The sequence below is a fragment of the Oreochromis aureus genome, linkage group 5, assembly GCF_013358895.1.
Source record: "Oreochromis aureus strain Israel breed Guangdong linkage group 5, ZZ_aureus, whole genome shotgun sequence".
Lineage (NCBI taxonomy): Eukaryota > Metazoa > Chordata > Actinopteri > Cichliformes > Cichlidae > Oreochromis > Oreochromis aureus.
Window position 1 is genome coordinate 2,068,041 of NC_052946.1, and position 500,043 is coordinate 2,568,083.

A 500,043-nucleotide genomic window follows, 5' to 3' on the forward strand; every position below is an offset into this window, starting at 1 on the left:
TTTTCTACTCGTTATTTCCATGTTTGCATTTGAATAACAGTAAAAAACTCGTTAATGTTGTACATTAACGAGTTTTTACTATTATTTACGTTAACTCCCACAAAATGTGGGAGCCCGAAGTGTGTCTACTTCTTACAATCCGGCAGCAAATAAATTGCACTGCGAACAAAGTATATCAACAAAGAAAACATTTTCGTTTCATAATTTCTTCGTTATATTCCCTTACAAAGCTAGCTTTAACGCTTCGAGGTTTCCTTTGTTCTTGCCGTCGCCTCGGCGCTTGACCCAGACTTTCGCTCTGTATTGCTTAGTACTACAAAAAATTCTAAATCTGTGATATATGATTGATAAACGTAATGGTAACTGTATAAATGTGTTCAAGGACTTTGTTACTTTTAATGATTGGAGAGCACCCGCTTCAATTCACACTCAATTCAAACTTTACGTTGCACGCTCACGTAACTTTACGTTGCACGCTCACGTAACTTCACGTTGCACGCTCACCTACCAATTGCGTTTGCACCTTTCGTCCACACGTAAACAGCGTTTTTGGTCACTGAAAATGGAGATTTCTAAAAACGCCTGCCAGGGTGGATATTTTCGAAAACTCCATTTTGCATTTATGTGTGGACGAGAAAAGCGGAGAAAGCATGGCGTCAAAGGTCTGCGCCAATTTTGACGTCACACTGTGCGCCACGTTTTTGTCTCGGTGCCATGAATTCCTACAATGGCAGACTTAGACAAAATACTGTTAATTTTAGTATATTCAGTGTTTAAATGCTTACATATACACACACAGTAACTGTCCCTTCACACATAGGACTAAGTGAACACTGTGATATGTCTGACCTTCAGTCCGAAGCTGAAACTCAGACCAGTCATAAAAGAAAGCACAAGTAAAACTTTTTTTATTCTCAAACATATCTTTGATTGTTAAGAATTTATAATCTTGTCTTTTGTACATATCTGTGATGCTTGAATACTGCAATATAACCACATAATATAGTCCAAAAAGTGTAAGTTTGTAAACTTTTTAAAAATGCAAAGCCGTGTACACTTGTGCACTTCAAAAATTCCTTGTATACTGCACCTTCTTGCACATCTCCGTTTCCTGTGTGTGTTGTTATAAATCAAACTGTAACTTTAGGAAAAAATATGCCAAAAGAACATTTGTAATTACTTATGAACTTTTTCTACTTATTTCTTTAGACCAAATCCCTGTACACATATAGTGACTCAGAGGATGAGCAGCCCACAAAAAAAACGGTTTCCCCAGGCACCTCGAGTGAAAATACCAGGTAATAAAATAATGTCTAGTGTCTGTGTACATATCTGTGTGTGACACATGGAAACTTTTTGGACAAGTTGTCTGTATTTTGGTTGCTCTTGGTGGCGCTGTCACTTGGTGTTCGCTCGCTTTGTGGTAGAGTATCACTTCCTGTTCCTGCTCAAACACAGTGGTGTTTCTGAGTAGCTTTTCTGCTTAGCAATTTAATTTAAATCTTTTGATACATCCCGTTTTCATAGTATAATCTTAACGTGCTTCATCTGAATCACCCTTTCTGTGTACTCACTACCTAATTTATAGCCAAAGTATTCACTCACTGTCTCTTTACTGTTTCGCTAGCTTAGCTTAGCTCGTAGCCGACTCGTTAGCACCATGGCTACTTCACCTGTCCCTCCTGCACTTTCCTGCTCATTGTGTCAGATGTTTAGTTACTCCTCGGCCTCCTTTAGCAGTAATGATACCTGTAACAAATGTAGCATATTTGCAGCTCTGGAGGCCAGGATTACTGAATTGGAGACTCGGCCGCACCCTTCATTCACCCGTAGCTAGCCAGGCCCCTGTAGCTGGTGCAGCCGAAGATAGCGTGGGCCCCGCTAGCTGTTCCCGGCAGACCCCAAGCAGCTGGGGAAAGAGGGCGGCTGGGTGACGGTGAGGAGGAAGCATAGTCTTAAACTGAAGCCCCAGGTACACCACCAACCTGTTCATGTGTCTAACCGTTTTTCCCCACTCGGCGACACACCGCCGGGGTCAAACTCTGGTAATTGGTGATTCTGTTCTCAGACATGTGAAGCTAGAGACACCGGCAACCATAGTCAATTGTCTTCCAGGGGCCAGAGCAGGCGACATTGAAGGAAATTTAAAACTGCTGGCTAAGGGTAAACGTAAATACAGTAAGATCATAATTCACGTCGGCAGTAATGACACCCGGTTACGCCAATCGGAGGTTACTAAAATCAATATTGAATCGGTGTGTAACTTTGCCAAAACAATGTGGGACTCTGTAGTTTTCTCTGGTCCCCTCCCAATCAGACCAGGAGTGACATGTTTAGCCGCATGTTCTCCTTAAATTGCTGGCTGTCTGAGTGGTGTCCCAGAAACGATGTGGGCTTCATAGATAATTGGCAAACCTTCTGGAGGAAACCTGGTCTTGTTAGGAGAGAGGCATCCATCCCACTTTGGATGGAGCAGCTCTCATTTCTAGAAATATGGACCAATTTATTAAACCCCCAAAATATGACTATCCAGAGTTGGGACCAGGAAGCAGAGTCGCAGTCTTACACGCCTCTCTGCAGCTTCTCTCCTCCTGCTACCCCCAAAACCCATCTCCATTGAGACTGTGTCAGCTCCCAAAAGACAAAAACAAACTAAAAACCAGCAATAAACAACTTAAACATAAAAATCACAAAGAAAGAACAATACAGTATCCACATCTGAACCAAAGAGTAAAACAGTGAAATGTGGATTATTAAATATTAGGTCTCTCTCCTCCAAGTCTCTGTTAGTACATGACTTAATAATTGATCAACAAATCGATTTACTCTGCCTTACAGAAACCTGGTTGCAGCAGGATGAGTATGTTAGTTTAAATGAATCAACACCCCGAGTCATTCTAACTACCAGAAATCCCAAGCACAGGCCGAGGGGGCGGTGTGGCAGCAATTTTCCACACCAGTCTATTAATTAACGAAAGACCCAGACAGACTTTTAATTCATTTGAAAGCCCGATGCTTAGCCTCGTCCACCCCAGCTGTAAAACTCAGAAACCAGTCTTACTTGTTATCATCTATCGTCCACCTGGGCCTTACACAGAGTTTCTGTCTGATTTCTCAGACTTTTTATCTGATTTAGTGCTCAGCTCAGATAAAATAATTATTGTGGGTGATTTTAACATCCATGTAGATGCTAAAAATGACAGCCTCAACATGGCATTTAATCTGTTATTAGACTCAATTGGCTTCTCTCAAAATGTAAAAGAACCCACCCACCACTTTAATCACACTCTAGATCTTGTTTTAACATATGGCATAGAAACTGAACATTTAACAGTGTTTCCTGAAAACCCTCTGCTGTCTGATCATTTCCTGATAACATTTACATTTACAATAATTGATTACACAGCAGCGGAGAGTAGACTTTATCAAAGTAGATGTCTTTCTGAAAGTGCTGTAACTAAGTTTAAGAATATAATCCACCCACTGTTATCATCTTCAATGCCCTGTACCAACATAGAGCAGAGCAGCTATCTGAACGCTACTCCAACAGAGGTCGATTATCTTGTTAATAATTTTACCTCCTCACTACGCATGCGACTCTGGATACTGTAGCTCCTGTGAAAACTAAGGCCTCAAATCCGAAGTACCTGACTCCGTGGTATAATTCTCAAACACGTAGCCTAAAGCAGATAACTCGTAAGCTGGAGAGGAAATGGCGTGTCACAAATTTAGAGGATCATCATTTAGCCTGGAGAAATAGTTTGCTACTTTATAAGAAAGCCCTCCATAAAGCCAGAACATCTTACTATTCGTCACTGATTGAAGAAAATAAGAACAACCCCAGGTTTCTCTTCAGCACTGTAGCCAGGCTGACAAAAGTCAGAGCTCTACTGAGCCAACAATCCCTTTAACGTTAACTAGTAATGACTTCATGAACTTCTTCACAAATAAAATTTTTATCATTAGAGAAAAAATTACCAATAATCATCCCACAGATGTAATATTATCTACAGCTACTTTTAGTACCATCGATGTTAAGTTAAACTCTTTTTCTCCAATTGATCTTTCTGAGTTAACTTCAATAATTAATTCCTCCAAACCATCAACGTGTCTTTTAGACCCCATTCCTACAAAACTGCTCAAAGAAGTCCTGCCATTAATTAATTCTTCGATCTTAAATATGATCAACCTATCTCTAATAATCGGCTATGTACCACAGGCCTTCAAGGTGGCTGTAGTTAAACCTTTACTTAAAAAGCCATCTCTAGGCCCAGCTGTCTTAGCTAATTATAGGCCAATCTCCAACCTTCCTTTCATATCAAAAATCCTTGAAAGAGTAGTTGTCAAACAGCTAACAGATCATCTGCAGAGGAATGGCTTATTTGAAGAGTTTCAGTCAGGTTTCAGAGCTCAGCACAGCACAGAAACAGCTTTAGTGAAGGTTACAAATGATCTTCTTATGGCCTCTGACAGTGGACTCATCTCTGTGCTTGTCCTGCTAGACCTCAGTGCTGCGTTCGATACTGTTGACCATAATATCCTATTAGAGCGATTAGAACATGCTGTAGGTATTACAGGTACTGCACTGCAGTGGTTTGTATCATATCTATCTAATAGACTCCAATTTGTTCAAGTAAATGGAGAGTCCTCTTCACACACTAAGGTCAATTATGGTGTTCCACAGGGTTCAGTGCTAGGACCAATTCTATTTACATTGTACATGCTTCCCTTAGGCAGCATCATTAGAAGGCATAGCATAAATTTTCACTGCTATGCAGATGACACGCAGCTCTATCTATCCATGAAGCCAGGTAACACACACCAATTAGTTAAACTGCAGGAATGTCTTAAAGACATAAAGACCTGGATGGCCGCTAACTTTCTGCTTCTTAATTCAGATAAAACCGAGGTTATTGTACTCGGCCCTGAAAATCTTAGAAATATGGTATCTAAGCAGATTCTTACTCTGGATGGCATTACCTTGGCCTCCAGTAATGCTGTGAGGAACCTTGAGTCATTTTTGACCAGGACATGTCCTTCAATGCACATATTAAACAAATATGTAAGACTGCTTTCTTCCATTTGCTTAACATCTCTAAAATTAGAAATATCCTGTCTCAGAGTGATGCTGAAAAACTAGTTCATGCATTTATTACTTCCAGGCTGGACTACTGTAATTCTTTATTATCAGGATGTCCTAAAACTCACTGAAAAGCCTTCAGCTGATCCAAAATGCTGCAGCAAGGGTACTGACAGGGACTAGAAAAGAGAGCATATTTCTCCTGTTTTGGCTTCCTTCATTGGCTTCCTGTTAAATCCAGAATTGAATTCAAAATCCTGCTCCTCACATACAAGGTCTTAAATAATCAGGCCCCATCTTATCTTAATGACCTTGTAGTACCATATCACCCTATTAGAGCACTTCGCTCTTGCACTGCAGGCTTACTTGTTGTTCCTAGAGTATTTAAAAGTAGAATGGGAGGCAGAGCCTTCAGTTTTCAGGCCCCTCTTCTGTGGAACCAGCTTCCAGTTTGGATTCGGGAGACAGACACTATATCTACTTTCAAGATTAGGCTTAAAACTTTCCTTTTGCTAAAGCATATAGTTAGGGCTGGACCAGGTGACCCTGAATCCTCCCTTAGTTATGCTGCAATAGACGTAGGCTGCCGGGGATTCCCATGATGCATTGAGTTTTCCTTCCAGTCACCTTTCTCACTCACTATGTGTTAATAGACCTCTCTGCATTGAATCATATCTGTTATTAATCTCTGTCTCTCTTCCACAGCATGTCTTTATCCTGTTTTTCTTCTTTCACCCCAACCGGTCGCAGCAGATGGCCGCCCCTCCCTGAGCCTGGTTCTGCCGGAGGTTTGTTCCTGTTAAAAGGGAGTTTTTCCTTCCCACTGTCGCCAAAGTGCTTGCTCATAGGGGGTCATATGATTGTTGGGTTTTCTCTGTATTTATTATTGTGCTATCTACTGTACAATATAAAGCGCCTTGAGGCGACTTTTGTTGTGATTTGGCGCTATATAAATAAAATTGAATTGAATTGAATTGAATTATTCTTAAATACTTAAAAAAATTTATCTTTTTCTAAACAGCCCTCACCACTCCGCAGTCTGCCCCCCAGCCCACTGACAGCAGGCATCATAATGCCCCTCCCAGCTTCCGGCACCTTTTGCCACTCCAGCAGAACACTCCAAACGACACAGCTTTGCAATCTCCCCAGCATGCAGAGTCTGATGTTGAGGCCTTCCCTATAGATGGTATGCTTTTAAAGTTGTTTTAAAGCTGAATCACAATGTCATTGTGCACTTATCTTCAAAACACCAGTTTATACTCCTGAATGTCATCTTGTTGTGATTTGTTTTTCTGTAGATTCCAGAGACTCTGTGAAGCCACTATTACAAGGCAAGTTCGAACATCTTGGAATTTCAGATTTTACATGGTATAAATGGTAAATGGCCTATATTTGTACAGCGCTTTAACTAGTCCCTAAGGACCCCAAAGCGCTTTACACATTCAATCATCCACCCATTCACACACACATTCACGCACTGGTGATGGCAAGCTACATATACAAATATCATATATATGTGACAGGCAAAAACTAGCAAACACTTTTAGCAGTTAAAACAACTAATACTTGAATGCAGAATGTTATAGAATGTTGCAGCTGATGGCAACATCAATGAACTCACAGACTCTGTCATTATATATATTTGAAAGTGCATTAAAGATTATCTTGAAATTAATGATGATGGGGAGGTGTCTCCCCCGATACTATGGGATGCGTTAAAGGCTGTCATGAGGGGGAAGATCATAGTGTTTGCCTCCTTCCAAAAAAAAGCAAGAGAGAAAAAATTGGAAGAATTACAAGAGATTCAAAAACAATTAAAAAGTTAGCACAAACATACGCCTTCAGCGGGCACTATGCAGAAATTAACAACGATCAGAAATGAAATAAATACGCTGAGTACACAAATGATAAAGAGAAAATTGTTATATTTGAAACAGAAATATTATGAAGGGGGATCGCAATCAATGAAAATCTTAGCGTGGAAACTTAAGAAGAAGATAGCGGAGAATACTGTAACTAAAATTAAACACCCAGAGACGGGAAATATAACGATTCATCCTAGTAAGATACAGGAGGCCTTTGAATCATTTTATAAAACATTATACGCAAGAGTCCCAGGGGGGACTGAGTATGAAATGGACGATTTCCTGAATTCTTTATGCCTACCAAGCCCTAATGAAGAACAAAATAAAATGATGATAGCGGAGGTGACGGAAGCTGAACTTACGAAGGCCATCAATAGGTTGAAACCAAATAAGTCACCGGGCTCCGATGGTTACACCGCGGAGTGGTATCGGGAATTTAAACAGGACTTGATCCCTACATTACTCACTACTTTTAACTGGGTGTTAAAAACAGCGCAAATCGCGTCGAGTTGGAAGGAGGCTATTGTTAAGGTTCAAATGTTGAGAGAGGAATCCATAAATAACCACAGATCCAGGCGTGTACAATTAGACGACATTTTAATGAACACATGTGTGAGTCCAACGCTGTGCAGATTTCAGCGTCGAACTGAACTTACAATAATTAGACAAAGGTTTTATATGAGTAAGACAACAAAGCCCCCTCTTTTGCAAAAACAGACACAATACAGCTTACGTCAACCTAAACCACAAAATGTTCCTGCTAACTTTTAACATATTTTAAAATACATCATGTCTCATCTCCACCCCAGTGTCGCACCATGAGCGCCTCCTTATCTCCCCGAACATCAGGTGCACTTCCTGTAAGCATCTGACAATACGCCGGCACAATTTGCACTTGCAGCAAAAATACATCTTCACTTCTGCCCTACCAAAATAGATCTACTATGGTGTGTATGTGTGTGTGCGTGCACATGCGGGGGCGCGTGCCTGCTGTGTACTACGTACGTGTCGTGACCTCTCACTATTTGTGTCTGTATGTGTATGTCACGTCTGTCTGTGCGTGCAGAGTTTGCATCTGCTCTCTGCACCTTAGTTGACCTCAACTTAGGCAACCAGGCTAAGACCATCCTGTGTGTAATGATCTTAACTTCTATGTAAAATGTATAAACAACTGTTTCAATCTAATCCAACTACTTAAAGCTTAAATCAAAGATAAATGCATAATAAACACCCTACTCTTTGGCTTGCACTCACTCTGCTTTCGGTTTCACTTCTGCAAAAGCATGTAACTTCAAAAACATATAACTTCCTGTCTTCTTTTAGCACAGAGTTACTCTTTCACCCTGCAGTCTGCATAAACATTAAAATTATAAATTCAAAAGCACTTCGGGTTATAGATTCAACTCAACAGTTTAAAGTGGTTTTTTCTGGACCTGTAATAAAGACTAATATAATACCAATATATTTGAACATCTGAATGCATCTAAATACAACATCACTATTAACATAAAATGGTAATGATGATTATAAAAATAGCAGCAAATAATAGCAGTAAAATATTTCTATTCTCAATACTATCATCTCGGCTATCCCAAAAGAAGGGAAAGACAAAATGGAGTGTGGCTCATATAGACCCATTTCTGTTCTTAACATGGATTACAGACTGTTTACTTCTATAATGGCCAGGAGAATGGAAGAATTTTTACCCGACCTGATTTGTAATGACCAAACAGGGTTCATAAAGACGACGACAGACCCAGGACAATATCGCATAGAACTCTTCATGTAATACATCAGATACAGACATCTAAGAGTACAGCCATGCTTATGAGTATTGATGCAGAAAAAGCCTTCGACTCCGTAAATTGGGACTTTCTATATAAAGTCTTGGATAAATTTGGCTTACATAAGGGAATTGTTAATACGGTGAGGGCACTATATACTAATCCCACCGCAAGAATTAAAGTTAATGGTTCTCTCTCAAATAGCTTTGTTCCGCAAAGAGGAAATAAACAAGGCTGTGCTTGGTCCCCGCTTCTGTTCGCTTTGTATTTAGAACCTTTGGCACAATCAATTAGACAAAATAAAGATATTAAGGGGATTACCATTGCGGGACAGGGACACAAGCTTGCTTGCTACGCAGATGACATATTGATATACCTAGATCAGCCCACTAACTCTCTGCCTTCGTTGATGAATTTATGCCAAAAATTTGGGAAACTCTCTGGCTATAAAATTAATATGTCTAAAACTCAAATTCTCAGTTATAACTATAGCCCTCCGGCTCATTTGGTTGTTCGATATCCAATGAGATGGCAAGCAAAATCATTGAAATATTTAGGAGTTGTTATTCCTAAGGATTTAACTAAACTATTTGAGGAGAACTTTGGTTCCCTACAAAGGAGAATAGTGGGTGATATTAGACGATGGAACATGATCCCTTTTCTCTCTCTACATTCACGAATTGAATCTATTAAAATGAATATTTTGCCAAGATTATTACATTTATTCCAAACATTACCAATACCTATTGATTCAAGACGATTGAACGAATGGGATAAAATAATATCCCGGTTTATATGGGGGGGGGAGCGGCCGAGGGTTTGTTTTAAAACTTTACAACTACATAAGAAGGCGGGAGGATGGGGGTTGCCGTCACTAAAAAATTATTTTTGGGCTGCTCAGTTGAAGACAGTGGTCAATTGGTGTGATACAAGCTACCAAGCACAATGGAAGACCATTGAGGAGAGCATGTTTTCCTCTCCAATACAAGCTGTCTTGATGGATTCAAACATTCGTGAATGTATTGACAAGATTTGCAACCCCTGGGTGTCATGTACACTTACTGTATGGAGAAAAGTTGTGAAAGAATTTAAATTGGAACGGGATTTGGCTCTATTCAAACGGTATGCATATGACTCTGACTTTGCCCTGAATAAATTGGACTCACGTTTTAAAAGTTGGTCTGCTAAAGGGTTATCTACATTCGATAGTCTGATTAAGGATGGGAACTTAATTAGTTTTGACACACTGAAACAGAAATACAATCTAGAAAAACAGGATTTTTATCGATATTTGCAAATAAGACATTATATAAAGACAACAATCGGTGTGATGTCAAACACTAATGTGGAATTGGTAACTCTGTTTAGACAGGCATACAGTGGGAATGTCAATACAAGACTCATTTCTTTTCTATATAATTTTCTTATAAAAAGCTTCCCCACTCAACTGACTATGTGAAGATGTTATGGGAAAAGGAGGAGGGTGTGTATTTCAAGGGATGAATGGACTCAGATGTGGGAATGGCAATGGAGGAGTACTTCCTCCAGCAGCTGGAGGGAATTTGGATGGAAGTCTTTGATAAGGTTCTTTATTACTCCGTGTCAAAAGGCTCATTATGATGGGAATCCTTCTGTGTGCTGGAGAAACTGTGGACACCAACAAGCACATCACACCCATATTATGTGGGACTGTTCTTTGCTACGGACCTACTGGAAAGACATTCATGGTACATTACAAGGCATTTTTGACTGTACATTCCCTCTGGACATGAAGACAATCTTTTTTGGTTGTATACCGCAGAATTGGTCTAAAAATGATACATGTCTGTTAAGAGCGTTACTTGTTGCCAGTAAGAAAGGTATAACTAAGAAATGGTCCTCGCAAGATATACCGACTCTGTCACTATGGTGGGAAATTACGCTAGAGATTTATAGGATGGAGGAGGTAACAGCTTATGTCAATGACAGGGTGTGTTGGTTCCGCTCGTGTTGGGATAAGTGGGTCCTTTATGCCAATACCCATAAGCCGAATCTTCTTTTCAAAGCTGGAAATTACCAACCTAGCAAACTAGTCACTCCCGACAGTTTTTTGTTTTTTTGTTTTTTTCCTTTCTTTTTTCGTTTTGTCTTGTTTTTCCCTTGTAAATGGTGTTGATTAATGCCTGTAATCACCTATGTGAAGTAATAGTTTAGAAATAAAGAATTATTTAAAAAAAAAAAAAAAAGGAAAGTGCATGGATGATACCATCACTAAAACCACCATCCGCATATATCCAAATCAGAAACCCTGGGTAAATAAAGACGTTCGGGCCAAGCTAAAAGTGCGGGCCTCTGCCTTCAACTCCGGGGATGCTGATGCATATAAAGCAGCCAGGTATGACCTCCGAAAGTCCATGAAAAAGGCCAGAAAGGACTACAGGGGAGTCCAAAATGGAGTCCAGCTACCACAGCTTTGACACCAGGTGACTGTGGAATGGGCTACGCTGCATCACTGACTACAAGAAGGTCAACACAGTCAGTGTTCAGCCCACTGCATCTCTCGCAGACGAGTTTAACAACTTCTATGCTCGTTTTGATGCAGACAACAGAGAGCAGATCCTCTACCCTCAGGAGGACAGTGAGGCTGCAACTTTAACTCTGAAAACAGAAGCTGTGAGATGGACCTTTAAAAAGGTCAATCCTCACAAAGCTCCAGGACCGGACGGCATCCCAGGCCGGCTACTCAGAGTGTGTGCAGACGAGCTGGCAGAGGTGTTCACCAACATCTTCAACCTCTCCCTGAGGCAGTCAGTGGTCCCCACGCCCCTCAAAGCATCCACCATCATTCCCGTTCCCAAAAAATCAGTGGTCTCCTGTCTGAATGACTACCGTCCTGTTGCACTGACATCCGTCATCATGAAGTGCCTGGAGTGGCTGGTCAAAGGTCACATCTGCTCCTCCCTCCCTGACACACTGGACCCTCTTCAGTTCGCCTATTGGACAAACAGAGCCACAGAGGATGCCATCGCCCTGGCAACGCACACCACCCTCACTCACCTGGAAAAAGGGAATACATATGCAAGGAAGCTCTTCATCGACTACAGCTCGGCATTTAACACCATCATCCCCTCAAAACTTGCCATGAAGGTCGTCGACCTTGGGCTGGGAACACCAATCTGCAGATGGATTCTAAACTTCCTCACAAACAGGCCCCAGGTGAGAGTTGGTAAGCACACCTCCTCATCACTCATCCTAAACACAGGTACGACACAGGGTTGTGTGCTTAGCCCCCTCCTATATTCCCTGTTCACACACGACTGTGTTGCTAAACACGAGTCCAACACCATCATCAAGTTTGCGGATGACACAACCATCATAGGCCTCATCAAAGACAACGACGAGACGGCCTATAGAGAGGAGGTGATGGCGCTGTATGAGTGGTGTCTGGAAAATAACCTGACTCTCAACATCAGCAAAACCAGAGAAATGATAGTGGACTACCGGAAACGACCAGTCAGGGAACACCAGCCCATCCACATCAACGGTGTCAAGGTCGAAAGGGTCAGCAGCTTCAAATTCCTTGGAGTAAACATCACAGAGGACTTCTCCTGGACCCTTCACACAGACACTGCTATCAGGAAAGCTCGCCAGCAGCTTTACTTCCTGAGGAGGCTGAGGAAATTTGGCATGAACGCCAACATCACCTCAAATTTCTACAGGTGTGCAATCGAGAGCTTGCTGACGAGCTGCATTACAGTTTGGTACAGAAGCTGCTCTGCCAGCAGCCGTAAATCACTACAGAGGGTGGTGAAGACAGCAGAGTACATCACTATCATGAGGCTTCCTGCCATTCAGGACATTTATCTCCAGCGATGCCTCCGTAAAGCACACAGCATCATCAAGGACCACAGCCACCAGCACATCAGCTCTTCTCCTTGTTACCATCTGGCAGACGTTACAGGAGTCTGTCTGCTCGGACTACAAGACTTAAAAACAGTTTTTACCACCAAGCCATACGACACCTCAACCACAACACTTAAACACAGACAACACAGTCCACAGGATGCACTCAGAAGCTACCCTGCAGCTTCACAAGTACTCTGTTTAATCTGCACTGGTCACTCCACTTTATTGTTATTGATATTTATATTTAAAAAGTGCAATACTGTAATTTTCTGCTGCTCATTCCTGTGCAATATCCCATCTGCCCCCCCCCCCCCGTCATATTTCTTCTCAAGACTTTCTTATTTAATCACTAGTGTACATATATTTATAGATACATATATATTTAGTCATCTTTTCTCTTTTTATCATGTCTCTGTAATATTTTGCTCTTTACTATTTTTCTATTTATTTTTTTATTATTTTATTTTATTTTATTATATTTTCTTCTACTGTACCATGCTGCTGAGTGACTGCTGCTCGTCAAACACATTTCATTGCAATGTTGACCCTGTGCTAACTTGCATATCACAAATAAAACTGAAACTGAACTGAAACTGAAGGTTCCGCACCATCCGAGTAAAAACGGATAGGCTCAAGAGGAGCTTCTATCCTCAGACCGTCCGTATGTTTAATTAGCCCCCCCCCATCCCCATTGTTACCATATTCTTGTATCATGCCTGATCCTTCTGGCTTCACTATGGCACAAGACACTTTAACACGCCACTCACACAATGTACATTCTCAGATTACAAACTGTACACTTTCAGATTGTTTTATTTTATTTTACTTATATAATGAATATAAGTATTCATTATATACTGAGTTATATTCAGTGAGTGAATATAACTCACTCACTTACTGCACATAATGTCCTCTTTTTACATATTCACTCACTGCATCTTGTTTTCTTGTTTTTTTGCACGGTCAAGGAGCATATCAATATCAAATTGATAAACAATCATGAATCTTGAATCTTGAACACAGGCTGGCCAGTGGATGGAATCCTTAATGACATCTGTAGCTTGGGGGGAAAGCTCTGGGGTCATTCCATCTGTACCTGAGATCTGGTGAAATATCATTGTGGTAGGGCAGCTCCCTTTTCCTCATCCTCTTCTTATGGTTGAGATTCAGAATAACAGTACTCTCTTTTATCATTGATGGTGGCATTGGCTATATTCACAGCTATATTGACTTTCTGTGGGTGTTGTCTAATCCCATGTTTGAGGACTCTAATTAACAGATTGATAAAAGTGGCACTAAAAGAAGAACATGCAGGCATCCTATCAGATGCCTTTGCTGTTTGGCATCAGTGGTGAATCAGGAGAGGAACAGGGATCAGGGGAGGAGGATTTAAAACTGAGTAGAGACATAAGTTGGAGCCCTATAGGTGTTGAGAGGTAGTAAAGGCTAAATGTACATTGCTCATTTGAGTGCTTAGGCTTTTCTTATTAAAAGAAACACTGAATCATTTTTAGAAGGTAAAATGCCTGTGTTCATTAAGTTACATAAGACCCAGTAACTATACTGAAGGAGGCCAACCGCTGATTTAGCACTGACTTGAGCACAGGTTCCACTCCAGGTAACGGAGAAAAGCTGGGTATCACACTGGATGGGAAGCTGTGAGATAGCAGGCTGAAGAAAACACGTTCTTTTGATTCACACATAGAATACATGTGAAAGGAGGGACTGTTAGGAATAAAATGATTAAGTAAAGGTGTTTTTTTTTACTTTTACATGAACTTTGCAATTGTACTCATTAAGAGTTGGCATTCCATGTTAAAGGGTCAAAAGCATCAATTCAGCGATAAGATTGAATTGAATATTGAGATTGACATGTTGAGCTGCAGAAAGATTTGCAAACATACTTACAAATCATAACTAGTTAAAGTCAGATTGATATTTTTCTGGGCCACAGGAGCCTGAACAGAATGTCCCAGACTTGGATAATAAGTAGAAACAAAAGGCTAAGATTTGCTAAATATTAATACAGCAAGGTTAGGGAGGTGTTTTTCTTTTGCTGTCACTTTCCAGGAAAGGAGCAGATATGAGACGAGATGAAGTGCAGGAGAAGATCCAGTCAGGGACGGGAGGACCGCCACGCCATTTCCCAGGAGATGATGGTCATAACAACACTTGTTTTTGTTGTGGTATCACACTGTATTGCCTGCTTACAGGGTCATCCTTTTTATGAAGCAGACTGTTGGTTCACATTGAGATCCAGTGCTATAACTTGTAATTTCAGCTGCTGAAATGTTCTCCTGTACTTCCTTAAGGAAAGAAAATGAACTCTAACACATGTACTAATGAACATTTGAGTGCACTTTTCATTTGGAATACCACAATTATCGTGTCTTTAACACATTTTAATGCTTTGTATCTTGTTCTATTTAATCTCAAAAAGCCCCTAAAAACAGTCACCGTCGGACTTTCTCGTTTTTTTTTTTTTTTTGTTTTTTTTTTTACCACTATTCATTTTAAAACTCAGTTTTTAAAACCTTACAATGTAACTACAGCCCAGCCCGTGCAGCAGTAATTTAATGACTAACCTCGTATTGTGGATGGATTATCTCAGTTGTTCTCCTGACTGAAATTTGGTCCATTTACAGCATCCTGCCATGCGACTGCATTTGTCCCTAACCATCGGGAACCCTCACGTTAACTTTTATCGAGTGGAAAAAAAGGTTTTTAACAGTGGGAGAATGACAGCATTCTTACAATAACCAGGGACCTGACCAGAAACCAGTGAAATATTGATAATTGTAAGCACATAGGGACCGATAGACTGAAAGACATTTTTAAACAAGGATCCAGGTAAAATATCAAGAGAGCAGGTGGACGCTTTCATTGAATTAACTAATTTGACCAGCACAGGTAAGGACACAGGTAAAAGTCTTTCTAAAATAACAGACCTAGGTGGGGTTGAAGCAGACAAGAGAGACACAGAAGGAGAGATATTGTTCCTGACATTACTAACTTTTTCAACAAAGAAAGAAAGAAAATTTTCACAATCTTCATTCGAGGTAATTGAAATAGCAGGTGGAGCAGGAGCAACAATATCACTAATGGTGTCAAAAAGTACCCTGGGGTTACCTCTGCTCTTTGATACTAGGTCTGAGAAATATGCAGCCCTCGCATCACGAACTGAAATGTTAAATGCAACTAAAAGGTCCTTTAAGTGAAGGAGATGAACATTCCATAATCGCTCAACTTTGCGACAGGAATGCTTTAAACGGCAAATGCTGTCAGTTATCCAGGGGGACGACTTAGAAACAGGAGCTAATCTGGTTTTCACAGGACAAATATTGTCTAAAATAGAGAGACATCTATCCACAGAAATAGAAAAGAAGAATAGATTTTTAAAACAATCCTACTATGAAGTGGGACCAAGGGCAAACAAATTATTGGCAAAACAACTGAAAAAACAGCAAACAGATCGGACAATTCACAAGATAAGGGACATAGAAACGAATCAAACAATTTATGTCCATAGAGAGATTGGAACGCAGTTTATGAACTACTATAGAAACTTAAACAGTCAACCTCTAACCGCCAACATTGACCACATAAAAGCTTTCCTTAAGAAACATTTATTTACCCTCAATTAGGGAAAAAACATAATGACCATCTGACCTCTCCTATCACAGAAACAGAGATAGATAAAGCAATAAATAAATTAAAATCAAATCTCCCGGCAGTGATGGTTTACCTTCCGAATGGTATAAAACCTTTAAAGAACAGCTTATACCACTACTCGAAAAATCATTCAATTATACACTCGAACATGGTGAAATGCCCCCTTCATGGAAAGAAGAGGTCATAACAGCTAAAAGGTGGCGCTGGAGTGACGGCAGCCTTTCCAAGTAGCTCTGCAACACCGCACCTTTTCTTAACTTTTAACTTTTTTTAGATTAGGCTTTCAAACTTTATTTCACCTTCCTCTAGTTACTCTACTTCTACCTCTTAGATATAGCGATACGAGATGGATAATGCACTTTTTAAAACTTCTGGAACCAGCTCCTTCATCTACTCGAGAGCGGAGCTGCTGGCACTAACAACAAAGGCACAGACCGGCATGCGACACAACATCCCGGCTGAGATAAAGAGGAGCTACAGAGGATGCAAGGCTGGAGCGAGGAAAGCGGATCACCGGAGGCGATTCAAACCATCAATCCCAACAGTGATAATGGGCAACGTGAACTCGCTACAGAATAAAATGGATGAACTGTGTGCTCTGAACAACCACCGACTATACCGTGAGTGCAGTTTGTTTATCTTCATGGAGATGTGGCTAACCGAGCTAACGCCACAGGCTAACGTAGACCTATGCGGTTTCACATCCGTGAGAGCCGATAGGGACACGCAGGCCAGCGGAAAAAGCAGAGGTGGGGGACTCATTGTCTACATTAACAACAGATACTGCAAGCCTGGACATGTCTCCGTTAAAGTATCGGTATGCCGTCCGGACCTGGAGCTGCTAGCCGTTAGCTTGCGGCCATATTATCTACCTCGGAAGTTCAGTCATGTGATCTGTGTGTGTGTTTACATCCCTCCGAGGGCCGACGCAACAGCTGCCTGTGAGAAAATACACACAGTTATAGCAAGACTGCAGACACAACACCCTAAGGCTTTCATTATTATATCTGGAGACTTTAATCATGTCACACTGGATTCTACTCTGGCTGCTTTTCACCAGTTTGTGAATTGTCCCACAAGGAGCAACAGGACAATTGACCTACTGTATGCCAACGTGAGAGATGCATACAAAGCCACCCCCTACCCCCACTAGGGAAGTCAGACCACAACCTGGTTTACCTACAGCCACAATACACACCCCTCTTCCAAAGGCAGCCTCTCACAACACGCTCCATCGGAGATGGACCCCAGAAAAGGAGGATGCTCTGAGAGACTGCTATGACACCACAGACTGGGATGTGCTTCTGAGCCCACATGGTGAGGACATAGAGGGGGCGACACACTGTCTGACGGACTACCTCAACTTTTGTGTGGACACGGTCGCCCCTGCTAAGACAGTACGGTGTTATCCTAATAACAAACCGTGGGTAACACAGAAAGTCAAAGCTGTCCTCAACATGAAGAAGAAGGCCTTCAGGAGCAAAGTGAAGGAGGAGATGAAAGCAGCACAGCAGGAGGTGAAATGCTACCTGAGGGAAGCAAAGGACACCTACAGGAGGAAGGTGGAGCAGAAGTTGGAGAGGAACAATATGTGGGAGGTCTGGAATGGTGTGAAAACCATCACAGGCCACAACACCAAGAACAGCACAGTGGGGGGGGGGACTGTGGAGAAGGCAAATGAACTCAACAACTTCTTCAACAGGTTTGACCAGCCCACAACCCCCCCACCCTCACCTTTACTACAGAGCCCTCTCCCCACTCTCCTACCTCCCTCTCTTCTCCCCCTTCCTGACACTATGACACCCCCCTCCTCCAACCCCTCTCTCAACAGCAGGACATCTCCCCCCCCCCCCTCCTTCCAATCATCTCCCAGTGTCACAGTGGATCAGGTCAGGAGACAACTGAGGAAGCTTCGCCCCAGAAAGGCAGCAGGCCCAGACAAGGTGTGTCCTAGGATGCTAAAGGCGTGTGCTGCTGAACTTGGGGAGCTGCTACAACGAGTCTTCAATCTCAGTCTGCGACTGGGGAGAGTGCCCGCCCTATGGAAGACATCCTGCATCGTCCCGGTCCCCAAAAAGAACCGGCCCAATGAGCTGAATGACTTCCGACCGGTGGCACTGATGTCACATCTTACGAAGACTCTAGAGCGGCTCCTCCTCAATCTCCTCCGACCACAGGTACAACATGCCCAGGACCCACTACAGTTCGCATACAAGGCGGATGTCGGAGTGGAGGATGCCATCCTGTACCTCCTACATAGAGCCCACTCACACCTGGACAAGGGAAAAGGCACGGCCAGGATCCTGTTTCTTGACTTTTCCAGTGCCTTTAATACCATCCGGCCCTGTCTGCTCCAGGAAAAACTGAACAGGATGCAGGTGGACCCCTGCCTGGTTGCTTGGATCTCCGACTACCTCACTGACAGACCACAGTACGTCAGGCTGAAGGACATCATGTCTGACACTGTGGTCAGCAGCAAAGGAGCACCACAGGGAACTGTGCTGTCCCCTCTTCTCTTCACCCTGTACACCTCTGACTTCTGCTATAACTCTGAATTATGCCATATTCAGAAGTTTGCAGATGACACGGCCATCATGGGGTGTATCTGGGATGATCAGGAAGAGGAGTACAGAACTCTGGTGAGGAACTTCGTCACATGGAGTCACACCTGCAACTCAACACCTCAAAGACCAAGGAACTGGTTGTGGACTTCGGAGGTCCAGAGCAGGTCCACTGCCGGTTCAGATAGAGGGGGAGGAGGTGGAGGTGGTCAACAAGTACAAGTACCTCGGGCTGTGGGTGGACAACAAACTGGACTGGTCATGCAACACAGAGCACCTGCATAAAAAAGCCCAAAGCCGACTGTACTTCCTCAGGAGGCTGAGGTCTTTTAACATCTGCAGGAAGCTCCTGAGGATGTTTTACCAGTCAGTGGTTGCTGGAGTACTTTTCTATGCTGTGGTGTGCTGGGGGAGCAGCACAGCAAAGAAGGACTCGGAAGGCTGGAAAAACTGATCAGGAAGGCTGGCTCTGTGGTCGGCATGAAGCTAGACACTCTGGTGAAAGTGGCAGAGAAAAGGACACTAAAAAAATTGCTGGACATTATGGACAATGCTGGGCATCCTCTGCACACGGCCATAAACAACCAGAGGAGTCTGTTCAGTGACAGTTTGCTTCTCCCAAAGACAAAATGGTAAATGGTAAATGGCCTGTATTTATATAGCGCTTTACTAGTCCCTAAGGACCCCAAAGCGCTTTACATATCCGGTCATTCACCCATTCACAAGCTACATCATAGCCACAGCCACCCTGGGGCGCACTGACAGAGGCGAGGCTGCCGGACACTGGCACCACCACCAGTAGGCAACGGGTGAAGTGTTTTGCCCAAAGACAGAACGACCGAGACTGTCCAAGCTGGGGCTCGAACCGGCAACCTTCCGATTACAAGGCGAACTCCCAACTCTTGAGCCACGATCACCCCACAAGAACCAACAGACTTAAAAACTCCTTTGTCCCACACGCCATCAGACTGTTTAACTCCTCTCTGGAGGGGAAACAGGAGGACAAAGGAGGGGGGAACAACTAAGCTGTAGTGCCTCTTCACTTCACTGTGCAATACTTTTTGTTAATAGTCAACGGTGCAATAGACTTCAATACTTGAGATGTGCAATTCCCTTGTATTCTTATTCCTATTTATTCTATTTATCCCTTTCGTATATTTTATTTATATATGTCTCTGTATTTATATATGTGTATATATAATATTCTGCTCACGTTCTGTAACTTCTGTCGGTGCTGTGCTATTGGAAACCGAATTTCCCAGAGGAACCCACCCGAGGGATTAATAAAGTTTTATTTTATCTTATCTTATCTTATCTTATCTTATCTTATCTTATCTTATCTTATCTTATCTTAACAGTGATCCCCAAGAAAAAAAAACAGCAAGATTTGTTCAGATTATAGACCTATATCAGTACTTAATGTTTATTATAAGTTATATACCTCAATTATTTCTAAAAGATATGAATATTTTATTAGTGATATTATCAATGAAGACCAGACAGGCTTTATAAAGGGACGTCAAACCCAAGATAATATAAGGAGAACTTTATATATTATCAATCATATCCCCAAAAAAGGAAAATGTGCAGTTTTTATAAGCCTAGACGCAGAAAAGGCTTTCGATAGCGTAAATTTGAATTTTCTATATCAGGTACTTGAGATTTTGGACTTAATGATAAAGCTATCAGATGTATTAAAACACGTTATCAAAACCCGACTGCAAGGAGAAGAATAAATGGTAGTTTAACTGAGAGCATAAAATCAGAGCGGTCTACCAGACAGGGGTGCTGCCTTTCTCCTACCTTGTTTGCAATCTTCATAGAACCTCTTGCACAAGCAATTAGGCAAAATAGAAATCTTAAAGGAATAGAGGTGGGGGAAGAGGAACATATCATTGGACTTTTTGCTGATGATGTGATCTGTTTTTTAGAGGATCCCGACACATCCATTCCCATACTAATTAAGCAACTCGAGATATTTGGCTTTTATTCAGGATACAAGCTTAACTTGAACAAATCTCAGATTTTAACATTTAACTATCTCCCATCCAAAACCATACAACAAAAATATAATTTGAATTGGAGAGCAACAAAAATGAAATATCTTGGGGTTACCTTATCACTAAACATTGATGATTTATATAAACATAATTATGTTAAATCAGATAAGGAAATTAAGAGTGATTTGGATAGGTGGGCTACCCTTCCATTAGACATTGGTTCTTGAATAGAGACCATAAAAGTAAGTGTCCTACCCCGACTTCTCTACCTCTTTCAGTCACTACCCATTGACATACCTGAAAAACAATTCAGATTGTGGGACAAAGTCATATTCAAGTTTATAAGGAATGGTCACAGACCGAGAATCAATTTCAAACACTACAGATAAGAAAGGATAAGGGGGGTTTGGCACTCCCAAACCTTGATATATTGGTATATAATTTGTTGGTGTGACAATGATTATGAAGCCAAATGGAAGAATTTAGAAAAATCAGTACAAGAAAGAGAAATTCAAAGCCTTATAGGAGACAGAAAAGAAGCAATAAGAGTAATTAAACAGTTGAATTTAGTCACCCACTTTACGCTAAAAATTTGGTTTAATCTGGTACGAAAATACAAACTGGAAAAAGAGCTTGGACTAATTCAATGGATAGCTTATGATGGTTCTATGGACCAAAGATTTAAACAGTGGATTCCTACTGGATTAACCCTTGTGCGCCCGCCGGTTCTTGGGAGATATAGGCTCGGTGAGGAGACAGCTGGGTGGTGATGCGGTGTTACGCTGGGGGGGGGGGCTGGGTTTGACCCCGAGGAGCGCTTGTGTTATTGCGATGGCGGCGGCGAAGCAGCGGTGCGGGAAGCGGCGCAGTTGGGACAGTACGTGACGGCGCAGTTGGTGCACACGTACACTCGGCACTCGTGGCACAGGATCTTGGTCTTGACGTCTCTGCTCCTGGGACACACGCGGCACCTTTGCCTCTTGACCGGAGAGGAGTCACGTGGCCCCGCGAGAGGTGGCGTAGCAGTGGTGGTGGTACGAGTAGTAGTAGCAGCAGCAGCAGCAGCAGCAGCAGCATCAGTAGTAGTACCTCAGGCCGCGACTCAGCCTCGTCCTCGCACTAACGCCCTGGTTATGAGCATGGGGAGCGTGAGCGCTTTGCCCAGTCACTCGAAGAAGAACCTTCGTTTGTTGAGCTTGCCCGCCATCCAGTCGGGGCGAATTTCCCTCAAGAGCACGAACGCGTTGTAGGCCGCAATGTCAACCATGTTGTGGAAAAGGGCCACTGGCCACCTGCAGGCAGGGCTCTAGACTAACTTTTTGACATGGGCGCACCGGTGCGCCTAACTTTAAAAATTTAGGCGTACCGGCACAAAAGTTAGGCGCACTCAAATTTTTCAACCGCATCGCTTAACACCGCAGTTTTACATGTGCACTTTCTTTAGGGGGGGAAGTCCATACAGACAATATTCATTTCTACATTATTAACTAACAAACTTGTGCTTAAATTGCTTTGTCAATGTTGTAGAAAATGTTAAACTTAATCATCATCTTGGCTCCTCTGACGACCTGTTTGCTGCTGCCTGCTGCTGAAAGGCAGTGGGGAGAGGGGACACTTGGGCAGTGCATTTATTGCAGCATATAATGTGTTTTCTGGATACACTGCTGTTTTTTCAGCATTCAAAGATTGATGGCACCGTGTCAGAGCTGGCTGTGAATTTCAGACGGATCAGTCCTTAACACAAAAGTTATCAATAGTTCTTTTCATCTTTTCTTATTACCCACAGCTACATCCCCTTCTGTCAGGCCTAGGCTGCTCACTAGGGCTGGGTGTCATCACTGATTTCTATAATCCATTCGATTCCGGTTCTCAAAGTCCTGATTCGATTCAATTTAGCCTCAGACAGTCAGAAATGTTATAATTCTGATCATTTATCAGCACTGATACATGTGAGACTTCATCAGAATTGTGAACATCACAGCAGATGCCTTTGTGTCAAAGTAACTGAGAATAAAACACAGAAAAACATGAAGGAGATTTTTCTGGTCTGGCGTTTTATAGCAGATAACCTTAAAAATATTCTGCAATATTCTGTAATTTTGCATAATTTTAAGAAGTTTAAATTTCTTCAGTATTGAACAGCAGAAATTAGGCTTTCTTGTCCGAGTTCATTTAAGTGAAAAAAAGAAAAAGAAAAGAAAAAGACAGCAGCCGACAGCGCTGTAAACAACGGTAGACTGGTCGGTAATAAGCGAATGAATAATGCAGAAAACAGAGATTTGAGATGGGAAACTGTTCTTGAAGTACAGAGAGAGAGAGAGAGAGAAAGAGAGAGAGAGAGAGAGAGAGAGAGAGAGCTGTGCATGAAGTGTGATTTTTATCGTGGTGGAAGCAAAACAGCAAAAGTCAGAGGGAATTCATGACGACATTGATCAAATGTGAAGCTAGTTTGCTGCTTCTTTTGCTGCTGGCTCGGTGAATTTTGGTTGGAGAGACAAAACCTGCAGCTCAGAATCAGCGCAAAAAAGACAGAAACACAGCGCGGACCCGACGCATCAGAATCGCTAAGCTCCGACAGCGTGTCCGTGTTCAGGCCATCGGGTGAGAAAGCCGAGAAAGACAAAGCTGATCCTGATGCGTCGGGTCGCTCTGTGTTTGCGTCTTTGTGTAGAATCCGTTAATGAATTGATATTGCTTTATTCAAGCTACTCACCTCTCTCTCCCACCTGCACTTTCAACTGGACCACGGCCAATCAGAGAGGTCCCGCCCCTGACTATCTCTGATTGGTTTAGTCCACGATAGGGGCATAATGTGTGTCTGTTGTTGACCACACGGAGAGTTGCAGAGATTTTTTTTTTTTTTTGTTACCCGAAAATATTTTTTTTTAGTCGCACCACTGAAAAATTTGGTCGCATTTGCGACCAAATTGGTCGCACTCTAGAGCCCTGCCTGCAAGTCTTTCTCCTGCAGCTGTACGTGCTCACGACCTTGTCCAGGTTGTCAACGCCTCCCTTGGTGCGATTGTAATGCAGCACCAAGGGACGTTTTCCACCGCCGCTGCTGCTGCTGTTGCTGCTAGGCTTAGGCTTAGGCTGAGGCTCGGGGCCAGAGTGGTGGTAGTAGCGAGGAGCGGTGGTGAGGAGCAGCATGTTCTTGTTCTTCTTTGCCACGTAGGAGAGGATGATCGTGTCGGGCCCTCTTCCTCCTCCTCCTCCTCCTCCTACTGAGCCGCAAAGTACTACGGATTCGATGGAGCCGATGGCTCTGCCCTTGACGCAGCGCAGCTCTCTGGGGATCTCGGGTCTGTTTGCTCATAGAGTGCCCAGCACGGTGTGGCCTCTTTTGCGAAAGAGCCTGTCGGTGAGCTCGCGCGAGGTGACAAAGTTGTCGCAGGTGACGTTGTGTCCCGGCGCCAGTCCCTCGGTGAGGTCCACGACCACTCGAGTGGCCAGGTGCTTTTTGGGAGGGCCGCGCTTGTCGGGCTTGCCGGTGTAGACTTGCATCTTCCACGCGTAGCTGGAACGCGCGTTCCACGCCACCCATATCTTGATCCCGTACCTGGCCGGTTTGCCGGGCATGTACTGTCTGAACGGACACCTCCCTGATGGTGAGATAGAGAAAGAGAGAGGCAATAGAGGGAGATAGAGAGGTGTGGGAAAGTGGGGAGAGATTGGGGCAGAAACGGACAAAGAGACGTGAGTTTGACAGAGAGCACACGTGCAAGCATGGAAGATAAAGTCATGCGAAAGCACAAACGCAGAACCCAACAACAATACCAGAAAGCTAGCGTTGTCGTCATTCCCACTCCTCTTCCTCCTCTCATCCCCCAGTCACACACGCACACAACACACACACAACACGCACCACGTACGTACCTCTGAACGGCACCTTCTTCTTCTTCTTCATAGTCTTTGTCTTCATAGTCTTCGTCTTCTTCTTCATCATCATCGTCGTAATCATCAGCTACATCTGCGCCGCGAGTTTCACCGACAGCGCCGTGCCTGCGATCGCGCCCAAGATCATCAACGCCACCTGCAGCACGGCCGGCCTCCTCTTGCCAAAGCTCTGAAGCCACCCGCCCGCGGTCGACGTCTTCTTCGTCTTCTGTGTCTTCGTCCTCTTCTTCTCTGCCTTTCGGCTCTCCTCGCGAGCCATCAGCCTGGCATAGTTGCAGCTGAATCTCTTTCTCTTGAGCCTGCTCGCGTAGGCTGCGCACATGGCCCGGGAACTCACGGTCCACGTTGTTTTCGCCCTCCTGCTCCTCCGAGCAGCGATCCTCCTCTGCGAGCGTTCGGGCTGTCGAGTCGTTATCCTCCTCAGCCTCTTCCTCTTCCTCCTCCTCAGAGTTCTCGTGCTGCTGCTGCTGCTCTTGGTCTTCCTCGACCCCTAGACCGCCATAGTGAAACGTGGCCGGTCGCAGCAATGGAGCGACCGGAGCCCACCCCGCGTACGCCAAACGCAATGGCGACGGTGACGGTGATGGCGAGCAGGAGGAGGAGGAGGAGGACGATGACACCGCCGGCGAAAGCGATCCACCCGTGCCGACCTTAGTGCTCTTTGGGTCCCACGGTCTAGTGCGTGACATTGTCTTTGTCTTCTTCTCTCTCGGTGGCACCTTGTTGTTGTTGTTGTTGTTGTACGGTGCGCGCTGGGACACCGCCTCTGTAACCAAACCCTGACACGCTTAGTACCCGCCATCCACACTCTTATCATTTCGGCATGCGACACGCTGCGCTTTCTCGACCCCCTCCGCCCATCTCTCTCTCTCGCTCTCTTCTTTGTCTCCCATGCCCTCGGGGGGATCTCGAGACCCCCGCATATTCCCTCCTCCCATCCCCTCCCCGAGGGGGGGATCTCGCGACCCCAACCGCCTTCCTCCCTCCGCGGGGGGACCTGCATCCCCCGACTCCGCCGCTCCCCCTGGCGGGAGCATCAGGGTTAAAAACAGGCTATTGATACCAGGTGGACGATGAAGCGGATCTTCATTTCCAATTCTAACCAGCTGTAGTTCAAAGGACGAAAAGTGTCCGACCATTACTGAATGTGTCATGGAGTGTGGATGGAGCGGACTCGAACGCAGATCTCCACTTGCAAAGAGACAGGGAATTTATTTACAGTGCAAAATAATAACAATTCAGTGTGAAATCCTTTGGCCGTGGCTCCCCGTGGTGAATTCTCCCGGCTCCGAAAGTGCAGTTTGGCGATGTGAAGGCAGGCGACACTCCGTGCATTAATTCCCCACTCGTGATTCAGCTCCTGTGTTTTCCTCTCCACTTCCTGGTGCAAAAGACAAAAAAAGGAGTGAGAAGCTATCTGAAAGGGCATTAGAAACAACACACGATCTAAACTGTACTAACGAGTAGTGATGGGATTTCCGGCTCTTTTTAGAGAACCGGCTCTTTCGGCTCGACTCACTAAAAAGAGCCAGCTCTTTCGGCTCCCAACCGGCTCCTCAGGTTGTTTTGTTGCTTTAATTAATTTATTATTAACAACAATAAATAATTTTGCACAAAAGGAATTACTAATGTAAAAAAAGCCCGTGGTTTTATTTATATATGTTTATATATAATATATATGGTGGCCCCTAGAGACAAAGCACGTACAAACTCCAAAGCACGTACAAACTCCAAAACACGTTTCTAGCGTTAACTGAACTTCCAAAACAGAGCTACCTAGATCACTGAAATTACACAATTGAAAGCGTATGTGTATTGTTTGTGTATTTATACACAAGCACTCATATATATTCAAATAATTCAAAAAAATGTTCATTGACCTTTTACTACCACACACCAAATCCGGTTATTGGTACTTCCTGGCTTGTGTAGCCACTAGGTAACAAAAACTCAACACTGCGCCAGCAGAGTGAAGCTGACCCCCCACCCACTTGAAACGTAAAGGCAAATAGGCGGAGCGGTCAGTGCTACGTTTGTGCAGATTTGTGCAGCTACGGTTTCCGAGTTATTAAACATTATTTTATAGGTCATTCAAAGGTCACCATCCCCCCAGACTGCTCCAAAACGGGCCAAAATGGCCTATTTTTTTAGTGCTACGTTTGTGCTGATTTGTGCAGGTAAAATTAGCGTTTGTGCTGCTACAGTATCTGAGATATTAAAAGTTATATTTTTTGCTGATGACATCACCATCCCCCCAGACTGCTCCAAAACAAACCAAAGTGGTCTACTTTTTTAGTGCTACGTTTGTGCAGATTTGTGCAGTTAAAATGAACGTTTATGCTGCTACGGTTTCCGAGATATTAAACTTTATTTTATAGGTCATTCAAAGGTCACCATCCCCCCAGACTGCTCCAAAACAAACCAAAGTGGTCTACTTTTTTAGTGCTACGTTTGTGCTGATTTGTGCAGGTAAAATTAGCGTTTGTGCTGCTATGATATGAGATATTCTGTTATGGTGTTACTGCTGAAAAATGTCTTTTTCAAATGACCTTTCACTTTGTGTGTTCACTTGTTCAATAAAGTTCTGTCAAAAAAAACCCCTCTTGTTGTATTTAATCAGCTAAATTTGTAATGAGTGTATTTTTTTAACTTCAATTTCTTTACTTCAATTACTTTTTGTTCATAAAACTACGATGCAAATGCTTGAGTATTTTTTTTTTGGAGTGGATTAAAAAAACTTTATTGAAAACTACATTTGAACATTTTACACTCCCATGAACACTTTTTGAGAAACAAACAAGCTAGCAGTCTTTTGCATCAAATACACATTTTCTGGCAGAAAAAACTATTATTTGGCATTACTGTGTCTGAAGGATTCTTAGAACAGCGTGTTACATCTGGTTTCTGAACAAGGTAAGCTTACATTTAAAATACTGAGGTTTTAGTTACTGAGTTAATACATGATATAGCTAACTGTCTGGATCAAAGGGATTTTTTTTTTCAATGTTAAACATTTTCAAAACTGTCCAAGAAAAAAGTTTCTAAAGCACTTTAAAAACATGTAGCACACTGGATTAAAGTGCTGTACAGTACATGTTAATGGGTTAAACACTCAGACTCAATTTAATAAACTGAAAAATTCAATAGCTCCATCTTAAAAACAATAATTCAACAAAATATCAAAGTGTAGATTGGTGGTGAACTTGGGGGAGGGGTTGCTCCTGGCTGTATAGATAGGTCAGAAATCACGTTTTTCTCCATCATAATCATTGTGTTTTTTTTATTTAGATGCCTCGAAAGCCATCTGTAGACAAGGTTTTGTGGAATTAAAGAAATTGTTTTACTGCTACAATATATCTCATAGCATTAGCATTTAACACACTGACACCATATTAACCTTTATTACAGGTGCAGTCATAATCATTTTTATATTGTTATATCTCTATACACACATTGCAGTTCTGTGCTCATAAAAGAGTTGAAGCTCCCCCAGGTAATTAAAGGTTAAAAGCTTCGTTCGGCGTTAGGTTCGGACGATCCATTGGATAAGAGACTGGGAGCTGAAGAAAGATCGCACACATGCTTACAAAACACATATATATCACATATAATCTAGAAACAGATCTGAGCAGAGGCCTGAATGCATTCAGCAAACCTGTAGCACTAGAGTCTGCTTAACAACAGGTGACAAGAAGGAGAGGACCAGCCCATGGGAACCAGAGGCCTGAGACCATCGCCTTATTTGGAAGAAGATGCCAGAAAGAGGAACTCTTGTGTCTGCATTTATCTCTTAAAATTGATCATTGTCTGTAAAAGAGGCAAATAATGTTCTTAAGATGCAAATTATGTGCTTGTAAACGCATGAGGGGGCGTCATAATACCCTGATATTATAAAAGCAATCTGAAAATGTATTTTGGGTGAAGATCCTTGCTGATGTTGTGCAGTAACTATCTTCCCGCGCGTGTGTTTAATAAAATTATTGTTTTGACCCAACCCTTCTGGACTATTCTGGTTTTGTATCGTCCCTCAATTTCGAACCCTTAACATTTGGTGCATTGGCCGCTGGTTGAGGTGAGGAGATTTGTTGGAGGTTTGGACGTCCGAGGGGGGTCACACGGACAGACCCGGTGATCGAACTGAGTGGACAAAGGGCAGCCCATCTAAAAGGTAGGCACTACCTGTTGACTTATTCCAAAGTGTGCCGAATTGGATGTTGAAATTAAAGTCTACTCATTAGATTACTGGTAAATGTTTGTGTTGTGATGGTTTGAAAATTTGCAAAGTCGGATATGATATGTTGACAATAATAGTGTTGTGATAAAGGTAATGAATACATGAGAAAAAGGTTTAACATAAGAGAAGATAATAGGTAATTGGTCATCTATTGTGATACTGCGGTGTAAACTGAATATAAAGTTGGGCGTGGACAACAATAAAATTGCTTGTGTGATATTATGAGTTGTCCTGAAAGTAATTAAATTTCTGTAGAACGGAACTTTGGAAGTTCTAAGAAGCGCATTTCTCGGAGGTGACGCTCCAAATTTCCTGGGGACGCTCAGAATTTTCCGTTGGTAGGGATAGTCCGATTTGGCATTCGTGGAGAACTTGGGAACCTCCAAAAATAGCTACTGATTAGATCAGTTTACCGTTTAGAACGGTATTTGCGCTTTTTTGGGCAGTAAAGCTTGGAGCTTGGGCGTTAGACGCTTTTAAATTGTGTTAGGGACTTTAGGGATTCGACCAGCTACAGTTTGGAACTGATACTGTGTAATTGATAATAAAAAACTTGGAGTTTGTCCCTTGGAGGGTTAATTTAAATTTGTCAAAATTCTTTAGGTTGTGCAATGTCTGGCCTGATAATTGTTGTTATTGTAATTATAAGACGTCTTTGTAATATAATATAAGAGTTTGTAGATCCAGGAAGTCTGTCATACACAGAGACCTGAAAATATCATGTTATTTTAAGACTGTGTGTGTCTGTCTGTATGCAAATGAGCCAGCTGTGACTTTCTTAGATTACCATTGTCCGTTAAACGCCTACTGCGGATACTAAAGGCCTTTATTCACAATTCTGGCTCTGTGTTTTATAATGCTATAAATGATGTTTATGTTTGCAATTGCTGTATGACTTTTGGCTGGGTTTGCTATGAAATATATGAATGCCGTAGGATTATGAATACTGTAATATATTGAGAAATATTCATAATAAGTAATACCTTGTTTTTTCACTTACATGTGTTTTTTGGCTGTCGGTTTTGGGGGTGAAACTGTGATATTTGTCGTAATTTCAGTTAAATATTTGAAATAACTTTGCTAAGATTTATGTAATTACCCAGATTTTAGAAATAAGTTTTTATATTTATGTGAATATAGTTGATACCATATCTACCCTGAGTTTGCTGCGGGCGATATTGTGTGATTTAGTAAGGAGTGCATGTTGGTCGGTCAGTGGACCTCTATTTCTTTGACTTTGTTATTGTCACTGTCCAGTACATAGAATTATGCTCATTTTTGGTTCCTGCAGGATAGAAATTGTGCCATTAGGAGAAGATCAGCTTACAGTGACTTGTGTCATGCGAGGGGAAACGGTGGAAGAACCTTATGAGTTCTCCATTGCAGAAGATATTAGAGAATCGGAGTTTGACGAGTGGTTGGGCAGGACCTTGGCATTGTTTGTCATGATAGCTGACCTGTGCGAGAGAGCAGGTACCACTGATTGGGTACCACCAGAGGAGAGCCCGGCGGAAGACACGTGATGAGGGTTTTATATGTTATTTTGACGTGCCCTGGATGTAATCAGTGTTGTGTTTACACACCTCGGGGTTTTGTATGTGATTTTGCCTTGTTCTGTATGTGATGTTTGTTGTGCTTAGACATCTCTGACCAAGAACTGAGCTGCACGTTGAAACGGTTGAGTGCATTTACACACACTTTGGGGTGCGATTCTGTGCTTTTCTTATCACTATAGCTACGACTTTCACAGGGGGAGGCCTGGTTTCTCTCTCGAAGTTAAAGACAATGTGGATTTGTGTTTATTTGGTTCCTGTGACAATAAGTGCATTTGAGATACTTGATTTTGAGTTTGTAATTGTGGATATTGACTGTTATGTTGTGGTATTTTATTAAATTAGCTTAGTAGAAGAGCTGCTTGGTCCTTGGGGAGCTCGGGCCTGGTTCCTCTTTCTCACTGGTGCGTGATGGGCAGCTGGCCTGCTTTCGGAGAAAACACAGTGAAGCCTTTCAAGAGTTAAATGGGTTGGAGATAACATAAAACATATATATATAGGCACTACAACTTAATTAAGGGTTTTTTGGGTGTATTTTCAGTGACAAACTACAGTTCCTTGCACATTAAGTTCGGGGTGTTGTCAAGGGGTTGGTTGTGACGACTGATGAAATAAAAACTGAATTGTGAGTCCTGAGTTCACTGTTGTGTGTGTGTCACCAAGCAGGAGAAAAAGAGGAAGTGACTGTTAGAGCGGTGAGACGGGCTCTGAGACTGAACAGGGAAGCGTCTGGGGGTAACTCGGTGGGAGGAGCCGACAGCAGCCATTTTGAAGAGGTAAGTGCTGTCTTGCAGGGAGAGACACAAAATGGCGGACAGCTCGGCCAGCGGACAGAGGCGTTACAAAACACTGAAGGATCAGGTGGAACAGCTGAAAAAGGCCATACGGATGGCCTGTCCTGGTACATCTAAAGCAGCAGAAAAGGAGTGTCAAGCCATGGAAGCTGAGGTAAGCAAACTCTTTCAATCCCAACAGAAAGGGCCGGATGATAGGGTGTCCCTGGACCTTGTGCTCAAAACTGAAGGGGAGAGATGTGAAAAGAAATTGAAAGATTTACAGGAGGAATCTGGAGGCCGCTCAGTCAACCGGAAAACAAAAAAGGAAATGAAGGCCCTGAAGTCAATTCATGGCAATTGCTGTAAGTGGATGATGATGTGCAATGCAGTGCCATCTTGGATGAAGGAACAAGTGGAAAAGACGGAACCTGTAAAGGAGGAGGATCAGAAGATAAAGGGAATGGAGGACATGGTGAGTATAATGAAAACTTTGCGCCAGTTACAGGACGACAACAAAAAGCTGGAGGATCAGATGACAAAACTCACCTCTAAGGAGGAGGAAGCAAACAGACAACACACACCAAAAATATACCCGTGGATCCCGCAACTGCCCAGTGCCCCGCCTCAGGCTCTTCGAGTTGAAGCCCCACCACCTTACGTGATGCCTATGATGACTTTTGAAGGAGGACAAGTGCGTGGCCCAGATGGACAAACTGGCATTGTGCTTGGAGGAATCGCAGACGTCAGATACACAGGCACAACCACAGCAACCCACGCTGAGGAGATGACAGCAGTGGGACTACAGACCACGGAGGATGGAGGGACACAGGCGGCTTCAGCCACAAGTGAAGGCTTGACCTCGCCTGGCCATGCCTCAAACCTGGAGGACTTATCAGGACAAGCTGTGAGGCCTGGGGAGTCAGTCAGTCACAGCGAGGCTCCACTCACACCCCTGACTGAAGACATGACCTCACCAGATGGGGTAATCAGAAGACCAGAGTTTGTTGAGTTGCCAACCCCGAGGAGAAAGGCACAGCTGCAGCCAGGCAAGCCAACTACAGTGAAGGAAGACCATTGGGAAGGACAAGTGCATGGGCACATGCACGAGGACCGAGACGCTCTACTGGCGGTCGTTGAGACACTGACCCTTGTGAAACAGAAAGCCCTGAAGGAACTTGCGGAGGAAGAAATCAAAAACCGCGGGACTTCATCAGAAGAAGAGACTGGAGAAGAGGAAGCCATTGCAGCAGAAGCGGCCTCTGACCCAGGCACAAGCATCAAACTGCGCAACAGAAGAGTGAGCAGAGAACCAAGCACAAAACGGAAATCCAGTGGCAGAGGACAACGCCAATCCGTGTTTGATGTCCCAAGGGGCTCGGAAAAGACCAGGAAGAGCAAGGAAGTGAATTTCAGGGATGAAGCCACAACAACAAGTTTGAGTTTGCCACTGATAATGGGCCCCAAACACGAACCAATCTATCGCGCATACAAGGTAAGAGACCTGGACGCATTGGTCAAACAACTGCCACCCATCACAGAGGGAGGAGCAAGATGGCTGAGGAAACTGAGCATGCTGACAGAAGGAGAGGAAATTGCGATTGGAGACTTCCGCGCGATCGCTGGGAGGACTATGTTTGGGTGTGGGTTATCAGACGTGGAAGAAATCGCCGGAACGACCCATCACGCCAATGACGTGCCATATCGTGAAGTGCAAAGTGACCTAGCGGACACAGTTCGTGAGAAGTACCCAACCCCCAACACGGGAGCCATTCCTAAAATAATTTGGGATCCACAACACACACCTAGTGAGTTTTTAGCGAGCGCAAAGGAGCAGTGGCTGTCAGAAACGGGAATACACCCCGGCAGGGAAGGAGAAAGCAGGGCGTGGTTTCGTGCTGCGGTGCTGGCAGGGCTGCCCAAGCAAGTGAGAACTGATTTAGAAAAGAATCCAGACTTTGCTGTCGCAGATTCCACCCAATGGGAGAGGCACGTGACGCACAGACTGACGCTGGAGCAGGATGAGGTGAACAAACAGAAGAAGGAGTTGGAGGAAGCGCAGGCGTGGCTGCTGAAGTTACAGCTGGCGGAAGCAAAAAATAAGGCCGGAGAGAAAAAGAAAGACATCAAGGAAGCCACAAAGAAAATAATGGTGGTAAAGCCCCAGCCTGATCCCGTGCCTGAATGGCGAGATCTGGATCCCAACGTCTACCCTGATGACCGCTGGCCCGTCAATGCACCAAGGCAGCGACAACCCGCGGGGAATTGGGGAGCTGTTAGACCGTTCAGAGGGCGTGGTGGATCCGCCGGGAGAGGACAAAGGGCTCGTGGTACGGGGAATCCCAGCAACACGTCATGGAATGCCTGTCTGAGATGCGGAGCAGAAGGACATTGGGTGCGAGACTGCCCGGAACCGCCCCTAAACTATCGAGGGCGAGGCTACCAAACCCAGGCACACGGAGCTCCCAGAGGAAGAGGTGCATACAGAGGAGCGCACCAAGCCCCAAACCCAGGTGCAGCGCCAGTCGCTCAGTATCCAGTGGCTGACTGGAACTGGGAGGAGGAGCAATACTGATGGGGCCCTGAGAAACCCGACAGCGTGGGGATGGCAGATCCCATGCTGTCAATGACCGTGGAAGGAACACAATTGACCTTCCTGGTGGACACTGGAGCAACTTACTCAACACTGAGAGCCACACCAAACAGTGCAACACTCTCCAACCACACTGTGAGTGTGGTGGGTTTTTCCGGGGTCCCGATGACTCTGCCACTAACTGATCCAGCACTCACAAAGCTGGGAAAACAAACTTTGAAGCACCGATATGTGGTGTCCCCACAAGTGCCTGTAAATCTCATGGGCAGGGATCTGCTCGTGAAACTGGGAGCCACTATCATGTGTTCTGCAGATGGGCTTACTGTCAGTCTTCCAGGAGGAAAGGAGTTCCCGTGCCTGGGGACACTTTCAAAGAACCAATATCTGGTCCAAGACTCTGAACAAGCTACAGCCGACATATACTGGGGAAGGCTAGTAGAAGACGGCATTCTCAGACAATATCAGCTGTGGAAACCCTGGATAATGAGCCTGGCCGTCTACACCCCGCCGCGCGATCCATACCACGTCACTCTTTTTTATGACAGGGACGACGACGACACGTACTGAGAAAGCTTTCAATCTGACCTTGAAGGTCAAATTTGGAACGTGCGTAGCCACAATATCTATGTTGGCCCGGAAGGAGTAGCAGCGGCTTTGAAATTGACGGACGAACAACTGCCTTGGTACGAGATGGGATCAGATTCAGCTCCTCATGTCACATTGGCGGTCCACATAGGTCATCAGGCTAGAGAAATGGGACCGATGGTCAAGCGGGCGCTGGATAACGCTTGGTGGCAAAGCACTCAGATTCCAAATGTATGGTATGCGCCAAAGTGCAAAACGTACCGAATCACCTGTCTGTCTAATGATGCAGTGGTTCTGGAACACCAGGAAATCTCAAGAACACATGGCAGGGAAAGAACTGACCACCCTGACGCAGTCGCCGCGCTTTCACAACTGCCTGACACTCTGTGGTCGACGGGGCCCACTGACGTCGGCCTCGCTACCTGTTCACCTGTCTTGTTTCAGCTGAAGTTGGAGGCGCCAATTAATAGACCACAGTACAGACACAAACCGGAAGCTGAGGAAGGAATTGCAGAAACCATTGAAGGGCTACTGAAAGTAGGTGTGCTTGAGCCTTCACAGTCATTTTGGAACACACCTATTTTGCCAGTGGAGAAGCACGGGACAGGAAAATACAGGATGGCACATGACCTGAGGGCCATTAATGCCATACTGCGCACCGACACTGTGCCTGTGCCAAACCCATACACGGCTTTAACCGCCATCTCATGGGACCAAAAGTGGTTTACATGCATTGATCTTGCTAATGCTTTCTTTTGTCTCCCCTTACATGAGTCACTAAGGGACATTTTTTCATTCACATACAGAGGCCAGAAATACAGATACACACGCCTGCCACAAGGCTTTGCACTGTCCCCAGGCATTTTCAATCAGGTGCTGAAAGATGCACTGTCACTGTGCCATCTGCCTGAAGGTTGTACACTAATACAATATTTTGATGATCTTCTAATTGCAGCCAAGTCAGCATCAGCCTGCACAGCAGCCTCGCTCGTGGTACTGAACCGATTGGCAGAATGTGGATTCAAAGTAAGTAAAGAAAAACTGCAGTTGGTCCGACCAGAAGTAACGTTTCTGGGCCGTGTAATCGCACACAGGTCAGTGGGCTTGATGAACACACACAGAGACCAGATTTTGACACACCCTAAACCAAGAACTGTCAAGGAGCTCCTTTCTTTTCTTGGTTTGACAGGTTACAGCAGACAGTTCATTCCTAACTATGCAGGCAAAACGGCCCCTTTAAGGGACCTGATAAAAAAGGTGGGTGTTCGAAACCTTAAGGCTGAATTGCCTTGGACTCCAGCCACAGAAACAGCGTTCATTTCACTGAAACAAGATCTGTCAAGAGCCACAGACCTTGCCACACCCAACTATGACGAACCATTTTACCTTGATGTTTCTGAAACAAGTGGGATTGTAAATGGGGTGGTGTTTCAGAAAAAAGGAGGCGGTAGAGATGTGCTTATGTATGTTAGCATAAGACTAAATCCAACAGAGGCCAGGCATCCCACATGCACACAACACGCAGCTGGGGTAGCAAAAATCATCCAGAAAACAGCACATGTAGTGAGAGAACATCCACTTAAAGTGCTCACCACACACAGTGTAGTAGCATACGTGAACTCACAAGCCTTCACCATGACACCACTGACACAACAGAGGTTGAGCAAAGTTCTAGACGCTCCAAACTTGACATTCACACATGAAGGAATCAACATGGCAGACCTAATGGGGTCAGGGGACCCACAAGACTGTGCCAAAAAAGCTGAAGCTGAAGAGAAAGTCAGAGAAGACCTGAAAGCGGAGCCCATCCCCGGAGCTGAGGACTGGTTCACAGACGGCTGCTGTCACCGTGATGAAGAAGGACTGAAAGCAGGCTACGCTGTGGTTTGCAGAAGAGGACAACACTATGAGGTAAGAGAAGCTGGAAGAATTGAGGGTCAACAGTCAGCACAGAGAGCTGAAGTAATAGCTCTGACTCGAGCCCTCAGACTGGCCAAGGATATGAAGGTGAACATTTACACTGATTCAGCTTATGCGTTTGGGGCAGCTCACGTGGAACTCGCTCAATGGAAGAGAGCAGGTTTCAGAACAGCAACTAATGCCCCAATATGCCATAAGAAGGAAATGGAGGAACTGGAAGAAGCTCTGAATGACCCAGACGAGGTAAGTATCATAAAATGCAAAGGACATTCTCAGGAAAACACAATGGTGGCCAAAGGGAACCAGAAAGCAGATGAAGCGCAAAAAGAAGCTGCAGGCTACAAAGGACGAAGGCAAATGGTGGAGGTAACTGCTGAGGAGGAACCAAGCACCGATGTGTTGGAGGAAGCCAGACAGGCTCAGGAAGGAGCCGCCCAAGAGGAAAAGGAGGTGTGGCAGAACCGAGGAGCCCGGAAAGAAGGAGGTCTGTGGCGAGGACCTCACGGGCGACCAGTTCTAACAGCTAAGCTGGCTGAAAAGAAGGTAAGTGAGGCGCACGGGCTTGGCCATGTAGGAGTGACACAGATGGAGAGAAACTTGTGTCACTGGTGGCACCCTGAGCTGAGAAACATGATAAAGGAGAAAGCCAGAACCTGTCTAATTTGCGGGGCACACAATCCAAAGCCAGCGGTGAAGCCAGAAACAGGTAAGTTCCTCATGCCAGAGAGGCCCGGAGAAGAAATCGTGATTGACTTCACCGACATGATCGATCCAGGACCGGGAGGAGTCAGGTATTTGCTGGTGTGTGTGGATGCTCTGACCGGATGGCCAGAGGCGTGGGCGACTAAAAGAGAGGACGCGAGAAGCGTTATTAAATGTCTGATCAACCACTACATACCAAGGCATGGGTTTCCCAAGAGAATTAGGTCAGATAATGGAACCCATTTCAGGAATCAAGATCTGGCAGAGGTGGAGAAAATGTTGGGAGTCCAGCATAAGTTTGGGACAGTGTATCATCCGCAGTCCCAGGGGAAAGTAGAAAGAATGAACCTAAATTTGAAGAACAAGTTAGCTAAGATCTCCGCGCAGACAGGGTTAAATTGGGTTGCAGCCCTGCCAATTGCTTTGATGACCATAAGATGCTCTGTTAACCAATCAACAGGTTTCATGCCCTACGAGCTGCTGACAGGACGGCAGTTTCCGGCGCCCTGGACAGTGGTCCCGGTGGAGCAGCCCAGAAAAAGTAACAGGTCTCATGCTGAATATTTTAATGAGTTGAAAGCTCTTGTGTCCAGTTTCACAACACAGGTTACCTCTGGAAGACCCACAGCGGAAAAAGAGGTCCCAGACGCAAAAGCAGCGTGGCTGAAAGTCATCAAGCGGAAGTGGAAAGAACCCCGCTGGACCGGTCCGTACGAGGTGACTGCCCGGACGGCCACAGCGGTCCGACTGAAAGGGAAAGGCGACACCTGGTTCCACTGGACGCAGTGCGCTGCAGCAGACGAGAGCTTGGTGCAAGACAACCCAGCTATACCAGACACAGGTGGTAACGAGAATCAGAGGCAGAATAAATCCTCTCACCTGTGCAACGGGCCGACCAGTAGTCCACCTGGAAGGCCGAAGCAAGAAGAACAGCCAAGGAGGAGATCGCCACGTCAACACAAAGGAGTGGTAACAAATTAAGGAGAAGAAAAGGAACAAAAGTTTATGCTAAAATACAAATCTCACACAACACAATGCACCCACACAAATCAGATACACGTAATGGGACACGTGAAGAGAAGAAATTGGTAAAAATGCTTCTCACAACCACATGCTTGCTATATCAGATAGTATTAGTTATGGCCGTGTGTTTTCTTGTGTATTTTTTGCAGACCGCCCCAGGTAACCTGTCTGAGCACGGAGGCCAGTCCAGCCCAACACCCACTGAGAAACTGAGCACTGAGATGTGGCCGTTGAAAAGACCCAAGCGTGAGGTGTCAGGTAAAAGGGATGGTTGTCTCAGCGCATATAATGGCACAGAACTGGACTACGTTAAAGGGTCCACAAGCTCATACACGTTTGATCTGTGTGAAGTGATTAATTGTAAAGGAGCAAACAGCAGCTGGAGGGGATATGATGTGTGGGTTTGCAGTCACCCTGATATTTGCACCCGGGGAGGGAGCCCTCACTCCAGCCGGGGAATCCGCCCTGTACTGGCGTCATACACAGCAGGACAGTGGTGTGCCCCTGGCTGGGGGAACGTGGTAAGTTGGACAGGAGTAGGGTGGCAGCCACATGTGCCTGAGGGATTGAAGGGAATAGCAATTCAGAGGGATTTTTCTGCTGCCCAAAACCCTATCACACTTTCTCTGGGCCCCTGGGACACTCTGCCAAGGTGAGATAGCCCAGGAAACGTGTTCTACCTGGTAATTGGGGTAAACGTGTCAGGTACAGATCCAATAGAGGTAATTAGAATAAACTTAGTGAATCCCATGACTAACAATGTAACAAATTCTGTCACGAACATTACAGGAAAAGGATGGGATGGGTCGCCAACCGCCACACCAGAGGAACATGAACCAAAAGGCAGATGAGTGCTGACGGTCGATTATACTAGGTTGAAGCCTCAGGATTTAATCGAGCGCGCCACCGGTTTCAGTGACAGTAACCTCTGGCTGGACTGGGTGGCCCAAAATGCTAAAGAACAACAGGTATCTAACTGTGTTGCTTGTGCTTCAGCTAGGCCACGGTTGTTTACAGAACCCGCTCCACTGTACCCAGAGGACAAGTGGGGGTACGACTGCATGCTGCGACTTACTAGAGAAGCGGTGAGTACTGGCAACTGTTCAATCTTGGCCAGCCTCTTCCCGCCAATTGACAAGCAGACACAGGTAGGACCATTCACAAGTAAAAAAGATAACTATACGTGCTTTAAGTTCTCTACAGATAACACGAGATACAAGCTGGGAGAGATTGACCCTAGCTGGTGCTCTGTGACACTCACAGGGAGGACCACTAATATTAGAAACGACTCGAGCACGGTAATTGGCACATGGGCAAGAAGTGGGTTATATTATTATTGTGGGCAGAAAACTATTTTGGTTCGTGTTCCTATGGGAAGTGTCGGGACGTGCGCTATGGTGAGATTGGGAGCTCCACTGATGCTAATTGGAAACAAAGTAAAAGTCATACCACAAAGAAATACACGCACATTGGCAGCTAAACGTAAGAGACACGTATTGAGAAAGAGAGGGACTCAGGGGACACATGCATACGACCCTAGAATGGATTCACCCACCTGGATTGACTCCATAGGAGTGCCCAGGGGGGTTCCAAATGAATATAAATTAGTGGATCAGATAGCTGCTGGCTTTGAAAACTTACCAATAATTTCTGCTCTTTTCCCAGTGACCCCAAACAAGAATGTGGACAGAATAAACTATGTTCATTATAATGTGCTGAGACTCTCAAACCTAACCAGAGACGCCATGGAGGGATTAGTGGAGCAATTGGGCCCGACCTCATTGATGGGGGTCCAAAATCGGATGGCCCTGGACATGTTGTTGGCGGAAAGGGGAGGGGTCTGTGCCATGTTCGGCGATCAGTGCTGTACCTTCATCCCCAACAACACTGCCCAAGACGGCTCAGTTACCCGAGCTCTGGAGGGCCTTAAAACTCTGTCCAGAACCATGCACGAAGATTCAGGGATTGAAAATCCCCTAGAGGGCTGGATGACATCCGTGTTCGGGCAGTGCAGGGGGTATGTGATTTCTGCAATGCTTTCTATTGCTGCTTTTCTAGGGATTTTGGTCACCTGTGGGTGCTGCCTCATTCCTTGTGTCAGAGGATTGTTGGAAAAGGTAATCATGAGGGCAGTGGATCCCGGGGAAGTGACCCCGGTGTCCATGATGCCATTGATAGACATGGAAGCAGCTGAGGAGGCCGAGGAGTGACACAGCACACGGTATGGTGACCTCTTGTGGTCAAGAGGTCAAAAGGAGGAATTGTGGAATTAAAGAAATTGTTTTACTGCTACAATATATCTCATAGCATTAGCAGCGCATTAATAATATCACATATAGCTTTAAGACGGCAGGGAGACATTTAACACACTGACACCATATTAACCTTTATTACAGGTGCAGTCATAATCATTTTTATATTGTTATATCTCTATACACACATTGCAGTTCTGTGCTCATAAAAGAGTTGAAGCTCCCCCAGGTAATTAAAGGTTAAAAGCTTCGTTCGGCGTTAGGTTCGGACGATCCATTGGATAAGAGGCTGGGAGCTGAAGAAAGATCGCACACATGCTTACAAAACACATATATATCACATATAATCTAGAAACAGATCTGAGCAGAGGCCTGAATGCATTCAGCAAACCTGTAGCACTAGAGTCTACTTAACAACAGGTGACAAGAAGGAGAGGACCAGCCCATGGGGACCCAGAGGCCTGAGACCATCGCCTTATTTGGAAGAAGATGCCAGAAAGAGGAACTCTTGTGTCTGCATTTATCTCTTAAAATTGATCATTGTCTGTAAAAGAGGCAAATAATGTTCTTAAGATGCAAATTATGTGCTTGTAAACGCATGAGGGGGCGTCATAATACCCTGATATTATAAAAGCAATCTGAAAATGTATTTTGGGTGAAGATCCTTGCTGATGTTGTGCAGTAACTATCTTCCCGCGCGTGTGTTTAATAAAATTATTGTTTTGACCCAACCCTTCTGGACTATTCTGGTTTTGTATCTTCCCTCAATTTCGAACCCTTAACAGTTTCCATTTTTGCAATTCTTTGCAATTCAAAAGAGGCCATAGTCCAAAATGGCAAAATAGCCACTCCAGCTGCATCAGTCTGGAAAGAGCTGAGTCAGCAGCTAGAAGACAAGATGTCAGCAAAGGCCCTGTACACTTTTGTGAAGCTAAATAGACACAACATCTGGTCAGCTTTGGAAATCAGTGATCAGGAAAGTAATAGTGAAGGAGAGTTAAATTCACATTGCATTTCTCCTGGACAAGAAAACTGTCAAGCTTTTGAACTAGAAGTCCCTTTTGAGGACTGGGTTAAATTTATTCCTGAAAAGGTTGAATACAATGACAAGTTTTCTCCTACCCAAAAAAGGGAATACACAATTTTGAAACCTGGCACTTGGACTCATATCATCAACGATCTTATATGGAAGAAGATCAAAAATACATGTACACTTGTGTTCCGAAGAGCAAAGGTCCATCCAACTGTCAACAATAATTATCTGGACATCAGTAAGGAGTGTCATGGCCAGTTAGAAATGACATGTGACAGACAGCCAGCAATCAATAGTCCAATGGTGCTCCAGTGTTTCATGAGAAATACAGATCTCTCCCTGCACACTGGCCACTCCAAGCGGTTCATTACTGGAAACCTGCGTGAACAGATCTCTAAAGAGCTGTGTGAGGGCAGAATGGAACCGGCTGTATGGAGGTCAGCGAAGGCAGCAGATCTGATGGATGTTGGAGATCCTGAGCCAAGCCACCTTCCAAATTTGGCCACTCTGCGAAAAGCCAAACAAGAGAGAAAAGACTTGGAATTAGGAGATAAGGACCCCATTGCATCTCTGCAATTGTTAAAATATAGTGTTCCTCACAGTGGTAGCATCCGAGATATTGGACTGGACAGGTTTTTCTATCACTACTGGAGTCAAACACAAATGCATGTTTATAAGACATTGTCAAAAAAATCTCCCCCAACTGTGTGTTTTGATGCAACCGGTTCAGTTGTGAAAAAACTGCTGAGACCAAATGGCAAATCTGGCCATATCTTCCTTTATCAAGGTATTCTGAAAGAAAACAATTGCCCCAGTGTCCCAGTGGTGCAAATGCTGTCAGAGAAACACGATGTTAATGCCATTGCAAACTGGTTGACAGAATGGATTCGTGCAGGTGCACCTGTGCCAAAGGAAGCTATGAGTGACTTTTCTCTGGCAATTCTGGGAGCTCTGGTCAAGGCTTTCACTCCTCATCCTGATCTGAAGTCCTACCTTAATGAATGCTTTCATGTCCTTCTTGGAACCCAGTCTGCCAAACTCCCCCCATGTTTTATCAGGGTTGATGTTGTGCACTGCATCAAGATGATATGCCAGTGGGACTGCCTGAAGAAGAAAACACACCGTGTTAAAGATTTCTTTGTCAGGTCATTAGCAAAACTTCTTCAGTCACAATGTTTGGACCATGCAAAACAGCTCCTACGTGCTATCACTGTTGTGGCCCTCAGTGAGGCAGAAGGTGATGACAGTTCTGGAGCCCCTCTTCCCTCAGAAAGGTGCAAGAAATACCTGAAAGCCCAAATTGCTCAAGACTCCATCATCATTCCAGATGAACAGATGGAGGAAAGTGAGAGAGTGGATTCAGTGGATGAGATCCAGACAGACCTACGACAGTGGGTAACAGAAATATGTGAGGAGAGCAGGTCACTTGCTGCAGCAAACGGGGATAGAGATAATATTCACTTTCTCCCTGAGATTATTCCTCATATAATAAGACTGGCAAGTTACTTGCCACTCTGGACAGGAATAATGGTCCCTCTCTTCCAAAGCACCAGCATCACAGCAAGTTCAGCCACTGTTGAAGCTGAGTTCAAAAACATAAAACACGGACTTTTCAAACATGAAAACTTGCCTGTTCGAGTCGATCACTTCATTGCTCGTCATCTTTCCTTCATCGAGGGAAATATGCAGATTTGTTCTGCAAAAGAAAAGGTCAAAGATGAGGCAACAGTGGGATCACTGAAAGTCACAGATGCCAATTCTGGATCTATGACGACTCATAGTGCGGAAGACAAAATAAAAATGGATGCTCACCCGTTTGTGAGATTTGATGCTGCCACAAACATTCTTCCGGCTGATGGGGATGCAGTTGAGAACTGGAGGGGCCTAGCTGTTCCACCCAAAAAAAGGAAGAGAACTTCCTACCTCTCTTTGTCACGATCCTGTGTCTTATGACCCAGTGTTTTGAGTTTTAGTTCATTTTGATGTTTATAGTATGTTTAAGCTCATTAGGTTTCCTATGTTCATTTGCTTATTAGTTCCCACTTGTGTTTTCAACCCCTGTGAAGTCTCCCTTGCCCTTCATGTGTTTCATGCCTGTGAGTCTTATGTTGTCAAGTTCATGTTGTCATGTCTGTGTCGTCTCTTTGTTTCCTGTTTTATTTTGAAGGGGTCCTGTGTTCCTATGTTCAATGTTTTTAGTTTTACTCTCCTCTTGTGACGTCGTTATGTTCATGTGTGTCAGCTGTTCCCCCATGTGTTTCCATTTTCCTTCATTATCCTCCTGTGTATTTAGTCCATGTGTCTTCAGTCATTCCTTGGGCGTTTATCAATATGCGTACTTGTGCGTACTTGCGTTCTCGTGTACTCGTGATACGTCATCAGTCGGAGACCAAGTACTGTTCCAATTCGAAGTACGCATCAAGCCGAGAACGCGAAAAAGTCCCGGATGTGTTCTCGATCCGCCCGTTTTATCGAGCATGCATCGGTGTGGACTTGGTACAGCTAAATATCCCAGAATGCATTTCGTCCAAAACTCAACAGCGGACTCCCGGCACATCGTTTTTCAACCCCCCCGCTCGCGGACTTCTCACTACTCAGGTTAAAGAAACCCCAGCAGCTGTCTATAGTATTGAGTGTCCACTAAAATAGAAATAAAAGCGTTCTAACATCTCACCTGCTTGTTTTTATTAAGGTATGTACATTTATGTACATGTACACTATTTTTATTAATAGAGGTTTCACTACCGAGGTTACAAATGATATATAAGTCACTTAGATCACTTCTAAATGTTAATGTTTGGTTTATTTCAGTGTTTTATTTGTTCCTGAGTAAACTGGTTTGGCTGTGATTACAGTTAAGCTTCATAACATGTTACTCACAGTTAAATTAGGAGGGGACGGCAGTAAAACTCCGGACCTGTGACATCATCACGTACGCAGGTGTGCCAATTGTACATATCGCGAGTCCGTGCTCGCGTTCTCGGCGGGTACGTACTCACCGAGAACGCGAGTACGTACTCGCGTACTTGGGCATTGATAAACGGCCCTTGTCAGGTCGTCTGTTGTCCACGCCATGTTTGCCATGCCATGCCTCGCCTCCAAGTTTCTTGTCTAGGTTTTTCTTATTGTTTGTTTAGATTTCCCAGTTTAGGTTTGTGTTAATTTTGCTTCAGTTTGCCTTGCCTTTTGTTTGTACCTTTTACCAGCCTCATTAAACGGCTCTCTTTTTGTTATCATTCACGTTTTGCTCCCTGTTCCTTGGAGTCTGCATTTGGGTCCTTTTTTCAATTCATACAGTCTGCTCCCGCCAGACTGTGACACTCTTCATGTACCGAATGGCTCCATGCAGATGAAACTTTTGGGGCCAAAAGAGTGAAAGTGGGATTATTAAAAAGTGGAAACCTCCATCAGCCTATTAGATTAGGGGAATCGACAATCTCTGTGCTCAATACCTGTGCTTTTGATGCATTTTTTCAGTGCTTATGTTGTGCCTTCTGTGACAGCTCAACATTTCAAAATGCTGTTCTGAAAGACAGTGAAAACCCAGTCCTGCAGCTGGTGAAAGCCATTGCCACAGATGGTGTGACCCAACAAACCTACAGAAGGAGAGCAGAGCTGCTTAGTGTAATGTTTGAAGCTGTCTCATTGAGGTCTGGTGCAATCCAAATCGATGCTCAGTGCAATGTCTCCACTGTAATTGCTAAGACAATGAGGAACATCTCAAGTGTTTTCCTGTTTTCCTTCTTTCATCCTGTTTTCCTTCTTCACCCCAACCGGTTGCAGCAGATGGCCGCCCCTCCCTGAGCCTGGTTCTGCCGGAGGTTTGTTCCTGTTAAAAGGGAGTTTTTCCTTCCCACTGTCGCCAAAGTGCTTGCTCATAGGGGGTCATATGATATGATTGTTGGGGTTTTCTCTGTATTTATTATTGTGCGATCTATTGTACAATATAAAGCGCCTTGAGGCGACTTTTGTTGTGATTTGGCGCTATATAAATAAAATTGAATTGAATTGAATTGAAGTGTTTATTTTACCAAACACTGCTCTTCACAGCACTGCTACCTCAGCAAAGGGATGACAAGGGAAGTGCCATTTGTTTCTCCTGCCATCTCTGTCCTCAAAGAGTCTGGTATGGCTCATCTTGGCACGGCTGTGGAAGCAGGACTTGGCCTACCTGAGTCTACCTGCCTCAGGCCACTCTCCAATCCATCTCTGTGTCCATCAGAATTCAAAACAGAAGACAGCACCACAGGAAATGAGCTCTGTGCAGGGACAGTTACTCACAGCTACAACATTGGAGATATCGTGTGGATTGATACTGACCTTGCAAACCAAACAGAATTTCCCCTGAACGAATTTCCCTCCAACCTGGTTCTCCAAGGAAAATCGTTCACTTTGAGGGCATTAATTGCTTTCCATGGAAAGATGACCACTGGTGGTTTGGGCCATTACACTGCATACTGCAGGAGAGCTCCGTGTGTGTGGGAGTGCTATGATGACCTGGGAAATGGAGTGACAGGAGCATCTGAAAAGAAAAAAATACAACCCCATGCTGCGTTATACACGGTATAATGAGTGCTGCCTGCATTTTTCTGTTTTATTTGGTTCATTACAGTTACATGTGTTTGAATGTCTAGTGTGTGTTATCAGTAAGTTCAGTTTTGCACATAAAGTTAAAGTTCTAAATTAAAAATCATTTAACACTGTTTTCTTTGTCAGTCTGATGCATATTTGCTTTTACACACCCATTCACCTTCACCTGTAGCCTTGAAAGTAACCGTTCCATTTTTCTGTCAATAATTTTTCTGTATTTGTTGTGTCTTGACCTGGTGGCTTAAGTCAGGGGTCAGCATCCTTTTCAGTTCAAAGGGCCCCTTTTCCCCTGCTGCTACAAAATCTGTCTACAGCCTAAAAAAGAAAGCTTATAAATATCTAGAAAATGAGTTGTTGTATCGTGTAAGCTATGGAAATGTAAATAAAAATGTTAATTTTTAGATTTGATAAGAAAATGAATCATCAAAGCTTTATAACGGAAAAAAGTATTTGTTAAAATGAAGCCAGCTACGTGAGTCCTTTCCATGATAATTGAAAATTAGGAAAGATGGGCAACTAACTTGAAAATTACAGTAAACAGATTTGAAGCTAAGAAACATTAAACCACTTTTAAAACCCTTGTACATTCAGTGAATAGTCAATGCAGATATTTCATTAAACCAAAGCCCTTTCTTGTTGTCTTTATAATAAAACATAACTTACTTGGTCTTATAAGAGCCACAGTGGAGGGGCCGGAGAGCCACATGTGGCTTTAGAGCCGCAGGTTGAACATTCCTGGCCTAGGTGCTGTGGAATATTCAGTTTTCTACACGTAGGTAACAACCTATCAAAGCAAACACTTCATTTTTTCTGAGAGAGCTACATTAATAATAATGAACATATATAATTCAAAACAAAATCATAGAGGCCAACTGGGTATGTAAAAATAATAATAATTTAGGTATATGTGAATCACTTCAAATGAAACTCAGTTTTGCCACAGAAAAAATAAAAACTTTAGCCTACCTTGTGTACGTTTCTGCACTGGTAACAAAAGACATATCGACCTTTCCGCTGAATAAATTGTGTTACTAAAGTGTAAACTAATTAAAGTTAATATGCAGCAAGCCTAGAAAAAGTGGACAGTCTTCTATAAAAGTGCAAAATTCCACAGCTGCTGAAACTCACTGCCACAGACACTGGTGTTATACAGCGTAGGCCGTAATAATTAAAATCATTATATCTCAGAAACCGTAGCAGCACAAACGCTCATTTTAACTGCACAAATCTGCACAAACGTAGCACTAACCGCTCCGCCTATTTGCCTTTACGTTTCAAGTGGGTGGGGGGTCAGCTTCACTCTGCTCACTGAGCCTAGCATCCTGGAGCACTGCTGTTGTGTTTTGTACGTGCTTCTGAGTTTGTACATGCTTCAGAGTTTTTATGTGTTTTGGAGTTTGTACATGCTTTGGAGTTTGTACGTGCTATGGAGTTTTTACGTGTTTTGGAATTTTTACGTGTTTTGGAGTTTTTACATGCTCCGGGGCTTGTACGTGCTTCGGAGTTTGTACGTGCTTTGTCTCTAGCGGCCACCGTAAATATACTTTTATTTATTCACTCCACATAAAATATAATAAATAAATCATATAATACAAAAACCAACTATTTACATTTCAACTTTTAACTATTTAAATTTTCAGCTTTTTCCTTTTAAACAAATTTAAAGTGAAACAACACAAAACACTGCAAACCACAACACAATTAAATATAAATTAAAATATGAAAACAAAAAGAAGATGCACATTCTCTGTCATATGGGCCTGCATGAATAAACTTTCTGAATCCTTTATCATCCGCAACTGAAAATAGTTGTGGATGATTACTATACTTTTCTTATGTGACATTGTTGTCCCTGGCTCTCTTTCTCTCTCTCTCCCTCCTGCTCCCTTCCCGTACTACTGCGAGTGTAATTACTGGCCCTCCCCCCTCTTCCCTCTTCTCGTGTCGTTCACTTCAAAGAGTCAGCTCTAACAGCCGTTTCGTTCGCGACCGACACATCACTACTAACGAGCTTAGTCTAATGATCCAGCGCTGACTGAAGCCTGGTCACAGCGTTAAATACATCGGCGTCAGACGCCGGACAATTCACGGCAGCTGGTGTGTTGATTAATCGCCGGTGTGGAGAAAACTCAGAACGGAGCTACTTCCGGTCAGCGCTCCCGCCTCCGGGGAAGTGCGGCTCCATCAAAATAAAAACACAGAAATGAGCAGGTCGCCAGGCAGGGCCAGTCAGACCATGACAGAATGACAGTGAAACTGGCTTCCAAACACCGCAGCGAGACCTCCTCTGCTACCGGACGCCCGAGGCTGGCTGATGAAGGAATACCCAGTCAGGCAAAGTTCGATGAGGGATGTATAGTCACCATCACGCTGCCAGGTTTCAGTTAGAAATAAAAAATCCAGTTTTTTGGAAAGACTAAAATCGTTCAACAAGAATGTTTTATTTGTCATTGTCGGGCATTAAGGAGCACAACATTCAGCAACGCAGAAGTCAGATTATTACGAGAAGGGGCCCGATTTAGTGGACGTAGAAACTGAGGGTTTGATCCGCGACGCCTGTAAATTCCACTCACCGCGGGGATGAAGCGCCAAACACCCAGAGAGTCTGGATGAACACTAGGTAGCACCGCCTCGTATATCCAGATACAGCTAATTCCCACTTCCAGAGCAGTCTGAGCTTCACCTGGACACCTGCTCTTTTTCCTCTCTTCCTACGTGATTTGCGTGGACTCAGAAAGGCACCACAGATGACGCCTGACGAAGATCCACGCACCGGTGTTGGCAGCGGAGGATGGAAAATACCGTCACAGGAGAATGAGGTATCTTGACCCAACATAGTAGATCGGATGGATAACAATGCCAGGCGATCATAGACTAAGGCAGCCAACACATCAGTGACAAGAAGCGGTAAAAAAAGGGCAGAGAAAAACAGCACAGAAAAATTAGGACCAGCAGCGGCAAAGCCAGCCACAGGCGCCATCTTACTGGAAGGGTCTATCAGGTATATCAGGGTCTGCTTTGGACTGGTTGGCATCTTATCTGTGTGAACGATCTGTTTCCATGGCTAATTCTAAATACAGGTCCTCTTCTACTTCTCTTGAATATGGTGTGCCACAGGGCTCTGTGTTGGGGCCTTTATTGTTTTTGCTGTATATACTCCCTCTTCAGCACTTATTGAGCACTTTTAAAGATATTTCTTATCACTGCTATGCAGATGATATTCAGTTGTATATCTCCTTTAAGCCCCAAGATGTTTCCAAACTACTGATTTTGCATAGGTGCTTAGATTTCATTAGGGGATGGATGGCTGATAACGTTCGTCAGCTAAATGAGGAGAAAACTGAAGTCCTTGTTTGTGCTCCCAAAAAATTGGTACCTATGGTTATAGAAAACTAAGGCCCTCTCACTACATTTGCCAAACCTTCTATCAGGAACATTGGTGTAACTTTTGACTCAGCTCTGACTTTGGACACTAATGCTAATTTATTGGTTCGCTCCTGTTCTTTGTTCATTTGTTTAAGTAAAGCCTCTGTGGATCATTTGCAAGTTGTTCAGAATGCTGCCTCAAAGCTTCTGACCAAGTCTTCTAAATACTCCCACGTTACACCCCTGCTGATCCAGTTGCACTTGCTCCACATAAAATTCAGAATCCACTTCAAGATTTTGACTTTGACATTCAGGGCTCTGCATGGACACGCACCAACCTGTGTCAGAGATCTTTTACATCAGTACATCCCCAGCAGGTCCCTGAGGTCATGTGATCAGGGTTTGCTGGTTGTCCAACATTCGAGGCTGAAAACGAAAGGCAATAGAGCGTTTGTAACTGTGGCTCCCAGACTCTGGAACAGAGCCTGAGATCTGTGGACTCAGTGGTTTCATTCAAAAACAGCTAAAAACCCATCTTTTTAAACTTGTTTTTGGTTGATTTCTGTTTTTATGTTTTAGCTTTCTGTCTTGAAAGGTGCTATACAAATAAAATTTTACTTACTTACTTAAAAAAGTTTGCGTTTATCCTCCAGCTTCACTGTTTATGTTATGCTAACATAGCTCTGTCACTAGCGATCACGTAGCACATCGTTATATACCAGCTAGCCAAACTTCAGTAACCCTACAAACATCACTGCTGTTTACTTTCCTGTCTTCAATTATGTCGGAAGTGATAGTAGAGCTGTACGTCTTAATTTGTTTCAGAAATCTCTCAGTCAGGACATGCTATATTATATTTAGATGGAAACTAGCGAGCTAGCTTCCTGCTAACTTCTAACTCCTTTAAATTTAAGAAATTCTGTTTTCATGGATGCCTGGATGTTAAACTTAATTGTTACAACTGGTAGAGCAGCCACACTGATCATTTTATTACAGATAAAAGAATTTAGACAGTTTTTCAACTCTCAGTGATCCCGCAGTGATCGTTTGACTTGTGGACCTGCAGCGGCGTTTGGGCCCAAACACGGCTAATGACATCACACTTAAAGACCGGATACGTTTGTTGACATAATATTTGTGTCTTGCTGCCCATGATCATTTGATTATTTGTGTTACACTCTTTGATAGTATAAAACTGGTCAATGAATGATCAGTTTTACCTCGTGTCCTGATGATGACTGCTAAAGAGCTAGCAGACTAGCTAGTAACAGCTAGTAACAGATTGAACTATCATGCTAACAATTCACTACCATGCTAACAGTTAGATTAGCAGGCATAGTAGAGGACAGATCGGAGAAATCAAGTCCAGTGTCTCATTACATTAAGTGTACACAACCTCTTAATACTACATTATGTGGTAGTGGCAAGTAAAGTGGCAAAAGGAGTGTGAAATGGCCACACACTTTTTTTCAGTGGTCCTAGTTACAAGTGTGAAAACTCAAGCTCCTTTTCCGGAGGGCATTTCTGGAAAGGTCTGAGGTATGAACCACTCCATCATCACGCCTTTTACTTCATAAAGTGAGTGTTGTCAAACTGTATAACACTGCATATCCAAAGGAATACACGTGTCCTCTACAGTGAAGGTCCTACTTGAACTTTCCTTCCCACTTTTTCTATCCGGTTGTTCAGTGATGACGCGACGAATCCTACTTCCGGGCCTAAAGTAGTCTGCATTTAATATGGCTTTTGTGTTGTTAACATGTTTAATACTTTGTATTTTCTTCTATTTAATCTCAAAAAGCTCCTAAAAACAGTCAGTGATCACCGTTGACCTCCCTCGGCTTTTATTACCGCTAATCATTTATTTAAGCTCAGTTTTTAAAACCTTACGATGTAACTACAGCACAGCCCATGCAGCAGTATATGAATAACTAACCTCGTATTGTGGATGGATTATCTCAGTTGTTCTCCTGGCTGAAGTTTGGTCCGTTTACAGCATCCTGCCATGCGATTACATTTGTTCCTGACCACCGAGAGCACTCACGTTAACTTTTATCGAGTGGAAAAAAAGTTAGCTTGTTTATATTATGCTAACATAGCTGTGTCGCTAGCGGTCACGTAGCACATCATTATATACCAGCTAGCCAAACTTCAGTAACCCTACAAACGTCACTGCTGTTTAGTTTTCGGTCTTCATTTATGTTGGAAGTGATAGCAGAGCTGTACGTTTGAATTTGTTTCTAAACCCCTGCAGTCAGGACATGCTATATTGTATTTAGATGGAAGCTAGCGAGCTAACTTCCTGCTAATTTCTAACTCCGTTAAATGTCATAAATTCCGTTTTCATGGATGCCTGGATGTTAAACTCAATTGTTACACCTGGTAGAGAAGAACACTGATCATTTTATTAAAGATGAAAGACTTTAGACAGTTTTTCAACTCTCAGTAATGCCACAGTGATCGTTTGATATATGGACCTGCAGCAGAGTTTAGGCTCAGACACGGCTAGTGACGTACAACAACCCTAACAACCGGATAGTAACAGAAAAACACCATCAATATTAAAGGGTTGTTCCCATTAATGAATTTCCAGGAAACAAAGTTTAAAAAGAAATCGTCTTTTTTCTGGTGACCATGCTTTAAAAAAAAAAAAAAAAAAAAAGCTGACAACCCAGAAACATTGGGTTTTTTTGGTACTTGATGTTTAGTATTGTTGTTGAGCTTCTGTTTTTTATATCTTTTGAAGCATCTCTTCATCTGAAATACTGCAGTACACAGCAGTGATGTAAAAGCAAAGCCATACTAGGAAGGGTCAGCAAGAGAACAGAACACAGGTTTCTGCATGGGAAGGAGTCTTTGTTTAAACAAAAGTACATGTGTTCCTCTTATTGTTTCATCATTCAACATGTCATCTGTTTTGCACAGTGTGAAAAAACAGTTCCACATATTCATTCAGAAAGCAAAATCACAAGAGTTTATTTCTAAGAGGTACAGGATATCATCAAAAAACATCCTCATGTTAAAGAAAAGTATAAGTGTGTGTGTGAGAGAGACAGCGACACAGAGGGGCGGGGGGCACTGTAGCCAGAGCAGGAAAACTGAGCCTGCTCTTTGCTTATAGGCCACAAAACCACTATAAAGCTAGTTCTAGAAGGCCTCAGTCAGAGGATAAAACTAAAAGAACTTCTGTCTGCAAGCACAGATCTTGAACAGGGATCCAGGATGCAGCCAAATATGCCAAATGTCAAGGAGTATGCCTAAATCAGATAAAGTTAGAGCCCTACATTATTACTTGGTCTTAATGAATCATGCATGACAATATTCAAGTTTTTTTGCTTATAAATTTACCAGGTTAAACTGAATTTTGTTTTGTTCATGGAATATTACCTCTGCTCTGTTTTTTTGTTATTTTGTTTGTACATTTTTAATAACAGTCTTAATGGCTCTTTACCTTATGAGATTAAGAGTCTTGAGGCGATTGTTGTCATGATATAGAGCTATATAAATTGAATTGAACCGAATTGAACCACTTTCAGTATATGAGTGTAGTTATATTGTAGTTATATTGGGACTTAGCATGTACAGCTCCCAACATGAGGACAGGACATCAATGCTACTATTACAGCGTGAACTTTTGGATTTTTTACTCTTTAAGCCCTGAAAAGAAGAAGTGGACATTCACCCTTTTCTATGACTCCTTGTATTTCAGTGTAATATAAGATCAGCTTTTCTGTGTATTTCTTATGGATTTATGTATTGTCAGTTTAGGGTCATAGTATATTTACTGCATCTTTCTTACATTTGATGATGGAGACACCTGATGGCACTCTAAGATCTTTTAAAGACTTTTAATATTGTTCATTGTCTGTATAGTTTTATTATTTTTGACACATCGTGTTTAATAGAGGAGCAGGTGCCAGTATCTGCATCCATCTTCACTGTTACACACTACATGGGATATTATTTTTGTGTTTGTGTGTGTGTGGTTTGTGGTGCCTTTGTTTAGGCATTTTTTTCCCATTTTTGTGTTTCTAGACAATATGTAAGATTTAAAATCTTTTCATTTATCAGTTGTTTGTCCTAGATATGATCTCATTCTTGATTGGATGTTGTGGGTCATGTGACTGTTCACAGGCAATTTAAGATGGTACTGCTTAGCATTTCACTGTCTGATGAAGAGCAGGTGCGCTTTGAACATCATCTAAATACAATGAATACGAAATTCAGAGTTCTGCAGTTTGTGAACATTTAATTCATTTTCGTTCCGGTGTTTCAGCTCTGCATCCACTGAGATGAGATGATGAGATGTGTGCGGATTCTTTTTTGTTCTCTGTTATATTGAATATTGTAATTTTGTAGTGAAAGCCAGACAGGTTAGAAAGCCTGAATCAATATGTCAACAAGAAAAGAGAAGAAAGTCAAAGTTGGAGGTTAAGTTTACAATTCATTTTTACACTGGTGTTTGTTTATTTTTAAACTTGACTAAATTTGCTAAAAACAGAGTGTTTACTTTGAACACATTTAAGCTGCTGCTAAAAGAAAATGAACATGAGTGATAAGGCCCTGCATTGTCCGTCTTCTGGCACAGCTACAATCTTTTATTGTACACACACACACACACACACACACACACACACACACAAACATCTTTAGTTGTACAAATCATCCATGGTTAACAACACTTATGGTCAGGTTATCTATTCATTAATCTGCGTACATGAGTGCTTGATAGGTGCACACACAGATGTACAAAATGTATGTCTTTAGCTCATTTTAAGAAAATACTGAATAAATAAATGTAATATGTTATGTGATCTGGTGGTGTGAGGTTTAAGAAGAACTTCTTTTCTTGATTTTCTTTTGAATTTGTTATACCAGATTTTGAAAAACAAAAAATCTCAAACAAATAAACAAAATCTTAGTCAAATATCAGGACATTGAACTTTTAGTGTCGCTAAATCTGACAAGCTAAAATTAGAACTCACATCAGTTTTGTTTTGCCCTCTGTTCTGATTTTTTTTTTTTTTTTGAAACAGCTTAAAATTGGTGGCCTTTATGGACAACACAGCTCTCATTAGCCATAACTGTTCCAATGTATGATTGTTGTTATGGAGAATAAAGATAAGAACACGAGGTCAAAACCTCATTGTATTTAGGAAATGTTAGAATGTGAAATGTGTCTTAGTAAAGGTGCCGCTTTCAGGTTTCCAAAAAACAAATGTAGATATGGTGACTATGAGGATGTTTAGTTTTAAATATGTAGTATAGTATTAAATATGTTAAGCACCTAAAAGGTAAAAGGTACGTAAAGCAGCAGTTCTTTTTTTCATAAAGAAAGTAACATATAGATAAAGAAGAGCATTGAGTATTAAAGCCTGTGTAGACTTTACATACTGTTGAAAAGCCTGTTTTGGATTAGTGAACCTATTGCATAGATCTGTTATTGAGCCCACTGCAGAGAGAACCAACACGTTCTCATCCCAAAACGTAACGTACCGACGCTATGTGACAAGTCGTCAATTTGTTGCACTTTCTGAAACATGAGAACCGTTTGGAATGAATCTAGACATGTACATTTATTTTACTTTCTCATCATGAATCTAATCTAATACGATTAAGGTTAGGGTTAAGATTAGGTTTGGAGCTGGAATACACGGCTGGAACATGTGTTACCGCCGGGAGCGTCATTTCATTGAATTCCATCAACAATCCGTTGCGCATCATAGAGATGCAGAAGGTGACGTTTTGTGTTACTATGAGACGCGTCGGGACGTGACAAATCATCGGTATGTTACGCATTGGGAATGAGAACAGGCAGAATGAACTGCAGATCATTCTGCTTCAAACTACTTCAGGTGTACATGTGCGCTACCTGTTCTACAGGTGTTTGTGTTCTTAACTGATGCTTGACTGTCAGGATGAAGACAAAAATCCTTTCAGAGGAATATCACGTGGTTGTGGTCAGTATTTGTGTGTGTGTGTGTGTGTGTGTGTGTGTGTGTAAGAGAGAGAGAGAGTTCAGATGACGTAGCAGCATACAAAAATGTAGGGGATTGAAGGAGTCCACTTCCAGTTGGCTGAATCAGCTGTGAGTAGCAGAATAGTAATCTATAGGACAGGATGGAAATCAGTCTGATTCAGGAGGCCACAAAGGACATGTACAAAAATCACAAAGTAATTATCATAGGGATATATTTATATATGTATACATACAGTACTCCCATATATTAAAAAAATCATATTATGAATTATACAAAGAATTAACCATAAAAGTTCACAGTAGCAGTGGTTACACCACATAGGTATCCTAATTTGGATGTGAATAATGGTGTAACAACAAAACAATGGAAACAATAAATAAATCAGTTTAAATAAATACTTATTTGTAGGTATCCTTCCATGAGCTTTGTTTCATTAATCTTGTGATTAATGAATAGTAACATGATGTGTGAGCACGGTGAAGGAGGTCACGCTGAGCAGAAGTCAGACATCTTGTTATAGAGACAGAAAACTTGTGATGTCCTTCACAGAAGCATTTGGCTTAACATGTCCAAGCCCTGAAATGTCACCAAAAAAAGTCCCAGTTTGAATGAGGAAATTCCAAGTGAGTCGGCTTTAGTATATGTAGGCAGTAACACTGACACTGAATATTGCAAAAAAGAAAAGACAAAAAGTGTTTCTCGCTGCCCACTGACACTGTCGTGAAACTTAAAAACAGGTGTAAACCCTTCAGTAGGAGAACAATAAGACATAAATTGGTGAAAAAAAATAAATATCAAAACTTTATATCCGTGTAAAAAAGTAATCAGGTTTTTGATTTTAACCAAGAGTCTGACGAAAAAGGCATTGGAAAGTCCTGTCCATGATAGGTCCTTGACGTTTTTCAAAGATAGGTGCTTCTTTTATGGGCTCAGGAACAACACAGGTTTTTTGGATCCACGGGACATGTTCAGCAGAGCTCCTTGTTCTGAACAGCCTGTTTCAGACCAACAGCTCATACTCTCTGACCTGTCTCCCATAGTTAGTATTGTCTTATTAACATCTCTGGCCAGAAGACCAAAATGATTCACCTTGACACTGATGGGCCTAAGGATAGTCCTGTATAGGAACTGGTACTGGTCCTGGGAAGGAAACAGACAGACAGAGACAGACAAAAAAAAAGGGAAGAAGACAATATTAATAATAATATGACATTATTTTGCTGCACTAGACCAGGTCATGTCACTAAAGCCTGGTATAGAGGCAGCTGGCATGTGTTCTGAAAGATAACAAGTAATGCAACATATGAATAAAAACTAAGTTGAAAACAGAATGATACTTGTGATATATGTATATTCCTTAAACTAGATAAGAAATACATACACTGGCCAATACATTGCTGAATTTTTAGGTTTTGTTACTTGAACCCCTTTTTAGGGGTTGTACTGAGTACTGACTCGGATCGACTCACTGCAGTTTGCCATGTTTTCAGGGTTTTCTACCAGGTGATGAAATAATGCCAGTTCAGCTGGGATTCCAAAACTAGCTAAGCAAGTGCTAAAATGTAATGTCATTAGTCTGCATGCCACTGATTTGCTGGTCAGTCATCCTGTTCTAAAAACAAATTAACTGTGATGTATCACATCTTTTGAAAGCTGAGATCAATTTCTCTAGCCACACCCAGGCCTGATTACAACCACAGCTGTTCTCAATCAAGAAATCATTTAAATAGGACCTGGCTGACAAAGTAGAGTAGACCAAAAGATCCTCAAAAGCATCATGCAACATCAACCAAGGACATTAAGAATCAAATGACAAACAAAGTAAGTGTGAGATCTCTCAGTCTGGAAAGGTCTAAAGCAATTTCTAAAGCTGCGGGACTCCAGAAAACCACAGTGAGAGCTACTATCCACAAATGGCAAAAAAAAAAAATTAAACAGTTGTGTATTTTCCCACAATTGGTCGGCCAACCGAAATTAACCCAAGACCTAGCGATGACTCATCCAAGAGGTCACAAAATACCCCAGAACAACATCCAAAGCACTCCAGGCCTCACTTGCCTCAGTTAAGGTCAGTGTTCATGACTCCACCATAAGCAAGCAAGCAATTTATTTATATAGCACTTTCAGAACAACTCAGAGTTGAACACAACTGTTGACATGCCAGAAATGATACACTGAATAAGTTAAAAAAAATAAAATAAAAAAAAATAAAATAAAATAAAGATAAAAATTAAAAAAAATTAAGATGATAATTAAAATGACATAATAAAATAATAAAATGAGCACAAATAGCAAAAAATAAAATAGTATAAAATGACAATTAGACTTAAATTTAAAACAATAAAATGAGCACAATAGATTAAAACTATTGTTTTAAAAGGGTCAGACTGTGTCATATGCCAAGGAGTAAAAATGGGTTTTAAGATGTGTTTTAAAATTGGACAATGAAGGGGCCTCTCTAATGTGCTGGGGCACATTAATCCAACAGATTAGGAGCAACAATAGAAAAGGCCCTGTCCCCTCTGAGCTTCCTCTTGGACCTGGGTACCTCCAGGAGCAGCTGGTCAGCTGACCTGAGAGACCTGGGGAGTGAGTAAGGATGAAGAAGCTCAGAGAGGTAAGTTGGGGCAAGACCGTTTAAACATTTAAAAACAAACATTAGAATTTTAAAATGAACTCTAAGATATACAGGCAGCCAATGGAGTGAAGTGAGGATGGGAGTTATGTGCTCTCTTTTACGAGTTCTGGTTAAAAGTCTTGCAGCAGCATTTTGGACCAGCTGCAGACGAGAGAGAAGACGCTGACTAACTCCAAAATACAATTCATTACAGTAATCCAAACGAGATGAAATAAAAGCATGGATTAGTGTTTCAAAATGCAGCCTGCATAAAATAGGTCTTACCTTTGCCAAGCGCCTTAAATGATAAAAACTGGACCTGTCAGTAGCCCTAATTTGAGTGTCCAATTTAAAATCACCGTCCATCTTAAAACCCAGGTTTGTAAAAACAGGTTTGAACCACTGTGCCACGGGTCCCAAGGCAATAGCGGAGGGTTCACAAGGTCTGATAGGACCAAACACAATCACCTCAGTTTTGCTCGAATTACATCTTAAAAAGTTTAGGGACATCCAAGATTTAATGTCTTCTAGTCATTCTAGAAGTGGTTTAATAACGAAGGCATCTTTTTGCTTCAGAGGCAGATAAAACTGACAGTGGACGGATATTCCATGCCTTCTGAGGATGGTCCCCAGGGGCTGTAAATACAATGAAAGAAGCAGAGGCCCTAAAATTGAGCCCTGCGGGAACCCAAACTGAAAAGCGGCAGAGAAGGACTCATACCCTAAAAAGTTAACACTAAAAGTTTTGTCAGAAAGATAAGACCTAAACCATTTCAAAGCAGTACCACGAATGCCTGCAAGATGGTGCAAGCAAGACAGTAAAATGTTGTGGTCTAAGAAAGAGACTGGGAAAAAAATAGCCCGCATGGTCGAGTTCCAAGACAAAAACCACTGCTGAGCAAAAAGTCTCATCTGGTTTTGCCAGAAAACATCTGGATGATTCCCAAGATTTTGGGAAAATACTCTGTGGCCTGACAAGACAGAAGTTAAACTTTTTGGAAGGCATGAAAGTAATATAGCACTTCAGAAAAGAATCATCATATCATATATCATATATCAAGTAAAATATGGTGGTGGTTCTGCCTCAGGACCTGGAAGACTTGCTTTGGTAAATGGAAGAATTTTATAGAAGAGATTTGTTTGGGCCAAGAAAAACAAGGAATGGACAATAGACCAGTAGAAATATCTGCTTTAGTGAGTCTAAATTTGAGATCTTTGGTTCCACCCGCCTTGTCGTTGTGCGATGCAGAAAAGGTAAAAAGTAAAGGATGGTTTCTACCTGCATAATTCCCACCTTTAAGCATGGAGGAAGAGGTGTGATGGTGTGGGGGTATTTTACTGGTGACACTGGTGGGGATTTATTCAAATGCACACTTAGAAATGGGATCAAATTTCCCCCGTTGTATCTTTAAAAGAACTGAGCCACAGATCACTATACTCAAATGACTGGTTGTGAAAATCTCAGAAAATTATATGGAGGTGCCCTAACAGAGATCTGAGGGAAATACCATTAAACAGTGCATGAGGATATGTTGGAAATCTGACTCACAGTAGCTCGAAATGAAAATGTACCTTTATGAAAAGTATGTAGCAGATAAACAGCATGCAAATTACATGCTCTGATTTTTTGGACAAATTTTGGATTACACTTTTTAGACACACAATGTCTGTAAAGACTTCTGGCCTCATGAGGTTGATCATCTTGGGTACTTGATAGACCTTGATGGCCCCATTGCACTTGAGCAGCTGAGACAGGGTTGTGAGGGCACACAGCTTACCAGCTGACACAGTTCACACACACCGTAAAAAATCAAACTTGCAATTGCTGAGCTTACAGTCATTTCTTTCACAATTCAACAATAAAAGTTGAGTTGCCCCATAAACTCAAATACATTAAGGGTTTCAACTAATCCTTTAACGTTTTGGAGCAAAAGTTGGTCTCAGATAAAATTTATTGCTGGCAAAATGAATGAATTCAAGTTTTACATGAGTTGAAGCTGCTGGCGCCTTTCTGTGCCTGAGCACGCATGCGCATCTCATATTTTTGAATACTACGGGGTCTACTTTGCACTTTTGCAAGGACTGAAAGCCACCTGGCCGTCTGCCTTAATGCGAACACGAGGCTTTTTACAAAGGTCGTTCATCTCAACTTTCTTAAGGCAAGTAATGTTTCTTCTATTATATCATGCAATATATGTTTGAACAGTCTCAATTTGTCTTTTAGAAATATCACAACTGAAGTTCTTAATATTTTTCCGAAACTTAGCAAGGCATTACTTTCTAGGCTAAGAAGCCTTGTGGCTTCTGGGTATGTGTTTACTACATCACTTAAAATTCCCCCTAGACTGTTTTACTCAATCGTGCTGCTTGAATGCTTTCGTGAGTAACTTGAATGTTTTCCATCATAAAATAGCGCTTTAAAGTTTTGGTATAAAAATCGCCATGTCACAAAACATTGAAAATCCGACAAACATCCCTACCAAACAGGTGCGCTCATGTCTGACAAGCCTCCACGACACCCCCTATATGCATTTCATGAAGTGCAGGCTGTGGCCGCCATACCACCGAACGAAAAAAAACCCACAAAATAGGCTGGCTCGCTCATGGCTGATGACCAACGGCGGCAACCACCCGCCGCTTTTTAAAAAAAAATAAATTTCGAGGGCGCCCGCTGCCATATTGTTTAATTTGTTCAAATCACATTTAGCCAATAAAATATGTGGTTTACTTTCTGTGTGAACAGGGTGGTGGAGTCCTCACGGCCAGCGAGCTCCACCAAACACACAAACAGGAGGGAGAGGAAGATCAGAGAAGCAGCTACAGAGCACGAGCAGCAGAGCAGTAAATATGGGGGTATTTTAAATACGAAGGCAGACTAGAGTCTGCAAGAGTCATATCAAACAGACTTTAAATAACTTAAAAAACAGATGCATTAGAACTATGCATCCAGTAATGAAGCTGGAACAAGTCAAATCAAATCAAATCACTTTTATTGTCACGTCACATGTGCAGGTACACTTGTACAGTACATGCGAGTGAAATACTTGTGTGCGAGGTTCACAAGCAACAGAGTTGTGCAAAAATACAATAACGTAAAACAAGCAAAATATAAGAATGGCTAAATCTGAGTGTTATAAATATATGTACAATATAAGAGTGTATGCATTACTGGATGTGTATACTAAATATGTTTTTGTTTTTTTGTTTTTTTACGTGTGTGTGTGTGTATACATATTTTACAAATTAAATAGATGAAACAATAAAATAAAATATATAAAATATACAGAGGTTGGTAGTTGAGACGTGCAAAACAAGTGGCATTTATATACAGTGTGGAGTGCATAATGTTGTTGAATGTGGGTGAGGTGTCTATGAAGTGTTCAGCAGTCTGATGGCCTGATGGAAAAAGCTGTCTCTCAGTCTGCTGGTTCGGGACCGGATGCTGCAGAACCTCCTTCCTGATGGAAGTAGTCTGAAGAGTTTATGACTGGGGTGACTGGAGTCCTTGATGCTGCCCAGCCTGACTACTTGGCGTCTGTCAGTCAGGAAGTTAAGGATCCAGCTGCAGAGGGAGCTGCTCAGTCCTAGATCCTGCAGTTTCCTGTCCAGCTTCGAGGGAACGATGGTGTTGAATGCTGAGCTGTAATCTACAAACAGCATTCTCCAGGTGTGACAGGGCAGTATGTAGTGTCAGGGCTATGGCATCATCAGTGGACCTGTTGTGGCGGTATGCGAATTGTAGAGGGTCCAGTGAGTTGGGTAGCGTAGAGCAAACGAAGTCCCTGACCAGCTTCTCAAAGCATTTGCTCACGATGGGGGTCAGGGCTACAGGTCGCCAGTCATTCAATGAGGAGATGGTGGAGGATTTGGGTACAGGGACGATGGTGGCCATTTTGAAGCAGGCTGGGACTACAGACAGAGAGAGGGAAAGGTTGAAGATTTGTGTAAACACTCCAGCCAGCTGAGCCGCGCATGACTTGAGGACGCAGCCGGGAATCCCGTCCGGACCAGTAGCTTTGCGCGCGTTCACCTTCCTGAAGCACTTCCGCACATCCTCCTCAGACACAGTGTGCGCACTGACGTCATCCGGGGTGCGCACACTGTCCGGTCTCATGATGTTCGCTGTGTCGAATCTAGCGTAGAATACGTTTAGATCCTCACACAGAGAGGCCGTGGTCTGCGGTGTGCTGGTTTTCCCTCTAAAGTCTGCGATCGGGTTTAGTCCCTGCCACATACTCCGAGGGTTGTCAAACTGTTGCTCCACCCTGTCCCTGTACTCACGTTTGGCTGCTTTGATCGTCTTCCGGAGTTGGTAATGTGCGTGTTTGTAGTCCGATGTGTTCGCGGAGGCAAAAGCGGTGCTCCGTGCCGCCAGTGCCGTGCGAACATCTCTGTTAATCCAGGGTTTTTGATTTGGGAAGGATTTAACTGTTCTGGATGGGACGACATCTTCCACGCATTTCCTGATAAATCCGCAGACTGAGTCCGTGTACTCATCAATGTCATTACCAGCCACGTGAAACATTTCCCAGTCCGCGTGATCAAAACAGTCCCGCAGCGTAGACTCCGATTGGTCCGACCACCGGTACACCGCCCTCAGGGTTGGGGCTTCCTGTTTCAGCTTCTGCCTGTAGGCGGGCAGGAGCAGGATGGAGCGGTGATCTGATTGGCCGAATGGAGCGCGGGGGAGGGCTTTGTACGCATCTCGGAAAGGGGTGTAGCAGTGATCAAGTAGCCGGTCTCCACGAGTGTTGAAATGGATGTGTTGATGGAGTTTTGGTGAAACTTTCTTCAGGTTTCCTTTGTTAAAGTCCCCGGTCGTGATAAACGCCGCCTCTGGATGTGCGGTTTCCTCACTGCTGATCGCGCTGTACAGTTCCCTGAGTGCTCGGTCAGTGTCGGCTTGTGGGGGAATGTAAACAGCCGTAATAATCACTGCTGTAAATTCCCTCGGTAGCCAGAATGGCCGGCACTTAATCATCAGGTACTCCAGGTCCGGTGAGCAGAAGGATTTGACCGGGTGCATGTTCGCATAATCACACCAGCTGTTGTTGATCATGAAACACACACCACCGCCTCTGCTTTTCCCAGTAAGATCCTGTGACCTGTCCGTGCGGTGCACAGAGAACCCTGGTAGTTGTATTGCGGAGTCCAGTACCTTGTCCGATAGCCAGGTTTCTGTGAGGCAGATCACGCAGCAGTCCCGCATCTCTCGCTGGAATGAGATCCGTGCCCGAAGCTCGCACAGTTTGTTCTCCAGAGACTGCACATTAGCCAGTAATAAACTGGGTAGCGGTGGTCTGTTAGTGCGCCGTCTCAGGCGAACCAGAATGCCAGATCTTCTCCCTCTGTGTCGGCGTTTGCGGCCTCCAGGGCCAGAGAACAAAGGCGTCTCAGGTGAGATGAATGGGGGGTCTGCAAACGGAGGGTCCGTGTTGCAAAACTTGAACTCCGGAAAGTGATGAGAAAGTCCGTCTTTTATGTCCAGTAAAGTTTGTCGGTCGTACACAAGGAGACATGTGCTACTCGTGAAAAAACAAAGGAAAAGTAAAATTAAACACAAAAAACAGCTGTTGCTTGGGGGAGCTCGCGACGAGGCTGCCATACTCGGCGCCATCTTGATAGAACAAAATAGATGAACAAGTGATCAGTGAAAAGATACATTTTAAAAGCGAAAAGCAAGTAAAAAATATATGCACTAGATTTCCAGTCGTTTTCTGTTGTGGACAACAAATGCTTCAGGAGTTTTATCCCACTCATACTCTCAATCCAATGTTTGTCATTCTAAGTTGTAAAACCACTCACACAAAATTGTCCCAGGCAGACATAATACATCCCAGTTCACTGTTAGTGCATTCCATGTAGAATACAATTTGTTAATAATAAATAAATTAAACATTTGATGTAATGTATGTTTTGTAAATTATTTGTTTTATACTGTTTTACATGGCATTTTACAAGGCAAAATCAGCTCACTTTAGTGAGCCAAAACAATTAGGACAGGAGAAAAAAAAATCTTAAGCAATGTCAGAAAGCTGGTGTTTTATTTTAAAACTAATTGCTATTTTTATTTATTAGTTTAGAGAATTAAAAGCCAACTCCAGACCACTGCTTGCTTGTCCTGATTTGTGAGGGACTGATGGAGAGTTGGGAAGGAGAGGAATCAGAACGGGAACGCCTCCCCCCGCCCCCAAACACACAATCAGGTAATGTAACTTTGTAATTTGAGATTAATTCAGGTTTCTTTTGACTAGTTGACACTGTCCTCTCCTCTCTTCTCATTAAAGTTTTTGTATGCAGTGCCAGTTCTGCTCTTTTGTCTGTTCAAGCCAAGAAGTACTCTTAAGGCATCACCAGCTATGACATAGAAGAGGATTTCATTTGCCCTGTGTTTACAGTGACTGCGTCTGTTCGTTTAGGACACGAGGGGCACTGAAGTCTCACCTCAGCAGATCACACAACAGGGCTAAGAAAAGGCAGGAGATCTCAACATTTTTTTTGTGATTTTTGTGAATTTAAGGAAAACTGCTCACAGCATACATTTATTTCACATCTTTTAAGGCACTTAAAAAACCATGAGACTGTATCCTGTCCTTTCCAAAAATGTGACTATGCTACCAACAATTTATCAACCTTTATGTCACACACAAGCAGAAAGCACAAAAACTGAAAAGATATAAAAAAAACTGTATTAGACTGATTTCTCATGCAAATACATGTCCTAGTGAAAGTAACTCCCCTGACCAATCCTTAAATACCTCTCAGGAGCCAGAGACATTACCAAGTGGTTCAGGTTAGTGATGGTAAATTTGATTCTTTTTACTGAATCGAGTTTTAATGAGTCACTCACCAAAGTGAATCGGGTTTCTTGAGTCATTTGAGTCACTGAGTCAGTTGACCAGAGAGTGCAAAAATGTATATTTTCATTCAAACTTAATTTGTTTCTCTTTTAATGTAAATCCTACTACTAAGATGAATGATTGTGAAAGAAAACAACTATTTTTTTAGAGCAAAAAAGAGCAAAAAAAATTCTAAAGGGAACATGTATTTATTTTTATTTTATTTTATTGGTATTTTCCTTAAATGTGTCAAATATATCTCATCTAAATGTCCACTGAGCTGTGAGCCAGGGGGCGGTAAAGCGCCTTAACATTGGTTGCCAACCAAGAAGAAGAAGCTGTGAGCCAGGAGGGAGGGGGTGAGCGAGTCAGTGATTCGTTCAACTCGTTTGAGCTGTGATCCAGGAGGGAGGGGGTTAGTGAGTTCTGAGTGATTCGTTTATGCTATGATTCAGCACAGCAAGGGAGGGGGTGAGTAACTCAAATGTGCTGTTAGCATGCTAGCTGAGCGATGCTACTGTGAACTGAGGAGCTATTGTCTTGATGTGAGCTTCTACTCAGGGTTTTTTCTTCCAGTTCAGAGCAGAAATGTTTTTGTTAAGATACTGGATGTTGTTTTTTTCCCCACAATTTTAATTATAAGCTAGATATATTTCTACTAATGGAATTAGCTTGCTAACAGCAACAGGGATGAGTCAGTGAGTCAGTTGCGCTTGTGAATCATGATTCACGAGTCAGTAAAGTGAATCTCGAGTATTGAACGATTCGTTCACAAATCGAACATCACTAGTTCAGGTGTAGCATCAAGTGATAAAGAGGACAATGACTTTGTAGATTACCAATGTCTTGAACATAAAATAGCTAGACTTTTTCTATGCATGCAAACATTGTTACATGTTTCTAAAAGTGCTTTGCAGGGAATTACTGAGGAAATTAGTGACATTTTAAAATTTTCCCAGGTTCATTCATTTCAAAGGATCAAAGAGGTGCTTGCTGAACAGAACAATGAGGCAGATGATGATGTAATTAAAAATATAAATGATGCACTTTTCAAAACCAACCCATTAATTATCTCAACAGCACCAAAAGGTGCATTATCTACTGATTACAAGAGAAATATTTATTTCAAGAATAATTTTCAGAGCCTACAGAGTACACCTACAAAGCGAGAACTAGAAATACATTTGTTTAAGTCTCAGTAAACCAGGTCTTGGAGAACGTATTGAAAGAGAAAAGTTTCTTTGAAAAGTTAGCATCTGATAAAGAAATTAGTGAAGGTCATTACAGATCATTTAGAGATGGGCAGTATTTCAAAGACAACAAGCTTTTAGGATTGCAAGATACTTGCACAAGTTTTGTCGATTTTGTAGTATTGATAAACATCAGATTGCAACTCTTGATCCTACAGAATTTTCTATTAAGAACTGTGGAACAGCATAACATTTTTCTAGAAGAGCTTGAGGATGGTGAAAGACAAACTGTGTGTGGTGTCAAAGGTTCCTGTGCCTCAAGTGCGTTGTCCTATTTTCATCCAGTCACTGGATTTCCTCCAGATATATTACATGATTTCTTTGAAGGTGTTGTCCCTGTGGAATTGTGTTTGTGTCTTCAAGATTTAATCAGAAAGGGTTTTATTAAATTTGAAGGACTAAACAAACATATAAAATCATTTCCATATAAATTCTCTGATAAGCTCAACAAGCCACAACAAATTACAAAAGCCAGTTTTGGAACAGGAAGAGTGAGTGGCAATGGACATGAAAACTGGACACTTTTGCGTTTGCTGCGTTTTATCATTGGGACCCGTATACCAGAACATGAGCCATCATGGGAAATATTGATGGACCTTAAGGAGCTTGTTGAGATTGTTGTCTCGACAACTCTATCAGAAGAAATATTGTCGTGCTTGGACACCAAAATATTGGATCATCGACAACTACTCATAGAGACTTTTCCTGATTTTAATTTGAAGCCAAACCACCACTATATTGAACATTATAGTCATCTTGTGTGTTGTTTTGGTCCCTTAGTTGATTTGTGGACTATTCGATTTGAATCTAAGCACAACTTTTTCAAGAAAACTGTGCATGATGATCAGTGCTTTAAGAATATACTACTAACACTTTCTTCAAAGCATCAACAAATGATGGCATACTTCTTAGATGGTCACAGTCTTTTTAAACCAAATCTGTTGACACACACAGTTGACATCTGTTTCTTGAATGAAAATCTTCAGAAGTGCTTGAAACCGTAATATCCACAGTTAAAAACTGTGTTATTTGCTAAATGTGTTTATCTGTATGGGCCCCAGTATGTTGAAGGCATGATCATTTCATCAGGACAACTGAGTGGACTGCCTGAATTCTACAAGATATTGAACATTTTGGTAGACTCTGGGAAAGTGTCATTTGTTGCTACAAAGCTCTCCTCTTGGTTTATGGAACGTTACAGATCATATCGGCTTGACAGCAGCTACAAAGATCTGGAAATACTTGACCCAGAAGATTTGAAGGATTACCACCCTTTAGCTGAATAGTGCGTAGCTGGACAAATGAAGGTGACACCTGTTATGTGCCTCCTTCATTGAAAGTAATGGTATGTATTATTCTTAAATAGTTTTCAGTTGATTACTTTGAATTTGACAGTTATTTAGAATTGTGCCCTTTTTTGGTTTGTCTTCACAGGCCCTGTTACTGCGAGTCCACATCAGTCCAAAACTTATCAGAAAAATCCAACTGTCCACTGTTCCAGAATCTGTGAAGCAGCTTCAAGATGAACTACAAGCAAAGCTTGGACTTGAAGGTGACTTTGCAATACAATATGAAGACCCAGATTTTGGGAACGCACTTTGCAACCTGATGGATATTAATGAGCTACCTGCTGGACGGGCAGTGTTGCACCTCATTTGGGAGGAAAATGCATCAGCCTCGCCAGCACAGACTCCATCTGGTCATAGCTCCATCTCATCCCTTGATACAGCCAGTATGATTTCAGAATCTTCTTTTAGCCCATCCTCATACACCCAGACCTACATGCGTAGCACTTCACAGTGGCCAAATCCATTTCCTATCCCAACCTTTTCCTATGGTGTAGAGTTAAAACTTCGCAAGGGCAATGAGGTATATGAGAAAGCAGGGGCAAATTTAAGTGTAACAAGAGACATCAAGATGGAAAATCTAGACAAGCTGGCACAAGAAATGTTTGCAATCAAAGCCTACCCTGACAAGAATGAAATAACATCTGTTGCCCAGCAGCTAGTTTCCAAACATCCCTGCCTCAAAGAGCCCAGCAATGGCACAGGGTATGATGGTTGGGCAACAATCATTAAGTTCAAGATTGGCAACTACCGTTCCAAGCTAAATCAAGCTGGGTGTAGTGAAGTTGCAGTCAATCGAAAAAGAAGAGGGGAAGAAGATGACAGTGGATCAAATAGATTTTCCTTAAAGAAACCAAAGCGAGGTAAAGTCAACTTTGTTCCTGATACCCCAGAAAACTACAATGATGAGTCTCTTGAAAATGAAAGATGCATTTTGGAAGATGGAATGAAGAAGAGGGATAAGAACATGGCACTCATCACCCAAAAGATGGACATCACATTCTCTCTCAGGAGGAAAGAAGTTGTGGAGATGCAGCCCTTGGTCAAGGAAATGCAGCTCAGATGGCCAGCTCTCTTCTTGAAAGAACAGGTAAGATAATCTCTTAAATATTTAAAGGAAAACTTCTGTTTTTTACAATGTGGTCTTATTTCTAGAATGGAAAACGTTCATTTACTCACCCAGACAAGTTTCAAGGCATTTGGAGTCGTTAGAAAGAAATTTTAATCCCAATGTTACGAGTCAGTTACGAGTTATGAGTAAATGAACGTGAGCTCCATTTCTTGTGCCCTTGAGAAGCATCTGTTTGTATCACTCCAATATCTTGTAGAAAAGGTTGAAGGCTGCCGTTCAGCTAACAATGCTAATGGTAAAATATAAAAAAATAGTTGGCTCTAAAAGTATGAAGCTAATTTTGGTATTACCAACAACTCTATTGAAGTGAAATCTATTTACTTATCAACTTACTGTGTATGACTTGTCTTCACTAGGCATCTAGAATCTTTTGGTGCTGACCCTTAGCAGGCAACAGCCATGAAACTCACAGAACAGGATTGAGAAAGTCACTTGCGTGTTTTGAAAGTGGGCTGCAGTAACCAAATTTGACCACAGGATGTTATTCTTACTTCATTCTTACATAACTATAAAATTAATGAAATTTTCGCAATGAATTTAAAATACAATTTATTGATTTATTTCTTTTCTACAATGCATCCTGTAACAATTGAAACCATTATTTTGTCTTATCAACATTTGATTAGTTATTCTATAGACTTAATGTAAAATCCGCTGATCAGATTTTTCTTGTTTCTTTTTTTAAAAAATGCGTCAATTAGAATTTGCACCACCACTACCACTAAAAGAAAAAAAAAATCCAATTGAGACCTGACCAATAGATCAACCAAGACTAACTAAATGTTTTGAAATTAGGCTGTTTTAACCAAATTTGAAAACAATGTCATTCTTATATAATTTACCTTCAAAAGTTTTCTTCTATATTTTTTGTTGCTTCGTAGATTTGTGCGGAATTCTCACGCATTACCACCAAGGATCTCATGGGTACCTTCATGACTGCCCTCGACACTTACTCACTTCTGCTGATTAATCTGTATCGAATTAGAAAAGCTGCTTTCCGCAATGACATGGATTCCCTGTTGCAGAAGTTTGATGAACAGGTAATATATAAAAATAAGTTCCCAATGTAACGAAAGATATTTTATTAAATATTTACTAAATTGATTTAAAAATTGTTAGTTTTCAAAAAGTGTGTCCTCCTGAATGGGATTATAAGCTAACAAGCAGCGTTGTGTGTTCGGCAGATGGCAGGTCATGACGGACAGTTCAACTCTCATCCCACTCATGCCACTTTTTGTTATAAATGTAGTAATAAGTGTGCTACATTGGTTGTGCATCAAAATTACTTTAAAAAAACTGACAAAACCATGAGCAATTATCTGGAATAACTAATTTTAACATCTTATGTCTTTAGGCTGTATTTTTAGCCTTATTTGATTTCCTTGTTTTAGGTCTCAAACATAGTCCAGCATCGACGAACCATCAGTTTGGAAGGGTTACCGATATTTGTTCTTAACATGTCTGGTGAGTATGCAAATCTACTCAGTCTTCAGTTTTGGTTTACAGAGACTTATATGTACTGTTGTTAGTTTTGCATAGGATACAGATCCAGTTGAGAGGGAAACCCGAGGTGTTACGGTGGGCATCCTCAATGTTCTGGAGGACTACGTGGGACCCAACTCGCAGTCCATAGTGGTCAATACTGCCATTGTTTTTGGAAGAGGACATTATTCTTGATGATCTGCCAGACCTTCCCACTGCCTTTGCCTACCTGTTTGGCCTACTTTATGGGCTCAACAGTTTCCCAAAGAACTCAAGTACACATTTGAAGCTGTGCAACACATTTTTATGGAGTTGACATCTACCTGTTCCCAGAGGGTAAGAAAGTTCAAAACCAAGCTCTTAACCAAAGTCTAACCTATTTGACAACATGTTCAACTCAAATGCAACTTGTGTAAAACAGAATGCAACAATTTGTTTTGATTTACAGTTTTTGGGTTTCGTGGTAAGTTGCTCTCAAAAAAGTTAGTTTCTGGCTTTAAGAAAACAGTAAGGTGCAGAAAATTCTGAAGCAATCTCTTCTGTTCTAATTTTACTTAATGTAGCTTGCATAGCTGATTGCAGATTTCATGTATAACAAGTTTTTATAAAATATTGAAAGGGTTTATTCTAACTTGAACTGTTTTAAACAATTTTTGTACTCTGGTTTTAGGTACATTTGTACTAGTTTTAGAACAAATGTGGCGCGATACTGAACTTCAGAGGAAATTAGAGTGTTGATACCATTACTATTAAAACACAACCAGTGGTGGAAAAATTTGTTTGAAAGTTGTTTGCTGTATGGAAACCAACAGAAGAGTTCACATCCTGCCATCTGATGTTTTGAATCTGTGACTATCAATCAAGATAGGTTTGATATTCTGTCTGACAATACTAAACCTTTAAAATTGGATGAGTAACATTTGTTACAAAAATTTGACTGTTTTTTTGTTTTTGGAAAAGGACTTTATTTGTGGCTGAATGTTGTCAGTATGTTAAAAATGGCTGATCTCAAAAGTCAACATTGTCAGTGGTGCAGTTGTGTTTACACAATGTTAATTTTCAAATAACTTTATTTTGTTCAAACATTCATTAATACTACAGGGAGGACCTCATGAAAACTATAAAAGATACTTTTTCTAAACTTTAGGAAATTGATTGACAACACTAAAAAAATATGTTGTGTAAACTTTAGGAAATACATTGGTAAAACAATAAAATATGAGTTAAGAAAAAGCAGTTATTAATTTTGTAAACACAAAAACATTAGTTGAAGAAACTTTTCTCCTAAACTTGAAATTATAAGTTATCCATCAGAACCTAAAAAACATAAATGCAGTGGGTTGCCTTGAGTTTTTAAGTTTTCACAACAATTTTTTTTTTTACAGTGCACACACATACAGTCAGTCCTTGTTTAGTACAACTTTGTACAACATTATCAAAAAGGCCAAAAAGGCCACATCAGATCAATTGCTCTGGGCTCCTTTGATCAGCTCCATCACCTAGTGGGGGTGGGGGGTCATAGTTTGGTCCCACCTTCACTGTTGTGATTGGTGTGGGGGTAGGGACAGGCTTAGGGGCGTCGGGGGTTCCCAGGAGCATCTTCCTTGGGGGCTCAACCCGGGGTAGCGGTCATGGCCAATTAGGGGCTCTGTTGGCTCTTAGGTGACGGTTTCCTCGTAGCTGCGTGCAGCGGGGCTAGGGGAGGGTCTGTCCTGATGGACATGAGTTACTGACCTGGTAGCCTGGCTTCCCCTGGGTGGGTCCGGGACGGGCGTGAGGTTCTGGGGGCGCTCCGTCTCTGGGCTGGGGCTCTGGCCAGGCCTCGGGGGCTTGGGTCCTGGTTGGTGTGTTGCCGGGGTTGTGGGCGGGTGGGTGTATGGGGGCCCAGCCCTGGCGCAGGGTGCCGCCGGTGCATCGAGCCACCTGGGGGCTCTTCAACTGGTGGGGGAGGCTTTTACATCTTGCAGGAGGTCTCCTTTCTTCAGGAACTCTCTCTGCAGGAGGGGGAGATACAGGAGAGGTGGAGGAAGATCTCAGCCTGGGCGTCTATTGTCTTGTGTAGTCTGGAAGATGAGTGGATGATGGGGTGGGTGCAGTTTTCTCTGTGGTGGGGACAGGTGGGCTGTCCCGGGCTCTGTGGGGCCGGGCGGCGCTGCTGCACTGGGCCCCGGTCCGGATGGGCCTGGGCCCCTTTCCTGGCGGGTTGCAGAGTATGGGGGTGCCTACTGGGGTCAGCGGGGAGCTGGCCCCAGGAGGGGTCACTGCCCCTCCTTCCTTCCCTCCCCATCTCCAGCTGCCTCCCTCTTCCCGCTCCACCACAATCCCACACATGCAGGGCCTTGGGGTAGGGGTGTGTCACCAGGGTGCAGAGGAGGCATCCCCCCTCTGTCCCCTTCTGGCTGCCTCTGCCTCAATTTTATCCCACAACTTAGACATTCACATTACTCACACTCTCATTACACATACATATAGGATCTTGGGGTGGGCACGCTACACGGATTCCAAATTACCATCAGGGTGTACACCTCACCCCTGGCGGCCGTTGCCCACCTCTCAATTTTAAATACACATAGACATTGAGGGCTATCAGGAGGGGCTATGCGCTTACCTGCTGCTCTCTGGCAGGTAGCTCCATGCCCTCCTGGGTTTTAAATGCACCTTAGAACACACATACATCAACACTACATATGAGTGGGTGGAGGGAGGTTTGGAGTCTTCTCACACCCCCGTTCTCTGCGGCCTGCTGGAGCGGGGGGGCTAGGAGGAGGAGTTGGCCGTCCGACTGGGGTCTGGAGTGCGGGGCCTCCCTGCTGCTGCGGAGTCGGGGCGGTCTGCTTCTCCCCACCGCAGGGAAAAGGGTAACACCACCTGGGTCTGGGTGCAGTTTCCCCCTGGAGGGGGAAACTGCACCCAGACCCGGTTCTTAGAGTACGCTTGGGGAGTGTGATTGCGTGTACAGCGTCTCTTTATGTCTGTCTCCACGTTGGTTGAGTATGGAGTAATTGCATATGAGAGCATGAGGGTGGGAATGGATGTTTGTATCTGTGTGTGCCTGTATGTCGGTGTCTATATGTCAGGTTGGGTATCAGACGCCACCTCTCTGGGGACATCTCAGGCCCTCCAAGGTTTGGAGGCCTATCTCCCCCCACCACTTCCCCTGCCGGTGGCGGACGCCCTCAGACATCGGTGCGTTGGTGGTTCTTTGTGTCCGGGGATGGGCGCCCAGGTACACACCGGCTCACTCCTTGGCAGCTGCTTATCGGGGCCTGGAGCCTGGGGCTCGCTCGGGCCACTTCGGAGGTGGGGTGCCCTCGGCCTCTCGGCCTGGGGCTCGGTCACTCAGGCACAGCTGGCTGCCGGCAGAGCTCACGGGCACGTCACTGCAACCCCCCCTGGCTTCTGCTCCACGGCTGCTGAGTGACCCCTCATCTGGGACTCTCCTCAGCTCTTTCTGGGATAGTGGCGCAGCTGCCCCTCTGTTGGTCTTCCTTGGTCTCTTGTGTTCTGGGCGCCTCTGGATGTCTGGAGTTTTGATCTCCTCCATACCTGCTTCATGCCCTGGAGGACGGGGCTGTGGCCCCCCACACCCTCTAGCAGATCATTACATGAAGGAACCTTTTAAAAAACAATTGCGTCCATGTTCACAGGTGTACACACGGGTGGTCACACGCACAAACTACACCCTTTTTGGCTCCTACCTCAAAGCACACTGTGCGCTGTCGATCTTACGTGCTGCACAATAATGTTTAATATTTAGTATTTACTGTCATATTCCCATATATCATTGTGATGTTGTTTATTCTATTACTCTCGTTTTCTTCTGAATATTATGTCACTTATTTATGTGCAAATGTTTAAGAACATTAAAACATTACTGTTGGCCACATGTCGGCAAAGTTATGTGACATTAGCGATGTTTGTACTTTCAGCGGTAACTTGGTTTTAAAGCCTCTACTTCTAAATACATATATAGTTGACCTTAATCTTACAGCAGGTGGATGAAGGAAAAGGGAGGCAAGAGGAGAGACCCGAAGCGGCCGCCGGTCCGAGTGTCAGGTGAACTGAACTTCAGGTAAGAAGTTATGACCTGCAGTCTATCTAAGTCAGATATAAACCAAGTTTAGGTGGAGTTTATTTTCGGTATGCTGACATTTTCGTACTGCGTGCTAGCTAGCATGACGGAGTTTCTATACAGCTGGGTGGGTGCTATGTTACTGATGTTGAACTTTATTCTGTTCATACGGTTAATTATTAGAGTTGCCAACCGTCCCCTAAAAAACAGAATCGTCTGGTATTCAGAGAAAATATTACGCGTTTCGTACTGAGGTGAAAAGGAACACAGTTTGTCCTGGACTTCAGCTACAATGAAAAAGACACAAAGCTGAAGCTGCACAGCTGCCTCTTCTTCTCTCATTCTCTCCCGTTTCTACTTCAATCACGACACTGATCAATGATCAGCTGATCGGCTTTTCTCTCTTGTTTATTTATCGCCCACTTTGCGCCAGAAAGAGGAAACCAGCAGCACGTTTAAGCTTGATCAGCTGTTGTTAGAATTTATTTAATATTAATTGCTAGTATCAGCTGATGTTTGCTGGAGCCACAGCTGTAAAGCTGCTGGTCATGATATCGGTTTGTATATCTGGTGAGAGGGAAACATGAAGATGAAACCAGGAGATGTCCTTACTGAATCATCAGAGCTGAACAGTTGATGGAGAAACAGGTTTACCTTTTAGGTGACATGAATGAGTTGAAGGGAAGTTATGAACTGTTTCTGAGAGACAAATAACACCAGGATCCTTTTCACGTAGCTGACAGCTGGTAACTGTGCAGGGGCGGATCTAGCAAAGTGTTGCCAGGGGCCAGGTAGGGCATTAACAGGGAAAAGGGGGACAAGGAAATACTTTTCTTTATTATTCTCATTTAAAATGTCTCGCTTTTAAAAAAAAAATAATTATCTGAGTCTTACAACAAACAATTGATAGATTGATACATATATACCATCAGAACAGTGTACATCACTGTCACAACAGTGTTTATTTTCATTCAAAGGCTTTATGATCTTTCCTATAATGGTGGGCGGTCTCTAGTCAAAATGCCGGGGACGATTTTTTTTTGTCCCAGTCCAGCTCTGTATGCAGCTCATCTGCAGTCTGGTGTTACCTACATCTTCCTATTCAGAAGGCAGAATTTCCAAGTTCTGAGTACAATCAAAAGCACCACGACTGCAGTTTTTGTGTTGGATGTAAAAAGCAGGCTAGAATCATGGCGGCGGTCAACGACGGTCCAGGCGTGGGATTTCTCTCGTGGAAATGTGCACATTATTTTTTCCTTTCTATTGGTAGGTGGCACAGTGCACTTGTGGCAAGTAAGCAAGATAGAAGACTAGCAATCTGGCTGGGTATCCAGTTACGGAAGCAACACATTAACAAGAGAATTCTGAGTAAAACCAAAGTTACTTTCCCTAGTAACTAGTTACTTTGAAAGTAACGAGTAACTTGAAGTAACTGAGTTACTTTTTTAGAGAAGTAACTAGTAATGTAACTAAGTTACTAATTTAAAGTAACTTACCCAACACTGCTTATTACCCACCAGTCTACCGTTGTTTACAGCGCTGTCGGCCGCTGTCTTTTTCTTTTCTTTTTCTTTTTTTCACTTAAATGACCTCGGACAAGAAAGCCTAATTTCTGCTGTTCAATACTGAAGAAATTTAAACTTCTTAAAATTATGCAAAATTGCAGAATATTGCAGAATATTTTTAAGGTTATCTGCTATAAAACGCCAGACCAGGAAAATCTCCTTCATGTTTTTCTGTGTTTTATTCTCAGTTACTTTGACACAAAGGCATCTGCTGTGATGTTCACAATTCTGATGAAGTCTCACATGTATCAGTACTGATAAATGATCAGAATTATAATATTTCTGACTGTCTGAGGCTAAATTGAATCGAATCAGGACTTTGAGAACCGGAATCGAATGGATGATAGAAATCAGTGATGATACCCAGCCCTAGTGAGCAGCCTAGGCCCGACAGAAGTGGATGTAGCTGTGGGTAATAAGAAAAGATGAAAAGAACGATTGATAACTTTTTTGTTAAGGCCTGATCCGTCTGAAATTCATAGCCAGCTCTGACAACAGTGCCATCAATCTTTGAACGCTGAAAAACCAGCAGTGTATCCAGAAAAAAATTATATGCTGCAATAAATGCACTGCCCAAGTGTCCCCTCTCCCCACTGCCTTTCAGCAGCAGGCAGCAGCAAACAGGTTGTCAGAGGAGCCAAGATGATGATTAAGTTTAACATTTACTACAATATTGCCAAAGCACTTTAAGCACAAGATTGTTAGTTAATAATTTAGAAATGAATATTGTCTGTATGGACTTCCCCCCAAAGAAAGTGCACATGTAAAACTGCGGTGTTAAGCGATGCGGTTGAAAAATTTGAGTGCGCCTAACTTTTGTGCCGGTGCGCCTAACTTTTTAAAGTTAGGCGCACCGTTGCGCCCATGGCAAAAAGTTAGTCTAGAGCCCTGTCTGGCCTTTGTTTTTCAAAGCAGTCATAGCAGTGCTATCTGCGGGATCTATCCTCCTTCCTTCTGCTGACAAAATCCTACCAAGTTACCCTGCTTCTGCTCTAAACAGGTCGCACTTCCTTGGTTTTAGTTTGATTCCAAGAGTTGATTCCATATTCCAACTCTTTGCAGCACCGTCGCAAAATCCTACAGACTACCAGAGAGGAGTACGATGAGGTGAATTTTTCCACCAACCCTTGAGCTATGAGGTCCTGCAGGTAGTTTTTCACCTCCTGATAGAAGGGCTTTGGTACAGAAGAGATAAGTCGGTGTAACTGGCTCGTTATCTTTCATGGAAGTGTTCATTTGCACGTTCTCAGCACATCATATGTCATTGTCAGACCAAAAGAACGACTGTGATTCTTCTCTTAACATCTGACTATAGGTGGATCCTAGTGTTCATTGGTAGGTGTGCCTGGCCATGTTGGACTGATACAGCTTACAGTTTTCAATATATTAGCAGGATATATTGACCCAACAGACTGCAAAGTTCCAATAACAGTTCTATTTGGCAGTATGATGTCATGGGTGGTGGGAATTTTTGGTGTCATACCAGCCTTTACTGATAAAAGGGTATAGTAGAACTTCCTTCAGGCCACTTGAAGATCAGAGTCCTATCTTGTTTGAAAGGTGCTTGGACAAAATGCTCACAGCTCCCACACTTGAAGCAGTGCTGACAATATTCCTAACATGCCTTCACGCATGGAAAAAACATCTAGAGTGGTGGCATGGTGCTCGAAAATACTGCTGTGGTGCAAATATTTGTTGAAACCATGCTGGTCCCCTCACATGCTAATGATAAAACGGCATGCAGTTTTCTTCAGCCTTAGTGGGGAAAAGCTGCTGAGTTGCAGGTGTTGTCTTTTGAATGGTTTCTCTGATTTGGGAAGTCTTTCGGGAGTACCAAGTCAGTACACATTTCTTTTATTGCTCTATCTTTGGTTGTGTTTCTCTTTTCCACTGGAGAATCACTAGACTACACAGTATTTACCATCGGTACTCGTGATGGAGCTTCATGTTTCTTTTCGTCCTGTCTCTCCTTTTCATTCGGAACTGCAATATTCACCTTCTCTGGCAACAGCTCATCTGAAGTATTTGTGTACAGTAGGTAAAGTTGCAGATCACTTTTAACATTATTATTCTGAAGGCCAGTCAGGACAGTATGCATGAAAAGACTCTGGACTAGTGCTGGATCATATCAGCACTGAGAAGCAAACAGGATTTTCTGTCTCAAGCCTGTTGTCCTGATCAAGAAATTTTAGGGTTTCTCTTTACTACTCTAACCCTAAGAGAAGAGTTGTTTGTATAACTCTGTGGCACCTCTCTCCTAGTAGTGAAACCTGAAAAGTATTCCTAAGAGGAATGTGAGCTTCTCTTTTCCTTCGAGATAACTCCTTAACTGCAGGTCGGGTACTGAGCCCATTCTCAATTTGCCTGGCAAGACTGGAAAACATGAACCTGTCTTTTTGCTCAGGCTCTATTTGTCACGGCTGCCGAGGCGAGCCGTGTGGTGTTGGAGGAAAAGGAGGACCCAAAATGCAGGCAGTGACTGATGATTCGAGTGACGTTTATTTACAAATGGTGGAGTGGCAAAAAACAGGCAGTGAGGGAAGAGAGTTAACAGAACAACCTAAACTGGGAAAACTAAATAACAAACCAGAGATCATACGAACGGGGTGAGAGGCAGAGAGACGCAGATGAGGAGCAGGACACTGTGGAACACAGACGAACTGGCAACAGGCAGGAGAACACACAGAGTCCAAAAAGGCCCAGATGGCCAAGTTCAGGGGGCCGACCCGGAGGCCGACAGCGCAGGAGGCCAAAACAGTTCAGTTCCGGAGGCCGACCATGCGAAAAGCAGCGGTAGCGGGGCAGGTCCGAAGGCGAGCCATGCAGTAGGCAGTGGCAGTGACAGTTCTGGGGGCCGACCGTGTGGACGGCAACGGCGGCGGCGAGAAAGCAGTTCAGGGGGCCGACCATGCGGACGGCAACGGCGGCGGCAATACAAGTCCGGAGGCCGGCCACGCGGAAGGCAGTGGCGGCGTTCAGGGGGTTGTCCACAGCGGAGAAGAGGCCCAACAAGCGGCCTGGCAGATGACCGACGATGCGGTGGCGGCAGTTGGGGACCTGAAGGCGGTGGGACCCCCGCAGCATCAGGCGAGGCGGAGGTTGGACCAGACGAGGCAGAGGCTGAAGCCGAGGCTGGACCAGGCGTAGCGGATGAGGAGGCTGCTGCAGACGAAGCGGATGAGGCTGAAGAGGAGGCCGCTGCAGGCAACGCTGGAGCTGATGCGGGAGCTGGACCAGACGAGGATGAAGACATGGAGGCTGGACCAGACGCGGATGAAGCAGCTGAAGCGGAGGCTGGACCAGACGCGGATGAGGCAGCTGAAGCGTAGGCTGGACCAGACGCGGATGAGGCAGCTGAAGCGTAGGCTGGACCAGATGCGGATGAGGCAGCTGAAGCGGAGGCTGGACCAGACGCGGATAAGGCAGCTGAAGCCGGAGCTGGACCAGGCGAGGATGAGGCAGCTGAAGCCGGAGCTGGACCAGGCGACGGCGAAGATGAAGCCGGAGCTGGACCAGGCGACGGCGAGGATGAAGCCGGAGCTGGACCAGGCGACGGCGAGGATGAAGCCGGAGCTGGACCAGGCGACAGCGAGGGTGAAGCTGAAGCAGAAGCTGGGCCAAACAAAGCTGATGAAGCTGAAGAGGAGGCCCCTGCAGGCGACGCCGAAGGCGATGATGAGGCTGGACCAGGCGAAGCTGAAGCGGGGGCTGGACCAGGCGACGCTGAAGGCGAAGACACGGAGGCTGCAGCTGGCGAGGATGAAGAGGCTGCAGCTGGCGAGGATGATGAGGATGAAGAGGCTGCAGCTGGCGAGGATGATGAGGCTGCAGCTGGCGACGGCGTGGAAGTCGGAGACGGAGGCGCTGCAGGCGGCGGTGAGGAAGCCGGAGACGGAGGCGCTGCAGGCGACGCTGATGAGGCTGCTGCTGCAGGCGTGGATGCGGCTGCTGCTGCAGGCATGGATGAGGCTGCAGCTGGCGGCTGGACGGGCTCCTCGGGCTCTCCAGCTGACGAGGCAGGAGGCTGGCTAGGTTCTCCTGAACCTCCAGCTGACGAGTCTTGGGGCTGGACGGACTCCTCGGGCCCTCCAGCTGACGAGGCAGGAGGCTGGCTAGGTTCTCCTGAACCTCCAGCTGACGAGTCTTGGGGCTAGACGGACTCCTCGGGCCCCCCAGCTGACGAGGCAGGAAGCTGGACGGGCTCCTCGGGCCCCCCAGCGAAAACAGTCTCAGAACCAGTGGGCACCGGAGCCCCTGGCACACACAGGACAGAACCAGCAGGTGCGGAGACCTCTGGCAGAGACAGAACAGAACCAGCAGGTGCGGGGACCTCTGGCAGGGACAGAACAGAACCAGCAGGTGCGGGGGCCTCTGGCAGGGACAGCACAGGACCAGCAGGCACACGGGCCTCTGGCAGGGACAGAACAGGACCAGCAGGCACACGGGCCTCTGGCAGGGACAGAACAGGACCAGCAGGCACACGGGCCTCTGGCAAGGACAGAACAGGACCAGCAGGCACACGGGCCTCTGGCAGAGACAGATCAGGACCAGCAGGCACACGGGCCTCTGGCAGGGACAGAACAGGACCAGCAGGCACACGGGCCTCTGGCAAGGACAGAACAGGACCAGCAGGCACACGGGCCTCTGGCAGAGACAGATCAGGACCAGCAGGCATGGTGGCCTCTGGCAAGGACAGAACAGGACCAGCAGGCACACGGGCCTCTGGCAGAGACAGATCAGGACCAGCAGGCATGGTGGCCTCTGGCAAACACAAAGCAGACTGCAGCTGCACAGAGCATTGACTCAGCTCAGGCAGCGACAGCCGGGTGCAGTCCTCAGCTGGCTTCTTAACCTCCAGGGGTCCAGAGTCAGCTGGGGGCTGAAACCCAGCCTCTGGGGAGGCCCTGGAGAGCATCTCAGTCTCAGAACTGGCCAGCTCTTGAGGAATGTTTTCATTACTATTAGGTTTGTCTCTCTGCTTGGAATGGATGGGCGAAGAACAGTTTCTTTCGGGTTGAAATGACTTGCATAGTTGTACAGGTGGGGAAACTGATACAGGATGCAGGGCTAGTGGCTGCTGAACAGGAGGCTGAACTGAGGGTGACTGAAATAATGGTTGGGATGCTAACCGAGCCTCGGGCCGGGCGGCTAACCGAGCTTCGGGCCGGGCGGCTAACCGGGCTTGAGGCAATGAGCAGTCATTGTCCTTTGTCCCCTAGGTCCGACTGTGGCGAGGAGCGTCGGCAGCGTGAGCGCCGTTTCCCTCTTGAAGGCTGGGTTGACGGGCCGGGCAGAACATCCTCCGTCGGACCGGGCAGTGAAGCATGAGTTGGAGGGTGGGTGGTAGCAGCCGGGGGGTGAAGACGGAGCTCGTTCTGAATGAAACGCTGTGCGAGCGGGTGAAGTGAGCTGAGCAGCCAGGGGAGACCAGAAACCAAGTGCTGTAGCCGATTAGCTATGGCTTGGTGAAATTCCCTCCCCTCGTGCTCCAGCCAAACGTTAATTAATTTCTCCACAGAGTAAACAATATCCTCCCGGAGCTCCTTGGATGGGTTGAATGCCGCTGGGTCCATTGTGGCCGGTTCGTACTGTCACGGCTGCCGAGGCGAGCCGTGTGGTGTTGGAGGAAAAGGAGGACCCAAAATGCAGGCAGTGACTGATGATTCGAGTGACGTTTATTTACAAATGGTGGAGTGGCAAAAAACAGGCAGTGAGGGAAGAGATATAACAGAACAACCTAAACTGGGAAAACTAAATAACAAACCAGAGATCATACGAACGGGGTGAGAGGCAGAGAGATGCAGATGAGGAGCAGGACACTGTGGAACACAGACGAACCGGCAACAGGCAGGAGAACACACAGGGCTTAAATACACACAGCAGTGATCAGGGGATGAGAGACAGGAGGGCAACACACCTGGGAGAAATCAAGGCTGACGGGACAGGGGAAACGTAAACTGAACACACTCACATGAGACAGAGACCTTCAGAATAAAACAGGAAACTCACAGACACAGAACTGGAAAAGACACTGAACTAAACAGACTGATTCACAAACAGACAGTGTGACACCATAGACAGACAGACGCAGACTCATAAACAGGCATAATGACATCAAGGACAGACGGGAGGAACATGGGAGGACCAGGACAGGCACAGAACAGAAACCTAATGAAATGGCGAATAATAATGAAATACCTAATCAGTATAACAAAAGCTTAAAGAAACATAAAACACTGAGACGGCAGACTCAGGACCATGACACTATTATTTGGCCTCATATTTTAAAATCTCTCTGCTACATAGTTCAGTGGTGTTGGAACAGTACATTTATCTGGGGATTCATGCCATTCCTCATCATGTCATGGATTTCGTCCTCTTTTTGGTGTAGAAGCAGTCTTAATTTCTCTACCCCCCTCTCTGTACTTTCCTGTTCCTGTTTTTTTTTTTTTTTTTTACAGCTCAGGCATGGTCAAACCAAACATCCTAGTGGTGCCTTCAAATGTTGTGCCGTTAAACAGGGAAAATAGTGACGGGCGATGAATGAGACACAGACAGCAGTTCTCGCCTTCACCCGTCTGTATTGAGTATCAGCTACAAAAGATACAACCAAATCCACATTTTCTCTGCATGGATACATCAGTCTCAGGACCACAGTTTCCAAGCAATTCAAGTAATTCTTCTTTGCTGTTACAACATGGTGTGTAACATTAAATAAATAGATCTTCTTAACTCATATTTTACCTGACAGATTCAATGACTTTCCACAGTGATAAAATAATACTTTGAGTACATATATCTATTGGGATGGCTGTCATGGTTAACTAATTACAAATCGAGGCAGAATAACCATCATACAATTAGACAGGATGATACCAAACGCTAGCTTACACAGCAACAGAGTTAGCCTACATTTTACTCCTTGTCACATCTGTCATCTGTCTAACCTCTACATTGTTATGCGTAACATTGTTTCTCCACGTCCACTGTGGTACTAAGGTGGGCTGACGGTTAGAACACGTGGACAGAAAGGTGTGCAGTAAAAGTATGCGGTGCATGCCTCTGTTTAAGCATAGTCTTAAACAGAAGCCCCAGGTACACCACCAAACTGTTCATGTGTCTAACCGTTTTTCCCCACTCGGCGACACACCCGCCAGGGGTCAAACTCTGGTAATTGGTGATTCTGTTCTCAGACACATGTCTAGAGACACCGGCAACCATAGTCAATTGTCTTCTAGGGGCCAGAGCAGGCGACATTGAAGGAAATTTAAAACTGCTGGCTAAGGGTAAACGTAAATACAGTAAAATCATAATTCACGTCGGCAGTAATGACACCCGGTTACACCAATCGGAGGTCACTAAAATCAATATTGAATCGGTGTGTAACTTTGCCAAAACAATGTCGGACTCTGTAGTTTTTTCTGGTCCCCTCTCCAATCAGACCAGGAGTGACATGTTTAGCCGCATGTTCTCCTTAAATTGCTGGCTGTCTGAGTGGTGTCCCAGAAACGATGTGGGCTTCATAGATAATTGGCAAACCTTCTGGAGGAAACCTGGTCTTGTTAGGAGAGACGGCATCCATCCCACTTTGGATGGAGCAGCTCTCATTTCTAGAAATATGGACCAATTTATTAAACCCCCCAAAATATGACTATCCAGAGTTGGGACCAGGAAGCAGAGTTGCAGTCTTACACGCCTCTCTGCAGCTTCTCTCCTCCTGCTACCCCCCAAAACCCATCTCCATAGAGACTGTGTCAGCTCCCAAAAGACAAAAACAAACTAAAACCAGCAACAAACAACTTAAACATAAAAATCACAAAGAAAGAACAATACAGTATCCACATCTGAACCAAAGAGTAAAACAGTGAAATGTGGATTATTAAATATTAGGTCTCTCTCCTCCAAGTCTCTGTTAGTACATGACTTAATAATTGATCAACAAATCGATTTACTCTGCCTTACAGAAACCTGGTTGCAGCCGGATGATTATGTTAGTTTAAATGAATCAACACCCCGAGTCATTCTAACTCACGAGAAATCTCGAAGCACAGGCCGAGGGGCGGTGTGGCAGCAATTTTTCACACCAGTCTATTAATTAACGAAAGACCAAGACAGACTTTTAATTCATTTGAAAGCCCGATGCTTAGCCTCGTCCACCCCAGCTGTAAAACTCAGAAACCAGTCTTACTTGTTATCATCTATCGTCCACCTGGGCCTTACACAGAGTTTCTGTCTGATTTCTCAGACTTTTTATCTGATTTAGTGCTCAGCTCAGATAAAATAATTATTGTGGGTGATTTTAACATCCATGTAGATGCTAAAAATGACAGCCTCAACATGGCATTTAATCTGTTATTAGACTCAATTGGCTTCTCTCAAAATGTAAAAGAACCCACCCACCACTTTAATCACACTCTAGATCTTGTTTTAACATATGGCATAGAAACTGAACATTTAACAGTGTTTCCTGAAAACCCTCTGCTGTCTGATCATTTCCTGATAACATTTACATTTACAATAATTGATTACACAGCAGTGGAGAGTAGACTTTATCAAAGTAGATGTCTTTCTGAAAGTGCTGTAACTAAGTTTAAGAATATAATCCACCCACTGTTATCATCTTCAATGCCCTGTACCAACACAGAGCAGAGCAGCTACCTGAACGCTACTCCAACAGAGGTCGATTATCTTGTTAATAATTTTACCTCCTCACTACGTACGACTCTGGATACTGTAGCTCCTGTGAAAACTAAGGCCTCAAATCCAAAGTCCCTGACTCCATGGTATAATTCTCAAACACGTAGCCTAAAGCAGATAACTCGTAAGCTGGAGAGAAAATGGCGTGTCACAAATTTAGAGGATCATCATTTAGCCTGGAGAAATAGTTTGCTGCTTTATAAGAAAGCCCTCCGCAAAGCCAGAACATCTTACTATTCGTCACTGATTGAAGAAAATAAGAACAACCCCAGGTTTCTCTTCAGCACTGTAGCCAGGCTGACAAACAGTCAGAGCTCTGTTGAGCCAACAATCCCTTTAACGTTAACTAGTAATGACTTCATGAACTTCTTCACAAATAAAATTTTTATCATTAGAGAAAAAATTACCAATAATCATCTCACAGATGTAATATTATCTACAGCTACTTTTAGTACCATCGATGTTAAGTTAGACTCTTTTTCTCCAATTGATCTTTCTGAGTTAACTTCAATAATTAATTCCTCCAAACCATCAACGTGTCTTTTAGACCCCATTCCTACAAAACTGCTCAAAGAAGTCCTGCCATTAATTAATGCTTCAATCTTAAATATGATCAACCTATCTCTAATAATCGGCTATGTACCACAGGCCTTCAAGGTGGCTGTAGTTAAACCTTTACTTAAAAGCCATCTCTAGACCCAGCTGTCTTAGCTAATTATAGGCCAATCTCCAACCTTCCTTTCATATCAAACATCCTTGAAAGAGTAGTTGTCAAACAGCTAACAGATCATCTGCAGAGGAATGGCTTATTTGAAGAGTTTCAGTCAGGTTTCAGAGCTCATCACAGCACAGAAACAGCTTTAGTGAAGGTTACAAATGATCTTCTTATGGCTTCTGACAGTGGACTCATCTCTGTGCTTGTCCTGCTAGACCTCAGTGCTGCGTTTGATACTGTTGACCATAATATCCTATTAGAGCGATTAGAACATGCTGTAGGTATTACAGGTACTGCACTGCAGTGGTTTGTATCATATCTATCTAATAGACTCCAATTTGTACATGTAAATGGAGAGTCCTCTTCACCCACTAAGGTTAATTATGGAGTTCCACAGGGTTCAGTGCTTGGACCAATTCTATTTACATTATACATGCTTCCCTTAGGCAGCATCATTAGAAGACATAGCATAAATTTTCACTGCTATGCAGATGACACGCAGCTCTATCTATCCATGAAGCCAGGTAACACACACCAATTAGTTAAACTGCAGGAATGTCTTAAAGACATAAAGACCTGGATGGCCGCTAACTTTCTGCTTCTTAATTCAGATAAAACTGAGGTTATTGTACTCGGCCCTGAAAATCTTAGAAATATGGTATCTAACCAGATTCTTACTCTGGATGGCATTACCTTGGCCTCCAGTAACACTGTGAGGAACCTTGAGTCATTTTTGACCAGGACATGTCCTTCAATGCACATATTAAACAAATATGTAAGACTGCTTTCTTCCATTTGCGCAACATCTCTAAAATTAGAAATATCCTGTCTCAGAGTGACGCTGAAAAACTAGTTCATGCATTTATTACTTCCAGGCTGGACTACTGTAATTCTTTATTATCAGGATGTCCTAAAAACTCCCTGAAAAGCCTTCAGTTAATCCAAAATGCTGCAGCAAGAGTCCTGACAGGGACTAGAAAGAGAGAGCAGATTTCTCCTGTTTTGGCTTCCCTTCATTGGCTTCCTGTTAAATCCAGAATTGAATTCAAAATCCTGCTCCTCACATACAAGGTCTTAAATAATCAGGCCCCATCTTATCTTAATGACCTTGTAGTACCATATCACCCTATTAGAGCACTTCGCTCTCACACTGCAGGCCTACTTGTTGTTCCTAGAGTATTTAAAAGTAGAATGGGAGGCAGAGCCTTCAGTTTTCAGGCCCCTCTTCTGTGGAACCAGCTTCCAGTTTGGATTCAGGAGACAGACACTATCTCTACTTTCAAGATTAGGCTTAAAACTTTCCTTTTTGCTAAAGCATATAGTTAGGGCTGGACCAGGTGACCCTGAATCCTCCCTTAGTTATGCTGCAATAGACGTAGGCTGCCGGGGATTCCCATGATGCATTGAGTTTTTCCTTTCCAGTCACCTTTCTCACTCACTATGTGTTAATAGACCTCTCTGCATCGAATCATATCTGTTATTAATCTCTGTCTCTCTTCCACAGCATGTCTTTATCCTGTCTTCCTTCTCTCACCCCAACTGGTCGCAGCAGATGGCCCCGCCCCTCCCTGAGTCTGGTTCTGCCGGAGGTTTCTTCCTGTTAAAAGGGAGTTTTTCCTTCCCACTGTCGCCAAAGTGCTTGCTCATAAGGGGTCATATGATTGTTGGGTTTTTCTCTGTATTTATTATTGTGCGATCTATTGTACAATACTAAAGAGCCTTGAGGCGACTTTTGTTGTGATTTGGCGCTATATAAATAAAATTGAATTGAATTGAATTGAATATTTCATTATTACAATAGTATTACATATTCATTCATGTAACTCAGTATTTTCTCAGCATGTTCTTTTTTTGTAAAAATGCACCTAATTTTGACTCTTGCATAATGTTAAATGTTTGACTTTTTAGAAGGACATTTAAATGACAAAGTCTGTTTCGCTTTTTCGTTTCAGCCATTTGTCCCCTCTTTCTTTAAAATGTTTTTTTTTTACTTTTCATCTTCCTCCGTTGACTCTTTTAAAACCTTCGTCTCACTTTAATCTTTTGTTCCTGAACAAAATAATTGAAGAAAATTGTCCACACACAGTTAACTGACCAGTTGACCAGTACATCCATCTATTTTATAAGTAGACTGCTACAGTTGGCTACCAACACTTTCTGGGATCTTTATCATTTAATGACCACAGTGTAGAAATAGTCTTGGCAAAGGTTTTTAGTAATGTAACCACAAATTGTGACAATGAGTATCTGTTTTGCTTCCTGTTTTGGATGTAAGCATTGCATTTGACACAGTGACTTGAGAGGCAGCTAACTATTGTAGTTTAAAAAAAAAATTAATTTTTAACTTGAACTTCTTGCAACTAGCACTATAATAGGACACAGTTAGGCACACAGTTTCCCAGACCTCAACTTATTTAAGCTCTACTGACAAATGTTCACACTGGAGTGAGGACAAAGATAACTGAATTTTTAATAACGTACTATAGTTAAACCATGACAAAACACAACTACTAATTGTTGGGGTTAAAGCTAAAGGTCAGAAATTGTTTCTGGAGAGTTTCACACTTCAGCGTTATCAGTGATGCTGACCTCACTTTCCAGAACCATATCTACGCTATATCAAACAGTTTTTATCTAAAGAAAAGTGGAAATGTTTACATCTTTACCAAAAAAAATCTCCCCATGTTGTCATTTGGCCGTACTACTGTCCTGATTTTTACTTAAAAACGAAATATAATGACATTATACCTATGCTCAGATGATTACTGCTTTAGCCTTCAAAAATAAGTATGAAGCAGGTCATGCTTTGCAATTTGATTAACAAGGCGGTAATCCATGAGAATGTAGTCTCCCTAAGATCCTTCCTTTGCTTGTGACACATTTCAAAAGATCAAAATGAAGATGGTCAAAATACTCAACTTCAGCCCTCACAGCAGGAGCTCACTAACAAATGGGTATCACAGAGGCCACACACACACACACACATATATAAAGAGGGATAGAGATCGAGTCTGTTTAAGGCGTAGTCACTTGTAAAAATTTTTAAACCTAGCTAGCTCTGACCTCCATCTTTGACATTTGTCGTCCAGTATATCCACTATCCTTCTTCTGCACAAGTCTAAAATAATAGTCAAATAAATACTTAAAATTGTTTTTATAACCAGCTGGCCTATGAAGGAGCTGGACCTTAGAGCCATCCCCACAAACAGTACACAGAAGCCCACAATGCATAAAATAGCAGCAGGCAACACAAGTTGTAACATGTTTCATAACAAGTAATCTCATGATTAATGTAAAGGGAGAGATTAATAGAACAAAATCTGCTCTTCTGCAAATAGGCGAAATAGCTAATATTCTTATAACCAGTGGTTTGTACATGACCACCTTGTTGACTTACCAGTGTGGTAGGAGAAAGGCCTGTGCTTTTCATCCCTCATTATGCAGTGCCTAAGTGTCACTGACTGGTCCTTGTGGGTGGGGACTGTTGCCATTTGATTGGCTGATTCTGTGGTAGGAATTGGGTAAGAGTGAAGTGGATTGTAAGTATTTGCTTTTAGTTGGTCTTTTCTAACAGGCGGTGGTTTAGTAGGCTCTTTTTCAGTCTGTTCCTTCTCCTGTGCAGCAGAGTAAGGCATCTTACCAAAAAAATGCTTTGCTGCTATGTTGCTATCCTTCCTCCTTGCCTTTCTTAAACCTCCCGATCTTTTCCTCTCCTTGTCTTTTTTCTCTTCTTCCTTCTCATCATCCGCATCCTTGCCTTCCGTCTCTCGGTCCTCTCCTTGACCTTTGCAGTTTTCTCTGTCTTCACTCCCAGCTTCATTATTGTCCTTAACTGCTGCACTGACGACAGCAGGCATGTCTTTGGTAGCCTGGTGGTGGGAGGTGGGATTGTGGTTGGGTGCTCTGCTTGGCCAAATGTAGCTGGGGAAAGAGGAAATGACACCACCACTGAAGCCCAGGCCAGCCAGTAAAGTGCTGGTCACCACAGATGCCACAGTTGCTTGACTACCACTGGAGGATGGACCAATGCCTGTTGCCATAGAGACAAACGAGAAGGGGATACCAGATGAAGTCCAAGTTGATGAGCCAGAGGAAATGGGAGCCATATCAGCCGAGGAGGCTGAAGACACTGTTGGCTGACAAAGGAAAAAAATGTAGTTAATACAAAGATACATCATCAGTCATCCCATGAACTCACTGAGCTTTGACATTATAATGAAAAAATTACAATTAATGTGAATTTTGAGATTTCAGTCACCTTGTTTGTTCCATTTAGTTGTTTCATCAAGTTTGATTTAAGTTTAGCAGATGAAGGACATGAAAATTCACTATGATAGGGTGACCATATTTTGACTTCCAAAAAAGAGGACACTTGGCCCAGTCATGAATCATGCTCTACATTTTTATTCTGGAACCTTCTAAAGTAGCTTGGCATGATTCAAATAAATTCTTTTTATTCATATTATTCATTTTATCTTATACAGAGTAGAAACTGCAAATTCTCAAATACATCCATATACATCTGAGTTGTATCACAATAATGAGAGTGTACAGCATGAGCATCATGTGTAACAAAGATTACAACAGGACATCTCTGCGTAGAAAAAATGAAGCTTACGATCTGCTTGTAAAACAGACCCCCTTTAAGTGGTTACATAATCAGAACCATCAAGAGTAAAGGGTCACATTGAGTGTTAACACATTTTAATATTATGTTTTAATATTTAAGGGTCATTTGAAATAGACAAAAACTTAAAGTTCTAATGTCAGTTGTATTTTTTTCAAAAGTCTTTGAGGCCTGAAGGCGTCACATATTAAAATGACATTAGATCAGTCACATGGAAAACAGAACATTAACATTGTTAACCTTTCAATCACTTTCATCAAGAATTCTTTGATCCATGTAAAATGTGAAATTTATCTGAACTGTGGTCAATAATTTACCAGTGACTATTTACAGACATCAATTAATTCTAGGTAAATTCAGACCCTCTTAAATGATTGTATGGAATGAAGCAAGAAAGAGAGAATGTAGTTAGAGTTTGATTGTTTCTGAAAGCTTTGGTTGCATAAATAAACTAAAATAAAATAAAATCCCTTCATCCCATTGCATATGAACTTAATTTTCTCTGACTCTAATGTTATTGATGCACTGATGTTCATATGAGAGATGCTCACACAGAATGAAAAGACAATAGAGTTCATCACATCCATTATCCTTACCATTCCAGTTTTTACAATCCTCGTCCCCTCAAAGATCCTGGTAGTGTTCGCTGAAACAAGACAAAGAAAAAATACTACCTACAGTGATACGCAGGACTGAGGAACACTTAAACAGATGTTTGCAACCAGCCATGAGTCCACTGTAAGCTCATTAACCACTTCATGAAACAATGTCAAGTCACTGAATACTTAATAAGGAAGCCAATTGACTGGATGTAATTAAATTCATCCATTCACTTCCACTTATTCTTTTCAGGGTGGCGGGGCTGTCATAGGGCGAGAGGCGGGGTACACCCTGGACAGGTCACCAGTCTGTCGCAGGGCTAACACGCAGAGACAGACAACCATTTGCTCTCACATTTACACCTATGGGCAATTTGGATTAATCAATTAACCTATCCCCACAAACTGCATGTCTTTGGACTGTGGGAGGAAGCCGGAGTACCTGGAGGGAACCCACGCAAACATGACGAATACATGCAAACTCCACACAGAAAGACCCCGGTCTGATGGTGGAATTGAACTCAGGACCTTCTTGCTGTGCGGCAACAGTGCTAACCCCCATGCGACCGTGCTGTAATTAAATTGAATTATTTTATTGAACATCATTTCAGTTGTCTGACCTCTGCAGCTACTGGAACATCAATAGCTTACATTAATAACCTTAATATGAAAGACTAGAATATTATGGAATACGTAATAATACATTTTGAAATACATTATAAATGGCTTATACACCAACAATATGGAGGGCTGATGCAAATACTGATAGTAAGGAAGACATTGGAGAAGAGTGTCAGGAATTCGTAAGCACTTGAAGTGTGTGTGTGTGTGGGTGCGTGTGTTTGTGTGTGTGTGTGTGTGTGTGTGTGTGTGTGTGTGTGTGTGAGCATGCACTACCTCTAAAAAGCATACTCTGGCTGAAGTCACTGCGCATGTCATTCGTGCAGACAGCCTGGACTCGAAAGAGGTAGAGTACATCGGGGGAGACAGGAGAAATGATGGCCTCCTGCAACAAATTGCAGCAAGAAAATCAGTAAGGTTGGCACGCTGAGTTGTGTCAATCAGAAATCTTTATGACTGCCTCCAAGTAAATGATAGCAGGTAGCATATATTAGCAGAGTGGGAACATGCCAAACTAAACATTTGTAACCTGAAATGTCTTTTTCTATGATATTTAGTTAATTCCATCAATGTGACTTCAAGTGGTCTCTTTTCGTATAAGAAAGTTTTTAAAAAAATATTATTTACCTGCTTTTCTAAAATTACCGTTCTAAAATATGAATAATACATAGCATAATTATGACTGAATGCTGCTCGTTGGAATGTAGCCTGAATACGTTTCATAAATGTCGGGGGAGTGGACAGAAAAACTTCTGCCAGTTCAAACAGGATCTGAACCATTTAAGGGCAGTTCCTTTGAAACCCACACAGCTCTCCAGCCTAGACTCTAGAATACCTCCATTCACTGTATGAAATGCAGTACTCAGGTCTAAAAGGGCTTAAATGGCAGAGGTCACCTGAGTGAGCAATTAGTAGAAGATCATTAAAAACTTAAAAAAAAAAAACATTAAAAGCACAGTTTCAGTGTTATGTAGCACTCTGGCATCTGTCATTGCCATTTTTTCCCAGAAAAGCCTGGAGGTGAAGGAAGACAATTCTACTCCAGGACCTTGACAAAGTGTTCAAAAACAGCAGAAATTTGGGGGATCAGAAGGATCATAAGCTGGAGGAGTGATATGAGACCTGATAGCAGCAACCTTGTTGACTACCAAAGCTTACTGACCGTAAAAAGCTTTTCACAAGTAGCTTGAGACTCTGGAAAGTGTGTGATGGGTGAGGCGTTAATAACAGAATTAATTGTATTAAATAAGACAAGGTGTCTGTGACAGTTATTAGAGATGATGTCTGGTAAATACTTAGTTTTATGATAAAGAAACATAACAAAGGAGAACTGAAGTTGATCTTTTTTCCATTTTCTTTCAGCTTTTCTGCAGATCCTTCTGGGAGCCCCAGTGACATCCAGGGATCTGTTTTAGGTCTAACACAGTTTTTAAAGAAGCACCAGTATAGGGAGCATTAGCACAAGTGGCGCTGAACAAAGTGAGCAGATGATCAGCACTCAGCTTAAGGGACTAATTGTCCAAAGGGCACCAATATTATGATAAATAGCAGAAAAATTGCAGTTGCAGAAGTGACGATGTGGAGATCGCGTAAAGGTAAAAGAGGTTTAACCTGCAGCAATTTCAATTATAGGCATGTCATCAAAAAAGTTCAATTGCAAATCTGAATATCACATAATTGCAGACCACAAGAAAGATCAAAATCAAAAGTATGTCCACACTCATGGGTGGGACCCCTGACAGAGTCAGCAAGTGTTTCACAAGAGATTTAGTGCACTCCCCAACAATAAGAAGGCTGTCCTGTTGGTAAGATCCCAGATTAAAGGTCTGAGTTAGAAGGGACGAGTTCAGAGAAGAAGATTAACTCACCAGAATTAAGCCAAGTTTTAGTCAAGAATAAAAACCCAAGTCCCACAAGGCGAAGAAATCCTGAAGGATGAAGGTCATGTTAACTTTTAATCTGGTGTTAACATCTAGTAGGATCATGGACTAGCTTCTCCAGAGTCCACATAACTCATTATTGAAATAGCTTGGAATCATCTTGACAGAAAACCAAACAAAGACATCCACAGAAGAGCCTTAGACAATCTTTGAATATGCACTGTGTGGGGAATAGAAATATTTTATTGCTATTATTTGCTGCTATTTTATAATCATCATTACCATTTCATGTGATGTTGCATTCAGATGCATTCAGATGTTCAAATATATTGGTATTATATTAGTCTTTATTACAGGTCCAAAGAAGAACCATTTTAAAGGGTTGAGTTGAATCTATAATTTAAAAGTTATTAATGCTTTTATGATCTCTGTGTAGAGGGCAGAGACAGGAAAATACTCTCTGTGCCAAAATGAGACAGGAAACAAAACGCGTCTGCAGAGCATGTTTTGCAGAAGTGAAACCGAAAGCAGAGTGAGTGCAAGCCAAAGAGTAGGGTGTTTAGTCAGTCATATTTAGCAGATTAAATATATAGTTCCAGTAAGGTTATTATAGGGAGGATGAGCCTCTGTTCTGGTGAAAGGTCAGAAGGGTAACGGGCTGATGTGAGAGCATTTAAGGGGCGAGACATATACATACAGACACCAATAGTGAGAGGTCATGACACGTACGCAGTACACAACATGCACGCGCCCTTGCACGTGTACGCACTCACACACACACCATAACAGATCTATTTTGGTAGGGCAGAAATGCAGAAGTGTGCCGAAGTACTTAGAGGAAGTGCACCCGACAAGCGACAGCGAAGAGGGGAAGCACCGACCCGAAGACAATGTTTTTTAGAGCAATGTTAAAGGTCATGGAACATTTTGTGGTTTGGATTGACGTAAGCTGTACTATTGTCTATTTTTGTAAAAGAGGGGGGCTTTGTTATTGTACCCATATAAAACCTTGTCTCATGATTGTAAGTTCAGTTCAACACTGATTGGGTTGTTGAACTCACACATGTGTTCATTAAAATGCCGTCTAAATTGCACACGCCTGGATCTGTGGTTTTTATGGATTCTTCTCTCAATATTGAACCCTTAACAACTGCTGACAGAGGTAGGACAGAGAGAGACTGAAGTGCCTCAGGCTTTCCCCCCTCACCACATCTGAGACAGAGGGCTTAACATCCAGCCTTATGTGTTAAAGATGATCAGAGTGCTAAAACACAGCTTTTCCCTATTTGCTATTAGTAAACCATCTTTATTCTTAACCAAAGATATAATCCAAGTATAAGTCTGATTAATATGTTAAAGTACAAATGTAGTTTGAGTAGTGAAAATGACTAATGTCTGAATTTTGTGTGTGTAGACATCGTCCAGCTTTGAGCTTTACAGATCAGTGTCTGCAGGAATGTGGAAAACATAACAACTATGTCGCCAGTCCATCATTATGCATGATTTGGCGTGGCAATAATTATTGCATTGGTGAACACAGAACCTTAATTCATATGTGATTATGTTTAATTCAGATCAGAATATAATCAGGTGTATAAGTGTGTTTCAGTTTAATACAATACAATACAATTTTATTTATATATCACATTTAAAAACCAGAGGTATGCCAAAGTGCAGAACAGGAGCGACACACAGGGGCCCCTTTGAATTTGTCTAAATTAGTGCTGTCAGCGTTAAACTCGTTAAAATGACGTTAACGTCATAACCGAGTTAACGCAGATCGCCCCGTGCGAGGGCTGCACGCCGTCAACGCGTTAGCGCTGTTAGGTTGTTAACGTTTTAGGGTCATCCAGCCCCACGCACGTACCTTGCATCATCCCATTAGAAACCTTCAGCATAAGCTGGGTTCAAGCTTGGCTCCAACAAGGCACCAGTGGAGGATGATCAAGCACAAGTATAATTTTTAAATTACTAAAGCTAATATTCTGAAATTAACATACAGACAATTGTGAATAATATAGCTCCCATTTAAATGTTTCTAAATCCTCAAACTATCTGATTATGTCCTGATTTACATGAAACTACAACAGACTCTAAGACACTATTCTTTTGGCTGTCTTATTCCCTCTTCTACAGTATCCGTGGTGTGTTAGTATTCACACAGGGTGGATGTAGAACAGCAACAACATTAGGTTCAATAGGGATTCTTCATTAACTATGACAAGAGGGATATCTGGGGCTGGGCGAGGGGGGCTGCCCCTGTTATAAGTTGAAGAAAAGAAGAGTACGAGATAATCAAAGCAATGACAGACAGAAGAAGAGAGTGTGTGAAGAGGGTGGTATGTAGGGATATATTTAGAAGAAGAGCAGGAAGGATGAGAGGGAGTAAAATGGATTTTAGAGGCAGAGATATTCTCGTGAGTTAATGATGGGAGGATAAAACATCTCCCACCTTTCCCCTGCATCTCTTACCATAGTAAATTTTCATTTTAAAAGTCAATGATGCCACAGCCAGGGGGCACTCTGATCCCTTCTTTGCTCTCTTCTGGTTTTCCCACAGAGCGACTCACCCAAGGTCATGCTTTCTGCACAAGCTGGCAGTGCTATATCCCCTCCAGCTTAACATTAGTATTCTGCTGGCTGACTGGCAGCCCAAATGTAAGGGAATGAAACCTCCTACCTATTCCACAGTCTTCTCTCCTATCTCATTTTGAAAAGACCATTTGTAATTGAACTGATGTAGGATGTGGCTTGTTTTTTTTTTTTTTTTTGGGGGATTTCGATTAAATCTCTCTCTCTCTCTCTCTCTCTCTCTCTTCCTCCCTCTCTCTCTTTCTCGGTACACGTGTGTTTTGGGATGGAAGGAGTGTATTTTGATTCAAAAACTTTTGTGGACACAAATTAATAAAAACTTCAGTACTCAAAATAAGTGACAACAGCTGCATGTATGAGGACTAGGGATGGGTATTGATAAGATTTTCACGATTCCGATTCCATTTTCGATTCTGTTTAACGATTCGATTCTTTATCGATTCTCTTATCGATTCTTTTTAAAAAGGAGAACACTAAGGTCGAATAGCTTAGAACTTTGTTTTATATCTTCTCTTTGAACAAGATAGAAATTTAGGAGTAACATGGCCTTACAAACCCAACAGTGAGATCTTAAGAGATCCACAGCCTACGGCTCTTCAATGGGGTGTCACAGGGTCCCCAGGAAAAAAAAATTGTAAATGTAAAATAATAAAATAAATATTCTTCTGTAGCAATAACAAAGTATTACATAAATTATTCTGTAGCAATTACACAAGAATATCCAGTAATGTCCCTGCCTACAATTAAAAACATTCACTCACCGAAAATCGGGGCAAATGGGTGCAAACCTTTGACCACAAACTTAGTCACTGCTCGGTGACATTCGTCTATCCTGGCCTGAAAGGAGCAACACGTTCTCACTCCCAAAGCGTAACATTTTACGCTAGGTGACAAATCATCAACATATTATGTTTTCGGGCACCCAACGCGTTCCTACGTGACGACATCGGAAAACTGAGGACATATGAGAACCGTTTGGACTCAATCTACACATCTTTGCTCTTTTCCTTAAAATCGCTTGGGAAAACACTATTTCACGTCATTAAAGTGCTGGTTAAGGTTAGGAATAAGGTTATGGTTAGGCTCAGGGATAAGGTTATGGTTAGGTTTAGGGATAAGGTTAGGTTTAGGCTTAGGGATACGATTATGGTTAAGGTTAGGAATAAGGTTAGGCTTAGGGCTAAGGTTATGGCTAGGCTTAGGCATAAGGTTAGGTTAGGTTTAGGGCTGCAATACAGGGCTGGAACCCCGCGCGTACCATTAGAATGCGGAAGGTCACCTTTCGCGTTCCTCAGGAACGCCGCGGGACGTGACAAAACATCGGGTTGTTACGCCTCGGGAGTGAGAACGGGCTCAAAGGAGACACTACCGGTAGACTGCAGCGAGAACTGCCAGCATCTGAACCAGCCAGACTCTGTCTGTCTCTCTCATCATGGTCACCTAAATGAAGCGAACAGTAATTGTAGGTTTTGTAATAAGGCAGGTCGCTCTAACATAATATTCACTGTTAGCTGATTATTTACCTGCCGCATTAACGGGAGAGGACGTGCAAACGTTACCGCTGCTGCTGGGTTGAGATTCACAAGTCCAGAGCGGAATTAAAAACACGACATTCATTTAAGGTCATCGTGTGTTTTGTGAGCAAATGCTTTTGCATATTCATAGTGTTTTCTCCTTTAAATGAAATATCTACTTTGCAAGTATTGCAAGTTGCCCCGTTGTCATCCGTTCTCGTAAAGTATAGCCAAACTTTTGAGCGTTTGAGACGCGTTTCCTGCCAGGTAAATGACGCTCCGCAACGTGGTGACATCATTCGGGGCGACTGGAATCGATAAGGGAATCGTTTGCAAAAATGGCAAACAATTCCAAGGAACTGAAACAGCGGGAACCGGTTCTCAACAAGAACCGGGTTTCGATACCCATCCCTAATGAGGACAGTTGTGGCATGCATAAATTAATAAATAAATGAATACAATTAGAAAATTATATTTTAAATGATACAATCAAGGTTGTCAAAACAAGCTGTTAGATGCTCTAGTAATTAAATTTTTGATATCAGAAAATTCTTTTTTTTTTTTTTTCTTATTGCCTATCCCGTTTGGTTCTTTTGCCATCAGAATTATTGTCTAAAGGCAAAGAAAGATGCCCAATGGATTTACTTTACCAAATGGACCATCCCAGCCTTGCCGTATTGGTCTATTTGATTCACCTTTGCTTTTATAGTTTATTTTATTTTATTTTCACTTGCTACACACGGGACAGACTTGACTGGGGGAAAGAAAAGGGAGAAAGAAAGAGGGAAAGAAAAACAGCAGGGAAGAGGAACGGTGATAAAGGGCAAAAAACCCCAAAAACCAACAGACAAAAAATACATACAGGGAGTGCAGAATTATTAGGCAAGTTGTATTTTTGAGGAATAATTTTATTATTGAACAACAACCATGTTCTCAATGAACCCAAAAAAACTCTTAATATCAAAGCTGAATGTTTTTGGAAGTAGTTTTTAGTTTGTTTTAGTTTTAGCTATTTTAGGGGATATCTGTGTGTGCAAGTGACTATTACTGTGCATAATTATTAGGCAACTTAACAAAAACAAATATATACCCATTTCAATTATTTATTTTTACCAGTGAAACCAATATAACATCTCCACATTCACAAATATACATTTCTGACATTCAAAAACAAAACAAAAACAAATCAGCGACCAATATAGCCACCTTTCTTTGCAAGGACACTCAAAAGCCTGCCATCCATGGATTCTGTCAGTGTTTTGATCTGTTCACCATCAACATTGCGTGCAGCAGCAACCACAGCCTCCCAGACACTGTTCAGAGAGGTGTACTGTTTTCCCTCCTTGTAAATCTCACATTTGATGATGGACCACAGGTTCTCAATGGGGTTCAGATCAGGTGAACAAGGAGGCCATGTCATTAGTTTTTCTTCTTTATACCCTTTCTTGCCAGCCACGCTGTGGAGTACTTGGACGCATGTGATGGAGCATTGTCCTGCATGAAAATCATGTTTTCTTGAAGGATGCAGACTTCTTCCTGTACCACTGCTTGAAGAAGGTGTCTTCCAGAAACTGGCAGTAGGACTGGGAGTTGAGCTTGACTCCATCCTCAACCCGAAAAGGCCCCACAAGCTCATCTTTGATGATACCAGCCCAAACCAGTACTCCACCTCCACCTTGCTGGCGCGTCTGAGTCGGACTGGAGCTCTCTGCCCTTACCAATCCAGCCACGGGCCCATCCATCTGGCCCATCAAGACTCACTCTCATTTCATCAGTCCATAAAACCTTAGAAAAATCAGTCTTGAGATATTTCTTGGCCCAGTCTTGACGTTTCAGCTTGTGTGTCTTGTTCAGTGGTGGTCGTCTTTCAGCCTTTCTTACCTTGGCCATGTCTCTGAGTATTGCACACCTTGTGCTTTTGGGCACTCCAGTGATGTTGCAGCTCTGAAATATGGCCAAACTGGTGGCAAGTGGCATCTTGGCAGCTGCACGCTTGACTTTTCTCAGTTCATGGGCAGTTATTTTGCGCCTTGGGTTTTTCCACACGCTTCTTGCGACCCTGTTGACTATTTTGAATGAAACGCTTGATTGTTCGATGATCACGCTTCAGAAGCTTTGCAATTTTAAGACTGCTGCATCCCTCTGCAAGATATCTCACTATTTTTGACTTTTCTGAGCCTGTCAAGTCCTTTTGACCCATTTTGCCAAAGGAAAGGAAGTTGCCTAATAATTATGCACACCTGATATAGGGTGTTGATGTCATTAGACCACACCCCTTCTCATTACAGAGATGCACATCACCTAATATGCTTAATTGGTAGTAGGCTTTTGAGCCTATACAGCTTGGAGTAAGACAACATGCATGAAGAGGATGATGTGGACAAAATACTCATTTGCCTAATAATTCTGCACTCCCTGTATATCAATCACCTGGATCACCTGTTGAGAAAGAAAAAAGAGAAAACAAGCAAAAAAAGAGAGCAATATAATAAACAACATCATCGCGATAATCTATGTGAATATAACAGTAAATACTAAATATTGAATATTATTGTGTCGCACATGAGATCGACAGCGCACAGTGTGAGCCAAAAAGGGTGTAGTTTGTGTGTGTGAGCACCCGTGTGTACACCTGTGAGCATGAGCGCGCTTGTATTCAAAAGGTTCCTTCATGTAGCGATCTGCTAGAGGATGTGGGGAGCCATAGCCCCGTCCTCCAGGGCATGAAGCAGGTATGGAGGAGATCCAGGCTCCAGACATCTAGGGACCCTCAGAGCACAAGAGACCAAGGAAGACCAACGGAGGGGCAGCTGCGTCACTATCCCAGAAAGAGCTGAGGAGAGCCCCAGCTGAGGGGTCACTCAGCAGCCACGGAGCAGAGGCCAGGGGGGGTTGCAGTGACGTGCCCGTGAGCTCTGCCGGCAGCCAGCTGTGCCAGAGTGACCGAGCCCCAGACCGAGGGCACCCCAGCCCCGAAGGGGCCCGAGCGAGCCCCAGGCTCCAGGCCCTGACAAGCAGCCACCAGGAGTGAGCCGGTGCGTACCTGGACGCCCATCCCCGGACACAAAGAACCACCGATTCACCGATGTCTGAGGGCCCATCCGGACCAGGGCCCAGTTCAACAGCGCCGCCCGGCCCCACAGAGCCTGGGACAGCCCACCTGACCCCACCACAGAGAAAACTGCTCCCACCCCGTCATCCACTCATCTTCCAGACTACACAAGACAATAGACACCCAGGCTGAGTTTTTCCTCCACCTCCCCTATATCTCCCCCACCTGCAGAGTGAGTTCCTGGAGAGAGGAGACCTCCTGCAAGATGTAACAGCCTCCCCCACCAGTTGAAGAGCCCTCCAGGTGGCTCGATGCACTGGCGGGTGGGTGTATGGCTGAGCCCCCATACACCCACCTTGTTATGGCCCTGGCCATAATCCGTTTTGGTGGCTGTGTTTTCTTTGTCTGTGTCTTTAAATCTTTGCAGGCCCTGATTGGATGAGCTGACGGCTGCTGATTGGTCCGCGGATCATGTGGCCGCATTCAAAATCCATCACCAGCAGTTGTCCCGGGGCAGCCACTGACAGCAGCAGCAGACCTGATCCTGGCCTCCAAAACCCATGGCATTTGTGCCTGTGACTTTTGCGACTTTCTCAGTTCTGTATATAGTGTGTACATTAGTTTTCATTGTAAATAGCACATTGTAAATAGCACTGGAACAGAAGGGGTGAGCTGCCTTATTGTTTTTCCTTGCATTGTTTTCTCCTGTTTATCACAGTTAGGGAATTAGGTGTAGCGCTTGTCTTTTGATTGGTTTTTGATTTCGCATAGGGTTTTAGATAGCACCTCCTCCTGACTTAGCTTGTTTTGATGGTTATTTTGACCTTTGTTCACCCCGGAGCTTCTTTTTTCCAGTGTAGCAAAATAAACCACCATTCACTAAGAAATTGGTTTTCCCTCTGTGTATGGTTTCGGGGACCAGGGCGGGGCCATCTTTTCAAACTTATGTTGCGTTCCTGTACCCCTAGACTGGGGCGTAACACACCTGCCCACAACCCCGGCGACACACCAACCAGGACCCAAGGCCCAGCCAGGGCCCCAGCCCGGAGACGGACCACCCAAGAACCCCACGCCCGCCCCGGACCCACCCAGGGGCATCCAGGCTACCAGGTCAGTAACCCACGTCCGTCAGCACAGACCCTCCCCTAGCCCCGCTGCATGCAGCCACGAGGAAACCATCACCTAAGAGCCAACAGAGCCCTTAACAGGCCATGACCGCAACCCCGGGTTGAGCCCTCCAAGGAAGACGCTCCTGGGGAATCCCCCGACGCTCCAAGCCCGTCCCTACCCCCACACCAATCACAACATTGAAGGTGGGACCAAACTATGACCCCCCACCCCCACTAGGTGATGGAGCTGATTAAAGGAGCCCAGAGCAATTGATCTGAGGCTGTATCAAGATTAATGTAATCTATTAGATCATTTCTATATTGGTTAGAACTGAGATTATTTTTATTTTTCCAGTTCATGAGGACTGTTTTCTTGGCTATGCATAGGGCAGTGAAAACCATGTGGGCTATATTCTTTTCTGTAGTGACATAATCTAAGCTGCCCAACAAACACACTAAAGGGGAAGTTGGAATGTTGCATTTCAGACACTTTGATAAGTCTTCACATATCTCGCGCCAAAACTTCTGAACTGGTGGACAGAAGATAGAGCAACTCTTCCTCAACCTCCTCCGACCACAGGTACAACATGCCCAGGACCCACTACAGTTCGCCTACAAGGCTGATGTCGGAGTGGAGGATGCCATCCTGTACCTCCTACACAGAGCCCACTCACACCTGGACAAGGGAAAAGACATGGTCAGGATCCTGTTTCTTGACTTTTCCAGTGCCTTTAATACCATCCGGCCCTGTATGCTCCAGGAAAAACTGAACAGGATGCAGGTGGACCCCTGCCTGGTCACTTGGATCTCCGACTACCTCACTGACAGACCACAGTACGTCAGGCTGAAGGACATCACATCTGACACTGGTCAGCAGCACAGGAGCACCACAGGGAACTGTGCTGTCCCCTCTTCTCTTCACCCTGTACACCTCTGACTTCTGCTATAACTCTGAATTATGCCATATTCAGAAGTTTGCAGATGACACGGCCATCATGGGGTGTATCTGGGATGACCAGGAAGAGGAGTACAGAAGTCTGGTGAGGAACCTTGTCACATGGAGTCACACAAACCACCTGCAACTCAACACCTCAAAGACCAAGGAACTGGTTGTGGACTTCGGGAGGTCCAGACCAGGTCTACTGCCAGTTCAGATAGAGGAAGAGGAGGTGTTCAACACATACAAGTACCTCGGGCTGTAGGTGGACAACAAACTGGACTGGACATGCAACACGCAGCACCTGTATAAAAAAGGCCAAAGCCGACTGTACTTCCTCAGGAGGCTGAGGTCTTTCAACATCTGCAGGAAGCTCCTGAGGATGTTTTACCAGTCGGTGGTTGCAGGAGTACTTTTCTATGCTGTGGTGTGCTGGGGGAGCAGCACAACAAAGAAGGACTCATCCAGGCTGGAAAAACTGATCAGGAAGGCTGGCTCTGTGGTCGGCATGAAGCTGGACACTCTGGTGACAGTGGCAGAGAAAAGGACACTAAAGGAACTGCTGGACATTATGGACAATGCTGGGCATCCTCTGCACACGGCCATAAACAACCAGAGGAGCCTATTCAGCAACAGGTTGCTACTCCCAAAGTCAAAAACCAATAGGCTTAAAAACTCCTTTGTCCCACATGCCATCAGACTGTTTAACTCCTCACTGGAGGGGAAACAGGGGGACAAGGGAGGGCGGGAACAACTGAGCTGTAGGTGCTTTTTTACACTGTGCAATATTTGCAATATTTGGTTTTTGTTTTGTTTTTTTGTTTTTTTCCTTATATTCGACTGTGCAATATACTCGCTCAAATGAGCAATCCTTTTTATCCATATTGTATATTCTGTATCTATATATGTGTATATATGGTGTTGTGGAATAAGGAATATTTTACTGCTACTTATACTTATTATTGGCATTATCATTGTATCAATTAACATTGCATTAAACCACATAACAAGCATTTGTAATAATACATATAATCAAGAAGCAGGCTTGAGTGAAGGCCTGAATGTATTCAGCTTCTTGTTGCATTTGAGTTTGCCTAGCAACAGGTGACACAAGGAGGACAAGTCCATGGGGACCTCAAAGGCCTGAGATCATCACCATATTTGAAAGAGGATGCCAGAAAGGGGAACTTCTGTCTCTGCATTTATCTCTTAGAATAGATCATTGTCTGTACAAGGGGCAAAGAATGTTCTTAAGATGCAAATTATGTGCTTGTAAACGCAAGAGGGGGCGTTATAATACCCTGACAATATAAAAACAATCTGAAGTGTATTTTTGGTTGGGGATTTACAACTGATGGTTTCCAGTGTACGTCTCCCCACGCTGCGTGTATTCATTAAAAATCAATTGTTTGATCGACCTCTTTTGGACCATCATTGTTTTTACTCGCCCTCAATTTCGGACCCGTAACATTTGGTGCATTGGTGGCGGGGTTGAGGGGAGAGAGTTGGAGGTTGAGACCGAGAGGGTCCGAGGCGCTCGAACGAGCAGACACGAGTCAGTGGTCGAAGTGAGTGGACATAAGCCGGCTTATTCAAAGGTAAGGCACTACCTGTTGAATTATTTCCAAAATGTGCCAATTGGATATTCCAAATTAAAAGTTTACTCACTGAAATTACTGGTAAATGTCTGTTTTGATTTTGGTGAAAATCTCATGAGAATTGAAATTGAAGTAATGATAATGAAACGTTAAGTGACAGTACTAAGTAAATAAAAGCAGTTGGACTGCTAAGTGAATTTAGAATAATAGGCAATTGGTCGTTTTGTGGATTACACTCCCAATTGGTTATAAGGTTGGACCTGCGTCGGTCATACACTTGTTCTGAGGTGTTGATTGTTGTTTCAAAGTATTACAAATTTCTGTAGAACGGCAGTTGGACTGCTAAGAAGCGCATAGCCCGGACGTTGCGATCCCTCCTCGATGTGGACGCACATTGTTGACCTATCGCCGAATAGGATTAGCTCGGTTTGGCTTGACCGTGGGGTACAGGGCATCCTGAGATAAGCTAGTGATTGGATCACTTTACCGTTTGGAACGGTGGTTTGCGCTTTTTTGGGTAGTAAAGCTTGGAGCTTGGGCGTTGGACGCTTTTAAATTGAGTTAGGGATTTTAGAGATTAGACCAGAGACAGGTTGGACCTGATACTGGGTAATTGACAATAAAAAACTTGGAGTTTGTCCCTTGGAGGGTTAATTTAAATTTGTCAAAATTCTGTAGGTTGTGCAATCTCAGGCCTGATAATTGTTGTTATTGTAATTATAAAGACGTCTGTGTAAAGTTGTGTGTGAGAGGAGTCTGTGAGTCAGGCTGGTATTATTTTTAGACTGTGTGTGTGTGTGTGAAAATGCAAATGAGGCAGCTGCGAGGTCCCTAGAGTTTTAGGAAGTTCATAGAGAGTGTTACACATTGCTGAACGCCTGTATTTAAGATGCTGGTTTTGTTTATTACAATACTGTAAGTAAAGTTTTTATTTCTTGCCATGACTGTATGACTTTTTGCTGGGTTTTGAGATAGGATACTTAAACTGTTGATACTTATGACCGTTATTTGGGGTCTGAAAACTAAAATTGACTTTGAAATAATTTCATTAATAAATATGTCTGTAAGTGATGTCTCTTTTGGTGTCTCCAAGTTATTTGGACACATTTGGTGTTTCTCAGGTATTGACGTAGACTTTGAGTGATAGATATAGGTGTAAGTTGTTTGATGTTTGTTGGGCTAAGGAGGGGTTTAGCACATTGTAAGTGGTTTTCTTCCAGTTCCACAATATATAAGGAGTTAGATTTGACAGACTTATTTACACTTTGGGTTTATGTTAATATCGGTTGCAACGGGCACAGAGGAAACACAGCACAACATCTTAAGGGTTTAAAATAATAATAAATAAATGAATGAAGTTTCTTAAGGGTTCTTGTGTGTTTTTAGGGATAGTTTTTGTGGGTTTTAGGGGAGTGTGTGTTGGTGGTGTTTGTGTGTGTCAAACGGAGATAACATGAAAACAGAGGAATTAGAGACTAGAATGTCCTAGAAGCCAATAAAATGCAAATTAAGAAGCTATGAACTGCTTAAACCACAGTTGGTTTCACAAGTACTGCTGCAAACATTGTTGAATGCGTGTGTTTAAGACGCCATTTATGTTTATTAGAGGGTTATAAATAAAGTTTCTACATAGAGTTGCTGTAGTGGATGTATAGTAATTGACTGAGTTTTGAGTTATATATATATATATATATATATACGGAGTGCATTGTATATACTTAAGACTAACATATTACTTTCAGCAGTAACCTCTTTTCAGAAATAAAGGCTGTGGTGTTTTATTTTTCCAGTTATGTGTGTGTGGTGAGAAGCTGTGAGAATGATGAGAGGTTTCAGTTTTTCTTTTTTCTTTTCTGTTTGACTTGCTCTTTCTGATTATGGAAGGCATGTCCAAAATACTCATATGAAAGCGTATTTTGAGGTATTTTAACTGTGTGAATGCTGTCAGTATTTGATTTGAGTGACTCTGCGTGATTTGTATGAGTGAGAGAAAAGGCAGGGTGTGTGAGACGATTCATGGCGTCTGAAAGAGGTTAGAACGTTTAAAAAGTGTGTATGAAATAAAGGAGTGTGAAATATATTTCTTTTGTGATGTAAAAGAGGATGTTTTAAAGTTTGAAAGTGCTTTTAATTCAAGAAATCCATGAGTGATGTTATGAGAGGTTGAGTTTATTTTTTCTGATTGAAAACACATAAGCATATACACTTGGTACACCCACTCAAGAAATTATTGTGTGACTGATGCGACAAAACTCACCTAAAGAATGGTGATGTGTGTGAAGAAGTGTTAATTGTTCTCAGGGGTGAAAGAGCTCTATTTAAAAGTGCGTGAGTGAAATGAAGGTGTATTGTTTTTAAATCAAGATTTAGGAGAATTACTGATTGTTTGTAGACTGTGAAATTTAAGGGGAGATAGAGTCTGCCTGTTGCCTGCAGGAAGTCTCTGGAGAGTCTGCAGCAACAGGAAGTGTGTGTGTGTGTGTGGGACAGGAAACGCATGCCCATAAAAGGTAACTGAGTGTGTAAAGAGAGAACATAGAGAGACAGATGAGTTAAACTCGAGGCAGATGAAGCAAATGCAGGTTTTAAGATAAAAATGAATATGATACTAATTATATGCTTTAGTGTGCCAATACAGGTGGACTTCTCTCAACATTGGAACCTTGAGTGCAGCGGCATAACAATAGATTAACAGAATTGGGAGAAAATAAGCCAGTCTTTGGCTCGAAATTGTGCGGCTTGATCTCTCACTTTGTCCCTGAAACTGAGAAGAAACTCAAAGGACAGTCAAGGACAGTCAATTTCCTGATGAAGACCGACAGAACATCGTGGACTTGAAGAATTAACTGAAGCTAAAAGCAGTGCAAGCGAAAGCAGTAACACTGACAACGACTGATGAGTCCAGCAGTATGAAAGAGGCAACATGCATGCTGGTGAAGAACAGTGTGATGTGTCTGCTTGAAGGCACTGACTCTCATATTCGCCATGCTTGGAGCAATCTTGGAAGAGAAGACTGAAAGGATGAATGGAGAAGAAAACAGAACAAATGAAAATAAGACTGAAGGCACTGAATGTGATATTTTGCCATGCTGGGACTTAACCTAAAAGAAAGACTGTAAAGAAACAGACTGTGTTTCTTGGAACTTTGAAGCCCGAACAGGACACTGTGAATGAAAAAGGACCAGGGAGAGATGAACCTGGACGAGTTAGACTGCGAGAATATAGGATATGATTGGACTAAAATTGAAGCCGGAACTCATGATTGTTTAGGGATGTCCACCACAGCACAACAAAGAGGTAAACAATACAAAAGGTAAAAATAATGAAAGAAAATAACTGACAACTATATTAATGAATAGAAAACACACATACACAAGTTGTTACATGTGAGATCATTTTTGAAATGAATCAGAAGTGAGATAGTTTGAATCTAAAGCTCAGTGAAAAAATGCATGAAGTAAAACTGATTATAATTTAAGATGCAAGGAAGAAACAGCTTACACGTAGTGTACATTAACATGAATACATAAAAATGCAAGGAAGAACACGCTTACATGCATGGCATAATTGGTATTTCTGACCAGAGATAGAGAAGTGGGTCGTTTAAGCAATGATGATAATAATGAAAATGTCTTAGTTTTGTTATTTTCAGGAGTAAAGCAGAACCGGATCAACTTTCCACGGCCGCAGTCGGAAGGAAAATTGTAGGTTAACATCAATGGATAAGTTAAGGCAAGTTTCTGGTTGAATTGTTCACAGAATCATGTGTCCATGAACCTGAAAAGCAAGCCCTAACACCTGGCTGAAGACCAGGAGGGCGGTTATTTAAGGTGGGAAATCAAAAATTTGGGTTAGTAATTCGGGAAAGAGAAAACTGACTGTTTAACTGGAGAATTGAGAAGGTGCCTGACAGACTGTGAAGCCATATATGCAAAAATAACACACACAAACAGAAAATGCATTAACCTTACAGAGACAAGCTCATGAAGATTAATGAACAGATATTGAATAAACCTGGCTAAGAACACAAGCATATGCAATGAAGATCAGCTTGCTACTTGTATGAGTGATAGAATGGTGTGAATGTTTAATAAAATAGACTTACAGCTTGAAGTTGAAGTTGACTCAGAGGAGTTATATGACAGGGGAGTGAGTTATGGAAATTAACAAAAGAAAAGTTATTAAAGCAGTTTTAAAAGAGTGACTTAGGAGTGCTCTCATGCTGAGTGATCAAAACCAGTGATTACTATAGAAAGAAAATGAAAATAATTCAATAATGCGATAAGGTTTAAACATGTATTTCTCTTGTCAAGTTGGCTGTTGAGCTGTGAGTCACTATGCAAATTAGCTGGAGTGAGTGAGTGACAAAGACACTTCCTGTGTCTGTGTCTCGGAGGCTTTCAGTTCAAGAGAGCGGTGGCTGTTGTGTTGAGGATTATTTGGCGAAATATATAATGGTAAAGTATCAGGATATTTGATTACGGTGGTCAGGTCTGTTTAGAGGTGCAGATTTAGACAGGAAATTTATAATTTAGGGAGGATACGTTGTTGAAATCGGTTTATATTTTATGCTGAATGAAAACATGGCGGAGTGAGGAAGGGAGACAGTGTGCAAACGGTCTTTGATCTTTTGACAAGGTTTTCAGTGCGTTGAATGGGTGAAATTTAAGATTGTTTAAGATTTTCTGGGGCTGTTGTTTTTCATTTTAATAGAGGGAGTTTTGATAAACATGGACATGTCTAAAAGGGCCCATAGTTTTTGTAACAGTGCACTTAAAAGAACCTGTCAGGTGATTTTGTTTTGTACTTTGATGAGCTAATAATCAGCTCTCTTTTTTCTCATTTTTGCTCTAAGCAGGCCTGGAAGAAAGTGAACTAACAGCGCTGACAAATTTCCGGATAAACAAATATGAGGTGACTTTTCCAGATTTCAATGGGTGGAGGAAAGGCTACCTGTGGGGACCTGATCAGATTGAAAGTCCCTGTCTAAAAGATTGCCGCGAGCCAATCCAGACAAAACCATAAAGAACTATTTTCTAAAAAAGAAAACAAAATAAAACAAATGAATGAGCTCATGTTGCTGAGAGTGAAGACTCTGATTATTCTTGAGGAGTCCACACTATCAGCAAGACCTGATGTTAATGCATGTGAGTGAGTGTGTGACTGGACCAAAGTGGGGATGAATAAAATGTTGACAAACAGGAGGAGTGGAAGACTTAATTCTGGGGATGCTGATGTTTGCTTGGAGGGAATTTTTGTTTTATTTACTGGGGTTGGATTATGTTATTACATTATAAAATGCTAAATGTTAAAAGGGAAACATTTTTGATATAACTCATGTGACCATTAACTGAAGAAACACATGATTGATGACTGTTCTGTTTTAAGTTTAGTTTTTGTTATAACACAGATTGGATCATAAAGGGAGAGTTGAGAGAGTTGAGTATGAAATGTAAAGTACAGGTGTTGTTTCCAGGAAATTCCAAGGATCCAGGCTTTTGGATGGAGCAAGGAGTTTGAGAAGATTTGACATGATGATTAAATTGATTTTATTCCTTAAACACAGGCTTACAGGGCTGGAGCAGATCTACCGGAGAGGAGGATTGCTGAGGTGTTTGGAGAGATGATATGACTAACCGCTTTCCTTTAATTTCTTAAGCCCGGTGATGCATTTTGAGTTTTTGAGTTTTTATTTATTTGGACACATTTGGTGTGTCCAAATAAAAAGGGGGTATTTAAGGGGTAATTTGAAATGAGTTCTAGGATCATTTTATGACTTTTGGGGTTGTTGATAATTTAGAGATGGTAAAACTGAGGCAGAAATTGTCATTTTTAAATAGAGTTATTTTTAAAGTAAAATGAAACTCCCTTGCTTTATTTAAAATAGGCGAGGCCAAAGGCCTGTAGCTTTTAACTGTATAGCTCTTAACTTGCAGGGATGGCGTGGAGTGTAATGAATGAATGCAAAACATGCTTACAGATACAAACATGACATAGATTTAGTTTATAGGGCAAAGGTGGAACACATGGTGCTTTTTTCTGCTTAGCAACTAGTGAGGCAGACGGTGTTAAAGATAAGTATGCAATAAGTGAACAGGAAACATGTGAGGCTGAGACGGGTGAAACAAAATGTTGTAGATAATGGAAACTTGTCTAACTGGCATTAACAGTAATTTTTGCATGTTAGGTATATGCCTGAAGCAAAAAGAGGTGTAAATCCTGATAGAAATTTTGAAGCGTGCTTTCTAGCGCAGATTTAGGCTGACATGGGGATGGTGTATATTTTACCCGGGGTGTGTTTAATAAAACTAAAAGCGTTGCTCACACACATAAAGAGCACTGAGATTAAGTAAAGTTAATAAAAAGGATAAAGCCCAGAACATGATATTGTGAACCAAGTTTGAATAATTAAAGGAACATTGGATGAACACAGTAGATTAGTGAGGTGTAGCAGAGAGAGGCTTTGTGTTTTCTATCTTTTACAGGAGAAGATTTCAGGACCACAGCGACCATGGGGGGGCGAGAATCCTGGAAGCCCCAGACCGAACGGAACCAACCAGAGAAAGGAGAAAAACAGAGCACAAAGACACCTAGTTGTTTATATTACAAAGAAGATCAAAAGCTTGTTAGACATAGGTTATAATGGAAGCATAAAAGGGTTGAGAGGAACTTTACATAACATAGAAATCCTGCAACAATTCGTAAATTGCCCAAACACAGTGTTCAGACCGGATATGCGCTACCCGTTAAAGGGGGCGAAGAAATCAGGCCTAAGTTTGAAAAATGAAATGGGTTAACTCGATAGAGGATGTTTCCAAAGGTTGAGAAAATAATGTAGGACCTTTTACCAGGAGAAAGCTAATTGTATCTTTTACACTTTACAGTGTGCACTGAGGGAAGTCAGGAATAGTTTAAACTAGGATTGAAAAAAATTAAACTAGGTGAAAAGGGGTGTAGCAAGTAGATTTAGGGCAGCTCACAGCCTGGCGTGACGCGCAAGGTGCCGTCACACGGCTTAAGTTATTTGTTTGATTTATTTTTTTATGACAAAATAATAAGGAAACATTGAAAACATACAACCCGTTGAGGAGACAGATAGGGTTGGGGAATTGAAAGGTTTTGTTTGTTTAGCATAATGCACTACAAAGTATACAAAGTTTATATAACATGATGCAAACACACGAATCAGAGACACGTAATGAGAAAACTGATTAGAGTGTTCCTTACAACTACATGTTTATTGTATGCAATGATATTAACTATGGCTGTGTTGTTTATTGTCTATATTTTGCAGGGCACTCCAGACCACTTGTCTGAACACGGAGGCCAGTCCAGCCCAGCACTTCCTGAGACTGTAGTTGCTAAAACGGGATCGGTAAAAAAGACAAAAGCGCGAGGTGTCAGGTAAAGGTGATGAGTGTCTCAGCATGAATAAGGGCATAGAGTTGAATTATGGTAAAGGGTCTACCAGCTCATTCACATTTGATTTGTGTGACGTTATTAAGTGTACAGGAGCTAGTAGTAGCTGGAGAGCGTATGATGTACGGGTCTGCAATCACCCCATGATATGCTTAGGGTAAATTTAGTTGATGCAAAGTCTAGGCCGCTCGCAGAAAGCTTAATCACCACTCTGACTGATCAGATGGTAACTTCGGGAACAGTAGCTCAAAAGGAACAGGAACCAAAAGGGAGAGTACTTCTGACAACAGATTACTTTAGACTGAAGCTTAAAGAGTTGATAAAGCGCGCCACGGGTTTCAAGGACAGTAACCTCTGGCTTGATTGGGTGGCTCAAAATGCTAGAGAACAACATGTATCTGACTGTGTTGCCTGTGCTTCAGCTAGGTCACGGTTGTTTACAGAGCCTGCACCATTGCATTAGAGGATGAGTGGGGCTATGATTGGATGTTACAGTTAACTAGAAGTGCAGTGACTACTGGCAACTGTACTTTGTTGTCCAGACTTTTCCTCCCATTTCAAAAGCAGACAGTGGGATCATTTATGCTAAAATAAGATAATTACATGTTTCAAGTTTTCTACAGATAATGAAAAGTACAAGGTGGGAGAGATCGACCCAACTAGGTGTGCTGTCACACTCACGGGACGAACCACCAACAATGTAAGCGACCCTACCACGGTAATTGGAACATGGGCAAGAAGTGGGCTCTATTATTACTGTGGGGAAAATACTCGTGTTCCTATAGGAAGCGTAGGGACATGTGCGATGGTGCGATTGGGAGCTCCGATCATGCTTATTGGAAACCAGGTAAAGGCTATTCCACAACATAACACGTGAACTTTAGCTGCCATACGTAAGAGATACATTTTGGCCAAAAGAGGGACCCAGGGTACCCATGCATATGATCCTCGTTTGAACTCGCCGACCTGGATAGACTCCACAGGAGTGCCCAGGGGAGTTCCTAATGAGTACAAGCTGGTAAGTCAGGTAGCTGTAGGATTGGAGAGTATATTTCTTTGCGTAACGCCTAATAAAAATGTTGGCCGCATTATGTTCATTACAACCTGCTGAGACTCTCTAACCAAACCAGGGACGCCATGATGGGGTTCGCAGAATAATTGGGTCCGAGTTCACTGACGGGAGAGCAAAATCGAATTGTCTAAAACCATGCATGAGCACTCAGGTATCGAAAATCTGCTGGCGTCCTGGATGACATCTGTGTTTGGACAATGGAAAGGTGTGGCTATGTCAGTGATGTTTCTTTGACTGTATTTTTGGGAATACTGGTCATCGCTAGTTGTTGTATCATTCCTTGTGTCAGAGGATTGTTGGTAAAGATAATGGCAAGGGTTGCGAACCCTGGCTGGGTTGAGGGCATCTATTAGATGAACTTAGAACCCATAGAGCGGGGCAGGGAGTGATACAACATAAGGTGTGGTGACATTCCTTGTCGGAATGTCAGAAGAGGGAATGTGGGGATTCAGAAATTCTTTTATTCCTATTATATAATCTGCATTATTATGATTGCAGTAAGAACATGTTTTACAGCATTGTTTACCAGTAATATTGTTTACAGGGTTCATATTGCATTGAATATGTTTGTCATCACATTCATTCTATTCACAGGTTTAGTTCATTTTATACACATTGCATATCTGTGCTTGTTTAGAGTTGATGTTCTATCCAAGAGGGTTTTAAGCTTCACTGGTGAGAGTGTCCAGGTGATACATGTTGAGGGAAGATGAGAACATAGCAGGTTAATTGCATGCATGCTTACAATACACATAAATCTAGTAGCAGGCCTGAGCGAAGGCCCAAGTGTCTTCTACTTCTTATTTGAGACCTGCGCCAATTCAGTGATTGGTGACGAGGGTCCATTCCACTAGATTTCCACTAGAGAGGGACCCAGGAAAGGAGCAGAGACCACTTAAGCATGAAGTGTTTTCAAGTGGGAGCTGGCATTTTATTACTGGACCACCTAGATGACATGAGGTTATCGTCTGATTTGCTGAGTCAGGGGACGGCTAGAGAGGGTCAGAGCGAAGGCAGTGGACCTGGGAATGGTGGTTTCGGGGCCCATGATGCCATTAATGGATCCAGAGGTGACAGAGTGGGTTGAAGAGTGACTCAACGGAGTGTGGTGACCCTGTTTGTGAACAGGGTCAAAAGAGGGAGTGTGGAATAAGGAATATTTTACTGCTACTTATACTTATTATTGGCATTATCATTGTATTAATTAACATTGCATTAAACCACATAACAAGCATTTGTAATAATACATATAATCAAGAAGCAGGCTTGAGTGAAGGCCTGAATGTATTCAGCTTCTTGTTGCATTTGAGTTTGCCTAGCAACAGGTGACACAAGGAGGACAAGTCCATGGGGACCTCAAAGGCCTGAGATCATCACCATATTTGAAAGAGGATGCCAGAAAGGGAACTTCTGTCTCTGCATTTATCTCTTAGAATAGATCATTGTCTGTACAAGGGGCAAAGAATGTTCTTAAGATGCAAATTATGTGCTTGTAAACGCAAGAGGGGGCGTTATAATACCCTGACAATATAAAAACAATCTGAAGTGTATTTTTGGTTGGGGATTTACAACTGATGGTTTCCAGTGTACGTCTCCCCACGCTGCGTGTATTCATTAAAAATCAATTGTTTGATCGACCTCTTTTGGACCATCATTGTTTTACTCTCGTCCTCAATTTCGGACCCGTAACAGTGTATTTATGCTTATATCCTTACTCTCATTCCCCTTATTGTATCTGTAACATGTAACATGTTTGCATGGTTGCTCGTTAATCGATGCTAATGATGTGTTAATTCTCTTCTATTTGTCAGGACATTAATTATTTGTTCCTGACTAAGTACTGCAGAATTAGGTTGAAGACTTATTTGTGGAACACGTACTTGTTGTTGCATTTGGAGTGGCTCTTTCTGAATGCTCTTTAGGGCCATTACTACTCATGGTTGATTCAACATGTTCATGCCAAGGACCAGGCAGCCACTTTACCATACCAGTTTTACTAGTATACCAGTTTTATGGCACAAAGTGCTTTACATATACAAATAGCAAAAAAAAAGTAGCTGTATCTGTAAATCTTTGGTGACTGCCAGGCTTCAGTTTAAACACTGGGAGAATCCTCTTCAGAAGGGCATTTCAAAGAATCGATGATGGCAGTCACATAGTCATGATCTCCACTTCCAGCAGTAGTAGATTTTGGCTTTTTTTTCAGTTTGCATGGTTGCACACCAACATCTTGCTGACCAGTGAGTCGTAGTACTCAGTACTTCTATATAAGTATTTTCTTGTATAGCCATGTCAAGTCCAAGACTGTATCATGAATGTCATACTAATATATAGTTTAGTAGACTGCACTAGTATGTGAGTTTGGTTAGTTTTTATTATGTGTGAATCTGTGTGTGTGAGGGACATAATATTTCCTTGGTTATATTAGTGCACACAAACTCTGGACCCTACTTGGCACAATTATCCCACGATGCCGTAGCGATAAGATCTATTTTCAGTAGCTCTTTTATTTATGTTTTTAAGGATATGATGTCACTTTGCTGTGCAGACATCATCATAAATAAACAATTTAGTTTTCATAAACAATGTTTCCGTTGAAGCATATCTATAGTCATTATATAAGCCCTAAAGATTAATAGTCTTTTTAGTACAACAATATTAAATAGAGGTGTATATTTATTATTGCTACATTACAGTGTCACACATTTTACATTATTTTCAATCACTTTCATTTGTTCTCAGTTCATACAAATGCAATTGAACTGTGACTGTAGATACAGAAAACAAAAGAAAGAGGTTCTGAGAATATGAGAGACTTGCTTTTGTCCTGGTTTTCTACATGAGACAACATGGGTCTGCAGCACAGGTTAGCAAGACTATCATTGTCACTGAGCTAAAACAGATGGAATCGTGTATGAAACACACTGTGCAATTATCAGCAGAGGAAAGATGCATTTTTGCACAAAACCTGGTTAATTAAGTTAAGCTGACTTCAATCTATGAGACTGTACATATACAAAACCTTTTGTGTTGTTAGACTGGTGTGAATAGCATTTTATATCAAACTTACGTACCCGATTTAGATTTTTTAAGTAATTAAAGGTGTGTGCTATATAATCTTTCTATCCTCAAAAAAGAAGCCATATTTAGTAAATCTGAGTGCTTTTCTATAAAAAAAAAAAAAGCTTGTAGCTGTGTAACTGAAACACAATATGGCAGCACGCACAGACGCAGTGGCTCACTGCTCCTCACGTTCGGTGTTTTGTTTTTTACTTTTCCTACGTGCATATGTGTGGATGTATGTGTTTTTTATTATTATTATTATACATCGAGTAGAGTCCACTTACAGTCGTCAGGACCTTCTGAGTTTGGGATTACGCTGTGCAAAGAGCATTACGTCGGACTAACACCACTTTCACTGCATTCCGGAGGACATAATAAGAGCTCCAGGGTCTCCGTGGTTGGTTCTTCCCAGCGGCAAGCCAAAGAGGAAACGTAAACAAAGGAGGCAAAAGCGTGGCAGCTGGGCGGGCCCACTAGCACGGCTAAAGAAACAGCCATTTAAGCCACCGCTTCTGAGTATCTCCAACGTCAGGTCCATAACCAACAAAATCGACGAACTGAGATTACAGATTGCAGTCAACAAGTGTGTACGGGACAGCAGCATAATACTACTCACAGAGACTTGGCTGCAGCCATCAATTCCGGACTCGGCTATTGAGCTAGCAGGCCGCACGGTCCACCATCATGACAGGAACAGCCACTCCGGTAAGAACAAAGGAGGGGGTTTATGCATCTACACCAATGACAGCTGGTGCAAAAACACAAAGACTGTAAACAGCCATTGTTCCCCGGATTTGGAATATTTGACTGTGAAGTGCAGACCCGTCTACATACCTCACGAGTTCACTGTTGTCATGGTAACGGCTGTGTATGTCCCACCTGATGCTAATGCTAACTCGGCCATGGAGGAGCTGCACAAGACAATAAGCAATCAGCTTGTTGTCTTGTGCACGTGTTGACTGCAACTCCCATCCGAACGCAGTGCACATTATAGCTGGGGACTTCAACCACGCTGATTTAAGGTCAGTATTCCCCAGATTTGAACAGCATATTAAACATATGCAACGAGGGGAAAACCACACTGGATAAAGCCGACAGCAACATCCAAAAAGGCTACAGAGCAACCCCTCTACCACATCTAGGTTTGTCAGACCACATGTCCATGCTGCTGATCCCTGTATACACTCCCGTTAGGAGAAGAGCCCCCGCAGTCACAAAAACTGTGAAAAGCTGACCAGAAGGTGCATCACATCAGCTGCAGGACTGTTTTGAAAACACGGACTGGAACGTGTTCGAACATCAGGACCTTGAAGAGCACACAACGTCAGTGCTCTCATATATCAACTTCTGTGCCAACAGTGTCACTGTGGACAAACGTCTCCGGGTGTATTCCAACCAGAACCCCTGGATGACTAAAGAGGTCCAGGTCCTGCTGAAGCAACGTGACGCCGCTTTTTGATCTGGTGATGGTATGCAGTACAGTGCAGCCAGATCTGAGTTGAAAAGAAGCATCAGAGAGGCCAAGGCAGCGTACAAGAGAAGGATCGAAGACCACTTCAGCAACAACAACTCACGACAGGTATGGCAGGGAGTTCAGCACTTAACCAACTACAAACCTTGCAATACCACGTTGACTTAGAGCAACGCTGCGCTTGCGGAGGAGCTGAACCACTTCTTTGCACGCTTTGAGGTGAAGGGACCAGAGGCAGCAGCAGCAAAAACATCGGACAGCAGCAGCAGCCCAGCCCAATAGTGCAGGAATATGAGGTGAGGCGCACACTGAGGGCAGTGAACCCCAGGAAGGCCGCCGGACCAGATGGGGTAACCGCAAAGGTCCTAAAAGAGTGTGCAGACCAGCTGGCTGGGGTCTTCACTAAGATCTTCAACACTTCACTGTCCCAGTCCTGCATCCCGCCGTGCCTAAAGTCAGCCACAATTGTCCCACTGCCAAAGCGTACTAACATTAGCAGCCTCAACGACTACCGACCAGCTGCTCTAACACCTGTTATAATGAAGTGCTTAGAGAAACTGGTCCAATGTCACATCATGTCCTGCCTGCCACCCACACTCGACCCGCTCCAGTTCGCATACAGACCGAACAGATCAACTGAAGATGCCATTGCTACAACGCTCCATACCACCATCTCTCACCTGGAAGTGCAGGGCCGTTACGCCAGGCTGCTCTTTGTTGACTTTAGCTCTGCTTTCAATACGATACTCCCGGACAGACTAATAGTTAAACTGCTGGAATTCAGACTTCCTTCTACCACCTGCCGCTGGATCAGAGACTTCCTCTCAGACCGTGTACAGAGAGTTAGAGTGGGGCCTCATCTTTCCTCAGCCCTCAGCCTTAACACCGGCTCTCCACAAGGCTGTGTACTGAGTCCCCTACTGTACACTCTGTACACACATGACTGTGTTAGTTCTCACCCAGGCAACGCAGTCATCAAGTTTGCAGATGATACCACCGTGGTGGGGCTCATCTCAGGGGGAGATGAGACGGCGTACAGAGCTGAAGTTCAGAGGCTGTCAGATTGGTGTGTAGATAACAACCTGGACCTCAAAACCACCAAGACAAAAGAACTGGTAGTCGACTTCAGGAGGAGGAAGTCTGAGCTGCAGCCTGTCAGCATCAACGGGGAGTGCGTGGAAAGGGTCTCCAGTTTCAAGTTTCTGGGTGTGCACATAGACACAGACCTCCAATGGAGCTCTAACATCTCTGCGGTCTTAAAGAAGGCCCAACAGCGTCTCCACTTTCTGAGAATCCTCAGAAAAATGGACCTGAAGAAGGAGCTGCTGACCGTCTTCTACCACTGCTCCATTGAAAGTGTGCTGACATATTGCATCGGTGTTTGGTTCTCCAGCTGCACCACAGCACACAGAAAGGCACTCCAGAGGGTCATCAATATAGCCCAAAACATCATTGGACATCCTTTTCCCTCCCTGAAGGACCTGTACAGCACTCGCTGTCTCAAGAGGGCACGCAGCATCCTACGGGACTGTACACACCCAGGACACCGGGTGTTTTAGCTGCTGCCGTCTGGCAAGAGGTTCAGGCTGCTGAGGTCCCGAACAAACAGACTCAAGGACAGCTTTTACAACAGGGCAACAGCCCTAATCAATGCAAATAGCTGACCTGATTGGCTGCCTCCCTGGACACTTTTTGGGGGGAGGTAACAACGGTAAAAACAATAACAATAATAATATTTATATTTATAACAAGGTGCAATAATATTTAATGTGCAATAATAACAGTGTGCAATACACACACACTTATTCTTTATTTTTATTTATTACTAAGTTAAGTTACTGTGTTGTGTTGTTTGTGTTGCGTTGTGACGTGTCGTATCGTGTCGTGTTGTGTTGTATGTAGTACCGACGTAGGACAGTTTTCCAATTTCATTGTACTATTGTACTATGTATGACTGTGCAATGACAATAAAGAGTTATCTTATCTTATCTATCTTATCTTGTTGGCTGTAGACATCAATAAGCAAAGACATCCTTAAATAAACCTAGAGCAAAATCATTAAGTCACTGAACACTTTGTGAGCTCACTGTTATTTTCTTCTATCCCTCATTTTTATATAAAAATAACAAATTGTGTGCCATCAATCTTTTTTTGCACTTCATTCATCTTGTATCTCATATCTTAAGCTTATATTCAGTAACTGCTGAATCAACTGCATGAAACATACTTGGACTACTTTTAATATTCATTTATAAAACTTAGCATCCACCAATAATGTGGCTCTAACCCTGCAGTCCCTCAAAGACTCACCAGTTTGTGTTTGGCATCCGTTAGGTGGGTCTCCTCGTAGCTATCATCATGGGCCGTCCAGCTGTAAGATACCAGGAAATGCTGGATGGGTGAGTGGTAGGTGACCTCCGGATGAGCCCAACGCACCACCAAAGCACTGCCATTGACATGCTGCACCTTCATGTTTATGGGAGCACTACTGCAGACTGGGAGGAGGATGGAAGCAGGGTCAATGAAAGTCAGAAGTGAAGTTGTGGATATGTGCAGAAAGAGGAAGAGGGAGGGAGTGAAAGTGCAAAATATGGTAGCCGGAAAAACAAAGGAAATGAGGAAGAGTAGGTAGGAATAAACAAAGCAATGCAATGAGAAAAAAACAACCATATTTATGAAAGGATGATGAATAATATGTTAGCACAAAGAACAGGAGTAAAAGGAAAGAAGAAAAGAATAGAGATGAAAACAATTAGAAAGTGAAAAGAAAAAATAAATATAAGAAAAATTAAAAGCAAAATGGAAGGAAATGGAGAAATTATACAAATAAACATAAGAATAGAGATGAAGAAAGGGATGAGAAAAAATAGAAATGTGTGAAGAATGAAGAGAAGAGGAAATGTAAAATTGAGATAAGCCAAAGGAAAGGGTTATAAAAAGGAGAGTGGAGGAAGAAGTGAAGAGTAGAAGAATGGGCATGAGAAAGAAAAAGGATAGGGAAGACATGGAAATATGTAATGTAAAGGGAGAATGAAGGAGGCAGATAAGAATCAAAGAGAGAAAGAGACAGAGAGATCATTTAATGACTGAATACATCGGCTTGTCTTTCAGATACACTCGAGGAGAGAGAGGGAGGAAGAGCAACATAAATAAATGACAGGATTAAAGTGAAATGCTTTACAGGTATCGTAGCTGTAGCTTCACATGGCAGCATCTGACCAATCACAAACATGGACAGATCTACTGATCATTTTTTCAACAGTACATGGTTCTGGGTCTTTTTGACCCAGCATGTTGAATTTCATGTCTTTTGTATTATTATGTTCTAATTTGTTTAGGCTTCAGTTAGTTCTGTTGATATTGAGTTCTGTTCCTCTATTTAGTTCTTGATTGGGTGAATGCACGAGTTGTATAAAGCGCTTTGAGTGCTCAGTGAGAGTAGAAAAGCGCTATATAAGAACCAGTCGATTTACCATTGTTGTCTAAGTTCCTTCCATGTCTGTTGGTTTTGGTGTCGTGTCTTCAGTGTGCAACTCAGGTCCCCTGTGTCTAAGTCTCCCTCGCCCTTTGTGTGTCTCAGTGGTGTCTTTGTCTCCCTCAGTGTCTTGTCTACTCTTGGTTCCCCTTGTGTCATTCTATCTGTCATGTGCCTCCTCCCTAGCTGTCATGTTCTCTGCATTTGTTTCTTAGTTATGTCCGTGCTCCATCTACCATTTCTATGTCCCTGATGTTATGTCAAGCCTGTGTGTCTCTGTGCTTCCTGTTTTACTTTGACAGTGTCGAGTCCTTTGTCAGGTTTCTGTGTTGTCTCCTTGTCTCCTGCGTCCTGGTCTAGTTCCCTCGTTTCCCTGTCTCATGTGTTAGTTTTGTTTTAGTTTTCCCAGTTTAGTCAATCAGTCTAGTCTCGGTATCACGTTTTGCCTTTATTTATGTTAACATTATCAGCCTGGAATGAACTGCTTGCCTTCTGTTCCACCTTCCTCATGCCTCAGTGTCTGCATTTGGGTCCTCCTCGTCTCTCCACACAATCTGCCATTGTAGATCGTGACATCAACAAATAATCTAGGACATAACAAAACTGAGAACAACATCTAAATAGTAGCAGGCCTGACTTGCCTTAGATAAGGTCAGTGTTAATGAGTCCATGATATTGTTCCAAGGCAAAAAACACTAATGGCCAAGAAGAGCACAAAGGCTCGTCTCACATTTATAACAAGACTTCACAAAGTCTTGACGATATGACTTTTGGGAAAATATTCCATGATCTGATGAAACAAAAATGGAGCTATCTGGAAGGGTTGCTTCTCATTATATCTGGTGTAAAACTATCACACCATAGTACTGTAGTAGTGTGATAGTTTGGGGCTGCTTTGTTACTTCAGGACCTGGAGGACATGCTGTAATTGATGGAATCACAAATTCTGTTCCTGAAAGAAGAATGTCCAAACATCACTTTGTGCCCTAAAGCTAAGTTATGCAGCAGGACAGTGATCTGAAACACACCAGCAAGTCCTCTGAATGGCTAAAAAACAAACTAAAATTAAGGATTTGAAGAGGACGAGTCAAAGTCCAGACTCAAATCCATCTGAGATGTCAAAGATGAGATGACTGATTGTTTTTTCTTAATAAATGAAATCATAATTCACAACTCAGGTTTGGCATAAAAGATCAATATTCCAAAGCTGTTCATCTCGTTGCCCTGTCAAAAGTTCTCTCAGGTCAGTTTGTCCTCCCTTGGATACCAACCACAGTTTTTACCATCTGTTGACAGTGAGCTTTTCCCCCCTGAATCCCCGGAGCCTCATTTCCTCTTGCACATTGTATATAGCACAATTGGTGATCTCTGTAAATAGCCACTCCTTCCAGTAAATGTGACAATCAACATCATTGGGATGAATTGGAACACTGCCTTATCCAGTGTTGGGGTTATAACTTAAAAAACATAATGTACAACACATTACTCATTTTTCTTAAAAGAAAAAATGTTATATTACTTTCTCGTTACTCCACAAACCAGTTAACAATATAAACCTGATAAATCCAAAACACCAACACAAATCCCTATCCTAATGAAGACACAGATACAATCTTTCTTTCAGTATTTATAAGCAAAAAAAAAAGAGAGAGAAAAAGTCAAAAGTTAGTGTGATGTTTTTCTGTCCGGAAAAGAGTTTGCACTTTAACATGGCATTTCTTTCTTTTTGTGCACAAAAAAATAATTATTTAACTAATGTCCATATCTCCACTGTAGACCACTCCACTATTTTCCTCCTCCAACACGTGAACTAAAATCTAAAGCAAGTGCGGAGGAAGAAAAAAAAGCATGCTTATTTGTTGTTTTCATCTGGTGTGCACAACCTTTGTAATGCAAGTACATAATTCAGACTTTAATGTGATTACTGAATTTAGTTCAGCAACGTGTTACATTACTGCATTAATGAAAAAATATAATCACATTGCATGAGTGTAATGCATAACATTGTAACAACACTGGCTGATATAAACCAACAAAAGCAGCATAGAACCTCCCTAACACTTCTGCGACTGAAAGTGGGCAAAGCCTGTCTAAAAAGACAGGTGGCAATACCATATTAGCCACATGTGTAAGGTATTTTGATAATACATATGACTGGATTGAAAATAAAGCTAATATAGCTGGTGAACCAAATGTGTTAGCATGCGCATAGAGTTGCAGTAGAGTTTTTCCTATACATAACCTGCAGTTAGACCCCATGTGGCTTGGCTTTACTAAAGGTACTAGCCACACTCACACACACACAAAAGCAATCATATTCACAAATCTGAACACACACATGCACATAAACTGTACTGCCAAAAGTATTTGTTCATCTGCCTTCACACACATATAACCTTGAGTGACATTTAATTGCTAAGTTTAATATGAGTTTAATATGAGTTTAATATGACGTCAACTCATTATTTGCAGCTATAACAGTTTAAACCCAGTTCCCAGTTCCTTCTGGGAAAGCTTTCCACAAGGCTTAGCAGTGTTTATATGAGGATTTTTGACCATTCTTCCAGAAGCACATTTGTGAGGTCAGACACTGATGTTGGATGAGAAAGCCTGGCTGGCAGTAATTTATCCCAGAGGTGATCTATCGGGTTGAAGTCAGGACTCTGTGCAGGCCAGTCAAGTTCTTCCACACCAAACATGCTCATCCATGTCTTTATGGACATTGCTTTGTGCACTGGTGTGCAGTCATGTTGGAACAGGAAAGGGCCATCTCCAAACCATTCACACAAACTTGGGAGCATGAATTTGTGTAAAATGTCTTTGTATGGTGAAGCATTAAGAATTCCTTTCACTGGAACAAAGGAGCTGAGCCCAACCCCTGAAAAGCATTCACACATTATAATGCAGTCAGACAAGTATCGTTCTCCTGGAAACCAAAACTCATCCACCAGAATACAAGACAGAGAAGCATGATTCGTCACTCCAGAGAACATGTCTCCAATGAAATTGAGTGCAGGTGGGGTGGCTGTAGATCAGGCAGTAGAGCTGGTCGAGGTTGGTGGGATGATTCACACCATCCCGTCGCAGCACATGGCCCCGCCCCTCCCTGAGCCTGGTTCTGCCGGAGGTTTCTTCCTGTTAAGAGGGAGTTTTTCCTTCCCACTGTTGCCAAAGTGCTTGCTCATAGGGGGTCATATGATTGTTGGGTTTTTCTCTGTATCTTCTGTACAATATAAAGCGCCTTGAGGCGACTGCTGTTGTGATTTGGCGCTATATAAATAAAATTGAATTGAATTGAATTGAATGATTCCTGGCTGCTCCGGTCTGGATACCAAATATCTTTGGGCCCAACTTGCACTCAAATGCTAGATGCTAGATAGAAAGTACGTAGGTAAAAAAAACAAAAAGCACAGAAAAAAGAGTGGGTGAATGACACAAGTTGCATAAAGCACTTTGAATGCTCAGAGCAGAAAAGCGCTATATATTAACCAGTTCATTTGCCATTTATCACTGCTTTAGACTCCAGTAGCAGTTTTACACCACTGTATCAAATACTTTACATTGAGCTTGGTAATGTGACACTTGGATGCAGCTGCTCGGCCATGGGAACACATTCCATGAAGCTCTGTACACACTGTTCTTGAGTTAATCTAAACACCAGATGAGGTTTGGAGGTCAGTAATGGTTAACTCTGCAGAAGTCAAGTCAAGTCAAGTCAGCTTTAATTGTATAGCACATGTGTCAGCCAAAATGCTGAACAGAGGGATAATGTAATCAAACGAAAGAAAGAATTAAAACATTTCAAAACATCCATAAACATATATACACACACAAGCAGACTCTTCTATGCACTTCTCTATGCAAGTACATATGTACACTTACATATACACATACATATACATGCATATATGTATACACATACACATACACACACACACACACACACACGGGTATGCACATGGACATAAATGCATGTATACATATACACATACATACATCATCCAATGAGATAAACGACCCTAATAGCTAACGCAGAATAACAGCGGTGTCAAAGAGATCCAAAATCCTTTGAAAACAGGTAGGTCTTCAAATTTGATTTGAAGATTTCCAAACAGAAAGAGGATTTTATAAAAGAGGGAAGACTGTTCCAGAGTCTCGGAGCGGCGATGGAGAAAGCCCTGTCACCTCTGGATTTTAACTGGGAGCATGGAACCAACAAAAGCATCTGACTGGAGGAGCGCCGAGTTCGAGTGGGTAGGTGCAGGCTAAGGAGATCTGAAATGTAAACTGGAGCCAAGCCACGGAGAGCTTTAAAAACAAATAATAAAACCTTGAAAACAATTCTGTATTTAACTGGCAGCCAATGTAAAGATGTGACTATCGGAGTAATACTCTCTCTCTTTCTGGTACCCGTCAGGAGTTTTGCGGCTGCATTTTCAACAAGTCGCAGGCGGGACAGGTTCTGCTGTCTATGTAAGAGGTAAACCATTTTTCGAGCAGCACCTTGAATGTTCTGTACTTTTTCCAGAGTCAGCAGCTAAAAGCACATCACCATCACAAAAACACCTTCAGTAGAGCAGACTCTGTGCTGTGGAAGGCTCTGAAACCAGACTGATAGTTATCCAGAATACTATGTATATCTAAGAATGAGGACAATTGGTGGAGGACAACTTCCTCAAGAACCTGAGACAAAAACGGCAGCTTAGAGATTGATCTAAAGATTGGTCTAAAATTGCTAAGAACTTACGGATGCAAACCAGGTTTTTTTTTAGAAGCGGCTGGACAACAGCTTGTTTAAAAGAATGAGGAACAGTTCCATTTGAGATGCTGCTATTTAAAATAACGAGGATGTTAGGGCCGACTGTCTTCAGCACATCTCTGAGCAATAGCATAGGTAACACATCCAAGGGGCACGTAGTTGGTTTCATGTGCATTATTATATCAGTAAGATGGGATAATGAGACTGGTTAAATTTTAAACTGGTTCAGAAGGGTTTGGGATGGGAACTGGATATGAGCTCTGATATTATCAATTTTTTCAGTAAAGAACCTTTGAAAATCCTCACAAGTGTGTGAGGCATTCTCAGTGGTAGTGGTAAGATGCAGGACAGAGTAGAGTGTGGTGAATAGGCCTTTAGGATTACCAGAATTCTTAGTAATGATGATGTGTACATGTACACACTTTGACTGTGGCACTAGTAGTTGGGGATGTGCAACACAAAAGTAAACAAATGAGTCAACTGAGCATCACTATTTGCACTCTCCAGCTCCTCGTTGTGAGAGGAAAAGGCTTGACGTAAGTGGTTCAAAACCCAAACCACAAAACCCCAACTAAAGTCTTAAGCAGTCCTGTAATATTTAAGTTAAAATGTATAGGGAAAACACTACTTTAGCTACTGTCACAACTATTGCAGAATAATGCTGTTGCTACTGCTGTCACCTTGTTTGAACTAGGTAGTTGGGAGTTTGCCCAACCAGTCTACATGTGTTTTGTGGACTTGGAGAAGGGTGTTCTTTGAGAGTTGTATGGGGTGTCTGGCTGGTGTCTGTTTATGCTAGAGATGGACCGATCCGATATAGAGTATCAGTATTGGTCCGATCCTGACCTAAATTATTGGATCAGATATCGGGAAGAAATAAAAAATGTAATTTGATCCATTAAATATCACAAAAGCACCTCACAAAACTTGCGACATGGTGTAATCCAGCTCATGACCTTAGCACGTTGGAGCAGTCTACGCCACGTGATAGAGCAGCTGCTGCGTGAGAGACCTGTCAGTGGTCTGGAGTTACTTCACACTGAAAGCATTTGGAGCCTCGCTACGTGCTGCCAAACCGGCAAACCACCCATACAAGCTGCTGGTCATGATATTGGTTTGGATATCCTGGTGAGAGGGAAACATGAAGATGAAACCAGGAAATGTCCTTACTGAATCATCAGAGCTGAACAGGTGATGGAGAAACAGGTTTACCTTTTAGGTGACATGGATGAGTTGAAGTTATGAACTGTTTCTGAGAGACAAATAACACCAGGATCTTTGCAAAGAAAAGCGTCTGGACTTCTTTAAGTTGCTTGAAGACGTTTCACCTCTCATCCGAGAAGCTTCTTCAGTTCTAAGGTCAAATGGCCGAGAGTCCCAGATTTAAACCCAGTGGGAGTATCCCCCCAAAGAGGGACAAAGGACCCCCTGGTGATCCTCTAATCACATGAGCCAAGGTGTGAAAGCGGGTGTGGGACCTAATCAGCCAGGGTTTCGGGTGAGCTCATTGTGAAAACCTGGCTTTCACACCTTGGCTCATGTGATTAGAGGATCACCAGGGGGTCCTTTGTCCTCTTTGGGGATACTCCCACTGGGTTTAAATCTGGGACTCTCGCCATTTGACCTTAGAACTGAAGAAGCTTCTCGGATGAGAGGTGAAACGTCTTCAAGCAACTTAAAGAAGTCCAGACGCTTTCCTTGCAAATTCCTTTGACTACGATGACCTGGATGACTGAGAACCTTCACAGACAACACCAGGATCCTTTTCTATGTGGCTGACTGCTGGTAACTGTGCAGGGGCGGGTCTAGCAAAGTTTTGCCAGGGGGCCAGGTAGGGCATTAACAGGGAAAAGGGGGGCACAAAGAAATACTTTTCTTTCTTATTCTCATTTAAAATGTCTCGCTTTTAATAAAAAATTATCTGAATCTTACAACCAAAGTTTTTATCTGACGTAAAATGTATAGAAGTCATACATGTACCAACATGACGTGTACATCACTGTCACAACAGTGTTTGTTTTCATTCAAAGGCTTTATGGTTTTTCAGTCTCTAGTCAAAATGCCTGGGATTATTTTTTTGTCCCAGTCCAGCTCTGATCTTAATAAAAGAAGACTGTTATGAAGCCATGTTTGCATTTATTTGCACTGCTTTCTACTCTTTATGTCTATTTATGTTGAGCTTTAAGTATAAAAGGGTCCATTTTTTAAGTTGTTGAATATAAACATTATTTTGTGCTGATATTGCAATACTTTTTTTTCAGAACCAAAGAGTTTTTGAAATCTGCATAAAATTGCATTTTAAACTACTTTTTGAATATTACTTTAAATACTTGCAATTTCAGTTAAAGTTCTGTTAAAAATTTAAATAAAAAGATCAGTATTGAATTGAACCTGCACTCACTGAATATTTTCTCTTTTTAAGTCACCCTTTAGAAAGACCCTCAAGATGGTTGTGTGAGAAATCCCAGTAGAATAGCAGTTTCCAAACTACTCATGCAACACTCTGACACAAACAAACATGCAACATTCAAAGTCACTTAAATCTGCTTTTTTCTCTATTCTAATGCTAGGTTTGAATTTCAGTAGACAGTGTTCTTCCTTCCTGAATATACTGAACTGCTGCCATGTAACTGAGTGATTAGATATTTGCATTAATAAGCAGTTTAGACAGCTATACCCATTAAAGTGACTGGTGAGTGTCTGTCTGTTATTTTCATTTTAACTGTAATTCTACTCTTTTCCACCCAGCTGTCTTCCCTCCTCCTAATCTGCATTTCTTCTGCCAACCTTAGAGATTTGCATACAAATGTTTCATAGCAGCACTCAAGGACATCCTACACGAGGAAGCATAACATGCCAGGAAAACACACACACACACACACACATACTATACACACGCGTGTGTACATGTGGAAAAGTGGGTTTGCGTATATACTTTCCTTGTGGACCATATGGAACTGTGCCTGAGGGAAGGTTGGGAACAAACTCTTTAGGGACAGATGACAGTGAACAGATGCTAGGCCACACATGCAGACTTATAAATCCACAGAGAAAAACATGCATAATCACAAACACACATGCATGCATACACATAAATACTGCACAACATTTTAGCCTTCTTTGACTGGCAAAGAGGGGGGAGTGGGAGGTTGGCCAGTGTGCCTCCCACTGCCTTATGTTAGGAGAGTTACCAGAATTAATAGTAAAAAGACAGAGATAATCCAAATGCACACAAAAAGAAAAGACAATCTGTACATATGCTTCATTTATTAACTTTAAGAATCATGACCATGGAAGAATGATGTGAGGATATATTTTAGCATATGAGGACAAAAACAGGAAACTTCAGTTCTGTATAGATCACCTGGGAGACCAAGTGATAGAACCAAGCACTAACAGAGGGTCAATGCCAATGTTTCAAACCCCCATAGAACCACCAGGGTGCACCATTTTGACTCTATCCTGCAAAAACTACCAACAGTTTCAAAGAAGTTAAGACATTATGATGAACACTGAAAAAATGTAAAATTTATTTTGGGGAATTAGTTGGGTTAGCTATGTTAAAATAAAGAGGATTAAAAAACCAGATCACTCACTGTGAAACATGCCCAGGGAAATGTAGCTGTTTAAGCTAGTGCAAGTACCTGAACCAAGGTAGCATTTTCCCGTAGTTTGATCCAAGCATAGATTGAAACTACAGATGTAAATACCGATACTTCCTTTTATATAAATTAAGTCAATGAATATAAATAGGCAATATCAAAAACAAAAAATGTATACTTAAAGTGTGAACATCCTACCTTTGGAAGCCTCCGTGCCGTACGGGTTGCTGCCGCTGTCATTTAGATCAGGCAACCAGGCATCTTTTACTGCAGACTTGAAGACGTGTCGGTTATCTAAGCTCTGTATGGGCCTGAAGTTGCTGCGCAGATACTCCACCGACTTAACATGGTCTTGTTGCTCTGTGGTGAAGATGGAGTAGAAAGCCTCCAACTGGTGGTAGTAGGGAAAGTGAACATTGCAGAAAAACAGAGATACGAGTGGAGACAGGTAGTTATTACCAAGCAAAAATTCACAAAAATTAAAAATATGAGTAGGAAAAGAAATGAAACTTTGATAAAACTGAAATAACATATAAACACATAAAAAATATATATATTTAGAAAACAACTGCATACAACTATATAAATGATAAATAAATGCATTTAAAAAAATAAGTAAACATGGGACACTACAAAAATGCTGAATGCTCACTGTTAGAATTTCATTAAAAAAAACTTTGTCATTCCACCAGTAAAAAAAAAATCCCCACTCGCCCCTGCGGGCGGTCTATCCATCAAGCTCAGGTCCTCTACCAGAGGTTCCTGCACAGTATCTTAGCTGTTCCTAGGACTGCTGTCTTCTGGACAAAGATCTCGAATCTCGGATGTTGTTCCTGGGATTTGACCTCAGGACTTCCAGGCCATACTCTGCACAGATGTTCTTGTATACCATGCTGGCAACTTGGTTATGGAGTTCCATGTATGCCCTGCCTAACATGCAGGTCCATCCTGGAACAGTCCTCAACCTTCTTTCTTCTACTTAGCATACAGTCTCAGGGTGCTATATTTGGGGTAAAACCATCCATGGATGGTCAGGAGATATCTTGTCTTGATGTCAGCAGGGAGGTATCTGATCACGGGCAGGGTATTTGGTGGTTTTTGTTTTCTTAGCACCTCATCATGGTTCCCATTTACCATCTGTTTAGACCTCTCCAATTCTAATGACATTCTGATGTCGTTGCTCCACAGCCTGATTAGTGAGTTGATGTCCCATTCACTCATGGCATACAGCTTGGAGAGGAGGTGTCTATTGACTGCTCTATTCTGTAGTTGTTACCCATAGCCAGTCTTGTTAATGATCTGGCTGAGAGGGTTCAGGCCTATGCTGAACAGCAGTGGGGCCAGAGCATCTGTTTAGTAAATCCCACACTTGATGGCAAAATGTGCAATCAGCTTGAGTTGGTCTCTAGCCACATTCCCAACAAGTTCCTAAACAAAGGTCTTAGGGTCCTGTTGATCTTGTACAGTTCTAGGCATTTCAGGATTCATGTATGAGGCACTGAGTCCCCATAAAGGAGTGATACCATCCGACTACCTGCCTATAACCTTCCTAAGTTATTGTAGTTTATGGCTAGGCTGTTTTATAGTGAATCCATCCAGTGCATACATTGGTCCTACAGTCTCGAGCAACTACTCTGTCTACCAGTAGCTGGCATTGCCAAATTCCTGGGGCTATATAAATAAAATTGAATTGAATTGAATTGAATGTTCTGTCAATAGTCTGAACGCCAGATCACCTTCTTATTTACGTTAAGTAACAGGCCTTAATAATTAGGGTGGATGGATTTTCCTTCTTATTAGGGATCAAGGGGTCACTTTAAGGAGGAGTCTCTGTGAGGTCGCTTATTAGAAGAGGATTAGTGACACTTTTGAGTTTGTGCAAGACTGTAATGATGATGCATCTGTGGTACCAAATACTTAATTTATGTTTTATTTATAGAGCACTTTTCTCAACACTTTGGAGTTCAAAAGTACTTTCTATAAAACAACACACACACACACACACAGGCTTCATTAAGTACACTGCATCTGCTGAGTTATTCTCCTCAAGCTGGCCTGGTTACACAAGATTTCCTTCACAATTACAATATGAAGAATGTAGTAAATAACATCAAGTCACACATAACACGGAGTTGAACTGAACAATGGTTATCTTTGCATTTCCCAAAGAAAAATCTTGACAGTTTTAAAGCATAAACTACTGTAGGCAAGCACAAGTTTAACATCAGGGCTCTTCATTTAACGCTTACTTCCATACTGTTCGTCATATTTCCTGCTTTGACAGTATGATTAAGGCCATATCTTCCCTCATAATAAGGTCTACACCAAAAGCGGAAGGACATATCAATTTACAGTGTAGTTATTTAACACATTTTCAGACAGCAGAGTGTAGTTTTTAGGTTTTACAACTTATTTGGAGAAAATTATCACTCAGGTCACTTTTTACCTAAAGCATGAAGTAATAACAGCCACAATGATTAAAAAAATCTTGACTTGCTAGGATTTATCATATAAGTGTGTGTAACCATTACAACTGTTAAACACTGTTGTAAATGCTTTATCCTAAAAAAAGAACAACTCATAATTACCCTTTAAAAAAATCAATATTAATTCAACATTTATTAATATTTAGAACACAAAACTCGATTATTGCATACTTGTCTTGCCCATTCAAAACAGTGGTAGAAAACTTTGTGTGTATGGGACTTGCCACTGTTTCACTGAAACATCTTTGTAAGTTTATAACCCTTTCCATGAACTCTGTTTTAAGAGATCAGGTAGCTTAGAATAAACTCTAAGTTGTTTATTTTCAGACTATGTAGTTACATTGCAGATTATTGTGCTCACAGGCGTAATGCACTTTCCTTTATATAGCATCTTTCTAATCTTCCTGACCACTCAAAGCAGAGCATGTTATTCTATACACTTAAAGCACTTTATGTACGTTGCATTCACAGCCAATTTAGAATAACCAGTTAATATAAAATGCTTGTCTCTCGAACAGGAATGACTGAAGGCAACCTTCACAGGGATACACAGGCCATCTAAATTGCTGGATATGCAATTTAGATGTATCTATTTTGAGTATCTAGGAAACTTTTTACTGTAAGATGACAGTGCAGACCATTCCACCACCATGCCACAAGTTCACCTTGAGCAAATGTGATAGGGTGTCAAGGAGCTGTGGAAAATGTTACAGTGCCTACAACATCATTCAACATGACAGATTTGGTGGTGGGTTAGTAATGGTCTGGGGAGGCATTGCCATAGAGGGATGCACAATAGTTTACTGAAGCAAGGATACTAAACCAGATGTTCTCCATGGAACCATCCAAAACCTACACTCAGTGGCAGGAGAATAAGTAGCCATAAGTATGACCAAAGGTGCGATGAGTGCAAGAGCAGCTGACCTAAGAGACAGAATCATGGCAAAGCTGGAAACCTGAACCCACCATGGCTGATTACTAGGACTATGTAAAGTACCGTCAGAAGGTTTACCAGAAGATATGAATGTAGCATTATGAACAATCCCTACTGTGGCCATCACAGAAACTAATCAGCTGATTTAACCATGGCAGCAGTGATTAAGGTAGCACGGAGGGAAGTTAACCCTCAGAAAGGGTCGCCTAAGAAGTATAGCAAGCTGTCCATACCTGAGGCCTAGGAAAATACTAGGCAAAGCCTTAGTCAGCCACTTGAAAAGATATACCAAATAAACAGAAGGCAGGAAAATAAGGTGAGCCAGGGAAACAATATGAGAACAGAACCACCAAGACTGGAGATCAGGCAGCACCGGATGAGCATGTAAGAGAAGGACAGCCCATAACAACAATACTCCGTGGCAAGTGGATCTAAGAACAAACCACAGCAACCTGCCTGAACAGGGTCCAGTAAGCATCACAGTGGCAGACATCCAAGAAAGGGTCTGTAGGATGAAGAGTTCAACAGCACCAGGCCCTGACATGATTCATGCCTGGTGTTGAAATGACTCCAAGACCACGCTCACCAACCTAGACTGACTACAAGAAAGCCTATGATTCAATGTGCCACACATTGATCCAGGAATGCCTAGAACTATACAAGATCAACAGTTCCTTAAAATTCTAATCAGACTGTCTGCAAATGACTCCATCCTGTGAAATCTTTGACTCACCTCTCCAGTAGAGGTCTCTCCCCTCTCACTCTCTGTGCTCCTCTGCCCTGACTCCTACAGGTTAATAGGGATGGAGGAGTGATTATTTCCACTGATGATAACCATACCTGAATGAGCTCAGCTCAATGTTTCAGAGCTAAAACAAGTGACAGAAATTAACATTATGCAAACAATTCAACTTAGTGTGTGTTAAAAGATTATTGAACATATATGTGATCAGCTCCATGAAATGTATTCCTTAATTCATTATTAAGCACATGTCTAAGTGACTTTTCACCTAGTAACTTGTGTGCAGCTACTAACCGCTTCCTGTCTTCAGAGAACATTTAGAAGTGAAACCTCAGCTTTTTTACAAGAACATGCAAATGTAGAGAAGGGGAAAAACCCGCTGCTCTGAATGACGTTGTTACCTTTGTACACACACACACACACACACACACACACACACACAGAAAAGTATAAATAAAAAGCGCAGACAATCATGAGACGCAGATCCTGTGTTCATGGCTGCCCTCGCGAGCGAAAGAACTGCAGTTGTTTGTGTTTTGTAACTCAGGTATCTCAGCTGAACAAAGAACGGCAGGGTGATTTAAAGAAATCCCCTGTCAGTGTGCTAGCCAGGTTTTTATTTATCAAAATGGGGAGCACCTGGTTCATTAATTACATTTGACTCTCTGCTGTTAGCTGGAGGCTGGAGCTAACTAACTGTTACTACCAGCAGTGATGAAGACTTACTTTCTTGAAAAACTTGCGTATATCCATGTTGTCTTGCTGTGTGAAGAATGTACGCTAGTGTGTCCGCAGGTGTAGCTGCAGCGGAGTGTAAAGTAGCAGAGAAAACGAGGACTGGATTTGTGGACAGTAGTAATATAGGGCCGGCATTTTTACTCCCCCAAACACACACACACACACACCCCAACCAGTTTGACAGGTTTCGTGTACGTGTGTACGCGTGCGTGTTCATGTGTGCTCGGGGTTATGTGGGTTCATATGTTTTTTAACAGGGGTTTTAATTTAATCAAACCATAAGGGGTTTTTAATTAAACTATTTTTATGGATTTGGCATGTCTCAACATTCAGTTATGCAGACATATGTGTTCTTAAAAGCAATTCTTTGTTTTGCGTGGAGGAGTGGAAGCCGTTTTGTTTCACCGGACGCCTTAACAAACCTGGAATGGGTACCTGCTTTTATTTACATCTAGTCAAAAAAGTGTTACTAATTGTGTTTTAATCACACTAATTTTGTGGTTCTGAGGATGTCTCAGCACATGGTGATGCAGGCATTTTATTTAAAAAAAACAAAAAAACAGCTGAAATCGGAATTCCTTGTGTATGGGAAATTTCAGCCTTCATGACTGTTCACAAGTGTTTCATTTAATCAAACCACTAGTTTTAATTTAACTAGTTTTACGGATCTACTGGGGTTTCTTTCACGAGGTGATGCAATCATTTTATTTAAAAATCGGAATTTCGGAATGGTGATCCAAGGGGGAGACAGAGCCTGCTAGTTTTTAACACAGCAGATGGTCACAAATAGCATTCAGCCCTTTAGAAAATAAACGCTATTGTGGTACTTCTAAAACACGTTGCACAGGTTCTCGTCTTTTGCCCGAAGCAGCCAGTATCGTTCTTTCAAACTAATCATGTTTTAATCACACTAATTTTGTGATTCTGATGTCTCAGCATGCAGTGATGCAAGCATTTTATTTAAAAACGGCTCAAATGGGAATTTCTTCTGTACGGGTTTCATGGTTTCAGAGCCTATTAGTTTTTAACGCCATAGGTGGTCACAAATAACATTCACCCTTTAGAAATAAACGGTGTTGTGATACTTCTAAAACCAGTCGCACAGGCCCCTCCGTCTTTCAGCAGCTGGTTAATTGTTTGAAATTGTTCAGGAACGCAAAAGCCCACCAGGGGTATTATTTAATTGTTGTGATTCCTTAGGAAGGCAAAAGATAGTAGGTGTATCATTTAGTTGTTGGGAGTACCAGGCGAACAGGGTCCCGCCTATTGTCTGAAGTAGCCAGTATCAGCTCTTTTGTAATTCCTTGAGAAGGCAAAAGCCCCGAAGGGGCATCATTTAAATTGGTTGGAGACATACCTTCTTTTTCGAAACACCCAGCCTATATAAAGCGACCTCAGAGTCTGAAACCCTCGCCATTTTTGCGTCATGACCCGCGCCAGAGCAGACCATTTTCTACCGATCATCAACATCTTATGTCTTTTAAAATATACTGATAGCCAACCTCTGACACAAAATGGTATCTTTGCAATGTCTAATGTTAGAGAAATCATCCCCGTATTTTATTTCATATCGTAACATTCATATTTTCATATTGAAAATGTGATACATGTAATGTGATCATCAAAGAACATGATTTTTAAAAAACTTTTATTCTTATGCTTTTATTCTTATGCATCACCTGGAGAATCCTGGGACATCAGTAAGGATGCTCTTTGTTGATTACAGCTCGGCCTTCAATACTATCATCCCAGACATTCTTATAGACAAGCTGGTAAACTTGGACTTCCCCCCCTCCACATGTACATGGATCAAAAACTTCCTCACAGACCGTTCACAATCAGTCAAGGTTGGCAACCAGAGATCATCCACCCTGTCGCTCAGCACTGGCTCACCACAGGGATGTGTGCTGAGTCCACTATTATACACCATCTACACCAGTGACTGCACCCCTACGCACCCCTGCAACATCATCATCAAATTTGCAGACGACACCACTCTGATGAGGCTCATCACCAACGATGATGACACCGCCTACAGGGATGAGGTCCAGCGGCTGTCAGAATGGTGTAACTACAATAACCTCACCCTAAACACCAAGAAAACCAAGGAAGTGGTCATGGACTTCCGCAAAACAAGAACTGATCCCCCTCCCCTCTCCATAAAAGGTGACTATGTGGAGAGGGTGTTCTCCTTTAAGTTCCTCGGCACCCACATATCCGAGGACCTATCCTGGTCCACAAACACATCAACCCTAGTAAAGAAAGCCCAGCAGCGCCTCCATTTCTTGAGGGTTCTGAGATGGAACAGGCTGCAGACTGAACTCCTAGTGTCCTTCTACCGTGCCACTTTCGAGAGTGTGCTGGTGCACGCCATCCCTGTGTGGTACGCTGGTTGCACAACAGCTGACAAGAAGAGACTACAGAGGATCATCAGAACTGCAGAGAAGGTGATCGGCTGTCCACTCCCCTCCCTGGACTTAATTGCCAGCTCAAGATGTCTTTCCAGAGCCAGGGCAATTATAAAGGACCACCTCCATCCTAACCACCACCTCTTCAACATCCTGCCCTCTGGAAAAAGGCCCAGATCCATCAGGTGCAAAACCAACAGACTAAAGAACAGCTTCTTCCCGTGAGCTGTCAGAACTATTAATGGAAACTAAGAGTGTGTAAAGACTTCCCCAACACATCCACCCTGACACTGCTGTTGATCATCTATGTGCAATATCTCAGTCTTTCCATGTTCTGTGCAATATTTTTGGCTCAAGTGCAATTATTTTGGTCCCAGTCTGTTTCAATGTTTCCTACACATACACCATGTATATAGTTCCACTCACACATGTATATATATACACTGCTTTTTATTTTATTCTATTTATTTATTTATTTATTTTCCACCTTCGATGTATATTGGTTTCTCTTTTTCTTACTTTAGCACCTTTGTGGTCCAGCTACCCAATTTTGCTGTGCAAGAAACTGCACAATGACAATAAAAAGCTCTAAGTCTAAGTCTAAAAGTATGTCAAACTTTTTATAAACACTTATTGTAAGTTACAGTTTTTCTTATACCGTGTGTAATTTTATAGACACCTTGTTCATTGTATGAATGTGTAATTTATGTATCTTTAATACATAGAATATTTCTTGAATTTGTGTACTTTATGGTTATTGAATAAAAATGGTGACACATTGCACCGATAAACACAGATGGCTAAAAGAAATGTTTGATGGGAAAAAGGAAGCAAGTGTAGTGCTGCTAAACTTTGAGGTTCCAAGTTACCAACGTTTAAATGAGAAAATGCCAAAAGGAAACTAGCAGCCCGAATCTGCATGTAAAACATGGAAACTCCATAGCAGTGCTACTTGTTCGTACATAGTTGCACTTATTCTTTGTTATGGTACTTTTACTGTTCCAATGAAACAACAACATCTAATTTTAAAGTACATTTTTTGACCATCCTGTGATCTCATTTGCCATATTCTCTTAATATCTTAGAGCTATTCCCAGGGGTGAGAATGTTGATGTTAGATTCTGTTTTAAATCAGGTTGTGATCTTCAAATCACTCTCACAGCGTGGATTTTAGAGTAATGTGCAACAGTTGTAATGTCAATTACAATTCCAAACTCTCCTTTTCTCCAGTCAGGGTTATGGTGAATTTTAAGTTTGTTTTATTGTGTGATTGCACAGGGCCCATCACAGGACCCTGAGTAAGCTGTACAGCAGAAGTCTATACATCACCAAATTACAACAACAGTCACCTGGTAGTGAGACTGTTTGTCACACAAATGGTGGACAGAAACTAGTTTTTTTAATTTAGAAAAAATAAAATAACTCAATTAACATTTAACGTTTTACTGATTATTATTACACCTTTCTTCAGTGTTCTTACATCTATGACAAAGTGTGTATGGACTGTATGGAGGACTGTACCTCAACTGTTAAGCTCACCTTTTTTAACATGATGTCTGTGTGCATTTCCTTACATAATAGCAGTATGGCAACGAGTTTATGACTTATCTGTTTTTTCTTTTCTCAAAGACAGAAAACTTCACTATATGTGAAGTTACAGCACATCCCTTCCAAATGTGTGCTGCTTTTTCAATCAGAGTGCTTTTAGAGCATCTACATTAGCCCTTGTAGTAAAAGTACAATCAGTAAGTGTACTTCAACATTTGAGATTCCGATCGAGTCTTGCTTAGATCATGTGAACTATTTCATGGTCCTTTTTTTTTTGTATTATGCATCAAACTTATGCAACGCAGTTGTAATTTATTTGAACAAATCTAGCTAGAAGCAACACCTTTTTAGCTTTTGTGATGCATATACCTCTCACACCTTAAACTAGATGTTAGTGTTCTCAAAGTTAACATGTCTCACGTTACCATCTCAGGGCTCGCAAAATCGCTAGCCCGACATCCCGGGGCTAGCGATTTTTCCAGTCGGGCTACCAAAATCTATCTCAGCCCTGCCCGTCGGGCTATCATAGGAAGGGAAAATATATGTCAATGCTTTTGCATTCTTTCGAAAATGTAGCTGAGTAATTATGTCATTGGCATCGATGAGCCACTGCCAATATGTGACACATTGAAATCGCGTTTGAATTTGTGCTTGTTTTTTGCTTTCACTTTCACTTTGCGATCGCGCGAACGGTGTGTAGAGAGCGGCAGCACTGATTGGTGAGTGACAATTAATTGCGCACCAATTCCTCTGACGTCGTCTTATCGCTCATTAGCTTACTATTCAAACGTGACAAGTGAAATCTCCCACAGCAAGCTTAAACATGTGAGAGGTTGATTGCGCAGAATATCGCTGACCGTTATGTAAGTACCTGTGTAAAAGCAGCAGGATTTACGCCGGTATTTTAGTTCTGCTGAGCCAAATAAGACAGGTCAGGGTGAAGAAGGCACAGCCAAATAAAAGCCTACCACAAAACGGAAAACTTATTACAAATCAGACTATGAGGCAAAAAGAAAGCTCAGCTTTTTTGGTTTCATGGACAAAAGAATTTCTGTGGCTGGAATATGACGAGCTAAATAACATCATGTTCTGCCGGGTGTGTCGTGAGTTTCATTTCATTTGAGTCAACAAGCGCCTTTGTTACTGGGACCAGTAATTTTAAGAAAGACCCCATCAGAACCCATGAGAAATGCAAGAAATGCATTATTGCTCAGTCTGCAATATCTTTCCCAGAACAAACAGCAATTGCAAAAAAACATACTAAAAATTAACCAAGCACAAGCAGAAGTCCTGAAAAATCTTTCAAAAGCGTACTATGTTGCAAAGAGTGAACTACCATTGTCAAAATTTAGCAGTCTATGCAAACTTCAAAAAGCAAATGGCCTCGATCTTGGTTCCACTTACCCCTTACCCTTGACTTCAGTGGAAATTTCAGATTCAGGATCTGACACAGATTGATTCATGTTCTACACAGTTCTTACAAGTTCATAGAAATTTCTGTTCAATTAGAACCAAGTATTTGAGTTGATGACTGTGATTTTTATACAGTTGTTGTGAATTGTATTTTAACAACTTTCTGATTAATTTTTGTTTCCGTTACAATATTATACTTTAATGTATAATATTGTAAAGGAAACAAAACATTAAAAAATTGCTCTCTTTTTTATTCGGGCTACTTAAATTTATTTTGGGCTACCAAAAACTGAAGAGTGCCTGCCCGAAGGGCTACCAGGGATTTTGAAATTTTGCGAGCCTTGCATCTTGTATTTCTAAAACACAGTCTTGGTGTATGCCCTGCAGGCTCTCAGATGGAAACACCAATGATCTAGATATTCACAAATTTCATCAGATGATGTTGCTGCTGCAATCTCAAATACTAATTATTCTGGGATTTTTATTGTCAAACTATGCGATTTTCCAATTGCATGTGAGTAAAATGACCTTTCTCTGATCATGCAAATGTTGTGACCAAGAATCATTCAGGATTAACAACACAAACTGTTTCGATATCAGAAAATGTCTGTTTACGTGGTTTTTATGAAACTGATTTTCAATAGTACAACTAGCGTTCAACTTTTCTTTGCTCTCCAGTATAAATGCAAGAATTTTGCAGGCTTTATTGAAACTGTCACAATTTAACACTCAATGTCATAAACAGAGTTGATCCATGTTTCTATGGACACTGTTTCATAAATCAACAGCTCTGAAAATCACTTTTAAAGTAATGTAGAACATGATCTCTCTCACTCTCAGTTTCTCTAAAAAACCCAGCAAACTGACAATCACCTCTAAACAAGGGGGTTAGTTTATAGGTTTTTTGTTTTTTATCAGCCGCAACACCATGTAACGCCTGGATGTTAGACTCTTTTACCAGACCATGTTGCTAGCCCAACCACCAAGCCCCGGGTCTCTGAGCTCTAACCCTGGCTGCCTAATGTGCCTCTTGTGTCTTTTTACCACCAGACTGTAGCCTCACCTACTAATATTATTTTATTACAGGAGAATATTCAGCGAGGTTACTACTTTGACTTTCTTACTTTGAACACATTTCTGAGCCCATACATTATCAAACTTTTACTCGAGTATTTCTGACACTAGCAGCTATACTTCTACTTAAGTAAAAAATGCCTGCACTATCGGTATAAAGCTGCCTGTAATTCCTGACCAGTTCATGCAACAATTATAAATTAAAGCTGCACTACAGTTAACTCTTTTTAATAACCAATAACAGGTGTATTTCTTAGATCTACTGATACAGCCAAAACACTCTGCTTGTATAAAGCCATATTCTCTCCCAGCGTACCCTTGTCTCACAACAGGGTGATTCCCAAAGTACGACTCAATAAACACAGACTCTAAAACCAGAACAGAAAGATAAAGTTGGAAGATCAAAGATTAAGGATTGTGTTTTTATAGCACAAAGCAAACTATCTCCTCGCCTTCTAGGCCTTGGCGTGCGTACCTTAGAAGTCAGATTATACATTAGTCATACTTCCAAAAACACTTTGAATTTCATTTATAACTGAGATGCCAAGCTGTTATCAGACATCTTATGCTCACCAGGAGCATGTATCCCCACCTTCAAAACCTTAAGGTGTCAAATTCACAAACCCCAACATGGGCTCCTTCAACACAGGGGCTAGAAGTGCAAATCACCCTTTACTGACACACTGTAAAGAAGTTCAATACAGGACAAAGCGGCTAACAGCCTTGGAAGCGCTTTACATGAAATAAAACTTTTTAGAAAACCCTTTACAAGAATAAATGTAATGATCTGTTTTACCTGAATCAAATGTATTAGTTTGTTTACTTGAAATAAAACTTATTTTGGAAACCCTGTACAAGAAGTAAAAAGTATTGTGTTGTAAGTTCTGGCTTTAATATTTCCAGCTGATAAGGAGACGTATTGCATTTCAAACGCTTCATACAAAAGACTTTTTAAACATCCATTTTGTCTGTAATGACAGTATTAAGCTACAAAGCATTGTTTTTACTAAAACTCAACATTTTCAGATGAAAATTTTACTGCTTTTATTTTACCGTAACAACCCCCTGAATGCCATTTTTAGGATGATATTCTTGGAGATTACATATATATATATATATATATATATATATATATATATATATATATATATATATATATATATATGTGTATTAGGGTGCAACGATATTCGATCGATATTGAACCGTTCGATACAGTGCTTTCGGTTCGATGCACGCATATGTATCGAACAATACAGAATTTTTAATTTATTTTATCAACTTCTCTTCTGACGATGCTGTCTGTGTTGAGTGATCAGTGAATCTGCGTTCGACTACTCCGCCTAGGCTGCACTGTCGAGCGCAGATCCACTGAGCGCCACCCATATGCATTCAATCAAGCCAGCGAGACAGAAGTTAAGCTCATTGCTACATGGCAACTGCCTCAATGCCTTTCGAAGTTGAACCTCCTCCACCGTCATTGAAATCTGGCGTTTGGAACTTTTTTGGCTTTCGTGTGAAGTATGACTCTGATGGTAAGCGCGTTGTGGACAAAACTACAACAGTATGTCGGATGTGCCACGCAATGGTTAATTACATCGGTGGGAACACAACAAATATGAATGCACATTTACGCCAGCATCACCCTGGTGCAAAGACAAGTGAAGGCAGACAAAAACAACAACAAACACACATGCTACAAACTTTGCCGGAGTCATTTAGACAGCCGTTAGCACATGATTCTAAGAGGGCAAAAGAAATCGACAGGGCAATTGCTACTTTTATTGCTGTCGACATGCGACCCTTTTCTGTTGTACAAAACACCGGGTTTCAGGAAATGCTGAGAGTACTTGAGCCCCGTTACAATATTCCTTCACAAACCTATTTCACTGATATCGCAGTTCCTGCTTTGTACAAGGAGACAAAAGCTAAATTAGAGACGGCAGTGTCAGCAGCAGCCGCTGTTGCTCTGACGTCAGACGGCTGGACGTCAAGAGCTACGCAGAGCTACCTCACTGTCACCGCACATTACATTGATCCGGAATGGCAGATGAAAAACTGTGTTTTGCAGACACGCCTGGTTGAAAGTCACGCCACTGATGACTTAACCAAAGGTCTCTCTGAAGCTGTGGAACACTGGAAGTTGCGACCAAATGTGACAATACCTGTAACTACTGACAATGCTAAGAACATAGTTAATGCCGTCATAGCTGCTGGACTGGGGCCACAAATCGGATGTTTTGCACATACTGTTAATATAGCTGCTCAGGAAGGAATAGCAGTGCAGAAGGTTTCCCATCTCCTGGCAAAGATGAGACGAATTGTCTCCTTCTTTCACAGAAGCACAACAGGATGCAATGTGTTAAAGAAAAAACAGCAACTGCTGCAGCTTAGTGAAAAAAAACTGATTCAAGATGTTCCAACTAGGTGGAACTCCTCTCATGATATGATGGAAAGATACCTTGAACAGCAAGCTGCAGTGTATGCTGCTATGGCCGACAGTACTGTGAAGAAGAGTATGAAGAACATTCAGAATCTAACTCAGGAAGAACATGCACTGGCTGAAAATCTTGTTACAGTCATGAAAACCCTAAAAACTGTGACAGTCATGATGTGTGAAGCGTCATCTCCAACAGCATCCATGATCCTGCCACTTAAAATAAACATCCTGAACTCTATGGCGCAGTCTGATGATGACAGTTCAGCAGTGAGAGATGTAAAAAAAAAACATCAGGGAGGACCTGGAGCAGAGATACGCTGATCCTGCCCTTCAGAATTACCTACACAAGTGCACAGCTTTAGATCCTCGATTCAAGTCCCTGCGACACTTGGATGATGTCACTCAGCTGAGTCTATGGAGCACTCACCACAGAGCTTGTCCTGAGCATTGAACAAGTAGGTATTCTTTTTTTATTTTTGAAATTTTATTTTGCTACTGCTTGATTTATAAATATTATTTAAACAAATACAGTTAACAGTTTGGTTGTTTATATTTCCTCAGGACCAAGCCGCAGGCACCACAGAAACTGCGACCTCCGCAGAGATTCAAGCAGCAAACTCTTCAGATTCACCATCAGCATCTCCACCAGAGAAAAAGTCGGCCATGAAGGAGTTGTTTGGAGAACTGTTCGTCCTTGTTTTGCAGAAGTCCATGACCACTTCCTTTGTTTTCTTGGTGTTTAGGGTGAGGTTATTGTAGTTACACCATTCTGACAGCCGCTGGACCTCATCCCTGTAGGCGGTGTCATCATCGTTGGTGATGAGCCTCATCAGAGTGGTGTCGTCTGCAAATTTGATGATGATGTTGCAGGGGTGCATAGGGGTGCAGTCACTGGTGTAGATGGTGTATAATAGTGGACTCAGCACACATCCCTGTGGTGAGCCAGTGCTGAGCGACAGGGTGGATGATTGCTGGTTGCCAACCTTGACTGATTGTGAACGGTCTGTGAGGAAGTTTTTGATCCATGCACATGTGGAGGGGGGGAAGTCCAAGTTTACCAGCTTGTCTATAAGAATGTCTGGGATGATAGTATTGAAGGCCGAGCTGTAATCAACAAAGAGCATCCTTACTGATGTCCCAGGATTCTCCAGGTGACTTATAAGAATAAAAGCATAAGAATAAAAGTTTTTAAAATCATGTTCTTTGATGATCACATTACATGTATCACATTTTCAATATGAAAATATGAATGTTACGATATGAAATAAAATACGGGGATGATTTCTCTAACATTAGACATTGCAAAGATACTATTTTGTGTCAGAGGTTGGCTATCAGTATATTTTAAAAGACATAAGATGTTGATGATCGGTAGAAAATGGTCTGCTCTCTGGCTGGTCATGACGCAAAAATGGCGAGGGTTTCAGACTCTGAGGTCGCTTTATATAGGCTGGGTGTTTCGAAAAAGAAGGTATGTCTCCAACCAATTTAAATGATGCCCTTCGGGCTTTTTGCCTTCTCAAGGAATTACAAAAGAGCTGATACTGGCTACTTCAGACAATAGGCGGGACCCTGTTCGCCTGGTACTCCCAACAACTAAATGATACACCTACTATCTTTTGCCTTCCTAAGGAATCACAACAATTAAATAATACCCCTGGTGGGCTTTTGCGTTCCTGAACAATTTCAAACAATTAACCAGCTGCTGAAAGACGGAGGGGCCTGTGCGACTGGTTTTAGAAGTATCACAACACCGTTTATTTCTAAAGGGTGAATGTTATTTGTGACCACCTATGGCGTTAAAAACTAATAGGCTCTGAAACCATGAAACCCCACAGAAGAAATTCCCATTTGAGCCGTTTTAAATAAAATGCTTGCATCACTGCATGCTGAGACATCAGAATCACAAAATTAGTGTGATTAAAACATGATTAGTTTGAAAGAACGATACTGGCTGCTTCGGGCAAAAGACGAGAACCTGTGCAACGTGTTTTAGAAGTACCACAATAGCGTTTATTTTCTAAAGGGCTGAATGCTATTTGTGACCATCTGCTGTGTTAAAAACTAGCAGGCTCTGTCTCCCCTTGGATCACCATTCGAAATTCCGATTTTTAAATAAAATGATTGCATCACCTCGTGAAAGAAACCCCAGTAGATCCGTAAAACTAGTTAAATTAAAACTAGTGGTTTGATTAAATGAAACACTTGTGAACAGTCATGAAGGCTGAAATTTCCCATACACAAGGAATTCCGATTTCAGCTGTTTTTTTGTTTTTTTTAAATAAAATGCCTGCATCACCATGTGCTGAGACATCCTCAGAACCACAAAATTAGTGTGATTAAAACACAATTAGTAACACTTTTTTGACTAGATGTAAATAAAAGCAGGTACCCATTCCAGGTTTGTTAAGGCGTCCGGTGAAACAAAACGGCTTCCACTCCTCCACGCAAAACAAAGAATTGCTTTTAAGAACACATATGTCTGCATAACTGAATGTTGAGACATGCCAAATCCATAAAAATAGTTTAATTAAAAACCCCTTATGGTTTGATTAAATTAAAACCCCTGTTAAAAAACATATGAACCCACATAACCCCGAGCACACATGAACACGCACGCGTACACACGTACACGAAACCTGTCAAACTGGTTGGGGTGGGTGTGGGGGTGTGTGTGTTTTGGGGGGGGGGCAAAAATGCCGGCCCTATATTACTACTGTGGACATCCCCTGTGAACAACTGGAACGGATCGGATAACGATGCACTGATGCTACCTTAACACTGTAAAGGGAAAGGGACCAACAGTTTTGTGACCATATTTAAGTGAATAGAGACAGGTTTATATTATTATTTATTTAAACTCATATTCCTGCATCTTTATACCGAATTTGTCTGCTATTTATGTTAAAAAAAAAACTGAACAAGTAAAAAAAAAACTTTAAAAAACCCACGAAATTGTTTTGGGGGGCTTAAGAATATTGCTTCAGCACCCCTAAAATAGGCCTAACGTCCTTCTCAATCTTTCAATCTGTATAGCTCGCGCCGTGACAGACATCTTTAAAAGTAAGATGTAATTAATTGTATTGCGTTGTTCACACTTTTCCTTCTCACATTCCATAGTGAATACACTCTGGAACATGTAAGGATGAATTTTAGAAGTTGTCATGTCCAAATAAGAATCTGAAAAATTAGAATTGTACTATAATTTGACTAATAACTGTCTAATTTAACTGTAATAGTTAGCCATTAATAATAAGAAAAATTAAAAAATTAAGAAATCATTAATGTTTATGGTGTAAAATTGATCAATATAATCAAGCAGCACCAATGAGATCTTACTCTGTACATTTTATCAGTTATAAAATCATTCCTGGTGAGAGCATCATAGACCATTGTAGTCCAATACAACTGAGACGATTACACAAAGCAGTTTTGGTTTAATTGTCTCACTGCCAAAATATATATGAATTATAATATATAATTACAATATCATTAGAAGGCTTGAGATGGAGGACCCTGGAAGAGCATACAGGAGAAGGACGCAACCCTTACCAGCAATGCTCAGTGGCTGGTGGATCTAAGAACAGACCACAACAACCTCCCTGAACAGGGTCCAGTAACCATCACAGTAGCAAACATCCAAGGAAAGGTGTCTAGTATGAAGAGCTGGAAAAGCACAAGGCCCCAACATATTTAACACCCACTGGCTGAAGCTGACTGCACTCCATTGGGATCTGGCAGTACAAATGACAAAGCTGCTAGTCAACGAGAGACACCCAGATTGGCTTACTGAAGGCCGGAATGTCTTGATCCCCAAGGACCCCCGGAAGGGATCGGTCCCATCCAACTACCAGCCAATAACCTGCCTCAGTACCACGTGGAAGTTCCTGTCAGACATCATAGTGGCTGAGTTGAACAGGCACATGGCTCAATACATGAGCGGGGCACAGAAAGGAATTGGCAGGAATACCAGAGGAGCGAAACACCAGCTGCTGGTAGACCGAGCAGTCGCCCGAATATGTAAGGCTAGAGTGACTGTGCACTGCCTGTCTTGATTACAAGAAGGTCTATGCTTTGATGCCCCACACCTGGATCCTGGAATGACTACAACTGTACAAGATCAACAGGATCCTAAGAACCTTCATCAAAAACTCAATGGGGATGTGACGAACAACATTGGAGACCGACTGAAAGCCTATAGCACAAGGCACCATCAAGAGCGGGATCTACCAAGGAAATGCGCTGTCCCCACTGCTGTTCTGCATATTCTTGAACCTCCTCAATTAACAAGACTGTCTAAGTTTACCGACTACAGAAGAGAGCAATCATCAGCCACCTCCTCTACATGGATGACATCAAGCTGTATTCCAAGAGTGAGTGGAACATCAGTTCACCGATCCACACCACAAGGATCTACAGCAACGACACTGGAATGTCATTTGGATTCAAGAAGTGTAGTCGGATGGTAACAGAGAGGGAAGGTAGTCAGAACTGAGGGGATCACACTACCAGAAGGCAACATTGCTGAGGACAAGTTCAAGTACCTGGGAATCCCACAGGCAAATGGGAACCCATAAGAGGCCGCTAGGAAAGCTGCAACCACCAAGTACCTGCAGAAAGTAAGGGAAGTCCTGATTAGTCAGCTGAATGGCAAGAACAAGATCTGTGTGGACAAGCAGAAGAAGACGGCCATAGTGATAGACGTAGCAATACCAAATGAAAGCAATATCAGGAAGAAGGGGCACGAGGACCCTCATGCTCACAGGCCTGTGGTAGAGAACCCAAGCTTAAAAGACAGACTGCCAGCAGAGGCGAGATGGAAATTTTTTTACTTTCACAAAATAAGTTGTGGTTAATTAACTTCAGATTTAAAATACAATAAAAATAAGGATTTGCAATATGTTTAAATGAGTGGTGTTATTCTTATATAACTGAGGAAACAAGCTGACACAGCTGTATTACTAGAATGCTTCTTACCTGTTTGTAAGAGAAGTAGACAGGGCTGCTGAAAATGATCCACTCTACCACCTTACTGCAGGGTGGAGTGGTCAATGAGCCAGTGTAACGATAGTAACTTCCCAGTGAGGATGGCAGCAGGTCCTTCAGCACAAATGGCTCCAGAAAGGTCTCCTTTTCTGTTTGAAAGATAGTAGGACAAATAGTTTCAATCAATCCAATATAATCTATATAAAAAGCCTTATTTCCTTGTAAATTGAAGTGGCAAGCGTTTAAGGAGATGATCCAGACTTGCTTCAGAACCTTTAGGTTTAATATCTTGATTTCCTTTGATTTGTGCTTTCATAATTTAGCATCCTCAAGCTGACAGAGATAACAACATATGATTGTCAGCCTTGAAGTAATGTTGTGAACTTTAACGTAACTCAGTGTTTAACACTTTAACAGACTGCTAAGAACATGGTTGGGTAAAAAAAGCTTTGAAGATGAGGAGAAGAGGAAAAATGTAGGGAGAAGAGACCATAACAAAATGAGGAGTTAGCTCATACTCATGGTGAGTGTGTTACAGACATTTTGAACCAGAAAAAAAAATCATGTTTGGATTCACCGTTCTATCAGACCTGCTGCCATTGCTTTTCAGTCCAGTTCTTGTGTCTTTTCTCCCTGTTCCTGTGCTTCTTTTACAAACTGCCTTGCAGTTTACTTCAAAGTAGCCAGTGAATGCCTCTGCACCATCAATGTGAAATCAAAAGGCTGAATGAAAGGTTCTAATAGCAAACACAGGGAAACAGTGTCTTTGCAAGGGTTTGCAGATTTACAGATGGAAACATTCATGATAGCAATGATGTGCTGGAATGATGAGAAAGATGAGTTGTGGTGGCTGGGAGGAGCAAGTGGTTTTCTTTTGTCAGGTTATTTATTTATGTTTAATGTTTGACTTGACTAATGTAAATCTGGTGACAATATTAATTTTGTTAAAAAAATGTCCAGTGACACATGTCCAGGATACTCATCACTAAACTTTTTCACATACAGTGAAAAAGTGCTTGCCCCTTCCTGATTTCCTAGTGTTTTGGATATTTGTAGCACTTACATGTATCAGATCATCAAACTAATTTGACTATTAGACAAAGATAACACAGGTAAACACAGAATGCATTTTCTAAATGATGATTTCACTCATTAAGGGAGAACAGTTATCCAAACCTACCTGGGCCTGTGTGAAAAATTAATTGCCCCTCTTGTTAAATCATGAAGTAACTGTGATTAACGACATTTGTTGGAATGTTGAGTTCAGTTTCACTCAGGCGTGATTTCTGGCAGACCTGTTGAATCAACGCATCACTTAGATAACAATAATAATAATGGATTGGATTTATATAGCGCTTTTCAAGGCACCCAAAGCGCTTTACAATGCCATTATTCATTCACGCTCACATTCATACACATAGATAGGATCTGTCTGACAATGTGAAGGAGGCTAAAAGAGCTCAAAAAGCAACACACCATGCCACAATCTAAAGAAACACCTGAGAATCTATCAGTCTGGAAAGGGTTACAAAGCAATTTCAGCATTTCAGAAAAGGAACATCATACCAGCAGGAAAATATGGTGGTGGAAGTGTGATGATCTGGGGCTGTTTTACTGCCCCAGGACCTAGAAGACTTGCTGTGGTAAATGGAGCCATGAAATTCGCTGTCTGCCAAAACATCCTGAAGGAAAATGTCCAGCTATCTCTTTGTGACCTCAAGCTGAAACGCACTTGGGTCCACCACTCAAGTCCACCTCTGAATGGCTTAAGAAAAATAAGCCATTCAGGACTAGGGTAGTCAGAGTCCTGACAAGATGAGTGGCCTAAAAGTCCTCCACAGTGCTGTAAAAGACTCGTTGTGAGTTTTCACAAACCTTAAAAGTCTGCAAATGAGCTCTTCAATTAAGGACCTCCGAACAACGCTAGAAGGCTCGTCTAGCACAGCACGAGAAGTCTGAGACCAGGCAACAAAGGAAGTTTGACTTGTTGTACATCGGAAACCATAGCATAATAAGGAGAGTGTCCTCAGTGGCCAGAAGACTGAAGGATGCCCCACAGAGGATGTGCACAAATATGTGAAAAATTTGTCTGACAGACAGCTCACCCGAGCACAGAAAAACATGCGTGCTAAAGGGTTGAATTATGCTGTGACACCGAGACAAATCCTGCTAGTGGAACTGATCACAGCCACAGAAACAGCGATTCAAAATAACAACATTGCAGACGAGACGTAGAAGCAGAGCAACCACGGACAAAAGTTTCGGCCTGTCTCAGCAATGCAAAGCCCCCAGCATCCAACATCAGCATGGAGGAGAGGAAGGCACTCACATCACTTAGTAATGACAACAACATTATCATCCTTCCAGCAGACAAGGGTAGGTGCACAGTTTTGCTAAACCAGAAAGACTATCATGAGAACATTTTCTCACTGCTCAGTGACAAAAATACTTATGAGCCCCTGAAACGAGACCCAGGAAGTGGTCACATAAACAGGGTGATAGACTGTCTGAAGCAGTCAGAACGGACCTCATACCACAGGCTGTACCCAGGGGTATCTACACCAAGTCTCTATGGATTACCGAAGATTCATAAACAGGGTGTACCTTTAAGACCAATTGTATGTATGATCAACTCTGTCACCTATATCATCTTTAAGTTTCTGGCTTCGATCCTCAACCCTCTGGTGGGCAGCTCTGAACACCACATCCAAAACACCCTGGATTTTGTTGAGAAGGTGAGAGATGTCATTATGGAGGCAGATGAAACCATGGTCTCGTATGATGTTACATCTCTCTTCACTTGCATCCCAGTCACGGAAGCGTTGGAGGTAAGCGATTACAGGATGACACCAACCTCTGCAACAGGACCACTCTCAGCAAGTGTGTTTGCTTTTGGAACTGTGTCTTCATTCCACCTATTTCACATACAAGGGTCAGTTCTACAGGCAGAAACATGGGTGTGCCATGGGCTCCCCAGTTTCACCCATCGTGGCCAATTTGTACATGGAAGAAGTGGAAAAGAGGGCTTTGCTATCCTACCCTGGAACACCACCAAGCCATTGGTTCAGATATGTGGATGACACCTGGGTGAAAATCAAATCTCAGGATGTACCACAATTCACGGATCACATAAACTCGGTGGACCGACGCATCAAATTCACCAGGGAGGATATGAAAAGTGGCAGGTTAGCCTTCTTGGACTGTGAGATTTCCATCAGTAATGGGGGACATCTAAAACATGCTGTCCAAAAATTGGTCCACCCCAAGGATCGGGTCCCCAGACACAAACAGAGTAATATAGTGTACGCTGTTAAGTGCCAGGATTTATACATCGGGGAAACTAAACAACCTCTGGTGAAGCGGATGGCACAACACAGAAGAGCAACCTCATCAGGCCAGGACTCTGCAGTCTATTTACACCGACAGGCCAGTGGACACTCTTTCAATGATGAGGATGTACACATCCTGGACAGGGAGGAATGTTGGTTCGAGTGGGGAGTCAAGGAGGCCATTTACGTGAAAAGGGAAAGACCATCTCTGAATCGAGGAGGGGGCCTAAGGGTACATCTGTCACCATCTTACAATGCTGTGATTGCAGCCATTCCCCAACTCTCTGTGAATGGTACTCATGGCCATTGATCAGTGGTTGTTGATCAATGGTCATGATTTGTTCCTTCAGTGGGCTGGTTTCAGTCATTATGCAAATGTACTATTTATAAGATTGAGGAAACCTGCAGTCAGCTGAGACTGAAGAAGTCACTTGGATGAGTGACAAAACGTTTCTCCCACTGAAAACGGTAGGTCCAGATGAACAGAATCAACTTTTGGGGATTCACAAACCCTTGATACTAGTTTTAGTAGTCTTGTTTTATTTCTGTTATTTATGGTGAGAGAAGGAAGACAGGATAAAGACATGCTGTGGAAGAGAGCCAGAGATTAATAACTAGTGTGATTCAGTGCAGAGAGGTCTATTAACTCAGTGGTTCCCAAACTTTTTTTGCCAGGCCCCCCTTTTTTACAAGAAAAATGTCCTCCCCCCCCCCCCCCCCCCAAACACATCCTTCAACCACACACACCCATATTTTGCTCCATTGCGGTTTATTTCACACCTCAAACATTTAGTAAACAATTAAGCAAATACAAGTAAACGGCAATAAATTACAGGTAGTAATAAAATAAACTACTAACTCTTTTACACTACGTCCACACCTACACGGGTATTTTTGAAAACTCAGCTGTTTCTATGCGTTTGGGCTTTTCGTCAACACGTAAACGGCGTTGCGATTCACCGAAAACGGAGATTATTTAAAACTCCTTTTTTGCGTTTACGTGTGGGACGAGGATTACAGAGTTAAATCACGCAACGTCAAAGCTATGTGCCTCTTTTCACGTCACGCTGTGCGCCATGTTATTGTTTACATGAGATGAATTGCAGAATGGCAGATAGAGACAAAATACTGTTACTGTTAATCTGACTATCTTCAGGTTTTACACGCTTACATACACACGCAGTTACTGTCCCTCCATTTAGAAAGGCAGAGGCGTCACGGTGTAATTATTTTACGTGTAGTTGTTTTTTTTCCCCCTGTGTAATAATTTTCAACATTGCTGTCAATACATTTCTCAAAAAATGCCTCTCTGTGCAAAATGGGTTTAAACACATAAACAGCTGTGGGATACTGTTTGTCCGTGATTTGAACCGGGGGAACAAATTACGGCAGGATCAGCCTGATATTATTTGTATCCCGCTGTAACTTTACTGCACAAAGAGCTAACATGTCCAAAATGTCAGGAGTAGTTAGTCATTACAAGAAGTGTTTGTGAACTAAAAATCAACATTGTTGGATACTGTTTGTCCGTGATTTGGAGAGCCCAGCGCTGCTCCCGACGCAGGGAAACTAATTCTGCAGGGGAGACCTACCTCGGCACTTGTGCAGGTGAAGCCAAAGGGAAGATATGCTTCACCATATTTTCTAGTCTTTGGCTTGGAAGGAAGTTGGTTTGGAAACATATTTGGCGATGCTTCATCTCCTGCTTTGCGTTTGTGTGGGAGCCCCGTCAAAAACCTGTCCACAGTGTCTAAGCGCTCTTTTTTTTTTTTTCTTTTCATACCGCGCCCCCCCTGCAATGGCTCTGCGCCCCCCCTAGGGGGTGGACCCCACACTTTGGGAACCTCTGTATTAACTCATAGTGAGTGAAGAAGAAACACCCAGTTTATCATGGGAATCCCCGGCAGCCTACACCTATTGCAGCATCACTAAGGGAGGATTCAGGGTCACCTGGTCCAGCCCTAACTATATGCTTTAGCAAAAAGGAAAGTTTGAAGCCTAATCTTAAAAGTAGAGATAGTGTCTGTCTCCCAAGTTAGTGTATTGTGTTGTGTAGTTAGTGTGTAGTGTAGTCGATAGTTTTGTTGTATCAGAACAATGAGGTGACTGCTGAATGTCACAGGTGCTGCCAAAAAGCCATCCAAAGCAGATTACAGAGTAAACGCTGTCTCCAGGTGAAAAACAGGAGGAGTGATACACCTCCTGCTGTCGGGCCTGCAGGTATCAGGTTGTGATGTTTTCCTTTATCTTATAGTGGACAGAAATGGGTTTTTTGGAGTGGCACTAATAATTTGTGTGGCATCTTATTTGATACAGGGCACCTGATTGTTCTGTAAATAGTTTGAAATTGTTATAAAACACCCGCCTTGGCTGCAAATAACTTTGATGTTTGCTAAACTCTGTTACTTTTTTGAAGAAGTAACTAGTAACTATAATTAATTACTTTTTCAAAGTAACTTGCCCAACATTGGTCATTATATACTGTATTTTGCAGACAAAGAGTTAGAGGACTCTCTCCCAGCACACAGCAGGAGCTTCACACAGACTCATAATACAAGTCAGAACTTTATGTGCGTTTTCAAAATTGGAGTTCAAGTTACTTTTACTTAAAATAGTGTTATAATTGTCATGGTTCTGGGTCGGTGACCCAGTGTTTTTGATTTTGTACTCTTATTTTTGATATTATGAATTATGACAGTTTGTTTTGGTTTCCCAAGTGTTCATTCTGTGCTCCCTCTGTTTTCCGTCGTCCCTGCCTGTGTATCCCCTCTAGTGTGGTCAGGTCCCTGTGTGAAGCCCGCGTCTCGGAGTCTGTGTCCTTGCGTGTGTGTGTGTGTGTGTGTGTGTGTGTGTGTGTGTTTCCTGTTTTATTTTGAAGGTCCGTGTCTTATGTGAAGGTGTCCTGCTTTGCTTCCCTGTCTCGTCAGTCCTGATTTCTCCCAGCTGTGCCCTCCTTCTGTGTCTCATTCCCTCGTTACTTCCCAGTGTATTTAAACCCTGTGTTTCTCTGAGTCTGTGTCGCGTCGTCCCTCAAGCTGTGTGTTTCCTTGTGTGCCTCCCCGTCAAATGTAAGTTTATATTTCCCAGTTTAGTTTTGTATGCTTTCCCCCTGCCAGCAATAAAGCTGAGTTTTGAGTTCATCCTTCGAGTCTGAGTGTCTGCACCTTGGGTCCTACTCCTGCCTGCCACACAGCGTTTCATGACAGAACGACGCGACCAGACATGGACCCAGCAGCACTCAACCCACCAGAAGAACTGCGTCAAGACATTATTTACTCTGTGGAGAGACTCCTTAGACTCTGGTTAGAACATGAGGGGAAGGAGCTCCATTGCGCTTTGGAAACTAAGCTACAGAGATTGATTTCTGGTCTCCCTTGGCTTCTCGGTGCGCTCCACCCGCTCGAACAGGATTTTATCCTAAATGAGCTCCACATTCATCCCCCAGCTGCTACAACTCACCTGCCCGACAGGCCGGACGTGGAGCTGCCCGGCCCATTGGAGTCATCATCAAAAAGGAAGCGGCGATCACGCCGCCGGCGTCCATCACCACAGCTAGACCCCGTGACCTCTGAGTCGCCAGCTGTGGTAAAAGAAAGAGACAATATCCAAGAGTTTCCTGAATTTGGGACTGTTCATTCTGGAACCATTTGTTTTCACTCAGCTGCCCAGCCTCCTGCAGCCCACTCAGCTGCCCAGCCTCCTGCAGCCCACTCAGCTGCCCAGCCTCCTGCAGCCCACTCAGCTGCCCAGCCTCCTGCAGCCCACTCAGCTGCCCAGCCTCCTGCAGCCCACTCAGCTGCCCAGCCTCCTGCAGCCCACTCAGCTGCCCAGCCTCCTGCAGCCCACTCAGCTGCCCAGCCTCCTGCAGCCCACTCAGCTGCCCAGCCTCCTGCAGCCCACTCAGCTGCCCAGCCTCCTGCAGCCCACTCAGCTGCCCAGCCTCCTGCAGCTCACTCAGCTGCCCAGCCTCCTGCAGCTCACTCAGCTGCCCAGCCTCCTGCAGCTCACTCAGCTGCCCAGCCTCCTGCAGCTCACTCAGCTGCCCAGCCTCCTGCAGCTCACTCAGCTGCCCAGCCTCCTGTAGCTCACTCAGCTGCCCAGCCTCCTGTAGCTCCATTTTCACCTCAGCTATCGCTCCAGCCATTAATTCAGTATGCTCTTCAGCCTCCTTCAGTTCGGCCTGCCACTGAGTTGCCCTTAGCCCCATCATCCACACTACCACCTGCTTCTCTTCCACCACAATCATCACCACACTCAGCCGTCCAGGCTACCACTCAGTCAGTCATTCACTCTATAGCCCTGCCATTAATGCACTCGGTAGCTGAGCCATTAGCCGCCTGGCCCGCAGCCAATTCAGCCACCCTTCCACCCGTTGCACCTCAACCACAACCGTCACTGCAGTCTCCGGCAGTTCAGCCTTCCCCAGTGCAGTCTTCCACTCAACCACCAGCTCCACTTTCTCCCCAACCGTCACTACTACCTCTAGCTCAGTCTCCTGTACAGTCGCGCCTCTAGTTCGGTTCCTGTGCAGTCACCCCTAGTTCATTCCCCTGTGAAGCCATCAACTCCACCACCCACTCCTCTTTCACCACCACCAGTAGCTCAGCTCGCACCTGACCCATTGGCCCAGTTCTCCGTAGCAGTTCAGTTTTCTGGCCAGCGTAACATTGAGCCAGGGGTCCCAATTCCCTCTGGCTCTGCATCAGCTCCTGCTGGAGGCTCTGATGAGCCCATCCAGCACTCCGCGGCTCCCATGCCGCCACCTGCCTTCTCCGCTGGAGGGTCCGAGGGGCCCGTCCAGCCGCCTGTCCCCGCTGGAGGGTCCGAGGGGCCCGTCCAGCCGCCTGTCCCCGCTGGAGGGTCCGAGGGGCCCGTCCAGCCGCCTGTCCCCGCTGGAGGGTCCGAGGGGCCCGTCCAGCCGCCTGTCTCCGCTGGAGGGTCCGAGGGGCCCGTCCAGCCGCCTGTCTCCGCTGGAGGGTCCGAGGGGCCCGTCCAGCCGCCTGTCTCCGCTGGAGGGTCCGAGGGGCCCGTCCAGCCATCCTCAGCCTCCATGTCCGCAGCGGCCTCCGAGTCTTCGTCCTCATCAGCTGCATCGCCCACGCCGTCGCCTGCAGCGCCGCCGTCTCCGGCAGCGCCTCCGTCTCCGGCGGCGCCACAGTCTCCGACTTCCATGCCGTCGCCTTCAGCCTCATCTTCACCTGGTCCAGCCTTCGAGCCTTCAGCCTCGTCGCCCGGTCCAGCCTCTGCTTCGGCTTCAACGTCGCCCGGTCCAGCCTCTGCTTCGGCTTCAACGTCGCCTGGTCCTGTGGCTGCCACGCCCCCGTCTGTTCCTGCCTCGTCAGCTGGAGGGCCCGAGGAGCCCGTCCAGCCACCTGCTGCAGCCTCACCTGCATCGGCTCCGGCTTCGCCTGGCGCAGCCTCTGCATCAGCCTCTGCATCAGCCTCTGCATCAGCCTCTGCATCAGCCTCTGCATCAGCCTCTGCATCAGCCTCTGCATCAGCCTCTGCATCAGCCTCTGCATCAGCCTCTGCATCAGCCTCTGCATCAGCCTCTGCATCAGCCTCACCTGCATCGGCTTCGGCTTCGCCTGGCGCAGCCTCTATCTTGCCTGGAGCTGCGGGGGCCTCGCCGTTCTCAGGTCACCAACTGCCGCCTCGGCGTCGCCGGCCGCTTTCCAGGCCTCTGAGTCGGCATCATGGCCGTCAAGGGCGGCCCCCCGAACTGCTTCCACGTCGCCGCCGTCCGCACGGCCGGCCCCCCGAACTGCTTCCACGTCGCCGCCGTCCGCACGGCCGGCCCCCCGAACTGCTTCCACGTCGCCGCCATCCGCACGGCCGGCCCCCCGAACTGCTTCCACGTCGCCGCCGTCCGCACGGCCGGCCCCCCGAACTGCTTCCACGTCGCCGCCGTTGCTGTCCGCACGGTCGGCCCCCCGAGCTGCTTCTATGTCATCGCGGCCGTTGGTTTCTGCATGGCCGGCATCCTGACCGGCTCTGTCGCCTGTGCCACCCACCTGGTCGGCCCCCCGACCGTTTGACTTATGAACTTTTGTGCCGGCGACCTCCGGGTCGGCCCCCTGACCTGTTTTTCTGTTGCCGCCGTTGCCGTCCGCACGGTGGGGCCCCTGACTTCCTGCTGAACTGTTCTTTGTGCGCCAGTGTTTTTGTGCGCGTGTCGTTTTTGGGCTCCTGGTGCTCCTGTTTTGTTTCGCCTCGGGCCCTCCTTCCTGGGCCCCCGCCGCCCGCCCTGGTCGGGTTGTTTTCTGTTTTTGGTCATTTTTGTTTTCTTGTGTTGGGCTGTCTGGGGCCAGCCCTTGTGGGGGGGGTACTGTCATGGTTCTGGGTCGGTGACCCAGTGTTTTTGATTTTGTACTCTTATTTTTGATATTATGAATTATGACAGTTTGTTTTGGTTTCCCAAGTGTTCATTCTGTGCTCCCTCTGTTTTCCGTCGTCCCTGCCTGTGTATCCCCTCTAGTGTGGTCAGGTCCCTGTGTGAAGCCCGCGTCTCGGAGTCTGTGTCCTTGTGTGTGTGTGTGTGTGTGTGTGTGTGTGTGTGTGTGTGTGTGTGTGTGTGTGTGTTTCCTGTTTTATTTTGAAGGTCCGTGTCTTATGTGAAGGTGTCCTGCTTTGCTTCCCTGTCTCGTCAGTCCTGATTTCTCCCAGCTGTGCCCTCCTTCTGTGTCTCATTCCCCTCGTTACTTCCCAGTGTATTTAAACCCTGTGTTTCTCTGAGTCTGTGTCGCGTCGTCCCTCAAGCTGTGTGTTTCCTTGTGTGCCTCCCCGTCAAATGTAAGTTTATATTTCCCAGTTTAGTTTTGTATGCTTTCCCCCTGCCAGCAATAAAGCTGAGTTTTGAGTTCATCCTTCGAGTCTGAGTGTCTGCACCTTGGGTCCTACTCCTGCCTGCCACACAGCGTTTCATGACAATAATACTACACAGATCATGAACAAGATTTTTTTTAATTGTCATTGTAAGGGCTAAAGCACTTAATTAAAAGTATTCTAACAGAAATGTAAATGCTGTGATTCTTTTAATAAACCGTGTACCTTGGATGGATTCGTGACCACAGTGCACATGTCAGATGTTGCTCACAGTGGTCCAAGGGACCGTTCAGAGAGTTTGTGTGTTTGCTCAGGCACATGAAAAATTAGAGGGAACATTGGTTATGACCATCACTAGAAGATTGGTGATTCTGTCCCTGGGTGCTCTAGTCTGCATGCTGAACTGGAATAAATAGTGTATTAATTATTTCAAGTCCACTGAAGGTAACAAAAACCAAAGCACAATGGTTCTCATTGCAATTCAAAGTAACAGAATGTAGCAGAATGTTTTGTTATACGAAACAGCAGTGAAAAAAGGTGATCATTTGTCATTGCATTCATAAACTAATACAAATTATTCTTACAAAAATTGTCACAGCCTTTTAAGTCCCAAACACAAAAAATAGTCCAAGAAAAGGCGTGGGTGGCAATGGGAGGTTTGTTTTAGAATGCACTTCTGACTTCATTCTTTAAAATTACATGACGTTTATTTAGTGGAAAAATATAAACAAAAATTAACCAAATAATTTCTTACAACTTAAAATTAAAGTTCAAAAAGTGGTCAAAAACTCATTTCGTCATCCCATCTGACATTTGGCAAGCAAAAAACAGCCACCACACCCCTCAAGGGTGCTCTTAATCGCTTAATCAATGGGACGGTCCAGAAGTTAATAAACCAATCACTTTTCTAAAAACTTTTTCCAAAAGCAAAATCAATTACAAATTTATATAACAAAAACTAGGTAAGGACATTCTTACAATTTTAAAGAAAAAACAAAAATGAATACAAATTACGATTTATAAACATTCAACAAAAATGGCCACATCAAAAATATTTTTCAAATCTGAAATTTCTGTGCTTACATTTGTGAGAGCTTTTTAGAACTTAAATAATTACAGGCTAGAAAAAAATGAGAGTAAGATTTTAGGGGTTTATGTATTCAGTATTTTGCTCCTTTCTATCTCCTCACATACATATGTATCCATCGTGTGGGACTTGACAAGAGTACCTTTACTGTTGTTTTTATCTTTTTGTCTCCCTTTATGCAGCCTCTCAGTTCATGCTTTGTCTGAAACAAACTGTTTTTGCTTATATCTCTTTAAAGAACAAATTCCCTCACATTCCCAGGCTTTGTGGGTTCTTGCCAGAGGTTCCTAATACAAAGAGAAAACTTTCTAAATAACATAAGTTCTCATTCTTTATTGGAAATAGAAACTTCTCTGATCTATACAGATATACCTTAAGACAAATCTAACCTCACTTATTGTAACATTTGTAAGAGGAAAAAAATAAGCTTATTTGCTTAATGTTTCCGCTAGCAATGGCATTTGGTCACTGGTAACATCCCACTTCTTCTCCCCTTAAAAGAAACTTGTACACAACTTTTTTCTTTCTTTTTATACTTCTAGTGACAGATACATTTAAAAGTGTAATATAAAAAGTTTAAAATACATCTATTCATACGCAATCCCATTATATCATGTTTGGTTGTTCTGAAGCAAAATGAGGGCGCATGTATCTTCATTCAAACCATCTAGTCTCTTAAAAATACCCAGCCTTGGAGCATTTATCCTTAGATCCACATAATGCATAGCACAGCTAACAGAACTAAATAAATGCTAACTGTAAATACTACATGCTCTCAGTGAATTACTAAATTAATAAATACAAAGTCTTCACAAAACTGCTGTAATGGGGAAAAAACACCTACTGAAGCTGGTGCTCAACAGATTTCAAGTAGATAGTAAAATCTATTAAATACACACACAAAAAAGGACAGCAGTAAAGACACAGAGAGAAACAGATAAAGAAAACAGAATTTCTCTTTTGCAAATTCTCATAGTATTGCTACTTTGTTGAAAATAAATGTTAAGTATATCCTAGTAATCATAAGTAAACCAGCTGTTGAGAGTGAACTCATCTAATGGGGTGATATGATACTGTGAGATATTTTTTTGACATTTAAGTTTTTTATTGATTTTGCAACACATACTTAAACCTATATATAAGAGAAGTAGAAAAAAACAACAAAACAAAACAAAACAAGACAAAAACAAAACAAAACCAAAAAAAAACTACTGGTGTTCACCCCTGCCCTTACAAGTCTAAAAGAAAGAAAAGGGTAAGTAATGTCGAGGGGAGAAATATTTTACTGCTATTATTTGCTGCTATTTTATAATCATCATTACCATTTCATGGGATGTTGCTTTCATAGATGCATTCAGATGTTCAAATATATTGGTAGTATATTAGCCTTTATTACAGGTCCAAAGAAGAACCATTTTAAATGGTTGAGTTGAATCTATAATTTAAATGTTATTAATGCTTTTATGATCTCTGTGTAGAGGGCAGAGACAGGAAAATACTCTCTGTGCCAAAATGAGACAGGAAATGCGTCTGCAGAGCATGTTTTGCAGAAGTGAAACCGAAAGCAGAGTGATTTCAAGCCAAAGAGCAGGGTGTCATTATGCATGTATCGTTGATTAACACACACTTAGTTAGAGGGATCACTGATAGGGGAAAGTTCAAGTTGCTTAAGTTGAGGTCAACTAAGGTTCAGAAAAGCAGATGCAAACTCTGCACGTACAGACAGACAAATAGTGAGAGGTCATGACACGTACGCAGTACACAGCATGCGCGCCCTCGCGCGTGCACGCACACACACACATACACACCATGGTAGATCTATTTTGGTAGGGCAAATGCAGAAGTGTGCCGAAGTACTTAGAGGAAGTGCACCAGACGAGCGACAGCGAAGAGGGGAAGCACCGACCCGAAGACAATGTTCTTTAGAGCTATGTTAAAGGTTCATGGAACAGTTTGTGGTTTGGATTGACGTAAGCTGTACTATTGTCTATTTTTGTAAAAGAGGGGGGCTTTGTTATTGTACCCATATAAAACCTTGTCTCATGATTGTAAGTTCAGTTCGACGCTGAAATCTGCACAGCGGTCGGACTCACACATGTGTTTATTAAAATGCCGTCTAAATTGCACACGCCTGGATCTGTGGTTATTTATGGATTCTTCTCTCAACATTGAACCCTAACAGTAACAATGAGTTCCAACAAAAGAAATGCAGAAATAAGCAAATAACATTGGTCACAGTTAATAGTCCTTCAAATTATGATATGGTCATGATTTCCTGTTTGCTTCAAATAGCTCCAGAAGTAGTCCCACTGTTCATCTCTGACTTCTGTATCATTTTTAAGTTTATTCAGCATGGACTCATAGGAAGCAGTCTCTACCATTGCTCTGATCCAGTCTTTCAGTTCAGGACGTACTGTAGTCTTCCAGTGCCTAAGGATAATCCTCGATGCAGTTACCAGTCCGACCATAACAACCGTAAAAATATTTTTATGAATTCTTGGAATATGAGAACGGTCTCCCAACAAGCACAATTCGGGAGTTAGGGGCACTTCTAATCCTGACCAACCTTTTAAGAGTGTGACGACTTCCTTCCAAAAAGGAGCTATAAGGGAACATTCCCAAAAAGAATGTAGGAAAGTCCCCGCCTCAGTTTTACATTTCCAACAAAGATAGTCAGGCATAAGCTTCATACAATGTAATCTTGTTGGAGTATGATAATATCTATGCAAAATTTTATATTGTATACATTTGCTCTTCGCCTCCTTAACATGACTCCCATTTTCCGGCAAAATGCCCATCCATTTTTCATTTGAAATTGGTGCATTTAAATCTTTCTGCCACAAGGTTTTAATGTTCGAACATTCCCCACTTCTATTATTGTTTACCAACCTATAAAAACATGATGCTGTGTGGTGCTCTGAGGCATATTTATAAAATCTAGAACAAGATTTTCATGTCGCCTTCTGAACTTCGACATCACTCAATGTCTAATTTGCAAATATCTCCAGAAATTTTCCTTCCCTTCCAATTTATGTTTGAACAAGGTCTTTATAGGACATAATTTCCCCATCTTTAAATAAGTCACTAATAACATTTATGCCATGAGACTGCCACAATTTCCAAAACACAATTTTTTTCCCTATATGAATAGCTGGATTGTTCCAAAGAGATGAGTAAAACTGCACATGAGGTGATATTTTAAGAATTCTATGTATATTGAGCCAAACCTGGCTAGAATGAAACAAAATTGGGTTCGTTGAAGTGCAGCTTTGAGACAACATACCTTTTGGATCAAAAGGAGTATAAATCTCAGACTCTATGCTTAGCCATTCCTGTCCTGCTTGATTTTTTCCCCAGTAATTAACCAATTTTGCCATCTCGAATGACACTGAATATAATCTTGGATCGGGTAAACTTAAACCACCCTTCTCTCTAGGAGCATATAATTTACTTAGCTTGATTCTTGCCCTTTTCCCATCCCACAGAAACTGCTTAATTAAGTCTTCATACTGTTTAAAAAGACCGGACGGTATCGCAATTGGTAACATCATTACTACATAGTTAAATTGGGGAGATATGATCATTTTTACAATATTTATTTTGCCCCACAATGAGATTTTTAATTTGCCCCATTTTTCTATATTTGTTTTTATTTTTAGAAGGACTGGGTCAAAATTAAGTTGGGGTAGGTCCTGGGGTAGGTCCTCCATATCTTGGCTTAGCCTAATCCCGAGATACTTCATCCCTCTAGGTACCCATTTAAAATTAAATTTTTCTACCATGTGTGGATAACATAGTGGTGATAGTGGCATTGCTTCAGACTTTCCCCGGTTAATAGTGTAACCGGACACCTCGGAGAATGCATTTATGGTGTCCATTAAGTGTGGCGCTGATAAAACTGGGTCTGTTATAATGGCAAGAATATCATCAGCATAGAGGAGGAGTTTATGTTCCTGCTGCCCACTTATGACGCCTTTAATCTCCTTGTTTGATCTAATACTCACTGCCAATGTTTCTATAAAAATTAAGAACAAAAGGGGGCTTAAAGAACAACCCTGACGAGTTCCACGTGACAAACTAAAAAAAGGTGAAACCATACCATTTGATATTACCGCAGCCTTTGGTTCTTTGTATAGTACTTTAACCCAGTTTAAAAAGTGTGGACCAAACCTGAACCGCAACAAGGTTGAAAAAAGAAAGCTCCATTCAACTTTGTCAAAAGCCTTCTCCGCATCTAAGGAGAAAGCTACTATTGGAGTATCTTTAGACTGGCTCAACCACATCAAATGGAGTAGCTTTCGAATGTTATCTGAGGAAGAGCGTGTTTTCATAAATCCAGTCTGATTTGGATGTATGATAACACCCAAAACTTGCTGCAACCTTAAGGCTAGAACTTTTGTAAGTATTTTGCAGTCCAAATTCAATAGGCTTATTGGTCTGTAATTTGATGGATCTGTATTATCTTTATCTTTTTTTGGTATTAGTGAAATCAGTGCCTCATTAAATGTAGCTGGGATCTGCCCATTTTCGAAAGCTTCTTTATAGACTTTTTGTAGCACCGGAGCAAGAATGTCAATAAATGTTTTATAATACTCAGCTGGTAGGCCGTCGTTACCCGGTGATTTCCCTGTTTTCATCAAAGTTATTGCCTTTCTGATTTCTGCCTCAGTAATGGGACCCTCGAGCCCTTCCATTTGATCCTGTTGCAGTGTGGGCACGTCCAGTTTAGACAGAAAAAGGTCTTCACCTGTTTGATTTCCTAAAACAGTAGATGTATATAAACTTTTATAGTAATTCATGAATATCCTATTTATTTCTCTAATTGATGTGACCAAATTATTTTCATGTTTAATAGCTGGAATGAAGTTTGAGAAATCCTGTTTTTTAACCTGTCTTGCTAATACTTTACCTGTCTTTTCACCACCTTCATAAAATGTAGTATTCAGGCGAAGCATAGAATATGCAACTTTTTTGTTGTATATCTCATTCAATTGAAATTTTAATCCACATATATCCCTATATAGTTGCTCTGTATAAACCCCTGAAAGCAGGTTTTCTTTATATTTGATTCCTTTTTCCAATATTTGGATTTTATTCAAACTTTCTTTCTTCTTTTTAGATGCATATGCTATTAGCTTCCCCCGAATGTATGCCTTAGAAGCTTCCCACACTGTTCCTATGTGTTTGGTGCTTCCAATATTGATTTGGAAGAAATATTTGAGGTCTTCCTCAAGTAAGGTCTGAAAAGACTTATCCAATAAAAGGGAGACATTCATTCTCCATCTAGATCCTACTCTGTTCTCTGTGCCTAATTTAATACACAATTCCACTGCTGCATGATCAGTTGGCCCAATGCTCTTAATAGCACAACTTTTTAGACAATTAAGCAGAGTATTTGAGATCAGAAAAAAATCCAATCTAGAAAAAGATTTGTGAGAATGGGAGTAGAAGGCGTACTCTCTTTTAGTTGGATTACTTAACCGCCATACATCTGTCAACCCCATGTCGTCTTTTAACATGTGGACTGCCTCTGTAGTTTTATTACCAACAGAACTCCCGAAACTACTCCTGTCAAGGGCACCATCCATTACTTCATTAAAATCTCCAGCTAAGATTATTTGTCCTTCCATCTCCCCCACAATTTTATTAACATTGTGATAAAAAAGTGGGTCTCCCTTATTTGGGCCATAGATATTGCAAAGAATCATCATCACACCTTCAATCTGTGCCTGGACACATATTATTCTTCCCTCTGCATCTTTCAGTTCCTTTACCAGCACAAAGTTAATATTTCTTCTGATGAGGATGATAACCCCATTGTGAGCACTTGAGAAGGAGCTGTAAAAAATATGACATGCCCACCCAGTTTTAAATTTTGACTCTTCACCTTGATTTAAATGTGTCTCCAGTAGAAATACTACGTCCGCTTGTGTTGTTTTTAAATAAGACCATATTTTACATCTTTTAGCAGGACTACCGTATCCATTTATATTCCATGTCATTATTCTAATAAATTTTCCTGTCATTTTGCGAGAAAATTAGCAATAATTTGAAAACAGTACTCCTGCATTTTGAAGTGATCATTCTCCCTTCCCAACTGACTAACCCTGACCCTAACTGACAGAATTTGCCACCAGCCAAGACCCCTGAACCGAGAAAACATTTTGAAATGGGAAGAGAACAAACAAAGCAAAACAAAACAAAACAAACAAACAAACAAAAAAAACTTGCAGTTCGCTGCAATGCAGCGTAAAAAACAGAAAACAAAAACTAAAAACCTTATCGGGTCCGTGATCGATGCAGACCAGCTTCATAGCTTCGTCCCAGATGGCAGGCGGCACAGATCCGACTCCCACCGACTTATCAACTGCATGAGATCTGGTTCGTAGCTCAAGTTAAAAGCTAGTCCACCGTCCGCATTTCCTCATTCCCGTTGTTGAAAAACTTCTCCGCTGCTGCTGCCAATGTGAAACTCAGATTCCTTCCCTTCCATCTCACCTTAAGTGTGGCCGGGAACGCCAGGGTGTAACGCGCATTGTGTTGTTGTAGTTTTCGTTTCACCATTATAAAGGCCTTCCTCTTCTCCGCCAACTCCTTTGTCATATCGGGAAACACAGACACTCTGCTCCCTTCCCATTCGAAGCCGCGTTTTTCTTTCGCGGCTTTAATAACTTTATCTCTTGCTGACTCACGCAGGAACCGGACGAGCACTGGCCTCGGAGGTTTGTCTGGGTCCGGCATAGAAACCAGGGCGCGGTGAGTGTGCTCAATCTCAAACTCGGGGTTATCCATATTTAATCCAAGCCCCTCAGCCATCATCTTGTGGACGCTATTCAACAACGCCCCGTCAGCACCAACAGATTCTCTTAGTCCAATTATTATGTGTGCCTATGCCAAGAGGCACACATATTACTATTCCTCGGATTTATTATTATGTGTGCCTATGCCAAGAGGCACACATATTACTATTCGTCGGATTTATTATTATTATTATTATTATTATTATTATTATTCTCCAGTTTCCGCCTGAAATTTTGCAGCGAATCTCGCCCCGCAGTTTTGAGACAAGCTTCATATATGTTACCTCATTTTGTGCGGCTGGATCAGGAATGGTGTGCTATGACTTTTGGTGTTTATAACTATTATAGTTTTTTAAATATTAATATTTTAGTGAAAATTTTCCCGCGCCTCTCTGCCTAACAGTTTTGACAATAGGGTTACATATGTTAGATCATTTTGTGCGGCTGGAGCTGGACTAGTATGGTATACACTTTTGGTGTTCATGACTTTTATAGTTTTTGAAATATTTAGATTTTAGTGCAAATTTAGGCCAATTTCCATAGAAACAGACTTTATTTGTGGTGGGTTGGCTCTCTCTAGTGGTATACCGGGAGTAGTACGGCCGAAATCTGTATGCTTGTTTTTAAACTCAATATCCCATAATGCATAGCACGCCTCTGCCGAGTTCAACAATGGCGGACACCTCTTCGTTTTAAACGTCTTTTATTCGTGTTTCTAGGTCACAAAATGAACTTTTAAGATATTTTCAGGCGAGAATGTAGGTGTGTAAACTTCAAATATCTGCTCGTTTTGTCAAAACATCCCATATTATATCTGACGATGTTGCCGGCTAACTAGCTAGCGTGGCTAGCGCCGCTAGCTAGCGCCGCTCAATGTGGAAATAATAACTGAGTTGTTTGGTCTTGGCTAACGCGCAGCTACAACAGAGAGCAGCTATCTACCGGTGTGTGTCAGAAAAACATGCGGGAACGAGACATAGGAGGCGGCGGGGACCGCCGATCGACCGGTGGTAGATCGTGGATCAGGCAAACCTAAGGCAGGAGCGTGAGGTGAACTGAATTTCAGGTAAGAAGTTATGAATTGCACAGGAGTTTCTATAGAGCTGTGTGTGCGCTAAGTTACTGACGTTGAACTTTATTTTATTCATAACGGTTAGTCCGTGAGAGTTGCCGTACAAACGGAATCGCCCCACATTCAGAGAAAATATTACGATTTATTCTGTCGTTATGAAGCCTCCCTGTCATTCTCTGGCCTGTTGCAACTTCAATCGTGAAACTGATCAACGATCGGCTTTTAAGCTCTTGTTTATCGCGCTAAACAACAGCAGCACGTTTAAGCTTGATCAGCTGTTGTTAGAATTCATTTGATTTTAATTTTGCGGCTGGTCCAAACCAGGAGATGTCCTTACTGAATCATCAGAGCTGAACTGGTGATGGAGAAACAGGTTTACCCTTTACAGGGCTCGCATAAAATCGCTAGCCCGACGTCCCGGGGCTAGCGATTTTTCCAATCGGGCTACCAAAATCCATCTCAGCCCTGCCCGTCGGGCTATCATGGGAGGGAAAGATATGTCAATGCTTTTGCATTCTTTCGCAAATGTAGCTGAGTAATTATGTCATCGGCATCGATGAGCCACTGTCAATATGTGACACATTGAAATCGCGTTTGAATTTGCGCTTGTTTTTGCTTTCACTTTCACTTTGCGCTAACTGTGTGTAGAGAGCGACAGCACTAATTGGTAAGTCACAGATTAATTGTACACCAATTCCTCTGACATCGTCTTATCAATCGTTAGCTTACTATCAAACATGACAAGTGAAATCTCCTGCAGCAAGCTTAAACGTGATAGAGGCTGATTACGCAGAGAATTGCTGATCGTTATGTAAGTATGCATGTAAGAGCAGATGGATTTAAGCAGGTATTTTAGTTCTGCAGAGCCAAACAAGAGAGGTCAGGGTGAAGAAGGGGCAGCCAAAGAAAAGCCAACCACAAAACGGAAAAGTTATGACAAGTCAGACTATGAGGGAAAAAGAAAGCGCAGCTTTATGGTTTCATGGACTAAAGAATTTATGTGGCTGGAATACGACGAGCTAAATAACCTCATGTTCTGCCGGGTGTGTTGTGAGTTTCCCTCGATTTCTGAGTCGACAAGCGCCTTTGTTACTGGGACCAGTCATTTTAAGAAAGACCCCATCAGAACCCATGACAAATGCAAGAAATGCATTATTGCCCAGTCTGCAATATCTTTCCCAGAACAAACACCAATTGCAAAAAGCATACTAAAAATAAACCAAGCATAACAAGAAGTCCTGAAAAATCTGTTTAGAACAGCCTACTATGTTGCAAAGAGTGAACTACCACTGGCAAAATTTAGCAGTCTTTGCAAACTTCAAAAAGCAAATGGCCTAGATCTTGGTTGCACTTGCCTCTTACCTGTGATTTCAGTGGAAATGTCAAAAATAAGGATCTGACACAGACTGATTCCTGTTGTACAGTTCTTACAAGTTCATAGAAATTTGTTCAATTAGAACCAAATATTTGAGTTGATGATTGAAATTGTTGTTGTAATTTGTGTTTTAAATATTTTTAGATTGATGTTTTGTTTCCTTTACAATATTATACTTTAATGTATAATATTGTAAAGGAAACAAAACATCAATCAAAAATTGTCCTCTTTTTTTTTTTTATTCGGGCTACTTAAATTTATTACCAAAAACTGAAGAGTGCCTCCCGAAGGGCTACCAGGGATTTTGAAATTTTATGAGCCCTGCTTTTAGGTGACATGAATGAGTTGAAGGAAGTTATGAACTGTTTCTCAGAGACAAATAAACACCCAGCTCCTGTTTTTGTGTAGCTGACAGCTGGTAACTGTGCAGGGGCGGATCTAGCAAAGCTTTTGCCAGGGGCCAGGTAGGGCATTAACAGGAAAGGGGACACAAAGATATACTTTTCTTTCTTACTCTCGTATAAAATATTTAGCTTTTTATTAAATAGTTATCTGCATCTTACAACCAAAGTTTGTATAATAATACACAAGATTGGCTGTAGACCATTGTTAATCATTTACTGTGTAAAAATAACAAAAACAAAAAGTAAATGCAAAAGTGCATAAATATTTATTTTACGTGTTTGATGTGTGTGGCGGGCGTGGTCTGCAGTGCCGCTGCAGGGGAGGTGGACCCACGGGCGTAAAGTCTGTGCTCTTTCGGCTGTTTTTTGGTGTGTGTCGGGCTGTCAGTTGAAAAGCTACAGCCGGCTGTGTGGGTACACCAAGCATGTGTGAAAAGTGGTCCATAACGTAATGCTTCAAAGAGTGTTCATGCAAACATTGTCGGGTCTGCCGTGGTACAATGGGACTTCTGCTCATGAACCTGTGTGCACAGCATCTGCAAATCGGGGCTGTGCAAAGTCACTTCATCTTTACCCAAAACTGTAAGCTGTCATCTGTGAGGCGCGAGCGGTGTTTGTTTTTACCATAGTTCACGGTGGAGAATGGCTGCTCTTCTGAGTTTTGCTCTCTGTAGCCGTATGAATGTCAAACTACACTGATTCGCAGCGGCATAGGCACACATAAAATTTCTTCTGAAATTTTCGCTTTCTAGTTATTATTATTATTCTCCAGTTTCCGCCTGAAATTTTGCAGCGAATCTCGCCCCGCAGTTTTGAGACAAGCTTCATATATGTTACCTCATTTTGTGCGGCTGGATCAGGAATGGTGTGCTATGACTTTTGGTGTTTATAACTATTATAGTTTTTTAAATATTAATATTTTAGTGAAAATTTTCCCGCGCCTCTCTGCCTAACAGTTTTGACAATAGGGTTACATATGTTAGATCATTTTGTGCGGCTGGAGCTGGACTAGTATGGTATACACTTTTGGTGTTCATGACTTTTATAGTTTTTGAAATATTTAGATTTTAGTGCAAATTTAGGCCAATTCCATAGAAACAGACTTTATTTGTGGTGGGTTGGCTCTCTCTAGTGGTATACCGGGAGTAGTACGGCCGAAATCTGTATGCTTGTTTTTTAAACTCAATATCCCATAATGCATAGCACGCCTCTGCCGAGTTCAACAATGGCGGACACCTCTTCGTTTTAAACGTCTTTTATTCGTGTTTCTAGGTCACAAAATGAACTTTTAAGATATTTTCAGGCGAGAATGTAGGTGTGTAAACTTCAAATATCTGCTCGTTTTGTCAAAACATCCCATATTATATCTGACGATGTTGCCGGCTAACTAGCTAGCGTGGCTAGCGCGCCGCTAGCTAGCGCCGCTTCGATGTGGAAATAATAACTGAGTTGTTTGGTCTTGGCTAACGCGCAGCTGCAACAGAGAGCAGCTATCTACCGTGTGTGTCAGAAAAACATGCGGAACGAGACATAGGAGGCGGCGAGGGGACCGCCGATCGACCGGTGGTAGATCGTGGATCAGGCAAACCTAAGGCAGGGCGTGAGGTGAACTGAATTTCAGGTAAGAAGTTATGAATTGCACAGGAGTTTCTATAGAGCTGTGTGCGCGCTAAGTTACTGACGTTGAACTTTATTTTATTCATAACGGTTAGTCGGTAGAGTTGCCGTACAAACGGAATCGTCCCACATTCAGAGAAAATATTACGATTTATTCTGTCGTTATGAAGCCTCCCTGTCATTCTCTGGCCTGTTGCAACTTCAATCGTGAAACTGATCAACGATCGGCTTTTCGCGCTCTTGTTTATCGCGCTAAACAACAGCAGCACGTTTAAGCTTGATCAGCTGTTGTTAGAATTCATTTGATTTTAATTTTGCGGCTGGTCCAAACCAGGAGATGTCCTTACTGAATCATCAGAGCTGAACTGGTGATGGAGAAACAGGTTTACCCTTTACAGGGCTCGCTAGCCCGGCGTCCCGGGCTAGCGATTTTTCCAATCGGGCTACCAAAATCCATCTCAGCCCTGCCCGTCGGGCTATCATGGGAGGGAAAGATATGTCAATGCTTTTGCATTCTTTCGCAAATGTAGCTGAGTAATTATGTCATCGGCATCGATGAGCCACTGTCAATATGTGACACATTGAAATCGCGTTTGAATTTGCGCTTGTTTTTGCTTTCACTTTCACTTTGCGCTAACTGTGTGTAGAGAGCGACAGCAGCACTAATTGGTAAGTCACAGATTAATTGCACACCAATTCCTCTGACATCGTCTTATCAATCGTTAGCTTACTATCAAACATGACAAGTGAAATCTCCTGCAGCAAGCTTAAACGTGATAGAGGCTGATTACGCAGAGAATTGCTGATCGTTATGTAAGTATGCATGTAAGAGCAGATGGATTTAAGCAGGTATTTTAGTTCTGCAGAGCCAAACAAGAGAGGTCAGGGTGAAGAAGGGGCAGCCAAAGAAAAGCCAACCACAAAACGGAAAAGTTATGACAAATCAGACTATGAGGGAAAAAGAAAGCGCAGCTTTATGGTTTCATGGACTAAAGAATTTATGTGGCTGGAATACGACGAGCTAAATAACCTCATGTTCTGCCGGGTGTGTTGTGAGTTTCCCTCGATTTCTGAGTCGACAAGCGCCTTTGTTACTGGGACCAGTCATTTTAAGAAAGACCCCATCAGAACCCATGACAAATGCAAGAAATGCATTATTGCCCAGTCTGCAATATCTTTCCCAGAACAAACACCAATTGCAAAAGCATACTAAAAATAAACCAAGCACAACAAGAAGTCCTGAAAAATCTGTTTAGAACAGCCTACTATGTTGCAAAGAGTGAACTACCACTGGCAAAATTTAGCAGTCTTTGCAAACTTCAAAAAGCAAATGGCCTAGATCTTGGTTGCACTTGCCTCTTACCTGTGATTTCAGTGGAAATGTCAAAAATAAGGATCTGACACAGACTGATTCCTGTTGTACAGTTCTTACAAGTTCATAGAAATTTGTTCAATTAGAACCAAATATTTGAGTTGATGATTGAAATTGTTGTTGTAATTTGTGTTTTAAATATTTTTAGATTGATGTTTTGTTTCCTTTACAATATTATACTTTAATGTATAATATTGTAAAGGAAACAAAACATCAATCCAAAAATTGTCCTTTTTTTTTTTTTATTCGGGCTACTTAAATTTATTACCAAAAACTGAAGAGTGCCTCCCGAAGGGCTACCAGGGATTTTGAAATTTTTGAGCCCTGCTTTAGGTGACATGAATGAGTTGAAGGAAGTTATGAACTGTTTCTCAGAGACAAATAAACACCCAGCTCCTGTTTTTGTGTAGCTGACAGCTGGTAACTGTGCAGGGGCGGATCTAGCAAAGCTTTTGCCAGGGGCCAGGTAGGGCATTAACAGGAAAGGGGACACAAAGATATACTTTTCTTTCTTACTCTCGTATAAAATATTTAGCTTTTTATTAAATAGTTATCTGCATCTTACAACCAAAGTTTGTATAATAATACACAAGATTGGCTGTAGACCATTGTTAATCATTTACTGTGTAAAAATAACAAAAACAAAAAGTAAATGCAAAAGTGCATAAATATTTATTTTACGTGTTTGATGTGTGTGGCGGGCGTGGTCTGCAGTGCCGCTGCAGGGGAGGTGGACCCACGGGCGTAAAGTCTGTGCTCTTTTCGGCTGTTTTTGGGTGTGTGTCGGGCTGTCAGTTGAAAAGCTACAGCCGGCTGTGTGGGTACACCAAGCATGTGTGAAAAGTGGTCCATAACGTAATGCTTCAAAGAGTGTTCATGCAAACATTGTCGGGTCTGCCGTGGTACAATGGGACTTCTGCTCATGAACCTGTGTGCACAGCATCTGCAAATCGGGGCTGTGCAAAGTCACTTCATCTTTACCCAAAACTGTAAGCTGTCATCTGTGAGGCGCGAGCGGTGTTTGTTTTACCATAGTTCACGGTGGAGAATGGCTGCTCTTCTGAGTTTTGCTCTCTGTAGCCGTATGAATGTCAAACTACACTGATTCGCAGCGGCATAGGCACACATAAAATTTCTTCTGAAATTTTCGCTTTCTAGTTCTTATTATTATTATTTTCCTTTTTCCGCCTGAAATTTTGCAGTGTATCTCGACCCGCAGTTTTGAGACAAGCTTCATATATGTTACCTCATTTTGTGCGGCTGGATCTGGAATGGTGTGCTATGACTTTTGGTGTTTATGAATTTTATAGTTTTTAAATATTAATATTTTAGTGAAAATTTTCCCCGCTCCTCTGCCAAACAGCTTTGACAATAGGGTTACATATGTTACATCATTTTGTGCGGCTGAAGCTGGACTAGTATGGTCTGACTTTTGGTGTTTATAACTTTTATAGTTTTTGAAATATTTAGATTTTAGTGCAAATTTGGGCCAATTCATCTTTTGGCGCCAAATAAACAGACTTCATTTGTGGTGTGTTGGCTCTCTCTAGTGGTATGCCGGGAGTGGTACAGCCTGTCTACCCTTATTTGGATTACCGTAATGATGACAATTTCAACGGTGCGCACAGCGTCGCTGCTTTCAGGAGCCATTGGAATTTTTAAGGTTGCGCAAATCATTCAAAAGTTACGGTAATGCTTGGTGGAAAACTCAATATCCCACAATTCATAGCACGCCTCTACAGAGTGAACAATGGCGGCCACCACTTCGTTTTATATGTCTTTTATTCGTGTTTCTAGGTCACAAAATAAGCTTTTAAGATATTTTCAGGCGAGAATGTAGGTGTGTAAACTTCAAATATCTGCTTGTTTTATCAAGACATCCCATATTTAGCGACAGTGCTCTGACGACGTCGGTCCTGCCTGACAGCTAGCCGGCTACCTAGCTAGCTGCCGACTTGGCTGCAAATGGATAGCGAGGGGACTCTCTCTCTCGCTAGCTAGCACGACGGAGTTTATATACAGCTGTGTGCGCTAAGTTACTGACGTTGGACTTTATTTTATTCATAATGGTTAGTTCGTAGAGTTGCCGTACAAAGCGGAATCGTGCCACATCCACAGAAAATATTACGATTTATTCTGTCGTTACTGAAGCCTCCCCTGTCATTCTCTGCCTGTTGCAACTTCAATCATGAAACTGATCAATGATCGGCTTTTTCGCTCTTGTTTGTTTATCGCCTAAACAACAGCTGCGTTTAAGCTTGATCAGCTGTTGTTAGAATTCATTTGCTTCTAATTTCTAGTATCAGCTGATGTCGATGTGGAAAAAATAACTGAGTTGTTTGGTGGTGGAGCTACAACAGAGGGCAGCTATCCACCGGTGTGTGACAGAAAGGACATGCCGCGAACGAGACATAAAAGGCGGTGAGGCTACCGCCCGATCGACCGGTGTTTGCTAACGCGGAGGTCAATCGTGGATCAGGGAAAGCGAAGGCAGGAGCGTGAGGTGAACTGAATTTCAGGTAAGAAGTTATGACCTGCACTCTATTTGGGTCAGATATAAACCGAGTTTAGGTGTAGTTTATTTAGCAGCAGTTCTCTTATGTGTTGCTGATAGCCGGCTAGCTAGCTAGCGCCGCTAGCATAGTTAGCTAAGCGCCGCTAGCAACCCTTGGTGAAAAAGCACCCAGGCTTGGCTTATATTGAGGCGGGTGAAACTCGTGTCAGCACCGGTCGCTCTCTATTTGGGTCAGATATAAACCGAGTTTAGGTGTAATTTATTTTCGTTGACCTTTACAATCGTAATGCCACGGGAGTTTATATACAGCTGTGTGCGCACTAAGTTACTGACGTTGGACTTTATTTTATTCATTAGGGTTAGTTCATAGAGTTGCCGTGCTGTACAAAGCGGAATCGTCCCACATTCAGAGAAAACATTATGATTTATTCTGTCGTTACGAAGCCTCCCTGTCATTCTCTCGCGTGTTGAAACGTCAATCATGAAACTGATCAATGATCGGCTGTTCGCTCTTATTTATCGCGCTAAACAACAGCAGCACGTTTAAGCTTGATCAGCTGTTAGAATTCTTTTGATTTTAATTTCTAGTATCAGCTGATGTTTGCTGGAGCATGAAGATGAAATCAGGAGATGTCCTTACTGAATCATCAGAGCTGAACTGGTGATGGAGAAACAGGTTTACACTTTAGGTGACATGAATGAGTTGAAGGAAGTTATGAGTTGTTTCTGAGAGACAAAGACCAAGCTCCTTTTTTGTGTAGCTGACAGCTGGTAACTGTGCAGGGGCGGATCTAGCAAAGCTTTTAGGGGGGGGCATTAACAGAGAAAGGTGGACACAAAGATATACTTTTCTTTCTTACTCTCATATAAAATATTTAGCTTTTATTAAATAGTTATCTGAATCTCACAACCAAAGTTTGTATAATAATACACAGGATTGGCTGTAGACCAGGGGTGGGCAATTCCAGGCCCGAGGGCGGTGTCCCTGCAGGTTTTAGATGTGTCCTTGAACCAACACAGCTGATTTAAATGGCTAAATTAGCTCCTCAACATGTCCTGTTCTCCAAAGGCCTGATAACGAACTAATCATGTGATTCAGGTGTGTTGACCCAAGGTGAGATCTAAAACCTGCAGGACACCGGCCCTCGGGGCCTGGAATTGCCCACCCCTGCTGTAGACCATTGTTCATAATTCAGAACACTGTGTAAAAATAACAAAAAACAAAAAGTGAATGCATGTGTGAAAAGTGGTCTATAATGTAATGCTTCAAAGTGTGTTCATGCAAACATTGTCGGGTCTGCCGTGGTACAATGGGACTTCTGCTCATGAACCTGTGTGCACAGCGTCTGCAAATCGGCGCTGTACAAAGTAACTTCATCTTTACACAAAACTGTAAGCTGTCATCTGTGAAGCGTGAGCGGTGTTTGTTTTTACCATAGTTCATGGTGGAGAATGGCTGCTCTTCTGAGTTTTGCTCTCTGTAGCCGTATGAATGGCAAACTACAGTGATTAGCAGCGGCATAGGCACACATAAAATTTCTTCTGAAATTTTCGCTTTCTAGTTCTTACATTATTCCTTTTTGCCGTAGTTTTCAAGGGCTTGTATGCGATCCCACATAACCTCACACCATTTGCTCATTTTTGTTTCCTCCGTCTGCAGGCGTGCTGTAACATCTTCCACGCTGGAAATGCGTGACTCTGCCTCAGTAACCCGTTCTTGCACATCCGTGACTGCGGTGGTTAATTCCATCACTTTAGTCTTAATCGAAGTAATATCAGCCGCAACAGTCTGCAGCGTACTTCCGATTTTTAATACTTCAGTCAGCACGTTGTCTGCATATGGAGATTCCTGGCCTCGCTGTTCTACTTGGCCTTGTTGTTCGCCACCATCTTGCAAGCCACTGCGGGTGCCTGGTTTCTCCCTATTTTGCTTCGGAGCCCTTGCTGTCTCGAGCTACTTCTCTTTACAGAGATGACAGCAACAACTTACACGGCTTACGTTAGAAAAAAAAAGATCCAAAATATAAGCTAAGAATTTGCAATATTCAATACGTTATCATGTCGGTCGAAGGAGCACTCCTAGCCAGCTGCCATCTTGCTTGCAACGCCCACGTGACTCCCCTGTGAGATATTTAAACTAAGATGGGGCCTGATTATTCAAGATCTTGTATGTGAGGAGGCGGTTTTTAAATTTGTTCTGAAGTTAAGTAATGCCATCAAATTCCCTTCTTCCTAAGCAACCAAATGCCACATTTTGCCATATAACTTTGTGTAGAGCGACGCAAGCAGAATAACAAACAGTCACAAAGTGACAGATAGCTAAACATATGTAGTAGGCACTGGAAGCGCTGAATGATGACTCAGACGTGAAAGTAAAGTTTAGGGCTGTTTACTTGTTTGTCTTCATCAGTGTACATTCCTACAGTGCTTCCCCTGTGAAACTACAAATAAATACAAAGAAAAAATATTCTCAGTGCAAAGAAAGAATACAAAATTAAATACAGGATTGTGTTTTCGCTACACATGGGACACAGATTTAGGCATTTAGAAATAAATATCAAAACACTAAAATATGTACCGTTTACTATCCATAAAGATGGAACAGAATAAAAATTTACAAAGCTTCTCAATTCACAACTTGCACGTACCATTACAGTTGATGTGGTAGATTTTTTCACCAATAAGATGGGGACGTGACAACAGTATTCAGGAGAAAACACTATGTAAATTATGAAGTCTGGCCAAGTATAGCCAAGTATAACCAATGTAAAAACTAATATATAATTTGAAGTTTATAGAAAAGCTCAAAAAAAACCCTGCATAGCAATGTCTTGATGGTACATCATCATAACTTGGTCATGTGACTTGGACGAGCAGTTGTGCCAGTTGACTCTAGAGGGTTAGAACAGTTCTGCAAAACATTCTTCTGAAGTGATATGAATAACTCACTGCCATCGCACACATTTGATTCTAGTTCTTCCTGCCAAGAGTGGCAAATTTTTTCTTTTGTTTGTTTTTACAAAGGCTCAGGTCAGTTTGAGTTGGATTATTCCCGTAATGAATGAAATCTTTATTTAAGAACTGCATTTTGTATTTACTATCTCTGTCTAATATTAAAATGTTTTTGATGATCTGAAACATGGAAGGGACGACATCTACTTTTGTGTATCCCTGTAGTTATGGACTGTTTTGTTAATTGGGAATTTTTTTTCACATCTCAAGTCATTCTTTTTTACACAACATTGGTCCTTTTCCACAAAAACATGAGAAAAGTGAATTTTTGTTTGTTTACACATCTTCTCTGGTCCACTGTCTGTTTAACTCTGGCACATCTGTCTCTTGAATGCCTGCAAATTGGCAGATAACTCTGTTGTTTCCCCCACCTCTGTCTTGTTCATCACACTGTCCCGATTTGACCCATCGAACTCAATGGGGTCTTCATCCAGATATGAACCAAGAGGTCGAGTGAAGCATGGATTATCAGACTTCAAGTCCTTTATCATCCTGAAGGCTTGCACAGCTGTATATCTCTTGGACACTGGCATTTTCTCTGCTGTAAAAGTAAAAGTGCTCTTCTTATTTTCTCAGCTGCTCGGGTGGTCTCAGAAGTGTTGTACAGATATGTAACAACACCTTCTATCATAAAACACTCATATCACAGATTGCTTGAATATTTAATCAACTGCACAGAAGCACTTCATCATAATAATTGAAGGAACATGTCGTCACTGGGGGAGATAATCTTACTCCCATTGTGTCCACAGTTGACTATCATCTCTGGAACAAGGCTTAACTCTGCTTGCCTCACATTCCACTGAAATGTTGTTGAAATGTTCTATTAACCACTACTTTAGCTTGTGAATCTGAGAGGCCAGCAGCATTTTCTGGTTGGTTGCACATGTGTATTGTGAATAAATTTCTGGTCTTTGATGGGAGACTGACATACTAGACAAGCCATGGGCTCAGTATTAGCATGCAAACAAAATTCTGTGACTTATCTTGACATAAATGTTTTTTCTCACTACTTTGGCTATTGTGTGATTTTAATTACTCCTTAAGAATATGAGCAAGGAAGCATTGATGATGGAGACAGGATATCCTGCCTTATTCAGCTGAATAAAACAGACAAACTGAACAGGTGCAGGCTTAATACTGCTTGCCTCTGATTCTACTGAATATATGCCAATGTGAAAGAGTTTCACTTTCAGTTTAGCATGTATGTGAAATTATTTGGTTGACCAAACACCAAGTTTAACTCCTCTTGACACCAGCTGTGTTTCTAATGAACCACTTACATACAACACCATCACAATAAACTAGCTAACAGTAGATGCCCAAATACTAAATATTAAATGTTATTGTGCAGCACGTAAGATTGACAGCACACAATGTGCTTTGAGGTAGCAGCCAAGAAAGGTGTAGTTTCTGTCTGTGAACACATGTGTGTACACCTGTGTGCACACCTGTGTGGCTCAGCTCGCTTGTATTCAAAAGGTTTCTCCATGCAACGATCTGCTAGGGAGTGTGGGGAGCCATAGCTCCATACCCCAAGGCATGAAGCAGGTATGGAGGAGATCCAGGCCCCAGACATCCAGACGGCCCAGAGTACAAGGACCCAAGGAGGACCACCAAAGGGGCAACTGTGCCACCCTCCTGGGAAGAGCTGATGAGAGCCCTAGACGAGGGGTCACCCAGCAGAGGCCAGAGGGGGTTGCAGTAACGTGCCTGCGGGCTCTGCCGGCAGCCAGCTGTGCCAGACAGCCTACCTCTCTGTTCCCAGAGAGGTAGAGTCTAAGACCGACCTGACATATAGACAGAGACAAACAGGCGCACACAGACACCAACGTGTATTCCCAACCCCATATACACATAAGCAAATATTTGGCACTCATCTGACGTGGAGACAGACAGAAATAGACATTGTACACACAATCACACTCCCCAAACATACTCTATATCCCAGCTTCAGGTACCCTCGCCCCCAGAGGGGCAAACCATACCTAGACCCAGGAGATGTAACCCTTTTCCCTGGGGTGGAGGCAAGCAGACCGCCACCTTATCTGCAGTAGCAGGGAGGCCACGCATCCCAGACCACAATCTGACGGCCAACACCTCCTCCCAGCCCCCCAGCCCCGACGGTTAACAGAGAACGGGGGTGAGTGAAGACCCCAAACCTCCCTCCGCCTGCTCATATGTAGTGTTGCTGCATGTTGTACTAAAGTGCATTTAAAACACAGGAGGGCGGGGGGGCGCACTTGAGCATGAGTGGTGAGTAGACGTGTCTTCCACAGGTCCCGCTTTAATATATTAAATTAATTCATTCTGCACCTCGCAACTGGCTGAACTTCATTGGAACATTTAGTAGGTGACCCCCCCCCCCCTCTCCATAAAAGGTGACTATGTGGAGAGGGTGTTCTCCTTTAAGTTCCTCGGCACCCACATATCCGAGGACCTATCCTGGTCCACAAACACATCAGCCCTAGTAAAGAAAGCCCAGCAGCGCCTCCATTTCTTGAGGGTTCTGAGATGGAACAGGCTGCAGACTGAACTCCTAGTGTCCTTCTACCGTGCCACTATCGAGAGTGTGCTGGTGCACGCCATCCCTGTGTGGTACGCTGGTTGCACAACAGCTGACAAGAAGAGACTACAGAGGATCATCAGAACTGCAGAGAAGGTGATCGGCTGTCCACTCCCCTCCCTGGACTTAATTGCCAGCTCAAGATGTCTCTCCAGAGCCAGGGCAATTATAAAGGACCACTTCCATCCTAACCACCACCTCTTCAACATCCTGCCCTCTGGAAAAAGGCCCAGATCCATCAGGTGCAAAACCAACAGACTAAAGAACAGCTTCTTCCCGTGGGCTGTCAGAACTATTAATGGAAACTAAGAGTGTGTAAAGACTTCCCCAACACATCCACCCTGACACTGCTGTTGATCATCTATGTGCAATATCTCAGTCTTTCCATGTTCTGTGCAATATTTTTGGCTCAAGTGCAATTATTTTGGTCCCAGTCTGTTTCAATGTTTCCTACACATACACCATGTATATAGTTCCACTCACACATGTGTATATATATACACTGCTTTTTATTTTATTCTATTTATTTATTTATTTATTTTCCACCTTTGATGTATATTGGTTTCTCTTTTTCTTACTTTAGCACCTTTGTGGTCCAGCTACCCAATTTCGCTGTGCAAGAAACTGCACAATGACAATAAAAAGCTCTAAGGCTCTAAGTCTCTCTATTATCCTATGAGTGGATGAATGCCTCCTAAACCGCCCAAACGACAGGGTGGGAAAGCCACAGCGCGGGGCGATTCAAACTCCTCGGCCAGTACAGAAACAGATGCTAACGCTAACAGCATGGATGCACTAGCAAATGCAGTTACGGCGGTACAAGCCTCTATCGACTCATTTCGGGAGGAGAACCAGGCATCTATTGCTTCTCTGCATTCAATCCTGAGTGGGTACGGCCAACGAATTACCGAAATGGAAGAAGGAATGAATGAGTTCGAAAAGAGACTGAGCAGCATGGAGAGCTCCCAATCCTCGCTAGCTAAAGTGTTAGGATGCCTGGGTCGACCCAGAGGTTTTGAGTTTATGTTATTTATCATTTCTAGTCTTTGGTTTCTTTGTTGAAGTTCTGTCTGATGGTTTATGTCTCTGTGTTATCCTTAGTTGCTGTCTCCCCTGTCGGCTATATCCCCGTGTCCAGTCAGTGTCTGTGTCTGCCCTGTTCCCACCTCTCTGTTCCCTCTGTAGTGCTTGCCTGTGAGTCTGTGTCTGTAAGTTCAGTCTGTGTTACTTCCTGTTTTACTTTGAAGGTCCGGGTCTTATGTGAATGTGTCCTGCTTTGCTTCCTTGTCTCGTTAGTTCTGATTTCTCCCAGCTGTGCCCTCCTTCTGTGTCTCATTCCCCTCGTTACTTCCCCTGTGTTTCTTTGAGTCAGTGTCGTGTCGTCCCTCATGCTGTGTGGATCTCACTGTGTTTCCCGTGAGTTTATGTTGTTTCCCAGTTTAGTTTAGTTTGCTTTGCTTTGTATGCTCGTTTTCCCATGCCAGCAAATAAAGCTGAGTATTTTGAGTTCATCCCTTGAATCTGAGTCCTGCATTTTGGGTCCACCACTCCTCCTTGCCTGCCTGGCACACAGCCAACCTTAACATAAAGAGAATGAAGCTTTAAGAGAGAAGTTGGCGTACTTGGAAAACTACACCAGACGGCAGAATATACGCATTGTGGGGATACCAGAGAATGCGGAGGGCCCACGACCAATGGAATTCATCACCAAACTACTCTTTGATATGCTTGGGGAGAACAACTTCGAGATGCCGCCATCGGTGGATAGAGCCCACAGGAGTTTGGCTCCTAAACCAGCAGATGGCGACAACAGATCACGTCCATTCATTGTCAGACTCCACCACTTCCAAACCAGAGAGCTGATCCTACACCTCGCCAGACCGAAGGGCCCGCTCCTATTCAATGGATTGAGATTCCATATATTTCCTGACTACAGCCCAGAAGTCAACAAACGACGCGCAGCCTTCTCCGAGTCCAAAAGGAAGCTCCACACTGCAAAGGTCAAGTTCAGTCTCTTCTACCCAGCCACTCTGCAGTTCACACACAACGGGAAATGTGTGGTATTTGTTCTGTATTCACTGTGTGCACCTATTGTGCTTTTTTATCGTTGGGCAAACACCTATATTTTTGAATTGCATAGTTCTGACAAAGAGTATATTGGACCCTGTCCCAGATAATGATGATGTAAAAATTATAAGTTGGAATGTGAAGGGTATGAACCAGGCAATCAAGAGAAAAAGGGTCCTTTCTCATTTACAACATCTTGGGGTTGGTATTGCCTTCCTACAGGAAACCCACCTCAGGAATTGTGATCAGTCTAAAATTCACAAAGAATGGGTGGGCCAAATGTTTCATTCACAATTCAATTGTAAAGGCCGAGGAGTGGCTATATTCATCCATAGAAAAACTCCTTTCACCGTATCAGATACTATCATGGACCCTAATGACAGATATGTGATGGTTGTGGGAGAGCTGTCTCAACTTCACCTAGTATGGGTCAATATTTACGGTCCAAACTTTGACGACGAGAACTTTTATAAAAAGATGCTACGCTCCATTCCCAATCTGGATAGTTATCATTTGGTTATGTCTGGGGATTACAACCTGGTAATGGATTCTGTTTGGGATCGCTCTTCCCAATCTTTACTAAGACCATCTAAATCTGTACAAACAATTCAGTCATTCGTAGAGGCACATAAACCTGTAGACCCTTGGAGATTTAAATATTCCACTAAAAGGGAGAATTTGTTTTACTCTAATGCGCATAAGTCATTTTCTAGGATTGATTTTTTTCTGGTTGACCCCTTCTTACTGAGTGCTATTACAGACTGTAAATATGATCCAGTCGTCATTTCTGATCATGCCCCGGTTAGTATCAAGGTAACTCTTCCGACTCTGAGGACAAAGCGGACATGGCAGCTGGACCCACTCTTACTGGCTGATTCAGACTTTGTGAAGTTCATTAGAGAACAAATAGATTTTTTTCTACAGGTAAATAGGACGGATGGCATCTCAGCTTCAACCCTCTGGGAGACGCTTAAAGCGTATCTCAGGGGACAGATTATCTCTCATTCTGCTTATATGAAGAAGAAGAAGTATGGGAAGATTGAGGAAGATGTATGGGAAGTATGGGAAGATCCTCAGAAATCAAGACCGTGGACGGACTCATATCTGGTTCTCCGACCCCTGATTTGATTAAGAGGAGAGTGGCTTTACAAACTGAAATTGAGCTATTAACTACCGCCCAAGCAGAGAAGCTCATTTTAAAATCCCGTAGTAGATTGTACCAAGAGGGAGATAAACCATCCAAATTATTAGCTAGCCAGCTCCACCAAAAAGCAGCATCCCGTGTTATTTCACAACTTATCTTATCAGATGGCTCATCAACTGAGGATCATCAAGCTATTAACAACTATTTTAGAGAGTTTTATGCTAAATTATATTCCTCAGATTCAGCACCAGCTCAAAATAAGTTTGACGCCTTTTTCCAATCTGAATATTCCTATAATTGACTCCGACTCGAAAGAACAATTGGAACAAAGTCTGACACTGGAAGAAATTAAAAATGCAATAATGTCCCTTCAGAGTGGAAAAGCCCCTCGTCCGGACGGTTTTCCAACTGATTTTTATAAGAAATTTATGGACAAACTTGCCCCTCTTCTTCTCTTGGTTTACACGGAAGCAATAGAGAATAACATTCTTCCACCTACACTTCGGCAGGCATCTATTACACTCTTATTAAAGAAGAATAAGGACCCCCGAGATTGCTCATCCTATAGACCAATCAGCTTAACAAACTGTGATGGCAAAGTGTTCTCAAAAGCCGTTGCACTTCGACTTGAAAGAATTCTTCCTCATATTATTTCAGGGGACCAGACTGGGTTTGTCCAGGGTAGACAATCCTATTTTAACCTGAGACGATTGTTTAATATCATCTATACTGAGGCTGATACTCCATCCCCAGAAGCAGTAATATCGCTTGACGCCGAAAAGGCGTTCGATTGAGTGGGATTATCTTTTTCACACACTTTGGAGGTTTGGTTTTGGTCCTAACTTTATTCATTGTATCAAGCTCATTTACACTAATCCGACCGCTTCATTAGATGAGATACCAACGGTAGACGAGATAGCAACGGAGGGACCAAGCTGGGGGATCCAGTGAGTCCATTGCTTTTTGTTTTAGCTATAGAGCCACTTGCAATAGCTCTTAGAAGCAATAATAGTATACAAGGTATCTCACATGGTGGCATAACTCACACTGTCTCACTGTATGCGGACGATTTGTTGTTATATGTAACAAATCCAATCACATCTACCCCTGAAATCCTCAGTCTTACAGGAATTTGGAAGCATATCTGGATACAAACTCAATTTAGCTAAAAGTGAATACTTCCCCATTAGCAATAATGCAGGAGAATACCCCAATCTGTCATTTAAGTTGTCTACCGAGTCCTTTACATATCTGGGTGTAGAAGTCACCAAATCCTATTACAGTCTGTGTAAAAGTAACCTCACTCCTCTATTGGAACTGTAAACAAGATGTTAAAAATGGTCTATTTTACCATTATCTCTCATTGGGAGAGCCAATTCTGTAAAGATGAATATTGTGCCGAAATTTCTATATTTATTTCCGGCGTTACCTGTTTACATACCACAGTCTTTTTTCATTTCATTTAATCGAATGGTTTCTTCATTTATATGGAATAATAAAATGCCTCATATAAGAAAATAATTTATGGAAAGACCAAAAAATATAGGTGGGCTCTCACTGCCAAACCTGCACACATATTATTGGGCAGCGAATCTCAATACCATCTCTCTATGGCTAAAGGACTGGAATGATCAGATCCCTGTGTGGCTACAGATTGAAAGGATCACAAGCAGGCCGCATTCACTCCCAGCTTTACTCTGCGCACCCCTACCACCACTAGTTAATAATGTTAAAGATAACATAATTGTTACTCAATCGCTACGCATTGTAAATCAGTTTAAAAAATATCTGGGTATTCAGAGTATTTCTATTCACTCTCCAATAATACATAACCATCTTTTTCAACCATCCCTAATGGACAATGGCTTCAAAATTTGGTATGACAGGGGCATTCACAGTATTGAGGATTTATATATTAATGATACGTTTGCTAGCCTTGAACAACTTTCTAGGAAATTTGGTCTGACTAATAACCATTTTTTGCGATACTTGCAAATCAGAGATTTTACACGTAAAAAGGTTGCTAATTTTCCTACTCTCCCCCCTCCTTCCTGTTTGGATTCTATACTAAGGGTCAATGAGATGAAAAAAGGCAGAAAATCGTTTATTTACTCACATATTATGGATAGTTGTAACCTGTCTATTTCATACATTCGAGAACAGTGGGAGAATGGCTTGGGTGCCCAGCTGTCTGATGAAGAGTGGGATATGGCTCTTACCAGGGTCCATTCGTCTTCTACATGTTCAAGACACTCCCTAATACAATTCAAAGTGTTACACAGGTTACATTTCTCAAAAGCTAAACTAGCAAAAATATTTCCAAACATAGACCCATCGTGTGATAGGTGCAAATGAGGTGGCTGCTGTGAAGCGCACAGAGGGCTTGTACTTCCTGTTAAGCGTATTACGTTTTATAATCATGATTTGCGAATATTGTTAAAAGCCGGGTATTTAAGATGCTGATTCTGTTCACCATAATAGTATAAATGAGTTTTGCTTTATTGCTGTGAATATATGATTAATGGCTGTGGTTGGCATATTTTTCTTGTGATGCAAAGCTGGATGTTTGAGAGTCTGAAAATGCTTTTGATTCAAGCAATGTATGTGTGATGCTATAAGAGTTTGAGGTCCTTTTTTCTTTCAGTTTGAAGACGCATAGATAGATATGTTTGAAAAATGCAGTTACCTTTTGATTTTAGTATAATCTATGGCGTATTTAAGCATGAGTCACTGTAGTCTATCCTGAGGTTATATGAGTGTTTATAAATTGGGTTAACGGCTGTGAGTTTATTTGAAACAAAATTAGAGTGTATTGACAATTGGATGCTGAGTTCACAGTAGATTTTTGAGCTGTGGTCTAACCTGTGGTTGTAGTATACGGTCATTGATTACAGCAGGTGATATGAGACGACCAGGAGAAATTGTTAAGGACTTATGAGCTGTCTTGATACAGAGAAAGTGGAGTTTGTCATCCTGAAAGGGTTGAATGATGCTCTGCCTCTGTGGTCAACGTCAGACATAGGCTTTAAGCAGTCAAGGGCCACTAATAAGCGTGACGGATTAATAAGTGTAAACAAAATACATTTGATGAATAGCTACGAAAAAGTAAAATCTATGAGCACGCAATAAAGTGGATTTGGTAGGAGCAGTCTAACACTAGTCTTGTTGAAAGTGAAATTAATTTGTATCTACAGACAGACATTAAAGAAAATTTTATCTTTTATTATTATTATTATTGTTTTTTCTTCCATCCGGGTTGCATGCAGGGGTACGGGGATCAAGCGATGCTTTTTTATGCATCGTGTCACATTGAAATTTCACAAGTGGAAGGGCTTCTGGAAGTGAATTGTGTTTGTTACGGAGAGACAGAGGAGTTTGGGGAGCCACCTTATGAGTTGTCATTCTGTTCAGAAATAGAGGTGGATGACCTAGATGACTACGTGTACCGCTGTTTCATTTTATTTCAGGGTTTGATTGAAGCGGCTGTAGATAAGAATAATCCCACTTGGGAACCCACAGAGGCGGCTGAGCTTCTTTTTTCATTAATAGAGTCTGTAAGTGACGGGACAGACTTTGCCTAAACAGTCTTGGAGTTATTTGTTGAGACGTAGGGAAGTAACAGTGATTAACAAAGAGATTATTGTGTGTATGAAATTGGGTGGCGGACATTGTCCGTTCGTGACTGTGTGCTTGAGTGGGTTAACAGTGTTTGAAACTATGAGACGGAATGGTGTGTTGTTGTCCAGTGTTGGAGCATAACGAGTGAAACGACCAAGTGTCGATGATTTGGGTTTGATGCTGATTCTATCACTCTCACACTTTTTCAAGAGCACGGGGTGTACCTTTTGTGGCGATTTTGGGGTCGTGTGAATGAATGGAGTTGAATTGTATGTTGTGGCTATAACGTGCACAAAAAACAATGCACTGTGCGAGTGGTTTTGTGAAATCATATGGGAGAGTGGAGAATTGTGTTTGAATGTGAACATCGGTAAACGCACGGTCAGGTCCTGACGCGCTGGGTTAACTGTGTGGGTGTCACTGAGCAGAGAAGGAGGAGACAGAGACTGTGGGAGTGACGTAGCGGGGTGTTTCAGGAGGAGGACTCGAGCAACGTCATCAGAGGGAGGTAAGGTTGGGTTTCAGGAAATGGCCGACAGCTCGAGTGCGACATCTAGTGGGTCTGGGGGCTATAAGCCTCTGAAAGAGCAGCTGGCACAGCTGAAGAGGGCCATTCGCTTGGCCTCCCCTGGAGCAGCAAAAGTAGCTGACAGGGAGTGTAAAACTATGGATTTGGAGGTAAGTAAACTCATTGCTTCCCAACAGAAAGGGCTAGAGGACAAAATAGCCCTAAACACTGTGTTCAAAACAGAAGGAGAGAGATGTGAACGAAAACTGAAACAACTGGAAAAGGAGGCAGAAGGACGTTCATTCAACTGGAAAATCAAAAGAGAAATCAAAGATCTAAAAGAAAGCCATGCAAAGAACTGCAGGTGGCTGTTCTTATGGAATGGAGCATCTTCTTGGATGGAGGACGACACGGCAAATGCAGGAGTAATGGGGAGTATAATGGAGTCTTTGAAACAGCTGAAGGAGGAAAATAAGAAACTAGAGGACAAAATGAAGGACTTGACTCCAAAGCCAGAGGAAGCAAACAGGCAGCACACACCAGAACTATATCCTTGGGCCGCATTATCGCCTAGTGCCCCATCACTACCATATGTCATGCCTGTTATGACCCTGGGAGGGGGACATGTTCATGGCCCAGAAGGTCAAACTGGAGTGGTTCTTGGAGGAGTAGCGGACGTTGAATATACCAGTGTACCCCTAACTATCCCTGAAGGGGGGTCAATGACTATGGAAGGTCACTCTCACAGTGGGGGAGGGAGAATGATAGCCTCAGCTGCAGATGAAGGCTCAACCTCGTCTCCCTGTTTGCTTAACAGAGGAAACATGCCAGGGTCCGAAGCGTCAGTGGTGGGACAGCCTAAGCACGGCAGAGAGGCTGAACGGACCCCTACAATGGAGGACATGATATCACCGGGGGATGGAATTGCACGCCCAGCGTTTCACGAGTTGCCAACACCAGCAAGAGCTCAGACAAGTAGGCCAGCAAGACTGGAAACAACGAACAAAGCGGGACAGTGGAGAGGAGAAGTGTATGGACGCATGCATGATGCCCCACGTGCGCTATTAGAAGTGTTGGACACGCTGGATGTCGTAAGGAAAAAAGTAAGGAAGGACATGTCAGAAGAAGGAAAGGAAGACGGTGTGACGACATCAGAAGAAGAGGATGATGAGGAGGAAGGAGACAGAGGAGGAGTGGAGTCAGAACCAAATGCAGACATAAATTTGAGAACAAGAAGCGTGAAGAAAGAACAAGAACAGAGACGGTCCATGTTCAAGGGCGCAAAGGGAAAGGGAAAGGTGAGGCAGAGTAAGAAAGTGACTCTTGAAACAGAAGCTGCTGACACTGGTTTAAATCTGCCTTTAATAGCAGGCTCAAAAAACGAACCAGTCTATCGGGCATACAAAGTAAGAGATTTGGAAGCATTGGTTAAGCAACTTCCAACAATAAGTGAAGGAGGAGCTAAGTGGTTGAGGAAACTGAGCACGCTGACAGAAGGAGATGAGTTGGCTATAGGCGACTTTCGTGCTATAGCCGGGCGTTGTTTCCTAGGGGGGGGGGGGATTAGCAACTGTGGAGGCGATAGCCCACACAACCCGCTGTGCAAATAACTTGCCTTATCATGAGGTGCAAAGTGCATTAGCTGACGCAGTTCGTGAGAAGTATCCAACCCCTAACTCCGGCACCATACCTAAAATAATCTGGGACCCCCAAAACACACCTAGGGAGATTTTAGAAAAGGCCAAAGAGCAGTGGCTGTTAGAAACAGGTATCCATCCAGGTAAAGAGGGTGAGCATCGGGCGTGGTTCCGTTCGGCTGTTCTGGCAGGGCTGCCTAATCAAGTTACAGCAGACTTAGAGAAGAATCCAGATTTTGCCGTTGCAGACTCCGTGCAGTGGGAAAGACACCTAACACACAGACTTGCCCGGGAACAGGACCTGGCAAACAAACAGAAAAAAGAGCTGGAGGAGGCTCAGGCGCAGCTGGTCAAGTTATAGCTGACGGAGGCAAGAATCAAATTCGGTGAGAAAAAGAAGGAGGAGAAGGATAGCAGGAGTAAAATAATGGTGTCAAGGCCCCAGCCTGGTCCTGTGCCTGAGTGGCCAGATGGGGACCCGGGTCTCGGCCCTGATGACGGGTGGCCCGTCAATGCACCAAGGCAGCGCCAACCCATAGGGAATTGGGGGTCCGGTGGACCGCGGAGAGGGCGTGGTGGATCCGTGACGGGAGAACAAAGAGCTCATGGCACAGGGAATCCCAGCAACGTGCTTTGGAATGTCTGCTACAGGTGTGGAGCAGAAGGACACTGGGCTAGAGACTGTCCAGGACCGCCTCAATACTATCAAAGATGAGGCATCCGAACCCAGGCACGTGGAGCTCCAAGAGGAGGAAGTGTGTACAGGGGAGCACATAATCCCCCAAACCCGAGCGCAGCTCCAGTGGCCCAGTACCCCATGGCTGACTGGGGCTGGGAGGAGGAGCAGTACTGACGGGGCCTGGAGAGACCGAACAGCATGGGGACGGCAGACCCTATGCTGTCTATGACCGTGGAAGGCACAGAATTGGCCTTTCTGGTGGATACTGGAGCAACATACTCGACATTGAGAGAAACACCAGACACTGCAACACTCTCCTGCCACACAGTTAATGTGGTGGGTTTTTCCGGGGTCCCAATGACTCTGCCACTGACCGATCCAGCGCTGCTCGTGAAGCTGGGAGCTACTATCACGTGCTCTGCAGATGGATTAACGGTTACTCTGCCTGGTGGAAATCATTTCCCGTGCCTGGGATCACACTCAAAGACTCAGTATCTTGTTCAGGACAGTGAACGAGCCACAGCCGATGTTTACTGGGGAAGGCTGGTGGAGGATGGCATTCTGAGACAATTTCAGCTGTGGAGACCCTGGATAATGAGCTTGGCGGTCTACTCCTTGCCGCGTGACCCCCACCACGTCACTCTCTATTATGACAGGGACGATGATGACACCTATCAAGAACAATTCCAGTCTGAGCTCGAGGGTAAGACCTGGAATGTGCAAACACAAAACATTTATGTTGGGCCAGAAGGTGTAGCCGCGGCTGTAAAACTAACTAATGAACAGCTGCCTTGGTATAATGTGGGAGAAAGTTCGGCCCCTCACATTACATTGGCGGTCCACGAAGTTCATGGGGCAGGGGATCTGGGACCGATGGTCAGGCGGGCGCTGGACGAGGAGGGGTGGCAAAGCACCCAAATTCCAAACCTGCGTTATGCACCACGTTCCAAGATTTATTGCATTACTTGTATTACTAGTGATGCAGTGATCCTGGAACATCGAGAAGTTCCAAAAACATATGGGAGGGAGAGAGCAGACCATCCTGATGCAGTTGCTGAAATATCAAAATTGCCAGACAGTCTGTGGTCCAGAGGGCCCACGGACATTGGTCTGGCTACTTGTTCGCCTGTTCTGTTCCAGCTCAAGTCAGACACACCAATTAACAGGCCGCAGTATAGACATAAACCTGAAGCAGAAGAAGGAATCGCAGAAGCGATTGAAGGCCTGTTAAAAGCCGGAGTGTTAGAGCCATCTCACTCACAGTGGAACACACCAATTCTGCCGGTGGAAAAGCATGGCACGGGAAAGTACCGCATGGCACATGATTTGCGAGCCATCAATGCCATGCTGCGTACTAACACTGCCTGTGCCAAATCCATACACAGCTCTGACAGCTATCACGTGCAATCAAAAGTGGTTCACCTGTATTGATTTAGCAAATGCATTCTTTTGTCTTCCACTGCATGAGTCACTCAGAGACATTTTCTCATTCACATACAGAGGCCAGAAGTTCAGATACACATGTTTGCCACAAGGTTTTGCATTGTCACCAGGCATTTTCAATCAGGTGCTGAAAGAGGCCCTGTCGACATGTAATTTGCCTGCTGGTTGTACTTTGATACAGTATGTTGACGATCTTCTCATTGCAGCCCCGTCAGAAGCAGCTTGTGCGGCAGCCTCACTCGTCGTGTTGAACAGATTGGTGGAGGGCGGTTTCAAAGTGAGTAGAGAGAAAATGCAATTGGTTCGACCTGAGGTAACATTTTTGGGCCGGGTGATTGCACACAAATCAGTGGGTTTAATGAACACACACAGAGACCAAATTCTGTCACATCCGAAACCGCGAACTGTGAAGGAAATGCTTTCTTTTCTAGGTTTGACAGGTTACAGCAGACAGTTTATCCCGGATTATGCAGGGAAAACTGCCCCTTTAAGGGACCTTATGAAGACAGTTGGTGCTCGAAATCTTAAGGCCGAATTGCCTTGGACGCCTAACACTGAAGCTGCGTTCATTTCATTAAAACAGGATTTATCAAGAGCCGCTGATTTGGCCACGCCTAATTATGACGAGCCATTTTATTTGGATGTTTCTGAAACAAACTCCATTGTAAATGGCGTGTTGTTTCAGAAAAAAGGGGGGGGGGGTAGAGATGTGCTCATGTATGTCAGCATAAAACTACATCCAACAGAAGCAAGGCATCCCACATGCGCACAACACGCAGCAGGGGTCGCCAGACTCATTCAGAAAACGGCACATGTAGTGAGGGAACACCCACTAAAAATACTCACTACACACAGTGTAGTGGCTTACGTGAACTCACAAGCATTTAGCATGACACCACGGGCACAACAGAGATTGAGCAAAGTCTTAGATGCCCCAAATTTGACATTCACACATGAAGGAGTTAACATGGCAGACTTAATGGGAGTGGGAGAACCACATGACTGTGTCAAGAGAGCACAGGTGGAAGAGAAAATCAGAGGAGACCTGAAGGCGGTACCCATACCTGGAGCTGAGGACTGGTTCACAGATGGATGTTGCCACAGAGATGAAGAAGGTCTGAAAGCAGGGTACGCTGTAGTTTGTAGAGTAGGAGGAGAGTATCAGGTCAAAGAAGCAGGAAAGATTGAGGGACAGCAGTCTGTACAGAGAGCTGAAGTAATAGCCCTAACTCGAGCTCTGCGGTTGGCTAAGAACATGAGAGTGAACATCTACACTGACTCAGCATATGCATTTGGAGCAGCTCATGTGGAGCTGGCTCAGTGGAAGAGAACAGGGTTCAGAACAGCAACTGATGCCCCTATTTCACACAAGAAGGAAATGGAGGAACTGGAGAAGGCCTTGGGTGATCCAGAGGAGGTGAGTATCATAAAATGCAAAGGACACTCACAAGGAACCAGCATGGTGGCGAAAGGAAACCAGAAAGCGGATGAGGCCGCGAAGGAAGCAGCAGGCTACAAAAAACAGAGACAGATGTTACAGGTAACAGCAGAGGAGGAAGTGTTTACTAACTTGTCTGAGGAAATCAAACAGGCTCAGGAGGAGGCATCACCAGAGGAAAAGGGGGTGTGGAGAAACAAAGGAGCCTGGCAGGATGGAGACTTGTGGCGGGGGCCAGACGGGCGTCCCGTGTTAACAACCGAAATGGCGAAACAGAAGGTAAGTGAGGCACATGGGCTGGGCCACGTGGGTGTAGCACAGATGGAGAGGAATCTGTGTCACTGGTGGCATCCGGGGTTGAGAGAAATGATAAGGGAGAAAGCCAGAATGTGCTTAATCTGTTTTTAACTGAAACTTGGTTGGACCAAAGTAACAGTGGAGCTGTTCTCATCGAGTCGACCCCTCCTAACTACAGTTTTATCAGTGAGGCCAGGGTGAGCAGGAGAGGAGGAGGGGTTGCTGTCTTATTTAATGAATCATTTCAATGTAAGCAGCTATCTCCTGGAAGTTTTCAGTCTTTTGAATATGTGGCTTTACAGCTGAAGGCCCCATCCAAAGTTGTGTTTCTTAATGTTTACAGGCCTCCCAAATACTGCACAGACTTTTTTAATGACCTCGGTGAACTGCTGTCTGTGATCTGTGTTGATTTCGACTGTGTAATTATTGTTGGGGATTTTAACATCCATGTGGACAACCCTCAGGACAAAGGGACTAAAGACCTGAGTAACACTCTGGGTGACTTTGGGCTGACTCAGCATGTAACAGAGGCCACACATAATAGAGGACACACTCTTGACCTACTGATCTGCAAGGGCCTGAGCATTTCAAACGTTACTGTGTCTGATTTGGGCCTGTCTGATCATTACTGTGTTTTCTTTGAAAGTAAAATCTCAGCCCACACAAATATATCAACAGCAGTGATCACAAAATGGTGTATAACTGAACACAGTAGTGAGATCTTTAACCAGGTCTTCCCATTAACACCTGACCTGTCCAGAGGTTCAGTCAATGAGCTCGTCAATAGCTTCAATGCTAAAATGTTAAATGTAATGGACACTATTGCTCCCATTAAGGTGAAAGTTATCTCTGGAAGGAAAAAGTCTCCATGGAGAAACTCCACACTGGTGAAAAATGAAAAAAGAGAGTGTAGGAAAGCTGAGCGCAGATGGAGAAAAACAAACCTCCAGGTTCATTATGACATCTATAAAGAGAAATTTCACAATTATAATTTACAACTGAGGAGTGCAAGGAGGTCCTACTTCTCTGACATCATCACCAAAAACAGTCATAACGCTCGGGTCTTATTTTCTACAGTTGACAGGCTAACAAACCCTCCTGTGTCAGTGGCAGCTGAACTTCATTCGACCATGGCCTGCAATGACTTTGCCAAATTCTTCACAGAAAAAATCCAAAAGATTAGACAAACAATTAATACATCAACAGCAGATCCAGGAAATGTACTGTGTCCACCGAAAAACTGTTTAAACACCATCAAACAGTTTCACCCTATTAACAGCAAAGACCTGGAGGACATCTTAGGTCAACTGAACTCCTCCTCTTGCTGTTTAGATGTCCTGCCAACAAGTTTTTTCAAAAAGGTCACAAAGACTTTGGAGTCAGACCTGTTACAGATCGTCAACTTTTCTTTAATATCAGGTGTGTTTCCAGAATCACTAAAAACTGCTGTAATTAAACCTATACTGAAAAGGACAATCTTGACAAGACACAAATGAATAACTACAGGCCGATCTCAAATCTCCCATTCTTAAGTAAGATTATTGAAAAAGCAGTTTCTCAACAGCTCAATTACTTCTTAAAACAGAATAACTGCTATGATGCCTTCCAGTCAGGTTTTAGACAGAACCACAGCACTGAAACCGCTCTGACCAAAGTTTAATGACATATGTCTGAACACAGACAGTGGAACAATGTCAGTCTTAGTTTTACTGGATCTCAGTGCAGCATTTGATACAGTTGACCACAACATATTACTCAAACGACTGGAGAACTGGGCAGGTCTTTCAGGAACTGTACTAAACTGGTTCAAAACATACTTAGAAAACAGGAAATACTTTGTATCAATAGGTAACTTCACATCTGAGCAGATAAGTATCACATGTGGAGTTCCCCAAGGTTCGATCTTGGGACCCCTTCTGTTTAACATTTACATGCTCCCACTGGCACAGATTATAAAGAACAACAAAATAAACTATCATAGCTACGCAGATGACACACAAATATATATCACAATGTCACCAGGAGACCGAGGCCCTGTACAGGCTCTTGGTAAATGCATTGAGGAAATTAATGACTGGTTGTGCCACAATTTTCTCCAGCTAAACAAACATAAAACTGAGGTAATAGTCTTTGGTGCCAAAGAAAAATGATTACAGGTCACCAGAGAACTTCAGTCTATACACCTAAAAACCACAAACCAGGTGAGAAATTTGGGTGTAGTGATGGATGCAGACCTAAACTTAGAAAAACACATTAAGACAATAACAAAATCAGCTTACTATCACCTCAAGAATATTTCAAGGATAAAAGATCTGATGTCTCAACAGGACCTGGAAAAACTAGTCCATGCATTCATCTTTAGTAGGCTTGATTGCTGTAACAGCATCTTTACAGGTCTACCTAAAAAATCAGTCAGACAACTACAGCTCATTCAGAACTCTGCTGCTAGAGTCCTCACTAAAACCAAAAAAGTGGACCACATCAGTCCAGCTCTGAGGTCTTTACACTGGCTGCCTGTCCGTCAGAGGATAGACTTTAAAGTTCTGATGCTGGTCTATATAAAGCTCTGAATGGTTTAGGACCAAAATACATCAGTGACCTCCTGACCCAGTATGAACCTTCCAGATCCCTCAGGTCATCTGGATCCGGTCTGTTATCAGTCCCCAGAGTCAGAACCAGACACGGAGAAGCTGCATTCAGCTTTTATGCTCCTTATATCTGGAACAAACTCCCAGGAAGCCTCAGATCAGCTGAAACACTCAGTTTATTTAAATCCAGGTTGAAGACTCACCTATTCTCAGCTGCATTTGAATAAAGCACCAAATCCACACTTAAGTTTAAATTTCAAAACCTACTTTTTAACTACTGATTTTATCTACTGTTCTGATTTTATCTACTGTTTTTATATTTGATTTTATATACTGTTTTGTTTGTTTGTTTGTTTGCTTGTTTTAATCAAATTTAAATCATGCTTTTTATTTGTTTTTGTTTTTAATGTCTCTGTAAAGCACTTTGAATCACCTTGTTGTTGAATTGTGCTATATAAATAAACTTGCCTTGCCTTGCCTTGCCTTAATCTGCTGGGCACACAACCCCAAGCCAGCGGTCAAATCAGACTCAGGTAAGTTCCGGATACCTGAGAGGCCGGGAGAGGAGATTGTTATTGATTTTACTGACATGATTGATCCAGGGCCTGGAGGAGTGAAGTATTTGTTGGTGTGTGTGGATGCTCTGACCGGCTGGCCAGAGGCGTGGCCGACGAAAAGAGAAGGTGCCAAGAGTGTAATCAAGTGTTTAATCAATCATTATATTCCACGACATGGGTTTCCCAAGAGAATTAGATCAGATAATGGAACCCATTTCAAAAATCAAGATTTGGCAGAAGTGGAGAAAATGTTGGGAGTTCAACACAAATTTGGGACAGTGTATCATCCTCAGTCTCAAGGGAAAGTAGAAACGATGAATCTAAATTTGAAAAACAAATTGGCTAAAATCTGTGCGCAAACAGGGCTAAATTGGGTCGCAGCCCTGACTATTGCTTTGATGACCATTAGATGTTGTGTTAATCAGTCTACAGGTTACATGCCCTACGAGCTGCTAACTGGGAGACAGTTTCCGGCACCTTGGACGGTGGTCTCGGTGGAGCAGGAGACGAGGGGGAACAGGTCCCACGCAGACTACTGGAACGAGGTAAAAGCACTTGTGTCCAGTTTCACCAAACAGATGGCGTGTGACAGGCCCAAAGGGAAAGGAGAGGTCCCGGATGCGAAGGCGGTGTGGCTGAAAGTCATTAAGCACAAGTGGAAGGAACCCTGCTGGACTGGTCCGTATGAAGTAACGTCCCGGACAGCTACAGCGGTCCAACTGAAAGGGAAAGGCGACACCTGGTATCACTGGTCGCAGTGCGCAGCGGCACACGAGGGCTTGGTGGGGGGAAAGTCCACCTCCATCCATCACAGGTGAAAATCAGAGGCAGAATAAATCCTCTCACCTGTGCAACGGGCCGACCGGTAGTCTACCCGGGAGGCCGAAGAAAGAAGAGCAGCCGAGGAGGAAATCGTTGCGCCTGCAGAAAAGGAGTGGGGCCAAAGTGAACATCTGAGAAAGAGGCTCAAGCAAAAGAGCTTTGAACTTTCATGATCTTTACTTTATCACTTTTATTGTTTTTTACTTTTTATTAGAACACAATGCCATCACGACAATCAGAAACCCGTGATGGGACATAAATTATCAGGATATTACTTAGTATCATATGTTTGATGTCGGTTATGCTATTAATCACAGTTGTATGTTTTTTGGTTTATTTGTTGCAGACCGGCCTACACAAGCTGTCTGATCACGGAGGTCATGCCAGCCCAGCACCATCCGAAGCACCACTTAATGAAATCGAGCCGTGGGTGAGAACAAAACGCGAGGTCTTGAGTAAAAAGGATGAGTGTCTCAGCACATATGGTGGATTGGAATTGAACTATGTTAACGGTTCCACAACTTCCTTTACCTTTGATCTGTGTGATATTTTCCATTGTAAGGGAGCGAGCAGTAGCTGGAGAGGATATAACATGTGGGTCTGTTGGGATTATTCAGTGAGTACACATTGCGAAAGAGGAGATCGACCTTATAACGGTTGGTGTCGGAACTGGAATCAGGTAAGGGGTTACACTGGGGAAAACTGGGAGCCGTTAGACCTAGGACCAGAGAACGAGATAAAGCTTCAAAGAGATTATAGTCCATCTCAGAATCCATTGACCTTGTCATTAGGAAATTGGCGCCGGATACGACCTGTATATTTAGTTTTGGGCGTGGAGACTGCAGGAACTGATCCTAAAAGTTTAATTAAGGTTAATTTCCTAGAAAAGAATAAGCTCATAAAGGCAGTTGGAGAGGACCCTAGAACACATGCTGGTATCAAGCCATTAAATTCTGTTGCATCTATTACAGGGCACGGAGGAAACGGGTCGTTGGACGCGGTACCAGAGGAACAGGAACCAAAAGATAGATGAGTCCTGGCAGTTGACTACAGCAGATTGAAACCTCAAGATCTGATTGAACGCGCCACAGGGTTCAGTGACAGCAACATCTGGCTGGACTGGATGGCTCAAAATGCTAGAGAACAACAAGTGTCTAACTGTATAGCTTGTGCTTCTGCTAGACCGCGTTTATTTACAGAGCCTGCACCACTGCATCCAGAGGATCAGTGGGGTTATGATTGCATGTTGCGAATGACTAGAGAAGCAGTGAGTACTGGGAACTGCACTGTGTTGTCCAGTTTGTTTCCCCCTATTGATAAACAAACCAAAGTAGGACCGTTTACGCCTAGAAAAGATAACTATACTTGTTTTAAGTTTTCCACAGATAAAGTAAAATATAGGGTGGGAGATATCGACCCAAGTTGGTGTTCTGTCACCCGGACGGGGAGGACCACAGACAATGTGAGCGATGCAACCACCTTATTTGGAGCCTGGGCTAGAAGCGGGCTGTATTATTATTGCGGGCACAGGACTCTTTTGGTTCGTGTTCCTCTGGGAAGCGTGGGGACGTGCGCAATGGTGAGACTAGGAGCGCCTCTTACACTAATTGGAGACCAGGTAAAAGCGATTCCACAGCACAACACACGCACATTGACAGCTAGGCGTAGGAGACACATTTTGGCTAAAAGGGGTGGTGAGGGAACACATGCTTATGACCCTAGGATGAATTCACCCACCTGGATCGACTCTATTAGAGTGCCCAGGGGAGTTCCAGATGAGTATAAACTTGCTGATCAGATAGCAGCTGGTTTTGAGAATCTTCCAATAATCTCTGCCTTCTTCCCAGTGACCCCAAACAAAAACGTAGACAGGATAAATTATGTTCATTACAATGTGCTGAGACTCTCTAACCTTACCAGAGATGCCATGGAGGGGTTAGTGGAGCAGATGGGTCCGACCTCATTGATGGGGGTGCAAAATAGAATGGCCCTTGATATGCTGTTAGCGGAAAACGGAGGCGTCTGTGCCATGTTTGGTGATCAGTGCTGCACCTTCATTCCAAACAACACTGCTCCAGATGGGTCAGTGACTCGAGCTCTGGAGGCCCTGAAGAGTCTGTCTACAACCATGCATGAACACTCGGGGATCGATAATCCACTGGGGGGCTGGCTGACCTCGGTGTTCGGACGGTGGAAAGGGGTTGTGGTCTCGGTCATGCTTTCCTTCTCTGTTCTGGTGGGTATTTTGGTCACATGTGGTTGTTGTCTCATTCCTTGTGCCAGAGGTTTGCTGGAAAAGGTAATTATGAGGGCGGTGGACCCAGGAGTGATTACTCCAATGTCCATGATGCCAGAGATGGACACGGAAGTGGCTGTGTAGGTCGAGGGTGTGACACGGCGATAACTGTGGTGACCTCTGGATGTTATCCAGAGGTCAGGAGAGGAAATGAGACGAGATATTTTACTGCTATTTTATCATTACAGCAGAATCAAATAATAAGCGTTGCATTGAAGCATTTGTTGTAGCTATTGGCATTACATTAACGTTTGCATTACAGTGATTGTTATAACCTCATGTTAATCTTCTATTTACAGGTGTTGGTATAATCATATAATCTTTCATTGCAGGTGTAACCATGATCATCCTTATACATATTGCCGCTTGGTGCTTATTATGGAGTTGTGCTCATGTCAGTAAGGGTTAAAAGCTACAGTCAGCGAGATGTCTGGCTGATCTATTGAGGGAAGTGACGTAGAGCGTAGAAGGCCGCATATGCTTACAAGACACTTACATCATGTTATTTTATTATCCTTTATTTAGATATATCTTTTATTAACCTTTAAGTAGTGTGTATTGGCAATAATTACTCATTAGTTCATTTATGTATCATCATCATCATTAAGTGTTACTTCAGTAGAGAATTTCTTTAGGCTGTCGGCCTTATGTTACAACTTGTATTACAGGTATTGTCATGATTCCATATTAACATTTTCTATTACAGGTGCAGTGATAATCCTTTTGTATACACATGCATTGTATTTTTGTGCTTGCCAATGAAGGGGGCTCGGTCAACTAGTGGAGGGTCGGAAACTTTGTTCGGCACGAGGACTGAACAATCTATTGTGTTAAGGATCTTGAGCTATAGAAAGGACAGGCTTACAAAACACATATATCATGTTATTCATTATTATCCTTTATTCATTTATATTCTTTTTATTAAGCTTTCAGTAGTGGCATTTGATTAGGACATTTATTCAACATATTACATGTATGGTTTCAGTTAGGTTATTGCACACATGCAGAGTTGGCCTCTGTCCTTATAGACAGAGTGAAGGCTGAGGTCGAGTCACACACGTACACACACAAGCAGTAGTTAAATTCATGTAGAGGGGAGAGTTCAAACATTTAAATAATAGTTTGCAAGGCCTTGTAGCTGTTTGATTATGCTTGCAGGAGAGACTGTTTGTTCCAGGGGATAAGCAGAGTTAGTTGATTACTGGGAAGGATCTGGCCTCGGGAAGAAGAAGATGTTCTTTTAATGTGCTAAAAGTTGTCAACATTGATTGTATTGTACCTACTTTACGCATGAGGGGGCGTTCTAATACCCTGATTTTCATAAAACTATTGTTGTGTGGTTTTCGGTGAGAGATCTGGTGCTGTCTGCGTACAGTGTCCCATCTCCCACACGTGTGCATTAAAATCATTGTTTGACTTGACCCGGCCGGACCAGTGTTGTTATTTTGGTTTTCCTCCTGTATCCATCCCCAATATTTTGAACTCGTGACACTCCAATAATACATAACCATCTTTTTCAACCATCCCTAATGGACAATGGCTTCAAAATTTGGTACGACAGGGGCATTCACAGTATTGAGGATTTATATATTAATGATACGTTTGCTAGCCTTGAACAACTATCTAGGAAATTTGGTCTGACTAATAACCATTTTTTGCGATACTTGCAAATCAGAGATTTTACACGTAAAAAGGTTGCTAATTTTCCTACTCTCCCCCCTCCTTCCTGTTTGGATTCTATACTAAGGGTCAATGAGATGAAAAAAGGCAGAAAATCGTTTATTTACTCACATATTATGGATAGTTGTAACCTGTCTATTTCATACATTCGAGAACAGTGGGAGAATGGCTTGGGTGCCCAGCTGTCTGATGAAGAGTGGGATATGGCTCTTACCAGGGTCCATTCGTCTTCTATATGTTCAAGACACTCCCTAATACAATTCAAAGTGTTACACAGGTTACATTTCTCAAAAGCTAAACTAGCAAAAATATTTCCAAACATAGACCCATCGTGTGATAGATGCAAACAGACTCCAGCTACTTCCCTTCATATGTTTTGGTCCTGTCCAAAAATTGCTCCTTTCTGGTCATCATTTTTTGAAGTCATCTCTAATGCCTATGCGTATAGCATCTCGCCTTCCCCCTTGGTGGCAATTTTTGGTTGTTTCTCTGGTATAGTGACTTCTGTTCCCCCTGCCCGTTTACAGAGGGTCATTGCCTTTTTGTCATTATTAGCGAGACACCTGATTTTATTTAAATGGAAGTCTACTACTGCTCCATCACACCACCACTGGATAAGGGGTGTTATGCAAAATGTCAAACTGGAAAAAATCAGATGTACTCTCAATGGATTCCCCACAACATGGGACCCTCTGTTAACATACATCAACAATCTACCTGGTCTGGAACTGGAACCTTGAATGTTTTTGTTTGCCCTAGGACAGTCCAATTGAGAGGTTTTTGTGTGTGTGTGTGTGTGTGTGTGTGTGTGTGTGTGTGTGTGTGTGTGTGTGTGTGTGTGTGTGTGTGTGTGCGGGTTTTTTTTTTTTGTTTGTTTATTTGTTTCCCTTTTTCTGTCTTGGTATTATCTGTCTTTATGATCTGTGGGGATTGTTGTTTTGTGGTTATCTGTAAAATAATAAGAATGCTATGTATGATAATTGGAAAACTACAAATAACGTGTTAAAAAAAGAAAAAAGAATTAAGTATCACTAAGGTATTAAAGCATCAAAAATCTTCAACAAAAAAAACAGGAGGGCATGGTGCTTCCTGCCAGAGAGCAGCACAGCTCCTCCCGAAAACCTATGCATTTAAAATTGAGGGTTGGGCACCAGTGCCAGAGGTGGGTTTGAATACACAGACCATCCTCTGGACGCTGTATAACGTGCCCACCCCCAAGGCCCTATATGTATGTGTTATGAGAGTATGAGTACACTCAAAAAAATGAAACGTTGACTTAAAATTATTTTGTCAACAGGTTCCACGAAATTGCATTGTGTTAGTTTAAAGCAAAAATCTTTAGCTCATCTAATTTAAAAAAAACTGGTTAAGATTAACAAGAGATATTTAAGACTACCTAAATCAAGTTATGTTGTATGAACATAAATAATATATTTACAGGTTAGATAGTTTAGATTAGTTACTTAAACACATTTCTTATTTGTCGCAGTAAAATGTTAAATTTAAGTTAGATTAATTCAAATATTATATTTTCAGCCACCTTGTGCTTTACTAATTAGTTTTACATAAATATATTTTGTCAACAGGTTCCACACAAATGAATTAAGTACATCCAACTTATTTTTTTAAATTTCTTTTATTGCCAACACATTCAGTGAGCATTTGTGTAAACCCAGTCCAAAATAAAACACAACAGCTCATTAGGGTTAGTAACTAAGAGGGAGGTAAGTGACGGAAGTGACGGACAAGGTAAGGGACTCATGTTGTAACTGACGTCAGACGCCGGAGATTTTGGCGGAAAATTAAAGCGAATGGTAGTTTAGATTTGAACAAATTCCTTTAAGCTTCAATCTTACCAAATACATTTATCAATTGTCTTACAACTAACGTTATTTGTCTAAATAATCTCCAACACCCTGGAGAACAACGGGGAGAGTTTAGAGGCTCTCCAAGATTATATTGATCAGTGCTTTCAGGATCTAGTGATGAAGAAGGCCCAGTGTGCAGCTTCCCCGGCCAAATCTGAGACGCCGTCGTCGAAAAGACTTCGCCCGGCAGATTCCCCCGGCACAACATCGCCAGCCGGCAAAGATATTGCCGACATACTGGAGTCAATCGACAAGCGATTGTCCACTTTCGACGCAAGGCTGTCCTTGGTGGAGCTTCTTCACCGGGAATTTAAATGCTTACGAGAATCACTGGAGTTCAGCCAGCAGCAGGTGGAAACGCTCGCTGCTGAAAATGCCACGCTAAGGGAGTCGGTGAAATGTCTCACAGACAATGTTACTGAGCTAAATAGAGAAAATAAAAAAATAAAAGAAACAGTTATTGATCTACAAGCTCGTAGCATGCGTGATAATCTGGTATTTTCTGGTATTCCAGAAGCCGCTGGAGAGGACGCGGAGACCACGGTAAAAAGCTTTATCAAAACCCACCTAAAGCTGCCGGAGGACACGGTGAAGAACATCGTCTTCGATAGGGTGCATCGCCTCGGCCCTATTCGGGCTGCAGCCGGAGACCACGTCCTATCGTGGCCAAATTCGCCACTTCAAACAAAAGGAACATGTGAAAAGCCGCGGCAGGGAATTAAAAGGAACGGACTTCAGCGTGAATGATCAGTTCCCCAAAGAGATCCTGGAACGACGCAGGGTCCTCTTCCCAATCCGACGCGGCTTCATCCAGAAGGGCTCCCGCGCTGTCATCGCTGTGGACCGGCTGTACGTGGACGGACAGCTCCACCGCGACCCCGACATCACTCCGTGGCTGTATTAATTTCACACCAGATAAGAATCCGCTACACCCTTTCCCCATCCACTCACACTAATTTGCATTAACATCTGTCTAACTTAGTAGTATTAAATCGCATCTTAAGTGTGATATCATAGCAGAATTAACACCGTCACTCTCCGTCAGTGGTTTAATTGGAATGTTTCCGTTTTTGTTTTTTTTTTTTTCCCCCCTCTCGTTTTTTTTTCCTCTCTTTTCCCCTCTTGTTTTTATGCTGCTCACCCTTGTCCTTGGTTTCTTTATTTATTTATTTATTTCACTGCTTCGATCACCTGCTTCCACACTCATCCACAAACAACATCCTTTATTTCGACACATGCACAGCACGATCACGCACAGTCACAGCGCAACGGCAGCACATTTACATCAGTCAGACAGCACACAGTCGTATAGGATACACACACTTAAGCCAAGCGTACTCATATTAGTAAATATGCAAACACATAGTCAGACTCAGGGAGCATCTCGCCACATATTCCTTCTCTCTCTCCGTCTCTTTATTTATGAACAAGTGATGTTTCTCTCCACCTGTCTAAGCAACACACAGCATACACCCCTAGTTATACACAGACATCTATGGGTGCACTAAGATTCGTCTCATGGAATGTAAATGGAGCTGGCTCCAGAGAAAAGAGGTTAAAAATATTTAACCAACTCAAAAACTACAGGCAGATGTTGTCCTTTTACAAGAGACCCACAGACCTCTTAGAGGTTCGAATGAACTTAAAACACCTGAATTTCCTAATGTGTTCTCAGCTTGTTATAACTCTAGACAAAGGGGAGTAGCGATTTTAATCCATAAAAATATTAATTTCACAGTACTCGATACAGTTATAGATCCAGAGGGAGATTCTTAATCATTAAACTATCTATACTTGATAAAAGCTATGTATTGTAAGTGTATATGGTCCAAATGTTGATGATCCCTCATTCTTTCACGGTTTTTTCAGTGCACTCTCTGAACACTTAGATGGCACACTTGTTCTTGGAGGCGACCTCAACCTTGGACTAAATGAAGAAATGGATAGGCTCAATACAGCAGGAACTCAGCGTAATTGGCAGTCCACAAATATAATCAAACAGTATATGAGCGACTTTGGTCTTTGCGATGCATGGCGCTCCCTTCACCCCACCAGTAAGGAATATACTTTCTTCTCACATGTTCATCGCTCCTACTCTCGTCTGGATTATTTTTTGGTCAGCAGCTCACTGCTGAGTGACATTTCAGACACTGAGATTCACCCTATAGCTGTCAGCGATCATGCTCCTGTATCTTTAACACTAATGCAGAAGAATAATACCACACTGAAAAAAAGGGATTGGCCAACTCTTGGATTTACGTAAGCATCTTGCTTGTATTTAACATAAGTGCCTCATGCTTTAAAGTTAAGTGTAACTATATAGTGTAGAAACTACATGATATGCAGAGAGGCTAGATTAAATTGTTCATATCATGTTCGAGTGAAGTAAGTCAATAACTTTCAATCTGGAACGCTTTGGATCGTGGTTTCAGGAAGGCATCCATCTCAGTCAAATCGAGCAAATTGGGTGGTTGTTACATTAAAAAAGTCTAACTTGTAATTTAAACACAATAATATCATGTTTCTATAAACGTAATTAAATCATGAAGGATCTGTATGAAATCCAACAATTTAATTTGTTCTTGTTGAGATGACATGATACAATCTAGTAAGAGTGGTTAGTTGCTGAACTCATGAAATTCACAAGATCGCACGAGAATCAAACTGCAGGAAAATCACTGGAGTTATAAGAGGCAGACAATTACACACACACCACGTGTATGCTATTGCTATTTATTGTGGTTTAACCTGTCAAGGACAAAAACGTACAAAAAAATTCTGCATCAAGCCTTGAAATCATAGCTTTCCTACTTTTGTTAAGTCTAGATTGTTGGCATGGTGGTTAGTGCTGTTACTTCACAGTAAAAAGTTCCTGGGTTCAAATCCACAGTCTGGCTAGTTTGCACTGGTTTCTCTCTGGGTATTCTGGTTTCTTCCCACAGTTAAAAGTCATGCAGTTGTTAGAGTTAGGTTAATTGGTGATTCTAAATTACCTGTCAATGTAAGTGCAAATGGTTGTTTGTGATAGACTTATGAGTTGTCCAGGGTGTACCCTGCCTTGTAACCTATCACTTCAGGGTTATTTCCCAGCCCCCCTGCAACCAGGATAAAGATAGGAGGATGGTAGTTGTTGTACATCCATTCAATTTTTATGGTAACCAGGATCTAGACTTTGTTGAACATTATATAATATGAAGAGAACATGTAGTATTTAAGTGACCAAGTAGTATTGGGGTAAAAGTTATTGAATAGTGTTGAAATAAAATGACAAAATTGTGAATGATTAAAATATTCCAAGAGCTCAACTTACTTCATCTTAACATGTTTCAATCGCGTTTTATGAACACAAAATGCACAGGTTTATTGAATATGAAAAAGTTGTGTTGATTGAACTCAATTGTTTAAGTTTCTGCCAAAGCAAAACATTTGTGTGCAACCGATGTCCACTATTGAATCAAGTAAATCCAACAGGGCCTTTTTTTCAGTGCACACTAAGTAAAAACTGGAGATTTAATACATCACTGCTTAAAGATGAAGACTTTATTAAATATTTTAAAAAAGAGTGGACTTCATATTTAGACTTTAATGACACTCCCGGAACATCAGCTTCTGTTTTATGGGAAGCAGGGAAAGCTGTGATGAGAGGTAAAATAATTTCTTTCTCATCACATAAAAAGAAAAAGAAAACAAAAATATTCAGGAATTAGAAAAACCATCAAATCACTAGAAGAAGCCTACGCGTCCCACCAAGATCAGGAAACATTGAACAAAATACGCAAAACAAAACTAGAATTAAATGAGATAATTGATAAAAAAAACCAAATTCTTAGTACAAAGACTACGCTTACAAAATTATGAACATAGTAATAAATCCGGTCAATTTCTAGCAAACCAGCTAAAAATAAATAAAGAAAAAACAACTATATGTGCTGTTCAAGATTCATCTGGGAACACAGTATATGAACCAAAACAAATAAACAACATCTTCAGGGATTTCTATAAATCGTTGTATTCACCACAAATAAACCCATCTAAAAAGGAAATTGATCAGTTTTTAGACAACATAACTCTTCCAAAATTATTAGACTCTCAAGCAATTGCACTGGATTCGCCACTGACATCAGGTGAACTCCAGGAAGCCCTGATAAGTATGCCCAATAATAAGGCTCCAGGTCCAGATGGCTTTCCTGCAGAATTCTACAAAGAATTCTGGACGATTCTAGCACCAGTTTTTTACAGAACGTTGTTGGAAATCAAAGAAAATGGCAGACTTCCATCAAATATGAATTCTGCAAACATTAATCTCCTGCTAAAACCAGGCAAAGACCCTGTATATCCCTCAAGCTATCGTCCAATATCCCTTATAAATGTAGACCTCAAAATTATCTGCAAAGCTCTCTCGAAGAGACTAGAGAAAATAACCCCCATCTTAATTCATCCTGACCAAACTGGTTTCATAAAAGGTAGGCACTCATCAACAAATACACGTAGATTACTTAATTTGATAGACTACTCATACAGTAAAAACCTTGAAACTACAATATTATCTTTAGATGCAGAAAAAGCGTTTGACAGAGTTAACTGGAAATTTCTATTTACAACTTTAAACAAATTTGGTTTTGGATCTTCTTTCATCAACTGGTTAAAAATATTATGTAATTCCCCAACAGCTTGTGTCAGAACAAATGACCAGACATCCTCCAGCTTCTGTCTCCTGAGGGGCACCAGGCAGGGATGCCCACTCTCCCCTTCACTGTTTGCAATTTTTATCGAACCACTAGCAGCAGCAATTAGACGGAATTCAGTAATTAAGGGCATAAAATGCAAGAACATGGAACATAAAATCAGCCTTTATGCGGATGATGTGTTACTCTTTCCCCAAAATTCACAAACCAATATCTCTGGGGTGATTGAACTGATAAACTCTTTTGCAAGAATATCAGATTACTCAATTAACTGGTCAAAATCTACAGTCCTTCCGATTAATTGCTCCTTCCATAATTCCTCTTCTACTCCACTGCAATCGGGAAATATAAAATATTTAGGTATTAATGTTTCTCCCAAGCTTGCAGATCTAACTAAATTAAACCATATCCCACTTTTAAAGAAGGTAGAAGGTGATCTGGCTAGGTGGAAATGTCTACCCATATCACTCATGGGAAGGGTTGCCGCTATAAAAATGATGGTATTACCAAAAATAAATTATTTATTCTCAATGATCCCAACTAAACTGCCACAAGATTGGTTCAGATCTCTAGATTCATATATGTCCAAATTCCTTTGGAAAAATAAGCCCCCACATATAAGCTTAAAAACACTACAAAAGACCAAGGATAAAGGAGGATTAGAACTACCTAACTTTCAGCACTACTTCTTAGCCAACAGGCTTCAGTTTATCTCAGGATGGCAAAAACATACCCTCTTAGATGAACCTTGGCTAGATGTAGAACAAGCACTTTGCAATAATCTAGAGATTTCAGATCTACCATTTATCAGCTCAAACATCCAACGACATGAATGCTTCAAAAGCATCAACATCAGCTCCTCTCTGACAGCATGGTGGGAGTTTCTGAAGTTGACAGAGTCTTCATTAATCCCATGCAAACGTACACCTATCTGGAACAACCCTGACATATTACAAAACAATAATATGATAAACTTTCCACATTGGAGTGGTAAAGTAATCAAATATTTAGAACATATACTAGAAGGAACAGAATTTATTTCATTTGACAGACTAGTTACACAATATGGGATCAGCAAGAAAAGATTTTTAGAATATCAGCAAATTAAATCCATAGTAAAAAAAGAGATTTAAACCAGGTCAAGATGAACTACAAACACCACCAAGTGTGGTTCAATTTCTGACTCTTAAAACCCCAAATTACTGTCCAAAATATACAGAATGCTTTCTAAAATAGATGAATCAATATCACTTCCTATTGCAAAATGGGAAGCGGATTTATCAGTTAACTTAGACCAAAACTTCTGGTCTCAGATTTGCTCAAAAACCTTTCATCTAATTAGAAATCCCAGTCTTCAATTAATTCAATACAAAATACTACATAGAGTGCACTATACAGGTCATCGGATGTTCAAGATGGGCTTTACATCTACCAACAACTGCTCACACTGCCAAACCAATTCACCGGACAATTATATCCACGCTCTTTGGTTCTGTCCACCAGTTCAGAAGTTTTGGCGCGAGATATGTGAAGACTTATCAAAGTGTCTGAAATGTAACATTCCAACTTCGCCTTTAGTGTGTTTGTTGGGCAGCTTAGATAATGTCACTACGGAAAAGAATATAGCCCATATGGTTTTCACTGCCCTATGCATAGCCAAGAAAACAGTCCTCATGAACTGGAAAAATAAAAATAATCTTAATTTTAACCAATATAGAAATTATCTATTAGATTACATTAGTCTTGATACAGCCTCTGCCACCACATCAGATCAATTTCTCTGGGCTCCTTTGATCAGCTCCATCACCTAGTGGGGTGGGGGTCATAGTTTGGTCCCACCTTCACTGTTGTGATAGGTGTGGGGGTAGGGACAGGCTTAGGGCATCGGGGGTTCCCGGGAGCATCTTCCTTGGGGGCTCAACCCGGGGTAGCGGTCATGGCCAATTAGGGGCTCTGTTGGCTCTTAGGTGACGGTTTCCTCGTGGCTGCGTGCAGCAGGGCTAGGGAGGGTCTGTGCTGACGGACGTGGGTTACTGACCTGGTAGCCTGGCTGCCCCTGGGTGGGTCCGGGATGGGCGTGAGGTTCTGGGGCGTTCCGTCTCTGGGCTGGGGCCCTGGCCGGGCCTCAGGGGCCTGGGTCCTGGTTGGTGTGTTGCCGGGGTTGTGGGCGGGTGGGTGTATGGGGCCCGGTCCTGGCGCAGGGTGCCGCCGGTGCATCGAGCCACCTGGGGGGATCTTCAACTGGTGGGGAGGTTGTCACATCCTGCAGGAGCCTTCCTCTCTTCGGGAACTCTCTCTGCAGGAGGGGAGATACAGGAGAGGTGGAGGAAGATCTCAGCCTGGGCGTCTATTGTCTTGTGTAGTTTGGAAGATGAGTGGATGATGGGGTGGGTGTAGTTTTCTCTGTGGTGGGGTCGGGTGGACTGTCCCGGGCTCTGGGGGCGGGCGGCGCTGCTGCACTGGGCCCCGGTCCGGATGGGCCTGGGCCCCCTTTCCTGGCGGGTTGCAGAGTATGGGGTGCCTACTTGGGTCAGCGGGGAGCTGGCCCCAGGAGGGGTCACTTGCCCCTCCCTTCCTTCCCTCCCATCTCCAGCTGCCTCTCCTCTCTCGCTCCACCACAGTCACCCACACATGCAGGGCCTTGGGGTAGGGGTGTGTCACCAGGGTGCAGGGAGGCATCCCCCCTCTGTCCCCTTCTGGCTGCCTCTGCCTCAATTTTATCCCACAACTTAGACATTCACATTACTCACACTCTCATTACACATACATATAGGATCTTGGGGTGGGCACGCCACACAGAATCCAAATCACCATCAGGGTGTACACCTCACCCCTGGCGTCGTTGCCCTCCTCTCAATTTTAAATACACGTAGACATTGAGGGCTAGCAGGAGGGGCTATACGCTACCTGCTGCTCTGGCAGGTAGCTCCATGCCCTCCTGGGTTTTAAATGCACCTTAGAACACACATACATCAACACTACATATGAGCGGGTGGAGGGAGGTTTGGAGTTCACACACCCCCGTTCTCTGCGGCCTGCTGGAGCGGGGGCTAGGAGGAGGAGTTGGCCGTCCGACTGGGGTCTGGAATGTGGGGCCTCCTGCTGCTGCGGAGTCGGGCGGTCTGCTTCTCCCCATCGCAGGGAAAAGGGTAACACCACCTGGGTCTGGGTGCAGTTTCCCCTCCAGGGGCAAGGGTACCCAGACCCGGTTCTTAGAGTACGCTTGGGGAGAGTGATTGTGTGTACAGCGTCTCTTTATGTCTGTCTCCGCGTTGGTTGAGTGTGGAATAATTGACTATGAGAGCATGAGGGTGGGAATGGATGTTTGTATCTGTGTGTGCCTGTATGTCTGTGTCTATATGTCAGGTTGGGTATCAGACGCCACCTCTCTGGGGACATCTCAGGCCCTCCAAGGTTTGAGGCCTATCTCCCCCACCACATCCCCTGCCGGTGGTGGACGCCCTCAGACATCGGTGCGTTGGTGGTTCTCTGTGTCCGGGGGTGGGCGCCCAGGTACACACCGGCTCACTCCTTGGCGGCTGCTTATCGGGGCCTGGAGCCTGGGGCTCGCTCGGGCCACTTCGGAGGCGGGGTGCTCTCGGCCCAGGGCTCGGTCACTCAGGCACAGCTGGCTGCCGGCGGAGCTCACGGACACGTCACTGCAACCCCCCCTGGCTTCTGCTCCGCGGCTGCTGAGTGACCCCTCATCTGGGACTCTCCTCAGCTCTTTCTGGGATAGTGACGCAGCTGCCCCTCTGTTGGTCTTCCTTGGTCTCTTGTGTTCTGGGGGCCTCTGGATGTCTGGAGTCTTGATCTCCTCCATACCTGCTTCATGCCCTGGAGGACGGGGCAGTGGCCCCCCACACCCTCTAGCAGATCATTACATGAAGGAACCTTTTAAAAAAAAACCAAACAAACAAACAAACAAAAAAAAAAAACAAGCGCGTCCATGCTCACAGGTGTACACACAGGTGATCACACACAAACTACACCCTTTTTGGCTCTTACCTCAAAGCACACTGTGCGCTGTCGATCTTACGTGCTGCACAATAATGTCTAACATTTAGTATTTACTGTCATATTCCCATAGATCATTGTGATGTTGTTTATTACTCTCGTTTTCTTCTGCTTGCTTTCTCTTTCTTTCTCAACAGGTGATCCAGATGATCGATATATGTATTTTTTTTGTCTGCTTATTCTGTTGGTTTTGGTTTTTTTTGCCCTTTTTCCCCGTCCCTCTTCCCCGCTGTTTTTCTTTCCCTCTTTCTTTCTCCCCTTTCTTTCCCCCAGTTAAGTCTGTCTCGTATTCAGCAAGTGAAAATAAAATAAACAATAAAAGGTGAATCAAATGGAACATTACGGCAAGGCTGGGATGGTCAATTTGGTAAAGTAAATCCGTTGGGCATCTTTCTTCGCCTTTAGACAATAATTCTGATGGCAAAAGAACCAAACGGGACAGGTTAAGAAAAAAAAAAAAAAAGGGTTAGTAACTAAGAGTATGTAGACAGATGCAACATCAAGACTTTAAATTAAATGTCTGTATCTGCCAGAAATAGAAGAAAAAAAACATTGAAGACCACATAACATGTTGATAAGAGGACACTTGAGTTACGCATATGTGATGCTAGTAAGGTCTGTGGAGTGTTTTTTCTTTTAGTGTCTAAAATGGATAGCAAAGTTGCTATTTGCAATGATTGCTTAGGGTCAGTCCAGTAACACAACGCCAATAAAGTGCTTTCCTTTAACAATGCAAAGTGAAGTGTCCACCTCAACAGCCACAATTTTAAAAAATTAATGTAATAATAATAATAATAATAATGATAATAATAAATAGGCCACTGATATTAGCAATCAAAGAAAATTATATCACCATCCCAAATAAAACTTTAATAAAACATGCCAGCATTATGGTCTAACAATAAAACAGCTTGTCAGCTTTCAGTTTTTTTGCAACAGCACAACAGTAACCATTTAACACTTTCCACTGTTAACGTTTATTTTACCAGTGTTTGGGCAAAAAACTTGCATTGCTAACTTACCCTTATTCTTAGTATGTATTGCAATTACCTTTACAATGCACACAATGTAGCATAAACAGAATATGAACATATTTCCACTTCATAACAATATGCCTTGAACGCTAATATACACACCACCCTTCAACATTTCTGGTGCAGTATCATCTCTCAATTAAATCCTTTAAATCTCAATACTTTTGATTGTCTCTTACTAGCCCCCCCACAAGAGTATAATCTCTCAAATTGTAGTACTTTACAAACTTTTCAAAATTAAATTTCTCTTAAATGTAGTTTTTCCCTTTATCTGTCATTTACAACAAATTACCATTTTATTCCCATTCAGCCACCGAAAAACTTCTGTCCATCTGACAGAACATCATCCAAATTAAGGGTTGGCTTATTTATTCAGTTTATTCTTGAGCATCTGTACCTTGGTCAAGAGTCTGCTGACATACAGATGAAGGAAGAGCTTCTGAAGTACTTCAAAGAAAGCTTTCAGTCTCGAGGTTAACTGAGATTCAGTGCATATATCCCACCCATTAAGAGTGCACATGCAGAGGCCATGTCTTCCAGGACATGCAGAACACCCTAGATGGTTATACCCACATCGGCTGGAGGAGTGCTGACATCAGCTTTTTCGATGGTGAAGATAGCAAGGGTGATTTGTTCCAGCTCCCTCTGAACAGCTGTAGCTGTAGCTTAGACACAAAAACATAGAAAAATGGCATCCAGTTTTTAAAAAAAGAGAGCCAAAGCTACCCTTTAATGAAGTAAACACAATATTAGGAACATGCACCCCAGTGCGCCACTATTTTAGACTACAGATTCAACAATAAATATAAATAGTTTGGGTATACAAGAAGATTCCCCAAAACATTTAAACAGGTTCCATGCAAATTACAACAACAACACTACAACATTAGTTATTCAAAATTTGGTTTAATACAGATAAAAAACTAAACTAAAATTACCAACCAATTATTCTTTGAAGAGGATGCTTGGGTCTTCATTCAGGTAGAAAGGTAGTGCCCTGAGGACACACTCCCTCCCCTTTTCAATAGTTTCCTTCTGTAGAGAGTGGCAGAGATACAGGAAGAGAAAACAGAAATACTTTAGGATGACACAAACTCACATTATACGCAAAATGAATGACATATTCACTGCACAGATAGACATGTACACAAGACCAACTAATCATCACATGGACATGAATAGTTAACCTGTTGGGCAGGGTCTCCACCACATTATATATGTCCATAATGGAGGTATAGACAAACTAATACATCATCTTTTTTGCATTCAAAAACTGATCTTTAACATAAAAACATTCACTTATGGTTTAACCCAAAATTGAGGGATCAGATTTTACTTATGTTTAGGTAATTTTAATTTTCCAAAGTTTTGAGTACCAAACTTTGTCTTGCTTAATATAAATGTAAGTACACTGTGCAGCTACCATACAATAGCTGTTTAATTTGAGAGTGATCTTATTAGCCATAATATTTTGCTACCAACAGAATAACGCACCTTTGTGGCTGGGGCCAAAATTTGTCTAATTTTCTTCACTGCAGCGCCTCCTTTTTTCTTGAAGACTTTTATGAGCTGGTCAGTGTATTGGTCAAGTTGTGCAAAAAGCCTTGGAACAAGTGGAGCAGTAGTAATCATCACAAATTCTGCTTCCACCTGAAAACATGTCAACAAACACAACATACGTTACTGTAAATATATATACTATATGTACACATATACATACTTTATAACAAAAACTAATGTAGAAAGACCTCATTAAAGCTATAATTTTAACACAAACATTTACACAAAATGCAGCCATTACAGCTTTTATTGTTATTTATCAAGTTCCAAAAAATACTGATCTGAAAAGAATTTCATACCTCAGGCCCTTGAACTGCAACCTTTACAATGGTTCAGATCTGGAGAAGAAATAACAGGGGCATTGAATGGGTCACTAAAGAAAAATTAACTTATAAAACAGTTTTGTTTTTAAAAGTATAACAGTTCACATACCACATACAAGCTCAGCAGTACCACATACACCACATCAGTATAGGAGGGAGCAGGTAAAGGCAGGATCTGAAATTTATAAAGTAAAACAAGAAATTCATTACTTAATTTCAAGAAGCAAATTACTGATTGAATTACAACTAAATAAAATACTACTCAGAAGAAAAGCAAGAGATTGACACTGCCATGTGCTAACTTTCTATAGAAGCAATTATCACCAGGTCTGTAGGCCTCCATTGTCTGTCCACTCACATGTTGTGAATAATTTTATTTAAACAATTAAGTGTGTGATTTAACAAACTGTAATTTATAACTATGCTGATATGTATAACTCCGCTAGGAAACATGCTGTATTTACAGACCAGTTTTACATAATACAGATTACTGATAGAGCATAACAATGGTGTCACAGTGGCTTTCGCCCTCGACTTTTTGGATTTTAAATGTTTCTTTATGCTATCCTTGCTATCCTATTCGATATTTATGAAAATGAAATGAAATGAAAAAATAACCCCATTGAACCCCTTAATAAAACCAAAAACAATAAAAATGTTTCTTACACAGTCCACAAAATAAGCATGTTAAGCATGTCCAGGACCCAGTAAAACTAATGTAGAACAAGCGCACGCAAACGATATAACATGTCTTGTAAGACAAACGCAAAATATAACCATGCTCGACATGTAGATACTACACAACATAGTGAAAGAAAAAACTGGTCTTACCTCTCAAAGAAAAAGCAGCTTGGTGCCAAAACAACGTTTTGAAGTTAAATTTGAAGTCTTGCGCATGAGCAGGCCCAAGCCGTGAAACCTTGTTGTTGTTCACGGCTTCATTACAACTGTTTTTGCATTACTGCCACCTTGTGGATATACAAAGTATATCGATCCTAATTGAGTTAACTTAAATGTTATGCCATCAAGTAACACATTAGTATTATGTACAGAGAATAATAGACACAAATACCTAGACTTGATTAGAAAAACATATGTTAACTTAACAAAAACATATATTTTAAGTAAAATGAAAATAAAGGTACCACTTTACAATAAGACTCCCCTTATAGATGCTAATATATAGTTTATAGCTATATTATTAATTAGTCTGTAAATGCTTTATAAACCATTATTAATGGTTTATTATGCATTAGTTAAGGGTGAGAAAGAGAAAAACCTGACTGGTTTCTTGCCAAATAGTGAGCCAAATGTGTTCACCTATATATTTCATCTAGAGTTGCTATATTAAACATTTCAGACTAAGTTACTATCCTGTAAGCACAATCAGCATTTGTAAACATATTTTTTATCATACAAAATTGTACTTCATAAATGCATTATAAATATCCACAACTACCAATCAGAGCTTTGTTGTAAAGTGTAAAGCATAGCACCATTTATTAATGACTAATAAACATTTATAAATACCAGATGGGAGCCTTATTGTAAAGTGTAAAGCATAGCACCATTTATTAACGACTAATAAACATTTATAAATGACAAATGTGAGCCTTATTGTAAAGTGTAAAGCATAACACCATTTATTTATGACTACTAAACATTTATAAATGACAAAAGAGAGCCTTGTTGTAAAGTTTAAAGCATGTCAACATTTATTTATGATCAACAAACATTGCTAAGTATTACTGGATATTACTATAAAAAGTATAAAGCACCAACAGTTATTTAGCATTGCTAACGTTATATACAAGCCTTTTAAAGATAGCTAAAACTATACTAAGGAAACAAATCCCATCCCTAAATTCACCACTGGCATAAAACAAAGGAAAATTATAATAATTATAATACAATAAATTATTATACCTTAACTGAAACTGCACAGCTGTATTATTTACTCTACACACATTTATACAAATCAAAACATTAAAAAAAACCCAATAAAATGAACTAACAGGTAAATCTCTTAGTTGTGTGGAAACTCAACACATACGTGAACAGATCTTTGAAAAATGGTTGGTTTTGCACATCTTTTCTTCAGTTCAATATGCTCAAAAAAACAAAACCCCTTAGAACAAATTAGGGTTTCAGACAGAGTTCCCTCTTCGAATTGGAAGCAAAGTACCAGCCGCCTTCATACTTTCTATTTTGTTTTTTACTTCATCACTGCCTTGAATTGCAGCCTCACATCGCTTAGCAAAAGCTAGTACCGTCTCACCACTAGGCCTGTTGGACAGTAGCTCCTGGTACACATTGGGGACCGCAATAGCAAGCTCCCCAACTGATGAAGTGGACACAACAGTGTTCCTGTCGAGCCCATGCTTCCGAAAAGCTTTGGTCATGGTGTTTGTCTTTGGAAATGTCTTGAGGAGGGATTTGTATCGCTGCACAATGTCATTTGGCGTTTGAACTGAAAAAACAAAGCAAATAATTAGAAAAGCAAATGCTCAAAGCATACTAATACATAAATATATATATATAGATAGATAGATAGATGTCACATTTATAGTATTCTCTTCTGTAAAATCTTCTCTTCCAAATCTTTTGCTCACCACGCTGCCGGAACTTCTTCTGCTCCTTCTTGGGTTTCTTGGCACTTGAATGCTTTTTCTTGTATTTGTGCTTTCGCTTCTTTGGGGATGAAGATGAGGATGACCACACAGATGATACAGACGAAGATGCAGAAGATGAATCTGAGTTTTCAGAAGCCTTCGAGGAAAATGGATCATTGAATGGTTCGTCTTTAGGTTGCTCTGCAGGATGCAAACAACAAAATGGCTGGTTTTAGAAACAAGATATTTCACACCACTCAGATTACACTGAGTGACAAAGATGTGCAGAGTAGCTGCTACTTCAAAGTCCCCTGTTTTTCAATTACACAATTGATGATTTAGTAAGCTTATGTGCTTAAAGAGAATGAGAATTTTGTTAAAAGAAAATCATCACGTGCATAAAGTGTATGGAGTTATGATCTTATGAACTATGAAAATGAATTAATCAAGTTAGACCTGGCTGAACTGAATTTGGAACCAGATCTCTTTAGGAATGAACTAGCACAACACTTAAAGTTAACTGACTAAAATCTTTTAATCAACACAATGACAATAAGGGAACTTCACTGGGATTGATAAATTATCGAATGTTTATTTGAAGACTGTAAAATAAAAACAATGCTCATGGAACAAGTCTAGTTTCATACTTGTAAGGGATGATAGCTGACTTTGGAGAAAATCTCTCTCTCCTTCCAGTTCTTCAATTCTCTTCTTTTGCCACTCCAGTTTCTCCTTAAGAAAAGTCAGTTTCTCTCGCTCCTTGTTAAGAAGGGCAGTTGCAGTAGGGGCAGGATTACAAGAAGAATCTAAAGAACAAACAATTATTAAATTACAATACTAAAATAATTTATAATCTAAACTTGGGAAACTAAAATAAAATATTGATTAAAAACTGTTACAACTTGAATTTATAAAAAGCCACTTTGTAAAAATTATGTTATATACACCTATGGTGGCTCAGACGTTTCTAAAACAAGTTAAATAATTCTTATGTGTACTGCCTTACCGGGGTGTTTAATATAAATTTAATGATGCACATAAACAAAACTAAAAATATGCAACTAAGTGATATCAATCGTTTGGAATAACCAATAGTAATAGAGCTATTCACATGTTATGTGATGTTAGTTAGCCACTGTAGCTAGCAGCCAAATGGCTCGGTAGCTAGCTAGCTAGCATTATACTCACCGTCATGTCTAACTGCTGACGTCGTTGGCTTAGTGCACTCTAGATCATCCAGTCTCTGCTTTTTGTATCTCTTCGAACGTGTGCTAACTGTGTAAGTCGCAGATGCACACAAATTTTTATCTTCTGCTCCATCCATGGCGCAGCAACTTGAACGAGCGCCTACAAACAGTGTCTGTTTGTGCCCCTTTGGCTTGATCTTCCAGAGCGCTCCACTGGCTGTCGCGCTCTGATAGGAGGGGCCTTCCTTAATAAAGTTAACTGTGATTGGATGTTTGTATAAGCTCCTCTGCGTTTAAATTAAATTTGTTTTCCCTCCCTTTGGCGGCAGAACATATTTTTTTTCAGCATGAATCCAGCGGGTAGATCTACATAACAAAGTCGGAGATACATTATAACAGGTGAGACAATCCTCTTTTTTGCGTGGGACTAGTTTTGATTATAGGGCTTGTTTTATAGAGCATGTGAAGTTCTTTAACTCTGAACCGATTTGCACTAGAGGTGATAATAAAATAAATTACTCCTTTTTTCCACCAGAATGTCTTTGGGAATGAGATTGCGCGCCAGAATAGAAGGAAAACAAACTAAATATAAGGCACTACGGCTCATTAAATGGCTGCAGAATAAACACCTGCTAAAAAAGAAGCTTAGATGTCCTGTTTGTCACCATGAGATGAAAATGATTTCCGTGGTGAAGAAAGACCAATATATGTGGTATGTATAATGCATGATAATGTAGTGCATGTAGTAAATATAACAAAATATTTCTTTTCAATTAATTATCTTTTCAATTAATGCTCTTGGTTAAGGGTCCATTTCTTTATCTCCAAAAGTTGATTCTGTTCAGTTGGACGTAGCGTTTTGTGGGAGAAACGTTTCGTCACTCATCCAAGTGACTTCTTCAGTCTCAGCTGACTGCAGGTTTCCCCAGTCTTATAAACAGTACATTTGCATAATGACTGAAACCAGCCCACTGAATGGTCAATGGTCATGAGAATTTGCATAATTATGATTAAGGAACTGACCTCCCAGCCCATTGTTCCTTCAGTGGGCTGGTTTCAGTCATTATGCAAATGTACTGTTTATAAGGTTTGGGGAAACCTGCAGTCAGCTGAGACTGAAGAAGTCACTTGGATGAGTGACGAAACATTTCTCCCACAAAACGCTACGTCCAGATGAACAGAATCAACTTTTGGAGATTTACTTTCCTGGATGATTGAGAATGCATCAAGACGTCCATTTCTTTACTTAACTCATTGGTATGTTCTCAGATGCTGCAAAAGAGCAAGTCATAGGAAAGTTTCCAGACTAATTAGAACTGGCTCCCTCTTTGAGAAATCAAAAACATCTCTTTTCAGTTGGATGAAGTTCATTTACAGGTATATGTAGATGTAGACATTAATAGCAATGCACCTTTCATAATTGAACACCAATACAAGACTCGTGAAATAAAATTAGGGCCTCAGTAAGTAATAATTGTCTCAATTTCTCAATTAAAATATTTAAACAAAAACATACTTTTAATCCCAAAAGGAAATTAAAATACAGAAAACAGGTATTCAACCAACATCTTGGCCATCCTGTAGTGAAGTTAAAATCCAATTTACTTTAATAACAGGATTATGACAAAAATTTTAAGAAGCAACCATCTTTTTGAATGTTTCTTTGTAGATATTCTGTTTAATTTTATTCTTTTTGTTTTCAGTATGCACGTGGACGCTTTGGAAATGCATGGAAAAGGAAGAAATGGGTATTTGGAATGATGGGAATTAAAGACAAAAGGCGAAGGCTTGTGTTAAAACTTGTTGAAAAACGATCAAGGCGCCACCTTGTTCCTCTGATCAGACAGCATGTTAAGTTGGTTAGTGCCATTATCAGTGATGAGTGGAGAGCCTACAAGAATGTTTTGACAAACATAGGTTACAGACATTACACTGTAAATCACAGCAAGTGGTTTGTAGATCCTCAATCTGGCAGTCATACACAGCATATCGAAAGGGCTTGGATGACCATCAGAGGACATATCCGTGGACTGAGGAAATTGCACTGAGAAGTTGCTGGAGGAACACCTGATGGTTCTTGAGTGGTCATCTTGGCTTGGTTCGCAACACCCTGATGGACTGCTGGGACGCTTATTTAAGGACATACAAAAAATATATCCAGTTTGAACCAGTCTGGCATGAACTTTTTTTGGAGTGGGTGACTGTTTGTTGTTTTAAAAAACACATTTAATGTTACATGTGTTACTCTTACAATACATTTTTGACAGTAGTTAAATGTTATTTCAAGAACTGATTGTAATTTAGGTCTAAGTGTTATAAATGGTGACATTATACATTTAAGACTCACTTTTGGCATTTATAAATGTTTATTAGTCATTAATAAATGGTGCTATGCTTTACACTTTACAATAAGGCTCCCCTTTGGCATTTATGAATGTTTATTAGTCGTTAATAAATGGTGCTATGCTTTACACTTTACAATAAGGCTCCAATTGATAGTTGTGGATATTTATAATGCATTTATGAAGTACAATTTTGTATGATAAAAAATATGTTTACAAATGCTGATTGTGCTTACAGGATAGTAACTTAGTCTGAAATGTTTAATATAGCAACTCTAGATGAAATATATAGGTGAACACATTTGGCTCACTATTTGGCAAGAAACCGGTCAGGTTTTTCTCTTTCTCACCCTTAACTAATGCATAATAAACCATTAATAATGGTTTATAAAGCATTTGCAGACTAATTAATAATATAGCTATAAACTATTTATTGGCCATCTATAAGGGGAGTCTTATTGTAAAGTGGTACCAAAATAAATAATTAATATGCACTGAACAATCCACATCATTCATTTTTTTGAGTGTAACGTGGATGTCTAGGTCGTGGAATAAAATTGAGGCACAGGCGGCCAGAAGGGGACAGAGGTATGTAGTATTTTTTAAATATTTTTTTCTACAGACCTACATGTCATACAGCTGCCTCATTTATTTTGTTTTGCAAATTGCAGAAAAAGGCCTGAAAAAGGTCAACCGGAGAATGTGGCAGACCGTTTCATCTCCTTGAGCTCACTTTTCAGCTACTCCGAGACAACTTTGTTCAGTGACTTTTCATGTAAAATGCAACAAGACATGAACATCCCTCTGATTTCAATATATAGTGACCACTACAAACCAGGAACACCCCACAACAGCTGCAGTTCTATCTAGACCCCACAATTTAGCCTTTTGTCGGACTTGCTAAACTCTGTATGGTTGCCGGTTCTTCCTGCTTCAAATGCATTCACTTTAAGGACATAACATTCACTTGCTCACAAATATGTCCCACCCACTAACAGGTGCCCTGATGAAGTGTGTGTTTCCCTTCACCTGTCAGTGGTCATAATGTTATCCTTGATCAGAATTAGTTTAGTTTAGTTTAAAACAACAAATTGACAGATTTCAAAAATGTGTTTTCTCTTCATTTTATATAGTAGGAAAATCTATGCTACTGAAGTTCTTCCTCTCTCACCACTAACTGGACCTGCCACTCACCATGATGGACCACACCCTTTAGGCCATGGATTATGGGGTCAACGGCAGGATTGTCCCTTCCTCCCACCTAAGGAAGATAAAACACAGATATGTATTAATTGTGAAAAACAAATACTGAAAACACAAGCTTTGTAGATTATACATTTAGTAAATGTTTACAAAAAAACAGCACAGTGTGAAGGTCTACAACATGAAATTCTACTTCTGTTTCATAAATCCATGAAGGACAGCAACAGTATAACATTATTCAGTTTTACGGATTTATTTTTTGCTAAATGTTACTGTTCCTGCAGTGATGCACTTCTCGCCAATTTTACCACAATGATGAACTCCATTACAGTATGGATTTTCATTTATTTATTTTATTCAGCCTATGGCAGCTGGAATAGGCTCTCTCCCCACAACCCCAAATTGGATACACAGTTTGGGGTTGTGGGGAGAGGGTTAGGGTTAGGGTAACCCTCTATTGGCCTATTGGCCTTCAGAGATGAGACTTAATAATAAAACTCTAATTCCAGCTGTCCTCCTTTCTTTTTTTCTTGTCCTAAATGAGTCTGTCTGTCATAGTCTGCCTGTGTCTTTATGGTAGCTTTTAATTCTCCTTTCCCATACATACAGCCTGTTTCTCTCACCAGTTGTTTATGCACAGTTTCCAAGGTCTGGTGTGGTAGAACCCAGCCTCTATTGATCCTGTGCTTGGAGCTTGTTCCTATTACCATGATTAGTGCTTCTAATCATGGCAGAATGGTCCATCTTTGTCCAGTCATCAGTAGGAATTATCGATATCAGCCACTTCTTCTATCTGCCAGCGGTACATGCCATACATGGCTCTGTCCATACATGATGGTTCCTTTCCTTTGTTTCTATACAGAACTGCTTATAGGAAAATAGGAATAGTAGTGGTACAATAGCTATATCAAGCGATATAGTTTATGTCTTCCATATTTCCAACCATATCCATAATCACATACTGTGTATGCTACCATTGTATATAGTGTATTATACTGTGTGTGCTACCATTGTATATAGTGTATTATCTTACTTTTTTCATTGATTGTACTTATTTGTATTTTTTTTGTATTTCCTTCTGATATCTGTACCTGAGCTGAGGTGACGCAAAAATTTCCCCGTCGTGGGATCAATAAAGTCTTATCTTATCTTATCTTATCTTATCTTATGGAGGCACCAGCATCACCCACAGGTGTCACATAAGAGGTTGCTCTCTCCAATCCCTCAATCCAAACTGTCCCTAATGCTCAGTGACTACACTTTCTCTTTACAAATGCACAACTTTTCTTATTGGGTTTCAGTTTGTCCTGAGCACAACCAAACCATGAGAGCTAAATTAAAACTAATGTATCATCATCTTGATTGTGACCTTTATACAAAAACATGTTAAAGATGTTTTACATGACCTGCTTCATAAAACACCAGCAGAACTCATCCCCCCTAATTACACTAATACATGTTTTTTTCCATTAACCTATACAACTTCAATATGTGTGCTGCCCATGAAAAGAAGCGGCAAATGTTTAATTGTAAGGCAATGTGAGACAGGCTCAAACTTACTCAAAAAACATAAATTGTGTAGTTATTTCAAATAGCTGAAAAGGTTAAGAACTGAAACTGCAATAAACAACTGGTGAGAGAAACAGGCTGTATGTATGGGAAAGGAGATAAAGAGAATTAAAAGCTACCATAAAGACACAGAGAGACTATGACAGACAGACCCATTTAGGACAAGAAAAAAAGAAAGGAGGACAGTGGGAATTAGAGTTTTATTATTAAGTCTCATCTCTGAAGGCCAATAGGCTCGTCCCCTGAAATCCTCAGCCACAGTGCCTTACATCACAATGTCCTACTCTCAATTTCTCTTCCAATCCACTTCTCCCTTTGTACCTCTTGCTCTCTCACTCTCTCTCTCTCTCTCTCTCTCTCTCTCTCTCCTCATTCATCCCCAAGGCTTCATCTACCTCTTTTTCTCCAGGGACAGACTGATGCAGTGACAAATTAGAGGAAAAAAAAGAAACCACAGTAGAATGTGACATGTCCTCATATTTTTTCCCTCTAAAACATCTCTCTCTTTCTACAGTGATTCCTCTCACAGTAATCCATCGAAGTTGGTCTATTTTGAAAGTTGGTGACCTTCACAGAACAAACATTTGAGTGGCTTATGGGACATGTTCATGCTGGCACAGATATGCTTCTGTTTTACATATTGTTCTAGCACTAAAGCACTTAAACACTTAAACATTGATATCGATTTAATGAGTTTAAGTCTAATGTAAACAAAGGAATTATAGAACTTAAACATATGAACATATGGAACTTAAATTATAAAATTAGAATGAAAATTGTAAAATCACTGTGTCAACAAGTAAATCACATTTTAAATTTCAAGTTGCTCTAAGACTAATATCAGCTGATAAAATGCACTTTTTAAAAATGTTTAAAGTTGTTTATAGTTTCAATGAAGAACAATTTTAGCAGCTTGACTTCACGCATTATATTTTGCACTGAATCTGGATGGCTACTCAGATAATTGTTGATTTTGGTGAACTAACTTTCAAGAATTTAGCAGGATAACTAATTCTTGTGACTCACCACTGTGGCTCATGGTTTTTACCTGTAGTGCTTTTTTTCTAATCAAATTTTGTCCCTTCGCGAAATCGCTACCTTGGTGGAAGGGTTTGTGTATCCCAGAAATTCCAGGGGCTATGTTGTCTGGGGGCTTTTGCCCCCTCGTAGGGTCTCCCATGGCAAATTGGTTCTGGGTGAGAGACCAGACAAAGAGCGATTCAGAAAACCCCTACGAGAAGACCATTGAGGGAACAGTTCACTCTGCCTGGGATAGGGTTACCGGGGCCCCGCCCTGGAGCCAGGCCCAGGAAGGTTGCTCAAGGGCGAGGGTCTGCTGGCCGGGCCTTAGTCAATGGCGATGCCCGGCTGGGCACAGACCGAAAAAGGCACATGGGCCCATCTTCCTGCAGGCCCACAACCCGCAGGAGGCACTGCAGGGGTCGGGTGCATTGTGAGCCAGGCGGCGGCCAGAAGCGAAAGTCCTCAGCTACCAAGACTGGCAACTGGGACATGGAATGTCACCTCTCTGGTGGGGAAGGCGACAGAGTTGAGTTCCCTGTGCCTCCGGGTCAGGGAATGGGTCCTGACTGTCCTGATCGTCGTCTGTGCTTATGTGCAGAGTGCCTATTCAGAGTACCTAGCCTTCTTGGAGTCCCTGAGTGGGGTACTGGAGGGTGGTCCATCTGGGGACTCTGCTGTCCTACTGTGAGATTTCAATGCTCACGTGGGCAACGACAGTGAGACCTAGAGGGGCATGATTGGGAGGAACGGCCTCCCGGATCTGAACCCAAGTGGTGTTTTGTTATTGGACTTCTGTACAAAACATAGTTTGTCCATAATGAACACCATGTTCAAACACAAGAGTGTCCATAAGTGCACCTGGCACCAGGACACTCTAGGGCGCACGTCGATGATCGATTTTGAAATCGTATCACCAGACCTAAGGCCATATGTTCTGGACACTCGAGTAAAGAGAGGGGCCAAGCTATCAACTGATTAACACCTAGTGGTGTGTTGGATCAGGTGGAGGGGGAGGACAGACCTGGCGCACCTAAACATACAGTGAGGGTGTGCTGGGAATACCTGAGGTATGCCCCGGTCCGCGACATCTTCAACGCACACCTCTGGCAGAGCATCAACAGCATTCCAAGAGAGACTGGGGACATTTAGTCTGAATGGACCATGTTGAGCGGTTGTTGCCTGTCGTGGTGGTAACCCCTGAACCAAATGGTGGACAACAGAGGTGAAGGGAGCCACCAAGCTGAAAAAGGAGTCCTATTGGGCGTGGTTGGCCCATGGGACTTCGGAGGCAGCTGATAAGTACTGACAGGCCAAGTGGAACACAGCGAGGGCAGTTGCTGAAGCAAAAACTCGGGTGTGCGAGGAGTTCGGAGAGGCCATGAAAAAAGACTTTTGCACTCCCACGTCTTCCGTGGAGGAAGTAGAGTCTAGGGACAAGGGGCATGAGGCAGTATTTCTGAAGGCTCTGGATGTTGTAGGGCTGTCTTGGTTGACATGCCTCTACAATGTTGCGTGGAGATCAGAGGCAGTACTCCTCGATTGGCAGACTGGGGTGGTGGTTCCATCTTTATGAAAGGGGACTAGAGGGTGTGTTCCAACTACAGGGGAATCACACTCCTCAGCCTCCCTGGGAAGGTCTACGCCAGGGTGCTGGAGAGGAGAGTCCGTCTGTTAGTCGAACCTCAGATACAGGAGGAACAATTCGGTTTTCGTCCTGGTTGTGGAACAATGGATCAGCTCTTCATCCCCCGAAGGGTGGCTGGCCTCTCCCTTAGAGATAGAGTGAGAAGTTCAGCCATCCGGGAGGGGCTCAGAGTAGAGCCGCTGCTCCTTCACATTGAAAGGAGCCAGTTGAGGTGGTTATGGCATCTGACAAGGATGCCTCCTGGGCACCTCCTGGGTGAGGTGTCCCACTGGGAGGAGATCCCGGGGCAGACCCAAGACACGCTGGAGAGATTATATTTCTCGGCTGGCCTGGGAATGCCTTGGTGTTCCACCGGACAAGCTGGAGGAGGTGGCTGGGGAGAGGAAGATCTAGACTTCTCTACTTGGGCTGTTGCCCCCGTGACCTGGCCCTGGAAAAGCTGAAGAAGATGGAATTTTTTCCTTTTTGATTATCAAGTCTGTTATGTTGGACAGTACTACAAACCTTTTAACATGCCTCTCCCTCAAACTATTATAAAGCTGTAACAGTAGTGGGGCTAATGTTTCATCAAAAATTGTACAATGTGCTACACTGTGGTTCGGCTCTCTTCAGAGGGTAGTCCTCTACCTCCTGGTAATACCTTTTCTGCCCACCCTCCTCCCCACTTCCTCATACATCACTCACACACATAGGGCCTTGAAGGGTGGGTCGTGGATCATTCATGATAACCCCCTTTTTAATTGCACCCTAGTCATTAGTCATGTATTTATTAAAACCTGTTAAGCCCCCAGGGGCTTTTGAAGCTTCCTGCTTGAAAATAACATTCCCAAAATGAATGGAGTATTTCCCTGCAATTACAAACTCTCTGTAAACAATTTTAGAATAGAATAGAATATGCCTTTTATTGTCACTACACACATGTACAATGAAATACAGAGCATCTCCTGCTCAGTGCAGACATGTGGGAAAAGAAAAGGAGGTGAGATGCGCAGTTCTGCAGCACTATATACATATGAACAGTTTTCAAAAATATAAAATGTACAATTATACAAAAAAATCGGGGAAAAAATAATGTTATATATTTACAGTGTGGGTTATTCCACGTATATGAAGTATTGCACAGTGTCGATGGTGATGATGGTATAGTCTGTGTATAGAGGGAAGTCCTTGGACTGGGGGGTGGAACTGTGTGGCTTTTGGGAGGAAGCTATTCTTGAGTCTGTGGGTCTTTGTGCTGATGCACCTGTAGCGCCTCGCTGAGGGAAGCAGGTTGAACAAATTAAAACCAGGGTGGGAACTGTCCTCGATAATGAAGTTTATTGCTTTCCTGAGACAGTGGGACGAATAAATGTCCATCAGGGAGGGGAGAGGGCAGCCGATGATCTTCTGTGCTGCTTTGACCACTCTCTAAAGTCTCACTCTATCTGACTTAGTGTAGCTGCTGTACCATACTGTGATGCAGTATGTCAGCAGGCTCTCTATGGACGGGCGGTATAAGATCAGCAGCAGGTTGGAGTTCAGTTTGTACTTCCTGAGGACCCTCAGGAAGTTCAGCTGCTGTTGGGCCTTCTGATGACCACTGTGATGTTGTCTGTCCAGGAGATGAGGAGTCCAAGAAAACGCAAGGAGTGGACCCTCTCCACACGCTCCCCGTTGATGTATAGGGGGGCTAGACAGTCCTGTGCCTCCTGAAGTCGACAACGACCTCTTTGGTTTTCTTAGTGTTCAGCGCCAGGTTGTTCTCTAACACCATGCCGCCAACTTCAGGACTTCCTCTCTGTAGGCTGCCTCGTCTCCCTTTGAGATGAGTCCGACTACTGTGGTGTCATCAGCAAACTAGATGTGGGTCGAACTGCAGTCGTGGGTGTAGAGAGAATACAGGGGGGAGCTCAGCAAACAGCCCTGTGGGGAGCCGGTGCTCAGTGTGCGAGTGGAGGAGAGATGAGGGCCGAGTCTTACAGTCTTCAACCTCTCACTAGATCAGTGAAAAATTACAGCACTTAAATAAATATGTACATTAAGTCAACTTTTGGCACACTTTGGAAACCATATGTGAGTTGAAATTTTTTAGGTATTGAACAGCAGAAATTCTTTGACTTCATTTAAATGCCTAAAAATGCTTGTTTGTTTTTGTTTTTTTTTATATTTTTGAAGAACTACCCACAAACTCACATCCAGCAGGCCCATTCTGTCATGCACCATATTGGTTTCTTCTTCTAAATTTTATTGGCGGTTGGCAAACAACTGAATGGTGCATTACCACTACCAACTGGTATGGAGTGTGGACTGAAGCTCCACTAAAAAAAACACCCCAAAAAACATATTGGTTTAAATGGACTGGCGCAATAAAACCTGATGGGCTGTAACTTCGGCTTCTTTTGGCTGGTTTACATGATTGACACCTCTTCTTAATCGTTTGAGCCAATAGAATCATGGTAACAATTCCACATTCACGTCCGTCCCACCCATCAGAAGTTGCAAGGCAAAAACTCCATGTGACCCTAAATTTATGACACGCGTCATAATCCAGTCATGTGTCTGTAACTGGACTGAAAATGGGGATTGTTAATGGAAGTCGCGTTGTATTAAGGCCACCATTATCAGTAGTTGGAGAACAATGGAAGAAAATGGTGTGGTAAGCAAACTTCTGTCTTAGGGCATTTCATTTCATTTATTTCACACTTGGTTCAACAGTTTTGTTCTTTCATACACACAAACCATGCTTTCTCTCAGTATAACACTGCAACCATGCATGAAAAGGAGCAGGAAGAAGAAACTATAAGTGGGCACCATAAACCAAGGAACAAACTAACATTCATCTCCAGGTCCTAATTCAGACCAAACAACAAATTAACAATCAGCAATATACCACTTCAAAGAATAAAAAGGAGGGGAAAAAAGTATAAAATAAAATAAGGCAAGAGAAAGTGGGAGAGAAAAAAAAACATCCTTCTTCAATTAACTCCAATTTCGTTCATATTCTTCATATTAAATTATCGTTTTAGACATGTAACACTTTTTAAAACAATATAAATTTGTACAATTCTTTAGATTATAATGAAGAGAGTTCCACAGTCGTATACCCCTAACCGTTGGACTCATTAATCTTTGTGTAGCCCTAGCTAGCTTATGCTTAAAATAAAGTTTCCTTCTGCTGTCTTATCCCCCCGAGCACATTAAAAATAAATTTTGTAACTTGAAAGGCAAAGAATTATTTTTAGCCTTAAACATAATTAATAGTGTCCTTAGTTTCACTATTATTCGTTTTTGTCAGATTCAAAGATAAGTTATTTTCATCATACCATTTATTTAATATTAACATCTCAGAAACCATGATTTCAACCCAATCTTTCAAATTCTCTCCTGAGCAATAAAAATTTGTATCATCTGCAAATAAAATAAAATTTAACCTTTCTGATATGTCATAGATATCATTGATATATAAATTAAAAAGTTTAGGTCCCAAAATAGAACCCTGAAGAACGCCACATACAATCTTCAATCTTTCAGAGGTGTTACTGAAATAATGTACATATTGCAACCTGTTTTCTAAATAACTCCTAAGCCAATTCAGTGCCACTCCTCTCACACCATAATTATACAATTTAGAAATAGAAATAGGATGTTGTAACGTATCAAAAGCTTTTTTTAAATCAACGAATACCCCAATTAGTTGATTAGTTGTTGTTTTTTTTCCGATAAAACTATCAAGCCTTTGCGCAAAAAGTTTTTCAAGCACTTTTGAAAACAAAAGAGACACTGGCCTATAGTTATTAAAACTATGCTTATCTCCTGATTTATATAAGGGTATCATTTTTGCCACTTTCATTCGATCGGGAAATACTCCCGAGGAATAATTATACAATCTAATATGTTTTAAATTATGACCATGTCTATACCATCACAGTCAGTAGATGTCTTATTTTTTAAGTTTTCTACAATTGCTACTATTTCTTTTATGATAATATCAGCTAAGAATATAGAATTAACCACTCTGCTTTGTCTTCTTCCTCATATTCTGGGTCATCATTTTTTCTAATTAGATTTGCTAAAGTAGGTACAACATTTACAAAAAAGGAATTAATTTCATTTGCCACTTCGATCTTGTCATCAACAACTTGATTATTCTTAATAAAATAAAGAGGCAGATCTGAGGGTGTGTTCTTGTTACCCAATACTTCTTTAAAAATATTCCAAATGCCCTTAATATTGTTTTTGTTTTCTTGAAAAAGTTTATTATAATAGTCTTTTCTTGGCTTTCCTCAATATTAATACCAACTTATTTTTATAAACTTTATATTTCATTTCCGCATTCTTAGTTCTGTATTTTATATAATCCCTATATAATTTATATTTCTTTTTACACGCATTTGCAAGACCCTTAGTTATCCAAGGTTTCAAATTCTTATTCTTTTTCTTATACTTAAATGGTACCAATGGACAATGTTTATCATACAAGGCCAAATAAGTATTTAAAAATGCTCCATATGCAACGTTGACCTCATTAACATAAACCTCCTTCCATTCCACTTCCATGTGATCTTTTCTAAACTTGTTAATTACCTCGTTATTTCTTACATTTCCATGACTCTCGAAACCAACTTCTTCCTTTCTTTTCATATTTAAATCAAAAGTAAAAAAGACTGGTAGATGATCACTTATATCGTTTATGATGAGGCCACTCATAATGTTACTCTCCAAGCTATTAATAAAAATATGATCAATTAGTGTTTCTGAAAAATCCGTCTTTCTACTCAGCGTTATAATTAAAGGATAAAATCCTTTTCCAAATAATAATTCAAAAAAATCTGATGCAGTCTTGTCATTTGCCTCTTTGCAAAGATCAATATTGTAATCACCACACAAACATAAGGTTTTATTTCCCTTAACCTTACTCAGTAAGTCTTCTACTACCTCTGTAAATAGCTCAATCTGTGACCCCGGTTTCCTGTATATACACGTAACAATTATATTACTTCTTCTTTCTATGTCCAATTCCACTGTCACAGACTCCTTTAAGTCCTCAATAACCACAGACATATATTCAACTTGTTTACATTTCAAATCACTGTTAACAAAAAGTGTCACCCCTCCTGCCTTCTTCTTAGTTCTGTTTACAAAGTATAAATCGTACCCATTAATATAGAAATGACAACCCCTATTTTCATCTAACCATGTTTCAGATAAATCAATTATTTGGAACTTGCCTCTCAAAGTATACGAAAAATCTTTAATCGAAGCAATACTTCTATAAAGACTTCTGCAATTAAAATGAATTAGTGAAAAAGTATTAGCTATTTCAACATTATTCCTGAATTGCTCATCTGTATAATATTCACATGTGACATTAATTGTATTAAACACATTCCTTTCAGGGTCAATACCAGCTTCAAAATCATATGGTTTATGATCTGAGTCGTCGAGCATTATGCATAATTATTCTAGGAATATCTATTGGTCTCAAAAAAGAAAGAAAAAAGATCCTTAACAGTCGCACATTTATTTATCGACATATTTTAAAGTCCGTTGATCTTATCTTCTTCCATGTCCAATTTACAACTTCCTCTTGTCCTTTTACACCCGAAGTAGCATCTGTTCTTGTAAAGGATGAACTAATTATTTTTAAGCTCATAACCATAATTGGTTGTAACCATCTGTCTCTTTTGGTAATGTTATCTCGTATAAAGGTCCAATTTCTCAAGAACCTTAATCGTTATAACCTTGGCTTCTTCTGGTGTTCCATTACGTTTAATCATCACTTTACAGGTCCTGGTCTAGGTTGCTTGAATCTTTTTCTCCTTTTGTAATATACGAGCTTGTCTAGCAAGGAGCTTGTCCGCTTCCTCTCAATAGGCTGGACCGCCTCAGCAAGTCAACTTTGTGTTTTCGGTTGACGAATCTTACTACAATTGCTGGAGGAGCCTTAGTGTGCATTCTGGGAAGGGTATAGCATGCAGATATATTATTACTATGCAAGGGAAGTTTTTTATTGGAAAAGAATTCCACAACCTGCCGTTCCAACGACTGTAGCTCCTCCGTCGGGGGCTCGACTTCACCTCTTTTTGTGCCGGTCCCAGACACGGTGACTCTCGCATAACTCCTGTGTTTGGTTTCCAGACCCGTAATAATCACATCCTCAAGTCGAGTCTGCTGTTCTAGATCGTCCACCCTCCTTTCCAAAAACTGGATTGTCTTGTCTTTCTCCTTAATCACGATTTTTAATTCTTTGATTTGGTCCATCATCGACATTAGTATTCCTTGTTGACTGAAACTTTTTCAGTTTCAGTCGTCAGCGAGTTAAGTGAATGCTTAATCTCCTCCAAATCTTCTTCCACTTTCTTCATCTTTGCCATTTTGTCTCTTGTAAAAGTCAGTCTTTATTTATGTGTTATCCCAAGCAAGATCTATAGCTGGAATTATGTGGAGTTTAACACCAAACATCACGGCAACACCACGATGACGCCAATCCGGCTGTGATTACGCCCGCCATTACGCCACTTCCTCATGTTGTTGTTACTCTGGAGGCATATTGTAATCACGCGTTTTTGTGGTCTTCTTTTACGGCTGGTTCAGTGAATTTTGGTCAGAGTTTGGTGAAACTAGCAGTTTTGGAATCTGTGGAATCTCAACTTGCTAATGAGCTATTGTTTACCCGGTTACATGATGTCGAGTGACTTCAAGGCTCTGTTGTTTGTGTTTTGTGAACTTTTGCGCATTTAAGTAACTGCTCTTTTAATTTTCGCTTGTTTTCGCTGCATTTGGTCGTTGTAGAAATGGCTTATATGAGCTTTTAGCTAAGATTGTGAGGTTTCTGTGGAGACCACAGATGTGGATATTTACATAAAACACTTAACGTCACAGAGGGTTAAACTGCTGTTCACCCCCTTGGCCCCCGGCACTGGGAGCTTTGAGCATGTACATAGATCTCTTCTGTTCAGGAAACCGCACACTGCAAGCAGATAGGTGCAGCCAACTTTTTTTGTATCTTACAGGTGCAGTAGTTAGCGATACATTGTGCATTTCTATTTGTTTCTATCCAGCCATTTCTACCCCCAGCCACCCCCCCCACACACCTTGTTCTATGTTCTATGCTTCCCTCAGTGTTACATCCTTCTTTGTCAATTCTTTTGTATTTAGTTCACTCTTGTGTTTGTGTTTTCCCTGTTAAGTTATCTCACTTCCAGTTTTAATTTAATTTAACGAGTTTTTCTTTCTTTTTCAAATCTTCTGTGATTAATTTCACCAGTGTCTCATTCTCCCTTTTGTGGTTTGCAGTTTTTTGTATTGACTCCCATGAACCAAATAAATGTTTTCAATTTAATAGAGTTTCACTTCAGCTTTGGTCTCTTGGGGACATGTTTCCCTTTTAAGAATTCCATATTGCTCTTTCAATAATGTGAACCTTTTTTAAGCAGGTTTATAAAGTGATCAGAAAAGTACTTCTTCAATTCACTTTTATTTATAATGATTGACAAATGATTCACTAAACATATTTGTGGTTTTCCTACTTAAGTTTTATATTGTATTTATATTGTATTATTTTGGGTGAATTCTGTAAAGTGTAAAAGTAAAGTAAAGTGTAAAGTGTGTTGTGTTAGTCCCCGAAGGGAAATTACTCCTCTGCATTTAACCCATTCACCCAGTGAAGCAGTGGGCAGCCACCAGTGCAGCGCCCGGGGAGCAGTGTGTAGGGACGGTACCTTGCTCAGGGGTACCTCAGGGTAGCCGTTCAGTGGGGTCGAACCCCCGACCTTCCGATCATGGGGCAGACACTCTACCTACTGAGCTATCCCTGCCTGTCACCCAAATAGCATGTCAAAATGAAACAATAACTTTAAATATAAGATTGTGCTGAAAAGAATGATACCATGAAAAGGTAAACAGCTTTTAAAGGTGAAATATAAAGGTAAAATCAAAAGTAGTCAAAAATTGTCAATTATACCCTCGAATTCAGAGAGTTAATAAAAACTCGTCTTCTGGTTTCACAGAAGAGGAGCCTGAAAGCTTGAAACTCCCATGTCACCTTGTTCTGGAGTTGTCACATTCATAAGCTTGGGTGTACAGGCTGACTGCCCACACGCCCAGCTGGGCGACAACTATACCCCATCAGCCTTCTGTGGTTCACAGGTAATAAACTACACTCAACAGAATAACAATTACAAAATGAAATGAATACAGACAAAATACTAAAACATATGTGAAAGATTTCATATTACACTGTTACAGTGGTGAAAAAGGAAGGTTCACAGGTACCTATGTAGTCCTATGAAAAATAAAGTACAACCCATTTGTCAAGAGCTTGTAGAACTACTTTTAGTAGCACTAACTTGGAGTAACTGTTTTCTGTATGACTTCATTAATGTCTCAAATCACTGAGGTGAAATGTTGTGCCACGCACACATACGCATGTACACTGACACAGACCTACACTCACCCCCCCACCCCCTCCAAACGCCTTCTATGTTGTGAGATGTGATGATTCATGTGCTGTGTGCTGTGTTTTTTTTCTGTTCTTAAACTGATCTCCCTGTTGGAGCTCAGTCTTGGGGGAGTTCTTTTTTCTCCTCGTCTTTCCTCATGTTGTGCATTTTCCATTTTTTCGGTTTGGGTTGCTGCTCGTGTGGTCAACCAGCCAGTGCTACCTAGCCTGACCTGTCTCCCCAATGTGATGTTTGTGTATTGTATATACGGTTGGCAAGGTATCATCTATCTTAATTGCCCCTTGGGGATGAATAAAGTGTCTCTGACTCTGACTCTGAACAAGCAAAACTGGAATCCACCTCATCTTTCAAGTAAGTAATGCAACCTTTTCCTACCTGAAAAAAAACAGCCATGGCTGCAATGATTCTCTTCTCTCTGAGTGCTGCACTGAGACTTTCAAAGTCATCTGAGTTATACATGTAGATCTGCATCTGTGGAAGAAGGAAAAACTGACATTAGTTTGTGAGACAGAAAACTAGTTAAACCATGTTAATTTATGGTGCTGTGGCTCAGGAGGCATAGCAGCGGTTTACATGTTGTAGGTCACAGGTGGTCTCCCTCACACGGTGAACACACCCTCCGGGAGACCGGAGGGTGTGTTCCAACTACAGGGGGATCACACTCCTCAGCCTCCCTGGGAAAGTCTATGCCAGGGTGCTGGAAAGGAGATTTCGTCCGCTAGTCGAACCTCGGATACAGGAGGAACAATGCGGTTTTCGTCCTGGTCGCGGAACACTGGAACACTCTTTATCCTCTCAAGGATACTTGAGGGTGCATGGGAGTTTGCCCAACCAGTCTACATGTGTTTTGTGGACTTGGAGAAAGCATTCGACCGTGTCCCTCGGGGTGTCCTGTGGGAGGTGTTGCGGGAGTATGGGGTGTCTGGCCCATTGCTACGGGCCATTCAATCCCTATACAACCGTTGCAAGAGTTTGGTTCGCATTGCCGGCAATAAGTCGGACTCGTTCGGTGGGTGATGGGCTCCACCAGGGCTGCCCTTTGTCACCCGGTTCTGTTCATAATTTTATGGACAGGATTTCTAGGCGCAGCCAAGTGGCGGAGGGCTTTCACTTGGTGGCCTCAGAATCTCATCTCTGCTTTTTGCGGATGATGTGGTTCTGTTGGCTTCATCAGGTGAAGGCCTCCAGCTCGCACTGGAACGGTTCACAGCCGAGTGTGAAGCAGCGGGAATGAGGATCAGCACCTCCAAATCTGAGGCCATGGTTCTCAGCCGGAAAAGGGTGGAGTGCCCACTCCGGGTCGGGATGAGTTCCTGCCCCAAGTGGAGGAGTTCAAGTATCTCGGGGTCTTGTTCGCGAGTGATGGGAGAAGGGAGCCGGAGATCGACAGACGGATTGGTGCTGCAGCTGCAGTGATGCGGACGCTGCACCGGTCCGTCGTGGTGAAGAGGGAGCTGAGTGTAAAAGCGAAGCTCTCAATTTACCGGTCGATCCACGTCCCTACCTCACCTATGGCCACGTGCTGTGGGTAGTGACCGAAAGAACGAGATCGCGGATACAAGCGGCAGAAATGAGCTTCCTCCGAAGGGTGGCTGGCCTCTCCCTTAGAGATAGGGTGAGAAGTTCGGCCATCCGGGAGGGGCTCAGAGTAGAGCCGCTGCTGCTCCACATCGAAAGGAGCCAGTTGAGGTGGTTCGGGCATCTGACAAGGATGCCTCCTGGGCGAGGTGTTCGGGCATGTCCCACCGGGAGGAGGCCCAGGGCAGACCCAGGACACGCTGGAGAGATTATATCTCGGCTGGCCTGGGAACGCCTTGGTGTTCCCCGGATAAGCTGGAGGAGGTGGCTGGGGAGAGGGAGGTCTGGGCTTCTCTGCTTAGGCTGCTGCCCCCGCGACCCGGCCTCGGATAAAGCGGATGAAGATGGATGGATGGATGGAAGGTCACAGGTGTCGAATTCCAGGCCTCGAGGGCCGGTGTCCTGCAGGTTTTATATGTGTCCTTAATCCATCACAGCTGATTTAAATGACCTCCTCAACATGTCTTGAAGTTCTCCAGAGGCCTGCTAATGAACTAATCATTTGATTCAGGTGTGTTGACCCAGGGTGAGATCTAAAACCTGCAGGACACCGGCCCTTGAGGCCTGGAGTTCGACACTCCTGTGTAGGTGTACAGAAACCCAAAGCTGCCATGAAATACATATATACTATTTTGGCCACTTGGTTATGATGTTCCATGTATATCCTGGTCTTGCCTGGTGCGGTAGACCCGTGCCTCTATGGATCTTAGAGCTTGCTCCTGTGCTGCCTCCATGCTATCTTCTGGATGTCAGCCACTTCCTCTATCTGTTGGTGGTACATACTGTGCAGGGGCCTGTCCTTACTTGGTTCCTCTTGCTCCTCTTCTTTCCTGGGTTTCTCCTGCCTGAGGCATTCACTAAGCACACAGTTGGTTCTGGCCATCTTCCTGATCTATTCTCATCCTGGATAGTGTTTCTTCAGTGGTCTGCAATGTTGCCTTCAGATAGTGCGATATATTTGATATCCGACTGTTATCTGATGTCGTTGTTGTGTATCCTGGTGGTGTGGATCAGTGAATTGATGTCTCATCCACTCTTGGCATACAGCTTGATGTCATCCATGTACAGGAGGTGGTTGACAACTGTTCCATTCCGTAGTCGGTATCCATAGCCAGTGTTGTTAATGATCTCACTGAGGGGGTTCAGGCCTATGCAGAACAGCAGTGGGGACAGAGCATCTCCTTGGTAGATCCCGCACTTGATGGTGACTTGTGCTATGGGCTTGAAGTTGGCCTCTTATCTTGTTGAGTTCTTGATGAAAGCTCTTAGGGTCCTGTATATATATATATATATATATATATATATATATATATATATATATATGCAGCATCTTTGCTGTTCCTAGGACTCCTAGGAGGAATTGCCATTTATTTGTACTTTACTTGAGTAGTTGAGAAGAGTTATGTCAGTCACTGTGCACATTCGAACATCAACCCGATTTGAATCTATACAGTAACACATGAACGCCATTTATCCCAATAGGATGTATGTAATTTACAAGCAGATGAAAGAGACAATTCATATAATTTAAGCATCATTTATAGCACCATAGTCTGGAGTTAACATGCCACAACACTGGTGTGAGTGCTGATGTTCAGAAGTTCTGGTTGCGGTACTTGAGTATCTAGCTATCCCTACAGAAGATGAGCGAGCATAAGGTTAGTAATACTTTATAAGGGGCACATAGTTTCAAATGCTACGTTTGTATCAGCTCAACAAATATCAGTAAACACAAAGTGTTTATGTGCAGATTGTTGCACACTGTGTTTGAACAGCAGCTGGACTTTTAGCTACTGTGGCAGAAACAGAAGTGAGAGCTAACTTCACTCAGAGATGGAGAAAGATGAAAGAAAGACAGGACAGGACAAGAAGAGGAGGAGTGTTCAGTGGCATTTGATAAATTGCAAATTTAAAGCGTAAGTTCTCATTTTTTAAATCAGATATTAAATATCTGTACATGATGTGAAGTTATGATTTTTCATATTGTGAAACATCCTGCAAGAGATACTGAGGTATATTAACTTCTTGCTATTTAAAGTTTTCATGAAAACACTTCATAGTCTAGTGCAGTGAATTGTTCTTAGGTCTCTGCCTTACAATATAAATCACCTCAAGGTAATTATTGTTTTGTAATTTGGTGCTTTCAAACTGAATCAAGCTGAACTGAATAAACAGGTTGGCTTACAGCAACATGATGGGTTTATTGAATTCAGTTGTGTAAGTTCACAAAGAGCAGTAAACTTCAGAGCAGCAGCAGCAGGTCAGCTTATCACATAAAAGACAAATTTTTCACAAAGAGGTGGCAGAAATACTGAACATGAGACACAATTAAGCTTACCTGAGAATGAGGAGACAGAAAGGTAATGAGGAGATGGAAAAGTCAACTAAGTAACTAACCATACCTATTATTCATTTTCAACACCCTGAGGACAGCGAGGAGAATTTGGATGCTCTCCACGAATAAACTGACTGGTGCTTCAATCCTTTAGTCATGAAGAAGGCCCAGAGTGCACCTTCCCCAGCCAAAAGCGAAACGCAGAAGTTAAAACCTCCATGAAGACCAACCTGAAGCTTCCGGAGGACATCGTGAAAAGCATCTGCTTTGAAAGCGTTTATCGGCTGGGAGCCAAGAGGCCTGGTGCCGTGGCAGGGAGCATAAAGGAACAGACTTCAGCATAAACAACCAGTTCCCTGAAGCGATCCTGGAGCAATGCAAGGTCCTGTTCCCAGATCCACACACATTCATTCAGAAGGTCTTCTGTGCTGTCATCGCCACTCCATATAAGAATTGGCTATATTTTTCTCTCCTCCAGTTTCATTAACATCCATCCAACCTACTAATATCAACTTGCTAATGCGTCAGAATATCATAACAGATAAAACACTGTCAGTCTCCACAGCATTAAAGCGTTAATTACACTATTCTCTTTTTCTTTCAAGTTTTCGCTTTCATCCCTCCCGCTCGTCCTTTTCAATGGTTTTCTTCTTCTTTCTTTTTTTTTCTTCTTTCTTCTTTCTTGCACCGATCATTTGTTTTCCTATGCAGTCACAAACAACATATACTTAATTTTACACATCTGCACGGCACAATAACGCGCATAAACACTCAACATCAGCAAATCCACTAGAGCCTACCGACACACACAGACTTACAGGACACATGCCACATGCACAAATATGCTCACTCATATAAATTAATACGCACACACATAATCAGACAACACCAAGCATCACTCTCGTCTACATAGGGCACCCTTATGGAAAATCTCGCCACACTTTTTTCCCCCACCTGACCGGTTTATGTTTTTGATTTTTCCCCTTTGAGCATCAAACGCAGCGTCCCACATTAGCTACACACACACACCTATGTGCACACTAAGGTTTATCTGGTGGAGTGTGCATGGAGTTGGCTCCAGAGAGAAGAGGTTAAAGACATTTGACCACCTTAGACTCAACAGACTCAAAGGTTAATAAAAGCTATTGCTATACAATATGTAATACTATATATAAAATATATATCATATAAAAAATAAGACTAAATATAAAGTTCCTCATTCTTTTTTGTGCTGCGCTTATTGCCTCAGAAGCACATCAGAAGCACAACTATTTTCAGGTGAGGTCATCTGGGAGCGGGGCAAGTTGTAACATTTTGGTAATTACTGTCACAGAGGTGAGTGGCTCTGCAGGTTTATCAAGCAAAGAGTTAGGGAATAGTAATGTTGCTCAAACACTTGCCAAATTCCACCACAACATGACATCTGCCGCCAGTTACAGCCCTGCCATCTATCAACTATGTTAGCAAAACCAGACTGTATTCAAGGGGATCACTACTACAACATTGAGTTGTCAAAGTCTTTAAAGTGAAAAAATCATGCTTCTTTTACGGTTGACGTGGAGGACTCACATGCAGGACTCCGAGGTCAGATGCACACAAGAGAATTTATTTACAAAGTCCACTGGTGTATATACAAAAAGGTGCGGGGCAGTGCTATATACAAAAAGGTGAGGGGACAGGGCTCCAGGGAAATCCAGGGGAAAAGCACTCGTTCCTCTCCAAACAATCCACACATGAAAACCAGTCTCTCTCTCCGACACTCTTCACACGGGAAACACAGGGGAAACAGTCCAGGGAGTCTGTACACAAAGAAATGCTTGTTAATACAAAAGCACTAAGACATGAGAGAACATGTCTGTGAAGGTTCTCAGTCATCCAGGTCATCGTAGTCAAAGGAGTTTGCAAAGAAAAGCGTCTGGACTTCTTTAAGTTGCTTGAAGACGTTTCACCTCTCATCCGAGAAGCTTCTTCAGTTCTAAGGTCAAATGGCCGAGAGTCCCAGATTTAAACCCAGTGGGAGTATCCCCCCAAAGAGGGACAAAGGACCCCCTGGTGATCCTCTAATCACATGCGCCCAGGTGTGAAAGCGGGTGTGGGACCTAATCAGCCAGGGTTTCGGGTGAGCCCATTGTGAAACCTGGCCCCACCTTGTCATGTGAATCCCTGAGAGAACATGAGAGAACAGTTGGTGGGGCTTGACTTCACTAACGTGAGTCACACAACGATCCAGCAAAGAACAGCAGTTGCTCCCTGGGTTAAATGCTGGCCACACTAATGAGGCTCAGGTGTTTCTTCCTCTGAGGGCCGTAGGCCGAGGGCGTGAGTTTCACCTGATGAGAGGGTGAGAGAGAGAGAAAGAGAGAACAGAGAGAGAAAAGCAGAACCTGCTGATCCTCCAGGCCGTGACAGTGCCCCCCCCACCCCCCCCACCCCCAAACGGGAGCCTCCTGGCAACCTCCAGGCTTCTCAGGGTGTGCCTCATGGAACGCCCGCACCATGTTCTTGTCCAGAAGTGCCACCCGCGGGATCCATGAACGCTCCTCCATCCCACAGCCCTCCCAGACCACCAGATATTGCAAACCGCGCCCCCGGCGCCTGCGAGATGGTGAAGGCCGGATGGCTGTCGATGACCCGGGTGGGTGGAGGGGGTCTGGAAGGAGGGCACAGAGGACTGGAGTGACAGGGTTTCACTTGCGACACGTGGAAAACATTGTGAATCCACATATTCCGGGGCAGCTTAAGGCGGACTGAAACCGGGTTAACCAGAGAGTCAATCTCGAATGGGCCAATAAAGGCAGGAGACAGTTTCTTTGATTCAGCTCTAAGCGGAATGAATCTGGTCGACAGCCAAACCTTTTGTCCGGGTGCGTAAGTCGGTGCCGGGGTCCTATGGGGGTCCGCCGGGCGCTTGTTCCGCTCTGCTGTGCGGAGAAGGGCGGCTCGTGTGGCTCTCCAAGCACGCCGACGCCTCCAGAGATGCTGCTGGGCAGAAGGCACAAAATGCTCACCTTCAACGACCGGGAACAGAGGTGGTTGGAAGCCCAGGGACGCCTCGAAAGGGGACACTCCGATTGCCAAGGAATTGAGGCTATTGTGAGCGTACTCAATCCATGGAAGTTTCTCACTCCAGGTGGTCTGGTGGGTGGATGCCACACATCGGAGGGCCACCTCAAGCTCCAGATTGGCTTGTTCTGTTTGGCCGTTAGTCTGCAGATGAAAGACTGACCTGAGCTCCCAGGGAGGAACAAAACTCCATCCAGACGCGTGACGTGAATAGCGGGCCCCTGTCCAACACTATGTCAGCGGGGATTCCATGGAGAAGGAAGACGTGGTTTGTCAGGAGCTGGGCGGTTTCTAGGGCTGTGGGGAGCTTAGGGAGGACAACAAAGTGAGCAGCTTTAGAAAAACGATCAATGATGGTGAGAATGACAGTGTTACCTGACAAGGGTGGCAAACAAGTGATGAAGTCGACAGCAATATGAGACCAGGGGAGGCTTGGCATAGGTAGGGGCTGAAGAAGACCAGAAGATGGTTGATTAGAACTCTTGTTCTGAGGGCAGGCTGGACAGGCAGCAATGTATTCGCGGACACCCTTGGCGAGGGAGGTCCACCAGGCGAAACGTTGAATGAATGAAACGGTGCGGTGGACCCCAGGGTGGCAGGTGAATTTGGCTGTGGGAGCCCAGTGTAGTACCTGCGACCAAACAGAGGAGGGGACAAAGAGTAGTCCAGGAGGACCTGTTCCAGGGTCTGGTTCTGTTCGTTCTGCCTCCTTAATGGCGGATTCTATCTCCCAGGTCAGGCCCCCAATGACCCACTAAGGGGGGATGATGAGAGAGTCACGAGCAGTGTTCTCGGAGGTGGTGAATTGGCGAGAGAGCGGGTCGGGTTTAGTATTACAGGTACTAGGCCTGTAGGTGATAGTGAACTGAAATCTCATGACAAACAGGGCCCACCTGGCTTTCAAACGAGAGAAAATTTCAAATTTCTGTCCAAACCACAAATGGCTGAGCTGCGCCTTCCAGCCAGTGGCACCACTCCTCCAAGGCGAGCTTGATGGCTAACAGCTCATGGTCTCCAACGTCATAATTTTGTTCTGCAGGAGTGAGAAGGTGAGAATAGTAAGCACAGGGATGGAGCTTACCATTTTGTTGCTGGGAGAGTACGGCCCCAACCCCCCGTGTGATGAACTGCTGGCTGAGGTCAGGTTGGACGAGGATGGGCAAGGCGAAACGTTCCTTCAGGTGGGCAAAAGCCTTCTGAGCTGACTCATTCCAGCATAAGGGAAACTTGGGTGAAGAATGATTAGTGGCAGAGCAAGCTTACAATAGTCACAAATGAAATGTCGGTAGAAATTTGCAAAACCCAGGAAACTTTGGAGCTGCTTACGGTTTGATGGGGTGGGCCAGTTAATGACAGTTTGAACCTTAGCTGGGTTGGCCCTGAGTTTACCTTGTTCGATGATGTAGCCCAAGAAGGAAACAGTAGTTACATGAAACTCACACTTCTCTCCTTTCACAAATAGACGATTTTCGAGGAGGCATTGCAAAACCAGTCTGACATGGCGTTCATGTTCGGGGACTGAGCGTGAAAAGATGAGGATGTCGTCAAGATAGACGAAGACAAAGTGATTGATGAAATCCCGGAGCACGTCGTTGACTAAGGCCTGAAAAACAGCTGGGGCAATGGTGAGGCCAAACGGTATGACAAGATACTCTAAATGGCCTAAATGTGTGTTGAAAGCCGTTTTCCACTCGTCCCCCTCCCTTATTCTAACCAAGTGGTAAGCATTCCACAGATCCAGCTTGGTAAAGATTGTGGCTCCCTGGAGAAGTTCATAGGCTGAGGTCAACAGCGGCAGCGGGTATTTATTTTTGATTGTGATCTTTGCTTGAGTCAATCAAGCCAAAAACCATTTCCCTCATCTCCAAAGCCATATGCCTGATACGCTGAAGTGAACCACATTCATGTACTTGTGAAAATGGTCTCCACACAGTACTACACGGAAAATCATGTAGTCATGCAGCTGCTATTCTGTGGAACGTATATTACTTATCTGGATATCAAAATGTTTAAATGACTAAAACAGAAATACTGGACTGCTTAAAGGCTGTGGCTGGGGAGTAAGTGCTACGTGGAGCACTGTTTACTGTTAACATGTGGAAGCCACTTGTTGTTAAAGCTTTGTGTGGGCTGTATGCTGTACAGTCACAAAAAGATAAAAATAATATAAAAAAATAAAAGACGGTACATTAAGGGCAAATTTACACCATAGTTATAAGAAAGTGTGACGCTGGGTTGTATATACAGAATATAGTAATTTGAAAAAAAATTACAGAATGTGAATGTATATTTCTGCATCAAAAAGCAACTGACTATCAATATCAAATGGAAAATATGGGTGACCTTTCCAGTATTTTTATTTCAGTGGTTTATATATGATTCAGATGTGTTTACCCAGGGTTATATCTAAAACATGCAGGACACCGGCCCTTCGTCCACCACTGATATAAACAAACACAGCAGTACTTTTGTTAGTGTAAATTTCCTCATTATGTTAAATCTTGAGTGTTGACAGTGGGAAAATACTATTAATGTTTGTTGCAGGTGCAGAATGCTGTGATCAGTGTAAAGCTGGGGCCTGCATGTACAGACGAGCAGCACAGGTGGAATGCAGGGATAGCAAAGACGCTTGAACCCAAACGTCTAAGACAGGTAAACTTCAGACGTCACAGGACAGAGCAGCTGTACAAAGGAACTCCTGGACTGCAGTGACACAAACTCTCCCTAACACACCACATCACCTTACTAGAGATGGCACGATACCACTTTTTTATGTCCGATACCGATACGGATATCATAAATTTAGATATCTGCCGATACCGATATGAATCCGATATAGTGTGTTTTTTAATCAATAAAACTGTTTTTTAATATCTTGCTGCATTTTGTATAAGTTCATACTCAAGTTTAAATAAACAACAATACTAAATCTATTCTGTTATACCTTTATGTAAAAAATACACTGCACCCAAAATATTTCATAGTTCAGCAACACTGATCAATCTCATAAACGTAAACCTACACCATCCTTACTATTCTGGTATTTTAAAGAGTACTTAGCAGAAATATTAAGCAACCTAACTAATAGGGTTGCAAACTCCCAGCAAAAAAAAAAAAAAAAAGGGAACCACCCCCCACCCTCCACCTCATGATGCTTAATCGACATAATCAACTTTAATTTGATGCAGTGTGGAAAAAAAATGCACAGAATTAACTCAATTTTCAAGAATAATTAAATAGATTCAACATCTTTCTTCAACAGAATTGCAGAATTCACAGATGGTACTTTCCCAAAGGAAAAAGTACTATAGCTTACTAGGGTATATTAGACTTAATAGTTACTATATACAGTAATGGACTTCTATACATTTTACATCAGATTAAAACTTTGGGTGTAAGATTCAGATAATTATTTATTAAAAGCTAGACATTTTAAATTGTAAATGGCCTGTATTTATACAGCGCTTTTCTAGTCCCCAAGGACCCCAAAGCGCTTTACATATCCAGTCATCCACCCATTCACACACACATTCACACACTGGTGATGGAAAGCTACGTTGTAGCCATAGTCACCCTGGGGCGCACTGACAGAGGCGAGGCTGCCGGACACTGGCGCCACCGGGCCCTCTGACCACCACCAGTAGGCAACGGGTGAAGTGTCTTGCCCAAGGACACAACGAACGAGACTGTCCGAGCCGGGGCTCGAACCTGCAACCTTCCGATTACAAGGCAACCTCCCAACTCTTGAGCCACGATCAATGAAATCATGAAATGAGAATAAGAAAGAAAAGTATGTCTTTGTGCCCCCTTTTCCCTGTTCATGCCCTATCGGCCCCCCTGGCTAAACTTTGCTAGATCCGCCCCTGCACAGTTACCAGCCGTCAGCTACGTAGAAAAGGATCCTGGTGTAGAAAGTAATATTAAATAAATTCTAACGCCAGCTTATCAAGCTTAAACGTGCTGCTGTTGTTCAGCCGCTGGTTTCCTCTTTCTGGTGCAAAGTGGGCCAAAAACAAAGAAGAGAGACTCGCGACAGAAAAGCCGATCAGCTGATCATTAAGCAGTTTCATAATTGAAGTAGCAGCAGGAGAGGGAGGGAGAGAGAGGCAGTCGCTCCATATATCAGTTGTTAAGCTTAACATGGGAACGCTTTACAAACATTCAGAGATGAACTTACACACTTGCTTTACTTCTCTCTGGGATAACTTCCTCGGAGATGAAATGCTGGTTTGGTAGCGAGGCTACAAATACACACAGTCGCTCTATCACGTGAGCATACTGCTCCGACGTGCTACGGTTATGAGCCGAGTTACGCCGTGTCGCAAGTTTTGTGAGGTGGTTTTTTTTTATATTTAATGGATCGGATTACATTTTTTATTTCTCTCCGATATCCGATCCAGTAATTTACACCAGTATCGGACCGATACCGATACGTAATATCGGATCGGTCCATCTCTACACCTTACACATCAAGACTTTATTGACAGTGTTAGCAAAGTACCAAGGAAACCACTTTTCCTCCTCAAGGACACATTAAAAGTGTTATAATGCCAGGCCATCAGCAGGACCTCACTGCAACAGTAAAGTTGATCAATTGAGCTCATCCTCAAACAGGTAAAGCCACCAATTACATCACAAAGTAACTGATTTTTTTGTTAGCAACGAGTGAACGCTGGCTCTCGCTTTGTGTAACCGGAAGTATAAAACTGGATTGTGTCTGGTCTGTCATGGCAGCCTACGTACGTTCTTACAGAAACCTCTGGATAGACAGAAAAATGCCAACCAAAAACAAACATTATATGGTAACATTTGGCATTGGCTTGCTTAGGAAACGTGGATAGTGACAGTGACAAGAAAGCGAGTTCTGAGATGTGAAATTTGTGACATTAGCTTATTTGGAGTGTATAGTTGGTTTGTAGTGTAGTATTTTTTGCTTGTTTTTTGTTTTCTGTGTCAAAACAATAAGGTGACTGTTAAATGACACAGATGCTGGCCAAAAAGCCAACACAGGGACACTGAAATGTAAATGTTGTCTCTGCGTCGAAAACAGCCAAAGTGATACAGCTCCTGTTGTCAAGCCTGTGGGTCTCAGGCCTGTGGTGAATAGACCATAACACTTTGGACTGGTACAAATAATTTGTGCAGCACCTTATTGTGACACCTGATAGTTCTAAATAAAAAAAGGTTTTAAACAGTTACATAAAAGACACCTCAGGCATGTTTTTATAATTTATATTTGCATTTCAAGTTAGGAAAATGATTCCTTAAATGTCTTTATGTTTTCCAGATAAAAAATAATAATTTTGCCTGCATGGATTTTATGTTTTTTTTATGTAATTGAAGGTCAATTTTGTCAATACAATATGTCGAAATGAAAAAAAAAGTCAAGTCAAACATGTAGGGTTGTGCTGAAAAAAGCTGAAATAGAAATGTAGTAAAAAAAATTAAACATTCTCCAAACCTTTTAAATTATATCTGAAAATTATATTGTATTCATTTCCTTAGAAAATTGAGCTTACCTCCACAGGATAATGTCGGCCATTGATACTGTGTTCAGAGCCCTCGGATCCATTGCTTGTGCCCCAATGAAACTCTACTTTTTCTGCCTTAAACCTCCCTGGTAGACCTGCTCCCCGAACAAAGTAATGATCTTTCAACATGATGGCGACTGGAAGAAATACAGAAGAGCAGAGGAAACTGTGATTAACTGAAAAGAAGCCAGATAATTTCTCTTCTAGAAACAGACACAGAAACAAAGAAGTGACATCTGTTGATGACATGAAGACAATTTCAAAGGTTCCTTGAAACACCATCAGAATGTGGGAACGTGCACAGCATGAAACAGCTTTAAATGCATGAATTAAAATGTATTTAAGACATGCTAAAGATAGGTCTGTTTCTTCTTCAGATTTTCTCTGAGAAATACATCCTCACTAAAGACCATTTCTGTCAGTTTCCATCAGCTTAAAAAGCATATTCTAACATGAGGGGCTAATTTGCCAGCAGAATTGTTTTCCAGTTGCTTATAATTTCCCTTGCAGGGTCCTTTGTTATTCTATCACAAATTGCTGAGATATAGAGAGAATGAACACTTATTTTCATATTCACAAAATGTGTCAGTGTTAGTGCTGTGATGCAGGCAGGACGAGGCTAAACCCAAATGCAGGTCTCGAAACACCAACGGGCAAACGTAGGGGGGCAGCTTTATTATAAACTCACAAAAAACAAACTTAAACTAGAAAAAGTTGCATTTCCTGCGAAAATGCAGTATGAATGCCGTGTAGTGGAATCTGTTGAAAACAGCTGAAGAAGCAGGATTGAGGTGTAGAAGCTTAAGTGCTTCCTGAAGATGGCTGTATTTGAAAGGGTACACTGCAGAGTGTCAAGAAAGCAGAGTGCATGTAAGCAGGGAAGATGTGCGGCAACCGCCACAGATAGGATTCAAACCTTCGCCACCGGGTCTCACGGCGGCTGCTCATCACAATGAGCCAAACCAGTTCTGGTCCCAAACAAAGATATAAAGAGAGAAAAAATGTGCACTGTGCAGAAGAAGCTGAATTGTGCTGAAAAGAGGTGAAGAAACTGAAATTTGTCCTGAAAAGAGGTGAAAAAGCTGGATATTGAGCAAAAAAGAGATGAAGAAACTGAAAATTGTGCTGAAAAGATTTGAAGAAACTGAGATTTGTGCTGAAACAGGTGAACTTGTTGAACTTTCTGCTGAAAACAGGTGAGCCTGTTGAACTTTCTGCTAAAAAGAGATGAAGAAACTGAAAATTCAGCTGAAAACAGGCCAAGAGCCTAAATATTCTGCTGAAAAGAAGTAAACCAGCAGAATTTCTGATGAAAAGGGGTAAAGAAGCTGAAGTTTCTGCTGAAAACAGCTGAAGAATCTGGAATTTGTGCTGAAAAGAGGTGAAAAAACTGAAAATTCTGCTGAAAAGGGGTGAAGAAGCTGAAATTTGTGTTGAAAAGATTTAAAAGAGTTGAACTGTTTACTGAAAAAAATGTTGCCATAAGCGGTATTCGAACCTGGGCCTCCTGCTCTGAGAACGGCTGCTCATCTCACTGAGCTAAAAAACAGCACAGCCCCGCAAGCTAAACTGGTGATCACACTTGGCATGTGCTCCATTCAGCAAAATGGGCCAAAAAATTGCATAAAAAGCTTAATATCTCTAAAAGAATAAAAGTTATGAGCACCAAAAGATAAAGCGGGGATTAGCAGAAAGAGGAGAACAGTTTAAAGTTTGAATGGTGAAGGGGGGGGCGCTCGTGTGCAGCTTTGGAGTAGACGTGTTTTCTGTGCTCTCCGTGCCATCTCACTCATAAAGTTGCACTTTAAGTTCATTGCAAGCTGGGTAGTTTTAAAAACTGGTTCGGCGACTGCCAGAAGCGATCTTATGTCATCATGCCGAAGAAAGATGAGAGGCAGAGGGATACGTCCAAGGCGAGCCAGTCGGTGGCCGGTAATGATGCTATATTAGTGGCTATTGCTAACCATGGAGCTGAGCTTTCCAAAATAACCTCGCTTATGGAAGGGCTAAAGAAGTCGGTTGAGGGCCGTCTCGATGTAATTGATGCAATGCTAACTTCTATCATGAATCTGAGCGCCGGTTCGAAGACGTTGATGAAGCTATGTCTGCTAACGATAGCCGATTAGCAACGCTTGAAGCATCGTGCAAAGAGCTGCAGGTGACCAACACTCTCCTCAAAGCTAAAGTCAACGTTCTGGAGGGGCACTCTCGCAGACTCAACGTGAGGACTGCGGGAGTTAAAGAAGGGGATGAGAAAGGCAGCCCCACCGACTTCATTGCTAAGCTACTTCCAGAGCTTTTGGGTCAGGAGAACTTCAGCAGGCCGATAAAAATAGACCGAGCCCACCGCAGCCTGAGACCGAAGCCACAGCCCACTAAACGGCCACGTGTCATCATCGCTAAAGTCCACAACGACCGGGATGTGTTTGACATATTACAACTCAGCAGGCAAAAGGCTCCTTTGCTGTACTGTGTGGACAGAGTTTCCATTTTCCCTGACTACACCGCGGAGGTTTCGGCGCAGCGACAGGCCTTTGCTGGCGTGAGGAAGCGGCTGACCGACGCCCGTGCTAAGTGCTCTCTTCACTTCCCCACAATGCTCCAAGTCGAATATAACAACACATCAAAGACCTTTATGTTGCCGGAGGAAGCTGCACAGTTTGCTAACTCCTTAGGCTCTGCAAATGAATAATAATTCATAAGAGACTTACTTATTTCATGACATATTTACATATTTGTGCATTCTCTGTAGTAATGTTCTCTACCCAGCTATGTTGAATGTTTTGATCCAACATCTTTGTCCTCAGTTATTGCATTGCATTAATGGGCAATATAAAGGTTTGTTGGTGCGCATACTGTGATTTATATACTGTGAGTACATGGCATTCCCGCACTGAAATGGTGTACAGTGCCTATTTTGCCTATTGGGTTTCGCTTCTACAATATTTATGTTACGTTGTGATACTGGGAATATGCACACGTTTCTGTATGCTCCGTTTCATTTCTGCATATTTGTAGTTTTGTTGCACCGGTCAAAAGTTTTATGTCCATTTAGATATCTGGGTTGGATCTTTCGTACTTTGTGCACAATTTTGTTTTTATGTTTGTTAAATAGATTATATGTGGGGCGCACGGGGTTCTATGGTATTTTGAAGTATTAGGTTCCCAGCTGCCTCCCTGTTGGATACTGGGGGTGTTCCGCTTTCTTCTTTCTGCGGTTTGTGGGGGGGTCTACATGTTTCTAATTATGTGTCGTTTTCGTTTTTTGATGTAAGTGCCAGCTATTTATTTGTCAAATGTCAAAGCCTTCATTTTGTCCTTCCACATAGTCTTATGCCATCCACTCACTTAAACTGGGGATGAGCCACATCAATTTTACGACCTGGAATTGTCGGATTATGGGCAAAGCTCTTAAACGTGGTAAAGTATTTTCTCATTTAAAATCTCTGTCTTCTGATATAATTTTTTTTACAGGGGACCCATATTCATCCTTCAGAGCAGAGGCGATTGAGATCGGTGTGGGTGTCACAGGTGCACCAGTCCACCTTCTCTTCCAGGGCGAGAGGGGTTGTCATTCTTGTTCGCAGAACTATTCCTTTTATATTCAAAACTCAGATATGTGATCCAGGTGGGAGGTTCATACTTGTTACAGGCACGGTCAACTCCATCCCCGTAGTCCTCTTGAACATCTATGCTCCTAATTTTGACAATCCTGACTTTTTTAGTAAAATATTCAATCTCGTCTCACAATACAATGACCATAATATCATTATCGGTGGTGATTTTAATTGTTATTTCGAACCACTGTTGGATAGGTCCTCTGCGTCCGTGCCCCCAACTTTGAAAGCTGTTTCTGTACTCAATACTCTTACTAAATCTTTGGACTTGGTTGACATTTGGAGGCACCAGCATCCGTTAGAAAAGCAATACTCATTTTTCTCCCCTGTCCATGGCAGTTTCAGTAGAATTGACTATTTTCTTATTGATTCCAGGCTTATTTCGAAAGTGATTAGTTCCACTTATCACAGTATTTTAGTTTCGGACCACGCACCTCTCTCAACGGTAATTGACTTTAATCTCTACACACCCCAATACAATTGGAAATTCAAACCCTCTTTATATGTAAATGACTCTTTTACGGATTACTTCTCTACTAAAATTAGAGTATTTTTACAATTCAATGATAACGGTGCAGTTTCAGACTCAGTTTTGTGGGAGTCCTTCAAAGTTGTTATTAGAGGACATATCATTGCTTATCAAGCTTCTCATAAAAGGGACAAACTCAGGCTGCGTACTAATATTGAGGCAGAACTAGCTGTGTTGGAGGAGTATCGCGATACCGGGGCTGTTGACACACTCAATACCATTCTGAAACTGAAATATGACTACAACCATATGTTGGGGGAGCAGGTCATGAATTGTATTCGTAGATTAAAACAGAAGCATTTGGAGCTTGGTGAAAAGGCTGACAAGGTGCTTTCCAGACAGCTGAAAGGCATTCAAGCTGACAGGGCGATACACAGAATTCTCTCTTCAACTGGCCAGTTGCTGTCTGATCACAAACAGATAAATGACAGATTTCGTAGTTTTTACAATCAGTTATACACATCTAGTATCACAGCCACAGTTACCGATATCACTAATTTTCTTAATGCTTTAGACATCCCAACTCTTTCTGAGGCTGCACGGGGCTCACTCGATGCAGACTTTACGCTGGAGGAAATTAGAAATGCAATCTGCTCCTTTCCTAACAGTAAAGCATGTGGTCCAGACGGTTTTGGGATAGAGCTTTATAAGACACATATTGACGTTATCGCTCCCCTTTTATTTCGGATGGTAAATTGCGCAGTGTCAAACGGCACATTCCCTCACTCTTTCTACGATGCCCATATATGTGTCCTCCTGAAAAAAGACAGAGACGAAACTAATGTTTCATCTTATCGTCCCCTAAGTCTTCTCAACTCAGACCAAAAAATTATTGCTGAAGTCCTAACCAACCAGTTAAATAAGCATATAGGCTCTTTAATCCATCCTGATCAATCGGGTTTTATCCCCAATAGATTTTCTTTCTCAAATACTAGATGTGTGTTAAATGCAATGTACTCAACAACACTGCCCAATTCTGCTGTGATTTCACTTGATGCCCAGCAGGCTTTTGACCAGGTGGAATGGAGTTATTTGTTTGCTACTCTTGACAAATTCGGATTTGGGTCGAAATTTTTGAATATGGTTAAGTTGCTTTACGCTTGTCCTTGTTCCTCGGTCCTTACCAACCATGAGAGGTCGTTCCCGTTCCTCTTACACCGTGGGACCGGGCAGGGTTGTTGCCTCTCTCCAATGCTTTTTTTTTTTTTTGCCATCAGAGCTGACTCCCATATCTCTGGTATAAATTGTGGCATATCAGAGTACACCATCGGTCTTTATGCCGATAATATCATATTGGCTCTTTCAGACTTAAAGATCTCCCTTCCACCACTTCTTAAACCGACTGACAGCTTTGGCCACCTATCAGGGTTCACCATAAATTGGAAGAAGTCTGTTCTTATGCCGCTGTCGTCCGGTCTGGGCCCTGATTTCCTCTCTAGTTTGCCCTTTAAGGTCTCCCATGATTATTTTTCATACCTGGGAATTAACATCCCTAGGAATGCAAAACTCGTCTTCAGACTTAATTATTTGGTTCTAATTGATGAGCTCAAGTGTATGATAGATAAATGGAAACTTCTCCCACTTTCAATGATTGGCCGTATCAATATAATTAAGATGGTTGTGGTCCCTAAATTCACATACCTATTCCAGAATGTTCTGGTTTTTCTCAGGTCTTCCTTTTTCAAAGGGCTGGATGCCATTATCATGCCTTTTGTTTGGGCCTACAAGCCCCCCCGCATCTCAAAGACTCACTTGCAAAAGCCCACGGACAAGGGAGGTCTGGGCCTTCCAGTTTTTAAACATTATTACTGGGCCTGTAACGCCAGAGCCTGGGTTTTCTGGAATCAGCCTATAGTTGGTGATGCTGTGGAATGCAGGCCCAGCCCTAAATGGCTCGAAATGGAGCTTAGCACCGCTATTGAGCACACTGGAGCATCCTTACCAGCCATCTTATTTTCAAAACCGGCTATTAAAAGTACACCATTATGTGATAACTTTATTCTTTGCAACTCTATAAAAATATTGAATCAAATCAAGAGAATCCTGAACTTCCCGGAAATGTCAACTTTTGTCCCGATCTGCCAAAATCTTAATTTTAGGCCCCGTACAATGGATGCTGCTTTCAAATAATGGCCAGTTAAAGGGTTAACTGCTATCAAGGATCTTTATATTGACAATCATTTTGCCTCTTTTGCTCAGCTTCAGACCAAGTACAACCTCTCTACAAGTCATTTTTTTCGGTGCTTACAAATTAGGAATTATGTCAAGCAAGCATTCTCAAATTTAGATACTATCCCCATACAGCATGTCTTTTACAATATAGTGAACGAACCTCCCACCTCAAAGCACTTTATCTTTCAGCTTGTTAATCTTTTTTCTTCAGCAGCCCCCTCTCGCCATATTAAAGAGGCTTGGACAAGGGACACTGGTTTGGTTATCTCTGACCATTTATGGGCAAAAGTGTTAAGCCGGATAAAACTATGCTCTGTTAACGCCCGGCTTCAATTAATTCAGTTTAAAGTAGTCCATAGGCTGCACTATTCCAAAACCAAATTGAACAAGATTTTTCCTAACGTTTCCCCCAAATGTGATGAATGCAAACTTGTGGACGGAACTCTTGGCCACCTCTTTTGGTCCTGTTCTAAGCTTACAGCCTTTTGGACTAGTATTTTTAGTTTCTATAGCATTGTTTACAATAGGCAACTGTATCCTGACTGTCTTATGGTGATCCTGGGCTGCTCCAGCAACTCCTTGGCACTTCCCTTTGCTGTGCAACAGGCCCTCATGTTTGGTATGGTTATTGCCAAACGTCTAATTCTAAAGGAGTGGAAATTGGCCTCCCCTCCCTCCTTCAAGAGGTGGCTCCAGGAGATGGTCTCCTGTTTATACTTGGAAGAAATTCGGTTTTCTACATCTGACTCCATGGAGAAGTTCAGGAAGATATGGGGTCCCTTTATAGATCAGATTAAGAAAGTCCACACCCTGGGTCCTGACTACGTTGTTTTAACTATTATTATTCTGAGCTGTTGCCCATAACTGTTATGAATTGGCTCCTCCTAGCGTTGGATCTCTGGATTCGATCTTCAATGTGGATTGGACTCACTGGATTATGAGTTGTCTGTATACCATTTGCTTTTTCCTTCTCCACTGTTCTTAATAAGTGCTGGCCGTGTATCCTGTTGTTGGGTCTTTTTTTGTTGTTGTTGTTGTCCTGTTTTTGGTTTTGATTTTCATTTTGTTGTCTTTATTGTCTGTGTTCCTCTGTCCCGCTGTTTCTGTGTAAAGAAATTTTTTGAAACTTGCATAAATAAAAAGGAAAGAAATAAAAATAAAAAAATTGAATGGCGAAAATTGGATGAAAACTGAGAGAGTAGTTAAGCAGCAAAGTGGGTGCGAAAATGCAGTGTGAATGCCGTGTAGTGGAATCTGCAGAAAATAGCTGAAGAAGTAAAACTATGTGCTGAAAACTATGTGAAACTGAAAATTCTGCTGAAAACAGGTGAAGAAGCAGACATTTTTGCCAAAAAGAGATGAAAAGCGAAATTTCTACTGAAAAGGGGTGAAGAAGCTGAAATTTGTACTGAAAAGAGGTGAAAAAGTTGAACTGTCTGCTGAAAAGAAATGTCACCATGAGTAAGGTTCGAACATGGGCCTTCTGGTTTCAAGGCAGTTACTTATCTCACTGAGCCAAACTGGTTCTCAAATCATTAAAAAGAAGTGAACTTTTTGAACTTTCTGCCGAAAAGAGATGATGAAACAGAAATTTGTGCTGAAAAGAGGTGAAGAAACTGAAAATTCTGCTGAAAAGAGCGGAAGAGGCTGAGATTTGTGCTGAAAAGAGGTGGAAAAAGCTTAAATTTCTGCTTAAAAGAGGTGAAGAAGCAGAACAGTATGAAAAAAAATAACCCATCATGGGTGGGGTTCAATCCCAGACCTCCCGCTCTCAGGGAAGGTGCCCATCTCACTAAACCAAACAGGCTCCCATCCTGAATAGAGATATGATAAGAGAAAAAACTGAACTGTCAGCTGAAAAGGGGTGAAGAAGCTGAAATTTGTGTTGAAAAGAGTTTAAAAACAGTTGAACTGTTAACTGAAAAAAATGTTGCCATAAGCGGGATTCGAACCCGTGCCACCCACTCTGAGAACAGCTGCTCATCTCACTGAGCTAAAACATGGTTCAGCCCGGCAAGCTAAACTGGTGATCACACTGATAATGTGGTCCCAATGATCAAAATGGGCCAAATGATGGCATTAAAAGCTTAATATTACAAAAAGTATAAAAGTTAAGAGCACAAAAAGATATAGCTGGCATTAGCATGCCTCACGCCATTCACACAATAAAGAGAAACGGGATCACAATAGTGTGAATGGCATTCACACAACTTGAAACTGAAAAGTAAAACAAAAAACTAAAACTTGTAACAGGGAGTGACGAGGGAAACCAGGAGCATGGAGAAAACACAGCAACATGAGGGACGATGCTTAAATACACAAAGGATAATGAGGGATTGAGACACAGGAGGGGAACACAGATGGGAGTAATCACACACACACAAGGGACAGGGAGGAAGCAAAATGGAAAACACTGAACACAGGATGTGAGACTGTCAAAGTAAAACAGGAAACATGAGAAAACAGGCAAAGTGATAAAACTTCTGTTGTGAAGTCTGTGGGTCTCAGGCCTGTGATGTGTCCCTGTGAATAGACCATAACATTTTGGACTGGCATAAATAATTTGTGCAGCACCTTATTGTGATACCTGATAGTTCTAAAGAAAAATGTTTTTAAGTAGTTGCACAAACGACACCTCAGGCATAGCAAAAAAGGAATGAGTAACTATATATTTAGTCTTATTTTTTATATGATATTTATTTCATATATGCTATTACATATTGTATGGTTATAGCTTTTATTAACCTTTGACTCTGTTGAGTCTAAGATGGTTAAATGTCTTTGACCTCTTCTCTCTGGAGCCAGCTCCATGCACACTCCACCTGACAAACCTTAGTGTGCGCATAGGTATGTGTGTGTAGCTAATGTGGGACGCTGCGTTTGATGCTCAAAGGGGAAAAAACAAAAACATAAACTGGTTGAGTGGGGAAATAAAGTGTGGTGAGATCCTGAAACAATGAGACATGGCTGACAGCGGAGACAAAAGGAACTTGGAGCACAGAGACAAGAGTAACAACTGACAAACATGGAACACAGGGAAAGCACAGGAAACAGAACCATGCGTCACAATAAACACCCACCCCACATCCACCACCATGGGTCAGCTCCTGGTGGCCCCAAGACAAAAACAGTTCACCAGACCAGAATGGGTGGAGGCCCAGGATGGAGGGACAGAGTCCAAATCAAAAACAACCAGGAGCCTGAGAGTCCAAAAACAAAACAACAGTAACAGAAAACAAAAACACAGGCTGACCCTGGCAACGACGAAGGGACCCTCTAGGACTCGGAAGAGGGAGAAAACGGAAGCGGGGAACCTTAGGTGGGCTGTGGCAAGAGAAACTGAATTCAGCTTTCCAAAGATGTGATCCATCCCGCCATGTTTAGTGATTATGGGAAAATGCATGTAAGTACAGGGTACTTGCACCTTATTCGCATGGTACACGGCGTCCAGAGGACTGTGTATTCAACCTCACCTCTGGCGCCAGTGCCCACCTCTCACTTTTCAATGCATGTAGACATTGAGGGTTCTCAGGAGGGGCCGTGCTAACGCCTGCTGCTCTCTGGCAGCAGCACCACGCCCTCCCGTGTTTTAAATGCACTTCAGAAAAGCACACAGCAACACCACATATGAGTGGGCAGAGAGAGGTATGGGGTCTTCACACACCCGTTCTCTGTTCGCTCTGTTCGGGAGGAGGAGTTAGCCGTCTAGTCTGGGTCTGGGATGTTGGGCCTCCCTGCTGCTGCACAACTGGAGGCGGTCTGCTTGCCTCGAACCCAGGGCAAAGGGCAACATCTCCTGGGTCTGGGGGCGGATTTCCCGTCTAGGGTGATGGTACCTGGACCTGGGGGTATAGAGTATGTTTGGGGAGTGTGAGTGTGTGTACAGTGTTCATTTCTGTGTGTCTCCACGTTGGGTGAGTGCTGAGTATATGTATATGTGTGCATGAGAGCAGAAATGTATGCTTGTGTCTGTGTGTGCCTGTTTATCTGTGTCTATGTGTCAGGTTGGGTCTTAGACTCCACCTCTCTGGGAACATCTCAGGTCTCCCCCACCACACTCCCTGCCATTGTCTGGTCTCTGGGCTCAGGGCTAGGTCCACTCTGACACAGCCAGCTGCCGGCAGAGCCTGCAGGCACATCGTCACAGCCCCCTGTAGCTTCTGCAACGTGGCTGCTGGGTGACCCCTTGTCTGGGGCTCTCCTCAGCTCTTTCTAGGTGGGTGGCGTGGCTGTCCCTCCGGGGGTCCCTCCGTGCTTTGGGGGGCCTAAAGATGTCTGGGACCTGGATCTCCTCCATGCCTGCTTCATGTCCTGGGGGGCAGGGCTATGGCTCCCCACACCCACTTTCAGATAGTTGTATGGAGAAACCTTTTAAATATAAGCACGCTGATTCACACAGGTGTGCACAGACACATACTGTAGCTTCCTTGGCTGCTGCGTCAAAGCATGTCATGCATTGTCGGTCTTGCGTGCTGCTCATTAACATTCACAGTCTATTAGTTAATGTTACTTATGCTTATCTAGGTTGTTGCTGTGGTTTCCCTACTGTGTTGTTCTCTTTCTGCTTGTGTTCTTTTTTTTCTTCCAGCAGATTTTTTTGTCTTTTCTCTCCGTCCCTCTTCACCTCAGTTTTTCTTCCCCTCTCCATTTCTTGAACTTCTCTTGTCTACATCTTTCCCTTTCCTATCACCCAGTCATATCCTTTCCGTTTATAATACCTTAAAAGTTAAAAATAAATAAAATAAAAATAATGATAAAGATCAATCAAGTGGACCATGGCAAAGCCATAATGATCCACTAAAAAAATAAATCCATTGGGCATTTTTCTTGGCCTTCAGACAATAAGTCTGATTGCTACAGTACCGAACGGGAAAGGCAAAAAAAAAAAGTGTTACCCCAGAGTTTTATCCACAATGTGAATGCACAAACCACCAGAAAAATGCTGCAGGCCTCTCAGCTTGCCCAGCTAAAGTCAATGTTAGCGTGAGAATACATGCCCGTACAATGCCAGAAAAGATATGCCATGGTATAGAAATGATCTCTCCTCGTAAAAGTTGTGGTGAAAGACAAGGATTATTGCTACAAAGGGAAGCAGAAATCAAAAACAAAACAAAAAACCTTTAACAAAAGGACAAACAGAGCATGTGTTATATTTACCTGTTTTGCCAGTGTTCTTCATAGATGTCTTATTTGAAGATTCTATGTCAAAACCCTCCAGTGCCAACTCCTGATATTCTCTGGATACTTTGGTATCCCTATCCACAATATTGATTGGTGACTGGTTTCTCTCTCTACATTCTGGGTAGGCAGATGCCCAGCCCTCATCTGGCCCATACATTCCTGGGGAAGATAAGAAATGCAACAGCGTCTCATCACTTGAAAGAAAAAAATTTGAATGAGATACGTTACCAGTCAAAACTTTCAACACACCCTCTAATTTAATGGTTTTTCTTTATTTTCATGATGATTTACATTGTAGGTTCTTACTAAAGGTGTTGGAGGTGTATTTGGGGGTCATTGTCCTATTAAAAATTAAATGATGGTCCAACTAAACGCAAACATGATGGGATGGCATGTGGCTGCAGAATGCTGTGGTAACCATGCTGGTTCAGTGTGCTTTCACTTTTGAATAAATCTCCAACAGTGACACCAGTTGCTTTTCCTTAGTCGTGGTTTCTTAGCAGCTATTTGACCATAAAGGCCTGATTCACACAGTCTCCTCTGAACAGTTGATGTAGAGATGTGTCTGCTACTGGAACTCTGTGTGGCATCTATCTGGGCTCTAATCTGAGCTGCTGTTAACTTGTGATTTCTGAGGCTGGTGACTCTGATGAATGTATCCTCAGCAGCAGAGGGGACTCTTGGTCTTCCTTTCCTGGGGCGTCCTCATGCTTGATAGTTTTTGTGACTGCACTTGGGGACTCATTTAAAGTTTTAGCAATTTTCCAGATTGACTGACCTTCAGTTCTTAAAGTAATGATGGACTGTTGTTTCTCTTTACTTAGCTGATTGGTTCTTGCCATAATATGAATTCTAACAGTTGTCAAACATGGCTGTCAGCTGTGTACCAACCTGACTGCTGCACAACACAACTGATGGCCCCAACCCCATTAAGAAGGCAAGAAATTCCACAAATGAACCCTGACAGGCACACCTGTGAGGTGAAGCATGTCAGGGGACTGCATCATGAAGCTCACTGAGAGAAGTGCCGAGGGTTTGCAACACTGTCAACAAAACAAAGGGCAGCTACTTTCAGGAATCTAACATATAAAATATATTTGGTGTTATTTATCAATTTATTGTTTGCCACATAATTCCATATATCTGGCTTCATATATTTGATGTCTTCAGTTTGTATCTACAATGTAGAAAGTTGTAAAAATAAAGAAAAACCATTAAATGAGACGGTGTTTCCAAACTTCTGACTGGTAGTGTATATTAGAGCAAAGAGACATTTCAGACCTCTCTGAAACCAGCTGACAGGGAGCACTGCTAAATCATGTGAATCCCTATTAAACATACCACAGTTTGGCAATGCTCACTGTCAGCTACCCTGAGCACCAATCAGAGGAAGCTGCTGAAATACAAACCATTTTTGTTCATGAGGTACACAGGGGATTTCAAAATGTCATTATTAGGAGGACAGTTATGCTCGCGGATTCTGTTTTGTGAAATAATACATATGATATTGACCTCTATATCTGGTTCTGCACTGCTGACTCCCTTTTTCAACCACACCATAACTACAAAGGCCAGGACTGAAATATCACGGTGCCCAGCCTTAGCATCTCAATGTTTACTTAAAGACTTGGGGTGGATCCCAATAGTTCACTTTGTTTAGGAAGGTTCCTAACTGAGAGACATCAGCCAGAAGTATCTGTGTGGGGGCAGTAATATGAGCTGTGAAAATTCTCCAAAGATTAAGAAAAGGAGCATCATTGCTTCCTTTAGCATAGGATACACTTAACCATCCTTTATGAAAGGAGAGGAGAAAATGCCGTCCCATAATTCATTGCGACGTAACAGCTCACCAGTCATGAAAACCATCGACATGATAAGCAAAGTTGCACAGATCATATAAATGTTAATTATAACTGCATGTATCACCCTGCTGACATATTTAGAGTTTTTCACAAAAATGTGTTAAATGTACACCTGAACTCTGACGACAGCAGTGCGAATTAGTGGCTCAAAAATCCAGAAGAGAGAGAATGTTGCAGGCCTACTAACTAAATAAACAATCCAGTGTAAGCTCAGGTAAAAATGGCACAATGGAGTTAAATATTTGTCAGAGGTTGCTCGCTGTGTGTGCGCACTGCTGAGAAAAAAAAGTGGCTTGAGAAAAAGAAGCTCATTTCAATTCATTCCTGTCACAGTGAAAATCCCGGTGTTACTGAGGAACAAAAGGTGGGGCTCACCTCTAAACACAGTGTGAGAACTGAATGAAGGCTGAGGCTTTGAGCCTTCCACACAAAGTGCCAATTATGTGCTTGTTCTGATAACATCTCCCTCTACTAAAAATAAACTCTCATAGGCTACGTTCACACTGCAGGTCTTAATGCTCAATTCCGATTTTTTGATCAAATCTGATTTTTTTGTCTGCTTGTTCACACTACAAATAAAATGCAACATCAAACGCGCTCTAGTGTGAACGCTCAAAGCGGCCCGCATGTGCAAAAGAAGACGTCACACACAACGCGCTCTGTTTAGACACACACCAAACAGTATTGTTTGACTGATGGCCCGTAATATAAAGACTTGTTTCAGACTTTACGTTTCCCAATTTTGCTTTAAGTTATAAAGTTATTTTGTTATTTACATATGGCCTAATAATGATCCTTATTGCTGTTTTAGAGAGGAGCGGTGCTTCAAAGGATAGTTGCAGATTTCTGTCAGAATCTGCAGATTAGTCAGAACAAATAAAATGTTCAAGTTTCTCCAACGTTGTCTTCCCAACAGTTTCACTGACATCTACACTGGATGACCAGGAAGCGTTCACGATGTCTTCTCGGGCGCTTCTCCGGCGCTGATAATTGGCGTCTGTCTTGTGTCAGTGACGTAAAAGATGGATTTAATGCGACATGACCGTTCAAACAGCAGTCGCTTTCTAAAACATCAGATATGTATCGGATTCAGTACCACATACGAAAGTGACCCAGATCGGATTTGAAAATATCGGATTTGTGCTGTTCACACTGTCATACCATGATCGGATACGGGTCGCATAGGGTCAAAAAAGTCGGATTTGATGTGCTTTCGCCTGCAGTGTGAACGTAGCCTTAGTAGCAGCTATCACTACCACCACAAGGCATTAGACATATTTTTTTCTCAGCATTAGATTTTGGACAGTCTGTGGCACTGTGGCAGTTTAGTGCAGACGGTTTAATTCACATTTGTGTCGCTCATTTAATTCTTCTCCTGAAAGTGAAACCCTTAAACTTACATATGCATAAGGCAAGGCACCAAATGACACTACTTTACTTAGTAAATTCAGCTTTTTAACATCAAATGACTGCTGTGTGCTGGTGCTGATGTTAGTTAATTTGCCCTAAATCTTCCTTCTCATTTGAATTCCAGGTTTTGTGATGACACAATGTTTTTTACTGCCTGTTCTCATTTATACAAACAACATAAAACAACTTGGTTAGACGTGGTTAGGCGAAGTAAGGTCCAAAACTCCGTCTCCTTCAGGTCCCAAAGTCAAACAAACACTGCAGCATCACTGAGAGTTATAAACTGTCTAAATTCTTTCATCTTTAATAAAATGATCAGCGTTGCTGCTTTATCAGGTGTAACAATGAAGTTTAACATCCAGGCATCCATGAAAACAGAATTTATTACATTTGACGGAGTTAGACGTTAGCAGGAAGTTAGCTCGCTAGCTTCCACCAGAACATAATATAGCATGTTCTGACTGAGAGATTTCTGAAAAAATTCAAATGTACATGTGATTGCTAGCGACACAGCTGTTTCAGGACCAGATATTATTTCCTATAGAACAATACAAAGTTGTTTACCGCTAAGAAAAAAACATCATCAGAGAAATATTAAAAGAGTGTACAAACTTTCATGTTTTGGACATTGATGGGGAAATCCTCAAACCTCAAACACTCGTGTATATAATGTACCTCAAAATCCTCCAGATAATGAGCAAATAAAACACTTAACAGATGAATAATGCTAAAAAGTTAAATCATTTTTATTCAATAATAATCATTTAAATGGACTGGTTGTTATATAGTGAATTTCTGCTCTATATAAATCCTTTATCCTACTTTATCCTCATTCTCACAAACATTTTTGCTTCCTATCAACATTCACACTTGGATGAACACATCAGGATTTGGCATCTTGCCATAAGGATACTTTGGCATGCAGACTGGATCAACCAGCAATCAAAGCACAGATTACCTGCTCTACTTTCTGAGCTACATCCAGTACATTTACACTTCATCACTTCGCAAGCAGTAATTTATGATTTACTTATCCTGAGACAAAGATCCAAAATAAATGTGATAATAGTTGCACAAGTTTATCCTTACTTGTAACTGGAAGATGTGGAATTTTCTACTGACTTCAGTTGAATACAGACTGATTTTTTGTTTTGTTTTGCAGTGTCCCATAATAAAAAGCGAGTAATGCTGTAATGTGTTAATGTACAGCAGCATTAAGCTTGATGAAAAGGCTGCCAGGATTAACTTTTGGAGTAAAACTGTGGAATAGTTTATATGTAGACCTACAGCAATGTTTACCTGTTATTCAGTTTTAAAAGAAGTTTTTGAAACTTGCTTTTGGAAGAATACTATGAAGTTATGCTAATTTTAAAAAACAGCTGAAGACATTTTTATATAGAAAAGCTTTTGATTATTTTGTTCTTACATACTTACATTGTTTTTATTGTTTTACATTGTTGTTTTATTTATTGTTACATTGTTTTATATTTCCATTTCTTCTGTTGTAAAGGACTTTGTGATATTTTTTTTATCTGTGAAAAGTGCTATATAAATAAATTTTACTTACTTATATCTGAATTATATCTATCATGGTATCTATACTTTCTCCTCTCCTTTTTCTTTTTGTGGGGCAAATTTATACAACAATAACATAGTAAATCAACAGAGTGTTGATTTACTAGCATCTTGTAGGGACCCTGTATGTACATTTTACTTCTTACTGCATTTTGGACTTGATGATTGCATGAATATTTCATGTTATACAGACTCTTTTTACCTCGTTTGACCACATGTGTATGTGTGTATATATATATATATATATATATATATATATATATATATATATGAAACACCCAGCACGCCCCTGCGGGCGGTTTATCCTTCAAGCTCGGGTCCTCTACCAGAGGCCTGGGAGCTTGAGGGTCCTCTTGCAGTATCTTAGCTGTTCCCAGGACTGCGCTCTTCTGGACAGAGATCTCCGATGTTGTTCCCGGGATCTGCTGGAGCCACTCGCCTAGCTTGGGAGTCACCGCACCTAGTGCTCCGATTACCACGGGGACCACCATTACCTTCACCCTCCACATCCTCTCGAGCTCTTCTCTGAGCCCTTGGTATTTCTCCAGCTTCTCGTGTTCCTTCTTCCTGATATTGCTGTCATTCGGAACCGCTACATCGATCACTACGGCCATCTTCTTCTGTTTGTCTACCACCACTATGTCCGGTTGGTTAGCCACCACCATTTTGTCCGTCTATATCTGGAAGTCCCACAGGATCTTAGCTTGATCATTCTCCACCACCCTTGGGGGCGTCTCCCATTTTGACCTCGGGACTTCCAGGTTATACTCGGCACAGATGTTCCTGTACACTATGCCGGCTACTTGGTTATGGTGTTCCATGTATGCCTTGCCTGCTAGCATCTTGCACCCTGCTGTTATGTGCTGGATTGTCTCTGGGGCATCTTTACACAGCCTGCACCTGGGGTCTTGCCTGGTGTGATAGACCCCAGCCTCTATGGATCTTGTACTCAGAGCTTGTTCCTGTGCTGCCATGATTAGTGCCTCTGTGCTGTCTTTCAGTCCAGCTTTGTCCAGCCACTGGTAGGATTTCTGGGTATCAGCCACCTCCTCTATCTGCCAGTGGTACATACCGTGCAGGGGCCTGTCCTTCCATGATGGTTCCTCGTCTCCCCCCTCTTTCTTGGGTTTCTGCTGCCTGAGGTATTCACTGAGCACGCTGTCAGTTGGGGCCATCTTCCCAATGTATTCTTGGTGCTGACACTCACCAGTCCCCGGCCCCCTACGAGTCATAAAGATCTAAACACTAAAAATATTGTTTTCCTTTGCATTTCTTTTGATGTCTTAATTTAAAAATAAAACTCAAAAACTTTCCAATATATCCCTGAAATCTAAATCTAAATTATGTTTTGACAGAAGTATCAGAAAAAACAACACACCTCCTGTAGGGCTAACAATCAGAGCTTTAGGAAACAGCATCTGCCACATGTGATCAGGAATTATTTATGGACTTTAATGATGAGCATGTGTTACTCTTCCCTGAGGCACTGGGGCTATTCTTGGCTGTTTTTGAGTGTGTGTGTGTGATGGGCAGCGGCGGGGGGATAAAGTACTACTGCACATTTTTAAAAAGCTAAAATGACTAACATGATGACTTCCAGCTGACTAACTAAAAAGAAAATGGGTAACATCAATAGAATTGATTCCTCAGACATTGTCTACTGTCAGTGCGGCTGCTGTGTATTTGCCCCCATGGCTGCTCTCTGCTGCAGTCTTGAACATGTCGATAGGAGCTGATCAGAGTGAGTGCAGACATGGAAAAACATATAGGGTGCTATAGGAGATAAACTTCATGTGTTAAGATGACTTAGTCAAATCTGTTTTTGTCACAAACCTCTCTCATGGTACTGGAAAGCTGTTGTAATGATACTGGTAAAACCAGCTGTACCATTATGCCTTTGACTGTGCTTTAGTTAGCCAAGACAAATCCAAAACATTGAATTTAGACTAGGGGTGGGTGGTATAAACAGTATACGGTAGAAACTATATGAATTTGGCCAACGGTAGAGATTTTGACTATACCGCTCGCCCGCGATAGCGCATGTTGATGGTGTCATCAAGCTGCGCGCGTTTTGGTCGAAAGCATCGCAGCAGCTACAAGCGATATCATCTGCAAATTATGCAGCCTGACAGTAATAGCAAAGAGACGAAGCATGTTTTGAAATATGAGGTAAGCCAAAAACTGCGCTTCTTCCACTTCCGTACCATTGATTCACTAATGTGGAATTCTCTGGCATCTGCTCTATTCCCATGTTGTTGCAGTATATTAATGACTGTGGAGAAGGAAGTAGTATGTTTTGTCATTTTGATTTATTATTTTGTTATTAATGGTATTACTGTCATTACTGTTGCATCATAAACATATAGCAAGCATATGTATACAAGAAGTATTGATACAAGAGGTATTGATATTGCATTCAAATGTTCAAATATATTGGTATCATATTAGTCTTTATTACAGGTCCAGTAAGAACCACTTTAAACTGTTGAGTTGAATCTATAAACCGAAATGAGACAGGAAGTTATAGGCTTTTGAAGTTGCAGGTTTTGCAGAAGTGAAACCGAAAGCAGAGTGAGTGCAAGCCAAAGAGTAGGGTGTTTATTATGCATTTATCTTTGATTTAAGCTTTTAGTAGAGGCTTTTGATTAAAACATTTATTCAGTAGATTACATATATAGTTCCAGTTAGGTTATTATATGTAAGGATGAGCCTCTGTTCTGGTGAAAGGTCAGAAGTGTAACGGGTGAGATGTGAGAGCATTTAAGGCGAGAGACACATACAGACACAAATAGTGAGAGGTCATGACACGCACGCAGTACACAGCACGCACGCCCCGCGCGTGTGCACGCACACACAGATAGACTCATTTAGTAGGTAAGAGTTTATGACTGCAAAGTTGTGCATGAGTGACATTTTGTACAGGAAGTGCACCTGATGTTCCAGGAGATAAGCAGATAAGCCTGGGCAGGATGGAGACAGGAAGCGCTTGGCGTCGACCCGAAGAAGATGTTCTGTTTTAGACTATGTTAAGAGTCATTGTGGTTTTGGAGTGACGTATGCTTTGTTTAAATCTGCCTAGCAACAGAAAAGGGGGCTGTACTATCTTAACCCTATAAAACCGTTGTCTGAATATGGTAAAGACAGTTCAATACTGATTGGGTTGTTGAACTCACACGTGTTCATTAAAATGCCGTCTAAATTGCACACGCCTGGATCTGTGGTTATTTATGGATGTCACGGTTCTGGGTCCGTCGGACCCAGTATTTTGAGTTTATTATATTTTGGTTTAATTTTGCATTATGGATTGTTTTCTTATTCTCTTGTAGTGCTTGTGTTGGTGGTGGCGATGATGGTGATGATTATTATTATTGGAGTTTCATGTTTCTGTTTTCGTGTTTTAGGAATTGTGGTTTCACTTATAGTTCAGTTCCATGTGTCATTTTCTGTCTGTCACTCTGAGTTCGTGTCTTTGAGTAGTGTTTCATGTTCCTGTTTTATTGTGAAGGTCTTTGTCTTATGTTAGTGTGTGCAGCTTGGTTCCCCCGTCTCGTTAGCCCTGATCCTCCCCAGCTGTGTCTCCCTCCTGTTGCGGATTCCCTCATTACCACCCTGTGTATATAAGCCCTGTGTTTTCCCATGCCCGGTGTCGCGTCGTACCCTCAGATTATGCCTGTGTGTTTTTGGTTTCTGCATTCATGTCATGTTTAGTTTTCACGTCAGCAATAAAGCTGTGGTTTTGATTCACAATTCTATGTTCGAGTCCTGCGCTTGGATCCTCCTCTCCGCCTGCCCGCACACAGAGCCCTGACAGAACGACGCGACCAGTAATGGATCCAGCGGACTCACTGTGGAAGCGCAGCTCCCGTTTTGACGGGACCCGGCTAGCGCTGGAGGGCCTCCGTGCTGCCGTTCCTCACTAGCAGCCTACCCTTCGCCCACTCATCTGCTTCCTCCCTCGGACGCCCGGTCGCGCAGGAAACGCTCCAGCCGGTCCCGGGAGGATTACTACGAGCCTGCAAGCAACCAGCTTACGCCTGCACAGGCGTTCTACAAAATGTTAGGGATCATTATTGTGCCACCCGACTCACCCAGCGTTTCCACACCCCAGGAGGAGCAGCCGCAGCAGAGTTTTGCCACGTCACCCTCAGCCAGTTCCGATCCCTCTTCGGCAGGAGAGCGGCGGACGCGCCGCCAGCATTCACAGCTCCAGCAGGAGCCTGGGATTCATGTCAAACAACCGCCGAGGGTGAGTGACAGAGTTTCCCTTCATTCACCTTTTGTGTCAAGAGATAGACAGACTGCTTCCTCCAAAGCTGCGAACGGCAGCTTCATGAACACTACAGCTCGTGTTTCCCCTGTTCGGGAAAATAGAGGTTTTCGTTTTGAGAATGATTGTTTTCCCATTGGTTCAAAAGACTGTGCTCCTGATGTTTCTTCGGCCCCAGGAGTTAAGACTGTTTCTTCTGGTACTGTTTATTCCGGGGCTATGTTCATTCAGTCAGCTGAAAGGGAGGTGGTTAATGTTTCTAAGCCAGCCTTTCTACCATGTACTTTTCAGCAGGGCCACAGGCAGTCTGTAGAGAACTTAGGCTCTCCGAAGGAAGAGGCTGTTTGTTCCCCAGGGACAGTTAAGGACTCTAGTTGCACCCCTCTACAATCTATTAAGACTGTGGCTCCTCCCAAGGACTGTTCTGTGTCCCAGTTGAATGTTTCTGAGATTGCCCACTCTGCAAAGACTATATGCCGAGACCCAGTTTGTAATATTGGGCATCTTGAGACCGTTCCTGAGCTTCTCCCTCCTCTTGTTCCTGCTCCTAGGGTAGCTCGAGCCCAGCATTCCCCTCCACCCGTTTCAGTTCCTCAGGTGCGAGGGGTTGGTGTTCAGCTGGTGCCAGCACCCATTTCTGTGTCAGCTGGAGGCTCAGGTGAGCCTTTCCAGCAATTTTTCTCGTGTTCAGAAGGCTCAGGAGGATTAGCTCAGTCACCATCTCAACCACCATCACTACAACCTTCACAGCAGCCACCTGTAGCCCAGTCACCTACTCCACCACCGCTTTCATCTCACGTTCAGTCACCTGTAGCTCAGTCTTCACCCCAGCTACCCATAGCTCAGGCTCTACCTCACTCAGACTTTCTGCAGACTTTATTACAGTCCATAACCCAGTCAGTAGCTCAGTTAATGGAGGAATCATTAGCATTGTCAACTGCTCAGTCACTCACTCGTCTTCACCCTCAGCCAGGGGTCTCAATTGCCTCTGGTCCTGCATCTGCTCCAGCTGGAGGGCCTGAGGAGCCCGTCCAGCCTCAAGTTTCGTTAGCTGGGGGTTTGGGAGAACCCAGCCAGCATTCTGCCTCGTCGGCTGGAGGGCCTGAGGAGCCCGTCCAGCCTCCAGTTTCGTCTGCTGGGGGTTCGGGAGAGCCCAGCCAGCTTCAAGTTTCGTCTGCTGGGGGTTCGGGAGAGCCCAGCCAGCTTCAAGTTTCGTCTGCTGGGGGTTCGGGAGAGCCCAGCCAGCCTCAAGTTTCGTCTGCTGGGGGTTCGGGAGAGCCCAGCCAGCCTCAAGTGTCGTCTGCTGGAGGGCCCGAGGAGCCCAGCCAGCCTCAAGTGTCGTCTGCTGGAGGGCCCGAGGAGCCCAGCCAGCCTCAAGTGTCGTCTGCTGGAGGGCCCGAGGAGCCCAGCCAGCCTCAAGTGTCGTCTGCTGGAGGGCCGAGAGCCCAGCCAGCCTCAAGTGTCGTCTGCTGGAGGGCCCGAGGAGCCCAGCCAGCCTCAAGTGTCGTCTGCTGGAGGGCCCGAGGAGCCCAGCCAGCCTCAAGTGTCGTCTGCTGGAGGGCCCGAGGAGCCCGTCCAGCCTCGTGCCACATCTGCTGGAGGGTCCGAGGGGCCCGTTCAGCCTCCTGTCTCCGCTGGAGGGTCCGAGGGGCCCGTTCAGCCTCCTGTCTCCGCTGGAGGGTCCGAGGGGCCCGTTCAGCCTCCTGTCTCCGCTGGAGGGTCCGAGGGGCCCGTTCAGCCTCCTGTGTCGTCTGCTGGAGGGTCCGAGGGGCCCGTCCAGCCTCCTGTGTCGTCTGCTGGAGGGCCCGAGTCGCCCGTCCAGCCTCCTGTGTCGTCTGCTGGAGGGCCCGAGTCGCCCGTCCAGCCTCCTGTGTCGTCAGCTGGTGGGTCCGAGGAGCCCGTCCAGCACCACACCTCGTTAGCTCAGGGTCCTGGAGGACCCAGACAGCACATCCTCCCGTCTGCTGGCGGTCCGGGGAGGGCTGTTCAGCCATCACCGGCTGAATCATCCCCCGCGACATCTACATCTCCGCCTGCAGCATCATCATCCACGCCTGCAGCATCATCATCCACGCCTGCAGCCGCAGCTTCATCCACGCCTGCAGCCGCATCCACGCCTGCAGCCGCAGCTTCATCCACGCCTGCAGCCGCAGCTTCATCCACGGCTGCAGCCGCAGCTTCATCCACGGCTGCAGCCGCAGCTTCATCCACGCCTGCAGCCGTCTCGCTGCCGTCAGGTTCCGCAGCCGTCTCGCTGCCGTCAGGTTCCGCAGCCGTCTCGCTGCCGTCATCCACGCCTGGTCCGGCCTCTGTGTCTTCATCCACGCCTGGTCCGCCTTCGCCTGGTCCAGCTTCTGGTCCGCCTTCGCCTGGTCCAGCTTCTGGTCCGCCTTCGCCTGGTCCAGCCTCTGGTCCGCCTTCGCCTGGTCCAGCCTCGTCTGGTCCTGTGGTTGCCACACCGTCTTCGGTTCCGGCTCGTCCTGTAACACCTCGCCTCTGCCGGCCGCTTTCCAGGCCTCTAATTGGGCGTCATGGCCATCGAGGCCGGCCTCCTGAGAGAGACCGTCGCCGCTGCTGGCATCGCAGCCGACCTCCGGATCTGCTCAGTGGCCGCCACTGCCTTCCACGTGGCCGGCCTCCTGATTGGTTTTGCCTGCACCGCCGCCGTTGCCGTGTGCACGGTCGGCCTCCAGAACTGTTTGCCCGTTGCCGTGTGCATGGCCGGCCCCCTGACCTGTGTTGGCTCCTGTGTGGCCGACCTCCGGGTCGACCTCCTGAACCTTTCCTGGACTCTTGTTGAGCTCTGGTTTTGTTTTGGTTTTGATGTGCTTTCCTGTGTTTTTGAACTCTTGTGCTCCTTGTTTTTTGTTTGGTTTCTGTCCCTCCCTCCTGGGCCCCCTCCACCCGCCCTGGCCTGGTGCTTTGTTGTGCTTTTTTGTTTCGGGCTGTCGGGAGCCAGCCCTTAGAGGGGGGGTACTGTCACGGTTCTGGGTCCGTCGGACCCAGTATTTTGAGTTTATTATATTTTGGTTTAATTTTGCATTATGGATTGTTTTCTTATTCTCTTGTAGTGCTTGTGTTGGTGGTGGCGATGATGGTGATGATTATTATTATTGGAGTTTCATGTTTCTGTTTTCGTGTTTTAGGAATTGTGGTTTCACTTATAGTTCAGTTCCATGTGTCATTTTCTGTCTGTCACTCTGAGTTCGTGTCTTTGAGTAGTGTTTCATGTTCCTGTTTTATTGTGAAGGTCTTTGTCTTATGTTAGTGTGTGCAGCTTGGTTCCCCCGTCTCGTTAGCCCTGATCCTCCCCAGCTGTGTCTCCCTCCTGTTGCGGATTCCCTCATTACCACCCTGTGTATATAAGCCCTGTGTTTTCCCATGCCCGTGTCGCGTCGTGCACCTCAGATTATGCCTGTGTGTTTTTGGTTTCTGCATTCATGTCATGTTTAGTTTTCACGTCAGCAATAAAGCTGTGGTTTTGATTCACAATTCTATGTTCGAGTCCTGCGCTTGGATCCTCCTCTCCGCCTGCCCGCACACAGAGCCCTGACAATGGATTCCTCTCTCAACATTGAACCCTAACATGACTAACCTGGTATTGTGGTTGGATTATCTCAAATGTTCTCCTGACTGAAGTTTGGTCCATTTACAGCATCCTGCCATGGGATTGTATTTGTCCCTAACCATCGGGAACCCTCGCGTTAACTTTTAATGAGTTGAAAAAAGTTAGCGTTCATCCTCCAGCTTCAGTAACCAGCAGTAACCCTGAAAACGTCACTGCTGTTTTGTTTTCTTTCTTCATTTATGTTGGAAGTGATAGCAGAGCTGTACGTTTGAATTTTTCAGAAATCTCTCAGTCAGAACATGCTATATCATGTTTAGGTGGAAGCTAGCGAGCTAACTTCCTGCTAACTTCTAACTCAGTTAAATGTAATAAATTCTGTTTTCATGGATGCCTGGATGTTAAACTTCATTGTTACACCTGGTAAAGCAGCAACGCTGATAATTTTATTAAAGATGAAAGAATTTAGACAGTTTTTGACTCTCAGTGATGCCGCAGTGTTTGTTTGACTTTGGGACCTGAACCAGAGACGGAGTTTTGGACCCAGATTACTCCGCGAGGCTCCTGACTACGGTAGCCGTAATGCTCCAACAATCCATGAGGCGGTGCGGCTTCGTAGCTTACCAAAGTCGTACTAAAACATTTTTGACAGATTTTTGAGCACCGTGTACCACATAAAAACGGTTTGAGGTCAGTAAGCACAACCAGAATTCATACATAAGGCGCACTGTCGATTTTCGAGAACAGTAAAGGATTTTAAGTGCACCTTATAGTGCGGAAAATATGGTATACAGAAGAAAAGAATATATCGTGATATATATCGTTACCGTACATGCTTCAAATTATACCGCGATATGGATTTTAGGCCATATCGCCCAGCCCTAATTTAGACTACGGTTGGATTACCTGTCAGGCCAAAATCTGGTGACCTCTGTGTCACTTTTAAAATCCTTAATGCAACTCCTTTCATCATGGGAAAGGCCACTGTGCCAATATTTACCCTTGTTTTATCCTGATGCTGATCGTGCTGTCTGTCATTTTTGGGGAAGTGGATCACCTTTGAAATAATAAAACATGGTTATGATCCTCGATGTCTTGATTCTGAAGGTGCAGGCCCAAATTTAAACACCTGAGTTGTCTTTGCTGTCCTCCATGTGTGGTCGGTCTCTGGCCATTTGCCTCAAGTGTGCATACTCCAGTTTTCAATTCCTCTGGTATGCTATGCATTTCTTTTTGGATTGCATAGTCAGACAAACTAAATAAGGAGATACTTTTCAGGTTAGGTTTTTTTTCTTAGAAGGAATGGCCACCCTGTCAGCTATTTGTCACAGGCCCACAGAGAAGCAATTTCACACCACATCCCATGTCCGACTGACCCCGTCAGTCAGCATGCCGCTAACCATTAATCCCATTTTAATGTCCAACTGAGCGTGAAGGAATTTGGAAAACAAAATTTTCCTTCAACAGATGACGGCAGTCTTCAACCTCCACCACTGACACACACGCGCGCGCACACACACACACACACACACACACACACACACACACACACACACACACACACACACAAAGACGACTAACAGAAAAAGTCACACTCACTGTCTTTTCTCTCCATTTTTCTTTCCCTCCCCTCCTGTTGATCCTCTTTCCCAACTTCTCTTTTCCTCATCCTTCCCTTTCCTATCCCCCAGTCCTGTCTGTTTCAATTGTAATAACCTAAAAGTAAAAATACATAAATAATGAAGATCAAACAAACTATGACAATCAAGTGGACCAGTATGGTAAAAGCCATAATGATCCACTTGTGAAAGAAAATCTGTTGGGCATTCCTCTTGGCCTTCAGACAATAATTCTGATTGCTACAGTGTCGGACAGGACAGGCAACAAAAGGCACACTTCCACAGTTCCTATCTTGGCATGCTTTCTATAGATCCACAAAGACACAGTTAGTTACTAAAGCTCTGCACATCACACTTGTTCTTGGAAATTTGCAACAGTACATATCTTCTCCATTCCTCAGGGTTCTTCTCATTCTCTAGAATTGTGTTAAATATTCTTGTCAAAAAGCTCACTGCCCTCTCTCCTAAACATCACACAGCTCAAAAGGTATGTCATCAGGACCATCCGTCTTTCCATTCTTCATCATCTTTATAGCTGCCCTCTGTTCCTCATGACTAATCCTCTGCACTTCCAGATTCTCTAACTATCCTCCATCTGTTCTCCTCCCTCTCATTTTCACTACATTCATCAGCTCCTCCAACTACTCCGTCCATCTTCATTTCAGTAGTCAAAAGGAAAATTGCAACATTGTGGATCTTCATCATAAGCAACATACAGGTGGATTATCTGATCTAATCTCATATGATTCAACAGGTTTACCAGCAGATCAGTGAATAAAGAAATCACATTTAAAAATTCAGGGTTGGACAGCACAGGGAGTTCAAACTCTATATTTAAAAGCAGTAATCAACCAATAATCTCCCAAATCCAAACTGGGAGCTAGTTCCACATAAGAGGGGCCTGGAAGATAGTAAACGGACTGATTCTCATATAGCACTTTTCTACTCTCCCAGAGCACTCAAAGCACTTTGTATAGCACATACTTAGAAAGCCAGCAATCTAGGGAGAACATGCGGCTAAACATGTCACTCATGAATGGGGAGGAGACCAGAGAAAACTACAAAATCCAACTTGTTTTGGCAAAGTTAAACACAAATTCAATATTGATTTTAGTGACCTCTGAGTGACATAACCGGGTGTCATTACTGCCGACGTGAATTATAATTTTACTGAATTTACATTTACCCTTAGTCAGCAGCTTTAAATTTCCCTCAGTGTTGCCTGCTCTGGCCCCTGGAAGTCAATTCACTATGGTTGCCAGTGGGTCCAGCTTCACATGTCTCAGAACAGAATTGCCAGTTACCAGCGTTTGTTCCTCAACAGGTGTGTGCCGAGTGAGGAAAAACAACTAGAGACATGGACACATTGGGGGCTTCTGTTTGGGTCTACTCTTACTCCTGACCATCACCCAGCCATCCTGTTTACCCGCCAGCTCGGGAAAAGAAACAATCCTAGCAGAGATGGGACAATCTGCCATGGAAGAGCTAATGGTAACTGCACTATTCAATTCAATTCAATTCAATTTTATTTATATAGCGCCAAATCACAACAAAAGTCGCCTCAAGGCGCTTTATATTGTACAGTAGATAGCACAATAATAAATACAGAGAAAAACCCAACAATCATATGACCCCTATGAGCAAGCACTTTGGCGACAGTGGGAAGGAAAAACTCCCTTTAACAGGAAGAAACCTCCGGCAGAACCAGGCTCAGGGAGGCGGCCATCTGCTGCGACCGGTTGGGGTGAAAGAAGGAAAACAGGATGAAAGACATGCTGTGGAAGAGAGACAGAGATTAATAACAGATATGATTCGATGCAGAGAGGTCTATTAGCACATAGTGAGTGAGAAAGGTGACTGGAAGGAAAAACTCAATGCATCATGGGAATCCCCGGCAGCCTCACGTCTATTGCAGCATAACTAAGGGAGGATTCAGGGTCACCTGGTCCAGCCCTAACTATATGCTTTAGCAAAAAGGAAAGTTTTAAGCCTAATCTTGAAAGTAGAGATAGTGTCTGTCTCCGAATCCAAACTGGAAGTTGGTTCCACAGAAGAGGGGCCTGAAAACTGAAGGCTCTGCCTCCCATTCTACTTTTAAATACTCTAGGAACAACAAGTAGGCCTGCAGTGCAAGAGCGAAGTGCTCTAATAGGGTGATATGGTACTACAAGGTCATTAAGATAAGATGGGGCCTGATTATTTAAGACCTTGTATGTGAGGAGCAGGATTTTGAAATCAATTCTGGATTTAACAGGAAGCCAATGAAGGAAGCCAAAACAGGAGAAATATGCTCTCTCTTTCTAGTCCCTGTCAGTACTCTTGCTGCAGCATTTTGGATTAGCTGAAGGCTTCTCAGCGAGTTTTAGGACTTCCTGATAATAGTGAATTACAGTAGTCCAGCCTGGAAGTAATAAATGCATGAACTAGTTTTTCAGCATCACTCTGAGACAGGATATTTCTAATTTTAGAGATGTTGCGCAAATGGAAGAAAGCAGTCTTACATATTTGTTTAATATGTGCATTGAAGGACATGTCCTGGTCAAAAATGACTCAAGGTTTCTCACAGTGTTACTGGAGGCCAAGGTAATGCCATCCAGAGTAAGAATCTGCTTAGATACCATATTTCTAAGATTTTCAGGGCCGAGTACAATAACCTCAGTTTTATCTGAATTAAGAAGCAGAAAGTTAGCGGCCATCCAGGTCTTTATGTCTTTAAGACATTCCTGCAGTTTAACTAATTGGTGTGTGTTACCTGGCTTCATGGATAGATAGAGCTGCGTGTCATCTGCATAGCAGTGAAAATTTATGCTATGTCTTCTAATGATGTTGCCTAGGGGAAGCATGTATAATGTAAATAGAATTGGTCCTAGCACTGAACCCTGTGGAACACCATAGTTGACCTTAGTGTCTGAAGAGGACTCTCCATTTACATGTACAAACTGGAGTCTATTAGATAGATATGATACAAACCACTGCAGTGCAGTACCTGTAATACCTACAGCATGTTCTAATCGCTCTAATAGGATATTATGGTCAACAGTATCGAACGCAGCACTGAGGTCTAGCAGGACAAGCACAGAGATGAGTCCACTGTCAGAGGCCATAAGAAGATCATTTGTAACCTTCACTAAAGCTGTTTCTGTGCTGTGATGAGCTCTGAAACCTGACTGAAACTCTTCAAATAAGCCATTCCTCTGCAGATGATCTGTTAGCTGTTTGACAACTACTCTTTCAAGGATTTTTGATATGAAAGGAAGGTTGGAGATTGGCCTATAATTAGCTAAGACAGCTGGGTCTAGAGATGGCTTTTTAAGTAAAGGTTTAACTACAGCCAGCTTGAAGGCCTGTGGTACATAGCCGATTATTAGAGATAGGTTGATCATATTTAAGATCGAAGAATTAATTAATGGCAGGACTTCTTTGAGCAGTTTTGTAGGAATGGGGTCTAAAAGACACGTTGATGGTTTGGAGGAATTAATTATTGAATTATTACCTTTGGCCACACTGAGTACAGGGGCCTGGCTAACTACTGGTTTTTCAAGGGTGCAGAGCTGGGTCTCCACTTCAGCAACCTGGCATCCTGAGCTACATTTATTACAAATATAGTTATTGCTAAAGGAGTAACAAACTATCTGACAGACTGAGCAGGAACGTGCAAGAGGGACAGCGGAAGAAGACATGCTGCTAGCAAGTTGGCTAAAATCTAAGCTAAGCTGGTGAATCCCTAAAGACACAGTGAAGTCTTCCACACTCTAACACACATTATAGTCACAGTATTGTGAATATAATTAGCAGGTGAATCAACAGAGTGTTCTTTGGATAAAGCATGTGAAAATTCCACTATAACTTTTTAATTAAATTGGCTACACAAAAACACTACCACCTACCATCAAGCAAATGTAGGTCTGTGAGATTTATAAAAATTTTAATTCCAATAAAATTAGTGCTGTCAAAATTATCGCGTTAATTGTTAAGATCAATGCGAAATGTTTAACGCGTTAAAAAAATTTAACACTGATTTTTTAAAATTAATTTCCTGTAATCTAAGACCTTTAAACGCATGAGCACCTCTGGAGGGGGGGGGGCAACAGTGTGCTATGCTGGCGTTTGGCCTGACAGAAATTATTAGGAGAAGAAGAAGTGACACCATGCTACTATCTAGCTAACACTAGCTAACACACGCAAGCATGGACGAGGGCGAACTTTTGGGTGGAAAGTTTCTCTTTAAGAAGTTGCCTGATGGCTTGTTGGACAAAACGAGAGTAAGGTGCACAATTTGCAAAGCTGAATTCAGGTACCACAGAAGCAGTTCATCACTGGCGTATCACCTGAGAGCAAAACACCCAACTGAATCCGCCTCTACGGGACCTCGCCAGTCTACGCTTCAGGAGTATGGTGCTCGTGGACGAATAACAAAAAATGTGAGAGAAAAATTAACCAATTCCTTGGTTGTTTGGATAGCTAAAAACTGCCGGCCAGTTAGCATAGTAGAAGACGATGGACTGAGAGAAGTCATTTGCGCTGCATCAGGAGATGTGTGTTACAATCTGCCCTCGAGAGGAACCATTGTGTCGAGACTGCACACTTTGTATGAGGATCAGAGGGCTCAGGAGTCCAGCAAGCTTGTGCAAGTAAGGAACGTCGCTCTCACCGGAGACCACTGGACTTCGGTGAACAACGATAATTACTTGGGGGTCACGGCGCATTTTATTGATAACGACTGGACTGTGCAATCGTTTGCACTAACAGTGAGTAAAACTGAAGAGAGACACTATGCTGAGGCGTGTGCTGACCATTTTCTGAATGTTGCAAACGAATGGAAAATCAAGGACAAGGTAACCACGCTTGGCACTGACAGTGCTCGTAACATGGTTGCAGCCGCCAGACTACTTCCATTTGAACACATGCCCTGCATGGCCCACATTCTGCAAAGAACGGTCACAGTTTCTCGTAATGACAGCGCATTTGAAAGGGCTCTGGCCAAATGTCGCAAGATTGTTGGACATTTTAAGCATAGTCCAGCAAACACTCAGGAATTAAAGGCACAGCAGGCATAGGGAGGTTTAAATCATGGATTTACCACTGTTCAGTCCGTGTTCAATCTGTTTGAGTGTGATACCACCTGCTGAAATTAAAATTAATTGATCAAAATGAAATACAAAAAAATAATGAAATAATGTTAATAAATTGGTGTAGTTTGCAAGGTCAAGAGCAGTGTTGGGAAGGAAGTATTATTTTTTGTTATTTTTATTATTTTCATTTATTATTTTATTTTTATTAATTCTGTTTTTATTATTTTGTTATTTTTGTTATTACTGTCATTACTGTTGCATCATAATCATATAGCAAGCATATGTGTACAAGAAGTATTGATACAAGAGGTATTGATATTGCATTCAAATGTTCAAACAGATTGGTATTATATAAGTCTTTATTGCAGGTCCAAGAAGAACCACTTTAAACTGTGGAGTCAACGAATGTATTATAAAAGCTGTAACAATCAGTTTCCTTAAAGTCCATGCACGTTTGGGAGAAAATGCATCACGCATATATATATATATATACATATGTATATATATATATATATATGTATATATATATATACAAACTTAGACGAGGAGGGTACTATGTTTTCAGAAATAGCTGACTTTGAGGTACTGCAACAGCAGAGGGCACCAATACTCCTTGGAAGCGCCAAATATTTAAAACCAAACCAACGAAGAAGAAGATAGCGCCACTTCTAACGGTCCAGACAGACTCCTGCTCAGCAAGGGAGCCCAGCAGCACCCTGCGCCGAACCAACAACCTTCTCTTTCAATGTAAGTATATCATTAGACTTGAAACGTATATCAGCTGTAACCATAATTCGCTTAGTTTTCTTGTTGCATTGAAAGCGTTCCTCTGTCGCAGGCTTCGCCTTCAGTCCTGTTTAGTTTTCTGGAAAGTTCATGCTAATGCAGCAGGTTGAAGATTTTAGCTAGCTTTACTGTGAAACAAACGCTAGTTTAATTTACCAAAAGCAGCTAAAGACAATGTTCCTTTTTGATTTCTGTGCCAAGTCAGTGAAGTCACTGAGGGGTTATTTATTTCATTGTGACCTGCTTCTGCCATCCTGGATGGAGGAAATTTAAAAAAAAAATATGAGTTGGGTCAGTCATATACTCCGAATAAGCTCACTACACTTCTTAAAACTGAAACAACATTATCTGATGAGGGTATTTCCAAGCTTTGTGAGGCGGTCAAGGGATCCAGAAATGTGTAACAGGTGAGCAATCAGCTGAGTCTTCATCAGATGTACTGTCTGACATTAGTGATGGTCAGATATTCAAAAGTAGTAATTTTTTTTTTTTTGTTACCAAAATCCATTATGTTTCAAACTACTGCTATACCAAGATGCCTTTGAAGTTGTTAATCCTTTAGGTTATGGAAATAAATAGATAAAACTGTAGTTAAAGGAACCGTGTTTTGCATGCTGGAGATAATTTGGGCTCACATTGCACTGGTGGCCTCTGCTTTAGTCGTACACAACATTTGTGTAGATACTGTTTAATGACGCAATCTGATTTTCAGAGTGGTGATCCAAATCAGTGTGGAGCAGAATGCACCATAGAGATGTACAACTCTCCTGTTGAACACCTCAAGACTGAAGGTACACCAGATATAGAAGGAGTAAAGTTTGAGTCAGTTTTCAACTGTTTAAAATATTTTCACATCTGTCAGCCAGGTTTGCCATTTTGATTAGGACACAACATTTTTATGGCATTTTGTCATATGATGTTGTGCTGTTTTTTGTGAAAAAAAAGAATGGTTCACCCACTCCATTCTGAATCGGAGCATTAAACAGTTTAAATACTCTGACTCTGATACCTCTTCAAAGCCGTGTGAGGTCAGTCCTCAAACAAACTCTCAGCACAGTTAATACAAAACTGGAAGTTTGTAAGGCTGTTGCCTCTCATGATTGATGACGTGGTGGAATGGAAGATGGAGCAGATGATTTTTACCCCACTGCATCCAATCGCGCATGTGCGAAGCCACTGCTGGGATGTGATGCGCAGCAGCAGAAGGACCTGTGAGGCTCAGTAACAGAGATTTTATTAGAAAACTACAGACATTTTGCGCTGAAAAATATAATTTTTTTCCCAGTGCATCATGATAACTTCATTTCAGTTTGTTTCTTTTCATCAACAAATAAAGGACGTTACATATAAGCTACTTTTTTTATTGCTCAAAACTTGTCTGAACACAAACTGCACTTGTTGGTCCACTGTGATGTATGTGGCTGACGAAAACAAATTGCTGTTATTTTTAGGTTGTACAGTCCTGATCAAAAGTTTTAGACCATTTGAAAAATGGTACTGTCTGTTGGCAGACAGTACCAGGAGAGGATGCTTTAAGTGCATGTGATTATGCATAGCAGATGTTGACAGATGTTTGATATCATTACATATCACTTTGGTTTCATCTGCAGTACTGACTGTAAAATGCTTCCACACAGCAACACTCTTCTCTATTTGATTGCCCAAATCCATGTGGGGAGTTTCAGTTAAGTGAGTGACAGGAAGCTATGCTAAAGTTAATTAGTCTGTAGCCTACATCTTGCTGTCTGCAAAACTAACTTAAACTAACTTAAACGTACCATATAACTCCCACAAGTGCATAAAATTCGACACGACTACACAAGCATCGTTTTAACCTTTTAAACCGAACGTTAACGTTACTCTGTCAACAGCCTATTGTCTAGGTTACCGAGCTAACAGAGCTACGTAAACAGAGTGAACATGAGAGCAGTGAGAACATGAGAACTGCAGTCATCAGTAATGCAGCACAATCAAATAATCTCCTGATCTTCGCGAAAGTTATAAACTGCCTCCGGAACCTTAAGGCACAAAAAAATCTATTCAACAAAAATAGTGATGCAGTTCAGTCTTTTTTCGCTCAGCCGAGCCTCTCTGTTGCTGTGTGCAGCAGCCTGTGTCAGTCACCTCTTTCACACGTCACGCACTCATCCAGTCATGCACTGTGGTCTCATGAGGAAACTCAGCTTTTTGATATAAAGTTTTTCTTGTTCCTGAATACAAATATTTTTTAAAGTATTTGTTCGAAATAAGTATTCGTAAAAAACACGTTATTTGTGCCTTTCCGAATGCCGTATTTGGGTTCGGTTCCACACCTAGTTTCCACACAGCAAGAAGGTCCTGAGTTCAATTCGACCATCAGGCCGGGGTCTTTCTGTGTGGAGTTTGCATGTCCCTGCGACCCTGAAAAGGATAAGCGAATGGATGGATGGATGGAAAATTTAACATAAGTGGTTTGCTGTGCAAGCCACTTCGATGTAGTTGTAGCGTTTGTCATAAGACGTAGACAAAACTAGTCAGTATTAAGCAAAACTAAGACTATAGTAACAAACACACTAGAATGCTGGTTCAGTAAATGTGAAAACTCTATGCAGAAAAAACAAACAGATATCTTCAGTCTCCAGCTGTCAGGCTATTAGGAATTTATGTTGGCTTCCATACTAGAATTCTAGGCTGCCGAGGAGCTGCACCCACACAGGCTTCCCTGTTGTTGCCGTTCAACTCGACATAGCACACTGCAAATGAGTATGGGATGAGTTCTTGTTAGAAAAGTTTGTGATAAATGGCTGAACAACCATCTTCAGAATAGCTGTGTGCTGATCTGGCTGACAGAGGTCAGCCTGCTCGCGGCCTCCAAATTGCTTGATCGTGTAAGTAATCAGTCAGTTCAATTCAATTTTATTTATATCGCGTCAAATCACAGCAACACATCTTTAGCGCTTTATATTGTTAGGTAAATACCCTAAAATAATACAAAGAAAACAGGGAAAACCCCAACAATCATATGACCCCTTTTTTAACAAGCATGACAGTGGGAAGGAAAAACTCCCTTTTAACAGGAAGAAACCTCCAGCAGTACCAGACTCAGGGAGGGGCGGGGCCATCTGCTGGAGTTGGGGGAGAAAGGCAGGACAAAGATATGCTTTTGAAGAGAGTCAGAGATTGAAAATAACTAATGATTAAATGCATGGATGGTTGGTTATCCCCCTGGATGCCCTCTGCCCGGGCTTATCTATTAAAAATGATCAGAGTGCTAAAACAGAGCTTTTCTCTATATGCTAATAATAAAGGATGTTTTTTAATTAAAGACAAATCAAAATCTCCGCTCCCAATGAGAAGAACAAAATCAGCATTACCTCAGGGTAAGTCAATTAGATAAAAATAGCTGATGTGATTTGATGATTATTATCTGACCATTATTGTCCTTTGATTTTGCTTTGCACTCGCCAAATTGCTTTATTAACATTTCCTGCAATTAAAGTCTAAATTTTGGACACTTTTTAACCCTTTGTGAAACAGTAAAGGAAAAAATCTAGGTATTCATCTTTAATAGTGCAAATACCTCTTACAGGTTACTCTGGCCCTTTAAATACAACACTTCCTGAGTAAGACTCATAAGATCAGAGGTTGGGACTTTTTTAGCAGACAGCCTAAACAGACTTGTACAGGGTCATGGGTTCTGTAGATTGACACCTTGTTTTGAAGTCCAGTGCTACCTATCAACAGGCTGTGTGCTGCTTTCTGCAACAATGCATGGATGCAACAATGACAAAACTGTGAAACTAAAGCTAACAGAGATGGTGCAAAATGATCAGAGTTTCTAATCTCAATTTACTGTTCTGAGAGTACATTTGTGTTTGGACTAAGAAGTTACCATCAGTGATTTAGGACATAGTCCACAAACTTGTAGCACAAAGGCATAGGATTGGTTGTGTCACAAATGTTACCTTGGTCTTCATACTTAAGGAATGTCTGTGGTAATTTGTACCACTTTCCATTTAAGCTTGTTAAGTGTAGGCTGTGTGCAGACAGGAAGAGGACCCAAAGTGCAGACTACGGAGACAGACGTGAACTCAAAACAGCTTTAATGCTGAACCCAAAAGTGTAACAAAACTAAGAATACAAAATACACTTACGTAGACAAAACACACAGCAAGTTAAGGGTAGATCGCGACAATGACAAACTGAAACACAGGGCTTAAATACATAGAGGGAGCAATCAGGGAATGGGCAACAGGAGGGAAACACAGCTGGGGCAAATCAGGACTAACGAGACAAGGAAAGCAAAACCAGATACACAAATATGAAACACGGACTTTCAAAGTAAAACAGGAAACATAACACAGAGACGCGAACTTAACAAGGGGATACAGCCGACAGGGGAGACAGAGCAACTATAGAACACAGAGACATAAACCATAAGACGGAACTCTAAGAAACCCAAAGACTAGAAATGATAAATAATATAATAAACTCAAAAGCCCCGGGTCAATGACCCAGGCATCCTAACAAAGCTGGCAGAAACCAGCACTAGTGTTTAAACATTACAGCTTTCACCAAACTATCAAGAATCAGTCACCACAGCTATTTACTGCCACTGGTCAGTTAGAATAGATAACATGTAGTAAATAGCTTAGTATCATATCATTTGATGAAGTACCTAAGCAACACATTTCTTAGTTGCTCTTTATCCACAGAGTCATAGTTAACCACCAGATCATATACTGTGTGTTGCGCACACATAAGTGTGACACTGTACTTGCTGTGTATAAAGTATACATAGCATATACATTTTAACATGAAAGGCTTTGAGGATTGATTCACTTTTCAAGCCAACCCCTGTATTTAAAAACTCAGTCTCATCTCTCTCAGTCTCAGTACATCAAATCAAATCTTTATGATGACCTTGCAGCTTCAAAACCGATGTGGCTCTGCATTATGGCAAAGACCTTTGCTCGCTATGAAAATTAAATGATTTGTAGTGAAAAAAACATAGGTGTACCTCCTAAACTGTAGGAGAGAGACTATCAAGAGAGGCGTTGCACAAACTTCAGCTGAAATCAGCTGATTGTAGCAGGAAGACAAACGCACTGTTTTCTTTCTCTCTACCCAGCATGCAGACGGTATGAAGAATATTTGTAATGTAAGTAACAACATAAGTGTAACTGTAATTGTGTAACTGCATTAATTAGGTACAGTAACACATTACATTACTACTTTACTAAAAAATGTAATATTAATTAAAGTACAGGTCAAGGGCCTAAAATGAATTAGAAATGAATTCAATCATTTTTACTCACTAATCAATAGGAAAGACCATTTTAGCTTATCTTCACTGCCTGATGACTCGGTAGGTTGCAGTTAGATTAGTCTTGGACTGCTCAGAAAGCTGACAGAAAGCGATCAGTATTACTTTAAGTTCTCCTTCACAATTGCTGCCACCACTGTGACAAACACTAACACCCACATACAACATTTGGACAGAGTTGTGTTTATTGTTTTCTTTGTGTAAAGAGGATCCACTGTGCTAAAACGTGTGGGTTGATATCATATGTTTTCCTGAAGCCACAGCAGGTGTGAGAATCTTCTGAATCAGCCATGGTGTGCGTACATATGTGTGTATATTGGTTGACTGTGTAAATGATCTTAATAGAGCTTCTTTTTCCTTTTTCTTCCTCACTCTCACTCTTGCCTCAGTCAAAATCATAAGTAAATAAAATTTTTTCCACATAGGCTCATATTTTCAAAATGTTGCAACACCTCTCTCTGTATAATCAGTTCATCTCTAAGCTTTTGTACTGACATGTCATTAAAATTACCAACATGAGCGTACACTTGTGTCTTTACCCCAGATGCGAGAGAGGTACACCATCGGCAGAAATGGTGACTTGCGACAGCGGATGTGACTTCAATTGGACATCAACTATGTGGCAGGCGCCGAACAGTGGGTGTAATTCGGCCCTAACCCCTCTACATCATACTTGTAGAGGGGATGGTTAATGAGCAAAAGCAAATCTGTTAAGAGGGCTCACTTATTTGCTAATGGTATGTCCAGATCATAACTAATCTAAGAGCAGTCAGAGCAGATCCTGTGGCTGCTTGTTTAGGACTAGTTACCCATTAAAGACCAGAGGTTTATCCACAAATGTTGTCCTTACCACTTGACAAGCTCAAGTCTTTGTTAATGGACATGTCCATTAAAAGAAACAGGTCTTACAGATTCCAATGAGTTCTAGGTTAAGCACAGTGAAGTCGGATTCCAGAGATAATAGCAAGCTTGAATTGAAAACTACATTAATCTCCAATCTGCCATGAAATCTCCAATACTTTTGCTTAGTGACTTGGTGTGCAACACTATTTAACTGCTAGTGCATTGTGTGACACGATACAGTCCAGCTTTTCAGATGAAGATAATAGCAGAATCTCACGTTAAAGCTCATGAAACTATTTCAACAACCGCCAAACAACTAAAACAGTAAATGATTAAAGAGCAAGTAAATGGATTCCTCAAAAATATGTAAACACAAAGGTGCTGAAAGCCGACATCTCACAGATTTTGAAGCTGCAGGTTTCTTTACTCTCCGACCAAAATTCACTGAACCAGCAGCAAAAGAAGTGAAAATACGCTTCACATTTGACAAACATTGTCTCTTACTTTGGCAACTTTGCTTCCACCACAACAAACACAACAAACACTGCACAGCTCACTCTCACTGTAAGATCAGTTTACCATCAAAAATGTCTATTTTCGGCATTATTCGCTTGCAAATTACGCGCCAGTCTACCGTTGTGTACAGCTTTGCTGCTCACTGTTTGTTTTTTTGTTTTTTAATATGACCTCTGACAGTAAAGCCTCATTTCTGCTGTTCAATACAGAGGTAATTTAAACTTTTACAAATGAGTCCACATTACAAAACTCTTAGCAGTGTCTCAAATCAAATCTCTGTAACTTTGCTCTGCTTCACTTCAGCAGCATCAGGTAATGTTCAGATGTTGATTCATGGTTTTCTTCTGGTTTTGTTCTACTGCAGAATATTTTAAAGGTTATCTGCTTTAAAAAGCCAGGACAGGAAAATCTGCTTCATGTTTCTGTGTTTTATCCTTAGTTACTTTGACACAAAGGCATCTGCTGTGATGATCACACCTCTCATGAAGTCTCACAAGTGTCAGCTACGAAAGGGCCGACCTATGAAGATGTAACCTAATCAGAGTTTCTCTCTTTTTGAGCTGGAGCAGCCGCGCATTGCCTGTTAAACATTAAACGAGGTAAGCAGAGCATGGCTGATTACTCGATAGATTTTTGGATTTTGACAGAAGAAACAGGGACGGGACCTATACTCTATAAACCTATAAACGGGGGTAGGAAGCACTTAAAGGTACCTTATTAAATAATCTGTGTGATGAATTAAAAGATGAATTAGTCATGAAGGAATTACCTTCTTCCCTAGACGCATTATTATGTCTGTGCATAAGAGTGGATGACCGGTTACGAGCAGTGCGTGGAACTCAAACTCCCAGGATGCTTCAGTTCGCGTGGCAGCGACTTCCAGCAGAAGTGTCACCGAGTACGGAAGCAACCAGGAGTGCAAGGAGGACAGCGGAGGTGAGAAACCTATGCAACTGGGGTGCTCTCGCCAGGCCCCGGAGGAGCGATATCGCCATCTGTCGTCTGGTGAGCACTTGTGTTGCAGCCAGAAGGGCCACTTTATATCTGCCTGTCTGTCATGACAGCAGTGACGTTTGTAGGGTTACTGAAGTTTTGCTACCTGGTATATAACAATGTGCTAAATGATCGCTAGTGACACAGCTATGTTAGCATAATAAACACAGTGAAGCTGGAGGATGAACACTAACTTTTTTCCACTCGATAAAAGTTAACCCGAGGGTTCCCGATGGTTAGGGACAAATGCAATCGCATGGCAGGATGCTGTAAACGGACCAAACTTCAGTCAGGAGAACAACTGAGATAATCCATCCACAATACGAGGTTAGTCATTAATATACTGCTGCATGGGCTGTGCTGTAGTTACATCGGAAGGTTTTAAAAACTGAGCTATAAAATGATTAGCGGTAATAAAAACCGAGAGAGGCTGACAGTGATCACTGACTGTTTTTAGGGGCTTGTTGAGATTAAATAGAACAAGATACAAAACATTAAAACCTGTTAAATACACAAAAGTCTTATTAAACGCAGGGCAGTTTGGGCCCGGAAGCAGGATTTGTCACGTCATCACTTAAAGACCGGATAGGCCACCGGTTAAAAATTGCAAGTGACGCTCTACCTCACATGCTCTGTGTCTGCGCACTTAACTGACAACGCCTCCTAATATTACCCATGTTACCGTTTACCGTTTAAAAAGGTGATAATTAGAATACAGTTACTTTGTTGAAATAAATACATTACACGGCTGTCTTTTCCTGTTTCATATGTTAGGCTTTCCCCTCTCTCATTTTGGTAATTCCACGCATTGCCTGAAACCCAAACAAAACAAGCTATACGTTACAAAATACATTTTGGGTCATGTATTCTGTAATCTGTAGTGGAATACATTTTAAAAGTAAGCTTCCCAGCACTGCCCATGTCACTGAACCAGTCTCTCTCACCTTGTCAGGCAACCACACCAAAGCCATAAGTTTCGTATTCAAAGCACCCCCCCACTCCTCTCATTCTGGGTTACCCATGGCTTTGACGGTATAACCCTCGCACTGACAGGAAGAAGGAATGTGTGTCAGGGTGGGAGTAATATCATATTAATTGCCTGAAGTCTGCTACTCCACCTATCAATCCTCCGAACCCGCTTTCATCTCCCAAATCACCTGATCTCTCCTCCAGGTCAGTCTCTGAACATGAGATATGTTAAACAGGTCCTTCGGCGCCTGTTCAAGAACAGACTGTTTGTTAAGGGAGGAAGATGCGAATTTCATGTCGATACAGTTTCTTTCTTGGGGTACATCATTGAAAAGGAAAGTCTCAAACTTGCCGTGGTGAACTGGCCAAAACCCACTCACGGTAAGCAGCTCCAATGTTTCCTTGGCTTTTCAAATTTCTACCGCCAGTTCATTTGAGACTTCAGTAAGATTGACTTTACTTTTAACTTCTCCCAAGGTTCTGTTTCAGTCGAATCCACCTGCCCAAGCCACTTTTGCCCTCCTCAAGGAATGTTTCATCTGGGTTCCAATCTAGCCTCAACCGGACCTGAGGCTCCAATTCATCGTTGAGGTGGATGCCTCCGACTCTGGGGTGGGGGCTGTTCTTTCTCAGCAAAAGGACAACTTCTATGCATGCTTTGATGCTCAGAATGATGTGCTGGTGAGGAAGTCCACCTCCCCTCACAACGACCAGGTTCTGGTCAAGACTCAAGACTCAAGAAGTTTATTGTCATTTCGTATGGTGTTACCCAGCCTGAAATGAAATACTGTTTTTCACCAGCCTCTACAGTGCAAAAAGCAATACAGTTTAAAAAGAATAACTTTAAAAAGAGCAGTAAAAAGGGCAGTAATGAATTGCAACAATAGTTATGGATAAATAAATAACATAAAATCTAAGTTCTAAAACAAACTCAAGTCACATTCGTTCAGGTAGATAGCAGCAGTACTTTCAGGGAAGGGGATGGTTAAATTAGGTAGCGTGTGTATCTGGGGAGTGTATTGTATGTGTGTGTGTGTGTGTCTGTGTGTGTGTGTGTGCACGCGTGTGTGTGCGTGTGTAGATAGGGGCAACACAGTTGATCTTACAGTGTAGCTGTGTAAATGGCTGTGTATGTGTGGGGAGGGGGCACAGTCCATTTATCAGTCTCACAGCTTGAGCAAAGTTCCTGACCTCTGCTGATGTGAGGAAAACTCTTCGCAGAGTTAACCCACGGAAAGCTGCTGGTCCAGATAACATTCCTGGAAGAGGGCTCAGAGAATCTGCAGACTAGCTGACAGATATCTTCACTGACATCTTCAACCTCTCCCTGAGCACTGCTGTCGTCCCAACATGCCTCAAAGCCACCACCGTCATTCCCGTGCCAAAGAAGTCCCCAGTGTCCTGCCTCAATGACTACCATCCCGTTGCACTCACACCCATTATGATGAAGTGCTTCAAGAGGCTCGACATTAAGACCTTGCTGCCACCCACACTGGACCCACTGCAGTTCGTCTATCGCCCCAACCGACGACGCCATCGCCACCACCCTACATCTCGCCCTCACCCACCTGGACTATACAGACATGTTTGTACGAATGCTGTTCATAGACTTCAGTTCAGTATTCAACACAATCATTCCTCAGCACTTGATTGGAAAACTGAGCCTACTGGGCCTGAACACCTCCCTCTGCAACTGGATCCTGGACTTTCTGACGGAGAGGCCTCAGACAGTCCAGATCGGCAACAGCATCTCCAACACCACCACACTGAGCCCTGGAGCCCCTCAGGGCTGTGTGCTCAGCCCGCTGCTATTCACTCTGCTGAATCAAGACTGTGCAGCAATCCACAGTTCGAACGACATCATCAAGTTCGCAGATGACACAACTGTGGTGGGTCTCATCAGCAAGAATGAGGTGAATGAAGAACGGAGGTGCAACAGCTAACAGACTGGTATAGAGTCAACAACCTGTCTCTGAATGTGGATAAAACAAAAGAGATGATTTCTGACTTCAGGAGATCATGGAGAGGTCACTGTCCACTTAACGTTGATTGTAGGGTCTACCTTACAATATAAAGCACCTTGAGGCGACTGTTGTTTTGATTTGGCGCTGACAGGGGATTTCTTTAAATCACCCTGCCGTTCTTTCTTTAGCCAAGACTCCTGAGTTAGAAAACACAAACACTGCAGTTCTTTCACTCGCGAGGACGGTCACAGAGCGCTCGCACAGGAGACACTCATGGACTCGTGCTTTGTCACCGTCTGCGTTCTTTATTTATACAAGATTGTTCTGTGTGTGTGTGTGTGTGTGTGTGTGTGTGTTCTTGTAAAAAGAGCTGAGGTTTCACTTCTCTACATCTAAATGTTCTTTAAAAACAGGAAGCGGTTAGTATCTGCATAGGTTCATCACAAGTTACTAGGTGAAAAGTCACATAGACATGTGCTTAATGAAAGGATACATTTCATGTAGCTGATCACATATATACAATTTTCTTTTGACAGACGCTATAGGAATAAAATTGAATTGAACTGAATTGAATTGAATTGGATCCTCTGTGGAGGTCGTCAAGAGCACCAAATTCCTGGCGTAGAGCCTCTCCTGGTCCCTCAACACCAGCCCCAACAATGTCTCTTTCCTGTGGAAGCTGAGAAAAGCCCATCTCCCTCCATCTATTCTCACCACGTTCTACTATCGAGAGGGACTATCGAGTGCATCCTGAGCAGCTCCATCACTGTCTGGTATGGTAACTGCACTTTATCGGATTGTAAAACCCTACAACGGATAATGAGAGCAGCTGAGAAGGTCATTTTATCCTCTCTTCCCTCCATCATCGAGGGAACGGATACTTATAGCACTCGCTCCATCCGAAAAGCCACCAGCATTGTGGAGGACCCCACACACACACTCTTCACCCTGCTGCCTTCTGGCAAGAGCATCTGGCAACTGGAGCAACCGGGCCCTCACTGCCAGGCTACGGAACAGTTTCTTCCCTGAAGCCATCACTCCTGAACACTCAGTGAGTTTTACTATTGTTGTACTGTCTTGTCTTGTTTGTTTTCGCAATTTTTTGCACATTTCACTTTATGTAGTCCTGTGTTTGTCCGTTATATGTCATATGTAGCACCAGGGTCTCGGAGGAATGCTGTCTCATTCCACTCTGTACTGTTCCACTGTACATAGTTGAAATGAAAATAAAAGCCACTTGAACTTGAACTTGATAGTAAGCTCCATCCATGTTCTTTTTTTTTCTGGCCGGTTTACACCAGCAGATCAGAACTATGACATGGGAGATCAGGAACTCGCCCTGGAGGAGTGCAGACATTGGCTTGAAGCCACAGCTCTACCTTTCATCATCTGGACTGACCAAAAGAATCTGGTGTACCTATAATCTGCCAAGCGGCTGAACGCACAGCAAGCCAGGTGGGCACTGTGCTTCACTCGTTTTCATTTTTCTATAACCTACAGTCCAGGTTCCCACAACATAAAACCAGGGACCCTATCACAACATTTCTCCACCTCTGAGGACACGGCGGACACAGCTCTCATTCTGCCACCTACTTGCACTGTTGGTGCCATTACCTGGTAAATTGAGTCAGCAGTGCGGGAAGCACAGAGAACTGAACCAAACACTAGGACCAGTCCACCCAGATGCCTTTTTGTTCCTGTCCTGTCCGACCCCAGGTACTGCATTAGGTGCACGCTGTCAAATTCCACCTTCATCCCGGAATCTATCGCACCATACCCTTCCTCCAGCATTTTTTCTAGTTACTGACTCTGGCTAACGATGCCTGAGAATATGTAACCGCTTGCTCCACCTATGCTCAAAACAAGACTCTAAATCAACCACCTACTGAGCTACTTCGATCCTTGAGAAACCCTGGGACATCCCTTGTCACACATCAACTTCATAACCCACCTCCCTCCTTCAGCAGGTAACACTATCTTCCTAAAAATTATAGACCGTTCTTCTAAAGCTGCTCACTTCTTTTAGCCTTACCCAAGATTCCCACAGGCCTGAAAATGGCTCAATTCCTTATGACGCATGTTTTTCACCTCCACTGGATTCTGGAGGATATCATCTTGAACCTGGGACTCGTGTTCTGTGAAAAAAACTGTGTTGTACTTTGAACTACAGAGTCCTACACTTGAGTCAGTTTATTCACCTTGACAGTTTTTCCTAAAATGGTTTTATAAGTCACTTTTCTGGGCTAAATGCAAGACTGCTGTCAAAGAATTTTCATCATTCTCAAGGTTAGCCAGATGACTTCATCTTAGCACCCAGCATTCAACCCTATATGTATGTTAGAGGGCTAAGATTAGCACAACTTTAAAGCTGTACCTATTTCTCCTCCTATTGAAATGGCTTTAATATTTTACTTTCAACAGTTACCCCAAAGCTAAAAATGTGTGATAACAGAACTGATGTCTTGCATTCAGGTTTTGTAACCAGGTGAAAATATTGAATAAAGGTTTGGAAAGAAAAAACAGAAAACGTGCTATTTCCTATTGATCTTTTAGGGGCCATCCAACTGTGTTTAAATCGGTAATGCGATTTACACGTGTGTGTGTGTGTGTGTGTGTGTGTGTTCGTGTGTGTGTGAAAGTTTTCTGAACAGTATTTCAGAGTTTATTTAGATTATGATTTAAAATATCTGTCCTAGTAAGTACCTGGCATAGCTGCCAAGCACCCGGGAGTTATGGAGCACTGAGACTGGCCAATAAAACTAACATATCTACCATCCCCACACACAGATCCACTGTATGAAAATACCCCTGTGAAGATTTTTCCGCAAGTAAGGTGACAGATTGTTAATGATTGCTGCGTTTACCCTGAAGACCTGTTGATAGGAAGTCACAAATTAGTACATGCAGCTTATTCGCATTTGAAGGGCTTAAATCCGTGCTTTCATTCACCAAATTACAAAGTCTGGAGTACATCATTCCAAAATGCACGTTCCTCAGTCACCCTGCTGCCCATGGAGAAATAAAAGATTAAGCGGATCTATATTGGCTGTAAAAGTAAACCTTGAGTAAAGTGACAAGACAATAGTTCCTGCTGCTGAAAAGAAGAGCACTGTCTCTGCGTTAAAGAGCTGAGAAAGACAGGAATATGAAATAAGAAGAATAATGATTGTTTTTTTGTTTTTTTTACCATTGATCCTTAATAATATGCAGGAGAAAATGCATAACATCTATCATGATGAATTACTTTAATGAGTGAAATATACATTAAACATAACCCCTGCTCAACCTAGCATTATTACTAGTTTACTACTTGTCATAAGTGCAGTGTTCAATCATGTGCTGATTTCCTGACAGTGAGATTGTGAGCTTCAGATTCAGTACATCTCACAAAGCATTTAGTGAACATTTCGTGACAGTCTTGCATGAATCGTTGGGATGTTGTCTGACATATTGCCATATAGAAATTGCCAATTTTTCCAGATGGAGTTTCTATTTAGCATGTTCAACTGTGGTGTGATGTACTAGAGAGATACTTACAAACAGTTCATAGGGGGTTTGGGCTGTCAAACTGAGCATTTGGCAAGGGTCTGTCCTGTCGTAGCCAAGTACTCACACATGGTATGGTTTGGTGGAAAGGTTTAACATCTATCCATTCTTTACTGCTTATTTTCAAAAATGTGCCTCAGAAGAATGTGAACATGATGTCAACAATTTCTGTGAAGCCTAAAAGTGTTGCTATGGAAAAAAAAAACCCCTGTGTGTTCGATTACATGGAGGGGTCTATCAGAGACAGACAGCCATAGATACAAATATACAACAAAAGGAAATGTAAAATATCCTTGATTTAAGGTCAAAATAGCAGTTTTATCAAGGCAATAAAGTTTTGGTTTGTGAATCCCAAACATAAACAAGAAAAGTTGAAAACTCATGCCTTGGAGACTAAACTTTCCTGAGCAGCAGCAATTGAGCGTGTCAAACTTATTACTGTGTAGACAGTCTGCCCGCCTTTGTCTCAGGATGCCTTCTCTCTGCAGACTGAATATGTTATCACCAGCAGATGGCAGATCCTCCTTGGAGAGAAAATGACTTATGTGATGGCTAACCTGAGCTGGATAAAGAAGTAAACACAATAGGATCCACCAGCTGGTTAGTGCACCAGAGACTCCGACAAACAAGTTTGTGTGCTAGCAGAAATTTCTAATTGATTTGTATTCCTCTGACGCACCAGCTGCTGATACCAGTTTAGTGAAATCAAGTCTCAGCCTTCATCTGAGGTAGACTGCTGATTTTGAAGAGCTACAAAATAGGTTATTGTAATGTCATGACTCAGAATTACCAACCAGTGTTAGTGGATGGCCTACACTAACACTGTAGAGCATCTGATTAGACTCCAAGTTTCTAAGATTTTTAGAGCTGAGTACATTAAGTTCAGTTTATTCTGAACTTAGAAGGGAGGAAATACCTGCTCATCCAGGTCTTTATGTCTAAAGACACTCCTGCAGATTAACTAATGGTGTGTCTCATCTGGCTTCATGGATAAATAAAGCTGAGTAAATCTGCATTATATTTAAGATTCACACTTTAATTAGTAGGACTTCTTTGCGCAGTCTTATGGGAATGGAGTCTAATAAGACACATTGATGATTTGGCGGAAGTGATTATTGAAATTTACTCAAAAAGATCAATTAGAGAAACTAAATAAATATTAACAGTATTGAAAGTAGCTGTATGTAATGATTGATCTGTTAGATGTTTATGAATACTACCCACTGTAACAGTTAAAATGTTGTTTGTGAAGAAATTCATGAAGTTATTACTAGTTAAGGTTAATGGAATGCTGCCACAACAAAGCTTTTAACATAAATCGTTTTTTCAAGAAGAAGAAGCAGAAGGTACGATGTCCTAAGGTGAGACTCATTGCAGACAGTAAAAAGTCTAAATAAAGTCTGAATAAATTCAGAAATATACAGAATTCTTTAGCCCAATCTCTCAGCTTTGCACTAGTGGTATAACTAATACATTCAGTTCATTTTTTAATTTGTGAAAATGTCACATTTTGCCAAAATGTGGCACTGTCACGATCCTCCTGGTCTGATTCAACTTTGTATCTGTTTCTCTCCTCCTGGACCTGTGTGTGTGTGTGTGTGTGTGTGTGTGTGTGTGTGTGTGTGTGTGTGTGTGTGTGTGTGCGTGTGTGCATGATTTAATCATGCCTTTGTTTGCAGAGGAGGGGTCCATCTGGGATTTCCACCCTTCATTCCCATGCACCTGGTGTTGATGAGCACTCGTGTCTCATCTTTTCATTCCACTGACTCTAGTAAAACGGAGGAAAGATTTTGTTTGTTGAATGAACAGTGGGCAGTTGACATTCTTTACTGGAATTTACCATTATTCTCTTCTGTGCAAGAAAGTCATGTTCCAAGACAGAGGTTTGTGAGAGTAGAATGTTGTTTGCAAACTTGAGTCTACACCACAAAGATTTTTGCCTCAACATATTGCTCGATTATTATCATTTATTCTAAATAATGTTAAACTTTTATTCCAAGAGTCTAGCATTTATGTCCAGCTTCCCTCTCCGTCACAGAACAATCAGACTACTAAAATGGAGCTCAGTTGGAAAGACACAAACAGATGTTTTGTCACATTTTGGGACAACAGGTGCTGTGCTTCAAAGGCTCACATACTGTAGTTTAGGTGTATGTCTTATTCAGGGCTGGAGTCTATGCCAGCTACCATAGGGCGAGAAGCAGGGCTGACACAAGGCTAACACTTACAGGCAAATGACCATTCACACTCACATTTACACCTATGGGGAATTTAGAATCACCAAGTAACCTAACCCCACTAACTCCATGTCTTCGGACCAGTGGCGGTCCTAGCCTGTTTGGCGCCCTGGGCGAACACTCCCTCTGGCGCCCCCCCCCGCCACACACACACACACACACACACACACACACACACATGAAGAGAGAGAGAGGGAGTATGCATAATATGCAAACGGCTACCAAACAGATATCATAATTCGTCAAACAATGAGAACAGGACAAATCAACAATTGACAATGACTAATTAATATTAAAATCTGTAACATAATATATTGTTTGGAGTTTAGTCTGTTAGTGTTGCTATTTTTACCATTTCTTCTTGGAGCAACTGTAACCACATAATTTCCTTTAGGGATTAATAAAGTATTCTGATTCTGATTGTTTCAGGATGACCTGCCATTATCCAATGACACATCTGCTTACCTGTATCTTTTGCTCGTTTCTCCTCCTCTTCTTTTCTCTTTTTTCTAAACTGATCACCTGATGGCTTTGAACTTTTCTTGTCCATCTTCCATTGGTTTTAATTTTGCACTCCAGTATGAACACCCATCCCCAACCCGAGGATCACCACGACACACCTTAGTTCACAGATTCACTTTGTCTAGGGTGTATTTCTGGGATTTCACACAACCCAGGATTCAAATCATGAATACATAATGGGCTTGGATTTACAACATTATGAATGAAATGTGCTCGATTTGGAAGCAGCAGGTCTCCCTCCCCTTTCGACAGGTTGTGTGTGAGACTTTAAATCATCAAACTGTAAATTATGAATTTTAAATTGTTATTGATCCCTTTACCCCGAGTCCTAAAGTGTATATTTATTTTCTTACTCTTCTTATATTTATTGTTTGTTTACTTGCACTGTTGTAACTGGAGCCTCGTCGTCTCGTCTCTCTATATACTGGACTGTATGTAGCGGAGATGACAATAAAGTTTACTTTGACTTCAGCAGCGAGCAGGCGCACCGAGGGCTCTCGCGCTCACTTTTAGTGTATAGAATTTTGAAAAAACATCGGTGCAAATTATAAGTCTGTATCATAATGTCTGGTGTTTTTGAGTTTGTTGTTTTGTTTTTATTTTGTTTTATTTTGCGAGTTGGTTATTAGGCGCTGCTCCAGCCAGCCAGAGAATCCCCGCCGCCCGCCTCTCCTCCTCTGCCACACGCAGCAGGCGCACTCTCATAACGGAGGCGCCCTTACTCCCAGCAAATGGGCGATAGAAAACCGATCGGCGCCTATGCCATTCCCAATATGCGCTGGCATGGCGTCGGGGCAGCATGAGTCTGAGCATTGTTTTTATTTTTTTGCCGATGCCCGTGATGCCGCCCCCCACCACGATGCCGCCCCGGGCAACCGCCCGTGTCGCCCGTATCTAAAACCGCTACTGCTTCGGACTGTCAGTGGAAGCAAGAGTACCTGCTGACCACAAACCACACCACACCACATACAACATCAGCTGACCTAGGCCGGGGAGCCATCTGGCCTAGTCTACCTCCAGTTTTAAAGCAGTGCTTTACTCTCTACATTTGCTAACTTAAAAAGTTATAGGTTGAAGACTTTCTGTCTCAAAACCTTTGTTAAAAAATGGAAAAGGAATAACAAACAATATTAAAGACATATTAAAGGAATTAAAATATGTAAAAATGATAATGAACTTGTGCACTACAAAGGGTGTCAGGCATAAAAATCTGCGTCCAATCAAATATGTGAATCCTGTGGCCGTTGGTCAAGTCCCATTTCTCAGTTTGTTCAGATTGTTATCATAATGTTGTCAGTAGCACTTTCTATTACAGCTCGGTAATAAAGGGGTAATAGTAGGGTAAAGGGGGAAACAAGAGCATAACAATGTGCTAATTTCAAAGTTATGACTATGCAATTACCAAAGTAATAACCACTTAATATCATAGTAATATCATGGTAGCACCAGTGGTTACAGTTGAATAATATTACACTGACGTTTATGTAATTGGATAATTAGGGCCCCAAAATTGGGGTTAATAATGAGGAAATACAGTTTGGTAATAAAGTGGTAATAGCAGGGCAACATGAAGAAACAAGAATGTAATAATGTGGTAATTCATTACCACTCAGTTACCTCTGGTAGTCTCTCAGTAATAAGCACGAAACAGAGCTGCAAAATGCAAAACTGCAAAACCCCCATTTTTGGGAGAATTTTTTTGGGGGGAATCCACCCTCTGCTTATTACACAGAACATACTAGAGATGTTTCTAGGTAATAGTCTTCTTTAAGTAAGCTTTAATAGGTTATTAATGTGTTATTAAATGGAAACAGACAGTTTTGCATTTTCCAGCTCTCTTTCCTGCTTATTACACAGAAACTCCCACAGGTAAATGAGTGGTAATAACTTGGAAATCACCACATTATTACATTCTTGTTTCTTTCTTGTTACCCTACTATTACTACTGTATTACCTTGCTGTATATCCATATTATTACCCCCAGTTTTTGGGTTCTTATTATCCAATTACGTAAATACAGGGTAATATTACTGAATTGTAACCACTGTTGCTAAGGTGATTTTTACTTGGATATTAAGTGGTCATTACTTTGTTAATTGCATACTAATAATTACCAATAAAATTACTACATTGTTACTCTCTTGTTCTCCCCTTGTTACCTTTCTATTACCCTTTTATTACCAAGCTGTAATAGAAAGTGCTACCATGTTGTCTGTCATCTTCGTGAGCTTGATTGTATTTTACATACTTCACATGTATGGTTATGTATTTTTATCTATAGTAATAGTTAAGGTTTTATGTTTATTTTCTATACTACTATTGTGTAGCAATAAAGTGTACTTTCATTTTCTTTCATGGTATGTGGTTTTTACTTAATTATGCTGATATAGATATAGCATGTTTGGCTTTTTAAAAGCCAGTGGATTGATTTAAGTTACATTTCAGAACATACAATATTTCAGTCAGTAACTAAACAAGGACTCTAGAATGAAGCAAAACTAGAAGAAAACTAGACAGATAGATATCCCTGAAGTTTATCTGACATTGTGTTATACTATGATCATCATGTGTTCCCTTCATCTTTCTGAACAGCGTATTTTCACCTAACCTTCTGTGTTTGCTCCCATCCTGTACTATCTGGAGAGAGAGACATGATGTACATTTCATGTCTCCAGATTGTTTGGGGAGTTAAAGTGACTCACCACAATGACCACATAAAGCAATATTTCCATCTGTGAGAAATTGACATGAATGAATTGTCAGTTTAAAAAATAGGAACAAAGTCAAAGAGAGGACCCTGAGCTTAAGGTTTCCTCTTTAAATACTTGTCCTTGACTGATCAGACTCATTTGTAAGCATTTACTTCTGTACTTGTAAAATACATAAACATGTTAAGGAACTGATAAGTTTAGATAATGCCACAAGATTATTTGTTTTTTTTTCCCAAAGGGCTTAATTGCATCCCTTGCCCACAGTGGTTAGCACTGTTGCCTCACAGCAAGAAGGTCCTGAGTCCCCGTGTTTGCATGGCTTCCTCCCACAGTCCAAAGACATGCAGTTAGTGGGGTTAGGTTAATTGGTAATTCTAAATTGCCCATATGCGTGAATGGTTGTCTTTCTATGTGTTAGACTGGCAACCTGTCCAGGGTATGCCTTTCCTCTCGCACTAAGACAGCTGATTCTGTTTAGGGCTGTGTGAATCACAGGCAAAACAAGATGGCGAGATTTTACTTGGCAATTACATTTCCCCACTTTTGGACCACCAATGCATCAGAGTTTGTGGCTGAAAAGAAACTCAGTGAAAAAAAGAGCAAATAAGCAATAGACTGATACAGTTTCTACACCATTTCTGTCTAAAATTACTGAAAATAATGAGTAAGAAATAGACGATTAGTCTATTCCTAAAATATTGGGAGCATTCTTTAGGCACATATGCACTGTTTAAAAGTTGGACTTTGCAGCTTTACAGTTTGCACACTTTGCAGTCCAATTCATTAATTATAGGAGACGTGTGATGCTGCATTGTCCGCTCCAGAAATGGTTCACATACACAGCTCATTCACTGTAGCACTGGGCTATAATCAATACTTTTTCAGGAAACAGTGTAAAATCTCACTGAGTTGAAACTGAACATAAAATAGCACAATATTGTCAATGTAAGTTTTCATGTTCTTTTAACTTGTATTGTTTTGTACTTGTGTTAAGATGCATTCCCTAACAGTAAATCAGCACAGACCTTCAGTCAGAACAAGCTTGTCCTAGCAAAAGTGCTGGGGACAACACCTGACTGTTTGGTATTCTGTATTTGTCACAATGCAGGTTTGCTGTCTTGAATATGGTACGTAATTTTAGTATCTTTATGGGAGAGACTGCTAAACTCTACATGAAGTAACTAAATCCACGTGTTAGCAGTTGTAAACCAGCCTTATACTGACAGGTTTATTGACGTGTTAGGATTCACTGCAGGCTTGTGGTTTTTGTTTTGTTCTTTTAGGTGTTTTAGGTGAAGTTGTCACATGTTCAGTTCAATTCAATTTTATTTAGATAGCGCCAAACCACAACAACAGTTATCTCATGGTGCTTCATAAATACCCCAGAGCAATACAGAGAAAACCTAAACAATCAGACGATCCACTTTGAGCAAGCACTTGGAGACAATAGGAAGAAAACACTCTTTTAACAGGAAGAAACCTCCAGCAGAACCAGGCTCAGGGCGAGGCGGTTGGGGGTAAGGGGAAGAGGACAAGACAAAGTTCATGCCTGCAACTCATTGTCAACAGAACTGTGCATTAAAGGACTGGCTGTGGCAACGCTTCTCCACCTGATAGGCCCCTCCACTACAGTTGTAAATAGGCCCTTGTGTTCCTTGTGTGTCAGTGACCTTCCTAGCTGCCCACTGATCACCATCCAGGAGACCAGCCTGGTCCCCTGTGGACACTGTTTCAGCCAGACTTTCTCCCAACCCACGTAATTATGAAAAATGTTTCACCATGTCTTTGTGAATCTATTTTCTTCTTGTCAGACATTGCCTACACTTCTCCTTTCTCTCTCTCTCTGATACAGAGCCCAAACTAGAAGAGAGGTCAATAGTATTGTTAATGCTGGAGGAGGGAGGCTGACTTTTAAAAGCTAAGTAAATAATAATCAGAATTAAGACAGAAAATAGCCAGGAGTCAGGGCGAGCAGCAGATTATCAAGCAGGGTTAAATATAGATAACAAATTTCCTAAATGGGGGTTAATACAGTATAATGGAATAATAGAATTTCTATGCTGGACACACAGAGGATCTTATCCTTATTCTCAGAGAGGCACACAAGCAAAAAGTCTGAGTATTTCTTTTAAATGACCTGTTTGACCCTGACTGAGCTCATGGTGTGTGTTCCTGTCTTTGGCACACCAACCCTATTTACTTTCCAATGAAACAAATTTGGAAACATGCAGTGTCAACTTTTTATGAAACATGTTGCTGCATCAAATTCAATAGAAGAATAAATAAATATCTAAAATATCTGTTTTCTGTGATTTTCATTTAAAAATAGGATTTGAAATAGTAGTTTTTTTGTTTTGTTTTTACAAAAAAGCCTCCTCAGTTTTTCTAAACCTTTTCTCAGTTGTGAAATCTCCTATGAGTACAACATCGAAAGCATACAATAAAGACTGAAATTGTGACTTTCTTATGTCTGTAACAGAAAAAACAGGGGAGGAGCATGTGCACAGACTGTAAGGTGTACGTCTGGTTATAAGTTAGAGTTTTTCTTTTCTTTTTTCACTTTTTAGCTCGTCTTTTCTTCTTTGAGTCTTTTTGGACGGTTACCTTAATATCTAAATTAAACACATGGCTTGTTGTAATGCAACAGCATTTCATTGTTACAACAAGCCATGTATAGCTTCCTCAAGGCTTTTATGCCAATGCCTCAATAAAATACGTAGTGCTTGAGCAACATACAAACTCTGGCATGCTCCATCAAAGGGAAAGCAGGGATTGATTTGGATGCATCTTGCCAACTGGAAATAAAAGACCTTGTAATGAAATGTGTTTACTGCCACATTGCTGTGCAAATGTCCCAGGAACCGTGTAATGTATATAGAAAGGAAGTGGGAGCAGCTGTGTTTATCGTGACATGCTGCCCACTCAAAATAGCTGCTTACCTATGACAATGTTTCCACATAAAATGGGAGACTGAATTTTCAGGAGCATCCTAGCTGTACTTAAGGAATAAAGAAAAAACCTAATGCAGCCTTGTGCATTTACCAACTGGCTTCCCAATGATTTACAATCTCAGAGAAAATAAAGAGTAAGAAGAACATTTAACCAGAGGATGTATGCCTCAGTTTTGATGTGACCAATGAAACCAGCTGATAATGGGACTTGATTAACCATGAACTGGTATTCTACAGAGCCCTGCTGCACTCTGGTTATGGTGAGGGGACTGGAGGAAGACAGATGAAATATGCAATATGTGAAGTTTAAATACATACCAACACTTTGTTGGACTACCATTAATATTCATTATTTTTCAGATTCAAAGATTTTGTTCATGTATAAAATGTGTAAGAAAAAAAGACAGGAACAGAGCAACTTGGCAGTCATTCAATTTGATCTCAAATGTAACCTATGGGGACATCAACCTCTTAAATAGCTGAAGTCAAACTAATCCCAATAACCATTTGCAAAGACTGGTGTTACCTGTAACCCGACACAGTAAATTTATTCAGGCTGTTAGCTCTAGTCCCCTGGAGCCTGTTTCCAATTGGTATATGTGCACCTTCACTGAGGATAAGGTATTGACTGAAATCAATTATAGACCTATTTACTTAATGAGTTTGGTCAACATCTGTGTTAGCACCACGCTTGATCAGCCTACCTCGAACAATGGCTGTGGCCAGTAATTATGGTGATGAGAATCAGAAACCTTCAAGCTACTATTTATTGTACATGTTTTGAGTACAGCCTATACTCAGGTTTTCTTATTATTAGAACTAGAGACATGATTGGCAACTCAATGAACTAAAACTATAAACTACTTGCTCTGAGATTCATCACATAAATAAAATAGGCAAGAATCCTTTGTTAACAAAGTTAATTTGATGAATCCATGTCCCATTGCAGTTACTAGACATTCCATGAATGATCAATTGGATTATGGGAACTCAGACTAACAAAGTACTATTTAAATCTAAACACCATTACATTCAGTCACAAAATTCAGTTTTACTTTAAACACCATTAAAGGCGCTGACTTGAAATGTGCAGTCACTGACAAGACTGGCTGGAAGGGTTACTGATGACTGCATGAATTTAGACTGCCAGCAGTGCAAAGGCAAAACATGCAGGTCTCTACCCTCAACTACAGTTTGTGGTCCTGTAATAAAGGGCCCAAGCTGTAAAATACTCATCCTACTGGGATTTTGATCTCAAAGTTCAAGGCAAAATTCTTTACCTGATGAAGGAATAAAGACAAAAGCCATGTGTATTTAGTCAGTACAAAGAAAGGGCAAGGTGTGGAACGCACACTAATCTCAACAAAGGGACTGCAAAATTCTGCGTTGTTTTGTAATGAGAAGATCAGTTTAGTGCTACAGACATATTGAAAATAAATTCAGTAATATAGTAATAAAACTTTCATTTTCTACAGTGAGCTAGAAATGAGTGATTGCAGGGATAATGAGGCACCCAGGTGCAAACATATTCCTTCAAATCAAAAGATACACACTATAGAAAATAAGCAGCAGTGAGCAACTCATTGTGTATTACTTAAGTGTAAATTGTATGTGAAGTACCCAGTGCAGTATAAAAATTTAGTAAAAAAAAATAAATAAATGGGGACTTCTGAGTCTTTAGCAGATAGAGTAGACAGATGTGTGGGTGACTCTCTCCAGCTTAAATTTGATTGTTTTATATAATAAAAACTGGTTACTGATGTAAAGGGGAAAAACGATACAATGAAAAAGGGAAACAGAAGTGCAAGAGGCAAATATTATAAACAAACCATGCCAAAATGTCAAGAGAAAAGCAACATGACTTCAAAAACCAATGAAGTAGCACCACAAACTAACTCCAGTCTAACTACCTGAAACGGCAAGGCTACCTGGGACTGACATAACATCAAGCGACCTTCAGGAATCCATAAAAGAGCTCAAGTCTAAACTCAGAAAGGATAATGACCAACTCAGAAAGACTATGGATTTGAGAGATAAGCAGCAAGTTGGATATCCTCACTGAGGAAGCACAGGAGCTGAAGGAGCAAGCAGGCAAGATGGAGGTTCACTTGGCACAGGTGGAGGAATGGCCAAAGGCTTCTGAACGTCTGACAACAATCCTACAGCAGGAGAAGAAGATGCAGCAGAAACTTACGAACTTGGAGTCCAGGTCTAGGACGAATAACATAATATCCGCATTCAGGTATTACCAGCAAAATAGTTGCATGTTTAATCATCTGGGAATTTACCCAGATTTATTTATTTATTTAGACAGAGATTTTGACCCCCTCAATGTTCAGCACAAAGTTGATGAAACCAGGTGATGCACACCAATTACTTAAATTGGAGGAATGTCTGAAAGACAAAGTTCTGCATGACTTCAAATTTCCTGCTTCAGGAAAACAGAGAGCTAGCTCACATGATTAAAAGGTAAGCACGACCTGTTTATTTTCGAACCGTGCATATTGTTTAAAGCCTAAATTATCTGTTCGCTAAGTTGAGCGTATCTCAGTGTAAATTCACTCAGTATGTTAAAGAAATGGTGTTTGATCCGTTTTAGTGGCGGTGTGTGATCCGTCTTAGTTAGTAATTAATAGAATCGGTGTTTCATCCGCGGCGGTGTGTGATCCGTCTTAGTTATTAGGAAAAGATGGCGGTGTGTGATCCGTCCTCCGTGCGTTAAAGCAGGAAACGTGTGTTACTATTAGTTAGAAAGCGGGGCTGGAAGGCCTCGTCGCCAGCTCGGGCTGTGTGTGTTCCGGGCTTGGTTGCCCCACCTATTCTCGGATGCGGGGATAGGACCTGTGGGACAGGAGATCCAGGGTGGTTACCTAGGCACCGGGGACGCCTTAAATAACTAAAGCTAGGTGTTGGATCCTAGTCGCGGTTGATAACCTGCATGAGAGTGGGGGCAAGTTGCTTCGTTAGTGAAAGCACGACGGCTTGGCTCATGCCACTGACTGCAGCGTTAGTAAATTGCGTTGTGTGTGTGGAAAGCGCCGTTAGAGTCGGCGTCTCGTTTGAAGTACGGGAGTCAATTAAAGTAACAAAAGAATTTGGGTCTAAAAGTGTGTGTTTGTGGTGTGCAGAAATCGTGGCAGGAGGCCGTGTCGCGAATTGTTGCAAACTGTGAAGTCAATTGGGGGGTTTAATTTGGTTTTATTTTTATGGGAAGAGAAACTGCGGTATCCAGTCCGTGGCGCAGTTTGAATAATTCGTGAGGCAAATGTGGCGCGATCTGAAGATCGTGAGCCTAATTGTCCTAGTTAGGTTGAGGCGTACAAGAGCGGACGGCACCCGCTCTTTGTGCTGATCAGGGCGTTGTCCTGTATCAGCAGAGAAGCTGTCTCGCAGAAAGTTTGAAGGGGACTGTGAGAAGCATGAGGTGTGTGAGCCAGCCTCGAGGGGCGGGTTCACAGGTGGAACAAAGGAGGAGTAAAATGTGTGTGTGTGAGAGAGAGAAAGAAAGGTGGGGGGGAGTGACCAGCCTGTGAGTGTGTGTGAATTCCTTGATGACGAAAGAGGGAGAAAAAAGTAGATTAGTTGATTTCCTGTGAAATAATAATAGTTAAGAAATCAAAGTGATCAAATAGGAGAAAATGAACTAAAGTAACTAAAGAAAAACTAAACAGTGGATTAGTGTTAAGGTAATAATAAATAAATTGATAAAATTAATAGTGACATTTAAAGGTAATCAAGTACTCAAGGATGAATGGAGAATTTGTTTGCTGATTGTATGAGAACGGTTGGGGTGAAAGGAAAATGAGGTTGGAGGAGTGAGTTTACAGGTTAATGTGTGGGTGTGAAAAAAAAAGAGAGAAAGAAAATAATGACAACAAAGAAAATAAAAAGTGTGTAAGTGTGATTGGGAAATTGTCTCCAACTGGGGGAAGCAGTGACACTACAGGTCATCTTCTTCCCCTGCTGGACACAAAAGAAAACATAATTTGGAGTATTGTGGGTGAAAATAATTAACAACAATATCAAGAAGATTTTTTGTGTTTGCGGTTAAGAACAAATAAAAAACTTTTATTTTCAGGGTTTAAAGTCAGAGTTCAAAACAAAATAAGTGGAGATGTGTTGCTTTAGGAGTGATGAAAACATATCCAGTCACAGTGAATAATGAAAGTCTCTCAGTCTGTCGATTACAGGTGGGGAACGGACCTGGATCAATTCTCCACGGGCAGCAGTCGGAAGAAAATTATAGGTTAAGATCATTAGAAATAAAAAATAGAAACACCCAGCCAGAATTTTTGGCTGAATTGTTTTGCAGCTTCCCGTCCTCATCCTGAACAAGCAAGCTCCAAGGAAGCTAATCTCTCCCTGAAGACACAGATTGCAGTTCCAGAAGTACGAAGATGAACATCAACAGTGGACAGCAGTCCAAGAGACAATACCAGAGACCTGAGCAGAGAGGTCCAGCAGCTATGGGCAAACGACATCAGAAAGAGAAGATCCATCATCTTGATTGGATGAATGGAGATGCGTTTCCAGCAAGCTGCAACTTCACTGTGTGAAGGACTTTTGAGGAGATTGTTGGAGTTTGACATTTGCCGTGTTTGGAGCAAGATGGCAATGAAAGAGACAGTGGGAGCATACACGGGACACAGCTGAAGAGAAATGACTGCCATTGGACTGCAAAGTGGGAGAGAAGAACGGAGAGAGGACCAGGTCAGGACAGAGGAATGCTGTTTTAGTGTGGGGAATCAAATTGGGTTAAGGAATCTGGGGAGACAAACGACTGCCTGGAAGTGGAGGATTGACAAAGTGTCCAGACCACCACAAAAGGGGGAGGAAGACAAGCACTGAGGTATCCAAGAGTACTGTTAGAGGAAATGGAAAGACAACACCACACATGCACATGACATGGACTACAGAGAATACAAAATCATACATAAAGTGTTACACATCAAAAGAGGATATTTGTAGAAGGGGTTAATAACAAACAGCGTGGTTGCCGATGGCAACCTGCAAGCACTTAGGGTTTAGCTGTGCCTGACTATGACAGAGATTTTCATTTAGATGTTTCTGAAACAAAACTTGGAGTGAACTGAGTTTTGTTTCAGAAAAAAGGGGGAAGGTACATAAAAGACACACAGAAATAGAAAATGTATTAACCCGACTAACACACACACACACACACACACACACACACACACACACACACACACACACACACATCTAATGAAGCTCATTAGAATCAAACACAATTTTAAGCAGGTAATACTGTTACCATCATCCTGTCTGGTTTATTGAGTGGGTTGAGAAGTGATACATAGACAACTGAATTAGTATTATTTTGGGGAACATGATAACAGGGGTGAACAGAATCCTGCAGCCAGAGTTTAAATGAATAAAACTAGCAGATTTTTTGTTTTTTGTTTTGTTTTTGTTTCTAATGTATGGGGAAGGTTGTACCATGGCACCAAGTTTTAGATTTGGTGTGTTTTCACCTATTAGAAAAAGAATATTCTGGGACAAGTCCTAAGACCGGGCTTCTGTATTCTTATTTAATTTTGTTTTTCATTTTGATCTGTTATTTTTATTTTTATTTTTATTTTGTTTTTGGACAGTGCACTGGGAGTTTTGTTTGATAGTTTTGTTTGACAGTTTTGTTTGTTATTTTTATTTTACTTTTTGTTTTGAACAAGTGCACTGACTTGTGTTTGTGAATTTCTTTTCTTTAAGCAGATCTGCACGACGGGAATTAAAAGCACTATACAACATGTCGAGAAAACCGTTGCAAGTGAGTTTCTCCAAAAATTACAATGGGCTCTGGAGAAAGCTGCTTATTTGGGACAATTAGAAAAATGAGAGTCCCTGCCCAAAAAGGATTCAGCGAGATAATCCGATCTAAAAGTTCTTCTTTTCTTTTTTTGGAATGACGTCATTTTGCTGTGGGTGGAAATGAAAATGCGACGATAATTTCCACTATCAGCAAAGAAAGAATGAATGAATGAATGAGTGAGAGAAAAAAAAGTGACTGACTGGTAAAAGCTGACAAAAGCTGACAAGACTTGATCACTACTCAAGGTTAACCTCCACCTAGACAGGACAAAAGGGTGGATGAATTTATGTGTGTTTCTTTTTACAGGAGCAGGAAGATGACAGCAGCATCCTAGGTTGCGTGACGATTTAACCTTTTAAATGCCACTTTCTGTGTTTCTGAATCTATCAGGGGTGTTATTCATGGGCTTGTGCACAGCGTTAACATTTACATTTCTTTTCTACAGCAGAGAGTTAATCATGTGTTTGATTATGTGAGTTACAGCAGGACACACTAATGGTTAATGTTCTTTCTACTACAGGATTACTGGATTTATGAGTGAAGGGAACTGTGTTTACAGGCTATATGTTGATCATGCCATTACACTGTGTTCTTGGGAAAATGTTGACTATTACAGGGGAGAAGTGAAAATAGTGTGAGAAACATCCTGTGTTGAAATCAGTGTCATTCCTTTTACAGCAGGCTTAACTTTATGACCTTTTACAGCACCTCTGGAACCTGTCGACCTGCGTCTGACCACCAGGATTGTCCATCTGTTTTGTTAATGTTTGTTTGTCTAAGAGTGCATGTAGAGGATTCAGCAGAAAACAGACAAGTGACATGAGAAAACAAATAAGAGATGCAGTGTTTATGGAATAGTTTAATATGGGCTCATTAGCTGGCCACTAGTAAGTGGAGTGACATTGCTTAAGGAAAGTCACCGATTAAATTGTGGACTAAATTGGGATGATTCATGATTTGGGACAAATTATGGCAATAATAGTGATTTAATGATTTGAGAAAACCTGCACATGATGCTTGTCTTTTATGCTGAATACTTTATTACTCTTATGATCTATAGTCGGTTGAAAATGTGAAGTTTGATTTAACAGATTTGTCTTCCAGGATATAGGCTCCAGCTGGAGGCCACCACAGAGTCATAGAAGGTCTTCAGGAGTGGGCCCTCCACTCCAAAGCTAAACATTTAATTGCTGACTGATGTTTTTACACAGGGTTACAGGTTGGAGTATGGCTGCTCCAAGTGGGAAACCCTGGAGATTGTTTTAGGGAGACTGTGCAACATTCTATGTCTCATTGGGAAGTTGACACATGGTGAAAGCCATGTGGCAAGAGGAGTGTTATTTTTAAATCTGTAGATGTCGTGAGGTGCCATGACGAGAAGGAGTGACTGAGGAGATCGTCTACAAGATGGGAGCTGAGGCCAGGAGAGAGTCTTCAGGAGGATCAGAGATCACCTTCAGCACAGCAGACATCGCGCAAGAGATCGTCATGAGGAGACTCTGCACAGCAAAATTTTAAATGAAATGAAAGAGTGTCGACGTTGACGTTGAGGAAGACAACTAAGGTGTACGACATGCTCTGCCTTAAAATCTTCAGCAGCATTGGAACGTGAGAATCGAGGGATGGAGAGAGCGTGCCAAGCTCCAAAAGTGACAGCGCAGAGGAAGTCCAGCGATGGAATTGTGATTCTGTGAACGGCACAAATGATTTGATGCTCTGCAGAGAAGCCTTCTGCATGGGAAAAGATGTAAACAGACATGTCTTTCATCTACATTTACATCAGGTCAACTTCTCTAGGCTGGTTAAGGGGAAATTGGAGAGAAACGGTAGTGTTAGGTGTGATAACTGTTGTTATTGTAACTGTGATTTTTCTTCTAAGTGAATTGCCCAGAGACAGACCCGAATCCATTCCGGTGACTCCACCATCACAGGCCACGGCGAAGCGAACCAAACGCAGTGAAACAGGTAAATCAGATGAGTGTTTTGATTATTATGGCGGTATAGAGTTGGACTACGTTAAAGGGTCCACAGCTTCGTATACATTTGATCTTTGTGCTGTCATTAAATGTAAAGGTTTAAACAGTTCATGGCGGGGATATGATGTCTGGGTAGGTTACAATCCAATGGTAGATATAGAGTGTAATAATCAGAAGCTTGGCTACCCCTATCACGCTTATTGGAAGGGCCCGTGTGAGTACTCGTCTACCATAGTGGAGTATTCTGGCACGTGGCGCCCGTACAAGGACACCGCGTGGCAGAAGCTTGGGTTTCAGTGGGACTTCTCAGCTGGGCAGAACCCGTTGACCCTCTCACTGAATCGTTGGTATGACACTGTGTGGCCCGCCCGATCTGTGGTGTATTTATTTATAGGGGTAGACGTCTCAGGGAAGGATCCATACGGTTTGGTTAAAATTAATTTTAGAGAGTTTGCACACGGTGTGGCTGAAATAACTGTATCAACACCTCCCCCACCATTGCCACTTTCTGAATCGGGCCCACAAATAATCGAGGTAGATTATACAAGACTAAAACCTAAACAGCTCATTTCAATGGCCACTGGCTATCGTGAAAGCAATTTATGGCTAGACTGGCTTATCCAAAATGCTAGGGAACAGAATGTTTCAGATTGTGTGGCGTGCGCAGCGGCCCGCCCACATCTTTTCACAGAACCGGCTTCTTTACATCCCGAAGACCAGTGGGGATTTGAGTGCATGCTCAGACTCACTAGAGAAGCGGCTTTTGAAGGTAATTGTACTACATTAGCAAGTTTGTTTCCACCAATAGGTAATGATACTGTACTTGGTCCCTTCACGCCAAGAAGAGCCAACTACACGTGTTTTAACTTTACTGTGTCTTTCCCTGACAGACATGAGCATGAGGCCGGGGAGATTAACGCCGATTGGTGCACTGTGACGTACCTGGCCAGAGGAAAGTTATCAAGAGACACCGGCACCGAAATAGGCCTGTGGGCACATGCTGGTTTGTATTATTATTATGGTGGGTACAGATTGTATGTTAGAATTCCTAGTGGGACTTTTCGTCTCTGTGGCATGGTACGTTTAGGTGCACCTCTTGTTTTAGTAGGTGAAAAGGGGGTGCGGCTGGCTAAGCCCGGCACCGCTCAACTGACAGCCAGGCGGAGACGTCATGTGTTACGGTCACCAGGATCGTTTGACCTTGCAATAGGATCACCAACATACAGAGATGCTATTGGAGTGCCTAGGGGTGTGCCTAATGAATTTAAGTTAGCGGACCAAATTGCTGGGGTATTTGAAAATCTCCCAATAATTTCTGCATTTTTTCTAGTAATTCCAAATAAGAAGGTGGATCGTATTAATTATGTGCACTATAATGTCCTGAGATTGGCGAACCTTACCAGGGACGCAGTTGAAGGGCTTGCTGAATAGTTGGGTTCGACATCTTTAATGGCAGTACAAAATCGGATGGCGTTAGATATGTTGTTGGGAGAAAAAGGGGGCATTTGCGCGATGTTTGGGGATATGTATTGTACTATTATTTTAAATAACACAGCTACAGGCAGCTCTGTGACCCGAACTCTGGAAGGCCTAAAGACGTTGTCCACCACGATGTATGAGCATTCGGGAGTGGATAACCTGCTGGAAGCGTGGATGACCTCTGTCTTTGGGCAATGGAAAGGTTTCCTTATGTCAATTATGGTTTCTTTCTCTGTTTTTACTGCAATATTAGCGACGCGTGGGTGTTGTTGTGTACCTTGTATCAGAGCTTTGTTCGTAAGACTCATAAATCGTGCTGTGGGAGACTCTGATACAAAGTCCAACATCAGGAGACCACTTTTGGGAAATGGGGAGTCACAGTATGGAAACATTATGGTGAAAGATTTAGTGTAGTTTTATCTGCCATAGGGCAGATAAAAAGGGGGATTTGTAGAAATGTTTAGCTTATTTTAGAGTTTAGACATGTAGGAATGTTTAGTTTGTTTTAGAGTTTAAGATAGTATGTATTTAAGTAGATGTGTTAAGATAGAATGTAGAATTATGGTAGAGACACTGACACTGCCCTGGATATAAATAAAGGCCTGACTGTGTCATGAACTTAGGAGTAGATCTTAGGAGACCCTCCCCAGTTGAACTGTGAAAGTAAGACAAAGAGGAGTTAATGCAGAGTGGAAATTCCCCAGAGGATACCTGTGTGGGGGTCTCAATATTGTAACTTGATAACTGTGGTCTGGAGGGGAGATGGTATTTATGGCCCCTAGGAAGAGACACATACCCACAGTGTTTTAACTGATATACTCACACATCCACATGCACACTCACTCACGTGCACTCACACATACACGTGGGTATGCGCACACACAGGCACTCACGTGCTCGTGCATACACACAGAGACAGAGTTTGGAGCACACCATGGGGATTTATGATGGGGTCGCCTCTATAAAGCTGGCTGGAACTAACAAAGGGGTGAAGATTGTTTCAGAGGGACACCGGCCTCGTCTTCCCTTCTAGAAGTGCATGCTTAAATGAAGATGAATAAAGATGAATAAAGATTTTGTAAAAATAATTACTGAGTTCCGGTACTGAGTTCGTCTCTCGACGAATAAAGAACCGGGGTAAAAACTGATTTCGCAAAAGTTTCTTAATCAAGCCATGTAATAACATCATGTGCCGGAACATAATAGTGCAAAAGCAACATGACGAAACTGTTCAGACAGTGAATGGACTGATATTTATATAGCACTTTTTTACTCTCCCAGATTACTAAAAGTGCTCTATACAACATTAACCCAATCATACACTTTCTAAACTGAGTGCTTCCTAACTACATTCATACACATTCACACTCTTGACACGCAGACTGGAGGAGCCAAGAATTGAACCACTAGCCTTCTGTTCAGTAGGGGACCGGCGCTACCTCCTGAGCTACAGCCACCCAGTGGTAAACATGAGTAAACCCTCACTAGGTTTTGGATAAAGTGTACACTCACAAACCTGTCAAACCTGCATTTGAAACGTTGGCTACCATAGCAGTATAGTATTGCAACATGGCATTTGGGTCTTCTAACTAAAGTAGTAAAAAAAAGGAATATAGGTAGTGCCGTCAGTGCCAGACCTGGCCCACATCTGGATGACATACACCGTGCCATGCCAGAAGTCAGCCAGCAGTGCCGGCTTTACACCAGATCCGGTCCAGACCTGTCTGCTATGTGGGTGTAGTGTCACACACACACACACACACACACACACACACACACACACACACACACACACACACACACATACAGACGGACACACATTTTATTCTATCTTTATTCATTTTCATCCATAATTTGTCTCATCAAAAAGTGAGAAATTTCCCTGAATGATGGCTATCTTACAGAGTTTATGTAGCTGCCTATTTACACTCTTCTGCTTGCTGGGAGTAAGCAGGATTCATATATTAACAAATCAAGTCGTTCCATTTCCCCCCACTTCTTTTGTTAGCTTTTCATTTTTGTTGTTGTTGAGGTTGTTGCCTAGATGTACTTCCTCTGTGCACATTCCTTTTTTGTCCCATCATCTTTTTGGGACTTTGGCAGGTTTGACTTTGGTACGTGTGCACTTTTGATAATATTTCTTGGTATCACCTCAGTGGTCCCCCTCACCTCTGTTTTATTTGTCACCATTACAAGTGGCCGGATTTGAGGCACCAGACTCGTTAGCTTCTTCATGTAAATTTCATTCAGAAAGTGGATTGAAGCATGGATTATCAGAGTCTGAGTCCTTCAAAAATTCCAATGTGTCATGGAAAACAACATTTAATCTGGTTTGCAGTATGCATCCTAATTAGCTCTGGTCTTCTCAGCTCAAAGTACATCTTTACTTGTTTTCCAACAAAAATGTTTTATATGTCACCAGATACCTAACAGTATTCTCTGTTACGCCTATGTAAGAGTGAAAACACAGATTGTCGGAATATCTCGGCATAAGAACTTTTTCATGAAAGAATGTATCAAGAAGAGTTTGCAATTATGGCATACATATGTCTTAGATTTAACACACAAGTATAAATCCACTGTATTCCTCTCTTACCTTGTGGACCTGAAACTTGATGCGCTCACAAAAGGTGAAGATTTTGGTTCTTCCAGAGAAACAAAATCAGGAAAACACCAGGCCCAGATAGAAATCCCACATTGCTGTCCTAAAGCTTTGCTGACCAGCTGGTTCCTATCTTAACTCGGATCTTCAACAGATGCTGCCAAATGCAAACATCGTTCTAATCTCCAAAAAACCTCCATCACAAGACTACTGACAAATAACTACACACTTGTTGGAAGACTTCTACTGCTCACTCAAAGCAGGAAGTGAACATTATCAGATCCCGAACACAAGCTTTTTCAGTTGCTCCCCTGTACAGGTACTACAGGACCTCCTTCACCACCACAACAACACATTGCATTTCTTTTTCTTTTTTTAAATTCTAATCATTCTAGAACTTAAAGATTTTGCTGCTCTGCAGCAGCACATCTTGTATTTCTTGACACATATATAGCATAAAAAGAGATATTTATTATCTCTGACTTGGAGAGGCATTCCAGTTGATAATTCCAACTTCCAAATTCCGACTTCAAATGGCGCACACCATTAGATAAGAAAAGTCACTAAGCCGCACCACTTGTTGGCAGCATATTAGTAAGACAACGGACTGTTTATTATTCATTTTACCACTGAGACATATAAAAATATATAACATGGTCATTACCTGTTATGACGACATCATCATCAAACATGAAAGAAAAAGAACACAGAAAGAGATTGTTATTATAGCATTATTGCAATTTGCTTTATAATAACAATGTCAGAACATCAATAGCCATTGAAAGAAAGTCTAATGAGTTTGCTGGTCTTTTCACGCTCAAGAAGACAGACCCTGATTTTCACTATAATTTCAGTTAATTAGCAAAAAAAAATAACTGACACAAGACTTGATCAATTCATTTTGGAAGCAGGTTTCTGAATATGATTCTCCAATACGCACATAAGCACAAATCTAAAAGAGGTAAAAGAATGGATGTATGTTGAAGTAATTAGTCTTGTGACAGAATCGAGAAGAAAAACAAACACTGCCATTTTTTTCAGATTTTCACCATATGCTATCCTAAATAAGATCTGGTTTAAAGAACAGCACACAATCAGGAAAGTCATAAAAGAGAAGTTAAAGTTAGATAGACTTCTTATGTTTCAACTTCAAGCCCTGTCCTTCAGTACATTCAACTTTAAGATAAGATAAGATAAGATAAACATTTATTAGTCCCACACGTGGGAATTTTTTTGGTCACATCAGAAAGTACAAGTTTAAGAGCAGTAAAAGTTAAGAAAAACACAATAGAACAGGATAAGATAAAATAGAATAACATACTATACAACAAGAATAAAATACTGTACAAAATAGAATAAAATGCTCTGTTATATTAGAAAAAAATTGCACTTCGTAATATTGCATATCAAGGAGACATTTACAATTGTAGAGTCTGACAGCAGTGGGGAGGAAAGACCTGTGAAATCTCTCCGTCCCACACCGTGGGTGCCACAGTCTCCCACTGAAGGAGCTGCTCAGTGCTGTCACAGTCTCATGCATGGGGTGGGAGATGTTGTCCAACAGGGATGACAGCTTAGCCACCATTCTCCTGTCACTCACCACCTCCACTGGGTCCAGAGGGCATCCTAGAACAGAGCTGGCCCTCCGGATCAGCCTGTTCAGTCTCTTCCTGTCCCCAGCAGAGATGCGGCTCCTCCAGCAGACCACAGCATAAAAGATGGCTGAGGCCACCACAGAGTCATAGAAGGTCTTCAGGAGTGGGCCCTCCACTCCAAACGACCTGAGTGTCCACAGCAGGTACAGCCTGCTCTGCCCTTTCCTGTAGAGGGCGTCTGAGTTATGAGTCCAGTCCAGCTTGTTGTTCAGATGAACACCAAGGTGGAGTTATGAATATACAACAAAGCACAAAGCCTCTGTATTGTTCTTACTGAAGATTCACAGAACTGTTATATAGTACAGTGCTTTTAAGGTAACGTGGCTTTTAAGTACTTCATGCCCAGGTGTGATATATATCAACACAAGTTCCTACAAGTAGGAATTGTCACTGTCAATGCATGGCACATAACAGAAGAATAAAAATCTCCGTATGCAGCAATTGCAGCTGGGTTTCACACTCAGCTGGGCTCTCTGCAAATTTAAATGTTTGCGTACAGGCTTTGGTCAGCTGAAGAAAGCAGTAGTTGACCGAGGAGCTTCATGCCACTGCTCCACACCTCTCCTGCAGCTGATCCACAAACCGCTGCCGGGGGCGATCTAAACTTAGAGTGAAGGGTCAACTCAGAAGGTAATAAAGAAGGCACTCCTTCTCCACCTTACTGTACCTGGCCTCAGCATCCGTCTGCATAATATAAGGAAGGGAAAAATTAGGCATGTATAGCAGGGGTTCACACAGAGAGCCTTCTATACCTGCATGTACGCCACCTGGCACTGCTCTGTCCACCGGACCAGATCACCCGCCCACCTCCCAAGTGGTACCTCAAATACTGTACTTCCCTCCGTCCAACAGAACACTTTGGTTTGTCCGTAAGCCCCATCTGCTTCAGGGACTCCAGGACTGCAGCCACCCACTGCACATGTTCCACCCAGGTGTCACTGTGGATAATGACGTCATCCAAATAGGTGGCAACATATGCAGCGTTTGGGCACAGCACCTGATCCATGAGGGTGCTGCACGAACTGCTCCGTCATAAACCATCTCAATGATGTGAGCCTCTCATCCAGCTGACCGAGGTTGCAGCCACCCCACCACCGCGTCAAAGAGCCGCCTGGCATACATCTATTCTCTGGCTCCTTCCGGCCCTCCCAGAAACCTGCCGTGACCAGATGATGAAGAACAGCTGTGTGGGTCAGCCTCTCCTGACACCACGCCCTGAACCCACTGTTCCAACCCTCCCCAGAACCCTGAGCCACAAACCAGACCCTGCCACATGGTGATTTAAAAAATTCAGATAACTTATAATTGTTTTACTGTCATACTATTTATCTGATGCCTTTGTCCATTAATTTTGTGCTTTTTTATATTCTTCTATCTGAAATAACAGGAAAGTGATTAAAAAAAGATTCTCTTTTGTCCTTGATGATTGCTGCACCCAATCGTGGAGGGGAATATAGGAATTGTGAAAGAGGAAAAAGTGATTTCTTGTAAACTACATGAGTGAATGGGCATGATCATTACCATTTATCACATCCAGTATGGTGGACAGCTCTTAAGTGATCTGCGCATGATGTTATTTGCAAAACCTCTATACAAAAAAATTCTGCAGATCACCAAAATAAGTGTTACTTATTCAAACTGATAAAGGTCTACAAGTAAGCTGTGTTAGATCAATTTGAGACATATTATCATTATAAGTTGCTGTCAACTGCATAATGTCTCTGTTAAGTATCCACTAACATGGTGGACAGACGCTAATCCGTCATTATACTTTTGAACATGAAAAAAAGTGCAAAATATTATAAAGGTTAAACACAGAATTATGATTCAGAGGGTAATTTGCTGACAGTTAATTATGCTAAATAATGATCAGAACATAGTCAGTTAAATATAAAGATGTTTGAGTTCGGCTAAAATGATGAATAAGAATAAAAGTAAGAAAAGAAAATAATGACTTCAGAGACAGGCCTAACTCAGGCCCAGCTGACAGCCTGTGTAGAAACGGCCTTGAGAGTTATAGTGCGTGTGTGAGTGTGTGAGTGAATGAGCGTGCACTACTCTCTGATCTCCGAATGAAAAAAAAGAAGTGCAAAAACAACTGCACCTCACTGATTCCTTTATTATTGCTCTTCTCTTGATGACATTTCACATATTGTCAGTTAAGCTTTTTTCTTCATTCTGATTCCAGCTGCTGATTATTCCACTCGGGTCTGATTTGATAAGGGGGCCAACAAAGTTATTGCTTTCCTCATACACAGTTATTGCTTTCCGCTCTTCCCTGGCTGGCCCTGCTAAGTCCGCATGCAGAACCAAATAACACTGACAGAGGACGTGAACAACATTTTGACACATCAGCAGAAGGCTTTGACCAGCACAGGGGTATATTAGCACACACCATCTGTAGACAATACACAATACACACCACATACAGTTACTGTAGTTCTTTACGAATACAGTGAAGCATGCAGTTGTGCAGGTTTCACCTGAAACACCTTTCAACAGTGTTTAGATTTTTTCAGTGTTTGAGATTTATACCAGACTTTGTTTGTGTCATGGTTCTGGGGGTTTTGACCCAGCATTCTGAGTCTGGTGACTTTTGTATTTTTATGTTCTAGTTTATATAGTTATTGAGTTTAGGCTTCAGTCAGTTCTATGTTGTTGAGTTCTGTTTCCCTGTTTAGTGGTATGTTTAGGTTTCTCCCCACTATGTTGTTTATATTGCCATGTCCTCAGTGTGTGAGTCTGTCATGTCCCCTGTGTTTAAGTTTTAAACTGTTTAACATGAAGTCGCTGTTCTTGGCAGTGAGGAAACTGCCATCACTTTTCAGTATGAGGTTCTTGGAATTATTTAAAAATGTGTTGCACACAAAACCCCCAAATTCTGTCCATTTACGTGATTAAGATGTCTAGAGCAGACTACTTCATTGACAGAGTGGATGAAGAAAACTCTACATCCCCAAAGTTGGATATTGTCACTGAATGTGAATTAATCTTTCAATCTCATAGAATTCTGCAGCTCAGCGGTATGATGGTGTTTCCAATTTCAACATTGATGATCTTCTAAATTTGTGAGATGCCATTTCCTCTCCAGCTTATGAGTTATCTGATTTAAGGTGTGCATTCGAGAATTATACCAGGGAGTCAAGTACTTGTGATTTGAAGCTTACTTTTCTACAGTATCCAGAGTCGTACGTAGTGAGGAGGTAAAATTATTAACAAGATAATCGACCTCTGTTGGAGTAGCGTTCAGATAGCTGCTCTGCTCTGTGTTGGTACAGGGCATTGAAGATGATAACAGTGGGTGGATTATATTCTTAAACTTAGTTACAGCACTTTCAGAAAGACATCTACTGTGATGAAGTCTACTCTCCACTGCTGTGTAATCAATTATTGTAAATGTAAATGTTATCAGGAAATGATCAGACAGCAGAGGGTTTTCAGGAAACACTGTTAAATGTTCAGTTTCTATGCCATATGTTAAAACAAGATCTAGAGTGTGATTAAAGTGGTGGGTGGGTTCTTTTACATTTTGAGAGAAGCCAATTGAGTCTAATAACAGATTAAATGCGATGTTGAGGCTGTCATTTTTAGCATCTACATGGATGTTAAAATTGGCCGAGGTGGGTGATAATGATAACAAGTATTACAGTTTTTTGAGTTTTCCAGTTAGACTGGACAAAGCTATGAATCAGGCTTTAATCAGATTTGTCTCATGTTTAAGTCATTTTTTGCTTATTTTCTGTTTGTTTGGGAGCTGAAACAGTCTCTAAGGCACAGGTGTCGAACTCCAGGCCTCGAGGGCCGGTGTCCTGCAGGTTTTAGATGTGTCCTTGATCCAACACAGCTGATTTAAATGGCTAAATTACCTCAACATGTCCTGAAGTTCTCCAGAGGCCTGGTAATGAACTAATCACTTGATTCAGGTGTGTTGACCCAGGGTGAGATCTAAAACATGCAGGACACCGGCCCTTGAGGCCTGGAGTTCGACACCCCTGCTCTAAGGGGATGAGGATTTGGAGTCATGATGAGAGGAGAGAAGCTACAAAGAGGCGTGTAGGACGTCAACTGCTACTTGGTCTCAACCCTGGATATTCACATTTTGGGGGGTTTAATAAATTTGTCCAGATTTCTAGAAATGAGAGCTGATCCATCCAAAGTGGATGCTGAAGACCAGGTTTCCCCAAATAAGTTTTTCAATTATCTATAAAGCCCACATCGTTTTTCACTCCTGGTCTGATTGGGGAGGGGACAAGAGAAAACTACAGAGTCCGACATTGTTTTGGCAAAGTTACACACTGATTCAATATTGATTTTAGTGACCTCCGATTGGCGTAACCGGGTGTCATTACTGCTTAGATGAATTATAACACACACACACATGCACACATACACAGAAAGGAAAGCAGGGCCAATGCCCCCAATACCCGAATACACAAACAAGAAAAAACATCTTCCTTTACTATTGACCAATTTAACAAGATACATTTTTTAAAAATACCATATGTGCTGCCTGTCTGCACTTTACATGGACATCTTCACCTTTCTGCAACCCTTCCTGGCTGAAGAATTGTAAAAAATAATAATAATTACTACTACAGTTAATAAATAAATAAATAAATATCTACTATATTATCAAAAATTATTTATTATTAGCTGAAAATCACAATTGGTGGACAAATTTTTCAAGTCATTCTTTGCAAGTGTGAGCCCAGTCCATTCACTGTTGTCCATCTGGGGGTTTTTTCTGTTACTGTAGAAATCTTTTGGCAAGACCAAATGTGTTTATCATCATACTGAACATGTGTGAGAAAATTATTATTTAGCTATCCTTGTGCTTGTGCTGAATTTGTGTTTCTCCTGTCATTGAAAAAAAATGAAGAGTATATGTGGCGGGGTGTGGCTTGGGCGCAACTGCAGGGGAGGCTGAGACACGCCCGAGCTCCATCAGCTAAATCAGCTCATCACGCCTCCCCTGTTTAGAAGAGCTGCCACCGCCTGCCATGCGGTCGGCCTCCGGAGTAGCTCCGTTGCCACTGCTGGACACGTGGTCAGCTCCCTGCATAGGTCAGGCAATGGGGGTATGTGGCGGGGTGTGGCTTGGGTGCGGCTGCAGGGGAGGCTGAGACACACCAGAGCTCCATCAGCTCACCATGTCTCCCTTGTTTAAAAGAGTGTACCGGGACCTGAGGTGTCGTTGTTGTTTTTGTTGTTGTTGTTGTGTGTGGCTGTAGCAGGAAAGCTGCAGCAAGGATAAGAGGAAACAGCAACCGTAATAAAGTGTTAAAAGAGCAAACTATGTGGTCAGGTCCGTCATTCCCATTACAGAATCTTTTAAGAGAATATTTCATCCTTCCAGAGAGAGACTGTCCAGATAGTCAGACTTTATAAGTTAAAGGGACAGTTCCACTATATAAGGAATCAATTTTCCCTATCCCTGAGGAAAACACTCAACTTGTTATTTTTTGGTATCCCAGAAGTCACCTCAATTTTCCTGATGACCACAATTGCTCATTTTACTGAAAACAAACAACATTCCAGCTTTTTTTTCATGTTGTGTTTGCTAATACATGTTAAGTTAAACTCTCATATAGGGGCATACTGTCAGGTGCTGGGTCTTGAGGTTATTCAGCATGTGTGACTTCTTCTGCGACATTGTGCAGATGTTTAGGTTCAAGTTTTTACAACTTTATTAAGGGCCTTTTTGTCAAAGAAAAGAGAGGGGTGCCTCAAAATGCCCAGAAAAGACCTGGAAGATCATCTGAGGAAAACTTACTCTGAGGATCGGAGGCATGAACCAGTTACCATTCCGAGTGATATGCCGCCTATCCAGGCACCTGAACTAACCCTAACCCTGAACACCAAATGGACATAAAACCACCTACATGGAGTGAAGTGGAGAAGGTAGTGAGAGGAATAGAAATATTTTCCTGCTATTATTTGCTGCTATTTTGATAATCATCATTACCATTTCATGTTAATAGTGATGTTGCTTTCACAGATGCATTCAGATGTTCAAATATATTGGTATTATATCAGTTTTTATTACAAGTCCAGTTATAACCACGTCGAAATGTTGAGTTGAATATATAATATATAATTTTAAATGCTTTTCTAATGCTGCTATGATCTCAGGGTTTCTGTGTAGACTGCAGGGACAGGAAGTTATATGTCTTTGAAGTTGCAGGCTGGTGCAGAAGTGAAACTGAAAGCAAAGAGAGCATTTAAGGGCGAGACATACACATCCAGACACGCACGCAGTACACAGCAGCATGCGCGCCCCTGCACGTGCACACACACAGATATAAACTCTTACCTACTAAATGAGTTTTAGACTGCAAAGTTGTGCCTGTATGAGTGACATTTTCTACAGGAAGTGCCCCTGATGTTCCAGGGAGATAAGCGACAGCGAAGGCGGGCTGACAGGAAGCATCAGCCGTAGACACGAAGATGATGTTCTATGTTAAAAGTCATTGTGGTTTTGGTGTGACGTAAATCTGCCTAGTAACAGAAAAGGGGGCTGTACTACCTTAACCCCATAAAACAGTTGTCTGAATATGAGAAAGACAGTTCAACACTGATTGGGTTGTTGAACTCACACATGTGTTTATTAAAATACTGTCTAATTGCACACACCCGGATCTGTGGTTATTTATGGATTCTTCTCTCAACATTGAACCCCAACAGTAGTGAAGCAGGCAAGAGCAGCATCGGCCCCAGGACCTAATGGCATTTCACATAGGCTCTATAAAAACACCCCACGAGTCCTCAAATACCTGTGGAAGCTGAAGAAGGTAGCGTGGCAGAAAGGAGTGATTCCAAAGGCTTGGCGAAGAGCAGGAGGTATTCTGATCCCTAAGGAGAAGAACTCCTCATCTATCAGCCCTTGCTATTAACATAAGAAACCACCCAGGCATACAGGGAGTCAAATTTGGGAACGCTAAAAGTCTTGTTAATATGTATGCAGATGATTTATTGATCTTTCTTTCTGAACCAGAAATTTCACTTCCTAACCTTTTAAACTGCATTAAACACTTTGGGAAATTATCAGGATATATGATTAATTGGGACAAATCTGAAATTATGCCGGTAACAGATAATTTATGCCCAAAGTTTCTCAGCTCACTCCCATTTAAATTAGTGACTACATCCTTCACCTATCTTGGCCTTAAGATTCCTAAAAATCCAAAACTTCTTTATAAACTGAACTTCTTGGAAATGCTGGATAAGCTCAAAGAGGATGTTAGAAAATGGAAACTGCTCCCTTTGTCTTTGATTGGTCGAATAAATGCAGTTAGAATGATATCTCTGCCACGATTTCTATATCTTTTTCAAAACCTCTCTATTTACTTGCCACTTAAATTTTTTAAGCAGCTTGATTCATTGATTCTCTCATTTATCTGGGCACAAAAACCCCCTCGGATATCCAAAGCTCATCTTCAAAAAAGTACTTCCTGTGGGGGGTTGGGTCTCCCTGTGTTTAGACACTATTACTGGGCTGCAAACTCAAGAGCTCTATTACACTGGCAGTGGGGTCCGCCTATCGACCACCGTTATGATAATCTCCCGCTCTGGCTTCAAGTAGAGTCAGCAACAGTATTTGAAACCTCATTACCGGCCTTATTGTTTTCTAACACCTCTAATAAATGGATCAGTTGTAATTTTGTTGTTAAACACTCTCTAAAGATATTAAGTCAAATCAGGAAATCCCTCAAATTACCTGACCTCTCAGTAAGAATGCCAATAACACAATGATTTGTTTAAACCAGGACAAATGGACAGGGTGTTTTTAGAGTGGGGGAAAAGGGGTTGAAACATATTGAGGACTTATATATAGATGACAAATTTGCTTCTTTCTTTCAACTCCCCCAAAACTTTCAGTTACCTCAATCACATTTTTTCCGCTATCTTCAAATAAGGAATTTTGTTCAGCGAAAGTTTTTAAAGATTTTCCACTGAAACCACTAAATCATACTTACCTTGAAACAATTCTGAAAGCAAACTCTAAACATCTGATATCCTAGTTTGTTAAGTGCTTTACAATTCCAGCAGATTCTGATCAAATCAGGAATACATGGGCTGAAGACCTCGGTGTCCCTCTGTCTGAGGACCAATGGTTAAACTGCTTGTCCAGCATTCAGAAAAGCTCAATAAATGCCAGATACAAACTAATCTAGTTTAAAGTCATTCACAGACTACATTTTTTTAAACTCAAACTTAACCGGATTTATAACTCTGTATCCCCCTTATGTGATAGATGTAACGCTGATGAAGGTTCCCTTGCACATCTATTTTGGCACTGCCCAATCTTGAAAGATTTTTGGTGCCACATTTTTACGTGGTTTTCAAACCAATTTAGGAAAAAAGTACCACTTGATGGTACACTGGCTATACTTGGATCTTCTGCCTCAATTGAATCCTTCTCCTGTTCACAAAAACAGATAATCACAATGGGTATGCTTGTTGCAAAGAAACTCATTCTTTTGCAGTGGCGGTCCCCTTCGGCCCGGTGTTTTAAGAGGTGGCTTAATGAGATGGTGTCTGTGGACAGGGTGGAACAGATAAGATTTGACAGGAAAGGAAAAATGGCACGTTTTTGCACGATTTGGCAGCCCTTTTTAAAATTCTTAAAAATTAATTGATCTTACTCTTATACCTCCCCCTCCGCGTGCACCTTCCCATTTTATTTACTTAATTATTTATTTATTCATTATTGTTATATATATATTTTTTTTCTAAATTTTTTTACCTCCTCAGTTACTTTACTTTTTTGTCTCCATGCTTAAAAGTCCACATATGCTAACTGTAGTAATTGTTTACAAATGAATCTGTATAAGCATGTTGTGTTCAGTTGTAAAAGCATTTTTGACACTCGGTGGCAACAGGCATCTGTAACCGAATGTCAAAAAATGGTGGTGGAGGGGTGCGTCGACAGGAGGAAACAGCCAGACATGCCAGAGCCATAGCGCTGGCCAAGCAGGGTCGCTGTATGAATTGGGAGAGTGTGGAAAAGAGGAAACTCTCATGGAGTGAAATCTGGGGAATGGAGTCTAATTGACTAAGTTTCATCATACGTACGATGTGCTACCTTCCCCAAAAACTCTGCAGCTGTGGTTTGGAAAGGACCAATCCTGCCCCCTGTGTACAGTCCCAGCCACACTCAAGCACATCTTGGTTGGTTGTAGGACTAGCCTTACTCAGGCAAATACACATGGAGACACAACCAGGTTCTCAGGTGTCTAGCCGAGAAAGTTGAGCGCAAAAATAAAATCCATCAATGCTCAACCTTTCACGAACCAAGAGGAGCGTCAGTTTTCATCAGCATTTGTCCAGGAGGGAGACAAGCCGAGGACAAGGCCCTCAACCCCGGACCTGGGCCCGCTGAAGGTTGCCAGGGATTGGCAGATGCAAGTGGACTTGGATCAGAGGCTACTTTTTCCCACAGAGATCATAACAACAACTTTGCGACCAGACCTTGTCCTTTGGTCTAACTCCCAAAAAGTTGCGTACGTCATTGAGCTGACGGTACCATGGGAGGAAGCAATTGAGGAGGCATTTTAACATAAGAAGCTGCGGTATGCCAACTTGGCAGCTGAGGCAGAGGACAGAGGCTGGAAGATCAAAGTGCGCCTGGTGGAAGTGGGGTGCAGGGGCTTTGTTGCCAGTACAACAGCAAAACTGCTTAGAGAGATTGGGATCAGAGGACAGGCGCAACGGCAGGCTATAAGAGAATTAGCTAACACTGCTGAGAGGACCAGTCACTGGCTATGGCTAAAAAGGGCTGACATCACTTGGGCAGCTAAGGCAGTCAGCTGAGAGAAAAGAATATTTTCCGCTCTTCTCCCCTCTGCTCTTCTTCTCTTTTTTGTGAGGCAGTGGGGAGGTAGAGCGTACAGCCCAATCTGGCGGGGAGGTGTGGGAACCCAGATCGGGTGCCCCCCTTCCGGCTCTCCTCTCTGCTTTCTCCTATCTTGTCCCTTTTGTCTTACTTCTCTCTATCACCTTTTCTATCCTTTTGAAGAAGTTAGGCTCCATAAATGCTAAAGAGGTAAGTATTATTTCTCGGTTGCAGTGAATAGATAGAAGAAAATAAACTGTAGAAAACTAAACAGAAGAAAGAAGAAGAGAAATAACAATTTAACACAAACCATTAACACAACATTGACAACGCCTGATCAGGCCTTCCTTGGATGAGGGTGTCTACTGATAATGGCCGAAAGACCCAATGAATCCAAGATCCACTACTGACGATGTGTCCCAAATTTAATATGATAATCTACAGGGTGGGCCATTTATATGGATACACCGTAATAACATGGGAATGGTTGGAGATATTAAAGTCCTGTTTGTGGCACATTAGTATATGTGAGGGGGCAAACTCCTCAAGATGGGTGGTGACCATGGTGGCCATTTAGAAGTCGGACATCTTGGATACAACTTTTGTTTTTTCAATAGGAAGAGGGCCATGTGACACATCAAACTTATTGCTAAATGTCACAAGAAAAACAATGGTGTGCTTGGTTTCAACGTAACTTTATTCTTTCATGAGTTATTTACAAGTTTCTCTTTGTTCACAGCCATTGACATGTCAAAGAGGTTAACACGTGAGGAGCGGGATCGAAATTGTGTTGATATCTGGTGAACGCAGTAACCGGGTCATTGCAGCAGATTTCAATGCAAGACACCCTACGAGACCACCCATCTCCCATGCTACAGTTAGCAAACTGCTTGCTAAGTTTCGTGAAACTGGTTCAGTGTTGGATTTGCCAAAATGTGGATGCAAGAAAACTGTCACTAATGAAGAAACATCAGTGGCTGTCCTAGCTGCATTCAGCAAGAGCCCACAGCGTAGCACTCGCCGCATGTCACTGGAGAGTGGCACTAGTCGAACATCCCTTCGGCGGATATTAGCTACTCACAAATGGCACCCTTACAAACCAGCTACTGCAGCATCTCAACGAGGATGACCCAGATTGGCGCACACAATTTGCAGAATGGGTAAAACAAAAATTGGAACAGGACCCTCAGTTCATGCAGAAGATTTTGTTCAGTGATGACGCAAACTTTTATGTGAATGGTGAAGTTAACAAACAAAACCACCGCTACTGGTCTGACACTAACCCACATTGGATAGATCCCTCCAAGACTGTTGGAACAACAAAAGTGATGGTTTGGTGTGGTATATGGGGTACAACGATAGTGGGTCCATTCTTCATCAATGGAAACCTCAAGGCCACTGGATATTTGAAATTGCTACATAATGATGTGTTTCCCTCTTTATGCACTGAAGCTGGCACGTTCCCTGAGTTTTTCCAGCAAGATGGTGCACCACCACATTATGGGTGCCAGGTCCGAGCATTCCTAGATGAACAGTTTCCTGGAAAGTGGATTGGTCGTCGTGGGCCAGTTGAATGGCCCCCCAAGGTCTCCCGATCTGACCCCTTAGACTTTTATCTTTGGGGTCATCTGAAGGCAATTGTCTATGGTGTGAAGATACGAGATGTGCAGCACCTGAAACTACAGATACTGGATGCCTGTGCTGGCATTTCTCCTGCGGTGTTGCTATCAGTGTGTGAAGAGTGGGAGAAGAGGGTTGCATTGACAATCCAACACAATGGGCAGCACACTGAACACATTGTATAAGTGGTCAGAAACTTGTAAATAACTCATGAAAGAATAAAGTTACGTTGAAAGCAAGCACACCATTGTTTTTCTTGTGACATTACCAATAAGTTTGATGTGTCACATGGCCCTTTTCCTATTTAAAAACAAAAGTTGTATCCAAGATGGCCGACTTCTAAATGGCCACCATGGTCACCACCCATCTTGAGGAGTTTGCCCCCTCACATATACTAATTTGCCACAAACAGGACTTTAATATCACCAACCATTCCCATTTTATTACGGTGTATCCATATAAATGGCCCACCCTGTAGATCAGATCTCTAACCCCTAAACCTAACCAAGGAAAAATGGCAGATTAGCTTGGGTAAAAGACCAAACGTTGAGGCACGCAACGATGTGTGCCACTGGTAAAGTTTCTGGCCAGCTTTCCTCATAACAGCCATCCCTCAAGATTTTCTCCATTTAAAGCATTGCATTATCAGGGATTGTAACATCTAGTTCTTTTACTGAATGAATTTAGTCTTGAGTTTAGTTCTTTCTATTTGTCATGGTCCTGAGTCTGTCAACTCAGTGTTTTGTGTTTCTTTATGTTTTTGTTTTTTCTGATTAGGTATTCTGTTATGATTCGCCATTTCGTTAGGTTTCTGTTCTGTGCCTGCCCTGGTCCCACCTTCCGTGTTCCCCCTGTCTGTCCATGATGTCATTATGTCTGCTTATGAGTCTGCGTCTGTTAAGTTCTGTGTCTCGTCTGGATCTCTGTGTCTGTCGTGTGCTTCCTGTTTTATTTTGTAGGTCTGTGTCTTATGTCAGTGCGTTCAGCTTTGTGCTCTCCCTGTCTCGTCAGTGTAATCAGCTTCAGCCGTGTCTCCCAGCTGTTTCCTCTTTGCTCCGTTCACCTCTTGTATTTAGTGTCTGCGTCTTCCCCTACTCGTTGTTGCGTCGTACCCTCACGTTAACTGTGTTCCGTCTGCTAGCCTGCCTGTCTGCTTAGTTTGTTTCTGTATTCTTAGTTTAGTTAAGTTTATGTTCTATTACTGCCCAGCAATAAAGCTGAGTGTTTTGAGTTTACGTCTACCTCCGAGTCCTGCATTTTGGGTCCTTCCTCCCTGCCTGCCTGCACACAGCCATGACAGAACGACGCGACCAGAACCTGGACCCAGCGGGCTCGTCCCGGGAGAGCGATCTGGCCCGCATCATGGGCTTGATCAAACGGATTTCCCACAAAATCAAATCAAATCAAATCAAATCACCTTTATTGTCACGTCACATGTGCAGGTACACTGGTACAGCACATGCGAGTGAAATTCTTGTGTGCAAGCTTCACAAGCAACAGAGTTCTGCAAAATACAATAACGTGCAACAAGCAAAATATAAAAATGGTTAATCTAAAAAGTAATAAATATATGTACCATATATAAAGGTATATACATTACTGAATGTGTGTACTAAATATGTTTTTCTACGTGTGTGTGTGTGAGTGTGTATATACATGTTTTACAAATGAAATAGAGTAAACAATAAAATAAGATATATAAAATATAAAATATACAGAGGTAGGTATGTGCAAAACAGTGGCATTAATGTACAGTATGGAGTGCATAATGTTGAAGTTCCAGTAGTGAGGGTGAGGTGTCTATGACGTGTTCAGCAGTCTGATGGCCTGGTGTCCTGTGGTCCTGTTTTGGCTTCCCTTCATTGGCTTCCTGTTAAATCCAGAATTGATTTCAAAATCCTGCTCCTCACATACAAGGTCTTAAATAATCAGGCCCCATCTTATCTTAATGACCTTGTAGTACCATATCACCCTATTAGAGCACTTCGCTCTTGCACTGCAGGCCTACTTGCTGTTCCTAGAGTATTTAAAAGTAGAATGGGAGGCAGAGCCTTCAGTTTTCAGGCCCCTCTTCTGTGGAACCAACTTCCAGTTTGGATTCGGGAGACAGACACTATCTCTACTTTCAAGATTAGGCTTAAAACTTTCCTTTTTGCTAAAGCATATAGTTAGGGCTGGACCAGGTGACCCTGAATCCTCCCTTAGTTATGCTGCAATAGACGTAGGCTGCCGGGGATTCCCATGATGCATTGAGTTTTTCCTTCCAGTCACCTTTCTCACTCACTATGTGCTAATAGACCTCTGCATCGAATCATATCTGTTATTAATCTCTGTCTCTCTTCCACAGCATGTCTTTCATCCTGTTTTCCTTCTTTCACCCCAACCGGTCGCAGCAGATGGCCGCCTCCCTGAGCCTGGTTCTGCCGGAGGTTTCTTCCTGTTAAAGGGAGTTTTTCCTTCCCACTGTCGCCAAAGTGCTTGCTCATAGGGGTCATATGATTGTTGGGTTTTTCTCTGTATTTATTATTGTGCTATCTACTGTACAATATAAAGCGCCTTGAGGCGACTTTTGTTGTGATTTGGCGCTATATAAATAAAATTGAATTGAATTGAATTGATGGCCTGGTGGAAAAAGCTGTCTCTCAGTCTGCTGGTTCGGGACCGGATGCTGCAGAACCTCCTTCCTGATGGAAGTAGTCTGAACAGTTTGTGGCTGGGGTGACTGGAGTCCTTGATGATCCTCCCCGCTTTCCTCAGGCACCACTTCCTGTAGATGTCTTGGAGGGAGGGAAGCTCACCTCCAATTATCCGTTCAGCACACCGCACTACTCTCTGGAGAGCTTTGCGGTTGTAAGCGGTGCTGTTGCCATACCAGGTGGTGATGCATCCAGTGAGGATGCTCTCAATGGCACAGCGATAGAAGGTCCTGAGGATGCGGAGGCTCATGCCGAATCTTTTCAGTCTCCTGAGAAAGAAGAGGCGCTGCTGCGCCTTCTTCACTGTCTTGTTTATGTGTACTGACCACGTAAGATCCTCAGCCAGATGTACACCAAGGAAGCGGAAGCTGCTCACTCTCTCCACAGCAGCGCCGTTGATGGTGATGGGGTGTGTACTCCTCTGCACCTCGGAAGTCCACTATCAGCTCCTTTGTCTTTCACGACGTTGAGGGTGAGATGGTTGTCTTGACACCAGTGGGTCAGGGCGCTGACCTCCTCCCTGTAGGCTGTCTCTCATCACCGTTGGTGATAAGACCCACCACTGTAGTGTCATCCGCAAACTTCACAATGATGTTGGAGTTGTTAGTGGCCGTGCAGTCGTGGTGTAGAGTGAGTACAGGAGAGGGCTCAGTACACACCCCTGTGGAGCACCAGTGTTCAGTGTGATGGGGATGAGGTGGTGCTGCCCAGTCTGACCACTTGGCGTCTGTCAGACAGGAAATTAAGGATCCAGCTGCAGAGGAGCTGCTCAGTCCTAGATCCTGCAGTTTCCTGTCCAGTTTTGAGGGAACGATGGTGTTGAATGCTGAGCTGTAATCTACAAACAGCATTCTCACATACGTGTCTCTCTTCTCCAGGTGTGACAGGGCAGCATGGAGTGTCAGGGCTATGGCATCATCAGTGGACCTGTTGTGGCGGGTATGCGAACTGTAGAGGGTCCAGTGAGTCGGGTAGTGCGGAGCAGATGAAGTCCCTGACCAGCTTCTCAAGCATTTGCTCACGATGGGGTCAGGGCTACAGGTCGCCAGTCGTTCAATGAGGAGATGGTGGAGGATTTGGGTACAGGGACGATGGTGGCCATTTTGAAGCAGGCTGGGACTACAGACAGAGAGAGGGAAAGGTTGAAGATGTGTGTAAATACTCCAGCCAGCTGAGCCGCAGCATGACTTGAGGACGCGGCCGGAATCCCGTCCGGACCAGTAGCTGCGTGGGTTCACTCTCCTGAAGTGCCTCCGCACATCCTCCTCAGACACAGTGTGCGCACTGGCGTCATCCATGTGCGCACACTGTCCGGTCTCATGGTGTTCGCTGTGTTGAATCTAGCGTAGAATACGTTTAGATCCTCACACAGAGAGGCCGTGGTCTGCGGTGTGCTGGTTTTCCCTCTAAAGTCTGCGATCGTGTTTAGTCCCTGCCACATACTCCGAGGGTTGTCAAACTGTTGTTCCACCCTGTCCCTGTACTCACGTTTGGCTGCTTTGATCGTCTTCCGGAGTTGGTAATGTGCGTGTTTGTAGTCCGATGTGTTCGCGGAGGCAAAAGCGGTGCTCCGTGCCGCTAGCGCCGTGCGAACATCTCCACACAGAGGATACCAAGGCGATGGCGATAGGAATTAACGCTATCGAAGCGATCCTCGACAGGAATCCACATTTTCGCCAACTCAGGGGATTTATGGGCTTAATGGATGACCTACATGAAGCCCGGGAGGTACTTCTAGCGCGGGAGCTAGCAGTCTTTGCTCGCTCCCGGTACTCCACGCCGAGGCCGCAGCAACGACAGCAGCAGCAGACAGGGTCCGCTGCAAAGCCGCTTGAGCCCTCCACGACACAGCAGCAGAGCACAGAGCCTTCTCGGATGCTACAGCAATCGTTACGGCAGGGTAACGACCCACTGCCGCTGCCACGGAATAATTCACCCGTCATGGAATGCTCCGATTGTCGCTCGCCCGCCTCTTTACTGGCAGCGTTGTGGTCGGACAGTGAGGAGTTGTCTACTGACCCTCCATTATCACCGGTTTCCTCTGCCATCTCCGATCCAACTTCCAGGAGGAGGCGGCGCTGACACCATCATCATTCCTCGCCACAGCCACATTCCAGCTTCTCTCCAGAGCAGTCTGCCACTGTGAGAAACCTCCGCTGGAGGGTCCAAGGGGCACGTTCAGCAGTCTGCCTCCGCTGGGGGGTCCGAGGAGCCCGCCCAGCCATCACCGTCGTCTGCAGCTCCATCACCTACGGTTTCTATGCCGTCACCTGCAGCGCCACCACCTGCGGCTTCCACACCATCACCTGCAGCGCCACCACCTGCGGCTTCCACACCATTGCCTACTGTTTCTACATCCTCGCCTGCAGCAGCCTCCGTGTCATCATCCTCGCCTGCAGCAGCCTCATCATCCTCCTCGCCTGCAGCAGCATAATCATCCTCCTCGCCTGCAGCAGCATCATCATCCTCCTCGCCTGCAGCAGCATCAGCATCAGCTTCGCCTGGTCCAGCCTCTGCCGCGTTTACACAACTATCCAAACCAGTTCGGCCTGAACCTCCTCGCCTTTGCCGGCCACTTTCCAGGCCTTTAGCTGGCCGTCATCGCCGTCAAGGACGGCCCCCTGAACGAAGTCGTCGCCGCCGCCTTCCGCGTGGCCGGCCTCCGGACCAGCTCTCTTGCCGCCGCCTTCTGCGTGGCTGGCTTCCAGACCTGCTCTGTCGCCGCCGCCGCCGCCTTCCGCATGGCCTCCCGAACTGTTTTTGATCTGCTCCCTGTGCTCCAGTTTTTGTGGTTATTTTGTTTTCGGACTGCGTCTGTTAAGTTCTGTGTCTCGTCTGGGTCTCTGTGTCTGTTGTGTGCTTCCTGTTTTATTTTGTAGGTCTGTGTCTTATGTCAGTGCGTTCAGCTTTGTGCTCTCCCTGTCTCGTCAGTGTAATCTGCTTCAGCCATGTCTCCCAGCTGTTTCCTCTTTGCTCCGTTCACCTCTTGTATTTAGTGTCTGCGTCTTCCCCTACTCGTTGTTGCATCGTACCCTCACGTTAACTGTGTGTTCCGTCTGCTAGCCTGCCTGTCTGCTTAGTTTGTTTTTGTATTCTTAGTTTAGTTAAGTTTATGTTCTATTACTGCCCAGCAATAAAGCTGAGTGTTTTGAGTTTATGTCTACCTCCGAGTCCTGCATTTTGGGTCCTTCCTGCCTGCCTGCACACAGCCATGACACTATGTTTCTGAGCTCACTTGTATTTCCAGTTTATGGTCTCTTTTCCGAGAGATTCCTCTTTTGTCTTTGTCTCATCCCTGTGTCTTTTGTGAGAGTCTGTCATGTCATCTGTGTTTAGGTCTCCCTCACCCTCTGTGTGTGTTTCTCACTCCCCCGCTTTCTGGCTCTTCGTTCAGTGAATGGGGGAGTGGTTCGTCTCCCTAATCTGTTCCCATGTTCTCCTCCTTGTGTTTCATTCTTGTGTCTTCAGTCTGGTGTGTGTTCCCATGCGATGTCCCCAATCTTATAAACAGTACATTTGCACAATGACTGAAACTAGCAGGAGGAACAATGGGCTGGGAGGTCAGTTCCTTGATCATTAACATGCAAATTCTAATGACCACTGATCAACAACCACTGATCAAAGCCTATTTATCTAAGACCAGTGATCACTGATCATAGACGACTGATCAATGGCAATGAGTACCATTCACAGAGAGTTGGGGAATGGCTGCAATCACAGCATTGTAAGATGGTGACAGATTAGATTAGAGTAGATAAAAGTTTATTGATCCCTTGGGTGGTTTCCTCTGGGAAATTCGGTTTCCAATAGCACAGGACCGACAGAAGTTACAGAATGTGAGCAGAAATATACCATATATACACATATATAAATACAGAGACATATATAAATACAGAGTATACAAAAGGGATAAATAGAATAAATAGGAATAAGAATACAAGGGAATTGCACATTTCATGTATTGTGAGTCTATTGCACCGTTGGATATTAACAAAAAGTATTGCACAGTGAAAAGGCACTACAGCCTAGTTGTCCCCCCCTTTGTCCTCCTGTTTCCCCTCCCTCCCTCCAGAGAGGAGTTAAACAGTCTGATGGCGTGTGGGACAAAGGAGTTTTTAAGTCTGTTGGTTCTTGTCTTTGGGAGAAGCAACCTGTCACTGAACAGACTCCTCTGGTTGTTTATGGCCGTGTGCAGAGGATGCCCAGCATTGTTCATAATGTCCAGCAGTTTCTTTAGTGTCCTTTTCTCTGCCACTGTCACCAGAGTGTCCAGCTTCATGCCGACCACAGAGCCAGCCTTCCTGATCAGTTTTTCCAGCCTGGATGAGTCCTTCTTTGCTGTGCTGCTCCCCCAGCACACCACAGCATAGAATAGTACTCCAGCAACCACCGACTGGTAAAACATCCTCAGGGGCTTCCTGCAGATGTTAAAAGACCTCAGCCTCCTGAGGAAGTACAGTCGGCTTTGGGCTTTTTTATACAGGTGCTGCGTGTTGCATGACCAGTCCAGTTTGTTGTCCACCCACAGCCCGAGGTACTTGTATGTGTTGACCACCTCCACCTCCTCTCCCTCTATCTGAACCGGCAGTGGACCTGCTCTGGACCTCCCGAAGTCCACAACCAGTTCCTTGGTCTTTGAGGTGTTGAGTTGCAGGTGGTTTGTGTGACTCCATGTGACGAAGTTCCTCACCAGACTTCTGTACTCCTCTTCCTGGTCATCCTAGATACACCCCATGATGGCTGTGTCGTCTGCAAACTTCTGAATATGGCATAATTCAGAGTTGTAGCAGCTGGGGGCAACCGTGGCTCAGGGGATTGGGAAGCTCATCTGTAACTGGAAGGTTGCCGGTTCGATCCCCCTGCTCTCTCTGTCCTGGTCGTTGTGTCCTTGGGCAAGACACTTTACCCTACCGCCTACTGGTGTTGGCCAGAGGGACCGATGGCGCGATATGGCAGCCTCGCTTCTGTCAGTCTGCCCCAGCTTGCCTCCACCAGTGTGTGAATGAATAGTGGAATTGTAAAGTGTTATATAAATGCAATCCATTATTATTTAGTCAGAGGTATACAGGGTGAAGAGAAGAGGGGACAGCACAGTTCCCTGTGGTGCTCCTGTGCTGCTGACCACAGTGTCAGATGTGATGTCCTTCAGCCTGACGTATTGTGGTCTGTCGGTGAGGTAGTTTGAGATCCAGGCGACCAGGCAGGGCTCCACCTGCATCCTGTTTAGTTTTTCCTGAAGCAGACAGGGCAAGATGGTATTAAAGGCACTGGAAAAGTCAAGAAACAAGTTCCTGACCGTGCCTTTTCCCTTGTCCAGGTGTGAGTGGGCTCTATGTAGGAGGTACAGGATGGCATCCTCCACTCCGACATCCGCCTTGTAGTGGGTCCTGGGCATGTTGTACCTGTGGTCGGAGGAGGTTGAGGAAGAGCCGCTCTAGAGTCTTCATAAGATGTGACGTCAGTGCCACCGGTCGGAAGTCATTCAGCTCATTAGGTACCAGATGTACCAGATGTACCCTTAGGCCGCCTCCTCGACAGGCCAATGCTTCCGTGACTAGGATGCAAGTGAAGAGAGATATAACATCATACGAGACCATGGTTTATGGGGCGATCGTGGCTCAAGAGTTGGCAGTTCGTCTTGTAATCGGAAGGTTGCTGGTTCAAGCCCCGGCTCGGACAGACTTGGTCGTTGTGTCCTTGGGCAAGACACTTCACCCGTTGCCTACTGGTGGTGGTCAGAGCGCCTGGTGGCACCAGTGTCTGGCAGCCTCACCTCTGTCAGTGCGCCCCAGGGCAGCTGTGGCTACAATGTAGTAAAGCGCTTTGGGGGTCCTTAGGGACTAAGTAAAGCGCTATACAAATGCAGGCCATTTTACCATTTACCATAGCATCCTAGAAATGCCAAATCCTGCCCGATCCTAAAAAGTACTTGGACATAGTGAACACTTGGGTAAAGATAATAGGTTGTATAAAGTTCTTTGAGTTCTCAAGTAGAGCGTAAAAGTGCTAGATAAGAACCAAGTCTGTTAACCATTTGCAACAGGTTCTAGGCTGTCAAAATGTATGTAACCTAAAGTTAACACAAAATCCAGCCATTGTCTTGTCTATCTCAAGTAAACTGATACGCCTTCACTGCTTAGAGCTTTCCCAGTTTGTGATATAGGGTGGTGTTGTGTAAATAATTATTTTTGATGTGTGTGCACATCATGTTAATGCTGATGTGCACAATGATGACTGTTCAGCTGTGAAATTCATGCAGACCCTCAAGGAGAATCTGTAATTCATTCTCTAAAGCCTTCCTACTGCTAAGAAGACACATGGACACGAGAATGCTGTTCTATAAGTAAAAGACATTGGACACCCCCAGATATAGCTTGGATGAAAGGGTGTTTGCTTTGATGCTTACATCACATGCCTCAACAAGACAGTTCAGTCAGGAGCATTAAATTAAGTCCCATTCAAATCTCCAGTCTTTGCCAATGTTTGCTATTGGCTTCAAGTTAGCCTCTAGTACTGTTCTCCAGATCCCCATTTAATCTGTAATGAAGTCCTGTCGATCTTCTACAGTTCTAGGCATTACGAAATCCATGTGTGAGGGATTGATTCATATGCTTTCTTGCTGTCAATCCAGTTTGTGCATGGGTTGGTCAGTCTGGTCTTACAGTCTAAAGCGAGTGCTCTGTTCACCAGCAGTTGATGGCCTTCTGGTTTTTCTGCCAATTCCTTTTTGAGCACCGCTCATGTGCCTTTTCATCTTAGCTGCTATAAAGCCAGACAGATGCTTCCATGTGCTACTCAGTCAGGTTATTGGTCAGCAGTTGGCCATTTCTAGGGATCTTTTGGGATCAGGACTGTCCAGCCTTTGGCCAGAGATTCTGGATGTGTCTCATATACTTGCAACTGGTTCATTTGTGCTGCCAGACGCTCATGGAGTTCAGTTAGCTTCTTTAACCAGTAGGTGTGAATCATGTCAGAGCCTGGTGCTGTCCAACTCTTCATGGTTGAGATGGTTTCTTGAATATCTGCCATTATGATGGTTACTGGATCCTGTTCAGGGAGGTTGCTGTGGTCTGCTCTCAGATCCACTAGCCACTGAGCATTGTTGTTATGGATTGCGTCCTCTTCTCATAAGCTCTTCCAGTATTGCTCCATCTCCAGTGTTGGTGGGCTGTTCTCACATTGTTTCCCTGCCACTGAGAGTACACCTTAGATGATTCATCATACATCTTAGGAATCCTCTTTTCATTTTTCAGCAACTCCGACAGTTGGCTTCCCTCTTTGCTGCCTTGATCTTGCCCTATGGTCGCCTTCACCATTGATGGCACTGCTCCGTGTGGCTGTTCGTCCTTTAGCAAAGCATCTTGGTGAGCACCGCTGCAGTCATGTAGATCACCTGATTGATTTTGGTGATGGCAACCTCCCTGAAACACCCTCCAAAAATAATTCAATTACATTATATTACATTAAATTAAATTCAGTTTTATATATATAGTGCCAAATCACAACAACGGTTTCCTCAAGGTGCTTTATATTGTAAGGTTGAGACCCTACATACAACAAAACAGAAAAACCCCCAGAAATAATATGAACAAGTATGAAGAGCTGAACAGCACCACGCCCTGACATGATTCAAGCTGCTGACTGAAGAAGCTAACTGCATTCCTCGAGCTTCTGTCAGCACACGCACACACACATACACAAAGTGCTTCTACCATATTCTGGGTAATTACAAGAGGTGTTGATAAAAAAGAGGATGACTAAAAAACACTGCAGCATGTTATTTATTGCTACTTTCACTAACACTTATGTAACAACAACAAAAGGAGGCGGATGGGAGGCAGAAAATGGGTTCACTATAAGACCAAATATGCACTCATTTATTGGAGCACATACTTGTTCTGCTAACTGAAGAAAGCTGGTTTGTAAAAGAAGAGATTAATAGAGCTGCAGAGAGATGGATAGTGATACAGGCAGTTTATGATCATAGCAGCTAAGATGAACAGGCATATGACTCAATACTGAGCAGGGCACAGATATAATTTGGCAGAAACACCAGAATGACAAAAGACCAGCTACTGAGTCAGAGCAGTCCATACTACTATGATCTACAGCAATGACATCAAAATGTCATTTGAACTGGAGAATTGTAGTTGGTAACAAAGAAAGGGAAGGTAGTCAGAACTGAGGGGACTGCACTACCAAAAGGCAATATTGCAGACACTTAGGATAGCTACAAGAACCTGGAAATCCCACGGGCAAATGGGAACCATGAAGAGGCCACTAAGAAAGCTGCAACCACCAAATACTTACAGTGGGTAAGGCAAGTTCTAAGGAGCCAGCTGATTTGGAAGAACAAGATCCAGACAATAAACACCTATACTTGTGATCAAATACTAATCACCACAGGAACAACCTCAATATCAATAGAGGCTTCAATCTACCACACCAGGCAAGACCCGTGATGCAGGCTGTTTAAAAAATAAACTTGAGACAATCCAATACATAACACCATAGTGAAAGATGGCCATAATCGAGAAGCTGAAAAAGGATACAGGAACATCAGGACTTCCAGGCGATACTCAGCACAGAGGTCAAAAGTTAAGATCCGGTGAGACTAGGACCAGATACAGATGGCAAAACTGGTGATGGCTAACCAACCGGACATAGATGATCACAAGAAGATTGTGAAATACCAAGGACTGAGAGAGGAGCGAAGATGCTGAGTGGTAACTGGAGCACTCAGGGGAGTGCCCCTCAAGCTGGTCGCATGGCTCCAGCAGATCTCAGTAATGGCATCCAAAGTCACTTGCTTATGGAAAAATATTGGCAGATGTCCGCGGTTCCTTGCTGACATCTGTGACTAGTTACTTTTTTCTGAGCTCCAGAATTATTTCCTTTGTCTTTGGCAATGGTCAGTAACAGTAGTTCCTCTCATGTGTTCAAGTGCCATATTCCTTGGACCCTTTTTATGCAGTTGAATGTTGTTAGGAAGCCAATTGACTGCACAGATGTGGTTTCAAAGCGGATTGGTTAATTACTATTGGTGTTTTGAAAGCAAACATTCACATAGGGCTAATATTTTTGACCATCCCATTTTTTATTATATTTGATATAAAGCAAGCCTAATAATGTATTTTATATCACAAAATGTACCAAAAGCTACTAAATAGCACTGGTGAATGTTTGACTATATCAAGTTTCATCAGTGCTGTAAATATTGGGCAGAAGTTTAGGAAAATGTTCCAAAATTCCTGGGGGGCTAATAATTTTGGCCTCAACTGTATGCTGGCTGCCCCCTGTACCGCTCACTATAAATATTAGCTGTCACCCGTTCCCGTTTATCTGACTGCTTGGCTTGACGACGCGCAGCCACAATAACACAGCGTGAAGAGTGTGGAGTCTAATTGCGGTTGTGCGTGCATGTGCCCACTTGGCTGTCTGGGGTCTGTGACAGTGTAACTCCGTCACAGTGTCATTGAAAGGATGAACAAATTTTAAATGCGGTTAATCACACACTTGAATAAAACTGGTATTTTATTTATTTCAAACTGCTTTCTTAAATGACAGTATGGACAGTCTTTGCACACACACAGTGTTCATGTAACAAGGCTAAAATGTAAAAGGCTGTAGCGGTTTATATCCGTGTACACTCACAGGTTTGACGCATGTGTGTTAATACAGACAGAGAGAAACTGATAAACTGAGGGCTGGACGTGCCCATGAAACAAAGAAATAAGGATTTCTTTTTTGTTTTCCTTCAATATGACATAACACTATTTTCCATCTCTGTGTTCTGTGAGCTTTCTAATGTCTAGACTCACGTGTACTGTTCTTTAGGGCACTGCAGTTACATAAGAAGTTTCCAGGCACGGTTAGGGGCTTCCACTTCTGCCTGCTTATGCGATATAGTTTCAGGAGCCTCATGCACAGATAGCTGGAGTTAGCCCAGGTATTACTCCTAACACATACAAACAATTTAATCTGCTGTCCTCACAGCAGCATCTCATAAATCATCCAACACCTAAGTGGCCCACTTTGCATTTACAGCATCAGTTCTGCAGTGGCTGTCTCTCCTTGCCATGTTATGTTTTGTGGATTCTGATGACAAAGTGCTGTTCTAAAAGTCAAAATGCCTGAAGAGAGTTGGTTGTGTGATCAGAGATTCAGGCCTCCTGTCTGTCTGCTGTGCCCTGAGCGCCCTGTCCCCATAAATTCACTTCCCTGTCAGGCCCTCTGCCTCAATGGCCTCTTTGATTATTCAACTTCAGGGAGATCTGATGTTTTTAATTCATTGTCTCCAAAAGTGTGCTGTCACGAAATTAATATATTGTTAGTGCTTATTTAGTGCTTATTGTTACTTGTTTTTTATATAGTCTGAAAGGGCCAACTCTGAGTAGAGTCTGAGCCAAAAGTACTGACAGGAAACTGCATGCTTTTGCAGAGAACAGGAAGAACAGGCATATTAATAGACCAGACACAGAAAAAGAGGAACTAAGTAAACTGTGTGTGTGTGTGACGTATATCAGAGATATGTATATGCATGTAGCTTGTAATACTCTCAGACCTGAGCATATGTGTTCATGTGGCGGGTCTCCATTTCTGGAAATGTAAAAATAAAGATTATTTTATGAGCTTGACCACTCTGAGTCCAGTCTTTCTCTGTCGCCAAAAGAATTCAAAAGAACGGAATTTAATAGTGCACAACAGCTGTACTTCTTGCTGACTGTTTCTGCTCTGATCAAATAAACGCCAAATTTTGGGGGCTTTTGGTCGAATCATTAGAGGAGAGGTTAGAGATGAGCTATGAAAACTTTGGTGGCAATGTGAAACTTGCCATGCCTGTTGGAGGCAGATGTAAAAGCCAATGATAGCATTCAAATAGAAGTATTTCTTTTTAATAGATACATTTAAATAAATAATAAAAATGTGACAGAAATAGCATCTGCATTTAATCAAAAGAAAAAATAATAATAATGAACCATATGAGCATTCCAGGACAGCAATATCAACTCAGGTTATTCTCTGGAAGCAATGTTGTGAAGTAACACTATCTGTCACACTCAGCAGTAACAACCCATCATCTGTAATAAACAAACCAATACTTTTTCAAGGCAATCCTCATCCAGCCAGTCGGCTTATCTACCAGGATGGCAGGGTGTGGGACTGCAGCAGCTCAACCTGCTGAGGAGAAACTGAGCAAACAAAAGGGGTCCACTTTATTTGAGACTCATATGCTAATAATATTGGAAATGGGATAATAAGGCCTAATGCTAATTACATCCCTTGCCACTGAATATCAGAACTGGCAGGTCCACCACCGGCACCTATTCATCACTCACCGGCTTCTTCAGTCTTCACTAACTAAAGGTTCCTCTAACATTATAACTAGCACAACTGACTAATGAGGGAGGTGCAAATCTCCGGATGTATCACAAACACATCAAGTTAACCAGTGAGGATATGAGAAACAAAGGTCAGCACTCCTGGACTGTGAAATTGCCATGAGTATTGAAGGTTGTTTGAAAATCATTGTGTACAATGCATATAGATCAGTATTTAAGGTTTGTCTCTTATCATACACAAGACCACAAACTGAGTGTGGTCAGGACACTATGCGTGTTTGAGGGTGGAGTCAAAGAGAAATGGCCAAGACGGACTCTTTAGAGCACATCATCATGCTGCAATGCTGTGATTGGAGCCGTTGTCCAACTCTCTGTGAATGGTACCCATGGTTATGACAATTTGCAAATTAACAATCCTAAACTGAGCTCACAGCTTGCTGTTAGTCAGTAGTGCCAGTTTAGGTCATTATACAGGTTAAAACCTGCGTCACTTGGATGAGCGACCAAACATTTCTCCCTCTGAAAATGCACCAGATGAGGAGAATTGTTATGGTTTTGTCTTCTTTTAAGCTTATAAAGCTTGAATAAGTCTGGTAAGTCAGAAAGAAAAAAATACAATTTAAATACTCTTCCACGCTGAAGCCTTTGCAGCAGTCTGTTGTCTAGATAGAGATGCAGTCTCAGATGAATGTTCATGACTGTACTCAGTTTGCACTTTGTTGTGAACCGAGATTAGCAAGGCGCTAGTGTAGTTTTAATCCTACACAAATGTCCAAGTTTGGATTACAATTTAGATGTGAAATTAAAAAAAATATCGGTATACTGTCGCGTATTTATTTGGTATCAGATCGATACCAAAATATGCAGTATCGCACACCACTACTAGACAAGCTTGTATGTAGATCTGTCACAATACAACTCTCCCAACTGTCACATGTAATACTGCACCTCTATCTCATTTGGAATATCTTCCAGATTCGCTCTGTTTCAATGAAAAAAGAGCGCTTCCCTAGAGTAACTCTTCTCCCCACTGAAGTATCCATCAGTACTTGGAAAAAAGAGAAAAAAAATCAATGAAAATACAACAAAAAAAGGAAAGTTAGAGTAAAGATCAGAGTTACCAGACTTTCCTGCTACCAGTTGAACTGCATGTTCTTATGAAATGCTCTTTGAGGCAACTGTTGTTTGGGTTTGGCGCCAGATAAATAAAACTGACAGATACAGTGAAGAAACTAAAGGAAAGCAGAGGCACAGGGAGAGGAAGACATGTCAGACTCAAACCCTGGCTGGCTGATTTCAGCCATGTGGTATGTGGTTGCTTGCTCAACGCACTGAGCTAAACCAGCACCCGATTTCCTGCTTTTTATATGCTTGTCACACTTTATTGTTTCAGTTCATCAAACAAATTAAAATTCTGGACAACACAAGTAAACAGAAAACACAGTTTTGAAATGAAGGTGTTTATTATTAATGAAAAAAAAACAACAACAACAGCTTCTGTCTGAAAAAAAATGTTAGTATTTCTTTCATCCAATTTAGTTTTCAAGTGCCCTTTTGGGGAATATCATGTCTGAAACCTCAGTTCTGAGAGTTTTGGCTTTGACCATAAGTGTTGGGGCCGGTTTCTTAGGATCATGGAGCTTCCACCATATTAATATCCACATCAAAAGATCCTGAAGGCAAAGAATCTTTCCCTTAGTTCCACACATTTCTCTGTAGCAATTCCACATACCTTCATCTTCAGCATATCAAAAATGGCATAGTTGTTAGGACTAGAGTGAAGGTGAAAATCACATGACCTTGGATTCTTATGTCTGATGAGCCAGGATTTTTTCTCTCAGTAGAGGAGATTTATCTATAATGTATCATTTATGTGCCTAAAACCCAAAGAAATCAAAAAGGTTTTGTCATTTCAGAGGTTTAATTTTATGCATGTCACAATAAATATCTCTCAGTATTTGAAATTAAAATAAAGAAAACTGGATATTTTCCCTGTTTCTGCATTTTTTGAGCCTTGATGCTCATCACCTTGTTTCTGAGAGTATGCCACTCACCTGGTCACTAATGCACTTCAAGGATCCTTATTAGCAAGAGACTATTAACGAGCCCTTGACTCTGCACCCTAGCATACCTATTACAATCTCCTCATTTATTTTAAGTAACAGATTTCTCTGTGACGGGACTGCTGTATGAGGGAAATAAGTGGGTGAGGTCGTTATCAGCATCTCTCATCTGCAGATAGTAAAAGTTAGAAAGAATATCTGAACAAAATATTTCAATCATTCCATTTCAAAACCGAATATTAACCCAAGCAAATAAAATCTTCTTCTCTGATTTAGGTCCAGTGGTCATGTTTAATAAGATGACATTAGGGGATACTTTCCTTTCACATATATAGGACTTGATTTACTTCATTAGTTTAGTTGGCATGTTCTCAGCTAATTAGGAACATAATGAACCACTGGATTAAAGCTATTTACTCATTTCACATAATTTATAAGGCATTAAGCTTTTACAGGCACTTTGAAATACTGTTGTTGGATGATTAGATATTGGCAAATTAATGAAGACCAGAGGAGCCAGGGATCTAACGACCAACCTTCCAATCACTAGATGACCCGCTCTACCTTCTGAGCTACAGCCAGCACATACATGCAGTCTGCAAGGACAGAGCCCTCTTTATATACCAGAGTTTCTAAGACCTGGACTCATAGCTGGACTGGCCATCGGGCATACCGGGCATTTGCCCGGTGGGCCGCTGGCGATTTTTTGTTTTTATGGGCCGATGGATTTTTTTTTTTTTTTTTCTTCAGGAAGGGTATATATAATGAAAGGTGTTGGATTGGCCAATTGGTCATGATCGACTCTGGGCTGGACCAATTACAGCCGAGGAGGCCAGATGCACCCTCCCCCTTGTTTAGCAATCTTATAGACGAACTAAAGAAAATGGAGAACAAAAAAAGGAAAGGAGGTGTTTATGAAAATATCACTAAATCTGCCATTTATTAATTTTAATATTAATTAATGATCATGTCTCACCTCTAGTGTTCTTGGTCTTAATTTAAGGTTTCTACCATGTGTTGTAGATAGTTCAGGAGGTTAACTCGACCAAGCAGTCTTTTTGTTTCCGCTATGTACTGTTTAAAATCCAGAATAGGGAGGATGGTGTAGGTTTAAGTTTAGGTTTAAGTTTATTAGATTGATACATATATACCAACAAGGCAGTGTATGATATAAAAACTGTACAAACTCCAGAAAAGTGGCAACTGAGGTGGCAAAATTGCAGGCAATTTTTACTTAAGTAGAAGTACAGCTGCTAGTGTCAAAAACACTCGAGTAAAAGTTTGATAAAGTATCGGGTCAGAAATGTGCTCAAATTGAGGAAGTCAAAGTAGTAACCTAACTGAACCTTGTGCTATAATAAAAAATAAAATAATATTAGTAGATAGGACTACAAACTTAGTCTGGTGGTAAAAGGCACAAAGGCCTCAGGGGGACATTTGGCAGCCAGGGTTAGAGCTCAGACACCTGGAGCCTGGGGGTTGGGGCTAACAACACTGACTGGTAGAAGAATCTAACATCCAAGTGTTACGTGGTGTTGCAGGTGACAAAAAGCCATAAACCACTGTTTAGAGGCTGTTGTAGAAGTTTTCCATTTAATAAAGCCTGCAGACAAGCGATGAGCGGTAGCTAACATTCTTTAATCAAGACAAAGAACAGAAACCAAGCTTGGTGAGGGACTGCCATCGCTGGGGCAGAGGGTGAGCAGAGTCTCTCACTGAGCCTAGCATGGCTCTCAGTTAAATACCCCCTACAGGAAAGAAGGCAGTACACAGCTGTTTTCACACCTTTGGTCTTTCCCCCAAAGAAAGTTTCACACTCCCTTGCTATCTCTCACAGTGGAGAAAAGACAAAAATACTCTTCCTGTGGAGTTGTTTGCTTCCCCCCAACTTCCTTACCAGACCCCACTATCTGTCTAACTGTTTGAATGGAGTATGAGGCAGACATGCTAAAACAGTGACCTAAAAGCATTACCAATAAACAATGTGATCAATACATAAATGAAAGAAAATCCTCTACAAGGTGATTGTCAGTTTTGTTGGGATTTTTAGAGACACAGAGAGTGAGAGAGAGCCTGTCCTGCATTACTTTAAAAAAAAAAAATAAAGGGGGGTTTCAGAGCTGTTGATATACACAGCAGTGTTCATAGAAACATTGATCAACCCTGTTTTTGGCATTGAGTGTTACATGTAGACAGTTTCAATAAAGCCTGCAAATTCTTGCATTTATACTGGAGAGCAAAGAAAAATTAAATGCTACTTGTACTATGGAAAATCAGTTTCATAAAAGCTACATAAACAGAACTGAAGAAGACTGTGTTTGTAAAAACTAGCGGTAACGTCTGAGAATTATAAGTTATAAGACTGTTTCTGCTATCGAAACAATTTGTGTTGTTAATCCTGAATGATTCATGGTGCCAACATCATAAGAAGAAGGTCATTTTACTCACACACATGCACACACACGCACACACGCACACACACACACACGCATTTGGAAAATCACATAGTTTGACCATAAAATCCCAGAATAGTTACTATTTGAGAATGTGGCAGCAACATCATTAAAGAAAAAATGTCTTTCCATGACACTTTCATTTAAAAATATAAAAATGTGAAGTTTTTTGTGTAAAACATTACAACAACAAAAACTTAAGACCTTAAGAATCTCCTGATGAATTTTGTGAATATCTAGATCATCGGTGTTTGGATTTGAGGGTCAACAGGGCGAACACTGAGGCTGGGTACAACATGGTAACATGAGACATGTTAACTCTGAGAACACTAACATTTAGTTTAACGTGCGAGAGGTAAATGCATAACAGAAGCTAAAAAGGAGTTGCTTGTCTCTAGATTAGTTAATATAAATTGAAAATAAACTGATTTGAACAGGTTTGATGCATTATACAAAAAAAAAAGGTTCATGACATAGTTCACATGATCTAAGCAAGAGTCACTCGGAATCTCAAATGTTAAAGTACACTTACTGATTGTACTTTTACTACATGAGCTAATGTAGATGCTCTAAAAGCACGCTGACTGAAAAAGAAGCACACATTTGGAGAAACTGTGCCGTAACTTGTCATACTGTGAAGTTTTCTGACAAAAGTGAATTGAAAACTTCTGCTGTACAGCTTACTAAGGGGTCCTGTGATGGGCCATGTGCAATTACACAAAAGAACAAGTTAAATTTTACCATAACACTGACTGGAGAAAAGCCAGTTTGGGATTCTAATTGAGATTACAACTGTAATCAGTAAAATCAGTGCTGTGATAGTTAGTTTAAGATCAACACCTGATTTAAAACACAGTCTAACATCAACATTCTTGACCCTGAAAATAGGTCAGGATGGCCGAAAAATGTACTTTAAAATGAGATTTTCTTTTTGTTTCATTGGAACAGTAAAGTACCATAACAAAGAAATGAGTACACCTTTGTAGATATCACTGATATGGAGTTTTTCATGTTTTACATAAAGACTTAGGGCTGCTAGTTTCCTAGTGGCATTTTCTCATTTAAACCATGGTGACTTAAAAGTTTAGCAGCAAGACACTTGTTTCCTTTGTCCCATCAAACATTTCCTTCATCCATCTGTGTTTATCAGAGCGATATGTGACTCATTTTTTATTGAATCACCAGAAAGTACACAAATACAGGATTAAATCTGTTATTCATTTATCAAAGATACATAATTACACATTGATACAATGAACAAGGTGTCTATAAAAATTACACATGGTGTAAGAAAAACATTATAACATACAAATAAGTGTTTTATGATAATCTGACATAGTTTTAAAAGCACAAGAATAAAAGTTTAAAAAAAAAAATCATGTTCTTTCATGATCACATCACCTGTATCACATTTTTTAAAGCATAACGTAGGGAGCAGAGTGTTCACAAAGATAGTTTTACGATTACTTTTTCTACAGTGCTTGCATGCCTCTTGCAAAACTATGTACTTTTCACCATAAGACACAATAACTCACGAATATCTAACACCAGCCATGAAATGTCCGTCGCTTCATTACAATCATTTGTCCCCGCTGCTGCCCTCAGATCCAGATGCAGTCTTCTGTACTGGGGGGTAAAATTGCTTTTTTGGTGGTTCATAAAAAATATCTCAAAAAGCGATGTTGGTGAGGGGACCAGAAACACTGGGTTGCAGAGCAGTTGGTAAGGACTTGTATATTTCTGGAGAGTCTGCAAAAGCTGTCTTGCTTGTGCTCCTGATTGGATATGTGGAGCCCGGCTCTGATATCTCACTGGTGGCAGCTAAAGGTAGGCACGCCTTGGAGGCGGAGTTGGTCTCAGGCGCAATCTTTCAAACGAGCCTCACGGCATTTCAGGCAACCTCAGGCCGGAAACAGCATCCGGTCACTCGCGGTCAAAATCCACGCAGAGCTGGTGTTTCCCAGGGATCAGATTAACACATCTGGCTTAAATCAGAGTCTAAAAATATAAAGAAAAACAAAAAGAGTTTTAAAACACGCAAACTAGCAAAATATCAAAGGAGCATAACATAACAATAATAATGATATGAGATACCTGATGAGGAAATGATAGGTGATGTAGACATGTAATGTATAAACTTTCACGGGAGTTAAACTCGAGCTTATATATATTTTTAAAGTGTATTGTACGTGGGATAGGCTCCAGCGCCCCTGCGCGAGCCTGAAAAAAGGATAAGCGGAAGCGAATGGATGGACGGATAGTGTATTGTACGTGTTACAAACCACTGTGATATTTTTTAAATGAAAGGATTGACAGAATGGTACAAAGGAAAATGCAAAAATGTAGTTAGAGAGGAAGATTAACACTTACCGAGTGATATGCACATAGGGAAAGCAAGTCACTTGGATGAGTGACGAAACGTTTCTCCCAGAAAACGCTACGTCCAGATGAACAGAATCAACTTTTGGAGATTTATTTCCCTGGATGATTGAGAATGCATCAAGACGACACAGTTGTTGTTGATCCCTGGTTCACGGTTGTTGCGAGCTCGTTTCCCGCGGGCTCTTCTGCACTTCGGGCGTAGCGATGAGGCTCAAAACACCCCAATTAGACAAAGTAAAGGCGATCCGCGGTGTGAGCGGACCAAAACTTTCACCTGCTTTTAGCTGATAGAAAAAGATTTTGCTCTCTCTCACACCGAACGCGATAGAGGCGGCCAGAGCGTCAGGTTTACATGTAAAGTCAATGGAAAAGCGCGATGACACGCGATTGCGCGTCCGGCGAAAATTCGGAAGCAGATTTGCATCGCGAAAACGCCAAAACTCGTGAAACGCGCGTCAGTGTAGCGCGTCTGGCGCATTTGACTCGCGAAAAAAATCACGCGCGTCAGTTTTTGTGTTGCATTTTGTGCATATGCGTGTTTCGCCTCTACCGCTCGAGTTGGAAAAATTTGAACTCCAGCGTCAAATCACACCGCGTCAACCAATCAGGAGCCTGGTGACGTGGCTGTAACCAGGTCAAAGGGGCAGATCCAGCCAAAGCCCTTCATTCTTCAATGGAGGAAAGGCTAATCAACGCCTTAGCAAACAACCCGGAGCTGTACGACACCAGCTGCTTTGTGTACCGAGACAGGAATATAAAGGACCGAGCTTGGAGGAAGAAATGTGAAGAGATCGGGCAACCTGGTGAGTTCATTCATTTCTCTTTTTACATTTTTCACTGACCCGGGGAAGCCGCACAAAAGCTAGCAAGCCACCGCTATTTTCCTACTGATGTACAAATACCGTTCTGCTTTTATGCATGTTGTCATATAGGAATATATTTTGTTTATTAATAAACAGCACACAGTGGTCCCGCTCATCCGTCACTGCCTGGCTTTTTCGCTGATTTTTTTTTTTTTTTTTGCACAGTACAGCATTGCATTCTGCAGCCTGATTGACAAATCTCCTCCGTGTCGTGTCTCCTGCGCTTGTCAAATTTATCATGTTTTGTTTTTATAACCATCACGTCCAATAGATAAAACAGCACAAAAACACTCATAACTATGACCCTCATTCGGAAATAGACACCTGCACCGCGAGGGAAAAAGGCGCACAAAAGTGGCAGGCAGACGAAGACAAAACACGGCATAATAATACTTTTACGTTTTGCAATCTACAAAGGTTTGCACTTTGAGAATCACATTGTGAGAACTGTGACTAATGTTCATGTGTGTGGGGAAAAAAAGTGTATAAAGTGCATGGCGAGGGGCTAGTTATTCTGACAACCCCTGCTGCAATAAATGAGGGACCACTGTATATACTTTCTCTATGATTATTGTATTCAACCTGTTAACATTTAATATTGTCTTGATAGAACCAGCTGATTCTTCAGCAGAGCATCCTCTGTTGCTTCTCCTTGCTCCCCAGTCCCTGAGCTCCTGCTGCTGCACCCACAGGTATGCAATTGTAGCATCAGATGTACAGCAAGCACTGATAGCTTTTTATTCGGTGGGATTCCCTTGTGATCACCTTTACTAAATATCTACAACCAATCTGATTATATCCTGGTTTTTTTTGTTGTTTTTTTTCAATGTTGAAATTAAAATCTAGTAGCAGCCTTCTCATTTCTTTGTGTTTTGTGCTGTTTTACAGGCCCAGAGAGGAGGACACCTCCGAGGCAGATGAGGGACTGGTCCCAGGACGGTCCATCGGCGGTGGAGCTGGCCATCCTGGTGTCCCTGAAGAGGCCACGCCAGTCTCCAATGGAGCATTTCCTCCTCAGCCTTGTTCCTGCTCTGGAGAGCAGCTGGGTCCTTTTTATTCCTGTCTCTCTGTAAATACTTATATTTTATATATTTATGTTTAATGTTTTTCTGTTTGAGAATTTTAATATTATTTCAAATAAATTTGTATAATGACTAATGTCTCAGTTCTACTACACAGCAAATGTTGGCACACGACTTGACACATGTAGAATTTATTTCATATTATACTAATGACAGAATGTACTAATACAGTGGGATGCAAAAGTTTGGGCAACCTTGTTAATAGCCATTATTTTCCTGTATAAATCGTTGGTTGTTACAATAAAAAATGTCAGTTAAATATATCATACAGGAGACACACACAGTGATATTTGAGAAGTGAAAAGAAGTTTACTGGATTTACAAAAAGTGTGCAATAATTTTTTAATCAAAATCAACCAGGTGCATAAATTTGGGCACCACAAAAAAAGAAATGGAATAAATATTTCGTGTATTTCAATGTGTGTGTCTCCTATGTGATATATGGGGGGCCTTTGTCTGGACGCGTTTCCCATCCAGAGCTCCACAGCAGAGAGGGAAGTTCCAGCGCTCCTGGAATCCCTCTGTGATGGACCGCCAGTCTCCAGGTGAAGGCACAGCCATGAAGTCGCCCACTAGACAGTCCCAGATGGCCGTCGCTACCTGGGGGGGTGATCTGGCACACTGTGGACACACCGACTCTGAAACTGAACGCAATGGTCCTGAAGGAGTCCCCGGTGGCAAGGAACCTGGACAAAATTGTTCAAAATTAGTATTATGTGTACTGCAGTTACAAAATACATTATTCAAATTCCAAAATACTTTTGTGATGTCAGATTTAAATTACAAAACGTAAATCTTACATAAAACATTTTCTAATTATAAGGATAATTACATAACATATATTAGATATAATATAAAACAGTTGTGTTTTGTTTTCACTTTAACATATCATAATTTGATTGGTAGCAACTTTTACCACTACAGTGAGCCAATCTCTCATAATTCCTAGACATGTCAATCAGGTAGGAATGAAGTAAGACATTAATAGAAATAAAGAGTTATATGTTGACATGTAGCCCTTTCCTTGCTTAAATCATTGTTAATATTTTTGAAAAATTAACCTGTGATAAGACAGCTTATCAAGATAGAATATGCTAGATAGAACCATATAACTAAAGATGAACCAAACTGTTCACAATTTTATCTAACTCTCAGTTTTAAGAAAGGCTGCTGACCCCTGTTATAGAGTCTGACAGCTGCGGGGATTATATACAAATATTCAACTATACCAGAATTAAACCAGGTCTAAATAAAAAAAAAAAGGAGTGAGTATCACTACAAAGATTAACCCACAGTGGTCCTCATACCACAGTTTGCTATCAGTAAACACCGACGGCATTCACTGTTAGCATACCACAGCCATGTTAGCAGTGTATAAACGATAGTTTAGCATATATTAGCACAGGTATCAATAAAGGACTACCGTATTAAACACTTTTACTAACCTCAGGCAGATGGACAGGCGCTCTGCAGGTGGGATTGAGCGCCTGTAGTTGGTGTCAGGGCGGGCGACTCTGGGACCGACGCGGGACAGCAGGTCCTCAAACTGGCCGAGTGAAAGACGGTGATATCGCTGGAATCGGCCGTCATCCAGGCGCAGCTCCTGGAGCAAGTGGTGAAACTCACCAAACTGCTCACGCCTCTGGAGGACCTGATGGACCCAGGTACGGCGAGGACGTCTTTTTCCCCGCTGCTCTGCTCTCCACAGTAGATAGAGGAGGCTGACCCTCTCTTCAAACGCTAGCTCGACAGCTGCCATCTTGCAAAGATACCGTCTGGCACAACTTCCTCCCACATCCCTCCCACATTTCCGGTTCACGCGCTTCAAAATATGCAATTTTGAGGCGCGATGGATTTCCGTTGGACACGCTTCGAGGTGCAAATGTGCACGCGTCAAATTAGGGGCGTTTGGGGCGTTTTCGCTCGCGCCTATCGCGTTCGGTGTGAACACAGTGTTAGGCTGAAGGCATAGCCCCAAAATCGGAATCTCTCTTGCATAGGGTTTTTTTTCCGGTAGAAAAGAAGAGTTACATTTAGGCCTAAATGTTAAATTATTTAACCTGAGTGGGAGCCAGCTGTCCATGCTTCCGAAGTCAGATGGCTTGTGAGAGACCGAAGCAAGTCTTAACCTCTGCGGGAGATCATAAAAATCCGAGCTGAGTGCGATTGGCTAACCGGGGGTGCGAGTGGAGCCGCCCCTTTGTTATGTGATTGGCAGCGGGGCAGTTAGGTACACCTGGGAGGCGGAGTTGGTCTCCGGTGCAAATTTCGAACGAAGACAGAGAATCATTAAGGACCAGATACAGCGAGAGTAACAGTGGAAAAACTGTGCTCTGGCTGCGGTTCGGTGCGAGTAAGAGCGAGGTAGAACTTAGACTCTGCGCTGAATTTTAGACGGAGCTAGTGAGAGGGCTGGTTTTGGAGAAGAAAAGACTAAAGATTTTTTCAGGATTTCCCCTGTTATCGAATATAAGGTTTGGGGTATAGGATTGTTCCCTAGAAGTTATTCTAGGGGTTTTTTGTTGGGAGTTTTTTGGAGAAATACGGAGGTTTTTTTCTTTTTCAGGAGTTTCTCCCTGCTTATTTTGCCTAAGGATCGGGTGGGAGCCGCAGGGATTGCGAGAGTTTTTTGTGACTCTGAGTTTGATTTTAAATTTCTTTGTTCGGATTAAACAAATGCATATAAATTGAAATAAAGTTTTCCCCCAAGGCATGCACCCTGTATGTCTGGCCATACTGAACGTTACAAAAGCACAAGTTTAACTAAGCATTTTTACTCTAGTTTAACACATTTTGACACATAAACACTGACCCAGAGCCACATGCACGGTCCCAGACACAGGCGCGCCCATGAGCAAGCACAGACACACAGCCTCGGGCGCGCTCCCGCGCGCTCATGCGCTGACCCACCAGCAGATGGCGTTTTTTAAGCATAAAAAAGTAAAAACATTTTTTAATGGCTTAAAAATAAAAGGATGCTATTTGATATAAAAAAAACTTTCTAAATAATCAATTAGTTCTTTTTGGGGGGAAGAAAAAGCAATGAGCTATGAACTAGCATATTTTGGATGAATATCATACTTTTTATGAAAATCATACTTTTTATTACTTCCTTTATTACTTTATTACTTCCTAGGGTGATAAGGTTTTATTGGGGGCCATAAATCACTCAGTTTGACATAAGGGGTATAATATCCCTCCTTATGTGTCTTATAGACTTCTTAGACTTATTTTCAATGTGTGACTTATGAATATCACTTGTATGTAGAATTTACTTAGATTAAGGGGTTAAAGTGGCTGAACAATCTGGAACGGCGTTCCAACACCTTCAATTAAAATAAATCTGATAGACCGTATTGCTACTGACTGAGTGCTGAAGTCTGGCATTGATACCAGTAATGAGAAAGTAATTACATCCAATGGTCCATTTGCACACTCAACAAATTCTTCTTTCCCCACCATCCCGGTAATACATTCATAGTACAGATGTATGAAGTTGTGATCTTGGCATTTTCACATCTAGCTCGCTCTACAGAAGCCAGGAAGAGAAAGGAAAACATGTTAATTTCATGGAAAGAGACGGAGAAAGATGTGTTCACATGTTTAATCCTGACCTGGTTGCTCTCATTGAGCGATCATGTGGAGCAGACAACAACATCAAGAAATATTTGCCAAATATTTCTGCCAAAACATCTTAGCAAACTTGTTCTTTAAAATTATTTAGGTTGGAATCAGCATATTGGAACAACTTGAACATGTTAGCCTGTTAAAGTGGGATCAGCTTTTCTACAACTTTTGATGCTTATAATTCACTTACATGACTTAAAATTCTATTTCAAGCAACAGAATGGGCAATTAAACTAGCAACAATCAGTACACCCTGCTACGCATTACATAGATGGGGCTACAAGTGCATATAAAATAACCTCAGGCACTTACTCTTCTCTAAAACTCATCAAGTAATTCAGGCTGCTGGTTGGGGAACTCCAGTCGGTTCAAATTCATGGAGACCCTCATGTAATAATTACATTCTTTCAGTCTCCCCCAGTGGTAGCTCTTTGTACTAAGGCCAGCTGTTGTTACAGTAAAATTAAGTTACTCCATCCACTACTTCTATAACAGCACTGAAGAGGATGGAGGACACACATTTGAAAGCCCTCATAGAGGTATGCTTTTTTTTAATGCATTGGTGATTTGTCAAATTGTACATACACACAGTACAGTTTGATTTAAAAAAATATTTTAGGTTTTTGATACAAGGCAGTAATTACTATCCATTGCTCTTCCTTTCCCTTACTTGAATGTGTTAGTTGTCACTATAAATATTCAGGAGATGAGACACATGAGGCCATGGCCGTGCCATTAAACCTTAATGGACAAAGATAAGATAAGAGAATGTAAGGACATATTTACGTTCTCTCCGTTCTCCGGACTGTCATTAGTTCGATAGTGTTTCTGAGTTTATTATCTTTAGTTCTTGGTTCTTTCTTACTTATGTTTGTTTCCTTTTTGTGTCCTGTCTGTCCTAGTCTCGTCTCTGTCTCGTGTGTTTGTCTCTGTCATCTCCGCTCACTGTTTGAAGTTCACATTTCTTAGTGTGTGTTACTTCCTGTTTTTTTGACAGTCCCTCAATTTCATGTGTGTGATTCTCAGTTTTGCTTCCCTTGACTTGTCAGCTAGATTCTACTCAGCTCTGTTCCTCGGGTGTGTCCACTCTGCCCTAATTTATACCAGAACTTCAGTTAAACTAAACGTCTCATTCTGTATTCCAAAAGCAGAGAACAGGGCTTTGGAGTTGACGTCACGCCGCAGTGCATTGTGGGATCGCGGCGCCACACACTGTGTTGGAAGCAGGACTGCCAGAACAATGCTTAAAATCAGCGCAAAAGACAAAGGGCTGTATCGCGAAAGATTGCGCCCAGACGCCAAGAGACGGTACTTGGAAAAAGTAGCGTGCATCGGTAATGTGGACCCGTATGAAATAAGACAGTGGAGTGGAAACCCAGACAGCCTACCGCCGTTGTCCTATCCCGATATCTTCGCGTACCTTGTCTGTGGAGTCAGCGCATACACGGCGAATCATTTTCGGAATTATAAATTCCTGGAGGCGCACATCTAATTCACAAACGATTGGGTACAAGATTTGGCCGTTTTTAAGCCTCCACGTTGTGAGTACGTTGACCATATGACCAAGATACAGCCAGAGGTTGCACGTAGCATTGACTTCTCCTCAGCAGCTGCCCCAAAAATTGCTCTAGATGAATGATTCACGATTGATGCCAGCTGTGCGTTGCCATGTAAATAGTTTGCATTTCATGTGTATGTACTTGCTAAGTACATGTGAACAGATCTTGAATAAAAAAACAATAAACATACTTTTCTTTTCTGTTTTATTGAAACCACTTTACAGAAAGTACAATTATTTACAATGAACTGTACATGAAACAGCAGTTTTATGAATATTCAACAAGAGCAAGTTTCATTTGGTCCTGGTTTGACAACCACACTGGGGCACATATTCACCAAAACACAGCACACCTTAACAATCTTATCAAGCAGTGTTGTGTCTTCACCCTCACATGATATGAGTAATCAGATTGGCATTGTAGCGTGTAGCATTTTGAACTTGTTACGCAAACTACCTATTACTCGCTCAACATGAAATCTCAGGTGGGCAATTGCTCTCATTTCTTCAACGTCCTTTGCATCAAGTTGACAGTAGAGATGGACCGATCCGATATTACGTATCAGTATCGGTCCGATACTGACATAAATTACTGGATCGGATATCGGCAAGAAATAAAAAAATGTAATCTGAACCATTAAATATCAAAAAAGCACCTCACAAAACTTGCGACACGGCGTAACTCGGCTCATAACCGTAGCACGTCGGAGCAGTGTGCTCACCTGATAGAGCGGCTGTGTGTATTTGTAGCCTTGCTACCAAACCAGCATTTCATCTCCGAGGAAGTTATCCCAGAGAGAAGTAAAGCAAGTGTGTAAGTTCATCTCTGAATGTTTGTAAAGCGTTCCCACGTTAAGCTTAACAACCGATATATGGAGCGACTGCCTCTCTCTCTCCCTCTCCTGCTGCTACTTCAATCATGAAACTGATCAATGATCAGCTGATCGGCTTTTCTGTCGCGAGTCCGTCTCTCTTCTTTGTTTTTGGCCCACTTTGCACCAGAAAGAGGAAACCAGCGGCTGAACAACAGCAGCACGTTTAAGCTTGATAAGCTGTTGTTAGAATTTATTTAATATTACTTTCTACACCAGGATCCTTTTCACGTAGCTGACGGCTGGTAACTGTGCAGGGGCGGATCTAGCAAAGTGTAGCCAGGGGCCGATAGGGCATGAACAGGGAAAAGGGGGCACAAAGACATACTTTTCTTTCTTATTCTCATTTAAAATGTCTCGCTTTTAATAAATAATTATCTGAATCTTACACCCAAAGTTTTAATCTGATGTAAAATGTGTAGAAGTCCATTACTGTATATAGTAACTGTTAAGTCTGATATACCCTAGTAAGCTATAGTACTTTTTCCTTTGGGAAGATACCATCTGTGCAGTCTGCAATTCTGTTGAAGAAAGATGTTGAATCTATTTAATTATTCTTGAAAAATAATTTATTTCTGTGCATTTTTTTCACCCTGCATCAAATTAAAGTTGATTACATCGATTAAGCATCATGAGGTGGAGGGTGGGTGGTTCCCTATTTTTTTTTTTTTGCTGGGAGTTTGCAACCCTATTAGTTAGGTTGCTTAATATTTCTGCTAAGTACTCTTTAAAATACCAGAATAGGGAGGATGGAGCAGGTTTAAGTTTATTAGATTGATCAGTGTTGCTGAACTATGAAATATTTTGGGTGCAGTGTATTTTTTACATACAGGTATAACAGAATAGCTTTAGTGTTGTTGTTTATTTAAACTTGAGTATGAACTTATACAAAATGCAGCAAGATATTAAAAAACAGTTTTATTGATTAAAAAACACACTATATCGGATTCATATCGGTATCGGCAGATATCCAAATTTATGATATCGGTATCGGACATAAAAAAGTGGTATCGTGACATCTCTAGTTGACAGTAGCCTTTTGTAAACGCAGGAATCTTGACCTCTGCACACATCATTCCTACAGCATCTCTGATGTCAAAGCCTCTGTCAGCCAATACTACATCCCCCGGTAACAGCCTTTGAAGAATCCCACATCTCTCGGTGATGTGTTTATCTGATGCATGTTTGCGTGCCGGTCCCAGTTTGACACAGGTATGTCGTCGTGCCCCATGTGCAGCGTTGGAGCCCAGTATGGATTTGTTATATCCATTTCATATGCTGGTTTGCCTGCAATAATGCCAAATAATAAGCTACTCTATGGGCTCAAAATGTGGTCATAAATGTTTTGTACTTGTAAATCAGGATTTGTATGTGTAAAAAGAATTTGTGTGTGCGTAAAAAAGATTTGTGTGTGGACTTAGCCAAAAAAACACCTGCAAGTCACAAGTACGAATTTTGACCCTATTTTTCTTCCTGTCATCTGATTGGTCAATGTCATGTCAATCACAAATGTAACAATCCAATCAGAGAACAGATGGGTTTGGCTGTCGGAGGGCACACTTTTTGAACTGCAGGTCTTTGAAGGAATAAATGCCTTTTACATGCCAACCCATCGTTTTCCTTCATCACCACGAAGGAAAACAGTCTGTGGTCGTCCGAGTTTGGTGATTTTTGTGTCACAGGTCTACGTGTTTAATACAGGGACTTCCACAGCCTTTTCAACAGTGCTGCGGACCGCGAGGGGGGGGCGTGTTTTGGAAATGACAGTCTTCATTACAAAGCTTTCTTCGTTATGAATTAGCATACATGTTTTTATTGAACATTTGACGAACTAGCAAAAAAAGCAGAAACTCTTGTAGAGGACATAAAGTCAGAGATAGAAACGACAAGGAGCAGGTGCATCTAGTACAGGTAGAGCTGCTGCAAAAACCCACAGAGCTCAGCAGCCAGCGCAACAAATTCTGGATCCTTTGCTTTTAGTTAGCATTAGCCGCACATCCTGCATCCGATGTGAAAGGACTTTTATGCTGCGCACTGTGACTCACAGCAATGGTCCCGGCTCAGCCCTGACTTTGTGTTAAACTAATCCTAAAGTAATAATGGTATTTCTAACCACTGATATACCACAACTTTATCCTTTCAACAGCTGCGGACCTAGCTGCTATCGGATATTTATATAGAGATCCTCCAGCTTCAAACTGTATTACCCTTCAAGGACCTGCAGTTCAAAAAAGCGCCCCTCCGACAGCCAAACCCATCTGTTCTCTGATTGGATTGTTACATTTGTGATTGACATGACATGGACCAATCAGATGAAAGGAAGAAAAATAGGGTCAAAATTCATACTTGTGACTTGCAGGTGTTCTATTTGTCCACACACAAATCTTTTTTACACACACACAAATTCTTTTTACACACAAATCTTTTTTTACACACACACAAATTCTTTTTACACATACAAAACTGATTTACAAGTACAAAATATTTATGACCACATTTTGAGCCCATACTACTCCGTCAACATGACGTGGTTCTGCAGCATCACACATTAGGATGTTTTATCTAATTATCTATGACCTCAGCGCATTCAAAATAACACTAAAAGCCTTTTAAGAGAGATATGAATTTATTTAGAACTCACCGGAAAGAAAATGCCGCGAGAAAACCAACAACAAATTGGGGATGGCAGAGAACTCGATATCCGCTCGTCTGACCGCTGCAATCCAACCCTGATGTCTTCGTTTAGTAATATCGGATACATGAGATCCCTCCCGTTGCCTCCAGGAGGGGAAACGATGAAAAGAGAGCCCATTTTCCAGCTTCTTGCCTTCCCTATCGTGTGATCTAATGTTGCAACCGACAACACAGCACGTACGAACCATAGCTGACGCTTCCGTGTGCTTTGTTTGGCCTACTGTCATGGCGGGCCTGTGACATCACGCTCCAAAGCCCTATATCCTTTTACTTGAAGCAGCCCTGAGGATATACTACTGTATATCCTCTGCAATGCTGTTGGATCTTCAGAGGAAGCTATTTGACCCATATCGTCAGAGAGCAACAGAAAGATTTCATTTTTTAACACTGTCTTCTTCCATTTTTCTGTGAGGTTTAACACCTCTTCTATGACCATCAATGCCTCTGCTGCTAGAGCAAACATTTCTACCTACATGGTGATTCATTCTCCATATTTCACTGACCATTAATCTGACACCAGATCTCTTAAACCCACACAGATGGATTTTCAATTACACAATGCCAAAGTGACTACAAAGCAGCAACAAGCAAGCAACATCCATCACAAGCCAGCACAGTGAAAGGGCTGATAACACAGCAGCAGCAGCTGACACATATGTGCGCACACCCTCACGCTCACATAAAGATCACACATAAACAGTCTAGATATCCATGCATGCAATCTCCTTGCCTCTACAAATGATGTGTGCTTACCTCTTATGGATCAGCATCTTTAGTGAACCTTCTAAAATCTCTGTTTTTCTTTATTTTATTTCAGTGAGCCACCTCACAGCTGACAATATATAGCGCGCAATACAGATTGTAACTGTCTTTGTCAGGTAAAGAAGCAGACGACACAGTATGAAGCAATACACGCGTGCAACTGTGAACAGGGAAGAAAGCTGCAAAAAATCGACAGCTTATCAGCTCATTTCTCTGTGCACTGGAATTGTGAACATTTTATTATCCTAAGACAAAATACTCTCCACAAGCAGTGACAATGTTTCAGAGTTTTGAATGGCAGATCCAGTTTTTACCTGTGCTTTCCTGCAGATCCTTGCCTAATACATATTGCATCATGCCCATGAAAAATAGCACTCATTAGTACTTGAAGCTAATTACCTCTATCAGTTGACAGGGAGATCTGAGGAGAGGTCTCTGTCTTATCAAAAACTCCTGAACTGTCATAGTCAGGAGTTTACTGGTTTACTGGTCAAGGTGGATGGTTTTGATTTGAGACTTGCTCAGCCTCTGACAGTGCCAAAAAATGGACTGGAATGTACACAGTGCTTATAACTAGTTACTTAAAGCACTTCAGTCTTTACCCACACAGTCACACTCTGATGGATGCAGAGTAATCGAGGTTTTAGGCCTTTCTACAACATCCTTAATGCCTTCTTTCTTTTCCTCTTTTCTTCACATTTCCCTTTTTTTTAGTCCTATATTTCTATATTCTCTCTGTATTTGTTGGGTTCCTTTATAAAAGAAGATGATCCAAACTCAAAATCAGAACGATCAGAACAGTCTTTCTCTGTTAAGCCTGGTTCAGGGGTCCCAAGAAAGTGAGACTACTCTGCCACTCCACTAATAATAGTTACTGGACCTATAGGCAGGGGTGCACATAAGTGGTCCGCAGGTGCGCATGTGCTGTCAAAATAAAAGACGCGCACCAGATAAGAAGTTGCAATGCGCGTTTGCGTCCATATAACAGGCAATGTTTTTGTCCGCTACAGTGGGATTTTCACGGCATATTCTGCACCACATCTCTGTGCGTTCATCATTTGTTTGAAGCCAGCTCACCTCCTGCAACCACTTTTCCGAGAATACACGCTTCTTTTGCGGTTTGGACTCCTTCTGACATTTCTTTGGAGGTGGAGGAACACCAGAGTAATTGCTTAAAGGAGCTTGTTTCTTCGACATCTTTAAGAGCTCTAAACAAATGTCTGTCCTCCTCCAGAAAATCTTGTGTACACAAACGCGAGTTGCAGCTTCTTATCTGGTGCGCGTCTTTTATTTTGACAGCGCATGCGCACTTGCGGACCACTTATGTGCACCCCTGGTTATAGGCCATCAGCTTAGCTTATCAAAAGAGTGAGGTCAACTGAAAATGTCTGATCACACAATTGTTACATAGTGAAGGGCAACAAAAAACTTTTAACACCATCCATCCATTCGCTTCCGCTTCTCCTTTTCAGGGTCGCGGGGGGCGCTGGAGCCTATCCCAGCTGTCATTGGGCGAGAGGCGTGTCATTTTAACACATGGGAGGAAATCTCCTGTGTGAGTATCTTCCTTCCAGTTTCCTCGATCTCATCCTGACTTTCCAGGCCCTCCAACATAATCCAATAATGGACACTGGACCCAAACCTATCTTCCTCCTTCTTCCCATGCTGCATGTGCCTTCTTATATTCCTCTTTAGCTTTTTAATGTAGGGCTCCTATTGCATCATTAGTTGGGAGTCAGCTGGACTAATCATACCAACACTTCTGCAAACCAAAACTGATGACTTTGAACAAATCTGGAGGAAATCGACATAAATTACATGAAGACATGAAGACACACAAACTGTATAAGAACTGTAACCCAATGTTCACCTATTGTGTCACCACAAAAAAGACAAAATAAAGAGAGTAAAAAAAAAAAAGAGAGCATGCACGCTAACCTTTGGATTGGTATATGATTAATATGGCCAACATATTATTTGCTAAGCCACATAAAACACATCTTTGGCCTTGCTAAGACATTACAATTTAAAATCTCACAGTTCAAAGACATCCTGCAAAAGCTTAAACACATCCAATAAGACACATGATCACATCTGACTTAAGGTAAGACAGAAAGTGAGAGTCATCCTGTGTTATTAAGAGCTTGAAATCAGATAATGTGTTTTAGAAGTCTGAATGTACCCCCCCCTCCCCCCCCACACACACACACACAGTCCTTGATATAACACTATGCCTCATGGCCTCATCAGATGATGTATAACAGATCTTGGAAATCTTTAGCCAAGATGAACTGAGCCAAATTCAATAATAATTCATGTTTGATGGAGCATCTTTAATATTTATATTAATAAGTAGGGGCATTGCTTGTTCTTAGTTGAGAAAATCACGCTCACTGTCAACAGCAGATAAATGGGATAGAGAATCCTGTCATCTCACACATTCATATGTACACTTCTACACAAAACCACACACATGGATGGATGGGACAGGGCTGTAGCCTGGCTTACTGTTTGTCAAAGAGTGAGAAATGACCAACATCAATCCATCCCCCCCACCTTATCCTTGTCATGGTGGGGCTGGAGCCTATCGTAGGGTGAGAGGCAGGGTACTCCCTGGACAGGTCACCAGTCTGCTGCAGGGCTTACACATAGAGACAGACATACAAACACAAGTTCTCACCTAAGTTATATGAAACAAACCTGGAGAGAACCCATGCAAACTCCACACAGAATGACCTCAGCCAAGTGGTGGAATCAAACTCAGGACATTCTTGCTGGGAAGCAACAGTGTTAACCTCTACACCACTGTGTTGAACATAAACAGTGACAGCACACAAACCTGCACACATGCAGCATTGCAGTGTAAGCCATGAGGTAAAAATACAGTGCAGTCCCTTGAATGTATCACTGTGTGTGGTGGCGGGATATTATCAGGGCATAGTAATGAAGAATGGTCCCAGATTACACACAGCTTTCTCTAAATAAACCATAATCAGTTTTGGAAACTTCCAGTCCCCTCTGCCTGCAGCAGGGAGGTGATGCCAGACATAGCAATGCAGCGAGGTGGAAGGATGGGCAATGGAGTTTTAAAAAAGATAATAATATAAGCAGCAGCAAAGCTGAGCACTTATCTATTTATCTATCTTGTTTGTTTCTTTTTGGTTTTTAGTGTTCAATTTATTTAGATCAGGTGAAGTTTATTTAGGAAATAAAAGAAAACAGAAATGCTATACAAAATAAAGCAGAACACACTTCGATATCGCTGTTTCAGTTACATATCGAAAAGGAGTGGGAAGAAGTGCATTCTTTTAGACCTGAGTGCAGCATATGACACTGTTGATAATGTAATCCCATTAACCTGCCTGAAGACATGTCAGCATTCAGGGTTCTGCTCTGAAATGTTTTGCCTCTGAGTTAGGGAGCAGAACATTAATGTTACGCTGGGTAACCAATACTCTGCAATACCTCAAGGCTCTATTCTGGACCCTGTTTTATTCTCCCTCTACATACATATACATCCGTATTTCTAATATAATATATATACTAGATAAAGTATAAATTATCATCATCACATCATCATGTTTTTGTGACTCCAAAGCTTTACCTCCACACAACAAAACCAATACCTCTAGTTTTGAAAAGTTAATCATACAATACAAATAAGCATTAAATAACAACTTTCTAAGGAGAGACATTCACTCAAATTCATCCTTTTGCCTTTCTTTGTGTCTCATGAAGACCACATCTTTACACCTCTTTTTGAACTGTTTCATGTTTGGACACAACGCCACACTTAAACTGTTCACTCACAGTTTCACTCCACGCACAGAAACACCAAAATTTTTCCAGGTAGTACAGCTTTAAAGTTACAAAACCCCTTAAATTATAAGTTATCTTGGTTCATTTAATCAGTATACAAGCACACCAGCCCTTTTCATCTCCTCCTTCACTATATCCATGAATTTTCTTCCTCTTTTCCTCCATCTTCAACATCTTTTCTCCAGCACCTGTGCCTCCTCTCCACACGTCCAAACCATTTCAGTCTAAATTCCCATCCTTTGCTGTCCCTCTGTTGCACTCATTTCCAATCCACCTTCATCACTCTCAACAGGATCGTAGCTTCTTCAGTTCTGTCAGCTGCACCTGATGCCTTTCTTTCTTTCTTTGTTTTTACAAATAAACGTGTCATTATCTTTTAACATGTTTTATCATATTTATGTTTTGTAAATTAAAACAATTTTAACTTATTTATGACATATATATGTTTATATGTATAGTTAATGTTCTGCATTTTAAGGTGGTATTTGCTGTGACTAAGCAGATGTTTTAACATTTGTAATCAACATACTAAAGGAGGATTACTTTTAAGATTTGTAAGTTTACTGAATTAATTGTCCATCCATGCATGATTTTCCAATTCAGGGTCATGGGGCTGCCTAACCCAGCTGTTATAGGGTACACCCAGGACATACTGCCAGTCTGTTGCAAGGCTGTTAAATCAACCATATTATATTAAAAAGAGAGCGAGGGAAAGAAAAGAGAAGGAAAATATACAAGACCTGAAATCCTAAGAAATCTAGCAAAATAAGGACAGAGTCTCAATTGTGTTGTGAGTACAATCTATCACTGACTGTAAATATGAGAATGAACAGATATTAACACTCTGTACCCAATAAACAGCAGCCAGTGTAAGATGCAGCTGTTACAAAGAAGCTGCCATTCTCCACATCAGAGGCCAACATTGAAAACAGGTCACATTTTATATCCACAGCCTTGTACAACATACACACACACTATTACAAGTTTAAGGACACTTGCTTTTATTCATACAGCTTTTCATTCATACAGTTCTCAGCTTCATACATCCTGCAGCTCCGGGAATTCTGCCTTATACCACACACTAAACATAAACACTGTCTAAAAGTCAGCAAAGACTCTGAATGCTTATAAAGTTGTTATCTCCATGCTTATTGGGATCATCAGATTGTTGAGCTTTCCCTTAAAATGTAAAGGACACTGTGAGCTTTTTCTGTTCTTAGCTGACACCGTGTAAACAGTAATAAACTAAATTGACCTGAGGCCTTTCATGAGTTTTGAAGTAGCAGGTGATCCAGAGACATCCATAGGACCTCCGTGTATGGACTATTTATAGTCCAAGTGTGGATGCCTTTTCACACTGATTTTAGATGTCATTTTTACACTGCTTCTACAGCCTCTGTAGTGACTGTTTCCAGAGCGTGGAGGAGATGTTTTCTGTGAGCCATCAGTGCCAATTTTTCTGTAGCTTTATTTACACTTTTGTATGTGTCTCCAGTCATCATCTGTGGCTGACACAATCAAATGAAGTTCTTGGAAAACGATCTGGAACCGTATGCCACCCTCTAATATGGGACTAGTCTACTCGTCTTCAGCTTGTTCGGAGTGCTGCAGCTCGACTCTTCACAGGACACGTAACGCGACCATATTTCCACAGTTTGGCTTGTTTACATTCTAGAACTGATTTTAAGATTTTATTGCTTGTTTTTAACTCTCAATGGATTAAGATATTTTCACTAAAAATATGCCAATTATTTTTTAATTGTTCTTTGTTTTGTCATTGATCTATTATGTGTTTTATTCTATTGTTAAATGTCCCTGAGTGTCTTGAAAGGCACTTTTAAATAAAATGTATTATTATTATTATTATTAAATAGACCTGTTGGGTCAGCTGATAAGTTGCTTCTGACTGTTCCTTGAAGCAGACTGAAACACAGAGGAGACCGGACCTTTGCAATTGCTGCGCCTAAACTTTGGAACAGTCTGCCTCTTCAAATTAGGATCTTTCCAACACTTGACATTTTTAAATCCCATCATTAAACACATCTTTACTCCTTAGCTTTTAATTGTGACTGAGTTTTGTGCTGTTCTCTTTGTATGTGTTTGTTTTACTTTTTACTTTGTACAGCACTTTGGTCAACCTGTGTTGTTTTCAAATGTGCTTATAAATAAAAAGATTGATTGAATGTTTTCATACACATCTTACCCCAGAGATCTACAACGGTGCAGGCATTGACAGAGAAGCATCCGTGTCTGAAGGAGTCAAGATTTTTTTTTTTTTTTTTTTTCCCTCCATCCCAACAGTAAGGAATATTCTTTCTTCTCACATGTTCATCACTCCTACTCTCGTCTGGATTATTTTTTGGTCAGCAGCTCACTGCTGAGTGACATTTCAGACACTGAGATTCACCCTATAGCTGTCAGCGATCATGCTCCTGTATCTTTAACACTAATGCAGAAGAATAATACCACACCAAGTAAAAACTGGAGATTTAATACATCGCTGCTCAAAGATGAAGAGTTTATCAAATACTTTAAAAAAGAATGGACTTCATATTTAGACTTTAATGACATTCCTGGATCATCAGCATCTGTCCTCTGGGAAGCAGGGAAAGCCGTGATGAGAGGTAAAATAATTTCTTTCTCATCACATAAGAAGAAAGAAGAAAACAAAAATATTCAAGAACTGGAAAAAACATCAAATCCTTAGAAAAGCCTATGTATCACACCAAGATCAAGAAATATTAAACAAAATACACAAAACAAAACTAGAATTAAATGAAATTATTAATAAAAAGACTAAATTCTTAGTACAAAGACTTCGCCTGCAAAATTATGAACACGGTAACAAATCCGGACAATTTCTTGCTAACCAGTTAAAAATCAATAAAGAAAAACAACTATATGTGCTGTTAAAGATTTATCTGGGAATACAATATATGATCTTAAAAAAAATAAACAAAATTTTTAGGGATTTCTATGAAACTTTATATACACCACAAATAAACCCATCTAAAAACGAAATTGATCAGTTTTTGGACAACATAACTCTTCCAAAATTATTAGACACCCAAGCAATGGCACTGGATTCGCCACTGACATCAGGTGAACTCCAGGAAGCCCTGATAAGTATGCCCAATAATAAGGCTCCAGGTCCAGAGGCGGCTTTCCTGCAGAATTCTACAAAGAATTCTGGACGATTCTAACACCAGTTTTTACAGAACGTTGCAGGAAATCAATGAAAATGGTAGAGACTACCACCAAATATGAACTCTGCAAATATCAGTCTCTTACTAAAACCAGGCAAAAGACCCTGTATATCCCTCAAGCTATCGTCCAATATCCCTTATTAATGTAGACCTTAAAATAATCTGCAAAGCTCTCTCAAAGAGATTAGAGAAAATGACCCCCTTTTAATTCATCCTGACCAAACTGGTTTCATAAAAGGTAGGCATTCATCAACAAATACACGTAGATTACTTAATTTAATAGACTACTCATGCAGTAAAAACATTGAAACCATAATATTGTCTCTTGATGCAGAAAAAGCATTTGACAGAGTTAACTGGAAATTTCTATTTGCAACTTTACACAAATTTGGTTTTGGAACCTCTTTCATAAACTGGTTAAAAATATTATATAATTCCCCAACAGCTTGTGTCAGAACAAATGACCAAACATCCTCCAGCTTCTGTCTCCTGAGGGGCACCAGGCAGGGATGCCCACTCTCCCTTCACTGTTTGCAATTTTATTGAGCCACTAGCAGCAGCAATCAGACAGAATTCAGTAATTAAGGGCATAAAATGCAAGAATGTAGAACATAAAATCAGCCTTTATGCGCGGATGATGTGTTACTTTTTCTCCAAAACTCACAAACCAATATCTCTGGGGTGATTGAATTGATAAATTCTTTCTCAAGAGTCTCAGATTATTCAATCAACTGGTCAAAATCTACAGTTCTTCCGATTAATTGCTCCTTCCATAATTCTTCTCCTACACCACTGCAATCTGGAAATATAAAATATTTAGGTATTAATGTCTCTCCTAAGCTTTCAGAATTAACTAAATTAAACCACATCCCGCTTTTAAAGACAGTAGAAAGCTATCTGGCTAGATGGAAATCTTTACCCATATCACTCATGGGAAGGGTTGCCGCTATAAAAATGATGGTCTTGCCAAAAATAAACTATTTGTTTTCAATGATCCCAAATAAGCCATCACAAGATTGGTTCAGATCTCTAGACTCATGTATTTCTAAATTCCTTTGGAAAGACAAACCCCCACGTATCAGCTTAAAAACATTACAAAGGACTAAGGATAAAGGAGGATTAGATCTGCCTAACTTTAATCACTATTTTTTAGCCAACAGGCTTCAGTTCATCTCTAGATGGTTTAAACACAGCTTCTTAGATGAGCCCTGGCTAGATGTAGAACAGGCACTATGTAATAATCTAGAAATTTCAGACCTACTATTTATCAGCTCAAACATCAAAAGACATGAATGCTTTAAAAGCATCAACATCAGCTCTTCTCTGACAGCATGGTGGGAGTTTCTAAAATGACAGCGTCCTCATTAATCCCATGCAAACGTACACCTATCTGGAATAACCCTGACATATTACAAAACAATAATATGATTAATTTTCCAGAATGGAGTTGTAAAGGAATTAAATACTTAGAACATATATTAGAGGGAACAGAATTTATTCCATTTGACAGACTAGTTACACAATATGGGATCAACAAGAAAAGATTTTAGAATATCAACAAATTAAATCCATAGTAAAAAGAGATTTAACCTCAGTCAAGCTGAATTACAAACACCACCAAGTGCGGTACACTTTCTTACTCTTACATCCCCAAATTATTATCTAAAATATACAGAACACTTTCTAAAATAGATGAATCAATATCACTTCCTATTGCAAAGTGGGAAGCAGATTTATCAGTAAGCTTAGACCAAAACTTCTGGTCTCAGGTATGCTTAAAAACCTTTAAATTGATTAAAATCCCAGTCTGCAATTAATACAATACAAAATACTACATAGAGTGCACTATACTGGTCATCGGATGTTCAAGATGGGCTTTACATCGTCCAACAACTGCTCACACTGTCAAGGCAATACACCAGACAATTACATCCACGCCCTTTGGTTCTGTCCACCAGTGCAGAAGTTTTGGCGTGAGATATGTGAAGACTTATCAAAGTGTCTGAAATGTAACATTCCAGCCTCCCTTTAGTGTGCTTGCTGAGCAACTTGGATGAGGTCACTGCAGAAATAAACACAGCCCACATTGTTTTTACAGCCCTATGCATTGCCAAGAAAACGGTCCTCCTTAACTGAAAAATAAAAATAATCTTAATTCTAATCAATATAAAACCATCTAATAGATCACATTAGTCTTGATACAGCCTCTGCCACCACATTTGATCAATCCCTTTGGGCTCCTTTGATCGGCTTCATCACCTAGTGGGGTGGGGGTCATGGTTTGGTCCTGCCTTTGCTATTGTGGTTGATGTGGAGGTTGGGATGGGCTTAGGGCGCCAGGAGAACCCCTAGAGACGTTATCCCTGGAGGACTCAACCCGGGGTTGTGGTCATAACCTGGTTAGTGGCTCTGGTCGCTCTTAGAGGGTGTTCTCCTCGTGGCTGCGTGCAGCAGGGCTGGGGATGGTCTGTACTGGCGGACGTGGGTTACTGGCCTGGTGGCCTGGCTGCCCCTGAGTGGATCCGGGGCAGGCGGGGGCTTGGGGTTCGGGGTGCCGTCTCCGTGATGGGGCTCTGGCTGGGCCTTGAGGCTTCGGTCCTCGTCGGTGTGTCGCCGAGGTTGTGGGCGGTGGGTACACGGGGCTCAGCCCTGGCGCAGGGGCCTCTGGTGCATCGGCCTAACTGGGGGCTCTTCAACTGGCAGGGAGGTTGTTCCATCCTTGCAGGAGTCCACTCTGCAGGTGGGGAGAGACACAGGAGAGGTGGAGAATAAACCTAACCTGGGTGTCTGTTGTCTTGTGTAGTCTGGAGATGATTGAATGTTGGGGTGGGTATAGTTTCCTCTGCGGTGGGGTGGGGTGGGCTTCCCAGGTCCTGTGGGGCTTAGCGGTGCTGCTGCCATAGGCCCCGGTCTGGATGGGCCTGGGCTCCCTTACCTTGGTGGGTACTAGAGGACGGGGTGCCTACTGGGGTCAGCGGGGAGCTGGCCCTAAGGAGGGCATCTTGCCCTCCTTCTTTTCCTCCCCATCCCGGCTGCCTCCCTCTTCCCGCTCCACCACACCCACCCACACAGATAGGGCCTTGGGGTGCGGATGTGTCACCAGGGTGCAGGGAGGCATTCCCCCCTGTCCCCTTCTGGCCACCTGTGCCTCAATTTTATTTCACAACTTAGACATCCACATTATTCACACTCTCATAACACACACACACATATATATATATATAGGGCCTTGAGGGTGACCACGTTAACGGCGCCCAGAGGGACGGTCTGTGTATTCAACCCTACCTCTGGCGCGGTGCCCACCTCTCAATTTTAAATCCATGTAGACATTGAGGGTTCTCGGGAGGGGCCGTGCTAACACCTGCTACTCTCTGGCAGTAGCACCATGCCCTCCTTGTTTTAAATGCACTTTAGAACAACACGCAGCAACACTACACATGAGCGGGAGGAGGGAGGTATGGGGTCTTCACACACCCCGCTCTCTACTAGCCATCGGGCGGGCGCTGGGAGGAGGTGTTGGCTGTCTGATTGGCCTCCCCTGCTGCTGCGGACCCTGGGGGCGGTCTGCTTGCCTCCACCCCGGGGAAAGGGTCACATCTCTTGGGTCTGGGTGCGTTTCCCCTCTGGGGGCGAGGGTACCTGGACCCGGGGCATAGAGTATGTTTGGGGAGTATGATTGTGTGTACATGTCTATGTATGTCTATCCCTACGTTGGGTGAGTGCTGAGTGTTTGTATATGTGTGCATGAGGGTGGGAAAGCATGTTTATGTCTGTGTGTGCCTGTTTGTCTGTGTCTATATGTCAGGTCGGGTCTTACACTCCACCTCCTGGGTACTCCCAGGCCCTCCAAGTGTGGAGGCCTATCTCCCCTCACCACACTCCCTGCTGGTAGCTGATGCCCTCAGGGGTTGGTGCATTGGTGATTCTTGGTGTCCGGGCTGGGCGCTCAGGTATGCACCAGCTCACTCCCGGTGGCTACTTGGCGGGGCCTGGTGCCTGTCGCTCGGTCAGGCCTCTTCCGGGGCAAAGGGGCCCTCGGGCCTCCGGCCTCGGGCCTGCAACTCGGTTCGCTCTGGCACAGCTGGCTGCCGGCAGAGCCGGCGGGCACGCCAGTGCAGCCCCTCTGGCTTCTGCTCCGTGGCTACTGGGTGACCCCTCGTCTGGGGATCTCCTCAGCCCTTCCCAGGAAGGTGGCACAGATGCCCCTCCGGTGGTACTCCTTGGGCTCTCGCACTCTGGGGCCTCTGGATGTCTGGAGCCTGGATCTCCTCCATGCCTGCTTCATGCCCTGGGGGACGGGGCTATGGGCCTCCACACCCTCTAGCAGACCGTTACATGGGGAAACCTTTTGTATACAAGCACGCTGATCCACACAGGTGTGCACACGGGTGTTCACTGTTCGTAGACATAAACTACACCTTTCTTAGCTGCTACTTCAAAGCACATTGTGCGCTGTCTGTCCTGCGTGCTGCACAACAACTTTCAATATTTAGTATTTACTGCTGTTCACACTCAGCTAGATTAACGTGATGGTGTTGTTTAGTATGTTGCTTTGTTTTTGTTTGGTTTTTTTTGCTTGTCTTCTCTTCTTTTTCTCTCAACAGGTGATCCAGGAGATTTTTTTCTCTTTGTCTTTGTAAGTGCCCTTTCTCACTGTCCCTTTTCCTTCTGTTTTTCTTTTCCTTCCTCTCTTTCTTTCTCCTTTCCTATCCCCCAGTCATGTCTGTCCCATCTGTAACAACTGAAAATAAAATAAATAATAACAACAAAGTTTGATCAAATGGACCAATACGGCAATGCCATGATGACCCATTTGGCAAAATAAATCCATTTGGTATCCTTGTTGGTCTTCAGACAACAATTCTGACGGCTAAAGAACCAAATGGGACAGACAAAAAAAAAAAAAAAAAAAAAAAAAAAAAGGAGTCAAGATTTTTTAATGGAAAATATCGATGGCAGCAAAACATGAAATACAGATCTGGAAACCACTGGACAAGATATAATGTACTGGCAAGCCCTGAAGTCTTGATAATCTCACTGAAACACAAACTGGAGGATGAGCAAAGAGTTGCTAAAAATATCAATAAAACAAAGCATGAGTGAAAGGCATGTAACTGAAGCCATACCAGCTCAGAGTCGCCCAGATTAGCAAGGGTCATGTCAGGTTTTGAGGAACCAGGAGCTCCCAATGAAAACTGGGTTACTGGAACAAAAACGATGTAAGTGGACAAGGGATAAAAATAAAGAACTTTTGGAATGCTATTAGGCAGGGATTGATGTGGAAACAGGATATGGGACCTATGAATTCTTTTACATCCAACCTCTAGAGTGTTTCAACATCAGAAGATTCAACTGCTATTACAACTAGAAATTAACAATGTACAGCACAAATGCTATTGCAAGGGGAAGCCAGGATGTCAGGTCAAGGGTGAGATATCGTCATCCCCGCACTCTGAGATTTGGTATCAAGTCCCAAGAACGACTGGTACGATGAAGGCATTGAATGTGAGAGCAGCTGACCTGAAATTGAAGACAAACTGGAAAACTGGACCCTCCGTGGCCTACTACCGACTACGGGTAACCTCCGATGTGATTGCAGCATTATGGACAATCCCTACTGTGATCATCACTGAAACCAACCAGCTGATCTCTACCAGGAGACTAGAGGCCAAGATAAAGGCAGCATGGAGGGAAGTTAGCCCACTATTGGAGCTGCAGAAAGGTGTGATGAAGAAAGGGATGCCTAAGAAGTACAGCAAGTGGTCTATCAGTTGCTAGTTGATCCTGTTCCGGAAGGTTACCACAGTAATTTTCCTGAACAGGATCGAGTAACTCTCAGAACATCCAGGACAGAGTCTCCAGTATGAAAAGTTGGACAGCACCAGGCCCTGCCATGATTCACAGCTACTGGCTAAAGAAGCTAACAGCACTGCATGAGTGTCTAACAGTACAAATAAACCAGCTGCTAATGGATGAGAGGAATTCGGAATGGCTAACTGAAGGCCAAACAAGTATCAAAGAACAGAGATCAGTGAGTATATCAGGAAGACAGCCGCAACTGTTTAGGTTGAAAAAGAAAAAACTTGAAAAAACTTGAAAAAGAAAGGGAGCAAGAACAGCAACCATCATGGAAGGATAGGCCCCTGAAAGACATTTATCACCAGCAGACAGAAGAAGTGTCTGATATCAAGAAATCCGACCAATGGCTGAAAAAGCTGGATTGAAAAACAGAGCCACTAATTATAGCAGCAAAGAAACAAGCTCTAAGTACAAGATTGATAGAGGCCGGGGTCCCACAATTCAGGCAAGATCCTAGGTGCAGACTGTGCATAGATACCCCTAAGACAAGTCACATAAGGCCGTAGTGATAAATGTAGCTATACCAAGTGATAGCAACATCAGGAAGAAGAAACACGAAAAGCTCGAGAAATACCAAGGGCTGAGAGATGAGCTGGAGAGGAGGGAGAATGGAGGGTGAATGCAACAGTGGTTTCCATAATATTTGGAGCACTCAGGGCAGTGACCTCCAAATTGGCTGGCTCCAGCAGATGACATCCAAGATGTTCATTAAAGTCTGGTCCAATCACCACTCTCTACCAAGCTTTACAACTTCATCCACAATTTCGCATAACTGACATCCAACCCTTCGTCCGACTTAAAAAGATTTTCATCACCTAGCTTTAAACTCCTGATCCTGTCAGATGCTCTCTTCATCTCCAAAACAGTATTTACGTACTTCAAGATTTCCCCTACTACATTTTTCTTCCTATCTGCAACATAGTAGAACAGCTTGAATGCCTGATCTTGCTGTCCTTCCACCTAATTGAATGTAGATCAATTATGGCTGATGTGATGTTACTCCATCACATCAGCCAGCTCACTTCCTTTGCCAGTCGTAGTTTCTGTATTTAAAGTCTCTACTCTCACCTCCACACTCATCTTTCTATCTTGCTGCCTCCAAATACACCTCCCCCTTCTCTTTTTCCTTTGTGTTAGCCAGGTGTAGCACAGTTTCCATCGGCACCCTGTCATAGGAGGTTGTTGTTAACCCAGGCCCTGACCCATCCAATATGGAAATGTCATTCTTGATGATTCAAATGTATAATTTAATCAAGATGTATACTCTTCCACACGTAATGCTCCTGATTAATCAGGAGTACACAGGCATGTAGCCATAAGAAGCTTTTTATCAAAAGTATAAATGTTCTAGCAGGAGAATGAATGGCTGCCAGTGGAACTGGGTCACTTGTGTTTATTGATTCTGTGACTGCTCATAGAAGTGAATCTGAAGTGTACAGATTTACACTGGTTTAGCCAGATGCTGTAAAACCGATCAGATGGCCTTTAAAGTGCACATGGATAATGATCCATACAAACTGCAAAAGCAACCCAGGAGTTTCTTCAGGAAAATAAATGTGATATTCTTCAGGTGGGGATTTGTTGTCCATGGCTCTAGACTTCAGGCAGACATTGACCGCAAAGGAGTTTTATATTAAACAGAAGCCTTATTTTTACAGTATGTTAGCTTTTTTGATTATTTTTGTGACCCCGTAAATGGGGAACTATGTATAAAAATTGTTGTCAGAACACGAGCTACAAATCAAACATGGCACATCCAACTACCAGCAATAATGGCAGTGAGATGGGGCATTTCTACACTCACTAATTCTTTTTGATTCTTTAGTTTAAAATTAGAGATTTAAAATGGGGACTATTGAAGGTTTTAAAAATACAGTGATAAGTACGGTATTGCTAATGTTATTTGATATTGTCCAATAGAAAACCCAAGGTGTGAATAAAGAAAAAAAATCTTGCTATGACATAAAAACAGAATATTCACTAGCTGTCTCTTGATTGTTTTCCTCTGTGGCTTCAATCCTGCCCACCATTACATCAGGATCTTACATAAGAGCTGCAATCAAACATGTCCAGAGGGACAGCAGGACAGCAACACAAACGGAAACAGTCACCAGCTCTGTTTTTACCTACACGCTCCTGCACTCTCACAGGAATGACAGGAAACCAATTAGGCCTGAATGAGCATGCAGAAAAACACTGAAAGAAATAAAGTAAAAGATCATTTATGGCCTGAGGCTGGCATTGCATGGATGGTGAAAGATTAATGCTGCCCTTCTGAAGAACTAAAGGCTCTAAAGGCACAGAGAAAGTGACTTTTTTTCTCCTCTGAAGCACAAGTAAAATAAAAAAGCGTCCTGAGACAGCTCCAGGCCACAGCACAAAGAAGCAGAGAATGGCCAAGGAGGAAGGAATCATAAAGAGGAAGTCAAACATATTGTAATGCCAGTGACATAGAAGTGCTTTCACACTGAAACACAGTCACACAGTTTTATCTTGCTGTACTCATTGTTTTATAAATCATAACAAAATATATCACAGGTCACCTAAATCTGCCCGTTGAATAACCACACTTTCTCGATGCAGTCCACACTAAGAATGGTAACAATTTAATAATAAACAATAAAAGTTTTCCAGCCAATACCTGGGTTCCATCAGGTCGCTCTTGTTTTGAACCTAATCGCCTATGAAATCATTTTTTTTAACATAGAGCAAGAAATTCCCATCTATCCCTGCATTTATAAAATGACAGCTATCTTGTTGTATACATGTAGCTTGGGGGATGTTTAGTAAGCATTTGGAGTGATCTAAACATCCAAACCACTATTTGAGATGTTGTTGGAGAAAAGACACAGAACATTACCTTCATTTTCCAGCTTTTTGATTTTTAGCTTTTAGATAGCCAGATTTTCCACTGCAGGTGAGACAACAATCCCTCAGCACACATTCCTCACCAGAAACAAAGCAAAAGTAGATCACAGAGAGACACACCTGAGTATGCCCAGTAAGTCTCTTCAGGGGTGGCTCTTCGAAGTCGTATCCCACCAGTTCTTTGCAAACCTTGGATTGGGCTTTCTGACTCAGCTTGGCTTCCTGTCAACGCTGTGGAAGAGAAGAACACAGGAACAGGCAGGTTAACGTAACAGCTTCAGGAGCACTGTCTGGATTCCAGCTGGGTAGGATGACAAGACAGCTGTGTCCTCAGCCACCCTCCACACAAACTGTCCAGTAGTCACAGGAGGAACAAAATTCAACAATGAAGGAAAACTATGCTGTGAAATATTCCAGCAATCAGTGTTTTCACATCATGTGATAGTGTTGAAATGTGTGCTCTTTCTTTTGATATATATAATAATAAAAAAAAAAATTTGGGGAGATCTTGAATGATTAATGATTCGTAGATTACCAGTTCAAGTTTGAGGAAAGTGTTAAAGGTCTACAAAACAGCCTATATACTTGGTACTAGCTTATGCAACACAATTGAGAAGCTCATCAGAAGGGTGGCCCAGATCTGGTTCAGTGGACAGAGCAGTGCCAGGTGGCATTCGTGCAGGTGAAGAAGGCTCTCTGCGGGGAACCCTTGCCCCACACTCCTAAATTTTCACTTCCTTCCATCCTACAGTCTGATTTCTTGAACAGAGGGCTGTGGGCCGTTTTGTCCCAGCAGGTGGTTGTGGCTGATTCCCTCTCCCTCTCATTGGGAGGGGGCTGTTAGCTAGTCGAGTGATGGTGGTATGGGGTGGGGTGTGTATTGCTTCATGGGAGGGGTGGAGCAGTGGGTTTCACGGTGTGATATCAGGGGAAGCACACCAACACAGCTGACCCCCAACATCTAATCTGGCCTACCCTACTTGAATAAAATGCCAGGACCTGACGAGTGAGCTGTGCCGCACTCGAGTAAGGCAGCTGGAAAGCTGCACAAGCAGAAAAAGATTACTACACTTTAAACAAAATATTCCTGTGGCTGCAATGCTGTGTCCTTTGAGTCCTTTCTATCACAATCACATAACATGAAAATCTTGGAAAGGCTGATTCTACACCCACTGAAACTTGAGATTAAAGACAAACGTGATCCCAGACAGTTTACATACAAACAGGAGACTGGGCCTGCTTCAATCCCTTTCACATTTTACACAGCAGACTTCAAATACAGGAATAGTTGGATGACATTGTCATTGTGGTGTGGATCACAAATTGACAGGATTATGAACACAGGAATCTCGTAAAAGCCTTCAGTGACTAGAGTCACAAAAACTATGTCATACTGAACACCTCTAAGACCAAGGAAACGATAATAGGTTTATGAAGATTCCCCTCTCCAGTCTGTGAAAGTGTGTTGGGGTGGAGATAGAGGTGGTAATAAAATACAAATATCAAGGTTTAAACTTAGATAACAAAATAGACTGGTCCCTGAATACAGATGAACTACACAATATGGGGCAAAGTTACTCTTTATATTAAGCAAACGAAGAACTCTTGCGATTTGCAATAAAATGCTGCAGGTGTTTTATCAGTCTGTGATGGCAAGAGTGCTGGACACACTGGGAGAAGTGGTGGAAAGATGCACCATAAAGAGGTTAGAAGCCATCCTGAATATCGGATCATCCACTTTATATCATCTTCATGGAACACAAAAACCCATAAATACTGGAAGACTCCTCTGTCTTTGTTGTAAAACAGAGAGATACAGAAAATCCTTTGCACCCACAGCCAGCAGGCATTTCAATTCTCATACAAATAGCAAATGAACTATGAATTTCCCCCTGAGATCTTATTCTTATTGTCAAAAGTTTTTTTGTTTCTTTGTTTGGTCTTTTACATTTTAACCAACTCAACTTTGTTTTTAAACTTCTGACATCATAACAGGACACAAATGAAATAAAAACACACAAAAATAGAGATCCAAGCTTCCGCTTGTCCTTTTCAGGGTCGTGGGGGCACTGGAGCCTATCCCAGCTGTCTTAGGCGACAGGCAGGGTACACCCTGGACAGGTCACCAGTCTGTCGCAGGGCAGGCCATTTTATTTATATAGTGCCAAATCACATGGTTTTTTACTATGTGGATTATTTTTTAAATTAATTTAAATGTAATTTTTTAAACAAATTATTACTTTTAATTTATTTAAATTAAATTATTATTCTGTGAACTTTGACTTCCCATAGTGAAGAGAAACTGAAACTTTTGTTCATTGTACTAGAGTTTTTGATACAATCTGACACATCTCTACACAGTGACACCTAATGGTCACTTTTGGTACGATCACATCTTGACATCAATACACATAACAATTCTTTATTTATTTATAGCTGACTATGAATAATTAACACAATGACCAACACAAATTTTGGACTAATATCCAAACAACGGAAGAAAAACACAGAGACCCTTACAGGCAACAAGCTGTGTTAACAATGTGCTTCAGTAAGAGAGGCTGTTTCCGTTGCGATGCACAACAAAGCAGTATATAAAATAAAATATATTGCTTAAACACTATTATGTTCATTATGACAATTACATAGTTCTGTAGCTGTTTTGGGTATGAGTTAGCTTCATTTAATGCAGCCTTGGAAGCCTCAAAGAACTGATTCTGAGTCCACATCATCAGGTTTGCTAAAAATGGTTCAAACCTTACTTATTGCACTTTTAGGTATTATTTTATGTTGTCGGATGTTTTTTGGCACAAAATGCAGTTTTCTTGTCGAGCACAGCACTTTATTGTAACATGCAGATCTTCATCATGCAGTGGCTCCCAGGTGGTTTCTCATGCCCTGCTGTTCTTTCCCCTCTCCTCCTAAAAGTGTGTGATGTGATGACATGTGTGAATAAACTCGCTGTACTGAATTTATTTTTACTTAAAAGTTTGAAAGAATAAACTCACCTGAGCTGACAAAGCAGTGGTCTACGTCTCTCACAAACACATCGCAAAGATTGCAGCAGCAAAAAAGATCAGGCCAAATCGCATGAGTGAATTTGCGCAGGAGAACTGCAGTAAGTATAGGATGAAGAGGTGTGCTGTACGGGGTTACAGGACTAAGAAACAAATTTACGCATTAGACAAAAGAACACTTGCGAATGACCATGGTTCAATCACTGCAGTGTTCCACACCCAGTGGATTTGACTTTATTGGCCACCTTGGACACACATGTGCTTGGCTTTTGCTCTTTCATTGCCACACGTTTTCTTGCTGGTACATGTACCGTTGAGCCTCAGTAGGGAATCGGCCTCACAAACAGGAAATACCATTTTGACTGTGATTCTGTGTTTTTGTGAGTCGGATGTGAAATGAGCAGAGTGAGGACATGTCATGTTGTAGGGAAGTTTTAAAGGCCCAAGATGAATGGAATTCTTTCAATATACTAAGCACAAGTTAAAAGCTCTATTTTCTAGTTCACTCACCAGTTCACTAGCTGGGCCCACGTCCACATTTTGAGTTGGTCAGCATTGTAGTAGGTAAAAGTGAATGCTTTGACATGAATTGAGCTGCGGTTTGGGGAAGGCCTCGAAGGGGACTGGCGATGGCTCCCGGACCTGGCAGATCCCCATGTACTAAATAGGAGTGAAGGAGTTAAAGAATAGAGAAGAAGAAGGCAGGGAGGGTGGGGCACGTAAACGAGAATGAACAGATTGCAGAACTAGGGGAACCTATATAGATGGCAGCTGGAAGGAGCGTGTTTGGAGGCGTGGTCCCGCTCCTGAAATTCAGATTCATAATCTCCAAGACATTTCCTCATGAAATACCATTTTTTGTTTAAACTAAAGATAATATTGTAGGTGAACCTACTTGGCTACTTAGCTTAGATGTAGAAGTGTGGATTGGCTTGTAAACAATGTCGAGCTTTAGAGTGGTCCCTCACTGTAACACTGTTCACCTTTCGCTGTCAGGATCCTGGATCTACTGACCCAGTGTTTTGAGTTTCTTGTGTCTCAGGGTTTTTGTATTATAATGCATGTTCTAAGTTGTCTTTGTTGCCTCAGTTTATTCTATAGTCTAGTATCCTAGTTTGGGTGTCTTGTAATCTGTTTAGTTTTCTGAGTATTTAGTAGCTGCCCTCTGTGCCTCCTTTATGTTGGTCTCTGTGTTTCTTTGTTGCTCTGTCTCCCCTAGTCATTTTGCGTCTGTGTTACATTTCCTGTTTTACTTTGAAAGTCTGTGTTCTACGTGACTGTATTGAGTTTCGCTTCCCTTTGGTCTCATTATGTCTGATTTCTCCCAGCTGTGCTCCCCTCCTGTGTCTCATTCCCTTCGTTATTTCCCAGTGTATTTAAGCCCTGTGTTTCTCTGAGTCAGTGTTGTGGGAGGAGTGGGGCGTTTGGGCAGCCGGGAACGAGACAGTTGAGGAGCACGTGCGACGACGGCTTGCGTCGGTGTGGTGATGTACAGCAGGTTGTTCAGTGTCTTGATTTGAGAGTGGAAGTGTGCAGCGTGGCTGTTGTAGTTAGTGTGGATTTGGGTATAAGGTGTGTTTGGTTGGTGGTTTGGTGTGTGAGTGAGGTAAGTAGGAGAGTCGGCCGAAGGCCTGTACAGGTCCGGTAATGGTCTCCTGCAGACTTCTTCTCATAGACCAGGGTTGGCACCGATGGAGGGCGGAAGGAGTGAGTGGAATAGTATGGATGGTAGTGAAGAGGAAGAGATTGGCGGTCAGGGTGACGAGAATGAGTGGGAAAAAGTTGGAAAGGGGGGAAAGAGGCGCAGAGCTAGTGAAAGGAATAGAGATGGACCGATCCGATATTACTATCGGTATCGGTCCGATACTGACCTAAATTACTGGATCGGATATCGGCGAGAAATAAAAAATGTAATCCGATCCATTAAATATTAAAAAAAAAACACCTCACAAAACTTGCGACACGGCGTAACTCGGCTCATAACCGTAGCACGTCTGAGCAGTATGCCTCATGTGATAGAGCGGCTGTGTGTATTTGTAGCCTCGCTACCAAACCAGCATTTCATCTCCGAGGAAGTTATCCCAGAGAGAAGTAAAGCAAGTGTGTAAGTTCATCTCTGGATGTTTGTAAAGCGTTCCCATGTTAAGCTTAACAACCGATATATGGAGCGACTGACCCTCTCTCCCTCCCTCACCTTCCTGCTGCTACTTCAATCGTGAAACTGCTTAATGATCCGCTGATCGGCTTTTCTGTCGCGAGTCCGTCTCTCTTCTTTGTTTTTGGCCCACTTTGCACCAGAAAGAGGAAACCAGCGGCGGAACAACAGCAGCACGTTTAAGCTTGATAAGCTGTTGTTAGAATTTATTTAATATTACTTTCTACACCAGGATCCTTTTCTACGTAGCTGACGGCTGGTAACTGTGCAGGGGCGGATCTAGCAAAGTGTAGCCAGGGGGGCTGATAGGGCATTAACAGGGAAAAGGGGGCACAAAGACATACACTTCTTTCTTATTCTCATTTAAAATGCCTAGCTTTTAATAAATAATTATCTGAATCTTACACCCAAAGTTTTAATCTGATGTAAAATGTATAGAAGTCCATTACTGTATATAGTAACTGTTAAGTCTAATATACCCTAGTAAGCTATAGTACTTTTTTCTTTGAGAAGGTACCATCTGTGAATTCTGCAATTCTGTTGAAGAAAGATGTTGAATCTATTTAATTATTCTTGAGAAATAATTTATTTCTGTGCATTTTTTTTTTTTTTCACCCTGCATCAAATTAAAGTTGATTACATCGATTAAGCATCATGAGGTGGAGGGTGGGGATGGTTCCCTATATTTTTTTTTTTTTTTTTTTTTTTTTTTTTGCTGGGAGTTTGCAACCCTATTAGTTAGGTTGTTTAATATTTCTGCTAAGTACTCTTTAAAATACCAGAATAGGGAGGATGGAGCAGGTTTAAGTTTATTAGATTGATCAGTATTGCTGAACTATGAAATATTTTGGGTGCAGTGTATTTTTTGCATACAGGTATATCAGAATAGCTTTAGTGTTATTGTTTATTTAAACTTGAGTATGAACTTATACAAAATGCAGCAAGATATTAAAAAAGTTTTATTGATTAAAAAACACACTATATCGGATTCATATCGGTATCGGCAGATATCCAAATTTATGGTATCGATATCGGACATAAAAAAGTGGTATCGTGCCATCTCTAGAAAGGAAGAGGGAAAAAGAGAAGTGAGGGTAGTACGGAAGGGACTGATAGTGAAGGTAATGAAGAGGGAACGAGTCCGAGTATGAGTGTAATTGTCAGGTTTGAGGAAGAGGGTGTAAAGAAAATAGATCCACTTAAGCTAACAAGAGCACTTAAGGCACAAGTTGGGGAAATCAAGTATGCTAAGATACTCAGAGATGGAAATATACTGGTGGGTTGTAACACAGAAGTGCAGGTGGAAAAAGCAAGGAAACTTGTGGGGGTGTGCAAAGTCAAAGTGAAGAATACTGCAAGAGTAGGGGAAAGTTTTTGAGTTCCCATTTTTGCCTCTGTGAAGTCTGCGTTTGAGTCCTCATCCCCTGCCTGCACACAGCACTTCCTGACATTCACGGTCTCGCTGTTTCGCGGATTTAATTTTGTGCAATTTTCCTTTCCTTTTTTTTTTTTTTTTTTTTTTTTTTTTTTTTTGTTACAGCGCATCATGTTCTGCTTCCTGATAGGCTGAGGACCATTTCAATCAATCTCGTGCCGTGTCTCCTGTACAGTACAGAATGCATTCATCTTGTCAAATTTATATAAATCTTCAATTGCTAGCAGTGTGACTATGAAGTGCTGTACTGTATGTTTGTAAGTTTTCTCCCCAACAAACACAATATCGACAAAACATTTTGCATGGTTTGATTCTATAATATTGGACATATTTTTCTATAAAGGTGTGAAAATGTTCATGCCTGTCAGGGAAAGTGTATAAAGTGTGTAGTTAGGGGTTTTACAGCCTTAAAACATCTATAATCATTATAAAAAAATAAAGGTGGCTACTTCGTGGATTTCACTTACTGCGGGTTATTTTTAGAACATGGCTCCCGCGATAAACGAGGGACCACTGTACCTGTGCAAAGAGGAGTTCCATGGAAGGGAATTCTTCTTCTGTGTCCCTGCTTCGGCATGCAGGGCCTAGATTTATGAGACTGTAACCTCACAATGGTTCATCTAAACTCTCTGGTTGTTTTTCTCTTTACTGTGTGGAATTCGCGATTGTCACAGATCAATTCCCCAGTATTTACATCCCCTAGCCCGGGCTACTTCTGCTAATAGTTTGACTTCTATCTTCCTGAGTGTGTTAAATTTTTAAATCCCAGATAAAATATTCTTGTTGAATGATTTCTTATTGTCCAAAAAATAGTACAGTGTTTTGAAACTGGTCATTTAGTAAATGTCAACCATTTTTAGTCTTTTGAACTTGTTATCTATAAGTTTGCTCTGTGCAGTAGGTCTGGACTGGCTCCATGTTTCTGCTCCTAAACAGTAGTATGCTAATAAAATTAGAAGTGAATTTAAGCTAGTGGCAGGGAAACACACCTACCTCTAACTGCCAAAATCTGGATTCCCCCCCCCCAAGATTTTTTTCTTAAGTATTTTTATTCATCCTTAGACATGACAAGAATAAAAAATACTTGATTATATTATATATTATATAAATAGGTGAATCAAATGGACCATTATGGCAAGGCTGGGATGGTCAATTTGGTAAAGTAAAAAAAAAAAAAAAAAAAAAAAAAAAAAAAGAAGAATAAAAAATACTTGAGAAAAAAATCCTGATTGCGGTTCACTTCTGACTTGGGATCCCAAAGTATGATTGTATTCAATTTTAGTTTTAGAATAGCATTAGAGATGTCCTCAGTATTAGATTGAAGTGCATCCTCTAATGTTGTTAATTCAGACTCAATTTGGGACAATTTAATCTCATCTTTTTCGAGAATGTTTGAAAGGAGATGATCTTGCCACGCATTAAGGCTTCAGAGACCTTGTCGTTGTGTTTTAAGAAATCTGAAATCTCAGTAGAGACATAAGTGGAGAAAGTTTTGTCTGACAGAAGGGTGGAATTGCATTTCCAAGTGAAAGCTGAATTAAAATCTATTTTCATAGTAAAGGGGGCATGGTCTGAAATAATGATTTGATGATAAGTAGAGCTGATAATACTGGGTAATCTAGAATCTCTAACAAAGTAATCAATTTTAGTAAAGCTGCCATGTACAGGTCAAATGAATATTACTTGTCATTTGGATGCTGAAGCCTCCAAACATCTACTATGTTGTGTAATTTTACGAGGTTGTTCAGAACTGCCACAGATCTACTAATAGTAACAGTAATATTTTTGTAGATCTATTCAAAACAGGATGAAAATAGCAGTTAAAATTATATTAGAGTTATTGTATTCATAAATAACGTCAAATATATTGAAAAACTAGGCATAATTAGGTGCATAAATGTTTAGCAAAACCAGTGGAAAACAGTTAATGGACCCAGAAACAAGAACAAATCTCCCACCAGGATCAGTCACCAGACCCAAATATAAATGGAGTAGTTTTCCATATAAGTATGGCAACAACTCTGGCCTTAGATGTGAAAGTGGACTGGTAGACCTGCAACACCCACATTGCTCTTAAACATCTCTGTTCATTACAGTGAAAATGAGTTTCCTGTAAGAAAATTATATCAGAAGATAGATGCTTCAAATGTGACATAACCTCCCCATGTTTCTAAGCTCTGCCTAAGCCCTTACAATTCCAGGATGTAAAAGTCAAAGGACATGTTCCTAATCCAGCAGCACTGTTATCCTGCAGCTAAATAAGAGGTGATATGACATATGGACTGACGACAAATAATACAAAGGACTGGCATAACTGCAGAAAAAAACAAAATTAACAACAACACCTAACCCAGTGAACCCAGAAAAAAAGAGAGGCTGCAAAAAGAACAAGAACAACTGCGGCCCAATCTGTGCATTAAGAAGAGGAGTCGAAAAAAAGCAAAAAGAGAGCAAAAAGCATCCTTCAGATCCAGCAGTGCCGCACCAGCCTCCGTTGATCAAAACAGTAGTTAGACCCAGGAGTCGAATGATTGGGTAGAAAAATACCAATATATATAATATAGCTTGTTATAATAATATAGCAGTATCTGTCTGAAATTATGATAATATGTAAATGTTTTCAATACTTCACCATAGGAAAAAAGTTTCAAGACCTCGTAGCAACAACTAAAAGAAACAACACTGCCGCGTCACCAGCATGAACAAATTTTTTTTTACCAGGTCATGTTTACAGTGAGTCCGCAAACCGTTCAGCTTCAGCAGGAGACTTCTTAGTGATGTTGTTGTGAACTACCCAAAGCAGAGCTGAGTAGCGCAGACTGCATGTCACTCTGAAAGCGCAAATCTTTTTCCTGACCACACTGAAAGCCATCCGCTGAGCAAGGACCTCTGTGGTGTAGTCAGCAAAGTTTCTCTCATCACAGTTTAAAGGTGCAAATTGGCGTGCCAAATGCAGGATGTGCCAAACATTTTTCTCATGGTGTACCTTGGTATGATTGCCCTCGGTCACTGGCCAGCACTGGTTTTGGTCTAAGGGTGTGGTGTCCACTTTTATCGGATTAAAAGTTGTCTTTCCCCAATACATCAAGCAACAGAGATGGAACAAAGTCCACTGGCTTGCTGCCCTCAGCACCTTCTTTCACTCTGACAATCCTGATGTTGGCCCACTGCGACCATGACTTCATCTGGTCGAGCTTGTCATGAGGTTGTCGGTGGCCACCATTAGCTCCTTGCATTTAGCTTCGAGCAGACAAACACGGCAGTCCATTGTAGTAAGCGACTCGATTGATAACATCTAGACACTGTTCGGATGACTGTCTGGAGCTTAGACAGAGTTGATTCAATTATGTCATGGGGGCTCTCCATTGATGTTTCAAAGCTAGCAATAGCAGCTAATATGGCGTCAGTGTTTGCAGAGTTTTTGGCTAAGGGTGCTTTCTGGCAATGTGCTACGTCTTTTTTAGGCCTATGTCGTCCAGTGTTTACCGTAGTCGATGCAGAGCAATACCTCTGTAGACTAGTTAAGTAAAGAAGCAGGTTGTAGCGTTGATTGTTGAAAAATAGAAAGAAAAAGCTGAGACTCTCCACTATTTGGGGGGCACTCTTCTCAGCTCCACATTTTAATTCCTAGTGGGAGTTGTCCCTTAAGAACATTATTGACCCACTATTAATCATTTACCTCACCACATTAGCCTAGGTGTGAAGAAGAAGTGGTTTTCATGTGAAACGATTGTGAGATCTTGCCTCAGCCTATCATGAGACTCATTGAGATCACCTGATACAAGATGTGTGTGAGCATTAAAAATCTTAAAGGGAGCCTGGGAAAGGATCCAAAACTGCATTATAGCTGGCACACAGTTGGTGTCGTAAGCCATGTTATGTTCAAAGACCGTTGTACACAGTGGACATAGATGACCTCTTTCAATCTTCCTTCAAACAATCTTCTCAGTCCAAACTGTAAACACTGGCATCCTCAAAAGACTCACCTTTATCCTTTAGATGCAGATGTATAGCCGAGTCTTGTCCTGTCAAACTGGCTCTTCTATGCTTTGCCATGCGTTGATGTATACATACAGTTATGGTTATGCTGTTATATATACAGTACTGCATTTTAAATAGACAAAAAGAAAACTACTTATGAGGACAGCACTGAACTGAATGACCTGGTGCCATCAACAGTGAAAATGGTCAGCAACTTTCACTTGGGAATCCCTCTTGAAATAAAACAAAAACAAATGTTTAAATGCTGATTCACCCAAATTATGATTGCTATGAAGGGTATGGTAGAAATCTGTTTGGCACCTCATTATTGCTTCAATGCCTGCCTGGCCCAGTCTGCATGCCATGTTGCTCTCCAGTGCATCCGTCAGATTATAAATGTGTGACTGTTAGATAGAAAGCACTTAGGTAGGAAAAAAAGTGCTTGTATAAAGTGCTTTGAGTGGTCATGTAGAGTAGGAAAGCACTAAATAAAACCAGTCCAATTAACAATAGGGGAGGAAGAAGGATAAAGTAAACTGAGGTTAAATTTAAAGAGACTAGTTTAAAGATAGCAACAGCCAGGAACAAGAGAAATACTCAAAGTACATAAATAAGACTGGACTTGAGCAACAATAATGAAATTACATTTCTAGCAACAGTTCCTTGCTCACTAAGGGACAATCCACTGCATAACAACCAGTCAGTGGCAGTGGATAAAAGATGGACAGAGGACAAGAAGAGATGAAGGGAGGAAAGCTGTGGGGTTGTCAAGAGGTTTTATCACAAATACTGCAATGTTCAGACAGAGCATATACTAATGTAATGTTAATACATTACATACCTTTACCTGATTCTATTCCCCATGGAACGAGAATACGCTCTGGTAAAACAAAGTAAATACGCACTAAAGGCAGTTTCATTTGCAGGCTTTTCGCAGTGCATCCTAACTTACAAAGAAGGGAGCTAGAAGAAACCAGAGCTGTCAGTGTGAGAACAGAATGACTTTTAAACAGAGACCTTTAAACATTATAACTATAAGATCTGTGTTGTCAAAAGTGCAGTGTTTGTTCATGATAAGGACAATGCTTTATTAGAATTCCACTGATAGTTTTCACTTGGATCGAAAAGACTGCATGAAGACCACATTTATAAAGGAGAATGCAATGCTGTTTATTTGTAGACGAAAATACTCAAAGATTTTGAGCAGAAAACCCATGCACAGTGTCTGCATATTAATAACAATAAGTATATAAGAGATGCTGGTAGCAATAAGGTGCAAACTTAAGTATGCGGACAGTGACAGATCTGCCATCACAGGAGAGGGGCAGTGTTAGGCTGCTGCAAACCTCCACAGGCTTTTCAAACGGCGTTGTTTAGTATAGAGCATACAGGAAGTGACCTACGTTATGATGCAAGCAAAGAAAGAGTGTGGTTTTCTGTATGAGCCTAAAAGTTACTCGATAAAAGCCAACCACCCCATCGCTGTTACTCGCCATTCGCATTCCTTTGAGAATAAGTTGGACAATGTATGGTTGCAATTTCTGACTGAACCGAGGCTCCATAGGAACATCTCTTACGTAGCAATCCAGTTGGACAGGCTAACATCTGCACAGAGAGAACACTTCACAGGTGCTCCACAGAAATGTTCCACAGGTGTCTGGGAATATGCGGTTATTTAATCTGCACTGCAGACTGAAATATTTTCCACATTTTTGTTGTACATGTACAATGAGAACAAAGGGCTGCTCTATTCTATTTAGTATTTATTATACAGGAATCACATAATCAATGCATAATTAAGCAAATTCAAAGACTGCCTGTACATGTGTGTGAGTGAGGCAATTCCAGGAAGTCCTTCTTTGTTGGCAGCACCAGTCAGATCAGATTCAATGAAATCTTCTAAATGTCTCTTGCATGAATTTGTACATTTTTGCTAAACTCAGTGCGAAAGCTTTGGCATCTGTGAAGGTTTGTTTCATTGTTACAGACATCAGCTTTTTCAAAAAGCTCAAGCAGCTGGTGAGTCCTGAAACACTTTACAGTAATATGGCGACCAGTGTTGCTCAAGTTACTTGAAAATAGTAATTAGTTACTAATTGCTGATTACTTCTCCAAGAAAGTAATCCTGTTACTTTATTACTTGATACACAACACAATAAAGCAATAGACATTTCAGCCCCTTTCTATTAATTCTTTATAATCCATCATAGAAAATTGAATCAAATTTGTTTTTTTTTAAACTTGTTTAATTAGTTTTAATCTTTTAATTTTATGCACATTGCATTAAGCAAAAATTAAATTCCATGCAACTGTCTTTGACTTGAAGAAATGTGTTTAACCTATAAACCTATTTTCTGCATATTCCAGCCTATAAAATAAATTAATGTTTTGTGTTGTCCTGTTGCTCTTAAATCTATTGTCGCCTGTTTAGCAGGAGTGGGGCAGGTGGAGGTTTGCCCACAGCGGTCATGTCAGTGGGGGGATCCGGTGGTTTCTCTGTGAATGTCATGTTCCCGTGGCAGTGTGCTCGGTGCTCAAGTTTAATTTTTTGCTGTAGAAAGAAGTTTTAGTTTCACGCTTTAAACGCTACATGGTCGTACTCTTTCCATCACTCCATATTATCCATTGTTGATCTGCACACGTCTGTTGCTGCCACGGATGTCGCATGCTGGTACATCATTGTCATGAGACACTCTCACAAACAACATCACGGTTTAGTTATGCAGTAGCGCAGCATGCTTACGGGAAATTAACAGTAATCTAATTACTTTTTTGCAATAGTAATCCCTTACTTTACTCATTACTTGAAAAAAGTAATCAGACTATGCGTTACTGCCCATCTCTGATGGCGACATACTGTGCAAATATACACCAGTACAAATGCACAGCCACACACAGAAAGTGCATTGCAGATGCATTTGAGATGGATACCCGGAACCTTTTTTTTCCTCCATCACACAGCTTCAGCTCGCAGTGCCAGAAGTCAAAGCTCTAAAGAACAGGCAATTTGGCCCAGTCTTTGTGTCCAAGTACACAAAAGTTCCCCTTGAGAAGAAAAATAGACGACACTGGTTCCTGTCATCCATCACAGGGGGCATTTAGGGGAATTGCAGAGTGTTTGCTCAAGCCTTAATTAAAATGCACAGCCCATTGCTGTGCTACTGTATTCAACCTTGACTTTCTCACTTTTCACTTGACCTGATAAAAAGAATATCAGGGTGCTCAAACGTACAGGGAAGCACACAAACAAACACAGACAATGTATGTATAACAGGACTAGCCAAGCCAGTCCTTACAGTGGTCATCAGTTCATTCCTTACATCTGCCTCCAATGCTCTCAGTGCTGAAGAACATTCAGCACCACACAAACATACACGCACGTGTGTGTGTGTGTGTGTGTGTGTGTGTGTGTCTGTGCATGAAGCTGATCTGTGGATGAAACTTGCTGCTTTACATTTACATTCTTGCTGCTTTTACGTTTACATCCAAGAAACATGTGAAAAACAGTTTCGAACTCTTGACAAAATGGACATAACCCACTTACATCTGTACTGAACTTGGATACAAAGCTGTTAATAGCAATGGCCCCATGCAAAATCCTCCATTGCAGATCTCCTGACCTCTTAGTCAAAGGGGGCTTATAAAAACCCTCCATATAGGTTTTTACCTTCTCATCCACTCCTAACCTGGCTCTCCACACAGTATCCACCCTACCACTCAACTGCCTTTTATTTAACCTTTGGACAGACACTTTGTACAACATCTAACAACTGAGCATGCAAAAGTCCAAATCTTCTCGAATCATGAGCAGAGGTCCCTTTAGTCCTGTAAAGTTAAAGTTCAGTCCCAATTCTGGAAAAGGGTCTTTTTTTTATCAGGAAACTCTAGTCCATTGTCATAGTCCAACAGCATCTCCTTTTCAGACGACGTTAGACTCCTAAACCAGAAGTCCAAAACACTCCTTATAATTCGGCTCGATTTTAACCCGATCAGAGATGCTGCTGCCTCCGTGCTCTGAAGTTCAGGCCCAGCCACCTCCATGATTTGCCCCAGTTTAACTACCCTTGCCTCAAGTAGTCTGTTCGAAAAGGCAATTCCAGTTCCACCATACGTATTCAGCCTGGCCCCAAGCACCAACAGTTCCTCCAGGAGCCAGAACAGGGAAGAAGCCAATTCAATTCTTTTCACTTGAAAATGGACCAAACTTTGAATAGGCCTCTATAAAACATTGGCATTTCATAGGAACGCAATGAATGACAGTCCAATAAGAACAGTGAAGCCCCCATCCCCAGCCTTCCTATTCCTCCTCAAATCACACTAGCAATCGGTTTCCAAAAAACATCCTCATCCAGTCCCATCAAGAACTTCTGGACAAACTGTAATCTAAAAGCAGCAGTTCTGCTCTCTAGGTGAACCAATCCTTGTCCACCTTCCCCCTTGGGCAAAAAAAAGTACTGCCTGGGGTACCCAGTGTCGATTGTCCCAAAAGAAATTAACCAACAAAACTTGAAGGTCATGTAGCAAACCAGGAGGGGGTTCTATACAAGCTAATCGATGCCATAAAACAGAAGCGGCCAAGTTATTTATCATCAACACTCTCCCTCTATATGACATTTGGGGCAACAACCACCTCCACTTTTACAATTTTCCCCCAACTTTCTCCACCATCCCTTCCCAGTTCTTACGTTCTGTATCCTCATCTCCCACGGACACACCCAGATACTTCAACCCGACCATTTCCACTTCAGCCCACCTGGAAGTCGTGGGAGCCCAGTAAGCCAATCACCCACTGCCAGAGCCTCATTCTTAGCCCAATTCACCCATGCAGCTGAAAATCTGCAAATCTTCATAACAATCATTCCCAACTTATTCACATCTTGCTGACTCCTAACAAAAACAATAATATCATCAGCATATGCAGACAAATTAAAAGACATACTGACATCAGATAAAACCAACCCAGTAATGGACGACCTCACATTGTGCAACACTGGTTTGATAACAGAGCATATAACATATCCAACAGTGGACAGCCCTGCCTTATGCCTCTGGTTACTTTAAAAGGCTTACACAAACGACCATTTATTTTCAGTACACGTTCAATGTCCTCGTACAAAACCATAATCTTAGTGATTAAACCAGAGCCGAGACCAAACCTTTCTAGCACACTCCAGAGATAACGGTGCTCAACTCTGTTCTTGATCCAGAGAAATCAGACCAATATCATAACCCAATGAAGTGGAGACTTCCAAAACATCTCTAACTAATGGCACATTGTCGACAATAGACCTACCCGGCACACAGTAAGTTTGCACTGGATGGACAATTTGATCCATCACCGTCTTCAGCCCTTTTGCCAGCACCTTTGGTAGCAGCATAGAATCAGTGCACAATAAGGAAACAGGCCTCCAGTTCCTAATATCCTGGAGATCCCCTTTCTTTGGTAACAATGTTAGAACAGCTCTTGCAACCCCGCAGCAGAGATCCTCTAGCGATGCTTTCCTCAAAAACCTCCAAAACATCCGCAGCAAGATCAGCCCAGAAAGTCTTTTAAAATTCCACCGGGAGTCCGTCGACTGGGGCCTTCCCTCCTTGCATGCTTGTTAAAGGAGTCCGGACTTCAGATAGCATAAGAGGCGTCCCCAGCTGCTCAGCAGAGTCCACAGAAACTCTGGGGAGATCACTGCAGAAGCCATTCAACGTCTCCTCATCCTCCAAGTACTCAGAACGGAAAAGCTCTGAATAACACTGTGCCACTCTCTGGCTTATATCACCTTCTGCAGTCAAAAGATCCCGGATTTCAAACCATGTATCGACTTGCTCTGTCCTCTCTTTTTCTCCAATGAAAAGAAACACTTCGTAGGAGCATCCATCAAGGAAAGATTTTGAAACCTGGAACGAATCAGTGCCCCCTACGCTCTGGAGTCCAGCAAGTCAGCCAACAAGGCCTTTTCTCCACTACTTCAGTCTTCAGATCTCTCATAGATTTGGCCAAGTCCGAAGAGACGTTGACAGTGTACTGTTGATAAAATTACTTAATTTTAGTTTTGCCCCGATCCCACCACTGCTTCAAAGACTTAAAATCATCCTTCCTAGCTTTAAACATTCCCCAGAAAAAGCTAAACACTGCCTTAAGTTTGCATCCAGTAACAAGGCAGTGTTAAAATGCCAGTAAGCTGACCTGTGTTTAAGATTTGCAATAAAAACATTACACAAAACCAGTGCATGATCAGAAAAAGAAACAAGCTGTATAATACACTCTTAAAAAATCCCCACATGATGTTTAAAACAATATACTCTATCTAACCTAGCTGCAGACAGAAGGTTCTCTCTACTCCTGGCCCAAGTAAACTGCCTATCTTTATCATGCAACACCCTCCACACAACAACCAAAGACTGTGCTGTCATCACTTGTTTTAACAGTGTTTGCGAGGGCACATGAGGTTCTAGGTGATTCCTGTCTAACCAATCATTTTCCATACAGGTAAAATCTCCACCCCCAAAAAAGAAATTCCTCCGGATCACACTGGCGGAGGACCTCCCTAAGTTTGTGAAAAAAACAAACCTTGTCTAACCCTATGTTCGGCGCATACACATTCACAAAAGCAATCCTAAAGCACTCAAACTGTGCTTTCACCACCATCAGTCTGCCTTTTACCACTTCCTGAAAATCAAAGGACTCTAGTAAAAAGTTCTTTGAAAAAAGGAGAGCCACTACACCACTGGTTCTACTTAAATGACCTAAAACCACTTCTCCCTCCCAGTCTCTCTTCCATTCTATCTCCACTGACCTGTCACTGTGTGTTTCCTGAACCATTAACACATGTAAATGCTTCATCCTCATCAACTCATACACACTAACTCTCTTTCTCATATCCCTGGCTCCATTCAGGTTTAGAGTAGAAACACTCATCACCAAAGAAACAAGGAAGAGAAACAACAACAAAAAATAACAAAAAAATAAACTAAAGTCCCTCGCACTCATCATCATTATTGAACTCCTGATTAAGTTTCGCAACTATTTTCCTCAAACTTCTTTGTCAGTATACTCGCCTTTTCCCTTATTGCTCAACTGTGATCTTACATTCAGCAGAAACAATGTCTTGTCCGGAAAAAACTCTTCGAATTTCACATTTTTCATATTTTTTGTGACCCTCGAGAAATGTTTAACATTTTTCACCCCATACCCTCTCGTCTGCAGTTTGCCAAAAGATCTACCGGTTAAACTAGCCAGACTATCTACAGCCCAGCCTTCCTCATCCCCTTCATTTTCATCTTCCATCTCACTATCAGATTCCACCCGCCTTCTCCCTGAGCTTTCCACCTCCATTCTGTCCTTGACATCATTAGGCAATTGAGAGCCATCTTCACTCTCCAACAAAAAGTTTGACAGAGTCTTCCACCAACATCTGGTTACCTTCAGAGCCCCCTACATCACTCGCACTCGCTTTCTCACTCTGAACCTTCCCTGAGTCGGAATGTTACCCCCGTGTTAACATCCCGACTAGCCTGTGTATCCACCACCATCTGACTCCAAGTCTGAACAGAAAGCTCATCCTTTTCTTCCTCTGCTCTCAGTCCCTCTTGCACATCAGCTATTTCCTCAACAGATCGCTCCCCAATTCCTCCTACTCCAGTATCTCCTTCATCTCCAACCCCTGTTGCTCTCTGTCACTGCTCTCCTCCTTCTGTCCGGTTTTGTACAACATCATTGGAAGGAACAGTCTTACCAGGACAGGCCCGAGCTAAGTGGACAACTTCACCACATCCAAAACACACCAATGCACCCGAAGTTGCATAAAGATTATAGTCAAAATCATCCAAGTGCACATTAAACACCAGATTAAGGTCTTCATCTTTCTTACCTAAAATCATCAGGACCTGTCACTTATGCGACAAAACATGCTTTAACAGTGGCAATTTGCAGCCTGACGACAGCTTCCTGATCGGAGAAACAACTTTTTCATACCAGGACAACTCTCTCACCAGTAAATCATCACTGATGAATGGAGGAACGTTTGCAATTGTAACTTTTTTCGCAGGCGTGCTTAATACTCATTTGGCTCTTGACGAAGGAGGTCGCACTTTTCTCCTCTCCCTCTCCCTTATCTTTCCTGCTTGGCTTCACAGTGTCCTTGTCTAGTCTCGTCTAGTTTTCTACTTTTGCCCTGGAAGAGTCTCACAGTCTGTTCTCTAAAACCTAAAAGAGGAATTGTGGATTTGATCAACTGGTCCCTGAATGCAATTGACACCCTCTTCTCAACGAGAAGTCTGGGCTCGGGTGAGCCCGAGTGTCCTGGAGGGACGTTCCCTGCCGGATACATGATGGACGTGTGGAAAAACTGGAGGGTCGTGTGCCTGGCGGGACTGTCGATCGAGGACATTGAAGATATCTACCTTTTCTGAACCATGATAACAGGGTTCTTGCTGATCGGAGCTGGCTCGGCCCTGGCTTATCAAAGATTAAAGAAAGTGGAATCGGCTGTTCAAAACCCCGCAAAGCTCCCCGCTGTGATGGAAACGATGAGACGGGTTGTGACTTCTCAAAATGGGCTCATTGAACGCAGCATGGATAAGATCTTTGAGAAGCTCGAGGCTGTCGTGAGCACTCAGACTATGCTCTTTGAGCGCAAAATTGATAACATCTCGGAGAAGCTCACGGCTCTCCAACGGGAGATTGTGAGACCAGTGACAGACTGTTAGACCAACTGTGAAATTGACATGCAGTTGTTCGCACTAAAGGAAAACCACCATCATTTCATGCAGCTACCATATCGGTGCTAGCTGTGGTCTCAAGGCTGGAGCTGAACATAACAAATTCTCACCCTGATAACAGACTGTGTTTAGACTGTTCCTTCCCATCCTACGCACCCCCCCATCCTGGATTCCAAACGCCTTCGAACGCTTATCTCCAAGGCCGAAGTCAGACGGCAGGTCTAAGTCCCAGTGCTGGATTAATAGCGCTTGGCTGGATGGCTGTTGCTACTTCGACTCACCTCTCACCCCCTTATCCACCCCAGTTGCTTGTCATGTGGTTTATGGTGTTGTGATGTGGATATGTTTGTGCTCTCTGTGCAGAGGAGTGTATTTTGTTTTCTATTCTCATGTTGACCTCCCATAAGGGGCCCAGCATGACTGGAGGTTTCTTTTTTTCCCTCCTCCACTTGGCCATTGTGTTGTACATTACATGTTTTTTCCAAATTACTACCTGTTTCAGACCTGTCTTCCCATGTCATGTCTTTGCTATGTATGGTTGGTGGTGGGGGGGGGGGCAATACCCTTTTCAATTACCGTATTCGCCTTTTCTACACTATCGACAAAAATCACCACCGCACTGTTCATTCGAGCAGCAGATTTAATGCTGCTATGCCTTTATCCTCCACATATTCTCGAGTTCCTCTCTCAGCCCTTGGTACTTCTCGAGCTTCTCATGTTACTTTTACGTGAAGATGGTCACTATGGACGTCTTCCCCTGCTTGTCTACCACTACTACACAGGATCTTAGCTCTGTCATTCTCAATAACCCTTCGGGGCTGTGTCCCATTATGACCTTGAGACTTTCAGGCCACAGTCAATTCAATTCAATTCAATTTTATTTATATAGCGCCAAATCACAACAGAAGTCGCCTCAAGGCGCTTTATATTGTACAGTAGATCGCACAATAATACATACAGAGAAAAACCCAACAATCATATGACCCCCTATGAGCAAGCACTTTGGCAACAGTGGGAAGGAAAAACTCCCTTTAACAGGAAGAAACCTCCGCAGAACCAGGCTCAGGGAGGGCGGGGCCATCTGCTGTGATTGGTTGGGGTGAGAGAAGGAAAACAGGATAAAGACATGCTGTGGAAGAGAGACAGAGATTAATAACAGATATGATTCGATGCAGAGAGGTCTATTAACACATAGTGAGTGAGAAAGGTGACTGGAAGGAAAAACTCAATGCATCATGGGAATCCCGCAGCCTCACGTCTATTGCAGCATAACTAAGGGAGGATTCAGGGTTACCTGGTCCAGCCCTAACTATATGCTTTAGCAAAAGGAAAGTTTGAAGCCTAATCTTGAAAGTAGAGATAGTGTCTGTCTCCGAATCCAAACTGGAAGCTGGTTCCACAGAAGAGGGGCCTGAAAACTGAAGGCTCTGCCTCCCATTCTACTTTTTAAATACTCTAGGAACAACAAGTAGGCCTGCAGTGCGAGAGAGCGAAGTGCTCTAATAGGGTGATATGGTACTACAAGGTCATTAAGATAAGATGGGGCCTGATTATTTAAGACCTTGTATGTGAGGAGCAGGATTTTGAATTCAATTCTGGATTTAACAGGAAGTCAATGAAGGGAAGCCAAAACAGGAGAAATCTGCTCTCTCTTTCTAGTCCCTGTCAGGACTCTTGCTGCAGCATTTTGGATTAACTGAAGACTTTTCAGGGAGTTTTTAGGACATCCTGATAATAAAGAATTACAGTAGTCCAGCCTGGAAGTAATAAATGCATGAACTAGTTTTTCAGCATCACTCTGAGACAGGATATTTCTAATTTTAGAGATGTTGCACAAATGGAGGAAAGCAGTCTTACATATTTGTTTAATATGTGCATTGAAGGACATGTCCTGGTCAAAAATGAGTCCAAGGTTCCTCACAGCATTACTGGAGGCCAAGGTAATGCCATCCAGAGTAAGAATCTGCTTAGATACCATATTTCTAAGGTTTTCAGGGCCGAGTACAATAACCTCAGTTTTATCTGAATTAAGAAGCAGAAAGTTAGCGGCCATCCAGGTCTTTATGTCTTTAAGACATTCCTGCAGTTTAACTAATTGGTGTGTGTTACCTGGCTTCATGGACAGATAGAGCTGCATGTCATCTGCATAGCAGTCAAAATTTATGCTATGTCTTCTAATAATGCTGCCTAAGGGAAGCATGTATAATGTAAACAGAATTGGTCCTAGTACTGAACCCTGTGGAACACCATAACTGACCTTAGTGTGTGAAGAGGACTCTCCATTTACATGTACAAATTGGAGTCTATTAGATAAATATGATACAAACCACTGCAGCGCAGTACCTGTAATACCTACAGCATGTTCTAATCGCTCTAATAGGATATTATGGTCAACAGTATCGAATGCAGCACTGAGGTCTAGCAGGACAAGCACAGAGATGAGTCCACTGTCAGAGGCCATAAGAAGATCATTTGTAACCTTCACTAAAGCTGTTTCTGGGCTGTGATGAGCTCTGAAACCTGACTGAAACTCTTCAAATAAGCCATTCCTCTGCAGATGATCTGTTAGCTGTTTGACAACTACTCTTTCAAGGATGTTTGATATGAAGGGAAGGTTGGAGATTGGCCTATAATTAGCTAAGACAGCTGGGTCTAGAGATGGCTTTTTAAGTAAAGGTTTAACTACAGCCACCTTGAAGGCCTGTGGTACATAGCCGATTATTAGAGATAGGTTGATCATATTTAAGATTGAAGCATTAATTAATGGCAGGACTTCTTTGAGCAGTTTTGTAGGAATGGGGTCTAAAAGACACGTTGATGGTTTGGAGGAAGTAATTATTGAAGATTAACTCAGAAAGATCAATTGGAGAAAAAGAGTCTAACTTAACATCGATGGTACTAAAAGTAGCTGTAGATAATATTACATCTGTGGGATGATTATTGGTAATTTTTTCTCTAATGATAAGAATTTTATTTGTGAAGAAGTTCATGAAGTCATTACTAGTTAACGTTAAAGGGATTGTTGGCTCAGTAGAGCTCTGACTTTTTGTCAGCCTGGCTACAGTGCTGAAGAGAAACCTGGGGTTGTTCTTATTTTCTTCAATCAGTGATGAATAGTAAGATGTTCTGGCTTTATGGAGGGCTTTCTTATAAAGCAGCAAACTATTTCTCCAGGCTAAATGATGATCCTCTAAATTTGTGACACGCCATTTCCTCTCCAGCTTACGAGTTATCTGCTTTAGGCTACGTGTTTGAGAATTATACCACGGAGTCAGGGACTTTGGATTTGAGGCCTTAGTTTTCACAGGAGCTACAGTATCCAGAGTCGTACGTAGTGAGGAGGTAAAATTATTAACAAGATGATCGACCTCTGTTGGAGTAGCGTTCAGATAGCTGCTCTGCTCTGTGTTGGTACAGGGCACTGAAGATGATAACAGTGGGTGGATTATATTCTTAAACTTAGTTACAGCACTTTCAGAAAGACATCTACTGTGATAAAGTCTACTCTCCACTGCTGTGTAATCAATTATTGTGAATGTAAATGTTATCAGGAAATGATCAGACAGCAGAGGGTTTTCAGGAAACACTGTTACATGTTCAGTTTCTATACCATATGTTAAAACAGGATCTAGAGTGTGATTAAAGTGGTGCATGGGTTCTTTTACATTTTGAGAGAAGCCAATTGAGTCTAATAACAGATTAAATGCCATGTTGAGGCTGTCATTTTTAGCATCTACATGGATGTTAAAATCACCCACAATAATTATTTTATCTGAGCTGAGCACTAAATCAGATAAAAAGTCTGAGAAATCAGAGAGAAACTCTGTGTAAGGCCCAGGTGGACGATATATGATAACAAGTAAGACTGGTTTCTGAGTTTTACAGCTGGGGTGGACGAGGCTAAGCATCAGGCTTTCAAATGAATTAAAAGTCTGTCTTGGTCTTTGGTTAATTAATAGACTGGTGTGAAAAATTGCTGCCACACCGCCCCCTCGGCCTGTGCTTCGAGGTTTCTGGTAGTTAGAAAGACTCGGGGGTGTTGATTCATTTAAACTAACATAATCATCCGGCTGCAACCAGGTTTCTGTTTTACTCTTTGGTTCAGATGTGGATACTGTATTGTTCTTTCTTTGTGATTTTTTTTTTTATGTTTAAGTTGTTTATTGCTGGTTTTTAGTTTGTTTTTTGTCTGTTTGGGAGCTGACACAGTCTCAATGGAGATGGGTTTTTGGGGGGGTAGCAGGAGGAGAGAAGCTGCAGAGAGGCGTGTAAGACTGCAACTCTGCTTCCTGGTCCCAACTCTGGATAGTCATATTTTGGGGAGTTTAATAAATTGGTCCATATTTCTAGAAATGAGAGCTGCTCCATCCAAAGTGGGATGGATGCCGTCTCTCCTAACAAGACCAGGTTTCCTCCAGAAGGTTTGCCAATTATCTATGAAGCCCACATCGTTTCTGGGACACCACTCAGACAGCCAGCAATTTAAGAAGAACATGCGGCTAAACATGTCACTCCTGGTCTGATTGGGGAGGGGACCAGAGAAAACTACAGAGTCCAACTTTGTTTAGGCAGAACAGAATCTCACAGAATCAGAGTTTGAACCCCGGCGGGTGTGTCGCCAAGTGGGTAAAAGCGGTTAGACACATGAACAGGTTTGTGGTGTCTTAAACAGAAGCCCCAGGGACACATATATTACAAGTATCATTACTGCTAAGTAAGGGAGTCCCACATTGTTTTGGCAAATTTACACACCGATTCAATATTGATTTTAGTGACCTCCGATTGGCGTAACCGGGTGTCATTACTGCCGACGTGAATTATGATCTTACTGTATTTACGTTTACCCTTAGCCAGCAGTTTTAAATTTCCTTCAATGTCGCCTGCTCTGGCCCCTGGAAGACAATTCACTATGGTTGCCGGTGTCTCTAGCTTCACATGTCTGAGAACAGAATCACCAATTACCAGAGTTTGACCCCGGCGGGTGTGTCGCCGAGTGGGGAAAAACAGTTGAGACACATGAACAGGTTGGTGGTGTACCTGGGGCTTCTGTTTAAGACTATGCTTCCTCCTCACCGTCACCCAGCCGCCCTCTTTCCCCAGCTGCTTGGGGTCTGCCGGGGAACAGCTAGCGGGGCCTACGCTATCTTCGGCTGCACCAGCTACAGCGGCCTGGCTAGCTACGGGTGAATGAAGGGTGCGAAGCCGAGTCTCCAATTCACTAATCCTGACCTCCAGAGCTGCAAATATGCTACATTTGTTACAGGTATCATTACTGCTAAAGGAGGCCGAGGAGTAGCTAAACATCTGACACAATGAGCAGGAAAGTGCAGGAGGGACAGGTGAAGTAGCCATGGTGCTAACGAGTCGGCTACGAGCTAAGCTAAGCTAGCGAAACAGTAAAGAGACAGTGAGTGAATACTTTGGCTATAAATTAGGTAGTGAGTACACAGAAAGGGTGATTCAGATGAAGCACGTGAAGATTATACTATGAAAAAGGGATGTATCAAAAGATTTTAATTAAATTGCTAAGCAGATAAGCTACTCAGAAACACCACTGTGTTTGAGCAGGAACAGGAAGTGATACTCTACCACAAAGCGAGCGAACACCAAGTGACAGCCAGCACAGATGTTCAGAACAGGCTCTATGGATCTTGTGCTCAGAGTTTTTTTCCTGTGCTGCTATGATTAGTGCCTCTGTGCTGTCTTTCAGTCCAGCTTTTTCCAGCCACTGGTAGGATTTCTGCATGTCAGACACTTCTTCTACCTGCTGATATTACATACCATGCAGAGACCTGTTCTTCTTCTTTCTCTCTTCTCTTGGGTTTCTGCTGCCTGAGGTATTCACTAAGTACACTGTTGGTTGTGGCCATCTTCCTGATGGCCACAACCAACCATGGATGTTAATTGTCTCAACCTGGATCGTGGTTCTGACACTCACCAGTCCTTGGCCTCCTTCCTTCCACTCAGCATACAGTCTCAACTTATTATCCCAGCAGGGTATCTGATCACCAGCAGGGCGTAGGTGTTGATCACACTGTACTTGCTTTTCCCATTTAGCTGACTCCTCAGGACTTGCCTTTCCCTCTGCTTGTATTTAAAGGTTGTAGCTTTCCTGATGGCCTCTTCATGGTTCCCATTTGCCTGTGGTTAAATGGCTGCTTTAATTAGGCAAAAAATTTCTGTGAAGTCACTCAGTACCCATTGTTACATCAAACAACTCAGTTAAACTTGCACTTGCACAATTTTAACCTTCAGATTTTTAATCTCAGTAGGGAAATCAGCCTATAGTTGTGTTGGCTTGACACCCACTTTTCTTGGCCCAGCTGCTGCAATGCAGGCAATTGTATACTGAAAAAGTACTACAACTTATTTTTGGAGATACATGGTTTACCCTCCCACCATCAGGCAAAAGGACCCAGAGCATCAGGGCCGCCTCTGCAAGTAGCTGCACCAATTTCTCCCCACAAGCTATGAGAATCTGAAGTACCTTACACACAACTATCATTCCCCTGTCAGCTTTAACACACAGGTCAACTCAACCTTCATTTCCTTAAGTATGCATGGATGTGACATAGACAGCACTGAAAAGACTCTATTCCTTAAGGAAATCATCTTCGATATCCAACATCCAGATTAACGGTGAAACAATTAGTAGTGTTCCAACATTCGGAAGAAAAAACTGGTATCACAACCGGAGATCGACAAGGTACGACACAAATGCTACAGCAAGGAGGAGCAAGGACAACAAGTCAGACAACAGTGATCAGTGAGATGCATGACGACAAGATGAATAGCCACAAGGAAAACAGTACCCTCCATGAGAAGGAGACTAGGGGCTACGATCAAGGTAGCACAGAGGGAAGTTTGCCAGCTATCAAAGGTGCATAAATGTGCGCTGAAGAAGGTGCCTGGGAAATACAGCAAGCTGCCCATACCTAATGCCTTGGAAACAGCTAAACAGCCTTGGCTAGCCACTTGAACAGGTATACCAGGAAAAATAACCAACTGTACTCCACGGACAGTGCACAGTGGCAGGAGAACAATATGAGAATAGCACCACCAAGGCTGAAGACTGATCATTACTGGAAGAACATATGGGAAAAGGACACAACCCATAACAGCAATGCTCAGCGGCTAGTGAATCTTAGAGCAGACCACAGGAACCTCCCTGAACAGGGTCCAGTAACCACCACAGTGGCGGACATCCAAGAAAGTCCCAGCAGTACCAGCCCCCTGCAAGATTCACACCTACTCCCTGAAGAAGCTGACTGCACTCCATAAGCATCTGGCAGCACACATGAACAAGCTGCTAATGGACGAGAGACGCCTGGAATGGCTAACTAAAGGCCAGACAGTCCTGATCCGCAGGAACCACTGGAAGGGATTGGTTGCATCCAATTACTGGCCAATAATCTGCCTCAGTACCACATGAAAGCGCCTGTCAGGCATCATAGAGGCTAAGATGAAAAGGCGCATTACTCTATACATCAGTGGGGCACAGAAAGGAATTGGCAGGAATACCAGAGGAGCGAAACACACATCTGTACTCAGATGGTAACAAAGAGAGGGAAGATAGTCAAAACCGAGGGGATCGCACTACCAGAAGGCAACACTGGAGACATTAAGGACAGTTACAAGTACCTGGGGATCCCACAGGTAAATGGAAACCACGAAGAGCCCACTAGCAAAGCTGCAACCACCTGCAGAGTACCTGAAGAGGGTCAGGCAAGATCTGTACTATCAATATCTATGCCCTACCGGTGGTCAGGTATCCCAAATCCAGCACCCTGAGACTGCATGCTAAGTGGAAGGAAGGAGACCAAGGACTGGTGAATGTCAGAGCCACTGTCCAGGATGAAACAACCAAAATCCATGACTACATCAGGAAGATGGCCACAACCAACAGTGTGCTTAGTGAATACCTCAGGCAGTAGAAACCCAAGAAGAAGCCCATTGTGTGTCAGTGGTTCTAGTTTTTATGCAGAAATACTCTTTATAAGGTTAGGGAAAGCTGCAGTCAGCTGAGACTAAGAGAAGTCACTTGGATGAGTGATGAAACGTTTCTCCCATTAAAAACGCTACATCAAGATGAACAGAATCAACCTTTTGGAATTTCCTTACTTGTATGTTTGAGCATGCATCAAGACATTCATGCTGTAAGGTGCTAACCAACCAACCGCACTGTCCTCTTAATATTTGGTACTAAAGTTCAATCTGATCAAATCAAACAATATCAGTGCTTTTCCTTTTCTGTGAAAGTGTGTGTGCAGCTTTTTGTTTAATACACTTAAATATTAAACAAAAAGCTGTAGACCAAACTGAACACACATTACTTTGTCTTTGCATCATCTGAGATGGTGAACACATTCACACCTATTGCGTCAAGCATTGGTACCTTCCACTCAGCACTCCCATCTAGCATTATGGGAGAGCATTAAAAATGAAGGCAGAAGAAAAGCTTTTATCTGAGCATAGAAACTGTTGTTCTTAAATATCTGACAGAATACAATGCTGCATCAAACTGTACACAAAGCTTGAGAAGGAGAAAGAGAACATCAGTGGGAAAGAAAAATCAAATCCTTACTTAAGCTGGTGTCAGAGCAATGAAAAAGGAGCCAAGCAGATGAGTGATTGTGAATTGATAGCCTCTGAGCAAACTGCTCTCCTCTCCCTCGCCAGGGTTCATCTTGGGGATGAGCCTTGATTCAGTACGCCTCTGATATCATGTCTCTGAGCTCCAAGTAGAGCTGGGCGATATAAGATTTTTTCATATCACGATATGTTTTTTTCATTTCAGGCGATAACGATATATATCACGATATAAGCCAAATAACTATATTTGTAAGATTTAAATGTGCCGTTGCTCACAAGTAAAATGTGAAATAATCAGCAGCTTGTTTTGATTTAAATATTTATTTCCCATAATAAGTTCAACAGGGTAGATGTACTTCAGGAACATGAGACTTCAGTTTCAGATAAATAAAGGCAAATATTGCAAACTACTCAAAAGGCAGCCGCTAAAGCGTTTAAGTTTCAAAATAGAACAAACAAAACAGACTAAATTGTCAATTCCACTTAGAAACAAAATATTAATTCTAAAAATAAATCTTAGGTCATTTTACAGAAGAACAGACAAAATTGACTAACTTTTGTCAATATCAAATAAACTGAGAACTAAAAGGAAATTCTCAATCTCTCCTTGTTGTATAGCTTAGCTTTTCAAACAGTTTTAAAATAAAGATGCTAACAGAACATTCTTTAAATAGGCGCACATAGTGCAACTATATATATATATATATATATATATATATATATATATATATATATATATATATATATATATATATATATATATACAAAACTATAATCTGACAAAAGCCTACAGGTTGCGGGACAGGAAGACAAGTCTATCCACTGCTTCAGGCATTAAAGCGGCCCTGTGGAAAGTCACAATATTACTCCCTGTTACTGGTTGCGGGGATGCACAGGTAGTGCTTTGCCAGGCAGCTAACTCTTGGGAAAAAACGCGCTACTCTGTTTTTTGTCAGACTTCAAATAGCCGAAATACCTCCACACTACGGAACTTCTTCGGCATTGGAACCGTCATCTGTGTTGTCTTAGGTAACCTGGTCACCCAAGCTCTTGGTTGATTTTTCTCTAGTCGGCACACTCATTCCCTGCATTACCCGGCCGGCACGGCGGCTGGCTGCTTCCCAAACAAATACACATGTGCGGCTTGGCACTTGTGCTGTACGTAACAAGTCACGTGATGTGACGCTGTGGCTGTGATTGGTTCGGCTCTGCGCTACTTAATTTGGATTGGCTGATTGGCTGTTCTTTTTTTTTTTTTTTTTTTTTTTAAGAGAGGAAGAGAGATGACATATCGCAATAGTTTAATTTATTTACATATTTTCCATATCGTTATCGTTCTATCGCCCAGCTCTAGCTCCAAGGCACACAAAACCCCCATTAAAAGCCCAGCTTTGGCATGTTGCTTCTATTCTCCACTTCTTCTGTTGCCAGTTGCGTTTTTCTTTACAAAACACACTATACACACCTGGATTTCATGAGCTCTATGTTTTCCAAGGTTCAGACAAGACACTGAAGATGAACGTTTATTTTTTTTTGTCTTTAAGTATGTAAATGAGTCCAGCTGTGCATGTTAAAAGCATTTTATTTTCCGTTTAAGCTTCTTGAATTGGTCTTGAATTTGTAACAGAGGTCCAGGGCCAGGAAAATACACATTAAAGTGTTGTCAGTTTTACACACACAAATTATAGAAAATTTCTACTTTTAAAGCTGACGTGGCATTTTAGAAGAGTTTTGAAGTTTCAAGTTTTTCTTTCTTGATCAACCTTATTATATTAGAAAATGCAAAGGTAATTTGTCCTGAGCACATTTAAATTCCTAATTAACTCTGAGAATCATGTGTGGGTGACTTCCTTTGACTGAACAAACCATCTAAGGAGTAAAAGGAGGTTTGTCAGAGAAACTCAGGAGTGCACTTCAGACCCACTCACACCCTCACACAAAAACTGGTTAATCCCAAGGACAAAACTCCCAAACACAGGCTAAACAAAATAATGCAGCAAAGAGTGCTCAGACCACTATACTGAAGAAAGCAAACAGCCACACCATAAACACATGGCATAACAGAGAAGAGCCAGGACAAGACTCAGCTGTACATCTGCATCTAAAGGTCAAAGGTAACTCTTTCCAGGATGCCAATGTTCACATTTTGGGCAGAGAAGACAGATGGTTTGAAAGAGGAGTGAAAGAGGCCATTTAAGTCCAATGTTAACGGCCATCTTTGAACAGAGGAGGAGACAAAAACTGTCTGCCACCTACAATGTAGTTTTGAGATCCTTTCCCAGGCGCCTCAACCCCCATTCACATCTTGTGTCAGGTAACCTCAACAGGTCACATGATAGGGTAAGGCAAGATCTCACAATGGTTTCACCCTTAGCCACCGGTGATGCAAATGACCCACAGCTTTTTTCACACCTTGGCTCGTGATAACTCAATAGTGGGTCGCCGACCACCTCCTAAGGGACAACCCCTGCTAGCCTTTAAATATCTGGAACTCTCCAGTATTTTGTTTTAGAACTGAAGAAGTGATTGGATGACAGGTGAAACCTTTTCCTTCTGTTAATGCTTCCTTTCTCTCATTTAAACATATAGAGTTTTGCTATCTCAAACCGGACTGTGTGTGTGGATTTATTTTGCATATTGGATCTTATTTATTTTTATTTTTTTCTTTCTTTTTTCTTGCTTTCTGTAGGCCATTCTATCTACCTCGCAAGCTAACAGTAGCCAGAGTTACCACTGTTTACATCTCCCCCAGTGCTAACATTAGCTCACCACTTAACCACCTCCAACTTATTATCAGTAAACAGCAGAGAAAGTGCCCAGAGGGCGACCATATTGTTGTTGGGCACTTTCATAAGGCATGTTTGAAATCTGTACTCCCCAAATTCCACCAACATGTTAAGTTCCTTACTAGGGGGGACAGGAAACTAGACCATGCGTACAGTAACAACAAGCAGGCCTCCAAAGTGACACCCCTTGCTCACCTAGGACAATCTGACCACCTCTCTCTGCTCCTCATCCCTGCCCACATCCCCGTCAGGTAACAAAACCATCGAAGTACTTGGGTCATTAAAACATGTCTAGATGATGCTCTCCTCCAGCTAAAGGACCATTTTGATCTGATAGACTGAACAGCAGGACAGGGGGACTACATTAAGTGCTATGTAGAAAATATGACAGTGACCAAAACCATCCAGTTTTTTCTAACCGAAAACCTTGGATGACAAGTGAAGTACAGGCTCTAATCAGAACTTGTAACTTAGACCTCAGGCTGAGGGACAGTGCTGTACATAGAACTGTTAGAGCCAACCTGAGGGGGGGCATCAAACAGGTACAGGTGGAGGATAGAGGGCTTCCTCACAGGCAACATCCCCCATGTGGAGAGGCATCCAAGCCTTTACAAAGGCCAGAGCCCCCTAATCCCCAACACAAGCCTCAAACTCTCAGTGCAGCTCAACACCTTCTCAACACATCCTAAATGACAGTTTCATGCTTTAGTGAGTAATGTGTCTAAAGAGCCTCAGATGGGTAAATAGATTTTTTGTCAGTTTTTAGTTACCATTTATTTTTTAGTTACCATTGGTAATAACACTGGAAAAGTCTCGCTCTACTCCATTCACTTTTATTTACCTATGAGTCTTTGTTTCTCACCTCACTCATATCTGTCTGTGTTGAGGCAGCATTACCCTAGCAAATATGACTTTGGAGGCAGGAAGAACAGTGATCTGATGGCCTGAAAGCTCATAACAAGATTAAGATAAGTGAATGGAAAATTTGTAGCCTTGTGTGCTCCTGCAGCTGCAACTGTTGGGTTTTTTAAAGTGCATATGGAATTGCCTTAGTTGATAAACGTCGGTATGCAGTGGAAGTTTGTTGACCATAATTACTCAGCAGTAGAGAGTGATGCACACCAACAAACACAATTAGCACATCTGGTATCTTGCAATCCTCACACCCAAGCACGACCACACCCCGATCTACAGAGCTCGATGTTGCTTTGAGTACGGACCCCATCACATACATCACTAACTTGTAATGACAATGAGGTTACTTGTCCATGTGAGACATCTCACATGGCTCTAAATAACTAATAACAAAAGTAAATAAGTAATAATAGATGTGTATAACTAATAACAAATATACAAAGAACTAATAGCAGAATATATAAATAACTAAATAATAACAGATATAAATCAGTAATAACAGACGCTAAGTCACAATATCCATGCCTGCATGAAGGCAGTTGCACAGACTTGTCCAGCTATCAAAACATTAACAGAGCCTTTCCACTGGTTGGTCTTATGCACTTCCTTAATACAGTTTTAAGCATTTTTCCAAGGGTTCATTAATCAAACAGCAGCCCATGGCAGCACAGAGTGACTGGCGGAAAAACATAATGAGCATGTGAACATGTGAATCTAGGTAATAAATGATTAGACTGCTCAAGCCACTCCATGGAGCAGAAGATCAAAAATCATGTGGCAAATACAGTTCTTTGTGAGCAGCCCAGTTTTATTATGCAAGGAGACGATGGCTAGTGGTGGCAAGCAAAGAGGCTCAGGAGGTGTGTGTGTGTGTGTGTGTATATATATATATATATATATATATATATACACACACACACATATACAAAACATATATAATATTTATAGCAGCTAGCAGTAGCATTTTCCAGAAAGAACTACAACAAATGTATTTGTTTTAGTTTGGGATGTTTGCCTTTATTTTTATATGCTCAGTGCACATTTTCAGATAAACACAATGCATTATGTGAAATAAAATGTTTAATTAATCCCATCAGTACAAACAAAAGCGAGGCTCGACATCAAACACTGCAGCTGTGTAAAGTACATTTTTTTATGGGTACAAGAGAGCAAATGCCGCTCTGTAGTTGGATTTAACTTCATTTTGAATGTAGGACTTCTGAAACAGTTTTGCCTCAGAGGCATTATTGTTCAGTAAAGTCTAGACAGGCAGCTCAGCTGAATGACAAAGAGTGGCTTTACTGAATTCTGGTAATGGATAAGTGGCTTTTTTTTAAAAAGAGCTCAGATCAAAGCTGCGTAGCCTGTCGTGATGTGAGCGGCAGGAGGTTCTGATGATAGAACTGTTTTGTCAGTGATGAAATGTCACCTGTCTGTCTGCCCACCAAATGAGCCACTCCTATGCTGTGTACACATTCATGTAATCCTGTGTGACGGAGTAAAACACCTCACACCTCACGCTCAGAGCCAGAGCAGTGAAGGGACTGATTAGAGGCAAATCCCATGCACAACATGTATGCATGAAAGAACTGATGGAGATTTACCTTCAGTACTGTGAGAACATGCCATGCAGCCCCCAAATCATGCCCTTCTCATTTATTTACATAGTTTCTGTATTTGCAGGGGTGTTTTAAGGGGGGGTGTTGGGAATTACAAGCACAGCAGTCCAATATATTCATACATTCATGCATCCAGTGGATATTGTCACAATAATTTTTTTTGATTCAGAAAAGCCCGTGATGAACTTTGCACACTCAAATACGCCTTTACCATCAACTCTCTTTGCATAGACAGTCTAGCACATCAAAACAATGACTGCACAAAGACCCCATTGGCATTGGCATAAGGTTCAGTGAGGCCAGAGGTTCGCCCCTGTTTTCCATCTTCATTTTGTTTCTTGCGTTGTTCCCCTCCTCCGCTATATACATACATATCTGTCTCCCGCCCAAGCCCCTATCAGCCTCTAAAGCCTCATCTTTCTGTCTATGGAGCATGGAAACAGAAGAATGACGTCTCATTCCTGATTAGGTCAGACTGACAGCCTGGCATATTTTACCACACAGACACACACACAGACCTACAAACGAACACACACACACACACACACACACACACACACACACACACACACACACACACACACACACACCAACTTGCCATTAAAGGAGAGATAAAAATGAAGAGATGATGAATTTACCAGAGCAGCACTTTGTCCTCTATTCTGTTCCCATCACTGTTGACTGAACACGGGACAGAATGATCCATGTCCAGCCCCTCCTTCACCCCCACGTACCAACCACACGAACCACCAGTGCTTAATGGTGCATTCCAATGAACCTACATTCATTCTCCATATTACTGGTACAGCTTCCACCTATTGACACATCCCGTTGTTACTTTCTAATGGAGTCAGTCCCAATCTGAAAGCTAAATCTGAGATGGAATCGATCTGCACAGGATCAAAGACTTGGGAAGTAAATTATACAGGTAACCTCATCCGCTCATGCCTTGGACACAAAAAGAAAAGACGAGGAACAAAAGCGGAGATTTGAGATAAAGCAAATAGGATTCCAGTGAGAGGCCTTAGCAGTAGACTGGTTGTCTTTTCACAGTGAACACTGGATTTATTAGAGCTTACTCAAGGCTCGCAAAATTTCAAAATCCCTGGTAGCCCTTCGGGCAGGCACTCTTCAGTTTTTGGTAGCCCAAAATAAATTTAAGTAGCCCGAATAAAAAAGAGAGCAATTTTTTAATGTTTTGTTTCCTTTACAATATTATACTTTAATGTATAATATTGTAAAGGAAACAAAAATTAATCAGAAAGTTGTTAAAATACAATTCACAACAACTGTATAAAAATCACAGTCATCAACTCAAATACTTTAAATTTCTATGAACTTGCAAGAACTGTGTAGAACATGAATCAGTCTGTGTCAGATCCTGAATCTGAAATTTCCACTGAAGTCAAGGGTAAGGGGTGAGTGGAACCAAGATCGAGGCCATTTGCTTTTTGAAGTTTGCAAAGACTGCTACATTTGGTCAATGGTAGTTCACTCTTTGTCACATAGTATGCTTTTGAAAGATTTTTCAGGACTTCTGCTTGTGCTTGGTTTATTTTTAGTATGTTTTTTGCAATTGCTGTTTGTTCTGGGAAAGATATTGCAGACTGGGCAATAATGCATTTCTTGCGTTTCTCATGGGTTCTGATGGGGTCTTTCTTAAAATTACTGGTCCCAGTTACAAAGGCGCTTGTCGACTCAAATGAAATGAAACTCACAACACACCCGGCAGAACATGATGTTATTTAGCTCGTCATATTCCAGCCACAGAAATTCTTTTGTCCATGAAACCAAAAAGCTGAGCTTTTTTTTGCCTCATAGTCTGATTTGTCATAACTTTTCCGTTTTGTGGTCGGCTTTTATTTGGCTGCCCCTTCTTCACCCTGACCTGTCTTATTTGGCTCAGCAGAACTAAAATACCGGCGTAAATCCTGCTGCTTTTACACACGCACTCACATAACGGTCAGCGATTCTCTGCGCAATCAACCTCTCACGTGTTTAAGCTTGCTGTGGGAGATTTCACTTGTCACGTTTGAATAGTAAGCTAATGAGTGATAAGGCGATGTCAGAGGAATTGCGCGCAATTAATCGTCACTCACCAATCAGTGCTGCCGCTCTCTACACACCGTTCGCGCGATCGCAAAGTGAAAGTGAAAGCAAAAAACAAGCACAAATTCAAATGCAATTTCAATATGTCACATAATGACAGTGGCTCATTGATGCCAATGACATAATTACTCAGCTACATTTTTGAAAGAATGCAAAAGCATTGACATATATTTTCCCTTCCTATGATAGCCCGACGGGCAGGGCTGAGATAGATTTTGGTAGCCCGACTGGAAAAATCGCTAGCCCCGGGACGTCGGGCTAGCGATTTTGCGAGCCCTGGCTTACCTCATTATAACATGTCATGATGATAATTTAAAGGTTAAAGGTTCTTCCGCACAAATCTATTTTTTTTTTCTTGTCAGCTTGCTACTTAAGCAAATACAAATAGCCTCAGCATCAGTCAGGACAGAGAAGGGGAAACAGCTTTTCTTCTCCCAACCTTCTGATCAGTAGGTGACCTGCTCTACCTCCTGAGCTACAGCCACTCCCTCTTTTTCCTTGAATGAATCGTTTCTTTGAATCGTAACAATCGAAGCAGGTCGTCGCCTACATTCCCTCTAGTTCATCACCGCCGCTGCTGTTAGACTCGTAGTGCTTCAGTTTCATGGTTTGAGTCGAGTGACTGCACGTGTGACTTCCTGAGCAGTTTTTGGTGAGCGCTCTAAGTAACAGGCCAGTCGTTTTGGTTTTACAGATTAAATACATGCAGTAACATTTCCTTTTAGAGTGTGTCTGCTGAGTGTTTTTGTGGACAAATGAGGATCCTGTATGTAGGAATCAGCCACTGTGAGCTAAATGTCCCATCCTCTGTTATATGTAAACAACTAAAGCTACAACTAGCTGATATACCAGAACCATGATGCTGGGGGGGTATGCCAGTGCAATTTATAAACAGTCTCTCACTCTTGATATGCGAAAAAGGAGGGAAAATGGACTACACTTGAAGAGCATGGAGAGCCTTTAGCTCTAACAGCTTTAACAAACTCTCAGACAAAGGATGAGAGTTGACCTGAGGCAGCGGGTCAAACAGGTGTTAAGCGGGCTGCAAGGGCTCACCTGTGATGGCCCCTAAGACAACCACAGCTATGGTCACCTCTGTGCAACTTTGTGGCAGTGGTGCTTTCATGCCTAATGAAAGATGATAAAGCCAACCTCTTCTCAAACACAACATAATCTTATATCTAGCCCACTGAGTATGGAATGCCAGGACTGACATAATGAATTAATTAAATACACCATTAAATAATTAATTAAATGTGGCAATAATTAATTAAAATTGGAAATAATTAATTAAATAAATTTTTAATTATTATTATAATTAAAATATAATTATATATATTTATATAAATATAAATATTATTTATTACATTTAAATATTTAAATATTGACATATTTAATTGATCAATGACACATATAAATAATTAGTGACAATTTTAATCAATCATTTAATGATGTACTTATTTGATTCATTTTGGCACTTTTGTCACCTTCATGTCTCACCTTGAAATCATTTTATCTGTTAGCCTCACCCATCAAACTAAGTGGGCGGGGTTAACGCTGCCACTGCAGCTTCTCTAACATTTGATTGGTTGCCGTGCAAAGTAAGTCAAGACAGGTCGATCCTAGATAATCGATTGCTTGTGTGGACTTGGGGCAGCCAGGTATCCCAGAATGCATTTCAAATCACAGGCAGCAATGGTGGTGGTGTAAAGTTTTAAAATACCCAGTTTTTCTGTCACCAACTACACTTTTAATAGTGTTTTAGCCGCGAATGTCGTGGCGTAATCTTCACATGTCTGGTCAGGTTGTCAGCATAGAACATGTTTGCAAAAGTGCTCAGATGTTTTCAGAGATGTCACTGCTCTGCTAACAGTCAGCTAACAGAGAGTTTGTTTACATATTCCACTCTCATGTTGCATTCGCATATTATCATTTTCACCGATCGATTGTCTCTTTCCGCTTGGTCTTGTGTCTCTGTGCTTCTGTAACATAAAGAACAATTTCACATTTTTCTCACAACACCAGTGATCAGCTCAACAGGCCCTCAGTTTACCTGCATGCATCCTCCTCCTCACCCGTCAGCTGTTTAACACCTGCTGCTAATTCAAGAAACATGCCCACGTTACCTGGTGATAGTCACAGTTTAACTGGGCAGCCGGTGCTCGATATAACGCAATGTCGGCGCATTTTTCTGCACAAGATAAGTAAATATAGTTTTTTTTCCTGAGCACAGAGCTGCTGGAGCTTGTTTCCCTACAGAGCACTTTATAGGCCAACCAGCTTTGTAGGCGGCTGATGTCCAATCACCGGCACAGCTTTGAAACCTCACCTGAGTTTTAGCTCTCAGTGCTTAAACACTGGACTTAATTCACTCAGGTTCTGTCTGTCGGGTCACGTTTACTTCACTGTTTTATTTACAACTGAGCAAATCGGTTTGGCTGAGGTTAAAGTTACGTTTCATAACTGCATAGTTTTACAGACGTTTAATGGTTCACTGGCACATGTGTTAGACTGAACCATTCGTTTTTCTTTATCTGGTGTGTTTTGGATTTAACAGTGAATTTTGAGATTAAACTGACTTTTAAAATGTTTTTATACAAAGAGGAAAAAGAAGGCGCATTTCCACGGAGAGGAGCAGAGTTTGCAACAGCGTGTTCATCATGAAGATATATTATATAATATTATATCATGTTTTTTAATAGTTATTCAACTGTATTCTAAGCACCAGCGATCTGTTAGAATTTTTTTGAGTTTACTTAACTAAAAATAAATGAGGTTAACATATAATTTGTGTGTTCTTTAAAACTAAACATGTTAATAAGACCTCCCTATTTATATCATAGTTTATGATATAGCACGTGTATTTCAGTAATAGCCTAATGATTTCAGTGTAGTGGTGAACAGTCACACAGCTCACGTGGGCGTTATCTGTGATACTCCTTAACTATAATTTGTCCAAATTAACTTCAGTTAACCATTCAGACAGTTCTTTTGCAATGAAAAACATAAACACTCATGTCGCCGGTAGGTTTCCGCAGTGCCAGCTGTTTAAATTACAGCTGCATATGCAGTAACCATGGTAACCACGGACTCTGAGCGGCTGGATCGACGCAGGTCAGACAACAATTTTACATATATGATCTTAAAACAGCACACAGCCATTATACGTGCTGGCCTCATATCAAATCTGTACGTAGACTGAGTCTATGTTTGACGTTTGTTTTATATCTATATATCTTTTATATCTCAAACATTTAAACAGCAGCGAGTCTGCAGCTGAGGGAATACAAACTCAAACTGTCGGAACAGGTTTGATCGTTTCTTGCGTGTATTAATTTGGTGATTTATTAAATGTATAAATGTTATTCTAATCTGCTGCTGAGTCTGTTACGCTGATGAAAATGCAGATAACACAGATCACGAACACCTGTTCAACCAATCACGTTCATTCCACTTTGATCTGTGACAAACTGAAGCAGTCACCTCTGCTACAACAGTGTTGCGTTAGCCTGCTATATTTTTGTGTTCTTTATGCTGTAGATTTTCACGTCTCTGGAATAGTTGGCAGTTATAAGGATGATTTTCTGTAAAATCATATTAATATGATCCGTGAATTATTCGTAGATGACCGTTAGATTAGTTTGATGATGCCGACACTTTCATGTGACCCAGCTGGGAAACTCTAGGTTAACTCAGAGAGCTGAAGATATCGTGGATATGCTGACCTCACTCCGTGGTGTACAGGGCCGTTTACCCTCATGATTAATATTCACAATAAAAATATTAGCCGAACATCATGAAGTCTGTACGTGTTTCATAGTGTCGAACAACCTTTGTACAGTTAAACCTAACAGTTACTACATGATGGAAACACCAACGTTATCTATTTTATGCGTTTATACGCAGGTCACGCTGATTACTGAACAAAAACCCAAAGATCAGCTGTTAATCGAATTTATTTGCTCTCTCTCCTCCTTAAACGTGTTTTTAATGTTAATTATAATCCAGAATTGGCGACTGAAACACGTAGGACACGTAAGAACATCAGGAAATAAAAACCTGATATAATCTCAGTAAATGAAGTCAGTGTACTGCAGGGGTTATGGCAGCTGAGTACCGGGGCCTGCGCTTTGTCAGCGGTAATAACAGCTCGATTGCTTTCGAGGCGAGCGGGTTTATCCCACGCTTTGCCGTGAGACTGGGCTGAGCAGACATCTCCGAAATCATCGAAGTACTTTTGCAAAGAGGCTGTATCTTGACAACCGATAGACAACCGACAGATATCTGAAGGGTATCTAAAAAATATTAAACCAGTATTTGGTGACACGCAAACAGGGTTTTTCAAAGTACAGGGGCCCGTTCTTCGTACCTCGCTAAGTAAGTTAGCCGGATTTGAATGTTGACGATTTCGCGTGATCTTGGATCGTTCGGTTCTCCGAAGCTCATCTGGGACTTGCTGTCATAGCAACAGATCCGTAAGCGTAAACCTGCTCGGGAGCAGGTTTACTTTATGTAAACAGGATTAGATCGCGGCCTCTCAGGTATGTCCGCTGCAGTTATATGAAAGCAAGAGCGATATTTCGCCACTGTTTTACCATAAATAAATATTATCAATGTAACTAAAGATAATGCAGCATTTGATTCTTTTATTGATTCCATACAGATACATACAGGTCATTTCCGAAAAAAAGGGAAATGTACTATTAATCATTCTATTACATGTAGTAGATCATGTCAGATGTAATTCATATTTTAGAGTAGTAATAGTAAATTACTACGTGCAATCAAGATGAGAGACCACGACTATAAAAGCGAAGGTGGATTTGGGAAGTCTGTCGCAGCCATGTCCTGTCCGTTTGTACGCGAGCAAGGAAGGTGCAAGATTGATGAGGAGAGTTTACAGAATTTAGCATATATTGCGGGATAGACAGGATCCTTTAGCTCAGCGCGACGGTGTGCTCATAGAGAGATATCGATTCTCCCGTGAGGGTATTATTTACTTTCTTCCTCTCTCTATATATATAAAAAAAACACCCAGCACGCCCCTGCGGGCGGTTTATCCTTCAAGCTCGGGTCCTCTACCAGAGGCCTGGGAGCTTGAGGGTCCTGCGCAGTATCTTAGCTGTTCCCAGGACTGCGCTCTTCTGGACAGAGATCTCCGATGTTGTTCCCGGGATCTGCTGGAGCCACTCGCCTAGCTTGGGAGTCACCGCACCTAGTGCTCCGATTACCACGGGGACCACCGTCACCTTCACCCTCCACATCCTCTCGAGCTCTTCTCTGAGCCCTTGGTATTTCTCCAGCTTCTCGTGTTCCTTCTTCCTGATATTGCTGTCATTCGGAACCGCTACATCGATCACTACAGCCGTCTTCTTCTGTTTGTCTACCACCACTATGTCCGGTTGGTTAGCCACCACCATTTTGTCCGTCTGCATCTGGAAGTCCCACAGGATCTTAGCTCGGTCATTCTCCACCACCCTTGGGGGCATCTCCCATTTTGACCTCGGGACTTCCAGGTTATACTCGGCACAGATGTTCCTGTACACTATGCCGGCCACTTGGTTATGGCGCTCCATGTATGCCTTGCCTGCTAGCATCTTGCACCCTGCTGTTATGTGCTGGATTGTCTCTGGGGCATCTTTACACAGCCTGCACCTGGGGTCTTGCCTGGTGTGATAGACCCCAGCCTCTATGGATCTTGTACTCAGAGCTTGTTCTTGTGCTGCCATGATTAGTGCCTCTGTGCTGTCTTTCAGTCCAGCTTTGTCCAGCCACTGGTAGGATTTCTGGATATCAGCCACCTCCTCTATCTGCCGGTGGTACATACCGTGCAGGGGCCTGTCCTTCCATGATGGTTCCTCGCCTTCCTCCTCTTTCTTGGGTTTCTGCTGCCTGAGGTATTCACTGAGCACGCTGTCAGTTGGGGCCATCTTCGTGATGTATTCGTGGATGTTTCTTGTCTCATCCTGGACTGTGGTGCTGACACTCACCAGTCCCGGCCCCCTTCCTTCCGCTTAGCATACAGCCTCAGGGTGCTGGACTTGGGGTGAAACCCTCCATGCATGGTAAGGAGCTTTCTTGTCTTTATGTCAGTGGCTTCTATCTCCTCCTTTGGCCAGCCTATTACCCCAGCAGGGTACCTGATCACGGGCAGGGCGAGGTGTTGATGGCCCGGATCTTGTTCTTACCGTTCAGCTGACTCCTCAGGACTTGCCTGACCCTCTGCAGGTACTTGGTGGTTGCAGCTTTCCTAGCGCCCTCTTCATGGTTCCCATTCGCATGGGATCCCCAGGTACTTGTAACTGTCCTCTATGTCTGCAATGTTGCCTTCTGGTAGTTCAATCCCCTCAGTTCTGACTACCTTCCCTCTTTTGTTACCATCCGACTACACTTCTCCAGTCCGAACGACATTCCAATGTCATTGCTGTATAGCCTGGTAGTGTGTATCAGTGAATCGATGTCTCGTTCACTCTTGGCATACAGCTTGATGTCATCCATGTACAGGAGGTGGCTGACAACCGCTCCGTTTCGTAGTCGGTATCCGTAGCCAGTCTTGTTAATGATCTCACTGAGGGGGTTCAGGCAGTGGGGACAGAGCATCTCCTTGGTAGATCCCGCACTTGATGGTGACTTGTGCTATGGGCTTGGAGTTGGCCTCTAGTGTTGTACGCCACATCCCCATTGAGTTCCTGATGAAGGCTCTTAGGGTCCTGTTGATCTTGTACAATTCTAGGCATTCCAGTATCCAGCTGTGGGGCATTGAGTCATAGGCCTTCTTGTAATCAATCCAGGCAGTGCACAGGTTGGTCAGTCTGGTCTTGCAGTCTCGGCTGACCGTTCTGTCTACCAGTAGCTGGTGTTTTGCGCCTCTGGTATTCTTGCCAATCCCTTTCTGTGCCCCGCTCATGTATTGACCCATGTGCCTGTTCATCTTAGCCGATATATGATACCTGACAGGAGCTTCCATGTAGTACTGAGGCAGGTTATTGGTCGGTAGTTGGATGGGACCGGTCCCTTCTTGGGGTCCTTGGGGATCAGGACCGTCCGACCTTCTCGTTAACTAGCAGCTGGTTCATTTGTGCTGCCAGACGCTCGTGGAGTGCAGTCAGCTTCTTCAGCCAGTAGGCGTGAACCATGTCGGGCCCTGGTGCTGTCCAACTCTTCATACTGGAGACCCTTTCTTGGATATCTGCCACTGTGATGGTTACTGGACCCTGTTCAGGGAGGTCGCTATGGTCTGCCCTCAGATCCACTAGCCACTGAGCATTGCCGTTATGGGTTGCGTCCTTCTCCCATATGCTCTTCCAGTATTGCTCCGTCTCCAGCCTTGGTGGTGCTGTTCTGTTGTTGTTCCCTTGCCACTGAGAGTACACCTTTGCTGGTTCTGTGAAGAACAGCTGGTTTATTCTCCTGCCTTCTCTCTCTCTGGTGTACCTCCTCAAGCGGGTGGCCAAGGCTGTGAGTCTTTGCTTGGCAGTTTCCAAGGCCTCAGGTATGGACAGCTTGCTGTATTTCTTATGCACCTTCTTTGTCGCACCATTCTGCAACTCCGTTAGTTGGCTAACCTCCCTCCGTGCTACTTTGATCTTGCCCTCTAGCCTCCTTCTCCATGGAGGGTATTGCCCCTTGTGGCTGTTCAACTTGTAGCCAAGCATCTCACTGATCACTGCTGCCGTAGTGTAGATCAGCTTGTTAGTGTCGGTAATCGTGGTTGTAGGTATCATCCGTAGTGCTGCGTTAACATCATCTAGCAGACCTTCTGAGGGTACTTCACGTAATCTTGGTAACCGCCACGGGGATCCAGGTTTCAAGCTTGGCCATGATCCTATCCTTCAGGTCAGTTCCTCTGGCACTCAACGATCCTTCTCTTATCGCACTTGGGGCTATGTACCCAATCTCGGTGGGGTGATGATATCTCCCCTGACCTGGCGATCCTGACTCCTCCTTGCCGTAGCATTTATGTTGTACCTCGTCAATCTCTAGCTGTGATAGCAGTCCCTTCTTTCGAATGTTGGAACACTGAGCTACTAGTTGTTTCGCCGTCATTGTGGATGTTGGGTATCGAAGAATCCATAGGTCCCTCATCCTATTCATGTAACCCCTTCCGCCAGGGTTACTTGCGTAGTAGCATTCCAACAACGCCCTGTTTTTCGTCTCTTGCCCACCGATGCCTTCTTGTTCCAGTAGCCCACTTGTCATCAGGGTGCCCTGGTTCCTCAACACCTGACGCGGACCTTGTTGATCCGGGCGACGTCCGAGCCGGCATGCCTTCATATTTATCTGTCTCGCTCATGTCTGCGGTAGGCTCGCTTAGCATAGGGGGTCTAGCCTTAGGACCCTTACTGGATACAGACGCCCCAGGCAGGAATCGAACTTGCGATCTTCTGCTCCAAAGGCGTGTAGTTTAAACACTACGCTATCCAGCTATATATATATATATATATATATATATATATATATATATATACTACTGTACTGTATATACTTACTCCCGACTTACTGTGCATGCTTCAGTCACCCCTTGCATGGGAACAGGTAAAAGTGATGGAGTGTTATGTCAAACTACACACAAAAAAACCCACAATGTCAATAAATGTCACAGTACAAAAGGGGTGTGAGGAGGGGTGCAGGACCACCACCTGTCTTTATTTGCTCTGCCCTTTTCTTGGTTGCTGTTATAAACAAACAAACAGATTATTCCAGGGTCTCTTGTCATAGACTAAAAGCAATATAAGTGATAAATATTACCATTCTGTGGAATATTCTTATATTTCACTTTTACTTTTTCCCATGTTCTAGTGGGTCCTGTTGTGGCTCTAATGTGAAAGAGGATATGATGTAATATAATATAATGTGGTATAATATAATATCACATGATATAATGTAATATCATGGATCACTTACGAGTTTGATTTGTCAGCAACTTTCTGCCAGCCCTCTCTCCTTGCTTTTGCAGCCTTTGCAGTGTTCCCCTGCGTTTTAATTAAACTCTGAAACTCCTGATATCCCTCAATCAAGAGTTCTTGGTCTGCTGCCGTGAAATACTGTGCGCGCTCCTTCGACATCTTCGCCGACCAATCACAGGGTTGCCGATCAATGTTTCTACTATCGATGCGTAGCCCCTTTTAAGCCACCCAGTGATCTCAGATTACTTCATCCAGCTATACTAATCGTCAACAACAGGTGTGTTCGGAGAACCGGATTAGCGAGCTCAAAGTTAGCGCGATGATTTGATCTTGGATGTGTCATTTGATCTTGGATGTAGTAAGCGAGGTACGAAGAACGGGCCCCAGTTCTGTTAGTTTTCACATGCCGGTTGTTGGTGTGGAGAAACGCCTTCTAAAAACAATGGCCACCAGGCCAAAGCAATGGTTTTGACTCGATCAGCATTAACCCCGCCCCCTGAGTTTGATGGGTGAGGTTGACAGATAAAATTATTTCATGGTGAGACCTGAAGGACTCAAGTGTGCCAAAATGAATTAATTAAATACACCATTAAATAATTAATTAAATGTGTCAATAATACTTAATTAATTAGGTGTGTCAAAATTAATTAAGTGTGTCAAAATTATTTATTTAATTAATTATTGCCACATTTAATTAATTATTTAATGGTGTATTTAATTAATTCATTATGTCAGTCCTGGCATTCCATAACTGATAGGACTCTTTTTCTCACATTAAAAAACTTGGAGCCGACTTCAAAGAAAAGAAAAAATTGTGCAGGCTCTTACAATGTAAGGGGCAATGGGACACTGATACACACAAACTAAAATTAATAATGGGTACACAAAGGTTAGAACAGAAGCGCTGCATTTTTTCTCTTCTTCTGAAGTGCACTCTGTAGCTCTTAGAGATGAAAATTACAATGCCGAGGTTCCTGAATTTCATGTGGATAAGATAGCACCTAATTTTTGTACCAATCTAAACTTTACCTCTGATTCTTTAATATTTGCCCCACTGTGGCACCAGGCTCAGTAGTGATGATCTTGATGTAACCCATAAACTATACAATCAGAGAAATATTAAGACAGCTCTGAATCCAAATAGATTCAAACAAAAAAAAAAAAACCTCTACGTCTATCTTTTGTTTGACGTTAAAAACAAACGGCTTACTGTGTCACATTGCATGTGTTTTTTGCGTGCTACATTTTCTAAATTCAGTCATCACATTTCAAATCAAACAATCACAATTTCTTTATTTAGCTTTTCAGTTATCTGGACAGAATAATTAGCAAGGACTGCATCAGGTGTTGAGGAACACTGATTAGAAGTGGGCTACTGGAACAAGAAGGCCCAAGTGGACAAGGGATGAAAAATGGGCACTGTTGGAATGCTGCTACACAAGTAACCCAAGCAGAAGGGGTTACATGAAAGGATGTGGGACCCAAGGAATCTTGGATCCAACACTTAGACCTAGACTGACAGTGTTCCAACATTCAAAAGAAGCAACTGCTATCACAACTGGAGATTGATGAGGTGCAACACAAACTTTGCGGCAAAGGGGAGTCAGGACATCAGGTCACATCAGGTTTGTTTCAAGAAAGCGTATGACTCAATGCCTCACATGTGGATTTCAGAATGCCTTAACTATACAAGATCATCAGGACCCTGAGAGCCTTCATCAGGAGCTCAATGGGGATGTGGCATACAACACTAGACGCCAACTCCAAGCCAATAGCACAAGCCACCATCCAGTGTGGGGCCTACTAAGGAGATGCTCTGTCCCCACTGCTGTTCTGCATAATAATAATAATAATAATAATAATAATAATAATAATAATAATGATAATAAATAAATTTTATTTGAGGGCACCGAAAACGCAGTTTCTCTACTATGATTGGGGAGGAAACCAGACTGAAATTGTTCGTAGAGATTATGGTCATTAAGGTATGAGTGAAGCTGGGAGGCAGCAACTTTCTCAAGGATTTTCAAAATAAAGGGGAGGTTTGATATAGGGCAGAGATTATCAAAATTACTGGGATCTGCACCAGGCATAGGCCTGAACCCCCTCAGTGGGATTACTGAGCAGACTGGATACGGATACCAACTACAGAGTGGAGCAGTTGCCACCTCCTCTACATGGATGACATACAGCTCCTCTGCCAGAAGAGAACAAGACATTGAATCACTGATGCATACTACTAGGATCAACAGCAATGGCATTGGAATGTAATTCAGACTGGAGAAGTTGGTCGGATGGTAACAAAAAGAGGGAAACTAAATAGAACTGAGGGGATTGCACTGCCAGAATGGAACATTGCAAACATCCACAGAGAGTAAGGCAATTCCTAAGGAGTCAGTTGAATGGGAAGAAACTAGCCTTGATGGGGCTGTTCTCATATTGTTCCCCTCCCACTGAGTGTACACCTTAGATGGTTGAGTGGAGTGCAGCTTGTTTATTCTCCTGGCTTCTATCTCCTAGCTTCTATTTTCAAGTGGCTGGCCAAGACTGAGTCTTTTCTTGGCACTTTCCTCAGGTATGGACAGGTTATTGTGCTTTTTAAGCATTACTTTCTTCATCGCACCTTTTTGCAGCTCTGATAAGTTGGATTGCGGCTGTTTATTTTAGTCAAGCATCTCTGTGATCACTGCTGACGTGCTTTGGGTGAGCTGATTAGTTTCAGTGATGGTGGCAGTAGGGATTGTCCATAATGCTGCATTCACGTAGTCTTGGTAATCAGCCACGGAGGTTCCAGGTTTCCAGCTTCGCCATGATCCTATTTCTGTGTTCAACTGCTCTTGCACTCAATGCACCTTTAGTCGTACTTGGGGCTTGGTACCTGTTACATTCCCAGGAGGATACTGGTTTTCCCTTGTGAAATAATGCCTTGTGTCTTGTCTAGGCTCCACCTCCTCCGTCTTGATTGGGTGCTGCGACCTGAATCAACCTAATCACCAGCCCTATATAATGTCTGTAGAGCTGTGTTTCTGGGCCTTCCAGCCATTTTAACTGCCATACTTGTGTAGGCTTACATGCCTTTGAGTGTTCAGACTGCTGGTAGGGGAGAGCTGCCTTTTGTTTTGTGATCACTTGTTTTCTCCTGTTTATGTGTTGGTTAGGTAGGTTATCATTGTAAGTTGTATATTTTGGGGGGGTTTTTTGAGGTAGGTAAGTTCCTTTTATTTTCTGTCAGGGATGTTTTCTTTGTCACATTGGCCTTGGCTCTCTCTGAAGATAAATGTCAGTCTAAACCGGAACTTCACTGTTTTAACTTTATGTTAGTCCCTCCTTTCCCCTAGGCTAGCCAGGGGACGTAACAGTACCCAGTCTCGCAAAGGGTGTTGTACTTCATCTATCATCATCAGTTATGATAGCAGTTGCTTCTTCCAAATGTTGGAACACTGAGCTAGTAGTTGTTCTGCCGTCAGTCTGGATGTTGGGTGAGGACACAGAGGACCAGAGCTTTTAACTCAGAAACAGAGGCTTACATCTTGATGTAAAAAATAAAAACAAAGAAGGTTAAATGTCAACCAACTGTTTTCTCAGAGATGTCTTGTCTAGCTGCTAGCTACAGTTATCTAATTTCAAAGCAAAGAAGATAACTAATCTCAGAACAGTGAAAGAGCCAGTAGCAGCTTACCTGTCTGCTGTTAAAGACCAGATGTTTATCCACTACGAACATGTGCAAAAAACTCAACTGTATGCTGCTGGCCTCTCAGCTTTACAAGCTCCAGCCATTGTTAATGGGGCACTTTCAATAGTGTTGTTTCTGTCCTATGATGACCTATCTTCAAATAAGTTGTTCCACAGAGATGATTACATAGCTGATGCAATGCACGACAAAGCAAGAAGGTTCATGGTTCAAATACTGGCAGGGACCTTTCCATGCACACATTGCATGTTCTCCTTGTGCCTGATGCTGACAGCGAGGAATTCAGGTGACCTTTCAAGGAACAGAAAGTTTAAAGAAATGTAAAATGATCAAGTGATAATACCTTGGTTTATTATGAACAAATTAAAAAAGGAAAGAAGTTATAACTGTGCTTCAACTTGTCTAATGCCACTGCCAGATCTCCCTCTGTTTATTGAATATTAAAACACAGGAATTCCTTAACATCAAACATTTGCCCTTAAAAAAGTTCAGTTTGTCATTACATAACTTGCCATTACATTGTTATTACAATCATTACATTTGAAAAGTCAAACCATTCCTTTTTACACATTTGATACTTCTAGTGTTCACTCTGCTCTGTAGCGGGTAAAGAAAGAGGTGGGAAGTATTTCTGTTTGCTTTAGTGTTAAATTTGTCTCCAGTTTCCTCTGAAAATAAAAATACTTTAATGTTCACATCTGGTGACATCTTCCTTTCACTGATGTTTGTGCAACTCTATGAAACACCCTAAAGAACCGATTTGTCACAGTTTACAGCCCAATATCAATATATTAAGCAATATTTGCATATTGACAGAAGTGTATGTATGTACATTATAATACCCTAAACCCAGATTCTTGAGGGCCTTTAAACTTGGAGCTTAGCTGGTGAGGAGACGAAAAAGGAAGTGAAACATGCAGCTTGGAATCACGATCCATTTCCCTTTCAAGATGCTCAGAGCAGAAACCTTATGTGGGGCTGTTCCTCTACAGGAGCTAAGTGGACAAACACTACACCAGTATTATGTATCGTTTCAAGTATATCCCAGATTTCTTGAGATTAAACCCTGGGAATATCTGAAAAACAGTAAAACTCTAAAGAACACCAAAACTCAAAATAACTGAAGTGAAAACATGATGTGAGTTTATGTGCTTCTGCTTAGCAATCAGCAGCATTTACCCAGCACTGCACCTTTTAATGTCACTTGATTTCCATAATGGCCCCATGGCTTCCCAGTATTGATTATAGCTTCAAGCAAATCTTCAACCATCAGCAGCACCAAAACTCAATTTCACTAGACTGAGCACACTCTCACAGATTATGCTTATGACACATAAGAAAGCGCTAAGAGTGAGGAAGACAGACAGTGGGAGACAAATGAGACAATTAAAAGGGAGGACGAGAACCAGCTGGCTGACTGAGCTTAATGACGGAGAGTAAGTTGAGAGTGACTGCAGTGAGGGGGAGAGTGTATTATGTGTCATCAAGACCAGCGATTAAGTCTTCTCTGTTTCATTGTACAATCATAAGAATCCCACTACCTGATGCCCTGATTTTTCTGATCTGAGCCATGGAAGTCAATAATGTAAAGTAGGGATGGGTTTCCATAATCGATTTTCCAATTAAAATTGATTTTAGTTTGAATAACTTGATATGAATTCATTAAATCCTGAATCAACTTTTAAATGTATTTTGCCAGAAACTCCAGAATCTCAGCTTAAAGCTCACAAAACTATTTTCACAACCACCAAACAGCTAAAACAGTAAATGAGAGCAGGAACACGGGTTCCACACAAAGACATAAACACAGAGCGTGGATCGTCCACAGACATGCCGTCGGGCTGGAAGCCGACAGCTCACAGATTCTGATGCTGCAGGTTTCATCACTCTGACCAAGACTGACTGAACCAGCAGCAACAGAAGATCCAAACTACGCTTCAGGTTTGATAAACATCGTCATGAATTCCCTCTGACTTTGGCTGTCTTGTTTCCACCATGATAAAAATCACACTTCCTGCACAGCTCTCTCTCTCTGTGCTCAGACACCAGTTTACCATCAAATCTCTGTTTTCTGCATTATTCGCTTGCTTATTACGCACCAGTCTGCCGTTTTGTTCAGCGCTGTCGGCTGCTGTTTTTCTTTTTTCTTTTCAAAAAAGACCTCTGACAGTAAAGCCTCATTTCTGCTGTTCAATACCAAAGAAATGTAAACTTTTTAAAATGATGCCAAATTAGAAAACTCTTAGCAGTGTCTCTAATCAAACCTCTGTAACTTTGCTCTGCTTCACTTCAGCAGCATCAGCTAATGTTCACATGTTGATTCCTGGTTTTCTTCTGGTTTTGATCGACTGCAGAATATTTTTAAGGTTATCTGCTATAAAAAGCCAGGACAGGAAAATCTGCTTCCTGTTTTTCTGTTTTATCCTTAGTTACTTTGACACAAAGGCATCTGCTGTGAGGCTCACACCTCTGATGAAGTCTCACAAGTGTCAGTACTGATAAATGATCAGAATTATGATATTTCTGACTGTCTGAGGCAAAATCCAATTGAACTGAATCGAATTGGGACCTTGTGAATCAATTTTAGAAATCAGTGATGAGCTGCTAATTGATAAACTGAAGGTTTCATTTCAGGCTCGGCCTCCATTGATAGCCGGAAGAAGCTGGCAACTGTCCCAGGGCTTCTAATGCTCTGGGCAAAGATCTATTCATTCATTCATCTATTCATATAGTTCAATCTATGATGGACGGATTATGTTCTATGGTTTTCTATCCAGGTGATTTTTCTGATAGTACATTTGAGATCGCTGATGGTATTGGTGTAAGTCTTTGGTACTTTTCTATGTCAGAAAGATGCATCTGTCCGGTCCTGTGTCATAATGCTGGAATTATTCCTATTATTTAAGGACATGACTTTCAAACACATGTTGTTTTGTCCTCCGCTTGTCCAGTTTCCTCAGTTTTTTTTAAAGACACTCCATACCATGTGCAAAAATACTGTTTTTATGCCTGTCAAGCTTTGTCATTTTTGACATTTATGTAAATTCAACTAAAGAAATAGATTACGTGTTTTGTGACAGGTTGCTAGTAATGTTTTTTACAGTTTAAAATTGGTTCTTTGTTAGGTATAGACACAACGGCGGTGATTCTCTTGAGTTTGGTTAGGGAGTTTAGGTGAGCGGCTAACAGTCAAATAACTGATTATATGTGAATATAGGTCAGCGGTTCCCAACCCCCGGGTCATGGACCGGAGTCGTTTGGTACCAGGCCTCGAGAGTTGAGGCTCGGGTGTGAAATGTATGTTTTTCAGGGTTTTTATCGTTAACTCGGTTTCCCTGGGTCTTTCCCGTGTTGTAGTTGTGTGTCTTATTTTGAAAGAAATATTTACACATTGCCATAGCGACGAGAGAGCATTAAGGGGCAGAGAGGAGGATGTTGTTGGCGGATTTCAGGAGGACGCTGCTTATAAAGTTACACAATTACACAGTGAATTTGTGTTTATTATTATATTTACAAAATAGTTTGTTTCTTGCTCGTATCATTACAACACCTTAAATGCCGGTCTATCAAAATAGTTGCCGTGGGGACGGCTGGATTAGAGCATCACTGTATATGTCATTATGCACTAATATATGTTTAAAAGTTTAGAACCAGTGGCTCTGTTTCCCTTTTCATAACAGACATTATCATTATGCATGTATATGTACAATAGAAAAAGAATAGAATAGAATAGAATAGAACTTTATTGTCATTGCACATGTCACAAGTACAAGGCAACGAAATGCAGTTTGCATCCATCCAGAAAGTGCTTTAGCAATAATATAGATATATTACAGAATATAGATCTATTATAGGCATGTGTACACGGTATGAAGGTATGTTATGAGTATACTATGACTATAAGTATGTACAGGCTATAGCTGTAGTGAGTGTACAAGCTATGTACAGGCTATGGACAGGTTATACATACGGTTAAAAATATGAAAAGTAGATTGTAGATATAAAATTAGCTGAGAATCATGTTGACTTTTTTTTCTTCCTAAAACTTTTTGCCATCAGACCCCAAAATTCAGTGTGAGTCAGACTCACATTATGTCTTACTTTTCCGGATCCAGCCCACGGCAACCTTGAACCCTGATACAGGCAGCTGCCACACTTGTGATCCATGATGTGCATAGAAGAGCTCTGCGGGAGTCAAGGACTAAATTAACCAACTAATTCAAAAACAAACAAACATCAATACTAGTCTGACTTTTTGATTGACTAATGATCTCTGGGAGGTGTGGGGCAAAAACACTAAAGCAATTAGCACTCAGGATGGCAAAAGGGCTAGTACATAAACAACATTTGAAATTCTGCTCCAGGAACTGTCAGATCTTTGCATATCCAATGTTTCGAGCTCTTGACAAATGAGTTCCAGCAAGTTTAGCTGAGGGTATGAAGTGAATGCCAGCAGGGGAAATCCCCAGGACCTGGCCCCTGTCCTCACCAGCATACAAATAATGCTGCTAAAACTGAACACCGAGGTGTTACTCCTCCAACACAAATTCACCCAAAAACTTTACCTTTTTAAACTCTGAGAAACAAAAAATTTACATAGAACATGTTGGGATTCAGAGATTCTTTTATTGCTACCATATAACCTGCCTTATGATAAATGCATTAATAACATGTTTTACAGTATTATTTGATCAGTAATATTTCTTATAGGGTTCATATTGCATTGAATATGTTTGTTATCACATTGACCTTTCTATTCACAGGTTGAGTTCATTCTATACACAATGCATATCTGTGCTTGTTTAGAGTTGATGTTCCATCCAAGAGGGTTTTAAGCTTCACTGGTGAGAGTGTCCAGGTGATACATGTTGAGGGAAGATGAGAACATAGCAGGTTAATTGCATGCATGCTTACAATACACATATTAATTTAGTAGCAGGCCTGAGCAAAGGCCCAAGTGTCTTCTGCTTCTTTTTGAGACCTGCGCCAATTCAGTCTACTTAGTGATTGGTGACGAGGGTCAATTATTAGCTCTTTTGACTTGTATTGACGTGTATGTGTGGGCGTTAATTTTCTATGCTATAAAACCAGCATTTGATGTATTTTTGTCAGAGGAAGACATATGCTGATGGTTCCTCTCCTGTGTTAATAAACTCATCGTTTGATTGCACTTGTCTGGTGCCTCCGTCGTTTGTTGTCTGGTCTGCAGTTGATTGATCTCGCTTCATTTGGTGGAGGATGCAGGCAACTGAAGATCAGCAGAAAGAAGTACAGGTGTTTGTTGTCGGCGGAGGTCGAGGCCGGATCGGGTGATCGGAAGGCAGACGTCACGGTGATTGCTTGACTACTGGGCCCACATAAAAAAAGGTAAGGCACAAACCTCTTAAACGGAAATTGTGCTGTATTGGGACATAATTCTAAAATATGTAGTCAAGTGGTTATCCGTTGATCTCTGTTTTGAGTTTTGTTTGAAACGAAAAAAGCAGTACTGAGCTAAAAGTAATTTGAGACGTTGTGTTAAGGAAATAAGAGAGAAAAGAGACCAATGCATGTGTAAGAATAAGAGAATATAAGAATATATTGGTCATATTCTGGTTTAATAAGTGTCAAGTTCAGGGGTGCAGACCCCCTCCCTATTAGAGACGTCTATTAGGGTCCGTCGGCGTGCGGGACTGGAGATTGACCATCTACCAAGACTTGGGACCTTGGTTTTAAAATTGGTTATGATCAGAGGATCATTTTGGGAGACAATTGTGAGAAGAAGAGTAAATACCGGACGTAAGGGTCCGGGGAGTTGATACATGATATAAGAGAAACTCGAGCCAGCCGTGAGCTTGAGGTTTTGCAGCAAGCCGAGCCGAGCAGTGAAACTGAAACTAAACTTCTGAGTTATTGAGTTACTGTGAGTTATGAGAGACGATTAAAAGCATTACCCGTGCATGTGTGGACCCGCCGTGGTCAGTGAAGATTTGTGGACCCGCCGTGGCCTGTGAAAAGCTGTGTTTTTGTTGATATATCTGGAGAATTTGCGGACCTGTTGACGTCTCTTAAAGACGAGCAGCAGTGTGTATATCCGGGTTGTAGGGACCCACTCATACAGCTGGAAACCGTGGCGCAAGAAACTGTCTGAAATGATTTAAGTGCCAGCCGGCTGCAGCTCGGGTGTGTGAGAGGCTGTAAAAGTCTCTTTTCCCGTTCTTTTCTTGCTGGGGAAAAGTGCGCAGTTAAAATTTGGGTGCGGTCACTTCCCCTTTTAATTTTAACAAAGAACAGACACATTGATTGAATGAGGGGGTAGATAAAAAGTCATGCTCATTTCTGGATCGTGCCAAATTGAGTATTCTCGTACAGGGGAGGTTATTTATATGAAATGCATTTGTCGGGCTGAGACGCTAGAGAACCATTATGGTTTTACAGTCACTGCAGAAATAAGACGGTCAGAATTAGAACTATATAGCTTTTTGTTTCGTAATTTTCTTATATTTAGGGTTTTGGAAAGATACAGTGAGAGACCGCACGGAGATCCCATTGAGGCCGCGCGCGCATTTTCTGACTTCTGTGACTGTGCATTCAGGGGTTTTCAGATAGAGTATCAGTGGACCGGATAACCGGACCCGTAGTTAAATACACGGGTTATCTTGATGAAAATAGGAACTCAGTGATAAATGGTGGTGTATTACTTTTGAATGATTTAAGGGCTTACATTGTTCTGAAGGAATCTGTGCATTGAATGGGCAAGGCAGACCCTGGAGTTTTTACATTGGATCAGAGAGACATAACTGGGTTTACTTTCACCGTTTTGCTGACGCCAGTAACCCAAGGCGAGCCAGTACAGGTGCAAGTGGAGGTGTTTGTTTGCTGTGAGACAGCGGACGTAGAGTATGATTTTCATAGAACAGTGTGCTTAACTGAATTAGAGTTCCCCAGTTTTCTGGATAATTGTTTGCGTCTAGTAGAAGCCCTAGACCAACTGGTGAAACAGAACAGTGAAGAGAGGAGAGAGTTTCAGCAATAACTGATACTGTGTCAGATTATTTGTTGTTGGCTCTCCAGAAGCAGATTTTATGATTGGAGGAGGCTTAATTTTCCTGCCGATAATGAGGCATGGTATACTGTACGTCTATAAGATTTGAGTTGATTAATTTCCCCGAAGGAATCCATGTGATAGGTCTAGCTCAGGGGGAAACACAGGATAATTATTATCTGCTTATACTCTCGGCATTTATGATTGAGGAGCATCTCCCTGAGTTTTTTGGTTATTGTTTAAGGCAGTTTAGAGAGCTGACTGAAATGGCTGAGAGGGCATCTGCTTCTGAAGGCCAAAGTTGAGTTTCTGTACAAGTAAAATCCTTTGGGTTTTTATCAAAATCATGCCACCAGATATTGATTTAGTTAAGAGCTATCGGTGTACTATATTATCTCAGTCTATTGAAAGGAGATGATCAATTATTTTTCAGTATCGGCCAACTTAACATTCGTGGGTGAGGTGACATATTTGGAATTGTATATATATTGTGAGACTGAGGACACAGATCATCAGTTGGTTGTACAGGCAGCTTTAGCTGACTCACAGATTTCCCCGTTTCTGTGGGGTTGTGTAGATTTAGTTCAACGCCTTGTCGCCCTTTATGAGAGCGAGTTAGCCAGCTAAGAAGCTACTGGGTGCGGTCAACTTCCTCTTTTTACTTTCTCGTTTACAAGAAGAGAAATACGCACTGTAGGCCCCTGTAAGAGTAAGAAATAACGCTGTATGCCCCTCACTGATTTTAAAACAGCCCGTCTTGTTGAACAGTGTGATTCTGACTTTAAGCAGAAAGAGCAGAGAAGTGTTTTGATATTGTTCATGTTAAAATAGCTGAAATTTAGAACTACGCAGTATTTCGCTCGGCCTGCATTTCCTCTTTTTACTGAGGCCTTGTCTATAACCACCACGAACTAAAATTCCACACAGAAAGTTGTGTGATTAAGTGTGTTTGGTGTTTAAAGCAAGAACTGCAGCCGGTTTGGTGCTTATTTTAAAGTGTTGAAAACTGTGGCTGTTTTAAGAAGTTTGTGAAATAAAAGCTGTGCTGTCTGGCCCCGTGTTGGTCAGTGTGTATATCAAGCAGGTATAAAAGAGGAAGCGTCTGGGTGGCCGACTACCGTACTTCTGATGGAAAGAAGGAAGTGTCTGTTCTCTGGCCCCGGAGCTTCTGATAGAGAAATAGGAAGTCACGTCGAGGAACTTCAGAGGGCGGGCACATACAGCAGCCATTTTGTAAGCAAGATGGCGGAAAGTTTAACCGGGACATCCAGTGGACAAAAAGCATATAAGCCACTAAATGATCAGCTTGAAGAGCTAAACAAAGCCATCCACATGGCCTGCACAAAAACAACTAAAGTAGCAGACAAAGAATTTAGGGCTGTAAGGAAACATGTTGAGAAATTATGTGCTGCTCAGCAAAGAACTTTGCAAGATAGACAACCTCTTCACCTGGTTTTTGAAGAGGAAAGGGAGAACTGTGCAAAAAGATTACAGCAATTGCAGCAGGAAACATTAACACATGCGATAAACAGACACACCAAAGCAGAAATAAAACTCTTAAAGGAAACTCACGCAAAACTCTGTAGATGGATAATAATGTGTAAAGGGATTTCAGCTTGGATGAAAGAGGATGAGGCTCAAGCTCAAGAGGTAAGTTCACCTCTCTCACAACAGGAAAAGAAACCAGAAAACGTAGAACAGGTGCTCACCATGATGAAATCTTTTCAGGAATTGCAGCAGGAAAATAAGAAACTGGAAGGACAAATACATTTGCTGAACACAGCAAGGGAGAAACTGGAGCATGCGCATGCGAAGCTAGCACTGCCTTCCAACCCTCTCCCCACCTCTTCTGAATTACTAGGAGACACACTGCCACCACACCCACCTCAATCACCAGTAGACTCTTTGCAACCGTTCCATCCTTGGGTCGTTCAGGCGCCATCTGCTCCGCCCCCTCCTTATGTTTTCCCCATAATGTCTTTAGCAGGAGGAGAGATCAGAGGGCCACAAGGACAAAAGGGCGCAGTAATTGGAGGTTTTGCAGATGTTGTACACATTACTCCTGCAGCAGCAGCAGGTCAGCAACCTAGCGTACAGCCCAGGGCGGTACAGCCTATGGGTATGGGAGGAGCAGCTTCAGCTAAGGCTGGAGCCTCAACTTCATCTCCCAAGTCTGTAGATTTTATGGAGTTTGATCCATTAAAAACACAAGGGGAACCTGGAGCTGAGGATCACCCAAGTGTGAACCCAGCTACCGGTCAGGAAGAGTTGAAAAAAGGAATCTCTGCTACCCCCTCAACAGGTGGGACGGCCTCACCACCAGCCGATGAGGTTCGGAGGCTGGAGTTTACTCCATTGCCTACCCCAGCTAGAAAAGAACAGCCCCAGCCAGTAAAGACAGCTGGGATCGAAAAGCCTCAGTGGATAGGGGAAGTTTATGGAGAAGTGCAAGCTGATAAAGATGCTCTGGCAGATATTCTGCGAAGAGTAATCAAAGTAGAAGAGAGAGTAAAGAAAGAAAACTTGGCTGTCTTTGATGAAGAAGATGAGATAGAGGAAGAGAATGAGCCAGACTGTGTGGAAGGTTGTGAAGCTCGACCAGACACCAAAATGGCAGGAATGAAGTTGCGATCACAGAAAACTGTGTATCGGACGGAAAAACCGAAACAAAAGCTGGTGAGCCAGGATAAGACTATAGCAGGGCGAGAAAAACGACAGTCTATGTTCAGAAAATATAATCTGCTGAAGCCTGAAGAAAAGGAAGTGCACTTCAAGAATAGCTTAGATAACCTAGAATGGGAGATGCCCTTAATGTGTGGAGCAAAGCAGGAACCAGTGTATTGTTCATACAAGATGAGGGATTTGGAGGCCCTAGTTCAGCAGCTGCCCCCTATAACAGAGGGAGGAGCAGCGTGGTTAAGGAAGTTAAGAACCTTAACAGAAGGGGACGAACTTGCGATGGGCGACTTTAGAGCCATTGCAGGGAGAACTATGATAGCTGAAGGTCTAGCAGACGTGGAAGAAATTGCTAAAACTACCACTCTTCCAAATGATGTGCCATATAGTAGAGTAGAAGATAAGCTAGCTGACGCAGTTCGTGAAAAATACATAACTCCAAATGTAGGTTCAATACCAAAAATAACTTGGGATCCAAAATACACTCCCAGAGAATTTTTAGAAAAAGCTAAGGAACAGTGGATGTCACAAACTGGCATACATCTAGGTCAAGAAGGTGAGAACAGAGCTTGGTTCCGCGCCGCGGTACTGAAGGGGCTGCCAGATAAAGTAAGAACTGATTTAGAAAAGAATCCAGATTTTGCAGTAGCAGACTCCACCCAGTGGGAGCGGCATGTGACACATCGGTTACAGTTGGAACAAGATACGGTAAACAAACAAAAGAAGGAGTTAGAAGAAGCACAGGCGCAACTGCTAAAATTACAGTTGAATGAAGCTCGTGAGAAGAATAGTGCTAAGAAAAAGGAGAAAGAGGTTAGTAAACCTATGATGGTGGTTCAGCCCCAGGCTGATCCAGCGCCCGAGCAACCAGAGCGTGCTCCCAGTTCTTATCCTGGTGACCGTGAAATACCAAGGCAAAGGCGCACAGGTAGAAATCGGGGGGCCAACCGTTCACAGAGGGGACATGGTGGACTCTGGCGACCAGACCCTGGAGCTCGTGGTTCAGGGAATCCCAGAACGAATTCATGGAATGTCTGCTACCAATGTGGAAGAGAGGGGCACTGGGCTCGAGAATGCCGTGAGTTGCCCCGAAGCTATGAACAAAGAGATTACCAGGCATGGGAGGCCCAGAGAGGCAGAGGCGGTTACCAAGACAGACATCAAGCTCCCAATCCAAGTGTTGCGCCGCGGTCTCAGTATCCAGTGGGAGACTGGAGCTGGGAGGAACAGTACTGATGGAGCCCACAGGAACCATGCAGCAGGGGAATGGCAGATCCCATGCTGTCAATGACAGTGAAAGGTGCAGAATTGCCCTTCCTGGTGGACACTGGGGCAACGTACTCAACTTTGAGAATGACACCAAATAGTGCAACCATCTCTAACCACACTGTTAGTGTGGTGGGTTTTTCTGGGGTACCAATGCTCTGCCACTCACAGACCCAGCTCTGACCAAGCTGGGCAAACAGACTTTGAGGCACCGATATGTGGTATCTCCACAAGTGCCTGTGAACTTGATGGGCCGAGATTTACTCATCAAACTGGGAGCCACCATTATGTGTTCCGCGGATGGACTGACGGTGTCTCTGCCCGGTGGAATATCGCTACCGTGCCTGGAAACGAATTCAAAGAATCAATACTTGATGCAAAACCACCCCCTGCCGATATTTACTGGGGGCGCTTGGTAGAAGAAGGCATTTTGGAACAATATCAACAGTGGAGACCCTGGATTATGAGTCTTGCGGTGTACTCCTCGCCTAGAGATCCATTCCATGTCACTCTCTTTTATGATAGGGATGATGATGATGTTTACCGAGAAGCCTTCCTGTCTGAACTTGAGGGTCAGACCTGGAACGTTCAAACACAAAATATCTACGTGGGGCCAGAAGGTGTAGCAGCGGTTGTCAAATTAACAGACGAACAATTGTCTTGGTATAACATGGGATCAGATTCGGCCCCACACATCACATTGGCAGTCCATGAAGGACACCAGGCTAAAGAGTTGGGGACGATGGTGAGGCGAGCGCTGGATAACGCTTGGTGGCAATCCACCCAAATTCCAGACGTTTGTTATGCACCAAAATGCAAAATATACCGTATCACATGTGTGTCCAGTGACGCAGTGATATTAGAGCATCAGCAAGTATCAAGAATACATGGTAGTGAAAGAACAGATCATCCAGACGCAGTGGTAGAACTTTCAAAATTGCCTGACACTCTGTGGTCTACAGGACCCACCGATGTTGGCTTAGCCCATTGTTCGCCGGTTTTGTTCCAGCTGAAGTCAGACACGCCAATCTCACGACCACAATATAGACACAAACCTGAAGCAGAAGAAGGGATCGCTGAGACGATTGAAGGGTTGTTGAAAGCAGGAGTGCTTGAGCCCTCGCAATCCCTTTGGAACACACCAATTTTGCCGGTGGAGAAACATGGGACAGGGAAGTACCGTATGGCACATGATTTAAGACTCATTAATGCCATGCTACGTACCGATACGGTGCCGGTACCTAATCCATACACAGCTTTAACCGCAATAACATGTGAGCAAAAGTGGTTTACATGCATTGATCTAGCAAACGCGTTCTTTTGTCTCCCATTACATCATTCACTCAGAGACATTTTCTCTTTCACATACAGAGGTCGTCAGTTTAGATACACACGCTTGCCACAAGGCTTTGCCCTGTCCCCAGGCATTTTCAATCAGGTGCTTAAAGAAGCCCTGTCACCTTGTCAGTTGCCTGAAGGGTGTACATTAATACAGTATGTAGATGACCTACTCATCGCGGCTACTTCAGCGGCGGCTTGTACAGCAGCATCACTCACAGTGCTCAAAAGACTGTCTGAATGCGGCTTCAAAGTAAGTAAAGAGAAACTACAGTTGGTTCGACCAGAAGTCACATTTCTGGGCCGTGTAATAGCCCATAAATCATTGGGACTAATGAATGCACACAGAGACCAAATTTTGACACACCCAAAACCAAGAACGGTGAAAGAACTTCTTTCTTTTCTTGGCCTGACGGGCTACAGCAGGCAGTTCATTCCAAACTATGCAGGAAGGACGGCTCCCTTACGGGATCTGATTAAACAGGTGGGCGTTCGAAACCTTAAGGCTGAATTGCCATGGACGCTCGACACTGAAGCCGCGTTCATTTCATTAAAACAAGACTTGTCAAGGGCCTCAGATTTGGCTACACCTAACTATGATGAGCCATTTTACTTGGATATTTCTGAAACACTTGGAATAATAAATGGTGTGTTGTTTCAGAAAAAAGAGGGAGGAAGACAGGTACTTATGTATGTCAGCATAAGGTTGAGCCCAACAGAAGCAAGGCATCCTACATGCACACAGCATGCAGCAGGGGTTGCCAAAATAATACAGAAAACAGCACATGTAGTGAGAGAACACCCACTAAAAGTTCTGACTACACACAGTGTGGTGGCATATGTGAACTCGCAGGCGTTCACTATGACATCATTAGCACAGCAGAGGTTGAGTAAAGTTCTAGATGCTCCAAATCTGACATTTACACATGAAGGAATTAATATGGCAGATTTAATGGGAGCAGGGGAACCTCATGATTGTACTAAGAAAGCAGAACTTGAAGGGAAAGTCAGGGAAGACTTAAAAGCAGAACCTATTCCTGGAGCTGAGGATTGTTTCACAGATGGCTGCTGCCATCAGGATGAAGAAGGACTGAAAGCAGGCTATGCTATAGTCTGCAAACAAGGAACTGAATTTGAGGTAAAAGAAGCAGGGAGAATTGAGGGACAACAGTCTGCTCAGAGAGCAGAAGTCATTGCACTGAGTAGGGCCTTGAGACTGGCCAAAGACAAAAGAGTGAACATTTATACTGATTCAGCCTATGCTTTTGGAGCAGCCCATGTGGAACTCCAGCAGTGGAAGAGAGCAGGGTTCCGAACAGCAACAAATGCACCTATTTGCCATAGGAAGGAGATGGAGGAACTGGAGAGGGCCCTGCATGACCCAAGTGAGGTGAGCATTATCAAATGTAAAGGACACTCTCAGGCAAATACCATGGTTGCAAGAGGAAATCAGAAAGCGAATGAAGCCGCAAAGGAAGCAGCAGGCTATAAAGGACGACAGCAAATGGTGCAGGTAACTGCTGAAGAGGAGGCAGGCATCAATATGTTGGAGGAGGCCAGACAGGCCCAGGAGGAGGCTTCTCTGGAGGAGAAAGAGGTGTGGCAGAGCAAAGGAGCCCGAAAAGAGGGTGGTCTTTGGAGAGGAGTTGATGGACGACCAGTCTTAACTGACAAACTGGCCAGACAGAAGATAATTGAGGCACATGGGCTTGGCCACGTGGGAGTGGCACAGATGGAGAGAAATTTGTGTCACTGGTGGCACCCAGGACTAACAGCTATGATAAAGGAAAAAGCCCAAACATGTTTAATTTGTGGAGCTCACAATCCAAAACCAGTGGTAAAACCAGAAGCAGGTAAGTTTCTCCTGCCAGAGAGGCCAGGAGAAGAAATTGTGATTGATTTTACTGACATGATTAATGTGGGCCCAGGGGGAGTCAGATATCTGTTAGTGTGTGTAGATGCTTTCACAGGATGGCCAGAAGCGTGGGCCACCCGAAAAGAAGATGCCAAAAGTGTGATTAAGTGCTTAATCAATCATTATATCCCCAGGCATGGGTTTCCAAGGCGCATTAGATCAGATAATGGAACCCACTTTAAAAATCGAGACCTGGAGGAAGTAGAGAAGATGTTGGGAGTGAAACACAGGTTTGGGACCGTCTACCATCCTCAGTCTCAGGGGAAGGTAGAAAGAATGAACTTGAATCTGAAAAACAAATTATCTAAAATCTGCGCAGCGACGGGGTTAAACTGGGTTTCAGCCTTACCGATTGCTTTAATGACTATAAGATGTTCTGTTAATAAGTCAACAGGATTCACTCCACATGAGTTGCAGACGGGAAGGCCATTCCCAGTACCTTGGACAGAGGTTCCGGCGGAACACACAACAAGGAGTAACAGGTCTCATGCAGAATATTGGGATGAATTGAAGTGTCTTGTCTCCAGTTTCACAAAACAGGTTACCTCTGGACTGCATGCGGCGGACCAGGTGACCCCAGAAGCAAAGGCGGTGTGGCTGAAGGTTATCAAACGCAAGTGGAAGGAGCCACGCTGGACGGGTCCTTATGAGGTCGTTGCCAGAACAACCACAGCAGTTCAGCTGAAAGGGAAAGGCGATACCTGGTATCATTGGTCGCAGTGTGCGCCAGCACATGAGAGTTTGGTAGAGGAAAACTCCTCTACACCCAACACAGGTGGTAACGAGCAGAGGCAAAATAAATCCTCTCACCTGTGCAACGGGCCAACCAGTAGTCTACCTGGGAGGCCGAAGAAAGAAGAGCAGCAGCTGAGAAGGTCGCCACGTCAGAAGAAAGGAGCGGTGACCAGTTGAGAACTCCAAAAGCAGGGGAGTTTCATTCCAGAACACAAAGTTTATACAACATGATGCAGACACACGAGTCAGAGATACGTAATGAGAAAAAACTGATTAAAATGTTCCTTACAACCACATGTCTATTGTATACTGTGATATTAACGATGGCTGTGTTGTTTATTGTTTATATTTTGCAGGGCACTCCGGACCCCTCGTCTGAACACGGAGGCCAGTCCAGCACAGCACTTCCTGAGACAGTAGTTGCCAAAACGGGATCGGTAAAAAGACAAAAGCGCGAGGTGTCAGGGAAAGGTGATGAGTGTCTCGGCATGAATAATGGCATAGAGTTGAATTATGTTAAAGGGACTACCAGCTCATTCACGTTTGATTTGTGTGACGTCATTAAGTGTACAGGGGCTAGTAGTAGCTGGAGAGCGTATGATGTATGGGTCTGCAATCACCCCATGATATGCTTCCGTAAGGCTGTTTGGGGCCCCTCGTGGGGGAAACACGTTTACACCTATGTAATTTCAATTCAATTCAATTCAATTCAATTTTATTTATATAGCGCCAAATCACAACAAAAGTCGCCTCAAGGCGCTTTATATTGTACAGTAGATAGCACAATAATAAATACAGAGAAAAACCCAACAATCATATGACCCCCTATGAGCAAGCACTTTGGCAACAGTGGGAAGGAAAAACTCCCTTTTAACAGGAAGAAACCTCCGGCAGAACCAGGCTCAGGGAGGGGCGGCCATCTGCTGCGACCGGTTGGGGTGAAAGAAGAAAAACAGGATAAAGAGGTCAGTGGTGTGCTTGGCAAGATGTGGTAGGCTGGACAGGAGTAGGATGGCAGCCAGATGTGCCGCAGGGACTGAAAGGGATAGCCATTCAAAGGGATTATTCTGTTTCGCAGAACCCTGTCACTCTTTCCCTAGGACCATGGGATACGCTCCCGAAATCCGGGATCCCGGGAGGCGTGTTCTATTTGGTAATTGGGGTGGATGTGATAGGGACAGATCCATCAGGGGTAATTAGGGTAAATTTAGTTGATCCAAAGTCTAAGCCGCTCACAGAAAGCTCAATCACCACTCTGACTGATCAGATGGTGACTTTGGGAACAGTAGCTCAAAAGGAACAGGAACCAAAAGAGAGATTACTTGTTACAACAGATTACACTAGATTAAAGCCCCAGAATTTGATTGAGCGTGCCACCGGTTTCAAGGACAGTAACCTCTGGCTTGATTGGGTGGCTCAAAATGCTAGAGAACAACATGTATCTGACTGTGTTGCCTGTGTTTCAGCTAGGCCACGTTTGTTTACAGAGCCCGCACCGTTGCATTTAGAGGATGAGTGGGGCTATGATTGTGTGTTACAGTTAACTAGAAGTGCAGTGACTACTGGCAACTGTACTTTGTTGTCCAGACTTTTCCCTCCCGTTTCAAAGCAGACGATAGTGGGACCATTTATGCCAAAACAAGATAACTATACATGTTTTAAGTTCTCTACAGATAATGAAAAGTACAAGGTGGGAGAGATCGACCCAAGTTGGTGTGCTGTCACACTCCAGGGACGAACCACCAATAATGTAAGCGACCCAAACATGGTAATTGGAACATGGGCAAGAAGTGGGCTGTATTATTAATGTGGGGAAAACACTCTGTTGGCTCGTGTTCCTATGGGAAGCGTAGGGACATGTGCGATGATGCGATTGGGAGCTCCGCTCATGCTTATTGGGAACCAGGTAAAGGCTATTCCACAACACAACACACGTACTTTAGCCGCAAGACGTAAGAGACATATTTTGGCCAAAAGAGGGACCCAGGGCACACATGCTTATGATCCTCGCCTGAACTCACCGACTTGGATAGACTCCATAGGAGTGCCCAGGGGAGTTCCAGACGAGTACAAGCTGGTAAATCCGGTAGCTGCAGGATTTGAAAGTATATTTCTTTGGGTAACACCTAACGAGAATGTTGATCGCATTAACTATGTTCATTATAACGTGGCTATGTCAGTGATATGCTCCTTGGGTGTACTTTTGGGAATACTGGCCATTGTTGGGTGTTGTATCATTCCTTGTGTCAGAGGATTGTTGGTAAAAGTAATGGCGAGGGTTGCTAACCCTGGCTGGGTTGAGGGCATCTACCAGATGAACTTAGAACCCATAGCGTGGGGCAGGGAGTGATACAACATGAAGTGTGGTGACGTTCCTTGTTGGAATGTCAAAAGAGGGAATGTTGGGATTCAGAGATTCTTTTATTGTTACCATATAACCTGCCTCATGATAAATGCATTAATAACATTAATGTTTTACAGTATTATTTTATCAGTAATATTTCTTATAGGGTTCATATTGCATTGAATATGTTTGTGATCACATTGACCTTTCTATTCACAGGTTCAGTTCATTCTATACACAATGCATAACTGTGCTTGTTTAGAGTTGATGTTCCATCCAAGAGGGTTTTAAGCTTCACTGGTGAGAGTGTCCAGGTGATACATGTTGAGGGAAGATGAGAACATAGCAGGTTAATTGCATGCATGCTTACAATACACATATTAATTTAGTAGCAGGCCTGAGCGAAGGCCCAAGTGTCTGCTGCTTCTTTTTGAGACCTGCGCCAATTCAGTCTACTTAGTGATTGGTGACGAGGGTCAATTATTAGCTCTTAACGATCCCGAAGCTTGAAGTTTATTACCTCAAAAGGCAGGTGTCATAGAAAAGAGAGGTTATATGACTGTTTATAGTTATTAAGATGTACGAGATGTGCTCATGTCTGTAAACAATGTATTTTTGACTTGTATTGACGTGTATGTGTGGGCGTTAATTTTCTATGCTATAAAACCAGCATTTGATGTATTTTTGTCAGAGGAAGACATATGCTGATGGTTCCTCTCCTATGTTAATAAACTCATCGTTTGATTGCACTTGTCTGGTGCCTCCGTCGTTTGTTGTCTGGTCTGCAGTTGATTGATCTCGCTTCAAACAGTTACAATAAACATATATTGGCGATATGGGGTGGTGACATAGGCACAGAATGTGGAGGAAAGGAAATTAAGAGAAAAAACAAAAAAAAACTAACACCGCACCATTTCGATCAGGTGTGTCTCAGTTCAGCAGACAGACACCCACTCTACTTTTGAGATTAGGCTTGAAACGTTCCGTTTTGAGAAAGCATATAGTTAGGACAGGTGACCCTGAATTATTTACACTGAAATGGTTCCTGGCTGTGTTTCTCCTTCTCTCACCCTTTTTACTCACTATGTGTTTATACAGCACTCTGCATTTAATCATTAGTCATTATTAAACTCTGGCTGTCTTCCACAGCATGTCTTTGTCCTGTCTTCATCCGTTCACCCCCAACCGGTCGCAGCGGATGGCTGCTGGAGGTTTCTTCCTGAGTTTTTCCTTCCCACTGTCACCAAGCACCTGCTCATAGGGCTCATCTGTTTGCATCTATTGCAGTTTTCTGTTTCCTTTGTGTTATTGTAGGGTCTTTACCTTATTTGGCATTATACAAATAAAAAATGAATTCAATGTGATTTCATACATGTTCACTAGTACTGGGTATCTTGTAGTTTGAAGTATATGTGTGTCGGGCTGAGCATATATGGAAATGCATTCAAAACAAAGATGCTGATGTTGATCTTGGTGTGCAGAAAGTAAAGAAGCGAATATCCAAATAAAATCATTTTGTCATGCTACTGAGCAGAATACTAATAAATATGATCCTTATAAAAAGGGGAGCAATGTTACATGTTCCCAGCACGCAAAGCCCCACTAGAAGCAATCCCTGACAGAATGACGCAGGGTCCAAGTCATACCCAGACCTCCACCTACCATCGAGGTATCCCAGGCAGCCACTTTACCCTTTTCTTCTGTACAGTGGTCTCTCACTATAACGCAGTTCACCTTTCATTGTCTCGCTGTTTCGCAGATTTTTTTTTTTTGTGCAATTTTGCATGTTTTGTTTTTTTTTACAGCGCATTGTGTTCTGCATCCTGATTGGCTGTAGACCATTGTCAATCAGTCTCGTGCCTATACAGTACAGAATGCGTTCAGCTTGTCAAATTTACATAAATCTGCGATCACTAGCAGTGTCACTCTGAAGTGCTGTACTGTATGTTTGTAAGTTTTCGACAAAATTTCAACTAAATTTTTTTGCATCGTCAAAGGCAACCGTGGGTGAGTTTGGTTTCATTTTATAATACTGGACGTATCTTATAAACGAGGGAAACCTGTATTCTGGATTATTTTCTCCATTTATTCTGCCTATCATATGTTAATTTGTCAGCACTCAGTATAAGGCCAAGACATCATGATGTCATGCTTACCCTTTTTTTGTTTATTTTTACTTCATTTTTGCTTCTCTTGAGTGGTTCATGTTAAAATGATCTATTGTCGTTCTAGTACTCAGCTAGTGTAAAGCATTATTATTACTGTTTCAGGTCCAGCCTACCCACTGTACACACTACAAGCCAGTATACTTTCCATCAGGATAGGATGTAAAGAGAAAATGTAGACCAAGTGAACATGAGGTCACACTGAGGGGAGAATGAACGACATAGTGATGATAAGAAAAGAGGGCGATCAAGGTTTCTAGCTTTTCCAGGAACTTTGTCCTATCTTGCCGGCACACACCCCTTACCTATTCTCCACAGATTCCTCTAATAATTCCGTTATCTATTTCCATGTGTTTAAGCCTTTGAGGGTTAAATACACTTGGCAGAGGGCATGCCAGGGCAATCCCACAAGGGAAGTGATTTGAGTGCTGCTACAGTTCTGCTCAGGTGCCATGCACACAGCATTTCCTCTGGGATATTTTCCTTTTCTGTTTTTTGGTACCAGGCAGCAGGATGTAGGAGGGACTCCACGGCAGGTACCCAAGGGACTCTAATGAAAATGGTGCCAGAAATTCCCACCTCTAACTGAGAATACAGGGTGGGCCATTTATATGGATACACCGTAATAAAATGGGAATGGTTGGTGATATTAAAGTCCCGTTTGTGGCAAATTAGTATATGTGAGGGGGCAAACTCCTCAAGATGGGTGGTGACCATGGTGGCCATTTAGAAGTCGGCCATCTTGGATACAACTTTTGTTTTAAATAGGAAAAGGGCCATGTGACACATCAAACTTATTGGTAATGTCACAAGAAAAACAATGGTGTGCTTGCTTTCAACGTAACTTTATTCTTTCATGAGTTATTTTCAAGTTTCTGACCACTTATAAAATGTGTTCAATGTGCTGCCCATTGTGTTGGATTGTCAATGCAACCCTCTTCTCCCACTCTTCACACACTGATAGCAACACCGCAGGAGAAATGCCAGCACAGGCATCCAGTATCCGTAGTTTCAGGTGCTGCACATCTCGTATCTTCACACCATAGACAATTGCCTTCAGATGACCCCAAAGATAAAAGTCTAAGGGGTCAGATCTGAGACTTGGGGGCCATTCAACTGGCCCACGACGACCAATCCACTTTCCAGGAAACTGTTCATCTAGGAATGCTCGGACCTGGCACCCATAATGTGGTGGTGCACCATCTTGCTGGAAAAACTCAGGGAACGTGCCAGCTTCAGTGCATAAAGAGGGAAACACATCATCATGTAGCAATTTCAAATATCCAGTGGCCTTGAGGTTTCCATTGATGAAGAATGGACCCACTATCGTTGTACCCCATATACCACACCAAACCATCACTTTTGTTGTTCCAACAGTCTTGGAGGGATCCATCCAATGTGGGTTAGTGTCAGACCAATAGCGGTGGTTTTGTTTGTTAACTTCACCATTCACATAAAAGTTTGCCTCATCACTGAACAAAATCTTCTGCATGAACTGAGGGTCCTGTTCCAATTTTTGTTTTGCCCATTCTGCAAATTCTGTGCGCCAATCTGGGTCATCCTCGCTGAGATGCTGCAGTAGCTGGAGTTTGTAAGGGTGCCATTTGTGAGTAGCTAATATCCGCCGAAGGGATGTTCAACTAATGGCACTCTCCATTGACATGCAGCGAGTGCTACGCTGTGGGCTCTTGCTGAATGAAGCTAGAACAGCCACTGATGTTTCTTCATTAGTGACAGTTTTCTTGCATCCACATTTTGGCAAATCCAACACTGAACCAGTTTCACGAAACTTAGCAAGCAGTTTGCTAACTGTAGCATGGGAGATGGGTGGTCTCGTAGGGTGTCTTGCATTGAAATCTGCTGCAATGACCCGGTTACTGCGTTCACCAGATATCAACACGATTTCGATCCGCTCCTCACGTGTTAACCTCTTCGACATGTCAATGGCTGTGAACAAAGAGAAACTTGTAAATAACTCATGAAAGAATAAAGTTACATTGAAACCAAGCACACCATTGTTTTTCTTGTGACATTAGCAATAAGTTTGATGTGTCACATGGCCCTCTTCCTATTGAAAAAACAAAAGTTGTATCCAAGATGTCCGACTTCTAAATGGCCACCATGGTCACCACCCATCTTGAGGAGTTTGCCCCCTCACATATACGAATGTGCCACAAACAGGACTTTAATATCACCAACCATTCCCATGTTATTACGGTGTATCCATGTAAATGGCCCACCCTGTACATTAACGTACTGTATATTACGAACATACCTTTGTACTTTGAAATCTATATGCTTATAGGCTAAATGCACCTCAAGGGGGTGGCAAGCTAAGTTTTTAAATGCAAACTAAAAATTGTGACAAAGTTTGAATCTATACAAGTTTTTTTTTTTTTTTTTTTTTACCATTTTAGCTTCTACTGACAGTCCAAGTAGAAAATGCAATTTTTTGCTTTTTGCATGTTTTTTGGGGGGTGATGATGATCTCCCCTCCGACCTGTCGACCTGGCTCCCCCTTGCTGTAGCATTTGTGTTGTACCTCATCACTCTAGTTGTGAGAGCAGTTCCTTCTTCTGAATGTTGGAACACTGAGCTCCTAGTTGTTTCACTGTCACGCTGGGTATCAACGACTCCATAGGTCCAACATCATATTCATGTGACCCCTTCCACTGGGGTTACTTGCGTAGTAGCATTCCAACAGTAGTAGCATCCCTGTTCTCATCTCTTGCCCACTTGTGTCTTCTTGTTCTCGTAGCCCACTTCTCATCAGTGTGTCCTGGTTCTTCAACAACTGATGCAGACCTTGATAATGGCCGGTATGGCTACAGTTTTCTGTCTCTCCCTCATATCTGCGGTAGGCTTGGTTAGCCTAGGATCCTTACTGGATCCTAGGCTAGATCCCTTCTCTCACTGAGCTTCATGATGTAGTCACCTGAAATGGCTTTCACGTCACAGGTGTGCCTGTCAGGGTTCATTTGTGGAGTTTCTTGCCTTCTTAGTGGGGTTGGGACCATCAGTTATGTTGTGCAGAAGTCAGGTTGGTACACAGCTGACAAGCTGCTTCTATGGCAAGAACCAATCAGCTAATTAAAGAGAAACACCAGTCCATCATTACTTTAAGAACTGAAGGTCAGTCAGTCCAAAAAATTGTTTGGACTGACTGACCAAATACCTCAGCAGTAATCAGCAAAGTGTGGCTATTTTGAGGAATTTAAAATATACAACATTTTTTGAGTTGTTTCACACTTTGTGTGTAATTCCATGTGCTCATTTATAGTTTTGCTATTGTTAATATGCAAGAAAAAACAAGTTGGAGAAAGTCTTAAAACACTATACAAACTGTAAGTGCAAAACTAATTACTGCAATCTGTGTATGTGCATATATAATTGGTAACAGGAACACTAAAGAAGACAGGTGGTCCTAAAATCACAACACACAGTCGCTAGACACTGTGCACATACAGAGAATTTCTCTATCATTACATAAATCATTGCACATCTGTTGTGTGTTGTGTAGACAAAAACATAGGCTGTTTCTACACAACACAGCAGCACAAGGACAGGAAGAAAAGCTGAGATGTATTAGAGAAATAAAACTAAAAGAAAATAAATAATAAGAAGAATAGTGTTGAAAACAGAATACTATTCTACGTATAAAATACTACAAATGGCAGTAGAATACACCAAGGTCTTTCTTTTTTGTATGCACAGAAAGTGCAGTGGGAGTTATATGGTTATATATGCATTTGTAAAGAGTGTTTAGTCTGTGTGGGTGTTGTATAGACTGACTACAATAAGTCCTTCATCCTTCTACATGGTGCCTGTAACAGTTTACAGCTCTGTAAACTGTTACAGGCACACAACAACAGAAGTAACTGAAGCAGCACAGCTGCAATGTTCTGAGAACCTGATATAATATGAGCATGTGAGAACAATACCTGGGGCGTGCCACCACAGTCAGCTTAGTTCAAACCAGTATCATCCATTGGGTTTAAATGAGCATTTTCACTATTGCCATCTTGGTTTCAAAAAACCATGTGACTAGAGATGTGTGGTCTGACTGTCAAACAACTTGCTCTTGACCAAAATTTCCCAAGTAGATGTTTTAATCAATGTGACCCTAAAAGACTGACTGAACTCATACACTCAGCTCAAAGCAAAGAGCTCACACTATTCGCACAGCAATAGAAAAGAGTGCTTGTGTAAATGGGTCAATGAGCCAAGTTTGGTAAAGTGCTTTGAGTGCTCAGATAGAGCAGAAAAGCACTATATAAGAATCAGTCCATTTACAATTTACGAAAGGCAAGTCAGGGAGCTATATCTCATAGACTTCTATGGGACCCAGAGGCGGAGGCAGACATTTGATACACCCAGCGCTTAGCCCTAAAGGGTAGTATGCATGCGGGATTTGGGGGGGGATTAATAGGCTCTGTTTTGAGTTTTGTTCAAAAAAGAATGACTTCATATAGGAAAAAAGTATATATCACATCTGCAGGACACCTTAAACTAGTTTTTTTTAATTAAGCAGCAAGGCAGAACAAAGTCGGGGCTGTATCAAGACACGCGGACTAAACCCCAATTCAACCAGACCCAGAACTGATCCGGAATTAAAACAGGACTACAACAGTTCAAAATCAGGACTACTTAGGACTTAACCAAGACAGAACCAGAATCAAAACTAGATGATAGTAGCACTAAAAATCATCATAGACCTGCACTATAATTCTACCAAAGTACACTATTGAGATTCAGAAAAGTTTATATAATTATTTAGCCTTGTTGTTCAAACAAGCCTGCATAACTTAATAAATATAGAATTTGAAAAATAACAAACCTAAAAAGAAACACTAGGTATGAGATACATGAGTACCTATGATACCGTGATACTTTTGGTAAACAACCATTTGACTAACATGTGTGTCTCACCTGCTCTTGTTCCCTCTCTGTTCTGTCCTCATTCTCTCTCTCCCTCTCTGTTCCTCTCTCCCTCTCTCTCTGTTCCTCTCTCTCCCTCTCTCTCCCTCTCTGTTCCTCTCTCCTCTCTCTGTTCTCTCTCTCCCTCTCTCTCCCTCTCTGTTCTCTCTCTCTCTCTCTGTTCCTCTCTCTCCTCTCTCTCCCTCTCTGTTCCTCTCTCCTCTCTCTCTGTTCCTCTCTCTCCCTCTCTCTCCCTCTCTGTTCCTCTCTCCCTCTCTCTCTGTTCCTCTCTCTCCCTCTCTCTCCCTCTCTGTTCCTCTCTCCCTCTCTCTCTGTTCCTCTCTCTCCCTCTCTCTCCCTCTCTGTTCCTCTCTCCTCTCTCTCTGTTCCTCTCTCTCCTCTCTCTCTCCTCTCTGTTCTCTCTCCTCTCTCTCTGTTCCTCTCTCTCCCTCTCTCTCCCTCTCTGTTCCTCTCTCTCCCTCTTTGTGCTGACAATCAAGTCAAACACCAACATCATCAAATATACAGTTGAAACCAGATATTTACATACTCTTCAGATAAAAACACAAACACTTTTTTAATTGTAGCATCAAATCAGACTAAATGTTTATTTTTTTAGATTGATAAATATAAAAAACATATTTGTTAACTTTAAGAGTAAAGAGAGAAACTATCTGTATTTCTTAATTGTAAATGGCACCAAATTGTATTCAAAACTGAGCCACACTTATGGAGCTCCACGATTCTTTTCCTGGTGTTTTGGTTGACATGTCTTGATTTTCCCCCCATGTCAAAGAAACAGGCTCTGTGTTTTGCCTTATATGCATCCACAGGTGTGCCACCAATTTACTCACATGGACTCTACGAACCTATCAGAAGCTTCTTCAGCTCAGAATGGAATCGTCTGGAGTTTTCTTATTAATTAACAATAAACTTAGTATATGTACTCCTACATTTGATGAAAGTGATAAAAAATAGACAGCTCTCTCTTTATTCTGACATTTAACTAATTCAAAAGATATTTCAATATTTATTTATCCAAAACAAAACAAGTTTACTCTAAATTGATGTTGTACAGTAAAAAAATGTTCTTGTGTTTTCCCTAAAGTGTAAATATCTGGTTTCAGCTGTGAATATACTGCTGTGTATTGAAATTCCTCTTGTTTTGCATAGAAATATACTGAACAACATACAAAGCATAATATATAAAATAACATCTACCTGAGTTTTTTCTTTGAAAGAAGCTCCTTATGTCCATTGTTGTGTTCATCAGTACATAACTGAAACCGGTTTATTTAGCCCTGGAGGGAAACAACTAAAAATATGGAAATAAACATGTAAGCTAAGACTCTCTAAAGAAAAAGCGTTGTTGTTGTTCGGCTTTTCATTTCGCCATTTGTTGATTCACTTGAAGAGCAAGTAACGTAATATGCACGATCTGATATCGTCGTGTTGGTGTTGTTCCCAGATCAACATAGTAAATGTTGTTCCAGGATCAACATTGCAAGTGACCAATCAGAATGTTGTGACGTCATACTTTTGCGACTTCGGGAAAAACCGCCGTAAAACAAAAAACTGTACTTAAGCTGCGAGAAACCGCCTCTGTCCGCCGATCAACGGACCCTGACCCTAACCCTTTAATAAACGCTAAGCAGAACTGATATTGTCCTTGCAACATTGGAATTTCATAAATGCACGAATGGCTTGGCTCGCCAAAGAATAACGTCACAACATTCTGATTGGTCACTTGCAATGTTGATCCTGGAACAACACCAACACGACAATATCAGATCATCCAACGTAATATGGGTCAAGTGATCAGTTTGACATCAATCTTTTGTGATACACCGTCATATTTACATTATTTGTACAGTACGAATGATTTGCTTTGGTACCTGGTCAAACTTCAGTTCTCCTCTGTCTGCCTGGCTCAGTTTCTCCAACAGCGCACTCACAGGCAGCAGCTGCCCCGCCCCCTCGCTCAGTCGCTTAGTGTCTGAGCTCGGATCATACCAATAATAGGGGGGATTTACACACAGTCGTAAATTCCCACAGTGTGCACTATGTGTTTCAAATATTGTGTGTAGTTTTTGTTTTATACAGTTGTCAGCCAGGCATCTAACTATGAAAAAATTACACTCCAAAAGACCCGATGCTTCTGAAAAAACAACCCGGGCTTAAGCCCAGTAAGCCACCCCCCCGCTCCGCCACTGATGGGACCTGATGTGTTTTTGCAGCCAAAGTCATCATCATCCTACCACCTTAGACACACTTCAGGTTAATGCTTTCCTGGCTATGTCCATGTTTTATCCTTTCTAAGTGTGCCACCAGCAGTAGTGTGCATTCATCACCTGTGTAAAAGGGACAGAAGGGCCTGTATAATCTAATGCTTAAGTCTCCATATAGCAATCAAACTATATTTAGTAGGTTTAAGATTTAGAGATATGCACCAGTGTAGCAGGCAAATCTATCACACACAGAGCTCACCATAGCATCTGTCTCATGCAGTCATCAGAACAATGCTCATTGACTAATTGGCCTATTAGTTTTAGTTGGAGGAGGGAAGCAGCCATTACAGCTGTAGCATCCCCTGACCAGTGCTGACTGGTAGGCTGACCAGAGCATTATGGATATGAAGTGAAAGAAAGGAATGCTGGAACAGTACCACACCGTTATCAACTAAAATTCTATCCATGCACTTTCCCTCTATGACATCTACACTCACAGACTCTGACACTTGGTTACTCAGAAGTGTGCAGTGTGCCTTCAGCATGCCGTCATTGATTAGCCGACTTCCATAAGACTTCCATCATGTGTAGAGTGCCTGCATGGCATTTCAGGCCATTTGTCAAAGAGTGTTAAGGCTTTTATTTAAAACTCTATGTAAGGCACTAGCGAGTGGGATAGTGGGAAATTCCAAAAAGCATGGATCAGATCATACTGGATCAAATTAGAGCTATCAAGAAGAATGTGCAGAGAAAAAAAGGCGGTGGTGGTCTAAATGGTAAGTTCGATAAAGGCTATTAACCCTCTCAAGGCACGCGTTGCAGATTTGCAACAGTTAAAACACTAACAACCTGATTACCCCACATACATATTTTATGAGTGGGTTGTTTTTTTTTGATAATTTTCCCCAATTATCAGATTTTTCCTGTAACTAAAACTTAATTTGAGCCTGAGAGGGTTAAAAGGAGTTATGGCAGGTGCACAACTCTATTTCAGTCTCAGTTATCGATCCTAGATCATTTTTTGGTCCAGTATATATTTCATAGATCAGGCTGAGGTGATAGTGAGGTGATGACAATGATAAGCAGCCAACAAGATAAGAACATCACAAGAGGGTGAAATCACAGCTAAACTGAGGCTTAGATGTTATTTATCTGGTCAGATCAGTTGCTCCACGACCGAGGACATAAAAGATGCGGCTCATTTATTTACGGCCTAATCAGAATTCAAGGAGGCCACTTTAAACCTTGGAAGATGTTTTTACACTGACTCAGCCACCTTTACAAAATTTGAGAAGATGCATGTATTACCGTGAAGGTCGACCAACATTTAGGATCTGGACAGATGTCAAATGCATGTTTTAAAATAATACTATATGAATTAAGTTGCCTGATTTAACCAAAAATGTCAAACTATACAGCAGGAAAGTTCACAGAGGTCAGGAGGAAAAAACTCAGTTCTGTCTCGAGTCCAGTCTTTCTCTCTGAGCCTGTAACATGGATAAAGACGCCAGCTGGGCTGAGATTTCAGTTCAACTAATGAGTACAGTGACTTTCTGTCGTGGTACTGGGTCGTGTGACCCAGTGTTTGAGTTTTTATGTATCTTTTGTATTCATTTGTGTTCCAGTTTAGCTCATCTAGTTAATTTCTACGTTGCTGTTAGTCCTTTGTTTCTTAGTTGTTTCTGTCATCTCCCCCTGTACTCAGTCTCCCTGGTTCGTGCGCCTACCTGTCATGTGTCATGTCTGTGTGGTTATGTTGTCAAGTTCGCGTCATGTCTAATCTCCATGTTTCCTGTTTTATTTTGAAAGAGTCCGGTGTTCCTTGCTTATTGTATTTAGTTGCACTTCCCCTGTCCTGTGATTAGGTTCATGTGTGCCAGCTGTGCTCCCATGTGTGGCCACTTCCCTTGATCATCCCTTATGGGTATTTAGTCTCCGTGTTTCATTCAGTCTGTGTCGCATCATCTGTGTAACCTTCCCAGTTATGTCTCGTCACAGTTCTCATAGTCATAGAATTAGTTTTCAAAGTTTCATAGCTTTATCACAGTTTCATAGTCTCGTATAGCGTTCAGTGTCATAGGTTTTTCATAGTCCGTTTTCCAGTTTAGTTGTCTTGCCTGCACTCGTCTTAGCTTTTGTTTTGCCTTCTGTCATCAGCCATAATAAAGGCTCACCTTTTGTTAAGTCATATCGCGTCTCCTTGCCTATGTCTGCTCTTGGGCCCTACTCTAACTAACACACCGGCGCACCTCGCCGTGACACTTTCTCAGACACTGCACTTTGGTAGGGACAGCATCAGTGAGCTACCAGTGGACAGCAAACTTGGACAAACTGGAGCTTTGAATGCCTTCTAACAGTGAAAAAGTAACCATCCATCCATCCATCCATCCATCCTCATCCGCTTTATCTGAGATCGGGTCGCGGGGGCAGCAGCCTAAGCAGAGAAGCCCAGACCTCCCTCTCCCCAGCCACCTCCTCCAGCTCATCCGGGGAACACCAAATGCGTTCCCAGGCCAGCCGAGAGATATAATCTCTCCAGCGTGTCCTGGGTCTGCCCTGGGCCTCCTCCCGGTGGGACATGCCCGAACACCTCACCCAGGAGGCGCCCAGGGGCATCCTTGTCAGATGCCCGAACCACCTCAACTGGCTCCTTTCGATGTGGAGGAGCAGCGGCTCTACTCAGAGCCCCTCCCGGATGGCTGAACCTCTCACCCTATCTCTAAGGGAGAGGCCAGCCACCCTTCGGAGGAAGCTCATTTCTGCCGCTTGTATCCGCGATCTCGTTCTTTCGGTCACTACCCACAGCTCGTGGCCATAGGTGAGGGTAGGGACGAGATCGACCGTAAACTGAGAGCTTCGCTTTTACACTCAGCTCCCTCTTCACCACGACGGACCGGTGCAGCGTCCGCATCACTGCAGCCGCAGCACCAATCCGTCTGTCGATCTCCGGCTCCCTTCTCCCATCACTCGCGAACAAGACCCCGAGATACTTGAACTCCTCCACTTGGGGCAGGAACTCATCCCCGACCCGGAGTGGGCACTCCACCCTTTTCCGGCTGAGAACCATGGCCTCAGATTTGGAGGTGCTGATCCTCATTCCCGCTGCTTCACACTCGGCTGCGAACCGTTCCAGTGCGAGCTGGAGGCCCTCACCGATGAAGCCAACAGAACCACATCATCCGCATAAAAGCAGAGATGAGATTCTGAGGCCACCAAAGTGAAAGCCCTCCGCCACTTGGCTGCGCCTAGAAATCCTGTCCATAAAAATTATGAACAGAATCGGTGATAAAGGGCAGCCCTGGCGGAGCCCATCACCCACCGGAAACGAGTCCGACTTATTGCCGGCAATGCGAACCAAACTCTTACAACGGTTGTATAGGGATCGAATGGCCCGTAGCAATGGGCCAGACACCCCATACTCCCGCAACACCTCCCACAGGACACCCCGAGAGACACGGTCGAATGCCTTCTCCAAGTCCACAAAACACATGTAGACTGGTTGGGCAAACTCCCATGCACCCTCAAGTATCCTCGAGAGGATAAAGAGCTGGTCCAGTGTTCCGCGACCAGGACGAAAACCGCAAAAAGTAACCAGTGTGTTCAAATTGAGCTGTTGCACAGCTGATGCTGTCTGCTTCCAGGTAACGAAGCAGATGTTTCCTAACTGGCAGAGCTAACTAGAAATTGTGAATTCAGCCACCTAAGAAGTTAAAGGCCAACTATGGATATAAGTTGCTCTCTATGATTACTTTTTAGTGCAACGTATTATATGCACATTGTCATGGTCTTAATATGTATATATGACTTAGTCTGTGGCTTGTTTGTATTGGAATGTAATGAAACCAAATAACCTAACTCAAAATGTTGAGTTATAGAAGGCAGTTGATTTTCAGAGGTGGAAACGAGCTTCCACAGATATCTGTGTGAGGCAGACATTCTCAGTGGGTGGAGCAGCGTGCAGCTTGTTGTATCATCAAACAAAACGTATCTGCAGCAGTAATAATGATCCATGAAACACTGACCGGGAACATTTTGATGTCAAAGAAAGACTTATTTCTCATAATTTATGTTAACAGTAGTTTCATGGTGTTTTATTGCTAATTTGTTCAAAAATCACACATTATTGTCAGCTAATAGTAAATAGTTAGATAACTATAGTGGTAATAATTTTTCAGCGAGACAGGAGTGCAGAGAAGCGACGACGTGCATGGAGAGTGCAGAGCAGTACGCTGTAATCTACACCAGATTGGTCCTGTTACAGGCTGAAGCTTTATTTTGATTGGATTTGATTTGATTTGAATAGAGGTTCTGGGAAGAGTAGTCTCTACTTGCCTTTCTGTCAAATTCACTGCACACTTCTGCCATCTCCATACACAGAACCTTTCTTGGTGTGTAAAGCAAACCTGTAAACAGATGGACTGAATGTCACCACCAAGTAAAGTAGGAGGAAACCATAACTGAGTCCTGGCTGTATTCTGCATGGACAAACTGACATCACATGCATTCCTTCTGTCCTCCCTTCTCTTATTTCTCCCCTCTTCCTCCTGCTGCACTTCTGCACTGTCAGATCAATACGGCCCTTAAGTGCTGTCTGGCTAAAGGCTTAAAAGGCCAGAACTTAAAAGGCCACATTTAAGTTCTGGTGGTTGTAACTGAATCTCCACACGCTGCTCCATGCTGAAGCTAGGTGCCAATTCTCACAGCTCTGCCTGATGTGGGATAATTCCTCCACACGTACCTTTACTGTCATATTCTTCAAAACCAACAGATTCAGCATCCTCACCATCCATTTCAATGTTCAGCATCACATGTTTTCTGAACAACCCATGTGCTAGATCACCACACCTGCTTCTCAGCCGTTAAATACTGACCGGAGAAAGTAAGCATTTGAAATTTGTCTGCCACTAAAGGTGAAAAAGAAACTACGTGACCTCAGAACATGCAGTTTGTGAATGCTATCCACTTTTTCTTGCAGCTACATTTACTTCTAAAATTCTTTTATTTGTTGCTTTTGTCAGGAATTTGAAATCTATACTCATTTCAGATGAAGTTACAGATGATTTCCGCTGTGCAGCCTTTAATCAGCAGAACCCAGCGTGAAGCTGGATTTTCACCATCATCCTGTTTTTTTGGCTGTTTATTCTAGGAATCTTTGCTGATCTTAATCTTCTCCACAGTCTGACTCGAAGTTCTCCAGTTCCACCACAGTCTCCAGATAGCCTAAAATAAACCAATCATTTAAAGGGGCAGGATAAAAACATGCTGAATGCTCAAAGTTTTAAAAAGGGAACTCTAATACTTTGGCTGACACATCGCAGTAGAAAACCTTTCTAATCCTTTAGCACTGATCAAAGAACTAAATCAAAATTGAAATAGTAATAAGATCAAATATGAATCTGGCTCCCCACTGCTGGTGCTATTCCCCCTGTAGCTGGATCATGTGTCTCCCTCATCTCTCTGCTGTTCCAGCCCTTGCCTTCTCCTCCTAGCACATCTTAAGCCGACCTCTTTGATGTTATTTTGGGATCAATATGTTCTGGAAGCCAGCGACTTCCTCTCACGCTACAGGGAGAGAGGGTGGAAGTGTGAACCAGATTTTGTCAACTGACAGCATGTGAGGATGTATCCCTGCGTTCTTCAGGCCACTTCGAGCTTTCTGACCACCATCCGCAGGAGAGCGTCCCACGGTGCAGTACAGATAAATACTATAACCTCTGGGAATAAGACTGGATCCCCCCTCAAGTAATTTTATAAATAGAATAGAAAATGGCCCGCACTTCAACTTTTGCTTGAGTGTATTGCACTTCTTAGTTTTAACACCAGGGGGAGCTGCTGTTGATCAAGGCAGTTGCTCCACCAAAAAGCACAATCACAGAAGAAATTTACCCCCAAGTTACCAAACATGGCAGAACCAAAGAAGCGAACGGTAGAAAGTGAGTGCAGAAAATTTCAGACACGGTGGGAGAGTGAATATTTCTTCAAAGAATTCAAGGGGACGTGTGTCTGTTTGATCTGCACTGAAACTGTGGCAGTTATGAAAGAGTATAATGTACGACGTCATTATGAAACCAAACATCAGGCCTATGCATCCTACACTGGTGCTGAGCAAGAGCAGAAATTAAAGCAAAGGGTAGCTATCCTGCGGGGTCAGCAACAGTATTTTTTTCGTGCTCAAATTGTCCAGGAAAAGGCTCCAATAGCAGCTATGAGGTCGCCCAACTCATCGCAAGACATGGCAAGCCTTTTTCAGATGGAGACCTCATAAAACGCGGCCTCGTTAAAGTCACCGAAATAATGTGCCCGGAAAAAGTGCAGGACTTCAACAACGTCAGCATGTCCAGAAATCCAGTTGTGCCACGCACTGAAGACTGTCAGCCAACATTAAACTGCAACTGTCTGATAAAGCTGTGCTTTTGATTTTTACTCCATCGCATGTGATGAGAGCACCGATGCCACAGACGCCGCACAGCTGCTAATTTTTTTTGCGGGGAGTGGACGAGAGCACGAGCGCTTTAGGTGAGTAAAAAATATATTCCACAGTACCGGTGTGTTAATGTGCAGGTACACATGCTTCAAATATCAATAATGCGCATCAATTCTGTCACTACCCTGCTTTTGCGCACCACTTTCTTATATGCGTTTTTCTTGTTAACACACAGAGTACACACCGCTGTGCACAGCGCACGCACACGCAAAGTCAGCTGATCTCATCTGATGCAGATCTGCTCCTTGATCAAGTGACATTTGTCCGGATTTTTGGCACGAGTGGCGTCGGATCAGCACCGCGGCTGGATGGCCCGATTTACATACCCAGCGCAGCTGATACTCACCAGAATAATTTACTAAAATTATATGGACTCCTGTTATTAAGTCCAGTTCAGTCTGTTAATGTTGATAACGGTTTCAAACGAACATTAATAGGTGTGTTGCTAAGCCTAATAACTTAAATAACAAGCTTGAAATGTACCCGTCCTATTTTCCCCTTTATTGTTTTTTCTCTGTGCTGTAAATCTTCTGTCCAAGAAGAAATCTGCTGCTGTTCTGAGAATGAGCTACCAAAGCTTTTTCTTAATAAATCAATAAAGATCCATCTATGGAAAGCTGTGATGAAGGCAGTTTTGTCTTTAATTATATTCAACAATATAACACATTTGACCACTTTTAAATGATTTTTCTAACTTTAATACATTACAGTTAAAGTTATATACCTAATTTCTAGTAAGTGGCCCCGCCCCTCCTATAGTTTTATGTATGTGGCCCTCAGTGAAAAAAGTTTGGACACCCCTGCCCTAAAGGGACTCAGCAGGAAGTGCAGCAGGGTGTGTCCTTGCATAAATATGAATATTCAACCAGCAACAGAGACAGCCAGCTGGCACATTACTGTTATTGCTGTTTGTATGTAAAGGATTCTTCAACTTCTTGATCCTTTTATCAAAATCTGTATCAATTTAAAAGATTTATTTAGACATGACAATGAAGCAATAGGAGGAATTTTATCACTACAATATGCAAAGATCATACACATTACTATACCCTGGCAACAGTGCAAACCCCTCTTTGATTGGCTGACAGCTATGACAGGACTCTGTTACAGTTCTTGGTGTTTGAGGTATTTTGCTACATTTTGCTCATTTTGCTTATCTCAAGTTTAGGTTGACTGACTGATAAAAGCATTTTGAAACACCAATGAAATACCAACAAACATATCATAACAGATAAACTACGCATCACTTCAAATAACAATATCAGATTCAATATGTGACTCAAGCAGAGTTACCGGGGGCTGTAAGAAAACCCCATCTAGATGAGACAACATGCACTCACCCACTGAAAAGTCACACAAAATGAAGAGGAATGAGAAAAGAGGGCTTCCTGCAAGGACCGTGTGACTGCGAAGAGCCCGAGAACGAGGAAAAAAAGTCTGTGCTTTTAATGTGAGTGAGTGCATGCGCTGATTTTGTCTAATAGCCCTGGGAGCTATGATGTTGGCTAAAGCATGGCTCGCTGCTTTAATGGTAATTAAATTTTGCCTTTGGTTTGCAAGGCTCACCCAGAAGCTGTCACAGCAGTGGTCTTTGGAATGGCATTATCTGGTAGGCGTTTTTTTACCCACTGTGCACTGATGGTCCAGTGCAACAAAGAAGACAGAGTAAAGCTACATGTTTTATATATATATCTTATTTTTTATTTGACTGTACTTGAGATTCTTTATGTATTTATGCATTTAAGAAAATCTTTTCTTTCAAAATTACATTTAATATTATTAATATCAGTGATTAATAATATTAATACAATCAAATGATTTTTTTGACAGATGTTGGATGCAGTTAGTTGCAATTTCTAAATAGTTTTTTCTCTTCCGAATATTTATTTATGCTTATTAATAACACAAAAGTATTTTTATCCAATTACTAATCGATAGATTACTCAATTATTAAAATACTCTACAGCTGCAGCCCTAATTGTGTGTACATACATTTTTTATAGAATTATTTATTGTATATTTAAATAAGCACAGTTAGGAGATGCACCAAAATGTCATTGTACTGTCCAATCACAACAAAGCAAACTTTCTTTTCTTGCTTTTATGGTTATTACACTGTAAAATCTAATTAGTTCACAGAACTCAAAAAAATTATGGAAACTCGTTGCCTCAAAAAAACTAAGTAAAGCTTACTTAAGATGACTGTTAGGACAACTTATACATTGCAAGTCTGCAGTATTAAGAATAACTTGATATTTCTGACTGTACAATACTAATTGTTTACCTACTGACAAACATGTTAAGTTCAACTAAATGAAAAAACAATTTGTGGTAACCTGAATATGAATAAAAATAATTAACAACACTTTTTGTAATGATGTTAAAATCAGCCCAACTTTTATTTTCAAACACAACAAAGTATAACAGCCAACATACTGGACACTGTTCTGCTGAGCAACAAACAATTATATTGCCATCACTGTTATAATCTTACAATGAAACAAAGTCTCAGATTTAATTATTCTGAAAATAAGTTTAGGCCTACCACAGTTTGTTTTGTACTTACATTACTTATATAATCAAAATAAAATATTTATTGTTCTGTCACAAGTGCAGTCTCTAATTTAAACAACACATTTGTTTTCCATTCCAACACAGGAGCTGGAATGTTGTATTATTTTAAGGATGCTTGTTTCCAGTCCAGGCATTACTGCCTGAATGACTGTCATGGATCGAGGTGATCCAAATGTAGGTGCAGAAGAAAGTCTTTAACTTCCCTTAAGTACAGTGGCAGTGGATGTGGGTTGGAGATGCAATGAGCTTGAACCTGCAGGCGACCATCTTCACTGACCACACCATCTGTGACGGAGGACTCATCTCTCCTGGTGTCCTGCAAGCAAACAATCATATTTTTTGGAACATTAACTTAATTGCTTTCTTAAAACATTTTTTCTGCATTTGGTATAAAACAGACTCCAATTTAGACGATCTCAGGCCCCCTCCCCACCGGAGAGGTGACATTCAATGTCCCAATTGTCAGTCTGCATAGCCGTGACCACCACCCAACACACAATAATGTCATGAAAGCATCATTTTAAAAAGGGCTATGCAAACATAGCCAATAACTTTCATTCTAATGATCTGCAAAATGATTTTGGCACAAAACAGATTTTGCTGTTAGAAAACTTGCAGACTTCACTATATACAGTGTAGACCCTCTAAACTAAGTTTGGGGGATGTGATCTTTCGAGAAATGCAGACCAAACTGTTGTTGTTTGTTTACTTACACAGCATGTCTTGTAGAATTAACTGTGGTCACCAGCAACAGCATAGTGCAGTCATATCTCAAGTCTAATAACAGAAGACAGGAAAAGATCAGTAAAGAAACAACTTCCCCAAACCAAAGCACAAATAAAACAATAAGTAAAACAGGCTGATCTAAAGTATGATTAAAGTTCAGCCTGATTAATATAAATGTCACTGACAGTTGCTAATATATTGAGTTGATGTCTTTCTGTCTTTCTGAAAATATCTTAAAAGTTTATTTTGTGACCCAGAAAAAGTAATATTTAAAAGTTTTTTAGCGGCGCTCCTCCGCCATTGCCGCGCTTACAAGTACACACAGGCTCCGACAACCGTTGCCGACAAATGCGATCCTCCTTTTCCCCAGACTACCCTTTCTGAGTCACAAAATAACCTTTTAAGATATTTTCAGGCGAGAATGTAGCTATGTAATGCTCAAATATCTACTTAATTTATCAAAATATCACATATTTGCAAAACTGCTTCGACGTTTTCGGAGAGCTCTGTTATCCACCAGCGCCATAGCTGACCGGGAGGTCAAGGCTCCATAGAGTCCGCGAGCACAGCTAACTCCTGGCGTATCGTTTTCAACCCCCCTGCGGTCTTTTGCTACTCAGGTTAAACATGATATTTATAGTTAGTTAGTTATGGCTATGGATTAAATATACCCCCCAAACCCCACCCCTAACGGCTGCACCTCCCGAAAAATTTTGTCTGGGCACTTTTTTATTTCAAACAATCAACAGAAAATTTCAAAGACATATTTTTATATAAGGTTTTAAAGGCTGTGGTGTTAATGTTTAAGTAACATGAGCCCAGCGGCAGCAGCAACGCTAGGCTAACACTAACTAGCTAGCAAGATTATAAACCTAGTGCTAAACTAAGAGAAGCCACAAAATCAGTTTGAATAAGAGTAAACATTTACTCACCAAGTCAGTGTATCAGGTAAAGATCCACATCCAGGTTTGCTCAACATATGTAGTGACGTGGCATTTTCAAACCACAGTGTTTCATCCTTCCGCACTGAGAAGCAAAACTAAAAAAAAGTCAAGACAACTCAAATAAATTGAGTTGATCAGCGTTATTGCATAAAAACTACTGGTAACTTACTTAAATTGAGTTCTAATAACCAATCGATAAAAATTGAGTTCAGCCTATTTAATATTTTTAATTAAACACAATATTACATTTTACAGTGTAGTGATGACTAACAATCTCACTTCATGGATAATTACCAAGTTTTTAAAGAGTTAAATTGAGAGTTCCACCGGCTATTTCTATTTCTATTAGTTATTATTCATCTCTGATTCTCTTCTAAAACTTTGTCCTCTTGTCCTCCCCTCACCCCCAACTGGTCATGGCAGATAGCTGCAGAGGCTTCTTCCTGTTTTCTTCCTTCTTCCTGAGGTGCTGAGTAGGTATGATGGAGTTATTCCTTCCCACTGTCACCAAGTGACTGCTCAAAAGGTCTATTTACTGGGGTTGCTGTATAGGGTCTTTACCCTGATTCAATGATATGTAATCAAATTGAATTGAATTGAAGAATAAGGTTGGGCCCCAGGTTTCCAATGACGGTTTCCACTGCCGTAGTGAGAACTGTGCTACTGTTGGCAAAAGACAAAGAAAGGGGGGGACGGTGAAGAGAACAAGGTGAAGAGGTGCTGAGTAGGTATGGTGTTAATGAGAGAAATGTGGAAGGACTGGTGGTGGTGGATTTTAGGAAAAATATGGAAAGTGGCAATTACCCAATTCAATCCAATTTTATTTATATTGCGCCAAATCACAACAGCAGTTCCCTCAAAGCAATTTATATTGTAAGGTACAATAATACAGAAAAAACAGAGAAAACGCCAAAATTCATGTGACCCCTGTGAGCAACACTTGGTGACAGTAGGAAGGAAAAAATCCCTTTTAATGGGAGGAAAACTCCAGAAGACAGACATCCCTCTCCATGTGACCAGATGTTGTTTGGGACAGATGTTATCCCAATGTTACCCTCCACCATAGCTGCAAATTAGAGCTGGGCGATGGAACGATAACGATATGTATTGCGAAATAACTTTTTCTCGATAGAAAAATTAAACTATTGCGATAGGCCTCATCTCTCTTGTCCTCTTAAAAAAAAAAAAAAAAGAAAAAAAAAAAAGAACAGCCAATCAAAATTAAGTAGCGCAGAGCTGAACCAATCACAGCCGCAGAGTCACGTCACGTGACTTGTTACGTACAGCACAAGCGCCAAGGCGCACATGTGTATTTGTTTTTGCAGCCGTGCAGCCCGGGTAATGAAGGAAAGGAGTTTGCCGACTAGAGAAAAATCAACCGAGAGCGTGAGCGAAGGTTACCGAAGAAAAAACAGATGATGGTTCCAATGCCGGAGAGCTTGTCGAACGGAAGGGCCACAGAAGTTCCGTAGTGTGAAGGTATTTCGGCTATTTCAAGTCTGACAAAAAACAGAGTAGCGCGCACTGTAAATTGTGCCGAAAGCAAGTCTGGAAATACAATAAAGCGGTGCATGCTCAATCTCTGACTGAAAGCGCTAATTCGTCATTCGGCTTTTGTCAGACTAAAGTAACTGTTAAAACTGTTTGAAAAGCTAAGCTATACAACAAGGAGAGACTGAGAATTTCCTTTTAGTTCTCAGTTTATTTGATATTGACAAAAGTTAGTCAATTTTGTTCTTCTGTAAAACGACCTAAGATTTATTTTTAGAATTAATATTTTGTTTCTAAGTGGAATTGACAATTTAGTCTGTTTTGTTTGTTCTATTTTGAAACTTAAACGCTTTAGCGGCTGCCTTTTGTGTAGTTTGCAATATTTGCCTTTATTTATCTGAAACTGAAGTCTCATGTTCCTTAAGTACATCTGTCCTGTTGAACTTATTATGGGAAATAAATATTTAAATCAAAACAAGCTGCTGATTATTTCACATTTTACTTGTGAGCAACGGCACATTTAAATCTTACAAATATAGTTATTTGGCTTATATCGTGATATATATCGTTATTGCCTGAAATGAAAAAACATATCGTGATATGAAAAAATCTTATATCGCCCAGCTCTACTGCAAATGTGTCCAGTTTGCTGGCAGGCACAGAACCAGCCTGTTTATTGTTATCAACTCCAGGAAGACCACAAAGTACAAAGGTGCTTGCCACAAAAAATTGTAGAAAATCTTCATTTTTTATTGCACATGTCAAAGGTTCTGGAGCAATAGAGTCAGATCATCCTCTTATTGTATACAGCTATGTTGCTTTTCCACTTCAGTCTGTTTTTGATGCAGATGTGCAGATACTTAAACTCCTCAGCACCAACTTTCTGTCTTAGGGCAGACACAATGGCTGAAATACTATTGCCTGAAAGGGAGAAAATGAGGGACCGTCCCTCTTTTTTCAGTATCCATCAGTTGATTTTCAATGTACTTTTCAAAGTCAACTGATTACATTATTATTAGTTACATATATATTATTAAATATGTATCACAAAAATCACAAAACTGTGAAGGGACTCTGTACCAGGATCTAGGTTTAAAAGAGTCAAGGTCGTGATGGAGAGTTAAAACAAAACGAAATGAATGCAGCAGGGCCAGATGTCGTTCTGCAGGCATATAAGTGAAATCAGCCAATAGGCAGCCTCTAGCAGCCTTCAGATTGGTATTTGTCATTATTTTTTAAAATGGCGCTACAATGACTTGCTTGGAATGAAGCCAAGTGTTAATGACTTTCTGGATCAAACGTGGATCAAAGATTTTTTCTTTAGATAAGGAACAAATTATAGCAAATACTGAATTAGCAGCACAGCTGTTCTCTGGCTTCTGGTACACACACACTAAATTACTTTGCTGTTCTATTCTCCCCATCTCAGCGTGGATCCTAGAAAGTGCTTTAAGAGTGTCAGGCTTGGCTGGTTTCCATTCGATTTCCCCTGCGGGTCATCTATTGGCCTGGGGACGTGGTGAGCAGGAGCGCGAGGTGATTAACGGAAGAAAGATGGCTGCAGTTTGCAGCATAAATCCAAAAGCGTTTCGTGTGGAACATGGGTGCCTGTCGAGCAGTGAGGAATGGGTGAGGCTTCACCCAATCCAGCACTGAATACCTCCCCCTCTGTGCATTTACTCCCACTTCACAGAGAAATGTTGCAACCCAAAAAATTCTAAAGGATTTTTTTTAATAAACCACAAAGAATGACAAAAAGCTACATTCAAACAAACAGCAGAAGAAAAAGTAACAGAGGCTGAGACAGCTAGGATGGAAACCTGCCCGCCCTGGCTGGGGTGATATTACCATCTGTTGAACATCTGGCAAAAGGAGCCCAACACCTTGAGCATCCCACTCACGAAGTTTGATGTTTAAAAGCCACGTGCACAGTTGTTTTTTGTCATTGTGTGATATTTTGTCAACTTTGCCAAAATCTAAAATATGGCATAAAAGCTATGATGATGATTCTACACATCAAAGCAATACATACTGTCAGGTCCTCACATTTTAACACACAGGTCACCGTTATGCTTTAGTTCAATTTAGACAACAAAAGTACTTGGATAGGTTTATACTTTAGACTAACTCACAACACTCACATCATTTACAACATCACATGAACAAAAGGAATTGGGCCATACTACTCATGCCCTTCAGGTCCGTTACCACTGGTACTTAAAATCAAGCACCTAGCCGTGCAGTCAGCCTTTAGAGACGTTTGTAAAAGAATGGGCTTATTACATTGAGTGTGACACTGTGATAGGATGCCACTGTTGCAACAAGTCAATTTTTTAAATTGCATTATATTTCTTCACATCACTGTCGCAAGTATGAGCAACGTGGGCCTCAGGTGGTCTCACACACCTCTAGCACAAGACCACAGATGTGAAACAAACCTTTTGTTTGATTTTGTTCCGGTATCCAATGGTTGCTATGATCATGATGTTTCAGGGAAAGGTTGCTCTGATGAACACTTTTGTGCTCTAACAACTTTCTTCTACAGTCTAAGAATCTTGGAAAGAAAGTTACTCGACTTCTTTAAGTTTCTTGAAGACTTTTCACCTCTCATTCAGAAACTTCTTCAGTTCTAAAACCAATTGTTGAAGAGTCCAGTGTATTAAAACCCTACTGGGGCTTGTCCCTAAAGAGCCTTCTACTTATTGGGTTTTGATGGAGAAAGTGGAAAGAAAGGCTCTTAAAGAGAGAGTACCCAGCCACTGGTACAGATATGTGGGTGACACCTGGGTCAAAATCAAAACCCAAGAAGTGGAATCCTTTACTGCTCAAATTAACTCTGTGGATAAAAACATAAAGTTCACCAGGGAGGACACAAAGGATAACTGTTTGCCATTCTTGGACTGTGTCGTGTGCATTGAAAGGAATGAAAACCTTAACATTGAAGCCCACACACACGGACCAGTACCTCCTCTTTGACCCCCACCAACCTCTGGAACACAAACTTGCAGTAAACAGGACCCTACAACACCGGGCAGAAAATGTTCCCTCCAAGCCTGAAGGGAAAAAGAGGGAACACACACGTGTAAGGGAAGCTCTTAAAACATACGGTTATCATAATTGGGCTTTCATCAAGTCAGCAAAGAGGCACAGAAAAGAAGACACCATCTAGGGAGGATCAGAGAGACAAAGGCAAAAACACTGTCATCCCCTATGTAGCCGGTGTATCAGAGAAACTCAGGAGAGTTTTCTCCAAGCACGACATCCCAGTGTACTTCAGACCCAGCAACACACTCAGACAGAAACTGGTTCATCTCAAAGACAAAACTCCTAAACACAAACTGAACAATGTAGTGTATGCTGTACAGTGTAGCAAGGAATGCCCAGACCTCTACATTGGAGACACCAAACAGCCGCTTTATAAATGCATGGCACAACATAGAAGAGCCACCTCCACGGGACAAGACTCAGCAGTCCATCTGCATCTAAAGTTTGTCCTTTAGATGCAGATGGACCGCCAATAGCCTTTCTTTCCACCCCCTCCATCATAACCCAAGAAGTAGAAGGCTCTTTAGGGTCACTCTTTTGAGGATGCCAATGTTCACATTTTGGACAGAGAGGACAGATGGTTTGAAAGAGGACTGAAAGAAGCCATTTATGTCCACTGTGAATGACCATCTTTGAACAGATTGTCACGGTCCGTGGTCCTGTGTCTGTGGAATGCGCGGATAGCCACACCCCCCGGGCTAGGCCATCCTCGGCACACCTGCTCTCCATCGCTGTGATTACAGGAGAGGCTACTTCACCCGGCGCTGACGGATGCTCCATGCCAGTCCGTAATCTCATCACAAGTGGTAACTAGGCTCCCATGAAAGCGCGTATCACTTCTGGTTGGAACTGTGTCTAATCTGTCTACTTATGTCCAGGTTTCGATTCGGCGTTCAGCGTCTGTCACCTGCCTGTCCTCCTGCCCGCTTGGATCTCTCAGTACATCACCTGGCTCTTCCACTAGCTCCACAAGACTTCCTGCACACGGACTGCCACTCTACCCTCCTGAGCTCCCACGGTCCCGCTCTATCGTAAGCCCGCGACTCCCCGCTAAGTTCTGATGTGTTCACCTGCTTCCCGGCTTCCCAGTAATCTTCTCCCCTTTTTCTTGCAGCCTCCCACGGTCCCGACTCCGGCTTCCTCGTGTCGTTTCCTCCCCGGGTTTTTCAGTTCCTCGTTTGCTCTCTAGGTTTCCCGGGTCGCCTTTCGTTATTGTAATAAAGTGCCTTTTTCTGTTAGCGCTGAGTCTGCGCTTGGATCCTTTTGTGCACACGCGCCGTGGCGCATGACACAGATATAATCCAGTTTTGAGATCCTTCCCAGACGCCTTAACACCCACTCACATCCTGGGCCTTTTGACCCCAGGAAATCACATGATAGGGTGATGACCTACACCCATTTTCACACCTTGGCTCATGTGATTAGGTAGAGGATCATTAGGGGGTCCATTGTCTCTCTTGGGGGGACACTCTCACAGGGCTTAAATCTGGGACTCTCCATCATTTCACCCTAGAACTGAAGAAGCTTCTTGGCTGAGAGGTGAAACATCTTCAGGCAACTTAAAGAAGTCCAGATGCTTTTCTTTCCAAGCTTCTTAGACATGTGACTCATCACATCACCATTGGGGTAGCTGTAGCACTTAAAAGCATTAAAGACAGTCCTTGTGTGAATGTCCTTTCTTGTTGGTGTTTCACCTTCTTGCTTTGCATCTTTGCTGATTTGATGAATCAGCATGATGAATCGGGATAACCACAGTTTTAAGAGCTTTCTTTACATGTCTGTGTTCCTTTTCTTCCAAAGCTCCTTAGACTACATGACCTGGATGACTACAGCTTTAAAGGCTATATGATTCAACTTTTTTTTTTTCCTGCCTGACATCTAAACTGCAGGCACAGATTTAATGCAAATATAATCATGTTACTTTGAGTGAGTTATGAATGGAGTAGCAGTGCAGACAACTCCACCATTAGAAAGTAGACAAAAAGTGGTGATGATTCTTAGGGCCCATGACTGGCAGGGCCCAGTCAATTAGTCTTTTTTAATTAAAATCATTCACCTATAAAGTATAAACATTTTTGGTTTTTAGCATTTGTTTTGCTTTGTTTTTGACACAAAGAATAAAATCCAGTCGGCCTGTGAACCTGTCTACCCCCTCCTTATTTCATGATTTGGTTTGATCCAGGTGCACAGCAGGATGGCTGGGTTTCAAACAAGAAAAAAGCACAGGTGGAAATCAAACTCATAGCAAAGTCCACGTGAAAGTAACTGCTTGACTTTCCTAGTATTAGTTGACCTTTCTAACAGTAAAGAATGTATTTGTTATTCCGGCCAACACATAATCAGTGCAGGCAGGCCCTTTGTACTTATGTATATTAAATCACTTATCTGCCGACCTCCTGCCAGGCCGGACTGATCAAACCTCTGGCTCTGGCTCAGCTGTCCCACTCCTGTCTGAGCTTTCAGTAAGTTAAATCCTATTAAAACATATTTGAGTTCAGCTCAGGACACAGATATATTTTAATTTGCTATACTTTGTTTGAAAATTGATATGCAAATGATTATTAAGTTGTATTTGTCAATAGTTAATACAGATGAGAATTTAAATTTACTTCAATCCAAAAAGTCAATGTGTATTTTATCAGTATTTGTATTTGATGTAAGCTATTGCCATTAAAAATATTAAAATGTAAAATATGGCTTGCACATAGCTCATTAAGTTTGCACAAAATCACTAGATCCAATTAACTGAGCAAAATATTGATCCACGTCTGCAGAGTATTATATTTTTAGGGTTGGCATGGTTTGCAGTATTCGGGTGGTGGGGCCCAAAATGATATTTTTCCCCACAGGTGCCCAAAGCCCTGGCAGCACCCCTGCTTACCTCACATGGGATCAGTGGGCGAATTGGCTTGGAGATTGAGAGACAAAAACAAAACATGAAGTCAAGTAAGACAGCTGAAATAGGACAAAGCACCGAAGACAAAGGGAGCTCAAAGCATGACAGACATATATGATAGAGGATGAGGTCAGCAGGGATTAGGAGACAGAGGAGGGTACTGCTGTTTAAACCACCACCCCCTGGAACAAAGACAAATTGGGCTACGAGCTCATCTCAGAGGCCTCCAAGTCTCTACCTGTCTGAGGAGGAAACCAGTGTCTCCCAAGCATAGAAGTGGAAAACCTAACGCTGCTGCAAGAATTTAATGAGGAGGGCTCTGCGCTGTTCTCTGCTCAGTTTGTGTCACAACACCTAATGGCATGTAGCGATCTTCTTTCTTCTTTATTCAGGCTTTTATTCCCACTCAGGCTTAATGTTAGCATAAATGTGCAAATGCAAAAATCACCCTACATTGCACCTGAGCATGTTTGTACTGTACATAATGAAAAATAAACTGCTACTTCATCATCGTCATCACTATTATTATTATTAACAGTAGTAGCTTTAACAGTGGTATTGGCATTAGTGTTGGTTTGTTGTTGGGATTTCGTACTCCTTCACGCTGGGATGGTTACAAATGATGACTTTTTTTACATAAATGCAGATAATGGAAGTCGCACTTTCTGTAAGCCCACAATAACTTCAAACAGATCACAGCCGCATGTCTCAGTGGAGCTATCCACAAGAAAACTATAAGGTCTGTGCAACATTTGTACATTTTTGATGAAAGTAAAAACCATGGGTAGCTGTGAGACTGGAGCACAGGCAGTGACTTTTGGGTGGGAGCTGCTCACTTGACATTGCTGAGCAAAGTGGTCTTTAGAATAGAAGACAATAGAATAGCCCTTTATTCTCACTGTACATGTACAACGAAACTGTGGGAAAACAGTTTAGGTTTGGGGTTTGTGTGTTGTTTAAAGTTTGTGCGATTTGTGGCGTTACAGATGGGAATGATGGCCAGGACTGCACACATGACAGCCAGGCTACCAGCAGCCAGGGTTCTGGTTTCAGCCTCAGTCTCTGTGACTAAGCCAGCGGTGGCAGTTTTGGGGGTTTTTTCATGAAATGATTCGATCATATGATCTTTTCTACAATCATTCTGTTGTTCAAGAGCAAAGTGTCTTTTTCTCCTCACAACTTCTCATCATGATGCTGACACTGAGATCCAAACTGAATCCTAATTCTCACTAATAATTCACTTTCTTTCTTGTAAACTTTGTAAATGGAAAACACTCAAAATGATTTTATGTGTGCAAACATGCAGAAGTAAGAAAGGCAGGGAACAGTGAAAAAAGAAAATAAAAACGGCTCAACCGAAAGAGGAAAAAGAAAAGAAAGGAGGAAATTGAGGAGGCAAGGAAGTCAGAGTGAAACTTATGAAACTGTTACGTAAAACGTGAGGATTGGTGTCTAACTGTCACAGTAGGGCTGCACGATTTTGCATAAAATGAGAATCATGATTTTTTTGCTTAGAATTGAGATCACGATTCTCTCACGATTTTCTTTTCCAGTATAAATATTTATTGCACTTATTAACTGCACATCAACTTCGTAGCAGTTGAGACTGAACATAAAAACAATAAATCAACATAAAACAATAAATGTCTCACATTTTGTCGTTGCCGCAAAATGTTGTACTGCTTGTAATTCCGTCTCCACCGTTGCTCGACACTGCGTGTATAGAGCAGGTAGTGCAACATTTGAAAAATAGTTGCGGGACGGCACTGTGTAGCGTTTGTCTAGGGTGTTGATCATTTTCCTAAATCCCTCGTTTTGCACAGTGTTGATGGGAGCCATATCTTTGGTCAGGTGATAAGTGATAGCCTCCGTAATTTCTTTGTGCCTGCGGGAGTTCGACGGCTATGGGGAAGCGCTGTATAAGGTTATTGATGTTTGGGTGGTTGACCGGGACGGATTTTCTCCTGTCACTTTCTTGGCCTTTACAGCTTCGTCATCACTGACGTGCTCTCCGTTGTCTTTTTCCCTGCGGCTCCGCCCTTGTCATTTGTTGAGCAGGAAGAGTGAGCGCTTGTTTTCATGCAGATTATGTCCCGGATCACAATGCGGTACAATCGTCATCTTTTTTTCTTTCCTTTTTTTTTAAATCGTTGTCATTTGGAAATGAGATCGCACATAAGTATGAATTGAGATCGCGATTTTCTGACAATTAATTGTGCAGCCCTATGTCACAGCAGATATATTAGTAACATGGTGGCGACACGTCTCTCACCTTTCTCAGGGAAAAAGCAGCTGCTTCCATTCCACTGTCAGCAGGGATGACTGATGGAAGTGGAGTGAAGTACACTTTACCACTGAAAATGAGAAAGTGTTGTGGGAAATGGCAGAAACACCCATGCGCACCTTTCACTGCTGTATCGGAGAGCTGTCACCGCTCCAGAGCGAGTGGCCACCTATCGAGCCTAACAAAAGAACACAGTGTCTCAAAGTGGTGACGTGTACCACAGTGGCAGTGGAGGTGGAACAAGGGCCTGTGGCCAGGGGAAGCACCACCTGGCAGCCATCAAAAATGTCAGAGTCAAATCACTTTCTGTGACTTTTCACGTGTCGTCGTCTTCTTCTGGTTTTTGAAGTCGTCAGCAGTTAGGCTTGTCCGCCAGCCGACAGCCTGTGAGCATGTAGCCACAGCACAGGCTTGCACTGGCACAGCATCTCCTTGTGCATCACCCTCAGCACCATCTCGTGCTGTCTCCATGTTGTTGTCTTCTCTCTGTTGTTTGGTTTTTATTTTATTTTGGGCCTGTATGCAACTGTAGCCTTCTAAGATGACGCTGCATTTACCAAACAGGATGGGACACAATAAAGAAAGAAGTATGAGACTGGCTAATACCTGGAGTGTTTTCATGACATCAGTGAAAATGAAGATACAAGTTTTGACTGATTGATTCATCTTGTTGTCATTTTTAGTAACAAAGCTACCCACTAGACAAATTCCCTAATGAGGTTCTACCTGTCACCTCCCTGTGGCTCCTCTGCATTATCAGTCAACATGCCAGTTTAGTTTCAAACCGGCTCCGCTCAAACACCCCTTTCTAGATCCCGTTCTCTTACACAATTACAGGCCTATTTCCAAATGTCCATTTATCTTCTAAATCTTAATGAAAGCTGTAGCCCGGAGTCTGGGGGAGAGTAACGTTTGATCAATTTCGGTGTGCTCTTCAACAGAATCACAGCAGCAAAACAGCATTACTGACAAGTCTTCTGTGCTTAGATAAAGATCAGTGTACCACTGTCACTGACAGATTACAGAACTGGCTTGGAGACCTGTTGGCGGTCTGGAGTTACTTACTTTACTTACATATATACGTACTTGTGTTAAGTTTTGTATAGAAATGACACAAAATTCAGTCTCAGGTTAAATGTGATAGAAACAGCTTACACTGACATCTCAATAAAAGATGTCGTGAAGCCGTGTTTGCATTTATTTGCACTGCTTTCCACTCTGGATGTTGTTTATGTTCAGCTTTAAGTATAAAAGAGTCCATTCTACCACCTGTTTTTTTTTATTGTTGAATATAATGGATTGGATTTCATATAGCGCATTTCAAGGCACCCAAAGCGCTTTACAATGCCACTATTCATTCACTCTCACATTCACACACTGGTGGAGGCAAACCACAGTTGTAGCCACAGCTGCCCTGGGGCAGACTGACAGATATAAACATTATTTTGTGCAGATTTTGCACTTCTTTTTTTCAGAACCAAAGCTCTGCATAAAATTGCATTTTAAATCACTTTTTGAATATTACTTTAAATACTTAGATTTAAATTTCTGTTAAACATTTAAATAAAAAGATCAGTATTGCTGAACTGTGAAATATTTTGGGTGCAGTGTATTTTTTGTGTGTTAATAACAATAATAATAATAAAACCATCTTTTAGTTCATTGTAGATGTATTGGATGAAAAGTTCTCTCGGTCAAACAAACAAGCTGTTCTCTGGCAGCTTTTCCAGTTTTCAGCAGCACAGAGCTGAAACAGGGATGACGTTTCACTCTTGTGCTGGAGGGAAATCGTTTCAGTTTCCCGGGTTCTTTGCACCCTGGTCTCACAGAAATGCATGCTGTGCCCATGACATGACAATAGTATGGTATCAGCATGCAGGGTACAAAGTCCAACTTTGGCCAGTATGCAATGATATGTAAAATCTGCAACCTTTTGACAGAGGTAGAGGCAACGGTACCAAAGTGGCAAAGAAAGGGTAGAGGAGGAATGTGCTGCTTTCTGCCACACTAAGGGCTGGTTCTCAATTTTTGATTGATTTTTGAAAACACGGGTGTACCGCCGTGCCGCTTTTTAATCAGCATTTCTAGAGACTAGAAGCTCGGAGATTTCAAACTGGGACAAAAGCTGAGTTTTCTCTGAGTGACGACAGCTGTAGCATGTACGGTGCACGTTCAGCGCTGGTACAAGCTGAGCGTGTGGTGATGTCACAGTTGGCTCATAACACTGCTGGTTACCTTGGTTAATGCTTCATCCAGAGGTCATCATCGCTTCACACAGCTGACTTGGATCAGGCGATTTTTCACGAGTGAACTTTTTGATGGAATTTCAAAAATGAATTCAACATTTATTTGCATCTGAGTTTTAACTGTATCATATTTTCTACAGCAGCCATTCTTTGCAATTTGTTCCAGAAAAAATGTATCGTGTGATTTATCTGAGAAAAAAAGTCACACTAACGAAGAAGTCTGAACAAGTGCATCCTATCAGAGTAAACTTTGTCTCAGTAACACACCTGAAAGCAGCAGTTAGGATCTGGTCAGCAAATCTGACTGAGACATAAAACAAGGCTGTACAGCAGAGGGGCTGGTGTGACGCTGCTGCTTGTTCACAGTCTGAGGGAAACAGACAGAGTAGCAACGGCTCAAAATATGCTTCATTTTTCCAGGGTGCTAGTCAGATATACAAATGAAATATCTGCTTCAGAAACATTATGGTGATAACAGCATGGACAGCATATGGCAGCTAACACAAAATCCTGCCGCCAGCAAACGAGACCTAGCAAAGCCGAACGAAAGCAGCAGAGATGGAGGACTACACTGCAGGTGGAAATAGCTGCTACGGTCTGGATGGAGCTTCCCCTGAAAAATATGCTGGGCAGCACAGCCCCTCCAAATAACCTGATGTAGAGCTAAAACTGTGCAGGAGGAAAAATGGAGATCCTTTTGGAGCCAGCAGGACTGCTCTGTCCTTCCAGTGGTCTTTGTTTTCAAGCTACACTCCTCACTCACGTAGCAATGAGGTGCACAGAAGAAAAGCCTGAACAAGTGGACTCTACACTGGCACGCTCAGCCGAGCAGACTCACAGCAGAACAAATGATGCTGCATGCTTGGCCTCCCTCATCGCACTCTACAGATATCATTAGTGCTATTGTTATCATTATCAGAGCTATTTATCTTTAGTCCCCCTGTGTGCAGCGAGCAGCATACTTTCCTGCTAAAAATCAATAGTGATTTAAAGAGGATGCTTCTTCTTCTGTCCCCATTAATCTGGCTCCGGATGCCTCTCCTACCTACTGCTACCTCCTCATGACAAAGCCATATCTACCAACTGCCTGACACCACCCCTGCGCGCACACACACACACACACACAGAGCAGTATCTTTTAATCAGTCTATTAAGGAGAGCAGGGGTGCAGTGCTGATGATAAAGTGACCTGTGAGCCAGTGTGCGTTCCCCACTCCGGCCACAGCAGAGGACAGATAACAGCTCAGTGAGCACCGAGATGACGATGATGATAATGTTAGCAACCGAAGGCCACGAAGCATATCCAGCCCCATCCTAAATGTCAGCCGTCCTCCTGCATTACTGTGACTGCGAGGCTTGTGACACGCAGGCCTGCCTACAGTTATGAGCCTGGCCCCTGTGTGCGCATATCCACTGTGACAGATGAATGGAGAGCTGGAGAGGAAAGAGACGGAGATAGAGGTGTGCTAGCTTTACAGATGACAGTGACTGTTGTGTTTCTCCCCGCCAGCTGGCAGAGAAAGCATCAGGCCAAAGGACCAACCGACCGCTGCGTGTTTGGTTAACCCGGGGCTGACGGGTGGCACCGTGACGGGGGCGTGACAGTGCACACCACAAATGGGAAAGCAAAAGCCATGCGCCGTGTCAGCAAGCAGACACCCTGCAGTGACAGCCACTGTTCTCAACACCCCAACCAACAGAGAAGCACAGCGAGCAGATGTTTGTGGCTACAAACCGCCCACTATGAGGGCGAGGGGCGCTGACAGCAGTCAGGTCACCTTTGCAGACATAACAGCACCACACAAAGTACCCGTGCTTCTGACGGTGCAGCTACACAGCGGGCTGCACACTCAGACCCGCAGCACTGGACGAGCATTGTAAGAGCCAGTGAACAGACACAGCACAAGTTCTTTCTATCCAACATTCTCACACATTCACACTGTGACAACTTGCGGTTAGGATCAAGCCCATCCAGACTGAAGCAGCCAGGGATCAAACCAGCAACCTTCAAAGCTCTTGTTCCTGAGCCACAGCCACGCCCACTAAAAGACGTGACAGAGTGATCTGTCTGTGACAGGACTGTATTACAACCAGGATGTTGGAGAATTTTGAATTTGTTTGCAATTTTATATTTGATCTCCTGGATGTATTTGCACAGAACTCTGAGGAGAAGCTCGCCGTGTTTCTGATGTTTAGATCGTTTGCTGCTCTGTGGGGTTTCGGCTGATTTCACAGACATGTTTGCACATTTCTCCGTACAGCTAATGGAAGAGTAAGCAGCCCAGAGGCTGTCAATACCGATACCCAGCAGGACAGCAGCTCGTCTCTGTTTCTACTGCATCTGTCAGCCACTGACATCAAGCCGCCACCTCGGCTCACTATCATGACAGCAGCATGGGTCTGAGTCGAGAGCAGGTCAAGCAGAGAGAGAGAACAGACAGAAACATATTAGCACTGTGCGAATCCTCACACGCTCCACCCTTAGATCCACAAAAAGGAGACGGTTTGTCATTGCAGGACGTGGCTGAGTTATTACGTTTGAGAAGACAAAGCATCACACAGCTGATTTTGACTTTTGTCTGATAAATACATCTCCTGGAAATGAGTCACGCACCCTGAGACGTTTTCTTTTTATCTTCAGTATTTCCTCTGAGTAGAAACTGAATCTTTGTGTTTTCAAGGAGTCCAAGTATACGTTCTCCAGCAGTGGGTCAGTGGGTCCCTCCCACTCTCTCTGCACTCTGCTTTTCTCTGGATCTGTGATCAGATTGTGATTGATGTAAACGTCTGAGAGAAACTGCAGCTTTCTACATCTGAAAATCCGTCAGTCGATCCCAAAATTTCACTAGTACGGGTACGGTTTGCTTAGTACAGCAGTCCCAGAAACTCTCCCATCAGTGTGTTTTGTGACATCTGATAGGATACATCAGAGCTAATCTAGTTGAGCTGAAAAGTAGACTAATACTGTCTAACACTGACACACACTATCTCCCCACATCTCAGTAACCCTAATCACTCACACATGGACTCTTTTCTTTGCATTACTTCTGAGCACTTTGCAACTATTTTGTTCTCTAATGTGTGCTTTTCTCCTATTTTGGATTTCTGATATTTCTCCTGCTTGTCATTTATTCCTGCTGTCTAATATGGTGCTCGAGCACCCACAATTTCACTGTACACATACAATGACAATAAAAGGCTATTCCAGTCTATTCCTTTTTAACTAGCAGCTCTGAAAATGTGTCATATCCACAGAAGGCTACAGGACTTCACCATCAGCCTGGCCCCTCAGAGTGGGGGTCTGGGGGCCAAAGAGAGTTTACTGTAAGGTAAAGGGCCCAGTGGGGTCAGTGTTCTTCTCCTCATGGCAGGTTATGTGAAAAATGTGTGTTCACCCACAGCATTATGGGAATGTGGGGATGTGACCCAACACAGCATAAATGCTACACTTTGAATGTGGCCGCTGGCTTCTTCTTTGTTATGTTACCTGCGCACTGTGGGTCCTTCTCTTACACTACAGCATCCAAGCGTGACACAGGAAATGCCTTTGTTGACATCCACAGGTACGTGTCAGAAATATACCATCATCCAACATCCTTCAAAATGTAGGTACGCCTTCTGGTGCTGAGTGCCTTCAAACGACAGAGGCTCGTTCCTTTGTTAGATATTACTGCATATGAGTGGAATACGTGTGAGCCTTTTGTGGCTGAGTGGGTGGTAATTACGCATGTTTAGCTTCTGTTGGGCTGACAGCCCGGAAAGTGTTGGATGTCTATTTGCAGCATCTTCCACAGTTGAAAGAGTGCTGAGTGGTCAAGGTCAAATTCGATTTGTAGGCTTTCTTTGTGAATGTGATCCAACACATTTGTCCTCTTTTACCTTTGAGAAGACAAAGAACAATCTGTGGTACAAGTATTGCTTCCTAACATGTGGGGGTGAGGGTCCATTGCGTTATAGAACGGCTGGAGAAGCCTCATCACAAGACAGAGCAGGACATTTTTCACCGTTCACTGTAAAGCAGCCATGCGGTGTTACAATCAGGTGCTGTGGGTCTAGTGTCAGCCCAAACACAGACATCAGGTCTGCCTCCCCCACACAGATTAGAGCCTCACTGCAGTGGGCTGTGTGAACGCGTCACAGCCCCACTGTCTCGCTCCAGGCGTGAGCCAGAGGCAGACAAGCCATCACATCATCACATCCACCCGACCCGAGCCCACTCTGCCGGTGTGGACAGGTGGCCCTCTAGCAGACGGAGCGCGGGGTTGTAACGCTGTGCTCGGAGTGTGCGTGAAGGGACGTAAACAGGTCACGAACCAGAGAGCCGCACCAGCATTCAGTGAAGAATGGGCTGATTAATGAGGTGCTGCACCTCAATAATCAGCTATTTGTGGCCGTGTTTCCTCTCGACACCTCGCATGCAGCTCGTGTTGGACGTGTGCGGATGAAACTTACCGGGATGACTGTAGGCCCCACGGAGCACGAAGGCTGCAAACACGAGAGGTAAAATCCAGCAACAGCAGGACCGCAGTAGTGTCCACATGGCAGGGATGTGCGCGTCCACATGCATACAGGACCCACGAACAACTGTTGACTCTCCGTCCTGACGGCAGCAGGCAAGATGCAGGCGGGCGGACGCACTCAGAGGTCCAGTAAGGGATCGTTCCTGTCCGCGATCCCACACTATTCCCTTCTTATCATAACAGTGGTGTCTCCGGAGCGGCGCGCGTGTGCGTGTGCAAGCAGCTCCTCACAGCGTTCTCTGGCTTGTGTGGCTGCGGCGGTGGAGGTAGCGTTGTTTGGGCACAGGGACAGAGGACAGTCGGCGATGGAGCAGCGGGCAGAGCAGCTTTCATCCCTCCACCCATCCACCAAGTAACAGGCGAGCCCTACACTGCTACACGCTTCAAACGGCCAGAGAGAGAGAGAGAGAGAGAGTGAGTGAGCGGTCAGTCCTCTGGATCCTAGCGCCGGGGAGGGAGCGCGCACTCTGAGCACGCGCACAGATAAGAAGAGATGTTCCATCTCCAGCAGTCCTCGAGCTTTGGTGTATGGTCACAATCAGTGTTGGTCAAGTTACTTGAAAAAAGTAATCAGTAACTAATTACTGATTACTTCCTCAAAAAAGTAATCCCGTTACTTTACTGATTACTTGTTTTCAAAAGTAATTAATTACTTAGGTATTTAGTTACTTTTTAAAAACACGATTTACAACCTGAATAGGTAATAAAGCGATTCTACTTTTTCTGCCTAATCCATCATATAAAATGTAATCAAATGGAAAAGTCTCTTTTTAGAACTTGTTTTATTAGTTTTCATCTTTTAACTTTATGCATCTAGCAAACATTAAATTATATGCAACATTCTCTGACTGGAAGAAATTTGTTTAACATTTAAACCTATTTTCTGCACATTCCAGCACATAAAATAAAATATTTTTTTGTGTTTACACTCAGTCTTTCAAATAAATGCAAGTGAAACACAGCAGAAAATAAATAAAATCAAAGACTCAGCGGTCCTGTTGCTCTATTTTCACCTGTATAGCAGGCGGAGGTTTGCCCTGGTGCAGGTGTGCCACAGCGGTCAGTGGAAGAATCCGTGAGTGTGTCTGTGAATTTCCCACTCCGCGGTAGTGTACTCGGTGCTTGCTCGGAAGTTAAGGAGTTTTCAGCACAGGAGGGAGGGGGTGAGTGAGTCCTGAGTGATTCGCTTACGCTTATGATTCAGCACAGGAGGGAGGGGGTTAGTGAGTCCTGAGTGATTCGCATACGCTTATGATTCAGCACAGGAGGGAGGGGGTGAGTGAATCCTGAGTGATTCGCTCGCTCTATGATTCAGCACAGGAAAGGAGGGGGTGAGTAGCTCAAATGTGCTGTTAGCATGTTAGCAGAGCGATGCTACTGTGTAGTGATGGTAAATTTGATTCTTTTTACTGAATCGAGTTTTAATGAGTCACTCACCAAACTGAATCGGGTTTTTTGAGTCATTTGATTCACTGAGTCAGTTGACCAGAGAGTGCAAAAAATGTACATTTTCACTCAAACTTAATTTCTTTTCTCTTTTCATGTAAATCCTACTGCTAAGATGAGTGATTCTAAAAGAAAACAACTATTTTATAGAGCAAAAAAATTCCTAAAGGGAACATTTATTTTGTTTATTTTTATTTTATTAGTATTTTCCTTAAATGTGTCAAATATATATTTTCTCATCTAAATGTCCACTGAGCTGTGAGCCACGGGGCGGTAATGCGCCTTAACATTGGTTGCCAACCAAGAAGAAGAAGAAGAAGCTGTGAGCCAGGAGGGAGGGGGTGAGTGAGTGAGTGAGTGATTCATTCGCTCTATGATTCAGTACAGGAGGGAGGGGGTGAGCGAGTCCTGAGTGATTCGCTCGCTCTATGATTCAGTACAGGAGGGAGGGGGTGAGCGAGTCCTGAGTGATTCGCTTACGCTATGATTCAGCACAGGAGGGAGGGGGTTAGCGAGTCCTGAGTGATTCGCCACGCCACGATTCAGCACAGGAGGGAGGGGTTAGCGAGTCCTGAGTGATTCGCCACGCCACGATTCAGCACAGGAGGGAGGGGTTAGCGAGTCCTGAGTGATTCGCCACGCCACGATTCAGCACAGGAGGGAGGGGTTAGCGAGTCCTGAGTGATTCGCCACGCCACGATTCAGCACAGGAGGGAGGGTTAGCGAGTGCTGAGTGATTCGCCACGCCACGATTCAGCACAGGAGGGAGGGGTTAGCGAGTCCTGAGTGATTCGCCACGCACGATTCAGCACAGGAGGGAGGGGTGAGCGAGTCCTGAGTGATTCGCCACGCCACGATTCAGCACAGGAGGGAGGGGTGAGCGAGTCCTGAGTGATTCGCCACGCCACGATTCAGCACAGGAGGGAGGGGTTAGTGAGTGCTGAGTGATTCGCTCGCTCTATGATTCAGCACAGGAGGGAGGGGGTGAGCGAGTCCTGAGTGATTTGCTTACCCTACGATTCAGCACAGGAAAGGAGGAGGTGAGTAGCTTAAATGTGCTGTTAGCATATTAGCAGAGCGATGCTACTGTGAACCGAGGAGCTATTGTCTTGATGTGAGCTTCTACTCAGGGTTTTTTCTTCCAGTTCAGAACAGAAATGTTTTTGTTAAGATACTGGATGTTGTGTTTTTCTCCACAATTTTAATTATAAGCTAGATATGTTGCTGCTAACAGCAACAGGGATGAGTCAGTGAGTCAGTTGGGCTTGTGAATCATGATTCATGAGTCAGTAAAGTGATTCTCGAGTATTGAACGATTCGTTCATGATTCGCGCATCACTATTGTCATGAGACACTCTCGCAAAAAAATCACGGTTTTAGTAATGCAGTAACGCAGCATGCTTACGGGAAAGTAACAGTAATCTAATTACCGTTTTTGCAATAGTAATCCCTTACTTTACTCGTTACTTGAAAAAAGTAATCCGATAACGCGTTACTGCCCATCTGTGGTCACAATGACCATAGGTTTGTCTTGGAATGAGTGGTTATAAATAAATTAATTTATTAATTTATAATAAATAAATTTATTAACAAAGCCTTGAAATATTTCTGCGTTTCCTTTTTTAAATAGGTCAATAAAACTCCTCACGTCAGCGATCAGACCCACTGAACATTGGACGTCAGATAGACGTGCAGATCGTCGTCCGTGACCAATTCTGGACGAGGTCCACAATTCTGATATCCAACCTTGACCCAACTTGGACGTGAATATGATGTTCAACATTTGAAACTGGGACTGGAATGTGTAAAATGAAGAAATAGATTTTTTACAAATACAAACACTGTTTATGAATATCATCAACATGATACATATGAATACAGATCATTTTATTATGTGCTAGCCTGTTGATTTATTCAGTACATGTGGGTTGTTGTTGTTGTTGTTTTTTACATTATCCTTTTTAAAACAGTTTATTTATTTCTGTTTATTAACCTCTTTGTAACCAGGTTAAAAATATAATTTATTAAAATTAGTTGAAATATTAAAAACTTTGAAATCAGTGTAACAATGTAAAATACTAATGCTTAAAGTATTTAGAAAAAAACAGAATTTCTTTTAAAAGGAGTACAATGTGTATAATAAATTTAAAAGAGCATATGCATTTTATATGGTTCATTTTTACAAGTATCATGTTTTATTGTGAAGAGCTTTATAAGAGGAAGTGAATGTGGTTGTGATCTGTAGCCTGCTCTGAGAGAGGTTTGTACAAGTGTGTATGTATGAACTGGAATGTTTATCTCTTTGTTCCTCCGCAAAGGGTCAGTGCAAGATATATATTAGATATTATATTATATATTTAACAATGTGTGTGTGTGTTCTGCTTAGTTAATCAGTTAATCACCTATAATGAATGTAACAGCAGGAACACCGGAGGGCCAACAATGAGACCACCCCCCCAACATGAATGGTGTTAGAGGAGGAGGCCACAGAATTTTTTCCCTTCTCATATTTACTGACTGATTTTTCACTTATCAGTAGTAACTGAAAACATGGACCCTCAATGGTTTTGCACAGATAGTCCAACTCCTGCAACTTGGTACATTGCCAGAAGGTTTGCTGTGACTCCCAGCACAGTCAAGAACACTGAGCAGATTCCAGGAGACTCTAAGAGAGCTGGACAGGGTTGTAGAAGGGAAGGTCTTTAACCCAATAGCAGGACTGCTATCTGCCCCTTATTGCAAGGAGGAATAGGATGAGCACTATAGAGCCCACTGGTGTGTCTCTGACCTGTGAATCAGAAACAGACTCCATGTGGGTGTCCCAGGGGCCTGATTTCCTCCAACAAGCTCTGTGCTTTCTGCCTAACACTGTGGATTGGCATTTGCCACATAATACCCCCGATGCCCCAGGACACCATCAGTTCTCTCATTAATTCAATTCAGTTCAATTACATTTTATTCATCACAACAACAGTCGCCTCAAGGCGCTTTATATTGTAAGGTAGACCCTACAATAATACCTACAGAGAAAAACCCAACAATCATATGACCCCCTATGAGCAAACACTTTGGCGACAGCGGGAAGGAAAAACTTCCTTTTAACAGGAAGAAACCTCCGGCAGAACCAGGCTCAGGGAGGGGCGGGGCCATCTGCTACGACCGGCTAGGGTGAGAGAAAAAAGACAGTGTTAGAGTGAATTGTTAAATGTTTGTCATTTTTATGTTTACCATTTGTACATTGTTTAACTGTGTGAGGAAAGGAATTCTTTCTGTCCTCCCCTCCCCAGATTCTCGAGGTTCTGGGTGAGGGGCTGTAGTCTTTTATTACAGACACATCCTTGTGAAGGTCTTTTTGATGTAAGCTTCCTGCCCAGCAGGAGGTCACACACACACACACACATACACACACACACACACATTCTTAAGGAAGTTCACAAATATACATACAATGCCTTGTCTTAGAACCACATGGGCGTTGCTTTGCTGTGATGTGTTTTGTGTGAACTGTCTCTCAATAAAAGGCAGCGAGAGGAGGCCATCGTAGGGGTCATTTTCGTGTTAGACACAGATGATACCTCCCTTGCATGTAAAAATGCTCGATCGCTGTTGCCTTGTTTTTCTTTCACGGGAATAAGTCCTGGATACAGCGGGGTCTGAGTTTAGACCCAACATTTATTTGGTCCTTCGAGCCGGATCCTAACACATCGCATCCACCGCGAGGAGAGGGAGAGGACGCCACCGCAACGTCTGGGATGATTGACGGAAAGCCCTGGTGCTTTACTTTGTCACCAGGCCGGAAAGTTTGCATCTGAACTCCCCTCGGGATGGATGGCGATTGACGGGATACAGAGACACTTCCCATGAACGGAAACAACACGAACAGTGAGTACAGAAGGCCTTAGAGAGCGGCTACGTGACCCTGCGTTGAACGCAGGTGCGGGAGTGCGCTAGCTGCGTGAGAGAGACGCAGGCTTCTCCGCCGTGTGGGGCGTAGAGACAACCTAGGTTCGGTGACTCCGCTGTGAGGAGAGTTCGGAATCTCCGCCATTTGGGGCGTTAGGAGAGTGTCCGATGGTTGAATTCTCCGCCATATGGGGCGTTTGAGAGCTTTCAACAGAGAGCGCTAGCTGTGCGTGTAGACGCAAGCGATAGGCCTATTGTATGTGTGTGCGGGCCAGACGTGGTCTGCGTGAGTGTGGCTGTTTGTTGTCTTGTAATGGAGAATAAACTGTGTAAGTCTGCCTTGAAAGAGGATGAAATACACTGCAAAGTTTTTATTGGGCAGCACGTGGTGTGTGGATTGTTGACGAATGAAGTGGAATTGTGCTCTAAGCAGAAGTGAGTGTGAGCGTGTCTGACGTCACGGTGTGTGTGAAAAGGTATCCAGCTGGGGCAGACGTGATTCTGCAGGTCACCTGCCCAGTGGACAAAAAGAGATAAAATAGTTGTGTGGTGAATGATAGCACGAAGAGTGTTTGGTGTTTCTCTGCCTGAAACAGCTGTAATGCTACTTTCTGTTTTGGAGGAAAGGACAGTTTAAAAAAAAAAAAACAGAGAGAGATGTGTGTTGTTTTAAGCAGTGATGACAATAATGAAAATGTGATGAGAGAGGAACACAAAAACATACAGAAAATGGATTAACTATACTAACCCTACATGCATATATAATAAATGATACTCATGAAGACCAGACAGCATCTTAAGCATGAGATTCTGTTTGTCATCTCATCCAAGTCACTAGTAAGATGAAAGTGATACATAGACTAGTGGACTGAATATTATAGGAGGACAGATGACTGCATCATAGAGGAAAAAACAGAATGCTGATGAGGGGTTTTAAATGAGTGAGATGATTGTGAGTTTCTGGTGTGTGAAGAAGTTTTACCATGGCACACATTTGGATACATGAGAAGAAACTTATTATGTGATGAGACAACAGGGTTATGCTGTATGTTGTGTGTGGCTGATTGGATGAATGTTTGAGATTAAACTGGCTGTTCAATTGTCTTTTGTTACTAAGTTGAGCCTGCCAATTGGGTTGGTATGATTTATCCCCCTGGCATGAAAAACACTTGTCATGACTTAAATAAGGCCTTTCTTTCCTTTGCTTTCCGTTATTTTCTTTATTTTCTTTTTATTTTGTTACTTTCATGGTGCACTGAAGGTTTTGTTTGATGATCTCTGTTTGAGCAGATCTGCACGATTAGAACAGAAGCGCTATACGACTCGTCGTCGAGAAAACTGTTGCAAAGTGAGCTTCTCCAAAATTAAAATGGGCTCAGGAGGAAGCCACTTATTGGGACATTTAGAAAATGAGTTCCTGTCCAAAAGGATTCAGTGAGGTAATCTGACCTAAAGTTCTTCTTTTTCCTTTTTGAAATGACATCATTGCTGGCAGTAGAAAGTTATTGCGTCACGAGAGGTTCTACTGTCAGCAAATACAAATTGGGACTGACTGGACTGACAAAAGCTTGACTGGCTTAACACCATTGTGTGAAGTTAACCCCCACCTGACAAAGGTGTGGATGTATCTCTGTGCGTGTCTTCTGTTGCAGGAGCAGAAGGAGACCACAGGAGGAAACTTGGGTCACATGACTATGTGAACTCTGCAAATTTAACCTTTTTAGTTTAAATTTAGTTTTAGTTTTAGTTTTTCTGTGTCTGTGAATTCACCATGGGTGTGTTATTCGCTACCTTGTGTTGCTCACAGAGATGACTGTGTGAAAGAGTGTATACACCTGCGCAGCGCTAACATTTACATTTCTTTTTACAACAGATGGTTAATCATGTGATTTGATCATGTGATTTATAGCAGGACACAACTTAATGATGTTTTTCTACCACAGGATTACTGAGATTTCGTGTGAAGAAAACTGTGGTTACAGGCTATATGCTGATGATGAAATTACACTGTGTTGTGGAAAAAAATATGAATGTTACAGGGGAGAAGTGAATACAGTTGAGACATACTGTGTTTGAGACCAGTGTTACTTCTTTTACAGCAGAGTGTTAACTTTATGACCTTTTACAGTACCTCTGGAATCTGGATGGCCGACGCCTGACCACCAGGATGATCCGTGTGTTTGGCTAATGTTTGTTTTCCTTTAAGAGTGCTTGTAAAGGATTCAGCACAGACAGACAAGTGACAATTGAACAGATGTGTAGTGGTTAGAGAATAGTTACATGGGGTTCATTATCTGACCATATTGGGCTCATGGTGAGTGACAAACTTAAGGAAAGTCACTGATTACAATGTGGAATGACGTTGAGATGTTAAATGATTTGGAACAAATTATAGAAAAAAGTAGGCATTTAATGAGTTTAGAATAAACCTGCAATGATACTTGTCTCTGTGATGCTGAATACTTTATTACACTTATGAGCTGCAGTTGGTTGCAAGTGTGAAGTTGTTTTAACTTTAGGACTTTGTCTTCTAGGATATAGGCTCCAGGTGGAGCTGGGAGTTAAACAAGCTAAACATTTAATTGCTGACTAATGTTTTTACACAGGGTTACAGCTTGGAGTGAAGCTGCTCCAAGGGACAAACCCTGGAGATTGTTTTAGGGGGACTGTGCAACATTCTTGTACCTGTCTCATTGGGGAGTTGACACATGGCGGAAGCCATGTGGCGAGAGGAGTGTCGTTTTTTAAATTTGTAGATGTCGTGAGGTGCCATGACGAGAAGGAGTCGCTGAGGGGATCGTCCACAAGATGGAAGCTGAGGCCTGGAGAGAGTCTTCAGGAGGATCGGAGATCACCTTCAGCACAGAGAGCTGGGCTACTGGGCTTCCAAAGGATCATCATGAGGAGATTTTGAACAGCAAAATCTTAAATAAGATAAAAGAGTTTCGACGTTGACGTTGAGGAAGACAACTAAGGTGTACGACGTGCTCTGCCTTAAAAATCTTCAGCAGCGTTGGAACATGAGAACCTGAGGGAGCGTGCCAAGCTCCAAAAGTGACAGCGAAGAGGAGGTCCAGCGATGGACTTATGGTTCTGTGAACAGCACAAATACCAGGTGACTGTGAAAAACCTAACAGCAATTTTTCCACAAGTGAAGCCAGTAACTTACTATCCTAACAGATTAGCTCTAGTTGCTTGTGCTTTACCTCCATGCGTGAGATCAGTATGTGCAGCAGCTTAAGCTGTACAATGTTTCAGGATATAGTTTTTCACCTTTTTGACATTGTTAGTTCCACACGAGGTAGATGTCTTCTACTGCAGACTAAAATTACATTTCTGTCACCTGCAAGACACTTGTCTTTAATTTACTGTTACTCTCACAACCACATATTACCATAAAGTGATGCACAATTCTGAATCCGTCAAACCTTTTTGCCAACGAAAGAAGAGGGCACTTCTCATGAGTGTAGAGAGGAGTGTAAGCCAAGGGATGACTCAATAGATGTGCCACTTGTTGAGGGAAAGGTTTGGTTTGTTGATGGGTTGAGTTTTACAACAGCAGAGGGACAGGCTAAAACAGGTTTTACTGTAGTAGACAGTGAGAAAGTTATCTGTGCAGGACAACTAGCATGTTTCATATTTGCTTGAGCAGCAGGGATGTTAGCTTTAACGGAAGCGTGTAAAGCTGCAGAGAGACAATATACACTGATGGCCAATATGCATTTGCTACATTACATTTCTTTGTAGTGCAGTGGGTGAGACGAGGTGTGACAACCTCTGCAGGGATACCTGTAGAACACGCCAAACTCTTACAAAATCTGCTGGAGGCAGAGTTATTACCCAGTAGGATTGCCGTTTGTAAATGTGCAGCACACATGTGAGGGAAAGATCCAGTTGCATTAGAGCAGTGGTTCCCAAACTTTTTTTGCCAGGCCCCCCTTTTTTACAAGAAAAATGTTCGCTCTAACTAAGATCTAAGATGTCAGGAGTAGTTAGTCATTACAAGAAGTGTTTGTGAACTAAAAATCAAGAATGTGGGATACTGTTTGTTCGTGATTTGAAGAGCCCAGCGCTGCTCCCGACGCAGGGAAACTAATTTTGCAGGGGAGACCTACCTCGGCACTTGTGCAGGTGAAGCCAAAGGGAAGATATGCTTCACCATATTTTCTAGTCTTTGGCTTGGAAGGAAGTTGGTTTGGCAACATATTTGGCGATGCTTCATCTCCTGCTTTGCGTTTGTGTGGGAGCCCCGTCAAAAACCTGTCCACAGTGTCCAAGCGCCCTTTTTTGTTTTTTCTTTTCATACCGCGCCCCCCCTGCAATAGCTCTGCGCCCCCCCTAGGGGGCGGGCCCCACACTTTGGGAACCTCTGCATTAGAGAATGCTTTTGCAGATAAGATCGCGAAAGAGGCAACTTTAGGAGAACATGGTGTTAACATTTTAGCAGTGCAACACCAGCAGACGTTGGCTATTATGCGAGATGCACTGGCAGACATGCAGGCCCACTCACCTACTGCAGGAAAACAGTTGTGACTTACGGAAGGAGCGAGCTTGCAGGATGGTGTTATTGTCTGTCTGATGAACCAATACTGCCTAAGAATTTGTATAAGACTGCTGCTATTTTGAGCCATGGGCTATGCCATGTCTCCACAGGGGGGAGAAGATGATGGCAGCAGTAGTTTATACTTTAAGATTAAATACCTTTAAAAAAAAAATTTGCAGGTAATGAGAACTAATGGAAGAGACACGCAGGACATGGTTAGACTGTATAGAATGGTCTGACTCTTTGAGATTATATATGTTAGAGCATTTAGAGTTCTAGTCTTCTGTAGTGATGATAGAAAAGCAGAAGAGAGAACACATTAGCAGATTAGATGCTTAAAATGTTTAAAAGTAAAGAAGTCTTGAGAACAAATGATCTGCCAGATGATTCTGTTTCTCCGCAGGAGCAGAGTCTGAAGTCTGGAGATTGGATGCTGATAAAGGCCATAAAGAGGAAGTGCTGGTCCAGTCCACGGTGGGAAGGTCCCTATCAGGTGCTGCTGACGACGCCCATAGCAGTGAAGATCGCTGAAAGGAACACTTGGATACATCAAGTGCACTGCAAGAAGGTAACACACTTCCTGGCCGACTCTGGGTGATGGTGAAAAGTCCAGGGTACAAAGGGGGGAGTATATCTCTAGGACCTCTCGTCTCAATCCTGGTGAAGAAACCAACGGATCCAGAACCCAACTTAGAATGGCTGGGAATGTGCTGTGCGCCTTCTTGTGCCTGTGGACCCAGAGTGGGATGACAGGAGCGCATTGGGACAGAGCGAATCACACCCAGTACCCGCATGGATTTTCAACAACTACTGGTGGCAGTTTGTGAACACAACTGCTTACATAAACAATAAGACCAATGGTTATGCTTGTGATGCCACTGGCTATACATTCTTCTGGGCTGTGGCCATATAGCATCACTGAAAGCGAGACAGTTGTTTGGTTGCCTTAGCAACACATCCAGGAGTAAACGTACTTGGAACACTGCCAACTTTTCAACTCCCCTGAACCTGAATGGAAGGTTGATTCACCAGTAGCTGGGAAGGTGAACTGCTCTGGTACAACAGACCTGCTAGTCTGACTCCAAGAATCTGACTTGCTGCAGGACATTGAACAGCTAATTGAACTGGAAGCAGGCCAGTTGCCTATGAGTATGAAGGGCAATGGTTTAGTCCAAGTTGGAGATTTACCATGGAATTTGTGCAACGTCACCTATTCTTTTGTCCTCTGCAAGAAGGATGTAAACAGAGAAGCTTTTGTCTACATTTACATCATAAACACTTCTCGAAGCTGGTTGAGGCTTTGAGCCAAGAAGATCAAAACACCTTGATCCAATTTCCTTTACAAAGCTGAACTTGGCGCTGTCACTTGGTGTTCGCTCGCTCTGCGGTATAGTATCACTTCCTGTTCCTGCTCAAACACAGTGGTGTTTCTGAGTAGCTTTTCTGCTTAGCAATTTAATTTAAATCTTTTGATACATCCCTTTTTCATAGTATAATCTTAACGTGCTTCATCTGAATCACCCTTTCCGTGTGCTCACTGCCTAATTTATAGCCAAAGTATTCACTCACTGTCTCTGTACTGTTTCGCTAGCTTAGCTTAGCTCGTAGCCGACTCGTTAGCACCATGGCTACTTCACCTGTCCCTCCTGCACTTTCCTGCTCATTGTGTCAGATGTTTAGTTACTCCTCGGCCTCCTTTAGCAGTAATGATACCTGTAACAAATGTAGCATATTTGCAGCTCTGGAGGCCAGGATTACTGAATTGGAGACTCGGCCGCACCCTTCATTCACCCGTAGCTAGCCAGGCCCCTGTAGCTGGTGCAGCCGAAGATAGCGTGAGGCCCGCTAGCTGTTCCCCGGCAGACCCCAAGCAGCTGGGGAAAGAGGGCGGCTGGGTGACGGTGAGGAGGAAGCATAGTCTTAAACTGAAGCCCCAGGTACACCACCAACCTGTTCATGTGTTAAACTGTTTTTCCCCACTCGGCGACACACCCGCCGGGGTCAAACTCTGGTAATTGGCGATTCTGTTCTCAGACATGTGAAGCTAGAGACACCGGCAACCATAGTCAATTGCCTTCCAGGGGCCAGAGCAGGCGACATTGAAGGAAATTTAAAACTGCTGGCTAAGGGTAAACGTAAATACAGTAAGATCATAATTCATGTCGGCAGTAATGACACCGGTTACGCCAATCGGAGGTCACTAAAATCAATATTGAATCGGTGTGTAACTTTGCCAAAACAATGTCGGACTCTGTAGTTTTCTCTGGTCCCTCCCAATCAGACCAGGAGTGACATGTTTAGCCGCATGTTCTCCTTAAATTGCTGGCTGTCTGAGTGGTGTCCCAGAAACGATGTGGGCTTCATAGATAATTGGCAAACCTTCTGGAGGAAACCTGGTCTTGTTAGGAGGACGGCATCCATCCCACTTTGGATGGAGCAGCTCTCATTTCTAGAAATATGGACCAATTTATTAAACTCCCCAAAATATGACTATCCAGAGTTGGGACCAGGAAGCAGAGTTGCAGTCTTACACGCCTCTCTGCAGCTTTCTCCTCCTGCTTCCCCGCCAAAAACCATCTCCATAGAGACTGTGTCAGCTCCCAAACAGACAAAAACAAACTAAAAACCAGCAATAAACAACTTAAACATAAAAATCACAAAGAAAGAACAATACAGTATCCACATCTGAACCAAAGAGTAAAACAGTGAAATGTGGATTATTAAATATTAGGTCTCTCTCCTCCAAGTCTCTGTTAGTACATGACTTAATAATTGATCAACAAATCGATTTACTCTGCCTTACAGAAACCTGGTTGCAGCAGGATGATTATGTTAGTTTAAATGAATCAACACCCCGAGTCTTTCTAACTACCAGAAACCTCGAAGCACAGGCCGAGGGGGCGGTGTGGCAGCAATTTTTCACACCAGCCTATTAATTAACGAAAGACCAAGACAGACTTTTAATTCATTTGAAAGCCTGATGCTTAGCCTCGTCCACCCCAGCTGTAAAACTCAGAAACCAGTCTTACTTGTTATCATCTATCGTCCACCTGGGCCTTACACAGAGTTTTCTCTGATTTCTCAGACTTTTATCTGATTTAGTGCTCAGCTCAGATAAAATAATTATTGTGGGTGATTTTAACATCCATGTAGATGCTAAAATGACAGCCTCAACATGGCATTTAATCTGTTATTAGACTCAATTGGCTTCTCTCAAAATGTAAAAGAACCCACCCACCACTTTAATCACACTCTAGATCTTGTTTTAACATATGGCATAGAAACTGAACATTTAACAGTGTTTCCTGAAAACCCTCTGCTGTCTGATCATTTCCTGATAACATTTACATTTACAATAATTGATTACACAGCAATGGAGAGTAGACTTTATCAAAGTAGATGTCTTTCTGAAAGTGCTGTAACTAAGTTTAAGAATATAATCCACCCACTGTTATCATCTTCAATGCCCTGTACCAACATAGAGCAGAGCAGCTATCTGAACGCTACTCCAACAGAGGTCGATTATCTTGTTAATAATTTTACCTCCTCACTACGCACGACTCTGGATACTGTAGCTCCTGTGAAACCTAAGGCCTCAAATCCAAGTACCTGACTCCGTGGTATAATTCTCAAACACGTAGCCTAAAGCAGATAACTCGTAAGCTGGAGAGGAAATGGCGTGTCACAAATTTAGAGGATCATCATTTAGCCTGGAGAAATAGTTTGCTGCTTTATAAGAAAGCCCTCCGAAAGCCAGAACATCTTACTATTCATCACTGATTGAAGAAAATAAGAACAACCCCAGGTTTCTCTTCAGCACTGTAGCCAGGCTGACAAACAGTCAGAGCTCTACTGAGCCAACAATCCCTTTAATGTTAACTAGTAATGACTTCATGAACTTCTTCACAAATAAATTTTTATCATTAGAGAAAAATTACCAATAATCATCCCACAGATGTAATATTATCTACACCTACTTTTAGTACCATCAATGTTAAGTTAGACTCTTTTTCTTCAATTGATCTATCTGAGTTAACTTCAATAATTAATTCCTCCAAACCATCAACGTGTCTTTTAGACCCCATTCCTACAAAACTGCTCAAAGAAGTCCTGCCATTAATTAATTCTTCGATCTTAAGTATGATCAACCTATCTCTAATAATCGGCTATGTACCACAGGCCTTCAAGCTGGCTGTAGTTAAACCTTTACTCAAAAAGCCATCTCTAGACCCAGCTGTCTTAGCTAATTACAGGCCAATCTCCAACCTTCCTTTTATATCAAAAATCCTTGAAAGAGTAGTTGTCAAACAGCTAACAGATCATCTGCAGAGGAATGGCTTATTTGAAGAGTTTCAGTCAGGTTTCAGAGCTCAGCACAGCACAGAAACAGCTTTAGTGAAGGTTACAAATGATCTTCTTATGGCCTCTGACAGTGGACTCATCTCTGTGCTTGTCCTGCTAGACCTCAGTGCTGCGTTCGATACTGTTGACCATAATATCCTATTAGAGCGATTAGAACATGCTGTAGGTATTACAGGTACTGCACTGCAGTGGTTTGTATCATATCTATCTAATAGACTCCAATTTGTTCAAGTAAATGGAGAGTCCTCTTCACACACTAAGGTCAATTATGGTGTTCCACAGGGTTCAGTGCTAGGACCAATTCTATTTACATTATACATGCTTCCCTAGGCAGCATCATTAGAAGACATAGCATAAATTTTCACTGCTATGCAGATGACACGCAGCTCTAGCTATCCATGAAGCCAGGTAACACACACCAATTAGTTAAACTGCAGGAATGTCTTAAAGACATAAAGACCTGGATGGCCGCTAACTTTCTGCTTCTTAACTCAGATAAAACTGAGGTTGTTGTACTCGGCCCTGAAAATCTTAGAAATATGGTATCTAAGCAGATTCTTACTGTGGATGGCATTACCTTGGCCTCCAGTAACACTGTGAGAAACCTTGGAGTCATTTTTGACCAGGACATGTCCTTCAATGCACATATTAAACAAATATGTAAGACTGCTTTCTTCCATTTGCGCAACATCTCTAAAATTAGAAATATCCTGTCTCAGAGTGATGCTGAAAAACTAGTTCATGCCTTCATTACTTCCAGGCTGGACTACTGTAATTCTTTATTATCAGGATGTCCTAAAAACTCCCTGAAAAGCCTTCAGCTGATCCAAAATGCTGCAGCAAGAGTCCTGACAGGGACTAGAAGGAGAGAGCAGATTTCTCCTGTTTTGGCTTCCCTTCATTGGCTTCCTGTTAAATCCAGAATTGAATTCAAAATCCTGCTCCTCACATACAAGGTCTTAAATAATCAGGCCCCATCTTATCTTAATGACCTTGTGGTACCATATCACCCTATTAGAGCACTTCGCTCTCGCTCTGCAGGCCTACTTGTTGTTCCTAGAGTATTTAAAAGTAGAATGGGAGGGAGAGCCTTCAGTTTTCAGGCCCCTCTTCTGTGGAACCAGCTTCCAGTTTGGATTCGGGAGACAGACACTATCTCTACTTTCAAGATTAGGCTTCAAACTTTCCTTTTTGCTAAAGCATATAGTTAGGGCTGGACCAGGTGACCCTGAATCCTCCCTTAGTTATGCTGCAATAGACGTGAGGCTGCCGGGATTCCCATGATGCATTGAGTTTTTCCTTCCAGTCACCTTTCTCACTCACTATGTGCTAATAGACCTCTCTGCATCGAATCATATCTGTTATTAATCTCTGTCTCTCTTCCACAGCATGTCTTTATCCTGTTTTCCTTCTTCACCCCAACCAGTCGCAGCAGATGGCCGCCCCTCCCTGAGCCTGGTTCTGCCGGAGGTTTCTTCCTGTTAAAAGGGAGTTTTTCCTTCCCACTGTCGCCAAAGTGCTTGCTCATAGGGGGTCATATGATATGATTGTTGGGGTTTTCTCTGTATTTATTATTGTGCGATCTATTGTACAATATATAGCGCCTTGAGGCGACTTTTGTTGTGATTTGGCGCTATATAAATAAAATTGAATTGAATTGAATTGAATTTTCCTGTGGTGACAACAGGACAGGAGAAGTTGTAAATGCAGATAATTCACCAGTTGACTCTAACCCCCACAGGATGCCTATAGTAAAAAGATTTGGGGGGTTGATAGGAGTCATAAAGAAGGGTGTTGACCAGGCTACAGCTTTGAAGTTAGCTGGGAGCCACATGGACAAACGATAAAGTCAACTGATGTGTTTGAATGCCTATGTCTGTATACAGTTGGATTGTAGTGACATATGATTTTTGAGAATGTTGATTCTTCTTGTTTGACTGTTGCATTCAGTTGTTTACTTGCAGAAATACATAATGAATCGCACGACAGGAGTAGATGCACCACAAGGCTGGATAGCTTGGTTAATGTCTGGTCCTTGGTGGCATCTTCTTTTGAAAATATTAATTCCTGTTTTTGGACTGTTGACATTGATTTGCTTATGTATAGGATACATTTTACAGTGTATAAGATCAATGCTAACTAAAATGATTTCTAATACATTTGTTAATTATGTACTTTTACAACAATATGAATTGACTGAAATGAATGATGGGACAGAAGCCTGTGTATGAATGACGCCTGTACTGAAAATGTCAAGCAAGAGGTGCATGGCTAAGAATATACTACACAGGAATAATTTGGCATAAAAATCACAAAACAGGAGGGAATGTTAGAGTGAATTGTTAAATGTTTGTCATTTTTATGTTTACCATTTGTACATTGTTTAACTGTGTGAGGAAAGGAATTCTTTCTGTCCTCCCCTCCCCAGATTCTCGAGGTTCTGGGTGAGGGGCTGTAGTCTTTTATTACAGACACATCCTTGTGAAGGTCTTTTTGATGTAAGCTTCCTGCCCAGCAGGAGGTCACACACACACACACACACACACACACACACACACACACACACACACACACACACACACATTCTTACAGAAGTTCACACATATACATACAATGCCTTGTCTTAGAACCACATGGGCGTTGCTTTGCTGTGATGTGTTTTGTATGAACTGTCTCTCAATAAAAGGCAGCGAGAGGAGGCCATCATCGGGGTCATTTTCGTGTTAGACACAGACGATACCTCCCTTGCAAGTAAAAATGATCGATCGCCGTTGCCTTGTTTTTCTTTCACGGGAATAAGTCCTGGATACAGCGGGGTCTGAGTTTAGACCCAACAGACAGAATAAAGACATGCTGTGGAAGAGAGAGAGAGATTAATAACAGGTATGATTCAGTGCAGAGAGGTCTATTAACACATAGTGAGTGAAGAAGAAACACCCAGTGCATCATGGGAATCCCCCAGCAGCCTACGTCTATTGCAGCATAACTAAGGGAGGATTCAGGGTCACCTGGTCCAGCCCTAACTATATGCTTTAGCAAAAAGGAAAGTTTGAAGCCTAATCTTGAAAGTAGAGATAGTGTCTGTCTCCTGAATCCAAACTGGAAGCTGGTTCCATAGAAGAGGGGCCTGAAAACTGAAGGCTCTGCCTCCCATTCTACTTTTAAATACTCTAGGACACATGTGTCAAAGTCAAGGCCCGCAGGCCACATCTGGCCCGGCGTACATTTATATCTGGCCCATGAGATCATTTTATATAGATTTATTATTATTGTTATGCATGGCCCGGCGATATGAGGTGCTATTAACATACAAACAACAGATCCCATAATGCAGCGCTGCAGCCTCCTTGCCGAACGCTAGGCTAACTGGGAACATTCCCGCGCCAATCAAGTCAAACTTCTGTTATTGCAAAGCTAGGCAAAGAGAAAAGTTGATTCTGAAAACAGAGCCTTTCAGCACCGGTGGGAGGCTGAATATTTGTTTACAAACATTGCTGGTAAACCCGTGTGTCTTATTTGTCAATTCAATTCAATTCAATTCAATTTTATTTATATAGCGCCAAATCACAACAAAAGTCGCCTCAAGGCGCTTTATATTGTACAGTAGCTAATGTGGCTGTAATTAAGGAATTTAATTTAAGACGACACTACAAAACGTCAGGATAAGCTGAAAAACCTAAATGCAGAGCAGAAACTACAGAAGGTGGAAGAGCTAAAGAAGAATGTGACATTTCAGCAGACATTTTTCACCAGAGCAAAATCACAAAGTGAAGCTGTGGTGAAAGCAAGTTTTATTGTAGCAGAGGGCGAAATTAGTCCAGTCATTTACCGAGGGAGAGTTTCTGAAGAGCTGCATGATGAAGGTGTGCGACGTCTTGTGTCCAGACAAAATGCAGATTTTGGCAAATGTGAGCCTGAGGAGAAATACGATTGCTGATTGGGTTTGTGAGATGGCCACTAAATTAAGAACACAGTTGTGTGAAAGAAGCAAAAAAAAAAATTTGCATACTCTCTTGCTGTGGATGAAAGTACAGACATGACATTGCACAGCTGGCCATTTTCATCCGTGGAGTGGAAATATTGGACGGGACAACGACAGGAAAAGACATTGTTTTAAAACGTATGTGTCACGATCGGGGGTAACACGAGAATTAACACAGCAATTCGGCGTGACCGTGTGGCGTGCTAGCTAGACCCAAACGTGGTGAAGGCTAGCCGTGGGTTGGAACAGGCAAGCAGTTACTTTAGTAACGATCGGTGCACAAAGCACGGCTTCGGAACTGACGTTACAGACGGAGAGCGAGCAGAGCCGGGATGAGCAGATGAGTCAAAAGAGAAAACACTCACAGTTGCTGAAGCAGGCGGAGACTGACGTCGACAAGGGTTCGGAGCTCCTGACATGAAGAGATCGATGTCTGAGCGGAGAACAGGTGGGTGGTGTCTCTCTTTTAAGCCCGACCCCGTGATCAGCTGATCACTGCCTGACAGGACCCCCCCCCCGAAGACCGGCACCCGTCAGTCCAGGACGGCTGCGACGGAAATCCGAGATGAGGGAGGGGTCCAAGATGAAGCGGGACGGCACCCAGGAGCGCTCCTCAGGGACCGTAACCAGCCCAGTCCACCAAATACTGGACCCCCCGACCCCGGCCGGGGAGGGAGGCGCCAGCGGAGAAGTGACGTACCGCTTAAGCTGCGAGACGTGGGAAACAGGGTGGACCTTCATGGCGGACAGAAGCCGGAGATGGTAAGTTACGGGGTTGAGCTGGGCAGTGATCTCATATGGGCCAATGAACCTGGGAGTGAGCTTCCTGGACTCGGTACGGAGCCTCAGGTGCCTCGTGGAGAGCCAGACGCAATCCCCCGGCTGAAAAGGATGACCCGGACAGTGGCGGCGACGATGCTGCTTAGTGTACCGAGCGTTGGATCGGGAAATGGCAGCCCGCGCCTTGATCCAGGCCTGACGACAGCGGCGGACCATCCGTTCAGCCGCAGGTACTTCAACCTCCACCTCCTGATGGTTGAAGATGGGAGGATGGAAACCATGACAGACTTCAAAGGGCGAGAGACCGGTGGCAGAAGAGACGTGAAGGTTATGAGACAGCTCAGCCCACAGCAGGTAACAAGGCCAAAGCGATGGTTGGGTGGAGACGAAGCACCTTAAAAAACGCCCCAGTTGTTGATTGGTCCTTTCAACCTGCCCGTTAGTCTGAGGGTGGTAGCCGGACGAGAGGTTGGGAGAGGCTCCAATCAGATGTCAAAAGGCTTTCCAAAACCTGGCAGTGAACTGGGGCCCCCTGTCGGAGACTATGTCCTTGGGGAATCCATGATGCCGGACGACATGGTCCAAGAAGAGCTCGGCCGTCCGTTTAGCAGAAGGGAGGCCAGCTAGTGCAACCAGGTGCACCGTCTTTGAAAACCGGTCCACAAAGGTGAGGATGGTGTCGAGACCGTCCACGGACGGGAGGCCGGTGACAAAGTCAAGGCCGACATGGGACCAGGGACGTCTGGGCACAGGGAGAGGGTGAAGGTCACCAGCTGAAGGCTGAGTCGAGGACTTAGCCTGAGCACAGGTGTCACAGGCAGAAACAAATTCACGGACATCCCGAGTCATGGAGGGCCACCAGAAGGCATGACGGAGGAGTTGAAGGGTCCTGTTGGGCCCCGGGTGACCAGAGAGTGGGGAGGAGTGAGCGGCACAAAACTAGGCTCCTGTCATGGGGTGGAATGGACAAGTGTAACTGAGTGTTTTTATTTTGGATGTGTTGCTGTGTTTTTTTAGTTTTAATCTTTTAATAATGTAAAGTGTTTTAATCTTATAGTTTTATCACGTTTTACTTTATATATTTATTAACTTGTCCCAGAGAGACTCCACCCCCCTCCTGATCACTAATTAGACACACATGGGACGTCACAGAGGCCAATAAGAAGGCCTGGCAGGACACAGACAAGGTAGTGGTAGAGCATGTGACACGGCGGTAAAGGGTAGCCGGTGGTCGTGGAGAGCGGCACTGAAGCCAGAAGAGGCAGCCTGGAGAACAGCGTTGGTGCAGTGTGGTGAAGCAGAGGTGGGTGAGACACAGAGGGAGCTGTGTTGGTGCTCGAGAAGTAGCTTGAAGCCGGAGGAGGCTACGGTGGAGGATTAAGTGGCAGTGGGATGGCACCCTATCCCCTCCTACGGCGACATCACAGTGCTGGCGTGACACAGCAAAGCGGCAGAGAGAGTTGAGAGAGTCCCGAGACATACCATGTTACAAGAAGTCACAGTCACAGGACCAGGCTCCCCCCTCTCTCTTCCAGTACTCCAGAGCGAAGAGACAAACAGGACGGCCGGGGTTGCTGCCAGGTTTTCATTGCCCCGCTCCGATTTTAGTGAATTTTAATGCTGTGGCTGATGCCACTGAGCTTTTAGTGTTTGTTTTTATGTTTTTACTGTGTGTTCTCGTTGTCCAGTGGTGTTTTAAACTTTAAAAGCTGGTGTCCACCTAAACACTCCCCTGCTGAACGGCTCCTGTCTCGTCAGACATGCACAGACATTCCTGTGTGCAGCAAGCGGTTGGAGCCCGTCGCACAGGACACAGGACAGATCTGTGACCGACTTCACAGCAAAAGGCTCACACTGAAGTGTCACTATGACAAGTCCAGCCGCACACTACAGCCGTTGCAAGAGGGCTACAACAAGCTGGGAACTGTAGAAAGGAAGAGCAAGGAGCCATGATCCTACATCATCCAGGTCGACGGAAGAACCTACAGGAGGAATCGCCACCACATCCTCCCAGTGGCAGAGAGGCCGCTGCCACCACTCCATGACTATGACCCTGAGTGCCAGGACACTAACCATTCTACACGCTCAAACAAAGATTCATAAAACACAGCCTCTCCCGAGCCCCAATCCGCTGCGGATTGGGGCTCGGGAGAGCGGCGCCCGACCAGAGCATGGTGAACCAGACATCATAAACTACACGTGCAGGTCACATCTGCAGACCGAACCCAAGATACATGTAAACGGAAAACACTGGGATGCCTCATGTATAATCAGTTTGAAGTCAGTATGTTGAGATATGATGTTCGCTGGCTGTTTGCCTTTCTGATGATTGCTGTTATGTTAAATTGTGGAGTTACTCCGACTGTAAACATTGTTAAGTTAAAGTCATGTTAAGAAATAATGTTTGGAAGACTAGTGAGTAACTTAGTTTTGTTAGGTGCTACCAGTTAAATGGAGAGGATGCACATCATTTGGCTAAATGATCACCCTGCAATATTTGTCTGTCCGCCGTACCTGTGTGGGCGAGTCCAACCGGAATAGTATGTAGGGCGTTATTTTCTTCCGGTATTCGGCCATTATATGTATTGTGTGCTGGAGTACGCATTGAAAGTCTACAGTGGAATAACATTTGGAGTGATCATTGGCTCCTCTCACCACATGAGTGTTACACTGTTGTTAGCTGTCCATGGTAGGAGGGCTGCGTTCCATTTAGAAGTAGCGACAGTCTGCTGTAACTTGAATTCAAACCCCACTTTGTTCTTTAAGAAAAGGCCTTTTATAGCTGTTGGTAACACACACACACACACACACACACACACACACACAATCTTATCTTACTCTGATTACTTGAAAAATGGCGGTTCAACAACCAGTCCTTAAAAATCTTATTGTCAACCACACATTCCTAATAATTTCCATCCAACATGAAACATGGATCAAAACTGCCTGTTGTGCCAGACACAATAATCTCAAAATCAATTCATTTCCATTCAAAGTCTGGTTAGCGCTAATTTTTCTGGTTGGTCATTTTTTCGATTCCAAAAAGCCATTTTAAATATTTTAAAATGTATTAGTGCAGGTGTAGCCTAATCTGGCCTCTTTTTCAACCGCCTGCTACTGCAGACATTTATGTTACCCTGAAAAATGATGATCTTGTGTGAAAAGTGTTCTGTTCATGCAGGCCATGCACCTTTTTTCTCAGGGATCTGCTATTCTTCCCCGGCGAGGAGCAGTCTGACTCTGGGAGGTGAACTCAGGGTTCAAGCTTGCCTTCCCTCACCTGCAGCTCGTTTTGCCAGCACGGACCTCCACTCTTTGTGGATCATCTGCCATTCTACGGTGGTTAAATCGGCTCAGCAATTCTCGCACTTTCCCTGTGTGTTTTTCAGAAGTAATCCTTTGTTGTGTTTGGAGCTACCAGCATCCTGCCTCATCTCTCACGTTTTCTCCATACACACCTGGTTACCTCTGTGGCTACTCCATTCGCCCCATGCTGCCACACACCAGTAAGGACATCAGCTCCTTTCCACCTGTCTAAGCTGGAGATTGCACTCACCTACCTGCCCTCCTCCTCGCCACTCTCGCCAGCTCTGCTTGGAAAGGCTCTCCTCTCTTGCCCATGGCTCGCCGTCACCCAGGACCATTCCTGGCTCCCCCGGCAGCCTTCCACTTCTGTAACTCATGTAAGCCAAATTCCGATCACACAGTGCAATCACTCCTCGACACAGACCTTGCCATGCAGTAATACTTCTCTTTCCTGTTTCCTCACAAGACCCTCCATGTGCACGTTCACCCACCTATTCTAAATAAACTCACAGTTAACCCAGCCACTCTAGTGTTTTGTGTCTGCTTTTGGGTCCATTTTTGTGCTGCCTGTGACACCCTGCTCTTTCAGTAAAATGCATCTCAATATCCTAACTGGAAGCGTGGTTCTCAAAGATCCAGGTGTGGAAGTACAAGCTGACTGTAATGAAACCTGAGGTATAAAAGTTTGTCCTATTATCAATCCACCATTTAGCCAGGGCCTTCATGTGAATTTGCAAGTACTCCTACTTCCTCCCACAGTCCAACAACATAACCCTGTTAGGTTAACTGGTGATTCTAAGTTGCCCATAGGTTTGAATTTGAGTGTCAGTGGTTGTCTGTCTCTGTGTTAGCCCTGTGATAGAGAATATTCTGCCTCTCAGCCAATCCAACTATGGTAGTTGGAACAGGCTGTCAGTGGACAATCTACAACCAGTCAGCTGTATTCACAGGGATTCAATTAAAAAACAACAACAACAACAACAACAACCCAACAAAAAAACAAAATAGGTCTTTGAGAATAATCTTGAAAGACAAGGACTGTAAATGTTGGTCCTTCTGTACCTGTCATAAACCGATGGTCACAAAGAATTGGAATTTTGTGGGAACTACAAATATCCATTTCAAATCTGATGGCAGTCTTGCATTTGCCAGGAGATTTCATCTGATCGACTAACACGACCACAAATAAGCCTCGCTGCTAATAGTGTTCAATGTAAAATTTGTACCTTGTGGGAAAAGCCCCCCTTAAATCTTCAAAGTTATTGAGATATTTTGTTTGATCAGAATGGTTATCTACTTCAGAGATTCAGACATTTAGCTGAGTCTTTAGTCTAACAGCATGTCATTCTGTCTGACAGCAGATGCTCGTTCATTCCTGACCGCTCCTTTCTCACATCTGGGTGTCAGTTCATCTGTTCATTCATACATTTATTTACTGTCATCAAGCTCTCATGCAGACACTGACAAATTGTTATTTTTATTTCTTTTCATTTTCATGGCAATTAATTTACAGCTGCTATAAAAAGCTTCATAAACTTAACAGCTGCTCATGTGCAGTGTTATCTTTAGCTGCAGAATCACCCTTGTCTTCTAAAGCCTTTAAATTTAAAGGGTGTTAATGTGCTTCTTGATGTGCAACACGTGCAACTCTGCATGTAGTTACAAAATGAATAGAAACAGACCACTGCCATATCAGAGTTTTCTGCCAGAATATGAGAGCACAATGGGCTTTGTGTTATAAGATAAGATAAGATAAGATGACCTTTATTAGTCCCACACGTGGGAAATTTGTTTTGTCACAGCAGGAAGTGGACAGTGCAAAAGTTCTGAAGCAAAAATTAGAATACAATAAGAATAAAGTACTGTACACAACTGTACAGAATAGAATAAAATAAAATACTATATACAGTAGAATAAAATAGAATAAAATATACAATAGGATAAAAATAGTATACAAATGCTATATACAACTGAGTAAAAATACAACGATGCCAGAAAGGAGTATTACACTTAGTGTTATTGCACATGTGTGTGTTTGATCAGTTGAAGATTTTGTTGTAGAGTCTGACAGCAGTGGGGAGGAAAGACCTGCGAAATCTCTCCGTCCCACACCGTGGGTGCCGCAGCCACTGAAGGAGCTGCTCAGTGCTGTCACAGTCTCATGCATGGGGTGGGAGATGTTATCCAACAGGGATGACAGCTTAGCTGCCATTCTCCTGTCACTCACCACCTCCACTGGGTCCAGAGGGCATCCTAGAACAGAGCTGGCCCTGCGGATCAGCCTGTTCAGTCTCTTCCTGTCCCCGGCGGAGATGTTGCCGCCCCAGCAGACCACACCGTAAAAGATGGCTGAGGCCACAAGGCAGAATATTACTGTATCTGGAACTGCACCGGAAATGCCAGCTCAACATGTATTAATCAAATTAGTTCATTGAAGAAGTGAATGATCCTGATGGATTTCAGTTTGGCGTATTAATTCTATTAGTCAGCTTCCTTCCTGCCAGTGTGTAGTGATGATTTTGATAATTTTGATGATTTCCATTTATAAATATGAAGAATAAATGAGTGGGTGAAGATGAAAGATTATGGCATCAGTATGCCATAAAGTGGGTTTGTAAGATTGGACCCATGTTTGTATTAGATAAT

General features: G+C 42.5%; 1 protein-coding gene and 3 long non-coding RNA genes across 7 annotated transcripts; all 4 read right to left on the minus strand.

Annotated features, from left to right (window-relative positions):
* Positions 1 to 41,420: 41,420 nt before the first annotated feature.
* On the minus strand, positions 41,421 to 43,045 carry LOC120440196. The gene is made up of 3 exons (XR_005613060.1): positions 42,614 to 43,045; positions 42,406 to 42,516; positions 41,421 to 41,919 (listed from the first exon to the last, which is right to left on the minus strand). It is a non-coding gene; the product is annotated as an uncharacterized LOC120440196 (long non-coding RNA).
* Positions 43,046 to 44,454: 1,409 nt separating this feature from the next.
* On the minus strand, positions 44,455 to 47,203 carry LOC120440363. Of its 3 annotated transcripts, XR_005613189.1 has the most exons (6): positions 46,969 to 47,203; positions 46,666 to 46,786; positions 45,733 to 45,934; positions 45,444 to 45,621; positions 44,865 to 45,008; positions 44,455 to 44,767 (listed from the first exon to the last, which is right to left on the minus strand). It is a non-coding gene; the product is annotated as an uncharacterized LOC120440363 (long non-coding RNA). The 3 variants fall into 3 exon arrangements; XR_005613187.1 differs by lacking the exon at positions 46,969 to 47,203 and having other exon boundaries at positions 44,456 to 44,767; positions 46,666 to 46,896; XR_005613188.1 differs by lacking the exon at positions 46,969 to 47,203 and having other exon boundaries at positions 44,457 to 44,767; positions 45,472 to 45,621; positions 46,666 to 46,896.
* An 8,448-nt stretch (positions 47,204 to 55,651) lies between these two features.
* LOC116334098 (receptor-type tyrosine-protein phosphatase gamma-like) lies at positions 55,652 to 475,461 on the minus strand. Its single transcript, XM_039612323.1, has 13 exons — positions 475,008 to 475,461; positions 373,457 to 373,567; positions 257,460 to 257,642; positions 245,973 to 246,121; positions 233,853 to 233,948; positions 220,791 to 220,857; positions 147,212 to 147,369; positions 128,653 to 128,845; positions 118,929 to 119,113; positions 91,188 to 91,296; positions 90,288 to 90,337; positions 88,462 to 89,200; positions 55,652 to 56,489 (listed from the first exon to the last, which is right to left on the minus strand). Exons 1-13 carry the CDS (start codon positions 475,120 to 475,122, stop codon positions 56,455 to 56,457), a joined length of 2,190 nt encoding a protein of 729 aa, XP_039468257.1. The 5' UTR covers positions 475,123 to 475,461; the 3' UTR covers positions 55,652 to 56,454.
* Positions 211,023 to 214,187, minus strand: LOC120440245. 2 transcript variants are annotated; one of them, XR_005613099.1, is made up of 5 exons: positions 213,565 to 214,187; positions 213,432 to 213,470; positions 213,067 to 213,222; positions 212,515 to 212,607; positions 211,023 to 212,237 (listed from the first exon to the last, which is right to left on the minus strand). It is a non-coding gene; the product is annotated as an uncharacterized LOC120440245 (long non-coding RNA). The 2 variants fall into 2 exon arrangements; XR_005613098.1 differs by having other exon boundaries at positions 213,432 to 214,187.
* Positions 475,462 to 500,043: the final 24,582 nt, after the last annotated feature.

Coding starts and splice junctions, on each gene's coding strand:
- LOC116334098 (XM_039612323.1), bottom strand. CDS start 475,122: ATGCATGTGGACGCGCACATCCCTGCCATGTGGACACTACTGCGGTCC. Junction 220,858..233,852: donor CCATGGCTGTTTTTTTTCAG/GTAGGAAAAGGT, acceptor TATCTTCCTTAG/GTGGGAGGAAGGGACAATCC. Junction 119,114..128,652: donor CGGCACGGAGGCTTCCAAAG/GTAGGATGTTCA, acceptor TCCTCCTCCCAG/TCTGCAGTAGTGCTCCCATA.